The sequence below is a fragment of the Budorcas taxicolor genome, chromosome 15, assembly GCF_023091745.1.
Source record: "Budorcas taxicolor isolate Tak-1 chromosome 15, Takin1.1, whole genome shotgun sequence".
In the NCBI taxonomy this organism is placed as follows: Eukaryota; Metazoa; Chordata; class Mammalia; order Artiodactyla; family Bovidae; genus Budorcas; species Budorcas taxicolor.
Window position 1 is genome coordinate 22,898,709 of NC_068924.1, and position 576,716 is coordinate 23,475,424.

At 45.8% G+C, this 576,716-nt stretch overlaps 4 protein-coding genes and 1 non-coding gene across 13 annotated transcripts; 3 read left to right on the forward strand and 2 right to left on the reverse strand.

Moving 5' to 3' along the window:
- The first annotated feature begins 3,988 nt into the window (after positions 1-3,988).
- NCAM1 (neural cell adhesion molecule 1) lies at positions 3,989-368,410 on the forward strand. Of its 9 annotated transcripts, XM_052653340.1 has the most exons (22): positions 3,989-4,211; positions 295,764-295,838; positions 297,488-297,706; positions 299,708-299,851; positions 300,243-300,380; positions 301,462-301,579; positions 302,004-302,170; positions 313,201-313,343; positions 319,696-319,725; positions 324,003-324,153; positions 324,457-324,641; positions 325,182-325,278; positions 325,590-325,760; positions 327,774-327,905; positions 329,246-329,260; positions 333,593-333,640; positions 335,204-335,245; positions 348,262-348,386; positions 352,178-352,355; positions 362,673-362,880; positions 364,451-364,567; positions 367,806-368,401. In XM_052653340.1, the coding sequence occupies exons 1-22, from the start codon at positions 4,160-4,162 to the stop codon at positions 367,915-367,917; spliced, it is 2,667 nt and encodes an 888-aa protein (XP_052509300.1). In that variant the 5' UTR covers positions 3,989-4,159; the 3' UTR covers positions 367,918-368,401. The 9 variants fall into 9 exon arrangements, with proteins under 9 accessions (XP_052509300.1, XP_052509301.1, XP_052509296.1 ...); XM_052653341.1 differs by lacking the exon at positions 319,696-319,725 and having other exon boundaries at positions 367,806-368,399; XM_052653336.1 differs by lacking the exons at positions 329,246-329,260; positions 333,593-333,640; positions 335,204-335,245 and adding an exon at positions 365,530-366,330 and having other exon boundaries at positions 352,175-352,355; positions 367,806-368,410.
- On the reverse strand, positions 275,937-276,008 carry TRNAS-GGA (transfer RNA serine (anticodon GGA)). Its single transcript has one exon. It is a non-coding gene; the product is annotated as a tRNA-Ser (tRNA).
- A 47,233-nt stretch (positions 368,411-415,643) lies between the features above and the next one.
- TTC12 (tetratricopeptide repeat domain 12) lies at positions 415,644-465,060 on the forward strand. Its single transcript, XM_052652913.1, has 21 exons — positions 415,644-415,701; positions 425,473-425,636; positions 426,174-426,195; positions 426,826-426,903; positions 427,939-428,060; positions 432,588-432,647; positions 437,556-437,627; positions 444,016-444,076; positions 444,493-444,681; positions 446,247-446,316; positions 447,082-447,170; positions 449,233-449,401; positions 455,458-455,550; positions 456,569-456,629; positions 457,645-457,782; positions 458,222-458,320; positions 458,767-458,835; positions 461,360-461,461; positions 462,861-462,960; positions 463,704-463,929; positions 464,975-465,060. The coding sequence occupies exons 1-21, from the start codon at positions 415,644-415,646 to the stop codon at positions 465,048-465,050; spliced, it is 2,118 nt and encodes a 705-aa protein (XP_052508873.1). The 3' UTR covers positions 465,051-465,060.
- A 25,576-nt stretch (positions 465,061-490,636) lies between these two features.
- On the forward strand, positions 490,637-505,806 carry ANKK1 (ankyrin repeat and kinase domain containing 1). Its single transcript, XM_052653024.1, is given in 16 exon segments — positions 490,637-490,702; positions 491,276-491,405; positions 492,354-492,518; positions 492,521-492,596; positions 498,314-498,375; positions 498,378-498,595; positions 500,169-500,320; positions 500,567-500,637; positions 501,224-501,337; positions 502,461-502,572; positions 502,817-502,869; positions 504,511-504,609; positions 504,612-504,897; positions 504,899-505,095; positions 505,098-505,187; positions 505,190-505,806. Coding segments are annotated over 16 exon segments (2,508 nt in total).
- A 13,392-nt stretch (positions 505,807-519,198) lies between these two features.
- On the reverse strand, positions 519,199-531,449 carry DRD2 (dopamine receptor D2). Its single transcript, XM_052652892.1, has 7 exons — positions 531,138-531,449; positions 525,670-525,779; positions 524,522-524,658; positions 523,155-523,345; positions 522,157-522,243; positions 520,245-520,572; positions 519,199-519,392 (listed from the first exon to the last, which is right to left on the reverse strand). The coding sequence occupies exons 1-7, from the start codon at positions 531,420-531,422 to the stop codon at positions 519,199-519,201; spliced, it is 1,332 nt and encodes a 443-aa protein (XP_052508852.1). The 5' UTR covers positions 531,423-531,449.
- Positions 531,450-576,716: the final 45,267 nt, after the last annotated feature.

Sequence of the window (576,716 nt, forward strand, 5' to 3'; positions counted from 1 at the left end):
AATTCATTTTTCCAAGCAGTCTAAGTTAGACAATAAGGTGGTGGTAATGGTGAACAGGAGTTAGCAGCCAACTGAATTGACTTTATAGCCTAATGATTAAATCTTCATAGTAAAGAGATGAAAACCTGCTTTCAAGTTTCCTTCTTCCTCAGGCTTGCCTTGCTCTCCTTGTCCTTATCACACTTGTGCTCCATCCTCACGTGACTCTGAGAGCGGGCCACATCCCCAGCTCTCCTTCCTGGCCAGTCTTCCATTCCTGGGAAAGTGATCTCTCCTGTTCCCCATGAATGCTGCTTTCTCAGAGACCATTCATGACTTTCCAACAGTCAAGCCCAGGGGACTTTTAAGTCTTATTTGACCACTTCAAAACTTTCTTCTCCTTTTCATTTGGTGACATTATAATGCTCCATTTCTCTATCTCTCTGACCGTGTTTTCACTCTTTCTTTGGCAGTTCCTTCTGCCCATAGTTTAACTATTGATGGACTCTGGGCTTCTCTCCATCTGACTGTCCACCTTCTGCACATCTCCGCTTGGATGTACCTCAAACATCTCAGACTGTGCATGTCCAGAGCTGACACCATTGCTCCTTGGCTTATTACCTTGTCCAAGTCTGCCCTTCCTCTTCCACCCCCGGTCAATGTCACCAGCAGCTACTTAACTGCTCACACTGGAAGCTTTGGCATCGTTGCTTTCTCGAGATATTTGCCAGATATCCCTGAGTTAGAGATGTCTTCTTTGACTCCCCTGTGTGTGCTTAGTTGCTCAGTTGTGTCTCTTTGTGACCCTATGGATGGTAGCCCACCAGGCTCCTCTGTCCACGAGATTTTCCTGGCAAGAAGATTGCAGTGATTGCCACACCCTACTCCAGGGGATCTTCCAGACCCAGCGGTGGAACCCATAACTCCTGCATCTCCTGTACTGCAGGCAGATTCTCTACTGCTGAGCCACAGGGAAAGCCCTCGGCTCCCCTGTACAAAATGCGAATCCTCCCCCCAACTCCCTCTCCCTGTACCCTTCGTCATTGCCTCTTATTTGCTCATATCACCATCTGCATGCTACTTGTCAATTAATTTCTATCTTCCCCATAAGGACAGAAGCCTATGAGGCAAAGATTCTCTTTTGTCCACTGCTATGTCCTGAGTGTCTAGAACAGTGCTAGGCACCTAGTTGATACTGAATAAGTATTTCTTGAGTGATGAATGAATATGTATTTATTGCATGAAAGCAACTCTGATTTCTTCCCCTGCCTTAGACTCCAACCTTCAGAGACTTCCAAAGTCCCACCGTTTTTGTCTTGGAAATAGTTCTCAAATCTGCACCCTGTTGGCTCCTTCTCCAGAGTCACTGCCTTGGATCAGGACCCACCCCTTTCAGAGCACTACTGTGGCCTCCCAGTTGTTCTTGCTAAGGCTGATTTTATAGTCCATTCTTTGTTTTACTAGGGAAGCTCCATCTCTGAAACAGTCCTGAGTGTCTCCTTCCCTCTGCTTCAATCCCTGGATATTCACTCAATAGATACTCATTACGGTGGACCTGACAACCTGGGACCCCCCCCTCACCCCCGGGGAAAGAGGTCTGAGTAGGGACACAGTTCTGTCTCATTTCAAAGTGAGGTTCAGGAAAGAGCTGTCATCCAGAACCCAGAGATGTGGGCACTGACAAGTAGAGAGCTGATGAACTGGACACAAATGACGGATCCTGTTAAAAGAACGCAGGAGAGACACATGGAGTGTGGACTGGAAGGACTGTGGGCCAGAATTCTAGAATGAGTCATCACAACAGAGAGCAACAGCCTTACAGGGCAGGGAGGGGCTGGAGAGAGACAGAGAGGGAAAAAAAAAAGAAGTTCAGTCATGCTGAAGTGAGATAGGATTTCCACACCTGCCTGTGTTGAAAAGCTAAAAATAGGGACATTTGGGGAAAAACTGTGAGGAATCTTTTAATTCCACAGATAGGGGCTTTAGGGAAGGAAGTTTGCAGAGAAGGGTGTGTCTCTCACTCTTGGTAAAATTGGAAACAGAAAAACTATATTTTAGGTATCCCAACCTTCACTGTTTTCCTTGCCCCCTCAGGCTTCTTCTCCCCATCTTTCCCTGCTATCAAATTCTCTTCCTTAGGAAAAAGTCTAATATATTTATCCATTTAAGTTTACAAGGCTTAATGTGACAATTTTACATGTTAGCCGAACCTCATGTCTGAAGCCAAAGATGCTTGGCTGCAATACAGCAACCATTAAAACAACAACAGTAACTATATAATTCATTGTACCCAGCACAGGGCTAAGCACAATGGTTGCTCAATAAATATTTACCAAAAGACTTCAAAAAGCATTATTTATATTATCAAACTCTGGACACAATCTAAATATCATGCTAAAACCATTGAAGAACTTTGGAGATGAAGAAATATTACATTGCTATAAAAGATTTCAAAAGACTTTTTAACAACTTGGGGAAATGCTTATCATGAGATGTTAGGGAAAATGAACAGCATTCAAAGCTCTACTAGACTATGTCAATGATAAAAATCATATGCATTTATAGAAGACTTAGAAAAGCTGTGGGTATCTCTGGAATCTGTGGGATTTGGGGGATATTTTTAGTTCTTTCCACTTCTATGTATTTTAAAATTATTTACAGTTGGTATGAGGGAATTATTACAAAGCAAATGTTGTGAAAGATAGATTTGGGGGAGGAAGCCCTTTTTAGGGGCCCATGTATTTCAGTCTGTTGGTGTGGCTGGCCTGGTCAAATACACGGGGGTGGGGGATGGGGGAGGGGGGTAGGGGCCTCTCCAGTAATGGAGGCTGGCTGGTTAACCAGCAGAGAACGGGTTTTAAACGAGTGATACAGCAGTGGAGAGTCTGACCTTTGAAGAAAAATGGAGTGCATGGTGATGTTGGTTTACTGGTGCTTTGAACACAGGCAGGCAGCTTTCCACTGGGAGGGTTTCTCTGTGCTAGGCTAATAGGCTAGTCCAGCAGCTAGAACACTGCCAGCTCCTGATTCTACCTCACCTTTTGTTCCTTAAACACTCAAGCCTTGCTGGGGGCTGAAACATGCCCATTTTCACCCTGCTCCTCCACCCTCTTCTGTTTAAAATACAGCTGGAAGATTCATTGAAACTCTTAGTGTTGGTACCTCAGTGATGATGTGTATTAAACTCTTTAAGAACTGAGGTTGTAGCCCTTGTAAGAAAATACTATTTAATACAGTGCCTATACTATAAAACCTACATTAAAAAAAAATCTTGGTTTATAACAGATTTCAGCATTTGTAAACAAGAAACCATTTTCCTTCAGTTATTTCTGAAAAGCCTCTCTAAACATCTGCGTTTTTCCCTTAACTTTAGTTGCTTCCCATCTCCTTCCCTTGGGATTTGTTACCTCTGTGAGGCAAACTTCACAGCCAGTATCGAACAAACCAATAAACAAAACCCAAACCAAACCCCACAACAGCGATCCCCATCCCTCTCCAAATTTCTAATTTCCTGCACTTAAAATTAAAAATGAAGTCCTAGGCTATTCTTGTAATTCAAGGATCTTAAGATCTAAATGGAGGATTTGACAACTTTGAAACTCTATGCAAACCTAAGATTTTCTTTTTATTATCTACTAGTTATTAAAGTACCCAAGCTTCCTGATGAAGGAAGGCTGGACGGCAGTAAGGACTGCGGAGGCTTGGGAGAATTGTGAAAAGAAATCCCAGCTCTGCCTGGAAGACTGCGTGTGAAAGAGCCCGACTCCTCCGGCGGCTCCAGGCCACGTTTTGCAGGCGGCCGCATCTGCCTCCCCTGTCTCTCTTACCTCCTTGATGTGAGGCACTATTTGTGGCCGGCGTGGTGGAAGGACACAGTGAGGTTCTCACCCCCGCCCCCCGCCCCCAGCTCCCATCCCCAGTTCCATCAAAGCGAACCCGGGCCAGCGCAAGGATCTCCGAGTTGCGAGTGTGCTGAGGCTGGGACTGTCACTCATTCTCCGATCAGCGCGTGAACGCATCTCGGCAGCGGCTGGCAGGAAACAATTCTGCAAAAATAATCGTACTCAGCCTGGCAATTGTCTGCCCCTAGGTCTGTTGCTCTGCCGCCGTCCACACTCGCTGCAAGGGGGGGCAGAGAATTTACCGCGGCAAGAACATCCCTCCCGGCCAGCAGATTACAATGCTGCAAACTAAGAATCTCATCTGGACTTTGTTTTTCCTGGGAACTGCAGGTACATTTTCAAAATTATTATTCTCAATTTGATTTGCTCATTGCCCCCTGCCCCCTCCTCGTCCCCGAGGAACGCTGTTATTTGGGGGTGGTTTTACGTGGAATGCTAAAGGTGTTCATTTTCCTTGAGCTGAGGAAGGAGCGCGTTGTCCTTGCAGCCCAGCCGAACCCCGCGCCCTCCCGGGCTGCCTGGACCGGGACAGCCTCCCCGCGCAGCGAGCGCCGGGCGCCCCTCCAGCGCGCCCGCCCTTCCCACTTTGTGTGCCCGCGGCGCTGGGAGCCGAACCGTCCGCTCCCGGGGACGCTGCGGTCGCGCCGGCGATGGGCAGCGCTTCATCCCCGAAAGCAGGCGGCGGATGCCATAGCTCGGTGGTGCAGCCGCACAGGCTCGGCTTCCGTGGGGAAGGGGTTTTCAGCCCCGGCTCCTCGAAAAGTGAACAATAAGGCCGGGGCAGCCGCCCGCGATCGTTATTTCCCTGGGTCTAATAAAGTGGGACTCGCCGCCTTTGCCCCTACCCCCTTCCCTCCCCGCCCCGGAGAAATAACGGTTTGCAAAAATGGGGCGAAATGGGCAGAATCTCAGGGCTGTGTGGCCGTTGTTGCACCTCCCTGTCGATATGACGTTAGTTTTTCATTTGCCAAATTGCTGGTTAGTTGCAAAGCCTGCTCTCGGCCCAGAGCAAGGAGGGGATGGGAGGGTCGAGCGCTGCGTTTTGACAGGAGGAAGTGCGGAGGGGCGGAGGGCGAGGAGGGCGTGATCGGGGCTGCCTGGTGTGTGTGTGCGCGCGTGTGCGCGCGTGTGCCTTCACACGCACCGCGAGCCCCGTGTTGCACGGTGCGAGAGAAGAATGGCAGGTAGCTTCTCGAAACACCTCGCCTCAGTCTCCTTTCTTTGGGCGAGGTTCCCGATCCTGGCAAAGTGCGAACAATAGGGAGCTGGGAGGAAGACAGTAGTGATGCTCCCGCGGGTGGAGGGGGCCGCGCCGCCGCCCAAAACACCTTGGCGGCCGGGAGGGAGGTGGTTTTTTGTTTTTGTTTTCCCCCCATTTGGGGTATTTCCATCCTAGATTCCCTGGAAGATTCTTCTGTGCGTGCCCACCCTCCCCTCCAGCTGCTCACTCCACCCCACCCCGCCTCACCCCACCCTGCCTCACTCCACCTCACCCCACCCCAAGATTTGCGTTTTGGAGCTGACGGACGGGAATAAAGGAGACGGGGCTGCAGAGTGCTGGGTGGGGTGGGCGGACATTCTGGGCTGGGGGGTCGGGGGGCGTGTGCTGGGAGAAGCTCCCGAGGAGAGCCGGACGGAGGGGTCTGTGTGTTGTGACCGCCGCTGCCAGGCGCCGCTGGAGTGGCCCTAGACCGCCCGACCAAGTGCTGGAGAGCGGGGAGCACCCAACGCACCCCCTCCCCGGGCGGCACGAGAGCCGCGCGCGGCCGCCGCCTCCAGCCAACTCGGGTCTCTTCTCCGGCGACCAATCAGAGCGAGGCTGGCTGGGCGGGAAGCTGCGAGAGGCTTTTTATTTCGGCGCGGGTGGCGGCCGGGGGCTGCCAGCACGGTCTCCCGGTGCGCCAGCCTAACGGTCTCGCTCACCGGCCCCCACCCAGGCCGGGAGGAACCCCGCCCTACGGCCGTCCCCCCGCCCGGCCCGCAGTTTCCGAGGAGATAACATGGAGTCGAGGTGGTCTCAGGGGGGTCTCCCGGCCCGACCCGCCCGTGCTCGCCCACTCGCGCCTACTGCACGCCGGCTTGGACCATCCCTCCCGCTCCTCCGGCACACACACGCGCGCGCGCGCGCGCACACACACACACACACACACACACACACAGACAGACACAGACACACACAGACACGCGTTCGCGCGTGCACGCCGAGCCGTCTGGGCCGGAGCGTGTGGTCCGGGAGGGCGCAGAGGCTGGGCGCACGGACGCGCGTGCGCTGACCGGCGCGCCTCGGGCCGGGGGCGACGCCGGGGGCGGGGCTTTGGCCGGGGGGCGAGCCTCCAGACTGGGGGCCATCCCCGGCTGACCCCTGGTTCTGTGCCCACTGCCGGCTGGCCAGGGGCGCCCTGTCAGGTCGTGTCGGTAGGTCTCCGGCGCGCGATTGATTTCCCCGCACCGCACGAGTATGTTTGTGTGATTCTGGGGCCTTCTGTCCCCTAGGTGGGGGCATGACCATACAGACCTGATCTTTGAGGGTCTCTGGGGGATCGCTCAGCTGTCCTTTCCAACCCCGTGATGGGTGTAGCTCTTGGTGTTGGGATTCCCTAGGGAGTTAGAGCAGGTACACGCCCAGGGAATCCCAGATTGGATGTTCTTGGCTGCCAAGGTATGGGTGGCTTTCTGACCAGTGTTTGGAAGGAAAGCATCCTCTTTCAGGGGCCCTAATAACGTGAGGATGGGGAAAAGGCAGAAAGAACGAGAAACACATGCAGGGTTGCTTAACAAAAGAAAGAAGTTGAGCGGTTTTCCAAAGAGAAATAATTTTCCATTAAAGTATTGTTTTCACCATTTTAAAAAACAATGTAGAGTTCAAGTCAGAGGGTCAGGACAGAAACAAAAATGATGGCGCAGTCTTGCCCTCTCTCCCTCTTTCTCTCTCTCCCACCCACATACACACACGCACACACGTTTTACTGCCGTTTTCTTTTTTTGCCTCCAATATTCTAGCGTCTCCAGGGACAATGGTAGTTAAGTTACTGCAAGACTGGGAACACATGAAAATTTAAATGTATGGTGTGTTCATCTTAATATACCAGAGGAATCCTGTCTGCTGCCGCTCTGTCATTTTGGTATCTTCTGCTCCTTAGTAATAAAGTGAAAGGCTGTGGAATTACAAATTTGAGTTTATCATGATGTCAGTTTTAGGGGTTTTGTGGAAAAATTGATTGAATGATCTGGAATGGTTGTTAAGTCATATTTATTTGATAATTTTTTCAATTCTCTGCCAGCTTGGAAGAGTCAGGGAGTGATCAGGACTGGTTTTCTAATAAGTTGCACCAGATCAAGAACAAAGAGCACCTTTGCTACCCAAAAGCTAGCTTGCATGTATATATATAGTACATATTGATATCATTCTCTAAATGAATTAAGGTATGTTTCAGCAGAATTTGCTGTCAGTACAGTTACGGTGAGCTAAGATTTTTTTTTTTTTTGGTTTTCATTTTAAGATCAGTAATGTATGTTTCTGAACAAAGTTTAATGGAATAGAGCTGTTCTGTGCTTAGTCTGTCAGCTGTGTCACTCTTTGCCACCCGAAGGACTGTAGCTCGCCAGGCTCCTCTGTCCATGGCATTTCGCAGACCATGGCATTTTGCAAGCCCACTGGAGTGAGCTGCCATTTCCTTCTCCAGGGAATCTTCCTGACCCACGAATTGAACCCTCATCTCTTGCACTGGCAGGCAGATTCTTCACTCCTGAGCCACCAGGGAATCCCATAGTCTAACACTTACTGTTTTTTAGAGTCAGTTTTTCAAGAAGCTTCCCCTGTCTTCCCCTGACAGATTAAACTTGATGACTTCTTTCCAGATACCTTTACCCAGAATCTTTTTTTTTTTTTTTTGAAAATAATGTTAAAATAGCAGAAAATAGCAGGACACATGCTTGTTCCATAAGGTGGTTCATCAAAGTCTCTATAATTGATTAAGCTATGGGTTTGTTGATTTAAATGGTGATTGTTTCTTGAGTTTGATAGTTCAAGAATTAAAGTAGTAATTATTTGCAAGAAAATTCATGGTGTGGATGTGCTGTTTTCAAGGACTGTAGGTGCTTAGTCAAAGCAGCAATAAGAGAGGAAAAAAACACCCAATTTTGAGAGTTTTGCATAGCACTTTTCTTTGGAATATATTTATCATTAATTAGCTTCCTCAGATAGGTAGTATGTCATTTAATGTAAGTGATCTATATCTGTTTTTTTTTTTTTTTTTTGTCACAGGGAACATCCTAATTGCCTTTCAAAATAAATAGCACCATTTGTCATTCAAATACTAATCTTTTGACATGACAGATGTTTTTGTTTGCTGCAGAACCTAGTTTTGTAAATTACAGACAGTATCTTGTAAACTTCACACTGCTTGAAATAGGGACTTCAGAATTTCTGATCCAAGCAGTGAGTCTTTTAAGGTGACAAAGCCTCTATTTAATATTAGTTTGATGAATTCCCCACGTTTACGTCTTCACAGTTAAAGAACTGGGGCTGCTTCCCAGACTGAAAGGGATTTCAGTGCTGATGACAGACCTCCAAAGATATTTTACAGACAGTCCTTCCTGTCTTGGTGAAAAATAAGTGATTGACTACCTGTTGCTAATGAACAGTTTGAACTTTCCCTTCTGCTCTTGGTTCTGCAGTGCTGGAGAGCAGAACCAGTCAGCAGGGAGAGGAGAGAAGAGGTTGGCACCTGCCCTGGTCAGTCTTCTGGGAACAGTCGCTCTGGCAGGAGACAAAGGCATTTTTAAAAGGCTCTCCTGTGCTACTTAAGTATTGAGCTTTTGAGCACACACGTCTTATGCTGTCGATATAAATATTTTAATGTAAATTCCATAATTGATAATTCTTCAGTTTAGGTATTATTAGATAATCCTTCAATTCACCTAACACTATATAGGCTAAGAAACTTCTGGAATGTTAAAAGAAGGGGCAGGAAATTATACATAGCACTTTTTTCCAATCTTAAAAATGAATTACAAATTAAACCACATTGAAAAGGTGACTCAACAGGCCATATAATGATAACGGCTGTTTGAGGTGCGAATTAAGAAGGCAAGGTTAAGATTCCTTTAATTAAAAAGGAAGAAACAATACAATTCAAGAGAAGGATTTTGTACATCTCTTAAAATACTCAGTGAGGCTTTGAGCAGTATTGTCAGAGTCGGCCTCTTAGGAAGAGTGAATAGCCAAGGACCTCTCCGAGTCTTGAAGAATAGGTCTCTGTGAGATCCAGAGTTTCTCGTATGAGAAGGCCGGGTAGTGAACCTCCCATCAGCAATCCAGGCAGATGCACTTAACCACTGTGGAGTGGCACAGCGCAGAAGGCCATCTGAGGGCCAGAGGCGTGTCGACTCTCGCCCTTTTTGTTATTGCATCTTAGTGCCACACTGAAAACCATTTGCTAATGTACAGGGATGTAAATTATTTGGCGTTGCCAGTGGTGCCATTATGCCCTTTGATTTCACCGTGTTGAAACGCCGTCTCTTGGCTGAAGGTCCTCATTAGAGCACTGCCTTTTGATGTTGGTGTGGGTGCCAATGGCGGCCTGAAATGCTGTTAGGCCGTGTCTACATGCAGCCACTGAGTTCACTGTTTTCAGTTAGGTAGCCACACTTGTTCCTTCCTGCAGAATTAATTTAACTTCCAAGCAATCACTCAAAGAGGACTGTGCTAGAAGAACAAAACATTTGGTCTGTCTTGTGTACTTGAGTGTGTGTGTGTGTGTTAAAGGTTTTAATGAACCTGTTAGGCATTCTTTTTCTCCAGATATATGTAGATATGATTGTAGATATGACTTCAGTTCAAAGATTGCCTCACTGGTGGGACTTGAGAGGCTTTTGTCTAACCTGTGTTCCACTGGATGTGCTCACTGAGTATGTTTTGATTTGTAGCTGCAAACCCTGGCAACATCTGGCCCTGTTTTCCATTCTGTACCATTCCTGAGAGATCAGATTACCCCACCATTTAGGAATATTCATAGTGGTGTCACGCCAGTAGGGATTGGGTTACAATAGGTATTCTCTTAAATAGTTCATCAAATATGTTTATTGAGTGCCAGCTTTTTATCATCAGCTCTGTGGCAAATTACAAAGCACTGTGATGACCTAATTTCTGCTGTCAAGGAACCCTGCGAGTGGGAGAGCCTAGAGATTAAGCATGGCCAGTGGCCCTCGGGTGACACCCCAGGCACATGGATCCTTTATTAGTTGTCTGATCCCGGGTGAATCAATTCAGTTCTCTAAGTTCGTTTCCTCTTTTGTGAGGTAGGAAAATTAGCAATACCTTTTTGTTAGAGACTTGTGAATATTTCAGAATGCACATGAGCTGTGCTTATTAAAGAGAAAGAGGGGTGTATATGGACCTAGAAAAAAAATTATTCAGACATCATGCTCTCTTTTTAGATAGACTTTAAAAAAGGATGTTAAAGTGCTGTATTTCAATGATTAGAACTAGAATTTTAAAAATCTTGTTTTAAATATGCCTGCCATGTTGTTGGTTATGAATACTTCAGAGAGAAAGGGGTCTTAGGAGGTTGAAAGTTACTAGCAAAAGGATTCTGGGTTTCATGGAGCCGAAAAGTCTGTGATTTTGAAGGCAATTCAGAACTCTCTTGCTTTTGATTGTGAGCACAGGTCACCAGAGCCACATCACCCCCCGAGCCTTGGAAGGAACCCATGTAGCTAAGGAGCCCATGAAAACATCTGACTTGCCGTAGCAACTGTGTTGGCCTGCTTGGGCCCACTCGCCTGAGAATACAAACTAATTGTTCCAGTGTGTACCTTTACCTTGTAAAGGTTGTTTGTGTAGTGCTTTGAAGATGAGAACCATGTATCGAAATCAAAGTTATTTTTGAAAGGAAAAAGCTATTTGACCTATATTTTATAGACTGTCTATAGTGAGAACTGAGGTGATTAAATATGTCTCACTGCAGATATTTTTATAAATTACAAACTGGAATAAAAATAATTGCTCTTATTATTCAGATGAGTCAAACATAAGTGCCCTATTGGGGAGGCTGGAAGAGGTTTGCCAACTAAAGGCATAGGATACTGGAGAAGAGACTGATGGTTTTGTTGTAGCCATCAAAGGGGATTAACTGGATATGTAATCCTAATTGGTGTATCTTATTTATCATCTGTATACAATTCACAGATGTTTTGATCATTATGTCTTTTAATCTTCATATCTTTTATTTGGTAAATATTAATCAAGTAGGTACTGGGTGCTGGGTGCTAGGAATGCAGTGGTAAACATCATCCCTGTATAGAGCTTCTAGTCTCAGAGTGTGGAGGAATATAGACATTAACAAAGAAATTCACAGTCATCTTTATAGTTACATAGTCTGATTAAAAACTAAGAAAAGGAGCAGGGTGCTATGAGATATTATCAGGGGGAAATCCATCTTTGGGTAGTTGGAGAGGTAAACAGATAACTTTAAAAAACTCTCTGTGAAGTAGGAAGGACAGATGCTCCTCTTAGTTGAAGGCATGGTTGATTGACTGCTTAACAAATCTTGGTTGAATCACAACAGGCATTCCTGACTTTCTCAGTTCAGCGAACTTTCCTGAAACTTTGTGATGGTCAAATAGTTTCAGGAATTGTGCTGGGTTTCAGTTATGAAGTCGAATAAGGCATGTCTCTGCTTCTGGAGCTTACCATCCAGTGTGGGGGAGACAGCCTGTACTTATAAATATAGACATGAATTAAATACCATTGGAGCACAAGGAAGGAAGCAATTAATTCGGCTTGGGGCTCCCTTGAGGTGGGTAAGGGGCATCAGTTTGCCTTCAGTGGATGGAGAAGGAAGAAGAGGTGATTCAGCAGAACCAACGCATAGAGACGTGGATATATACAGTCATATCTGGGGAACAGTGTGGGGTGCTTGGGGAGAAGTGGCTAGAGATGAGGAGAAAAAACAATTCTCAGGGCCAGATTGTGTTAGGTCTTGAAACAGAAACTGAGGCTAGGAGAGTAAGTGATTTACTCACGTGAAGCTCGGACTGTAACTTACTTTCTCTGACTGCATTTCATCCTTTTCTAAGGTCAGGATAATTTGAATACATATAGGATCAGCCGGGCCTCCCGGGTCGCTCAGTGGTAACGAATGTGCCTGTAGGGCAGGAGATACTGAAGACAAGGGTTCGATCCCTGAGTCGGGAAGAACCCCTGGAGTAGGAAATAACAACCCACTCTGGTATTTTTGCCTGGAGAATCCTGTGGACAGAGGAGCCTGGCGGGCTACAGTCCATGGGGTCGAAAGAGTCAAACACGACAGAGGTGACTTAGCACAGCATCAGAGTACGTGCCAAGCAAAGGTGGCTTGCTTGGCTTCTGGATCTGATGGAAATAGGGGGGAGTGGTAGGCAGTATTAAGAGCTTTGGAGTCTGACAGGTCTAGGTCAAAGTCACTGTCACTGACATTCCACAAGTTGCTGCATTTCTGAGCTCGTCCCCTCTCTGTAAAATGGGAAAAGTGACACCTGCATTATGGGTTTTGGTGAGCTTAAATAATTCACATATGTAAAATCGGTAATATCTTACACATATGTAAGATAGGTACTGAAAGCTGAGCTCTGAAGAATTGATGCTTTTGAACTGTGGTGTTGGAGAAAATTCTTGAGAGTCCCTTGGACTGCAAGGAGATCAAACCAAATGCTAAGGGAAACCAGTCCTGATTATTCATTGGAAGGACTGATGCTGAAGTTGAAGCTCCAATACTTTGGCCACCTGATGCAAAGAACTGACTCATTGGAGAAGACCCTGATGCTGGGAAAGATTGAAGACAGGAGGAGAAGGGGACAACAGAAAATGAGATGATTGGGTGGCATCACCGACTTGATGGCCATGAATTTGAGCAAGCTGTGGGAGTTGGTGATGGACAGGGAAGCCTGGCATGCTGCAGTCCGTGCTGCAAAGAGTTGGACATAACTGAGTGACTGAACCGAATGGAACTCAGTATTTGTTTTTAAAGTTCATCCTCCATGGAGGTTTTGTTTCAAATGGTTATTAAACAGGTATGAATGGGATGTGCAGAGTTTGTGCTGGAAGCCGAGGGGAAAAACAAAATACATTTAAGTGTATTATATTGGTCCTGCAGAGGCTTTCAGATGGCTGGGGCAAAAACAGTTACTTAGTTCAGATGCTAGGAAATCCTGAAAGATACTGTGTGAGTAAGTGCCTAGAGAGAAGGAGGCAGGCAATAACTGTGAGAATTATTCAGAAAGCCAAAAATCATCTTAGTCGGTTTTCACGTCTGGAAAAAGGTGTGGCAGAGCTGCTGATCTCAAGCTCCGGGACGCAGGATAAATAAGAGGAAGGGCCAGTTCTCTGTAGGAGGAGACGCTTCTAGCTGGAGGATCCTTAGTATTGAGGAGCAATGGCGGCAGACTGGATATTGGGACAGGTCTTATTAAAATCTTAAATGCGAAACAAAGGAGGGGGTGCTACTGGGGATGTAAGAAAAATCATTTTTCAAAATATTTAAGGGGATAGTCAGCTGCTGCTGCTGCTGCTAAGTCGCTTCAGTTGTGTCCGACTCTCAGCGACCCCGTGGACTGCAGCCTACCAGGCTCCTCTGTCCATGGGATTTTCCAGGCAAGAGTACTGGAGTGGGGTGCCATTGCCTTCTCCGTATAGTCAGCTACAGCAATGGAATATCTGCTGTGTTAGGCTCTGCATTTGATGCCAGCTGTGAATTAGCAGAGAAGTAAATAGGGCCTAATCGGTCCGGATCATTGCAGTCCTTAAAGGAAGTTTTGGTTTCATGTGGCAAGCACTATAGGGGCTGGACAAAATTGTGAGTTGGTGAAAGGATTTTTTGCTGCATTATAAAAAGTCAGCTAGATGATGGAGAACTTAGAGACTGGGAAATAGGAGATCCAGTTAAAGCTGCTTTGAAGGCCTATGAAGTGCAGTGAAAGTCTTTTGTTTTAAGAGTAGGAAGATGTATATGTGAAGAAAGGGAACAGCTGGGCTTAGATTTAAAAGATTTGGGTTCAGCATTTGGCTCTGTTATCAACTAGCCTAGTTAATCTGTGAAAGTTGCTTAATATCTTCAAACTGTAATTTCCTCATTTGAATAGGAAAATAAAATCAAATAATATAGGAAAATAAAATCAAATAATATATGTGAAATTCACCGCAAACCAAAATACTTAACTATACCTTTTATTAATAGACACACAGCTGAAAAGTCTTACAAAAATCAAATTCTGTGTATCAGAGCTGCTTGTTAAAGAAATACAACTGTGATATATCAATATTTTATAAAGCAGATAATCTTGGAAGGATACACTTGTGGTAACTTTGGGTAAGAATGAAAAGGATGCATAGCTGACACCCTGGAGATCACAAATCAGCCAGAAGAGGAAATGATAGGTCCAGAATGGCAGCAGACTGAGAGAGAAAAACATTTATGCTGTAAACCCAAAGTGATGCAGTAATCATGGCACTGTCAGCCTGATAGGGAACTGGGAAGAAGGGCTTACCTTGGAGGAAGAATGGATACCCTCAGGTTTATGCACATTAGGTTTTAGAAAAAAATCTGGGCATCCTTGTGTCTTAACTTGTAGGTCAGTATTTTTCAACCATGGGTGGTGGAATCTATTCAGTTGACTTCTACTAGCGTTAAAGAAAGGAAGAAAGGGAAAAAAAGGGAGAAAGAAGAAATAGAATAAAATAGAGAGTATATCTTATGTAGTAAGGGTAGATATTGTTTTGTGAAACTTCTGTTGATCTGGTTGTGATGGAAAACATATATCGTGTTATGACTCAGGTCAAAAGAGTTAGAAAGCTAATGTCGTAGATGGAAGAATATAGGACTAGAGAGAAGGGAAAACTGCCTGTAGTGCAGAGAAGGGATAGAGAGGAGATTTAATGGGTGGGGGGAGAGGGAGAAGCAATATCAGTGACAATACTTACTGAGCATTGCCGCAGTCTGTTAGCTGCAGATGTAAAACAAAACCCCAAACCTCTCAAGTACAATTCCTTGATAGTAAGAGAGCTTACTGTCTAGTGGAGAATGAAAAGACGGCTGGGAATACCAGGTAGCATTTAAAGCCAGTACGTGGCTCAGATTGTCGAGGCAGGATAAAGATTGCCCGTGTACCAGGGGAGATGGGAAAACTCTTCACAGTGTAAATGAGAGCTGAGAGAGGTTTAAAGGAAGGATTTAGCATGGATGAGGTATGTTACTGTTGCATGTTTGGGTGGAAGCTTGGAGGTAACCCAGCTAAGGAGATCAAGAAGACAGAGTCCTTGTAGTCTATATTTTGATACTTTTTCAGTGGAGGGAAAACACCGTGAATTATGACTGGTACATTGTGGAGTCTTTATCACACCTGGAGTATTTTTGCTGTTGTATTTATGTAGCATCTATAATGATACTTGTCCATAATTTATGAAGTGGTAGTGAACAAATAAAGGGGACCAGAGCCTCACAAGTATGAATGCCTGGGTTAGAGAAGGATCATAATGTTAAGTAGAAGAGTTGGAAGGCAAATGGAATGTATAAGCAGAATCTGTTTTGTTTTAAAAATCTTTTTCACTTTCTAAGACTGAAAGATTATTTTTATACAACCTGAGCTTTCTCTAATGAGCTTTATGTTCCAATTGCAAAACAAGAAGTGCAATAAAAAAGAGGACAGTGGTGCTTATTGTGGTTAAGAGAATAAGGAAGATGAGACTCAAGGAGAATCTTTGGATTTGGAGGAGAATGGAAACGTCAGAGTGATTTCAGTCCGAGAGTGAAATTCAAGTGTTTAGAGTCAAAGGTGGAGGAAGAACTGATACCTTAAGACACTTGGCCAAAAGGAAGGGAAGAAGAGGTTGTTGGGAAGGCTTCAAGCTCAGGGCCATCTGGCACTACCCGCACACCAAGGGAAAGAGCCAAGAGAGACTGGTAGGAACACGCACATACCATTTTTAAAATTTTCTAAACATTTTTATTATTGCCAAAGACGTCCCATACCCAGTAGTTTTCATGCAAAGTCTTCTAAAATCCGTCCTGCCCGTCACATTTTAGATGCCTTGCGTTTATCAGATGAGCAGAGGAGCGGCTGGTAATGGCTGAGATGGGCCACTTTCCCAGTGTTCGTTCACATTTCATCTCCCAAGTGTCTGCTCTGTCCACACTGGATACTGCCACTCACCAGTCAAGCTGTGGTTGCCACTTGATAATTCTATTCAGGACACAAACGGAAATCTTAAAGGCCTGCTGTTGTATGCGTGAGAAGATCTAAGTTCAGTGCAGGCACTTTGATTTAAATTGATATTATAAATTACCTTCCTTTCTTAATTGACTGTTTTTGGTGTTCTATAGGCAATGCATACTGTAGGGGGTGCCCCATGGATCTTTTATATCACAGTTGATTTTGAAAGGTGGCTTTCCTGCTGTCCATGACCTTGAGCCAATAATTGAATCTCTCCGAAAACTCAAGTTTATTTATCTGTGAGACAGGGATAATAATACCTACCTAAAAGGGTTATTGTGAAGATAAAATGAGGTAATTCATACAACTGTCTGACACATAGTAAACTCAGCCATTTTTTCCCATTTCCTTTCTTTCTGCTAAGGTTCACAGTGAAGGGGTGCACAATGAGTGTTGGATTTAAGTATTGATTATAATTAGAGTCACATTTTCTTCCATTTATTTTTCATTCTCTGAGAGTTCAGAGTTGAACTCACCATTGAGTTGCGACTGAGTTAGAAATGCCGTGGCTGATTGCTTAGCTGTTTTATCTTTAGTGAAAGCAAAGTCGTCTCGATTTTGAGAAAAGTAGAAGTTTATAGAGCAAATGAATTCATAGAGATTCTTCTTTCTATTTGCATAGAGTTAATACTAAACTTGTCAATGGTGGAGGCTTCAGTTCAGTTCAGTCGCTCGGTCGTGTCCGACTCTTTGCAACCCCATGGACTGCAGCACGCCAGGCTTCCCTGTCTGTCGCTAACTCCCGGAGCTTACTAAAACTCATGTCCATCAAGTTGGTGATGCCATCCAACCATCTCATCCTCTGTTGTCCCCTTCTCTTCCTGCCTTCAGTCTTTCCCAGCACCAGGGTGTATTTAAGTAATGGCTGCTGATAAAGACCCTGTTAGTAGCACTTCATTAATGTGGAAGTCATTTTTCTGGCAACCTTTCTTTTTTGGAGCATGAAGAATGAAAAATTAAGGGAAAGAGTGAAGAAGTGAAGGAATGAAGCCTCTGGATAGCCTAAATAGATAACCCCCAAGTCCATGCCCTGAATTGTATGCATTCCATTTGTAGTTTTAGTTGCTCAGTCGTGTCCGACTCTTTGCGACCCCGTGGACTGTAGCCTGCCAGGCTCCTCTGTCCGTGGGACTTGATTCGTTAGACATTAAATAAAGACATTAGACCTTTATTCAGAAAGAGCTCATATATTGTTAATTAATTTCTACACTGTACCACATTTATAAAGGCTCCTGTATTCAGATTAGCATCAAGAAAACATGACTGCTAGGTACAGGTACACTGATGGGAAGAAGATGCAGTAACTTGAATGGATGGGACAATTCTGAGAATCAAACTCAAGAACATAGAAAGCATGTCAATCACAGCCATAGTGTTTGGTTAAAAAAAAAAAAGCCCTATGCATCACAGATGCTAAGGGAATGTCTCTAAAACAGTGCAGTATAAATAATGCCTATTCATAACTAAACCTCATTTTCAAGCAGCAGGCAACAATTATACTGATTCAGTTACTGAGCATATGTCTTTTGTGTTCAGCTCTGTGCTAGGTGCTAAAGGAGCTATGATTTTTCCCCATATAGTTGAAAAATAAAGCAAACATAAACATAGGTACCATTATCTATGAAAGAGGTAATGTAATTAGTGTTAGTCATCTGGAAAGTTGACTCGAGACATTCTAATCCCCAAGGATTTAGGACAAAGATTTCATATTTCATTCTTATAAAGTGACTGTTATACTATATAGCTTCTCAGCTTGGCTTGAAGCCCACAGTTATTTACCACTAAGATAAAGTGGGTCAGCTTGTTTCCCTTTTCTCTGCTAAGTTATACTAAACATATCTTCAGATTAAAGATCCTAACTAGTCAAGCAATTGCAATTACTTGGTTGTCACTCCTGTCTACTTTCCTGAATTTAATGTTTACTTTTGGCAAATTGAAATGTCCACATTTAAAACGTTAAATAATTTTATGACTTGAAACAAAAAGCATTCGTCCCCAGTCCCAACTCTTTCTACTCCATCTTACCCCTCCTTAACCCTCCAACCTTTGATTTTGACTCCTCTGAAACAACCACTTTCTACTCATTTACCTGTTTCCACATTTTTATCTCTGTATTTATACTTTCTTAATTCCCAGTTTCATTGGAAGGACTGATGCTGAGGCTGAAACTCCAATACTTTGGCCACCTCATGCGAAGAGTTGACTCATTGGAAAAGTCGCTGATGCTGGGAAGGATTGGGGGCAGGAGGAGAAGGGGATGACAGAGGATGAGATGGCTGGATGGCATCACCGACTCGATGGACATGAGTCTGAGTGAACTCCGGGAGTTGGTGATGGACAGGGAGGCCTGGCGTGCTGCGATTCATGGGGTCGCAAAGAGTCGGACACGACTGAGCGACTGAACTGAACTGAATTTCCAGTTTTAGGTATTATTTACTGACTTTTTCCTATGGGAGTTTACTACTCTTACACACGTCCCACTCCCTCCTACTTTACCGTGGACGCCCAATATTGCCATTTTTCGATTTTTTGTTAAATCAGTATTTAATTTTACATTATCATGACCATATAAATATTATTCACAGCGGAGCCTTTATCAGTGCTGTGACCTTGTTACCTTTCTTTTATAGTTTTCTGGATTTTTTTGAGTGTATTATGGCTTCAAGCATAGGCAGAGACCTAACAGGGTGAATGTTAAGGCACCTTCAAGGGAATTGACAATGGAGGGACTTAGGGCCGGTGTCAGGTTGTTGAACGATTTCTGAACTAAGGAGTCCTCAAAAGATGCCAGGGTGGCCTGAGATCCCACATTTCTTGGATATAAAGACTTGGGCTTGGATATAAAGACTTTTTTAAGCTTAGTTTTCTACATACCTATCACTAATTCATGGTTAAGTTCTCAGACTGAAGTATATATCCCATCTCAATATGTTAAAATATGGTTATTTTTTTTTTTACCCCTGTTTTTCAGTCTGGACTGTAAATTTTCTAAGCTTGTGACAGTTCATTTATGTTTGCCTGGTATATAATTCTCTACATTGAAAGTTGTTTTTCCTGAGAATTTTGAAGATGTTGTTCCAGACTTTCTAACTTTCTGTTGCATCTGTGAAATTCAGTACATTCTAATTTCTGAAAATTTGCATGAAACTTACTTCTCCTATAGAAGGCTTTAGGATCTTCTCTTTACAGTATTTATTGGGGTAGATTCTTAGCGGGCCTTTTTAGTGTGGATATTTATGTCCTTCAATGCTGGGAAATGTTCCTACGTCATTTGTTTGGCACTTTTGTATCTTTTAAATTTGTTTTTCTGGAACTCTTATTTAGAAATTGGATTGATCATCTGACTTTTCTTATCTTCCGTCTCCTATTACTCATTTCTTGGTCTCACCAAGCCTCCGTCCTTTGTTTCCTGGGAGGTTTTCTCAGTTTTTTGCCAACATGTCTGTTTGCATTGTCTGTTTTGCTAACATATATAACGTAAAGAACACAAAAAGATGGAGACATACAGCATATTAAAAATTTCTAAGAACTCTTTTATGTGCTCTGAATGTCTCTGTGGTAGCACCCTCTTCTTTCTTGATGCAGCAAATTTTATGTCCCTGAGTATTTTAGAATATTTTCCTTGCTTCCTGTATTGTCTTTTCCCTTTGAATTCCTCTTTACTATTGGGTGTAGCCTCTCTGCTGTGTTTCATATTGTCTCATTTCATTTCTCAAACTTGAATGGTCCCTGGATGCCTGCTAGTAATTAGGAGTGAGACACTGAAAAACCATGGGGATGCTCTATGTGGGTGGCTTCACTGCAAGGAGGATGGTGCACAGACCTGGTCCCTTGGGTGGGGGACATGCAAACCCACCCATTAGTACCTGTGTTTCCTCTTAAGCTATCAGCTGAAGAGAATCCAACATTTTGCAAATGACAGGGTATAAGTCTGACTGTTCTTTTTCTGTAAGCTGAGTGGGAGATATGGTTTGGGGATATTTAATTCAGTAGTCAAGATTTCATTTAATTCTCCTATTTGCTGTGGGGCACTTCTGCTCTCAAATGCCTGATATCCCCAAGAACAAAGACGCTGTCATTTAACTTCTCTAGCAATAAATATGCAGTGAAGACTGCTGGAGTGAAGAAGAATGCAGGATGGGAGATGAGATAATACTGTAGGTTACCTGTGTGTGTCTCTGTGTGTGTGTGTCTCTGTGTGTGTGTGGTTGAAGTTAGTGGTATGAGAGGACTGTTGGTAAGAGAAAAATTGTTAGTTTTAATTTGGAGCAGACTGTGAGAACCCTCCGGATGACCTGTCTCCTTCAGGGTTCAAATTTGCAACAAGCCAAAGCTGATTTCTGAAACCTTTTATCTCATATGGTTTACTATGGAATTTTTGAGATGGAAAGAAGCTTGAAGTGTTCTTAAAGGAAGGGGGTCATGCTTCAGGGGTGCATCAAAGGCAGAGACCTAACAGGATGAATGTTAAGGCACCTTCAAGGGAATGACAATGGAGGGACTTAGGGCCGGTCTCAGGTTGTTGAACGATTTCTGAACTAAGGAGTCCTCAAAAGATGCCAGGGTGGCCTGAGATGCCACACTTCTTGGATATAAAGACTTGGGCTTGGCAGTGACGCTGTGAACCAGAGTAAGAGCAGGTTCATGAACACATTTGCAAATGGCGATGTCCCAGACTTGTTGAATAGCAGAAACGCTTATTAGAAATATTCACTTAATTTCGTACTTACAGAATAACTCTTCTGTTCCTTGTGTTTGGTCTAAGATGAATGTATTAGTTTTGTTAAAAAAAAAAAAAATTAAACTCCTTTCTAAGCTCTTTCTGATTGCATTTGTAGTATTTATTCCTATGGAATGAGATACCAAAGACAACCTTGAAATGTCAGAAAAAGATAACTAAGAGCTATTTATTCCTTTCTCAGATTTTCCCTTTTGTGTCCGTAGCTTAAAGTTACTCATGACATGTTTAAAATTTTAAATTTTCATCAAAGAAAACCCTCTGTCATAATGAAGCAAAAAAGCGACATTGTGTGATATTCTTTGAAGATAAGAGATTGAAAATGAGTCCGTTCACTGCCCTCGATTACAGTTTGAGGCCATTCTGAGCTAAATTGGTTTTGGAATCAGAATTTAAATTACTGGTCAGACTCAATTAAGATAACTGGTCATACAGACAGTTCATTCTCCTCCTCCCTTCTCATAAAAGAATTTATTTATGGTTTACAAGTTGTTCACAGCCAAGTTAGATGTAGGAATTAATTTTTTAGAAGATAAACATTTCACACATTATTTGATTTAGGTATTGAAGAGTAGTTTTGTGTCTAAATAAGAAACCTGGATGATCGTTTGTTATTTGGTTTTCTAGAGATATTTTACAGCAGATGATTTTGGAGTCCCCGGGAGGGAAATCTGTGTTATATTACTGGTGTTGCGTTTTTGCTGCCCTGTGCAATATTAAGAGATTAGGTATCGCAGGCAGCCTCAGGCAGTTACACTGTATTATTTAAATACCATAACAGTTGTGTGTAGTGGAGTATATTTTCAGCAAACATGAATTATAATTATTTTAACAATGTAGGTATGTGTTTCTAAATATTAAACTTTTTCTTTGTAGTAAGTGGGTTTAAAATTATATTCTGTCTTAACAACTCAACAGGAGGGATTTAAAATGAGGAGTTCCATTGTTAATTTAGTCTTTACTTTCATCTCTGTATTTGCTTACAGAGTAGAAGAAATACATTCTTTCTGTTTCTTTTATAACTACAAAATCCTTAATTTAGAATTAGAAGTACGAAAGAAGAGAACAGTATAAACCTACAGTGGATCTGGTGGTGCCAAGTGTTGGGCTGGTTACGTGCGTGGTGATGTCTGGAGAATCTAGGCATGTAGGGGATGTGCAGTGGTTAAACACTCTGGTTTCTCAAGGAAACAAGAATATCTTGAATGACTTGCTGATTTCCCTGAGATAAGGCTAATATCTCTCCTGGAAGAAAACTGATGGGTCTCAGATGTCACTATCAGCTCCTCTTGCCTCATTATTACATGTCCTGGGATTTGGGCCTATTGGCAGTAAGGTAGGTTTGATTTAGGCCATAGGTTTGATTATAGGTATTGACCTGTATATAATTTTGGAATATTTTGACTGAAATTCAATTCAAAGTCATAAGTCTCATCTATATATAACGTCTTAAAACTGTAGCTATAGAAGTTAAAGAAAATGTAAAAGTCAAATTTGCATTTTGACATTTAATACATTGAATAGAAAAATTTGTATCCATCCAGAGCAAAATGTTTGAGTTGTTGATGAGTTTCTTTTTTTATGATTGGAATCTCTTCATGAGACTGTGTAGATGAAGATAGGTTAAAAGAGAGAGATAAGTGAAATTTTTAGTAAGGAAGGTCTAATATCTCATAGTAAGTGAAATTTTTAGTAAGGAAGGTCTAATATCTGATAGTTTGCATTGTCATGGAAAGTTTGGTAAAAATCACCAAGGAAACATGAAACTTCATAAATTATTTTATTGAGAATAAATGTGCATATGTGTGTAATCTGTAGCACAGAAATTCCCTTTTCTTTGTGACATTGTTTTATCGAACAAATTTCACTTAACTTTCTATCAAGGCATAGCCTCATATTGAATTTAACAATAATTTTAAAAAATCATGTTTTATAAAGGCACATGCATATAAATTATATGGATTACCAATAAAATTTAATTTCTTAGTTTGGAATTTATAATAAATTTTTAAAATCATGAGTTTGCCAAAGGTATATGCCAGAGAGGTCTTGCTATTTAAAAATAAAGTGCAGTTTCTTAAAAAGAAAGTATAACTTGAATTCTGTTTCACACAAGTGAGTTTCCTTGATTTAGGGAGAAAAATTAATATATTGGCTTCCATGGTTGACCATAGACTTAAATATGATACAAAAGGTTTCAAAATCTAAATTGTCATTGTTTACAAAATATTGGCAAATTAGAGCTAAAGCGCTTGGCGTTATTGTGTAATCTTCTGTTTAAAAATAAACAGTGGAAATAATTGTAGAAACCTCTGGGTTTAGAAAAGCTTGTTGGTGGTTCTTCACATCCTCCTAAAAAAGCAGGCTGTCGCTGCATATTAATCACTCTGTGAAAGGAAGCTTGCCTTATTTGCATTGTGCCTGCACCAAGAAGTCCAATAGTGTGCCTGAGAAAAAAATGGGGGGATTGTAATTGTTGTTCTCAAAAGAGTTTTTATTCCATTCAAGTGGAGAAGCTGAATGCTGGAGAATCAGTGCAGTGCTGTTGTGGGAGAAGAGCCCCTTCGGCCACTGCCTTTAGTGTGGTGCAGTCCCAGTGGGTTAGGATCCTGAATGTTGGGGTGAAGAGGGGAGTACCTCTTCTTCCTAGGATGCAATCTGTGTTCCTGTAGATCTCTGTAATTTTCCAAGCACCCTTCCTTGCTCCATACTTCAGAAGAATTAAATTGAGACTTGGGCAATATTTGCAATATTGTAAATCTCAGCAGGATTAAGCATGAACCAAAAAACCCTGAATCTTTGTGTTTTGGGGTTTAGGGTGAGATAATCAATATAAAAATAAGTGACTTATGTAGTAGTATCTTTTGAGAAAATACGTGATTTGATTTAATATCTTGAGATATAATTTTCCCCCCCCAAAATTGATTTTAAATGATTTCTTTGAAATTATTTGAATAATGACATCTTTGCTTCATTGTATTTTCTGACTCACTGGTCAAAAATGAACATTGAAAATAAGCAGCAGAAATGTTCTTAATGTTATTGAGGCTTTCTCTTAATCAGATCTCATTAGATGAGCTACTTTTAGTTCATCTGTGTTTCTCTTCTGCTCTGGCAAAATACATCTCTGTGAAGCCTTTTCCTAATCTCCTAATTCTAGTCAGTTCTAGCTGGTACTGGTCTTACGAGCCAATGTAGTTTCCAGAACCTGAACATGTACATTAGTTGTTTTGGAGGTCTGTGACTTTGGGCTGGCTAATATCCTTTACATGTTTTTAGCATTTGAAAAATTCCACACAATCTGTGGCATTCCCAGTTAGGCTTTGAATTTTATAAGGGAGGGAACGTATAAACATCTTTTTACAAAGACGTGTCATCGTGAAGTCAAAACTTATTCTTCTACTAGTGGGTTTTTTTTTTTTTTTTGGTTAAATATTAGACGGTGGTTAACTGATTTCAAAATTCTACACTAAATATTTACTTTAAATTATAAGTTGTAAACTAAAAGTTTTCTAAAACCCACTTGGCTTAGGTATGTTTGGCTATCAGTGTAAGAGCTTTTTATTGACTTCTTTAATATTGAACAGTTTTGGTTATTTGATAGTTGAACACAGATCCTCTTATGACATCATTTATTTCACTTGAATTGCTTTGTGCTGTATTCATGTCTATGGAATTTGTGTTTAATTTGGGCCTATGCTGAATAGTCCATAAACTTTCAGTGTGTCTTTGGGTATTGTTCTAAAGAAGGGCAGTAGCCAATATACAGTTAGAAAAATTAGGACCAGTAGAGGCTAAAAAAGTCATTTGACAAAGTGTAACACCTCTTCATGATATAAGCATTCAGTAAACGTGGAATAATTGGGCTTCCCTGGTGGCTCAGATAATAAAGAATCTACCTGTAATGCGGGAGACCCAGGTTTGATCCCTGGCTTGGGAAGATCCCCTGGAGAAGGGAATGGCAATCCACTCCAGTATTCTTGCCTGGAGAATCCATGGACAGAGAAGCCTGGTGGTCTGCAGCCCATGGGATTGCAGAGTCGAACATGACTCCGTGACATTCACTCACTCACTCAAGCTAGGAGAAGAAAGGGCTACCTCAGTCTGATAAAAAGACATCTATGAAAACCCAGAGCTAATATACGCATGCCCAATAAGCACAGGGAAGTATGCGTGGCACCGTTAGTCTTCAGGGAAATGCAAGTCAGAATCACAGTGGGATAGTACTTCACACCCCCGAGGATGGACCTAGAGAAGATTATGTTTAATGAAAGAAGTTATACAGAGAAAGACAAATATTATATCACTTCTACGTGGGATCTAAAAAAAAAAAAAGCGAATGTATATGAGAAACATAAACAGACAAACTGGTGTTTCCCGAAGTGGGGAGGAAAGAGGAGAGGCGCAAGTTAGGGGTACTGAATTACAGATACAAACTACTGTGTGTAAAATAGAGAAGCAACAAGGATATGCTGTGTAGCACAGAATTATAGCCATTTTCTTACAACGACCTATACTGGAGTACAATCTGCAAAAATGCTGAATCACTATGCTGTACACCTGAAAGTAATAAAATACTGTAAATCAACTGTACTTAAAAAAAGGCAGATCATAACAATGTTAGCAATGATGTGAAGACATTAGAAGACTCATACACTTCTGCTGGGAATGTAAAATGGTGCAGCGCCTTTGGAAAGTGTTCTGGCAGATTGTAAATAGAGTTGCCATATGATTGGGCAGTTTCACTCTTCCAGTGTACACATCCTTGTGTACCAAAGCTTGGACCCGAATGTTCCTAGCGGCGTGTTTAATAATAGTCAAAAATAGAAAGAACTGAAATGTCCATTAACTGATAAATGGGTGAGCAAGATGTGGTATTTCCGTACAATGAATTATTACTCAGAAATAAAAAGGGTGAAGTACTGATATATATCACAACATAGATGAACCTTGAAAACGTTATACCAAGTGAAAGAAACCAAGCACCGAAGACCGCATATTGTATGATTCTGTTATATGAGATATCCAGAACAGAGAAATCCATAAAGACAGAAGATAGATCCGTGGTTGCCCAGGGATGGGGGCTTGGAGTAAAATGGGAAGTGACTGTTAGTGGTATGGGGGGTGGCAATGATGAAATGTTTTAAAATAGATTGTGGTGATGGTTGGACAACCATAAATATACTAAAAACCATTTAACTGTATAGTTAATTGTATGATATGTGAATTATATCTCGACAAAGTTGGTACACATACACACACACAGCTGGTACATGAGAGGGAAATAAATGGACCTGAGATTTTTTTCCCCAGTGGAATCTGTGAAAGCCAAAGTGAAACTACTGAAGACCTGAAATTTATTATTTTATTAAAATTGATAGATAAAACTAAAGATGTTATAAAATATGGAGCTGTGAAACTAAGCATTACCCAACACATTTGTTGATGACATACCATGTTGTTGTCGTTCAGGGGCTAAGTCGTGTGTCTGACTCTTTGCGACCCCGTGGACTGCAGCATGCCGGGCTCCTCTGTCCTTCACTATCTACAGTCTCATGCACATACCATGAGACTATAAAAATATCTGGGACATTTATTTATTCTTTCGTAAGCTTTTAGTTGCCTAACTGGGATACAGATCTTTATTTTCAAAGATATGGGCCTGCTTAAAGATAACTTCCCTAAGGGAAGGGGTCATCATTGGGAAGGTCACATGCAAGGCTTCTAGGGGCCTGACAACAGTCTTGAACTGCTGCTGCTGCTGCTAAGTCACTTCAGTCGTGTCCGACTCTGTGTGACCCCATAGACGGCAGCCCACCAGGCTCCCCCGTCCCTGGGATTCTCCAGGCAAGAACACTGGAGTGGGTTGCCATTTCCTTCTCCAATGCATGAAAGTGAAAAGTGAAAGTGAAGTCACTCAGTTGTGTCTGACTTCGTGACCCCATGGACTGCAGCCTACCAGGCTCCTCTGTCCATGGGATTTTCCAGGCAAGAGTACTGGAGTGGGGTGACATCACCTTCTCCATTTCTTGAACTAGGTGGTAATTACTTGGGTTTTGAGTTATATTTGAATTATACTAATTCATTAAGCCATGCTTTCATGCAATTCATTATTTTATATATGTTATATTTCATAATAAGGAAGGCCTAAGTTAGAAAAATGTAATTCCTATCCTTGAGACATTTGCAGTCAAATGAAATATTAAATATGGTATTTAGTAGCATTTTAAAGATCAATAGAACATATTTATACTAGTACTTTATTACGTTAAATAGATGAAACTTCCTTTGGATAGCCCATTGCCATCTGTTTGACCTTGAAATTTTATGCCTGTAAAGTTTTGTTTTCAGAATATCTTGCACTTTGATATAATGTAGGCTTGGTTGATGGCAAGCCATGTGAGCCTGGAGAAGCCAGCATGGAGTCTACCCTTTTGAACAATTCAGAGTGGTGGTATTTTTTTGCCCTCTTGGTGCCGAGATGGTGCTGTGGGAGACCAGAGAAAATCCAGGAAGATTTGGACAATTTTTGCCAGGGGAGTAGGCAGAGAAAGAGAGGATGTGGAGGCATAGCCCTCTAGAAATCACAGGGACACACCAGGCTTAGAGCACAGGGGAGGAGGGCCATGACACGGAAAAGGGAGTTGCGGCCAGACCACGGACAGCCTTGCCAGGGGCCAAGGCTTTTGCGTGTTCCCTAGAGATGCTGATTCTCAGGTGCGAGCATCCACGTCGGGGGTAGGGGAGCAGCATATCATGGTATTTAGGTAGGTGTGAAATTTGTTTCCTTTATTTTTGTTTAAAATCCTTAACCTTTATTTATTTGTTTTATGTCTTAGGCACGCGGGATCTTAGTTCCCCAACCAGGGATTGAACCCGTGTGCCCCCTGCATTGGGAGCACAGAGGCTTAACCACTGGACCCCCAGGGAAGTACTGGTGTGAGACTTTTGTATTTATCAAAAGGGGAATTTCTTAAAAGACTAAACATGGAATTACTGTATTACCCAGCAATTCTATGACTAGGCGTGAACCTAAGAGAATTGAAAACAGGAACTCAAACAGGTACATCTATGCCAACATTCACAGCAACACTTCACAATAACTAAAAACTGGAAAAGACCCAGTGTTCATCAGTGGCTTTCCTGGTGGCTCAGCTGGTAAAGAATCTGCCTGCAATGAGGAGACCTGGGTTCAGTTCCTGGGTTGGGGAGATCCATCAATAGATGAATGAATAAACACAATGTGGTGTATATGTATAAATCAGTAGAATTTGAGCCAAGAAAAGAAATGAAGTTCTAATACATGCTACATCATGGATGAACCTTGGAAACATTTTGCTGGATGAAATATACCAGTCACAAAAGAACAAATATTGAATGATTACACTTAATATGACATTTCTAGAATAAGCAAATCCATGGAGACACAGTCCCTGGTCTTGAGAGAAAGTAGATTACAAAGGCCGGGGGTAGGGATAGTTATTGTCTAATGGGTACAGAGTTTCTGTTTGGGGGTGATGAAAGCATTTCGGAAATAGATAATGATGGTGGTTGCACAACATTATGTATATAATTAATGACACGGATTGTGCACTTAAAATGATTAAAATGACAAGTTTTATGTTGTGTATTTATTACTGTTAAAGCAAAAGGAAGGAAAAATGGGGACATTGGCCAAGGAAGGTGGCCTTGAGAAGCCCTTGAAAAGGTTTAGGCAGGCATGGGGGTGTGGAGGTTGGCGCAGGGGCTGGTGTTGTGACTCATGGTGGTGCAGGCGCTGGCGGAGGGACAGGCGGGGAGGAGATGGATGTGACTGGAGCACTCCTGTCCTCTGGTTCACAGGTCTTGTGCCCCCTTTTGGTAAGGGGTGTAAAGGAGAGAACCGCTGTTAGGATGAACACCAGTGCTACAAGAGCATGTAGGAAGGGCACCCAGCACAGTGTCAGGGTCCAGGAAGGCTTTCAGGAGCGTGAAATTAACTCAGAGACTTGAAGTAGGAGGAGGAAGTGGCCGGGCAAAGGGGGAAAGGTGGGAAGTGCCAGGCAGAGCAAACAGGCCCTGCACTGAGAGGAGGAACGGCATTCAGTGGCCAGAAGCAGGTGGCTCAGTGAGGGCCTCTCTGGGCCTTAAGATGATGGAAAGGAGCAATAATGTGATTCAGCTTTTAAAATACTGTATTTCCGACCTCCGTGATGGCTCAGAGGGTAAAGAATCTGCCTTCACTGCAGGAGACACAGGAGACAAGAGTTCAATCCCTGGGTCAGGAGATCCCCTGGAAGAGGAAATGGCAGCCCATTCCAGTATTCTTGCCTGGGAAATCCCATGGACAGAAGAGCCTGGCAGGCTACAGTCTATGGGGTTGCAAAGAGTCGGACGTGACTGAGCGACTAAACGTACACAAACACACACACACTCTCTGTTTCAAACCTATTGTATGAAAAAAAGCCTTGCCCCCATTCCACAAAATAAAGAATAACAAAACCACTCTCTAATACAAGAACTGTCATGTCCTCGTTGGTTATCCAAAATATTTAAATATTATTTTTTCCACATGGCAATTAAATACCTTATGACCTTGTGTTCTGCCAGAGATTGTAGGTTAACTTTGTTGTGATTGGAGGGGGAAAAGCAAAAACAATTAACATGTACATCTTAATCAAACACGAAAATAGACTGATACGATTCCCATACACAGAATTTAATAATTTTAAAATTATTTAATAATTTAAAGTTTTAATAAAATTTAATAAATGCCATCAAAATTTAATAATTGTCATCAAAATTTAATCATTGCTAACTTAAGTCCTCCTGTATTTCCTTTATACTTCCTTCCCCTCCTTTCCATCTTTAATGGAATCTCAAATATTGTATCATTTTATCTATAAATATTTCAGTATGTGTCCATAAAGAGCTAGTTAAGAACATTCAAATAATTATTACACTTCAATAGATGTGCTTACTGTGGTCAAATATCCAGTTAGTATTTTGTGATCTTTGTTGTAAAGTTAGGCAGGGGTAGAAGCAGAAGTCGGAGAAGGCAGTGGCACCCCACTGCAGTACTCTTGCCTGGAAAATCCATGGGTGGAGGAGCTTGGTAGGCTGCAGTCCATGGGGTCGCGAAGAGTCGGACACGACTGAGCGACTTCACTTTCACTTTTCACTTTCATGCATTGGAGAAGGAAATGGCAACCCACTCCAGTGTTCTTGCCTGGAGAATCCCAGGGATGGGGGAACCTGGTGGGCTGCCGTCTATGGGGTCGCACAGAGTCAGACACGACTGAAGTAACTTAGCAGCAGCAGAAGCAGAAGTGGAAATATTCAGGCCACATCTGTTTGCGCGCATCCTTGTTCACTTGTTCATTCATTCAGTCATCATTCAACAGATAAGAGTGCATATTCTTTTTAAAGTATTCTGCTGCAAGAGCAAAAGAATCCTACCGACTGCCATTTGTTGTGCATTTCCTTAAGGACAGACTGTACTCTTAACCTGTGTTTTCACTCCAGGGACCATATGGGAAGGCAGTGTTAGGATCCCCTTTCACAAAGAGGTCTCCGTGCAGGGCAACCTCCCTACAAGATATATAGACAGATTCCTTTTATTTCCTATAACTTACCAGTCAACAGCTCTTGATGGTTCTGCCCCCCATAACATCTCTGTAATCCACATACTTATCCATGTCCCCACTGCCACCATCTGACTACTTAGATCCCTGTCTTCTTTCCTGTGGATCAGTGAGTTGTACTCCCAGCTCATTCCCCAGCTTTCAGCTTGGGGCCCTCTCTAGTCTAACTGTATCCTCAGTCATCACGCACCCCTCACTCTCAGCAGATGACCTTTCCTCTGAAATGACAGAGAAACAGACCCCCTCAGATGAGACTCCTCTTCCCAAACCTACAGGTGCCCCTGTATTTCCACATCTTTGCCTCCTGTATTGTGACAGTGGCAGAGAGAAATCTAATTTGTCCCAAGGTTAATCCTTGGACTGTTTACTAGTTACACGTTCTTAGAGAGTTCATTCTTCAGTGGGTCCCTCCACTGGATCCTTTTAGCTATCATTTAAATAAGACCAAGCCTTTCTCATTGGAAAAGACCCCGATGCTTGGAAAGATTGAAGGCGGGAGGAGAAGGGGACGACAGAGGATGAGACGGTTGGATGGCATCACCGACACAATGGACATGAGTTGGTGATAGATAGGGAGGCCTGGCATGCTGCAGTCCATGGGGTTGCAAAGAGTCGACACGACTGAGCTACTGAACTGAACTGAAGCCTTTCTCAACTTAAAAGTACCCTTCATCTCTTGGCCTCCCCAGTTACTATCCCATCTCTTCCATCTTCACAGTGTGACTTCCCAGCCCCCTTCCACCCCCCACCCCTCTAAGACTGTTCTTGCTGAAGTCACTCACCACCTTTTCAATGCTGAATCCAGGAGAGGGGCTTTCCGGTCCTTGTCTTGCCTGACTTCTCAACAGACTTTACCCTTGCAGTGCCTGCCGTGGGCCGCTGTGGTTCTAACGTTTCCTCTTAGCGCTCTGGCTTCTCCCTCTTCGATCTTAACTTTTCCTGGCTCTTCTTCCTCTGTCCATCTCTTAAACATCTGTGTTTCCTGGAGCTCTCCTCGGCCCTCTTCTTTTATGCTTTTCTCAGCGGCTTCCCAGGTGCCTCAGTGGTAAAGAATCTGCCTGCCCGTGCAAGAGATGCAGAAGATGCAAGTTCAGTCCCTCAGTCGAAAGATCCCCTGTAGAAGCAGACGGCAGCCACTCCAGTGTTCTTGCCGGGACAATCCTGTGGACAGAGGAGCCTGCAGGCTACAGTCCATGAGGCCACAAACAGTTGGCAGCATGAACGAGCATGCATGCACACAGGGTCGGCTTACCTGCTCCCTAGTTTCAGTTACCACCTCTACGCTACATGCATGGGAATCACCTAGAAGGCTTGTAAATACACAAGGTGCTAGGCTCCACCCGCAGCGTATCTGATTCTATAGGTCTGGAGTGGAGCCCGAGAATTTACCTTTCTGACTTGTTCCTAGGGCTTCCTGAGGCTGTTGTTCTGAGCACCGTGCTTTGAGATCTGCTAGGCTAATGCAGTTACCATATGATAATTAGAGTGTTCTGATGAAGCTACCTCTCCCACCCAGGCCTCAGAAAAAACAGCTGCACACTACTCTAAGGATACCATTCCACCTTCCTAATGTAGCTTACAGGGTGCTTCATAGTCCGACTTCAGTTCATCCCTCCAGCCTCAGCTCTCACCAGTCCTTGAACTCCAACTCCAGTTCCCATGAGCTCTGTGTAGCCTGTAGCCTTGCTTCTGTAATGCTTCACCTTACTTCCATGCCTTGATTCTGGGATATTCCTTCTGCAGGAAGTCTTCACTTTCTCTCTCTCTCTCTCTTTTTTTAAATTTCCATTCAACAAGTCCTATAACAAGCCACAGTATTAATTTACACTTGCATATTCTTGGAAGCCGGTCAAGTCTATTAATCTTTTGAAGCCAAAAAAAACTTAATCCAAGGATAATCTTACCTTTTGTGCTAATTATAGGTTAGATCAAATAACTAATTATGTTATCTAAAATTTCACTAATAAAAACATATTTACAGTAATAATGCAAATACAATTCAAAATGTTAAAGCAATGGAAGTTCTTATTCTCAATTAGGCATCTTTTTTAATTTCCTATTTATCTTGTTCTGTTAAGGGAAAATAAAATTATAAAGGAGTTAGCATTTTCTTATCCACTGGATGTGGAGTGTTTGTGTGTGCGTGCTCAGTCACTTCAGTCACGTCTGACTGTGAGATGCGATGGACTGTAGCCCACCAGGCTCCTCTGTCCATGGGCTTGTCCAGGCAAGAATACCGGAGTGGGTTGCCGTGCCCTTCTCAGGGAAGTCAGGGGATCTTCCTGACTCAGGGATTGCACTTGTGACTCCTGGATTGACAAGTGGGTTCTTGACCACTGGCCCCACCTGGGAAGCCCAGAGTGTTTATTCACTCTTACTTCATGTACTTCACTCTCTCTTTGCCTAGCCAATTCTTGTTGACCTCTGTGGTTCTGTGTATGTTACTTTCTCTAGGAAGATATTCTCTGATCTGTCGAGTCTAATTTAGGTGCTGCCTCCTTCCATGGGCTTCCGTGGGACCTCATACGCCTGCTGTCATATTTATCATAGTGCTTATCAGTTGTACTGTAACTGTCTGTCTGCTTAATTGCCAGTCTCACCATTCTGTAGTTATCACACGTGTTTTGGTCATTTTATTCTCTGTAGAAGCTCAATGCCTCATACACAGGAAGTGCTCAATGAATGTTCATTGAGAGGATGAATGAATGCAAAAAGATTGATGATGTTTTCAACTGTCATTGAAGACTAATTTGGGTCATCTGCATGACCAGTGGCATGGAGATCAGGTGATATCCAGTTAAAAAGAATCCAAACCCTCCTCAGTTCTAACAGAAAGCCGTTGATAGTGAATATTACAACTTACTAGTGTTTATACAAGGTACTTCTAAAGTTTGTAAAGAAATTCATGTGAAGTTGATTCATATGAGGTTTTAAAATGATCAGAGTACTGTTATTTAATGTTTATTAAAACAGCAACATATGTAGTACTTTTAAAAATTTTTTATTGGAATATAATTGATTTATAATGTTGTGTTAGTTTTTAGGTGTATAGCAAAGTGACTTAGTCATACATAAACATGTTTCTACTCTTTTAGATTCTTTTCCCATATAGGCCATTACAGAGTACTGAGGAGAGTTCCCTGTGTATACAATAGGTCCTTATTAGATATCTGTTTTATATATAATAGTATGTATATGTCAATCCCAATCTCCCAATTTATTCCTCTCCCCCTCCCAGGGTGCTTGTGATGAATGTACTTTTCTTTTCCGTTTCTTTAATTTTTTTCTGTAGTACTTTTAAGATAAATTCCTTGCTAGGAAATGGAGATCAAATAGGAGCCTTCAAGGAGCTCAGAGTCCAATGGAAGAGAGTCAGACATTTTCAAATTCTTTACTAGTTTTCATTGGTCTATGAGTTATCAATCTGAAAATAAGGATGCTCATCACGATTATTGGTCCTTCAGTGGGGAAAATTTGCTTTTTAGTCATGTAAGGTCCTTAATTGCATTAGCCATTTGTTCACTTGTAACCATGAATGTTTACTTTAATCCTAGTAAATCCAGTATTTGTTAATATTTATCTTCCATTCTTATTAATGTTTAGATTGTGTGTATTACATCCTCATGAGAATGGTTAAAATAATTTTATTTGGATGTTCTTGAAAGAGCTATTCAGTATGAACGTACCAGGATGACCTCTGGCACAAAGAAGACTCCTAAGCATCTGAGAACATCTGGGTCTGTCTTCTAGGAGAGCGGCTGCGTCCACGTGCTCTGTTTGTGTCCTCTTTGACTGGGGTAGATTTTCCTTTTGTTTCTGCAAAACTCAAGGTCACAGAAGGTAGACGAGAATCATTCCTCCCGTAGCTTTCCCATGTACTGTGTTACCGTCCTGTGCTGTGGGCATGGATTGTTAGTCCCCACCTCCCCCCACCTTATAGTTTAAAGTTTGTCATGGATTATTTGTCTGTAGAGAAGAAGGGAACGATGTGTTTTCCAGCATTTTATAATCTTTCACTCATGAATTGAAGAAAAATGTTCATTTGTCTTTAGTCCTTTAAATCATAAAGTTGTGAAAAATACACATCATTGCATATTAAAGCCAAGCTAAGGTGGATTTAAGATGTATTTCTTGGCATGTGATACTTCCTCGGTTATTATAAATGAAGTATTACTTAATGCTGTGGTGATTAATATAAAAATGGTTAAATAATTCTGAGATGGCATTCAGTGTGTTTGGCAAACACAGCATTGCTTTTTTAGAACACAGGTGGGGAATTTCTGATAGGATGGCTCTTTCACTGAAAGAAGAGGAAATCTTTACTAGTGGTCTTGAGCTAACTGAAACCTCTCTAGACAGCTTGTGAATTTCCCCCCAGCATGCTTTTAAAGAGATGTATCTGGCTCCACTGTGTCCATAATCATTTAGAGGAGACATGCAAGATGGTTCATCCCTGGGGAATTAAAGAATTTGAAGGATCATAAAAGCTCATCTTATTAAAGTTATTTCTTTAAAGCACAATTCCCAAACAAATGTCTTTTTTAAAAAATAAAGACATCTTAGACATACAGAAGGAGGTTAGAGATCAAAGGTTATTTGAATTGTAATGAAATTAGTTGACTCTCATTCAGTGGCTGTTATTTTTTAGAGTGAGTTTAATACGGATCAAAGAAGGCAATCACGTTCTTCAGACATATTTGCTTTGTGATATAGGCTGCACTAAGTTTCTAATAGGAGTTTTTTTCCCCTAAGAGATCTATACCTTATTTTGATTGGAAATCGAGATGCAGTTTTTAATGTGATGCAGATCTTCTTATCCTCTACAGCGCCTAGTGAAGCTCTTGCAAAAAGGTGCCCTGTAAGCTCCCAGTTTCATTTTAAGTTTCATTTTTAAGTCCCTTCTAGGTAGACTCATTTATTCCTATATTTGCAATTTTTTTTTCTTTTTGTCTTGGACTGAGAGAAAAGATTTGGAGGCTTTATGTTCGATGTTACTGAAATGAACTGTAGGAAGCATTCCAGCTGCGGTGTAGATGCTAAGGTTTGGTGTCAGTGAGTAAACAATGATGATGGTTTTGAAGGTTACACTGTGGGTGGCCTCGTTCATCTGATGGGAAGTTGGGAGGCCATCGGTCATTGGAGACTGTAGAGCCTGGGAATGTATGATGAGCGTGCATTTTGGAGAGATGAATCTGTTGCCCTTCTCTTGGAAATTGGAAGAGATTATGGTGGGGAAGGGAGAGGCTATATGAGATGATAGAAGGTTGAATTCAACTTTTGATTATGAGAATTAAAGAAAGGGATTATGCAAGAGAGACCACAGATGGCAGGAAGACTAATGAATGTGTTGCTTGGCTTGGATCTGGACCAGCGGGAGGAATAGCAGTGATTTAGGTTTCAGGCTTAGGGTGGCATTAGCAACAGAAATAGAGAAGGGGAAAGGGGGCTTTTAATTTTTGCAGAAGGTGGTAGTTTGGCTTGGGGCGGCTTCACCCTGAGGTTAAAGAGGACTGTCTAGGAAGAAAAGCTGAGTACACAGCGGGAAATAGAAACCCAGAGTAACAGAAATAGAAACTAGGAGAGATCAGGTTAGAGACGCAGATCAGCAGTCATTCACATAGTAGATGGGTCTCAAGTGAGTCCCTTTAGAGAGAGAAGCAAAGAGGACCAAGGACAGAGTCTAGCCAAACACCCCTTCTCTGGAGATGGGCGACTTTTAATTTGCAATGTTTGGTAAAAATGGTTACTGAGTCATTTAAGCAAATTGCTGTTTTGTAGATTTCCAAAAAAGTAAAACCACAGAGCTGCCATTTTTATATCATGGTCTGCCTTGCAATCTTACTCTCTTTTTCAGCCGTTCACTTTAGCTCTATTTTAATGATGTTTGTTTTCAATCCATACCAGTTTCTCATTGAGTTTTTTTTTTTAATCTGTCAGTGCTGGTGGGTGAATCGTAGCAAATATAAGAGAGTATTTAGCCTCAATTGATTTACATCCCTTGGCATTAATGAAACTATATTCCAGTATATTGGGAGAACTTGTAAATAAGATACTTACAGCTACAGAAAATGACCTTGAAAAGTCTGAACAAAAATGCCAATTTTTTTTCAGATGAAAAGAGAGTGACATACTGCTTCAGACTGGTAAACAGTATCCACCTTAAACAAGCTTTAAGAGTGTTTTAAAAATTAAGAAAACATTAAGAATTAAGCATTTGTCATTTGTGAGCTCAGAAGAGAGGTCCTGCATCTTATGTAAACTTTCTATGAAAAAGCTGTGTCAAACCTCAGTTTTCTTTCTTTGGTAGGATTTCTTGAAGGACAGGGAAGCCTAGTGTGTTGCAGTCCATGGGGTCGAAAGAGTTGGACACAAGTTAACGGCTGAACAACAACTTGACTGAAGGCGGAGTTACATTGGTTTTCCATGATAGTTGAAAGGAGAAATAGATAAACTAGGTGTGAATATTAGTCAAATGACTATACCTATCGTCAGGTTGGAGGAAGTGTCCAGGTTAGTCCTACATTTTGCCAGATTTGCCTGCACTTTCTTTTTCAACTTTCTAATCAGTATTTTAGACGGAGATGCCAGGTGAGTGGCACAGATTGGGATCCAGAGTTAAATGATGGCTATTAGGATCAGGATTCCATAGTTTGGATTAAAAAAGCTAAAATTAACATGATGAAATTTAATATGAATAAAAAAACGAAATTTATACCTGGATCCTTGTGGGTGTTCCATGATTCTCTCCTCTCCTCTCACCTCTTTTTACAGCCCTTGGCAGCGTTAATTACTCTGTTCTCTGTGCTCCATTAGCACATGGGCTTGTTCTCCCAGAGCGCTTTTCAGCACTGCGCTGTTCTGTTCCCTGGTCACTTCCCTCTGCATGCGTGAGCAGTTGGAGGACGGGGCTGTGCTTCACTCTTTCCTCAGTCTGCTGCCCACAGTGCATCTCAGATGACTGATGGAATAACCAGACCAGAACCTGATGCAGTGTGGTTGATAAGAGTATTTCAGTTGGTCAGATGCTGACCGTATTCGGACATTAATGGTAACATCCACTAATTGATTGTTTGCCATTAAATCTTCACTAGTAAATTGCCTGAAAAGTAAAACGAACAAGCAAAAAAATGACTGTAGCTGGCAGGGATCTTAGAGATTGTTGTGTTTGTCTAACTTATTTTACAGATGCAGAAATAAAATGGAGAAGAAAGAGAGGATACAAGGCCAAGTTAACTAACTCATTTTGCGGGACTCCTGATTCTTAATTTTACCCCCAATATGAGTATTTTTTAAAGTTTGTGTTTGTATGAAAAATTATTTTCGGTAGTAATTTTGGACATATTTTGAAGTATCACCAATTAGTAATTATGTATAATTATGATTCATAATAGATAGGCTGTACAGTGTTGATAAAGTCATTTAAAGTTTCGTTTCTTTTAATGATGAGTAAAGTCAGGGTTTGTGTCTGTTTGTTGCTTCATTTATAAAGTGTTAAGGGTGAAAATGTCATTTTAGTTAACTTTTCTTAAGCCTTTAACACATTAAATACATTTCTGTATTATTTTTAATGTTAGCAAGTCTTTTATTGGAAATCACATCATAATCATGAAACTCTCTTCAGAGCAGGAAGGAGGAAGAAGCCATTGAAAAATAGGAGAGGGGGACTATAGAGGATGATTCACGATTTGTATTATTACTTGACAGCTGCTTCCTCTGAAAGACATTTTTCTTCAAGAAGCCTTTTTCTCTGAGTTTTTTAAATTTATTTTTATTCATTGAAATTTTTAATGAAAATTGTTACACACAAATTGTTTAAAAATATTGTACAGGTGAATTTATATTGAAAAGCGTTCATTCTCTGATTATTAATCCCCCTGTAAAGAGAACCACTTTTGTATTTTTTCATTGTTACTTTGGTGTGGTTGTCTCCATATTGTTAAATAATATATTTGTAGTCTTTAAATGTGGACAGATTTAATTGTCTGAAAAGGTAGTTTATTTGACATGGTTCAAAAATGGAAAATATAAAAATATAGTAAAAAAAATCTTCTCACGTTTTGTCCTATACTTTACACTCTCCCTAAGGAGAAAAGTCAGAAAAATCAGTTAATTCTTATCTCTTGTAGAAAATTCTTCATATTGATACAAAGCTGTGTACCTTCCTTCTTACATAAATTTATACTACTGTGTCTGGATTGATCAATTTTAGTTATTTTTGTTGTTGTTGGCTTCATGCTATGGTAAAAGATGTGTGTCTCTTTTGTTTGCTTTTATTTTTGTCATTGATTCTTTTTAAAAATTGTAGTTAGTTTATTTACAGTATTGTGTTTCTGGTATATAGCGAAGTGATTCAGTTATATGTATATGTGTATGTGTGTGTGTGTACATATATATTGTGTATTACAAGATATTGAATGCAGTTCTGTATGCTATACAGTAGGTCCTTGCTGTTTATTTTGTATACAGTAGTATCTATTAATCCCAAGAAGTGAATCTTTCTGGCATCACCCTAGCTCACCTAGCTCCCACCTTCCGAAAACAGGTCCATCCTTCTATGTAATTCTTGGTTAAGGTCTTAGCTGTAATAAGTCAGCTGTTACTTCGCTCTCTGTGTTGTCCAATATGGGAGGGCGGCGAGAGCACCCCTATATTCCCTTCAGCTCTCCAGTTACATGTCTTCTCCCAACCTTTGACGTCTGTCCATTTCCTTTTGCATTATCAGTGTGGGTAACGTGTACTTGCCTTTCTTTACCCATAATTGTCTTCAGTGATTTCTTTATAACATATTTTAAAGTTGGAAAGCAATAAAGCTGTCTTTACTTTCTGATGGCCAAGTAAATACGAGTGATTGAGGGATCAAGTGGAATGTTATGATTGGATGTCCTTTCCTACGGAGATGTGCTGAGGTTTCTGCTTTCCATTTTGCTTTGCACCGTCTGCTGTCATCACCGCCTTAAGTTTTCCCGGTGTTTCTAGGTTTGAAGGAATCCCTTTTGTGGCGAGGAATCCCTGACTTCTCTTTCCCCCTGCTGACTTCCTCTGGGTAGGTTGACCTGGGATTCAGCTACACAGCTGTCACCCCGGGATGACTTCTTTGCTCTTCTTGGCCAAATCCAGGTTTTGGGATTCAGTACCTTTTCCTACGTCGTTTACTATATATAGTTTTATCTGAGCACGTTTTTCAAATCATTTCCTAAGAAAGGGTTAATGAAAGGTACATTACTTCCATGTATTTCTACTAATGTCTTTATTCCATCCTCTACCCATTCATGTCTGAGGATATCTTTATTCTGTCCAGTTGATTGCAGGGCTGACTACTTATGACTTCTAGACTGCAAATAATTCCATCGCAACTAGAAGGCATTTCTTGGTGTCTTTTAGCCTTCTTGATTCTGATGAGAAATCTGATGCCAATCTGATACTTCATTTTCTGTAACTGTCTTTGTTTTTTCCTCTGAAAGCTTATAGGATCGCTTCTTCACCCTTGTGGTTCTGAATGTTTTAATATAATGTATCTAAGTGTGGAGCTTCAGAATTCATTTTCCTGATGGGTCATTGCAATGAGAGTTTTTTCATTTTACATCTTTCATTATGGGGAAATCCTCTTCTACTAGCCTGAGGTCCAGAAGCCTGATCATTTAGTCCTCAGAGATAAGATGATGGCGAAGAGAAGGCACCTCTTAATCAGTCTCCACTGATCTTGGCCCTGCATCTTATGCTTCTTCTCCAGAGGGTGGTGGGCCTGGGTCTGTCTGGATGTCTGCAAGGCAGGTCACCTACTTACTGTCTTGGGGGTCATTGGGTCCCCCCCTCAAAGGTGTATTTTCTCCTGGACCTCCTTAGCCCTTCTTCAGGCACTGGTTTCTACCTGCTTTTGTAGATATCTGTTATAATCCTTTCTTTGTTTTTAATTTATTTGTAATTGAAGGGTAATTGCTTTACACTGTGTGTTGGGTTCTGCCACATCAACGTGAATCGGCCATAGGCATACACATGCCCCCTTTCTCTTGAACCTCCCTCCCACGTCCCACCCAGTCCTTGTTTGTTGATGACTCTTCTCCCATCCTCTCGTTCTTGTGCTTTCCTGCTTCCCTTTTCCCTAAACACTATCCCTTTATTTTAAGGAATTTCTGATATCCCTTTATTACCATGGAGACTTGAGAGGGAGAAGAAATAGGCAGTGTCTTTCATCATTCAAGTTAGATGGGCTCAGTGGAGCCCAAGCTTGATGGAGTTGTCTTGCCGCAGTCACTGAAGTTAGGCACCTTGTCCGCTGCCTCTGTTTGTATGCCCTGACACTTGGCACAGAGTCAACACTGAGTCAGTGTAGGCTGCATTGTAATGCTTGTGAAAATGGAAATGCTGCATTTAAGAATGATACAGTAACCTGTTTATGTTCAACTTTGGTCATGTCTTCGGTAGAATGAATCCAAACTTGTCCTCTCCTCCTGCACCCACCCACCACCCCCAGAATCCATAAATGACCTGTGAAAAATAATGAGGTGTTGTGGTGAATTTGATACCCTCCCACATAACTTTGGATTAGAAGAATTGCTCTCTTTAAGTGATTTCATTTTCCATATCATAGCTGTCTTAAGAAGTAGCTCCTCTAAATAGGCTTGTTCTAATTGCCTAGTTTTCCTTCCAATTAGAAAGCTGCTAGAACTTGACACTCCATCTTAATATAAGCTAAGCTGAATTTTAACTAACACGGATCGGATCTTGTGGTGGCGTAAACTGATGTTTACAACAGCATTTTCTATACTGTAAAGTGCTCTCCATGTTTGAGTTTTGTCATAATGTGGGGAACTGCCAGCGTAGTTTTGTAAGCCGTACTATTCTGAGCAGGGATTAAGGCACTAATCAGCATCCTGCTGCCATCTATTTTTGTACTTTAAATGGAGAAGGAATGACTTTGTAATGTGTAGCTGTGAACCTTAACTAGGAACGGTAGCAATGGAGTGGGTCTGCATAGTGTATCATCATTTTCAGATTTGTTTGGCTAGTGTAGACAGGGCTTTAGGAGAATGTAGGGAACTGATGCTGCTCTGAAGACCTTTGAACACATCACAAATATAAATGTAATGTGGCCTCAGTGGTAGAAATCTACTGACCCTGATATGGTTCTGTTTGGCTGGTTCTATTGAAGTGATCAATCACCACTGCCTGACAGGTTGGGAGCCTGGTGGAGCTTGACTGCCGGAAGAGCCCAGACACCGAGTTATCATCGAAGCGAGAACTGGCCTTGCTTTATGCAAGTCAACACTCCTGGTGTCCCGTTTGTCCACTTTTTTTTTTTTTTTTTTACTGTTACTGTTACAGTTTTTAATCACAAAGATGGTATAGTGAAAAGCTGATCTTTGTCATCCTGGAATGCAGTTTCCATTACATTACTTAAACAACCATCACCTTAAAGAATGGTATGTATTTAGCCAATATCAGAACAGTCCATTTTTTTAATTGTTTTAATTTTTTTAATTTAATTTTTTTTTAACTTTACAATATTGTATTGGTTTTGCCATACATCAACATGAATCCGCCACAGGTATACACGTGTTCCCCATCTTGAACCCCCTTCCCTCCTCCCTCCCCGTATCATCCCTCTGGGTCATCCCAGTGCACCAGCCCCAGGCATCCTGTATCCTGCATCGAACCTGGACTGGCGATTCGTTTCTTATATGATATTATACATGTTTCAATGCCATTCTCCCAAATCATCCCACCCTCTCCCTCTCCCACAGAGTCCAAAAGACTGTTCTGTACATCTGTGTCTCTTTTGCTGTCTTGCATACAGGGTTATTGTCACCATCTTTCTAAATTCCGTATATATGCGTTCAGTTCAGTTCAGTTCAGTTCAGTCGCTCAGTCATGTCCGACTCTTTGCAACCCCATGAATCGCAGCACGCCAGGTCTCCCTGTCCATGACCAACTCTTGAAGTTCACTCAGACTCACGTCCATCGAGTCAGTGATGCCATCCAGCCATCCCATCCTCTGTTGTCCCCTTCTCCTCCTGCCCCCAGTTCCTCCCAGCATCAAAGTCTTTTCCAATGAGTCAACTCTTCACATGAGGTGGCCAAAGTATTGGAGTTTCAGCTTCAGCATCATTCCTTCCAAAGAACACCCAGGGCTGATCTCCTTCAGAATGGACTGGTTGGATCTCCTTGCAGTCCAAGGGACTCTCAAGAGTCTTCTCCAACACCACAGTTCGAAAGCATCAATTCTTCGGTGCTCAGCCTTCTTCACAGTCCAACTCTCACATCCATACATGGCTACTGGAAAAATCATAGTATACTGTAAAATGTCATTTTACACAATTTGGTAGGAAAAAAAAGAATATAATTGAAACCTCTGTTTATAACTTTAAATTTATAATCTGTTTTCATCTGTTGGTACGCTTTGCATAGGTGTAAGCACTGTACATGTGATCTCACTTTCCAACTGAATATTACTTTATATATAATTTTTATGAATGTGCGCTTACATATGTAATGTGGCAGGGAACCTTAACATGAGATCTGCCCTCTTAGCGAATTTTTAAACGTACAATATAGTACTGCTAACCAGAAGCACGATGTACAGTGGCTCTCTTAGAATTAATTCATCTTGTATTACGTGCAACTTCTTACCTAACATTTTTAGCAGTGATAAAGTATCCATCATACTTTATGTATGATTATGTCATAATCATACTTAGCTTTCCTTCTGTTGTTACAAGTTGGTATGTTTCTAATTGTTTATTTTCTTAAGCAGTATTGATATTGGCATCTTCATAGAAAAGACTGTGCTGCTTTTGGGATTGTTTTCTTAGAGTATATCCACCAAGTGGGACTATTGAGTCTTCTGTTCTACACCTCTTACTTATGCAGACCTTTTGTTGTTCAGAAGGACAAGGCTGTGCTGTTGTTTTATTCCACCTATTTTTATTAGGGAGGCTGATAAATCTCTGATGATTTGTAATGTGTGTTTACATATGGAATAGAGAGCCCAGAGTTCTGTAAATTTAGCCAAATCCATTAATTGTATGGAAAAAGTTTGAACGTGGAAGATGGTTGTCTTTCTTATTCAACATTGGCATTTATTGAAGGTGTACACCTTGACGATTTAATACACACATGCGTTGTGAAAGAGTCATCGGAATCAAGCTGATTAACATAGTCATCACCTCCTAGGATTACCCTCTTAACAAATGTCATTTATATAGTATCTTCTGGGGACACCTCACTTCTAATCCTGCCCATTATACAGTGCTTTTCCAGAGAGCAGATTCCTCCAAATAAATTGCAGACACTCTTGGTAAGGGTAACACAGGTCAAGTTTTTAGCAGCAGACCCTGCAGTAGATACATTTTTTCAGCTAGTTTTGCTGATTCATGATGGCTGCGTGAGAGCAATCAAGGGGCACAGGACAGGTCCCTGTGGGGGAGTGGGCTTGAGAAGCTTTGGTCAGACTTAGATGCGGGAGTGGGAGGATGAACCAGGCGTTTTCGTACCCTGTCCTGGGCCTCTTCTGTTGGGGCAAAAATTAATCAGAAAAAAAAAGGTTAATTACCATATTAGGCTGTGGATGTTAAAGAACACTGACTGGGTCAGGGAACCTATTATTTGAGAAAATAACTTCAGAATAAAAGGCTACTTTATTTCCATCTACGTCAAACATAAAAACCAGTGATAATTACAGTGAAAGAACATTAATTAATTCCAAAGGGTATTAATTCACCACAGAAAGAGATTTATAGGTGTTGTCATGTCTTCTTTGTTTTTAAGGGGTGGATTTTCAAAAGAGAGGTTAATGAGGCTGTGTAGAATGGTCATATAAAGAAATGATTTTGCATTCTTTTGTCAAACTGCTGTTGGGATATTGCCCAGTATTTTTAGTTTTCTTTCTATAGAGATCCAAGTGATAAAGCCGTCAGAGCTCAGAGCTAGAAGAAAGTACATACTGAGATATATGTAAACATATGTAAGCTTCTTTATCTCTCTCTCTTTCTTTGGGTTGGAAAATAAATGACAAGCAATTGAATGAGTCAGAGGGGAGTTAAGACACAGAAGAATTATTAAGGGCTGTTAATTCCTAGAATGTCTCTATAAGAACCATAATTAAATTAAGAAATAAAGAAGTTACCCCATCAAGGATTATTTTCAGGTCTAATGCAGTATATTTTGGTTGCAGCTAATTGATTATTCTGTTTTAAACAGTATATTGTTATTGTTCAGTCACTAAGTCATGTCCAGCTCTTTGTGACCCCATGAATTGCAGCACTCCAGGCTTCCTTGTCCTTCACTATCTCCCAGAGCTTGCTCAGACTCATGTCCATTGAGTCAGTGATGCCATCCAACCAGTGTAGCTTTGTGGATAAATGTTTCTATTCTTATGAAGACCTAAAAGATGATATTTTTTTTCCTATGAAGACTCTTTATTCTTTCTAGATCCCTTCCAGTGTCTCACCAACAGTTAGCCTGCGTGCCACAGACAAGCAGGTGCCAGCTTGGGTGCTCAGCAGAGACCAGAGCCCAAGTTAGAATTCATTATCAGGCACTGGAGTCATTAGATGCTGGAGTTGGATTGGAAGGGCTCAGGGAAGAGCTTGAGGCTTGGAGAGCAACTTTTTCCTACTGATTCAACATCTGGGCCCTTTTCACAGTGTCACGTGATGTGTTCATTGTAAGAGAGGTTAACATTGCAAAAGACATTTGTACTGAGCCTTGGCTAATTGGCCCAAGCACATACCTGTAGGGACTTGAAACCATCATGAGGTCGTGTCTGATTAAGAACACTGCAGGCAATTAGATTTCTTTATGGATGGATGGGAGAGAAATGGGGATTCCTACTCAGTTCATCTGATTTTTATTGATTTTTATATTCTTTCATTATTGATTTAACAGCATAAATATTTAATCTTGATGTTTGACTAATACATTTTGATGAATCCCAGTTAGGAAAAAATGCCAAATGCAAATGTAGTATTTGATCTCTACGTCTCCAAACTGTTGCTCCACCTCCCTCCTCCAACCCAGCTTCTGGTCTCCTTTGTTCTGCTTGTTCTCACTGTTGGTTAGGATACAGGCTCTTACTTTCCAAGCGCCTCTCTACACTAAGTTGCCTTTATTTTCTCCAAGCTTAAGTTACCGTGTTTTAGCCAAAAGCCCAAAATGAGTATCTAGTCTGTCCTTGTTTCTGATTCTGAGTACCTTTCGCACCCGCATGATATGTGGGCCCAAATCTCTTTTTTCCTTTCTCATCGAACACTTCACTTTCGCAAGGTTGATCCAGCATTGGCTAGAATGCTTTTGAATATTTGGAGTCTGCCAAATAAAATCACGTTTTAAAAACTAACCTAAACAGGTTTCTTTACAGTTGTCATGATTTTATTCTTAAGGGATTGATCCAAAAATAATAACAAAAATAAGCTCCCATCATTTCAGGTCCAAATTGAAGTACAGATTAGAACATACACCTTCTAGAGTATCTTTCGAAGGGTATATTTTGGGTGAACCATCAGGTTGGTATTAAACAAATACTAAAAATTGGGGCAGGGTTTAAAAATATATGTAATGTGATTAACTTTTTCTTGATATCTTATAGAATATTGATTATGCTGTGCTAATAATTTTAGTCCATACTGTTCAAAGAACAAAAAGTACCACCAAAAATGTAACAAAAAAAGTTTTAAAAATGAATCCTGTTTTCTGGAATACCTATAATATATGATGTTACACAATTCTAGAGAATTCAGAGAAACACTCTAGAATATTCTTCTTTTCTTTTTTTTTTCTTTTTAAATCTCTGGGTATTCATTTTTTTAATTACTGAGACTTGGGAGTCTGTCTGCATTTCATGTTTTTAAGAGTTTTTTTAATAAAAAAAATAGAAGAAAGTGGATAATGCCGATAACCCCAATTAAGAGGAAAGCAGGTCCCATATGGATATTGTCTGATTCATTATAAATTACAGCTTTAGAATTTAGAATATTGTTATAAATCATGATGTCATTGGTAGGTAATCACATTCAGGCAGTGTTCCCCTGAGAGAGCATCCCTGTCGCAAGCAGCTGTGCCATTCTTCAGACCATGAGAGAGGCTGGGTGGTTTAGAGTTGTCTTAGGAAGTGTGTGTCTATCTGTACTTTGTACCTTTGTCATTATTGTAAAAGTGCAAATAAATAAAAGCGTTACACAGAGGAAAGAGTTTACACTGGAGAGTCATCTGTCCTGACATCCTGCCACTAGTTAAATAGCTCTGTGACCTGGTCTGTTTCTTTCTAAACTCAGTATCACTGTCTGCACATTCGTGTATGTATCCATTCAGCAAAGACGCACTGAGTGTGTGTACTCTGCATCAAGCACTCTGCTAGGTGTTGGGATTTAAGGGTGAATGAAGAACAAATACTTCTTGATCTCTTGGAGCTCATGGTTTAGTGGGAATGATTGCTCAGTTGCTCAGTCGTGTCCGACCCCTTGAGACCCTATGACCTGTAGCCCGCCAGGGTCCTCTGTCCATGGAATTCTCCAGGCAAGAACACTGGAGTGGGTTGCTATTTCCTTCTCCACGGCTTTTCCCCGACCCAGGGATTGAACCTGCCTCTCTTGTGTCTCTCCTTCCTGTGTTGGGAGGCAATTTCTTTACCACTGATGCCACCTGGGAGGCCCCAGAGGGAGAGGCAGACGAAATGATACAGCTACCATTGCAGTGAGTGCTCGGAATGGGAAAGATCACGATGCTATACCATGAAACTGGAGCTCTGTCGTCCCCATTTCCAGGTTCTGGCAATAAGAAGGCCAGGAAACTGTGGGGGCGATTGTTGGATATATGGATGTTTCGTTAGTTTTTTATGATGTCAGCCTAAGCCAAACATGCTATTATGAGGACAGGCAGCACAGATAACTAGTTGCGGGTTGAAACATGGTGAATTCAGGTCAAGGGAGCGTAAGCCATGGCCACGTGAATTAAAATGCAGCCTTCTCAAAGTACAGATGTCACTTAGGTATTAGAGCGGGTATTACCTTGATGGATCTTTGAGTGTGGCATGGTTAACACTGTGTTCCTGGAGGGTTGATGGGTCGAAGTTGCTATAGGAAGGTTGGGGTCTAGTGTTTACCTTTTTAAAACTGCTTTTATTTTAAGCTTTTGAGTGTTCGGGGTTAGTCCTAAAGAATTCTATATGCATATGTTTACATATATTCACACACGTATTTATAATATATATTTTACTGTATAGACATACATATGCATATCCATGGGGTCGCTAGGAGTTGGACGTGACTGAGCGACTTCACTTTCACTCTTCACTTTGATGCATTGGAGAAGGAAATGGCAACCCACTCCAGTGTTCTTGCCTGGAGAATCCCAGGGACGGGGAAGCCTGGTGGGCTGCCGTCTCTGGGGTCGCACAGAGTCAGACACGACTGAAGCGACTTAGCAGGAGTAGCAGCAGCAGCAGCAGCATGCATATATCATATTATATACAAACATATTGTGTGTGTGAGTCTGTATTGTTGTTCAGTCGCTAAGTTGTATCTGACTCTTTCAAACCCCATGGGCTGTAGTGCGCCAGTCTCCTCTGTCCTCCACTGTCTGCAGAGTTTGCTTAAATTCATGCATGTGTATGGTAGTGTCTTCCCCCATAGAATCGGGGCACTTTGTTTGTAGTTGTAGGAAAGAAAAAAATCTGCCCAGGTCTGCAACCTGAAGTTGGAAAGCAGGCTGCCCTAAATCCCAAAATAGAAATTCTGTAAAAGGTCACATCGAAGCGAGAGAATATGAGTCCTCTGGTTCCTCTTCACAGTAGCCATCCTGTGTGTGTGCGTGCACATGCATGCATGCTCGCCCCTGCACGTTCTTTGCAGGCAGGATGATAAGAGGACACAGCGCCCTAGACGTTCCCTTGAGTCTGGAGTGACATCCTCCTGTGGTGGTGTGCAGCCCACACAACACTGGGGATGACACGCACGTAGACTCTGGGCGGATGAAGAGCAGTGTTTCCTGAAGCATGGACATGACCCTGGGCATGTTTGTCCCAGTGCAAAGAGGAATGGTATGTAAGGGGACTGAATTATCTGCTCAGATGGTGTAGACTGACTGGGGGAGGGGGATTTGGTCACGTTTCCCTTGCTAATAATAGCCATGTTATTGGGCATTTCATATGTGCAGGTTAACTGAGCTAAGTGATTGACTTCTAGACTCTCACATGATTCATAAGACAAGTCTTTGACAAGTCTTTGTTGTTTAGTTGCTAAGTCATGTCTGACTCTTTTGCGACCCCCATGGACTGTGGTGCTCTAGGCCCATGGGATTTCCCAGGCAAGAATACTGGAGTGGGTCACCACTTCTTTCTCCAAGGGATCTTCCTGACCCAGGGATCAAACTCACGTCTCCTGCAAAGGCAGGAGGATTCTTTACCACTGAACCCCCAGGGAAGCTGGAGATAGTCTGTGTGTGTGTGTGTGTGTGTGTGTGTGTGTGTGTGTGTGTGTTAGTCACTCAGTCGTGTCCGACTCTTTGCGACCCCATGGACTGTAGCCTGCCAGGCTTCTCTGTCCATGGGATTCTCCAGGCAAGAATACTGGAATGGGTAGCCAATCCCTTCTCCTGGGGATCTTCCCAACCCAGGGATTAAACCTGGGTCTCTTGCATTGCAGGTGGATTCTTTACCGTCTGAGGCACCAGGAATCCAATGCCCCATATCCAGTGACTAGCACAGCTAAGACTTGGGTATGACAGATGGTGGACATTTTGTTGTCCCTGTTTGTTCTCTGGTTGAGGAAGCCACACAGATACCCACTCACCTGTCTCACTTGCTGTTATAACCCCACAGACTGGCATGGTGCCCAGTGACCTTTTGGTTGCAAGTGACAGAAACGTAACTCACACTGATATAAACATAAAGCAGACTTCATTAGCTCCTATAATAAAGCCTCCAGTGGTGAGCTGGCGTCCTCAGATGTGCCTGGATACAGGTGGATGGATGATGTCACCGAGACGCCTTTTGTTTCTATCTTGCCACTGTGCTTCCCTCTGCACTGGCTTCACTCGCAGGCAGGCTGTCTCCATGGGGAGGCAATTAGAGCAACCAGCAGAGCCCAGAAATAAGAGGTTGTCTCTGTCTAACTGTCCCAACAAAGCCCTGGGGTGGGGTGGGGGTGGGGGTGGGGGACTCTCATTAGCTTTGTTTGGGTCAAATACCCATTTCTGAAACAATTACTAGGGACAGGGTGTCCCAGCAGGGGTGACTGAAAGTAGGAGGAATCCGCCTCCCTTGAACCCCATGAACTGATAATGGGGGAGCAGTCATTGCCTCTGAGATACTGAGCTGGCAGAAACCTATGTTCACTGCCACAGGGATTCAGTAAACATGTACTGGATGAATGAAGGAAAGGAGGAAGGAATTTCTCTCTTCTGTTCTAGGAAACCTTCAGAGACTACAAGGGTCTCTAAAAATAAGATGTCACACGTATAAAATAGATAACTCGTGGGAACCTACTGTATAGCCCAGGGAACTCTGCTTAGTCTCTGTGCTGACCTATATGGGAAGGAAAGTAAAAAAGAAAAGAGGACATGTTTACGTACAGCTGATTCACTCACTTTGCTGTACAGTAGAAACTAACACAACATTGTGTGTTATATATATATATAGCATCTATATTTCAATATGGAGAAGGAAATGGCAACCCACTCCAGTATTCTTGCCGGGAGAATCCCATGGACGGAGGAGCCTGGTGGGCTACAGTCCACGGGGTCCCAAAGAGTTGGACACGAATTAAAAATAAGGTGTCATAAATTGGGGCACATAGTAAGCCTGCAGTACGTGGGCTTCCCTGGCAGCTCAGCTGGTAAAGAGTCCACCTGCAGTGCAGGAGACCCTGGTTTGATTCCTGGGTCAGGAAGATCCCCTGGAAGAGGGCATGACCACCCACTGCAGTATCTTGCCTGGAGAATCCCCACGGACAGAGGAGCCTGAGAGGCTGCAGTCCATGGGGTCACAGAGTCCAGCATGACGAGCAACGAGGCACACACATTTTAATGAGTATAAGAATGAATGAGTAAGTTTATAAAGGAAGATAAAATCTGCGTTTTACAAGACAAGTTAAATGATTTTTTGTTTTGATGACTGAGTGTTTGAAGGGGCTTTGGTCTAGCCATTTCTGTTTCACATTCCTGTGTGCCCCTCAGATATTGGGGTAAGTGTTGGGATAATGGAGGAAGAGAAAAGGACGTAATGAGGGAGTTTCATTTTCCAAGTCACTTTCTAGCTGAGTCCCTGCAGCAGAGGGGGCTAAATGCAAACACCTGGAGGGCTCTTGAGAGGAGAGGGCAAGTGAGATTTCTTTGAAGTCTTATGTTTTATCTTAAAGGTTTATGATTTTGCATTACACTTTATAATATTTACATGACCTTTTTAATAATAAATAAATATTTGAAGTTAATAACCATTCAGAAAACAAAAACAAAAATGCCTCTGGTGGGTCTTAGTTAAGCAGAAAGATGGAATTTTATTGACTCTGACCAATTTTGGAAAATTGGGTTAAATTAAAGAAAGTTAATGTCAAAAATCAGTTTCATGGTCCAGTCTTTTTCTTGATCTTGGTTTCTGATACCCAGATACACATAATTAGGAGCTTCATAATCATTTCAATGAAAAACTTAAAATATTGCTGAGAGGGAGGGTGGAATGCAGTGTGAAGGGCATATCTCTTCTTTTTAAAGAAGTGAATCATCTTTCAAAACATCTCTGAGTCCTTGATAGCACACTCCTGCCCTCTCTCTCAGGAAAGCAAAGGACTCTTAATGCCAAGAGATCACTGATAATCATATTTTTAATTTTATCATTCATGTTTTCATTTTTATCACATGTAAATGAACTAAACATCCCAAATAATTCTTCATCCTCTTGATCAGTACTTTTCATCCAACTTTCAAACTTCGTTTTAATTGCAGCTGTCTTTTGTGTGGTACAGACGTTCTTGTTGCTCAAGTGTCAGCTGTTGCTTGAGTCTCAAGTCTGTTAAAGTAGCTAACTCTGTGCATTACTGTTTCTTTAAAGTGAAGAGTAAATTCATTCAGCTTATCCAGATTTTTAAATGAATATAGGATTTTTTTCTTATGAGGAAAAAGAAGAATTAAACCCTGCATTCAAAAATTTGATGAGTGCCTTCTTGCCAAGCTAACATAAACACCACTGACAGATTTGCTTAGAAGTATTCAATTTATAACACATACATGTTAAGAGTAATTTCAACTGTCCTTTTGAATATGCTGAGGTAATTGGGCTTCAGACTCATTAAGGAGTGAGTGATGCAGTGACTGATATCATAAAAAGGTTTTCTTTTCATCATTTGTCCAGATTTGCTGACAATGTCTGTATGTGTCAGTATTAGCCTTGCTGAAAACTCGTACATCCTTTGTAAGATTTCTTGACCAGATGGTTTTACCTAAAAGAGTTTTGAGAATAAATGTCTTCAGAGACATCTTCATTGTAAATATACCAGAGAAATAATGAGATGACAAAACTCATTGTGTTTGCTTTCTTCCAACCAGAAGAGAAACACTGACGTGAATTTTAATATCTAACCACCTATTTAACAATTATTATTTCTCTCTTTTAAAAACATTTTTGTTTGTGTTCTTCCTATCTTTCTCTTTTTGTTTTGGTGTGTGTTCTTATGTGCAAGTATATATGCTTGTCTTTTTTGTTTTTTTGCTAAAATGAGGATCATTTGAGAATTCTAGAAAGAAAATTCTCACTTTGCAATTTTGAAGGCCTTATTTCTTTGTTCTTAGGCTTCCGGTATCAACATCAAGAAGTACAGTGGCGTTCTGATTTCTGCCTTTCTGTGTGTACCCAGTTTTCTGTTTTGGGGGTGCAGTTTGATATCTTGTTTCTGTTCCCAGTATTATGAAATTCCACAATTCTGTGGCTATGGAATCATTGCACTTATTATGCTAGACTCTTAGTGGAGCCCTTGTGGTCTGAAATGCAAGACTCAATTCTGTGAAATTTTCTTGCACTGATTCTAGGTTAACTTTTCCTTGTTGTTTTCTCTCTCTCTCTTGTATTTGCCTCTTTTTTTTCCTAGTTCTTACTGTTCAGATTTGGGGTCTAAACAATAAGAGCTTCTGGTTTTCCTGTATTTTCTTATTTGTTGCTTATCTTTCCTGCCATTCTTTTCTACATTCAAAGAGATTTCTTCCAACTTTACTATTGATCTGTCTTAATTTTTGCCATCGTATTTTTTTAATTTCCAAGAGCACTTTCTTGGTGTCCCGCCCTCCAGTTATATTATGAATGTATTATTTTTTTTTACGTGTTAAAATTATTATTTCTTTTCCATTTGTTCTGCTTTCTGTATGATCGATGTCCTCTTATTAGACCTCTTTTCTTCTGCTAGTAGAGTTGGATCATCTCTTTCATGTTCCCCAAATTTCTGGTGATCCTTTACTATCCCCTTACAATTGTCCAAGGACCACAGGTGGCACAGGGGTAAAGAATCTGCCTGCCAGTGTGGGTGATGCAGGAGTCGCAGGTCTGATCCCTGGGTCAGGAAGATCCCTGGAGAAGGCAATGGCACCTCACTCCAGTACTCTTGCCTGGAAAATCCCATGGACGGAGGAGCCTGGTGGGCTGCAGTCCATGGGGTCGCTAAGAGTCCGGCACGACTGAGAGACCTCACTTTCACTTTTTACTTTCATGCATTGGAGAAGGAAATGGCGACCCACTCCAGTGTTCTCGCCTGGAGAATCCCAGGGACGGGGGAGCCTAGTGGGCTGCTGTCCATGGGGTCACACAGAGTCGGACACGACTGAAGCGACTTAGCAGCAGCAGCAGCAGAGCGTAAATATACACAAGGACCACAAACCTCAGGGACCCTATATGGATGGCTAAGACTCACTGAATGATGAGTTTCACTCTAGGGTAATAAGCTCCCAGCTGGTTTTTCCACATCTGTAGCGTTTGTCTCTGGGATGGTTTGGTTTTCCAGTCTTCTCTCTGGAGAAAATGAGGGATTTAAGCTTTGCCCTGCATCTGGGTGGGAGGAGGGGATTTAGGTGAGAGGGGTCTCATCATTGAACTCACAGACTCTGTGCCTCAGTGTAGGTCTCCATTCCAGCTCATATCTTTCCTGGGCTGGCGTCACTGATTCAGTTTCTCCTGAGCCTCTTGTTGTACCTTTTGCAGGGGTTGGGGAAGCGTGGTGGCTAAACTGCAGTGTCTGGTTGGGGACCTAGAGGCCTAACTGCTCATATTATAGACTTTCATCTTGAATATGAAAGTTAGGTATGTCTTTCGAGCACACTGAAACATCCTTTAACAGTGTTGGCCATTAACACTGCTTTTTTCAACTTGGTTTTTCTTATGTATATATCAGTTCAGTTCAGTCGCTCAGTCGTGTCCGACTCTTTGCGACCCCATGAATTACAGCACGCCAGGCCTCCTTGTCCATCACCAACTCCCGGAGTTCACTCAGACTCACGTCCATCGAGTCAGTGATGCCATCCAGCCATCTCATCCTCGGTCGTCCCCTTCTCCTCCTGCCCCCAATCCCTCCCAGCATCAGACTCTTTTCCAATGAGTCAACTCTTCGCATGAGGTGGCCAAAGTACTGGAGCTTCAGCTTCAGCATCATTCCTTCCAAAGAAATCCCAGGACTGATCTCCTTCAGAATGGACTGGTTGGATCTCCTTGTAGTCCAAGGGACTCGCAAGAGTCTTCTCCAACACCACAGTTGAAAGCATCAATTCTTCGGTGCTCAGCTTTCTTCACAGTCCAACTCTCACATCCATACATGACCACTGGAAAAACCGTAGCCTTGACTAGATGGACCTTAGTCAGCAAAGTAATATCTCTGCTTTTGACTATACTGTCTAGGTTGCTCATAACTTTTCTTCCAAGGAGTAAGCGTCTTTTAATTTCATGGCTGCAGTCACCATCTGCAATGATTTTGCAGCCCCCCCAAAAAATATATATATATCCCCCCCAAGACTGTTTTGACCACATCTCAAGTCTAAAGTGTCAACAAATTGTCTCAACATGTGAGGTTTTCCTTCTAAAGAGGTCAGTATCAGATCTTGAAGGCAGCACTGAGCAATCTTTTTCTTTGTTTGCTTGATTGAGCTTTCTATCATATTGTTTCTTGCCAGTACATGTCCCTTTTCTGTTTCCAGAAATTGTGGCCATTCTCCTTCTGACTTTGCACAATTTGTTTGTAAAATGTCATTCTGAAAGGAATGACTTGCACGTATGTTTACACACAGAAGTTATCAAAGGGACCCTCATCTGCATCTCCACATACTAAAAACCATGTTTTAAAGAAGCAGCCTCTTCATTCTTGATTAAGTATTCCTGTTCACTATGGAGTCATGAATTGTGACCAGGGGAACCCTATCAGCTCATTATGGGGACCCTCAAGGACACTGAGTTCCATGTCTGTCTCAATCCTCAATACTTTCAGATGGTTATTCATTGTAATCATTGTCTTGAACATTTGCATGGTTTGAAAACCTCTATTTCTTGTTTCCTGTTCTAAACCCTCAGGTGGCATTTCCAACTGCAAACAGAATTTTTAAAAAGCGAGGTAGTAAGTCGTTATCACAACAGAATAAACACTTTGATTTTTGTTACTTTTGTGCCATGATGAACTGGATTTGAGAGTAGTTGTATGCTTTCGATGCACTGCAATAATGGCAGAAAGTTGAACTGGTGGGCTTATTGGTAATCAAAAGTGAAATAGACAAAAGCAGATAAAAAGCTTCATAAAGGTGAGAAGACAAAGCCTAGTTTTCAAAAGCTTGGCACTGTGGGACTCCAGGAGTTCAAAGATAACCCAGGTTCTTGCTGTGGGGCTGCCCTGGCTTTGGTGACTTCTTGCATAATATAATTTTATTAAAGTAGCATACCATTTTCATACACTCTAATTGTGACATTAGAAGGTACTAAACTCCCCAGTCTCTTACGACTTTTCATGATAAAAATTAAAAGACCCCAAATAAATAAGCTGCTATGAAAGAAGAGATTTTGCTTATCTTTATAAGCGTGACAAACATTTTTAAGCATATAAAATTTCGAAGCCTGTTCCCTTCTGCTTGGGATTCCCTGGTGGCTCAGATGATACAGAGTCTGCCTGCAATGCAGGAGACCTGGGTTCGATCCCTGGGTTGGGAAGATTCCCTGGAGAAGGCAGTGGGCAACCCACTCCAGTATCCTTGCCTGGAGAATTCCATGGACAGAGGAACTTGGCAGGCTACAGTCCATAGTGTTGCAGAGTCGGACAGGACTGAGTAACTAACACTTTGGCTTTCCCCTCTCCTTTGGTCATTGAATAGAAAGCAGTGCATTAATCAAGGCAGCTTTCCAAATAATTGTGCTTCAGGCTGGGGCCTAGGATTTAGGGAAAAATTTAGCGGAATTCATACCCTTGAGGGGAACATCTATTGACTTACGTGGTGCTAGATGCTGACCAGGTGTGTACACCTTGACATAAACTGAGGCATAAATGCTCACCTTATTTACATAAGATGACTCTGAGGGAGTCACAGAGGCATTGCGTAACTGTCTAATCACTGCAGAGCTGGTCAGTGGTAGGCCTGTGACTGGAGCCCAGGTCAGTTTGGTTATGAAGGACTTGGTTTTCCTCCTAATTTCTCATGGGCACTAGTACCTGTTTCCTTCCTCTCTAGGTGCAGTGCTTTCTTAAAAACCAATTGAGTAGATACTCTTTAGCAAAAATCCACGCAGCACAGCGTAAGTTTGTGTCAAGGCACCCAGAAGTAATCTGCAGGTCTCATCAGGAAGTGCCAGATGAAGGGCGGAGGAGAAATCAGGATCTCTTTCTGTTCACAAATTATTATCAAATAGTCTAAAAGCATCCTGTTGATTGCTTACAACATAGCTGCCTACACAGAACAATATAAATGATGTCACAGAATCTTAAAGCCCTGGAAACCTTTCCTGCTGATCTTCGAAACTCTTTTCGATTAGCAGATGAAATCCAGGCTACGGAACTTGTGCAGGGTCACAGAACTACCACATTTTATTGATTCTAAGATGCACATCTTTCCATTTTAATAATTCTAGAAATTGTCATGGGTTCTTAGAATCCATGGTGTCTGACAGCAGCTTTCAGCCACACAGCACCTGTGATGTAATTGTGATCGCCTGTGCACACATCCAGAGGACCAGCATCACAGTGTGCAGCATGGGAATCAGCAGCTTGGAAAGAAATCCCAGAGACAGTAGTGGAGCCCTCTTAAGCATGCTGCGTCTTCCATGCTCTTGATGGCACAGAGGTTATGTTGTATAGACAGACATGGGCCTGGATGGTTTACAGTCAGAACATAATTCAGAGTTGGATTTTGAATGTAAAAAATTGTTAGGGATACTTAACTAGTTCATTTTGTTCTGATATTTGTCTTTTTCTGGTATTGTGCCTTTAACTACAAAGTTAATCTATAATAAGCATCTGTGTATCAAAGAACCCTCTCAATAGGTGTAAAACAAAAATTTGAAATGATAAGGCACTGTGGTATAATTCAACAGCTTTTATTTATTTCTTAGTATATAAAATAGTGGTGCATCTTAAAATACCTGAGGATTTAGAGTTCACAAATTATGGTGGTTAAAGTTGCAGAAATCTTTATATTCTTTATACTCTTATTCCAATATGCTTTCATCACCATGGATTCTGAATGTAAATAATGACAGTTTTCAATGAAGGATCAGTATCTTTATCCTCCAGGCAAGGCCTTCATATTATTATGCTGATACTGGCTTTAAGAATAATCACAGATATTAATTAAGTTGCATGTGGTTCTTATTCTCAGTATAAGCAGAGGGAATTTCTCCAAAGCACCCCTCAAGGAAAGTGACTTCATAGGGGTGGAAATACATGGCTCTGATGAATTTAGCCAGGACAGGTTCAGAGCAGGATTAATGACTCACTTCAGCCATGAAAAACTTTACCAGTTCACAAATCTAATTTTATTACCTGCAAAACCATCCCCATAAATTAGTTGCAAAATGTACCCCTAAATGTGTTGCTGGTCATAGCCAGTTAATATCGGGAGACTGCTTCCCAAAATTATGCTCTTGAGTTTAGCATATTCACATGGTTGTCATTCTTCCCAGTAGTTCTGTAGAGATGCCCATTGTCTGTCTAAGTAGTTAAACTGAAATGTCGTCTGGAGAGGACTTATCCCTCTGTTCTCTGTAGTGATTTAAAATCAATACGTTAAAAGTTAAGGAGAGAGAGAACCAATACACAGTCTGGTTTTAGACTCTGAAATGTTTTTTTTTAATCCATTGGAGGATCATTCTTGCTGATTTCCCTTCGACTGTAGTTCTTGGCTGAAGACTGTATATAAACAGCAGTTTCTGGGGTGAGTGTGGGCTCCCTGAGCCTGAAGCATAGCTGAGTCCTGTGCACAGGCCCAGAGACCACGGGAAGGCCAACACAGGCTGCAGACGGTCCTCACAGACGGCTGTTAAAGGGCCATTTAGGGGGAAGAGTGCAGAAACTTGCCCTGAAGCTTTGGCTGTTCACGGAGAACCTGCATTAGACTGAGACGCTGAGCCTCGCGCTTGAGGAAACTGGTTGACAGTATGGTTGGCATGCTGGTCATCTCCAGTTGTTTTCTCTCTATAAAACAGCATAGATTCATGAGGACCACTTAGACTGATTGATACATTAGCAAAAATTTTACCTGCTCAGTCAGACAAAACCTTGGAGTTTGTGAAGGCAGGAAGTCTTCATTGGACATGTTTAATTGGAAGGTATTAAACAGCGGTTGCTGTATGTGAAAGTAAGCATAACCAGACAGCCAGTGAGGGAAAGAGTCTCTCTCTGTCTCTGTCTATCTATATATGAAGTGAAGTGTCAGTTACTCAGTTGTGTCTGACTCTTTGCGACTCCATGGACTGGTTCCTGGCGTGGACTGGAACCAGCCTACAAGGTTCCTCTGTCCATAGAATTCTCAAGGCCAGAATACTGGAGTGGGTTGCCATTCCCTTCTCCAGGGATCTTCCCTAACCAGAGATTGAACCTAGGTCTCCTGCATTGCAGGCGGATTCTTTACCACCTGAGCCACCAGAGAAGCTCGTGTGTGTGTGTGTCTGTGTGTGTGTGTGTGTCTGTGTGTGTGTGTCTGTGTGTGTGTGTGTGTCTGTGTCTTTGTGTGTATCTGGAACTGAATGTGGTTTAGTACTTACTGCTCTGCTGGACTCACCCCTGAAATCCATCCCTGGAACAGAAAGAACTTTTTTTCAAGACCAAATATTCAGGTTTTGAGTTTGAAAAGTAAGATCAGGATCCTAGAGATGCTTTGGGATTGTAGAGGATGAAAAGATTAATCCCAGGCTGGAAGATTGAGTTATTTGTGATAATTCAAAAAGGGTTAGAGCGATTGCTTACTATTGTATGTATCATGAATGCATGAAGAGAGATCAAGCGCTGTGAATAAATGAAACAAAAGCAGAAGGGGGGCAAGATGACTTACCTGCAAGCACGGTAAAGCTCTTGTTTGTATAGAGGTTGCAGTTTCCAGCATAAGTAGATGCCAAGGCAGAGGCTCAGAAGATGCTGAAGCTTTATTTGACTTCGGAAATTGAACCACATTTTGAACCAGAATGGAATTATTAATTCAGTTTTAAAAGGAAAATCAAGATCACCTGGTGAACCAATTTTATATTTCTGAACGTATAAAACTAGAAGGTCAAAGCATTCCCAGGTCTGGTTCAGAACTAAATTAGTTTTCTGTATGATTCATAACTCTGGCTGTGATCTGCTAATTACAGTCCCTTCTTACATACATATGGAGAAGGAAATGGCAACCCACTCCAGTATTCTTGCCTGGAGAATTCCTTGGACAGAGGAGCCTGGCGGGCTACAGTCCATGGGGGTCACAAAGAGTCGGAAATGACTGAGTGACTGACACTTTCACTTTCTTATAGATGTATATATGTATTAAAACAGGCTCCCATTTGAGCAATTCATTATGAATTGGTTTTCAAAACATAACTCTTTATATTTGAAAGAATTTAATTGCATTTCCCAAGAAACATTCTATAAATCGACTTCTCTATTTTAGTAAGATAGTCTTTCAGTAATGTGAATATGAATAAGTGAGGCTTGACTCTAATTGCTTCATTTTCCTTATCCTGATGAATAACAGAATCATATAGCTTTTCAATGCAATAACTGATAATAAAACCACCTTCCCTATTATTTATGAGTCATAGTCTTATTCCCCAGAGTGCTTTCTCCTAATGAGCAAACATCAGCTGTATACCTGAAAGAATAATTGTTCCTATGGAAATAATTACTGATTTATAATTACGGATTTTTCTGAGATGGAAAGATCTGTCCTTTATTACTTTATTTTGCTGCTATACCCAAGCCAAGCGGGAAAAGTCACTTAGTGAGAGTACCAAGTATTTAATTGTGTAATAAATTACTGAATGTGTTAATTTAATTAAATCAAGTAATGTACATATTGAGTACATAGTACTAGCTGTAAGGCAGATTTTGGTAAGGTACAGTACATACTTAGGAAAAGTTGAATGACAATGAAGTCTAGTTATTAAGTATCAAATGAACTCTTAAGATAGTAACTATTATGGATATAGTTCTAGAAGCAGGAGAAATGATATAACCAGGAATGGACAAGCCATTCACGGTGGGATAGGCCTTCATTTGGACCTGTCAGTGGGGGTAGAGATCTACTGTGGTTGAGGAGGAGGATGGATGAGCAGAGAGGTTGGTTGCAGTGGTACCATGCACAGCATGAGCAACCATAAGAGAGACACCTTGTGTATGACAGGAATCCTAGTGATCCCGTTTGCTCTACCGCGCCACTGACCTGTACTCGTCAAACCTGCAAAGGCTGAAGAATGGGTTCATCCTGAGGGAGGCTGAGGATGCATGGCAGCTAAACTCAATGTGTGATCCTAGACTGGGGGCAAAGTTATGAAATCTGAATATAGGTTGTATATTAGATAGGAGCATCGTCTCAGTGTTAAACCTCCTGAACTTCACAAATGCGTTGTGATTGTGTATTAACGCACTCAGGCTGCTGTAACCAAGGACCGCAAACCGGGTGGCTTCATACAATGGAAATGCATTCTGTCATGGTTCTGGAGGCTGGAAGTCTGCAAGCACGGAGCTGGGAAGGGCATGTTCCTCCTGAAGTCTCTAGAGGAGAGTCTTTCCTTTCCTATTCCTACCTTCTTCTTCTTTTTAAAGTTACTTATTTATTTATTTTGTCTACACCGGCACGCGGGCTTAGTTGCTCCGCAGCATGTGGGGTCACGTCCCCTGCATTGCAAGGTGGATTCTTAACCGCTGGACCACCAGGGGAGCCTCTGCTTCTCCCTCCCTTCTGACAGTTGCTGGGCATCCTTGTCTTCCTTGGCTTGCAGCCGCAGCACTACAGACTCTGCAGTTACATGGCCTTTTCCCCACGTGTCTCTGCCTTCACACAGCCGTTGTCAGGACACTGGGCACTGGGTTTAGGCCCCACCCTAATTCTGATCTTAATTAATTTCATCTGCAGAGTTCCTATTTCCAAATAAGGTCACATTCTGAGGGTCCAAGTAGACTTGGATTTGGGGGAGAGATAGTTGACTGTTAAATTGAATGTAGATTACACAAGCTGCTGCTGCTGCTAAGTTGCTTCAGTTGTGTCCGACTCTGTGCGACCCCATAGACAGCAGCCCACCAGGCTCCCCAGTCCCCGGGATTCTCCAGGCAAGAACACTGGAGTGGGTTGCCATTTCCTTCTCCAGTGCATGAAAGTGAAAAGGGAAAGTGAAGTCGCTCAGTCGTGTCCGACTCTTTGCGACCTCATGGACTGTAACCTACCAGGCTCCTCCATCCATGGGATTTTCCAGGCAAGAGTACTGGAGTGGGGTGCCATTGCCTTCTCCAGAGGATCTTCCTGACCCAGGGATCGAACCCGGGTTTCCGCATTGTAAGCAGACGCTTTACCGTCTGAGCCACCAGGGAAGTCCAGTTTTTAGGGGTAAAGGATCATAATAGCTGCAACATACTCTCAAATGGTTCAGCAATTATGTATATATTTATGGAGAGGGAGACAAAGCAATGTGGAATCATGTTAACACCTGATGAATTTCAGTGAAGAATATAAGGACTGTGTAATTTTTGTAACTTTTCTGTATGTTTGAAGTTTTTCAGAATAAAACATTTTCTAAAAAGTGAAAGAAAAATGTACAAAAACAAATCCTATACATTTTTCTTCTGCACATCATCATGTCTGGGCTGTTTCCAGAAGCTACTCAGTCTGTATTGCTACAAACCTAAAGATGCAGCCTGCACTGAGATTGGCAGTGTCCAGAAATGGGTTTTTGATATTCATGTTATCAGTGTACACAGCCTCTGTTCTTCTGTTTATGGTGGATTTTTTTATTAATGGCTTAAGCTGGTTTGAGTTAAGATTTTAGTTTCTTGCAGCTAAAAACAGTCTGCCTCAATTGATACACCTTTGCAAAGCTATATGTTGTACTAGCCAGGTTAATGTCAATATATTCCATTTATTTGAAACCAATAAAAGATCCATTTTCATACTTCCATACTTTATAAAAGTAGTTTAAATATCTACCCAAATTTCAATGTGTTTCTTTAAGTTAAATGGTTGGCATTTTACCCAAGACTTTGGTACATGAGAGCTGACCAAACTGTCCCTTTGAATGTCTCAGATTAAACTAGTTTCTTAAAGACAAATACAAGTCTGGATGTCCCCTCATGACTGTTTGTTCTGGAAAGAAAGAACGAGAGTATTTTTATATATATATTTTTGCACATTTGTAATCTTTGGAACTTTGTGTGTTTATACTGTTGCATGTAAATAGTACACTATGCAGGCCTGGGAAACATCTTTAAAATATACTTTCTCTTATAGTTGATGGTGCTTTTAGACTATAGCATGCAATGAACTTGGCATTTCCTGAAATAAATACAGCAGAGCTGTGCAAAATATAATCTGATACAGCCCTCTGGATGGAAAGACACGCCAGCTCGGGGCAGGTTATTAGATGGAAACGTGTGCTTTCCAAGCAGATGGCTCTCCGCCACCTCGTGTGCAGAGGGCCGGGGGACTTGTTTGTGCGGGAAGCCTCAGCCTGAGGGCAGAGAGGCGGCTTGTAAAGTCATTCCCATGGGGCTCATTTCCGTCTGCCCAGCCTCACCCCTGACATGGAACAAAACAGGCAGGCGGCTCCATCCCTTCTTTGATGAATGAACGCTGTCGTAAAGGAGGACTTTTATTGAGCAATGTGACGTGATGCAGAAAGAATGTTGTAATGAAATACAAAACTGTAAGTTATAAAAGTCGGCCGTAGAAGCTGTCTGGGGTCCATTTTCCAGTGTCTCTCTTGCCAAAAGATGTTTTGAGGGATAAGTTATAGCTGTAAAAAGCTGAGTCTCTAACATTGGAAATACCTGAGAGGCTGTGATACTCTGGGCTGTTAAGGACACGAGGCACACTCAGGTGAGCACACGCCAGGCCATCGGCAAAACTGAAGCTTGTGGAAATCTGAGCGGGGGAACCCCAGGGCTGAAGGCTCGTTCTGAATCCAGAGCTTATTCCGAACCCAGGTTTATTCAGAATCCAGAGCAGGTGTTCCTGGATCTTCACTTGAAGGTGGTGAGCATCATGATGCTAGTATAACCTAGCATCATTGGGCCTGGATGAGCCAATGCCAGCCGCCTTCCTGCCTTCCCTTGTAGACTGAACCACCTGCATACAGCCCCCATCACCTCCTGATTCCTCCTTTCTCTTCATGCTCGCCAGGCATCTCTCGTCCCTTGTGGCCCCTCCAGCCACATTCCCTCTCAACCTGCACCTCCCATCTCGCTCCTTGAGGATTTTCTAGTTCAGGTCTCTACAGAGACAGGCTTGTACCATGGGTCCCAGGCCACATCAGGGTACCATCCATCCCTGGCCCAGGTAGCAGCGGCTGGCAGGCAGTGGGGTTTCTGTGGAACAGAATACAGTCACCTAAGAATATATATATAAATATAAAACTGAATCGCTTGGTTGTACACCTGAAACTAACACATTGTTAATCAACTCTACTCCAATATAAAATAAAAATTTTTAAAAACGCAGTCGCCTAAGGCTGCTTTCTCTAGCAGGAGCTATGGGCATGGAAGACACCATGATTGATACATCTTGTGCTTGCAGACATTGCAAAATAGTTTCATTGTGACCCTCTGGTGTCATGGACACTTCAAGATGGATGGCTAGGGTCAGTCCTAACGTAATATCAGTAGATCTAGATGGGTAACCAGGAGCAAGCATTGCACTTATGCTCTTAACATTGGAGTTTGGACCTCTGTCCTAGGGCTTTTGTCTTATGAGGAGAATATAGAGACAGACATTTTTCCATGAGACAAATATAGAATATGGAAGAACATTGACTCAACAACCTGAAAATACCAGGTGTCGAGCTGGCTTCCTAGGAGAAGAGCCAGACCAGGGTGATGGTGCTGTGCCAGGTTTTAAATGTTTGATTTAAATTGATTGGAAACTCAATTTAATTGGAGGAACTCAAGGAAATGTCCGTAAATGGTTCAATTTATTCAGCCCGTTCACAGATCTATTTAGGAGCTTGAGTTCATGCAAACGTAAGTATTGAGGTTTTACTCTGATGAGCTAGGCAACAAGTTCAGAACGTCACGCGCAAGCCTGGGTGATCAGAGGATAACCAGTGCTTTGTCCTGTACCTATTCTCTTTGATGGCTGAGGAAATCAGAGAGGTTAAGCAACTTTCCTAGGGCCACAAAGCTGTGACCCCACTGCCAGTCGGAGCAGGGGTTCTTGTTTCTGGACACAGCCCTTCTCTTCCACCCCGTCCCCGCTGCCACCTCCCAACCCAGGCAGCTTTTACTGAAGAGTGACAATCTGCTCTTTCGCCTCCGGGGTATAAGGCAGGAGTACACATGTCTGAGCAGAGCTTGGTGGAGAAGCCACCGGGGGTGGGAGGGGGATGGGAGGAAATGCATAGGGCAGACGCTGCGACGTTGGAGGGTGTGTTCATTGCTTGTTTATGACTATCTCCTGAGAGCCTTTGCTGATGGCCCTGCGGGTGACAGAACAGGGAGCATGTTCTTTTTTGTTGTTGTTTACTGTTCTGGAGGGTGTGCTAGGGTTTCCTGAGAGAAGCGGCATGGCGACTCTTACACTTTGCAAATCACTTGGAGAAATAAAAGGATGTGAAGGCGATCAGAAAGAAGGCAGGAGAGGCGTGAAAGCAAGCGATTCTGAATTACAGGTTATTTTAGGGTGCACCAGGCAGACAATCCACGTCCAGATGAATCTGCTTCTTTGTTGCTCGCTTTTCGCTGATGAGTATCTGTGAGTAGAGGGTACTTCCAATGAACTGTGGTATTAAAGGGAATCAGGTGTAAGCACAGACCCGACACAGTTAAATCACCATTTGGAGCTTACAGCCTTCTTTAATGCAAAGTGTATCAGCCTATTTCAGTGACCGTGATTTGGAGTGTGGATTGTCACCTTCTTTGCATCTTAAGTAGTTTGCATGAAGGTAGAAGAAATGTCTCCACCTTCTCTTAAAGGACTTGAGAGAGATTCTTCTTCTTGCTAAACTTGAGAGGGTTTGTTGTTAGAGGCTTCATCGCTGGACGGGGTGAATGAGGACAGCTGGGAAAAAGAAAAAAAAAAAACAAGTATAATGACATGTAATGAATTGGATTAGAAATTTATTTGTGTTTAGACATGTTCTAAGTTTTTTCTTCAAGCAGATATAAACTTGTTATGCTTTCGAATTTTAGAATTTATTTTGCAAGAGTCCTGTTCAACCTTTAAATAAGAACAAATAGAATAGTGTCTGTTACCGTGACTTCTGGAAAAAAACAATGGTTTGTATTCCCCTGGTGTCACAGCAAGCTTATTTAGCTAGTGAGTAATTCCCAGAGCTGTGGTGACTTCATCAATGGATCTGATGCACAAACAAAAAACACCCTTCACTTGGATCTGAAAAAATAAAAGATGACTGTTGGATCTTTTTGTTGATCTTAAAATCAGCTGTGACTAATGTGTGTGTGTGTATTTGTGTGTGGGGGTATGTGTGCATGAGTGTGACCAGGACTTGGGGGCACCTTGATACAATCATGAACTCTAACCAGAAGCTTTGGATGTGATGAGGAGAAGGAAATATGGGAATTTTTTTTCTTTTTCATTTATAGCAGTGATATACTGTATAAATGTATCTGTGTAAGATAGTTCTCCCATATTGTGACAACATCCCTATTTGTCTTAATAATGAACATTTCCCAGTCTTATGAAATTTGAAAAAGCAGTGGTCTTGGCGTCTCTACTGTAAGTAGTAAGGGTGAGCTTAAACAGAATTGCCCTGATCCCTTCCATCAAGTAGGTGTAAAGTATGGAAATAAAAAAAGAAAGAAAGAAAGAAAGAAATCAGACACACCAAAAAATTCTCAATTTGTCCATGTGTTGCTGTTTGTACTCATTATATTTCTAATTAGTTTCCATTGAACAAACTGTATAAATTGAAATACTCCTGAATTTAGATCGTGCATCTCTTATGCCACCCAACTGGCCTATGATTTAGCCAGAAATATGAATAGGACAAAAATGTATGGCTTTCTCTCTCTCTCTCTCTCTCTTTTTTTGCATTTTATTGAAAAAACTGAAATTGTAGTAAAAAGTCTGCATAACATAAAATTGATGTCTTAATCATTTTAAGGGTACAATTTGATAGTGTTGGGTATATTCATAGTATTTTGCAATAGCCATGCTATTACAGTAAAGCTTTTTTTCATTTTTGCCATAAAAGAGTGAGGAATGAAAAGGAGATGTTTTGGGGAAGGAACTTACGTACTTAGGAGAACCTGTTAGACGAGAGTATAACCATGGGCCGTGTAGATGAATCTATGCAGGCAGCCCTTCCCTGGGACTGTACTGTCATTCACATGTGCTGTGTTCCTGGTGGGCAGCATTGATTCTACTTCAGATAGTTCCCACACTGGGAGTCTTGGATGGAGCTGCTTACACTTGCCAGATAATTTGCCTATTTTATCCATGTCTATATGGCTCAGCCATGTCCATTTAATAAATGTAATCAGCCACTGCAGAATAAACTTAAAATATTTGGCTCTATTAATGATTGATCTTATAGACTGTGGGCTCCCATTCAGTCATTCACAATACTGCTTTGGCTGTGCTTAGTTTTTACATTATTTTTAAGTCTGTTAAAACAGTCCTGGTCTTAAATGCTTTATCCTGAAATACTTGTTCTAATAGATTCATTATAAAATCACTGAGTGGTCTAGATTTATTTGAACTATTACTTTGGGTAGGGAATTTTTACTGCAAAAATTGCTGTTTTTCCATGTTGGACTTCATAAAGAACAGAGGGAAGTGCTTATACAGATTTGTATAAAGAACAAAGGTGGGAGAGTAGGTTTTGATTTCCAGGAGCTGTAGAAGGTATTTTGGGCTTCCCAGGTGGCTCGCTGGTAAAGAATCCGCTTGCAGTACAGGAGACATGGGTTCAATTCCTGGGTCAGGAAGATCCCCTGAAGGAGAAAATGGCAGCCCACTCCAGTATTCTTGCCTGGAGCATCCCATGGACGGAGGAGCCCGGAAGGCTAAGGCCATGGGGTCTCACACAGAGTCGGACACGACTGAGAACCATGGGAAAGTAGACACACACCCTCCAGTCTGTGGTGTTTTGTTACGGCAGCTCGAGCAGACTAAATCATCACTATGGATGGCCTCCCTAGTATTTCTGGAATCGTGTAATAATATGAAAATACATCCTTTGTTGCACACTGCACTTTCTACTGCCTGAACAGAGAGGGTCATTTCTGCAACAGTCTTCAAGAGCCTCTCTAAATCCTTTAGGAGTTAGATCACCAACTTTGGAGGCAACCATCCTGTCATCATCCTAGTCAGTTTTAACCCCTCTGGTTGTTAGCTAGTTCCACTCTTGTCCACAGCTTTGCTATGATGTGAGGAGCTTTTCAGCATTCCTTTTATGGCCTTTATGCAATACTACATCCTCGTAAGAGCTGTGATCATGTTCATTGCATTTGCACTCTTCCTTTGGATATACCTCATCTGAAAATAGCTAAGAATTGGATTATAACATTAGCTGATGGAAAGGGAGGAACACAAATGTTAGGAAGGGCTGTTTCAGTTGGAAGTATTCCTATTGGTGAATTTTTTTTTTTTTTCCCCTAATAGCTGAGTTGGTAAAGAATCCACCTGCAATGCAGGAGACCCTGGTTCAGTTCATGGGTCAGGAAGATCTACTGGAGAAGGGATAGGCTACCCATTCCAGTATTCTTGGGATTGCTTTGTGGCTCAGCTGGTAAAGAATCTTCCTGCAATGCAGGAGACCTGGGTTCAATCCCTGGGTTGGGATGATCCCCTGAAGAAGGGAAAGGGTACCCACTCTAGTATTCTGGCCTGGAGAATTCCATGGATTGTATAGTCCATGGAGTTGCAGAGTCAGACATGACTAAGTGACCTTCACTAAATGCTCAAACTACCTTACAATTGTACTCATCTCACATGTCAGCAAAGTAATGCTCAAAAGTCTCCAAGCCAGGCTTCAGCAGTACATGAACCATGAGCTTCCAGATGTTCAAGCTGGATTTAGAAAAGGCAGAGGAACCAGAAACCATATTGCCAACATCAGTTGGATCATTGAAAAAGCAAGAGAGTTCCAAAAAAACATCTACTTCTGCTTTATTGACTATGCCAAAGCCTTTGACTGTGTGGATCACAACAAACTGTGGAAAATTCTTAAAGAAGTGGGAATACCAGATCACCTGACCTGCCTCCTGAGAAATCTGTATGCAGGTCAGGAAGCAACAGTTAGAACTGGACATGGAACAACAGACTGGTTGCAAATCAGGAGAAGAGTATGTCAAGGCTGTATATTATCATCGTGCTTAGTTAACTTACATGCAGAGTGCATCATGAGAAATGCTGTACTGGATGAAGCACAAGCTGGAATCAAGATTGCCGGGAGAAATACCAATAACCTCAGATATGCAGATGACACCACACGTATGGCAGAAAGCAAAGAACTAAAGAGCCTCTTGATGAAAGTGAAAGAGGAAAGTGGAAAAGTTGGCTTAAAACTCAACATTCAGAAAACTAAGATCGTGGCATCCGGTCCCATCACTTCATGGCAAATAGATGGAGAAACAATGGGAACAGTGAGAGATTTTATTTTGGGGGGCTCCAAAATCACTGCAGATGGTGACTGCAGCCATGAAACTGAAAGACACTTGCTCCTTGGAATAAAAGCTATGACCAACCTAGACAGCATATTAAAAAGCAAAGATGTTACTTTGCCAACAAAGGTCCATCTAGCCAAAGCTTTGGTTTTTCCAGTGATCATGAATGGATGTGAGAGTTGGACTATAAAGAAAGCTGAGTGCCAAAGAATTGATGCTTTTGAACTGTGATGTTGGAGAAGACTCTTGAGAATCCCTTGGACTGCAAGGAGATCCAACCAGTCCATCCTAAAGGAGATCAGTCCTGGGTGTTCATTGGAAGGACTGATGCTGAAGCTGAAATTCCAATACTTTGGACACCTGATGTGAAGAGCTGACTCATTTGAAAAGACCCCGATGCTGGGAAAGATTGAAGGAGGGAGGAGAAAGGGACGAAAGAGGATGAGATGGTTGGATGGCATCACTGCCTCAATGGACATGAGTTTGAGTAAGCTCTGGGAGTTGATGATGGATAGGGAAGCCTGGCGTGCTGCGGTCCATGGGGTCGCAAAGAGTCGGACATGACTGAGTGACTGAAGTGGACTGAAGTGAACTGAAGTGACCTTCACTTTTTTTTTTAATTGGAGGATAATTGCTTTGCAGCATTGTATAATTTCTGCTATACAACAACCTAAATCAGCTATTGTGCCTACATGCTTGGTTGTGTCCAACTCTTTGCCACCCATGGACTATCCCACAAGGCTCTTTGGTCCACAGGACTCTCCAGGCAAGAATACTGGAGTGGTTGCGAATTCCTTCTCCAGGGAATAATCAGCTATATGTGCACATATGTCCCCTCCCTCTTGAACCTCCCTCCCAACTCATCCCACATCCCACCCGCTTTGGTCATCACAGAGCACTGAGCTGAGCTCCCCGTGCTCTACAGCAGCATCCCACTAGCTGTCTATTTTACACTTGGTATATTTAATATATGATGTTTGTTTTCCTCTTTCTGACTCACTTCACTCTGCACACTCTTAGGACTTTAAAAGCATTTTTATATCCATCATTTTATTGGATTCATTATTTTATAGCAGGTAGTTGGTGATGTGTTTTCTTAGTCAGTGGCTCCTACTAGTCAGGAGCAGCTGACTTACAGCAGAAGGAATCAGTAGTAATAAGAACAATAATGGTAGTACAGTTGCGTGTGTATCACACTCCAGGTATTGCGCCAAGTGTATATTTGAGAGTACAGAGTGACTGATTGAATCAGATCATCACTCCAAAAGGTCATAAGTTAGCATGCTGTGGTCTTCTCTGTCCATCCACAGAACAGGATGGAGGGAATGCTCATACACAGAACCTTCAGAGTCTGAAGTGAATGGCATCAGTTGTTAGGGTGGCCTTATGGAAATGTCTGGTCAGGAGTCCAGGAAGTTAACCAGGAATAGAGAAGACTTTATATCAATGTGTCTGGGGAGATATGTGTGGAAGCCTTATTCTAATAAGAAACAGAACTAAGCTATAATAACATCCTTTGGGTATTCATTTGGGCTTAAGTCATATAGTAGCTGGTACGGGAAAGTGATCTTATTGAAGACATATTGGAGTATTGTTTCATCTTTTCTAATCTCAATCAGCTTTAGGAATTTCTGTTAATTTTTTTTTCATGCTTAAGAATGTGAGAAAGATATTTTCTGTTTATATGTTATATCAGCTAAATCCCTAAAGAATATCTCCTTTATGCGAAAGCAACTAATAATGTCATGGTGATTTTCTAATTGTTGTGTTGCCTAATTATCACAAAACTAAATAAGTTGGCGGCTTGTGCAGGTTTACAAATCATCATTTTGCATGGCTAGAGTATTACAAGAGATCTTTGTGGCTTTTGAAAACCTACTATGGACCGTTTGGCTTTGTTTGGTTAGCTTTCAGGATAATACTGCCATTTACTACACTGTACTGAACCTCTGTGACAGAGGTAAAGAATTAAACCAGGCCACAGCCTTAGCAGTGGTTGTTTCTCCGTAAGATGGAGAAATACATAGCCTGGTAATGTGTAGAAGCAGAACCAGCCTATCATCAAGGTGCTATGAGTGGTTTGCAAGCATATTTTGTAATAAGAATTATATAATCAGTCCAATTAAATGAACAGAAACTCACAACAGGAAAGTCTGAGATCAGTCCACCAGCTTGAAACTTCAGTTTAAAAGATTCATTGACCCTAAAGAAGTTGGTTTAAGCCAACAGGTCTCTGATTTACTTCATTTAAGATAATGCTCTCAATGCAAACACATTGTCTTGGGAGAGTGAGTCTAATTCTCCGGTTAATAGTTTAGAAACCTGGACATATGTTGTTCTCAGAGGCACATATTTTGCTGGCTTCCTAGCCTAGTGAAGAGGATGGAAGGTTTTGGAGTCTCCACCTTTATTGTTTCCATTTTGGGCAGGATGAATTCTTCTGGGATTGCATAGATGATCTTCAGTATCCCTCTAAGATAATGCTATGCCTGCCACTTAGAGTTATGGAATGAAGGAATTTAGCTAATGGCTTCATAGACATCTGCCTGATAGAATTTAGAGACCTTGTTTTTTATAACTGAGCTCAAATGGGTTTTGAGAATAGAGTTTTGTGAAGGGATTGCCAAGAAAGCACAAGTTGAATGCTGTATCAATTAAGTTAGGCCTGACCACGTACAACCAAAACCCTAAAATAATAGTAGCTTCAATGAGATAGTTAATTTTTTAGATAAAAGAAATTTGAAGGTAGGTAGTCCAGAGTCGTTTTGATGACTTCTCCCATACTACCAAGACCTAGGGTTCTATTCCTCGGCTCTCAATCTTGATTAAAAAGCTCTGCCTCATGGTCTGAAATGGCTGTTAGAGCTCCAGTCATTACATCACATCTGCATTCCAGCCAGCTGGAAAGAGGAAGTAACAAAAAAGGGCAGTCTTCCCTCCCCCGTGAGGAAGCTTCTTAGAAGTTGCATTTTTCTTTGACTGAAAGTTGGCCACCTGACCACATCCAATGCAGGAGAAGCCAGATAATGCAGACTGGCATCTGAGTGGCAGCAGGGTACCCCACTAGATTTCCAGTTTTATTACTACAGAAGAGACAAGAAAATACAGGGAGAAGGGTCACAGATGCTGGCAAAACTGATAAATACTCTCCTATTTATACAAAAATAAGAGCTATAAGAACTTTAATAAAAGGTGGCAACCATAGATGTGAGTTATCTTTTTCACCATGGAGAAAATCAGAACACTTGTTGGAGGAACTCTTACTAGAAAACAAATCTTCGGTAGTTGATTGAACTTGGACGTGAAAACATTGATTCCTTCTTAGCAGCCTTATAGTCCTTATGCAAGCAAAAAGGAGAGATGTGGCCCGGGAATAGAGAGGCGGAAATGATTAAATGCCAACTTCGTGACTTTCATAGCAGTTCATTCAGCTGCCTACCCACAAAGCACTTCCCAAGGAAGTCACAGCCAAGAATTCACTTGGCCGGGCTTGTCCATTTTTCATTCATTTCAATGACCATCTCCAGGCAAAAAACATTCTCAGAGAAGAAAACCCATTGAAGAACTTGGGGAGTACGAACAGAGTCATTTTTCCTTTAAAAGAAAAGAAAATAGAAATAATTTAAAACCACCTGTGATGGATGAACAATTTTAGAGCTCTGCTTTCTGCATGTGTGTGGCTGTATTGGTGCGTCAAAATCAATAAAAATTTATGCATACATATTCAAGATCAAGTTACTGTTTTATAGAATTAGGGACTTCATCTCTTTTCTTGCTTTAATGATGTTGAATGAAAATCAAAATAGGAGGAAATTCTTTTAAAATAGCCTCTCCAAAAACATGAAAAGGCTTTTAGTGTTCAATAAACTGCATATGGAAAAGACAATGGCACCCCACTCCAGTGCTCTTGCCTGGAAAATCCCACAGACGGAGGAGCCTGGTAGGCTGCCATCCATGGGATCCCGAAGAGTCGGACACGACTGAGCGACTTCACTTTCCCTTTTCACTTTCATGCATTGGAGAAGGAAATGGCAACCCCCTCCAGTGTTCTTGCCTGGAGAATCCCGGGGACGGGGGAGCCTGGTGGGCTGCCGTCTCTGGGGTCGCACAGAGTCAGACACGACTGAAGCGACTTAGCAGCAACAGCAGGAAACTGCATATTTTCCCTAAGGGAAGGGTCAGTAAATTCAATCTGATACATGGGGCAAAATTTTGGTCTAGTCTGCAAAAAACATTTTATAAACCTGAAACACAGGTTTTTAACAACTTCTTGGGTAGGCTTTCTAGTTCTCCAGTAACATTCAGGTATTTAAAATGGCCAATCTAGTTTTTCATCCCTGCAGATACCCTTTATTATCACCTCACGGTGTTGCTTTGGGGCATCCATTCCTCAGTTTCGGGTGGGTGGGTGGGTGGGGAATGTCAGAGCACTCCCCATATAAGTGAATTGCTTTAAGCCGGAGAATCTCCCGCTCAACCTTTAGTTTCTTGCAGAGATGGGAGAGAAGATGAACATACCTGGTCCAAAGACCAATTCAGGTACCCTTAATAAGGCCTGGAGGTGATGTGACTTTAAGGCCAGACTTAACTTTTTACCCACTGTCTTCCAGCTTTGATCTTTAGCTGAAATTTGGAGCCATTGGGCATATTCCCATTCTATATCCAGTTTACATGTAATAAGTTTGTATCTTGGCTAATTTTTTTACTTTATTATTTTACCCTCTTTTATAGTCTTTTCTTAATTAATTGTTTCATTCTGTGATTTGCTGGAGTGGTCTATTTGTTTTTCTCTACTATACTAGAAGTCTAGTGGAATCTAGAAAGGTTAGTATCAACCACTGTATTGAAAGCTTTATTTAATAAGCATCTAGGAGATGGTTTTCCAGACTCCAACCTGACTAACAAATTGCTTGCAAGAATGATGTAGCAATATATTTTTTCCCACTCCAGTATTCTTTCCTGGAGAATACCATGGACAGGAGTCTGATGGGCTACAGTCCCTAGGGTTGCTTAGAGTGGGCCACAACTGAGCAACTGACACTTTCATATATTTTTACCCCATTATGAAGTGTACATTTTCAGCAGTAGAATGGAGATTAGGAAACTTCAGGCTTATAATAATGGTGAAAATAACTAACCGATTGAAGTCAGGATTGATACTCTGCTGGTGCTGTGCTCCTTTCCTGCTGGAGAGAACTTGAAATCTGGAAATACATGACCAACACATCCAAGTTGTCTCATCAGTGGCTTCAGAAAATGCTTAGGCAGTTAATAATGGTTTTGTCATGAAAATGTTCAACCATTTAATCTGTTTAGCCACTGGAATTAAGTAATTTGCTTACATAACAGAGTTAATTGATGTATCTCCTGAGTCATTTTTCATCAGATTTTGAAGTACCTAAGTATATACAGAATTGTTCTAAAGACTTTAAGACTTACAGATGGAAACAAGCTCTTACTCACCCATTGGGTCATAGTTAAGTTATGAGACATAGCTGGCTCAGTTATGAGAACTATAAAAACAGCTGTATTTATTCATCCTTTCCTTCCTTCATTCGCATATTATTTGTTTAGCACCTATTCATGTGCTGCGTACCCTTGTGGATGCTGGCGTTCAGTGTTAGCCTTTAAGTTGAAACCATACTGTCAGAGAGCCGTCACTCTGACTGGAAGAGACGGATGGTAAAAGGGTAAATGAGTGAATGAACAAACAAATGACTAAGATGTTTCAGACACTAAGAAGTCTTAGGAAGATAATAAAAGGGAACAATAGCAAAGAGAGTAAGTGGGTAGAGAGTGGGCAGTCAATGAAAGCTCTCACTGACTTTAGGAATGAGATTTTGATGATATAAAGGAGTCAGCTTAGAGAGAGACAAACAGACATATGCGCACACTTAAAACATGTAGGCACAGAGTAAGAGAAACGCCAACATGGACTGGCTCCTTTAGGGACACCTTTTTGAGTTATTACGTGGCTGTGCTCACACTGTGCATTTTGACATAGTTTGCATATATTTTTAAAGTGGGTTGCCATCATCAGCAAATGCTTATTGAACTGTTGGAAAATATTTGTGGAGAGCCTGCTGTGCTCAAGAACACTTATTAAGTGCAGAGCAGTGAATTATGAGTTACAAGGATTTTCAAAAGATAGAATTCTATAGTTTAAGGGAAATATTTCAAAGGAATTACAAATTAATTTGAAAAACTCCAGGGCCTTCTTAGAGAAGCTCTGTATATTCCAGATATAGGCTATAAAGCCCAAAGATTAAACCAGATGGGCCATCATTTTCTTTCTCATTACCCATCTAATAAGAATGGTAGAGATGGGCAGGAACTCACGTCTAGGACATTTGTGAAATCATAGTGGACCTAAAAGGTAGTAACTTAGTAGTTAAGATTTTCACTGGCTAATTTGTTTCCCCAGGATTTTGTGCTCTTTGAGGAAATTGAATATCTTTATCATAGGTAGAGAGGTGCCTGCTTTCTTCAGTGCCTTGTGCAAACTTAGGAGAAGCTGTCATATAAAAGCACATGTTACAATAGATGTCCCCTTATGGTAATGGTGCCCTCGAGGATGCTGGTGGGGAATAAGCAATGTGTTATTTTTTTCTTTTTAATTTAGAAACAGATATTGTGTCAAGTTTAAACAATGGCAACCAAAGATGCTGAACATTGTCAAATGTCCTTCTATAGTTAAATAGTTTACCTGGGAGAGGGCACAGACTCTGGAACCAGCCATGCAGACAGTTACGTGAGTGACTTAGCATCTTGGACCCCGAGTTTACTCATCTTTAAGCTCATAGTAATAATGGTAACGTTGTTGTTGTTCTTGTTTAGTCACTCAGTTGTGTCCGAGTCTTTGTGACCCATGGACTATGGCCCACCCAGTTCCTCTTTCCAGGGGATTTTCTAGGCAAGGATACTGACGTGGGTTGTATCTTCCTTCTCCTTCTCCAGCGGATCTTCTCAGACCAGGAATTGAACCTGCATCTCCTGCACTGGCAGGCAGATTCTTTACCACTGAGCCACATGGGAAGCCCAATAATGATAATAGGTATCTTCTATTAAAAGCTTGCCAGGCATAGCACTTAACATCCAGTATAGCTATACTAGGTTGGAAGTTTTTAATCTCTATTTTATTGTTGGAAAGATAGGCTCAGAGTCAGTATGCTGCTTAACCTACATACTCAGTCCGTGACCAAGCTGGACTCACACACAGTTCCCTGGGCTCCAAGATCTTCTATCCTCACCACAGTCTACCTTGCAGGTTTGTTATGAAGATGCTTAACAGCAAATGCTGCTAGGCAGGCTGGTGGAGGGAGGACCCAGTTTTCAGCTGCTCAGCATCCCTAGTGACAATAATGATGATGAGGTAGGGAAAGTTTTAAGAAGTGCCCGTAAAATACCAATAAAAGAGTTGCAAATAGATACACTGTGAACATGCCTTGATGAGATCAAATAGGCCGATTTACCATGTAGAAATTATGCTGTTCTAGACAGGTTATGTGAGGTGCAAGAAGAGAGGGATTGGGGGCCATTCTCAGTCTTTTTACCAGGACAGTACTTCAGCAGATTATTATTATTATTAATTGTAGCAGTACATACCAAGAAATGTCTGGTCTTGGCTCAAACCTGCACTTTCAGCCGGGGTGAGGTGTTGAATCCTAGAGGTGGGAGCACGGTGGGGATGACGGATGCAGGAGATTCACTCCTGCAGTCTCCGAGGGTCACTGTCATTGACGGCACCCCCAGGAGACTCTTCTTCACCAGACCTAGCTCCAAATGCCTTTGACTCTTTCAGAGGTCAAAACCACCTCTGAGTTATTCATCCAAGCTATCCTTGAAGATATCAAAAGAATATACTTCAATTAAATTATAAGCTATTCGGGAGGAACAAGCTTTGTCTCCTGACATTTGGTAGCAGACAACGTACTGCTGTTTTCCGTCCACATCTTGGACTGTATTGTTGTGCCATCTGTCTTCTGGATGATGAGTCCGACACACTTGCTCCTTCCGAGCTCTGTTCTGATGGAAAGGACTTGGGCTTGCTCTTACTCAGTTGGGCACGGTAGTCAGCACACAGTCAGATTCTCTGTGCAGATGGTGGAGCACAAAGGTCAGGCATCTGCTGGGGCTGAGTTTTCCTCCTCCACTTAGGAACGTGGCATCATCTTGAGGTTTGTGTGAACAAAAGAACACTTTAATATGACAAAATTTGCTTTTCTTGAACAACTAAATTTTGAAATTGACAGCCGCTTGCAGTGTTCCTTCAAAGAAAAATTCAAAATGCATGTTTGTTTCCCAAATAAAGAGAAGAAATTTGAGATGTTAAAGAGTCCATAAAACATGCTGTGACAACATGTAGGTGGAAGTGAATAGAAGCGGTGTTGTAGGAATTTTAAATGTGAGCACCTGGCCAGTGGATGTCAGTGTGACCCAGCGCTGGTGCCCTCCAAGGGAAGCCCTATTCCAGTGTGCTGAGTTGGTCCCATTACAGGTGTGAGAGCTGCTGCTCCATGGTAGGTTATTATTATTATTATTTTTACTTCATCTAGAACTTTAAAGGCGATCTCCTGAATTTTAGTTTTTGTAATCCTTGTCCAACTGCCACAGAGAACCTGCTGCTTGATAGTGCGGTGTGGAGAAGTCATTGGCCTGAAGTTGATCTCAGATAGCTTCTTTGGCATTTAATAATGACTGCTATGAATTTTCACCTGAATGTGTAAGAATTATCTTACCCTGAACTGTCAAATCTAGGAAGTCACTAGACTGAACACTTTCAGGTAACCAAAGACATGAGCCCTATGACTTCAGTGAGCAAACTTTTCTATGAACGACTTGAGTTTCTTTAATAAAATTTCATTTCCATTTAAGGTAAGTGAAATCAGAATTTCTACATTCCTGCTCTTGGTACTGATGTAATTTAATAGAAACTACCTGTCAGGGTGTTTAGATTCATATTAAATAGACTGGGAAAACCCTTCCAGTATTGAGTCAGAGGACAAGAACCACACTGGTTTAAAGGGCATTCTTTTATGGTGGAGGAATGTGCTGTTTAGTCTTAAAGTGCCTGGATATGGAGATTTGATTCTTACTAAACGAAACCCTTGAACTGATTCCTGGGAAACAATCTCAGGAATAAAAGGTATCTATATAATAACTTGGATTTCCTTGTCAAATCTTATTTATATTTCTCAGTTGCTTGGCACTTACAGTGTTGTGGGTTTATCTGATAAACACATAAAATGCACATTTTAAGCAAGTTAGTTTTTATACCTTTGTGCCGTTTAAGTGTAATTTTTCCTCTCCAAGTTATTCAGGCAATTACATCCACTGGCCATTTTGAGTTTGACTGTCAGCATAAAATAAAATAGCATGACAACTCAAGATTATTTATTGTACCTCCACTTTTATTTTTCCTTTCGTTGTCATCAACGTGTGATATAGTTTCATTAGTTAGAATCTAAAAAGATCACCAGAGTTCAGAAAGTGATACATCTTAAGTACAACCTACAAACAAACACATTTACTTCTTCAGTGTTAGGAGGTGAGCTGTTACCCTAGCAGGCTGTATCATAAACAGATGGAAATTAGCCAATACACTGCTCCTTTTGTGTAGAAATTATGAGCGTAATCTTTTCTGTAACCAATATAAGTCACAGTAGCCAGTGTTTTACAGGCACATAGAATCAAACTTGTGCAGTAATGACTGAGGGGATGACACGGTCTGGGTGGCAACATCATGGGTGACCGTCATCACAAGACTGGTTGGAAATTAATAACTTCAGGTGTTGTTTGGAAGTTAGTTAGGGGAATGTGTTTCAGCAGAACAAAGGAGAAAATCAAGAAAAAAAGAAGATGAGGAATTCAGGAAAGGCCTATCCACCTCCAGAGAGGGGTGCAGAGAAGCCTCAGGGTAAGAGCAGAGCTGCAGAGGAGCTAGGTGAGGTTAAAACAAGAAGATGGGGCTTCCCTGCTAGTCCAGTGGCCGAGAGTCTGCCTGCCAGTGCACGGGACATGGGTTCAATCCCTGGTATGGGAAGATTCTGCCTGATGCAGGGTAACTGAGTCCATGTGCCCCAACTTCTGGAGCCCACGCTCTCTTGCTCTGCAGCAGGAGAGGTCATCACAGTGAGAAGCCTGCGTACCGCACCAGAGAGGAGCCCCCGCTTGCCTCTACCAGAGAAAGCCCGTGTGTACCATGAAGAGCCAGTGCGGCCAAGAAGAAAACAAAGCAAGAGGGTGCAGGGCTCCTGGCAAGTGGAGTCTGGGGAAAGGAGGGCTCTGGCCTATAGAATACTCGATAGGATTAAAGCGCTTGAAAAAATTCAGTCACAAAGCAAGGAAAATGAAAAATGCAGTTAGAAACTTCTGAAAGCTGTGTGAAAAAAAAACTATTGGATTCAAAAAGTTCAGGATTTTCTGAAAAACCTAGTACATACTAAATGAAGTTAATTTGGAAATAATTCTTTGCTTTACTGTGAACAGTAGTTACCAAGCAAAGAGGGCGAATCCTTGCTCCGCTACAGATTTGAAATAGACTGGAGAGTAAATAAAGTGATTTATTTCATTGGCTCAATGTATAGCTAAAATTTTAAAGGAAACAGTAACCAACGTTTTTACACCTCATTAAGGTAGGAAAAACATTAAAGTTCATTATGTTGTAAAATCCTCACAGTTGTTAAGGACACTATTATAGTCAGTTTTCCTTATTTGCAATAGCTAGGTTCTATAAAGTTGTCAGGCACACTGATTAGCAAACCCTGAATCATCGTTTATAGGAAGAAATACAGGGTTAGATTCCTTCCAGCCTCTGGTCATGATATTTTTGCCAACTGATTAATATGTAACCTTGCTTTGTGTGTGTTTCAAATGTTTGAAGACATTTTATTTAATATATACTGCTGATTCATTAGCAGTGCACTCATAGCCAACAGCATGACTAATTCATGTCTGAACTAAGCTTACGTAACATGTATATTCTGTCGAGCCCATCACAGCCTTTGCATGCTTGGGAACACCAGACAACACTCACTGGTACCTTGGGGGCCATTTTCAGCACACATTCACCAACAAAAAGAACAAAAATTCTAAGGAAAACATGGCACTAAATAGACCATGAAAAGGACCCTTGTTTATAGCAGGAGAATGGAAACAGGAAAGCGAGTGTGGCCTTGTTGCACCCCAGCTGGGAACGTAGAGGATGCTCTGCACACATCCTTGGCTGACTGTGGAGGGGTCATTAGCCCGGATTTCGAGGGTACAGATAAAGTTTACCCGGTAGGCAAACTGGTGAATTTGCAGCCTGCAAATAACAAGGATAAACCCTATTATCGTTTTTTATAAACTAAAAGTTGAAGCTTAACCTGAGCAAATTGCCTAACTTCCCCATAAAGAAGAGATGGTAGAACTGATTTCTGTGCTTTTTGCACTTGCTTAGCTAAGCTGTACCACCTGCTGAAACAACCTCCCCCCATACGGTGTTCTCACCATATGGACTTAATGCAGATTCAGGGGTGTAGGGGTGGGGCAGTCATGCAGGGATTCTGGCTCCTCCATCCTCGAGCCCTTCCCAGAATCCCCTTCATCCTGTAGGCTGACCTGCAGGACAGAGAGCTGCAGAGGGCCAGAGGGAAGTGTCAGGAGCGAAACCTGGATGTGCTTCGCCTCACTTCCAGCCGCATTCCAGTGGCCCCACCTAGCTGCAAGGGAGGCTGGGCAATGTTCTTATGTGCCTAGGCAGAGAAGGAGTAGGGTCCCATGAACACACAGCATTTTGTCTTTCATATACTACATAGAGGGGCATAGTCATATTTTTAAGCCATTATGTATTTTACGCCATTTTTCTTTGTCTCTTTAAGAAGCGTTAGGGGTTTACAGCCTCTGTCTGTAATTGAAGAAGAATGTGGAAGAAAAGAGTGGAAGTTGAGGTTTTTGTTTTTCTGTGCGGTGAAAGTTTCCTTGGGTACCAGGGGAAATAAGCTGATTATTTTCTTATACTTAGCTGGGTATTCTAACCAAGTCTTTTCCAAAATTAAAAGAGTTTTCCAAATGAAATGACTTGATTTAAAATTAAAATAGATACAGAGACTCATTTTTTCCCCCCTCAGTAAATTTTCCGCACTCAGGTTCTTGCCTCCCATAATTGAAGGCAACCGTAATAACGGATTTGATTGCATGGCTTTTACTATTACTTTTGAGGTAATTGCCAGATTGGCATACACAGTAATTTGTATGTGAGAGGTGATCAGATGTGAACATTTCCATTCAGTCATCTCCCTGGAATTCAGACACATCGCTGCTTCTGGCTGCAGAATTAGGACCAGTAATTGCAGCTCTGGGATGAACTATGCATCTGAAATAGGCTGTGTTTCACGTGTGATCAGTAATATTGTCAGACTTGCCTTGGGAGGCAGAGCTGAGCAGATTCCGACTTTATGCTGTGTACTGAAGTAGCAGTAAAAAAGGTAGTAGAAATATAGTGGGGGGACTTCGCTGGTGGTCCAGTGGTTAAGAATCCCCTTTGCAATTCAAGGGACATGGGTCCAGTCCCTGGTCAGGGAACTAAGACCCTACATGCCGGGGGGTCAGGCAGCTGGAGCAATGCACCTGCTGAGCCCTTAGTGTACTCTAGAACGAAAGACCCCGCATGACGCAGTGAAAACCCCACATGCCTAAGACCCGATGCAGCCAAATAAATAAATTAAATATAGCAGGGAACGTACAGTCGAGGATGGCACTGGAAGCCCCCCTGCCCACCTTCAGGATGGAGACAGGATGAGGAGGACTGAAAAATTAGGATGGAAATACACATTTCTTCCTTTTGTCTTCAATCTTGAATTTGATACCTGGTTAGTTTAATTTTCCTTTCAGTAGAAGGGGAAACATATTGTTCCTCTGCTCTGCAGAGAGCCCAGTGGTTATGCTTGGTAGAATTCAGAAGCTCCTGTGAAGGAAGGACAAATGGCCCTACCAGTGCAGGTCTGTTCTTTCTTCCAGAGCTGTCTTTATAGAGGGATGTGATTTTCCAGCTTCCTCCTGCATCTCAGTCAGTTGTGCTTCCCGAGAGGCCACCTATGGCTTTTGTGTATTAACCTGTTACAATTCTTCTTTAATTCTTAAAATGTTAACTCTTTAAAACACCATCCACACGTACCCAGATGCAGTGTCATGAAGTTAGAATAACGCTATACATTTGGTATTTGTAGTTTCCAGCTTTCCGTCATGTGTGCATAATTTAACCTCTGCCCATCTCACCTCTGATCTCTGACTGATGGAGATGAGGATATGGGCTTGTGTTCAATTTGTCCCTAAAATATAATTAGTAAACATACCATGGATTCTTTCTTTATGAACTTTGGATTTTTATCATTATAAAATGCACGTTCGTTCCCTGCCTGTCCTTAGTTAATAAGCATTTATTGAATATCGTATGTTCACAGCATTGTAACAGGTACTTCTGGTGGAGACTAAAGAAATGGCTTTAAGAAATTTAGACCCATCCTATTGCAGGAATAATTATAAAGGCTCTTTGAAACGGAGCAGGACCCTATGGTCTTTGCCTCTGTCCCCATGTCCCTTGTATGCCTTTTGTCTGTGGAAAACTTTAGTCAAGAGAGTAATCGGAGAAATGAGAGCATTAGAAAACAAAGGAAATAGTCAAAGGAGACCAACAAATAATGTTGTAAGTAAGCATAGACAGGGACCTTCAGTTCCTTCTCAAAGGCTATAGATAGTCTTCTGAGCCCTGTACTGTGAGCTGTCTTACAGATGTTGAAACCTAAGGTGGGGAAGTTAACTACATGCTGACAAGACTATAGCTATGACGCAAGCTGCTGCAGTTCTGAGATTTGGCCTCAAAGAAGTGGCAGCACACTGGAGCGGAAGATGAACTGCACCTAAAACAATCAAGATGATGATGGGTCGTCAGACCACCAGTGACCAGTCTGAAGATGGCTATCAGAGCTGACCTTGCTGTTTCTGCATGGAGCCCTCTCCCTCCTCCTGTTAATATAAAAAGTTCTTACCCACTGAGTGTCAGTGCGGGGAGTGGGCCTTTGGACAGACATCTACCCTCCCCAGCCCCAAGCTGCCGTCATCTGACATAAATCAGACTTCCTTTCCCACCAACCTGGCCTGTTTATTGACTTCTGAGTGGCAAGCAGTGGACCCCACCTTCCAGTAACATCTTCACCAGTCACATTTTATGCCTTGGCCCTGATACTGCTATTGTTTCAGACATACTGTGATATCACTGAGCAGCCAGAAGAGAGAAAAAATTGCCAAGAGTTATAATCTGCTTTTGTTCAAGTTCTGACTTGCAACTTATCCCAGTTTCTTTTCAATTTGACCTAGTTTCTTTGAGGCTTGGGCCTGAGGGCTATGCTCATTTATGTGATTGATGAGCTGTCTTTTATTTTGTGCTATTGACAGAAAAGGAAAATTAAACTCAAATCCAGTCACGGTAATTAGGCTGCAGCTTAACTCACCTATACGTCCTGAGGGTCAGTTTCTCCCACTGCCTGTCCAGTTCTTCGCAGATGGGTGGCACATTAGCAGCTGGGCAGAGAAACCCTTGTCTGAGACAGAATAGACTTTTTTTTTTTCATTTTCACCTACTCTTGAAGGAGGCATTGTGAATATGAGACCTAGATTTAAGAGAAAACCCTGATGGCCTTGCTGTAACCTGGAGTGCTGAAGAGGAGAAACACACTAATGGCTGAGTTGAAGGGAGGCCCTTTCCTTTATTAAGAAAGAAAACTATTAATATTTTTCATTGTATCATTGTGCATACAACCAGCTGCATTCCGGAAGTAATATTATTTACTTGTACATATGAGGTGCTTGTGAGGTTTGTGGTTCTCTCTTTTCTTCTCCTTCTTTCCTCTCTTCTTTTTAATGGGCTTGGCTTCTGTAAACATAGATGATGTCCGATGGGGTGACAGTTCCAATCTGTTACCATCTCAGGGTGTAGAAAGGAATAGAAGATGAAGATGAAATATTGTTTTAATATTCCCTTTCCTTAGTTGTCAGCAGCTTTAGGGATTCACAAATAGCTTGTGGTTTATAAATATTAAATAAGGGATTCATTATTGGAAAGCGTCAGCATGACTCGCCAAACCCAGAACCCAAGTAACTTAGGCTTTCATGATGCCATTAATGATGAGAAATTCAAGGCTGAAAAAATAGCTTCTATTCTCTTTGGATATCTAAGAACACAAGGGAAATATTCTGTTATTATAATAAAGTACTCTCAGGTCTGTGTTAAGAAGGCCATGTTAATAACCTTCAAGCCAGACCCTTCAGCATTTAATAGTGGAGAAGGCAATATCCTAATATTAGAGGTTCTCGGGGGTCAGACTTCAGACAGCTCGTTCTTTGAGTCTGTGGAGACAAGAAAATGAAATGCAGTGAAATATATAAGCACGAAGGAAAATATTTGTCACAAAACCCATGCACTTTACTTTGTTGGAAACATATGGAAGCACCCTAGACCTTTCAACTACAGCCCATTTCATTGTAATTCAATGAAAACAGCAATTCTTGGGTTAATAAATTTGATTATATATATTTTCTCCAGAACCTTTAGTTCTTTCAAGTTTATGTGAACAACACATTATAAGACAAATCTCACCCTGGGACACGGCAATTGAGAAAGAGACAGCAGCATCACGAACTATCATGACATCGAGGTCTGGAAATTTATTGAATGGACAAGCAAATCTGCATGCCTCAGCACCCCTGAAGGCATTATCATATTATAGAGTCCAGCATAGGGACAGATTTTTATAATGATGACCCCCAGGCTCCAAGAAGATATTAAATCATGCTCAGCCTAGTAGGGAAATGTATTGTTCTCTTTTGAGAACATGGTGTGAAAATTATTTTTTAAAGGCCTTGGCATTCTAGGAAGAAAGCATCATTATTTGGTAAATTCAGGTTTGTGGATCCTGTATCATCTAGCCAAGCTGGATGAGAGGAGCATTGGTGTAATTTTTAGACTAAATTTAACACTATTCCAATAGTGTTACAGTATTGGCATAATAATATAACATAACATATGGCATTTATTGAGTATGTTTGTCTAGATAATTAGTTCGGTTCTGTTCAGTCACTCAGTCGTGTCCGACTCTTTGCAACTCCATGGGCTGGCATGGATGGACAGGCTTCCCTGTCCATCACCAACTTCTGGAGCTTACTCAAACTCATGTCCATCGAGTCGGTGATGCCATCCAGCCATCTCATCCTCTGTCGTCCCCTTCTCCTCCTGCCTTCAGTCTTTCCTAGCATCAGAGTCTTTTCCAAGAAGTCAATTCTTCACATCAGGTGACCAAAGTATTGTAGTTTCAGCTTCAGCATCAGTCCTTCCAATGAATATTCAGGACTGATTTCCTTTAGGATTGACAGGTTGGATCTCCTTGCAGTCCAAGAGACTCTCAAGAGTCCTCTCCAACACCACAGTTCAAAAGCATCAGTTCTCCTGTGCTCAGCTTTCTTTATGGTCCAACTCTCACATCCATACATGACTGCTGTTGCTGCTACTAAGTTGCTTCAGTTGTGTCTGACTCTGTGTGACCCCACAGACGGCAGCCCACCAGGCTCACCTATCTCTGGGATTTTCCAGGCAAGAACGCTGGAGTGGGTTGTCATTTCCTTCTCCAATATAGGAAAGTGAAAAGTGAAAGTGAAGTTGCTCAGTTGTGTCCGACTCTTCGCGACCCCATGGACTGCAGCCTACCAGGCTCCTCCGTCCATGGGATTCTCCAGGCAAGAGTACTGCAGCAGGCTGCCATTGCCTTTTCCGATACATGGCTACCGGGAAAACCATAACCTTGACTGGATGGACCTTTGTTGGCAAAGTAATGTCGTAATTAGTACCCGACTATTATTTTATGATTGCCACGCTCTCTTTAGTTCTGTTGTCACTCTTAATAAGGAAAAAGTGAACTTCACCTTTCTTTCTCCCTTAACTAAGCTGTTAGTTGGAAAGACTAACCTAGAAAGACCCCAGTGCAGCATTTAGCATCTACCAGCCAGGCCAAGGCATGTGACTGTGTTACCTGATGCATCCAGGTCTCTCTGGAGAGTCTGCCTTGTCAGCCCCTCCTCAGGGTGATCCAGTCCCCTCTCTGCCTGGGCAGAGTCTTTGATTGGAAACCAGTTCTCCAGGAGCACGTATAGTCCTGTCCCTTTGGTTCCCTAGCTCTGTTCCCCTGGGGGCTCTTCCAAACCATTCCCAGTGTTCTGAACTCTTAGTAGTTGACCTCACCTCCAGGTTGGAAGTTTCATTCTGTCTGATATGAACCATTTCTTGCTTTTTATTTTCCCGCTTCAAAATTCTCCTGTTCCTAGTCCTTCTTCTCCCCACAGTCTCAACAAAGGAGCCACCCTTCTCCTTTGCCCTCTCTCCCACTCCTCAGTAATTGCTCCGTCTGCCTGCTTTCTCTCTTGCTTTCCTGGCTCCACCCCTCCACTCTCCCAAACCCCTATCTGTGGCCTGAGCTGTTTGTCAACTCTGCTAGCCGCTTCTGCTGTCTGAACCTTCTTCCTCTGGTTACCCTGGCTCTCACTGAGACAGGAAGGATGGGGTAGGGCACAGCCACAGAATGGCATGACCACTAAGAGGAACTGGTTAAGACACAAACTGGTTAGACCAACTAGCCTCAGGATGGTGAAGACTCAAGTTACAGTGGGCTTTGGGCCTCATTATACACTCATTGTAATATTTACATTGGCTCATTGTAATGCATTAGCATATGCTAAATGACCCACCCACAGGTGCCATGACAGTTCCCAGGTCAAGGTCAACCATAAAAGTCCAAAAAGTGAGTGGGCCGCAATTCCTGCAAATTCCCCCAGATGGTTAGAATATTCCTCCCACTTGTCAGCCTGTGGAATTGCCCAGCCCATAAAAGCCAACAGCCCCCATATCTCAGGCTGCTCTCACTTTCTGAGTGGACCTCATGTCCTGGGGCCACCTGTCTTGCCTTTTAAGAAGGCCCACATTCTGTCTGTGGAATGTGTATCTCTCTAAATAAACCTGCATTCGCTTGAATTCTTCCCTGCGTGAGGCCAAGCACCCTCACTTGCTAGCCTGTCGCAGAGACTCAGTCAACTCCTGGGATGTGGCCATCCTCTCAAGCCCCATTTGTCCTCCAATGTCGCCTCCTGGCCCCCTTTCATCTCTTGCAGTTCACCTCCATCCCTTCTACTTTAAAGGTGCCTCTCTCCAGAGGCACTTTCAGCTGTTTCATCCTCCTTGGCTGCCCACATTCTTTGGTACTTATGACTGCCTTGTCCTTCCAGAAGCCTCCTTTCCTCAGGGTTGTCTGAATTTTATCCCCATCCTGACTATTCTTATTCTCATCCTGCCTCACCAAATGCCTTCTCCCCACTCCCTGCCTCAGACCTTCAGAGGAAATTGACATTATATAGAGAGGGTGATTTGGGTATTTTTCTTTTCATCTCTGATGCCCCTGAAGTATCTGTGTCTAAGTTCAAAGACTAGAGCATTAAATAATTTGCCCCAAACCATGTAATCAATGAGTAGGAGAGTCTGGACTAGTACCTGGATCTTCAAGTCCAGTGATTTTTCTAATTTTGCCCATATTTGGGCACTTCCCTGTTTTCCCTTGACTCTTCTCTTCCTCCAGCCCTTCACTGTGGGCACCTAAGTGTCTCTGTCAGCTTTATTCCCTCCGCTTTCCCCCTTAGCTCCTCCATGTGTCCATATGACTTCAACTACAATCTCAGTTAGCTACAATCTTAATCCAAACTTATCTATAGATGAACCCCTCTCCCACTCTGCTGCTGCTAAGTTGCTTCAGTCATGTCCAACTCTGCACGACCCCATAAACGGCAGCTCACCAGGCTCCTCTGTCCCTGGGATTCTCCAGGCAAGAATATTGGAGTGGGTTGCTATTTCCTTCTCCAATGCATGCATGACATGCTAAGTCGTTTCAGTCGTGTCTGACTCTGTGCAACCCCATGGACAGCAGCCCACCAAGCTCCTCTGTCCATGGGATTCTCCAGGCAAGAATACTGGAGTGGGTTGCCACTTCTTTCTCCTCTCCCACTCTATGTACCTGTAATTTTATTGGGTACACTAGTGCCTCAGGATGAACAATTGGATCAAATAACCTTTGTAAAGCATTTGGTGATTCCCAAAGTGCTCGATGCACATGAGTTTGGGTGAACTCCGGGAGTTGGTGATGGACAGGGAGGCCTGGCGTGCTGCAATTCATGGGGTTGCAAAGAGTTGGACACGACTGAGTGACTGAACTGAACTGAACTGAAAGTGCTGCCATGTATATAAGCTTGTTTAAACCTCTTCGTAATTTAGGAAGTGCTGTATATTTAGGAAGTGTTTTTGACGGATGAGGCAGTGAAGCTCAGCAAGGTAACAGTCACTGAGACACAGGGTGAAAAGCGAGAGGGCTGGCTTTGTGAATTCAGATCTGCTTGGACCGCTCTAGGCTCTCGGGGGTCCAGTCTGAGTCTGAAATGGCCATTGTCTCCCTCTGCTCTGCCCACAAACGGTAATGCCACAGCGGAAGCAAAGGTGCACACCAGTGGCAGCTTCGCCCTGTGCCGGAGTGGGAGTGCTTGATCACAGGGACGTTCCCTGTCTCGCTCATTCCCGAGCCCCGTGCCCAGCAGCGTCTGTCCATCAGCAGGCTTGATCAGTAGGTGTCAGCTGGTTTCAGTTGAATTGCTGAGGGCAGAAGTCTTCTGAGACCCAGACACCAAACCTTGCAATCATCCGTGACTCCTTTCTCTCTGTTCTGCCAATGCAGTAAATGAATAAGCCCAGCAGAGCTTCCTTTTCTCAGTGCTTCAGGCGTTTTCTGTGCTACCCTCGCTTTCAGACACAGGCTGGGGTTCTCAGTTCCGGGTGTCCCTGGTCCTCTTGCTGTCGCCTCCTTCCTGGTGGTAGGCTTCAGCCTGCGGCTGCACTAATGTCACCTCGGTGTTTGCAAACACCGCTCTCCTCCTGGACACAGGCTTATTTTTATGCTTGAGGGAACTTTAGAGATTGTCAGCTCCAGCCCACCTCCAAAAAAAAAAAAAAAACAGCAACAAAACACGGTCCCAGAAAACCAGAGTCACCTCTGCTGTGGGAGTGAATGCCACCCACGACTTGTGATGCCTGGTCCAGGGGATCTCTGTCATTCTGCATCTTGTCTTTCTCCTGATTTGGAGCCTCCCGTGATTCTCCCTCGGCTGCCAAATGAAGTCCGGCTCTCTTTGTCCAGCGTGGAGACGCTCTCCATGACCTAGTTCCAACATGCTGTTCGAATTATCTGACACTAATCCCTAAATCCACGTTCCAGCCAAGATGTACTGCTTACCATTCCTTCAACATGCCCACTGCGTTTCTGCCTCCTTGCCTTTTTTAGGTAATTCTCTCTACACAGAATCCTTTCGTGTCTCTTCATTGCGAGTCATCCTTTCCACTGAAAGTTCCTTGACTCTCGTCCAGTTGGAAAGGAAGGGTCTTCCCCATCTGTGAGTGTCCCTAGCATGTTGCTTCTCTGCTCTGAGTCTCCTTGGTCTGCCCTGCATCCTGTTTCTATAGCTGTGCTCGTCTGATCTCCCTTTCGAGTCTAAGCATCTTTGGAGCAAGTGAGAACTTACCCGTGCCCATCCCTGTATCTCTCACCACCCAGCAGAGGGGACAGGTCTGGCTTGGGGTCTGTAGCAGTTTGGTGATTGGATAGTTGAAACATGACAGAAAGTGCTGGGGAAGCTGTGACCGGCACATTGGAGCACCGGACCCTGAAGAACGTTTGGGTTTGGCCTCCACTGCCTTGGAAATAACTTCATTTTAAAAACATCGTGGAGATGCTTTCCTTCTCACCTTTTCTTGCCATGGCAGCTGCTTAGGGCTTGAGTAATGAGGCTGCTTGCACCAGTAGTAAAAAAAAAAAAAACACCCTGTTTATATCGCAGACACTGCATGCTATGGTCTCTGTGTGGCCTTGGGAGAAATGAGTGTTTATGTTCTGGGATGTGCTGTTATATTTCACAAATATATGGAAGTGATGGGTGGTGAATAGTCATCTCCAGGGCTGCTCACTTCTCATTGTCTGTGTAAATGTTCATCAGTTTGTCTAATTTTCCTACATAGACTTATCTAGAAATAATATGCCTAATCAAAAGGAAAATTCACTGAGGAAATAAAGAATTCTGTGACTTTGGGGTATTAAGTGAGGTAAGTGTTGAACAGAATATGTGTGAGGCTGCAATAACAATGAATTATATAAGATAGATGGTATTGTTCAAATCGGGTTTTACATTTGGCACATATGTGCTAACATGAACTAGACTTTTTTCCCTCTCACCTCCCCTTCCCTAGTTATATACTGCCCTGAACTTGCAGGAGGTGAGAGCTTGTGTTGTTCTTATCTGCATAAGGAGGGAAGATGAAGGATGTCATAGACCTTTACCAAAAGTTTTTTGTACCTAGACAGTTTGATCCCAACAACTTCCACTGTCTGTCCTTAGCTAGTGATTGAACATTTTCACTCATTTTTTAAGCCATCTCAAGCACCAAATTATCCAGACAAGTTGTACCGTTCAGTTAATAAGCAAATTGAAAAACAGACAAATTAGCTGCCATTTGTGGTTAGGTCCTAAGAGTAGAGTATAGCCTACAGTGCAGTTCAGTACAGTCGCTCAGTTGTGTCCGACTCTTTGTGACCCCATGGACTACAGCACGCCAGGCTTCCCCATCCATTACCAACTCCTGGAGCTTACTCTCAAACTCATGTCCATTGAGTTGGTGATGCCATCCAGCCATCTCATTCTCTGTCATCCCCTTCTCCTCCTGCCTTCAGTCTTTCCCAGCATCAGGGTCTTTTCCAGTGACTCAGTTCTTGCATCACGTGGCCAAAGTATTGGAGCTTCAGCTTCAGCATCAGTTCTTCCAATGAATATTCAGGACTGATTTCCTTTAGGATTGACTGGTTTGATTTCCTTGCAATCCAAGGGACTCTCAATAGTCTTCTGCAACACCACAGTTCAAAAGCATCCATTCTTCAGCATTCAGCATTCTTTATGGTCCGACTCTCACATCCATACATGACCACTGGAAAAACCATAGCTTTGACTAGACAGACTAGTTGGCGAACTAATGTCTCTGCTTTTTAATATGTTGTCTAGGTTTATCACAGCTTTTCTTCCAAGGAGCAAGTGTCTTTTAATTTCATGGCTGCAGTCACCATCTGCAGTGATTTTGGAGTCCAAGAAAATAAAGTCTCTCACTGTTTCCATTGTTGCCCCATCTGTTTGCCATGAAGTGATGAGACCAGGTGCCATGATCTTCATTTTTTGAATGTTGAGTTTTAAGCCAACTTTTTCACTCTCCTCTTTCACTTTCATCAAGAGACTCTTTAGTTCCTCTTCACTTTCTGCCATAAGGGTGGTGTCATCTCCATATCTGAGGTTATTGATATCTCTTCCAACAATCTTGATTCCAGCTTGTGCTTCATCCAGCCTGGCATTTTGCATGGTGTACTCTGTATATAAGTTAAATAAGCAGGGTGACAGTATGCAGCCTTGGCATGTTCCTTTCCCAGTTTGGAACCAGTTCATTGTGCCATGTCTGGTTTTAACTGTTGCCTCTTGACCTGCACACAGATTTCTCAGGAGGCTGGTAAGGTGTCTAGTATTCCCATCTCTTAAAGAATTTTCTAGTTTGTTGTGATCCACACAGTCAACGGCTTTGGTGTAGTCAATAAAGCAGAAGTAGATGTTTTTCTGGAATTCTCTTGCTTTTTTGATGATTCAGCAGAGGTTGGAAAATTTTGATCTCTGGTTCCTCTACCGTTTCTAAATCCAGCTTGAACATCTGGTAGTCCTCAGTTCACGTATTGATAAAGTCTAGCCTGGAGAATTTTGAACATTACTTTGCTAGCATGTGAAATGAGTACAACTGTGGGGTAGTTTGAGCATTCTTTGTTGTTGCCTTTCTTTGGGATTGGAGTGAAAATTGAACTTTTAGTCCTGTGGCCACTGCTGAGTTTTCCAAATTTGCTGGCATACTGAATGCAGCACTTTAAAGCATCATCTTTTGGGATTTGAAGTAGCTCAACTGGAATTTCATCACCTTCACTAGCTTTGTTTGAGTGATGCTTCCTAGGGCCCACTTGACTTTGCATTCCAGGATGTTTGGCTCTAGATGAGTCATCACACCACTGTGGTTATCTGGGTCATTAAGATCTTTTTTATATAGTTCTTCTGTGTGTTCTTGCCGCCTTTTCTTAATATCTTCCACTTCTGTTAGGTCCATACCATTTCTGTCCTTTATTGTGCCCATCCAATAGCCTACACATCACTGTAAGATGAATTGCATTATTTTAGGATCAGATCCTGGAAAGACCTAGTTCTCAGAGCATTATTTGTTTGGGGCCTCAATTGTAGGCCACCACTGTACAATAGGAATGAAATATGAGCTTCATATACATTTAAAATGTTTTTAGTAGCCACATTAAAAAAAGAAATGCCTGAAATTTTAATGTAATTTTACATAACATATTTAATTTAAATAGCATATTTTATTTAACTCAGTACGCCAGAAGTATTATCTCAATGTATAGTCAATATTTTTAAAATTGTTAATGAGATTGTTACTTTCTGTTGTTGTTTCTAAGTCTTTGAAAACTGGTGTGTATTTTATATATCTCAGTTCTGGTCACATTTCAAGTGTGTGGTAGTCACACATGGCTAGCGGCCACCATATTGGAAAGCATATGTCAAAGCTGATTGGGATGAAATTCTCTGAGAAGGAAAAGAAAAAGGGATGCTTTTATCATTTACTCCTAAAAAAGAGTCAGCAAATGTATTTTTTATTGAGTCAGGTAGTAAATACTTACGCTTTAAAGGTCATATGGACTCTGTAGCAACTATTCAACTCTGTTAATTGTATCACAGTAGTAGCCACAGACAATATATAAACAAATGGGTGTGGCTGTGTTCCAGTAAAACTTTATAAAAATAAGCAGTGGGACAGGGAACACTGCTCAGTGTTACCTTGCAGCCTGGATGGGAGGGGAGTTTGGGGGAAATGGAAACATGTGTACCCAGGGCTGAGTCCCTTTGCTGCTCACCTGAAACTATCACAACATTGTTAATCAGCTATACCCCAACACAAAATAAAAGTTAAAAACAAAACAAAACACTGGGCAAATCAGACTTGTAGACTGTAGTTTGCCTATTCCAGTTCTTAAAAAAAAAACCCTTTTTATTTTGTATTGGAGTATAGCCGATTAACAATGTTGTGCTAGCTCAGGTGGGCAGCAAAGAGACTCAGCCACAAGTATAGGTGTATCCATTCTTGCTCCAGCTCCCTTCCCATCCAGGCTGCCAAATATCCTTGAACAGGATCCCTGTGCAGAACCTGGTTGGTTATACATTTTAAATATAGCAGAGTGTTCATGTCCATCCCAAACTCCCTAACTGTCCCTTCTCTAAGTCTGTGAATCTCTATATGTTCTGTAAGTAAGTTCATTTGTTTCTTTTTCCATTCCACATATAAAGGGATGTCATATGACATTTCTCCTTCTCTGTCAGACTTAGTTCACTCAGTAGGACATTATTCCATTCTTAAGTTTAAAATTGCTCGAGCATATAAGTAAAAATAATTTCTGTTTGAAATTATTGTTTCTATGCTGGTTAGTTCTATTTGTATTGAGAAGCTAACAAATACAACAAAATAATGAGTTCTGTAGTTTATTTCATCCTTTATAAAATGATTGTTAATGCTCATTTAGTTCCAATTTTTTTTTTTTTGGTTTGTTTGTTTAGAAAATGAGATGTTTTTATATCACTGTTGATCACAACTTTTTTTCTCTTCCCCACCCCTCCATCTGGCTGGAATAACATTTCTGGATGGTTCGGCTGTTGCATTTCTACTTATATTACTGTTTTACAACAGGTAAGACCTTTTCCTTTTGAACTATGATTCTGCTAAATTTTATAAAAATTAACATATAAGATTTTGTTTTTTTAAATTTAAATGTTTAGGGAAATAATGTGAAATAGTTTCCATAAATTCATCTTATTCTCAGCTACAAGGAGATAGTCAGTGGTGCAGAAATATATGGTGAGGTAGATTTCAGTCAGCAATGGAATAACTCCTGCCTGAAGATATTTTATAACACATGTTTTACATTTAATACATAATTTTAAAAATACCTAAATGCAGGATTCTGGTACTGTCTTTTTCATTCCCAAACTGGATATAACTATCATAAACCCGTATACACCTTTACATGTGTTATGGTGGTCAAGTTAAAACTTAAAAGAAAATTATTTTGTTGAAGTTCAGTTGATTTGCAATGCTGTGTTAATTCCTGCTGTATAGCCAAGTGGCTCAGTTATACATAAATATAATTTTTATATTCTTTTTCGTATAGTTTAACCACAGGATGTTAATATAGTTTTCTGTGCTATATACAGTGGGATCTCATTGTTTATCCATTCTATATGTAATAGTTTGCCTCTGCTAATCCCAAACTCCCAAGCCATCCCTCCCTCACTACTCTCCCCCTTGGCATAGTTACAATAAAACATTTCTGAAAACTCTTCTTACATCAGGAATGCTGGAGGGAGACTAGTCTTTGTAGTGTTGGGGAGTGTCCTGTAATATCCTGCGAAGCTGGGAGCAACTGACTGTAGTGACTTGACTATTCGGTTGTGTACTGAAGAACACTAGCTTCAGATTTGTTTTGATGCCTTTATATGAACTGATTGTAGACCAGCTCGCTGGAGTGGAACAGGAGGATGTAAAGAGAGAAGATATAAACATCTTTAAGTCTCTTCTTGTTATACCATTGTATTGTGTCTTTGGGGGGAAAAAACATATTAAGATTTGTTCTCCTCCATTTGAATCAACAGTAATAACAACAGCACTCTGATGGCCTTGGGCAACAGATCAGCCTGGAGTGGCTTGGCTTGTGGTCAGCTGATCGGGTGACCAGCTGATGACCCGTGCGTTTCTGTGGCGATGCCTTGTTCAGACCTCCCAGTCCTCCCAGCGCTGCCCTTCCCCGCTCAATCTTTCTTACACAGCACCAGGAAAGGAAAACCCTCTGAAGAAAACACCCTCAGCTTTCTCCCTGTCCATCCCCCAAATGAGCTTTTCACTTTTAAAAGTTTTTATTTATTTTTAATTGGAGCATCATTGCTTTTCAATGCTGGGTTAGTTTCTGCAGTGCAGCGCAAATCCGCTCTGTGTATACAGATATCCCCTCCCTCTGGAGCTTCCTTCCCACACCACCCTCGCCGAATCCCAGCCCTCCCACGCAATCCTTTTGTTCTTCCTCCACTTTCCTCCTTTCCAGTTTCAAGGAAGAGAAACACCTTTTGGAAGCTGAGTTTTGCACTTGTTTCCACCTCCTCTGACTTCCTCTGGGACCTTGTTTTGTCAGTTAAGACTCTCCCTGTGGGATTTCCTTTAGCAGTTCTTTCCCTCTGGCCCTCAGATGTTATAAGGTTTCCGAGGGCCCGAGAGGAGCAGTGAAAGCCATCCCCGTCTTCGCTTCTCTTCCTTCTTTCCCCCATCATGTGCCTCAGAAGCGGTATCCTTACCTCCTTTTTCTTCCACAGCCATTTTATTGAAACTGCATCCCTCTGCATCACCCCTTCCTCGTGTTCTGCCTCGACCGTACTGCACCCTGGGAAGGCCTGGCCTTGGGCCTGCAGAGCATCCACCTGCGTGGACCCCAAGTCTGTCTCAAGCTCTGCTCCTTCCTCTGACTGCAGCGTGCGTCTCCACGCCTGCCTGCCTGCCTGGCTGCACTTAGAACCCACTGCAGCCACACCCACCACCTCCTCTCCCTCCCTTCCTCCCATCAGCAGGCTTTAGTCTCTTCCTCATGGTCGCCCTGTCCCTTGTGAGGACCTCTGGTTGCTCCTCTGCCCTTGCTTTTCCGTTCCCTCTGCACAAACCACGTGTGCCCTCTGTGGGATCCCTGTCGCCCCTGCCCTGCTGCTCACCTCTGTTAAACCTGCTGCAGTCAGATAAATCTTCAGCAAGTATTGTTCTGATCCCGCAACCTTCGTTTTCCAGAATCTTCCTTGACTCTTCACCTTTATTGACAACATGTGCAACGCACTTAGAACTGTGCCTGGCACATAGTAGGTGCTCAGCAATGCCGTCGTTTTCCTCCCCTTCCCCACCATCGTCTGTATTCTCAGTCTCTCATTTTACCATTTGAATATTCAGTGTCCTGGGTCAACCATCTCTTCTGCTGTGTTGTTATATTCTTTGCAGTTCTCTCCTGCCTTCCACCATCACGGAGGGATGACATGCTTAGGTTCACCAAGGACTGAGAGTAAGCAATGAATGACCTGCTGTCGCTGTGCGCACACAGCTCTGGGTCTGGTGAAGACCCGGATGTGTAAGCAGGATAGTGGGACAGACCCTGAGGGGTTCTGTAATAGAGCGTAACAGAAGCTAAGTAACTTGGTTGTAGTCCCGTTTGCCTGGATTTATGGCTAAGGAGCAAAGGTGGGGACAAAGGCTCTGAGAACTGTGCCATCTGAAGTAGCTGCCAGCAGTTTGGTCCAGAGCCTCCCCGGGTTTGACCAGAGGCAGTAGAAGCAGCCCTGCTCTAATAGCTCAGGAGAGCCCTGGAGAGGATGCGGGGTCAATCCTTGGTACCATTCCTCTCTCCTCCAGACCAACTGCAGCCTGGTGGAGGCTGTAGAACTGTTCTTCTGCCAATCAAAGGGCAGACTGGCATCTCCTGCTGGCTTGAATCCAGGCTGGGCTTCTGAACACATAAGCCCTCCCTGGTGTGGTCATGGAGCAGAGTGGACGGAAGATGAGGAGGGGGTTGTTGGAGGGTGTATCCTTTAAAAGGGGGGGCCCATCGGAACAGACAGACCAGTGCACACTGCTCTTTTGGAGACTGTTTAGTGCTCGAGGGCCTTGTGCTTGGCGGGGTGGTAATGACTGCACCTTGGGGTACCTGGAAGGCACACAGAGTGCCATCTCCTCCCTGGCTCCCTGGAGTCCCAATCAGGTGCAGAAGCAGCCTTCCCAGTTCCCCCAAGTCCTCGTGAAGCAGAGTGGAGTCGACAAGGCAGGAGTGGTGGATATGCTGCCAAGTGAGAAGATGCTAGATAGAGGGGTGGGGTCAGGAGAGAGGTGGGGCGGTCAGGGTTCTCTGAGGGGTTCTCCATTACAGATGAGGGCGAAGGTGCACCCTCGTTCCAGAAAGTGCTACAGAATGTACACGGAGATCATCACATAGTTGGGAATTACCAGTGGATGGAGGTAGAGAGAGCCTGGTGAGACCGGCTGCCTGCTCACCACTAATGGTCTTTCGTGACCGTCCTGCATCACCTTCCCATCCTGTGTGTATTGGTGTCCCCTTCTCTCACTCCACATCAGAGAGGTCAGACAGAGAGGGAGGGACCAGAGATGCCTAGTACAAACCTCTTGTCTCCATATCCTCCGCTAACACCCCACCCAGGGGCTAGTCTTAGGAGACGGTCTCCATTCTGCCATGCACTGAAGGAAGACAAGTGAAGAGCCTTGCAGTGGGGTTTTAGATGGAAGTGGACCAACTAACCTCTGGACGTGCCTGGAAAGTTCTGGCCGCTGTTGTGGCTAAGCAGTGGGAATAGGGATTTGGCAGAGTACAGTTAAAGGTAATGGTTTGAAAATGTAAACCCATTTCATTTTTATACTCCTGCAAAGCCAAGATTTCTTGGCACAATCGAGGGGTACAGTTAACCAGAACATACAGTCAAGATGCCGCAGGCAAGAAGAGGTTGGAGATAACTCTTCCGGAATGATGAGGACCTTTCTGCTGTGGGGACTGAGCTCACGTTCAGAGTTGAAGGATGGAAGAACCCTGGAGAGAACCGGGGCTTGTGGGGAACTGGGAGGTGGAGAGGGGAGAAGGCATTCCAGGAAAAAGATCCTGTATGTAAAAGCTTGAGGGAGAGAAGCAGAACAGAAGCAAAACCCAGGGAATTCCAGGTAGTTCCCCACCAATGATGAGAAATCGGCACAGTAGGGATGAGGCCAGAGTGCAAGGAGGAGATAGATCAAGGAGGGGGTTTTACTGGTTCCCATGGGTGACAGGGAGGGTTTAAATAGAGGCAGATTATGCACATGCAGCCGGGAGAGACCACTTTCTCCCAGAACTCCCGCTCTCCCGTTCCCTACCTGTGACTTTTGAAATCCTGCTTTTAATTTAAGGTATATCTGAAATGCTGTTGTTTAGTTGCTAAATCATGTCCGACTCTTTTGCAACCCCATGGACTATAGCCAGCCAGGCTCCTCTGTCCATGGAATTCTCTAGGCAAGAATACCGGAGTGGGTAGCCATTCCCTTCTCCAGGGGGCCTTTTCGAACCAGGGATTGAACCTGCATCTCCAGCATTGCAGGCGGATTCTTTACCTCTGAACTACTTGGGAAGCCTGCATCTCTTTTAAGAACCTCTGTGATCTCTCCAGATGGTAGCAAACTCTCAGAGGCTGCATGTCGCGGTGACACTTTCAACTCCCTGTCTTGTAGGACACGCCTTGTGCTCAGGGCCTCTCCACCTCTGCCCTGCAAGGTCCACCTCTAAGGTCTAAGGCAGCTTCCAGACCTTCCCCCCAGGTGCCTGCTCCTAGCGCAGTTACTCTAGGTGGTTGTGTGAGTTTAAGTGTTGCCTAGACATTTTTGAGTATTTGACCTGTTTTAAGATTTCACAGCAGGTTTACTGAGGATCACTGTTTTCTGGTATGATACTGATAGTGATATTTAATGATGTTTTCATTATACTGTTTAGCTCTGGCAGAACTTAGCCAAGGCCAATCAAATCTTTTTAACCAAATGAAACAAGACTTTCCTGGGTCCAGTAGAAATCTACAAAGTCTGAAGAGTTTTCTCTTCAAAACCAGGATGTCAGTCAAGGATTGAATACGTTCTTTGGTTCTTTCTCTTCTGCTTGCTGTTTTTCTTTCTCTGCTTTGTGAGAGTATTGTCTGAGCATCTTTGGATCAATAACTTCTTGAGGACATGGACACACTCCAAGAAGAACCCACTAACCTTTACTTAACTTTTGAGGAAAGATGAGAAAGTAATTTGTTTTCAGTTGTTTCACTGTGTTGTATTTTTCTTTGCCAGTTCTTATTACACACACACACACACACACACACACACACACACACACACACACAGGGGCTGTAAAACATGATTTGTAGAACCAGGCAACAGAATGCATTTGTGAACTTTTACCCATTTTTATTTCTAGGGACAAGCAGGGCGGTACGTTGTTGAGCTAAAATGTCTCCAAGTTTAGCATATTCTTTAAATAGATGGGAAATAAAGGCACACGGGTTTACAGGAGACAAAGGTCACGATTTTCTCACTCTATAAGTATTTTTCTTCTTTCCTTCCTGGGAAGGAAGCTGGCTTCTCCTTCCCAATAGGCAAACCAGCCTTGGTCGGCGCCCTCTGCTGCACTGGCTTCCTTGGACAGAGAAGATGGCCATTTCAGGGGCTGTAGATCATGGCAGGCAGTGAGGCCCTCTCCCAAGGACACTGCTGTGGCTCAGGGCCAGGCCTCGGAGCTCCTACTGGGAGGGTAATGGTAGCGGGAGGGAGGAAGTAAACTCAGACACATCGGAGCCCTGGGAGAGACCACTCCCTTCCCACTTTCCCGTCTCAGACAGCCCTTCGAGCTCACTGCAGGACCCCTTGCATTGTGACTCCCAAGTGGAAGGTGATAGAACACACTGGAGCAGGGGTCTGCGGTTCCGAAATGCCATCATGCATTATTTATACCCCTTGATACGAAAATATATCACAAATGAATTTCAATGAGAGAGAGAATATTTCTTCTTTTTCCCTTGATGATAGATTTCAGACTGGATGAATTCTTTTATTTTATTTCCTCCTGTCTGCTAAACTAGGCCAGCATGTTTTAGAAATACGCTTTTCTCTTTGAGGTGAGTGAAGTGGCTCAGCTCAAGGAAATTTTTCTTTGAATAAAAGAGTTTTCTTTTATATCTTTTAAACCGGCTTTCAAACTGTGTTACGTTCTCTGCTGATCAGCGTTGGGAATGTTAGAAGTTCTATCATTTAAAGCTCTGTGGGAAGATGAACGGAGCTACAAAGCTATAGGTGAATTGTGAAAAAAGATGAGTGGCAGTCTGTTCCTAAAGACTTACTCCATCGCTTCTGATGGCATTTGGGCAAAATAATGTGGGAGAGAGAGCACAGTTTGATTATTTATCAGAAGAGTGCTCAGTAGTCTGTACTAATTTGATTGCTATTAAAGAACCAGAGAGAAAATGATCCATAGAGAGTAATCATGTTACTGAGTGCCCGGTAGGTGCCAGGTGCTGTTTGAACACTGTACTTACGTGACTCACTTAATCCAGTCCCCAGGGTTGATATTAGTATCACCTTGTTTCACAGTAGCATAGAGAAGAGGTTAAGGAACTTGCTTAGGTGCGTGGAGCCAGGAAGGGAGGCGTCTGGGCCTTGACCACAGGCAGCCAAATGCTGGCGGCCACATGGCAGACTGTTATGCTGTGCTGCCCTCTCTGCCCATGCTGACGGGACCAAAACCCTGTGGGCCCACAGCGCATGGAGGCTGTCATTTCTACTTCATGTTTATGCTCAACTCTCAGCCACTTTGTTTTTACAACTATAGGTTAAGACAAGTTGATTCTTTTCAGCAAAGACACCTGCCTGGCTGGAAAGTTACCTGTTTGGTCTTAAGTGTTTTATGCTAGCAACAGAGCAGGTGATACAGGCGGCTAGATAGACAGGTATGTAGACACGTGGATAGACAGACGGAGAGCTTAGTAGAGAACAGTTCATAGATGTGGAAAGATACTGGCTTAAACTGCATCTTTTAAAACTCGTATCTGTTAGGCTTTCACATAACCCATGTAGGCAGTGGCCCAGGCACTCGGGAGATTTGTGACTTTTTTTGCTATTACAGGATGCTTTTACAGGAACACATGGTTCTTGCAAGGCTTGTAAAACAGGAGCTAACATCTTCATTATGTGGTGTTTTTCCTGAATAACATTATAATAGATAAAAAAAAAAAGTGAATCCTATTTTCCTGTTAGATTCTAGTTATTTATTTAATTGAATATTTACTTCAGGATGTTCTTATTCTACATGGAATAAAGTCACCAGTAAGAGTAAAATCACACTTAAAATAAGAATTAAATCAAACCATAGTGAAAATCTTTTCAAATGATTTAATATTATAACCCCAGATAGAGCAATCCAGAAAAGAAAATTTCAAATATTAATAATGTGTTGGACTTTGAACAGGCCAAGGAATAAGAAAGCCTCTTCCTCCCAGGCCACACAGCAAGTGGGAGGTGAAATTTCCATCCTCCGTGTAGTCTCAGAGCTGCTTTGCTGTTGCACTAGCTCTGTAATGGGGGAAATTCTTCCACATGTTCCCAGCGGCCCAGGACATCGCCTCCACGTCCTCTTTCTCCTAGTTCTCACGTGTACCAGTGCCCGTGGCTGCTGTCCTGAGACGTGCCAGCTGGCTGCAGGGACACTGCTGCTGCAGTTCACCCCTCTGGGCCTCAAAGTTCTGTGTCTGAAAGTAGGGGCGGGGAACAGTGTCTCCTTCAGGGCATTGTCACTGAGACTTAACTCCTGAGCACACTGACCACTCTGTCCTCTGCTTTCCCTGAGAAAAAGACAAAACTGAACTCTAAACAGTTGAAGAAAGAGGAGGAGAAAGACCATTTGTGGGACTGACATTGTCGTCTGCTCCAAGAATATTCTAACAGAAATCTTGAAAGCTTTCAAAACTGGGTATTTAGGTGCGTAGAAAGTAATCTTAAATTTCTACTTTATGATGTTACATAAATGGGTTTGTGCATCACTTTATAGATTAGGTTTGCCTTCTAGTCATACCTTTGGGTCCACCTTATAACCTGTGCAAACTTGAGTATCCCAGGACATGGAATCTTGCCTCTGATTGCATCACTGAAGAGTGAGGACTCTCCCTTTGGAACCTGGATGTAAACGCACCCGTCTGGTTGGCAGCTTTCTTGCCCGTCTTGATGTTGAGGTGCCCTGAGAGCGGGAGTGTCTTTGATTCTCTGGGACCCTGCTGCTTTTGCTCTTCTTAGTTTTTTCATCTGTAAATTGGCCATGGTCTTGTGCTAGAAGGCAAGTGCTTTGGGCTGTACTGCCCCAGCTCCGCCTCTCTCCAACTGAGTGACCTCACACAATTGCTTCTGTAAGTTTCAGGTGTACCCATGGAGAGTCAAGGGGTTGAAGTAAAACTTCTGACACTCAGGAAGTACCCGCTAAGCCTCATATCGTCAAATTTGGTCCTTCTTAACTCTTGCTTGCATCAGCCCTCGTCAGATCTCTAGATTCCAGAACTCATGGCCCAGCCTGGCTCGGTGTCTGGGAGGTGGGCAGAGACGGGCTGATGCTTCATTGGCTCAGTGACAAATCAAGTCCTTTGCTGCTCGGTTTGGTTCCCAGTCACTCAGCATCCCTTCAGCAACGCTGAGGATACAGTGCTGGAGAAGATGAGCAAAGTTCCTGCCCTGACGTTATACTCAACTTAGACCTTTCGCAAACAGGACTCAGGGGTTTCCCTGGTGGCTCAGTAGTAAGGAGTCCACCTGCCAGTGCAGAAGACACAGGCTCAATCCCCGGATTGGGAAGACCCCCCTGGCGAAGGAAACAGCAACCCATGCCAGTATGCTTGCCTGGAAAATTTCATGGACAGTCGAACCTGGTGGGTCCGTGGGGTGGCTAAAGAGTTGGACACAATTTAGCGACTAAACAAGAGCAACAAAACAGAGCTGACAATGTTAGGTAATCTGCTTTTGAGCCCAAGATCCTGCTATCAGGGAGTTTCTGATTACTGAGTACAGAGTTTTCTCTTTGGGGTGCCACTGATGTTTTAGAATTTGGCGTAGATGGTGATTATACCACGGAACTGTACACTTTTAAATGGTTAATTTTGCATTATGTGAATTTGCCTCAATTTGAAAAAAAAAAAAAGATCTTATGATCAGCTCTGTGGGCTTCACCCTAATTTGTGATTCATCCTGGGCCTGATTCTTACTGACCTTAGATAATTTCTTCCCTGTAAATTCCTTTCCTTTATTTGAAAATGCCTTCAAAACTCTTGGAGTTTTGGACCAGTCAGGACCAGTTGTAGCCTATGTAATATGACTTCAGAACCTGAAAGAGTGTTTTCTGCATGTAATGAGTTAATAGTAATTATATCTCCTAGTAATGCCTAAGAGTCTCTGTCTGTTTCCACACTTTCATGCAGGGCGGTGTCCCTTTTTTGTGAATACTCTCTGGGGAGCATCTAGGGAAGGGGACAGAAGGGCTGAAAGAGCTGAAGGAGGTTTGGTTCCCATGGGCTACTCTGCCCCAGATGGTGTAGGCCTGCATTGTCAAAGCTCCAAAAGACAGAGTGGAAAAATAGGGGTTCTAACAGAGAGCACCCCACCTGGCACCAATTTCCTCCTCTGTCTACACTCCCCTGAACGAGAGCTAAAACAGTTACAAGAGCTTCCCATAAACTAAGGAGCTGTCTGTCCTGTTGACAAGGGGTGTTTGAGAGCTGTCCAGTGGCTTGTGCTGAAACAGGGGTGAGAGAATACGTGATTGAATCAGTTTCCTAATGGGACACAAATCCACCATTCTGATGGAAGATCCATTGGATTCAAGCATTTGGCATGAGTCAGAGACAGTCTGAAACAGACATTTGTCTCCCTGTGGCTGGTATGGATGTCTCAGATGCAGTCAATTCTGTGGCGTTTCCCCATTTCCAGCTGTTGCTATGTTCTGGGGAAAAGGCAAGGGCAGATAGATGAAGGAGATGGAGAATGAATGAGAGAGAGTTTGTATGTGACTGGATATGATTTATTTTTGTAGATATCAAGTTAGTAAATGAATGATGTTGTCCATATTCAGTGGTAGTAAATAAATCATAATTAGAAATAAAGCCTGTAAGTACTTACAGAATGTAGACTAGAAAAAATCCAAAACTACTTGCTCAGGCCCTGACCCAAATTTTTAACTCCTATTTTTTCCAAGCAGTAACAGATAATTTGTATAGGAAGTTTAAGAAATTCTACTCTTTTCCCTTATTTCCTTTAAAAGGTGTAGTAGATGCTTGGTTAAATCACCTGAGGCTATTTTCCCTTCTAATGCAGGATATATATTTTTCTAACCTGAAGTAATGGGCTTCAAGGATAGTCACATTCATAGTGTTTAGCCCTATCCCATGGTGATAAACTTTATGTCAAAATCTAGAATCTACAGACACATAAAAGAATAAATTACACCTCTGCATATTCTTTAGATTTATCCAGATGTTAAAAATAATGAATTTTTAAATTTTGTGAGCCCCAAATTTCACAAAGTATTACTGACCCATCATAGATGCATGCTCTGTTTTATATTATTCCCTTATATTCTGTATTCTGTCAATTTCTATTCCATGTCTTATGATTTTATGTTAGAACATACAACACTGCTGTACAGAATCCATGGACTGTTTGGGGTCTCTGTGAATTCCTCAACCAACTTTCAGAACTTCTGTTTATTAGCATTTGTGTGCATTTTCTGCAAGCTTTACTGATGACATTAATCAAGTGTTCCCAAGGTGATCTTAGTGATCCAGAGAAGCTGAAGAGCTGTGCCCTTGGAAGGGCTCTAGTTACATAATAAGTCAGAGATTATTCTGATAAGTTTGTAATTCATTTAATTACAAATTTAATTTCAAGGCAACCTTAATACGAATAGTGATTTAAGAAATCCTTTTCCTTTTTCTGTGGTAGAGTTTCTTTTTACCCAGTATACTTTCCTAAGCTGGAGCATCACTATGTGTAGAAATAAAAGCTTGGGCTGTGTTATTTTCAGTTCTTTTCTAATTTGAACTTTAACCAAAATGTTTTTTTAATTTAAAAAAGTAATATGTGTTTATTATTGAAAATTTACAAACTCAGACAAAAGAGGAAAATTAAAATTACCCATTAAACTACCACCTAAAAATAAGCAATACTAGCATTTTGGTACCCATCTTTTGGATCTTTTTTCTATGTCATATGTGTATATTTTACAAACTATGGTTTTTGATATTACAGTACAAACTTACTTTGCTCATTGTAATATCATTTCTACATGTGATTTTCCACTGTATTTTTTTAAATATCAAAGATACCTGTAGAATATTTAATTGGCTGACTTATTTAAACAATTCTTATCATTGAGCATTATTAGTCTCTTTCTTTTCACCTATCAACAGTATTGTAATGAACATCCTTGTAGGTTTCTACACCCATTTTATATCCTTAGTACAGATTCCTTCAGACGGTATGAGTAGGTCTAAAGATCCAACCAGTACATCCTAAAGGAAATCAGTCCTGAATATTCATTGGAAGGACTGATGCTGAAGCTGAAACTCCAGTACTTTGGCTGCCTGATGCGAAGAACCGACTCATTTGAAAAGACCCTGATGCTGGGAAAGATTGAAGGTAGGAGGGGAAGGGGACGACAGAGGATGAGATGGTTGGATGGCATCACCGACTCAACGGACATGAGTTTGAGTAAATTCCAGGAGCTGGTGATGGACAGGGAGGCTGGCATGACGCAGTCCATGGGGTCGCAAAGAGTCGGACATGACTGAGCGGCTGAACTGAACTGAAAGATACAAATGTTTTTGAGACATACTTCATAGTGATCATGTTGCACATTGCCCTCCTGGGAGGCGATTCTGATGGAGAGGCAGGGCTGAGTTTGCTGGCTTACACGTCCTTGGTCTTCCATGTGCCGTGTCTCTGCGGCTCAGGGAGCCACACCACACGTGATATAGCGTCCAGGTGCACCTTTTGAAGAGGGGGTCTTTTCCATTGCCTTTCCTAGAGAAGTGTTCAATGACACAGGGATTTCACTGGGGATGGAATCTGTGTGGGTGGTAAATTGCTTACTTGACGGTAATCAAATCCAGTACTTTGGTGAATTGGATCTGCTGGTGATTCTCACCTAAGGGACTTGCTGCAAGTGGAGTCAATCAAGCAGTTTCAAATGGAAGAAAACCTGAACTCCCTGTTTAAAGGATAAATAGACAAAGGATGGTTCCTGTGAAACACTGGTAATTAAAATGGACTGTGGAGAACTCTTGAGCTGTGGGAAGCAGGTTTGGTTTTTCTCAGAAGTCATCTTTTATGGAATGTGACCTGAGTTTCCGTCTCGTGCCTAATCTGAGCAGCGCCCTTACTGTAGTCCCTGCTTCTCTGCCAGAGATGCGGGTTCGCATAGGGTTTTGGGCAAATGAGGAAGCCAGGAGTAAGAGAGCTGGGAAAAGCCCTAACACACTGAAAGGAAATTGAACTTGCACCATTTACCTTGATCTGATGATAGGAACGGTTTCTTGCCTCATAATAAAGGAGTATTTTTGTTTTCCTTTTTCCTGCATCGCTTTAAAGAAAATTTTGTGAAATCTGGATTTATTTTTTAAAAACTTCCAAGCTTTTCCCACTGTAAATAATGGTACTGACCCTGACCTCCCCAGCTGGTCCTACTTGTATAATGTCAGTGAAGGTCAAACTGATAGTACTGTAATGATATTAGACACCGGCAATGGCACCCCACTCCAGTACTCTTGCCCGGAGAATCCCGTGGATGGAGGAGCCTGGTGGGCTGCGGCCCATGGGGTCGCTAAGAGTCAGACACGACTGAGCGACTTCACTTTCACTTTTCCCTTTCATGCATTGGAGAAGGAAATGGCAACCCACTCCAGTGTTCTTGCCTGGAGAATCCCGGGGACGGGGGAGCCTGGTGGGCTGCTGTCTGTGGGGTCACAGAGTTGGACACGACTGACGTGACTCAGCAGCAGCAGCAGCATCCCCACTTACAACCATGTGATCTCACCCCTAGAAAAATTCTCTTGAAGGGCCCGGTTGTTGCTGGGGGATGTCTTCTCTCCTGTGTCCCCCTCTGAGTCCCCCTTTGTAGAGCGCAGCTCTGCACCTCCGCCTTGGCTGCTGTGGCCTTCTGCCCCAGGTCCAGGCTCTGTACTTTCAACTGCAGTATAAATGCTCAGCTAATACCTAGTGAGTTTTGTTGAATGCATCCTCAGGGCACCAAATATTCTGTGTTCCTTGGAGTGTAGGTTACAATAAGGCCACATTGTCACGTGCGAAAGGGGAGTTCACTGCTTTCCCAGGTTGTCATGCTTTTGCCTTGGGGACCCCAGAGCAGCTTGGTTATGCCCCCATGTCACCCAGAGCCCATCATTAAAAAGGTTCTTCTGATTTCTCCATGTCTGCACCCTCTCTCTGTTTAGCCCAAGCCCATAGGTCTATCTAGGCTGGGGATGGATCTGTGCGGTCTCTACCCTGCTGTATTCAAAATCACTGCTTCCCTCCAGCCTGAGTCAAATTGGTTAGCCTGGCTCTTTCCTGTATTTAGAGAAATTCAATTGCTGATTGACTCCCCTTCTAAGCTCACTGAATATGCTCGGAGATATCTGAACTCGGATTCAAGCTACCAGTGCATGAAATAGGCAATTTATAGGGGAGAAGACTGAGATTCAGGAAAATGAAACCCTCTTCCCAGCTAGTAAGTGATGATTGTTCTGATTCTAGAACCCTTGTCCATGTTCTTTTGGAAATTCCTGATGTTCAGCGAAAGACCAGTGTCAGCCAGTTTAGTGGCAGGGCTGGTGGGTTTGTGGGCATGATATTAAAATCTCAGCCTCAGCATTTTAAACCTTAACCCAAGGCATTAGCTATACCCTTCACAATCTGCTTGCCCTTGAGGAAGGGTACTTTTCCAGTTGATTCTTCAGAGTGCTATTGAATTTCACTGGGTAAACCCTGAAAATCTAATGGTAGGTAATAGCTATGCCTCAGTAATTACATAGAAGTTTAAAAGTTAGCTGGAAAAACCTCTCCTTATTCCCTGATCACAGAGCTAAAGAGAGGCCTGAGAGGCTATTTTGACTGTGGAGAATTTGACCTCTTGGGCTCTTTGGCGGCCAAGTGGGCCTGGTCCCCAGATCTTTGCATACAATTGCTAATAGCTTGATGTTTTGATAGAAAGTCAGATTTTTTTTTTCTTTTCCCTCATTTATGATATCTCTTGAAGTAGCACTGGGGGCTTGCTCCATAACTGTTGTGATTAACCCTGAGTCAGAGGGAGCAGAGAGCTACTCACAGGGGAAATATAACATTGATAAAAGGGGTGGGTGGACTTTTAGGGGAGGATATAAGAAAGCCTTGAGACAAAGGTCTACCTTGAAGTGACTGCTGTGTCACCAGCCACGTTCAGTGCTGACCTGTCTGAAGAGGGACGGACCCAGGCATCACGCAGTCCCAGGCTGCCCTGTTTGTGATAGATGTGGCTCAGCCCACAGGGACACGTCTAAAAATTGCTGATGCATTAAACACATTCTTTATGTTTTGAAATGTTTTAATATACTTCCTTGGCTTGCCTTATTTTCATAAATTTTTTCCTTCTCAGGAAAATTTCAGCATTTCTCACTTGAATTTCAGTTTTTACGAGGTTGACATTTCCCTCAGTGGATTGTTGGCTATAAATTATTGAGATATATTAAATAAAGCTCTGCCTCCTGGGCCCCAAACACCCTGTAAAATGGATGAAAAATAAATGATTTAAGAAGAGTCTTGCTGATCTACAGAGCCAGTTACAAAAATAATGATGCCGAAAGGAATGTAGAAGTAGAAAATGGTCAACATTTTAAACTTAGTATTTACCCCCAAACCCAGAGCTGTGCTTTACAGATTTTTTTTTTTTTTTTACTAATTGTGGAATTTTCTACTAACCTAAAAGTCATTGCCATAAAGAGAAAATATTATTAAGATTTTGCGGTAAGTTTTGCACATCAATATGCTCCTGTGAACGTAGTTCGCGTGTTCTTGCTGTTTTCAATCCTCTCCTTGTTGTTTTAGCTGCACACCCTTTCTGGTGAGTTCTCTCAAACCTGTATCTTTGTGTGACAGACTCTAGGATTCCCAGTGGTTCCTATCTCTTGGTTTAATGTCCTGTGACTTGTCTCTAACAAGTATAGTGTGGCAAAAGTGATGGAGTAGCACTTCTGTGATTACTTTATATGAGATTGTAAAGTCTGTCTTCCTGAGCCACTCTCTCCTTTCCTGGCCATGTTGGAAAGTCCCATCTGGGAGGGACCTCCAGTTCCAGTGAGGTCCTCCTCCCAACAGTCTACAGGGGAATGAATGCTACCAACAAAGCAGGTCCCTCCGCAGTCAAATTCCAGAAGAGATCATAGCCCTGGCCAGCATCTTGGCGACCTTGTAAGACCCTGGGGCAGAAGGCCCAGCCAGGCTGTACTTGGACTCCTGACCTACAGAAACACGACTCCTGATCTACAGAAACACTTAGCCAATAAGTATGTATTTGTTTTAAGCCACTGGTGTTAGGTGCTAGAGAAACGAAGAATGAATAAATCATAATCTCTTTAAACTGTATTAGTAGTAAGTATTGTGGAAGGTTGGAGAAGGAGCATGGCAACACACTTCAATATTCTTGCCTGGGAAATCCCATGGGCAGAGGAGCCTGACAGCCACTGGTCCTGGGGTCAAAAAGGAATCAGGCACAACTTAGCGACCAAAGAACAAACAGTTAGGCAGGGAACCTAGCCTGTGGGTGGTGAAAGAGAAGGACAATGTCAGGAATGACCCCCGAGCTCCAGGGACAGCTGGACTGTATATAATAGTGACTGGGAGTTAACCAGGTGATGTGTGGAAGAGAAGAGAGAGGTGGTGAGCACCCAGACAGAGAGAGTGTGATTTTAGCAGAGGTGTGGAGGTGAGAAACAGCATGGAGTGTGCTGGGAGCTACAAGCAACAGAGTGAGGAGGTAAGAGGTGAAATACAGGGTAAAAGGTCTGGTACACTGTGTTAGGGAACTTAGGCGTTACCCTCCAGGCAGAGTGCACTATGAAGAGTTTAAACATACTGGTGAAGACACAGTCTCATTTTATTTTATTTATTTTTGAGGGCAGGGCCAGATTTGCTTTTTTTACCACTTTTTATTGAAATTTAGTTGCTTTACAGTGCTGTGTTAGTTTCTTTTGTACAGCAAAGTGAATCAGCTATACATATATCTGCTGTTTTTGGATTTGCCTTCCCATCTAGGTCGCCAAGGAGCATTGAGTAGAGCTCCCCACGCTATACAGCAGGTTCTCATTAGTTATCTATTTTAGGCATAGTATCAATAGGGTATATATGTCAATCCCAGTCTCCTAATTCATCCAGCCCCCTCTCTTTCCTCCTTGTAATTTAGAGGGAGAGCTCTGGCAACTGGGAAGTCTGAATTTGAGGGAACTTGGATGGAATCAAGCCAATTAAGCTGCTGTGAGTGTCTAAACTAGGGGTGTGGTAGAATGGAGAAAAAGGATAAGTATATATGAGGGGGACTCTACTAATTTGTCACTGATTGTGGGGTTGGAGGGCTTCCCCGGTAGCTCAGTGGTAAAGAATGAGCGTGCAAAGCAGGAGATGTGGGTTTGATCCCCGTGTTGGGAAGATACTATGGAGGAGGGCATGGCAACCCACTCCAGTATTCTTACCTGGAGAACCCCATGGACAGAGGAGCCTGGTGGGCTACAGTCCATAGGGTCACGAAGAGTCGGACATGACTGAAGCTACTGAGCACACACGTGAGGTTGGAGGAGAGGGACAGAAGAAAATCAAAGACAACTTCTATGTTCCTAGCCTGAATGTGCTGCTGCTGCTGCTGAGTCGCTTCAGTCATGTCCGACTTTGTGCGACTCCATAGACGGTAGCCCACCAGGCAACCCCCCCGCCCCATCCCTGGGATTCTCCAGGCAAGAACACTGGAGTGGGTTGCCGTTTCCTTCTCCAATGCATGAAAGTGAAAAGTGAAAGTGAAGTCGCTCAGTCGTGTCCGACTCTTAGCAACCCCATGGACTGCAGCCTACCAGGCACCTCCGTCCATGGATTTTCCAGCCTGAATGTGCAGACTCATCAATTAAAACAGAGAATAAAAGATAACAGGTTTGTGTACACACAAAAGGAGGTCACTCTGTGAGGTGATGGATGTGTTAACCTTATTGTGATGGCCATTTTCCAGTATACATATAAATCATCACGTTGGACACCTTCTGTACATCACATCATGATATATGTTAACTACAGCTCAATAAAGCTGGAAAAAAATAAGAAAAACAAAAAGTAGGTTTGGCATGAAAGAGGATGTGTGTGTGTTAGTCGCTCAGTCGTGTCTGACTCTTTGTGACCCACGGACTATAGCCTGCCAGGCTCCTCTGTCCACAGAATTTTCCAGGCAAGAATGCTGGAGTGAGTTGCCATTTCCTCCTCTAGAGGATCTTCCCAACCTGGGGATCGAACTCGTGTCTCCTGCATCTCCTTCATTGGCAGGCAGATCCTTTGCCACTGAGCCACCTGGGAATAAATCCAATTATGGACATGTTGAATTTGAGTGCCTCTGGGAGCTCCAAGGTGAAGATGGGCAACAGACAGTTGGTTGTATGGTTTGCTGTGTTGTAGACTTCCCTCGCCCCCCTGCATGGTCCTGTAGTACAGAGCAGGTGCAAATATATGTGGATTTCCTTAGATGGGGAAATGCTTTTCTCATAGAAGGGCCTGTGGCCATTGAAAGGTGGATGTGGAGAGAGGGGGTGAGGAGGTATGTTTTCAATGAGAAAGGTTTCCAGAGAGCCTGGTAGAAAGGGTTGTGAGAGGGGATGGGTGTTAGAAGGGTCACTGGGAGTATACAGAAGAGGGAGTTTAGACTGAGGTAGAGTTGCTCTTCCTTGGCACAGAAGCCTTGCCATCCAGCAGTGGCCTCTTCATGGGATCCCACGTTTATGGGATCTTTATATTGAGAAGGATGCTTGGCTTGTTGAATGGAACCCTCTGAAATTTGCTATTTTTAAATTCAGAGTTGGAGTTGGCTTTCATTCTGTCGTTGTTTGGAGCAGATGGTGCAGAACTGCTTCCTCTTGACCTTTAAAGGAGCTGCGAGGAGTAGAGTCCGGTGACAGCCCATTTCTGCTTCTCCCTGCCTCCCACGCAGGTTCCCTCGGCTTAACTGTAGATGCTTTCGTAGCCAGCCTGATGTGGGATTGCTCCACCGCCTTTGGCTGACGCTACTGAGAGCATAGTGGACTCACCTGACAAACAAAGACGCCCTAATTTGGAGAAAGACATTATTTGCTTAGAGGTTCAAATAAATGAGAAGCATGGTTTTGGTGACCTGAAATCTGCTTGTCTCTGTTATTGGCCATTTTTTTCCCCCTTTCTCATCATGAAGTCTTCATTCTCCACTGACTTTATTATTACTTTCATGCTGTGGTCAAACAACTTGAAAAAGTAACTAGGAGATAGGCAGCATGGTAATAAAGCAAGAAAACAGAGATCTTGGCTTCTTTCCCCACTTCAGAGGAAATCATGATGAAGAAACTCTGCTGTCTTGTCTCCTGTGCTGTGCCAAGTTGCGACCGACTCTATGCGGCCCTGTGGCCTGAATAACCCACCAGGCTCCTCCATTCTGAGTTCTCCAGGCAAGAATACTGGAGTGGGCTGCCATGCCCTCCTCCAGGAGATGTTCCTGACCCAGTGATCAAACCTGTGTCTCTTACATCTCCTTCATTGGCAGGCGGTTCTTTACCACTAGCGCCAACTGGGTTGGGCAAGTCATTTAATTTTTCTGGGCCTCAGTTGCTCTGTTAGTAAAATGGGGTGAATTATACTTTGCCAGCCATAAGACAGAGAATCTCTTTCCATCTTTTTTAGATCTAGGACTCTTCTAGTGCTTTGGGGTCCATGGGAGAGTGTTACAGTTAGGTATTGCTGTCTAACAAGCAAGCCCAAAGTTCAGTGGCCTGAAACAGCTGTTTTATTTTGCTTATGTCTTTGTGGACATGAGGAAGGATTTGGCTGGACAGTTTGGGCCTGATCCTCGTGACATCCCATTTTAGTGGCTGGGCCTGAAGGATGGGGCTTCCCAGGTGATGCTAGTGATAAAGAATTAGCCTGCCAGTGTAGGAGGCACAAGAGATGTGGTTCTGCTCCCTGGGTCAGGAAGATTCCCTGGAGGAGGAAATGGCAACCCACTCCAGTGTTCTTGCCTGGAGAATCCCATGGACCGAGGAGCCTGGCGGGCTCCAGTTATGGGGCTGGACACAAAGAGCTGGACGTGACTGAGCTCAGTACAGCAGCGGGTGACTCCTTCATTTACGCTTCTGAGGCCTCTGTCCTTGCTGTCCTGCCCCTCCATGGCCCCTTCTCCAGGGCCTCGCCTTGGGGCTTGAGCTGGTCACGGCCCAGCCTTCTGAGGGTGGCCACTTCTTACGCACCTCTCCCAAGAAGCAGAGAGTGTAGGGCAGTTAAGGGCCTCACCTGTAACTGGCACAGAGTTACTTCCACCAAATTTTGTTGGTCGAGGTACTGCAGGGCCCACCTCTTGACGGCAGGAATACACTGCAGCTTAGCATGGGGTTGGGGTGTAATGTGGCTGCCATCTTTGTAGAGTATGCTCCATCCCATTAAATGGAGAAAAAGCTTGGTTTTAGGGATAATTATGTAAAACATTTGGCGCTATAGCAAGTGCTTAATGAATGGGACATTATTGCTAATCCAGTGGAGACAAAGGGCACACAGGAATGATTAGCCGGGACCTCTTTCCTCGCCAGAACTCTATAGGGAGTGTGTGTGGAGGGGTTACTAAGGAGATAGAATAGATGAATCAGAACATATTAGAGGAGACTGGGTATTGAATGTGAGCGTCTCAAAACAGTCCGGATAAAGTAGAAAATATAAATATATTTCTGCTTTCTAAAAGATTTTATTTCAAGAGTTTTAACGATAATTTTGATTAAATTTTTCCAGACTTTGAAGTATTTGTCTCCAGGTTTTGTAGCTCTTGGTTGTTCCACTTAAAAAGATAATTCAGGAGCATTTCAGACAAGATATTTTAACAAGATTGTGATATATTCCCTTGCTGGTTGATACATCCTGTTTTATGATACCATAGTGGCTGATTCCAGAGGATAATTGAAAATCAGTGTCTCTTTTTTGGCATTATGAACTAAATTTGGATATTTATATTCATCTGTGTATAATGTAGTGATATTCCCTTTAAAGACCTAACCCACATCCTTAAGAAAGTATGTGTACATTTCTCTTAAATAGTCTGTGTCTTTTTAAGCCTTGGCTTATGAAGAATTCTAGTTTTGGGAGTTGATCTAGAAAGATTCTTTTTCCTATGCACTCATAAACATGCTTTAAATTATTCACAGTTTGATAAAGGCTACGTTGTTTTATGTGGGATCCAAACTGTGAGAGAGAAGGTTTCCCATTGTTCTCTGTCCAAAACGTGAATCTCACATTTTAGACTACAAAGTTCATTCTTTTTTTAATTCCTATATATAAATTTCAACATTTGGAAAGATTATGTTTGTATATCTTTTGCATTTCATTTCCTCAGTGTTCCCTCACGTTTCCTTTGGACTAGCAATTTAGCTGTTACTGGTCACTCTGATATTTTTCTTGGACTGTGACGAGTTCACAAAGTGTCGATCAAGTTATTGAAATAGATGAAGGAAGACGAAAATGGTGGTTAACTGACTGACCAACCTTCTTAGTAGAAGGATTGAATACTTTACTGGAGACTCCTTCTAATCTTATAGCCTCAGTAATATTTTACTTCCAATATCTTGCCCCCCAAGCCCAGACCTGTGTTTTACCTATAATCTCAGAAGTAGTGAATTATGGAAGTAAATAGTACAAATACAAAGACAGCTGTCAGTTGGTGAAGGCAAGCCTTCCTGGTGATGGTACTGACACTCCACAGATCTGGGAAAGGAACAGAAGAGATCTCCTGCTTTGAAATTTCCCACTTCCTCTTTCCCCCTCTGGGCCAGCTTGGTTGGCTTGAGCTTGGGACAAACACATGGGACTCACATCCTGTCCTCTCTATGTGTAAACTACGAGTCTGGAATTGGGGTTCTGTGTTTGATTCTGTATCTGCACAGCCCAAGTGAGACTTAATTTTCATTGGATTAATCCACATGATAAAAGTGAGTCCACCTCGCTGGTTTGTTTTGTGAGCACCTCGCCGTGCCAAGTCGCTTCAGTCGTGTCTGACTCTGTGCGACGCTGTGGACTGCAGCCTGCCAGGCTCCTCCGTCCATGGGATTCTCCAGGCAAGGATATTGGAGAGGGTTGCCGTGCCCTCTGTTGCGTGCAGGTATCCAGCCTGGCAGTGGCCCGAGGAGGAGCGCCCTGCCTCGTAGCTGCCATCTGCCAGCAAGGTGGGAGGCAGTGCAAGCACAGTGCATGCACTGGCCCCTACCGGTGATCTTTCACTGTGGTGCAATACGCGTAACATTTTGCCGTCAGCAACACTGATTACATCGGCAATGTGTACAGCCGTCATCTCCTCTAGCTCCAAAACACTTTCATCACTCAAAAGAAAACCCCATACCCATTAAGAAGTGGCTCCTTATTCTCACCTCCCCCGCCCATAGCAACCACCAATCTGTGCTCTTTCTCTCTCAATTTCCCTATTCTGGACATTTCTGGGCATAAATGGAATCATACTTCTTTGTGTTGCCTTTCGTGTCTGGCTTCTTTCATTGAGCATAATATTTTCAACACTGATGATTTTTATTGAATGCCTGTGATGTACCAGGTGCTGTATATGTAGTGAAAGAAAAAGCCAGTACATTCCCTGTCCTCATGAATTTCACGAATAAGTAAACGAGTAAACAAATGACCTTGAACCATGCTAAGTGCCACAAGAAGACAAATGGTGTACTGGGCTAGAGAATAATGAAGGGGGTGGTTGATACTTAACAAAAAGGTCAAGGAAGACAGCTCCAAGATAGCAATGTCTAAATAGAAAACTGAAAGTTTAGAAGGAACCAGACCTGTGAACAATCTGTTCAGTTCAGTCACTAAGTCGTGTCCCACCCTTTGTGACCACATGCCAGAGTTGCCTGTCCTTCACTGTCTCCTGGAGTTTGCTCAGATTCATGTCCATTGAGTCGGGGATGCTATCTAACCATCTCATCCTCTTCTGCCCGCTTCTCCTTCTGCCTTTAATCACTCCCAGCATCAGTATCTTTTCCAGTGAGTCAGTTCTTTGCATCAAGTGGCCAAAGTATTGAAACTTCAGCTTCAGCATCAGTCCTTCCAAGGAATATTCAGGGTTGATTTCCTTTAGGCTTGACTAGTTTTATCTCCTTGCTTCCAAGGATCTCTCAAGAGTTTTCTTCAGTACCACAATTCAAAAACATCAATTCTTTGGCGCTCAACCTTCTTTATGGTCCAGCTCTCACATCCATACATGACTACTGGGAAAACCATAGCTTTGACAGAAGGAACAGCATGTGAAGGGGCTTCCCTGCTGGCTCATTGGTTAAGAATCTGCCTGCAGTGCTGGAGACCTGACTTCAGTCCCTGGGTTGGGAAGATCCCTGGAGAAGGAAATGGCTACCCACTCCAGTATGCTTGCCTGAAGAATCCCATGGACAGAGGAGCCTGGTGGGCTACAGTCCATGGGGTCACAACAAGTCAGACAACTGAGTGACTAACACTTTGACTTTCATAGCATGTGCGAAGGCCCAGAGGTGGGGAAGAGTCTTGCAGCCTCTCACAGAAGGCAGATGTGGCTGAAGCAGAGGCAGCCAGGCCCTGATGTCATTCCAAAGACGTTGTGATGCCCGTGGAGCATTTTAAGTGGAGAAGGAGCCTGGACTAATTTCCTGGGTGCTCTGTGGAGGACAGCGGCAGGACTGGCCAGTTAGAGACTGTTCCAGGGGTCTGTAGAGGATATGGCAGAGATTCATCGCCATCTCCTAGTGCACACTTGTGTCTGCCTGTTGTTAATCTCAGGATGGCTTTCCTGATTCTCAGATTTAGACTCTGCCCTCCAGCTGTGGCCAGGCTGGCCCTGCAGTTGTGGCCAAGCCTTGTGCTCAGAAATCTTCATCTATAGTGTCGGTTCTGAACTTGACATTACCCCTACTGCAGAAGTTATCTCTGGGCCTTGTTCTGCCTCCTGTGGGGAGCACTCAGTAGGTTATGCTGAGCTCTGCAGAAGAACTGCCTCATTGCAAGGTGCTGTGTCCACATGGTGCTGTGTAGGCACCCCGCAGGCCCACGTGACTGCCAGGACTTAGCAGATTGACACTTTCTTCCCAGTCTCAGGGGCCACTCACATCTCAGACACCATAGCCTTCTTTACTAAAATGTCCAACTCATATGATCTGCTTAATAGGCATGATACTTGAGTCCTTTCCAATTCTGTTGGTCCAGTAGCCTTGTAGAAGAAATGCAAAATCAGATTTAGTTTAAGTGGATACTTCAGTGATCTTTCAGGGCACCAGAATATTCATTTAGGGCTCATCAGCATTACTTAAAAATCAGCCCTCAGAAGCATTCTGCTTACACGTACCATGTGTGACTAGTATCTCATTTGGTCCTTCATGTAGAAATAATACACTCTCTTTACCATATTTAGTCATATATCTTCTCATGAAAGATAGAAGACATTCTCATCATGTTGTTCCAGATTTATATGGACAGGTCTTCCAAGTATTGAGACAGTTATAATCAGCTGTAAGAATTAAAATTATTTTCTATTGGAACCCTGACTGCCTTCTATTAAATGGCATGTCTAGTGTGGAATGATTGACATTCTGATGGAGCAGGGGGATGTGGAGACTGTAATCCTATGTTTCACTGCTCTCTCTTCCTCTCTGTGACACCTTCTTTTAACCCATTAGCACTCTTCAAGACAGGTTGTGATGGTGTACATTAAGGAATCAATTTCTTTGTGCCTCCAGGCAGGAATAACATGACTAGTAGCATTATTGCTGGCTTAATCTTTTCCAAAGAGTGTATTTGGAAGTCAAATAATACATCTAAATTGATGCTTACTTTTAAGTCAGGTGGGAAATATGAATAAGACAGAGACCCAACCAGTCCATTCTGAAGGAGATCAGCCCTGGGATTTCTTTGGAAGGAATGATGCTAAAGCTGAAACTCCAGTACTCTGGCCACCTCATGCGAAGAGTTGACTCATTGGAAAAGACTCTGATGCTGGGGGGGATTGGGGGCAGGAGGAGAAGGGGACGACCGAGAATGAGATGGCTGGATGGCATCACTGACTCGATGGACACAAGTCTGAGTGAACTCCGGGAGCTGGTGATGGACAGGGAGGCCTGGCGTGCTGCAATTCATGGGGTCGCAAAGAGTCGGACACGACTGAGCGACTGAACTGAACTGAACTGAAAACAAGTCAAAACTTAAAAGTTATATCATTATACTTTGGACTCTTGAAAATATTTTCCTATAAGCTAGAACTTTATTTGCTGTATCATTTCTTAAGTGCTTACAGTGTCTTAGATTCAGTTCTAAATATTTACATACATCATTTTATTTAATTTTCCAGTAATCTTGTTTCAGTTGGTATCATTGCTATGCCTGTTTTACTGGTGAGGAGATGGAGGCTTGTCCACTACTATCAGAGGTATCTCAATGCATTTTTTTTTATTGAAGTATAATTGCTTTACCATCTTGTGTTAATTTCTGCTGTTCAGCAGGGTGAATCAGCTGTAAGGATACATATATCCCCTCCCTCTAGAACCTCCCATCCTACTCCTCTAGGCATCCCAGGGCGCCAGACGTGGGCTTCCTGTGCTATGCAGCAGCTTCCCACTAACTATCTGTGTTACACTTGGTAGTGTCTGTATGCCAATCCCCGTCCCCCAGATCATCTCCCCCTCCTCTTCCCTCCTGTATCCATACATTCTCAACCCATCCTTGAGCTCTGTATTTCAGGTCAGCAAACGTTCACTGATCATTCTGTGCTAGGTCCCATGGGAAATTTTAAATGTAAAACAGCATAATTTTCTTCTGAGGCACTTTGAACAGAAAACTTAAAAGTGTCGATAGCTTCTAGAAAATTACAAAGTACATAATATTTTACTTAATACATATAAATATAGTTGCACATAGAAATATTTTTAGGGAGGTATATGTATATGGGTTAGTAAACACACATGTATTCCTTTGCTCTGCCATCTGAAAGGGCTTGAAAGAAATGGTGCTTCAGTAGCAGCAAGCATACTTAGTGCCTAGATCCTTGGAGAAGTGGCTGATTCTAGAACAGGAGCAGGACATATACAGCATGAGCCTGGAGCATCTTGTAGCAGCAGAAAGTAAGGAAGGGCTCAAAAAGAAAGCAAACAAGAAAAGAATCACATTGACTGATGGGGGTGGGTTAGCAGGACACAGGAGCCAACTGAAAGAGCTCCCAGGGGCCAAAGCTGGTTCAGTGTGAACAACAAAATTAACAAAGTTGTATTGGATTATAACCCAAAGCACAAATAAATATCCATGAGTTCATATCGATACAAGTATAAATGATTGAATAATATATGAGGAAGAAGAGGCAAATTTCCCATGCAGAAGATTCCAAGCAAATCATAGAGATACTTCTCCCTAGAGGATGGAGAGCATGCCTTCCCCTTCTTTAAGGATGAGACGCGCATGCTCACTTCTTTCCTGCAATATGGAGAAGGGAGTAAAGAGCGTAACTGGACCGTGGAGGAACCTGATAAACACAGCCTTAGCCAAGGGGTCAAGGACATTGTTGACAGCCATAAATCATGTTGGTAGGAGGTAGCCTTGAATGACTGATGAAAATGGTACTTTACTTCTGTGGTCTTCCTCCCCCAACCCATAACCTCGTTCTAATGGTGAGTCAAGTACCAGACCAATCCCAGTAGAGGAGGCAGGCATCCTGCAAAATACTGACCAGTCCTTCTCACAATTGTCAAGATCATCAAAACCAAGGAGGATCCAAGATACCGCCACAACTATGAGAAACCTAAGGGAACCTGACAACTGAACGTATGGATGGGGTTCTGGAACATTAGGGACAAACTAAGGAATGATGAGTAAATGATGGAGTTGGGTTATTGATCGTGTGTTAATATGGGTTCATTAATTGTGACAGGTATGCCGTGTAATGTAAGGTATTAATAGTAGGGAAACTTTGTAAAGGTTGACGTGGGAATTTGGTACTGTTTTCTCAAACTGAAAGTTTTGTTTTAAACTGTCTATTATAATGATAATTTAAACAACCAAGTCCTACAGTATAGCGCAGGGAACTATATTCACCATCCTGAGATAAACTATAATGAAAAAGAATATAAAAAAGAATGTATATACACATATATAACTGAATCACTTTGCTGTACAGCAGAAATTAACACCCCATTGTAAATCAACCATGCTTCAATTTACAAAAAAGAATAATAATTTTAAAAAGAACATGGGAGCATTTTAGTGTGATTCATGAGAGCAGGTCATTTGGCTGGTGCTCCCCCCTCATTTTCATAATGCTTGTGTCTAATGTATCCTCTAAGTACAGAATGTAGATGTGAACCTATTCAACCGGGATTGTCAGATAAGTAGTTTCGGTAAAACAAAATCATATAAAGATCCTTTTGAACCCATCTGACTTTAGAAGATGAACAGTTCAGTGGAGAAGGAAAAAAGTCTGTAAGCAGGCAGTTATTCTGTAATTTAATTTTAGTCTTGCAAAAGTCCACCTAAAGTTATTAAGGTTATTTATATACAGAAATAAATTTGTTTTCTGTAGTAGTTGTTATAATGGATCTCAAATTAGCTTTTTGTCTTTTCTATTTTACTTTTAAGTCTTTGCCCATCACATTATATTAATTTATCTCCACTACATCCGTGTAGGACAGAGGAAAAAGAGGCGAAGTCCAAGGGCTCTGCTAAGGCCTCTCAGGGTCAAAATGAGACCGCAGGCATCTCAGCTCTTGCTTCCTGGGCTTTGCCCACCGTGAGCATGTTGGCTCGCTTTCAAATTACACACTCCTTTCATCAGGTTTTCTCTGACGGAGTTAACCTCCATTTTCCCTGAGGATTTTGGAGGGCAGGTTTTATTATAAATGTACTCATTTCAGGATGAGGAATGTGAAGCTTCTTTGGATCGTCTTTCCTTCTAGAAAAAGGTGGACTGCAAGAGAGCTTGCATTGTTGTGAGCTCATTTCCTGTAAGCACTTTGTGAAGTCTTGCTTTATCTCTGTACCCTGCTCTCCCCCAGCGAGGCTGTGAGCTTCTAGAAAGGAAGCCTGTCCTCCCTCTTAGGACAGAGTTTGAAACATAGTAGATGTTCAGTAAGTGGAATTTGAATAAATAAGAGAGAGCAGCCTGGTGGAATTAAGTGAGTTGTTTGTGACAAAGCTACTTGTTCTCAGCCTTCTCTTTATTAGGTCTTCAAGACTATGTTTTATTGCAAGCCCAGGGTTTCTTTTAAGGACATGCGTGTCCTAGACAGGGAGGAATTGTGGCGGGACTGGAAAATGGCACACGCAGGCACTTGGGTGACTCAACATTTGAAAGGCATGGCCCTAGTCAGGAATCCTTTACCTTTAGCAAATTGGCTTCTTGAATTGGCTTTATGATTCATGGATCAAATCAAAGTGTCTCATTCCATGAATGGAAAGTGCTTTTCATTCGACTCATGAATATTGTCACCATCATTATGTCATCTGGCATTTGAGATTATGACACAAATGCCTCACTAAGCTCTGTCACCTGCGTCAAATGCCGCAATTAGCACCTTTCTCCTTTCCAGCCTCAGTGAGTTCACAATCCCTTTGGTTACCATCTAAAGCCAAATTATATCCTGCAAGACATGTGTCCCCTGATATGTTACAAATGAATGGCTCCATTAAAGAAAGTTCCTGGTGTCAAATAAGCTGGAGGATTTCTTTGTTAAACAAAGTCAAAAGGCTTGCTTTGCTGGGACACTTCTGGGAGTCCTTTTAATGGTAACACAAACTATAACCTCCAAGGAGGTCATGAGTATACTACGTTTCCAAAACTTGTTTGAGCATGAGCAGTAGTGGTTAACAACTCTGGCTTCAAAGTGATAATCATCTGGGTTATGCAATTGGGGGAAAGTTCTATAATTAAGCTTTAGTTTCCTCATCTTGAAGGTAGATGTATTGATAATAGATGCCCTTAGGATTATTATGACATTTAAATGAATGATTGTGTATAAACTGTTTGTCATGTGCCTGGCACTTGAATACATGTCCTTAATACAGGATTGCTAATGGTAATGTTATTAATATTTTGGAGAATCTAGAGTTCTGCAAGACAGTTTTAGAAATGCTGGTCTGTGATTGTGTTGGTCATTCATTTCATCCAGTCCTACAGATGAGGCCAAGAGTAAATTCCTATGATTTACTTCGTAATCTGATATGTCTAACGTAATCATCCCTCCTAGCTCTTCAGTCTTACAGAATATACTGTGAGTGATGTAGACATTCTGCCTAAGGGGTCTCATTTCTGTACCTGGCGGTTTGGATTGTTTTAGGGACATTACCATTGGATGATGTGGGTTTTGGTGATTTGGACATAGAAGCAGTAGTTCGTCTGTCCGGTTGAATCTTTGTGGCTCCTTAACGTCACATGATCCTGTGCAGTCTTATCCTGTCAAGAAGGCATAATGTATGGCTCATGTAGGGAGAGAAGGGGTTTTCCGCTTCACTTAGTGATTGCGCTTAATTTATATGTGGTTAATATTTGTACTATATTAGCAAATGCTGTGGCACGTGGTACTTCATTTGTATTCATTCATTCATTGATTTTTAAGTGTTTAATAATTGCTTCCCATGTTCTGGGCATGAGGAAGACAGGGATGAAGCAGACATGACCCTTGTCTCTGGAGCCGTGGAGTCCCCTTGTGGAGGCAGCCCCAGGTGTGAATAGTCAGAGAGCAGTGGACACATGATTTAAAAAAGCCATGATGAAGCCTCTGGACCAGACAAGGAGTTTTGCAGGAGTTTAGGATTTTACAACATGATGATTAGATCTCCTTCAAGACAAATGTGTGTGTGTTGGTTGCTCAGTCGTGTCTGACTCTTTGCAGCCCTATGGACTGTGGCCTGCCAGGCTCCTCTGTCCATAGGATTCCCCAGACAAGAATACTGGAGTGGGTTGCCATTCCCTTCTCCATTAAGACAGATAACTGGAAGGAGAATGGAGAAGGAGCCAGAAGGAAACAAAGGAGATCCAGAGAGACCAGTTAAAGGACATGAGCCATTCAAGACTGGGCTGGGTGTGGGGTGAGGTGTATTTCTGTTTAAAAAAAATAGGGGCATGTGTGCACATTGTCCCAAACAGATGAAAAGGCCCTTACAAACCAGTGGCCTTGGAGATGAAGAGAGAAGGCTCAAGAGATTCTTAAGAGAAAGAATTGGCAGAATATGGTGACAGTTTGCTGCTGATGTTGTTTTGGTGGGAGGATGACTCTGAGGCTTCTGGCTGTGACGATTGGAGGAGCAATAATAATGCCACTGACCAAGACAGGGCCTGCTGTGGCCAGAGAGAAGGGCAGTGTGAAAAGTCTGCAAAGGGGGTCAGTTGTATCTGAAGGGGGATCTTTCCAGTATAAAAAAATGCAGCTCTGGTTCTAGCTCTCCTAAAGGCTCCGGCTTGGAGATGTGGGTCCAGGGTTCAGCCTCCTGCCTGTATAAAGGGGAGTCATGAGTGAAGGGAAGGTGGCTCAGACTGAATAGGTGCCAAGGAGAGGTTCAGAGCCCGGGTGAGCAAAGAGCCAGTGCAGTACCTTTCACGCTGGAGAGTGTCCTGGTTTAGATGGAAAATGGTGTGACTATCGTATGTAGAATACCTGAAACGTCGGTGTTTATTTACCAGGTGAAATGAATGCTGAGAATAACTAGACAAAGAGGTTAAGGGAAATAGAATAAGCTGAGAATAATTAGACCGAGAGGTTAGGGAAAATGGAAGAAAGAGTGATGTCATACCAAGTGGAATAGTGGAGAAAAAAGCTAGATTTGGTAGTAAATGAATCATTTCTTCAAGAAGTTTGTCTAGAAAAAGAAGAATGCACAGGGAGCTGGAGAAGGGCATGGGTTGAAGGAGAGCGGTTATTTCTTTGAAAGGAGACGTGAACATTTTAATGAACCCAAGGGAACTGGGCAGGGAAAGATGAGAGGTAGAGGAGAGAAGGATTGATGGGCAGGATCCCAGAGGGAGACAGAAGGACATCAAGGGTACAGACAGGAGGAGGAAGTCTCAAATAAAAGGTATGGCTTTTTCTTTGTAATTGGAGGAACTGTAAGAAAGAGTGATAGGAATACAAATCAGTTTGGAGATAGTTGGGAAGAGAGCCTGAGAGCTGATAAAATCTATTCGTCAGTGGCCTCTGTCTTTACCATCAAGGAAGAGAAGAGGTCATTTGCGGATGGAGAGGGGAGAAAAGGGAGGACCTGGGTGCTTTGAGAAGGTGGTAAAATTGTGGATAAATGAGAACAGCAACCGTCTTGATGCCTCCCTCACAAAATTGTTTTTGGGGGTGTGCTGAAACGAGAAACCACAAATTTTTCATTGATGCAGTCAGCATACTTTGTTTTTCTCCTGCAGTGCCCAGCAAGCCTTGGGCCAGAGGGGCATCAGCGGATGGTTGGATTGAATTTCTTCCAGGCATGTGTGTCTACTGCGAGGATGAGGGGGTGAGGCACTGGGCTGGAGAGTGATTATGCTCTAATTTGGAGATCGTGAAGTCAAGGAGCCTGGTTGATTGGAAGAAAAGGGCAAGAAGAGGGTGTTGTCCCAGCAGATGGCAGGAGTTGCTATGGCTGGAACTGAATAGAAGAGAGGGGGATGATAATGGGTTGCAGTCGGGTATTGCAGTAGACCAATTTAGGAAGACAGAGGTGAAATGGTTCCCAGGGGTACCAGATCTCAGGATGTAGCCATAGAAATGTGCTGTAAGTGTTTGCTGAATGAAAAGGATGTTGTTCCCTCGGGCTTTTCATTTGAGCAACTTTTCCAAGTATTGCCTTGGGATTTGTTACTGCTGGTAACAATTGTACTGAGAAGCTGGATCTTTTTACAGCTGTCCTAGATGGAATACTTCGCTGGCCGTGAGCTAACGGGCAGACTCAGTTTTGTTGTTGTTGCTGTTTTTTCAAACTTTAATATTCTTTTTTTTTTAAGTGTAGAACATTTTTTTGTTTTATTTATTTTAAATATTTATTTAGCTGAGTTGGGCCTTACTTGCAGCACGCAGGATCTTCCTTGTGTCTTGTGGGATCGCTCATTGCAGGGCACAGTCTCTCTAGTTGTGGTGTGCTGGCCTCAGTTGTTACCCCGAGGCGGGTGGAATCTTGTTTCCAAGACCAGGGATCGAAACGCGCATCCCCTATATCCTATATAGTATAGTATAGTATATATACTATACTATATACTTGAATTGCAAGGTGGATTCTTAGCCACTGGACCACCAGGGAAGTCCTGGGACTCAGTTTTCATTTGTTGACTCTTACCCAGTTAAAAATGTTTTTGAAGGTGTCTATCTTTTTTTTTTTTTTTTTTGACAATTTTTCATTGGTAATTGGTAATTATCCTTAAAGATGACCATTGATCATTGACAATGCATAACTTTTTTCAGAAGTTGTCACTAGTCCTTTTGTTGTTTGGACCAATGGTTGCATTAATTGTATTCAGACCAATGAATTTCACTTATGCTTTCTAGTAAAGACTGAAATTGAGAGTGAGCTAGGAGTATTCATTTTGAGAAAGGCCATGGGCATTTTCATATTTAAAATTAAAAATTAATGAAATATTAGTCTCAGGTAAGCATGTGGTAAGTGAACACATTAGTTTTCATCACCAGTCCAGTCATTTGCAATGTCAACATTCTGGACAGGAAGACAGAGGGTAGGTATATAGTGGTACTTGGGGTCAGCGAAGCTGAGAAAAGCCTAACCTGGACCTGTTTTGTTAAATTGTCATGTTTGAGTCCTCACGTAGATTTCTCACATGCTGTCTAACCACAGGGATAACACTTGAGGACGACCCCCATTTGTTGCACGTTTATTGTATGGCTTTTATAACTTGTGCCTTGATGTGTGTGTTTGCTGGCTCAATACACACACTTCACTTGAGACAGTTCCCAAATTGGTTGCTGCATTTCTGGAATTATCTTTCCTTTTTTCCTGCTAAAAGAAGATTTCTTCCATGGGTTTTAGACCAAGAATCATGGTTTCTAAGTGTTTTCCAGTGCTTCTTGCCTTGTTTTAATACTGTTATTCTTTTTCCTCCAACTGAGTGTAAATACATCTCTATAGAAAGAAAGAAAAAGGATTTTTTTTTTCAAAAACATAGCCCCGTTATACTGAGTCCAAGCAAAAGGATATATTCAGCAAAGTAAAGACTGTAAGAAAGAGAGAACCATGTGTAGAAAAGTTACCTTGAAAATTTTAGCTTAAAAACCATTTTCATGTCTCACAAATTGCAGGAATGCCTCCATCAAGGTATATCTTCCTTCGCACCATTCTAGCTGTCACCCCACCTTCTGGCACTCTGAGAGTATTTTTAGCATGGAATTAGGCTTTATTGGATGATACCTCTCAATTTTTAAATTATAAGGTCATTTTATGTTAATTTTGTTATTTTAAAAGTTTTGCTAAGTTTTTTAATGCCCTGGAGCCATATGGAAGCATTTCATTCCAATGGAGGCTAATGAGAAAAGAACCTATTACAGAGCATTTAAGTATACATAGCGCATTTCAGAGAACCCGAGGTGGATGGTCACGGTGGGGGGGTGTCTGTGTCAGAAGTGAGGAACACAACTGTCATTCTTTTTTCTCCTGAGCAATTTATGACACCAGTGGAAAGAAAGTTACAGGAGGAAATCTGAAATGCTCACATGTACTTTGAATTTTTATAAAATACCTACATCTGATACTTAGGAGTCTTTAAGTAGCAGTGCATAGCTGTTTTCTGAGTGGGAGTTGATTTCTGCTGTTGAGTAAATAGTAGGTGTTAGAGAAGAATTTGTAATGAGATTTGGAAGGGAAAACCTGCCAGTGCAAGAGTAAGAAGAGTATTTTACAAGAGAGCACCTTCACTCAAGTAAGTTAACTTAAAAATTCCTTTCGATGATGGTGCTGTGTCCTTTTTTACAGGTTTCGCTTGAGCTTGGCTGGCTAAGATCCTTATTGGTTTCCTGAATTCTGAGGTGGTTTAGTCTCTAAGTCGTGTCCGAGTCTGTGCAACCCCATAGACTGTAGCTGGCCAGGCTCCTCTGTCCATGGGGTTTTCCAGGCAAGAGTACTGGAGTGGGTTGCCATTTCCTTCTCCAGGGGATCTTCCCCACCCAGGGGTGAACACTGGGTCTCCTGCATTGCAGGCAGATTCTTTACCGACTGAGCTACCAGGGAAGCCCTGAATACTGAGGGCATGATATCAAACACTAGAAGAAGAAATCATAAATTTGGGATGATCAGGGTTGCCGTAGGCAGCCGTGATACAGGACAAACGCTGGATGGAGGGATGCCAGGAGATGTAACTCACATACATTGGGCTGAAATGGTACCCTGGATGTGCATAAGGTGGGGCCCTGGGTCTGCTGTAGAAGGCAATCACCTCTTCAGGTTGCCCCCCACAGTGGCGTGTGCCTAAAGTAATACGAGTTCTTCTTGACTTAACGCCTAAAGTAAAACCCTTGGGTCCCTCTGTGAAAAGGAGAAAACAGCCTAAGACAGCCCTGTCCAGTGGAACTTCCTGCAGTGAGGGAAGTGTTTCTCTATCTGTACTGTCCACTATGGGAGCTACTTCTCACATGTGGCCATTGGACACTTGAAAAATGGGTAGTGCGACTGAGGAGCTGATTATTTTATTTTTAATTCATTCACATTGAAATGAAAGAGGACCGTGTGGCTAATGGCTACTTTACTGGATAGCACATGTCTAGGGAGAGAGTCGGAGAAGGCAATGGCACCCCACTCCAGCACTCTTGCCTGGAAAATCCCAGGGACAGAGGAGCCTGGTGGGCTGCAGTCCATGGGGTCGCTAAGAGTCGGACACGTCTGAGCAACTTCACTTTCACTTTTCACTTTCATGCGTTGGAGAAGGAAATGGCAACCCACTCCAGTGTTCTTGCCTGGAGAATCCCAGGGATGGGGGGAGCCTGGTGGGCTGCCGTCTATGGGGTCGCACAGAGTCGGACACAACTGAAGCGACTCAGCAGCAGCAGGGAGAGAGTGGCTTCCTGAATTTCTAACCCCTGTGTGCTCTGGTTCCTGCCGCATCTGTGACTGTAAATCCTTCCAGCCCAGGGTGTCCCCTCACACTTTTCTAGAGGTGATGACATCGGACAGGTGGAAACTTGCCCATTAATATGTTGGAATTTGTGGATCTGTATCCAGCTCAGTCACTGGCCACCCTCCTTCTCAGTCAAATTCATCCACCATCCTTGAAACTCAGTTGTTGATTTCCGTTGTCAAGGGGAGAAGGCAGAATTGAGATAGAGTAAAGTTCTCTGCTTTCCTTAGCGACCTCTACGAATAAGAGATTGAATAGGCCTAAACAGGGAGAACCTTGTAAGTGCCCAGGGGATCTCTGTCAGGCCAACTCGAGTTAATGGAAATGTTGTAGGGCAGCAACCCCCAACCTTCTGCACCAGGGACAGGTTTCATAGAAGACAATTTTTCCACAGATGGGCGTGGGGGGTGGTTTAGGGATGATTCAAGTACATTCCATTTATTGTGCACTTTATTTCTGTTATTATTATATCAGCTCCACCTCAGATCATCAAGCATTGGATCCCAGAGGTTGAGGACCCCTGTCCTAGGATATCGGTAATCACAACTTATCTGGCATCAAGTACACGCACTAGCCACATGGGCTTCACTAAACTGTTTACTCTCTCAGAAACTTAGTTTCTTCCACATAAAAGGGAAGGACTGATAGCTGTTCTGCTTGCTTATGTGATTGTTAGAAATAAAAATTGAAATAATAAGAACTGTAAAATGCTGTTTAAATTCTTATCATCATTATAGGACAGTAGCCTGTATTTATCAGAGAAGGCAATGGCACCCCACTCCAGTACTCTTGCCTGGAAAACCCCATGGACAGAGGAGCCTGGTGGGCTGCAGTCCATAGGGTCGCAAAGAGTCAAACATGACTGAGCAACTTCACTTTCACTTTTCACTTTCATGCACTGAAGAAGGAAATAGCCACCCACTCCAGTGTTCTTGCCTGGAGAATCCCAGGGATGGGGGAGCCTGGTGGGCTGCCATCTGTGGGGTCGCACAGAGTTGGACATGACTTAGCAGCAGCAGCAGCCTGTATTTATAACTGTTTTCCTCACATTCATTGACTTTTCATTAAGGAAAAAGGAAGCTAAAGTGAAAAAAAAAAAAACAGGAATTTTAACATCCTTAAAGAAAATGACTGAAACAATCAAAATCTTACTATTGGCTCAAAGGAAAAGATCTGATGTCTAGTGGGCAAACGTTCCCAATTCTCTTTTGAACTTACATGTCTACTGAGCCTGACCTCCAGCATGGAGAACACTGGGGCAGCATCACCAAACTCAGTGTCCCAGGTCAGAAGCCACTGCAGAGGGACTCTTGGTCTGGAAGAGAGAAGGGCATTTTCAGTAGTAAAAGTGTTAGTTGCTTAGTCGTATCCGACTCTTTGCAACCCCATGCCCTGTAGTCCGCCAGGCTCATCTGTCCATGGGATTCTCCAGGCAGGAACACTGAAGTAGTTTGTCATTCCCTTCTCCAGGGGATCTTCCCGAAACAGTCATTGAACCCACATTCTTGCATTGCAGGTCGATTCTTTACTGTCTGTGCCACCAGGGAAATCCTGTTTTCAGTAAACAGTTACCAGTTCAGTTGCCCTCCTTCTAAAAAGATCTGTCCATCCTCCACTGGGCTGCCATTTTTGTTTTTTAAGTTGTGAAATTCGCCTGTTCATTCTCCCACCCTTTTCCTTAAGAGCATAGGCATGGTCTATGTGATTTTTTTTTTTCTTTTCATTGAGTCTTCAGTCCCAAGCCATTTCTACTAATACCAGCCCAGCTTAGACAGCTGTCCCTCCATGTAAATGCAAAGTAAAATGCAACATTTGTATGTACATTTTCCTTCCATAGAAAAAGAACAGATTTGTTTCTAGTGTTTCAAAGAATTCTATTCAGCTACTTTGAAATTAATAAGTTATTTTATTGCCTTTTGCCACATCATGTTCAGGCTACTTTGTATATTTGTGTCTGTACTCTTGACTGTATACCAAAATGTTGGCATTGAATTACCATGGGCAGAAAAAAAAAAAGATAATGTTTCTATTTTGATACAAAAATATGATTCATTCTGACTGTGACTATAACTGCTCTTAAGTATCTGACCTCAAAATGTTTTAACATTTAATTATTATGCATGTTTCAACACAGGACCCTGATTCATGAATAACTCTGACTCATTCATTCAAGAAATATATTGAGAATCTCTTATGTCAGATGCTAGGGACCCCAGGATGTATCAGACACAGCCCCTTCTTTCTAGGAACCTGCAATTAGATGGAGGAGGCAGACTTGTAAGCAAATAATGAAAAAGCAGCCTGATTGATACTACAGCAGGGTATGAAGAGACTAATGTGATGTACAGAGGAAGAAATTGTTCATTTTCCTAGGGAGTCAGCCAGCAAAAGTTTCATCTGGGAGATGGCATTTGTTCATAATGTAGAGACATTTGCTGGGCAAAGACGGGGGGAAGGACAATCCAAGAGGTTCTTCTCTATATAGGTCTTAGATGAGCACTTTGCTTCTCTTAGCAGACTGGAAGTATTTAACCTAACTGCAGGCACTTGTTTTCCAAGTGTGATATACCTGCCCTGGAGGTCCACCCTCACCTCAGCCTGCTGTACTGTGTACATATGTTCTTGAGCCAGTTGTGTGCGTGTGCGTGTGCATGTGTGTGTGCTGACCATACCCTGTCCTGAAGTTGGACGCCATGCTAGCGCATGTGCCAAATGGGGGTATGCATGCCCCTTTATCTTAGCAGCATGTTCATAATAGATTGCCCAGCTTAGGGCTTTGCATGTACAGGTGTTCAGGAAGTACTTCGTGAATGGATTAACACAGACACTAATTAATTTTAGTATCTGTATAGTAAGCCCCCTACATATGAACAACTTCCATTCCTAGGGTGTGTTCGTAAGTCCAACCAAGTTGGCCTAGATACCCAACTAACACAATCAGTTATATTGTACTGTACTGTAATAGGCTTATAACACTTTTCACAGAAATCATATGTAAAAAACATAAAAAGTAGAGAAAACCATTTTAAATCCTACAGTACAGTACCTTGAAAACGACAGCAGTGCAGCACAACAGCCGGCATCAGGGGCTGGCATTGAGTGAACAGGCAGGACGGGTTACTGACGGGAGGAAGGAGAGGAAGTGGGAGATTGCCGGGGTCCAGCCCCAGTGGATCCAGGGTGATTCAAAGGTAGGGACGGAGTCGGCGTCCTTGGAAATAACTTATTTAATTACAGATAGAGAGGGATTAGAAAATTAGCAGAGAAAAAGAGGCTTAATAACTTGGTTTACATGGAATACCAATCACCACCTACGTAGGCCGCAGGCGTCTTCCCGTTCTCCCAAAGGAGAGGAGGCATTGAGGCCCCCCGGGTCCGATCTTAGAAGGCCAGGCAAAATTAGCAGGCTTGGTGGGTACCCTTGCACCAGATGGGAATTCAGCCAGAAAAACAGAGAGCAAGAAAGAAGTGACATGGGGGAATCAGTCTTTCCGGAAACTGATCCCATTTCTTTATTTTGGGGTTTGCTTATATACCTTTTGTTACACATAGGGATGAATACAGAGTCACGCAGGGGTCAGCAGTCCTGACCTTTATCAAAATCAGGTGCTTCACATAAATGTATAAAAAAAGGTCTTAGGGGTTTTAGATCATCTTCTGGCCATGAGACCTGCTGACATTTTACGACCCGTTCTTTCTGATAAACAAAAAACTTATTTTTTCCAAGGGTGTTTTTCCTTAAGCCAGGCACCACCCTCCAAATAAAGTTGCACTCCTATAGGGTGAGGGTGTAGTGAGTTACAATCAAGAAAGGAATTTATTTAACCCAAGGTTAACATGATTAATCTTAAAGGTTAATACTTATTTCTCCTGTATGCTTAAAGGTTAATACTTATTTCTCCTATATGTTAGTTATATTCATTATAAGGGCAGGGAATATGGAGATTTAGCAGCAAATATCAGCCCAACAAATGAAAATCCTTTCACCAATGTTCCCCTTAAGATCTATTTAGTCTTAAGATAGTGATAAAGTTACATTTTTACATAGCAAGGACACAGTGATTTATAACAAAGTACAGTGATCTATTACAAAAGAGAAAATTCATTAACTCAAAAAGTCTAGTATTGCTAACCTTAAAAACTACTATATTTCCTTTTCTATATTCCAAGTACATTGATTAATATATTCCCAGGTACCTAAGGATATGGAGGCCTGGAGGCAATCATTGACTCAACAATGAGAAAAGCCCTATGCTAATTAAGACTCTCAAAATACTCCAAAACTCTCTGTGCTGTTTATGGTTGAGAGGTAGTAAACAATCATGTCCATAGTGGCAGGAGTATGGATAATCCTGTCACACAAGCTAGTTTGCCAGCAGAGAGGTTTGACCTGAGACACCCTTGTTATGCCCAGGGCAGGGAATTAGCAGCAATTATTGGCACAACAAATGAAAAAACCCTTCACCAATATAATTCCTAACCAACACACTATACTGACAATTTCCAATTTCCCAAAAGAATTTGCCTTTAGTAAGTCTAAAACAGCTCGTGCCTCTCAGGTTGGGAGGCTCAAACAATCACATGTGACCGGACGAACCTATACAGGTGGGCTAGATAACCTTCAGAGGAGTCCGTAAGCTGAAACACTCTTGTCACGCCCAGGAATTTTTATTGACTTCGAGCTGCACGTTTACTCCTTGTCTGAGAGAACCGGTGGGGAACAGCCCCCCGTAAAGTCAGAGGTGTAGGCGAGAGCACAAAACAGTTAAGTAGGTATACTCTGGTTTTGGGGGTAGATGCTCGGGAACAGGGGGTTTCCTGAGGTTTGATCACGCCTTTGCGTATGCCAAGCCTCCTTCCTCATGACCTTTGCCATGGGCGGAGTTCCTCACGCTGGCCCCCGGCATCTCCCCCTTTTTTGTTTTTTAAAATAATCAGGTGCAGCTCAGTCGAGAGCTTCTGAATGCTCTGCCGAAGAATCCTGACAATACAAGGAGCTGGTGGATCGTCAGCAGCAGGAGTTGGAGGCCGAGCTGCAGTTTCACTCACAGCTGACATGGGTAGCACAGGATCTGGCTCCTTGCTGGAACTGGGGGTGCAATTGGATCTTAGAAAGTTGGCAGCTTCATAGATAGGGGACTTACTGTATTGCTTTTTTAGGGCTGTCATAAAAATGACCACAATTTGGGTGGCTTAAAATAACAGAAAATCTATTCTCTCCCAGTTCTGGAAGCCAGAAGCCTTGAAACCTAGCTGTGGGCAGGACTTTGATCCCTCTGAGGCTCCAGGGGGAGACTCCTTCCTTGCCTCTTCTGGCTTCACCTAATGGTTCTGGTCATTCTTTCACCTGGGGCTGTGAAACTCCAGTCTGCCTCTGTCTTCACATGGCCTCTGCCAGTGTCATTCAGTTCAGTTCAGTTCAGTCGCTCAGCCACGTCCGACTCTGCCACCCCATGAACCGCAGCACGCCAGGCCTCCCTGTCCGTCACCAACTCCTGGAGTTTACCCAAACTCATGTGCATTGAGTCAGTGATGCCATCCAGCCATCTCATCCTCTGTCATCCCCTTCTCCTCCTGCCCTCAATCTTTCCCAGCATCAGGGTCTTATCTAATGAGTCAGCTCTTTGCATTAGGTGGCCAAAGTATTGGAGTTTCAGCTTCAGCATCAGTCCTTCCAGTGAACACCCAGGACTGATCTCCTTTAGGATGGACTGGTTGGATCTCCTTGCAGTCCAAGGGACTCTCAAGAGTCTTCTCCAACACCACAGTTCAAAAGCATCAATTCTTCAGCGCTCAGCTTTCCTTATGGTCCAACTTTCACATCCATACATGACCACTGGAAAAACCATAGCCTTGACCAGACAGACCTTGGTTGGCAAAGTGATGTCTCTGCTTTTTAATATGCTGTCTACGTTGGTCACAAGCATCTCTTAATTTCATGGCTGCCAGTGTCATTCCCCCCTCTGCTTTTCTTAAAAGGACAACTGTCATTGGATTTAGGGTCCACTCTAAATTCAGGATGACCTCATCTCGCGATCCTTAATTTAATCTGCAAAGACTCTTTTTCCACATAGAGTCTTATTCCCAGGTTCTGAGAGCTAGAATGGGCACACATCTTCTGGGCAGTCAGTGTCCCATCCACTGTAGGGTTCCTTCCAGAGCCTAAGACTGAAGAGGGTATCACAGTTACAGAAAGCTTTGGTCAAATAACTGTTTTCATTGCCCCATTAGGGTGAACATGGAAGGTTGTGGGGAGAGAAGCTTTTAAAGATCTTTGGTTACATTTCATTTTTTCGTATCTACCATGTCCCGAGGACTGGTCTTCTGAAAGAGCATTTCAGAGAGTTATCTAGACCACACCGTATGGTCGGCCTATAGCTCATTTGACCTATAGCACCATGCCCTAGACCACGATAGCTGACTCTTTTTTTAAAGGATTTTCTAAGTGGCCCGTGCCACTCCCTTTAAAGATAATGTTTATTTGTGTCTGGCTGCCCTGGGCCTTAGCTGCGGTGCACAGGCTGTCTAGCTTTGGTGAGCAGGCTCGGTCGTTGACATGCATGGGCTTAGTTCCTTCCCAGCATGCGTGATCTTAGTTCCCCAGCCAAGAATCGAACCTACAGCCCCTGCATTGGAAGGTGGATTCTTAACCTCTGGACCCCCAAGGACATCTTGACTACAGGTGAGTCGAGTGGGTTGGTTCGCTTGTGCTTCTCTCATGGTGACTTGAGTGTTGAAACTCAAGAGACTGAGTTAGTTGGCAGCGCACCCTGCAGCTGAAAGGTCCTGGATAGTTGTGGCCACTGGGCGATGTTCCAGCTGGAGTAGAGAGGAAGCCCGTCAGTAGGGAGAGGAGACCCAGCAAAGGGGAGAGAGAAGAAGAGGGTCACATGAGAAAGGGTGGCTCTGTGGCCCCGAGGAAGACCGGCTTCTGATCCCACCCACCTTCCAGTTTGTGTGAGGCTTGTGTGGTAAGCTCATACTGTGTATTAAGCATTTTACATGTTATCTGATTTGTTCCCCATTTAATAGCTGCAGAGACCACGGCAACAGAAGTTAAGGGACTTTCTTAGACTCAGTCAGCTGGTAGGTGGTAGAACTAGGCATCAAATCCAGAGACAAACTGGATATCTCTGCACCACTGTCTCCGTTGGGACCTTCTATCCTGTCTTTCAGGCTTTCCTGATGGCTCAGACGGTAAAGAATCTTCCTGCAATGCAGGAGCCACAGGTTCAATCCCTAGGTCAGGAAGGTTCCCTGGAGGAGGGTATGGCAACCCAATCCAGTTTTCTTGCCGGGAGAGTTCCATGGACAGAGGAGCCTGGCAGGCTATAGTCCACAGGGTCTCAAAGAGTCAGATATGACTGAAGTGACTTAGCATCCTGTCTTTCACAAGCCTCCTATGTTTCCTTCCCCCGGGAGCCAAATGATACATCTGTTTCTTGTTTGTTTCTTGTGTCCCAGAGACAGTTGCTGACTCAATTAACTAACTAAATAATACATTGTAAAGCCTTCCCCGGAGAAGGGGCAACCCACTCCAGTACCCTTGCCTGGAAAATCCTATGGATGGAGGAGCCTGGTAGGCTGCAGTCTACGGGGTCGCGAAGTCGGACACGACTGAGCGACTTCACTTTCACTTTTCACTTTCATGCATTGGAGAAGGAAATGGCAACCCACTCTAGTGTTCTTGCCTGGAGAATCCCAGGGACGGGGGAGCCTAGTGGGCTGCCATCTATGGGGTTGCACAGAGTCGGACACGACTGAAGCGACTTAGCAGCAGCAAAGCCTTCCCAGGTGGCGCTAGTGGTAAAGAACCCACCTGCCAATGCAGGAGACATAAGAGACGTGGGTTCAATCCCTGGGTTGGGAAGATCCGGAGAAAATGGCAACCCACTCCAACATTCTTGCCTGGAGAATCCCATGGACAGAGGAGCTACAGTCCACAGACTTGACATGCACACCCAAAGACTTTTCCAAGTGTTTTGATTTATTCTGTCTGTTTAATGTGAAAATTAAGGATATCTTGGATAAACTCATGGATGTGTGTAGTTTTTGTGATATACATTTTTGGAATGTGTTTAAATGTTTCATAATAAAACCGGGTAAAATTTCTTTTAAAAAATTAAAGAAACTTGTCTTTGGTGAGTGGCAGACCAGGATATTTTAGCACCTTCGGCTGAATAACCGGTCCGTCAAGTCTGTTTCACAGGGGGCTTCCCTGGTGGTCCAGTGGCTAAGACTCTGTACTCCCAGTGTGGAGGCCCTGGGTTCAATCCCTGGTCAGGGAACTAGATCCCTCATGCTGCAACTAAGAGTTTGCTGGAACTTCCCTGGTGGTCCAGTGGTTAAGAATCTGCCTTGCATTGCAGGGGACACAGGGGACGCAGGTTTGAGCCCTGGTTGGAGAATTAAGATCCCACATGACTCAGAGCAACTTAGCAACTCAGTGCCGCAACTACTGAGTCTGTGCTCTAGAGGCTGTCTGCCTGGAAAGTCTGTGCAACACAACTAAAGATCCCACGTGACTCAGTGAAGATCACGCATGCTGCAACTAAGGCCCGACACAGCCAAATTACAAAACAAACGAGTCTATTTCATGTGGGTAAAAACACCAATTTGATACTTCTCCAGCCATTTTCCTTACTGACAAGACCCAGCCACTGTATTTTAACAAAACCATTTCAAGGCTGACAAGTTAGAGGAATGAGGTCTTGGCTTTAGCTTACTATTTCTTCTAAAGGAATGGTCTTCATTCTTTGAAAGACTTTGTGCACAAAGGTATCTTTAAAGGCTTTAAAATCCTAATAATCTTGTAGTATATTATAATTTACATACAAAGTCTTCAGGAATAATGCCAGAGATTCAGATTCTGAAATTCTACAGAGAATAGGCTCAGATATCTGATTGTGTTTCTGAAAAAGGAAACAGATTTGGGGTTGAACAAGCCGTGTGGAATGATAGTTATCATTTTGTTTCTATCATCCGTTTATGTAATAATGAAAAGAGAGGCTGACAGAAGATGATACACCCTATTGAGTTAGTAATATACGGTATGATTTTCAAGTGCCCACTACAGAAATGTACTTTACCTGGTAATTTGAAACAGGTCTCCCAGGTAAGCATATATGTTTCCCCAAAGCCTGAAATGTCCTTAAAGAAACACAGTTTTCTGATGAAAATTTCACTTTGCAAAATAGAAATACAAAGTATTCCATCTAAATCGCATACAGGTTGTCAAATCAGACACATAAAACCCTGAAAATTAAATGCTCTGAAAAGACTTCTCTTTTTTTAACTTGGAAAAAAAAAAAAAAAGACCTGTCAGTCAAGTTTGATGCGGCTGGTATTCACAAGCAGTACTCCTTTGTATATAAGAGCAAGCACCTGTCCAACTGAGCATCTAATTGGTAATCATGGATTATTAAGTTAATTGTTTGAATGGAGGCTATAACTGATATAATTTCTAAGCTCTAGATCATATAACAGTATTTTTATAGTGACAAGAGGGAAAGAGACATGACTGTGACTGTCAATTGCCAAAACATTGGGTTGTATTAGAGTCACAAGTAGAGTGGCGTTCAGTTAGCTCTGGCTTTGTCTTCCTGGTGCTTGTGGAGTCCCAGATTGCCAAGTCATGGTGTATTTAGTTGCCAAGGTAAAAAAGTCAGTAAGGGAACAGAGTGGAGAGGCTTCTGCTATGTTTTACACCTAGTTTTGCATACTGCTTGGATCAGAACAATCTGATTGACATTTGAGTGAAGATAAGTGCTGTACCTGTGAGTTTTAAAAAAAAAATTTAATAATAATAATTTAGTCATTCAGTCATGTCCGACTCTTCGTGATCTCATGAACTATAGCTCACCACGCTCCTCTGTCCATGGAATTCTCCAGGCAAGAATACTGGGGTGGGTTTCCGTTTCCTATTCCAGGGGGTCTTCCCGACCCAGGGATCAAACCCAGGTCTCCCCCTTCGCAGGCAGATTCTTTACCATCTGAGCCACCAGGGAAGCTCTAAAATCGTTTACTGTCTGTAATAATTACTTGCATTTATTTAGCCTTCCCATTTTATAAATTACTTTCATAGATGCTATTTCACTTAATCCTCTCAACAGTAAAAGGTAGTGATTCTCTTCCAGAAGTCACTCAGAAGGTAGAAGATACCCCTGGTAAAGATTGGGGGTGCCTGCCAGAGGAGAGACTGTCACTTTGTCCCCCGACTGGATGACTTTCTATGCTGCCAGAGCAGCGAAACAGATCTGTGGAGAGACAGACGGGTGGCATCTGTGGGGAAGACGAGTCTAAGATATGGCCCAGTTCTCATCACCCAGGGCTTCATTCCCAGGAAGCACAGAGATGGATCACACCTGTGCTTGTGGAAGCCGGAGCTGGCCATGGACCAAAGGTGATGGGACGTCCAGCCTTTCTGCACCTCTGCAGCATGGCGGACTGGAGGTGCCTGCTTCCTAAGAACCTGGGTGATGTCTCTTAGCTAGGGATCTGCAAAGATAACCCCATCCCACAAACCATCAGAGGCATATTATTTTAATAAAAGAAAATATCGTCTAAGGGTGTTTCGCTCTTTTAAAAGAAATAAATACAACAGACTCCAGCAGAGGCTAAATTTAATGTGCCTACTTGCAGTTAAACTCATTTTGCACATACTGTGTCTACATATGTGTACATTTTTACTCTATATGCATGTAAGTTGAAATCTGCTGTGTTAATATTGTATTCTAATTTGTATGTTTAATATCCTGTTTAGATTGTAAGCATATTAAAAGCTGGGATTGTCTTTTTTTCTGTTATCCTCCAAGTCCTGGACTGCAGGCTTGGTCAATTTTATTGACAAATCAGTTGGCACGTCAGCTTGACAATGGCCAGTCATAACTGATAATTGGGAAGGAGTTGTTGAAAGAGAAAAAAGACCAAGCTTCATGTAAATTGTTCTCCTAGACTCTTTAGGCTACTTAGTATTTAAATTGGGAAAGTCCTGGTTATACATTTTTTGATATGCCTATAGACTTGACTGTGTGTCTCCTGAGATGCAGATTAGATTTTGAGAAACCATTTTGAACAATAATTTAATATAAAGCTGTGATCGTCTTATTGTAACACCACAGGGCTTAGTGGAAATTTTTGTTGTGTCACCATAGATACCCAAATCTAATTTGATTACTCTGGTGAATAGTTGCTAACTCTAATCTGATATTGACTGTTACTTTTCATCAGCTGGAAGTAGTCTGCTAATTGAGCTGGAGTCCAGCCAGAGAAATCTTTCAAAGGCGTAGTTTTATATACAGCAGTTTTAATAAGCCATTCAATGAAACCTTTTATAAAAGCAACAAAAGCAAGAAGGATCTGGACATGGTGAGCATGCTTGTCACATTGTACGAAAGAACGGGAGACAATGCTAGATCCTGTCGGTCACTCAAACCTAGTTTGGCAAAGGTCAAATAAGAATAGCTTAATTTATTCAGCAGCCAGGAGGATCCTTATTTGCTTAACAGCTCTGTCAAAAGCAACTCCCTACTTCGCTAGAGTTCAATAAATGAGCAAGGTGCCTCTTGAGTTATCAGGCTGTTCGCATCTCCAGACATGGGAGGAGGGCTTTTTTTTTTTTTTTTCTTTTTGCTGCTTTATTTTTCAGTCACAATTAAAATTACATCAGATTATCTTTACTCGGAAGAGAGGTTTTTCAAAGAAACAATGATATCTTTGACTGTCATCACTTAAGAGCTTCGTATATAGATGGGTAATCTCCAAATTACAGTGAGCCTGTTTTGTTGTTTGAGGAGATGGAAGCAGAGAGCAAATTGTTAGGCCAATGATTTGTACTTGTGTGGCTTAACCAGCCTTTGCTAATAGCCAAGCGATGTAATATGTTTTATTTGTTGAGCTTTTCCTGCATGCCCGCCTCCCAAGTGGTGCTGGTGCTAAAGGATCTGCCTGCAGTCAGGAGACAAAAGAGATATGGGTTCGATCCCTGGATCCAGAAGATCCCCTGGAGAAGAAAATGGCAACCCACTCCAGTATTTTTGCCTGGGAAACCCCATGGACAGAGGAGCCTGGCAGGCTAGCGCCCATGGGGTCCCAAAGAGTTGGACATGACTGAGTACACACACATAGACTGCTGAGCCCTCCATATCCCTTATTTCATTTCATCCTTGTAATACACTCTATCATTTCCTATTTTATTGATAAAGCAACTGGATTTCAGAAAGTTGAATTACTAGCTCAGGTGTACGCAGTTAATATCAAGCTGTGCAAATTCAAGTCCTGCTCTCTAGTCGTTACCAGTGTAGGGAAAGAATGGGAGGTGAATATGATACTATTTGCTGAAAATAGTTTACAAAACCTTACCTCGGTGGCCTGAAGTGATGATAGGTATACCATACTTCCAGAAGAACTTCCACCTGGGTCACTGAATTTAAATGAATCATTATTTACTTGTCTGAATTGTTGATGGAATGGTGCTGTATGGGAAGCACTTGACACATATTAGGTGCTTAATAAGGAGTAGTTATTATCATTGGAGTTGCTTTTTTGCATAATTGGCATAATGTTGCCTAGTCTCATGCTTCTCAAGCTATATTTAGGACCTTGTTAAAATGCAGATTCTGCAAGTACAGAAGCGGGGATGAGATTCTGCATTTCTAAGATGCTTCCAGGTGATGTGGTCCTAATGGTCTAAGTAGCAAGGGCCTCGGCTATATCTGTTCCTTCAGATGAGAGTGGGTTTCCCATGCGATGGGATGCACTGTATAACTTAGGGAATTAAGTTATAGGAGGAGCTCACACATCTGTCCTTGGCCTCAGTAAAAACTTTGAAGAACTAGCTGAATGAACTTGGAATCAGGGATTTTAACAGAAATGGGAGAAGGTGGGGAGGGAATAGAAATATAAAGAAATACACCAAGGAAAAGGTCTCTGTAGGAAAAGGAAAGTAATTGGAAAAAGTTGCTGTTAAGTGGGAACAAGTCACTAAAAAAAAGATCTTGATGAAAAGAAAAAAAAAGCAGGAGACAAATGGTCTGGATTCCTCATTGCCTTCTCCGTCAGGGCCCCACTGGGTTGAGGGAAGCCAGGTGCCATGCTTTAAGGGAGCGCTCACTCTCCAGTTCCCACCCTGGGCTGACACCGACTGGAGAGTGGTGCCTCCTAAAATCTGGGGCCCTGGACACCTCACCCTTCTCACCCCAGTGCTTGCCCTGTTCCTTATATAGGTGATACCTAGAATTGTCAGGTTAGAAGGACCGTAGTAATCATCAGTCTCCGATTTCATAGATGTAGGAACTGAGCCTCAGGTTATATGATTTACTCATTGTAATTAATAGTGTAACAGTATTTCATAAATTCTGAAATGCACTTTTTTGCCCTCATTTTAAGATCTCTGAAATCAGGATTGTCTTATAATTGGTGGTTTTTGACTATTCTGTCATACTTTAATCAACAAGGTTTTTTCTTTCTTGAAAAGTGACAATGTTAGTTGCTCAGTCATGTCTGACTCTGCAACCCCATGGACTATAGCCTGCCAGGCTCCTCCATCCATGGGATTTTCTGGGCAAAAATATTGGAGTGAGTTGCCATTTCCTTCTCCAGCAGACCTTCCCAATCCAGGGATCGAACCCTGGTCTCCCATGTTGCAGGCAGACTCTTAACTGTCTGAGCCACCGAAGTGACTCTCTAAGTGGAATGAAAATTAATAATGCTGCCTCTTACGATCGATGGGTTCTTATGTACCATAAGGACTTCCCAGGTGGCGCTAGTGGTAAAGAACCCTCCTGCCAATGCAGGAGACTAAGAGACGCTGCTTCAGGCCTTGGGTTGGGAAGATCCCCTGGAGGAGGGCATGGCAACCCACTCCAGTTTTCTTGCCTGGAGAATCCCATGGACAGAAGAGCCTGGTGGGCTACAGTCCATGGGGTCCCAAAGAGTCAGACAGGACTGAAGTGACAGAACACGCCCATATTACCATAAAATACAGCCGTAGAGAACTGGTCTTCTGCCTCCTCTGCTGTGCACCTTGTGACGTGGTTAGCCTCATGCCCACTTGGTTATCCGGATGCTCTTAGAGATAGCTTAGCACAATCGTTAAGAGCGCTGGTCCTGGAGCCAGGCCACTCTACCAAGGACCAGCTGTATATTACTGGTCCATCCAATGTACCACCCTGTAACATGAGGCTGACAAAAGTGTTTGATGCCTGATAGTGTCCTTGTGAGAGCGAAGTCAATTAGTCCATTCAATATGGTTGAAACAGTTGTGGCACACAGTAGGCCCATAATAAATATGATGGTAGTCTGGCTGACTGAATCATCCTGAACTCTGACGCTGTCTGAATGTCACTGTACTCGGAAGCCTGCTAACCCCCTGGCAGAGTGTCAGCATCATTAAATTCTTATGCTGACTTCCAGGAGAAACTGTAAAATTTGTATCCATAAAGGTGATTAAAAGGGTGAATTGACAAGGATTTGTCTTGACTGATGCAGATGTTGGCCTGTCTGCAAGCAGAGCTGGACCAGGAGAAATCTGGGACGTTTCTGTGACTCCCGCTTAGGTGAGACTGTTATTCAGTTAGGACGCATCCCACGACGCCAGGAGTCTGACTAGATTGCCTTTATTATGAGACTCGGTTGGCTGAGACGAGGCGGTAGCCACGGTGCCTGCCTTTACTTTGCCTCCGGCTCTGCAATTACCATTCATATCTGTCCCTGTGGTTGCCTGATGCCGTGGGCTTGAATGTACAGGATGTGGACAATGTGATTATTCTTCACACTTGTTCTTAAGATTCCCGCCCACCCCACCCCCCTCCCCCCCCCCGCCATGTTTCCTTTCCGCACTTACGATCTTTGTGTTTAACTAGGTGAGTGGGGAATCTGGGTTAAGTCTTTCACGAGCCTCCTCTCTTCACCTGGCAGGACATGGTTTCTCCTGATGAACCCCGCCCCCCCAGCCCCTGCCCTGTGTGCTTGGTAGCTGTTTACTACGGCGTTCACTACAAGCTGCATCACCTGCGTTCCAGTGTTTACTTGCTCTGCGTCCTGCTGGGTTATGAAGACTCTTAGGAGAAGGGAGCCCTTTTGTGTTGTTTTTTTTCTGTTGGCGTTGCTGTGTTAGAGGGCCTTTTTGAAGTATAGTTGATTCACAATGTTGTGTTAGTTTTAGGTGTACAGCAAAGTGATTCAGTTATATACATATTTTTCAGATCATTTTCTTTTATAGATATTCACAAGATACTGAACATTGTTTCCTGTGCTATATTATAGGTCCTTGTTGTCTCTCTGTTTTACATATAGTACTGTGTATTTGTTAATCCCAAACTCCTACTTATTTATCCCTCCCCCACCTTTCCTCTGATAATCGTTGTTTGTTTTCTGTGTGTGTGAATCAGTCTGTTTTATAGTTAGATGCCACGTGTAAGTGATACCAAATGATATTTGCCTTTCTCTGCCTGACTTAATCACTTGGTATGATCATCTCTACACCCATCCTTGTTGCTGCACATGCCGTATTTCATTCATTTTTATCGCTGAGTAGTATTCCATTATATAAAAGTACATAATGCCACACCCTTTTTGTCCATTCACCTGTCGACGGACATGTAGGTTGCTTCCATATCTTGGCTTCTGTGAATACTGCTGCTATGAACTTTGGGGTTTGTGATCTCCTTTAGTGATCCTGTGGTGCCCCACACAATCCTTTAAGGCTCTCAGTAGAAATACATTGAGTGAAATCCTTTTCTGAATAGAGCCAGGGTAGATTTATTTCACTCAGCTTCCATACACAGTGGGTATAGACAATAGATCATGGAGGTTATGCCATTCTCCCAATTTTCTCTCTTCTGAGAGCTGAGGAAGCTATTCTCTCACAGTTTAGCAAATTACATGTGCATGCTTGGTCATGTCTGACTCTTTGCAACCCCATGGACTGCAGCCCTTTGGACTCCTCTGTCCATGGGATTTTCCTGGCAAGAATACTTGAGTGCATTGCCATTTCCTCCTCCAGGGGATCTAACCCTGTCTCCTATGTCTCCTGCGTTGACAGGCGGATTCTTTACCACTGAGCCACCTGGGAAGCCCTTAGCAAATTATACCTGACTTCTATAAGCTGCATTACATACCAATAACAGGAACAGTGGTACACTTTGATAAATGATAATAGATAAGTATAAATGAATTTGTTTCTAACCCCAGACTCCATACACCAGTCCTCACATTACACTGACAGTATCAGAGAGAGAATCTCCTGTCCGTTTGGGGTTATAGGAGCCCTGGAGAGAAGTTGAGGCACAAGTTTGCTTTTCATGGCGGTAATTGTAGACCAGAAGCAGCAGGCAGTGCAGGACTCATGACCCCAGGAAGTCTAATAGCTGCTTGGACTGAATGCTGGTCTTTCAGAGCTCACAAAGTACAGACGACTTTTGGTGCACATTTGGAGATGAATGGTCTAAAAGGCACCTCTGACTTCCTGCTGATCTTCAGCTAACGTCTATGCATTTGTAACTGATCAATCTTCTTAAGTACACATTTCATTGATCAGTTGACAAGAGTCATGAAGAGCAGAGCAGTCTGATACTGGAGATTGAACAGCTATTACTCTCAGAAGTGGATCACAGTTTAGATTCTTAGAAATGTCTCTTGCTTGTAAATTCTTACTAACATCATTAAGGAAGATAATGTTAACACTCCATCCACCACTGAGGTGTGTTCCCGTTTCTTATTTATCTCTTTCCCATCAGAAGGTGTGAACCACACATGATAGTTGAAGTTTTGCCTTAATTTGAAGCAAAGAGACTATTTCTAACTTGGAAAGTTGGGAAGAGGTGTGAACAGAGTGATACATTAGAAAAACTTGACAGATTTCCAGCTTCTGGTAGAGTCTTTGTTAGGTAGCTTGAAACAATAAAGTTTGAAGTGTTTAACTCACTTCAAAGTGTTAATTCTCAGAAGACAAATCATAATCTCAATACAATGAAATAACAATAAGGTTCTATATTAGAATACCTGAATAGCCTCCATGTAATTGTCATGGGTAATTATAAACTAACTATACTGTAGTTTAAGCTTCCTTGGTGGCTCCGTGGTAAAGAATCTGCCTGCTGATGCAGGAAACACAAGTTTGGTCCCTGGGTTGGGAAGATCCCCTGGAAGAGGGCAAGAAAACCCACTCCAGTATTCTTGCCTGGGAAATCCCATGGACAGAGGAATCTGGCGGGCTACAGTCCACGGGGTCACAAAAGAGTCAGACATGACTTAGTGACTAAATAGCAACAAGTACTATAGTCTACTTTATAGCTATAAGGGTATATTAATAATTAAACCTAGCAATCTAACAGATTAGCTAAGCCAAAGGAGATATATATATATATATTTTTTGCCTGAGATCATAGAATCTATTTTTCTATGACTTAAACAAATACAAACATTATTCAGAAAGAAAGCACATAATTGTATTTCAGGCTTTCTTTCTGGAGATGGTTGTCATTCTCAAAGATATCAACCAAGTTCATCACTGGTGAGGCCTGTGAGAGGCAGAAGAGAATCATTTCAGGAAGCTGGTGGACCTTTGCACAATCCTTTGCCACCGGAGCTGGGCAGGTCCTGGCTATGCCTCCTGCCTCCTGGTTTTTCTCTTTATGTCACATGTTAATAGCATTTGTGTTCTGAGCGAACAGTGGAAAGACTAAAAAGCAGAAGAGCCTAAGGAACACTCCGCAGATGACCTGCATGAGTTTGGTTTCTTGCTATTTTGGTTTAAAGGGAACTTCTGCACCCATAATTCCCTGTGTCCTGTGATTCATAGTTGTTGCAGATCTTAGCACTGTGCCACTTAGTCCCATTTGTCTGTCCATTTCTGAAGTTAATCCACACATTAGCGACTCCAGAGATGCCTTGCCTGAAGTGATGCAGCTGGCTAGAGGAGGTAAAACTCTCCATTCATAGGAGCTGTTGAACTGGACACACTGGAAAGGATAAGGCATAAATAAGTCTCAATTTGTTCTTCCTGCTCACTCACAGAGCTTCCTAGCATAGTTTGCTTCGTTATCATTGTAAACAGATTTGTATAAAAATGTCTGTGCATTGCTCTTTTGGCCTTCTAACAGAAAGCAGATTTACTCTTCCTTAAAGGAAATCTACACCTGCCATTTGGAGAAGGCGATGGCACCCCACTCCAGTACTCCTGCCTGGAAAATCCCATGGACGGAGGAGCCTGGTGGGCTGCAGTCCATGGGGTCGCTAGAGTCGGACACGACTGAGCGAGTTCACTTTCACTTTTCACTTTCATGCATTGGAGAAGGAAATGGCAACCCACTCCAGTGTTCTTGCCTGGAGAATCCCAGGGACGGGGGAGCCTGGTGGGCTGCCATCTATGGGGTCGCACAGAGTCGGACACGACTGAAGTAACTTAGCAGCAGCAGCAGCAGTACACCTGCCGTTGACCTGTGACATGACAGAGGTCAAAGGGCATGGCCTCTCTTTAGGTGCTGAAGTCACAGTGTGTCCTTGGCATGAGGATAGCCAGCCAGGCCATCCTTCCATCAGTCTCCTTTACGGTGTCCTAGCATTTGTCTTCTATGCAAGACATTTTTGAAAAGAAAACTTAACTACAGTTCAGTTCAGTTCAGTCGCTCAGTCATGTCCGACTCTTTGTGACCCCATGAACTGCAGCATGCCAGGCCTCCCTGTCCATCACCAACTCCCAGAGTCCACCCAAACCCATGTCCATCGAGTCGATGATGCCATCCAACCATCTCATCCTCTGTCATTCCCTTCTCCAGCCCTCAATCTTTCCCAGCATCAGGGTTTTTTGCAATCAGTCAACTCTTTGCATCAGGTGGCCAAAGTATTGGACTTTCAGCTTTAGCATCAGTCCTTCCAATGAACACCCAGGACTGATCTGCTTCAGAATGGACTGGTTGGATCTCCTTGCAGTCCAAGGGACTCTCAAGAGTCTTCTCCAACACCACAGTTCAAAAGCATCAATTTGTCGGTGCTCAGCTTTCTTTATGGTCTACCTCTCACATCCATACACGACCCCTGGAGAAACCATAGTCTTGACTAGATGGACTTTTGTTGGCAAAGTAATGTCTCTGCTTTTCAATATGCTATCTAGGTTGGTCATAACTTTCCTTCCAAGGAGTAAGTGTCTTTTAATTTCATGGCTGCAATCACCATCTGCAGTGATTTTGGAGCCCAGAAAAATAAAGTCAGCCACTGTTTCCACTGTTTCCCCAACTATCTGCCATGAAGTGATGGGACCAGATGCCATGATCTTACTTTTCTGAATGTTGACCTTTAAGCCAACTTTTTCACTTTCCTCTTTCACTTTCATCAAGAGGCTCTTTAGTTCCTCTTCACTTTCTGCCATAAGGGTGGTGTCATCTGCATATCTGAGGTTATTGATATTTCTCCCAGCAATCTTGATTCCAGCTTGTGCTTCCTCCAGCCCAGCATTTCTCATGATGTACTCTGCATAGAAGTTAAATAAGCAGGGTGACAATATACGGCCTTGACATACTCCTTTTCCTATTTAGAAACAGTCTGTTCTATGTCCAGTTCTAACTGTTGCTTCCTGACCTGCATATAGGTTTATCAAGAGGCAGGTCAGGTGGTCTGGTATTCCCATCTCTTTCAGAATTTTCCACAGTTTATTGTGATCCACACAGTCAAAGGCTTTGGCAAAGTCAATAAAGCACAAATAGATGTTTCTCTGGAACTCTCTAGCTTTTCTGATGATCCAGCAGATGTTGGCATTTTGATCTCTGGTTCCTCTGCCTTTTCTAAAACCAGCTTGAACATCTGGAATTCTACAGTTCACATATTGCTGAAGCCTGGCTTGGAGAATTTTGAGCATTACTTTACTAGCATGTGAGATGAGTGCAGCTGTGTGGTAGTTTGAGCATTCTTTGACATTGCCTTTCTTTGGGATTAGAATGAAAACAGACCTTTTCCAGTCCTGTGGCCACTGCTGAGTCTTCCAAATTTGCTGGCATATTGAGTGCAGCACTTTCACAGCATCATCTTTCAGGATTTGAAATAGCTCAACTGAAATTCCATCACCTCCACTAGTTTTGTTTGTAGTGATACTTTCTAAGGCCCGCCCACTTGACTTCACATTCCAGGATTTCTGACTCTAGATGAGTGATCACACCATCGTGATTATCTGGGTCATGAAGATCTTTTTTGTACAATTCTCCCGTGTATTCCTGCCACCTCTTCTTAATATCTTCTGCTTCTGTTAGGTCCAGACCACTTCTGTCCTTTATCAAGCCCATCTTTGCATGAAATGTTCCCTTGGTACCTCTAATTTTCTTGAAGAGAACTCTATAGTCTTTCCCATTCTGTTCTTTTCCTCTATTTCTTTGCATTGATCCCTGAGGAAGGCTTTCTTATCTCTCCTTGCTATTCTTTGGAACTCTGCAGTTTGGAACTGAACTTTAACCGCCTTAAAAAGTGGTGACTTTATTCCCATGTTGTGACCAATTATTTTATCAGAAGTCTCTGGAGGCCACTGCACACTTAAGAATTAAGAGTTTAGTGTTGGTCTTGGGTTTGTTAGGGGTCTTTTTTCTTTTTTCTTTTTTTTTGAAGTTGCTTCATCAGAAATGCTCAAGCAGAACCAAGGGGAGAACCACCACAAGCTTTAAACATAAACACTAAGTAGGTGGGAATCCTGTCCTTAACTCCAAATCATGTAAAATGAGTAAATCTCAAGGGAATATTTTATTCCTTGGTCAGTGGCAGGCAGATTAGAGAATGGGAATTGAGAGAGAAAAAAACCTAATTCGTCAGATTTTATCATCTTTGGAAGAGCTGGAAGATACCATTAATTATTTTTTGCTTTGGGATAAGACAGCTGTGAGATGATTGGATGGCATCACCAACTCTATGGACATGAGTTTGAGCAAGCTCTGGGAATTGGTGATGCACAGGGAAGCCTGGCACACTGCAGTCCATGGGGTCACAAAAAGTCAGCCACAACTGAGCAGCTGAACTGTACTGAAGACAGCCGTAACTGGGACTGCTGTGTATTAAAAGCGTAGAATTAGCAATGTGTGTGTATGTGCTCAGTCATGTCCGACTCTTTGTGACCCTGTGGACTATAGCCCGCCAAGCTCCTCTGTCCATGGAATTTTCTAGGCAAGAATACTACCTCAGGTTGACATTTCCTTCTCCGGGGGATCTTCCCCACCCAGGAATCAAACCCATGTCTCCGCGTCTCCTGCATTGCTGAGCAGTTCCTTTATCATTGCACCTCCTGGAAAGCCCAAGAATTAGTGAAGTGGTTGAGAAATCAAAATATGCCTTATTCAGGCATTTCACTGAACCCCACATTTGGCTTCAAAATTCATAAAGCTTTGCATTCTTCCCTTGAATGTTTAAAAGATAGAGTGGATTTAGGTTTTTTTTTTTAATCAGGGTATAGAAGCTATTAATTAGGTTTAATTTACTAAATGAACGAGCATGGTTCAAGATAGTGATATTGTTGGAAGTACTGAGTCTCTTTCCTCATTTTGCTGGTTTGGGGGTAATGTCTACAGAATCAGCCTGCTGGAAGCATTTGGAAAAGTGAAGATAACTGTATGTTGGGGAAAGAAAGCAAAATATTTCACAAAAAAGCAATGGAGAGTAATTATCCTCCAATTAAAAATAAAATAAAATTTAAAAAAAGCGATGGGGAGGCATTTCAGAAAGGAGGGATGAAGATACATATAATTATAAGATGAGGAAAGTGTATTTTTCCAAAGGAAGATTACCATGCTTGCTGCCTTGATCAACTGAACCAAAAAAGCATAACCAAGGATTCGGGTGCATGTTTCCTCCCCAAAATAGCATGCAGGCTTCTTTATCTATATCTGTTTGGTTTTATGACAGTACAGGAAAAAGAAATAGGTTTTTCAGTACATCCAACTTAACATTGAGCGCAGTGAAATATATATTAAGTTGATGAAAGGAACATCTTCAAAATTTATGAGGTTTTGTGTGCATTGAATAATTGGAGGTTTTCTAACTATCTCTAAATTGTGGTATTTCTGATTGTTTTTGTTTGAAAATCTCAATGAAGAGTTAGGAGAAAATGATTTTCACTGTTTTGTCTGACTTCATATTACTTTATACTATGGACTCAGAGTTGATAAATTCAAGGCTCTGACGGGGGGAAAAAAAACACTGTGGGTTGTGTTTTAGTTAACATTCATGAGGACTTTGCCTTGCATGGATTATTACTTAGAGTATTACTGACCCATATTAATGGGATCAAGAATAATACATCTTCTGTAAAGGAGAAGTTTTGCATCAGTGAACAATAAAGCCAGATAGCAGAGTTTGTGGAAAAGAAGATTTAGAACCCCATAGCACATTATTTCATTTTCTGCAACATAATTTGTGGTGAAATGTAGTGCCTGAACTCTTGAACTTGTAGGGACTGTGTAAAACATAAAGGCCAAGAAGGTAATGATGGGGGCCGATGGTGGGGCTGTTTTCCTCCTCCTCTTCCGAACTAAGATTTCCTCCTCAGTGGCCACGAAGTTGTCACCTAGCTGGGCATGTACTGAGGAAAAGTCCAATCTGCAAGTTGAGTGTCTTACTTGAGGATCATAGCCATAAGACTAAACTCTGTATATAGCTTCGGTACATTAGAGGGAGAAGGTGCTTGAGAGTCCCTTGGACAGCAGGGAGATCCAACTAGTCAAGCCTAAAGGAAATCGACCCTGAGTACTCACTGGAACGACTGCTGCTGAAGCTGGCACTCCAGTACTTTGTCCACCTGATGGGAAGAGCCGACTCATTGGAAAAGACCTTGATGCGGGGAAAGATTAAAGGCAAAAGGGGAAGGGGGTCGGTAGAGGATGAGATGGTTAGATAGCATCACCAACTCAATGGACATGACTGTGAACAAACTCTGGGAGATAGTGGAGGAGAGAGGAGCCTGGCGTGCTGCAGTCCATGGGGTCGCAAAGAGACAGACATGATTTAGTGACTGAACAACACAATGCTAGAGGGAAAGGAAAAAGGGTGTTTTGAATCAAAAATTGGAAGAAATAATGAACATTTTCATAGGAATTTAAGTGATACCCAGAATATGAGCCCCTCAGTGTTAGCACTTTTTGATGTATTTTGGCTTATGTTCCATTTTGACTGTGATTCATTCATTCATTCAGCAGATGCTCACCAAGCACCTACGGTGAGTCAGGTATTGTTTTAGGCACTTGAAATACATCAGCAAAAAGAACAGTAAAGATACCTTCTCTCAGACTCACATTTTAGTGGAGATTAAAATGGACAGTAGACAGTAAACATAGTAAATGGGTAAATTGTGTTGTACTCCAGAAAGTGATAATAGCTATCTGAAAAGAAAGTATAGAACAGAATAAGAGGGATTTGTGTGGAAGTGTGGGGAGTTGTCACAAGTTTGATTGCCTAGAATATCCCGTCTCTCCAAGGGATCTTCCACCACCCCCCTCCCGACCCACATATACTATGCAGCATATGTCTGTTTTAAGATATAAGCAAATTGCTTCTCAACAAGGTTGAGTCACTGCCCCCAATCCAACAGTTGGTAAGAGAGGAATCTGTGCGCTCTCAAATGTTTTATCAGAACCCCCAGTACCTCACAGCTCAGTGGGCCCATCTCGGTAGCTTCCTGCCGGGCACATCTCGGCCCACTTGGCTGACTCCAGGATGGTGTGTTGCAGATGTTTTATTGGACTCAAGCTTTTCTAGGCCACTCAAGGTTCCAGGGCCAGAACATAGTTCATCACCGTAGTCATATCCTCGGGAACTACAGCTTATAATAACTGGAAATCAGACATGCATGAGAGGATAAGAAGGCTAGGATCGAAATGTTAAGATGAGGGAAAGTGGGTTGGAGGGCAGAGCTGTATCAGAGGTTGGGGGAGATAATTACTTAACAAGAAATTTGTGTCCCGGGTTGGTACTGAGGACAGCAAATAAGTCATGAATCATAAAAGTTAAGTAACGTGAATAATTAGAGTTTAGGACTCACATGTAATCTCTCATTCAGTCCTTGAATCCTATAAAATAATTACGTATTTGTCTAAGATGAAAAGCATTTTTCCACCTAGACTCCGCTATTTCAGGGATAAGTAAACTAAGGTTTTAAAAGGTTAGATAGTTATTGATACAAAGGTATAATTTAATTTTCTTAAAAAGGAGGATATAAGAATTCAAGCCTCAATTTTCTGGCTTTAGGTCCTCTTCCTTTGCAGCACAACAGAGAGTGAGATTAGAAGGGAAGGAAACAGCAGCAGTGCTTTGAGGCCGGTGCTTTCATTATGATGATTTTACTTTACAAGGTAGGAAAACTGAGGCATGGGGCAGTTAGCTTCCCTGCCCAAGGGTACTCTGCTACCAAGGAGGGGAATTGGGATTCAGATTCAAGCAGAAGGGACACAGTTATCAAATAAAATTGCAATTATGTAAAAGTCTGTTTAAATTCTAAAGATAATTTACCCGATGAAGAACTCAAGGGTCAGGAAGGTCTGGCCATCTCCCCCTCCTGCCTGATTGTTAGTGGGGGAGTTATGAATCAAAATAGCGGAGTCTAGGTGGAAAAATGCTTTTCATCTTAGACAAATAAATAATTACACTTGCTCCTGGAGAAAAGGAGGGAGATTATATAACATCTCTTATAACTGTCAATAAAGAATCCCCTCTTTGTTTCTCCGCAGGAACTGGCGCTGGCCCATGATCCCTGCTTCACAGCAGTGATCCTTAAGCTCAGCTCCCACAAAGTGCTACTCCTTAAATGCTGACTGCTCAAATGCTCAGTGTTAAAACAATAACAGCAATCTTAATTTGCAGACAACTACTGTATGGGGAGAATTTTCTCGGTTAAAGATATTTTTCACGAGCCTTTGGACCTTGGCTTCAGCTCATTAGTGAATGACAAAGTAAATGGGTAACTTAGAAAATACCTGGTCTTCCCAGTTGGTCTTCCTTTCTGTTGACACGCAGGCATGCGGTTTTCGGTTGTAGCTGTAACACAGGTCACTAGTATTTGATGTTCTTCAAGGAGCGTCATTACTCCCAGATGGAGGCCCCTTAATTCACGCCACCAGCAGGGAACAGGACATCTGATGGAAAACAGGTCACACACTGCCCACGTGGCTTTTCTTTTTGGAATCTAGTTTAGCGCAGAGAAGGCCCACTTAGTAAGAGCTTGTTTCAGAGAAAAACAGCAAAAACAGTCAAGTGGACTTCCAAGAATCTTAGCTGTTTCACTGCACCAAGTGAAACAGGGGAATGTTTTTCTTGTTTGATCCTTAAACAGTACACATCCAGGTCTTCCCTCCCTCCCCGAGCCCCATAACTGTGATGTAGCTCTGTCCAAAGGTTCTGCAGCCTGAGATTGATGGGTCTCCTGGAGCACAGCTGGACAGAGCTTCTTTATTCTTCAGCCTTTGGAAGGCATCCCTTTGAACATTAAAAAAATGCCCAATCTTTTTTCTCTAGGTTAAGCACTTTAGGAGCAGACTTTTATGGAAGCGAGGCATGCTCATTCAGTAGCCACCCCACACAGTTAGGTACACGGAAGTCATTCCTTCTTTGACTGGAGAGATCATTTCACACCTTTTTACTTAAAAGCAAATAAGCAGATGGACTGGGGCAAATGACAATTGTAAAGGATCTTCTGCAGACCAGTGGAACGATGCCCCAGTGGCCACGATGTCATCACATCATCCCGATGGGCCCCTTTCCCTGGCACTGGGGAAGCTGCTGTGTGCTGTGCTTCTCTGCAGGAGACCCCCCACCCTACCCCTCACACACAACACCTGCAAGCTGCCATAGCTGCTGCTACCTCTGGGGGGCTTGGAGAAGAGAGAAAACCATCAATAGTTGTCCTGCTGTCCTGCTGCTTCAAACACAGAGGAAAAGAGAGTTCCTTTAGGCAGTTAAAGCAATAACTACACAAACAAAGAAGGCTGACTTGGAAAGGGGGGAGGGGCTTGAGGGTGAGACCATTCCTACAGCTCTTTACCATTTGGTCTGTGACCAGCGTGGACCCACTGGTTCACTGGGAAGTGTCAACAAGGACAGTATGAAGGAGGGGGAGATGGTAAAGTACATTTGAATGTGAGCATAGGAGACAGGTGCACCATTTTGATCTGAGATAGAAATCAAGCTGGTTAAAATCATTGCAGAAAGGATGACTGCATTTTGGTATCTGCAGCTTTGGGGTGCTGGATAAGCCTCCATGAGACAGAAGGTCATTTTGTCTTCAGAGCTTGAACTTAACAGTCCCCCCAGTCTTTCTTACTGTTGTTGTAGGATAGAGAGGTTTGCCCCGGCTGTGCTTTTGGAATCTTAATGTACAGACAGAAGCCCAGGCAGGGCTTTTGTGCTCTCCTGCCACTCGTGGGGCGCGTCCCACTCCTCTGCAGCAGGGTTTTGGTAGCCCTCATTTGGGTGACAGGCACCTGGGGCCTGGGGCAGCTGTGGTGGCCTGTGCTCTTATTTCCTGCCACTGGCTGGGCCCACAGGTTTCAGTCTTACTGATTCCACCTCACCCATGGCTGACAGGCCGGTAGCAGGCAGATCTGGGCCATTTGAACTGGAATGAAGGAATACTAATAGTTTTTTCTTTGGCTCTCAAACAACCCTGTTAGCTTGACCTGGTCTTTTCTGAGTTACATTGGCAAAAACACCTCTGGCACACTTTCTAGATAAAGAGAAATACAGAAGGAAATCTTTAATATTAAATTATATCCACTTTATATGTAGAAAGCCATGGGGATGTTTTTGGGCTGCTTTTATATAGAAGGAAATAGTACCTGGTTTTGAATTATTAAATAATCTAAACATTTTTTGAGAAAATGAAATGCATTTTATACTTCTTGCCTTCTTCAGGCTGTTAGGATGCCCCTGTTAAATGGGACCTTTGAGGTTTGGCAGTTAAGATTTCCTGATAACCGTGATCTCAGAAGGGACTAAACTTTTGTGTTTAGTGTGGTTTTCTCCAAAGTCAATGATTTTATTTTTAAAAAGTCATGATTGAAGAAGAACAGTATAGCTGCCCATCATAAATTAATATTTGCTAAGTGGTCATAATTGTTGTTGTTGAGTCACTAAGTCATGTCAAACTCTTTGTGACCCCACAGACTGTGACCCCCCAGGCTCCTTCTGCCGTGGGATTTCTCAGGCAAGAATCCTGGAGTGGGCTGCCCTGCCCTTCTCCAGGGGATCTTCCCAATCCAGGGATGGTTCTTTAAAGAACCCACCTGCCAATGCAGGAGAGGCAGGTTCTCTTCCTGGATTGAGAAGATCCCCTGGAGGAGGGCATGGCAACCCACTCCAGGATTCTTGCCTGGAGAATCCCGGGGACAGGGGAGCCTGGTGGGCTGCCGTCTATGGGGTTGCACAGAGTCAGACATGACTGAAGTGACTTCGTAGTAGTATACATATAGATGAATATATATACATATATTCTTTTTCAGATTCTTTTCCATTACATTATTATAAGATATTGAATGTAGTTCCCTCAACTGTGGTCCTTGTTGTTCAGCTATGGTATATATATATTAATGGGTATCTATTAATCCCAAGTTCCTAATTTGTCCTTTCTCTCCCCTTATCTTTTGGTAATCATTGGTTTGTTTTCTATGTCTGTGAGTCTGTTTCTGTTCTGTAAATAAGTTTGTTTGTATCATCTTTTTAAATTCTACATATAAGTGATGTGATGTGTTATTTGTCCTTTTTTGTCTGACTAGCTTCACTTTGTATAATGAGTCCCTCCGTGTTGCTACACATGGCGTTGTTTCTTATAATTTTTTCCTGTGTGTTTATCCTACCCAGAGGCCAAGCCTCCGAGGTCAGGTTCTTACCCAGTTCGCCCCGCTCCCAGCACAGTGAAGGGCACTCTGTTGCTGCCGAGGAAACGGATGGCTGCACAGCCGACTGCCTCTTTGCATGCGGTTCCATTAACAAGGGGAGCTGGACATGGGCTCCTCCCCAGGAGCCCTGAAACACACTAGGGAGAGCTGGGGAGGGAGGAGGAACCACACTGAGCTGAGACTCTCCAAGTTCCTCCTCAGCAAACTGGAAACCATCCAATGCTCAGCAGTAGCTAGTGTTTTTTGAGTTCTGATTAAATATAATCCTTACAGCAATCTTTTGAGGCCAGCTTTGTTAACTCCATTTGGCAGATTAAAAAAACTGAGTCTTAGGGATGTTAACTTCAAGTAGGGACATCAGGTTAGCCTGGCGGGAGGGTGTCCATGCTTCAAAACTAGAATGTCTAGGGTCAGTTCTGTGGCTTGCCACCTACTGACTGTATGACTCTGAGCAAATTAGTGTAATCTGTGCCTCAGTTTCCTTATCTGTAGAATGGATAATAATATCTGTTTAAAAATAAACCTGCTGTAAGGGTTAAAAAAGATAAGGTAAATGAAGTACCTAGTATAATGCCTGACAGGGTAATCTTTCAGTACTTTTATTGCCATTAGTGATTGCTCGTGGGGATGCAAACAGGCCTGATGGACTCTGAAGGAGGAGACGGTTACAGTAGGTCTGTTGGCATCTCTGGCAAGACCAGGTCTGACTTGGGGAAGTGTCCGGGGTAGCAGAGCGGGAGATGGCTGGCTTGGGGATAGCCGTGGCTAGGAGAGAAGTAGGGACTTATCATAGGATTCCAGGCCTGAGCTGTCTTGGGCAGTGCGATACTGAGGTGGGTTTAAATTTGAGACACCCTTCTGAAATAGAATTGGCAAAAGTTGCTATCAATTAGAAGTGGGGACTGGTGGGGCACGGAGGAATTAACGGCAGGGAGAGATTTCTACCCTCGGGAAACAATGGTGGTACCTAAGATGTGGAATAAGGGAGGAAAAGTCAGTTGGGAGTCAGTGCTGGAGTTGGGAAATTTGCGGGCTCCATCTGCTCAGTAACCCCACAGGAGCATGTGCTGTTTACTGGGAAATGCGTACAGAAATATCCACTGCAGCTCAGCTCAGAAGTCAAGGCCGGGGCTAAAGGTACCTTTCTGGGTAGTAATTGAAGACGTGGGTGCAGATGAGGAAACCTGGAGAGGTGAGGAGGGTGAGAGGGACAGGGTCCTCGGAGGTTCCCAGAGTTTAAGTACAGTCAGATGAACCAGAATGTCAGTGAGTGGAAAATAGGAGCGGGATTCCTTTTGACAGGGAAGGTATAGGTAAGATGGGTTTTGGTTTGTTTGGTTTGGGGTGCGGAAATAAGACCCCACTTTTAATCAAGAAAAGTTTAGTCATAGTCAAAAATAGAATTGCACAGTGAACCCCCACATACTGATTGCCCAGATTCAGCAGTTGTCTGGTTTATTCCTTGCTTGTTTTCTCTCATTATTTGCCAGAAGTACTTTAAAACAGACATCTGGACTTCCCTGGCCATCCAGTGGCTGACTCTGTGCTCCCAATTCAGAGGGCCTTGGTTCGATTCCTCGTCAGAGAACTCGATCCCACACGCTGGCACTAAGCGTTCGCATGCCAGGACTGAAGATCCCGTGTACCTGATGTGGCCAAATAATTAAAAATAAATATCAGCATTCAATAAAGCAGATCTCATCACTTCACCTCTGTATACTTTCATAGGTCTGTGAAGTTGACATTTTCCTGCATAAGCTTCTCATGCCACTGTCCTGTCCAATATTCTCTCACATTTCTCTCAGAACTGTCTTTTTACAGGTGGCTTTTGTTTTTTGGGGGGCTTCCCTAATAGCTCAGCTGGCAAAGAATCCACCTGCAATGCAGGAGACCCCAGTTCGATCCCTGAGTTGGGAAGATCCCCTGGAGAAGGGAACGGCTACCCACTCTAGTATTCTGGCCTGGAGAATTCCATGGACTGTATAGGGTCAGACACGACTGAGGGGATGACTTTTGTTTTTCTAAGTGAGGATTCAGGCAAGGCTCATGTGTTACGTTTGATGGTTGTGCCTCATGGGTCTCTTTCACTCCGGAGCAGACCCCTGTTTTTATTTTTTATGCTATTGATTTGCCGAGCTAAGTCCCACTTTCTGGATTGGTCTCTGCTTCCTTACAGTGCTATTTAACTTTGAGGAATGTTTAAGATGTGAAATTAGCAGGGCAGTGGGGGTGGGAGGTTTAGTAGCTCTGAAAGTTGAGGAAGGAACCAGGGTAGAAGGAGAGGCTGTGCCAGTTCTGGGGGGAGAGGTGCTGCCTGGGGAAAGCTTTCAGGTTTTCACTGGCCATCTGCTTCTCTGTCCTAGAGGAGGTCATTCTCTGTCTCCATAGTATGTACCCTGGTGGATACTTTTATGTAAGCATGATGTGTGTGTGTGTGTGTGTGTGTGTGTGTGTGTGTGTGTAAATATATGTATATTTGTGTATGCATGTATTTATATATGCATTATATATATATATATATATATGTTATTGTTATTTTAGTGGCTAAATCATGTCCAAATTTAGTCCCGACCCCATGGACTGTAGCCCGCCAGACTCCTCTATTCATGGGATTTCCCAGGCAAGAATGCTGGGGTGGGTTGCTATTTCCTTTGCCAGGGGATCTTTCTGATGCAGGGATCAAACCCATGTCTCCTGCCTAGCAGGCAGATTCTTGCTTGTTTTCATCTGTGCCCACTGAGTCACATGTATAATATGTGTATACACATATGTTAATACATCATGCCCTGTTTTGGCACATGTACTCCATATCTTGGTGGCATTGGAGGCGAAGTGCTTGTTAAATCAGGAAACTTGGATTCCTGTCTGTACACTGTTCTGGTACCAACTGGCCTGGGACTCTGAGCATGTTTCCTGTGTAGTTTATCAGTTTTCTTATCTGTAACAGTGTGTCCATTGGAGTAGCCCCACCCTCAGGTCCCTTCCAGCTCTATGCCATTTCTAAATTTTTAAATATTGCGTTTGATTTTCTACTTGCCTGCATTCCTCCTTGCCCCAGACTCTCAGTGGACCCGTTTGACCTCAGAGAGTATGAACTCCTGGGCCTGGGATCCAAAGCCTTCAGCTGACGTGTTACTTTCCATCCTGCTGCCTCTGATTCCCACTCCCCCAGATAGATGCTTGCACCCTGCACAAATCCTTCTCCAAGCTGGGCTGACAACACTCCCTCTGCCTGGAATGCCTCCACCTGTCTTTCCTTTCCTGTTTCTTTGGAAGCATTTCCTGCTCCCTGCTGCCTCTTACTAATCAGGCATTGAGCCCCTCCCCTGTGCAAACCCTATTGTTTTACAGATACCATCTCTCATTCTCCAATAGCAAGTCCCACAAGCTGGAGGACTTCTTATCCCCATTTACATGGGATCAGATTGGGTCTGATGCGGTTAAGAAATTTGCTGAGGATCACTCAGCTAGGAAGCCTCAGAGCTTGGATCCTAGCTTGGCTCATGGGTCTGGATCCCAGCTCGTTTCTACCCCTCCAGGCTGCAAGTTTCAGAGCACGTGGAAATCTTAGTAATGCTTTTATGTAATACTGTCTTGTGCTTAAGAGGGTTCAGCACAGTTTTACTGAGGAACTGCTATATGCCAGGCATCTGCACAAATATTAACTCAATGAAGACAGGTCTGTGTCTCACTGATTATATTCTGTCCACTACTTACCTGAACAGAAAGGAGAAATGCAGTAAATGTTTGTTGAGTTTAACTTAAATAAATAATATCGCCCAGCTAGTATAAAGAGTGATTCTCAAATTAGGAGTTAATAAATATGTTTTCCTGTTAGCTGAATGATCTGGTTACCCATCACATGACTGCCAATCTCATTGGGAGCTGTTAGAATATCTTGTGAGGAAAAAATATCAACTTGTCATTTGTTGAAACCGACGATTGGGCTTGCTTTTACTCTTTATCCCTAAGGCTAGTAGCTGGTTTTTTTTTCTTCCTTTTTTTTTTTTAGTAGCTGTTTTTAGATAGCTGTTAATGAAAACAGTTCAGTGGTTCTTTAAAGGACAGGAGGCATGTATGTCAAAACAAATTTATTATGGGCATTTATTTTGACATAAATACCTAAAATCACAGTGGGATCACTGTCCTAATCAAGGCACATTCAAGTTGAACTTATGTAAGCTTCTGTGTTAAATGTACAAGGGTTAAGTATACAGGAAAAAAAACTATCGGTTCAGTTCAGTTCAGTTCAGTCGCTCAGTCATGTCCGACCCCATGAATCGCAGCACGCCAGGCCTCCCTGTTCATCACCAACTCCCAGAGTTCACTCAGACTCACGTCCATTGAGTCAGTGATGCCATCCAGCCATCTCATCCTCTGTCGTCCCCTTCTCCTCCTGCCCCCAATTCCTCCCAGCATCAGAGTCTCTTCCAATGAGTCAACTCTTCACATGAGGTGGCCAAAGTACTGGAGTTTCAGCTTTAGCGTCATTCTTTCCAAAGAAATCCCAGGGCTGATCTCCTTCAGAATGGACTGGTTGGATCTCCTTGCAGTTCAAGGGACTCTCAAGAGTCTTCTCCAACACCACAGTTCAAAAGCATCAATTCTTCGGCTCTCAGCCTTCTTCACAGTCAAACTCTCACATCCATACATGACCACTGGAAAAACCATAACCTTGACTAGAGGGAACTTTGTTGACAAAGCAATGTCAAAGCTTTTGTTTTTTTATTTTTTACTTTTTAATAAAAGTTTATTTATTTTAATTGGAGGTTAATTACTTTACAACATTGCATTGGTTTTGCCATACATCAACATGAATCTGCCACAGGTGTACACGTGTTCCCCGTCCTGAACCCTTCCTCCCTCCTCCCTCCCCGTACCATCCCTTTGGGTCATCCCAGTGCACCAGCCCCAAGCATCCTGTACCCTGCATCGAACCTGGACTGGCGATTCATTTCATATATGATATTTTACATGTTTCAATGCCATTCTCCCAAATCATCCCACCCTCTCCCTCTCCCACAGAGTCCAAAAGACTGTTGTATACATCTGTGTCTCTTTTGCTGTCTCGCATACAGCGTTATCCTTACCATCTTTCTAAATTCCATATATATGCATTAGTATACTATATTGGTGTTTTTCTTTCTGGCTTACTTCACTCTATAATAGGCTCCAGTTTCATCCACCTCATTAGAACTGATTCAAATGTATTCTTTTTAATGGCTGAGTAATACTCCATTGTGTATATGTACCACAGCTTTCTTATCCATTCATCTGCTGATGGACATCTAGGTTGCTTCCATGTCCTGGCTATTATAAACAGTGCTGCAATGAACATTGGGGTACACGTGTCTCTTTCAATTCTGGTTTCCTTGGTGTGTATGTCCAGCAGTGGGACTGCTGGGTCATAAGGCAGTTCTATTTCCAGTTTTTTAAGGAATCTCCACACTGTTCTCCACGGGGGCTCCACATTCCCACCAACAGTGTAAGAGGGTTCCCTTTTCTCCACACCCTCTCCACATTCCCACCAACAGTGTAAGAGGGTTCCCTTTTCTCCACACCCTCTCCAGCATTTATTGCTTGTAGATTTTTGGATCGCAGCCATTCTGACTGGTGTGAAGTGGTACCTCATTGTGGTTTTGATTTGCATTTCTCTGATAATGAGTGATGTTGAGCATCTTTTCATGTGTTTGTTAGCCATCCATATGTCTTTTTTGGAGAAATGTCTATTTAGTTCTTGGGCCCATTTTTTGATTAGGTCGTTTATTTTTCTGGAATTGAGCTGTAGGAGTTGCTTGTATTTTTTTGAGATTGGTTGTTTGTCAGTTGCTTCATTTGCTATTATTTTCTCCCATTCTGAAGGCTGTCTTTTCACCTTGCTTATAGTTTCCTTTGTTGTGCAGAAGCTTTTAATTTTATAGGTCCCATTTGTTTATTTTTGCTTTTATTTCCAGTAACCTGGGAGGTGGGTCATAGAGGATCCTTCTGTGATGTATGTCGGGGAGTGTTTTGCCTATGTTCTCCTCTAGGAGTTTTATAGTTTCTGGTCTTATGTTTAGATCTTTAATCCATTTTGAGTTTATTTTTGTGTGTGGTGTTAGAAAGTGTTCTAGCTTCATTCTTTTACAAGTGGTTGACCAGTTTTCCTAGCACCACTTGTTAAAGAGATTGTCTTTAATCCATTGTATATTCTTGACTTCTTTGTCAAAGATAAGGTGTCCATAGGTGTGTGGATTTATCTCTAGGCTTTCTAGTTTGTTCCATTGATCTATATTTCTGCTTTAGAATATGCTATCTAGGTTGGTCATAACTTTCCTTCCAAGGAGTAAGTGTCTTTTAATTTCATGGCTGCAGTCACCATCTGCAGTTATTTTGGAGCCCCAAAAAATAAACTCTGACACTGTTTCCACTGTATCCCCATCTGTTTCCCATGAAGTGATGGGACCAGATGCCGTGATCTTTGTTTTCTGAATGTTGAGCTATAAGCCAACTTTTTCACTCTCCACTTTCACTTTCATCATTTTCTGCCATAAGGGTGGTGTCATCTGCATATCTGAGGTTATTGATATTTCTCCCGGCAATCTTGATTCCAGCTTGTGCTTCTTCCAGCCCAGCGTTTCTCATGATGTACTCTGCATATAAATTAAATAAGCAGGGTGACAATATACAGCCTTGACATACTCCTTTTCCTATTTGGAACCAGTCTGTTGTTCCATGTCCAGTTCTAACTGTTGCTTCCTGACCTGCATACAGATTTCTCAAGAGGCAGGTCAGGTGGTCTGGTATTCCCATCTCTCTCAGAATTTTCCACAGTTTATTGTGATCCACACAGTCGAAGGCTTTGGCACAGTCAATAAAGCAGAAATAGATGTTTTTCTGGAACTCTCTTGCTTTTTCCATGATCCAGCAGATGTTGGCAATTTGATCTCTGGTTCCTCTGCCTTTTCTAAAACCAGCTTGAACATCAGGAAGTTCACGGTTCACGTATTGCTGAAGCCTGGCTTGGAGAATTTTGAGCATTACTTTACTAGCATGTGAGATGAGTGCAATTGTGTGGTAGTTTGAGCCTTCTTTGGCATTGCCTTTCTTTGGGATTGGAATGAAAACTGACCTTTTCCAGTCCTGTGGCCACTGCTGAGTTTTCCAAATTTGCTGGAATATTAAATGCAGCTTTTTCACAGCATCATCTTTCAGGATTTAAAATAGCTCCACTGGAATTCCATCACCTCCACTAGCTTTGTTCATAGTGATGCTTTCTAAGGCCCACTTGACCTCACATTCCAGGATGTCTGGCTCTAGGTGAGTGATCACACCATCGTGATTATCTTGGTCGTGAAGATCTTTTGTGTACAGTTCTTCTGTGTATTCCTGCCACCTCTTCTTAATATCTTCTGCTTCTGTTAAGTCCCTACCATTTCTGTCCTTTATCGAGCCCATCTTTGCATGAAATGTTCCCTTGGTATCTCTAATTTTCTTGAAGAGATCTCTAGTCTTTTCCATTCTGTTGTTTACCTCTCTTTCTTTGCATTGTTCGCTGAGGAAGGCTTTCTTATCTCTTCTTGCTATTCTTTGGAACTCTGCATTCAGATGCTTATATCTTTCCTTTTCTCCTTTGCTTTTCACTCTCTTCTTTTCACAGCTATTTGTAAGACCTCCCAGACAGTCATTTTGATTTTTTGCATTTCTTTCCTGTGGGGATGGTCTTGATCCCTGTCTCCTGTACATTGTCATGAACCTCATTCCATAGTTCATCAGGCACTCTATCTATCAGATCTAGTCCCTTAAATCTATTTCTCACTTCTACTGTATAATCATAAGGGATTTGATTTGGGTCATATCTGAATGGTCTAATGGTTTTCCCTACTTTCTTCAATTTCAGTCTGAGTTTGGCAATAAGGAGTTCATGATCTGAGCCACAGTCTGCTCCTGGTCTTGTTTTTGCTGACTGTATAGAGCTTCTCCAAAAAACTATATGGGATTCATTTATCTCCTCTTTCAGGGTCAGCGGGACTTTCCATGTATCTAAATATTGAATCTTATCCTACCAAGTGCCAAAGCCTTTTTATTATAAACACAGTTGGTGAAAATAATCCCTTTTTATCAATGTACAATAAAAGTTACAAATGTATAGTATAGTGACTCACAATTTTAAAGGTTATACTCCATTTATAATTATTATAATATATTAGCTATATTATCTGGAGTGTACAGTGTGTCCTTGTAGCTTATTTTATACATAATAATTTGTACTTCTTAACCCTTACCCCTGTATACCCCTCCTCACTTCCCTCTCTCCACTGGTAACTGCTAGTTTGTTCACTTATATCTGTGAATGTTCTTTTTTTTCTTAGCTATATTCGATATTTTATTATATTTTCAATTTCACATAGAAGTGATATAATACAGTATTGTGTTTGCCTGACTTATTTCACTCTGAATAATACCCTCCAAGTCCATCTGTGTTGCTGCAGATGTCAAAATCATTCTTTTTTATGAGTGAATAATATTCCATTATGTATAAATATATATGTGTGTGTGTGTATATACATACATCGTCTTTATCCATTTATCTTCTGACAGACACTTGGGTTGCTTCCATGTCTTGGCCATTGTGAATACTGCTACTGTGGACACTGGGGTGCATGCATCTTTTGAAATAAATGTTGTTGTTTTTTGAATATATACCCAGGAGTGGAATTGGTGGATCATATGGTAGCTCTGTTTTTAGTTTTCTTGAGAAACCTCCATACTATTTTCCACAGACATGTCACCAACTTATGTTCCCACCAGCAGTGTGTGAGGGTTCTGTTTTCGTCACATTTTTGTCAACATTTGTTATTTGTGTTCTTTTTGATGATAGCCATTCTGACAGGTGTGAGGTGATAGCTCATTGTGGTTTTGATTTTCATTCCCCTGATGATTAGAGATAAATGTACAGCTTTTCATGTGCCTGTTGACCATTTGTAGTTCCTCTTAGAAAAATGTCTATTCAGGTCTTTTGCCCAGTTTTTAATCCACTTGCTTGTTTTTCTGTTGTCGAGTTATATGAGCTGTTTATATATTTTGGATATTAACTTATTATTGATCATATCATTTGTAAGTATTGTCTCCCATTCAGTAGGTTATCTTTTTGTTTTGTTGATGGTTTCCTTTGCTTTGCAAAAGCTTTTAAATTTAATTAGGTCCCATTTGTGTGTTTTTCTGTTGTTTCCTTTGCTTAGGCCCCCAGAAATATTGCTGTGATTTATGTCAAAGAGTGTTCTGCCTGAAAACGTTTCTTAAGCAAATATATGAGAGCAAAATTTTCTGAAATTTATGCCGTGGAATATAGTCAATAATTCATCTAATAAACACTGGGCGTGTACTAACTGCCAGAATTTGCTCTAGGTTCCCAGGATATAACAGTGAACAAAACAAGATGTTGGTCTCATGGAGCTTTAGTCTAGTGGTGCGGGGCAGGGGGACATTTAATCAATAAGAAAGCAAATAAATGCAAAAGATCAGGTCCGATACAGTGATTAGGGCTATGAAGAAACCACAACAGGATACCAAGATAGGGACAATTTGTGGGGATAAGCGTGGTAGGGAGGCTCTTATAAATAAGGCTTCCCTGAGGAGGTGACATTGGATCTGAGAACAGAATAATGAATCATTTGAAAAACTAAAGTGGAATTAAGGGTCTGAGATGAGAAGAAACACAGTGTGTCCAGTTTGAGTTAGTTTGTTAGATCTGAAGGGCTCGTGAGATTATATGCTGGCCGGCAGGTAGGCATGAAAATCAGGAGGATGGGAAAATGATGACAAAGGAGATAAAGATTGGATAGTCATCGGGTCCCTGGCGATAATTAAAACAATAGAACTGGACCGTTGTTTAGGAGAACCGGATGAAAGTTGCTTCCCCTACCCACACATGCTCCGTGACAATGATAAACAGCTCTGGGGCATATTTCTAAGCACATTACAGATATTAACTCATTTAATCCTCAAAACAGTTCTAAAAGATGAGCACCATTATTTTCTTCCCATTTTGCAGATAAGAAAACTGAACACCTAGATATATAATATATATATGGATATATGTATATATATAAACAGGCCTAAAGGGAGAAATGGACAGCAATGCAATAATAGTAGAGGACTTTAGTACCCTCACTGACTTCAGTGGATAGATCATCTAGACAGAAAATCAATAAGGAAACATCAGCCTTAAAAGACACATTAGAGCAGATAGACTTAATAGTTATATATATAACATTCTATCCAAAAGCAGCAGAGTATGCATTCTTCTCAGGTGCACATGGAATGTTCTCCATGATAGATCATACATCGGGCCACAAAATAAATGTCAGTAAATTGAAGAAGACTGAAATCATATCAAGCATCTTTTCTGATCATGTGACATGAAGCTAGAAATCAATTGCAAGGAGAAAACTGGACAAATCACAAATGCACAAATATGTGCAGACTAAAAAACATGCTCCTGAACAATCTGTGGATTAATGAGTAAATCAAAGGAGAAATAAAAAAATACCTTGAGACAAATGAAAATGGAGCTATAATCTACCCAAATCTATGAGAAGCAGCAAAAGCAGTTCTAGAAGGAGGTTTATAGTAATACAAATCTACCTCAAGAAATAAGAGAAATGTCAAATAAACAATCTAGCCTTATACCTAAAGGAATTAGAAGAATAAGAACAAATGAAGCTCAAAGTTACCAGAAGGAAAGAAATAACAATGGGCAGAATATAAATAAATAGAGATTAACATACAATAGAAAATATCAATGAAACTAAGAGCTGGTTCTCTGGAAAGATAAGCAAATTTGACAAACCTTTAGCTAGCCACACCAGGAAAATAGAGAGAGGGTTCAAATAAATAAAATCAGAAATGAAAGAGGAGTTACAACTGATAGCACAGAAATACAAAGGATCATGAGACCACTTAACCAGTTATACTCCAACAAATCAGATGACCTAAAAGAAATGAATAAATTTGTAGAAGCATACAATCTTTCAGGATTGAATCCTGAAGAAATAGTAGATCTGAATAGACTGATTATTAGTAAGGAGACTGAATTAGTCATCAAAAACCTCTCAGAGAAAACAAAACTCAAGACCAAATGACTTCACTGATAAATTCTATCAAACATTTAAAGAAGATTTAATATCTGTCATTCTCAGACTTTTCCCAGAAAATGAAGAGAAGGGAATGATTCCAAACTCATTTATAAGGCCAGTATTATTCTGATACCAAAGCCAGACAAAACACAAGAAAAGTATGGACCAAAATTCCTGGTGAACATAGATGCAAAAATCCTCACAAAATATTATAAAAATTAAATTCAAAAATATATTAAAAGGATCATATATCATTAATCAAGTGTGATTTGTTCCAGGATGCAAGGATCATTCAGCATCTTAAAATCAGTGTGTGATACATTAACAGAAGGAGGGATAGGAATCACATGATTATATCAATGGATGTAAAAAAAGCATTTTATAAAATTCAACATTCATTTATGATAAAAACTCTCAATAGAGTGGGTAAGGAGGGAACATACCTCAGCATAATATAGGCCATATGAGACAAACCTATGCAGATGTAGGAGACATGAGTTCGATCCCTGGGTCAGGAAGATTCCCTGGAGCAGGAAATGGCACCCCACTCCAATCTTTTTGCCTGGGAAATTTCATGGGCTGCGGAGGCTAGAGGGCTGCAGTCCATGGGGTGGCAAAGAGTCAGATTGACTGAACATGCATGCATATACATGACAAGCCCACTGCCAGCATCATACTTAATAGTGAACAGCTGAAAGCTTTTCCTCTAAGATCAGGAGCAAAGCAAGAATGCCCACCCTTACCCTTTTATTCTACATAGTATTGGGAGTCCTATTCAAAGCAATTGGGCAAGAAGAGAAATAAAGGGCATTCAAATTGGAAAGGAAGAAGTAAGTGAATAACAGTTTTTTATATAGAAAACAAACACTCAAAAAATATTAGTATCAATCAATGAAATCAGTAAAGTTGCAGGGTACCAGTTCAACTGAAACAAAATTTGTGTTTCTAAACACTAATAATGAACTATTGAAAGAGAAATTAAGAAAGTAATTCCATTTAAACAGTTGCATTGAAAGAGTAAAATACCTAGGAATAAATTTAACCAAAGAATGAAAGACCTATATGCTGAGAACTGTAAGACACTGATGAAAATTGAAGAAAACATGAATAGGTGGAAAAATATTCTGTGATTATGGATTGGAAGAATTAATACAGTTAAAATGTCCATATTACCCAAAGGAATCTACAGATTCAGTGCAACCCCTATCAAAAAACAATGGCACTTTTCACAGAAATTAAACTAAGAATCCTAAAGTTTGTATGGAAGTACAAAAGATCCTGACTAGCCAAAACAGTTTTGAGAAAGAGGAACAAAGCTTGGAGGCATCACTCTCCCTAGTTTCAAACTATGTTACAAAGCTGTAGTAATCAAAACAGCATAGCACTGGTGTAAAATCAAACACATAGATCAATGGAACAGAATGGCGATAAAACCCCATGATTTTATGGTCAATTGATCTGCAATAAAAGAGACAAGAATATATGGTTGGAAAAGGATAATCTTTTTAATGAACGGTGTTAGGAAAACTGGACAGCTATATGCAAAAGAATGAAAGTAGAGTAGTATCTTATACCACACACAAACATTAATTTGAAATGGATTAAAGACTTTAGGCCTGGAAACCATGACACTCCTAGAAGAAAGCATATTCAGTAAGCTTCTTAACATTGGTCTTGGCAGTGATTTTGGGATCTGACTCCAAAAGCAAAGACCACAGAAGCAAAAATAAACAAGTGAGACTGCACCAAAGTTACAAGCTTCTGCACAGCAAAGGAAACCATCAGCAAAACGAAAAAGCAGCCTATTGAATGGGAGATAATATTTTCAGATTATATATTTGACAGGTTAATATCCAAAATATATAAAGAACTCATACAACTCAATAGCAAAAAGCAAACAATCCAATTAGAAAATTGGATTGAAGATCTGAATAGACATCTTTACAAGGACATACAGATGCCCAACAGGCACATGAAAAGATGCTCGTTATCACTACTCATCAGGGAAATGCACATCAAAACCACAATGAGGTATCACATCACACCTGTCAAAATGACTATTACCAAAAAGGCACAAATAACAAATGTTGGTGAGGATGTGAAGGAAAGGGAAAACTTGCGCACAATTGGTGGGGATGTAAATTGGTGCAGCCACTATGGAAAACAGTATGGAGTTTCCTCAAAAATTGAAAACAGAGCTACAATATGATCCAGCAATTCTGCTTCTGGTTATCTGAAGAAAATGAAAATATTGATTCAAGAGGATATATTCACCTCTATGTTCATTGCCGTGTTATTTATAATAGCTGGGATATGGAAAGCAACCTACGTGTCCATAGTAGATAAAGAAAATGGGGCATATACAATATACAATACTCTCAGTCATAAAAAAAAAGGATAAAATCCTGCCATTTTCAATCACATAGATGGACCTTGAGGGTATTATGTTAAGTGAAATAAATGAGATAAAGACAAATACCAAAGGATTTCACTTGTATGTGGAATCTGAAAAGCAAAACAAAACTCAGATACAGAGAATAGAATGGTGGTTGCCAGAGGGGAGTGCGTTGGGGGTGGGAAAAGGGATGAAAGGAGTCAGTAGGTACAAACTTCCAGTTGTAAAATAAATGCATCATTGGGTTGCAATGTACAGTATGGTGATTGCAGTTCATAATTCTGCATTGCATATCTGCAAGTTGCCAAGAGAGTAAATCTTAAAAGTTCTTATCGTAAAGGAAGAATTTGTTTTTCTAACTTTGTATGATGGAGGATAATGACTGTATTTATTGCAGTGATCATTTCACAGTGTATACAAGTATCCAGTCACTACACATCAAACTGATATAATGTTATATGTCAATTATATACCTCAGTGAAGAAAGAGGAAAGAATACTGAAGCTCAGAGACATTAATTTTCCCCAGATTAAATTTATTTAGTGACGTTCAGAGGCAAGTGTAAGTGGCTTAGTTGTGGAATCCACAGTCTTAACTACTATATTATGCTGCCTCATGGACTGTCCGTCAAGAGAGGATAAATAAAACCTTGGGGAAATCTGGAAGAGAATACTAGAAAACATAATGAGGCTTGGGAAGGGTGTTAAGTCATAAATTCATTGTCTGCTGTGAAGTGGGTGGGACACCCCAGTTTGATCTGTTTCTCTTGAGTTTATCACTGTGTGGTAGCTGACAACTATTATCCTGTCACATTCAGCATATGCTTTCCTGAACCAGTAACTAGAGTAAATTAATCCTGTTTATAATAAACACTTCAGCTGACTAACGGAGCAATGTGAATGAACAAACAAACAAACCAGAAAGGCAGAAAGCAGTTGAGAAAGGCGAGCAGCGGAAGAAGCAAATTGCCATCCCACCCACATGAGTAAAGAGTGAAAGGATTAAGTTCCTTGGCTGGTTATAGGACACTTGCTTCATGCGATTTTTGTTTTTAGAGAACAGACAAGCTATTTGAGTCCCAGTTACTCAGCAGCCAGAGCCCCTCACCCTAAATTTGTCTCTTGTGCTTGGTAGAAGCTACTAGGCAGTGCCTCTTCGGTGGTTTTAATCTCTGAACTCATCCCAGGGCGTTACTATGGCAATTCCAGTATAGCTACCCTAGAATGCATCCTGGTCCTTTACACTGTTTCCAGGTGATAAAAGGGAATGTGTTTAAGAGAAATCACTTTCTCCTTTTCTCATTCTCCCTGTTCTAGGAAGGGATCTTATGATATTTAAATCAGTAGGATCCAGCTCAGGTTGTGCCTGGGGGAAGGAACCTACTCTTCCTCAGTAGATTTAAGGAAAGATTTACCTGGTTTACCTTTGACTTGGAAATAGCTCAGTCTAAATTGCCATCACTCCACCATCCAGGAGATTGTGAAGGACAGGGAAGCCTGTCCTGCTGCAGTCCATGGGCTCACAAAGAGTCGGACACGACTGAGCGACTGAACAACATCATCTTGGTGCACTAACCTACTTCTAGAGTTTTTTCTTCAGTGACCATCCCAGAGTGCCTATGTTCTGTGCTGTGTGGCAATGACAGACTGTCTGAATAATTATTAAAAGCTTTAAAATGAAATCTCAAAGAGCCTGCAGATTCTTCCATAATGGCTTGAATTCCCATGATAGTTGTTAGCATTTCTAAAGGTGTGACCTTGTTTTTCATGGCTTCGTGATTTCCCTCTATTGCTTTCAGACTCTGCTTTCCTTATTTTAACTCCGCTTCTCTGTGATCTCTTCTAAATTATGGTTTCATTGTGTATTGTTCCTTAATTGTAAACAGTAGTATCATACTTTCTGCTGTTTCCTCCTCTCCTGTTTTTTCCCGATTCTCTAATTTTCCACTTTGTTAGCCCGTGTTTATGCTTCTTGAGGCCTCCCCTGGTGGCTCAGATGGTAAAGAATCTGCCTGCAATTTAGGAGACCTGGATTTGATCCCTAGGTTGGGAAGATCTCCTGGAAAAGGGAATGGCTACCCACTTCAGTATTCTTGCCTGGAGAAGTCCATGGACAGGGGAGCCTGATAAGCTATAGTCCATAGAGTCACAAAGAGTTTGACATAGTTGAGTGACTAACATACATACATGCTCGTTTGGTGAACCATTTTCTATCTCCTTATATAAGAAAAGTAAAATTCTTTGGAAAATCATTGTGTCTGTAATTTACTTTAGGAATACTTTTAATAATGAATTAAAATAGTTGACACCTTTGAGTGCTAACAGCTGTCCAGGAACTTTAGTGTATTAATTATTTAGTTTGCACAGTCTCCTCTTTGAGATCATTTTGCTCAGTGGGAAACTGAGACCCAGAGGGTTCTGTAAGTTAATAAATATGGATTTGCTATTTCTTAGGACATGCTTCTTAAATAATTTGTATGTATTATTTTATAACATGAATAAGTTGATTTTCAAACAACTGAGCATCTCTCTTTTGTTTATGCACATCAGTCAGTTTACATCATGTTCTGTTAGTCTTTTCTATAAATTGATTAAGAACACTGGTATGTTTGTTTTTATTTTCCTCTAAGGATAGAATTCAGTTCAGTCGCTCAGTCATGTCCGACTCTTTGCGACCCCATGAATCGCAGCATGCCAGGCCTCCCTGTCCATCACCAGCTCCCGGAGTTCACTCAGACTCACGTCCATCGAGTCGGTGATGCCGTCTAGCCATCTCATCCTCTGTTGTCCCCTTCTCCTCCTGTCCCCAATCCCTCCCATACCTAATAAAAATGAAACATGGTTATTTCCTAATTCTGTAAACTCATTGTGTATTTGGAAGATTGTGGTAAACTCTACCCTTGTATAATAATTGCATTTTTTTTTCTTTTAGTCCTGTGACAAATTTCTTTAGGAATATTTTTCCTCTGTATTTAATTTTTAGAGGACTTTCCCCATGGAATATAAATTGTAAATGTGATAGGGACTGTCGTAAAGAAAAACAGGAGGTTCTAATCCACATGAGGGCACATATAGACACGCATTCCCACACAGACCACTACATGGTCTTAGAAGCATCATTGACCTATACCAGCTACAATGGAAGTTAGGCTGTTTCAGTCTGTATGAAACTTGAAATCAAATTTGCTGCAGACAGTAAGGTGAGACCTGGATGTCTTTAGTCAGCATCTTTTCTGGCCCAAACACTAGTCTTGTGAGCCCCTCAGCTGGTGTGGAGACTGTAGAGGTTATATTAATCCCATCCACTGTCAAGTTGGAAGCTGCCAATGGGATGACTGGCTTGTGGGCATGTGGATACACCATCTGGGCTTCCCATAGATTCCTCAGCCATCTGTGCCTCTCTGCAACATGGTATTTACTTATTTAGTTTGAATGGTTAAAAAAAATAAAAAAAGAACTAAGAGTTGAAACACTAGCAAATTTTAATTAAAAATTAGACCATCATTCTTCTGATGCACATACATGAACCACTAAAAGCAAACATATATTAGTTTCATGGGGAAGGTGAAGAGTATCGCTAAGATTTCTGCAGCAAAATCTTTAAGACCAGATCAACTATTAAAAGTGTTTTCATTCCCACCCCAGAATTTGAAAGCATTTATAATACTGTATTTAAGTTTTTTACTTTATTTCTTCATAAGAACAGACATATGTCTCCTTGATGATTAGACCCAAAATAAACTGATTTTTAGATTATGAAATTAAGTTACAGACATTTTTCTGCATATTGCTGTTTGAATTAGGCAAAAGACCCAGTCTGTTGAATTTGCTGATAGGCACAGGATAGAGTTAAGGAAACAAAGAGTACATGGGGAGACGTTGATTAACACATCCAATTAATGAAACTTTGACATCATCACACTTTGGCTGTTGTCAGTGAGCTTGCCAGGTTCCAATTTCTACTCATTAGTTATTCCATTTCCCTAGTTGCCTCACTTCTCTGCCTTCACACAACAGCAGCTTTATTAAAAGGTGGATTAAAATGATGTTCACATTGATAAGAAGAGGTAGTTATCTAGTGTTCCTGGTTGTGTTTGTTACTTGAAAAAAGTTGCAGGCTAAATGAAAGAAGAAGACTTGAAATGTAAATGGATTCCTTGTCCCTTTTGTAGATAATTGTACTAAATGCTAATTTGTGAGCAACTAATATGTTCTTGTGTTCACTGATAAGCTGTGTGCTTGAAAGAAATTTATAAAAGGAGACAAGTCATTTGTCGGCAAAAACTCTCAACCCAGTAAACTTTATATATCTGACTTATTTTGTGCTTCTGTGGAACAGGAATCCCATCTAATTTACCTCCCTCCACAAATGTACCACCTCCTGCCCACCCAGACATGGTGGGTGGCTTAGAACCTTCTCTGTTGCTTTTTCTTCCCCCCTTCTCTCTTTCTTGAGATCCATTTTAGAGATTTGGAATGAAATGTACATTTTGGCTAGGTTCGACAAAGGTTTTGCTAACTTTTACTGTAAAGAGCCCAATAATAATTCATTTGGGCTTTGCAGGCCATTCTGGTCTCTGCGACAACTAAACAACTTAGCCTCTGAAGCCCAAAGACGATCTTCCACAATATGTAAATGAATGGATGGGGATGTGTTCCAATAAAACTTTATTTATAGACACTGAAATTAGATTTTTATATAATTTTCATATGTCAGAGAATATTCTTTTTTTAATTTTTCTTCTAGTGATTTAAATATGTTTTCCAATAATCGAAGGTTTTTTATAGCTCAAAGACAGTAGGCAGAATTGGCTACCTCTGGGGCAGGCCCTTCTTTTGTTTTGTGTGTCCATTTCTCCTCCTGATCTCTCTCCTTTTCAGCTTTCTAAGCACAAACCCAGAACTGTCCCCAGGATCTTGGGGGGTTGGGTTCTGGGATTGTGTGGAGACCTAGACCAGGGTTTGTTTTGTTTCCCATGGCATTGGGAGAAGGGATGGGTGAACCCCTTTTGTTTGTAAGAGTAGGGAGAACAGCAGCAGGGGTTTATACTGCTCTGCTGCAGCTGCTGCTGAGTCGCTTCAGTCGTGTCCAACTCTGTGCGACCCCATAGACGGCAGCCCATGAGGCTCCCCTGTCCCTGGGATTCTCCAGGCAAGAACACTGGAGTGGGTTGCCATTTCCTTCTCCAATGCGTGAAAGTGAAAAGTGAAAGTGAAGTCGCTCAGTCGTGTCTGACTCAGCGACCCCATGGACTGCGGCCCACCAGGCTCCTCCATCCATGGGATTTTCCAGGCAAGAGTGCTGGAGTAGGGTGCCATTGCCTTCTCCGACTGCTCTACTAAAAGAGTGCAAAGTTTAGTCACGTTAACTGATGCTGTTTCTGTGGTTATTTTTTTTTTTAATGTTACCACAAAGTAGGTTTATTTCAAGTATGCAAGGGTAGCATAATATTTTTAATGTATTTCACCATGTTGGCAGAAACTAGAAGAATCATAATAACATTTTGATAGATACAAACTTCTTGACTAACAGAAGAGGCACCTTTTAAAGAGTCTGCCTGTCTCTCCACCCTCCTATCCTTGCATTGTTATCTATGCATGTATTCCTTCAGCTATATATGGAGCAGTTTGCACTTCCTGAATCATGTGTTATTTCTTGCCTCTTGTCTTTGCTCATGTTGTCCTGTGGTTATTCCTTTTTTAATTACAAGATATTCAGATCATAGAATTTCGCTAATGGAAATAACCATGATGATATGAAACCATTTACCTCAGATTAGGACTTTAACCCACCTGTTGGAACTCAAACCCAGCCAAAACCCAGTTTGGGAGTCGAACCCATGGGGCTGGGACTAGAACCTAGCCAAAACCCTGCTTGGGACTTGAACCCACATGACTGGGACTGAAACCCAGCCAAAACCCATGGTACTTCGTTTCAGGACCTAATGAAACTCATATTCTTGATGTCTCATCATAGAAAGAATTCAGTGAGAGACAAAGTGATAGGTAAGAAATAGATTTATTCAGATTCAGAGAGAAGCACATTCCACAGACAGAGTGTGGGCCATTGCAGAGGGCAAGTACAGCCCTGAAATTCGCATGCTTGGTTTTTATAGGCTGGGTAATTTCATATGCTAATGAGTGGGAGGATTTCCAACTGTTTTGGGGAAGGGGCAGAGATTTCCAGGATTTGGGCCACTGCCCACTCCTCGGTCTTTTAACAGTGCCTTGCAACTGCCGTGGCGCCTCTGGGTGTCATTTCACTTGCTGATTGAGGATAAAGGTCCAGTCTTGTCTGCCATCTTGGTCCCGATCGAGTCTAATTGTTGGGTGTTGTGTCCTTGGGCTATGTCGCTGTTTCAAAAGTTGTGCCCTGCCCCTTTCCCTCCTGGCACAGATATATGTGTGTATGAACACATTACATTTGTGACTTTCGTATTGCTTTAAGAAAATGCAGATCCAGTTGTGAAAAGACAACAGGTGTTGACTGCGATATTTTGGGCTCTTGCTGCCTTTCACTTTGGTTTAAGTCCTTTTCAAATGAGAACAAAGCTGAATTGGAAGTAAATCGTTCATTGTCCATGTGCACTAGTTAGCAAACCACCTGTGGTAATTTGGAGGATGCAAAAACATCTCTTTGTCCTACTTAGCCTCATAATTACTGATATTTTGAGCCTCCAGTTTTGAAATAAATTGAGTCTTATGCACTTGAATTCCCTAATATTATTTTACGTGAGGGTAAAGAAGTTCATGGATAAACTATTTCACTAGTACTTCAGACCCTTGGAAAACTTGCCTTGATAGTTAATCAACTTAGAAACAAAGTGCATTTTAACGATGTAGGTCCTTTTCTAGGACTGTTTTAGTAAAATGGGCTGAGTTATTCTTTATTAGCTTACCTGTTTACTTGAATGAGTTCTTTTCATTTGGATGAGATGGTGTGTCATGTGGGAGGAAGGTATTCATAAAAATGATTTGCCTACTGACCTGCTTCAGTCATTAGTGAGAATCCATTTGGAGGTCACGTTAGTCCCCATCTGCATCTGTCATCAGGGTTTGGCTCAAACACTCTCCACTTCGCAGTCCAGGAAGAGATGAGCTGTGAGGACCCTGGGTGGGGTAGGCAAGCTTTGCTCATGCTTGGCATATGCGGCTGGCCTTGGAGGACCCGTGGTCTCAGTCACACCTTGAGGGGTTCCCAGAGGAAGGGCCCTGCTGTTGGCTGCTGTCCCAGCAGGACGGGCCAGGAAGGGCTGGGTTCACATTGCCTCCGCGTGTCTAGCCAACACAGGTTGCACTACTTAGCCTGCTCCCTCTTGCACAGTACTTGGTTAAATCCTTTCCCTTCACTGGCATAAAATAACACATTTCTTTCATCACCAGAATTGTGATTTCCATTAAAAACTATATGCTTGGGACGTCCCTGGTGGTCCAGTGGTTATGACTCTGAGCTTCCACTGCATGGAGCATGGGTGTGATCCCTATTTGGGGAACTAAGATCCCACATGCCATTGTAGTAGGGCCAGAAAAATAAAATATTTTTTTGAAAAGAGAGAGAGAAATTCAAGGGGGAGGGAGGTTCAAGAAGGAGGGAAGGGGACATCTGTATACTTGTGGCCGATTCATATTTATGTATGGCAGAAACCAACATACCGTTGTAAAGGAATCTTCCTCCAATTAAAAATATTTTTTTTAAAAAAAGAGATACTTGATATATATCCATGCAAAAACTTGTACACAGTGTTCATAGCAACATTATTCACCATAGTTCAAAAGTGGAAACAAAACCAAATGCCAATCAACTAATGAATGGATAGATAAAAAGATGTTCATTCATATTATTTGTCAAATGTTATTTTTCCATTAAAATAAATAAAATACTAATGGATTGCTACAGCATGGATAAACGTTGAAAACATTGTGCCGAGTGACGAAAAACAGTTACAAAAGCCGTTGTATGAAATGCCCATAGTAGACAAATCTATACAGGTAGGAAGTTGATTAGTGATTGTTAAGGCCTAGGGAGACGGAATAGGGAATGACAGCCACTGGGAATGTTTTGAGGATGATAAAAATGTTCCAAAATTAAATAGCGGTAATTGTTACACAATTCTTTGAATATACTAAATGCCATTGAACTTTAAAAGGGCTGAATTATTTGGTATCTGATTTATAACTCAAAGCTTATAAAAGTGATGCATTTGACAAATAGGAAAATTATGCCTTAATGTAGCTTTGTCATCACTAGTTTCTTCAGGGTCATAGTGTTTTAAAATCTAGTAATTTAATAAAAATTAAAATGTGATAAAAATCTAATAACTTCAATAGCTCATAATTTATTTATTTACTTATTTGGCTGATTGGTGTAGTTTTTGCCACTGAGAGGAAAAGATGATCTGAAAAACACTAAGGCTTGTCCCATGGGTGGCAGATCGAGTTTATTATTATGTATGTTGTGATTTCAGTTATTTCTAAATATTGTTGGGTCCCATTTTATCAAATGAGTATTTGTGGTTGCAAAGCACTCAAATGAAAAAAATATATATTTGGTCTGAGATCTACATCCCCCCAGCCCATAACAATAAGCATCTTAACTCTGAAAACTTCTGAATCCATGGCCTCATGGTCAAAATATGGGTTTGTGGTTCATACAAATTTGGCCTTCTGGGAGTCTAAGATTGGTGTCATAAAGTGGGCAGTTCATGAGATACCCTGCCCATGAAGACTTATGGACTTAATGAGTAAGAAAGAAAGAGCAGAAACAGTTCAGTTGCCTCCTATCCTTGTTTTCCTTTTTTAATGACAGCTGAAGATAAAATGTCCTTTAACCCAAATATTATCATCTGGCATATCTGCCTTAGGAAAGACAAAACAAAGATCAGGTGGTCCACATGTCTGCAGCGTTTCCTAGCCGAGATACAAAAGGACACTGTGGTTTAAAATAAACAGAACTGTGGCTCTTGGAATGGGAAGAATGCTCTCTGGGTCCACCAAGGGGATTATTATAGCAGAAGCAGCAGTTGTTTGTGGCAAGAGAAATTATTCAGAAGATTGCTATTTCTGCAATTCTGGGATGCTCCAGCTGCTTACATGAGAACTGATAATACTCCAGTCACTAGCCCATCTGTTTCTAAAAAAGTCCAAAGAAAGTGTAAAAATGGCAGTCAGAGAAGAGGCAGTTATGTGATGTGGGCTGAGGTACACAATCAACAGTAGCTGTGTTTTTTCTTCCCTTATTTTCTAAGCAATGGCGGTGGAATCTGAACTCTGTTTTACACCATAATTTCCTAGTTTAAAGACATTTGCAACTTTTCCTTTAGTTGGTGATTTAATGAAGAAGATCAGCATTAAAAAAATGATTGTATCCTGAAAAGAAGTTGAATGAACTTGACCTTTTAAGTTCAGAGGTATAGAAGGCAGAAATAATAATAATTTTTTTTGGAGGGAGTTGCTGGGAAGAGGAGTGTGGGTTGTATGTGTATTTGAAAAAGCCTGGCTTTTAAAGCTAGGAATACCTGGGTTCCTATTCCAGCTCTGCTTGTTACTTACTAGTTGTGAGGGTTATAGCCAAGAAATTTAACCTCTTTGTATGGACACTGAGGGTCCTCAGGATGTCTAAAATTCTAATTTGATCAAATTAAATGGGATAATATGTTCGATGTTCCAGGCTTTTTGAGTATGCTGTCAATAAATGCCTTTGAGACTTGGCTTTAATAAAGAGAAGGCTGCTCCTAGAAATGTCATACCCTTCCTGTTGACCAAATGTCATAAACACAGGCAGAGGATGAGACGGCTGGATGGCATCACTGACTCGATGAACGCGAGTCTGAGTGAACTCCGGGAGTTGGTGATGGACAGGGAGGCCTGGCGTGCTGTGATTCATGGGGTCGCAAAGAGTCAGACACGACTGAGCGACTGAACTGAACTGAACTGAGAATCCTCTAGAGCAATCCTAGGAATGGGATCCAGTAGAAGTCCCTGAGTGGGGTCAAACTTCTGTGTTATTAAACTTCCCTGGTGGCTCAGAGAATAAAGCATCTGCCTGCAATGCAGGAGACCCGGGTTCGATCCCTGGGTTGGGAAGATCCCCTGGAGAAGGAAATGGCAACCCATTCCAGTATTCTTGCCTGGAGAATCCCATGGACAGAGGAGCCTGGTGGGCTACAGTCCACGGGGTCGCAAAGAGTCGGACACAACTGAGCGACTTCACACACACTCACACAAACCTGCATTACCTTTTTTCCAGAGATTATTAACTCCTAGATGGAATTCAGAATCTTCTGGAAATTCTGTGATCATTATAAGTTCCCCCAAACTCTAAGAGAAAATGGTGTTCATTTGAGTGAATTGAAAATGCGTTGACCTACATTGTCCAGGGATGTCAACATTGTCCTCAAATTTCAATACTGGATTTTAAAGATTAACTCATAGGAAGTAAGCTCAGACTTGAAAAAGGTTTCTTCTTTGTGGACTGTAGCGTATGCCTAGTTATTGATTATGTAAGCCTCAGTATTATCATCTGTAAAATGGGCTACATGGCAATTAACCCTGTGCTGAGGACTGGGTGAGCAAGGGCAGGCAGAGCCAGACATCATGTAGTCAGTTAATGTCAGTTGTCTTGAAGCAGAGCACTGAAGAATGGCACATGTGTGTTCCCCTAACAAAGTTTTGGCGCTTCAAAAAGAAGAGAAATGCCAAATTGGGGTGATGATTGTTCAGACCGCTCTGTCTTTATGTATAATTGCTTTATCGGGTATTGGGAGAAAGTTATCTCTGGCATGGTACTTAGTTTGTGAAAATGGGAGACATGCCTCCTGTCCTTCTTGACTTATCTCTCATATGTCATTTAACTGATTAGAAGCTGCTTGTGATTAGTGTATTCATATCACGACAAAAATTCTTCGTTTACCTGAAAGCACATGGAAGACAAATCATCCCTTAATACCCTTGTCAGTTTTAATCCAGATAGCCTGTACCTTCTCAAACCCTGATGATTGTATTGAAATGGAATAAAATATTCATCGCATTCTTAAAATTTATATAAGATCCTAATTTGTAGAAAGGGCTTCCCTGATGGTTCAGTGGTAAAGAGTCTGCCTGTCGATCCAGGAGACGCAGGTTCTATCCCTGGATCAGGAAGATCCCCTGGAGAAGGAAATGGCAACCACTCCCATATTCTTGCCTGGGAAATCCCATGGACAGAGCAGCCTGTGGGCTACAGTCCATGTGGTCTCAAGGCAGTCAGACCCGACTTAGCAACTAAAACAACAACAACAGTTGGTACAAAGTACTATGCTAGGCACTGGTGGGTATGTGTGCTAAGTCACTTCAGTCATGTCCGACTCTTTATGACCCCATGCACTGGTGGGTGAGGGAGAGACAAATAATAATTTTCCGTGGGCCCTCCTCTCAAGGAGCCTTTTGCTGTGTCATGGGGAGAAGCTGCTGCTGCTGCTAAGTCGCTTCAGTCATGTCTTACTCTGTGCAACCCCATAGATGGCAGCCCACCAGGCTCCCCAGTCCCTGGGATTTTCCAGGCAAGAGTACTGGGGTGGGTTGCCATTGCCTTCTCCCATGGGGAGAAGACAGGTATGTCAATAATACATCCAAGGTAAAAAGGAGATCATTTCTGGTGCAGGAAAACTGCAAGGGGCTTGATGGAGAAGTGGCACGTGAGCTGCGTCTTGAATAACAGGTAGGGTGTGGGGATGGCACGGTTTTCTAGTCAAGGGAACCGTCTGCTGTAGTTGAGCAGACATCTGATGGAGGGACTTGGGGCCTGAGAGGTCATTCATGTGCCTGTGAGATTTCTTAATAATGCATGTTCCATGAACATTTACACACACAGATACATATATACAGAAAAGGCAATGGCACCCCACTCCAGTACTCTTGCCTGGAAAATCCCGTGGACGGAGGAGCCTGATGGGCTGCAGTCCATGGGGTTGCTAAGAGCTGGACACGGCTGAGCGACTTCCCTTTCACTTTTCACTTTCATGCATTGGAGAAGGAAATGGCAGCCCACTCCAATGTTCTTGCCTGGAGAATCTCAGGGACAGGGGAATCTGGTGGGCTGCGTCTATGGGGTCGCAGAGTCAGACACGACTGAAGTGACTTAGCAACAGCATACATATGTACATATAAACACTTATACGTATGTATATACACACATGCATATACATAGAAACATACACATGTGACTATGAATATAAATTTAACTCTACTGTGGCTCTAATTATTTTTTGGCTAAAATGTATGAAGGCAATAGTCGTACATTTTATATATGTGTATATTTGGCCCAAGACAGCAGACATGTTTTTAATTCAATTGCCATTTATTATGAAAAGCCTGGACCAGTTCATGAATTATGAATTCATCCTGTGGTGGAAAATTAAATGAGATGTTCTGTTTCAATCAAAACACTTGGGAACTTCCCAAAAGAGACAGACTTATTCACTTCCTGGTGTGTATTACAGTCTTGGGGGGATCAAAGTGGATCCGTATTTGTTTTCTGTGAACTCATTCTCACCCCAAAGTCTCCGACAAGCGTGTTGCAGCGGTGAACATCCACGGCTCCTTGGTCTGTGCACTGATCTTCAGGGTCTTGTCCTTCTGTAGACTGCTGGCTATTTAATTGACGTCCCTCCTCTGGGCTGAATCACGTCCTAGAGTGGGGTGAAGAAAGGTTGGGGGGTTTGGGCTATTCATGTGGGGTAAACAGAAGAGAATCAAATAAATACAAATGTATATTTTCACTAAAGGATTTTGCTAGGTTCTAAATAGTAAGAAAATATGGGCTGAAATGGCTGGTCTTTACTATTAATATTATATTTTCCAAGGCACCTTGAATAATGAGCTATGACTTAAAATTCCAAGAATAGAAAACCACAAGTGTTTGAATTCTTTCAGAAATCATAACAAAGTTGGTGAGAACTTTGCTAAGAACAACCAGAAGTTCCACGTTTTGTAAAGCAAAATGTCTCCAGTTTGTGCAGGCATACTAAGGCACTTCAGTCATGTCCGACTCTGTGCGACCGTGTGGACTGCAGCCTGCCAGGCTCTTCCATCCTGTAGGATTCTCCAGGCAAGAATACTGGAGTATTGCATGTCTTCCCCCAAGGAATCTTCCCAACCCAGGGGTCAGACTGGTCTCTTATCTCTGGCATGGCAGGCGGGTTGTTTACCACTAGAACCATGCTGGAAGCCCCGTCTACGGTTTAGTGTTAAGATTTGAAACGTGAACCTGTAACCCAAGCCCCTCTCCTCCTTCCCCTACGCATGCTTCTGTCTCCTTGTGGCTCCCTGGGCCTAGAATGTCCTTTTGTATTGGAAAACCTCCCGATGATAGTAGTACTCCTGTGGACAGCCAAATAAATAGTAAACCTGGTTGTAGTGATAAAGTTTACCCAGTGTCAGTGGCCTACATGCACAGTCTCACCTGATTCTTGAAGCTTTATGAGACAGGCACTGTTTGAATCTCTAACTTAGAAATGAGGATATTGCAGCTAAAAGGTGAGAAATAACCTGCCCAAAGATACACAACTGGTAGGCATCACAGCTAGGATTTTCCCTGAGCTGTCACTGATTTCCTGATACCTCTTTGATGAAGTAATTCCATACTCTTACAATCTTATTCATCATTTGCTCTCGCATGTGCTTGATGACTTTGCCTAGTTAGCATTGGCCCATCACAATTAATTATTTTTTACTGTGTTTTTCTAAATTGTAAAATTAGTTAAGTTTTTGATTTAAAAAATTAGTAATATAGGAAAGGAAGATAACAAGAATAAAGAAATCATCACCCTAAATTCTAGAAAAGAAAAACCAGTGTTAATCAAAAGACTGCTTACTGTATGATTCCATTTACATGATGTTCTGGAATAAATAATAATTATGATGCAGGAAAGAAAATAGATCTTCGATGGCCAGGGGCTGTGTGGGGAGAGGGATGGGCTGCAAAAGGACACAGAGGAACTTTCTGAAGCCACGAGAGTATCTTACATCCGGCCTGGGGCGGAGATTGTATGATTGTGTTTGTCGAAATTCATAGAACTGTATAGAATTTTACTGTATGTAAATTATTCCTCAGGAAACGTGACTGAACACTTAAGCCAGTGTTAAATCTTTGTTATATATCCTTCTACACATTATCCTATGCATACTCATTGTAAAAATGCAGTTTTAAAAATAGATTATACTGCATACATCTTCTAATCTATTTTCTAATAGAAAATATATCAAAAACACTCTTTATGATCAAGTAAAATATATCAAAACATTCCTTATAATCAGTAAGAGTTCATCTGTGTCATGAACAGTGAGCATGGTTGTTCTGAAAGCATCAATGACTTGTATTGGCTTTTGTCTGAATTCTGTTATATCAGATCTTGTTTTTAGGCTTTACTACTCACGTTTACTACACGAAAAAGAAATCCCTTCTCTGAGAACACAGTTACTTTGACTGAAAAATAGCAAAACTGGTAAATTGCTTAGATACCCTCTTTGGGAACATTCTGTCTGTTGTTGAACTTTTAGTTATTAGGTTGCTGAAGACTGGTTTTCAGTACATTTTCTTTGACCTTGAATTGAAGGGTTAGCTAAGGCAGAGCCGACCTGTGGGAATGAGCGATATGATGAGCTATTTTTACCTTAAAACTCCATTTGGGCACAAGGCTGTTAGTCCTTCATCACCTGACTTTTTAAGAACGAACTTCTGTTTTCCATGTTTGCCAGTGGAAATATTTAATGTGAAACTTATTTTTTCGGGGGGGGGGGGATGAAATCTGTTTCTTTTAAAAGATACAGTAAATATTTTCCTTCTGACCTCTAAAAGTAGATGGCTGAAAAGAAAGTCAATTGTTTCCCGCATAAATTCCAGGAGACTTATTACGTCTGTTTCAAAAATGACATCAGCTAGATCATTTCGCAGGCTAATGACGTTTCTCCTGCCAGACAGAACACTTGATTTGCCATTGTCGTGAAGTCGGTGTGCCATCCTGTTTTCCATTCACGCTGCACGCTTGAAGTATTGTGACACTTAACATTTCCCATAATGAAAAATAAGAAAAATTTGGCAAGGCTCATTGTTTACCATTATGTAGAGAAAGATCTCTCCACAGACATCAGGAGAGCTTCTTTGTGGGTCTTGCTGGGTGTGGGCAGCCTTCTCTGTTTCCTGCAGAAGTTAACACACTCTTTGCTTCTCTCTTAACGATTTTTTTTTTTTATTGTTAGTTTCATGAAAGCCTTTCTGCCTAGAGGAGTAGGATTAGAACTAGAAGCCATCTTCTTCATATGCAGGATCCTCCAACTTTTGGGAAGCATTTTAGACTCATTTTATTAGCTACTGGGATTTTATCACTCAGTTGTGTCTGACTGTTTGCGACTCCATGGACTGTAGCCCACCAGGCTTCTCTGTCCATGGGATTCTCCAGGCAAGGATACTGGAGTGAGTTGCCATTCCCTTCTCTAATCTAAAACTTCTATCTGATGCAGTGGTAGAAAGGGTCTGGCTTCAGGTTTCTTTTTAGAGAAGCCCATAGATATATCTTTTTAGATAATCAGTAAGTCCCTGCTGACCACTTGCTACAGACTGGGCAATGTAGGGAAATATACCAGCATCTCAACTTGTACAAATTTGTGATTGTATTATTTGGACTTGTCACCTGTGTTTCTCTTTCGAATTACATGTAGTTTTTCCCTTGCTCTGACCATTACCTTAAAAAAAACCCAGAACTTAAAACAGTACCACGTTTGCACCTTGGGATGCTCTGTGTCATGATTGCTCGGCAGTCAGCATCTCATCAGTAGGCTCTGAGGAATGGCCTGAACTGGACATCTGTGGACTGGAGGGTTCCACTCTCTGGATGGAACCACTTAGAAAACAGTGTCTGTTGCTGTTGTTGCTTGTTTCAGCAGCCATGGAAGAATAATTTACTCTCCAGAGTTTTATTAGCTAAATCTATACTTAAGGCTTGCTGCTTTGGTTTGATGTCAGTCTTTTTTTTTTTTTTTAATCATGATGCAGCTTAGATCTCTTGAATTATCTTTCCTATTAGACTATATCGGGCTTCAAAACTGATCCTATGATCTCCATGATCTATGGAGGGCGGTCTGTGAGATAAATTAGTGCCCCACGTCTGTCCTTTCGAATCTCCCTGTATACCCCCGTCCACCTCACCACCTCCTTGTCTAAGCTGAGAGACTTACAAAGGGCTAACATGCATGTGTTCGTGCTCTGTCGCTTCAGTCGTGTCCAACTCTTTGCAGCCCTATGGACTGTAGCCCACCAGGCTCCTCTGTCCGTGGGATTCTCCAGGCAAGGATACTGGGGTTGGCTGCCATCCCCTCCTCCAGGAGATCTTCTGACCCAGGGATTGAACCTCCATCTCCTGCACTGCACGTGAGTTCTTTACCGCTGAGCCACCAGGGGAGCCCAGAAGGGCCTAATGATCTGCTGTGTGTTTTGATCCCCAACGTTTTAAACTGTTGCCCTTTTTAGGTTTAAACTTGCCTGGAGAAGAAAGTAGAGACCTTGAATATTAAACTTCGGTTTTGCCATTTATGTGACTTAATGGTGGTCTGTGCAGAATTATTTGTTCTTAGGTGAAATCGCAGCCCAGAGCTTGGAATGAAGTCTTCATGGCACTTGTGCCAGACCAAACACAACCCACATAACCGATCTTTTCCCCGGCGTTGGAGAGACCAGTAGTGCTGTTTCAGAGCATTGCAGTGCTGGATGTCAGAATGGTTTGGCTGGCGTCATTCTCCCTTCTGCTTTTAAGATGAGGTGCATGGTGGCAAGGCTTACTCCACACTGGTAACCAGGAGTCAGGAGGCAGTCAGCTGTGGGGCAGAGGAGGCCCCTCTAGGTCACAGGCTCCCGACATTTAAGCAGCAGGAAACAGAAGGTCTGTGTTGCTTAATCTAGTCATTGTTCTTATTCACATGGACCTCCAGTTCTATTCTTGTTCACTCTGGCTTCGATTTAAATTTGTCCTTGCTGTGCCTGGGGACTTCTTGAGTTTCCCCTTCAGGCCCCTGGTGTGGTTTTGCACCAGGTGTCCTCAGGATTGTGATGACATCCCTGCTCCCTCTGGTGGAAGCCATGGTCCACAGGGCCCAGAACGCATCTCATTTCAGCGACCAAAAAGATCCCGGCAAGGAAATGCACTCAGGTTGCTCAGACCTTCACCCTGAAGGTTAATCAGTCAGTCCACCTGTCAGCAACTGGTGACAGGTGATCACCAACTTGACTGATCAAGGCTGAAGAGTCAACAGGGAACCTAAGCCAAGTCCCTGATTCATGGAACTTGGATTTATTGGTGCGTTAAAATTTTGTCTTGTCTGTCGTATCAGTTCAGTTCAGTCGCTCAGACTTGTCCAACTCTTTGCCACCCCATGAACCGCAGTACTCCAGCCTCCGTGTCCATCACCAACTCCCGGAGTCCACCCAAACCCATGTCCATTGAGTCGGTGATGCCATCCAACCATCTCATCCTTTGTCGTTCCCTTCTCCTCCTGCCCTCAATCTTTCCCAGCATCAGGGTCTTTTCCAATGAGTCAGCTCTTCCCATCAGGTGGCCAAAGTATTGGAGTTTCAGCTTCAACATGAACACCCTTCAGATGAACACCCAGGACTGATATCCTTTAGGATGGACTGGTTGCATCTCCTTGCAGTCCAAGGGACTCTCAAGAGTCTTCTCCAACACCACAGTTTAAAAGCATCAATTCTTCACCACTCAGCTTTCTTTATAGTCCAATTCTCACATCCATACATGACCCCTGGAAAAAACTATAACCTTGACTAAACGGACCTTTGTTGGCAAAGTAATGTCTCTGTTTTTTAATATGCTGTCTAGGTTGGTCATAACTTTCCTTCCAAGGAGTAAGCGTCTTTTAATTTCATGGCTGCAATCACCATCTGCAGTGATTTTGGAGCCCAGAAAAATAAAGTCTGACACTGTTTCCACTGTTTTCCCATCTATCTGCCCTGAAGTCTGTCGTATATTAACATACAAAACAGCTTAGACACTGATTCTGAGAAAATAAAGCTTTCTTACTGTTACTCCCTTATTAGTAGAAAGCTGAAAGTCGGATTCACTTATTTTGTCTCCATGTTCCTGGTAAAGGTTCAGAACACGCAAGCAAAGAGTTAATAGCAGGTGTGCACTGTGTTGTTGCCCATGTTATGTTAACAAAAGCCCTATCATTGGTTCTAATCACTCCCTCACCCCACTGCCGAGATGCCAGCAATGCCTTAGATGCCATGCTGTAGGATGGTGACCAGAAAGCCAGGAGTAATGCATTCTCCATTAGCCAGCTGACAAAAGGAAGTTCCAGGTTGTTCTGGGAAAAAGAGCCAAAGCACAGAGAAACTGCAGTGAGGTCCCCGTTACACACACTCTTGGAGACCCTTCTGTTTCGTGGATGCTCTGAAGAAGGCTTCACTTGCATGCACTGTTTGAGAAACAGCTTTTGCTTAGGACAAATAACAGGGTAGTAGTTCTATTTTTAATTTTTTGAGGAACCTCCTGCTGTTTTATGAAGCAACTGCACCAATTTCCACTTCTACCAACAGTGGACAAGGGCTCTTTGTTCTCCGCATACTTGCCCAGCACTTATCTCTTGTCTTTTTGATGATGGCCATCTCTCATGCCTCAGATGGTTAAGAATTCATCTGCAATGCAGGAGACTAGCGTTCAGTCCCTGGGTCTGGAAGATCCCCTGCAGAGGGAAGAGGCACCCCACTCCAGTATCCTTGCCTGGAGGATTCCATGGACAGGGGAGCCTGGTGGGCTACAGTCCATGGGGTCAGAGCATTGGACACGACTGAGTGACTCACTTTCACGTCACTTTCATTCTGTCTGGTATGAGGTGACGTCTCTTTGTGGTTCGATTTGCGTTTTCCTGATGACTAGTAATGCTGAACAACTTTTTCATGTACCTGTCGGCCAGTTGTAGATCTTTGGAAAAATGTCTATTCAGGCCCTTTTTCTGTTTTTTAAAATCAGGTTATTTGCTTTATTGCTATTCAGTGTATGAGTACCTTGTATAATTTGGATGTTTATCTGTTATTAGATGTGTGGTTTATAAATATTTTCTCCTGCAAAGGTTGCCTTTGCATTTTGGTAATGGTTTTCTTTGCTGTACAGAAGCTTTTTAGTTTGTAAGCTGATATAGCTTACAAGCTCTAGTTTTAGTAACTTTGTGAGGTGATGAGTGTGTTAACTAAATTGATTGTGGTAATCATTTCACAGTGTAGATGTATATTAAATCATCACATTGTACACCTTTAAAAAATCATGTATAACCTAAATATATGCAGTTTTAATTTGTCAATCATATCTCATTAAAACTGGAGGGGAAATAAAAGACAAGAACAAAAACAAATAACACTAAGCTGGCCAAACTTAAAGATTCTACCCAGCTAGATAGTACATAGAGAAGAGGTGAAGGAAACCAAGAAGAGAGAAAACAGCTTGAGGAGATTTACCCAAATGTCACCCAGTAGGAGGGACACCACCATGGTCCTTCTCCATATCACTCTCTCTCCCCCTAAATTGTAGAAAAATACATGTAACAAAATCTGCCATCCAGATTTTGACCAGTTTTAAGTGTGTGAGTTTGGAAGATCAGTTTCTTTTAGAGAGGAATTATGCTGCTAAGAGAATTTTTTAAAGTTTTTTTTTTCTTCTCTTTCTTCCTGCTCCTAAATTTCAACTGACATCTCTCATCTCAACTAGCTATGGGTCTGGAGAAAACACAAAAATCTAGGCTTAGAGCGGCAAACTGCAAATAGATGGCCTCTGTAAAAATTCATGAACATGAGTATCTTGGATGTGTAACTGATGTCTGAGCATCCCCTTCTCCTTCTCGGTGGTGAGAGATTTAACAGGAACTTACCTCTTTTGGAGTACTTAGTCCAGCACCTTGCTCTAAGGTGCTCAAGGATCATTTGTTGCTGGAGTGTTACTTCCTTTTGGTAAATAACCTTCGGTCCATTCAGCGCCACACTGCTCTGGAATTCTACAGCTTTGTGCCTATATTACGGAGGTGGGGAAGAAAGGTAATCGATCGATAGCACCGTGACTGCAGCCCTTCCTCCAAGGAGCTGCTCACAGCCCTGCAAAGCCACTGACAGGCAGAAAAGACAGTGCGGCTGATACGGGAACCTTAAACTAGAGGGGCCCAGGTCAGCTGGCACATATTTTCAAGTGATTCCAAAACAAAGCTTCCATCTGCATCAGGCACTTAGAATCGTTTTAGGCTTCGAGTTATTTAGATGTATTGACTCTGGGAGGGAGAGTAGAGTTTCTTCTGGCTTTCCCTCTGGGTTCAGCCTGCCAGGGAGCTGTCAGATGTTAGCCTGCTCATTTCAAAGAGCAAGACCAATCAATAAAGATAATATTCAAGAAGGTGCCGGGGAAGCTGACCCCCAGGCAAGGCTAGCAAAGAGCAGCATTTGCATCACTTCTTCTCCCAATACATTTGGAAAGTGCAGTGAAATTCATTCAGGGCCTTGCCGTGTGTTTCCTGGCCTTTGGAGAAAGGTACCACTGTGTTTTGGGAATGAAGCCAAAAAGCTGATTAACATCTAGTATTATGACTGGACCCTTTTTAACAATGCGAGATTTCATAGAAAAAATGTTTATAAAAATATGCCTCTTTATGAATATAGAAGATGACATTTTCTGTATTGAGTGAGTTCAAGTGGGCACTCTGTGTAAAATGAATCCTCTGTTTTCTGCCTCAAATCTTTCTGAGAATGAGTGGAGAACACAGAAATTACATGTTTCTCTTTGCAGATTGGCCTTCAATATTTCATGTGCCAAGAAAATCAGGGTAGCGTTAATATCTTTCCTAATGCTCCAGAAACACAATTTCGTGCATTTCACTTCATCTGCATAAGCCGTTCGGTGGCTGGCAAAGCTGGGAGCAGACTAATATGCTAGAGACAAAACCCAAGATGCGTTTAGTTCTCAGATGCTAAGTTGTTCTCATTTTGACATCCTTGCCACTAGAAGGGATCTTCACACCCCGTTCTAGGAAACCTGAATTACAAACATGGTGTCCTGCCTTCAGGTGAGTGACACTGATTTTGATGAACAGACCCTTCCTCTCCCCGCTCCCCCAGTATTCTACTAGGAACCCAAAGTACCTGTATCTTCCACCTCCCCCCAGCTGTCATCCCTCAGTCCCCCAAACCAGACCGTCTCCTTGTCATGACAAAGGTCATATTGGCCGTTTAGCTTTGGAACCCAAAGGATTGCAGACATTTGAGTGACTATCCAGAAATTGCTGTCTGTGGATTGCAGACTTCAGGGATAATGAAAAGTATTGATCTCCTTAGAAATTTTGTCTGGCTGTATTAAGGGAAAAACAAATGGCATGCAAGAGTTTAAATGGGGAAAAAAAAAAAAACCAACACCTAAATCTTGGTAAATATCATGCCAGTTATAAATGTTTGAAATTTCTTAGCTTTTTAGTTGATACTCAGAACAGAATATGGATACACTCACTTACGAAGATTCAAGTAATTGTACATTTTATCATCATAGCAAAATACATAACATTATCTGTCATTTGAAACAGGAAAGAAGAAGAAGGACAGATTGTTTTAATACAGAAAATATTGTAAATATTTTTACAATACAGGAAATATTTTAATACAAAAACTGTTGTAAATGTTTTTACAATATAGAAAATATTTTTAATACAGAAAATACTGTAAACATTATAAATGTCTCAGGCAGTTGTTTGCTCCACGTTTGCAATCTGATCCTGGACTTCTTAGGCTAAAAGTGATTAATAGAAACAGTTTTAAGAAGATATTTTTTAAGTGCATTATCATCTGTTATTTCAGTTTTGGTTTCATGAGGTTACAATGATTCTTATCGTTATTCTCTGAATAACCCACTGCCAGTATGACTTTGACATATTTTTCCATTGAATGTTCCTTTTTCTAACGCTTCTTTGTATCCTAGTATCTAGGCACTTGGACACTAAAAATAACTTGTTAAATCTTTGTACTCTCAAAGGACATTAATCTTATTTCTTAAGCATTTGTTCTTCAGCTGTGTCTGTTTGGAGAGGTATCCTGCTTTTGTTCAGCTGTTATTTTAGCCCTGATGGATAGATGAAAAACCTAAATGAGCCCAAAGGATTCTCATGTAATTAACAATTATACCTACTAAATGTCTCAGAAAAGCCCACTGCCTTTGCTGGGGAAGCTTTTCACAGGCTTAAGGAGACGTTTTCCCCAGGCCAGATCTGTTCTGTGTCTTGGCAGCGTCTCATTTACAGCATCATGGCTTTCAAAAGTGAGGAGGACCAGGTCTTCGAAGAGGAAGCTGGGCTCTGAGTCAAGGGTGATGGTGAGGGCTGGACTGAACGAGGAGACCGATGGGCAGACAAGCAGAGGTGAAGTCATAGGATAAAGAAAGAGCGGCAGAGTACGTGGAGGAAGACATCGTGTCGAGGTGGACGCAGTTAATCACAGCAGGTCCCAACAGTCAGTTGACAAGAAGTGTATGATTGACTGGAACAGATAAAAGGGAAGGGAAAGGGGTTTATGCTACTGTTTGCAAGGAGGATTTTTTTTTTCATTTCCTCTCTACTTATCACCTAAAATTCCATCGCTACACCAGCTAAAATACGTGCCTGTTGGTTCCTGCTTACATCTTGTGTTCTTCTCATTCTCCTTATAATGTGTTCCTTGATGTATTTTTTAAATAACTGTTTTATCATTTCAATAAAATATTGGGGGAAGCTATTATATACATTTCATTATGTTAAATACTCGTTAGGTTAGGCAGCTAGCTAGAGATAAATAGCAGGGGATGGTGGAGGTGGAGACACAGGAAAAGAAACCACCTTATCCCTCCCTGATAGGAAAGGGCTGAGGTCCAGACTGTGGAGGTCCAGATTGTGGTCAGCATATCCTGAGGAGACCCGGGAAGCACCACCTAAGGGGAATTCCACCGAACTCGCAGGGGCAGTTAAAATTAAGCAAATCACTTGTGGTAAACTTGGCCTTGTTATGTGCTGTGCTGTGTCCATTCTCTTAAGTCGTGTCCAACTCTTCTGCAGCTCTGTGAGCTGTCATTTGCCAGGCTCCTTTGTCCATGGAATTTTCCAATCAAGAATACTGGAGTGGGTTGCCATTTCCTATTCCAGGGGATCTTTCCAACCCAGGGATCAAACACGTGTCCTTGTGTCTCCTGCATTAGCAGGTAGATTCTTTACCACTAGCCCCACCTGGGAGGACCCCTGGCCTTATTGTACCCCTGTTTTAACAAATGTGCATTGCAGTTTGCTGTTCAGTCGCTCAACCTTGTCCAGCTCTTTGTGACCCCATGGACTGGAGCACACCATGCTTCCCTGGCCTTCACCATCTCCTGGAGTTTGCTCAAACTCATGTCCGTTGAGCCGGAGATGCCATCCAACCATCTCATCCTCTGTCATTCCCTTCTCCTCCTGCCCTCATTCTTTCCAAGCATCAGGGTCTTTTAATGAGTTGGCTTTTCACATCAAGTGGCCAAAGTATTGGAGCTTCAGCATCCATCCTTCCAATGAACACCCAGGACTGATTTCCTTTAGGAATGACTGGTTTGATCTCCTTCAGTCCAAGGGATTCTCAAGAATCTTCTCCAACACCACAGTTCCAAAGCATCAATTCTTTGGTGCTCAGCCTTCTTTATAGTCCAACTCTCCCATCCATACATGACTACTGGAGAAACCGTACCTTTGACTATACCAACCTTTGTCAGCAAAGTAATGTCTCTGCTTTTTAATATGTTGTCTATAGCATTGTCTAAGAAATGTCATAGCATTTCTTCCCAGGAGCAGTTGTCTTAATTTCATGGCTACAGTCACCGTCCACAGTGATTTTGGAGCCCAGGGAAATAAAGTCTGTCACTGTTTCCATCATTATCCCATCTGTTTGCCATGATCTTAGTTGTTTGAATGCTGAGTTTTAAGCCAACTTTTTCACTCCCCTCTTTCACCTTCATCAAGAGGCTCTTTAGTTCCTCTTCATTTTCTGCCATAAGGGTGGTGTCATCTACATGTCTGAGGTTACTGATATTTCTTCTAGCAATCTTGATTCCAGGTTGTGATTCATCCAGTCCAGCGTTTGTCATGATGAACTCTGCATATGAGTTAAATAAACAGGGTGACAATATACAGCCTCGATGTACTCCTTTCCCAATTTGGAACCAGTCTGTTGTTCCATGTCTGGTTCTAACTGTTGCTTCTTGACCTGCATACAGGTTTCTCAGGAGGCAGGTAAGGTGGTCTGATATTCCTATCTCGTTAAGAATTTTCCACAGTTTGTTGTGATCCACACAGACAAAGGCTTTTGCATAGTCAATAAAGCAGAAATAGATGATTTTCTGAAATTCTCTTGCTTTTTTCTGTGATCCAATGGATGTTGGCAATTTGATATCTGGTTCCTCTGCCTTTTCTAATCCAACTTGTACATCTGGAAGTTCTCAGTTCATGTACTGCTGAGTCCGAGCTTGAAGGATTTTGAGCATAACCTTACTAGCATGTGAGATGAGTGCAATTGTGCAGTAGTTAGAACATTCTTTGGCATTGCCCTTCTTTGGGATTGGAATGAAAACTGACCTTTTCCAGTCCTGTGGCCTTTGCTGAGTTTTCCAAATTTGCTGACATATTGAGTGAAACACTTTTAAGCATCATCTTTTAAGATTTGAAATATCTCAGCTGTAATTCCATCACATCCACTAGCTTTGTTTGTAGAGATGCTTCCTAAGGCCCACTTGACTTTTCATTCCAGGATGTCTGACTCTAGGTGAGTGATCACACCATCATGGTTATCCAATGTGGTTGGATAACCAACTCTCTTGCCCCAGCCTAGTGTGCCTTTCAAGTGAATTATGGGCAAGGAACAGGGAAGCTAGGACCCGGAACTTGTACAGTAAAATCTGTCACTTCAATGACAAAACCTCTTCACCTAGCCTTAACCTAACCCCTGGCCCCAAGGTCAAAACCCCTCCTGCTATCACCCTCAGCTTGTACAGCAGAGTTAGTTTCTCTTCATAGAGACTAGCCCTGTCTCCCTCTGAAAGTGTATTGATGCTTCCATAAATCTTGCTTTGAGTGTAAACATGAAGTGTTAGTCTGCATTTCTTTGCTTACTATCTCAAGGACCAAGATTGCAGGTCGGACTTATCCATAGACCACCTCGGTTGAAACTCTCCAGCCATAATGCGGTCCAGCCTGGTAACAGTGGTATCTAAAGAGATGAAGTAGAAAAAAGTAAAGCAAAACCAAACATGTACAGGCTGGAAGCTCTGGATCCTAATTTTTAGAAACTAGATGGATCTGTCATTTTCCAGGTTGTACACCTTCAGAACTATTTGAGATCACAAAGGGGCATACTGTTTTGCTTTTGTTTAGGTGCAATTCATTTGGGGGTAGATTCAGCATGCCTGTGTGTTTTGTGGATGTAGGTAGCGATTTGGTCTTGAATATGTGTTGGAAAGTACTCTGGCCTGGAGTCAGTCAGTCAGGAGTTCAGATTCTCCTAGAGTGATGTGTAAAGAGAAATACCACAGAAATTAGGTCATGCCGCCCCACTGCTTAAAGCCTTTCAGCGACTTCCTTAATCACATCCAGCTTCTTCAGAAGCCTCCTGTGGGCTCTGGTCCTGCCCTCTGAGTCTTGTCCTGTGTCACTTTATCCCCTTTGGCTGAGCCCCAGTCGCACACACATTCTTACCAAGTTCCTAGAAAACACAGGCTCCTTCCTGCCTCAGGCCTTCTGTGTCTGGTATTTCCTTCCCTGAATGCTCTTCTCCACCTCCTTGCACAGCCGACTCCCTTAAAACCCCCGCTCCTTAGAAAGGCCTTCTCTGACCACCTGTCTCAGTCAGGCCTCCTGCCTGTTCGCCAAAGCATGCAAGTGATTTTCTTTGTAACATGTATCCACACCTCTGAATGTTTTACATGTTTAGGCTTTACTCTCTCCTGGAATATAAGCCAGTTATGTTGTTGAACAATGAACCCCGAGTGCCTGGCCCCTATTCCTGGCTTATGTAGGTGCTCAATAAAAGCTTTCGGTAAAGGGAAACGAGTTCTGAACTAAAGCACTAAACTTGTGAGTCTGTAGAAGTGAGAGGAATCTGCAAGTAAGAAGACCCAGAGACTTGCCATTGAAGTTTAGTGCTTATCTGAAGCATGTAGAATGAAAAGAAGGGCTTCCCAGGTGGTGCCAGTGGTAAAGAACCTGCCTGCCAGAGCAGGAGATGTAAGAGGTCCTATTCCTGGGTCAGGAAGATCCCCTGGAGGAGGGCATGGCATCCCACTCCTGTTCTTGCCTGGAGACTTCCCTGAACAGAAGACCTTGGTGGGCTACAGCCCGTGGGTTCACAAAGAGTCTGACATAACTCTTCGAGTCATGACTGAAGTGACTTAGCATGCATGCATGCAAAATGAAAAGGAACTATTGAAAAACAGAAAGGCAATAAAAGGGGAAAAAAGAGAAAAAAGACTTTCATATTTAAAACAAGTCAAGAATAGCAGTTAAATTATCAAAATCTCATTATAACAGAGCAGAAACAAAAATCAATGTATTTTAGTGCCTTTAAAGATATGTATATATAGATAGATAGATAAATAGATAGATAGATATGGATATATATAGGTATACAAATGTCCCCTCTCTCTTGAACCTCCCTCCCACCTTTAGGGCTGATTCATGTAAAGTTATGACCAACCTAGGTAGCATATTCAAAAGCAGAGACATTACTTTGCCGACTAAGGTCCGTCTAGTCAAGGCTATGGTTTTTCCTGTGGTCATGTATGGATGTGAGAGTTGGACTGTGAAGAAGGCTGAGCACCAAGAATTGATCCTTTTGAAGTGTGAAGTGTGGTGTTGGAGAAGACTCTTGAGAGTCTGTTGGACTGCAAGGAGATCCAACCAATCCATTCTGAAGGAGATCAGTCCTGGGATTTCTTTGGAAGGAATGATGCTAAAGCTGAAACTCCAGTACTTTGGCCACCTCATGTGAAGAGTTGACTCATTGGAAAAGACCCTGATGCTGGGAGGGACTGGGGGCAGGAGGAGAAGGGGATGACGGAGGATGAGATGGCTGGATGGCATCACTGACTCGATGGACATGAGTCTGAGTGAACTCCGGGAGTTGGTGATGGACAGGGAGGCCTGGCGTGCTGCAATTCATGGGGGTCGCAAAGAGTCGGACACGACTGAGCGACTGAGTTGAACTGAACTGATGTTGATATATGGTGGAAACCAATACAATATTGTAAAACAGTTATCCTCTAATTAAAAATAAATTATTAAAAATTAAACATACATATATATTTAGAAAGAAATATAAAATGTTTAAATCACCCTAAAGTTGAGAGAAGAACGTGAAAACATTGGACAGATGTTAAAACATCACTTCTTGGGCAGTTTTAAGAGTAGGAAAATAGGAAGAGTTGGAAGGTAAGTAGGGGAAGAGGAAAAACAAAGGATGGAGAGAAATACTCTGAAGACTCTGGGCACTTGAGGCTTGGAGAGCACTGTGCTTTCCCCATCCTGTGAAATACTCCTTAGATGAGTAACAGGGTTCAGGGCTCTGCCCCTGTCCCACTGGAGGAAGTCTGCTCTCAGAGCTGCGGAGCTTCTGTCCAGAGCAATAGCCAAGGATAGCTGTGAACCAGGTGAAGCCGAGCCAGCAGTCAGACTCAGCCAAGAGGACAGACATTCCAACAGTGTTTCCGTAAGCCGTGGGTACTTGTGATCCACATACGCACGCACACTGAAATGGAGAGTGGCCACCGCTCACCGTGGCGGTCTTGTTCTTGTTCGAATGTCTGGTAGCAGTGCCCCAGACCCAGAGACTGATCTGGGGGCCACGATGACAGAGTTCGGGTGTGGGTGAAATTTGCTTTGTTAAGCCTAATACAGGTTCTAACCTTGGTGGAGGAAGTGATATTTAATGTCACATAAAACCAAAATGAATTGTTCTCTAGGGAGTCGTCTGGTTGGCATTTCTTTCCTATTTTTCTTCCCTCCTAGGCCAGCTCAATTCTATTAAAAATTCTGTTCGCTAAATGTCAATGGGTTCAGCCTGCCTCCTCTGTGTGGCACACATTGAAATTTTCCTATAAAATACTATTTTAATATATTAGAGATAAACAGAATTTTATTAATGTCAGACCCATAGATCTCCCTACAACCTAGTACCCTGACTGGAGTTACATTTACCAGCATTGGTTTAGTATTATTATTCTCAATTCATGATGACAAAATACTTAGTGGGAACAGGAAAAAGGAAAATAGCTGCTGCTTGAGCTAAATTGCTGGAGGACCAAGATTTGCATTTAATACTCTGGCTGTTGGGCTTAATTAGGCCAATCGTTTCCTAAAAGAATTCAAGCTAGAGTTTTCCCTTGGCTGTCTTAAAAAAAAAAAAAAAGTAGCCAGTCTTGGCTGTGCCAGGCTGGAAATTTTACCAGATTATTAAGAAGGGGCATTTTGCAGAAATGGCACCAGAAGGATTTGAGCTGTGCTGGCACTTTGGCTTTGCTGATGAAGAATTTGTGGTGTTAACCCTGTGTTTGCTCTGAGGAGCTCCCAGGGCCATTTGCACCCTGTGGGCTGACATTATCCTTGGGCAGTGCTAAGAGGGAACTCATTTTGCAAGTTGGAAGGTGTCAGGGTAGACATGTCCTTATCTTGTTTAGTACCCACATTGCCAAATGCAATTTCACATGCCTGATGCACAGTGAGGCCAAGCAAACCAAAGCATCAGAGTTTGGAGCAAATAAAGGTTTATTGCAAGGCCAGGCAAAGAGATGGGTGTCTTGTGCCCCCCGCCCAGGCCCTGAACTCCTTCACCATTTCAGCAAAGCACTTTTAAAGGCAAGGTGATGGAGGGGCGTGGTTAGTTGTTGCAGACTTCTTGGTATTGGAATCCTTTGTTCTTGCAGCTAACCCCTTAGGTCAGGTCATGGTGTTACTGTAAACCTCCAACAAGATAAATGTTATTCTCTGTTCTTCAACCTTTTATCTCTAGGTGAATGGAAGAGTATTATATACCCTTAAAGGTCAGAGCCCCGAGAATAGGCATACTCAGTCGCTTCAGTCATGTCTGTCTCTGTGAGACCTTCTGGACTGTAGCCCACCAGGCTCCTTTGTCCAGGGGATTCTCAAGACAGGAATACTGGATTGGATTGCCATGCCCTCCTCCAGGAGATTTTCCCTATCCTGGGATCTAACTGACGTCTCCTACATCTCCTGCATTGCAGGCAAATTCTTTATTATTTATTTATTTTTATTTTTATTGGAGGCTAATTACTTTACAATATTGTGGTGGTTTTGCCATACATTCACATGAATCAGCTATGGGTGTACATGTGTTCCCCATCCTGACCCTCCCTCCCACCTCCCTCCCCATCCCATCTCTCATGGTTGTCCCAGTGCACCAGCCCTGAGCACCGTGCCTCATGCATCAAACCTGGACTGGTGATCTATTTCACATATGGCAATATACATGTTTCAATGCTATTCTCTCAAATCATCCCACCCTCGCCTTCTCCCACAGAGTCCAACATCTGTGTCTCTTTTGCTGTCTTGCATACAGGGTCATCGTTATCATCTTTCTAAACTCACTCTGTGTAGTAGTCTCCAGTTTCATCCACCTCATTAGAACTGATTCAAATGCATATTTTTAATGGCTGAGTAATACTCCATTGTGTATATGTACCACAGCTTGCTTATCCATTCATCTGCTGATGGGCATCTAGGTTGCTTCCATGTCCTGGCTATTATAAACAGTGCTGTGATGAACTTTGGGGTACACGTGTCTCTTTCAATTCTGGTTTCCTCGGTGTGTATGCCCAGCAGTAGGATTGCTGGGTCATATGGCAACTCTATTTCCAGGTTTTTAAGGAATCTCCACACTGTTCTCCATAATGGCTGTATTAGTTTGCATTCCCACCAACAGTGTAAGAGGGTTCCCTTTTCTCCACACCCTCTCCAGCATTTGTTGTTTGTAGACGTTTTGATGGCCGCCATTCTGACCAGTGTGAGATGGTACCTCACTGTGGTTTTGATTTGCATTTCTTTGATAATGAGTGATGTTGAGCATCTTTTCATGAGTTTGTTAGCCATTTTTATGTCTTCTTTGGAAAAATGTTTGTTTAGTTCTTTGGCCCATTTTTTGATTGGGTCGCTTATTTTTCTGGAATTGAGCTGCAGGAGCTGCTTGTATATTTTTGAGATTAATTCTTTGTCAGTTGCTTCATTTGCTATTATTTTCTCCCATTCTGAAGGCTGTCTTCTCACCTTGCTTATAGTTTCTTTCATTGTGCAAAATTCTTTAAACTGCTGAGCCCTTGGGGAAGCCTCTGATATAGGCTGTCCTGTATATTTCAGGCTATAGGCAACATCCTTTTACAAAAGGTGCAGGGTCTGCCTGACTAAGCGCAGACGACAGAGCAGATCCGATGTGGAGTCGGGAGTGTTCTCCCTTTAGCATTATTCAGGGTAATAATCTGGCATTAAAGGAAACGATCACCCAGGCTCATTAGGACACCAGGCCTCCTGTGACATCACTGTAGTCCCGCTTTGTACCAACTCACTTCTTAGACCAGTTTTATGATCCTGAGAAGACAGGGCTTGATACAGACACAGCTGTGCCTGGGGGTGCAGTCTGTCAAGGGAGTAAACACCAATCTTAGAAGTAAAAGAGAAATGCAAAGGACACAAGTTCAACCCCCGATCTGGAAAGGCCCACATGTTGCAGAGCAGCTAAGCCTGAAGCCACGTCTGCTGAAGGCCACATGCTACAGGAGAGCAGCCTCTGCACGGCAATGAAGACCCGCTGCATCCAAAAGTTAATTAATTAACTTTAAAAATAGAAAAAGAGACATTGCAGCCCAGAAAGGGGCTTTTGATGAGAAAGCAGCAGTCCATTTCAGGAAGGAGAACAGGGAGCAGAATTCACTGCAGGGCTCAGAGCCGTCATGCTGAAAACCCCAGAGATTCTGTGTCTCCATTGAGCTTTATGAGTCTTACACCTTGGCAGCTGTAAGACCTGCCAGACCTCTCAGAGGTGACCCTCAGAATCCTTCTCTGGGTAGGTGGAATCAAACTGACAACTGAGAAGGGAGAGAGATGGAAAGAAGAGGAAGGTAAAGAGGAAACTTTGGATGTCTTGTCAAAGAATTTTGAGCTGTACATAGTGTGGACCTATTTACTGTATAAATGACTTACCCTCTGAGAGAAAATATTTAGAAAACACAGTCACGCTTGTCTTGGTATAACTGAAAGCAGGTCTTAAATTCTTACCTGGTCATTCTAGTCTATTTCACTTGATCCTTGAGTGCCCTTAAGCATCTCTCTATATTCATGGCTTGCCGGGTATCCCCAGCTTGCCTTCCAATCCCGTCTCCCAGGAGAGTCTTCATGGAAGAAATGGGAACAAATATCCATCATCTATACAGCTGCTATGACAGCTTGTAAAACCTCACCATGGTCCCTGAGAACGCTTAAGAAATTTAATTTCTCTACCCACATACATAATCTTACTAGTCACTTCACCCTTCAGCCCTCCTTTCCTCCTCAAGTGGCTCTTCAATCTCTGGGCACTTTTGCAGAAGGCAGTGTTTTTCCTGAAAGCAAAACTTTCAGAAAGAAATTGCTGAATCTTTGAAAGCTGTGGAACCTAGTTTATTGGCTGGCCTAAACTTGGTACTGGAGAAGGAAACGGCAACCCACTCCAGTACTCTTGCCTGGAGAATCCTGTGGATGGAGGAGCCTGGTGGGCTACAGTCCATGGGGTTGCTAAGAGTCGGACATGACTGGGCGACTTCACTTTCACTTTTGACTTTCATGCTCTGGAGAAGGAAAAGGCAACTCACTCCAGTGTTCTTGCCTGGAGAATCTCAGGGACGGAGGAGCCTGGTGGGCTTCCGTCTATGGGGTCGCACAGAGTCAGACACGACTAAAGCGACTTAGCAGCAGCAAGCTTGGCAAGGATTCAGTAGTTTTATTTTTCTCCACTCACTGTTGTTAACCATGCTGTGTTAAATCTCCTTTCCCCCGCTGGTAACAGGAAGGGCAGGGACCTTGTCCATTGTGTCCATCGGTGTCGTAGTCACCCAGGTGCCTACAGTAGCACCTCACACATAGTAGAACCTCAGGAGAGATTTATTAAACTCAACATCTTTGGTAGAACCCCAGTTGTTTCCATTACTTAGAAGAAAATTCAGAATTGACTGCTTTAAAGCGCCAGTTCTATGGGCCTTTGTAAATCTCATCTTTTCCTCTTTCCTCTAGAATTTGCCCTCTTTGGGTTTATGAAAGTGGGGGAATGATGGGGCTTCTCTCTCCATCTGCCTCCCCTTCCTACACCTTGGGACACTCTCACCCCTCCCCTTGTCTCATCCTCTGTGTCTTCCCTCGTGCTAGGAAGGAAGAGGGTAGAAGGGACATGCCCCTCACACCCCTGGTTGTGACTGCAGGCCTCTCTCTGAAGGTATGATGGTGGGTGCCTGCCGGGTCCAAATATTGGCCTTCCTCTGGTAGCCAAGAGAGCATTCTTCAGGGCCTCTTTTGGGGACTCTCCCTTGCATTCCCAGAGAGGGTTCCCAGGTGGGAGACATCTGGTGTCAGCTCTCTTCCATTCAGTCCCCACAGCCTTTCCCAGGAAGTCCCTTAATTTGCAGGCTGCCCTCTTGGACAGGGTCCTGACCGGGATACTTAGGCACACTTGACCCACGGAAAGCTCACATATCCTTCCTCCCCAGGTGACCACCGCCTCTGCTGGCCCTGCCATTCCATTCTCCCATTCTCTTTTCACCTGCTCAGGTGAGCTCAGGGCAGATGAGCAGATCTGATGACCCAGTAGTCATCCCACTGGGGGCCAAGGTGCCAGGTACCTTTTCGCACAGACCCCCTCCAAAGTGATTCTACCGTGGTGATCTCTCCTGTCTTTGAAAGAAAGACAAGTTCATGGTCCCAAGGAGAGGGAGAGGAGAGCCATAGCTTCTCTCACGGATCAGGCAGGAAGAAGACCCAGGGCCAGTGATTCCCCTTGCTCACGTTCCTGTGTCTTCTCTAGACTGGGGAGCGGGGGAGAGGGCGGGGCAAGTGGGGAATGAGGACAGCTGTGCAGGATGAGCAGGAGGCGTCTCTTCCCAGCCTTGTGTGCCTTCTAGAGTGGAGGGCACTGGGCCGCCTCTGATGTCGGTTTTTCTCCTTGGTCACCGGGCAGCAGCACAGGCCTCACTCAGCTTCCGCCGCCCCGTGAAATTTGCACCCTCCACCTCTCACACGGGGCCTCTGCCCGTCAAGGGAGAAGTCCCTGTGCTTACACCAGCTGTTGTGTGCTCCTCGGACTGCAAACTGTTGAGTCACAAGACATTGCAAAAATTCTTTATACGTCTCTTTAGTCTTATCGTCCTCTTAAAGCTCATTGCACATGAGAAACAGTCGTCTATTTCATTCTTTAATGTAGCTTCTCATGATAATTTATCTTTAAAGAACTTGCCTTGGATGGTAACTTACCTGAAGACGCCAGAATGAAGAGATATATGGTACTTGGAAAATTTTTTTTAAATCCCCATTATTTCTGTATGTGTTCATCTGGCTTTCACTATTAGATTAAAATTGGTGTGAAACACGTTTACCAACAGCTGGATTACTTGAGGTCTGGCAAAAGAGCATGAATCAGCACTGCTGTTGAATTCCTGAGCAGTGCTTTGAATGTAGATTTGATGTGTGTCATGAAAGTCTGTGTGGATTGCCTGAGGCCTTCAGTCATTAAAGGCCTGGACGCCTAGCATTAGTCATCACACTCCTGGTACCTCGAAAAGAATTGAGACAGGTTTTAGATGAGCATATGTAGTGTTTGTCGTTTCTATTAGCGCTCTAATTAAATCAGCCTTCTAATCAGACAACTTATAAAATCTTAAGTAATATAATTAGAGCAAAATAGACTGCAGCCATCAGCTGTCTGAAGCACTTAGGTAGGTAGTAACTTGCCGGTAATGTTTTGCAGAATGAGTGACTTTGATGAGGGCACCATTAGGCGTTAGAATGAGGAGCCTAGTAAGAATGAGAAAGCCTAGGCTTTCTCTAGGTCCTCTAAAGATTCCAGGCAGGGTTTCTTTCCGCTGTTGTCTCTGTTACCTAACAGATCACATTTCATCTGTAGTGATGACTGTAGCATCTTAGAAATTCTAACCCTGTCACCATTCCAAGCTGAAAAATGACAGCATATTTCCATTCATGAAAAAGTGGGAAATTATTGCAAACAAATGAAGAGAAATCTCATTTGTCTTTATTAATGGAAGGGATCCGATTGGGTTAACTTTCCTTTTTCCTTGCTTCTTAATTATGTAGACATTGCAGCAGACTTCCGCTTGGGTGGGGGTGATGACAAGGGTTCTTGGCCCCATGATGGGTTTGAGGAGGAAGAACTGAGCGGTCTCCCTGGCAGCAGCGGCTTGCTCCACTTTGGTCTAGAAACTGCTATTTAGGCAAGCAGAAGTAGACGACCTACTGGGCAGATGGAAAGACTCCAGGTTACCAGGTTGGGCATGGAGGCAGAGCCTCCAATGGTCCAACTTCCTGCCTTCAAAATTAAAATATACATTGAGATCGTGAAACTCGAGGAGCTGCTTTTTTATTGTCCACTGCCGAGTCTGATCCTCGATCTGAGTCACTCCTTCCCTAAACTACCGTTAACAACAGCCAAGTAGTAGTGATGCTAAGCATCTTGCATTTATCCAGTGTCTGCTATGTGGCAGGTCTTGAGCTGTATGTTTTGCCAATATTAGCTATAATCCCTACACCACTCTCCTAAGAGACGGTTCAGTGGGCATACACATGGTTCACTCAAGGTTAGACGGCTCATCTACGTGGTGAAGCCAGATTTTGAACCCAGATATGTCATGACTCCAAAGCACGGAGTTTTCTGTGCCGCCTCCATCCCAGGGTGGAACTGAAGGTGGGGTGAGCATCGCCTCACGTGGTCATGAGATTAATTCAGATGTGTTTATAGCCACATTCTCCTTATGCTTATCACCCTCCTCTTTCATTGCTTAGTCTTTAAGTAACACAAAAAGATCTATTATACCATTACAGTTCATTTTTCTCATAATTGCATTCTCAGCAGATGCCATTGACAAATTATCGAGCTTCTCCTGTCTCCCTGACATTCTTATGTAGTTTTGAAATGTGTTTTAGATTAACATTTCTCTCATAAAAGGCAGCACTGTTACTTTTTCAGTAAGAATCTGCTCAACCACCCAACCAACCTCCACCGCCCCGGAAAACACAGTGACGATTCACTCACAACACAGAGAATAAGCAGGTTCACGGCGGGAAACGCCATCTGCCTTGCAGGGTGCACTTAGGCAGACCTGCTCCCCAGTGCACGGGTCCCAGGACACTCACCCCAGTTACTCACAAGGGCGCCTTCGTCCAGAGCAACCAGACAGATCTGGGTACAAGGGACACGGCCAGACTTAAACCTCTTCTGGAAGAGAAGTCTTCCTCCTGAGGGCTGTCTGTGCCACCCTGCTGTCTCCCCTGGTGAGACCCCGTGCCTACTGGATGCCTGCTAAATAAATATGTTTTTACCACTGTTGAACTCAAAGGAAGTGGTGATTTTTGCAAGTTGTGTGAACTCCAGATTGTCTCTATTCCATTACCTCTGATATGTTAGGCAGAACTGTGTTCTCCAAGCCTGAAGCCCCCCATGAACCCACCTGAGCACTTGTATATACACATTACAAGGCTCCACCATGGAATCTCCAGGTATGGGGTTGAGGGATCATTTTTACCAGAGCTCCTCAGGTAATTCTGTGTGTGTGCTCGGTCGCTTCAGTCGTGTCCGACTCTTTCGACCCCATGGATTGTAGCCTGCCAGTCTTGTCTCTCCATGGGATTTTCCAGGCAAAAATACTGGAGTGGCTTGCCATGCCCTCCTCCAGGGGATCTTCCTGACCCAGGGGTCGAACCCATGTCTACAGCATCTCCTGCACTGCAGTCAGATTCTTTACCACTGAACCAGCAGCTCAGTTCAGTTCAGTTCAGTCGCTCAGTCATGTCTGACTCTTTGCGACCCCATGAACTGCAGCACGCCAGGCCTCCCTGTCCATCACCATCTCCCGGAGTTCACTCAGACTCACGTCCATCCAGTCCGTGATACCATCCAGCCATCTCATCCTCGGTTGTCCCCTTCTCCTCCTGCCCCCAATCCCTCCCAGCATCAGAGTCTTTTCCAGTGAGTCAACTCTTCGCATGAGGTGGCCAAAGTACTGGAGTTTCAGCTTTAGCATCACTCCTTCCAAAGAAATCCCAGGGCTGATCTCCTTCAGAATGGACTGGTTGGATCTCCTTACAGTCCAAGGGACTCTCAAGAGTCTTCTCCAACACCACAGTTCAAAAGCATCAATTCTTCGGTGCTCAGCCTTCTTTACAGTCCAACTCTCACATCCATACGTGACCACTGGAAAAACCATAGCCTTGACTAGATGGACCCTTAGTCGGCAAAGTAATGTCTCTGCTTTTGAATATGCTATCTAGGTTGGTCATAACTTTTCTTCCAAGGAGTAAGTGTCTTTTAATTTGATGGCTGCAGTCACCATCTGCAGTGATTTTGGAGCCAAAAAAAAAAAAAGTCTGACACTGTTTCCCCATCTATTTCCCATGAAATGATGGGACCGGATGCCATGATCTTCGTTTTCTGAATGTTGACCTTTAAGCCAACTTTTTCACTCTCCACTTTCACTTTCATCAAGAGGCTTTTTAGTTCCTCTTCACTTTCTGCCATAAGGGTAGTGTGATCTACATATCTGAGGTTAGTGATATTTCTCCCAGCAATCTTGATTCCAGCTTGTATTTCTACCAGTCCAGCGTTTCTCATGATGTACTCTGCACAGAAATTAAATAAGCAGGGTGACAATATACAGCCTTGACGTACTCCTTTTCCTATTTGGAACCAGTCTGTTGTTCCATGTCCAGTTCTAACTGTTGCTTCCTGATCTGCATACAGATTTCTCAAGAGGCAGGTCAGGTGGTCTGGTATTCCCATCTCTTTAGAATTTTCCACAGTTTATTGTGATCCACACAGTCGAAGGCTTTGGCATAGTCAATAAAGCACAAATAGATGTTTCTCTGGAAATCCTTTGCTTTTTCCATGATCCAGTGGATGTTGGCAATTTGATCTCTGGTTCCTCTGCCTTTTCTAAAACCAGCTTAAACATCAGGAAGTTCATGGTTCATGTATTGCTGAAGCCTGGCTTGGAGAATTTTGAGCATTACTTTACTAGCCTGTGAGATGAGTGCAATTGTGTGGTAGTTTGAGCCTTCTTTGGCATTGCCTTTCTTTGGGATTGAAATGAAAACTGACCTTTTCCAGTCCTGTGGCCACTGCTGAGTTTTCCAAATTTGCTGGCATATTGAGTACAGCACTTTCACAGCATCATCTTTCAGGATTTGAAATAGCTCAACTGGAATTCCATCACCTCCACTAGCTTTGTTCATAGCGATGCTTTCTAAGGCCCACTTGACTTCACCTCTAGGATGTCTGGCTCTAGGTGAGTGATCACACCGTCATGATTATCTTGGTCATGAAGATCTTTTTCATACAGTTCTTCTGTGTATTCTTGCCACCTCTTCTTAATATCTTCTGCTTCTGTTAAGTCCCTACCATTTCTGTCCTTTATTGAGCCCATCTTGGCATGAAATGTTCCCTTGGTATCTCTGATTTTCTTGAAGAGATCTCTTATCTTTCCCATTCTGTTCTTTTCCTCTATTTCTTTGCATTGATCCCTGAGGAAGGCTTTCTTATCTCTCCTTGCTATTCTTTGGAACTCTGCATTCAGATGCTTATATCTTTCCTTTTCTCCTTTGCTTTTCACCTCTCTTCTTTTCACAGCTATTTGTAAGGCCTCCTCAGACAGCCATTTTGCTTGTTTGCATTTCTTTTCCATGGGGATGGTCTTGATCCCTGTCTCCTGTACAATGTCACGAACCTCATTCCATAGTTCATCAGGCACTCTATCTATCAGATCCAGTCCCTTAAATCTATTTCTCACTTCCACTGTATAATCATAAGGGATTTGATTTAGGTCATACCTGAATGGTCTAGTGGTTTTCCCTACTTTCTTCAATTTAAGTCTGAATTTGGCAATAAGGAGTTCATGTTCTCAGCCACAGTCAGCTCCTGTCTTGTTTTTGTTGACTATATAGAGCTTCTCCATCTTTGGCTGCAAAGAATATAATCAGTCTGATTTCAGTGTTGACCATCTGGTGATGTCCATGTGTAGAGTCTTCTCTTGTGTTGTTTGAAGAGGGTGTTTGCTATGACCAGTTCATTTTCTTGGCAAAACTCTATTAGTCTTTACCCTGCTTCATTTCGCATTCTAAGGCCAAATTTGCCTGTTACTCCAGGTGTGTCTTGACTTCCTACTTTTGCATTCCAGTCCCCTATAATGAAAAGGACATCTTTTTTGGGTGTTAGTTCTAAAAGGTCTTGCAGGTCTTCATAGAACCATTCAACTTCAGCTTCTTCAGCATTACTGGTTGGGGCATAGACTTGGATAACTGTGATATTGAATGGTTTGCCTTGGAGATGAACAGAGATCATTCTGTCGTTTTTGAGATTGCATCCAAGTACTGCATTTCGGACTCTTTTGTTGACCATGATGGCTACTCCATTTCTTCTGTGGGATTCCTGCCCGCAGTAGTGGATATAATGGTCATCTGAGTTAAATTCACCCACTCCAGGGTGAACCACCAGGGATGCCCAATTCTGTTACTGAGTAAGTACGGTTCTGCCGCCTCAGAACAGTAAATGGAATTTGCAGTAAACAAGAACTCGCCGGGTTGTAGCAGGACCGCCGTGTCTGCTTGTTTGCCAGAAGGGAGCTGTGAGGTGTGTGCGTGGAGAAGCGCTCCATCTCATTCCCTCCAAGAGCCACTTAGACTGAAGCCGTGTAACTCCTGGTCTAATTGCTCCTGTGAAAGAAGGGACTGTAGACTATAAAGGAAGAATAAATGCACGTCTTTTTCGTCAGAAATTGTCTTTTAGGGATAGCGTTTTAAAATTTCCATTGCTTTTAGCAAAATTGGTTGTAGTTGAGTAGTGATGGGAAGATAGAAATAAAAAAATACCAACATTAAGAGCTGCAAGGCATTGAATGCAGTAACTGAATCTCCCCCCAAAGGAAAAGTAATTATAATAGACAAACGTACATGGTTGGTGCCACTGGGCAAAACTAAGCCGGTGATCAGAAGCAGCATTCTTCATGTTGTAAAGAGAAAGATACAGGTAGGTAGATCCCAGTTTAAAGATGGGTTGCACTTCAACAAGCCATTGTTGATTCTTTAAGACTTTGTTGTTGTGTAGTCATTAAGCGGTGTCTGACTCCCTGCAGCTCCGTGAGCTGCAGCACACTGCGGAGCACACTAGGGTGCGCTGTGCCCCACTGTCACTTGGCATTCACTCCGATCCGTGTCCTTTGAGCCAATGATGCTATCTAACCATTTCATCCTCTGCTGCTCCCTTCTTTTGCTGTCAACGTCTTTAACCTTAGATACCAGGTCATGTCAGGGCTTCCCAGGTGGTACTTGTGGTAAAGAACCGTCCCACCAAAGTAGGTAGATGGAAGAGACTCAGGTTCGATCCCTGAGTTGGAAAGATCCCCTGGAGGAGGGCATGGAAAACCACTCCAGTATTCTTGGCTGGAGAATCCCATGGACAGAGGAGCCTGGCGAACTACAATGCATAGAGTTGTATGGAGTCAGACACAACTGAAGCAACTTAGCGTGCACGCACACACACACACACACACACACACACACACACACACACGGCCATTGCACCCTTGCAGGGGGCTCCTATATCACAGCGGACTGGGCAGAGGTAGTTGGCTGGGGTGAGGGTGCTGAGCACGCCGGGCATGGCTGAGCCATCACTTCTCCTAGGTGCCACCTATGGCGTGTCCACTCACTTCCTGGCACTGAAATGTGGACCCTGTCACTGTCCTGCGCATTTCTTTGGCTGGCGTCTCCTCCATTACTTAAACCACACACCGTTCACCCCCGAGTTTTGGCAGCCACAGTTCCCTTCCAATAGAATCTGAGTCCCATGGCATTGCCCATTTTTTTCTGTAACTGTTCATTGCCCAGGTTCTGCATGCAGGGACAGAGCAGGCATAACAGAAAGGTGTGGACCCAACAGACTGAACTTTGTGTCCCAGGTCTGTTACTTACTAGCTCTGTGAGCTGGGGCAAGCAACTTCAGATCTCCACGCCTCAGTTTGCTCTTCCATGAAATGGGAATGAAAGCACCCCGTGAGTTATCAGCAAGTGAGAAAAGGCTTCTGATGGTCTCTTCTGATTCTTCTTTGGAGCTTTGGCTGCAAGAGCCAGCAATAAACAATCTTTTCCCACAAAGGAGGAATTGTGTGAAAAGGGAAATCACAGTGCAGGGTGGTAGACCCCAGGATGGAAATAGACACAAAGACTGACTTTTGTCACCTTCACCCCCAGTGCCCTTTAACCTCTGCCCTCTGCAGAGGGCCTCTCCCACTCCTTTTGGACGTCTTTATTCTTAGAGATGATTTGTTCATATCTCTGCAGCCTGGCCTTACCAGCAGAAAATTGGCTTTATCGCCCACGTTTTGTTAGAACTTCCCTTTATCAGGGTTGGCGTGAGACTCCAAAGAGAAAGGTGGAAAGGGGTCCAAGTAGCTGCCACGTGTGTGTGATATGGTGAGAGGTTCAGGGTTTATATGTGGGGGCAGCATGTATCACTGACGTTCTTCAGCCAGCAGTTGGAGGGTTAATAAAGTCAATGCTTTCTGTGTGTGTGTGTCTCTCTGTGTGCGTGTGTATGTCTGAGTGTGTACGTGCATGCTCACACACACCCTCAATGCACACACACAATTTATTAAAAATCAAACCCTGGGGAGATTATGTGCAGCATTAAGGAGGGCAGAATTATTAAACCAGTCCTCTGTCTGGGAGCCACATGGTTCAAGCCTTTTGTCTTTTCATTAGACTGAATCTCTTAGGGGGATCCCTGCCACCCAATGACAGCTTTCCCCTCTCAGTTCTGCGGGATATAGGCCCTCTCGTTTTCCGAAGAGGACTCTTTGTGTCTGACAGATGAAGATACTTTCAATAAAAAAAAATCTATTCTTAGCTTGGTCACATAGGGCCAAGTTTTGCTTCTGAAAATTAAACTGTTGTCCTGGAGGATGGGTTCCTGTGTCATTTTTTTCGTGTGCTTGAAACCAGCTCCGTACATCTCTGCTGGCTGGGTCTTCACTCTAATGAGATTCTTTTTTGGTTTGTTTCCTGGGCACGCTGCAGACAAGGATCTGTATTTTTTATGCCAGCTACAGTGACCAAGACAGATGAGCATCAATCATTTGTTCGCCGAAATGCCCGCTTGGTCACAGCTGTGAGACGAACAGACGAACAAGGCCAAGTCCTGGTCCTTTCATCTAGTGATTAAATATAGCGTATTCTGGAGGAAGTCCTGAGAGCCAGTTTTTCCCCCACCCATGCCATCAGAGCACAGAATGTAAAATAAATACCTGGCCTGGAGATTGCTAGGAGAGAAGCAGGAATTTGAGTTTCAAGCTTCCTTGTGAGGCGGTACAATATTGTGGGCATTCTGAATAAAGAAGATGTGTTAAGTGGTAGCATAGTCTTCTGCCTCCGAGGTTCTTTTCAGCCTCTTGCTAGCTGAGTAAATAGGGCAGTGATTTAGCATGTGACTCTTGTAGCTGCAGGTTCTCTCATCTTATTCTGTGTATTTTATACAGGGCATTCATTCTGCTTATCAACTATTACTGCCATAGTTTTAATGGCATTGATAGCTCTAATGGCCCTCTGGACACAGAGTGACCAAGGGTCACCTTCCTGTTACACCATTACCAGTTTAAATAAGCAGGTAGCCATGTGAAACACAAGCTTAGCCCACTGCATCTCCTGAGTTCCCAGCATCTTGGGGCTTATTTATTTATTTGACTGTGCCGGGTCTTAGTTGCTGCATGCAGGATTTTTAGTTGCAGCATGTAAATTCTTAGTTGCAGCTTGTGGGATCTAGTTCCCTGACTAAGAATCGAACCCAGGCCTCCTGCATTGAGAGCACTGAGTCTTAGCCACTGCACCACCAAGGAAGTCTCCCAGCATTTTGAGTTTGACACTGAGACCTGTGTTTTCATTGGTGAGCAGACTGGGAGACTCTAGTTATTGTGCTCAGAGAGTCTGAAGAAGCTGAGATGTTTTGTGTGGTGCTAATGTTTTTTTAAAGGACAAGGTGACTGTTTGCTATTCATTTCTGTACTTAGAAACTTGGAGTCGTTTTCTTCATTTGACAAATATTACACACCCACTCTGTGCCTAGCATTGTGTGAGGCAATGGGGTACAGTAGTGAACAAAGAGAAAATCTCTGCCTTTATCAAGCTTAATAAACATGTTAGAATCGATGAAAAGTAATTTATTCAATTCAAAGTGATATGTTATGGGGAAATCACACAGACCTGCTGAAATTGGGAGTTCTGGGGAATAATGATATTGGCAAATGACTGTGTTTGAAAAGCCTAGTAATAATAGGCATAATCATAATAATAGGCTGAATTCTGCCCAATGATGAGGCTGTATATCTTTGTGACATCATTTGTACTATTGCCTTGTTATGCTAGATAACCTCTCATGCTTATGCCCTGCTTCTGTGAGTACTTTGATTTGTAGTAGAGACTATGAATCATGAGTCCTGGCTTCCCCTACAGCCCCAATTCCAGCATCATACACATTACAGATGTTCCAGACATGTGTATTAAGTGAATGGATATGTCTCCAGCAGTAGGAGACAATCATGGCCATGGGTGTGACTGCTTCAGGCTGTACGGAATGTACTACGAGGTGTATGTGTCTGTTTCCTAAGGTGGAGGGAGGTATCACCGTGTCCCTTTGCTGAGCAATTCCTAGCTAACTGTCTCCTCACAGAGCAGCATGGATTATGAGGAAATCTGCTAAAGACCTTTTCTTTGTTTTCTCCTCTGGAAATTTTGCTTCCTTAGTATAAAGGTCACAGGAGGGATGCTCAGTAAAGGCTTGACCCCAAACCAACTGGGAGCAGCTGTCTCCCTGTTCATATTTAGCTCTAAAGACATCAGACTTTGTGGTCCGATCCAAGACATTCCAGTTACTAGCAGGAAGTTTCTTTTTAACGGGCCTTCTAAATTAATTGTAAGCCTAGCTGGCTTTTCCATGGTACATAGGCTAAGCCAAACAGCCTAACGATGTCTTGGGGGTGAGCCCTGTCAGTCGTCCTTCTTTCCGTGCTTTCGTCGCTTCTGAGCTGCATGTGGAGGCCACAAAGCCACCTGCCCCTCCCTGTCGTGGGCAGTCAGCTGTGCCCATTGCTGGGCATCTAGGGCATTTGCTTCAAGGGCATTACCCAGAGCTTCACTGATTGAGGAAGAGCACACGTTCAGATTGGCTCAAGGGAAAAGGAGGGCTTTGTTGGAAGCAGGCCGGGGCACCTGAGAGAAGCTCAGATCTGGTGTTTAGTCCCTCACCAGGGATGAGAACGGGTGACTTAGTTAAGGGGAAGGTGGGCCTCTGTGGCAGGTAAACCCCCAGACCTCAGTGGCTCACGCAGCAGAAATTTCTCGTGCTCGTAAAAGGGAAGGCTGTGCTCCACAGAGTCATTCAGGGCCCCAGGGTGGTGGAGCTCTGCTGTCCTTACCCAGGATATCACCATCCAGCCTGCAGACCGGGGAAGGCAGAGGGGAGGGCTGAGCTGGCTGTTTTGTGGGTCAGTCTTGGAGGTGGCGTATATCACTGTGTCCATTGGCCTGTACGAAGCCACGCGGCCCCGGCTTACTTCAAGGGAGGCCAGGGATGCGGTTCAGCTGTGTGCCCAGGAGGAAAGGGAAGTGGGTTTGGAGGATAGTTAGTCATCTCTGCCCCATCCAGGAGCTCCACATCCCTCCAGATCCAGGTTAACTATGTCCTTTGATCTGACCGAAAGCTGTGTGTCCTTCTGTGCTGGATAGGATGAAAGAGGGTTGTGTCATGCTTTTTGTGAGAGACCATTTCAACTTGCTGCCACATGGATGCTGTTTCAACTTGCTGGACCAGCAATTGGGCTGGTATTCAGCCAGGCCTACCATTCCTGCCCCACCCCCATCCCCACCCCTACCCTCTGCCAGGGCTAAAATAATCAGCTGAGTTGTAAGCATATTCTGTGCAAGGCTCACCTCATGCAGCTAACAATAGGCCTTGAAATAATGTCTGAAAGCTGTGTAAGAAAAGAGTGTTCCCAGGAGACTCTGACCTAAATTTTGAGCCGGGCTGTGAGAATTTGCCTTTTATAACAAGAAAAGACAGGTCCCCCTGCATCGCATCTGTTTAGTCTATCTCAGCTCCAGGGATTGCGCGTCCCTTCGGGCCCAAGGGGAGGGCCCTCCCTTTCTCTGCTTCGTGGTTTCTGCAGTGTGATTTTTTCGGGACGTCGGTATCAACACAACTTCCTTCTCCTAAGTTTGGCCACACGGCTTTGACATGGGTGCACATGTGTTTGGGATCCAGCATATTAGGAAGACTGTGTGTGTGTGTGTGTGTGTGTGTGTGTGTGTGTGTGTGTGTGTGTCTAGGAACTTGCAGGGTGTGAGCACCACTGTCTACTTGCCCTGCCCTGTATCTCTGACAGCATAGCTGTTACAAGGATGGGAGAGGGGGTGGCCTGACCCCGCCCGAAGAGGGCTGCCCTGCACCTACCGGGCCTACAGAACAGTGGCTGTTCTGACACCCAAAGCTGCTTGCATAGCGGCCGCGCATACTGACGCTCTCACAGGGCTCTTCTCATAGGTGGTGGGGACACAGTAATTGGTGCCCATGTGTCGGATGCAGGTGCTAGGAGTGGGATTCTTTCCTTTGGTTCAGGCAAAGGGGGTGCAAGGAGAGAAATCTGGACCCAGAGAACCCATTGTTCTGCCCTGTTGAAGGAAAATGATGTTTTTAGTAACAGAGTCAGTCGCTAAGAAAAGAGGCTCTGGGAGGAAGGTCTGCAGTCGACGCTGGAGAGCTCGTCTTTGTTCTTGGTGCCAGAAGCACCAGGCTTCTAATTATGATGGAAGGAGAGGTCGCTGTGATGAAGCGTGTCACTGTGTTTCAAAATATCTCCACGTTGTGCTCTTGCTGCGTTCCTCACGCGATAGATGTTACTCAGGAGTGTACTTTGTCCTTCTTTCCAAGGACATAAACTAACAGTTTTCTCCTCCCTTTTCTTTATTGCTCTCTGCTTTCCAACCTGGTGATCGGCTGCTGTGTCCCACCCGTTGCCGTGAAATTCTTTCATCACTTCCTCATCCACACCAAAAGGTAAGGAACTGCAAATGGTATTAATTTTCTGGAAGCAGCACCAACTCATAGAGCAAAGGAAAAAAAAAAGAGTTGCGTTTTGATCACTGGGAATTTTTTTACTTTAAGAGAAAAAGATTGGTTGTAGGGCCCCCAACTCTAGTATCACATCTGGCTGATGGATTCCCTCTCTCCTGGGGCTGCCGTGAAACAGGGCGCAGGTGTGTTGGGGGGGTCTTTGTATTATGAATTTTTACCATCACCTCACAGTGGTCAGTGAAGTTCTACAAGGACTGAAATATTACATGAAAGGAGGTGAGAGGAGTGTTAATACCGCTCTGTCTCGATTGTCACTGAAGCATTATTAGTCCCATCAGTAATGAGTCCAGTTTGGGGTTTTATTATCCCCATGACATGATAGGGTAGACACCATTTGGATTCTCTGCCCAATAGGAAAATAGTTTTGTAACTGCTGAACACACACACGTGCACACTAGCCATATTTTTTTTTTGCATTTCTTATTGTAAAAAACACATAACATTTTTCATCTTATTTATTTTTAATTGTGCAGATCAGTAGTGTTTAACTATATCCACATGGCTGTTTAAAGGATCTGCAGAGCTTTCTCATCTTGGAAAACTGAAACTCTTTACCAATTCCCCTTTTCTCCTCCCCCACCCCTGGTAACCACCATTCTGACTACCTGTTTCTATGAGTTGGACTGCTTTAGATACCTCAGGTAGGTGGTGGCATCATATATGTCCATCTGTGACTGGCTGAGTTCGCTTAATACAATGTCCTCAAGGGTCATCCGTGTTGGAGAAGGTGACGGGATTTCCTTCCTTTTTAAGGCTGAATAGTACTCCGTTGTAAGTATACATACTGCATTTTGCTTATCCATTCACCTGACTGTGGACATCTGGATTTTTTCACGTCTTTGTTCTTGTGAATAGTGCTGCTGTGAACATGGGCACACATATCCCACCACTTTTTTTGATTGGATGGATTCTGCCATGTGCATTCTCAAACTGACTTAGCACTGCCCCTTGTGTTGTAAAGTCCTCAGCACAGTGAGCCCGGAAGCCTCGTGTCTCCAGGTACTGAGGACTCACTGAGGCTTAGTAACTGGCAGACAGCCATCCCTCGTCCTGTTACCCGGCACATCATTTTCTCCCCTGCTTCCCATTCTGAAACATTTTGGGCAGACGCCATGGAATCCCATAGTCCCCCATACTACCTATTAATTACCCTCATGCCGGGATGGTTGTCTTTTCTGGATAGTATGCATCATCTCTTGTAAATTATGTGAGCTGAGGATTTGTTATCAAGTCAGATCTCCTTTAGTCATGAGTGGAAGAAGCTCATCCTGTTGCAGTAATCCGTACGAAGGGAAGAGAGCACGGTGTGGGTCTTAAGTGGCTGGTGGTTTCCATCTTGCCCTCCCTGTTCCCTCCGGGCACCTTGGATCAGGCTATGGCGCCTGTTACCAGAGCTTTGTTTATCCAGGACTGAGGGCACCAGAACTTGTCCCCATCATGGTCCTGAATTCCTGATGGCAAGAAAAGGACTGTTTTCCGAAAGTTCTCTTGGTGCCCATGAGTGTGTGAGAACAGTGTAAAGGGTGGGATTTAAGGATTTATTTGGTGGGGACAGTTCTGTGATATTGTCAAACAATGTGGCTTAACCACAGGCCCAAAGCTCTACTAGGACCGCGTCTACAAGGAGAGATGCAACTCACTTGTGGATAGGCAGGTTTAGAAAAAAATAATCATTTTCTGACTTTTTAAAAACAAATATCATGTTTGTAAAGAAAACATCAAAAACATGCTTAAAAGGAGACTTTTAATGTGATTTTCATGACCTGTGTTGGCCACTTCATTATTTGAGAAGGCAGGTGGCTGGAAAGAATTAAACAGCACTATTGGCAGTTGTAAGGGTACATCATAGAATCAGTTCTTGAAGCAGAAAACAAACTTGGCCAGTGGGGTGTGCAGAGAGTGGACATGAGAGATGTAGTGTGTTGGAGCCACGAGGGGCTCCAGAGCAAGATGAAGAAAATGCTTGGATTCATCAAACTTGGGTGTATGACTTACAGATACACAGAACAGACTTGTGGGTGCTAAGGGGGAAGGGGTGAGAAGGGATGGCATTAGCAAATGCAAACTATTATATATAGATTGGATAACAAGGTCCTACTCTATAGCACAGGAAGCTATATTCAATATCCTGTGATAAACCATAATGGAAGAGAATGTAAAAAAGAATATATACATACACATGCCTATAATGAAATCCCTTTGCTGTAGAGCAGAAACTAACACAATATTGTAAGTCAAGTGTGTGTGCTTAGATGCTTTGTCGAGTCTGACTCTTTGTGACCCTTTGAACCGTAGTGCACCAGGCTCCTCTGTCCATGGGATTTTTCAGGCAAGAATACTAGAGTGAGTTGCCATTTCCTCCTCCAGGGGATTTTCCTGACCCAGGAATCAAACCCGCGTCTTGTGTGTGTCCTGGGCTGCAGGCAGATTCTTTAATGCCTGAGCCATAGGAAAGCCATGAATCAACTATATGTCCATTAAAAAAAAAAGACTGGGTGTGTGCCTTAGGCAGGCAGACCTCCTGCCTCTTAGGCCTCCTTATCCTGGATGTTGCATGACACTGGCACTTTGAGCCTTTGAGAGCAGTGTGGGAACGATTATTCTTACTGAATACTCTGTCGATACTCCTCTGTGCTCTTCTTGGGAAATCGAGGATGAGCAGGACTGTGCAAAGTGCCAGGTCCACCTGCTGTGCCAGGGAGGCAAAGCCAGATAATGCATACAGGGCAGTTTAACCATCAACACGTTTAATGGGAACCCCAGGGCTAGCTGTTTCTTGATGACCGGTGACGAGGAGATTTGAAAGCAGGTTTCCTCACTTATTGTACAGGTCAGCTTGATGTTGTTCAGTGGCTAAGTTGTGTCTGACTCTGTGACCCCATGGACTGCAGCGCACCAGGCTTCCCTGTCCTTTACTCTCTCCCAGAATTTGCTCATTTCATATCCATTGAGTCAGTGATGTTATCTAGCCATCTCATCCCCTGCCACCCCCTTCTCCTCTTGCCCTCGATTTTTCCCAGCATCAGGGTCTTTTTTTCAGTGAATCGGCTCTTCCCATTAGGTGGCCAAAGTATTAGAGCTTCAGCTTCAGCCTCAGTCCTTCCAATGAATATTCAGGGTTGATCTCCTTTAGGATTGACTGGTTTGATCTCCTTGCTATCCAAGAGACTCTCAAAAGAGTCTTCTCCAGCACCACAGTTTGAAAGCATCAATTCTTTGGCACTCAGCTTTCTTTATGGTCCAACTCTCACATATGTACGTGACTACTGGAAAAGCTATAGCTTTGACTATACAGACATTTGTTGGCAAAGTGATGTCTCTGCTTTTTAATACACTGTCTAGGTTTGTCATAGGTTTTCTTCCAAGGAGCAAGCATCTTTTAAATTCATGGCTGCAGTCACTGTCTGCAGTGATTTTGGAACTAAGAAAATAAAGTCTCTCACTGTTTTCATTTTTTCCCCATGTATTTGCCATGAAGTGATGGGACGGTTGCCATGATCTTAGTTTTTTGAATGTTGAGTTTTAAGCCAGCTTTTTTACTCTCCTCTTTCACCTTCCTCAAGAGGCTCTTTAGTTCCTCTTCTCTTTATGCCATTTGGTGGTATCATCTGCGTATCTGAAGTTATTGATATTTCTCTTCACAATCTTGATTCCAGCTTGTGTTTTATCCATCTTGGCATATCACATGATGTACTCTGCATATAAGTTAAATAAGCAGGGTGACAATATACAGCCTTGACGTACTTCTTTCTCAGTTTTGAACCAGTCTGTGTTCCATGTCCAATTCTAACCATTGCTTCCTGTCCTGCATACAGGTTTCTCAGGAGACAGATAAGGCGGTCTGGTATTCCCATCTCATTAAGAATTTTCCACAGTTTGTTGTGATCCGCGCAGTCAAAGGCTTTAGCATAGTCAATGAAGCAGAAGTAAATTTTTTTTTGGAATTCCCTTTCTTTTTTGTATGATCCAGTGGATGCTGGCAATTTGATCTCTGGTTCCTCTACCTCTTCTAAACCCAACTTGTACATCTGGAAGTTCTGAGGAGGAGCTTTTTGTCCAAAAATTTACATAGTTGATAGAATACAATGAGTTTCACTTGTGGTTTTATTTACTTTTTAAAAATTAATTAATTAATTTTTTTTTTTTTTACTTTACAATATTGTATTGGTTTTGCCATACATCAACATGAATCCACCACGGGTGTACACGTGCTCCCCATCCCGAACCCTCCGCCCACCTTTCCCCCTACACCATCCCTCTGGGTCATCCCAGTGCACCAGCCCCAAGCATCCTGTACCCTGCATCGAACCTAGACTGGCGATTCATTTCATATATGATATTATACACGTTTCAATGCCATTCTCCCAAATCATCCCATCCTCTCCCTCTCCCACAGAGTCCAAAAGACTGGTCTATACATCTGTGTCTCTTTTGCTGTCTCACATACAGGGTTATCCTTACCATCTTTCTAAATTCCATATATATGTGTTAGTATACTGTATTGGTGTTTTTCTTTCTGGCTTACTTCACTCTGTATAATCGGCTCCAGTTTCATCCACCTCATTAGAACTGATTCAAATGTATTCTTTTTAATGGCTGAGTAATATTCCATTGTGTATATGTACCACAGCTTTCTTATCCATTCATCTGCTGAGGGACATCTAGGTTGCCTCCATGTCCTGGCTATTATAAACAGTGGTGAGATGAACATTGGGGTACATGTGTCTCTTTCAATTCAGGTTTCCTTGGTGTGTATGCCCAGCAGTGGGATTGCTGAGTCATAAGGCAGTTCTATTTCCAGTTTTTTAAGGAATCTCCACACTGTTCTCCACAGGGGCTGTACTAGTTTGCATTCCCACCAACAGTGTAAGAGGGTTCCCTTTTCTCCACACCCTCTCCAGCATTTATTGCTTGTAGACTTTTGGATCACAGCCATTCTGACTGGCATGAAATGGTACCTCATTGTGGTTTTGATTTGCACTTCTCTGATAATGAGTGATGTTGAGCATCTTTTCATGTGTTTGTTAGCATTAATTTAGAGGTAAGCGATGTTCTAGAGAGGACACTTCACTTATTCAGGACTTTAATTTTAGTGCAGTTTAGATAGAAATAAACTGTGATACATAGTAGTAATTTTAGTAACAGGACTGATAAGATGGAGATGGTTTTAGACATCAGATCATTTTGCTCGTCACAGCAAATATTCTGCTAGAAGAAACGCACAGAGGGGGAGCTGGGTTTTAGGTTTCTGCTGTAGATGAGATCTGGACATTATTAGTGTTAGGAATTATAAATTAGTAATATTAAGAACACGTGTGTGGGGTAGGGGACTATCCCTTGGAGAAAATGTATAGGCATGGCTGAAGCATAGAAACCAGAAGTGAGGGCAGAAAAGAAGAGTGAGGATGAGCAGAGAAGGGGCACCACCCCTGGAGCACAGACAGAGAACTTTCCAGGGGAGGGTTGTGATCATCTGAGGAGCAGGGCTCCGCCTGGTACACATTAGCATCACCCGGGGGGGAGGGGGGGGCTTCTTTTTTTCCTAAGAGTTTATATTTTTAGAGCAGTTTTAGGTTCATAGCAAAATTAGGGGAATACAGACGTTTCCCATATCCAACCCAGGATGCTTTTCGAAAATGCACTGGTGACAGCTCCATCCTACAGCAATTAAATCTGAATGTGTACAGTAGGACCCAGTTCAGACACTGTATTTTTTAAAATCTTCAGTAATGATCCTTATGTCCAGAGGTGTTGGGAACCACTGATCAAGAGGGAAGGAAAGAGCAGTGCTGATGAATTTGTCAAGAGGGGGGTGCTTGGTGGACTCAGAATGTTGTCGTCGGTAGAATTGTGAAGCTAGAAGGAGGCCAGCCTTGGAAGGTTAAGAGAAGAGTGAATAAAAATGCAGCATGCCTACACATGGGAGTGCAGTCAAGGAATTTGGCAGGAAATGGGAGGTGAGAGATGAATGAATGCGAGGAATAATAGCAGGTCAGATAAAGGGTTTGCTTTTGTTTTTAAAAGAAAAAGTGTCAGAAAAGCTGCTCAGTAGAGAGAGGCTAAGTGTAGGAAGAGAGAGCAGCATCAGTGGGCTAGGGTGTGGTGTGCTTGGGCTCGTGGGGAAGGCAGGCTGGAGAGGATCTTCCTCGCTTAGTAAAGAGTGAGGGTAGGATGCTCGGCAGGTGAGGGGCTCACACACCAGAGGGTTGGCCTTGTCCATGGTACTGGTGACCAGGCTCTTCCCAAGACCCCAGCTGGGAATTCAGAAGAAGCCGGGAGGGTAAGCAGATGGGAAACAGCCTGGCCCAGTCCCTGTGGGGTCTGGGTGAGGAAGACCACAAGGCACGCAAAAAGCGATTGATGTGCAACTGCTGTGCTTCCCAAGTTGGCTGGGTCTGTAACAGACCAGAGTTGCAGGGTTGTGTCTTCTGTCCCCACCATCTGCAGTCCAGGCTTGGGAATGGACAGGACGCGTAGTGGGGATGGGCCAGGGCTGGGACCTGACTTGAGAGGCTTAGGACAATGGCAGGGCAGGAGGCTGGGCTACTGGAGAGAGTGGTTTTCAAATCGTTAATCATGAATCTCAGACGAGAGGATGGAGGCCAGTGTAGGTAAAGGAGGGTTAACAGACCCTAAGGAGTTGAATGGCTGGAAGGCTCCTTGGGACCCAGGCAGCAGGAGCACCAAGGCACGTGGAAAGAGGATGCCTGGGAAGGCTTGGGCTGAGGCTGACCAGGCAGAAGACTGCTCCCTGCTTGTCCTGGGAAGGGTGAGAAAGTGGAGCATGTACCCCAAGAGGGTCAAGTTGCAATTAAGGTCAAGAAGAGAAGGAAAGCCTGAAAGCCAGATATGGAAAAAAAAAAAAAAAACTTTGTTGTCCTCAAGCAGAGCATAACAGAAGGAGGTTGTTGGTGCAGATAAACCTTTCTTTTTAAGAAAAAGGGTGTGGGTTTTGCAGGGGGTCAGTGGTGATGGTTTCTTTCCCCTTTAAGACCAGCAAATCAAAGAATATTAGTAAAATGTAGAAACAGCTCAAATAACATGAATATTTTATGTTCTCTGTGTTATCTCAAAACCCAGCTGTTTGCTGACCGTTAAAAAAGACAGTTATAGACCTGGTAGTAAGTTATTTAAAATGGAAACTCTGAAAATATATCTGTTTCACGGCATGAATTCTCCATTTACGCTGTTGGCCTTTGCAGAAAGAAGGAAATAACATTATGTACAAACATTGTTAATTACTCATTAATCTGACATTTTGATGGCATTAAGCAACAAATATTAATTTGAGGCTCAACACTGTGATTGTTTCTAAGATGTATGACATCTCCCAAAATATGAAACCCACATTTCAAAATTACTTTCTTCAAAGACCGATGGTGGCAAAACTCATTATTAGAGCCTTCTGTACCTTAAATGCTTTAAATGAAACACTGCAATTTACAGAATTCATTACTGGGCTCTACTAATTAGAACTTTAAAGGAAATCACAGTGGGGAATTAGACATTTTAAAGAGCATTTCCTTAAGCTGAAATGTTCTTCAGAAGAAAGGTTGTTTTGCAGCAAATGAGACACTTGAATTTTACATTCGTATATAGATACACACTCTGAAGAGTAGCATGTTTGACCAGCCGTGCTTGGAAATCATTCTTGTTCTCCATTCAGACAAAAGGGGAAACGACAAAGGCAACAAGGGAGGGACAAGACAGAAATGCAAATTAGATGGCCAGAGTGTCCTCAGAAGCCAAACAGAAAAACACAGACGTATCTAATTAGTTTCCAAAGCCAGCTTTACCCTGGGAAGAAAAAAAAAAAAAGAAAGAAATTTCTCATCTAAGAAAACAGCAGCGAGAGCCGTGTGAGTCCCAGGTGTATGGGTGATTACAGCAGAAAGCAGAAAAAGCCATTGCTGTTGGGCTCAGCTGCCTCTGTGCTACACAAATGTGTTTACAGAAAGAATATAAAATCGACCATGGATAACTCTCTGCCTTTCCCCAAGTTGATTAATTTCTCGACGTGCTGGCACATTTTTACATGGGCTGGGAGCGAGTGCAAGAGATGAATGTGTAAATCAACAGCAGGTGGGAAGCTGAGTGTGTCTGGCCCAGCTGCTGTTCTGTGCGTTGCCTGTTCTGTTTGGTTATCTCGGTCCAGCATCTGCCGTGGCCCAGGACTCCGGGACTTCTGTCATCTCAGGCCTGGGGGACCAGAGTGTCGCCTGTTCCTCTCCTGACAGCTCCCCATCTTGGGATGGCAAACAGCAAGATGGCATCCCCGTCTCTGTGAGCACGAACTGACAGAGGCCTGAGCTGGGTATTTTCAGTCTTGCATTTTGATATTTCTCTTGGTAGAGACTGCGCCTTCCACTCCACCTTGAATTTGGATACTGTGTTATATGGGCTCTTTCACAATACCTCTGCTTGATCATTGCACAAATGAAGAAACTCAGATGTGAATGCGCTTTTCTTTGTATTTTAATCTTGGTGATGGGATGCAGTGATTTAACAATGACCTGCTTTTTTTTGCCCTTTAGATTATGCTTGAAGGAACAATGTGTTTTTCACACACTCCGGAAATCACTGAGGAATTTAATCATCCAGGAGGCCCCCATTTTTAGCATCTCCTAACATCGTAGGGTTTTGCAGTTTGTTTTAGCCATTACAAGTCATTTCAACTCTTCCAGCATAGGGATCCTTCCCTCTGCCACACTCATCACAGGTTTCCCAGGTGGCACAAGTGGTAAAGAATCTACCTGCCAGCGCAGGAGACGCAAGAGACGTGGGTTTGATCCCTGGGTCGGGAAGATCCCCCAGAGTAAGAAGTGGCGACCCACCCCAGTCTTGCCTGGGAAATGCCACGGACAGAGGAGCCTGGTGGGCTACAGTCCCCAGGCTGCAGAGAGTCGGAAGCAACTGAGCACACACACAGATAGCCACACAGCTTCTCATGAGGTTGACGAGACTCACCGCGATATCCGGGAAAAGCGACAACACTTCCCCATGTGGGGCATTGTCCCGAGACTGCTTATCCTGTCTTTCTCGGATAATAGTGAGGGTTAGTGCTTCTCCAAGGCTTTCTGCAAAGACCAGCCAGTCACTTAGTCGTGTCCGACTCTTTATGACGCCGTGGACTGTAGCCTACCAGGCTTCTCCGTCCATGGGATTCTCCAGGCAAGAATACTGGAGTGGGTTACCATTTCTTTCTCCAGGGGATCTTCCCAACCCAGGGATCGAACCCAGGTCTCCCACATTGGAGGCAGATACTTTAACCTCTGGGCCACCAGGGAAGATAGGGACTTGCTAGGACAGTTCTTATTATCCAAATAAAGTGTCAGTTACTAAGTGTGTTTTTTAAATGGTCTGCAGAACATGCTAAGTGATGATTGCTACAGACAGGAAAACAGATATTTGATATTTATTTTAAAAGAGATGAGCAAACATGTTTTAAGACCAACCTAGACAGCATACTAAAAAGCAGAGACTACTTTGCCAGCAAAGGTCTGCCTAGTCAAAGCTCTGGTTTTTCCAGTACTCATGTATAGACGTGAGAGTTGGACTATAAAGAAAGCTGAGCACCGAAGAACTGGTGCTTTTGAACTGTGGTGTTGGAGGAGACTCTTGAGAGTCCCTTGGACTGCAAGGAGACCCAACCAGTCCATCCTAAAGGAAGTCAGTCCTGAATATTCATTGGAAGGACTGATGCTGAAGCTAAAATCCAATACTTTGGCCACCTGATGCAAAGAACTGACTTATTGGAAAAGACCTTGATGCTGGGAAAGATTGAAGGCAGGAGGAGAAGGGGACGACAAAGGATGAGATGGTTAGATGGCATCACCAACTCGAGGGACATGAGTTTGAGTAAGCTCTTGGTGTTGGTGATGGACAGGGAAGCCTGACATGCTGCACCCCATGGGGTCGCAAAGAATGAGTGAGACATGACTGAACTGAACTGAACTGAACATCATAAAAGATAATGTTCAGTGCTGCTTCAGGGTATACTGTATATTTTTTATATTCATAATTTGGGCAATGATTTCCTCCATTCATTTCCACTTGAAGTTTTTTTTTTTTAAAGAATCTGACTTATAATAAACTGGGATGGTTTAAGGAATTATTCTCTATTGTCCTGTCAAGTTGCAGAACATATCAAATAGCGACTCTGTGCTATCATCACCTTGATATGTGGCTGGATCTACTTTTTCTTCCCACACATGTATTTTCATGGCCCCTTATTATTTCTTTTTTCTTCCTTAAACCTTAGCTAAAATAATCCGAGGCTTGTTATACCACATTCATTTTTATATTTATTTGCAGTCTCTCGTGTAGAGAGAGAGAAAGTATTATTGTTTACAAATCCCCGGCAGAATTGACTTCAAGAATCTTTCTGTATATTTTTATTAAAAAAAAAAAAAAGATTGTCAGAAAATTTAAAAAAAAATTTAGAAAGAAAATCCTAGATTATTTGGAAAAAAAATCAGAATTGATGTGACTAGAGAATCTCACGCATAGCTATCTGGAGTGTTGAATTAAAAACTTGTAACAGGCTCAGAGGTCTGTGCTAGTGATATTTTAATTTGCTGAGGAAAAGATTGTATGCAGATACAGTGTGTAGCATCTTAGAGTCGGAAATTCCTTAGAGATGAAACCCCTGCAGCCTCATCATGCGCACCTCCAGTGATGAGGCATTCCCTACCGTGATAACAGGCTTTTGTAGAACACGGATTGGACAGCAGGCACTGTCTCGGTTGATGGGTTGCAAAATTGAGCAAGATGAAGACGAAGAAACAGGTCCTGCTGTCATGGAGTTATATTTGAGTGGGCTGCCGACCACATCCATTGGACTGTTAGATTAAACAAACTAAGCTATTTAAATTTTGTTTGCTTCTTGTCCAGATTCTGCACCCATGTCTTCACAGACTCAGAATTCAGAGCTAGAATTACTTCAGAGGGTTTTTAGTCCAGCCTGCTAGCAAGGCCTGTTGGAAGCTTGTATGTTTCTTATAAAACTGAACAGTGTTCCATCTGTGGGCCAACAGAATACAGCGAGGCTTGGCTCCCTGTTTCAAAACCCTTCGAGTTCCCCGGAGGAAGGCAGCGTGAGAACTGGCTCAGGCTTTTTCCAGCCACACCCACTGTTACCTGGCACAAGGCTGACAGTCAGCTGCAAGGCCAAGTCTGGTTTAGCGTGACCTGCTTCGTAGCAGGTCTCCTGCATTCTTACTTGTATATTGGGTGTTTTCACCTGAAATGTAGGACTTTTTTGCATTCATCTCATTTATATTTCATTTGTTAAAATTGGCCTGTCTTCCAGCTTATTTTGAAATTTGTGTTCAGATTATTTTCTCTAAACATTTTTTACTGACTCCTTCACCTGTAAACAATTTTTGAGTAGTCACCCTCGATATATGTGTATCTGTGAGTTTATAATTTATATACCTTTGTATAGCTAATGCACGCATGCTCAGTCACTCAGTGTCTGACTCTTTGCAACCCTATGGATTGTAGCCCACCAGGGTCCTTATCTGTGGACTTTTCCAGGCAAGACTACTGGAGTGGGTTGCCATTTCCTTCTCCAGGGGGTCTTCCCTATACAGGGATCGAACCCACGCCTCCTGTGTCTCCTGCATTGGCAGGTGGGGTCTTTACCACTGAGCCACCTGGCAAGAGTTACATCACTATCTAATATCTCAAGCCGTAATATTAATATATACTTAAGGCAAGCCAAAAAAATGAATCAAATTTGTATCTCAAATTTTCGTGATGATTTCAAACATTTTATTGATTTCTGATCAGCTCTCGTAAGATCATTCTTATTTTATCTCATATATCTCGCATAGTACAGACACTCTGCTTTTTTATCATTATTATTAGGGTCTAGTTGCCTTACAGTTTTATGTTAGTTTCGGCTGTATACGGAAGTGAATCAGCTATATGTATACATAAATCCTCTCCCTCTTGGACCTCCCACCCACCCCCAAACCCATCCCTCTAGGTCCGCACAGATCAACTAGCTAAGCACCCTGCCTTACACAGCAGCTTCCCGCTAGCCATCTTACACTAGGCAGTGCACGGGCGTCAATCCCAATCTCCCGGTTCCCCTCGGCCCATCCTGCCATGTCCACACACACGTCCATTCCCTACATCTGCATCTCTGTTCCTGCCCTGCAAATAGGTTCATATGTAACATTTTTCTGGATTAAACATACATGAGTTAATATACAATATTCATTTTTCTCTTTCTTACTTACTTCACGCTAGGTCCATCCACAAGTCTACAAATGATCCAATTTCGTTCCATTTTATGGCTAAGTAATATTCCATTGTGGGGCTTCCCTGACGGCTCAGTGGTAAAGAATCCGCCTGCTAGTGCAGGAGACATGGGTTCGATCCTCAGATCGGGAGGATCCCCTGGAGAAGGAAATGGCAACCCACTCCAGTATTCTTGCCTGGGAAATCCCAAGGACAGAGGAGTCTGGCAGGCTGTTCATAAGAGAGTCAGACATGACTTAGTGACCAAACAACAACAGTGCTCCGCTGATACACGTCCCGCATCTTTATCCCTTCCTCTGTCAGTGGGTGTCTACTCTAGGTTGCATCCGTGTCCTGGCTGTTATAATTAGCGCTGCATGAACTCTGCCATTTTCTTGTTGTTCACTTGTGCTTTCTTTGTTAAGATTATATTCAGTCCCCAATTTCTTTGTGGAAATCTTTTTTTTTTTTTTTTTTTAAGCCAAGTATCCATTTTGGGTAGATTGGTGTACTTAAAACTAGTTAATATACTCCATAAATCCACTTAATGAAGCTCAACTAAACAGCAGTGTGACACTATACAATGAAAGAGAGCAGAGGAGACTGTTTTCAGTCATCTGTTGTAGAAACCCTCAGACTCCTCGCATACCTTACCTGACAAGCCACCCTGTCCATTGTAGACCAGATGGCAATATCACTGTCACTGAGTGCATTTAGAATATTATTTTTTAAAGTTTAAGGATAGACGGAAATTGCTCTCATACTGCCTTCTTATTCCCTGCTACTGCTACTGCTAAGTCACTTCAGTCATGTCCGACTCTGTGCGACCCCATAGACGGCAGCCCACCAGACTCCCCCATCCCTGGGATTCTCCAGGCAAGAACACTGGAGTGGGTCGCCATTTCCTTCTCCAATGCATGAAAGTGAAAAGTGAAAGTGAAGTCGCTCAGTCGTGCCCGACCCTCAGCGACCCCATGGATTGCAGCCTTCCACGCTCCTCCGTCCATGGGATTTTCCAGGCAAGAGTACTAGAGTGGGGTGCCATTGCCTTCTCCTCTTATTCCCTAATGAATCATTTCACAGGCCTACGGGTGTTCTCACTGTGCTTTAGTGCTCTCTCTGGGCTGTCAGTTGTCTCCATAATGTTTTTTCATCAATATTTTTGGTAGGTCGCCTATCATAGGTATTCATTTCAGTCTTATATAAAAGTAGAAGTAAAAGAAAGATAAAGGTGAATTACTGGAATACTTAAAACCTCTCTGTAGGTTGACACTGACCTGTTCATCAGCCCTCTTGAGAAATGTTTTAGCTAGATATGAATAAGCCTATTTATATTGACAGCCTGCTCCTAATTTTTCCGTCTGGGCCGAAAGATTTTCATAAGGCCCAAGAGCTGAGTGCTTTGATCGTAGAAACACACGTGGTAATGAAAAGTACCACTTTCTGGTGCCTGGCTTCAAAGGGTACAGAAGCATTCGATTTGGGGTTTGTTTGTTGTTAATTGATATGTAATGGACCTATAGCATACTGGTTTCAGGTAGACAACATAATAATGCAATATATGTAGAAATGAAGCATGGTTTTAAACCACTGTTTGCTCTTAAGTGCCAAACACTTTACTCCCTTTGGAAAATTGGGACATTTGCATGTCTTTGGGGCTTCCCAGGTGGCACTAGTGGTAAAGAATCTGCCTGCAGTGCAGGAGACATAAGAGACATGGGTTCGATCCCTGGGGCGGGAAGATCCCATGAGGAGGGCATGTCCACCCACTCCAGTATTCTTGCCTGGAGAATCTCTTGGACAGAGAAGCCAGGAGGGCTACAGTCCATAGGGTCGCGAATCGTCGGACACGACTGAAGTGACTTAGCACCTAGCACCTTCCTCTCCCCTTTGCCACAAAGCCTAAAAGCTATATACAGGTGTGCCCGTGGTTGCACACACATCCCTCTTGAACAACCCAAGTAGAAGCTGCCAGGGCCTGGAAAGAGATGTGTAAAGTCGGTGAGTGCCCTCTTAGTACAACCTCACCTACCTTTGACCTCTTCTTCTCGTCACAGTATTTGTCTTTGCTGTTTGGAGACTCATTTTGTGAAATAGCTGTTTTCTCTGTCCTCTGTTATCGTCCCATCCCCTGCCCAGACTGTGGTTCCCTGTTCCCCTGGTGGTGGTCGGGTTGGGAGTCGGGGGCGGGGGGGGGGGGGGGGGGGGGGCCTGTAGGGTGTATATAACTAAGCAATTCTCAATTATTTCTCTAAAGTGGTATTTTAATTACTTCAGATTTTATTATAAATTTTCAAGAAAATGGGAAAAATAGTTCGACAGATACCTATATATCAACTACTTAAATTCAGATTACTTTTTTACCACATATGTTTCATCTCTGTGTTTTTATACAAACTATCTAAAGAGTTGCAGGCATCGTGACACTTTGCTCAAAAATACTTCATTATTGCATCTCCTAAAAATAAGGATGTTATCCCTAAAATAAGGTTATGCTCTGCCATAACTGCTATGCCGTTTTCACACATAAAATGAACACGAACTCTACAGTATCATGTAACACCCAGTGCAATTATCCCTCCGAAATGTACCAGATATATTTTTCCCCAAACTAGGATTTAATTGTTTCATACGTTGCATTTGGCTTTTATATCTCAAGTAGTTTTAGAGATTTGACTTTCTTTTGTGAAGGAAGTTGGAATAAAAGATCTGGATGATTTTCAAAATAATATTGAAGTCTCATTTTACATGAATGATGACTTTTCAGATTAAACAGACTATTGATCTAGATCATTCCGGTGGTTTTTTTACTGGGTAGTAAATAGCGCCGGATATGTTAAAGTTGTGAAAGATAGAGATCTCCAAAGTGTGCACCACATCTTGGCAGATGCAGTCTGTCATGTGTAAATGCGCACAAGACCCTTAGGACTCTGATGCTCTATGTGAGAAACCATCTTGTAAGCAGAGAGTGTATCAAGGGTTTTGGTTCAGCACTGAGAATGGATTATAATAGATTGAAATTAAATATGATTTAAGGAACAGGAAAATGGTGCCAGCTAAGTAAATAATTGATTCATCATCCCCCAGTTAAACCTGGCACGTTAAATTGCAAGGCAGGAATTAAATGCTTGGTCAAACTCCTCTCTACATTTCGACCCCGATAAAAATCGTATTAAAAAAGAGAGAAACATCAGAAGCCATTCAGAGGAGGGGCATGTTCCTTGCTGTGTCTATTTACAGCGTGACTTCAGGAATCTTAATCGTGCTGGGGAAGTTAAGGAAATAGCAGACACAGAGGACACAACAAAAAAGAGATCTGTGGTTGCTTGGAAATTAACAGATTCAGAAGGCAAGTGACAGCATCTTCCCTTTTTTGTTTTATTCTAAATGATGATGAGGTAAGTAGGGTCACTCTGACTTCAGTGAATCAGCTTAGCAAGGCCAAACTAGTCGCCGTGTGTTCTGGGCACTCTGTGGCTGCCCCTGGGCTCCTGAATGACCTTGGTCTGTCACTTCGGCTGCCAGCTGTGTCTCCAAGTCCTCACCTGTAAATACAAGGCTGAGATGGAGGATCTCTGAGGTGCCTTCTAGTTCTTTAAATCTAAGATTCTGACAACTAGAAATCTCTTTTGTTCTGCTTTCCTTATGAAATTATAACTGATCTTTGTTATGATGACCCTCCAGGATTACCATCTTCTACATGCTTCCTGAATCAACAAAGTATCTGCTTAGTTCATACTAAATGCATGTGATTGGGACTTCCTTCCAGTGGTTAAGACTCCATGCTCCCATTGCAGGAGTTTGATCCCTAATCAGAGAACTAAGATTCCACATGCCTCACAGTGTGGCAAAAAAAAAAAAAAAATCCTAAATGCATATTGTTTTGCTACTTCTTAAAGATTAGTAGTCTCCCCCTAACAGTTTATTAGCCAGAGTGTTTTATTAATCAGAATAGTTCATTCTGGGTCCATGTACAATAAGATAGATTTTATTGTAATTGGGAAAAGATTTAAATACTTAAAAAGTGGTAGAACCACTAATACAGTTACTGCTTAAAAGCTCTTAATTCATAGTAATTTGGCAGCCTAACAGAAAAAGAGCTGACCCCAGTCATTACTCAAAGCAATGTTGTGTTGAATTTTAATTATAAAGATTCAGTATTTGTATTTTCTAGGTTGGCAGAATGTGTCCTGTATAACAGTCTTTAATGTGTTTCTTAGAATTTTTAAGCTACATATTCTTTTTCATAAAACAGGAATAGTTTTTCTGTAAGGATGAAAAGAAATCACATTTATAAAGTGTCTGCTGCATAACAGGTGCTGAGAAATGTTAATGATCATAGACATTGTAGTCTCACAGGATCGTGGGCAATTTCCTTCTGGGTAGAAGGTCCTCCAGCCAATGTACATGATTAAGGAAAACAAGAATTACTACATGGTGTCCATCATCTTAACTGTATCGGCACCTCCTCATCTAACTCATAATCTACAAAAGGCAGATACCTCCTCTTAGTTAATTATCAAAAATATAAATAATTCAAGCCACACGAATATTCTACTGGAAAAGATTGACACCCTTTCATTACCGCTTTCAGTTTCACTGTCCCCAGGAATATCAAGAGCAGCTGCCTTACCTTTAAATGTAAACATGTAATAACAGAAACAAAGAATCCACAAAACAGCCCCTTGTTATAAAACATGATGATTATTCTTTATATTTGAACCGGGGCTGGATCATATGTACAGAAACTGCAAATGGGGAAAATCTGATAAAATTCCGGAATCATGCCCATGCTAGCATTCAGTACATCGCTTATAATTTTACAACAGATGATAAGAGATTTAGCTTCTGTTTCTGAAATAATTACAAGAAAAATAATCCAAATTTTCCACTCAATTTTTTATCTTGAAAACCTGAAAATATTCTTAGCTCTCTTAATAAAGACAGCTTCAACGCTGATAATAGTAAGAAAGGCGAACCTCATTATTCCATCTTGTTAGCTCTATCCCCCTTTTTAATGACCTGTCTAGCCATGGTCTTCTTCATTGCTTTACAATTGGAAAAAGGTTACCTTTTGATATTTTCCACACCTGTTTAAAGAAGTATCTCTCTTTTTGCTTCACATGTAGTTAATTGAGGTCAGAATGGTGTTACCCTTGTGTGACTAAGAGCACAGATTTCCTCCCTGCCCCTCCCCAGCCTCCCACCTGCACCCCCTTACAATCAGGCAGGAAGAGGCAAGAACCCCTGATCATTTAGGCCACAACCCTCTGGAGGCAGTTTCTCCAACCCCAGCTTCTGGATTCGTCTGGACACAGGCAGTGGCCAAGACCTTGATTCTGCTAACTCTCCTTTTCCTTTTGGAAAATGTCAGTATCTTTGGTTTTAATCAAAATTGCTCATAATCTGGCTTAACAATGCCATAAAGGCCTTGGTTTACTCTGCCCCAGGTGAATGAAAATATTTGCAGTGAAAATTAGGTTATTAGTTTTATAGCCCTACCTACTTCAATGCCTCTATCAAGAATATGAGAAGAGATATTAAATCTCCAAGTTTTAATAAAATTATTGACATCATTGGGGAGCTTTATAACACTTGACATTTGCTTTCAGTGTTGGGGGAAATAGAAGGAGAGTAAATTGATTTGGTATTTATTTCCTAGGTTGGAGGACAAGTTACTTAAACATAAAATATGTTCACTGTCTTTGGATGCAATGAGCAGAAAGGTTGTTAGTTCTGAAAATGAACATAAATTCTCAAATAAAATGGGTACTGTGGTAATGTTAATAATATAATTCGATTGCTAAATGAACCTGTTTTATTATATTCATCATCAGATTCCTATTGCCACCCTTCAAAATTGATATAAAGTGATGTTTGGACCCAGAAAACATAGCTCATGGGTGAAAATACAGATAAAATAAGTGCAAGTTAATGTCTTTCCAATACTGTGTTCTCAGAGGTGCTTTCTCTGCTAGAGTTTAAAGAAAACTTTCAGAAAAATGTCTTGAATGTGGACTATCTTGCAGAGAATATCTGTCTTGTTTTCCAGTGGAATTTGCTTCTAGTTGTAAATGGTACTGAGATTGGGGGCCAGGACAGGGATGAAGTTGACGGCAGTACTTGCTGGTCACAGGCAGGTCTGGGACTGCAGACGGCATGGTGAGGGCTTGGCAGGTGGAGGAAAGCTTGGGATCCAGGCACACCTCTGTTCTATTTTGGCAGCTCAGCCTGCACATCGAAGGTGGTTTAAATTCTAGATAATCAACACATAAATGTTCCTAACACAGTGCAGTATATACCATGGACCCGAATCATTAGAGAAATAAGTGCTTATTAAGACGTCAACTCCCCAACACTAGTGGTCACAGGTCTGTCTCTAAAGAGAACTGCTCATTGAAAACAGGAGCTATATTTTCCTAAAGAATTATCTCAGTCAACAGGCTCCCTGGTTGGGCTATCAGATGGCTACCAGATTCTCTTGGAAAATGCTTGCTTCTGACATGACCCACTTGTGTTTTCAGGAAAAGACCTACAAAACTGGTACAAAAGCCAGCTGAAATACAGCTTATTGCATCTAGTATCCCTACACCGTATGCACAGACTGCCCGAATTCTTCTTTTGTCTCGCCCTACCGAAGATGATGCCAGCTTATTTACCCCAGCAGGGTTCTTAATGTAGATGTTAAACTGTGCGATAGATTTTAAAATGAATTTTTAATTACTTTCTGCTATTCTGAGCTCATTGCAATCAGCAGCCATCTTGCTTGAGGATAAAAACAAAACTAAACTGGCTAGCTCTTGGGAGAAGCAAAGGCCTCCAAAAGAAAAAAAAAAAAAAAAGAAAGCTTTTGCAAGGGTCGGGTACAGAAGCCCATTGTCGGTGGCAGCTGCTGGACGCCTTTCCCAAGCAGAGGCCCAACTGCCGGCGGGTTTAGGAAGGCTTTGAGTTTGCACTGATAGTTCCCCTCCTCTAATGAGGTCACCTCTCAGTACAGTAGGTGGCATAGCTCTGCTAATGGAAGATTCAAAAACGCAGATTGCAGTGGCAGTCTTTGTTTCCAAATAGCCCCAAGAGCTAGAAACAGGACAACTTCTCTACAGATAGGTATCCACACACGTAGGACACATTCTTTATTGAGTAACACCAAATGCTGTGTGGTGTCATCTTTTCTTAAGATTAGATTGACGTGTGTTGAGGATTGGAATGACACTGGCCAGGAGTGACATTTCTCTAACGTTTATTTAGAGTTCTGTCCTTTACAATTCTGTGTTGTCAGGATAAGTCACATTACCCACACTATGCCAAGGAAAAACCCACAGTTCAGAGGGTGTAAATGACCTGTCCCTTGGCCACCACTTTAAGGCTCCATCCTCAAAATGGAAATAATATAATACCTACCCGGGCTGCTGCTGGAATTTACTGCATGAAAATGCTGTGAAAATGGATAAATCTTATACAACTGTAATGCCTCAGAATGCTTAGTCCTAAAATACATTTTTCTGTGAGTACCACACAGAGAATGGAACCGAATAAACATCTTTCCAGCCCTCTTTCACTTTCCTTGCCAGCATCTGAGAGAGGAAGCCTGTGCTGGGGACCACGGTACCCTGGGCGTGGCTCCCTGCAGCCAGTCTTTGCTCTCAGAGGCTCTGGATTGCAGTGCCCGCGTCGCCATGACAACACGCAGAGCTGTGCTCCTGGCTGACCGGATCTAGAGTTTGGTGACCTGGTTGTTTTCTGTTGGTTTGTTGGGCTTTTGTTTTGAGGTTGTTTTGTTTTGTTTTAATTAACCGGAGCAGACTCTGTGTCTCACTCGGATTGGCTATTGTGTTAATTCCTGAGTATTTTCTTGGATCTGAATTGTAAGCCAGTAATTCTTTCCCCAGATAGTTTTTCTTAGCAAGTCAGGATGGAGTGTGTAAAACAGCAGACAAGATTCTGCTTGAATTCCAGCCCCAAATTGAAGAAGTAGGCACTTGTCCAAGTGAAAGCATTTGCCAGAGTTGGTCAAGAGTCAGAGGCTCTGACCCAAGCTTTTGTACATCTCCTTATCTCCTATTTAGTTCATGCATACTTGTATGTATGTAAGTATCGGATATGGGGACAGGTCCTTTCAGGCACCTCCCTCAGCCCTTACAGCAGCTACAGGTGGAGGGCATCACTGTCTCCTTTGTACAAATGAAGACACAGCAGAATCTCAGGGAAGGGGTTTTGCAGCAGTGCCAAGCTCTTTCACTACCGTGGTGGTTCTCCATCAGGTCGTACCAGTGGGTCTGCTCAGAGGGATCACAGGTAACTGAGACCAAAAATTTTAAAGAAGCCGATGGGTGACCATTTCACCTCCCCATCCTTCCAGTTTTGGCTGAGAGCATCAGCATTCTAGCTCCTCTAAAAGAATGATGTAGTAACCAGATTGGGACACTTTCTGGTCCCAATTGACTAGAGTAGATTGACTATTCAGGCACTTCTGAAGGGAGGAGTCTGTGCTCTCTGCTGATCAAGAATGCTGAAAGCCATTGGGTGGCTGCAGTAGTTTGCACGGCAGTAGATTCTCCAGTGGACCCTGCATGGGTCCCGCCAGTATGGGGCTCTCCTCCAGTACCAGGGTACACATCACCCCAGAAAGTGTGGCCAGGCCTTTGCTAGTCTGACCCACTAGAGGGAGATGGTATACCTTTGAGCAGAGCAATGACACGTGAAAGAGAGTTCGAAAAGGATTAATCTGAGTGTCATGTGCAAAATGAATTTAAAAAGGAAATTGGACTCAGAGAAACCAACTGGGAAACCACTGTAATAATCCAGGTCAGGGAGGAGGATGTCTGGTTGAGGACAGGGGCAGAAGGAACGGAAGGGAACAGACAGATAGAAGAGGTAAGCTGAAGAATCAGCAGGACTGATGACTGCATTGAGGAGGTAGGTTTAAAACCTGGCAAGTTTCGGTATTGTGTGGCTGTAACTAACAGGCCTCTGTGTGTATGTTAGTAACTCAGTCGTGTCCGACTCTTTGCGATCCCATGGACGCCCACCAGGCTCCTCTGTCCATGGATTTCTGCAGGAAAGAACACTGGAGTGGGCTGCCATTCCCTTCTCCAGGCGACCTTCCCGACCCAGGGATCAAACCTGGGTCTCCCACATTGCAGGCAAATTCTTTGCCATCTGAACCACCAGGGAAGCTTCTAACTCTCCACTATCTCAGTCTCCCTGTCCTCCAAGTGAAAGTACTTTCTTTAAATATTAACAACCAAGATTAGCTTATTTTTTTTTACATTCACCTTTTAGTGCTTCATTTAATTACTCAGATTGTTACCATATTGCTTTCTGTTACTTTTCCTTGCAGATGGATTCGCTAAGCTTTGTTTCTCAGCCAGAGAACTAACTGAATTACTATTTATAATGCCGTTTCTATGGAAAATGAATTATAAATTTCAAACAGCCTTGAAAATAGAATTTTGGATTACAGAGTTGCTGACTTCTTTTATTGTGTTTCAGTTGAAAAAGATATTCTGGTAGAAGATCTGGAATTGACTGTCAGAAGAAAGGTGAAGTTGGGAGGCATATATTTGGGAGTATTTGCATAAAAGTCAGAATTTTAAAGGCTGGGGATGATTAAAAGTGGGCAGTGAGAAATGTGAGGCACAGTGAACACCTTTGGTTCAGCCACTCTAGTACTGCAAGGAAAAACAGTATAAGGTCTGCGTTGTTTAAAATAAACTATGTAAAGCCTGGGTCAACTTTGCTATGGTAAAAAATAATTTTTAAAAATATGGAAGTAAAGGACTTCACTGGTGGTCCAGTTGGTTAAGAATCCGCCTACCGATGCAGAGGATAGAGGTTCAATCCCTGGTCGGGGAAGATTCCACGTTCCATGGGGCAGCTAAGCCCATGCACCACAACTGCTGAGCCTGCACGCCCTAGAACTGTGCTCTGCAACAGGAGAAGGCACTACAATGAAAAGCCTGGGCACCGTGACTAGAGAGCAGTGCCCACTTGCCACGACTAGAGAACGCCTCGCGCAGCAGTGAAAACCCAGTGTGGCCAAACATAATAATAATAAATAATTTTTAAAAATAAATTGTTACTTTAGACAGGTCCAGTTTAAATGAATATATCTTGAGTTCTGAAACTATGAATTAAGATACCAAAAAATGTAATGTACTTTTTGAGAAAATGGAATGAGTTACACATAGTAGTTTAAATTGATTTAAAATCAGTCCATTTGGGTGTAACAAATGAATGGTTACATGTGTGGTCTTGTCTATATGGAAAATGAATGAGGTGCTTGGGAGCTGGTGAGCTATGACACCAGTCTGCTCCCTTGGTATTTCCTGTTGAGAAGATCACTTATGATCAAAGTTGCTGTGTTAGATTCAATGGAGCAGGTCTTTATTAAGCATCTTTCATATGCCAGCACCAATCTAGGCATTGAAAGTAAAAGTGAAGTCGTGTCCGACTCTTTGTGACCCCATGGACTGTAGCCCACCAGGCTCCTCCGTCCATGGGATTCTCCAGGCAAGAATACTGGAGTGGCTTGCCATTTCCTTCTCCAGGGGATATTCCTGACCCAGGGATTGAACCCAGGTCTCCCACAATTGCAGGCAGACACTTTAACCTCTGAGCCACATTGGGAATAGGTAAAAATCATGCCACTCTTTCTCTGCCATTAAGGGATTTATCATTCATTTTGAGGAGGCATAACTAACACACAAAAGACAATCAGAGAACTTAAAGATGGAGTATGTTCTGTTCCCAAATTTTCAGGCAGTTTTTACTGGGTTTTTTTTTTTTTTTTTTTTTTTGGACAATTTTTTACTCATCAAGAAAGAGAGAGATCTCTGAACTAAAGGATCCTAGGGAGACTGTGTGAAAGAAGAAGGATGTAGGATAAATTTGAATGGACTCAGGGCAGAATGAATTCAGGAATCTAGGAAAAGACCTCCTGTGTGGGGAGGAAAGAGTGATGGAAGACTTAGGCCTGAGGTTGAATGAGGCTGGCAGATGGAGCATGCCCATTTGGGGGGAGAACAGTCTAAACAGTTGAGATGTGAGTAGGTTTTGAAGGCCTTGGATGCCTGGTTTAGGGATCACATCTTGATCTGATACATAATAGGAGCAGGACATGACCAACAAGACAACAGGATATTGAGCACAAAATTCTAGAAGTAGGAGCAAAGCCAGGTGGGGTGCTGGTCCTCCTCCCTGGGACATCATGAGCCACGTGGGTGCTCTGAGATGACAAGCTTGAGAATAATGACCTTTGTAAAGCCTCCGGCTGGCTCTTGAATCAAGGACCCAAGCCCTAAATGTATTAATACAAGGGGAATGGCCTGAGCCTGAAAACGCCAGCTGAAATCAGATTAAGAGAAATATAGAGGCCTACCAGAAAAATTCTTGCAAAAGAGAGACTGAAACTGAGGGCCCCTTGTCAATTTGCAAAAACTGTGGGTCAGTCAGGCAATTCTCCTGGGAGCTCAAGAGAGAAATTACAGCCAAGTCGAACCAACCATCTTCATGATCCTGAAATCATTCCTTGTAAGTGAAGACATACTCTCTGCTGGGAAGGCTGAAAGTGACTAGTCAATTGTATGTGGTCAGGAGACATTCCATCACCTGACAAATTCTGTGAATTGTTCACTTACAAGTCAGCTTGGCACTGGGTAGGAAAAGCCACAGCATTACCTGACTGAGACACGTTTTCAAAGACCCCACACTCAGCCCAGTAACTGAACAGAGTTGCAGTGATGGGTCAAGGGCATCTGTATCTGTTTCTGTCATCCTTGTCCTCCCTTTGGTCATAAACTTCCATAGAAGGCTCTTCATGAAGGTTCAGGGTTCTGCTGGAAGCCCCAGGCCCGTGTTAGCAGCTCTCTGCCTTCAGTTTCACTCAGCAGTCACTCTCATCAGCCCCTGCGGTGTGTTCTGATCCAGTGAGCGCGCAGCTCTATCCTATGAGCCCACCCGCTCAGAGCCTGACACGGCTCAGCAGCTGACTTGGGAAGGATGGAAAACGCATGCTGAGAGGCCACTGTGGCTCCTAAGAGTCCTCATCAGGGCTGCAGACGTAGGGAGTGGGAGGTGAGAGGGATGGAGGAGACGCAGTGGGTATTCGATCACCTTTTGTTGCTTTGTCGCTAAATTGTATCTGACTCTTTGCAACCCCGTGGACTGTAACCCACCAGGCTCCTCTTTCATGGGAAATCCCAGGAAAGAATATTAGAGTGGGTTGCCATTTCCTTCTCCAGGGAATCTTCCTGACTCAAAGATCGAACTTGAGTCTCCTGCTTGGCAGGCGGATTCTTTACCACTGAACAACCTGGAAAGTCCTCGATCACCTCTGACTTTGGGCAGAACACGCCTGCCACATTCTGCCTTCTGTTCCAGTAGAGAGCACGCATGAGAACAGAATCATGTGAGTGAAGACTGGAATTGGGTTCAAGAGAAAGTCGGGCTTCCCAGGTGGTGCTTGTGGTAAAGATCCCACCTGCCAATGCAGGAGACATGAGAGATGCACCTTCCAGCCCTTGGTCAGAAAGATCCCCTGGAGGGGGGCACGGCAACCCACTCCAGTATTCTTGCCTGGAGAATCCCCATGGACAGAGGAGCCTGGTGGGCTACAGTTCAGAGGGCTGCAGAGCTGGACACCACTGAAGCAACTTAGCACACGTGCAAGAGAAAAATAGGACATGGTTGGAAGCAGCCAAAAGTTTAAGAATCTTCTTTAATGAGCTCTGGGAATACATCCCACAGTGTCTCTAGAGACAGCATAATTGCTCTCTGAGCTTCAGGGTCAGAGTTTAGGCCTCACTCCTTGACATAGCCTGTGTGTGGGGTGGCAGGCCTTGCCTTTGAAAACATAATCCAAGTTTAAGGGCTGCGGAAATCTCAGCATGGCCTGGCTGCATTTCTGCCATGCTGCATTTGTGCGTTTCTGCTTCTGGCATCATGGTTTACTTTTTTTTTTTTTTTTTTTTTTGAGCAAATGGAAACTACAGCTGCTCCACATCCCTTTGGCATCTTCTCTTCCCCATCTTCTATATGAAACAAGTCAACGTAATATGTTCTAAAAATATTTGTGTAATGCTAAAAAATGAGTATTCTAACATGTTTTCTTTTAGAATACTTGATCCTGGCAGGCAAATAACACCTTTACGTGGTTTTGCTCTTAAAGGATCAGGACCATCCTAACCAAGTTCATCTTGCTTTTGCTTCTATCCTCTGTGAGGTTGGAGTTCACTTATCGGAACACTCTATTGGACACCTATTGCTTCCAGGTATTGAGCATAAAATTTTTGTAAAAGTTGGTCCCTCCCTTGAAGAACTTACAACATAGCAAGGGAACAAGCAAGTAGAGAAATGATTGCTGCATCTTGTGACTGTTCTGTATAGAAGCCATAATGTTCACTGGAAGCTTGGAAGGAGGTTTTAAGGGTCTGGGAGGACTCGGTTGAGGGACCTGGAGTTAGCAGTACATGTAGGAGTCCATGAAGATGACAGCAGTAAAGACAGGTGCCTCTTCCAGAAGAGGAAGCATGGGCAGGGGCCGCAGTGAGTGAAGCAGTATAGCGGGCGGGAGGGGACTGGCCCCTCTGCAAGCCTCGGGTGGGAACATGGGTGAGGAGGGACAGGGACACGGGTAGAACGAACCCTTCGATGTCTTTATATCCCGCTTCAGGAGCTTTTGCTTGATTATCTCGTTAGCTGGGACAGCAAGCCATCAAAGTGTTACCCAGTGTTAAGGAAGGAAGTGGCATCATGATACATGTGCTGTATAAAGATGATGATATAAGAGAGGAATGGGTTGTAGGGGTCAAGCCAGACGCAAGGAAACCAAGTCAACTCAATTGCAGTATCTAGGTGAAATTCTAAGTGCTTAACTACCATGGTACAGTGATTTAAGGAAAGGATGGATGGACGAGGTATTTAGGGAGAGGGGACAGTATGTAATTGCTATAGCGGGGGGAGAGAGAGAGAGAGAGTGAGAGAGTGAGTGAGTGTGTGTGTGTGTGTGTGTGTGTGTGTGTGTGTGTTCATAGCAGGTGTGATGGAGATGATATTTCCCAGGATTCTGCCTTGGTCATCTGGGACAGCATCTTTAAGTATGAGAGTTAAAGAGCAGGCTTGAGAAAGATAATGAGTTGAGTTTGTTAGAGGTGGACTTTGAGGTAGAAATTTAAAGCAGACAGTTGTTTGTCTGACTCTAGGGCTAAGCAAAAGGCCAGGGCTGGGTGTGTAATTCTGGGCGTGTGTCTCGTGAACAGGCACAAGTGGGGGTAATGAAGGGGACTGGACAAGCACTGGTATATCATCATTGGATCTGGGTTTGAGTTCTGGCTCTTAAGCTGTGCTAGCCTGGTGACATTGGGGAAAAGGTGCCTGGAAAGAGAGGTTTGTCATGAAATTAGCAGGAGAATACGAAGACATTGGTAGGAAAAGAGAAAAAAAAAGTGCCCTGAAGTCTAGGGAGAGACTTTTTGTAAAGGAAAGACAACAATGTTTGTGGCTCATTGGAAGGGGGAAATACAGGAGAGAGGGAGAATGCCAGCAAAGAACTACTTGTTGGATTAAGCAGGGATCAGAAGAGCAGAGCCTTGCATCCTGATTTGTTATCTTGTTCTCCTTGCGTCCTCTGAGAACAAGGGGAAATGGAAGAGACAGAGGAGTGCGTGGGCAGAGGGGGCAGCATTGAGGTGGAGAACCGTGGAGTGTGGTGGTCCTCCACATTTCTGGTAAGAGAGAAGCATGTCAACGGCTTGGGATGGCTGCTCTGGGTGGCAGGAAAGTACATCGGTCAGACTTGAGGGAGGTGAAGTCAGGTGACCGTATGTCCTTGTTTGTTAAGGACACTCAAAATTTGTCCCTGGTGTTCTGCCATAATTATTAATATTTTAATTGTGTCCCTTTTCACTTTAAATTGGTTCAGTTTGGAAGAGACATTGCAAGATTAGCAAGGTTAGCCAAGAGAGTAGTAATAAAGACTAAAAGGAAAAAGAAAATTCTCTCATTTGGAAAACAAAATAAGATCCCACTTGCATATTCTGTTAAAAACCTCAAGTGTGCTACAATTTAATTCATACCATTGGGTCCTGTTTAGAGCAATGCTGGGCTCCAAAGTCTAGAGCACCTAAAACATTTGAAATTTAGTTAATTCATACTCGATTGCTGAGCAGATGCCCACACCCAGACTGAAAATGTTCCAAGTTTTAGTTTCATATCAAACCAAATAAATGATAGTTTTGTATCCATGTTGGTTATATTTGGAGTTACCAATGCATTCTTTATTATTATTATTATTATTATTATTATTGAAGTATAGTTGATTTACAGTGTATCAATTTCAGATGTATAGCAAAGTGATTCAGTTATGTATATATTATATATATGTATATTTTTTTCAGATTCTTTTCCATGATAGGTTATTACACTATATTAAATATAGTTGCCTGTGCTATATAGTAGGTCCTTGTCGTTTATCTATTTTGGCACGTTGTACTCTTACTAATCAGACACTTTGTGGTTTGGAAGTCTGCTTCTAGATCAGCTAGAAATTTAATCTTTTTGGTCTCAGGCCCCTTGACACTCATAAAAATTGTTACCTTCCTCAAAGCTCTTTTACTTATATTACTGTATTAATCAATACTTATGGTAATAAAAAACAAAACAAAATTGAGAGGAGCAGTATTGCTTTATACTTTTTTGCAAATCTGTTTACTATCTGCCTTAATAAAAGACAGTTGGATTCTCATATCTCTTCTGCATTTGATCTATTGTAATACACTGTTCTTATTGAAGTATATAAAGAAAATCCAACCTCACCCAGATGTGTGGGGAGGAGTATTTTAGTAGACTTTTAAAACAGTTGTGGATGTTTTTAACATTATACCAAAACTTGACAAGTAGCAGCTTTCTTTTTAAAGTTAGTTTTGAATATGAATTCTGAAAGCATACTAATCAGCTTTTTGCACTTGGTTATATTACAATTCTTGGTTTGTCTTGCATTTTGATGAATCATTTACTCATGCATGATTTTTTACATCTGTTGGTCATTTGGAAAATATTGGCCCATTCAGTTATGTAGAACCTTCCACATACCAACACATTTTTTACATAATATTTAAAATTGTGTGTGTGGCTATCTCCAGGATTTCATCAGAAGAGTCTTTAGTACTGAAAGCGGTTATACTCACGTTGGTGGATGCAGGTTTCTGAAACCCTAATTTTCTCTTGAAATCTTGGATTTCATCATTGGCCACAATTTCCGTGAAATTGCGTTTGCTTCATTCATTTTTGAGAAAATGTCTTCCAGTACTCAAGTCTGAGTAACCTTGGTTTGTGTGTCAGTAGTTGTTTCAAATGAAAATGGTGATGTGTGAGCAGGGGTCTGGTTGGGTTCGCGACTCAGCGGCACAAATGTCTGTTCTCAAGCAGCCGCCGTACTTCTGCCCACAATGGAGGTGCCCACCGCCTGCCTGTTTTGTCCCCCAGAATGTTCGGAAGATGCTCATGTCCCTCCACTCTTGTCTTCCTCTTGTCTCACTTTATCCCTGCTGTAATAAGGCAGTCTGTGCGCATACTACCTCGTCTTGGTTGCTTTTTAAAATGATCTCTCTAAGTTATGGGTTTACTTGCCAAGTTATGAAGCCCTCCGAGAGCCACATGGCAGACTCCTCATGGCTTCTCAGGGTCCAGTGCGTTGTGCCAGGTGGGTGGTCAGTATTCAGCACCTAGTCGTCCAGTGAACACTGGGTGAGTGATTAGGTTAACTGTGGTTATTTGGGGCACATTTTCACCAAGTTGAATTATTAGGACAAGCAGTATCGCCCAAAACAGTAAATACCTTAATGTCTTTATTTAAGCAAGCTTGTATTTGGACTATGTTTTTTTTTCTATAATAAATAATAATATGCAATTTCTAACAGCAGTTATCTCTAGAGACCAGCGCTACCCTTTGAAAACTGAAATTCAGCATCTCTTTTAATGCTAGATGGGATTTTTTTTTTTTCAGTTAGAGCACAAGCCTTTATTGAATAGAGTGATTTATTTCATCTTTCTAAATTATATATAGATGTCCATGGGAACTTCATAAGATTAAGGTTCTGATGTAATCAATGGCTTGTTATAGCTTATTTATAAAATGTAACAGAGGGAGAAGAGGGCAGCAGAGGTTGAGATGGTTAGATAGCATCACTGACTCGATGGGCATAAATCTGAGCAAACTTCAAGAGATAGTAGAAGACGGAGGAGCCTAGCATGCTGTAGTCCTCGGGGTCGCAAAGGTTCAGACACAACTTAGCAACTGAACAAGGTAACTTTCAAAAATTGACAGTATGTTTTCTCAAATTTAATGGTCATGAATCTTGCATTTTAGAATTATAAATTAAAATTTATGCTTAATGTATTTAAATTTGATGTATGTCTTAAAGTAAATGTTCATAGAATTTAATAGTTCACTTCTTTTGTGTGTAGGCCTCAATTACAAATAATACTAGATAATTGGAAGATCTTCCTGGTGGCTCAGACGGTAAAGCACCTGCCTGCAATGCGGGAGACTCAGGTTCGATTCCTGGGTCGGGAAGATCCCCTGGAGAAGGAAATGGCAATCCACTCCAGCACTCTTTCCTGGAAAATCCCATGGATGGAGGAGCCTGATAGGCTACAGTCCATGGGGTCGCAAAGAGTCAGACACGACTGAGCAAATATCCAGTGGCAGAAATGTTTACAATACTGTCCGTTTTCAAGTCACCTATCCTGTACCATTTCCTTGAGCATCTGTCAGACATCTGGGTGAAATGTACTAAATGCAAAGAGAATAGAGACGTGTGGTGTAGCCTTTACAATGAAGACGTTTTAAAATTGTTCATTGTATGCAATTTTAAAGGTTACTTTCCATGTGTAGTTATTACAAGATATTGACAGCCTTCCCCACACCATATAGTATATCCTTGAGCCCTTCTTACAGCCAGTAGTTTGTACCTCCCACCCCTACAGTTAAGAATTTAACTGTTCTTTCAGATTTTTTCTGTCTATATAAACATTTATAGGGCTTCCCTGGTGGCTCAGACAGTAAAAAATCTGCCTGCAATGCAGGAGACCCAGGTTCAGTCCCTGGTCAGGAAGATCCCCTGGAGAGGGAAAGGCCACTCACTCCTGTATTCTTGTCTGGAGAATTCCATGGACAGAGGAGCCTGGCAGGCTACAGTCCATGAGGCTGCAGAGAGTCGGACCCAACTGAGTGACTAACACTTTAAAACATACATTTTCTAGAGAGAGAGTTATTTCTGGTAAGTGCTTTTTAAAACAGAAAATCCAGTTGAATCTTTTTTAAATCTGATTTTATAAATATTTTTGAATGTCCCTGACAGTAACCAGTTCTCTTAGTCACTACTGCATGTAGCCCCCTCTCGCCACTGTGCCTGAAACATGCCCACCTGTACCTGCTCATACCATGTAGACAGAGCCGTGAGTGCCTGGTCCCTGGAGAGGGTGTGGCCAGCAGGAAGGCATTGGTGTGCAGCTGATTTTATTTCTGTCACCCCTTGAGGCCACACATGGGGAGGGGTGACAGAGCCGGCTGCAGAGAAGCCTTTGAACACCTAGCTTTGGGTGATGGCCTTTGGACAATCTCGTCCCACATTGGAGTTGACATTATGAAGGTGGTCGTGGAACTATGCGGTGTTCCAAGGAGGAGATTGTCCCTCCCCTTTAGCTCTGCCTCACTCCAGGCTACCAACTGCCCCAGTTTCCATGGAACTGTTCCAACTGTAAGACATGAAGTCCCAGGGCTCCTTTTATGTAGTCTAATTTTCCTGGCACCCGGACAATATCCCAAATCTTGCAGGAGGGGAGTGAACTTGGAACTGTAGTTTTGCAAGAGTTATGAAAGAATCAGACACAACTGGTGTTACTGATCTTCAATGAAGAGAAGCTCCAGGGCCTTTCTTCCCCTGAACTGGTTTTATTTTCTGCCAACAGCAGCTATTGCAAACCCTCAACCCCACTTGGCACACGGCATTATTTTTTGCTGGAAGCTGCTTGTGTGATGGGGCTAGTGGTTGCCCTAGGTGTTCATCTTGAGCACTTAAAATGATTGCTTTTGCAGTTGCAGATGGCTGTACCAGCTCCAAACAAAGAAGGTCATGGAGGGTTCTGCTTATATAGTGCGGTTTCTGGAAGGAATTTGCTGCAGCTTGTACGATGAAGCATACTGGACTGTGCTGACCTAGGGAATTTTTACAAGGTTAAATCAACCGTAAATTCTGTCTGGGCCTTGTCTGCTTTCCTGATAGTCCCTCTTTAAAGGGCTTTTGGATTAAACTGTATGTTCTTATCCATTGAGATACAAAACTCCCGTGCCCTATGCATGCGTTTGTGTGGGCTCCGTGGCTGGAATATATAGGGGAATCTGCCAGGCGTGCTCTGCCCTCGCTTTCTTCTCTCAGAGAAGACAGCTGGCAACGAGAATGTTGAATTACACTTGTTGGTGGTCAAAACAGACAGTCCGTGTTAGAAAATGAGAATCTATGCTACAGATGAGAAATAAAGGGCAGGGAATCAAAATAGCCTCCCAGTAGACAATGGCTTTTGTACAAAATGAAAATTATGTACTACAGGGTATTTCTTTGTCAGTTTTTAAAATCTTAATTCAGATTGTTTAATTCCTTACGTAAAAATGTTTCTTTCTTTCCCCATAACCCTACATGGCGTTTTTGAGTTGATGGACATCACACCTTGGAGCCAGAATTCTCCTTTTTTTCATACTATAATCACTGAACCCTATGCCACCAGAAGAGACCCCAGGTATCATGAAAGAGGTTTAGAATGTGTTCCTACAGCCAAATGTGTGGTTTCTGAGCTATCAAAAATATTTGTGCTTCCTGATCATGCTTCCATTATCAACCCTGGACAGTTCATTCCTGAGACTGATCAATCCTATAATATATAAGACAGCCTTTGGAATGGGGGAAAATAATAGCAAATGAAGCAACTGACAAACAACTAATCTCAAAAATATACAAGCAACTCCTGCAGCTCAATTCCAGAATAATAAACGACCCAATCAAAAAATGGGCTGAAGAACTAAATAGACATTTCTCCAAAGAAGACATACAGATGGCTAACAAACACATGAAAAGATGCTCAACATCACTCATTATCAGAGAAATGCAAATCAAAACCACCATGAGGTACCATTTCACGCCAGTCAGAATGGCTGCAATCCAAAAGTCTACAAGCAATAAATGCTGGAGAGGGTGTGGAGAAAAGGGAACCTCCTTACACTGTTGGTAGGAATGCAAACTAGTACAGCCACTATGGAGAACAGTGTGGAGATTCCTTAAAAAACTGGAAATAGAACTGCCTTATGACCCAGCAATTCTACTACTGGGCATACACACCGAGGAAACCAGAATTGAAAGAGACACGTGTACCCCAATGTTCATCACAGCACTGCTTATAATAGCCAGGACATGGAAGCAACCTAGATGCCCATCAGCAGATGAATGGATAAGAAAGCTGTGGTACATATACACAATGGAGTATTACTCAGCCATTAAAAAGAATACATTTGAATCAGTTCTAATGGGGTGGATGAAACTGGAGCCTATTATACAGAGTGAAGAAAGCCAGAAAGAAAAACACCAATATAGCATTCTAATGCATATATATGGAATTTAGAAAGATGGTAACGATGACCCTATATGTGAGACAGCAAAAGAGACACAGATGTATAGACCAGTCTTTTGGACTCTGAGGGAGAGGGAGAGGGTGGGATGATTTGGGAGAATGGCATTGAAACATGTATAATATCATATAAGAAACGAATCACCAGTCCAGGTTCGATGCAGGATACAGGATGCTTGGGGCTGGTGCACTGGGATGACCCAGAGGGATGGTACAGGGAGGGAGGTGGGAGGGGGGTTCAAGATGGGGAACACGTGTACACCCGTGGCAGATTCGTGTTGATGTATGGCAAAACCAATACAATATTGTAAAGTAAAAAAAAAAAAAGGCATATTAACCATGCTAATTAAAATATTCATACTATTCTGTCTAAAAAAAAATCCTATAATCAGGGTAAAGTTCTTTAAAAAAAAAAAAGCAACAGACAGCACATTTATCATAAGAGAAATATACATAAAATTCATCTGACTGTTGAGTGTGGTCCGTATGGTAGGCTATTAGAGAAGGTTCTCGTGGCCCCTGTTAAGCATGAGGATATACTACTCATGTATTAAATAGGGATATACCCCCCTACTCTCTGGGCCATAATTTGACAGAAACTAGAGTCTTGATTTTAGGTGACCTGGGCTTCCGAGGTGGTGCTAGTGGTAAAGGTGGGGCTGGTGGCCAATGCAGGAGACGTAAGAGATGCAGGTTCGATCCCTGGGCCAGGAAGATCCCCTGGAGGAGGGCATGGCAATCCTCCAGTATTCTTGCCTGGAGAGTCCCATGGACAGAGCAGCCTGGTGGGCTGCGGTCCATAGGGTCACTCAGAGTCGGACATGACGGAAGCAACTTAGCACACACATGTGGCAGAACGAAGGAGAAAGTGGAGACACCGGGCTGTGTTTGAGCTCCATACAGTAGGCTGGGTTTCCAGGCTTCTGTGCCAGGGAGCAGCTGGTCATATGTGTCCATCCTCTGAACTGATCTTTCCCTGAAACCTTGGCTTGGATTGCTTCCTACCAACAATGTGAAATCTGCATGTGTGCCAGGTGAACTGCTATTGAAGATATTTTCAGAGTCCAAGGGTGTTATGCTAGGAAGTCAGGGTTACTTAAGTCAAACAAACAAACAAGCAGTTAGGGGTTTATTTCCATATGATCTGTAATTTTGAGTTGCGGTTCCTTGGGGAGGAGGAGCCGCCCGAGATGGTTATGGTGTGTTACGAGGCAATTACCAAGGAACCGGGTCCAGATTCCTACTGTAATTTAGCCTTTGCAAACAGAGCTAAAAATATCAAAGCACAATGGTATAGCAGACCCTTTGTCTACTTGGTTTCCCATCACTTGAAGTCTATTCCTTGTCTTGTCATTTATTTGTTAAAAAATAAAAACCCCATCAGGCTCAATTCGAGCCTGGGCTGCAGCAGAGGAGACCGGGGCTTGCCGTTATCTGCAAGGATCGCTTCCTTGGCGCCCATACTGAATAAATAACTGAGACTGAAAATGGAAGAATCCATTTTTTCCCCAAATTTACAAAGAAAGCGAGCCCGTGACATCACTCTCCTTGAACAGATAATACTGGGGAAAAAAATTGTTTTAATAGCTTTTCAAAATAAAGATGAGTCGTTATGTAGCAATGACCATAATGTGATGGGGAAAGAGAAAATGAACGCAGGACCGTCCAAATGTTTGTCTCCACCAGAAATGTGCTTGAATTCTGCCCTGTTTGTTCTTCCTTCGTGGTTGCAATCATAGGACGTGTTCTCTGGCAGGCAGTACAGGAGGCCGGGGCAACGGAGATGTGCTCTCATTAATGATTCAACACGCCACCCTAGTGGCCACTTGAGCCCCAGTCCACGTGTAGATTCGAGATGGACATTCAGTTCGTTGCCTTGCTCTCTGGGAAGGACACCTTTATGCAGGGCTGCCTGTGAATGTCCCTTGGGAACGTGAGTGGTTGCAATGTGTTCGCCATCCCTGCATGCTGGGACTCAGGTGGCCTGAGGTAGGGCGTGGGCATCAGTGTTTTCCAAGCTCCGTGTGGTCTAACGTGCAGCCAGGGTAGAGAGCCACTGCTTTGGGAGAACCCCTGTGCACCCTCCCCTTGTAAACTCACACCCTGCCCAGCGGTCTTCTGCTGGAGGGAAGTCTTACTGCCTCCCGGAAGAGAAGTGGAAGAGATCCCTGTCAATTGGAATCAGGGATGTACTTTTCTTAGTCTGTGATGAATCTTTACCTTACTGTAAAATAAATACTGCAAAATGCTGGAGAAGTGAGAAGGAAAATAAAGAACACTGATGCTGTTCTGCCTAAGTGTCGGCTCAGCAGCTTGGTCAGCCACACGGACTTACTGCTTTTGTTTCTAGTAGGGACCTTTCTCTTCCCCCATGAGGACAGGGTGTTGCACTTTTGACTTCTGTAGATTTGTCTTGTGAACTAGTCCTTAAAGCCAGGAAGTTCAGGGTTGGAGCTGAGGTCTGCTTTTGGAAGCTGTTGAAAGCGCCATGGAAAGTAACTTGTCAGAGACAGGGCATTTCTTCTATGGGAGGTGGTGTTCTCAGAGGAAGGGTTCATCCAGTCCTGACCCAGAGAGATGGGTGGGCAGTGACCCTTGATCTCCAGGAGGGAAAGCCATAGTCTGAGCATCCCTCTTGTGGTAGGCCAGAGGCTGGATAAGAAGTGAAAATCCAAAATAGAGTTAAGGGCAAGTTTTGCTCTGACCTGGCTAAGATCTAAGAAAGAAAATGGCAGGGTTTAGTTGCCCGAAAGTCATAGGCTCTGAAATGTGCCAGGCACCATGCCCAGTGCTGGGCATACAAAGCTGTGTGGGAGTTCGCCGACCTTGGCATCCCTGAGTGCAAGGTCAGGTGAAGACAAAGAGTAAGTGAACAAAAGCTGGAGAGGTGTTTCCAAAGGGAAGTGCTATGGGAGGAGACACCTGGAGGGCAGTCCATGTGGTCACTGGACGGGGCCCTGGGGCGCCCCCAGTGCACCCAGGATCATCCCAGACCTGGCTGACATGGGAGGCAGTGGATCTCGGTGTGGAGTAGGTGGTCATCTCCCCAGGCTGACTGTAGCACCTGCAGTTGCCCCAGTGGAGATGTGTTGCCTTAGACCAGATGCCCCTGGTGTGTCAGGACTGCAGTCTGCACTTGGCACCTCTGCTGTGATTAGTGGTGGAGGAGGGCACCCACTGCTTCCTCACTGACAAGGGCCAAGCATGCCCATGGAAGTTTCTCTGAGGGGAAGACAGACGCTAGAGTGTTACAGCTCTGAAATAACCCTACTCTTATCAACCCCCCATGAGCATCACTGGAGGCCTTCCTTCAGGAAAGCAGAGCGACTTAGAAATAAGAAGATCAGAATGACAGAGAGGTATGTGGAAATAAGTGGATAAACACAAGCTCATTACTGGAGAAGCAGATGACATTTACATGTGACAATGAGTTTGGCAAACTAGTTGGCAAGGTGTATCTAGATAGGAAAATCAGGTCTAAAAAGTGAAATCCAGCCCGATTGGAGGAGGTCTGGGAATGTAGGGGGCATTTATGGTTTTGTTTCACTTTGATTTATTGATTTATTTGCTTATTTACTCATTTATTTTCTTTTCAATATTTATTTAATTTATTTATTTGGCTGTGTCGGGTCTTAGTTGCGGCACGCAGGATCTAGTTCCCTCATCAGTAATCAGACTCGGGCCCCTTGCGCGGGGAGTATGGAGCCTTAGCCACTGGACCACCAGGAAGTCCCTACTTATTTATTTTCTGAAGGCAGTGGATGATAACAGATACTTGTTGGGCCAAAGACCAAAATGGTTTTCTCATGAGGATAAATGCCGCGGAAGTAGCGCAGGTGGAGCGAGAAGAAACCAGAAACAAAACGGCAAACGGCGCTGATAATTGTCCACAACCGTCTAGTCAAGGCTGTGGTTTTTCCAATGGTCATGCACGGATGCGAGAGTCGGACTGTGAAGAAGGCTGAGCGCCGAAGAATTGATGCTTTTGAACTGCGGTGTTGGAGAAGACTCTTGAGAGTCCCTTCCACCTCATGCAAAGAGTTGACTCATTGGAAAAGACTCTGATGCTGGGCAGGATTGGGGGCAGGAGGAGAAGGGGACGACAGAGGATGAGATGGCTGGGTGGCATCACTGACTCGATGGACGTGAGTCTGAGTGAACTCCAGGAGTTGGTGATGGACAGGGAGGCCTGGCGTGCTGCGATTCATGGGGTCACATAGAGTCGGACACGACTGAGCGACTGAACTGAACTGGAGATTATTAGGTTATTAGATTATTAGGGCTTCCCTCATAGCTCAGTTGGTAAAGAATCCAACTGCAATGGAGGAGACCCTGGTTCGATTCCTGGGTTGGGAAGATCCCCTGGAGAAGGGATAGGCTACCCACTCCAGTATTTCTGGGCTTCCCTTGTGGCTCAGCTGATAAAGAATCTGCCTGCAATGTGGGAGACCTGGGTTCGATCCCTGGGTTGGGAAGATTCCCTGGAGAAGGGAAAGGCTACCCACTCCAGTACTCTGACCTGGAGAATTTCATGGACTGTATAGTCCACGGGGTTGCAAAGAGTTGGACACGACTGAGTCACTTTCACTTTTCGAGATTATTAGGAACCAGACAAAGGACATTTGTGCCCCTTACAACTTAGTCTATGATTTATCTTTGGTCAGCCAGTAAGTGGGGATGGAATACTAGTCTTAGTGTTGCTTTTCTACTTCCTAAAATTGATACATATGTTTTTTCACAAAATAACTACCAATAACTTGATTATGTATTTCCTTTAAACATAGACAGAAAAGCTGCTTTTAAATTTAACCATCATGGTGCAGGGAAAGGAGAAGAAAAACAGAGAAGGAATAAAAGAGAAATCCTGAGTCAGTGGTCTGAAGAAAATAAACAAAATTAGATATAAAAATTAGAATGGTAAGCAGCATTTATCCTACCACCTTGTTTTAAAAAAAAGAAAGAAAAGTCAAGAAAGACTGCCTCTGTCCCCTAGGGTGGATATGCGTAAGGCCAGTCACTTTCTTTGTGGCTCAGATGGTAAAGAGTCCTCTTGCAGTGCAGGAGACCCAGGTTCAATCCCTGGGTCGGGACGATACCCTGCAGGAGGGCATGGCAACCCACTCCGGTATTCTTGCCTGGAGAATCCCATGGACGGAGGAGCCTGGTGGGCTGTGGAGTCCGTGGAGTCACATAGAGATGGACACAACTGAGCGATTAACACACGCACACAGAGAGTAGCTTCCAGAAGCACTTGTTCAAAAAGACGACTTCAAAGGTCCCTCTTGGAACTAAGATTCAGAATCTGAGAGGTGGTCTCTGGGCTCATAGTGGACTCTGTTACCTCGTTTTGATTTAGTCACTGGCTTTCTTACATGCAGTGGAGCCTGGGAAGTGTCAGTACTAAGAACCACCACTTTTCAGAACTGTAGTTAATTTTAAAAACCACTTTTCGGAGAATGAAGTTTAAACCTTTGAGACACCTGGTCAGAGCTGGGATCTGTGTACCTTCCACTGCTACCTCCTGACTTACCTATCTGAAATATTCTTCCACATCCTTACGAACCTGTCATCCACAATGAATGAGTAAGGCAGCCTCCAGTCTGGCCCCACTTGGGGGACTCCACAGCCATCTGGATTCCTCCTGGTAGCTCAGTTCCAGTCTAGAGAAGACCACCATTAGCTTCACTGGCTTTTTGCCTGCTTCTGTTGTTCCTAAAGTACCAAAATTGACTGATTCAGTTCCACGCCTTTTCATATTCCCTGCCGTCTCCCTGGGAGAGGTGATAATGATCAGAAAAATAGCAAAAGGACAGCAGCAGGAGGAAGAAGGAGGAGCCTGGGAACTGGATCCCTGCCATGGTCCTGGCCTCCTCTGGGGCCTTGCAGCTTGGTTACTAGATACAGAATGTGTGAAAGGAATTTGCAGGAAGACCCTGAAAAGCCATACGGAACACAGTATGTTCTGTCAGCCCACCAGTCAGCCCGCGTGCAGTACCAGTCCAGTGGGATTTGTACAACCTTGGATGGGTCATTTGAACCTTTATGAATCTCTATTTCTCACCTATAAAACAGGTGCATTTAACCTAAAGTAAAAGTTGTTTGGGACTTCCCGGGTGGCTCAGACGGTAAAGAATCTGCCTGCAATGCAGGAGACCTAGGTTCGATCCCTGGGTCAGGAAGACCCACTGGCAAAGGGAGTGGCTACCCACTCCAGTATTCTTGCCTGGAGAATTCATGGACAGAGGAGCCTGGCGGGCTACAGTCCATGGACTTGTTTTCAGGGTGGTGTGATAGGAGGTATGTGATATGTGTGGTCAGTTGCTCAGTCGTGTCCAACTCTTTGCAACCTCATGGAACATAGCCTGCCAGGCTCCTCTGGAGGTATATAATAGGTTATGACAAAATAGACCACTATAAATCATTGGCAGAAGTTGTTATTATGCCTATACTTTGCTCAATGATGATAACAAATAATGACTTGTTAGGTAATAAAGGAGCCTTTCAAATCCTCAGATTCATAAGACATAATGTGTTGTCGAAGAAAATCTGGATTTCCGCCTCCAGCAAATACAGTTGTCTCTGTTCTATTTACTGTATATGAACTTTGCAACATATTGTCTCCATCCAGGCAAAAAAAAAACAACAAGAGCAAAAGAGGAAATACAAATATAATCATTTTAAGTACTTTTTAGTATTACACAAGATCAACTGGATTCGATTGGATTTGAAATTTTAAAAATGGCATCTTAGAGTATTCACCCACTCATTCCCTCCTTTGTTCAGTCAACACAAATTTGATTTCTGGCTCTTCAGAATTAGATGTAATGGATTTTGACTTGCATGTAAAGAGGGCTCCAGTGTTAATGACTTTGTTGAATACACAGGGCATGCTAGGTACACAGTCTTGATCCTTCTGTCACCCAAGTGCTGTCAGGAACGCAGACCTGTCCGTGTAAGGAAGCCAGAACCCTGCGCTTTCTCTGTTGATCACTGGCCTTAGGTTTGCCTTGCTTGTAGAGAAGCTGAATTGTCCTTTGTGTGTGTCTTTCTGAGCTTCCTCACTTACATTCCTGGAAAGAAAAAAAGCACCATGTTTCTGAATGGTTTATGAGCAATGTTATAGAGCCCCCCCCATGGTCTGGGGTGCAATGAGAGGAGCCACCCTCCAGGTCTGCCCCCCAACCCCCCTGACACAGGTCCACTTTGGTCCCACACAGAGGCGCACACTGGTTTCCACACACTTGTGAGGGCAGCTGCCACCTGACATGGTAGCTGCATCCCATTATTTCAAAGAGACAAAATGATTTTTTATCTTTGTAAAAAAAAAAAAGAAAATGTTTTCATCAAACCCTTACTCTGCATTCAGTGGTTACTCAAAAGCCTCAGTTCTGAACTTGGAAGCTGGAGCCAGGCCCCTGGGAGGTGGGCGGAGCTAGTGGAGTATAAGCGGGAGCAGTGAGAAGGCAGCTGAGTCCACCTCCAGCCTGGAGGGCGGGTGCCTGCATCCTCTCCCCATGTGGGAGGCAGTTTCTTCCCAGGGTTCACACTTGTTGTTGTTTAGTTGCTAAGCTGTGTCCAACTCTGCCGACACCATGGACTGTAGCCCACCAGGCTCCTCTGTCCCTGGAACTTCCCAGGCAAGAATACTGGAGTGGGCAGCCATGCCCTTCTCCAGGGGATCTTCTCTACCCAAGGATCAAACTTGCATCTCCTCACTGGCAGGAAGATTCTTTACCATTCAGCCACCTGGAAAGCCCCAGGATTCACACTACTCGAGCCCAAAATGAGTGGGTCTTAATTCTTGGCATTGTGTCAAGTTTATCAGCAGACTTTTCTAGAACTGATCTGTTGTGACCAGTTTGCTATGATTTCATAATACAGCGTAATAGCTAGGGTGTGTGTGTGCATGTGTGTGTGTGTACTGTTGTTGTACTTTTTTTCCTCCACCTTTGAAAAGTTGGATCTGATCCTTTGGCACCTCTTACATAACTTCTTTGAAACTATATAGATAATTTAGATTGTGACCGGACCATGAAGCCAGAATTTCACAGTACAGGTTTTTCCATATCTAAGAGGAAATGGAATTGAATCCAGAATCGTGTTTAAAATTGAATCGGACAAGTAAGGTTTCTTGTAGGTTAAGCCAGATAATCAAGTTAATTTAGATCATCTGCAGGACTCTCTTTGGAAACTGGTATCTTGTGCAGAGGTGCTACATGCACAAGGCATCCGTGTGAATTCTGGGAACCAAAGTCTTGCAGTCAGGGTTCTATCTGTATTTGGTCTCTTGTTCCCTTTTACTGCTTTTCTGAGCACAGGTTTGGAATTCCAGCTCACATCTGTTTTTCAGAGAGACACCCGGACCCTGACTCCCTAATTGTGGCAGGGTCCCTGCTAGTGGGATCATAACTAGCCCATCTCTGCCCATTCAGTGCATCCCCAACACAACACGCCTTGGGGGAAGAAGAATGGACAGCGAGCATTCTCCGAGTTTGGTTTACACCCTGCGTCACTTAAGCATGTATAATTGTAGTTAGTTGTGCTGTTGATATCCATTACCTAGTAATTAATGTACTTCTCCCCCCACTTCTGTTTGAGATGTGTTATTAACTTCTCAGATCCATCCTGCTGCTCCTGGTTTAGTCTGTACACAGTGGGAAGAAATCCTGTTTCTTACCCAAAATTGCAGAGCAATTTGATCCAGTTTCTTTTGTTGAAATGCTGAGCTAATTCTGTTTAACCACGGATGATAGTAAAGTTGCACTAACAGCGATTTTAATCAATGGGAAATATTTAGCTTGTGTGAGGTGAGAGCTGGGAATCCAGATGGGTGGGGGTGTGATGGGGGAACCAGGAAACCAATTCCATAAGAAAATGTTAACTGTGTGATTAAGCATAAGCTTTTTAATAGAGTTATTATGGGCTACTAAAGAGACCTTTATTGCATGAACTTGGAGGCAGAATGTAAATGTTCTTGTGTGCCTATTAAAGAGGGAAGCAAAGATTACCCCCTCTCTCTCTTTTTGTCTTTTGCCCATTTCCAATTGATTTCCAGAGATAACAACCAGCTTGGGAAACTTAGGATGAGACTGACCTAGTTGATACTAATCATATGTCAAAAACAGAAACTGAGGACAATTGTTTGCATGATTTAATGGGCAGTTAGACAGACGTAGGTTAGCACGCTAGGTTTACCCTTGTTAGGACGCTAGCAGATCATTTCAACTTGCCTTTATTGGCAGAACAATTAGGGTTGGACTTCCACTTGTGTGAAATCAGTAGTACAGATTGACTACACATTAGGAAAACCTAGAATTTGCCTTCTTCTGTCCCCATGGCAGCTCCTCACAAATGTATTGAGTTTTATATCACACAGGAGGACAGATGATATGTACTTTCATTTGTCAAAAGTTTCCTAATTTTTCCATAGGCTCTTGGGTATAAGTAAGGTGACTGTCATTCCCATGAAGACATCATTCCCAGTCATTTCACATTGCTGTTTCAGAGGAGGATGGCAAATATTTTCCCAACCCGGCTTGCTTTGATTGTTTTGCTGATTGACTCTTTTTTCCAAGAAGAATGGACTAACATGTCTTCATGTGTGTGTGTATTCCTTCACCTCTCTTTCTCCCCACTATTAAAATTCTGCTCAGATGCTCAGTTGTGTCCGGCTCTTTTGCAGCCCCATGGATTGTAGCCCGCCTGGCTCCTCCGTCTGTGGGATTTCCCAGGCAAGAATACTATGTCATACTCCTAGAGATATTCCTGACTCAGGGATTGAACCTGGGTCTCTTGTTGCCTGCACTGGCAGGCGAATTCTGTGCCACTCGCACCACCTGGGAAGCCTGATTAAAATTCTGTCCACTCTTAAAATAAGATTACTGTCCTTTGGCCACACTCATCCTCCCTGGTTTTCTGTGGCAGAATATGCACTGCATGTGGGTCAGCGAGTGAGCAAAACTCAGAAAATTGAAAGGGAGACAGGACAGATTATGTCCTTCTTACTATTCATCTAGGACTCTCTTAAACCCCTGAATTGTAATGAATGTTTTTTAAAAGATTTTTATTGAAATATAGTCAATTTACAATGTTGTATTAGTTTCAGGTGTACAGCAAAGTGATTCAATTATATATATATACATATATATGTATAATTGATTATACGTATTCCTTTTTAAGCATTCTCTTCTACTAGAGGTTATTACAGGATATTGAGTATAGTTTCCTGTGTTATACAATAGATCCTTGTTGGTTATCTATCTTATATGTAGGAGTGTGTGTGTGTTTTAATCCCAAACTCCTAATGTATCCCTCTTCCCCTCTCCCCTTGGTAATCATAAATTTGTTCTCTATGCCTGTGAGGCTGTTTCTGTTGTGTAAAAATGTTCATTTGTGTCATATTTTTAGATTCTACATATAAATGATATCATGTATAGTCTTTGTCTGACCTACTTTGTTAGTATGCTCATCTCTAGGTCCATCCACGTGGCTGAAAATGGCATTGTTTCATTCACTCCATGTCTTGGCTGTTGTGAGTAGTGCTATTGTGAACATTGAGATGCATGTATCTTTTCAAATTACGGTTCTCTCTAGATACATGCCCAGGAGTGGGATTGCAGGATCATATGGTAGTTCTGTTTTCAGTTTTATGAGAAATCTTCATACTGTTCTCCACTGTGGCTGTACCACTTTACATTCCCACCAACTGTGTAGAAGGATTCCTTTTTCTCCACACCCTCTCCAGCATTGATTATTTGTAGACGTTCTGATGGTGGTCCTTCTGACCGGTGTGGGGTGGTACCTCAGTGCACTGATGGTTTGCACTTCTCCGACAATCAGCAGTGTTGAGCATGTTTTCACGTGCCCTTTGGCCATCTGTATGTCTTCAGTGGAGAAATGTCTTCATAGACCTTCTGCCCGTTTTTTGATAAGGTTGTTTGGTTTTTGTTACTGAGCTATCTGTTTATTTTCCAGATGTAATACATGTCTGTTCCATGGAGATGTTTTTGCAAGTGATGTCTTATACTCAATGTCTAATACTTATTAAACCTTAAAGGGTTAGAATTTAAGAAATGCACTGGCCAGATGTTAGAGGATCAAAATAATGTTAAGAATCATTTTGAGGAATTAGTTGGGGGGTAGGGAGGGGAGGGCAGTAGGGGGAGGACAGGGTGATTTTTGTCCTTGTTGTTTGTTTTGCTTTGCTCCATTCTACCTTTTCATCTCTAGGTTGCTTCTTTGAGTTTTCTTTTCATGTCTCCCCGGCCTATCTGCTTATAAAAGAGATGGACTAAGAAAACGAAGGGCAAAAAGGCGGCACTTTTTATTCATATTACATTGACTAGACAGTGGAAGTCATGAATCAGGGTTCCCATGGGTGACAAAAATCATTATGCTTGTCTTCTCACACTGCTAAAAGCTAATTGCGTTAAAAATAATTATTTATGCTGTAAATAAGGGCCAGGTTATCTGAGCTGATGTCAGTGTTACATCGTATTTGTGTTTAAAAATTTTTCAGTAGTGTAATTAAAAGTAGAATAGAGGGACTTGATTGTCAGATGCAGGGTTTCAGAGAGAAGCAGGGCAGGGATGGGGGAGGTAAATTAATGAATGATGGTTGCCCTCCTGTGTCAGGAGATGGGACGCTTGCCTTATTTGTGTTTTTTCCTGCAACCCCTACTACAAACCTGTTAGGTAGACGTTATCTCCGTTTTATGGAAGAGGAAAGAGAGTGGTTAAACAGTTTGTCCCAAAGCACCCCGCTCTGAAGTGACAGAGCCAGAATTTGAATCCAAGTCACTCTAGCTGCAGAGGCCATGCTCTCTGGGAAACACAGTTTCCCAAAGGGGAACTTGGGAAGGCTCGTGGCTTCAGATGCATCACGGAAAAGGATACCTGATTGCCCTCCCAGGGATCACAGTGAATTGGAGTTACTGATCACTCACTGTCCGATTAGGTAATCCATCTCCTCCGTACACATTATGAATTGAACTATATCCTCCCGAAATTCATAAGTTGGAGCCCTAATCCCCAGTACCTCCTGACCTTATTCAGAAACAGATGCAATTAGTTCAGTAAGAAATGAGGTGGTACTGGAATACGATGGACCCCGAGTACAATGTGACTGATGTCGCTACAAAAAGGGGAAATTTGGAGGCAGACACACACAGGCAGAGTGCACGCTTGTAAAGACTACAGTGAAGCTGCCTCAACCGAGCAACTGCCAGAATCGACCCTCCCTGCCTGTGACAGACCCTCCCCTCGCTCATCGGGGGAGCAGGACCCTGCCGACACCTCAGCCTTGCACTTCCCGTCTTCAGAACTTCAGGATTTCTGTTGTTTAAGCCAGTGTGTGGTACTTCGTTTTGGCAGAGCCGGCACACAAATACATCCCACCTCTCTTGGTAGGTCCCTGGTCTAGTCGACCCCTTCAGTCCAGGCTGGGCGGCTGGAACTTCTCCGCAGCTGTCTTCACAGACTTCTGGCAGCTTCCAGAAGTTGCCATTGAAGCTGTTTTGTCTCACAGACTGCATACAGCTCATCTCCTCTTCATCCCACATCAGTGTGCTCACCTGTACTCCCAACAGCACCCCCGACAAAAACAACCTTGTCCTCACTGTGTTCTGGAATTATTATTTTCCATGCCACACTGGATCCTCTAAGTACCGCTTGGCAGGATGTCAGGATATTACAGCTTGAGGATTGATCTCGGTATGTTCTTTTGTCTTGGTCTTTTATTTTGCCTTATATTGTTTATTCACAGATTTTAGAAGATTGCACATTTTGTTTAATTATGTTGGAGACAGACTGGCATTTTAGCTGTTACAGTCTGTGGGAGAGGGGTTGATAGCAAAAATTATGTGGAGTTTAAATTGTGTTCGGTGAAGGAAGTGGAAATGAATAAAGCTGTTTTACCAAGAAAAGTAGGTATTTTGCCTTGGATCTCAGAATGGATTTTTTTTTTCCTTCTTAGCTGGAAGTGTTCTAAGTGCTGCATTGTCTATTATGTTTGCCTTTTACAAGTCTCACTGTTATAAAAAGGAAATTTGTATCTGTATTTGCAAATTTCAGCCTGGCAGCTGTGTTTTGAAGGCTTAATCTGGGATCGAACTGAGATGCAAATGATGTCTAATAGTTTTCCCATGATGTTGTCAAGTTTTGCTTTTTAAAAATACTGCTTGTGGCAACTCCTGCCTTCAGTTTCGGATTCTTAGGTAGTAGACCATTTTAAAATGATCTGCCCTTACAAGAGCAGTGGCTTCTAGTTGCAAGATCCCTTTGGTTTCATGCATAACCACCATCACACAGACAGAGTCCCTTCCTTGTTCTTATTACATTAGCCATGTTTTTGATTAGTTGGGAAAAAAGAATCCCTCACGAAACCACAAAGCTTTTTGTCTCCCGTGTCTGTCAAAATGTGGCTGATTTAATTTGAATGAAATTTTAATTAGAAAAATTCTGCCAAGATCTAGCCCTGATTTGAATATTTATAGATATGTTAAGAATCTCCATAAACGTGGGGTCTCATTTGAATTGCTTCCCTGGACCTCAGCCCTGGTAGTACAATAAGAAGGGACCTCTTGGTGCAAATCGCTCCTCCCGCCTCCACCACACACCCTCCGCCCCCTACTGTGGTGGGCTGGACCAAGGATGTGGATGGGAAGCTGCTGTGGGCGGGGTCTCCACTGTTTCAATGGCAGCACTTTGTCCAGATACGTTTTTCAGGCTTGTGAGCCAGCCCTTGCTTATGCAGATGGGATATTCATGACCAATGTTAGCTCATTACTTAAAACATACACATTTTAGGGGCAGCATGATACGCTGGAAAAGCTATAGGAGCAACAGGGAGTGAAAATGTTCATCTTTCAGTCGTGTCTGACTCTCTGCAACCCCATGGACTGTAGCCTGTCAGGCTCCTCTTTCCTTGGGATTCTCCAGGCAAGAACACTGGAGTGGATAGCGAGCCATTCCCTTCTCAAGGGGATCTTCCCGACCCAAGGATCGAAACCAGGTCTCCTGCATTACAGGCAGATTCTTTGTTATCTGAGCCACCAGGGAAGCCCCACGTGGGGGTCGGGGCCCGAGGACAGGACACAAAGTCTTCACCCACGTTCATTTTTTCCTAGCTCAAAGCTGTGTTCTTGGATTCCACTTTCAGAGCCCTAGTGCCTTTCATCTCTGGACTTGGAGAAAATAAGATGTGAGGTGCCCCTGAGCGGAACCCACCAGACCTGGCTGTCAGCACCAAGGCATTGGTCTTGGATGCTGGGTTACTGGGGGTTACGAGTAGAAATGGTGAGGTGGGTGAAGAAGATCAGTCTCTGAACTTAGATTGTTGTTGCCTCTGGCCAGCTCAGTGTCAGAGGCCACTTTCCCCAGATCATCCTTTACCCCCAGTGAATGTACTTAATATTAAAAAAAAATCTCTGTGGTATGTTACCTTTGTCAGTGTGTTAGTCTAAATACTGTGTCCCGTGCAGAATAATGCCTTTAACTAGACAATGGAGTTCGTATTGTGGTCCGCTTTGATCTAGGAGACTAGAAAGGGGATATATATATATATATATATCCCCTTTGAAGGATTTCCTGGCAGTCCTATCCTTTTAACATAACCAGAGCAACGGAGAAGACCCTAACGGGGTGCGCTGAGTTCCCTCCAGTGGTTCTGCAGACTCATAGCCCGCTCCATGCTTCTCCACTGCTTGCTGTCTTGCACACACTGAGATCTTACTGAGAATTCTCTTTCAGAGCTAAGATTCCATTTCCCCATCAAATACTAGGTATTTCTAAGCAACCTCAATTGCATTTAGTAATATTTATGCAAAGGTTGTACAGGAAGCTTCTTTGCATCTGAAAATAAATTTGTGAGGGTTTAGTAAAAATGAAAAAGAAGGAAATATCTGCGGTAGTGATTTGTTTCAGTAAATGTAGTCAACAGGTAGGGCTGTGACTCCTGGAATAGGGGGCTCTGGTGGCCAGGAACCAGACATCCTGCCACTTGGTCCCCCCAGCTCATGCTGCGTCCCATCTGGTCCTCCTCCCAGAGGCATGGAGCAGTCCCTACCTGGCTCTTCTAAGCACCCTTGGCCAACACAGTTTTTAAAGATACTACACATTTGGAAATGTGAAAATGTTCACAGTCGGCTTAGTATTTTTTTTCCCACTTGCATGTAGCATAGAGATGCCAGGTGCCCTTCATATTTTCACTAAGGTAAAGACATAGAAATAAGGTAAAGAAATGGTGGTGGAGACAAGGATGCATCGTGGAAGGTAGATTAGAATAAGGGAATCCTGGCAGGAAATCCTCTGCGTGGATTCCATTAAAGTGTACAAGTGGAATACAAATGTAACGTTCACAGCTGCTCTCCCTCCAAGCCCACCAACAACTCTGACTCCATTCTCAGGGAGTAAAGTTCTTGCATCTGCCGGAGGAGACTGTGTGTGTGGTGTTTGCACAATCGGTCAGGCCCCAAAAGTCTTCCTTCTTAGGACTTCTACAAAATAAAAGTCTCCATCAGTGTCTTGGCAACTGAGGCTGCTGTGTGATGCCATGCCTTTGTGGGAGATCTGTGTTCCTTAGATTGACTGGAGCCTTTGAATACTAACTTTGATGGGCTATGTTAACCATCTGGAGACATTTTACAGTTGTTGTCAAAAGGTTGACTGAGGTCCCTAATGCAACACGAGGAGTTGATGGAAGCTTAATAGAGTTTACCAGTTGTGCTGATTCATGAATGACAGCCCCACAATAACCCTTGGCCCAGGAGATGGAGGCTGTGTGTACTGTTTGAATGAAGGTGGCAAGGCACAGAACGCAAGTCATGCATTTTGTAACAATTTGGAAAGCGCTTGAATTGTGTACATCACCCACAGTTGGGAAACTTTGCCCCACTGCTCCATGTGTATGTCATTGATTTATTCACCATTTTGTTCACCTTGTAGAAAGCCCTTTTGATTTAGGAGTTTTGCACATTGGCCCCACTCCTCAGTAAGAGGGGTGATATATTTCAAAATGCAACACGTGTATTTTGGTTTTAGACTGAGGCCGGGCCTAACCTTCTAGAGAATTAACCTATTTACATACCCCCAGGGTATAGGACTAGAGTCTTGCTGGTAAGGCAGTTGTGGCACTGAAAAGGCTGAATCTTTGTCATTGTATGGAGAAGTAATAGAATACCTTTATTTTTACGTTTTTATGTTATTTAAAAAAATCAGTCATTCTCCTTATATATCTGTACACATATTTATGTCCCTATATTTAAAACCCAGCACATTTGTGAAGAAGTGTAGTGTTAACTGTTCACTCATGTCCAGCTCTTTGCAGCCCCATGACTGTAGCCTCCCAGGCTGCTCTGTCCATGGGATTCCCCAGGCAAGAACACTGGAGTGGGTTGCCACTGTGCCTATATGCAATATGCTTATATAAAAATACAGGAAAGAAGAAGAAGCAAGAAGAATGAAAATGAGACATGCTATTTAAGTAAACTGGAGGCAGTGCAGAAGTTGGTGAGCCGGTAGAAGAGGACATGAGTGAGTTAAAAGAAGAGGGTGATAAGAATGGGGTGGATGGTTAACAGCCAGCAGATGCTGATGTTTCTGATAAAACATAACAACATGTCTTAATAGAACAGGATTTAATCATCAGACTCTAATGGTCAGAACACAGAGTGGGAATCCAGAGATCACAGTGGGTTCATTCAAGTCCCTCCATCAACTGTGTGTAGCCCAGCTACACGCCAAGAGGAGAACTGGTCCCAAGGGTGCAGAGATCGAATACAGCGCTGGTATTTGAGAGGCTTATAGGTTTAGGAAGGGTGCTGAATAGCCTTTTAGAAGCAAAGGTGTGTGGTGAATATTCCTCATGTTACTCAAAATTAGATTCTGCTTTGATTTTTAGATTCTGCTTTGAAGATCAAGTACAAGGAAGTAGCCCAGGGTCAGCAAGGATGCTGTTTTCTGAAGCTCATCAGAGCTGTTTCTTCCACAGCTGACTGTTGTATTTTACAGGAGAGTTGGTGAAGTCCTGTTCAGCCACCATCCAATTCTCTGACATCTTGAAAAACCATCAGGTCTATCCAGAGGTCACATCCCCATCCCACCCCTGAGAATACCCCCTGGTCTAGAAAAGAGGAGCACAAAACTCTCCTTGATTTTCAAGGGCGAGGGGAGGGGGGGAGCGTGTTATGAGTTTTTCCTAAGATTAATTTTTTTCCTGAGCTTCAGCTTGAGATATGAGACATCTGAACGAAATCACCCCATTGTTTGTTTCTTGTATGTTTAACTTATGTGGTTTTTCTCTGTGGTCACTGAGATGGGGCCAACTTTAGCTTAACAAATTCCTAAAGGCAGATATACTAAATGCTTTCCAAATGTTTCCATTGTTCCATAAAAAAAAAAAAGAAAAAACCATTTACTTCCCAGCCTGTTGAGGAAAGCTTGTCCATCAGCCTCTTATGAGGGTTGCATCCCCAGTGAAAATTTAGTGTGTGGAAGGGTGTGAAAGTGATATCCCACATCAGCTCACCAGGAATGATAAACTTGGCTTTGAGAGATTGGAACATAGAGTCCCGCTGTGTCTTTTCCAAACTTCTGAATACACATTCTTGTCTGACAGTGTGGTCGAGATCACTGCAGGATCACAGGTTATGTTATCTTCAGCATATCCTGGGATATGTTGTCCTGACCACACAGATTGCGTGTTTAAACATCTTGGGTCAGAATGTTTGCACTGTGTTTTTCACACTCACGGGCTGAGTAGACCTGGTGTAAGCTGCTGCCCACGTTGGGTGGCTTCAAGGGCATCAGCTCTTGAGGCCTCTCTCTTTCTCAGCTCCACCTTACATGGTCTGAAAATTCACCAGGAAAGAACACAGAATACCTTATCCTAGGATTGCCACTGCTTAAAATCATCTGGGAGAAGGAGCCTCACGTTTTTCTTATAGTTTGTAAGGGAACACAACCCTGAAGGCCACAGGTGGAATGAAGATCAGACACCATGGCGGGCAAAGAAGGGAAGGTGTCCAGGGTAGGGGGAGGTGGGTTAGGCTGATTCCCTGGGGCAGGCTCAGAACTGACTGCAGCCTGAAGGCAGGGTGGCCAACTTGAGCCTGCCACAACCGTGTCTCCATTTCCCACTTTCTCTCTTTGATCCCTGTCTCTCTGGCTTGTCACCTTCAGATTCTGCCTCCCTTGGACCCTCCCCTCCATCTAAAGGGATGCCTGCAACAAAAGTGAAAGAAAAAGGCGCTAGAGGGGAGTGAGTGGGAGGAATGCTATTTTAGAAAAGAGACTATAAATGGAGAGTGAATCTCTCAAAAGCAGTTTCTTAAAGACTGTGTGGGATTTAAAGTCCAAGAAACAAACATAAGATAGACCGTGCAGATGAAATATGTGCACACACCATGCTCACGCCACAAATGTCCTTTCTTCTTCATCCCACCTTTTCTATGCCTCCATCTTAGAAGGAAAAAAATGAAGAAGTCACCGAAGGAGAGCCTGAGAGCAGAGGAGAGTCAGGGAGACAGAAAAAGGAGCCCAGTGGAGAGAAGGCATGTTGTTTTCGTTTAGTCGCTAAGTCGTGTCCGATTCTTTGCGACGCCACGAACCAGGGCCCACCAGGCTTCTCCGCCCATGAGATTTCCCAGTCAAGCATACTGGAGTGGGTTGCCATTTCCTTCTCCAGGGTATCTTCCCAAACCAGGCATCAAATCGCATCTCCTGCATTGCAGATGCTTTACTGCTGAGCTATCAGGGAAGCCCCGGAGAGGAGGCATATAGAAGGAATAATAAAACACCTTAGGATGGGACAGCATTCATGCTCCAAGGGCGTGCGTGCTGTGTGTGCTAAGTCACTTCAGCCGTGTCCAACTGTGTGACCCTATGGACTGTGACCCATGAGGCTCCGCTGGCATGCCAGCAAATTCAGAATGAAACCGGGCTTCAGGGCTCATCTCCCAGTCCCAGACCCAGCCTCTTGTCCTTAGAAAGGATTTGGAGTTTCAATGTGTGTTTCATCAGCAGGATGATGAAATCGGGGGGAATAATCCGACTATCTAGAAATGTAACTGCATCCAGGCTAGCACTGCCTTATGTCCACCGGGCTCTTCATCCTGGAGGCCAATTAGCAAACTTGTTAACACTCTGGTTTTCTGCAAGTTCCTGACAGGCCTGGGCTTGAGCAGAAACATGGTAACCAAAGCCAGCCTGCCTGCTGGGATCAGGAGAGAGAGCTTAGTAAAAAAGAAAGAAGGCTAATTTCTTCCTGAACCCTCAGGGTGATCCCAGGACAGAAAATGTTTGCTGGCTTTCTGAAGAGTGAGAGCTGGGATTAAAGTCCAGAGAGTGATGACGGCATGGGAGATGATGGTGGATCGTACTGTTCCAGGATGGCTGACCTTTGAAGAGCTGACATGTATTCGTCCAGTTTTCATCAACTCCCTCTCCAGCTGCTCATGCCTGGCCAGAAAAAGCAGGCTCTTGGCGACCCCCTCTTGTAGCCTAGAATTAGGGCTTGAACATTAGGCAGGACAGTACTGTATGCTGGAGCTGTTCCACCAGATTGCAAGAGCTGATTGTGAGTATCTTTTCCAGAGCTATATTCAGAAACATCACTCTAGTAGTGGGAGATTTCTTGGTTAGAGTATTTACACCACAGAAATTAGCAAGTGCTACAAATTAGAGGACTCTCCTACCACCAGGAGGGCTTCCCAGGTGGTGTTAGTGGTAAAGAAGTAAGTAAGTGAAGTCGCTTGAGTCCTGCCCGACTCTGCGACCCCATGGACTGTAGCCTGCCAGGCTCCACCTGCTAATGCAGGAGACTTAAGAGACACAAGTTTGATCCCTGGGTCAGGAAGATCCTCTGGAGGAGGAGGAGGGCATGGCAACCCACTCCAGCATCCTTGCCTGGAGAATCCCATGGACTGAGGAGCCTGGAGGGTTACAGTCCACGGGGTGGCAGAGTCGGACACGACTGAAGTGACTGAGCAGACATCCACACCACTAAGAGCCAGATACCAACATGCCACTGGGCAAGAGACAAGTGTGATGAAAGCCTACCATATAGTTTAAAATTATGCATAATTATGCATTTTTGGAGAGCGGTTGAGGGAGGGGGGCAGCCTTCTCTGGTGACTCAGACAGTAGAGAGTCCTGCAATACAGGAGACCCAGGTTCCATTCCTGGGTTGCGAAGATCCCCTGAAGAAGGGAATGACAACCCACTCCAGTATTTTCGCCTGGAAAATTCCATGGACAGAGGAGCCTGGTGGGCTACAGTCCACGGGGTCTCAGAGTCGGACAAAACCGAGCAAATAACACTTTGACTTTCACCCATTTTTAATGGTTTTAGAGCCTCATCTTATGTTCTGTGAGAGAGTATGTTTATGTGGGTACCCCCCAACTTGATTCCCATGTAAACCATTCACCACCATTTAGCTGTGAAGTAAAATGAGAACACATTTCCATTTTCAAAGTTCGTTTAAGAATTTTGCAGCAAGTTGAAGGAAATCAGGTCTGCTCAGCTAAGCAATGTGGTGTCTGTTGATAGCCAAATAGCCTGGAAAATTATCTTTGCCTCAGCTCATCCACCGTGCAAGGCATGATGCTGACAAGCTGACTGCTTCCAAAGGTCTGTTGTGTGGGACTCAGTGGTGCAGCGGCAAGAGAGCAGGTATATGATTTAGGCATCTTGCTCTTTCTTGCTGTAATAAGAACACTGCCAGACAGTCTTTCTGTGGCTTTTCTATCAACTCTGAGGTCATTTCTTCTCTCCTGTCCTTCAGGGGCATGTGGTATAGAGTGTAGACAGTCACCAATTAGATTTTAGAAGGAGCTTCCAACCAACCACGTGGAAATTTCAAGACATATGAGGGTGTCTGAAACCAAACCTCCTTAGCATGAAATGCTGAGACTTCCTTTGATTTTAAGTTGTGTCTCTTTAAATATGGAGACTCATGGTTTTTGTGACAGTGGGTCTTCAAGTAGTATCTTGGGAAATAGGAGAAAGGAGTTCGGGAAGAATCCAACTCATTAATATTCTCAATTCAAAGAATGTTCATACTTAATCCCTGTGATCTTTTGAAAGAAGATCTTTAAAAGGAGAAACCCAGGAACTGGACTCTGTGACTTGTCCGGGATCAGCATGCAGAACAGGACCCAGAGACCCGGGCAGCACGGAGCCGCAGCAGCACCTGCCTCAGCTCTCGCTCCCGCGGGTGTGGAACACCACGCCAGCTCTCGCTCCCGTGGGTGTGGAACACCACGCCAGCTCTCTCCCGCGTGTGTAGAACGCCAGCTCTCACTCCCGTGTGTGTGGAACACCAGCTGTGGCAGGCGCTGTGCCAGATACTCTCCATGCTTCTCAGGTCACCTGACTGGTGCTGAACATCTGCTGGGACAGGTGCGAGAGCACCTGGAGGATGACGAGGACAAGGAGACCCTACCCTTGTCCTGAAGAGGCTTCCAGGCTCATCCTGCAGATAAGAAATATGGTGATGCAGTAAAATGAGTGTGCTGAGGGCTTTGGGTTTTGAGGGCTTCCCTGGTGGCTCAGTGGTAAAGGATCTGCCTGCAACCCAGGAGCCGCAGCAGACGTCGGTTTGATCCCTGGGTCGGGAAGATCCCCTGCAGGAGGACAGGGCAGCCCAGTCCAGTATTCTTGCCTGGAGAATCCAATGGACAGAGGAGCCTGGCGGGCTACCTTTATAGTGTCGCAAAGAGTCAGACACAACTGAAGCAACTTAGCACGCACACACGCCCTGGTAGCTCAGTGGTAAAGAATCTACCTGCCAACACAGGAGACATGGTTCGATCCCTGGTCCAAGAGGGTCCCACATGCTGCAGGGCGATTGAGCCCATTGCACCCCAGATATTGAGCCTGTGCTCTAGAGCCCGGGAACCACCATCACTGAAGCCCTCGTGCCTAGGGATCGTGCCCCACAGCAAGGGAACCAATGCAGGGAGAAGCCTGCGCACCGCCAGCTGGAGAATGGCCTCTGCTCTCTGCAAGCACAGAAAAACACCCGCACAGCCATAAATAAATAAATAAACTTTTTTTTAAATTCTATTTTTAAAATAAAAAACAACTTTGGAATTGAAAGGCAGGAGAAAGCATATCTGATGGAGACATTTGGTCATCCCCAGGATTCCTCCTTTGAGAAATATTATCTAAAGGAAGAAAATAAACCTCTAAAGATAAAGGCTACAGGGTGGAGTTCTTCCTTAGCATGAGATTTAGTACTAAAAGACTCGCAGGCTATTTTCTGCAATAATGACCTTTCAAAAAGTTTAATGTCTAGGCACCTAGCCCTGGGCAGAGCGCCCTTAAGGAAAGCGTGGGTATGATGTGCGAATGTGTTGGCCGAGATGGACTTTCCTGTAGCATTGTCATTCACTTCTCTCTACCCCAAGAAGAAACAGCACCGACCTGTACTTAGAAAAAGAAGAAAATCGTCTCCCGTTGGAAGCCCTACCACATCATTGTAGGCGTCATGGTATAAGACAAAAGAAGTGGACTTGGGAGCAGAACAATCCTGAGACTTCAAATCCAAGCTCTCCACCCCCAACTTAATAATCTATTAATATTAGCTGCATAATGTTGGGAAATCCACTTAGCTTCCTGAGGCCTCAGTCTCCACATCTGTAAAGTGAGTAAGAATGGATGTAAGTTTCAGTCTCTCCATCAGTGAGTGTGCAAGGACAGAGCTTCATCATCTGGCCAGAGATGATGTCTGGCCCAGACATCATGGTTGGGCTGATGAAACACTTGGTTGCTGAAGGGAGTGCTATGCCCAGACAGGGGGCCTCATTCACAGAGCTCTTTCTCTTTATTATTTGATAGAAGATCCCTGATCTGGAGTATCCCGATTCTTCTGCTGGGGCCTCTGTCATTTTCTCAGTTTCACTAATACTCTAAAGACAAGTTCCTACTAGAATGAGTTCCTCCTAGGCCCGGAGAATCTTCTTGGAGGCATTTGTGAGACCTGGTGTGAGCATGTGTGTTGTGGGCAGATCCCCGGGCTGCCTCTCGGACGCTGTCAGCCTTGTGCTTCCAAGCTGCCCACTCTCCTGCTGCCCAAGTCAGCAGGGTGCCCTGAGCTCTGCTTGGTGGGCCTTAAATGGTCTGGCTTTGGGAGGTGCAGGTTCTGACACCCAAGTATCTGCTTTGAGTGTGAATAAACTTGCAGTGGGGCTTCCCAGTGGCTCAGTGGTAAAGAATCTGCCCGTACTGCAGGAGACTCAAGAGACATGAGTTTGACCACCTGGGTGGGGAAGATCCCCTAGGGGAGGAAATGGCAACCCACTCCAGTGTCCTTGCTTGAAAAATTCCATGGACATAGGAGCCTGGCAGGCTACAATGCAAAGAGTCGCAAAGAGCCGGACATAACTGAGCACATACACACAAGCCTACAATGATATGGCCAGATTTTCCTTAAGGAAGTGTGTTTCATGTGGTTCTGGGCCAAGTGGACTTCCCTCTCCTCGCCAGAAGCAGGACTGGACCTGAGAAGCAACCAGATTCCTGGTGATGCTTGACTGGTCCAGCCTCTCTGATTCTCCTCTGATTTCACTGCATTGATGGATAGCCACCAGGGTTTAGACCAAGGGACTCCACTCCATTTGACATACGAGCCTCCAGAGTTTAAACATTCTTGGAAGGAAATTGCTTGGCCACTTTACCTTCAGAAGGTATTTCGTAAGATAGGCCCTGGGGGTACATCCTCATGTCTAAGTAGCTTGCTACTGCATAAACCCGAGAAGACGGGAAAAAAAGACAAATGGAAACAGCGATTTCTTTCTAGGTCCTTGGTTTTCTTAGAGCCTTTGTGGTCATGATGTTAGTTGGCAAAATACAGCATACTGTCCTCAGAGTTATGCATATCTCTTCCCTTAAGTCCACAGGGATAGCTTATCACTTAAAGAAACATTAAGCTTTTTTACTGTACCCCATGGGGAGTAAATGTCTTGATAAAAGAGTGGTCCGCCTTGTTTTCTGTCTCCAAAGCACTCTCCTACCAGATGGTGACGCGTCCAAGGATGACTGGGAATGCACTGGAGAAGGGCCAGGCTCCACTTGTCAAGTTCCCTCTTGTCAGCGTCGTCCTGCAAGGGGGCGGGAAGTGGGCTTGCTCACCCACCAGGCTGCCCCAAGGCTGCTTTTCTGGGCTCTCATGGTGTAATTAATAGCTACCAGACACTTGCTTTCTCTGCCTTGCATTGGTGGCTCAGATGGTAAAGATTCTGCCTGCAATGCGGGAGACCTGGGTTCAATCCCTGGATCAGGAAGATCCCCTGGAGAAGGGAATGGCTCCCCACTCCAGTATTCTTGGCTGGAGAATTCCACAGACAGAGGAGCCTGGTGGGCTATATTCCATGGGGTCACAAAGTCAGACACGACTGAGTAGCCAGCACACGCATGGTTATCAGGAAGGATGACAGCCACCCCTGGTCGGGGGTCGACACCATGTGCCAGGCGCTTCATGGATCGTTTTGCTTGTGTGCCCCTCCACTGCATGGTGCAGAGAAGACCTCCATCTCTGCCTCACCAAAGAGAGGAGCCAGGCATGACTGGGACGGGGATAGAGGTAGCAGGCGTGTAGTGAGAGGAGAAAGACGTTCCAGGCTCAGTGGGTGGCAGCATTCCCCGTGGTCTGATTGACTTGGACCTGAGTTCAGGGCAGCACTTCCTCTGTACTCCAGGACCCCGGGCTTCAGGAGGCAGTGCTGGCTGCCCTGCGGGGGCTGGGGCTTCTAATGAACCGCCAGGATCAGTGAGGGTTGGCTCAGGTGACAGGTGGGCCTGTGCCTACAGGTTCAAGCCCCCCACTCCACCTGGCAGGACTGGGACAAGCCAGCCTTGGCAGGAAGATGGGGATGCCCCTGGTGAACTGCCACCTTGGCCTCAGTCATACAACCATAGGATAGAATGAAACTTAAAAATCGTTAGTCCAACCCCTTCTTTTTCCAAATGAGTAAACCAAGACCTGGCAAAAGAAAATGACTTGCCTCAAATTCTGGGGGTGTTTTAGGGCCAGGGTTAGACACAAACCCTGCTTTTCTGCTTCCTTTTCAGCTGCTTCCCCACATTGCCACCCTCTGTGGTTTATCCTAACCTTACAGCAGGGGCGCCCGTGCCATTGCACAGATGAGGCAATTAGAATCAGAGTCCAGCTCTCCTTCTGGGGTGCGCAGTAAGGGGCACAGGGGTTCTCCTTCTGCCAGACCTCATGGCCTCACTCTTAGGGACTGACCCAGGCATTTACCCTGAAAGCGTTTTTAAAATACATTTTTTTTTTAACCAAGTCATTTAAGAAACAATCTTCACCTTGGGAGATAAAACGTAAATGAAAGGAAGGTTGCTATTAGGTGGTGGAGAGCATTTACTGGAACCCGCTGGGTATAAAACTAAGTACAAGACACTTTGAAATTGCAGAAAAGCCCCGACCTCACTCTAGGTAGCTTACCGTCTGGCTGTCTGGTGTGATTCTTTTATTCCCCTTTTTTCTTCCACTTTCTTAAATATTATTATCAGTTTCTGATTTTAAGGCCAGGAAGCTTTCAGCTACGGATTATTTAACCAGCCAGAGGCTGAGCACTGGGGGCTTGCCTCTGCTCATGTTCAGTGGCGACTTGGAAGGTAAATGAGTCCCCATGTGGCACCTGGGGTCTCCCTCTGGGTCTCTCAGGGTCCTCAGGAGAGTGAACAGGGGTGACAATCTCTTTGGGTAGATTGAATTTCTCCTGATAGCTTAAAATAGCAGAAACAAAAGGTTTACAGGGAACATTTTCTTCTGTATTTCCTGCATGTGGGAATATGTTTGTAGGGAATGTGTAAGCCGTAGAGATCTGCATCTAATGGGCAGAAATATCTATAAGTTGGGTGGAGAGGCATCTGCATTTGTGCAGTGGTTACGATTTTCCACGTTTGGGGAAGAGTTCGTGGAGCACCAAGTATCTTTTTCTTTTCAGCCGACACCTGTGTTGTATGGAGGGGGAAAAAAATCAATGAGCAAGCATAGGGACATTAAGAATAAATCATCATCTTTTACATCTAAGAGGTGGATTTGTCCTCGGGACTCTGCAACTTTTGAAAGCAAGACGAATTCAGCTAGGAATTGTTTGAAACAATTGGAAGTTTTCTTCTATCAGGTTCCACAGGGGATTGAGAGGCCTGTGTAAATGTTCCTGTAGAGGTTTGAAATCCATCAATATCACAGAATAAAGGTAAGAGGCAGGTAGTTCCTAATACCTTGGACGGGAATTGCTGAGTAGGGCTGAGTCTCCTTTTTAACTGACCTTTTGAGGATATTATAGGAGGAATTCATCTTTTATGATTTAGAGCTAATTTTGGGATTTCCAAAGTCTGTTTTTATTTCGGAGCCCAGAAGTCTCATTTTAGGAAGATGGTGTCTGATGTCTCATGCCTCCCCTTATCTCTCTTTCCTCTTATAGTTAACAGGAATCTGCCCTGAAATTCATGAATAGATGTCTCACCTACAGCCACTTAGTGACCAGCACATTCATGTGGCTTATGCAGGGAACAATTCAGGCTGACCAGCTTAGCAAAGCAAGAGCAAGACTGCTCAACTGACCACTGACAGTGACTGCGACCTTCCATTTGTAACGGCAGGTTGTCCTGGGCTAGGTGAACCCGAGAGCGTCACACTCTGTGTCAAGGGCAGTGATACCCAGTTGTAACTTGCTGTCCTTTATTGTTATATCCATTTTGATCGGAGGGCATATCTACTTTTAGAAAAACGTGATGTTTATTATATTGGTTTTGAGTTCAGGGTTATACTTTCTAAAGAGCTAATGTGACAAATTTGAGAAGAAGCGCATGAAATAGGAGTTTCTACAGAACTGTGTCGCATTGCTTAATGTGATAAATAAACATGTATTAAGGCAACACAGTGGCTGTGAACACCAAAACTTTGGGCAGTGGGCTTCCCTGGTGGCTCCGTGGAACAGAGCCCACCTGCCAATGCAGAGACATGGGTTCGATCCCTGGTCCGGAAAGATTCCGCCTGCCCTGGAGCAGCTGAGCACGTGCACTGCAACTAACGAGCCTGAGCTCCAGAGCCTGCGAGCCCCAAGTATTGAGCCACATGCAGCCATTACTGAAGCCCGCAAGCCCGTGCTCCGCAACAAGAGAAGCCACCACAGTGAGAAGCACGCATAACAAAATAATAATAAGCTTTGGGCAGGGCCTTGAAGGGTTTGGATGGGTTTGATGTTGTTTGCAATTCATCAGTTACGCCAGGTCAATGAGTGAGTAGGCCAGAGAATCTTCACTTGGCTGCGTATCAAAGTCATCTGAGGAGTATTTGCACATTGGAATCACAGGGCTCTGCTGCAGAGGGGCTGAATCAGCAAGGAACTCTGACTTTCACCAGCCATCCAGGTCATTCTTAAGCACGTGACCTGATACTGTTCTGGGGCCTGGACGCCTGCATCCCACGCATTTCAGAACCGTTACATTCCTGTGAACCTCAGAAAAGAATAATCCAGAAAGGATCTTCAGTTAATTCAGCACATCTTTTAAGGTGTACAGTGCGCTGAGCACTGAGGATGCGGAGGCTCAGTCCTTAATGGAGTTCGGTCATTGAAACAGACGCTACTGCATTGCCTTATAAGACAGTCATGTTATGATGGGGGTCAAGTTCATCGCCATGGAGACAGGGAGGAGGGACTGATGACCACACCCCTTTACTTCCAGATCCAATTCTGTTATGGCTTCCCTGACCTCAGAGGATCCTGGGGCAAGATTTTTTTTTCCTTTTTTTTTTTAAAATATAAATTTATTTATTTTAAGCGGAGGTTAATTACTTTACAATATTGTATTGGTTTTGCCATACATCAACATGAATCCGCCACAGGTATACACGTGTTCCCCATCCTGAACCCCACTCCCTCCTCCCTCCCCGTACCATCCCTCTGGGTCATCCCAGTGCACCAGCCCCAAGAATCCAGTATCATGCATCGAACCTGGACTGGCAATTCATTCCTTATATGATATTATACATGTTTCAATGCCATTCTCACGAATCATCCCACCCCCTCCCTTTCCCACAGAGTCCGAAAGACTGTTCTATACATCTTTGTCTCTTTTGCTGTCTCGCATACAAGGTCATTGTTATCATCTTTCTGGTGAAGTAGTGAAGTCGCTCAGTCGTGTGGACTGTAGCCTACCAGGCTCCTCCCTCCATGGGATTCTCCAGGCAAGAGTACTGGAGTGGGTTGCCATTGCCTTCTCCAGGGGATCTTCCCGACCCAGGGATCGAACCTGGGTCTCCTGCATTCCAGGCAGACGCTTTAACCTCTGAGCCACCAGGGAAGCCCTTTCATCTTTCTAAATTCCATATAAATGTGTTAGTATACTGTACTGGTGTTTTTCTTTCTGGCTTACTTCACTCTGTATAATTGGCTCCAGTTTCATCCACCTCATTAGAACTGATTCAAATGCATTCTTTTTAATGGCTGAGTAATACTCCATTGTGTATATGTACCGCAGCTTTCTTATCCATTCGTCTGCTGATGGGCATCTAGGTTGTTTCCATGTCCTGGCTATTATAAACAGTGCTGCGATGAACATTGGGGTACACGTGTCTCTTTCAATTCTGGTTTCCTCGGTGTGTATGCCCAGTAATGGGATTGCTGGGTCATAAGGCAGTTCTATTTCCAGTTTTTTAAGGAATCTCCATACTGTTCTCCATAGGGGCTGTACTAGTTTGCATTCCCACCAACAGTGTGAGAGGGTTCCCTTTTCTCCACACCCTCTCCAGCATTTATTGCTTGTAGACTTTTAGATCACAGCCATTCTGACTGGCATGAAATGGTACCTCATTGTGGTTTTGATTTGCATTTCTCTGATAATGAGTGATGTTGAGCATCTTTTCATGTGTTTATTAGCCATCTGTATGTCTTCTTTGGAGAAATGTCTGTTTAGTTCTTGGGCTCATTTTTTGATTGGGTCATTTATTTTTGTGGGATTGAGCTGCAGGAGTTGCTTGTATATTTTTGAGATTAGTTGTTTGTCAGTTGCTTCTTTTGCTATTATTTTCTCCCATTCTGAAGGGGCAAGATTTTGACAATAAAGACCAGGGGAGTGCTGGCTCAGCCCTCCCGTCATCCTGGTTGACTTTCCCTTGGAAGAACAGAATGCAACAGGGTCCCTTTCTGAAAAGTATAAGGAGACATCACATGCTCCGTGCAGTCTGGTCTGTGCCAGCCCTCTGTGCCCGTAGACAGGGTCTCCTGAGAGATCTAAGTGTGGCCTCCAAACCCAGTGTGTGCAGCAGGAGGGAGGAGGCTGCTCACCCTTGGCATGGCCGTGAAGCTGACGTCACAGCTCGTGGCTTCTGGGAGGCCATGGGAAGACAGCAGCATCGGCCTGCCGGGTGCTGCTTCCCAAGGTGCTTTCGAGGCCCTAGTCACGCAACGCTCGCATGTCACCCAGGCGGTTCCCCCTCTTCTCTCCCTGAAGGCGCTTTCCTTCACGACCTCAGCTCTCAGCTCTCTTCCTTGGCCTGTTCTCAGCTTTGTGGCTCTGGTGCCTGGTCTCTAATGGAGTTTTCATCTCTGCACCGCACAGCAAGGCCTATTGCTAAGAGGCAGGAATAAGTCAGACTCCAGCAGATTTGGCTGTGGGGAAGCTGCATCCAGTCTCCTTGATTTCAGTTCTTGGTCTCTGGGTCATTCTCCCCTGTGATGTTACAAGAGTCTTGGTCCAAGACAAAGGCCAACTCAAAGCTTTGAGCCCATTTTGGTCACTCAATAGCCTTGCTGCAAGGGTTTGGCAAAAAGGAACACGGTACAGAGAGAGTACAGAAAGGGAAGGAAGTCTTCAATGCGAAGTCTTTGTTTTCAGCTTCGTAAGCCACCTAGAGGTTTGGGGGAAAGCCTTGGTGTTTTCATCACCTCTTCTTACCCAGGAAGCAGGCACATAACTCAGTTCAGTGGCTTTTGAGACTGACATTGTGCAGACTCGGGATCTTGGGGAGGGGGTGTGTGTGTGTTTTGGTCATATCTTAAAGGTTATTCAAAATGTGTCATCTTGTCTGAACAGACTCAGTGAGAAATGCTTCATAAAATGTAAATCTATGTGTAGACTCCGTAACAGAAAAGAGAGGGAGTAATCGCTTATCCTCCAGAGAGCAGGATGAAATTCAGAAACGGACTCCTTGCCCCCAAGGGAGTTTAGGCGCTGCTGATGGAACTGTGAGCTTTTTTCACTAGCCATTTATTCTGGCAGTTGTGACCCTTTCGGAGACTTGGTTGTCAGGTTGTTCCCAGTGAATGGCTTTCTATAAGATACTGGCATCTTAAAGGCCAAATAGTGATGCTGACAGCTATGACTTGCTTACAGAAATAAAGGCAGCTGCCTTGTTGCAAAGTAAGGTATAATGCAAGCATGGGACTGGATACCCATATGTATCAGTGCTTTTGCTTTTTGGCCTAGTTTGTTGCTGGGTGTGTTGGACTTGTGTCTGTCTGTCTTACGGAAGTATGCAGGAGGCCAGCCTTGAGAACTGGGGTGGGCTGGGATGGGAGAGAGGTGACTGAAGGGGAAAAAAGGCAGGGATTCCACTTGACCAAAGACAGGCCTGTTGGGGAGATCTCAGCCCACATGCAGTGAGCGGCCCATTCTGTCACAATCCTCGATGCAGAGGTGGCTGAGTTACCCCCAGGATGAGGCAGCAGACAGATGCGCTGCTGCTTCTAAGGCAGCCGCAATCGCAGCCTTGATTGTGTGCACTGTTGCAGCTCTCAGGGTGGGGTTTGTTTGGGGAGTTTCTGGTGGGGAAACCGAAAGTTACATGAAATATGAAACAGCGTCATCGCGTGTGAGCTCCACTCACTTAAGTATGTTCAGATCGCCACTGGTCCGGGGCTTCTCAGTGTTGACACTGTCAGTCCCTTTTGGAACAGAAATGAGTGCTTGCATTCCCAAGTTTAGCCTCTGATGAAGCAGACTCTGTTTTTAAAGAAGGAAAATTCAGTGGTTAGTGCCCTGAGTTCTTTTTAAGGCATCCAGTTTTGCCTGGTCACTGTGACTTGACATCATTTTCAAAGTTCAGAAGTTAGTTCCAAGAGTAATTTGCTGTCCAAGAAGAAAAGGTGAGGAAGGAGCAAGTAAGTGAGTGAGCCTGTGTGTGTGTGTATGTGCTACCCTATGTCCCGCCCAAGTCCCGTGTTAGATTTGGCACTGGAGCCACCAGGCAGGATCACAGTGGACACTAAACTCCTATTGCCAGGAAAGGGGTTTGGTCTCCTGAAGTTAAGAGGAATTTTTCCATGAACCTTCCCTAAAGAGAATTTGTCTCCTGACAAGTTTTTCCTTCTTTTGAGCTAAGGATCCAAGAAGAAGGGTTTAGTTATTTGATTTTAAAGTTGCTCATAGAACTAGAGTTTGTCACCTTGAAGGGGAAGTTAAGCATTGCCTTTGTGAAATCCTTCCAAAAAGATTCTGCCCCCATCAGATGAGTTTGGCTTCTGTTTGTTTCTCATGGATGAGCGTCATATCTGCCTCTGACCTTTGAATTGTCTCCTTGGGATCCCACTTATTTTAGTCCTTGAGCATCAAAGGCCATTACGACGTGGTGCCATGGGGGGATTCTCTTTAATCTTTCTGTCTTTGATTTCACAGACACAGATTCAAAGACTCTTCTGCCTATCAGATAAAGCAAAGCGAGTTTGTCAAGGACAGTTGGGTTTGGATTAGGGGAGAGAAGGAGTCCAAGTGAATAATGAAAGACCTTAGTGATGCTTGCTTAAATAAAACCGTACTACAAAAACAAAACCCAAACAAAAGTCTGTAAAGGGTATCATAAGGATTTCATTCCATATTTAATGTTTATGACTGATTGGCAGTTCTTCAGAGTTGTAGCATTATTTTGGGCAAAGAAGGAACATAATTAATACACCTGGATGGTCTCAGCTACCAAGATGAGTGGGAGCCTTGTGCATTTGGTTGTTTTTTCTCCACAATTTATATTTTGCCGAATGTTTTATTTTCATTTTAGATTCAAGGGATCCGTTAACAAAAGAAACCACTTGTTACACACAAGTAAACAGTTTCAGTTTTTTATAGAAGATCATTTTCTTAATTTCAATATACAGTCATTAAAAGAAAAGAAGTAGAAACAACAGAGAGAAGTAACAGCGTATATATCAGTGTATATCACCAGACTGAGCCGACACCTACATCCACACGTGAATAGCCCTGAAAGTGAAAGTGAAGTCCTGTCCGACTCTTTGCGACCTCATGCACTGTAGCCCGCCAGGCTCCTCTGTCCGTGGGATTCTCCAGGCAAGGGTACTGGAGTGGGTTGCCATTTCCTTCTCCAGAATAGCCCTGAGAAATCCCACATTAACAGCAATCTGGAGTCTCAGCTGAGAGACGGGTCCTGGGCGGTACGTTTTTCCCCTGGGTAAGACTTCAAATTGCAATTTGGGGGCTCCCACTTATAATCCCAGACCACAATTGATGTCATTAGTTTGCACGCAAAAATGCAGCTCTGGTTTTCCTTTAACTTTTACAAGCTGTTTGTTTCACCTTGTGAGTCATAAGACTTCTTGGACCCTGGTGGGGAGGGGGAAGCAGGGCTGGCCAGGCCCTCAGGGGCTTAAGAGATTCCAAGACCCACTCCCTTTCTTATCTGAAGCGCCACCTGACTTGCTGGTGTGCTTGCAGGCAAGTATGTTCTCCCCTACTTCTGAAGCCTGAACAAGACTGAACATTTCCCTAACAACCTCCCAACTCCTACTTGACAGACCATGTTTTCCCAGCCTTCCCAGATGAACTCTGTCTACATCTTTCATTCATTTTAAGTTGAAAAAACTGATAGCATCATGGAGTTGCTTGCTATTACTAGGCACACACATCATAAGATAGAAGTACCAGAATGAAAATCGCGTATCAGTCCCCAGCATGGGACTGGGAAGCCCCAAGGGGCTCTTTTGGGTCCCTGAAATCACACTGTGTGAAGACAGAAGGAGGCCACAGATATAGCCAAAGGACTTTTAACTGAGAGTTGGAAAGTCATGTTCTGGATAATTGTATGGATGGATGGGTCGTAAGGTTGGCAGAAGCAGTACCACGCACTCAGAGCCAGGAGGTACCTCAGATGCTTTAGGACCACCGCACAGCCACCTTCTGCCACCATCCCTTCTCTCTGCCACCCCACCTGGGCTGGGGCTATGCTCACGTCTGAGTTCTTGAAAGTGAAGTCACTCAGTCGTGTCCGACTCTTTGCAGCCCCATAGACTATATAGCCCACCAGGCTTCTCCATCCATGGGGTTTTCCAGGCAAGAGTACTGGGTTGGGTTGCCATTTCCTTCTCCAGGGGATCTTCCTCACTCAGGGATGGAACCCAGGCCTCTCGTATTGCAGGCTGACACTTTACCCTCTGAACCACCATGGTCCCTTTCCTCTGCCACCCCACCTGGGCTGGGGCTGTGCTCACGTCTGAATTCTTAATAAGCCACGATAGTGGATATAGCATTTCAACTCCTACCCTAATTGGTAGTAGAGCCAAATGATAGCTTTCTTATTTGTTACCTAATTTAAAAGCTATCCCAGAATAGTGGATATACTATTTGTTAAATTATTATTATTTTAATAGTTGAGTTTTCTTCTGTGTAATGTGGACATGTTAATCAACATGTTAATCATGTTAATCAACAGGTCAGGCACTGTCTGGTGAGGGGTGACTCTGGAGAGTGGGGAATGGACTCTCGACCTCTTGAAAAGAGTATTACCTCTACTAGGAATCTCTTTACCATCATACTCTACAGATGACTTCTTAAGGAGAGGAGTGCTTTGAGAGAATACTGGCTGAGTAGTTACATGAATAATCCAGCTCAGACACACACCCTACCAAGGAGCAAAGAGCCAGTCACAACTTAAATATCAGCAAAGAATAATTTTAATACTCACATTTTAATAAGGGATGATATGGCTTACACTGAATCCAAATTGGAGGAATCAGAAGTGACCCGTAGATGGAATGCCCAACTCACAGCCTCTTCCTGATCCCTGTTGGCGGCTGAGCTCTGGTGGCTGCCTGTTGGCATGGATGCCAGGACCATTGCTGGTCAGGAGGGGGCTAGAAGGCTTCAGTGTAAGGAAGGCAGGGCTGCAGCAGGGAGAGGACTGTGGCCCAGTGGGCTCCGAATTCAAGCAGCCTCTGAGCCCATGTTCAGAATCAGTATTTCCCCAAGGAAATAGTGCTTTTCAACTTGCACATCGTCTCCCAGTTCATCCAGCACAAACGCAACCCCTTTCTCACGAAAGCTGACTTTCATTAAAGCCGACTTTATGTAACACGTCCTTAAGACCAAGGGCCAGGGAGCATAATCTGCCTGGGCTTCACCTCCCAGCTCTACCTCTTACTAGCTTTGTGACGTTGGGCTATTAGTTAATCTTTCAGTTCTTAAGTTTCTTCATCTGTCAAGTAGGATAATAACCTACTTCATCTGTCCAGTAGGATAATAACACCAAGTACCTATCTCATGGGGCTGTTATGAGGATTACATGAACTCATTGAAGTGCTCTGAACAGGGACTGGCTCAAAATAATCACTGTCTATATAAACTATATATCTTGGTTTGAGAATGTGAAATTTTCACTTGACAGAAACTAAATTTAACAGTTTTTTGCACTGGTTGTTCGGGAGAGCGTAAGCCTTTGTATCTTCAATAGCCCAGATGTGCTTAAAGCTATGATCACATAAGGACATTTTTGAAAGACATGGACAGGATTTGAAATTTTCAGGATGAAATTGCAGGCTAGCATTCTCAGTGTAAAGAATATCACATCTGCAAACAACAGCTGGACAAATAGTGGAAGATATAATTGCAACTTCTTGCCATGTTGGCAAAAGCTGTCGGGGGAGAGAGAGAGAGACCATCCGCCTTGTATCATTACCTTTTTATAGCCGGAAGAAGAGAAGCTGGATGAGTCATTTTATCAAGGCAAGGTTCTGAAAGAGCAGAACTAAGGAAGCATTGTCAGGGGCATCCTGGAAGCTAGCAGGTCACGTGCAGCCATTTACCAAGAAGGCCTGGGTCATCGGCCTTTTTATGTTGTGATGTTATAGATTTTATGTTGTTTGTCTAGAGAAGCTTAGCTGAGTCCCAAGCGTCTGATGGTGTCCTGGCCCTCTGTTTCAGGGCAAGAAGTGAGTAGTGCAACTTCAGGCAAGGTGCTAGCCTGAAGTCAGCCTGCCCAAAAAAGGGAAACGGCAGGAAGGATTGTCCGGAAAGGAAGCAGAGAACTGGAGCTTCAGTTAGAAAGTGGGCTGGTGTTGGCAACACTAGATACGTTAATGAGCTTCGGGCAGGACAGGTGGGCCACCAGCTGTTTGCCCAGCTTTCCTAGCTGCACTTAATAAGGCCAGTCTCTGGGGCTCTCCAGGTGGCACAGTGGTGGAGAATCTGCCTGCCAGTTCAGGGGATGCAGGAATCATGGGTTCAATCCCTGGGTCAAGAAGCTTCCCTGGAGTAGAAAATGGTAACCCACTCCAGTATTCTTGCCGGGAAAATTCCATGGACAGAGAAGTCTGGCAGCCTACAATCCATGAGACTGCAGAGTCAGACAATTGAGCACAAGCACACACAAGCACACAACTCCAAGGGATAGACTCTTTTTTAAAACTTATTTTTATTTTTCGCTGCTGTGGGTCTCCGTTACTGCGTGCGGGCTTTCTCTAGCTGCGGGCGACAGGGGCCACTCTCTAGCTGTGGTTTGAGGGCTTCTCATTGCAGTAGCTTCTCTCGTTTCAGAGCATGGGCTCTGGGCTGCATGGGCTGACTAGTAATGACCCGCGGGCTCAGGTGCCCTGAGGCATGTGGGATCTTCCCAGACCGGGGACAGAACCTGTGTCCCCTGCAGGCGGATTCTTAACCACTGGACCACCGGGGAAGTCCTAAGTGATGACTCTCGCTCTTTAGGGACAAGGGTGAGACCAGGGCAAACCAAGCAAGGGAAAACAGTTGGTGAAAGAGCTGCTGAGGACACAGAGCAAATGAGACACAGAGACAAGAAGAGGCGTCAGGTCAGCAGTCAGTATGTGGGCACAACCCCGTGGCTCCTGAGCTTTGCTCTAGGGACCCTAGACTTCTGCCCCTGTTTTCCATCTATAAAATGAAGGGGTTGGAGAGTATATGTCAGGTCCCCCCAGCTCGAACCCCCTCTGTTACTAAATGGTTCTACAACCCTGGCCATGAATTAATTCAGTGGAATAGAAGACAGAAGTCAGGTATAGCTTGTCCACTTTTCCACCTCTTGGCACACACTCCTGCCCTCGTGTGGCAGGTGCTTCCCAGGGTGGGGGCTGTGAAACATATGTGCCTCCCCTCTTGTGGACTATAGGAGACAGTATTAATGCCCACCTGGCAAATATTTCACTCCTGGCCTGGAATCGAGCCCTTCTGAGGCTCTCTGGGGCTGCTTCTGGCTTTTTGCTACTTTGGGAAAAAAGTAACTTTTTCAGTGTATCTCCTTCTTTTATGATCCCCTGTTAAAACAAGCAAACCAACAAAACTCCTTTCATCAGGGTTTGGCTGGCTTCTTTCTTGTGTCTGATCGCAGGTATGGTGTGGAATTTCTTTGGGTTGTGCTCCTGATTAATATCCCTTTGAGTCATTTCTTCTGACTCCTGTTAGATGCTCCAGAATGCTCCCAGTAGGAATTGTGTACTTTCTTGGAGATAGAGGTTGGCTATGGAGTGACAGCCCGGGGAGTAGCAGGAATCTATCACTTCTGAGCAGATTAAACTAATGCATAGATCTTCTTGCCCTTTAACCAGAGCACGAGGACACCATGTGATGTGATATGAATCAAGTTTTCTAGTCTCTAGGTAGTTCATAGGGGTAACCACCATGGTTTGAAACCACTGACTTAGTTCTATAAAACGAAACCATCCAATCAGACCCAGTGGAATGCTACTTTGACCCAGGGAACTTTGGAAGGCAAGAAAGCTGAAGCCCTTATCTGCCTTGCCTCTGTGTTCTGAGTTGAAGCCAGCCCCGTGGAACAGAGCCAGGACCCAGTTTTTCCTGGTTCCCAGCAACTCTCATCATTTATTTTGCTAGGAAATAGAGTTGGTTTCTGTTGTTTGGCTACTAGAATTTCATAGGATAGATGATTTGGGGTAACAGGATATCAGATTAATCATCTAAACCTCAGTTGTATAGTGATGTGTAACACTTTCTCTTCCTTAGTATAATTTTATAATATCAACTCTATTGGGCTTCCCGGTGGCCCAGTGGTAAAGAACCCGCCTGCCATTGAAGGAGACGCAGGTTCAGTCCCTGGGTCTGGAAGATCACTTGAAGAAGAAAATGGCAACCCACTCCAGCATTCTTGCCTGGAAAATGCCATAGGCAGAGGATCCTGGAGGGCTAAGTCCATGGGGTTGCAGAGAGTCGGTCATGACCAAGCAACTGAGCCTGCACACACACATCAACTGTATTATCATACTACATAGAAAGCTTAAGAATTCTGAAGTTATATTCCCCTTTCTCACACCTCCCCCAATCACTCTGGAAGAGTCCTGAGGTTTGAGGAGATTAAAGAGAATTTTCATCAGGAATTCTCATCGCATCACTTTTGTAATGAAACATTCTCCAGTTTTGGTGGCTTTATTAAAGTGACTGGCATGGGAAACCCACTTGGTATATTAGCGAAGTTGAGTTTGGTTTAGAAAAATCTGTATCTTACTTGCAACTTGTCAATATGGTTTGTCTGCATACAGAAGTTCTGGTTTCTCCATTCAAAAGGCATTAAGGCATTAAACCATAGAGCCGCCGCCACCACCATCACCACCAAGAGCCGCCTTCTCTTCCTCCTCCAGTCTTGAGTTCTGTTCTCGCAAGTCTGCTGAGTGCTGGTATTGTCAGCCAGGGAAGACCACAGCTTTCTTGAGGGCTTCCTTCAGTCTCTAGGCTGGCTGACATACTGGGGGAAGCCAGGGACCCAGGGTCCTATGGGGACTGCACACAGAGGGTTTCCCAAGGGTTTGGTTATAAACTTATCTCACTTGGCTTAGAAACCCCAGGTAGATAATTTCTGGGTGTTTTGATGTAAATGGAAATTACATAGAATTCTCAGCATTTACATGGATGGGACCCTAACTAGAACTGGCAGCCCCGAGTATGAGTCCTGGATGATTTTGGTTGCTGCTGTGAACCCACTTTAGACAGCGAGGATGCTTCCAGTGCAATCAGAATATGGCCTGCCGTTATGATGCCAGTATACAGAAAGTGAAAGTGAAGTCGCTGAGTCATGGCCGACTCTTGGTGACCCCATGGACTGTAGCCTACCAGGCTTCTCCATCCATGGGATTCTCCAGGCAGGAGTACTGGAGTGGGTTGCCATTGCCTTCTCCAGGGGATCTTCCCGATCCAGGGATCAAACTCTGATCTCCTGCAGTGTAGGCAGACGCTTTACCCTCTGAGCCACCAGGGAAGCCCAGTATACAGAACCAGAAGCCAAAATGTGTAAGAGTGTGTGTTTTATAGTTCCTTTAAACTGACATATAACTCTTGTGTTGATGTTTGAAAGTAAAACCGTCTACTTCGTTTCCTTCTACTCAGCTGCTGTCAACAGGAGCTCAAGCCAGAATTGTGAGACTCACGTGTCAAGGATGTGACATGCGAGTCCTTTGTCATCCTTAAATTGTTTTATTTGTTTTTCTCTCCCAAAATGAGATAAGTTTACCTGTGTCCAGCTGCTTCTTCCAGCAACAGCAATCTGACATGTTGAATTATTCTATTCATACACACACACACTGGCTTATCTAGTGGATCTTGTATGTATCATACATACACATAGATAAAAATATAGGAGCTTCCGGTGGTCCAGTGGTTAAGAATCTGCCTTGCAGTGCTAGGGACACCGGTTCGATTCCTGGTCCAAGAAAATCCCACGTGCTGCGAAGCAGCTAAGCCCTTGCGCCACAACTACTGCGCCAGCACTGCAGAGCCCATAAGCTGCCGCTGCTGAAGCCCACACACCTAGAGCCTGTGCTGCCCAGTGAGAGAGGCCACTGAAATGAGAAGCCCCCCTCGTGACAGTGAAGAATAGCCCTCACTGGCTGCAACTGGATAAATCTCACACACACAGACACACACACTTCCCTTAATAGACTTTGGACAGTTGAATGCAGGAGTCTACAAGAGGCTCCTGCTATCCCATTCTCATTACCAACATTATAGGGTATTTTGTGTATGGGGTGTGTGTGAGTGTATATGTGGGTGTGTGTGTATGATGTCAAAGTACTGTCATACATGTACTATCATTTAAAACACAACCAACACAGTCTGACCTTGTGTTTGGAACTTTACATATCTTTCTAAATCATCTCAACATCCCCATGAGATCAACCAAGTTGTTATGGCCAATCACAAATACGGAGAACAGGTTCTGAGATTCTCCTGAGAATTCAGGATTAGAGTTGGAATTTGGACCCCAGCCTCTCTGACTCCATATCCTGACTTCCTAACCATGACTCTTTCCTGACTGTTTAATTCTCATGACAGTCCGAACACAAATTCAATTTTATCATCATCCCTATTTTACAGATGAGAAAACAGGTAAAGTGACTTGGCTATTGTGCCTACATTACTGGTTTTCTGGCTTGGATTGGGTTCAGTCATCTTTTATACCAGTGACGTTCTGACAGGCAAAATAAATATCTTAAAGTAATGTAGAGCATGGAATCGGTCCACCTGACCACCACATGGCTCATTCGGAAGGTTACTTTATCTAAAACCATAAAGGTAAACATAACTTTTTGCAAGAATAGTAATCAAAATAATGTCCTTGGAAAGGGTTATTGATAGAGGCTTATTAATAATACACAACAAATATGAAATGTGTATTAGGTGCCAGAGACTATTCTACATGTATTAATTCATTTTATCTTTCCAACAGCCCTCTGATAAGGGTTCTGTTAGTCCTCATTTAACGGATAAGGAAACAGGCTCCAAGAGGTAAATAACTTGGCCAGGCTTACACTGCTAAGCGCTGGGAGTTGGCCCAGAGTCCACAGCATTCCCCACTCTGCAGGATCGCTGTGTTAGTCTTGGTTTTGTGTTCGTTGAGTTTCTTTGATTTATCCATGAAGTCACCCTCTTATCTCCGCTCGTGTACTTTGCTGACCATGAGGCAGACTGTCTGGGCACATGGGGGATACCTTAGTTATTACGCTCCTATTCTGACATCTGAATTTCCCACAGGTCCATCAAGTGAAAGACACTTTAGCATAGTTGGAAAAGTAAAAAAATAAGTCTCCTTTAGTGGTTAAGTACAGTGCTATTTAAGACTCATTTCTAGAACAATAGCTGACAAAATGAATGTGGAACTAGACTTTGATGCCTTTTTTTAAGAAAATCCTTAGCCTTTATTAAACAGGTTCTGAAGATCTCTTTGTCTGATACACAGTCACTAATCAGATTCATCCTCTGTCATTCACCCAGCTCTTGATTGATGATCAGGGCACGCTCCTCAGGTGTGCCTACCTTGGCCCTGGGCCTGCCGCAACTCTGCAGTTAGTCTTTCTCAGGAGCCAGTGTCTTATAATCACTTAACAAGAAAGTACTGTTGGCCAGTCATGGGAGAGACCTGGGCTCACTTGCGGCTTTCAGCTCCTACTTCCTCAAGCATGTAAGGTTATGAAAGTGAAGTGAAGTCACTCAGTCGTGTCCGACTCTTTGCAACCCCATGGACTGTAGCCTACCAGGCTCCTCTGTCCATGGGATTTTCCAGGCAATAGTACTGGAGTGGATTGCCATTTCCTCCTCCAGGAAGATTCTGAAAAGAACAATGAAATTAAACTGGTGCAAGAAGTTGCTAATAACTCAGGTGAAATCTACGGACTCCATTTTGAAATCAGAATTTATTTTTCCTGTTGTTTCGCTTAGAAGATCCCATCTCTTCTGATAAGTGCCTGAGCACATTTTAGAACTGAAATTTCAGTTCCCTTTTCTTTAGCAACTAAGACCTCATAGCTTGCTCCTGCGAGGGAGTTTGAAAATCACAGAACTCCTCTTTCCACCTGAGGCTGTTTGCTAAACAAGTTGTCATATCTTTCAGAACAAGACATCCATTTTTTAAAGACATTTAGGTAGAAAACACATTTTAAAACATATGCATCTCTCACAGGGTTATTTTATTTTCTAAATGAGATGTGGAGAAGGAACTCATTCCATTCTCAAGAGAGGCTTTTTCTGTCTGTTCGCAAGGGATAGAACAGGGTGAGAGAAATGGCTGGGGCTTTGGAAGTCATTTGGCCTGGGTTTGAATCTTGATCCATCATTACCATTACATAGGGCTCTGAGTGGAGAAGGCGATGGCACCCCACTCCAGTACTGTTGCCTGGAAAATCCCATGGATGGAGGAGCCTGGTGTGCTGCAGTCCATGGGGTCGCTAAGAGTCGGACACGACTGAGCGACTTCACTTTCACTTTTCACTTTTCATGCATTGGAGAAGGAAATGGCAACCCACTCCAGTGTTCTTGCCTGGAGAATCCCAGGGACGGGGGAGCCTGGTGGGCTGCCATCTATGGGGTCGCACAGAGTCAGACACGACTGAAGCGACTTAGCAGCAGCAGGGCTCTGAGCCTCCACTTCCCCATCTGTAAAATTAGGAATTTTAATGCTATAGTTGGGTTTCCCAGGTGGCGCAGTGGTAAAGAATCCACCTGCCAATGCAGGAAACTCAAGAGGCATAGGTTTGATCCCTGGGTTGGGAAGATTCCCCTGGAGTAGGAAATAGCAACGCACTCCAGTATTCTTGCCTGGAGAATCCCATGGACAGAGAAACCTGGCGGGCTGCAGTCCATGGGGCAGCAAGGAGTTGATCACAACTTAGCGACTGAGCCTGCACACACAGTGCTGTGGTTCTCTCTGAACAGAGAGACCAGTTATAATTAACCGGGGTAGACATGATGACAACAACTTGATGATGTTTTCTAGCCCATAATTTAGAAAGAGCAGTAACTGAACAGGTAATAATAATAATGAGGCCATTAGGAAGCCAACAAAAGATTAATGATAGCTGTGAAGTGTAGGGAGAAAGGCTGGAGTCTTGAAATTAGATAACTTTTAATCTTGACTTTACTACTTACTAGCTGAGTTGCCCTGGGCAGGTTATTTCATTTCTCTCAGCTTTGATTCTCTCTTTTGTAGCATGAGGACAATCCTCTGAGTTCAGTTCAGTTCAGTCGCTCAGTCGTGTCTGACTCTTTGCGACCCCGTGAATCGCAGCACGCCAGGCCTCCCTGTCCATCACCAACTCCCAGAGTTCACTCAGACTCACGTCCATTGAGTCTGTGATGCCATCCAGCCATCTCATCCTCGGTCGTCCCCTTCTCCTGCCCCCAATCCCTCCCAGCATCAGAGTCTTTTCCAATGAGTCAACTCTTGGCATGAGGTGGCCAAAGTACTGGAGCTTCAGCTTTAGCATCATTCCTTCCAAAGAAATCCCAGGGCTGATCTCCTTCAGAATGGACTGGTTGGATCTCCTTGCAGTCCAAGGGACTCTCAAGAGTCTTCTCTGACACCACAGTTCAAACGCATCAATTCTTAGGCGCTCAGCCTTCTTCACAGTCCAACTCTCACATCCATACATGACCACAGGAAAAACCATAGCCTTGACTAGACGGACCTTTGTTGACAAAGTAATGTCTCTGCTTTTGAATATGCTATCTAGGTTGGTCACAACTTTTCTTCCAAGGAGTAAGCGTCTTTTAATTTCATGGCTGCAATCACCATCTGCAGTGATTTTGGAGCCCCAAAAAATAAAGTCTAACACTGTTTCCACTGTTTCCCCTTCTATTTCCCATGAAGTGATGGGACCGGATGCCATGATCTTCGTTTTCTGAATGTTGAGCTTTAAGCCAACTTTTTCACTCTCCTCTTTCACTTTCATCAAGAGGCTTTTTAGCTCCTCTTCACTTTCTGCCATAAGGGTGGTGTCATCTGCATATCTGAGGTGATTGATATTTCTCCCGGCAATCTTGATTCCAGCTTGTGCTTCTTCCAGCCCAGCGTTTCTCATGATGTACTCTGCATAGAAGTTAAATAAGCAGGGTGACAATATATAGCCTTGACATACTCCTTTTCCTATTTGGAACCAGTCTGTTGTTCCATGTCCAGTTGTAACTGTTGCTTCCTGACCTGCATACAGATTTCTCAAGAGGCAGGTCAGGTGGTCTGGTATTCCCATCTCTTTCAGAATAATCCTATGGGCCTTTTTATATCTCAGAACTGTCAGGAGTCTCAGGGGAAATAACAAAGTGTGTTTTGTAAACCAGAAAGTTTGAACCAGCTTCCTGAGGCCTTGGGAGGGGTGGGGGTGGGGGGCGGGGATGGGTTCTTTTTTTTTTTTTTTCAGTATATTTGTTTTATTGAAAGATAATTGCTTTACAATAGTGTATTGGTTTCTGTCAACATGAATTCGCCATAGGTATGCCTATGTCCCCTCCCTCTTGGAACTCCCTCCCACCCCACCCCACCCCTCCAAGTTGTCACAAATCCCCGGGTTGAGTTCCCGGAGTTGTGGAGTCTTACAGCAAATCCTCGCTGGCTGGCTGTTCCACGTGCGCTCGTGTGCGTGTTTGCAGGCTGCTCTCCCCATTCGCCCACCCTCTCCCTCCCCCACTGCCGTGTCCAGAGGCCTGGTCTCTGGTTGCATCTCCAGTGCCACCCTGCAGATAGGTTCATCATACCATCCTTCTAAATCCCATGTGTGTGTGTGTTAATAGTTGTTTTCTCTCTGTGACTCATTTCACCCTGTGCAATAGGCTCTGGGTCCATCTACTTCATTAGAACTAACTCAAATGTGTTCCTTTTTATAGCTGAGTAATATTCCATTGTAAATATGTACCACAGCTTCTTTGTCCATTCATCTGTCGATGAACATCTAGGTAGTTCCCACGTCCTAGCTAGTGTAGATATGCTGTGATGGGTACATGTGTCTTTTTCAATTATGGTTTCCTTGGGGTATATGCCTAATAGTGGGGTTGTGGAGAAGGCAATGGCACCCCACTCCAGTACTCTTGCCTGGAAAATCCCAGGGATGGAGGAGCCTGGTGGGCTGCAGTCTATGGGGTCGCTAAGAATCGGACACGACTGAGCAACTTCACTTTCACTTTTCACTTTCATGCATTGGAGGAGGAAATGGCAACCCACTCCAGTGTTCTTGCCTGGAGAATCCCAGGGACGGGGGAGCCTGGTGGGGTGCCGTCTATGGAGATGCACAGAGTCGGACACGACTGAAGCGACTTAGCAGCAGCAGCAGTGGGGTTGTTGGGTTATATGGTAGTTTTATTCCTAATTTTTTGAGGAATCTCCATACCGTCTTCCATAATGGGAGGACATTGACAACCTGCCCCAGGGTCCCAGCCAGCCCAGCCACCTGTGTTTATAAGCATGTATCTTTGGATACATCTAAGATGACTAGATAACGCACCATGTTTCTGCAGAGAATGTTTCTGCAAAGCAAAAAATGAGATTCTTTTTCTGGGAGAAATATTTTCAGAGTTCCTCTAAAGGGTCTGAGTGAGGCTTGGTGAGGAAATTACAGTTATATTTGCAACTGGAGAAAGGTGAAAGTCAAGACAGGAATTTTTATTTGAAACAGTGAGAAGACGAATACCGTAAGAAAGGAAAAGGCTACAAGAAGTGGAGGGAAGGAGTTTGGGACTTGGAGCAGGATTTCCACTCACTGTTATTAAACCTAATAATTCATGGTTTTGCATTTGGGGGAGAATAATCAGCCATTGTACTCCAGTGGAAAACATCCAAGCGTTGAGTTTCCAGAGAGTCTGGGCTTCCTCTGGCCTGGCTTTGACTGGTGTCTAGAAGGAGAAATCACTGTCTTCTCCATGTGTGCAAAAGGGCAGGCGTCTGAATGGATATCTCTTCTTTAAGAAATGTCTGTGATGATAAATGTGTGGCTGGGATCTGGGGGAGCTGGGAATTCCTTGGTAATGCTCGTTTCTCATTTCTGTCCATGGCCCAGAGATAGATACCGGCCATATTCGAGGATGGAAACTCTTCAGCCTTGCCGTGTTCTCCTGCCCCTTGAGAGTCATGTTCTGTTTAAAAAAGAGCTGAAAAAAATGAAGGCTGCTCTTTCACTTGGGATAAGAAAATCCTTCTCAAAGCAATAAGGGCTCTGTGAGAGTAACAGGATCCATATGTTGAAGCTGGCTGCTAATACATAGCATATGGGCCAGTGCACTTTCCAAGCTAGAAATATGCCTCAAATTCTCCAAAGAATGCCCCAGTAAACTCCAGAAAGGACCATAACTTCAGCAACGGGTGGCCGAGGCTCAGCTTCTAGGCTTCATAGGCCTGTTGTTCTGTAGAGTACGAGCCACAGGATAGGGATTAAAAAGGTCCAGGTAGCCTTAAGATGGGTGGCACTGGCATATAGCCCTCTCCTATAGGGCCCTGTGCTCCCCCAATAAACCGCGGACTTGGTCTCTTCTGTTAAGGGATGTGTATCCGATTCTTTATCTTCTACTGGCAGAGACAGCATTATGTAATGGAAAGAACACTTGCCTGGGAGCCAGGTGGCCTGCACTCTGGGGCCACGCTGGCCCTCACTAGAGGTGACCTTAGGGAAGTCACTTTACCTCTCTTTTCTTTTTTTAATTTAAAAAAATAGTTTTTTTTAAAAATATTTATTTGTTTGGCTATGTTGAGTCTTAGTTGCAGCACGCACAATCTTTCATTGTGGCACTCAGGGTCTCTAGCTGTGGCCTGAGGGCTGGTCCAACACATGTCGGATCTTAGTTCCCCAGCCAGGGATCAAACCTATATCCCTTGCATTGCGACGCAGATTCTTAACCACTGGACCACCAGGGAAGTCCCTACCACTCTTTTCTGACCAGAAAATGAGGAGGTGGGACATGGTGATGGTTGGGACCCCTCCTGCTCAGGTCCATTCAGAATCCATCCAGAGGAGAGTGATGGAAGAAAGCAGCCACAACCAGGCATACCTGCCCCCCGACCCCGGTGCTGTGGCCCCCACATTATAATCCACTGTTGCGTGAAACAGATCGCCAGTCCAGGTTCGATGCATGAGACAGTGCTCAGGGCTGGTGCACTGGGATGACCCTGAGGGATGGGATGGGGAGGGGGGTTCAGGATGGGGAACACATGTACACCCATGGCTGATTCATGTCGATGTATGGTAAAAACCACAATATTGTAAAATCATTAGCCTCCAGTTAAAATACGTTAATTTTTAAAAATAAAAAAAAATAATAATCTACTGTATCACTGCACACTACGGGCGAAATTCAGGAAAGGTAGGGGGAAGACCTTTCATTGCCCTCAGGAAGAATTCTGTCCTGGGTCTCACACGAGTAATCGGAAGCAAACCGACTGCTGAGAGACAGGCGGCCCCTCCATTCCTATCATATTTCTTCGGAGCTGGCATTTGGAAGCCTCTGGATTCCTGCTTCATATTCTCAGAGTGGCGCGCTCAGCATCCTCACCCAGCCACTTCCTGATTTCTCACCCCTCCCTATTCCGTTCCTGTCCCACCAAACCATCCCTTTCCCTGCAGCCTCTGCTGGGTTTTTCCGTGGGCTGCTTTGTCCATAGGATGGCAAGGAAGGCTGTGCGCCTGGTAGATATGTTGCCCCACGCTCCCCCTTGCCCGCCCCAAGCAGGCCCTTTGAGCCCTGTGTTTCATGGAGTACAACCGTGGTTGCTTCATCAAATGAGCACAGACTGAGACCCACAACGGCTCTGCCTGCAAGTCCGTCACCATGGCAACGAGTATTCCCTCTGCTCTACTGTGCAGAGAAAATGGCTGTTAAAAGGAAGGGCTTGCTGAGTCTCTATTACTCGCTCTGTTTTGTCCAGGCCCCTCCTTCATACTGGCTTGCAGGCGCTTCATGCATTCAACCAAATGCCCATTAGCCTTTAGCTTGCTGATTTACTTTACCTAAGAGGAGGAAAGGCAGAAAGAAGTTGGATCCCAATGAATAATAGCACTTCTCCTACCCTGAGAATACATTTTCATGAGCAATGGTTATCTGACTTAAGCAGATAATCGAGGAACCCGGTGAATACAGGAATCCATGAGATCTGGTGCGATGTGTTTTGTCTTAATGGGTGGAGTGGACTGATAGAGCATGCGTGCGTGCATGGCTAAGTTGCTTCAGTCGTGTCCACCTCTTTGCAACCCTGTGGACTACAGCCCGCCAGGCTCCTCTTCCCATGGGAGTCTCCAGGCAAGAATACTGGAGTGGGTTTCATGCCCTCCTCCAGGGGCATCTTCCTAACCCAGAGATTGAACCCACGTCTCATGTCTCTTGCATTGGCAGGCAGGCTCTTTACCACTAGCACCACCTGGACAGCCGGATAGAGCCTATGGGTATTCAAATCGAGTGCAGTGTAGTAGCCAAGGGTTACAGGGGGACCACAGGGCAGAGACTCCAGCATTCCAGAAGAGTGACTGACTGATCGGGGTGACCATGCTTGATCACTGTCTCCTCTGACGCAAAGAGATGGATTGGTCCTATAGTCGTGAAGTAGATGAGCATTTGCTTGGCATCCCCTCCCCCAAAACCAGGTTGGATCTTCACGTCGAATCCTTTGTGGTGATTAGGCTCTACGGTGTGGGGAAGTGGCAGGAAGCCCTGTGCAGGGTTGTGAACAGCAGGCTTCCCTCTGAACACAGCTGTGGGGACCCTTCAGGTTGACGGTCCACGTGGAACTAGCTGGGCTGCTATTTCGATGAACGAAGTGCTGCTGTTTGGAAGCAGGACCCCAAGTCTTCTCCAGGGGTCAGGAACATTTAGGGCAGAGTTTACTCCAGGTCTCCTGGGCGGCCTGCACCATCTGATAGAAGACAGCAGTTGCACGTGAAATGACCTGGATCGTGTCCGTTCCTGGCTTTGGCGTGAGGAACTGTGATGATACGTTCTCAAAACCCAAATAACCTCCTCTCTTCACTCTTTCTGGAAGTGCGCGAGGAGACTCTATTTTTTAATGAAAGCTCTGGTTTCTGTCTCAAAACTGCAAACGCGCGTTTAAACTGGACTTTTTGTCTTTTTCAGTTTCTCTGCAAGTGGATATTGTTCCCAGCCAAGGGGAAATCAGCGTGGGAGAGTCTAAGTTCTTCCTGTGCCAAGGCAAGTACCCCCGTCACCCTGCGTCTCAGGAAACCTACCCTGCAGGGCAGAGGTCACAGTTGCGTCTGCTGGGCTGATGGTGTGCCTAGAATCTCAGTGACCCTGTGACCTGATCCAGGGAAGTGTTCAGATTGTCTCCCTTCCCCAAACCAAGTTTGCCCCAGTACAGTGAAATGTGCCCTGTGGACATCCGCCTGGTGATGGAGATCAAGGGATTTCCATGGGAAAGTCAGCACAGCCCCCAGACCCCTGCTCTGGGTGCCTCCAGATTTCCGTGAATGACACTGGGAGCAGGACTGCTTCAGAACGAATGCTTCAGTGGGTCAGTGTCTGGATTATTAGAATCTCCCAGAGAAGGAAAATACAAGAAGTCCTAAAACGTGCCTGAAAGAAAGCTGAGTGCCAGCATCTCTTTTGTGGTGAGAACAGGTTTCCTGGGTTTCCTAGCTCTCCAGTCAATTCCAATATTCTGTCCCATTGCCCGCACCAGAGCTCAGAATTTGTCGAACCTGGTGTCCTTGTCTTTTGTTTAGAAAACATGCCCCATTTCCACAGCTCAGCTAATTATCTGGAAATGTCCTGCAGAGGAAAGGCTTCCTGTGAGGTTCTGGAGTCTCTGTATGTGACATGCCTGGGATTTGAAACATGAAAGGACCAGGAAAGAGCTGAGCTAGGTGTAAGCTGACATCCAGCATGCCGCTTTTGGCAGGGAGGGGTTTGAAACGCTGTCATGATTTGCACAGGATGAGGCGGCTCATGGCCGCTGGATGTCTTCCCTCCAGCTTTGCCTCATTACAGCCATTGAAACGAACTGGAGATACAGCCGTGGAGCCCACAGCTCATCTTGCAAAGAGCGATATTTGTTGAAAACATGATGGGCCCTGAAAGGAAGGCTGCTCCATTTCTACACTAAGCATCTGTGCCGGGCGGTGGGGTGAGGGTGCCAGCGGGGGAAGGGCACTGGGCAGAGAGGACTCTGTGCAAGAACCGTCCAGGATCCCAGAGCCCTTGTTACGGCTCAGTGTCTGGACAGCTCAGCAGCAGCAGCATCCTAGCCTCTGAGCTGCCTGGGGAAGGGATGATGGGCAATGCTGGCTCCCTTCTTTGAAGCATTTCAGCAGATGTGTTTGCCTGTCTGAGGCTGAGGGGAGTGCTGAAACGCTAGTTTGTGCAGGCAGGTGGTGGAGCAAAAGTCGTTGGAATTTATACTCAGAGACTAGCCGGTATCTCATCTTCTATATAGGAGATATCATCTAAGCCCTCGAAAACAAGCTGATGAGTTGATTAACCAACTAGCGCTTGAGCTCAGATCCTGGATACGAACTCCCTTCGCCCCCCATTCTGCGAGGCTATAAGCTGCTAGTTCAGTGCCTGCACACAGTAGGTCCTCAACAAATATCTCTTCCCTTACTAGGGCTAGGCCACTATGAGAAATATCAGCACCAATGTTTGTTGAGTTCTTTCCAAATACTAATACATAGCAAGTTAATGCAGAAGTGACCAACGTGAGTGGTCACACACAGGCACACGCACACCTCCCCCCTCAGTAGAGCTCTTGCTCAGTAGCTCCTATCAGCTACCTACTGTTTCCTGGAGGTGTCTTTGTCTTTTTAGTGTCAGTGATTTGAAAATTATCTCTCCCTTTTTAGTGGCCGGAGATGCCAAAGATAAAGACATCTCCTGGTTCTCCCCCAACGGAGAGAAGCTCACCCCAAACCAGCAGCGGATCTCGGTGGTATGGAACGATGACTCCTCTTCCACCCTCACCATCTACAACGCCAACATCGATGATGCCGGCATCTACAAGTGCGTGGTCTCCGCGGAGGATGGCACCGAGTCAGAGGCCACGGTCAACGTGAAGATCTTCCGTAAGACCCCCTTCCTTCTCCTTCTGTATTCCCTGACCTCTCTTTTGGCCGGGAAGACAACATGGGTAGCAGAGAGTGGGGTGGAATAGAGGGCTTGACCGGGCTCTTTTCTACTTTTCTGTAGGTCTTTTCTGCATCAAGATAAGAGCTCCAATGTGGGTTCTTTTGCTCATTTTTGGTGGGTTTTTTTTTGGCAGGGGGGTTTCAAACTAAATTTATTATTTCATGAGGTACTCTATACAAACATTTTCCATGTGGTGCTAGTGGTAAGGGATCTGCCTGCCTGTGCAAAAGATGTAGGAGACTTGGGTCTGATTCCTGGGTCAGGAAGATTCCCTGGCGTGGCACCCCACTCCAGTATTCTTGCCTAGAGAATCCCGTGGACAGAGGAGCCTAGCGGGCTGCAGTCCACAGAGTCACAGAGAGTCAGACACGACTGAAGCGACTTAGCACACGCGCACACAGTCTGTGCAAATAAGATTTTAATCAGGGAGTTCCGTAGTGGTCCAGTGGTTAAGAGTCTGCCTGCCAGTGCAGGGGATGTGGGTTCATTCCCTGGTAGCGGAAGATGCCACATGCTGCAGAGCAACTTAGCCTGCTAAAGCCTGCACACTCGAAAACCTGTTCAGTTCAGTCCCTCAGTTGTGTCTGACTCTGCGACCCCATGAGCTGCAGCACACCACCCCTCCCTGTCCAACACCAACTCCCAGAGCCCACCCAAACTCATGTCCATCAAGTTGGTGATGCCATCCAAGCATCTCACCCTCTGTCGTCCCCTTCTGCTCCTGCCCTCAATCTTACCCATCATCAAGGTCTTTTCATACGAGTCCTCTGCAACAAAAGCAGCCACCACAATGAGAAGCCCATACACCACAATGAGAGTGTAGCCCCCACAGCAACAAAGACCCAGTGCAGCCAACAATAAATAAATTAAAACTAAAGGACAATTTTAAAAATATTTTTTCAGTATGTTTTCTAAAAACTTGTTATATTTTAATGCCTTTTTAACACATATGTAGGTTATATCGGGATTTGTGTTTTTTTAATTCATTTTTTTATTGGCGTATAGCTGCTTTACACTGTTGTATTGGTTTCTGCTGTACAGCAAAGTGAATCAGCCATGTGTACACATATATCCCGTCTTCCATCCAGTGTGATTTTAAAGGATCCTTGGCCAACTCCAGACTCACAGCTGTGTCCATGCTGGTCACAGCTACCTCGCCCTGGCCTCGACTCTCTAAATTCACGTTACACCATTCCCAGAGGGTGTGTGTTCCCCTCGCCCTTCCCCAAGTGTTGGCTGACTATTTCACACCTCAGTTTACCCCTGTTATTTCACTCTTTCCTGCTGGCAGTGGAGTACAAAGGCTCAGTGGGGTGGGAGGGGTTATTATCTGAGCACTGTGACGCTCAGAGCAGGTGGTTCCCATCGCCGCTGAAGCCAGTCTAAAGGTGGCATCTCATTATCTTATTATCATGCGTCAGTCCTGTTGGCCAAGGTAATGGTGGGTGACCGCTAATGGAACAGTATTGATTGCCACAGTATTTATTGCCATAAGCCTGCCTTTCCTGTTCTAGTCTTCAAAATTCTCTCTGCCATAGATAGGCTGGGGTTGGGGTGTCAGACAGACTAGGGGACAGAGAAAGGACTGATCCTACTATTCACTGTAGGGTGGATGTCCTACCAGTTCAATCTACCTGTGAGTTGTGTCCCATTAGCTCCATCCACACGTAAGGACCCACCTCTCCCTCTTTGACCCTTTTCTGCACAGAGTGTGATAAATTTAGCACTCTGAATAGGGATTAATTGCCAAACATAGCTGAACGTATTCCCCTTCTTGTGCCATCTGCTTTGCCTGCATGTTTGGCCGAGTGATGGGTGGACCCTGTTGGGTACCGCTGCATATATGGACTCAAATCCAAGCGGTAAGGCACCAGCGAAAAGGGATTTTTGTGGGAGAACCACTGTTTTCCCTCACTCTCCTCTGGCCCCTCTTTCAGAGAAGCTCATGTTCAAGAACGCGCCAACCCCACAGGAGTTCAGGGAGGGAGAAGATGCCGTGATCGTGTGTGATGTGGTCAGCTCCCTCCCCCCAACCATCATCTGGAAGCACAAAGGCCGAGATGTCATCCTGAAAAAAGATGGTGAGACCGGCAGCCGCCCCTTCCCCTGGCCTTCCGAGCCCCTTAGCATTCCCACCTCCGCCAGCTACTGAGGCTCCTACCCCAAACTCAGACTCCAGTGCCCCAGAACCGCATGCCGTTTCCAGGTTAGCGGTTGCGTGGCTATAGCTTGTCTATTCAGGCACTTGACTTTCTCTCCAAAGAAAAATACAGATTTCCTGCAGACTTCTGCTCCTGGCTCAGCGTTGGAGCCAGGGACGTATGATCTTATTTCAGCATAAAGCCCCTCCCCACTCCCAGCCCTCCACCCTCCCCCATGAGACTGAAGGTAGGAAAAAGGCAAGGCTCAGGGCCCTGCCTGCAGGCTCCCGTCCTTTGATCCTGGGACAAGCCCGCCTCCTGTCTTTTCTAGTCCGATTCATAGTCCTGGCCAACAACTACCTCCAGATCCGGGGCATCAGGAAAACAGATGAAGGCACTTACCGCTGTGAGGGCAGGATCCTGGCCCGCGGGGAGGTCAACTTCAAGGACATTCAGGTCATCGTGAATGGTAAGGAGACCCAGCCTTCCGCTCCCTCCACGGCCCCGCCTTGGCTCATCCACCCCTTCCCCCAGCGCACCCCCGTCCTCTGCCTTGTTTATTTGTTTGTTTGTTTGTAAAGACACGCCTTTTGGGTCTCCCTCACCTATGGGGACTTCCAGTGCAATTCTGGAATGTCCTTCATTATCCCGCAACACCAGAAATTTGCCCCGTGCTTCCTAATAAATTCTTCCTTATCCTTTACTGTCCTTAATGTTACCAAAACGTTGTAGTCCGTCCCCTGGTTCAGTGTTCAGAGAAAATTTTATCATCAGTTCAGGCCTCAGAATAGTCAGAATCATAGTCCATCCGTGCGTTTATGAATCTTAATTTGCAGTGTCAAATAAACCCACCCGTGGAATCGATCTGACATTTACAAGATGTTTAGAGGAAATTATAATGTCAGTACTGAGAAAATAAGTAAATCATGGTTGAATTGTTTTGGATATTGATATGTATTTTTTGCCAAACTCTCTTTCTCATTCCTTTGGTAAAAACCAGTTTGTGCACAAAGTTGTTTAGGACAATCCAAGAGAAATGTCACTCTTTGGTGACCTAGTGCATTTCACATTGGTATTAACCATTTAATCACTGGGAACCAAAATGTTCAACTTTTTCCAATATCAAGAGCCCCCCTTTAAATGTTAAGTTCTGCCAATCATGGTAGTTGTTCAGATGGGTGTGCATTGATTGAGAAAATATATAATGATAAATAGCTACTATAAATTGAATACCACTTTAAAATAAAGAAAACAGTAATATAGCTTCTAAATCTGTATTATTGAAAAGCAATATTATTATATGTTGTTATACATATAACAGTACTAAGTACTGTTGGGAAACACTAATGCATGCTTGTGGGTGAATTATTTATCCAGTTTACAGTAATTATTTAGTGCACGCCTGCATTTAGACCCCTTACACTAAAGCTCGGCAGTTACCCAAGACCCCCGAGCCTCTGACTTGGGGTCCCCCAAAAGTGCCTCTCCTCCAGGCCACTGAGTCCCTTCAAGTTTTCCCAGCCACCACTGACAGCCCTTCTTTCCTTCAGTGCCGCCCACTGTCCAGGCCAGACAGAGCATAGTGAATGCCACCGCCAACCTCGGCCAGTCCGTCACCCTCGTGTGCAACGCCGAAGGCTTCCCAGAGCCCACCATGAGCTGGACAAAGTAAGAAACTGGCTGAGCCTTTCTCTCCAGCTAGTGGAGAAGGAGAGCTGGCAGGGCCTACTCTGTGTTGGGGTTTCAAGGGAATGGGGTGGGAAGCTGGGAGCCGTCAGCTCCGAGGGCAGAGTGGACTTCCAGTAAGGTCCACTTGCCTTGTGTGTGCATTGGATTCCTCCATTTTCAGTTTGTGGGGCAGAATCAGAGACCCTCTTTGGAGTTTTGGAGGATGCCATTTGCAGCCCTTAGGCAAAATCGGAGATTTGGTTAAAGGAATCACACAGAAAGAAATAGAATTGAACGTCTTAACTTTCTGTGCAAGTTCAGTCATCCACATGCATTCAGTCTGCATTTTATAGAAACAATCTAAAAATCAACCTCTTAGCTCTGTCATCCGAATCACGGTCCTTCCCGCCTCTGTGCCTGGCAGGGACGGGGAGCAGATAGAGAATGAGGAGGACGAGAAGTACCTGTTCAGCGACGACAGCTCCGAGCTGACCATCAGGAGGGTGGACAAGAGCGACGAGGCCGAGTACGTCTGCATTGCCGAGAACAAGGCGGGCGAGCAGGACGCGTCCATCCACCTCAAGGTCTTCGGTAAGGACAGTGCAGTCGAGGTCATTGCTCTGCCACGGTTTCTCTGACCACACGCCGTCCATCAGCAAGACCCTGTCCACTTGGCCTGGGAAGCTGCCCCCAAAGCAGCCGCTTCTCTCCAGCTCCCACCGCCTCAGCCCGAGTCCAGGCCATCTTGGTCCTCACCTGGTCAATAAGACGGCCTCCCACCTGATCCCCCCTCTCCCCACTGTCCCCCTCAGCAGCCTCCCCCACTCACAGTAGCCAGAATGACCTTACATGCCGCTCCTCTGTTTCAAATCCTCCAGTGGCTTCCTGTTAGAGGCATAAAATCCAGACTCCTCTTTTGGGGCAAGACGCTATATCTGAGCTCACCCTGACTTCCTCCCCAACCTCATCATCCCTCCACACTTACAGCTCTCCAGCCCCGGAAGCCCCCTTCCTCTCCCTCAGACACACTAAGCGTGTTCCCTGTCTCAGGGACGTTGCTCCAGGTGCTTCTTCCACTTGAAATCTCATTCTGCCAGATCCCCCGCAAGCTGCCCTCTGCTCATCCGTTATCCAGATCTCAGCGCATCCTTCAGATCACCTTCTCAGTGAACCCTGCCCTCCCTGTTCTGACCCACGCAGCTCCCTTATCGCTGCCCCCACCCACTCCACTGACCTCTTCTGCAGTGCCCTTCTCCCTGCCTGAACTGATCTCGCTTACATACTGGTTTGGGGGATTGCTTTTCCTGCGTCCACTAAGCATGTGAACTCCAAGATGGCAGAGCACCAGCTGCCTTCTACATCACTTTATCTCTGGCCCTCCAGACACTGCCAGACTCCATAATAAGTGAAAACAAAAAAAAAAAAAGTGAAAATGTTACTCGCTCAGTCATGTCTGACTCTTTGTAACCCCATGAACTGTAGCCCTCCAGACTCCTCTGTCCATGGAATTCTCCAGAGAAGAGTACTGGAGTGGGTAGCCATTCGCTTCTCCAGGGGATCTTCCCCACCCAGGGATTGAGCCTGGGTCTCCTGAATTGCAGGCAGATTCCTTACTGTCTGAGCCACCAGGGAAGCCCATGATAAATAGGCCCTTGTTCAGTGTTAGTGACCAAGTGGCTGCCTCCTCTGTCTCCCTTTCTTCCTTCCCTGACCTAAAAGTCATGAAAAGGAGCTCTATCTCTCTCCTCACTTCGTCTCTGTAAACTCAGTTAACTTCCATTCACTCAGAGCTGAAATGCATTTTGACCTGACTTTGAAAAACGAATTTGCGGTGGAGAGATATTTCACCTAGTGACTTTCCGCTCTGTCTGCTCATCTTTTTTAAAAACACAGATAAGGGAGTCCAGTGTAGATGGTGCTGCCAGACTACAGACCCTGCAGGGGCATCCCTGAGGCATGCAGCTCGCTGGTGGTTATGGCACATGTGCCTGGGGAGCCTTGCCTGGGACCTGCTTGTTTAGCTTAATAAGGAGAACGCATTGATGTTTGTAAACACAGACCTTTGAAAACCAAGCATTTCTGCTATCCTGGATGAATCCTGCTTATTCATTAATGACAATTGGACTTAGAAACAGGTTATCAGTTGGGTCGAAATTGAGAGTGCAACTAAATTTCTTAGAAAATATTCTTGACAGTGTTTTCTCTGATTTTGATTAGTTTACCTCAAACTGTGATTTTAAGTTTTTCTAGATGAAAGACAGATGCATTTGTTAATACATTCCTTCACTTCACAATTTTTAAACTGGAGTAGAATTCCTTTGCAATGTTGTGTTACTTTCTGCTGTACGACAGCAAGAATCAGGTACATGTAGACATATATCCGCTGCCTCTTGCACTTCCCTCTCCCGCCTCATCCCGCGCCTCCAGGTCATCACAGGGCACTGAGCAAGCTCCCTGCGCTATAAGCACTCCCACTAGCTCTCTGTGTTACACACGACAGTGTATATATGTCCATCCTAATCTTCTAATTTGCCCCACCCTGTGTCTTTTCTGTATATCTGCGTCTGTATTCCTGCCCTGAAAACAGGTTCATCAGTACCATCTTTCTAGATTCTATATATATGCGTTCATGTACAATATTTGTTTTTTCTTTCTGAGTCACTTCACTGTGTATGACAGACTCTAGGTTCATCCACATCACTACAAATAATCCAATTTCATTCCTTTTCATTGCTGAGTGATATTCCACTATATATATATACCACATCTTCTTTATCCATCCATCTGTTGGTGGACATTTAGGTTGCTCCCTTGTCCTGGCTATTTTAAATAGTGTTGCAGTGAACTTTGGGGAACATGTGTCTCCTTGATTTGTGGTTTTCTCAGTCACTCTGATTTTTAGTTTTTCTAAATGAAAGACAGATGCGTTTGTTCATGTATTCCTTCATTTCGTAATTATTTATTGAGCACCCTTGTTGCTGGACAGAAGGGCTACAGAAATGAGTAAGATAAGGTCTTTTGACCCCAAGAAGCACAAAGAGAGAGATAAAAACATAAGCCTATGTGAAAGTGAAGTAGTTTAGTCGTGTCCGACTCTTTGCGACCCCATGGACTGTAGCCTACCAGGCTCTTCCCTCCATGGGATTCTCCAGGCAAGAATACTGGAGTGGGTTGCCATTTCCTTCTCCAGGGGATCTTCCCAACCCAGGGATCAAACCTGGGTCTCCCACATTGCAGGCAGACGCTTTAACCTCTGAGCCACCAGGGAAGCCCCTATATAAGCCTGTGCTGCTGCTGCTGCTGCTAAGTCGCTTCAGTCATGTCCAACTCTGTGCGATCCCATAGACGGCAGCCCACCAGGCTCCCCCGTCCCTGGGATCCTCCAGGCAAGAACACTGGAGTGAGTTGCCATTTCCTTCTCCAATGCATGAAAGTGAAAAGTGAAAGTGAAGTCGCTCAGTCGTGTCCAACTCTTAGCGACCCCATGGACCACAGCCTACCAGACTCCTCCATCCATGGGATCTTCCAGGCAAGAGTACTGGAGTGGGGTGCCATTGCCTTCTCCATATAAGCCTATAAATTATAGTAAATGGTGCTGGTTTCCAACATCTAAGTACCTGCCATAAGTCCAGCCATTGCCAAGGTTACAAAGATGAATAACATACACTCTGTTTTCATCAGTGCGTTCATAGGCTAATACAGATAATCATAAAATTTTTTATAACAACCCATTATAATGAGTTCATAATAACAGTATCTCATGATTATAAAGTGGGAAGTAACAAATAGATTCCAGGGATTAGATCTGATAGACAGAGTGCCTGAAGAACTATGGACAGAGGTTCATAAGATCGTACAGGAGCCAGTGATCAAAACCATCTCCAAGAAAAAGAAATGCGAAAAGGGAAAATGACTGTCTGAAGAGGCCTTACAAAGAGCTGAGTAAAGAAGAGAAGCAAAAGGCAAAGGAGAAAATGAAACATACCCATCTGAATGCAGAGTTCCAAAGAATAGTAAGGAGAGATAAGAAAGCCTTCCTCAGTGATCAGTGCTAAGAAATAGAGGAGAACAATAGAATGGGAAAGACTAGAGATCTTTTCAAGAAAATTAGAAATACCGAGGAAACATTTCATGCAAAGATGGGCACAATAAAGGACAGAAATGGTATGGACCTAACAGTAGCAGAACATATTAAGAAGAGGTGGCAAAACTACACAGAACTGTACAAAAAGATTTTAATGACCCAGATAACCATGATGGTGTGATCACTCACCCAGAGCCAGACATCTTGGTGTGCGAAGTCAAGTGGGTCTTAGGAAGCATCACTACAAACAAAGACAGGGCAGATGATGGAATTCCAGTTGAGCTATTTCCAATCCTAAAAGATAGTGTTGTGAAAGTGCTGCACTCAGTATGCCAGCAAATTTGGAAAACTCAGCAGTGGCCACAGGACTAAAAGGTCTGTTTTCATTCCAGTACCAAAGAAAGGCAATGCCAAAGAATGCTCAAACTACCCCACAGTTGCACTCATCTCACACACTAGCAAAGTAATGCTCAAAATTCTCCAAGCTAGGCCTCAACAATATATGAACTGAGAACTTCCAGATGTTCAATCTGGATTTAGAAAAGGCAGAGGAACCAGAGATCAAATTGCCAACATCCGTTGGACCATTGAAAAAGCAAGAGAATGCTAGAAAAACATCTACTTCTGCTTTGTTGACTATGCAAAAGCCTTTGACTGTGTGGATCACAACAAACTGTGAAAAATTCTTTAAGAGATGAGAATACCAGACCACCATACTTGCCTCCTGAGAAACCTGTATTCAGGTCAAGAAGCAACAGTTAGAACCAAACATGGAACAGTGGACTGGTTCCAAATTGGGAAAGGAGTACGTCAAGGCTGTATATTGTCACCCTGCTTATTTAACTTCTGTGTACATCATGTGAAATGCTGGGCTGAATGAAGCACAAGCTGGAATCAAGATTGCCAGGAGAAATACCAATAACCTCAGAAATGTAGACACCATCTTTATGGCAGAAAGCAAAGAGGAACTAAAGAGCCTCTTGGTGAAGGTGAAAGAGGAGAATGAAAAAGTTGGCTTAAAACTCAACATTCAAAAAACTAAGATCCTGGCATCCAGTCCTATCACTTCATGGCAAATAGATGGGGAAACAATGGAAACAGTGATTTTGGGGGGACAGATGGTGACTGCAGCCATGAAATTAAAAGATGCTTGCTCCTTGGAAGAAAAACTCTGACCAACCTAGACAGCATATTAAAAAGCAGAAACATTACTTTGCTGACAAAGGTCTGTCTAGTCAAAGCTATGACTTTTCCAGTAGTCATGTTTGGATGTGACAGTTGGACCATAAAGAAGGGTGAGCACCAAAGAATTGGTGCTTTTGAACTGTGGTGCTGGAGAAAACTCTTGAGAGTCCCTTGGACAGCACGACAATCAAACCAGTCCATCCTAAAGGAAATAAACCCTGAAGATTCATTGGAAGGACTGATGCTAAAGCTGAAACTCCAATATTTTGGCCACCTGAAGCAAAGAACTGACTCATTGGAAAAGACCCTGATGCTGGGAAAGATTGAGGGCAGGAGGAGAAGGGAACAACAGAGGATGAGATGGTTGGATGGCATCACCAACTCAATGGACATGAGTTTCAGGAAACTCCAGGAGATGGAGAAGGACAGGGAAGCCTGGTGTGCATCCCTGGGGTCACAAAAATTGGGGTACAACTGAGCAACTGAAGAGCAGCAAGAAATAGCAGTATGCACAGTGTTTTACAGAAAAAGATTTGTTGTCTGGTCTGGTGTGACAGGAGTTAGGGAAGTCTTCCAAGATGGTGATGCGTTTCCCAAGTGGGAGTTTCCCAGATGCAGGAGGGGTGGATGAGCCTTTCAAGCCATACTGCACAGGCACCGAGGCTGGAAGAGCCCGTGTGCTTAAGGTGCAGTCCTTGTGGATGGGGACTGCGTCTGCTCCACTCACAGACCTACCCTCAGTGTCAGCATCCTCAGTGGAACATCAGCTGGCATAAAAGAGACGCCAGTGTTTGAGTAAATGAGGGAATCGTAATTAGCTTTATAGGAACGAAGCATGATCTATATAGCAGGGAGATGCATGTGGAAACATGTAACCATTTGTCTTCAGGAAATTCCTTTAGATAGCAGCCCCATAAGGTAATGATAATAATAGTACCCAACAGAAAGTGGGTACGTATAATGTGCCTAGCACTGTGAGAGGTACTATCCATAAATGAGCTCTTTTAACCTCATCACAATCCTACAAAGGAGATTTAATTTTTATCCCTATTATGCAAATGAGGAAATTGAGCACAGAGTGATTAGGTGTCCTACCCAAGGAACCAGGACTCAAATCCAAGCTTTCGTGTCCATTCTCTGGGCTAGCGATGGTGATCACTCCTCCACGCAACCCAGTTTAGCACGTATCACGTCCGACCTCCGTATGAAGTGGCTCTTGATTAGTGGACTCTGCCTTTCCCTCCATGGCTCACGTGATTTCTCTGTGGCCATACACTCAGTTCTAACTCTGCTAGTCAAGGACAGATCTTCGCTTCTGTTCCAGGCCTCTCCGGTGGTGATGGCTGCCCCAGGGAGGAGTGGGCAGCGTCAAGGGCCGGGTGAGGCCATGCTGGAGGGAAGAGGGTGGGTAAGGTCCAGGGAAGGAGGGAAGCAGGCAGAACAGATAGGATGCAGCAGCTGTGGCAGAGCACAGTTTGTCTTTCCACCCTCATCCCTCCCCACAGACTCCCTCCTGCATCGCACCCACACTCACACACATACTCACACTCTCTCTCTCACACACACTCACACTCACTCACTCCACTACCACAGTTTTTCCCCGAGACTACAGCTGAGAGAATGTTTGTTCGGCAGCCCAGTAGAGCAAACAAAGAGATGTGAGTGACTCCTGCAGAGACAAGTTAAGACAATCCTAGTGATAGCTTATGGTGAACGGTATAGGATTTGTGATCTCCGAAGAAGAAGGTTTAACTCTGGGACCAGGGACCAGGCTTGATCACTCAAGGGCTTTTGTGTAGCAGAATTTCATTAAAGTACAACAAGGGACAGAGAAAGCTTCTGACATCGACATCAGAAGGGGGACAGAGCGTGCCACCCCTTGCTAGTGTCAGCAAGGGAGTTATATGCTTTTTTAATTAGTTATTCAGTTCAGTTCAGTTCAGTCGCTCAGTCGTGTCAAAGAATGTCTCAAGGTTGTAAAGATCTTACTAGGCCCACTCCCATAATTTATGATAATTATAATTTAAGATAACAGGATTAGCCAGAAGGTTTTCAGAAAGGAGAAACTGTCCTCAAGCAGGAAACATTGTTATTATATAATCCTTAGTACAGGGTTTAAGCTGTTTGTTGTGTAATCATCAGCTTAAAGAAAAAAACATTTTATGTGACTAAGACTAAGGAATATAGAGAAAAAAGATGTTTGTCCTTTCCTCCTCCTTGAGAATTCCAGACCCCTATCAGAGGTTAAAGCGTCTGCCTGCAATGTGGGAGACCTGGGTTTGATCCCTGGGTCGGGAAGATCCCCTGGAGAAGGAAGTGGCAACCCACTCCAGTATTCTTGCCTGGAGAATCCCACAGATGGAGGAGCTTGGTGGGCTACAGTCCACGGGTCGCAAAGAGTTGGACACGACTGAGCGACTTCACTTTCACTTTTTCACTTTCTTTCATCTCTGCTTTGAGACCCATATCTCTGCTTTGAGAGCCCCAGACCCCTTTCTCCTTCTCAGGGACCCCGGACTTCCTATCAACCTGCCTAGAAATTGACTCTCTCAACAGACGTGTATATCTAATCCATATTCGATGTGGACACGAATTTGAGCAAACTCCGGGAGATCGTGGAGGACAGAGGAGCCTGGTGGGTTACAGTCCATGGTGTCGCAAAGAGTCAGACACTCAGTGACTGAACAGTTTTAGCAGCGGATGTCTAATCCAGGTCCATACTCGGCTGCAACATCCTGAGCACAGTTCACGTGGCCTCCTTGGAGTAACCTGGTCCCCATATATGCCCTCCTTTCTCTCTTCATCCCACATTCTTGAGCTCATTTCTCTCCTCCTCCTTCCAGCCTCTCCCAGGGGTTTAGGAGATCAGTGCCAGGACCTGGGAGCCAGGTGAGGTGGGGCTAACTTGGTGGAACTTCATCTTTCTCCAGCCCCTTTCTCCCCGCTCCTTGGCCTTCTGGCTTGTCCTCAGGGACCAGCATTAGGGGAGATATGGAGTAGGTTTCCAAAAAGCAGCAGAGTCACAGTGGTGAGGTACAAGAGGAAAGAAGCCTGCAGCTTAGACAGTGAAGATGCACAGAACTGTGGCTTCAAGAAGGGCTGGCAAGGGACGTATCTAAATTAAGGACTACCATAATTGTCCTAAGCAATACCATTTTTTCCTAAGAAAGGGATGTGTTCTAGCATGCGCTACCCTAGTTATCAACCAGAAGCTCTTTTATCTAAGCCCATCCTATCTCCTTTAAACTTGGCAGTGCATTTCCACTGCTTCTGCCATGGGACCTTCTGAAGAAGCAGTTTTGTCTCTACAGATACTTATTATGCTTCTGCCAATGTTCTCGAGGGCTGTGCTGCTCTCTGGGCTTGGACTGAGGCAAGTTCAGCTTTGCTTAGCTGACCCCCTAGGACCAAAGCAGCCCATATGAGTTACAGCAAAAGACAAACAGGTGCCTGAAGGAAAGGGCACCTGGTCACACCCAGCATCTCAGGGCAGGGAAGCAGAGGCCCTGGAGCCCTCCTCGGACTTCCAGGCACCTGGGCTGGAGTGAGAGTGGACAAGTTTGGCCCTCAGTGGCAGGTGCAGAGTCATTGATGTGCTGGGTGGGGAAAGCATGCATGCTTAGAAAACTCACAAGTACAGCTGTGCTCACAGGGGGGCCTGTGGGGAGAGGTGCAATGGAACAGTCTAAGGCATTAAATCGCATGGCGGCAGGTAAAGAACAGAACAGAGATCCAAAGTCAAGGGCCAACAACAGAGGTTCATTAAGACGGTGCAAGTACCATTCACAGATAAACCCTGAAGAGATTCTTCTAGATGCTGGTGTGCAGAAGGAGGGACTCTTTCCTGAGTAGTGTGATTCCACACCTGTCCCTGTCTGCTCAATCATGCCCCTTGTCCCAGCGTAATTATTTACAGCATGCCTTTCACTCTCAAGAATGCCCCAGTTAGGACAAGAGAAGGCAGTGGCACCCCACTCCAGTACTCTTGCCTGGAAAACCCCATGGACGGAGGAGCCTGGAAGGCTGCAGTCCATGGGGTCGCTGAGGGTCGGACACGACTGAGCGACTTCACTTTCACTTTTCACTTTCATGCATTGGAGAAGGAAATGGCAACCCACTCCAGTGTTCTTGCCTGGAGGATCCCAGGGACAGGGGAGCCTGGTGGGCTGCCGTCTATGGGGTTGCACAGAGTTGGACCCGACTGAAGTGACTTAGCAGCAGCCTGTTTCCAAGGCAGTATTCTAAGACTTCAGTTAGTTACAAGAGTAGCTTGCTTCTGGGGTGCAGAAAGGATTAAGTTAACAGTGAGTAGCTTGCCTTCCTTCCAACAGCCTCTCTAGACCATACAAAATTAGCCATTGTTAATCATGTTTTAGGAAGAATATATTTTGCCTTGTTCTAAAGACTTATACAGGACAACCTTTATGACCATCTGGAAATGGAGTCACCAAGACCAGATATTCTTCATAGATTGTAGATATTCTTCATAGATGTTAACTGTCCCTGGTCTGTCTTCTAACTTTTGCTGCCAGGACAAAGTGCTGTGGGGCAGGACAATATCCACAAGCACTGTCTGGATCACAGTGTCCACGTAACTTTCTTGGGGCTGCCCTCAGACCCCAGACTGCCTGTGAGTTCAGTGATTTCAGTTGTTTGCCTGATTTTTTTTTAACTTTTCAATTTGTGATTTTTAACAGAAAAGAAATGCAACTTTTATTTTACCTCTGTAAAACCTCCTCTTCAACAAAAACACTTAACACTTATTCCATCCAGTATGGGTTGTAAGCTCCTTGGAAGTTTTGTTGATCAAGATAGACACAGAACCTTCCTGGAGGAAAACCTCACTCGTGTGGGCTCCATCAAATTTGTTCAAATTTGTGATCATTTGGCTTCATTGAATTGAGACATGCCTTGATGCTAACCTTCAAAAAGGATTTGCTCTAAGCGGGCTGTTAGGAAAGATAAGCTGTAGGAGAATATTTGAACGATATGGGTCATTTCATATAGAAGTAGATATTTCCTATGGATAATGCACAGCTCCATCACTGTTTTCTGTTGAGTAAAATAGAACCAAGGCCTCAACTTGGAGGATATATAATAGGCAGTGGTTTTATTAGCCTACTTGAAGTTACTGTATGAATTTGAATATAAAGCAAATGCAGTTCTTTCAAAAATTATTCATACTTCGAATTTATTTATCATTTGTTTGTTTATCTAGCCTGGCTTTTTTCTCTATTAGTGAAATAAGTTACATTTGTGCAGTGCTCTCTTTTCGATGGAAGGTTTAGCGATTTCAGAGTATAATTGTTTTAAATTGGGAAAATTCAATTTTCTCTAATGTTTTAACATTTAAACTCAGCCGTGAATGCCTGCGCTTTCTTGCGTTACCCAAAACATTTGGAAAATGAACTCATCTCAACTCATCTTCTTCCCCAGCCACTCCCCAGCCCCCAGCAGGTCACCCACCACATCTCCTTACTCGAGTTAATACTAGCACAGCTCTCCGAGGTGCTCAGAATCTCTTGAGTCATTTGGTCTCCTCATCCCTCCTTTGGATTCTCCCCATCTCTCCTTGCAGTCTGTTCACTTCCATTCCTGCAAAGCTTTCCTTCAGCATCTCTCTGGAAGCTGCCCCTTCTCTATTCCCCTAGAGATGATGTTCAGGATCATATTACATCACATCTGGAGGGGTCCCACAGCTTCCAGGTTGGTTTCTCCACCTTCAGGCTTTCTCCATCTTTAATTTTTCCTATATTAACCTTCCTGTAATGCAAACGAGCATTCCTTCCTCTGACCAAACACCGTGAGCAGGCACAGGATAAAATTCAAGCAAGAGTTATCACCAGATGATCAAGGCACTCTGCCTGGATCCAGCGCTGTCTCCCACTGTTCTGAGGCACAGGCCCATGGACCCTGACACTCGGCTCTCTTCCCCACTCTCTCCTCACATGTTCTTGCTTCCTTGCTTTCATTCACACGGCTTTCCACACTCGGAATGATTCTGTGTCCACCCTAAGTTCCACCTCCTGAAAATCTCACAGCCCAGCCCCAAAGCTGTCTCCTCCTTGAAGACTCAGCCAGGGGCGGGCCCATCCTCTGCTCAGCCCTTTGCACCACTGGCTCGCAGCTGTCACCATACAGGACCTTGCTGCTACTACTGTCACTGTGGTGCTGACACAGGCCTGCTCCATTGTCAGCTCCTGGGGAGTCCAACTCATTATCTCGTGTAACACCTAGAACAGGGCTTTAGGCTTAATAAGTTAATAACCTCGTTGGATAGGTGCATTTATAATTCAAACCTGGAAAGCTAAAATACATCAGGTAAACTCATAGAAATGTTCTCTGTTTTCAGCAAAACCCAAAATCACCTACGTAGAGAACCAGACTGCCATGGAACTGGAGGAACAAGTCACTCTTACCTGTGAAGCCTCGGGAGACCCCATTCCCTCAATCACCTGGAGAACGTCCACCCGAAACATCAGCAGTGAAGAAAAGGTATAATATCACCCAAGAGTTTCAGGGCCATGGAACTCAGACCCAACTCGGGTTGAGTCTGCCCCATGCCCAGTCCTCTTCAGTGAACCAGAAATTAGGATGCGGTCACTGGAGGTCTCCGCCAGGTTCTGGGGGCCCCCTCCTCCCACCTGCCCTGGCTGTGGCCTGTTCGGCACCCCCTTGAGATGGAGGAGGCATAGGTCCTTGTATGGGTCTGCAGGGGTGTCATGTTAGTGGGTGTGGGTAAGTTAGACATCACGAGGAGGAGGGAGATAGGGATTCTCCAGCGCACGGTTACAGAGCCAGGGAGGAACATGGGGAAGTTGAGATCTCGGTGCGCTAGGTGCTATTAGCATCATCTCAGGAGCACCCAAGGACATGTCTCCCAGAACTAACAGGGGTCAGAATGAGCCTCTTAATTATTTTCCTTGTGACGTGTATATTCATGCTCTACATGCACTATACGCACAAAAGCTTGGTTGCCTTTGTGTCTGCCTGCACTCTCAGTCACATTTGGGTATCATTTTGTTCTCAAGGCAAAAATAATTAGCAGTTTCTACATGAGGATGATTACACCAGGTTCTGCAGGATAGTCTCTGAGAACTGAAAAACATTTGCAGCAACGTTCCTGGCAAATTTAAATGACTTGTAAGATATAGCTTTCAAGTACATGGATTTACAGGTCACCGGAAAGCTGTCTTTTATTATTGACAATATATGAAAATTGAGGTAACCCCATACTGGGCAGCCTTTTGCTATTGAGTGGGCCAAAAGGCAGGAGGAGGAAGAAGCTTGGTTTTAAAGCAACTTAAACCATCTCATGGCACCTCTCCAATCTCTTTTCATATATCCTGCAGTAATGGGCTTCATTTTAGTTAGCCACAGCTTTGTCACCTATTCAGGAGTAATGGCCATAGCCTTAAAGAACATTTATAATGGATTGCTGATTGACCAGAATGTCAGAACATGATAAATCATCACTCTTCTGTCTGCATAAGGAAATCCCTAGAGAGAGTAGACTCAAATAAAGCTAAAAAGACAGAGTGTGAATTTCAGAGCCAAATTTGGAATTTGCATTTGAGCAACTGATTTCTCTACTACTAATAGAAGACAACGCTAAATCAAGAGGAACAGAAATTGCTGTTCCAAAAAAAAATCCATTATTTTTTGCAAGTTTTACCTCCGGAGTTGAATTCAGCTTAACCGAAACTCAGCTGAGGAACTGCTAAGTATTTTTGAAACTTGCATATGCTGTTTGATAATGTGAAAACCAACTGAATTAAGTAATGTGGTGTTTACTTGGATACTTTCTTTATCAACATTGGAATTAAACCCTCAGCTCAGATTTTTAGCTCCCATCATGTGTGTTATGTGGATTGAATGTACATCTCAGGGCTCAAACCACAGGGCTGCCTCTTGGAGGATTTTTCTGTATCAAGCTTGAGAGTAGATTTGTCCAGAATGACCCAATGTACATGTCTGACCTAAAGTGAAGGACAGAAATAACATCTACCCCAGATTAATGATGGTTTTAAATTCTGTATCTTTTCTAGGAATAGCTCAGCAGCCAAGCTAGACCAGAAAGGTTATTGTGATTTGTGCCTGCCTCAGGTCCTTTAATAGGTAGATACTTCTGGCTTGTACCTGGGAATTCATTTTTACAGAATGAGAACAAAAAACTAGTCACTAATACACCCTCATCCTTCCTAAATATTAAAACCAAACGTGTCCAGCAGAGACCATCTGAAGCCAAGGAGGCTTGGCGTAAATCAGGTATCGGTGTCGATCATTCGTCTCAGTCTGAGAAAGTATTTAAGCCCAGCTACATAGGTTGTGTTGCGCTTTCTTTTACTATGGACCACCTTCAAGTGACATTACTGAAACATGAATGACTCAGTGTCAGAATGAGTCTTCCAAACTGGCCAGTGATGTAACCCCAGATCAGCATATTTGCCTAAATGAAACCCTGTAGAGAAAAGTTGCCATTTCTATTAATTATGTATTGACTTCAAAACAGCCTGGTAGTCATCTTACACTAAGAGTAGCTAACAATTTAGAAAACAGAGATGGCCTATTTGTGAGCCAGTTGGACCCCAAATAGTAAATTTTACTTTTATTTGGCAGCCACTCCTCATTGTCTCCTGCATCTGAAGTTGCATGATAAATAATTCGGTATCAAGATGGTTATCAGAGTCACAGAACTGTGGGAGCGGAGGCAAACCATTTTCTCTTGCGAGTCAAGATTATGTACTGGGCAGTGAGAATAGACAGTTGTGTCTACCGGGGAGGGCAGGAGGGCTCCTGAGAAGTAGAGCCCATGACCTGCCAGAATCCCAGAAGGCTGGAAGGAAGCCTGCTTTGGAACTTGTCTCGCCTCACTGCCGGAAAGTCACTCAGCCCCTGCTTGAAGGGCAACAGTGTCAGTCCTCTGCAGGGCAGGTGGTAGCCCTGACGATCGAGAGGGCCTGCTGCTTCCCAGCCTTCCCGCCCTGCCACTGGGCCTCTTGGGTGGGAACTGTTAACTAGCCCTCCAGTGTTTCTTTAGTCAGCCCTCTTACCCTGTGACACTTCCGGTTATTTTCACTGTTGCTCTTATCTTACGGTTTTCACACCCTTCGCCTGTCTGGTCGTCCTGCACCGGAGAGCTTCGCTTCACGAGCGTTCCCTCTCAGTTTGCAGCGCCCAGTACAGCAGTCCTCCTAGCTTATCGCTCCCTTGGTCTGGACACTGACATCATGCAGTCAACATCACATTAGCCCTTTAGCAGTTTTCTCATTCCGTTGCCTCCTATTGAGCTTGTGGTCAGCTAAAAGACCCAGCTCGTTTTAGTATGAGCTGCATTTAAGCCACGTAGCCCCTGTCCTGATGCAATTGATTGCTTAACCGATAATGTAGAATTTTATATTTATTTCTATTACAAATTGTTTTGTTTGTTGCAACCCAGTATTTCTCAATGGGAGTCAGGATGACAGTTTGGAAAGACTTTCTTCACTGAGACTGTCCTGTACATTATAAGATAGTTAGCACCACTGCTCTTTTCCCTTTAAATGTTAGTAACCACCTCTAATCATTCTGATTACCAAAAACATCACATACAGAAACACTCCTTGGCTTGAGAATGCCCATTTTAGTCCATCTTGCTGACCAGTCAGGACTGGTTTTCATCAGAACTGTCCTTAGAGGTCTTTGGGTCCACAGCATTTCAGCCAGTGGGGGCTCCCTGTTTCATTTATATGTGTTTAAAGTAATGGGGTCTAACAGTCAATGATGACCCAGCTCTTAAGTCCAAAACCCCAGGGCAGGTATTTCATCCTTCCCCATGCAACTGCTATCCAGCATCTGTATTAGCTGTTGCTTCCAACCTTGTATGAATACTTATTTGAAATATCTTTGTCCAAGTCCTTGAAAAAATATTGACTGGGATAAAATCAAGTGCTGAGCCCTTAGAATGCAACCAGGGGTCAGTGGCTCAGGGGTAGAGGCCATAACGCTGTGGTGCTCTCTAATGATCCTGATGACTTTCTCGGGATGCTCAGTGCTTCCTTTAATAAAGTTAGTGACAGTAGACACTGATTAAATACAGCTTTCTCTTTTGCTTCACTGCTTAGTTGAGTCTAGTATTTCTCCTTTTAAGAGGAGGGAGGGCAAAAGCTTTCAACCATGGAATTGTGGTGACTTTCTAATGGAATACTGATGTTCTTCATTCAAAAAAGATGAGGAAAAAAAAGCAAAAAAAAAGTACAATGAGCCCAAAAGTCACATCATATCTTGATAATGTCTAGCCTTAGTCCAAGCACTCATTTCAGATTGATTATAATCAATCTGTTAGGCTTTAGTTAGTTGAGTTGGTTTCACTCAACAACTGATAATAGCTAGGCTAGGTTGGGTCACTAAGATCATTAGGGGAGATCATCTGTCTGAAAGTTAATCCATTTCTTAGTGGTCACTAATATGTTGGCCAGAATTTTTGAACATTGTGATGGGTCAGTTTGATCTCTGTGTATGGAGGTCATTGTGATACCAAGAAAGTTAGTGCATCCACATCATTTTATCACTCATCCTATTCAGACTCACTTTTTAAATTGCCAGGTATTTAAAGACTCGCAGTAAGTGGCACTAAATTCCAGGTACTGTTTACTTACTAAGTGAGGCCCCTAGATGGTGATTTGCATACTCTCTCCATTGCCTGCTCATTTGACCATCTCTAGGCCTTTGAAGAGAGTGAGAAAGAAAGGCTGCTACTTAATGTCTAAGGAGGAGAAGAGACACAAAGTGTTGAGATCAAGAGAGACAGAAATAAGTAAAAGGCATTTCATGAACCTTGTATCTGGAGTTGACAGAGTATCCTACAAAAGAGAGAAACTTTTTGAAACTCTGGATTCCTTGGAGACTGAAGTTTCTTTTCATCAGGAAGAACTCCTCATTCAGTACAAATCAGGTGCTTACTCTTAAACGCAGGATAAGGTGCCTGCATTGAGCAGTTAGAGTCTGCTTTATCCAGGATGTGGACAGAGTCTAACAGGGAAATCCTAGGATAAGTGTCTATCACTCCACTTTAGTTTGTGTACATAGTCCTACAGACTTGTGTGTGACACCATGAAACATGCGATGTTAAAAAGCACCTGGAACTAACAACTTTCGGATAGCTAATCATATTCTAATTTGTAAGAGTGTATATTTGCATATCAGGTTATCTTAAAGTGGGCTACATGCCTTCACCAAATTATCAGGGTCAGGGTTATCCTGTTTGCTGTCTCACTGGCACTGTTTGTCAGGACCTGGACTGATGTCCTTACCAGTTCCTCTTCCAGGAGGTGTGCTTTAGCCACTTACTGAACTGCCTCTGCTTTTCCCAACTAGGGTTACCAGCTACTTTTTTTTAAGTATAAGTGTGTCCCAGGTAAACACTGCATGGGGATCTTTTTTTGCTAGATGTTTTAAAATTTAAACACTACACTAAAAATTAAAATTAAAAAATTAGTCTTTGTTCCTCTGAAATTCTGATCTAAGGGGAAAAAAAAAAAAAGGATATATCTTATTATCCCACCAGGCACACAGGTGGAAGTTCAGGCTACTAGAAGCATTGTGTTACTAGCACCCACTTATTGTAAAAGCCACAAAACCACAGTGAGTTGAGAGAGACGCAGGAAGAATCTGATCTGAAAAGCAAACAACTCATATGGTGGAGGCCCTGAAACCAGTCTTGATTCGTGCAGCCCTGGCATGTGACACACAAGCCTCTAAGTGATGTGGATTCAGCAGCCACGTGTAACATGTCTGCCCACTGTTGCTCTGGTCTATGCGTGTTCCTGTCCTCACTTCCTTCTTCACTCCACCATCCTGTGACATAGTCCACATCCCTCATTTCTCCTGAAAGCTCCTTGCATTTAGTAGCCTCTCCTTGCATTTAGTAGACTTTTACTAAATGTTTGCTAACTCATTCTCATTCCTGGGGTTGCATTGCTGTGTCTCTGGTGTCTTTTGTATCCTTTTTCCATCTGAACCTCAGGGATAGTCAGGCAGTCAACGATATCACGTATGATGTTTTTGACTCCCATCATGAAAACAGAAAAGCTGTAAGCAGGAGTAGATTCCCCAGTGCTGGGTAAATAAAAAATCTTGATGTGGGTAGGAAAATACCCAAAGGCCCCTGTGTTCCTGGGTTGGCTCACTCCTTTGTGAATGCCATGTTTGATGAAGAGGCTTAAACCAGCATGTCGTCCCTCTGCCTTGAAGAACCAACTGGAACCTACCACAGCACTCAGAGTTCAGTATCCTCAAAGCATCCTGCCCCATAGTCTTAAGGGCATCCTTCTCATTCCTAAGATACCCCCTCTGTTCCTTTCTTCATTCCTTTTGTTTATAATACAAATTTTATTTTAATAGTATGCATGCAGAGTTGCAAAATGCATGAGCACAAAATAATATATGTGTGATAAGCTGTCCCATCAAATCCAAAGGAGGAAACCTACTCTATAAGTGTCTCTATATTGTGTGGTTGGAGCTAGCAGTGTCACCTACTAGCATGAGGAATATTCAAGGTATTTGGGAATAGGAGCAGTCTAATATGTCAGCTGGTAGCCATATGTATGTCTTCCAAAGATTAGGAGAAGCTTTACCTGTGAACTGTACACCTTAATGGGCATAAGGGGGGCAGAAAAGCTAAGCATAAGCTAAATCCTAAGTTAAAGCGGGCAGTGAACACACCATTGAAAGTGGGCCTTGGAAAAAGCTCTGAATTGGAAAGAAACTGCATGTGCACGGAATGCAGTGGGATACATCAATTCTCTAAAGCAACATATTGTAAAATTTTACTGCTTTCTTGTTGTGTTTTATATCTTGTTCTCTCCAGGCTTCGTGGACTCGACCAGAGAAGCAAGAGGTATAGCTTGCCCGACCACTAGTCAGTCTTTAGTTTTGCAAACACTACAGTTTAACTCACCATTGCAGCTTAATAACCAGACATGCTAAAACTAACTAGTAATTTAGTTTGATTAAAGAATAGGTCCATAGTGGTAGACATTACTTAGCAACAGTGTCATTGCAGGATGAGCAAGCAAGGTGTGTTGGGAGTGGATGAACAAATCTGTATTATTTCTTTATTCTCTTGCTGGTGCTGATAAAATCATATCCAGGTAATTATACTCAGAGAAATAAATGGCCCCAATTCCCAGGCCAGGCATTTTGAAATGATGAAATTTTTTGACTCTCACCTGGTTGATGTGGCTTTGGATCATAAAGTCACAGAGTTTAGTGATCTAAAAACCCACTCAGCCCTTACCTTTCCAGCTCAACTCATCTTGTTGCTCGCTTATTTTATCATGATTGGTCTTGGTAAATTACCACATCACATTTCATCTCAAAGCAATGCAAATGACATCTCTCATTGGTTTTCCCAAATTGCTAAACACATCTATGTTACTTTTATAGGGCATTAAATTTATGAGATTAGAATGATGTGTCATAAATGGTTCTGTGTGTGTGTGTGTTTTAAGTCAGTAGCATATTTAGCCTTTGAAATTTCTCTGACTACTCGCTTCCATTTGGGTAATGTGGGACTTTGAAAACTGAGGTTAAATATTAATCTTTAGATTGTAATTGCTACGTACCCTAGACCCTACTTAGGATTATGTCTACCATTCTTGCCCTGATTGGTGTGATTAAGTGACAGAATTGAAATCAAAACCAGTATCCTTTAGATGAAGTTCAAAAATCTAATATGTAAAATATAAAGGAACCTTTTCTCTAGATGGAACTTAGATATTGTGTAATACTATAAATGTAGAATATGGCAATCCTGTGGACTATATTTAAATTGGGTAAACCCATCCCCCTAGTCTTTCAGAAATGATAATTATTCAGAACACATAACTCATGTGTTCAGGTCATGGCTATAAATATTTAATGCCATTTAATATTGAAAAGTTGACTGCCTGTCCCCAGGCACTGATGGTAGTTTCTGCAGCCTGCTGTCGTCGAATCTAGCTCATTATAAGCTCCCTGTGTATCATCCCTTCCTCCACAGCGTAGGGACTGTAGTTAGGTGCACAGGCTCACTGAAAAACTTTCTTCCTGCAGCCCAGGAGTGCTGTCACAGACTGGGTGCTTTATTGCCCAGAAGTCACAGGCTCATTAGGATAGGGGATGGGTTGACTATCAGCCACTCCGAACCACTTCCCCTCTCATTCCACTTGGCCTTGTGCTTCTTCCCCTGTCATTCAGATTTAGACGCAGCTAGAGGAGGAGCTGAGATTTATCAGGGAGCATTAAGGAGATATTGAGAGCATTGCTATTAGTAGTGGAAGTAATTGGTTTACTCCCAGGAAAGCAGACATCTCACTCCGTTTTGCCGAAGTGTCCTTATCTTAAGTTATCTCACTCTGGACATAATTGACTTTCAAGTGAGTTCTGCCCCCTGGGGCTCAGAAGCGCCGTTCCCTTCTATTTGTCTCAGTCAGGAATGAAGACCACGAACCCAGATGAGTTTGAAAGAAGGCTTGAATTGTGGCCAATTTCAGTCTGTAAGCTCTGGAAAGCCTTAGGACTTCTCCCAGCAAGAAGAGAGACAAAGACGTTTTGATGAGAAGAGCATAATTGCCCTTCATGCTTTTTTTTTTTTGCAAAACAGAGTCTTCTTGCCATAACGATCTTTTCATTCATGCCCAGTTTATCTGCTTCCTTCTTGAAGCTGGACCATCAGCCTGCATGACGTCTGGTCTGGATGGCTTGGAGGGGGGCGCTGTCTGACTCTGGCCTGGTGCCAGAGTAAATCATTTCAGAGGGAAATAGTCCAATCACCCTGGAGTCTGTCTGTGCCCCCTCGGAGGGAAGAACTGGGCGCCTGGCAAGTAATCCTGTCATCAGTTCTGTCCTGAGCCACCGCAGAACTGCAGTTCGCTGTGGAAGGCTGCCTACTGTTCTGTTGACATCATTCAATGAAAAAATTTTCCAGAGAGCAATTTAGACAAACAGACCTGATAGAAGCGGGGCGGGGGCGGGGGGGGGGGGGTGGAGTTGGGGAATAGGACTGTCAGTGCAGTCATTTCTCTCTGAACATTTTCTAGGTTATTCTGAGTAAAAACTGCTCATGTCCCCCTTTGTGCTTGCTTGTTGATGTCCTTCCCTTACCTACATCACTCTCTTTTGCATCTTCTGCTGCTACACCCTTCCTTATGGAAATGTTCTCTTGACTTCTGAAAGGTTCCGGTCAGTTTTCCTTGTTTGTGGTGGTGGCCCCAAGGACAAGTCCTGGGAATGTGACAAAAAATTGTAGAGTTCAGCTTCTGGCTGGAGTTACTGTTGGCTGAACCTGTGTTCTCACTCTTCTGTCTTTTGGGGAAATAGGAATGATGAGCAGGTCAGGTCAGCCCTCATAGATACTGCAGGGATGACCTCACACTCCGGATGCCACAAGTTTAGGTGATGGGTCAAGATTTTGTTTGGCACGTGAAAATCACCACTACCGTGGACACTGTCAGCCCACTTGAAAAGGGTTTTCAGGAGCCAGTATCTTCAACAGACCAGATGTCTCAGATTTTCTAGGCAAGCCCTCTACCCCAGCCCACGTCAGCTCACATTCATGAGCATATCCTCTGGGGTGCACCTCCTCAACCAATCAGCCTCTCAGCTTCACATGCTGGAGGTGGGGAGCCGAGGCACCTGGGCATTCCTGGCGCTCGCTGCAGCAGGTGGTGATGGTTTTGCTCAGCTCTTCTGTCTCCTTGCTGGCAGTTGTGTTCCAGCTTCTGGATATGAAATGTGATGGGGCTTAAATGACTGAAATAGACTAGCTCTACCAGGGCTGCTGGGTTTCCCTGGTGGCTCAGATAGTAAAGAATCCACCAGCAATGCAAGAGACTGGGTTCTATCCCTGGGTCGGGAAAATCCCCTGGAGGAGGGCACGGCAACCCACTCCAGTGTTCTTGCCTGGAGAATCTTCATGGACAGAGGAGCCTGGTGGGCTACAGTCCATAGGGTTACAAAGAGTTGGACACGACTGATCGGCTAAATACCAGGGATGACAGAGGGACTTCTTGTGGTAGATCTGAGGCTGCAGTTAAGGCCGATGGTGTCTTGCTTTTGAACTCCCCAAACTGGCCTGCTTTATGATATTTCAGGACTGGATTTCAGGCTTCCAAACTGGCAGCTCAAAGGAACCTGAAGGCAGGTATTCTCTAGTTCTTTAAAAGCGCGACCTCATGGGATGACAGATGTTACCGGCAGAGCACTCACATGCCCCATACAGTGGACATAAAACTGTGGCCCAGCCCATGAGAAGCTAGACTCCTTCTTCAGATGACCCGCTTTCTTGAAGATCTGAACTCAGGTCACATGCCCAGACTCTTCCTAGGCCAGCAACCATTTTACTTAAGAGTATAAAGGGGAAACCCCTAGGAAATATTCCAGTACCCATTGCCCAGGGCTCATATGCTGATTGCCTGTTTGACCAGTTCTTGTAATTCCAAAGACTTAGGAAGACAATTCTAGTGTCAAGGGCTAAAACATGATGATTGTGGTGTCTGGGGTCCTAAATATGCCTGGGAATCTCTGTATCACTATCCCAGGACAGGGAACTCAGTTCCCCTTACTTCCAGCACAACAGCTCCTGAGCTCTGGATTGTTAGACTTTTTTGGAATGAAACTGTTTTAGTTTTAAGCATTCAAGAAAATGAGGCATCTTCAGAAAGATGACTTTCTTGTAGCATTTCTTTCATTTGGCGGATTTGGATTTCCCATTACATGTGCACACACCAGGGAACAGGCAGATAGACGGGAAGGAAAGGACGGGAGTGCAGGTTTTCCAGACCCTCATGAGGTGAGGCTGTTGCAGCTGCAATGCCTGCTGGCCAGACTTTGGCTTCCATTTCAGATATGCCAAGCCAAGCTGTCTGGGGGCCTCGATTGTCCTTCCCAAGCCAGTCTTGGCACACAGGCTAGGCTGCTTGGATAAACTGAGACCCATTTTTCTGTTTGGGATGCACCCAAGTTCACATGGTGCTCTCTGGAGCCGCACTGCCAGGAGTTGGTACCTAAAGCAAAACCTAGAAGTTGGCACAGAGAGGGGAGAGCTGTGAGGCTGCTCATGGGCAGTGATACCTGGTCTCAGCCGTGCCCACCCCAGAGCCTGACGCCGCCCCTCCCCCCCCCCACCCCCGGCAGACCCTGGACGGGCACATGGTGGTGCGCAGCCACGCCCGCGTGTCGTCCCTGACGCTGAAGAGCATCCAGTACACCGACGCTGGGGAGTACGTCTGCACTGCCAGCAACACCATCGGCCAGGACTCCCAGTCCATGTACCTCGAAGTGCAATGTGAGGAGAACGGCGGGGGACGCGGGGCAGGGAGGGCTGCACAGGGTCGGGGTGACGGACCTGTCCCGCGGCGGTAGGCCCCAGGTCATCCCAAAGCTGTGTCCCCGAGGGACGCCCAACACCATCCTCAGACTTACAGGTCTGCGTGTCTCCCCACGCAGCTCATGGGAAAAGCCCCGATCCCCGCTTTCCCCCGTGTCAGATCGGCTTCGAGGCTCGCCCGCCGTCTCAGGGCCGGGAGCCTGAGTGTGGGGGACTCCGCGATCACGGCGGTCTTTCTGGAGCCGCTGTCCTTCTTTGCAGATGCCCCCAAGCTGCAGGGCCCTGTGGCTGTGTACACTTGGGAGGGGAACCAGGTAAACATCACCTGCGAGGTGTTTGCCTACCCCAGTGCCACTATCTCATGGTTCCGAGACGGTCAGCTGCTGCCCAGCTCCAACTACAGCAACATCAAGATCTACAACACCCCATCGGCCAGCTACCTGGAGGTGAGGCGGTGTGGGGGCGGGGGTGCGGTGCAGGAGGCGTGGTCCAAGTGTGGACAGGCTGCTGGGTACAGCTGATATCCTCTCCCTCGCTTCTCTGACTCATCCTGCGCAGTGGAGACATTGGTTGGGGAAGAAAGCCAGCCTCAGCTTGCCCCTTTATCTCGAGGAGCCAGATCAGGGCCTGGAGGGGAGCAGAGTGTTCCTTCCTCATGAGACCCCTTTTCTATTATTTTTTTTTATTGAGGCATAGTTGATTTGCAGTGTTGTGCCCATCTCTGCTGTGCAGCATCACAACTCAGTTATACACAGAGATGCGTTCTTCTTCATTATCGTCTTTCCCGTTGTAGTTTATCCCAGGAAACTGGATGGAGTTCCCTGTGCTATACCTTGTCATTTATCCATTCTGTATGTAATAGTTTGCATCTACAAGCTCTATGAGCTGGAGCTTTACTGATTCTACTCTTCGTTCAGTAAATAAGGATCTGAGGTTGTGACCATTCCGTGGGACACTTGTAACCCAAGCGCTCCTTCTCTCTAAAGGTGACCCCAGACTCTGAAAATGATTTTGGAAACTACAACTGTACCGCAGTGAACCGCATCGGACAGGAGTCTTTGGAATTCATCCTTGTCCAAGCAGGTGAGTGCCCCTTCCAGCTATACCAGCCTCACTCTGGCAGGTCCATTTCATGACCTTCTGTGATGACAGAATGTGGGAAGAAGGGGGAGTAAGGGTCAGCAACCAAAGGGTAAGGAAGCTGAGAGGTAAGGGGGCTTAAGGATCTGGACATGGGGTATGTTGGGAGAGAATTATTTGCTGGGGTGGACCAGGAAGACAGAATACAGATGACAAGATTTGCAGGAGTTAAAGAGAGTCATGTTTCATGATTGAAAGTTACATCCAGGGCCAAATCCGGCTGATCTGGGTCTCCATCTGTGTCTTCCCCACAGACACCCCATCCTCACCGTCCATCGACCAGGTGGAGCCATACTCTAGCACAGCACAGGTGCAGTTTGATGAGCCAGAGGCCACAGGCGGGGTGCCCATCCTCAAATACAAAGCTGAGTGGAGAGCGATGGGCGAGGAGGTGTGGCACTCCAAGTGGTATGATGCCAAGGAAGGTAAGCTGCAGAGTCGGAATTTACTTGGGAATGATGTCTCTGGGCACACACACACCCGCCTTGAGTTCACCAGATCCTGGCTTCTGACGTGACACCCCCCAACTGGGTAATGCCAGATGCCACCGCCTGCCGTCCCGCTGATGTCTAGGCTGTGGTCACGTCTCATGTGAGACTTGGCCTTCTGCCACCCCAGCACTTCAGAACCTGGTTCTCAGGTGACTGTGCCAGGACGGATGAGGCCGGCTCAGCTGCATTCCAAGCAGAAGCCCTGCTTAAGTGCTGGGCACAACCCAGAGGAGTCCTGTCTACCCTGCTCTGTGTATTTGGCCTCCATGTGCGTCAACCATCCTGTCCTGCTTGTGTATATTCAGGGATTGCCGTGTAATTAGGACATTAACCTAATAAGCAGAGCCAGCGAGACAGCTCTTTTAAATCAGTTCTATGATATACTTCCAAAGATTTGAAAAATGACCCTTGCACGACTGCAGTTTGAAGTTTCTGAGCTCAGCTCATCTTGCCCTGAGGATTGAATGTGTTTACGTCTGACTCTCCCTTTGAGGTTTAATTGGAATAAGTCAGTGAAGTAAGTTTTGTTTCCGTAGAAATTTTTAATCCCAGAAATGAGGGGAGAGCTGAGAATGGATTGGATTAACATGCAGTGTCACAGCAATGCAGAGACATCCTCCAACTCAGTTTTACTGAGAACTCATCCTTCCAGGAAGCAAGCTCCCATCACTCCAGCTTTGGGGAGGGCTAGGAGGACTTTCTGCATAATCAGGATTAGAACTAGAAGAAAATCATCCTTCACCTCCCTGACATCCCTCTGAAACCTCATACCAACTTTGTGGCAGGTTAATCCCATGTCCAACAGACTTTTTGTTTCCCAGTTAACTTTTTAAATGTAGTAAGATATATATAACATGAGCTTCCCAGCTGGCACTAGTGGTAAAGAATCCACCTGCCAGTGCAAGAGACATGAGAGACCCGGGTTCGATCCCTGGGTCAGAAAGATCCCCAGGAAGAGGAAATGGCAACCCACTCCAGTATTCTTGCCTGGAGAATCCCATGGACACAGGAGACTGGTGGGCTATAATCTGTGGGGTCACAAAATTCGGACATGACTTGAGTGAGCACCATATATAACATAAAAATTATTATTTTAACCATTTTTTAGTGTTCACAGTTCAGTGGCATTAAATCATTACGCGGTCACCACTGTCTGTCTCCAGAACTTTTTCATCCTAAAGTCAAGACCCATTAAATAACAACTCCCCATTCCCTCCTGCCCCAGCCCCTGGCAGCCACCCTTCTCTATAGAGTTGACCCTTGCTGTTGTTGTTTAGTCTCCGAGTCATGTCTGAATCTTTTGCAACCCCTTGGACTGTAGCCTGCCAGGCTCCTCTATCCATGGGATTTCCCAGGCAAGAATACTGGAGTGAGTTGCCATTTCCTCCTCCAGGAGATCTTCCTGACCCAGGGATCAGACCTGCATCTCCTGCTTCTCCTGCACTGGCAGACAATTCTTTACCACTGTGTCACCGTGGAAGCCCATAGTTGACTATCAATAGTCTCTATATGGTTGACTATTCTAGGTCCTTCATATAAGTGGAATGATACAGTATTTGTCCTTTTGTATCTGTCCTATCTCAGTTAGCGTGATGTCCTCAAGGTTCATCCCCATTGTAGTGCATCAGAATGGCATGCCTTTTTAGAACTGGACAATACTCCACTGTGTGGAAGACCACGTTCTGTTTCTGCCTTCATCTGTCGGGGGACATTTGGGTTGTTTCCACAGTTCAGCTGTTGTAAACAAGACGGCTGTGAATGTTTGTACAAATATCTGTTCCAGTCCCTGCTTCTAGCCCTTTGGTACATAGATCCAGAACTGGACCTGCTGGATCGAATTCTACCTTTAATCGCAGAGGGATTTGCCGTCCTGTTTTCTGCAGCAGCTGCACTATTTCACCAATAGGCATTTCCCCCTTTGTGACCCTTTACATGTTCTCACAACAGCCAGCATGGAGGGCATCGTCACCATCGTGGGCCTCAAGCCTGAGACGACGTATGCAGTCCGGCTGGCAGCCCTCAACGGCAAGGGCCTGGGCGAGATCAGCGCCGCCTCCGAGTTCAAGACACAGCCAGTCCGTAAGTATAGCCTGCTGCCTGGCTCGTCCCCTTGGGGTGGGGGGACCCATCCCGTGTTCAGATGACAGCTTTTTGTCTTTACAGGTCCCTCTGCTCACAGTGGTCCCACCTCCTAGTTCTCTGGCCCTCAGCGGCACCCGATACCACTCCCTTGGCTCTCAGTTTCTCAGAGGGCTTGGTGACACAGTCTAATATCTGGTCCAACTTGTTAGAGTAGCAGCCGGGGCGGAAAATCATGCACGCATGTTATCAGAGGCACCGAGGAGACGCAGGGCAGCCTGGTGGGGACAGGTTTTGGAGATTTGCTCTTTGTCACAAGGGCCCTAGGGGCTTCCCAGGTGGCTCAGTGGTAAAGAATCCGCCTGCCAGTGCAGGAAGACTTGGGTTCAATCCTTGAGTCAGGAAGATCCCCTGGAGAAGGCAATGGCAACCCACTCCAGTACTCTTGCCTGGGATATCCCATAGACAAAGGAGCCTGGCACGCTACAGTCCACGAGGTTGCAAAGAGTCAGACACCACTGAGCATCTGAGCGCACACCCATGCACACACACGCACACTCACATGGGCTGTAAGCACCTGGTGACTTGAAGGAAGACAGTAAAGGCAGTGATGGTTGGCATAATTGGTTGTGGGGTTTTAATGAAGCAGTGATATCCAGTTACAGGGCAACAGAGCCTGCTGTAAGATAAATGAGCAGGAGCAAAACCCCAACAAAATAAAGAGGGAAAAAATGGCCTCTGTCGTTCGTACCCCTCCTCCTTTCAGGAGCACCGTTGGGGTCTCCTTGGTCACGGCCTCTTTCAAGAGTCTCTTCTTCCTGATCCCGTTCAGGGTTGCAGTTCTGTTTTCCTCCATTGCTCCCTCTTTCCTTAAGCCAAGCCTGCCATACTTTTCCCTCCCTCCCCACACACAGCCAAGCTCTGGGTGAGCCCTGGTCTAGTTCAGTCCCTCCACAGATGGATTCCTCCCCAGGGAGGATGCTGAGTCCATCCAGGTGAAGAAGATGCTGTAGCAAGACAACCCCAGTGGTCCCAGAGCTCCCTGGTCCCCCCTCTGACTCCTGGGGTCAAAAGGCATATGGGAGAATCCTCCGCTTTCTTCCCTATGGGGTCAAGGGCCTGCAGAGTGATCCCCCTGCCTCTTCGCAGAAGTAGAGAGCCTGTCTCATCTTCCTCCTACAGGCATTGCTTCTCTCTGGATTTGAAGTAATTTGATAATTTGCGTTTCCAGCTCCGTGTGTTCTGCAGATCCTATTCATTTCTTTTACATCTTATTTTTTTTTCTTGGGTCTGTCTCTTGTCTTTTCTTTTCGTCTGTGTTCCATCCATGGGATATGCAGATAGCCCTCTTCCACGTAAGTGCCTCTTCATACCTCATTACCTGTTTCTAGAGTGTTAACATCTGCTAGTTCTAGTTTTTTAATTTAGTTCCAGTCCCTTCCGTCCCCTAGAGGCTGAAGTAGATGATGCCGTCCGGGCCTTAACCACACTGACCTTAGTCTAGTTGTACTCTTGTTAATGTCTGTAGGTTACTCCAAGAGGCTAACACTCGTCCTGTTTTAGAGCATGCAAATTTTTTGTCTTTTGAAATTGTGTTTATTTATTAATTTCTGTGTGTGACGATTACCCTGTGGCAATATTTTGCTGAGCCAAGTGCAGTGGAGGTCTGCAAAGGGCCTCTGAATAAGGATATGGCATCATCTCACCATTAGCCGGGACTCCAGAAAAGTAACCACAGCCTCTCCAGGCCTCTATGCAGAAGCCCTTCATGGTCACGAGAACCCAGAAGGCCTTTCACATTTGCTTTTAGGAGGTGAAAGAACTGAGCTCACTGCACCTCCCTTTTCTGTCTGGCAGGTGGTAGCTGAAAGGCTCTAGGAGCGTGGGTGGGGGACCCCACGCAGCATGAGTGGGTTTGCATTATGGGCACCTCCTGCAGGGGAGTTAAGCCCCCAGTTTAACTGGTGAACTCTGTTCTTTAGCACTAGGTTACTTGGAACATGTATTTCCATGTTTGGGAAAATCCACCTGCAATATAGGAGACCCAGGTTCAATCCTTGGGTCAGGAAGATCTCCTGGAGAAGGGATAGGCTACCCACTCCAGGATTCATGCCTGGAGAATCCCATGGACAGAGGAGCCTGGTGGGCTACAGTCCATTGAGTCGCACAGAGTCGGACACAACTGAACAACTTAGCACGCACACACACAGCCAGCTACTTAGTAGCAGTATTGCCGAGAACAAAGAAAGGGGGTGATTCTCCCCAAAAAGGACATCCTAATTTTGTAAGTTGGAAGTAGTGGCCCTGGAAGCGGCAGTAACTGGAGCATCCGGGCTGCTCCGGGAGCAGAACTGTGGTCCAGTCTCTACCTGCATAGATGTCCCCGGGCTTCACGTCCACTGAGGCTCGGCTTCTTCCCAGGCTGAGCTCAGAAGGGTGGAGGGAGGTCTTCAGCAGCACATTCTTTTCATGCAACGCTCCTAGCTCCTGACAGGCACTCAGGGAAGCTTATCTTTTTGAAATTTATTCAGAAATATTGCAGCACCAGCAGGAACTAAGTAGCTCAGTATAGGCATCCTGAGATATTGGACAAGGGTTAAATCTACTCTCTCAGCAGAGTCGGTTCCTGAATGAACCAGTTCTGGAAGGAGTCTGATAGAGTGGAGGGGGGATGGAGTTGTCAGTGAGGACTGACAGCTGTCCGCTCTGGGCCGACAGCTCAGCTCTGCCCTCAGAGCATCCAGAAGGCGCAAGGGCACCTTCCTCCTGGATCATTAACCCGGTCTTTAGGTGCCCACTCCTCTGGATTTTATCCGTAAACAGAGGCTGGCTTAGTAACATCACAGAGAGGCAAGACCTCCTTCTGAGTGTCTACCCAGTAACTGGGGTTTGAGTCCTGAATCTGAGTAACTGGGTCTTGAACTTCAAAGGTTGTAAGTGGTTTTCTTTCATTGCCAGCCCAGCCTTCTTCAAGGTGAGAATTTTTATAGCAGCACACTGTGTTTTAAAAGCCAGTGTTTAATATTTTTTTAAAAGAAGACCTCTAGATTTTGTTGTTTGTTATCTGCCAGTATGAAAATGGATGATTAACCAAGCAAGATTCCAAGAAGTCCTTTGGAAAATGGTGGGGTCAGTCCTTCATTCCAAGTCAGTCATGAGTAATGCAGGAGCAGGCATTGCTAGTGACAAGAAAAGTCAGTTTTCTCAACCACCTAATTAAGTTATGGTTTAAAGAATTAAAAAGCAAACCTCTTTTAGACAAAGAGAACATGGCACAGTTTTAGAGTTGAACATGAATTAGAAAGCAAACCTCTTTTAGACACAGAAAGCATGGCACAGTTTAGAGCTGAACGTGATTTTTTTCTAGAACTTGAGCAGGGTGGGAGATGATTATACTCTCACTGAAGTTGATCGTTATGGTCTTCCCTCGCACCTCCATAGCCTTCCTAGGGTTGAAGTGAGGGTCTTGTTCAAAAGGTAACCTGTTGTGCCTAAACCCATCCTGAGAAAAGGTTACAGTTGGAAGGAAGATGCCAGCGTTTCCCACTGCCAGGACAAAACCCAATTACTGCTGCTAGGAAGTGAGGATAAGTTTTTGGAAGGACCTTCTCTGAGTTCTCACTCCCATTCCTTGAAAGGCACAAAGGTTATCTGAACTTAAAGAAGATCAGCCATCAGTTTAGCTGCAGGCTTATGCCAAGCCCAAGAACCAGGGGCATCTGAGGCTGGCTCATCTCACTCACAGACAGTGCATCTACCTCCTATGATATTGGGATACAGGTGCACAGGCTGCTTCTGGGGCCCTATGGGCCCTGGGTACACCCTCAGGTCTGACGAAGACACAGGTCAGGGTCAGCAGGAGCTGGCACCCTGGACAGAGTTGATGCTGTTGGCTCTCTGAGTTGGGAGGTGTAGGGAGAGCCATTTGCTCATCACTTGAAGTTGCTTGAAATGTCTAATATTAGGGTTGCTTCATGATTCCTTAATGGTTTCCACCACATTCAGGGGCATCATCACAGCAGAGATGAGCAGGTGAAACTAGCCAGTACCACCAGTATCTCGAGGACTCCTGCTTTGGAGCCACCCAGTTAGAAAGCCTGGCTTACCTGTTGGGAGGTTCCTTTGTTTCTGTGAAGCCAATGAAAGCCGAGGCTCCAACGGGACAAATGAAACTCCAGCCTGGGAAGATGTACCTGTTTCATGTATTTCGAGGCCAGGTGTCTGCATGCTGTCAGGAAGCTCTTAGGTGGAAGGCTCATGACCTCTGTTTGCCCTGGGAGGGGCTTCTTCCTTCTTAGAGCTACTAAAACCCTAAAGAAGTGACATGATAATTTATTATGACTTTCCTCCATGGTTGAACCACACACCATCAGATTCTCGTTGCCTGAATGTTGCCTCTTCAATTGCTTCTGTACCAGGAAGTGAAATAGACATTTTCTTACAGGATATAAAGATTGCAAGTGAGTCTCTACTTTTTAAAAGTGGCATCTTGAAATTTGTTGTTTCATATTTTGCCCCTTAGATGCCACATGGCAAATATGTTAATGCATTGTAATGTATTGCGATTCAAGTATATAAAACCCCATCCCTCAGCCAGAATAATATGGACAACTGTACATACAATTAAGCCAAGAAAATAAAAGAGAAAGAATAAGAAAAAGAGAAATATACACTTTTATCAGAATTAACCAGACTGTCAAGTAATGTTGAGTTAGTAGCCTGTCTTTCTCTGATTCCAGTGACATTGCTCTGGATGGTTTAATGAGGTAACCTCATCTGGAAGGTAAGAGAAATTACCTAACCATGAGCATCAAGACAGTGTTGGAGATAGGGTGATGTTTTTCCAAATTTTTATCTGGCTCTCAAAGGGGCCTGTTGTCTGTGACTGTTGATGGAACAGCTTCTGAATAGTTGCCACTGAAAAACTGAAGATCCATTCAGTGTCCAAAATGTCTCAAATGCACCATTTCTTAAGCTTCACCATGCAGAAAGCTGGTGAGCATTACTTGGTTAGTCCCAGTCCCTTCAAAGTGCCCTGGCTCAGTGTTAATTTGCTTGGTCCTCCGCGCACACAGCAGCAGCCAGAGCATCCCACTTCCTAGGGTTTGGAACACAGCAGTGGCTGTCGTGACATCCCGATCCCAAACCATCCCGACCTTGCCCAGTCACAGCATTAAGGAAGATGATTGTTGCTGTTTTATCGGGACCTTAAAATCAGAGAGTGGTGTGCACACACATTTTGCAATAAGTATGTACGATCTGTGTATGTGTCTGCCTAAATGTAAACACATGAAGAGGTAGGTAACGTCATGGCCAAGGTCATTTTCCCCTTTTCTGTTGGTTCACCTTAAGCTGGGGGCCAGGTGTCTTTCCCTCCAGACATCTGATCCTGTGGAGACAGCTGCTGAACTGCCTGTGTGTTTTCACAGGGTTGGAGAGCCCTGCAGCTGGTCCCTTCCTGAACCGCAGGGCTGGGCCGCCGCTCAGGCTCAGGGTTTGAAGTCAGAGCGTCCTGCTCTCTAAGGGGCTGTAGGCCACCTGTTCTCCTGCATGGAGTTCTTTTTCCCACTGCAACTCACCTCAGCTTCTCCTACTGACACCCCTGGCTTGCCTCTTCCATTTTCCCCTTCAGTGTCCGTGTGCCTAGATGATCTTTTTTTTTTTCATCTTCATTTTTCTTTCCTCAGCGGCTCCTGCTAGCTCTTCCACCCCTGTTCCGTTGTCTCATCTGGATAGTGAGTATCATTTCCATCTTCCATCTCGCTGCAGGTGGCTCTCTGCCAGCCACAGTGTGTCTGTCTGGCGTGATCTCCTCCACCGGGTGATAATTCCACTCTGTTGGTGGAGGGCAGCACTGGGTTTTAGAGGAGCAAATGAGATGAGACGTAGGCATAGGGCTGCTCAGATACGGAGAGGGGAGTGCAGCTCTCCCCCCAGGAGGAGGTGCGTGGAAAGCATTGCTCTGGACAGAAAATCTCGCAGGCAGGCTCCCCAAGGCTATGGCCGCCCCAGCCCGGGCCTCCAGATTTGTAGTCAGCTGATTATTTAGAGAAGCCAAATGATTTTGCCAAGAAAAATGTCGATTCCACAGGGTCATAAGAAATGTTTGGGGTGTTATGTTTTCACCCAGCATTTTAATTGGCACAGTTGGGTTCAGACGTTGAAATTAGATAGCAAGGCCTGTAGCTTTTGCTGTCTCCATAACTGCATACATTTCTTATAAATATTTGTGGGAGAAGAAACAGTGCCTGCTTGCAGATGTGCCTGGCAGAAGGCATTAGGCAAATTATTTAACCTTTTACAAGGGAGCCTTGCTTTTCTTCTAAAACAGGAGAAGTCATCACACCCCGCTCCCAAATAACAACAAACCTAGGGTTTATCAAGCTGTTTGCCACCCGGGAGCAGTGCCACTAAGCCTGGCAGTGGTGTCACCTGGTCAGCCTCCGGCTTTGTCACCGTGTCTGAGCCTCTCTCATTTACCACCTCGTTTCACTTGGCTGCCCTGTGCTGCTGTTCCCCTGAGTCCTCGGGGGTGGGAGCACCCCAGGCCTCCCACTGCTTGCAGCGATGAACGCAGTGCTCCTAGGGGAAAGAGCAGGGAGACAGCAGCTGAACAAGACCCAGGGTGGCATGGCAGCCAGTGCTCAGCATGGTCAGTGCAGCAGGCAAGGCCGCTCAGCTGGCCGTATCCCCCTGGCACATCAGGAGCCCTGCACTCGGGAGCAGCCTCGGAAGTGACCGGAGCCCCAAGCCCAGAGCCCTTTGTGGCATCTGTCTGACTTGGAAACAGCCCCCTGCTCTTGCACTGCTTGCCAGGCAGTGGACTTGAACAGTAAGAACTCAGCGACCAGGTTCAGCTCCAAGCTCCCCTGATTTGGCATGCAGTTCCCTGACCTTGAATGAGTCACCCCACCTCTCTGAACCTCAGACTCCTTATCTCCTGCTTACTTTGTAGGTATTTATGAAAATCAGAGTTTAAGTAGGAGAGATACAAGACACAATGCCCAGCATGCAGTAGCTGGAATTCGTAGTAAGAATAAATAAAAGTTACATTATTACTTGCCATCTGAGAGTAATTTGTCAGCAAAACCTCTGATAATCTCTCTAAAATATCTACATTCATACTGAGAAACCAGGGAAGAAGGAAATGAGAGCATACCTCCTTTACCATCTCTTTTTTCTCTATAACAAGGTCTTAATATATATAATACACACATTAATGTATGTATCAGTAAATTTAATTTATCTCTATTCTCTTTCACCTTTCTGTGCCCTTTCCATCCTTCATGTTTCCATAGCAACCTGGCTTCTTCCTGCTCTTACAACCACCGAAGCATCTAGTGAGTAGAGAGCTTAGCTGCCCTGGGCCTGACTGCTGCTTGTGTAGAGTGGACTCTTGGGTCCCAGTGCTGCCCCAGCCCCTGAGTGTTGAAAGCAACAGTTATGCATGCTTGGAGGCTCCTCTCCTGGTGTGGGTCCCTAAGCATGCTGTCTGCCTGGCCAAGAGAGCAGAACTAGCATCACCGGAAGACAAGGGTGATTCTTGAAGAGAGTTCTGTGCACAAGGAGACCTTTCCAAATTTACTTGCAAGTCTAAAAACAGAAAAGGGTTAGAGAAATGCTGAGAAGACAAAAGGAGAGCATCTCTTCCCAGCTTTCATTGTCTCTCCACCGCAGAGGTGTGCGCACACACAGATACACACACAGAGACACTGACACACAGGCACACAGGGACACACAGACACACACAGACACACGTGCACACACAGACAAAAACACGTGCACACACAGACACAAACACTTGCACACACAGACACAAACATATGCACACAGACACATGCACACACAGAGACTGACACACAGACACACAGAGATACACACACAGGCACACATGCAGAGACACAGACACACACATGCACAAACAGGCACACACACACAGAGACACACACATGCATACACACAGACACATGCACACACAGAGACACTGACACACAGGCACACAGAGACACACAGGGACACAGACACACAGACACACGTGCACACACAGACACAAACACACACACAGACACATGTACACACAGAGACACTGACACACGTGCACAGACAGATACACACACAAGCACACAGAGACACAGACAGGCACAGAGAGACACACGTGCACACACAGACACAAACACATGCACACAGACACATGCACACACAGAGACACTGACACACGTTCACAGACAGATACACAGGCACACATGCAGAGACACACACAGACACACATGCACACACAGGCACACACACAGAGACACACACATGCATACACACAAACACACACACACAGAGACACAGACACACCCAGAGAGACACAGACACACAGAGGACCCCCCACACACAGAAACACACTCACAGAGAAACGCACACACAGAGACACACACATGCTCACACACGCATTAAAACAATACCTGAAAGACTGAAATAAGGGAAGGAACAGGAGAGGCTGGCTGCCTGGGGAGAGGGAGCGGTGAGGCAGGAGGGAGCCTCTGCTCCTTGAGCACACGCCCTCCTTCGCTCCCGCAGAGAGAGGACATGTGTGCCCTGAGCACAGCCCGGACCACCTCCCTCGAGCTAGAAAAATTGTGGCCTGAGAAAGCACAACCAGGCTCTCTCAAGTTTGTGTGTTGAGAGTCCAGTTGAAAGTTCTGGAATCCATCTCCTAATGGTGGAGTCAGGGCCAAACTGTCCCATCTTTCCCGTCGTGGAAAACATCACACTTCATCACAACCTGAAACATGTTCCGAACTCATCTTTGTGATGCTCTAATGAAGTGCATTTGTGTGTTAGGCCTGAAAGCCCTGACAAGCCAACTTGGGCATGTGTGTGTGTGTGTGTGTGTGTGTGTGTGTGTGTGTGTCCATAGTTGTATGTGAGTTTTAGATTTTATAATATTTCTGAGTACACAGGGGAAATGGCATGCATCCCATTAAAGGCAGTCAGAGCAGAAGGCAGAAAGCAAGAATGCAAAATATGGCTCCCTCTCCACTCTGTGGGCCAGGGTTTCTGATGCATAATTGAACAGAGAAGAAAAGAGTTCCTGCGTGTTGCATGAAATGGTTCTTTTTTCTCCTGCAGAACATAGCTTAGGGTCTGCTTTCTTGGTGTTCCCTCCGTGTGTGTGCCGCAGTGAATTTTAATTCCTGATGCTTTTGAGGTTTCGTTTTGTCAGCAGAGCAGGCAGGCGACAATGAGCTGTGCGCGCATGGATTTAATTCAAGTGATGGGTTTCTTTGCATTTGGAAAAGGAATGAGACTAACAGCACCCTTTCTCCTGCTAACAGTGATGCCCCAATCCTTTGCATCTTGGGCGCAGTATGTATGCCGTGCCGAGCGTAGCGGGAAAAGGCCACACAATGTCCTTGCACAACTCGGGTTGTATTTAAGATGTCTCACTGTAGGTTGGTCTTTTCTGGAAGTAGAACACAATCTTGGATCCAGGTTTTTGTTATGGAGGAATTAAGTGTCTCTCCCCTGATGTAGGTTTCATTTTTAAATATCAAGCATGTCTGCCCACAGATCAAATGATGAGTAGTGACATCCAAAGAGAAGAAAGTTTGAGTCTCCTTTATCTTGAACCACTTGACTACTGACCCAAATTGTAAGTCCCAGTGGTTACTGGGAGAATAGAAAGACAGACTCGGTTGAGCAGCAGCCCGTGTTGAGCGTGAATGTCTTTCTAAACTGCAAGGCAGAATGTAGCACGTGTGAACTGCGGTGGGGCGAACAGCACAGTAGCTAGAAGCATCCAAAAATCTGTCCGTTATCGGTCAAGAGGGGTGAATATAAACAGTGTCTTTCTCTTTTTGCTTTCTGTGTGTATGTGTGTATGGATCCATTTATGAGTGAATGAAGGTACTCTGCTGGCTCAGATGGCAAAGAAACTGCCTGCAATGCAGGAAACCTGGGCTTGATCCCTGGGTCAGGAAGATTCCAATGGCTACCCACTCCAGTGTTCTTGCCTGGAGAATTCCATGGGCAGAGGAGCCTGGCAGGCTATAGGCCATGGGGTCGCAAAGAGTTGGACACGACTGAGTGACTACCACTTTCACTTTCAAATAGAAAAGGGAGAAACTGCTCAGTTGTGTATAATTCCTGCAGACACCCGTGGTTGGAACATGCCGGATCCTATGGAGCATCAGACAATGAGAAGCAGACGCTGTACCAGCCCACAGTGGCGAGGGCCCTCACTTGACTGAAGCATTTCTCTCGAATCACTTTTAAACAGTGGTGTGCTTTGGGCAGAAACGAATCTTCACCTTGCCTCTCTGTCCACACTCTGTTAGTTAGCTTCTACTAGTGACAGCCAAAACACCCCTTGGCCTGTGCAAGTGAAGATGGGGAACCCTAAAGGCCTTTACAAGAAACACAGTCACGCAGTGAAAAATCAGACGGAAATAGAACACAGGTCAGAAGGGAATGTAGACATACCCAAAGAAGAAAACTACTTTTCATTGTAGAAGTCACGTTCATGTCTTATCCGTTCACTGCAAGTCTAAAGAGATGACTGTATCCACGGCAAGCATGTGTCTAATGCCCAACTCTTAGCCTGTTGGGCCAGCAGTTCAGTTTCTGCTGTTGACAGAGCTCTGACCTCAACCCCTAGAAGGAAACCTATTCCCTTTCCTCACTGGCCTCTTTTTTTTATTATTATTATTTTGCTAGAATCTTTATTAGACTGCTTCATGGTTCTTTCCTTTTTTATTTTATTTTTTACTGACTATAGTTGCTATACAATATTATAAATTACAGGTGTACAGTAGAATGACTCACAGTTTAAAAGGTCATACGCCATTTGTAGTTATCGTAAAATATTGTCTCTATTTCCCGTGTGGTACAATATACCCTTGTAGCTTGTTTTAAACCAAATAGTTGGTACTTGTTCCTCACTGGTAACCCTTATGCTAAGTGAAATAAATCAGACAGAGAAGGACAAATACCGTATGATGTCACGTGTATGGAGAATCTAAAAAACACAGCAAACTAGTGACGATGGCAAAAAAGAAGCAGACTCACAGATGTCGGGAACAAAATAGTGGCCCCTCCTCTTAGATGTGTCCTGATCAGGGTGTGTCTGGCAGCCCTTGGGTAACCTGAGTAGACGAACAGAGAAGGAAGATGAGATTCCTGGCCACCTTCTCTGCCTGCACCCAGCAGACTTCCCTCGGTCCACACCCCCCTCCTCATCGCTCCAAAGGAAACATGAAATGACTTTTCTCAATGTAACATGATATTTTATTCTTCCAGGGCACCCAATCATGGGACTCTTCCTTCCTGACCATGCTCTGTTTCATTGCCGTTGCTTCCCAAGGATGCCGAGACATTTCTGGAATCTGTGAAGAATAACTTGCCTTTTTCTTCTCCTTCAGCAGTCTCCTGGATTGACTTTGGCATCCGGGTCCTGGCAGAGACAACTCCCCATTTCAAAACAAGTGTCCATGCTCCTTGGTGTGGTATTAATATGCAGTGTTGCAGCTGTATCTAATGCTTATCGGTGTTGTTAACCAAATGCTCTTTATGATGTAATAGTCTTCTATTTCTGGGCAGTTTTACTGCCCTCCCAATGTTTCTTATATATGCTGCTAATTTAATTTAATTTCTCCTTTTATTTAGTCTGTGATTTTGTTGTTGATTTTTCTCCCTGCCCATTGTTTACATCAGTTTTTAATTTTTTTGTATTTTCCATGTGATCTCCTCCACTTTCCTTTCAACCAATCATGTGCGTGCGTATCATGTGACTTTGTCATGTGGCTTGCATGGTGCTGATGATGTCGTCCACGCTGGTGAACAGAAGGTAAAACTCTTTGTTCTGAATCATGAAATAAATCTGGGACCACAGCCTGGCACATAGGGCCCACTCATTTCTTCCTGTCTCGGATTTCCTAAGCGAACTCATTTGAGAGATTTCCTCTTGTTCTCAATGCACGTCCAAAATTCATCAACCTTTGGAGCCTTTAGATGACAATTTGATACCAAGACAGCCTTCAATTTAATGTTTTGCTTCAAGAAATCTGGCTACAGTAAAATCACTTTAACCACAGCCGAATTTGCACCCTTGAATTTTTACCAGATAGTTCATAAACTTTATTTCCCAGAAAGTAATGTTGTAAGTGAGCTTTATAGCATAGTTATCTCACTTTATCCAGTAGTTCTCCAGAGCACAGTTGTTACAAAATGTCACATTTCCATGAAAACATAACATTGAACACCTACAGAGAGAAATGTGTCCATCACAAAGGTTGTATTTGCTTGAAACCAGTGAGAGTGTTTCATAAAATTCATGCAGATTGAGGACTTTCTGAAATGAAAGATTTAAGAATTTGGAATTAGAGCAGTTTGGCTGTAATGGCCAAGATATCACTTTGCAAGTGACCTGCCACCCGCCCCAGGCAGGAGGAAAGAAAAATCAAAGCAAAAGTCATTTAACAATTACCATGACTGAAGATCGCCATGTAATCCGAAAGCATACCATTGACCCTTGCAGCGAAGGAAATAAACTTATAGCCTAATTAAGCTCAAAGGAGTGACAAAATAATTCGTTAATATTGTGACTGTCACAATCCTGTAAATGCATTTCTTGCTTACTATGACCGTGACAGGAAAATGAAGCCTCTGCTCACAGCTCCGCCCGAGTAAAATCAAACACCCATTCAAACCTGCCCTGGGAGTCACATGCGTGCCATTCCCTCCTAACTGGAAATGTGTACTTCACATCACAACCTGAGACACATATAGGCTGCGATGATCACAAAAGCGAAACTAACACCAGTAACCCCCCAGGGTGCCCGTGCATGCGAGGGGTCCCCGGCGACCTCGCTTCTCGGAGAGCTGATTGGGCGACATCCACACGAACAAGACCACCAGCCGCTCGTCTCGCATGTGCCCTGTCCCTGGTCTGCCCTGTGTCCCGTGCGCCCCACGTGTGTGAACCCTGTATGTGGCACCCGTCACCCTGCACACTGACCCGTGTGAGGACTTCAGCTCTCTGGGCATGGCCACAGAGCCCCAAGTCAGTCCCATTTACAGTCAGACTCCTGGACAGGATCTTGGTTGGGAGGGTCCTCATTTTCAAACAAGAGGATGTTCAGCATTTACATCATATGAAATAAAGGAGGGATGTCCCCGAAGCTTCCCAGGTGGGCTCTGGGAAAGAATCTGCCTGCCAATACAGGAGCCGCCAGTTCGATCTCTGGGTCCGGAAGATCCCCTGGAGGAAGAAATGGCAATCCACTCCAGTATTCTTGCCTGAGAAATCCCATGGACAGAGGAGCCTGGTGGTTTACATTCTACAGGGTCTCAAAAAGTCAGACAAAACTGACCACACATGGATGGTACCAGATGTGGTCCCCAAGTCAGGGAACCTCTGTTACGCTAAGAACTTGGACCTAGCTTTAAAAATTACCTTGATCTGTGAATCTTAAGGCAGAAGAAAAAACGCAGGGAGCCTACAATTGTCTAAACTCCCAGTCCCACTCCAAAAATGTGGTTTCAAGGGAGAAAGGCACTTTTCAGACTTGAGATGACTGCTCAGATGCTGAACCTTCCCCCTGGAAGCTGAAGTATGAGCAGATAACTGGATTGAAGCCATAGTTTCTTCTGTAAACCCAAGTTTAGTCATTTCCGTGCAATGCTGTGATTCAGAATGAAGCACAAGATAGAAGCTAATTCACACCTCTGAGGAGCTATCTCGCAGACATTTTAAGCGAGGCTAGAAATGCTTGAAGGTGTTCCTCGCAGCTGCCCTAGAAACACACCTTGGCTGTGGTCTTAGCTGTCAGTAGGAAATGTGGCCGGTACTAAAACACTGGGAGACTGTGGAATTCCGAAGTGTGATCACCCCCTCATCAAATCACTCCTCTTCTGCCTTTTGCAAGGGGGGCAGGCAGAGGACTGTTACTCAGATGAGCAAGACACAGCCGGAAATGGCCCTTAGTAATAGAATGGAAGGGAATGGAGAGGCTGGAGCAAATAAAATTCACAGGGGAGAGAAATAAAACTTAGTTAGGGATGGTTCCTCCAGGCTTAAGCAAGGGTTTCAGGTGAGTTAGGCCTAATGAAAATGGTTTAGTGAGCAATGGGTAGGTTGTACACCCACAAATGTTTAAACTCAGTGTCCACTACCCTCCACCACCACCCCGCCAAATTGCCTAGGATGTGTTTAATGTATGCTGGATGTTCTGTGCACCTTCAGTTTCTGTCCAGAAGAGGAGAGATGAACACAGGCATTGAGCACCAGCCCTGGGTCACTTGGACCCTGAGCCCACAGAGCTCTGCAGGCAGGGTCCATGACAGGGAAGCACAGACGCATGGCCCAAGGGCACAGGCGTGGGTTTGCTGGAAGCAAAACTTTGAGCCCCCTGATGTCAAAGTTTATTTCTACTACCACAGCATCACATAACTGCAGGGCCTGCTTCCTCTGGTGACTCCATCAGCTACCGAGGACTCTGTGTAAATGGGACTCCCCTCCCCACCAGCATGCGTGTGATGAGACGCCCCCTGCACCCTCCCCGCCCTCCCATCTGCGTGCAGCATGTTTGAGCATGGATCCCTCCCCACCCATTTATAATGATCTTTTTTTCTTTAGCTACTGACACTGACTCGTACTAGGAAATGCTGATTCTGATGAACTAAACTCTTTTAACACCCACTCTTCCTTCTTAGATTGAAAACATCACTAACCATCCCTTCCACCCCCTCCTTTATTTTTTACAGCTATGTGTCTGGATTGCCACGGTCTCTGGCAGGTCGACATAGACTTTTCACAAGGGGTTCTGTTCTAATTACCTTTATTCCCAAGGATTCCCTGCGCTGGTGGTTACCAGGGTAGAAAGCTAGCGTGAAGGGACCAAGTCAGTGACGTATATCAGCCCGAATCCCGTGGGCAGAGACTGGGGGCCATGGAAAGTGCCCATTTCCCTGGGGTTTACCAGGAGGAGGGTTGAAACCTCCCAGGAGCCTCATGCTTCTTCATAACTCACCTAACGTCCAGGAACTAATGTTGGAGATGTTCACAAGCCCCGCCCCCCTTTGTGGCCTCGGAAGCAGGAGCCGAGCTAATTGGTGGTGATGGCAGTTATTTCTGTCTTTAACTTCCTCAGCCTGGATCAGCCCCATAACCACAAGCCATACCTTCGTGGTCATATTTTCTTTTTAGGATGATGAAACAAAGATAATTGATCAATTAATCTGTTGGTGTTTTCATGACACCCACGAGAAGGGATTTGGTATTTCTGTGGTTCGGTCTGTCAGAGTTCATTTATCGCTGTTTAACTTGTCCTCGGTAGCGCCAAGCCTCCCCACCCTACCCCCAGCACTCATTCACAATTCCTGAGAAAACTCACGCTGGAAAGCTTTGTGGACTGGGTGCCTCCGTGAGCATGGCCGCAGAGAGCCAAGCATCTTTTCTCTGTAGCAACAAGGGAGCTGGCCACACCCATGACCACTCATTCTGTACCCCAGCACTCCTCAGAGCCAGGGACGAGGATGACGAAGGGTCAGGTCACACTAGCGCAGTGAATCCTTGACAATTAGGAGAGAAGTGTTCAGGAGAAAAAGAATGCTTTCCTCCGAAGGCCTGGTTTGGGGGAGTGGTGCTTGAGACAAATCGGTCCCTGCCCAAGCACTGCCGGCCACTCTTCGGGTATAAGAAAACCACCTCTGACTAGAATGGCCAGGTCTGCTGCCAAAGCACCATCAGGGAGGTTCTGAGGCTCCAGGATTGTGTGTGGTATAGAACACATTGTTCTGTTTGACATTAGGGCTAAGAGGTTGGTCTGAGGAAGGAGAATTAGTGGTCTAATAATTAATCCTGATTCCCTTTGGTAATTTGCTGATCCCCCTAAGGCCCATTCAAACTTCTGACTTCTTGGTGTAATTTTGAATATTCCTGAGTTGGAAAAATCAAAGAGGTGCATCAGATCAGCTGCATCATACGTTTTGGACTTCTTAAAACCAACACTTTAAAATCACTTAAAGAAATAATCAGTAAGGGGGGAGAGGCATTAGGATAAACAGAGCAAATAGTATTGTTAATGCCAGGCAATCTTATTTGATAGTAAAAGGTTCTAATGCAGGCCCTATGCCCATTATTGGGTTTTCTCAGAAGCCCCTGTGGGGTCCTGATGAGAGAGAAAGCAAAGGCAGTGAAGAGGGAACCTCGGTCCAGCCTGTCTCAGGGAGGCCTGTCAGCCAATTAGCGTTCCATTCAGAATGTACAGCTCTCGGTTCTTGAGTTCTTTGAGTGAGAAGTAGAATATTGTTTTCCTTCCAAAATTCACAATTGCTGTTCAGAGGCCCTGGGCTTGCTAGAATTTTTGTTGTGGGATTCAGATATCCAGCAGTAGTTTGCTGATCCCAAGGCTTCTGCTGACTCGGGGAAAGACATGAAGCTGACTCTGATTTTAGGGCCCAGTAGCACCGTAATTATAAAGAAGAACCTACAATCTGCATGGCCAGAAATACACATCTCAATTATGGTTTCTAAGGGGAATTTATAGGACCTGCCAGGAATATTTTTGACTGTATGTGGTCTCTCTGGTACATTCTTTTTTTTTTTTTCCTTGCATACATGATTTGCATTCTTCTAGAAAATACCAGAACTGCCTGATATTTTATGTTTGTTATCGACAAGGTTTATTTTTACGAATACCACTGTTTTAGTCTTTACATAAAATATTTGGGGAAAAAAATTTGACTCACGGTTAAAGCTAAACTCAGAGGGTATAATTAACCCCAGGGGTTTTCTCAGAGCCACCTGCCGATTGCTGCTGAATTGCAAACCAACATTTACAAATAATTACAATATTGGTTTTGCTGAAATTACCCATAATGATTTCAATCAGAGCATCCATCTCGGAACAGAGTGCATGTTGCTGCTGCTGCTGCTGCTGCTGCTGCTGCTGCTGCTATGTTGGGACCGTCTAAATAATTTCCTCTCTTAATGTGTTCAATAAAGCAGCCAGCCTCCTGAATGCAGGCCCGTTTCTTTGGCATCCCTCATCAGGCAGGGCTGGAACATTCTCTTTGCAGAGAGCTTAGGAAATCATTTCTTTCACCCCATTTCTAATCTTTAAAAATATTGGCTCCCAGTGAACATTTGAAGATGAATAAGGCAACTGATTAAACAAATATCACTCTTTCCACATCTGTGTGTACTGACAGAAATTGCATGGCCATAAAGTTAGTCATAATCTCTATGATATTAGTCCAATAGGATCTTCCTTTAGAAACACCATCATAGGAAAAATTAGATTTCTGTACAAGGGCTCCACAATTCAAAGAACTGAATAAGAATTGAGTAAGTTTTTTCACTTAGCAAACAAAATCTTGTTTTAATCACCATTGAAACTCAAACGCCTAATGGACTACATGGTACCTAATAGATACTGAATGTGCATTTGGTGAATAAATCATCTTTAAAGCACTCTAAATGATATAATATAGGAACGTCCCTGTCGGTCCAGTGGTTAAGACTCCGTGCTTCCACTGCAGGGTTAGATCTAACCACATTAGATCCCTGGTCAGGGAGCCGAGATCCCACGGGCCGTGTGGTATAGCCAAAAAGTAAAAAAATACATACATGATATGATATGATATAAAATGTCTTGAATTCTATGAGAAAGCAATACATATGAGAGTTCCATGGTAGTCACTCAAATAAAATGATGGCAAATTATAGTGTTCTAACTTCTGTAGATGTTAGAATTGTGTTCCATGGTATAGTTTTGAGTGATTTCTCTGTGATTCCGTCTATATTTTTTTTCTGAAGCAAATCCAAACATAAGAGCAGGTCATTAGGGCTTTTGGTTTTCACAAGGTTTCCTTGGCGAGATTTTTGTTCACATATCTTTGAAGATTCTTAGGGTCTGTTTTTTCAAAGACAGGAATTTTTGAAATGACTTTTTTTTTTAATTTGTAGAAAAATGGGCAATTTTGTGGCAAGGAGATATGGAATTGTTTATCTTGGGGCGCATTTCCCTAAAATTGACTGTGCATCCCAGATTTGGTGTCCTATGTTTTACGGCATCATGAACACAGCCAGTGTGCTCTGAGAGCTCGTCCTAGCACAGTGACCATTACAGTGATGTCAGAATAAGAAGGAACCCTTGGGGGCATCTGGTGTTTTGCAAACCTGGAGACTGAGGCGGTGGCTACTAAACCCCCTGGGCTCTGCTGTGGCCTCTGTAGCATTCAGTTCTAAAGGTATCTTCACAGCAGCAGAGCAGCCCCAGTGGAATAATCTCTATTTCCCTTCCTGGGAGGTCTCGGGGGAGCGACAGGTCCTTGCCTGGTGGGTGTGTTGGAAGGGCCACTGATGCCACCTCCTCCTCTCCCTCTTCAGGCAAAGAGATCATTAATCAAAGAGTCAGTGTTGCAATTCTGAATCCAGAAAGTTATTACAATTGATGTGAGTCTTCATTCAGTCCAGGGTTACCAACATCCCGTTTCACCTGGGACTAAGGGTTTGTCCAGGGTAAAGGACTTGCACTGCTAGCGCCTGGAAAGCCACAGGCTAACCAGCATGCGGTGGCCACCCCAGTTCAGTGAGAGAGTAGGATTTGTAATGTTCTTCTGCACCTCCTGCTTCATTGCTCAGCACTGGTGAATCTACACAGACTTCCCTACTCTAAAATAGATTTCACTTGGAGTTTCTTTTTAGCACTGGATATGTCTGATGGGGCATAAGGCATAATTAATTATTGTCTAAGATGTATAATGGTCCAAAAGAATTAGAAAAGCGTGCACACTTAGACATTATCTAAACAGAATTTCCAAGTATTTTCCACTGAGTAATTGCTGCTGGTGGCTAGACAGTGGTGTAAAAACAAGACAAGTCTATCTGAAGCCCATTTATCTTTTTGTTTTTCTTTTTCCTGAGTTACTGATTAAAGGAAGCCAGTCATAAGCACAACTTTTCGTAAATACTTTATCCCACAGGCATTAAGATTACACAGCCTCCCTGTTGCCGCTTTTTGTAGCCCCATGGCCAGTACAGGGGCACCTTGCAATCCTGTTAATTGAGCTTCCAGGGGGTGTGCCAGGGGCCCGCCCAGACCGAGTAGCAGGGCTCTTGTCAGTTTTGCCTCTGGTTCCTCCTGGTCTCAAAGGGAAAAGCAGCCCCCGCGGCCATCGTGAGGTTCCCAGCGCAACTGAGTGAGTTGGGTGGGGTGGGCTGGCCTTACCAAGCAACATACTTGTGGGTGATGAGGTCCAAAGCCTGGTGACAAGCCTCCCCCGGCTCTTCTGTCCCATGTCTGAGATTCTGTCTTCCAGAGAACAAGCCAGGACCACCCACCCAGAAGGTAACTGTTTTATAGGCTTTGCAAATCTTCTCTCTGAGGTCATGAAATAGATACAAGAGATGGTTTCCACCAGAAGTGCCAGGGTCCCAGGTGTTTGAAATCTTCATTTTAACTTTTTATAACAGACGTTCTGTCATCTCATGGCTTTCAACATATACTAATGAAATAGTTTCTCTTAAAATAAATTAGCATCTTACAGGAGAACCATCCCAGCCCTCAGAATTGGTCACATACAAGCTCATCTTTCTTCTCAACCTGGATTCACAGTGTTACTGCAAAAAATAGAGAAACATCGACTTTTTTTCTGTTGAGAAATGCTGAAGACATTTTTTTCCCCTCTCTCTTCTCACAAAAGACTTTAATGAACGTTCCATTAATACAAGGCACCAAGGATTATCACCAAAGCAGTTGAGCCATAAGTGCAGAATGCTTACAGGAAACTTGCCTATGGCAAATCGTGCTTTACTTAATCACAACTGGAAACCTGTTATTTATTTTTAATGACTCTAAGTCATAAAATTTAATTCATGCAAAAGCTGCTCACAACCCCTCGAATAGATCATATATCCCAGGGAAAAAATAACAGGCTGCTTTGAAAACTTATTTTATGGGTATTTTTCTCCTTAAATGCCTACATTTTCCCATATTTCAGGCTGTTCCTTAAAATGTACCAGGTTTATATAAAAGTTAAATCTGCAGTTGTAGGAGCAGCTAACAGAAAATGCAAGCACTAGGAAGAGACAGACCAAAAAAAAAAAATCCTCTCTTTAAAATGGTGAAAGGACTGTACTAGGAGGGAGGGTGGTTTCCCAGAACATTTTCGAAAGGCGCTCTCAGTTTGGGTCAAGACTGAGGCATCTAACTGGAATTTAGAGTTTTACATGTTTTGCTTTTGAACCATTTGAATTGCTGAGAAATCAAGAGTCCAGCCCCACTCCATCACTGCATCTCATTTTGATGGACTGGATTTTCATTGTGTGGATGAAAATGTCATGTGAATTCCCTGGCTGTTTCAGGGGAACCCAGCGCACCTAAGCTCGAAGGGCAGATGGGAGAGGATGGAAACTCTATTAAGGTGAAGGTGATCAAGCAAGACGACGGCGGCTCCCCTATCCGACACTACCTGGTCAAATACCGAGCGGTGAGTAGCCTCCTTCCCGGGTTTCTTGCAACCCACAACCCTAACACCTGCCCTGCTGGACCAACAGTGTCTTTAGAGCAAGGGGGCAGGGCAGCCCATGTGCCCGCCAGGTGGCTCATGGGCCCAGGTTAGGGTTTTAAATTCAAAGACTGACTGACAGCCTTTAGGTCATATCCACACTGAGACCATTTTTTTTTTTTTTTTTCAATTCTCTTTTTTTTAATGATGTATAGTTGATTTGCAATGTTGTGTTAATTGCTTCTGTACAGCAAAGTGATTCGGTTTTATATATATATATACATTCCTTTTTTATATTCTTTTCTATATGGCTTATCATATGGTGTTGAATATAGTTCACTGTGCTATATATGGGGCCTCCCTGGTGGCTCAGTGGCAAACAATCAGCCTGCAATGCAGAAGATGCACAGGAAACAAGGGTGGTTCAACCCTCAGGTTGGGAACAGCTCCTGGAGTAGAAAATGGCAACCCACTCCAGGATTCTTGCCTGGAAAATTCCAGGGACAAAGGAGCCTGGCAGACCACAGTCCACTGCGGTCACAAAGAGTGGGACGTCACTGAGCATGCATGCACACACGTGCGATATATAGAATGGACAAACACACTGAGACCATTATAAAACCTCTAGAATGATTTTGGGAATGATAAACCCACCCATGACTGATTTTTCTGCTTCCTAGGTTTTTCTGCAAAGTTATTTTCCCATCATTCAGTACTTTTTTGCAAATAACATACTGATACCTTGGAACACACTTGGATAAAGTGCCTTATGGGCCAAGCATGTGGGCCCGTGATCACATGCATTTTCTCCCTCCAAGGACCCTAAGAAGTTGGTCTCAACAGTTATCCTCACTTTACAGAGGAAGTGAATGCGGTTTATGCAGTTAGTGACCACGTGACTCACACAGTCAGGCAGCCAGGGTTTGAATCTAAGTCTGTCTGACTGAAGAGACGGGGGTCTAAGCCCCCTGGCCTGGGCTGCCTCGGCTCCTAAACCGTCTCCTTCCCTCAGCTTCCCTCCACTCTAGTGTAGCCCACTCGACCTGTGGTTGTACCGCTACCCATGAGCTTGGCCCTAGCCTTTTCTCTTCCTGGTGTGCCCACTGCCCATCAGAAATTTCTGACATTCCACCTTTCATCCCCAGCACCCAAGCTGAAAATCACCCCTCTTTTTTTTGGTCTTAGAATGATACTTGGCCATCACCAACCATAACCGATTGCTGGGAGATTTAGAGACAGCATCTGAGCGTTGCAAATAGCCTCTTGCTAGGATTTCTTAACAGTAGAAAATAACCTGAGTAGAGTTTTCTTTCTTCAAATAGCACCCAAGAAAGGTTTTTTCCAAAAAGTTTGACTTAACTCCGTCTTTGCCTTTTGATCAACCCCTACTGATCAAAGCCCTAACCTGGTGGGAGCCCTAACCTGATTAGGTTTGCAGAGAGTCAGTACAGCACAGAGCCCCCCACCCCACCCTGGGAACACCTGCTAGCTGCTGGGCCACCTGTCAGTCACTCAGCCCCCTCCTACTTCATTGCGAAGCCGGGTTGGAGCCTGATATGGGGTTAGGAACCTCAGTTGACTTCTGTAAGGCCCGGCCCAGAGGCATCACAGGCTGAGAGGTCCCTGTAACTTCCTTGATGTGGAATAGGATACAAGTACCAAGTAGATGGCCCCATGGAAACCGCTGGAAGCGGACAGTGTGGTGGGGGGATGCCTCTGGCATTTGTTGGGCTGATGAGGCCCAGACAGACATGGAATCCAATTCCAACCTTACCACTTAGTAGCCTGTACCCCAAGTAGGTCACCCAATGGTCCATCACCTCCATTTCTCCATTGGTAAAAGGGGGATAGCTTATCAAGTTGTTGTAAAGCTTGGTTATTAGAGTACAAGCAAAGAACCTGAGACATGCCTGACACTGGGAAAACTCTATACTCGGTAACTAATAACCACTGCTACCATGCAGGCTGGGTCAGGAAACCTCCGTGTGAGGCCCCATCGAATGTCAATGTTCAGGAGGGTCATTCTGGCAGTGCTGGGCAGGTCTGCTTTAAAAAGACAGCCGGGCAAAACACTGGGATATGTTAGGCTTTGACAACCTTAACCATCCTCTCTCTTTCACTTTGAAATCCCAACTGTTGCTAAATATTTTGATTATTATACATTATTAATATTTATTATGTAACATAATATTTGCTTTAGATTCTGTCCGTCTCTTTTGCAATGATGTTTGCCAAGGAAAGAAGCCTTTCAGAGAAAGAAGACAAAAGACAAAGAGCTGAATTTCTTTGTTTTACATTAAAATGGGACACATGCTCTCTCTCGCAGGAGCTAACTTAGAGCCCTGTGAAGGCAGTCTGGCTTTCTGTTAGACTCAGAGGTTGTGAGCCCCTCTTCCAGCATTTCCCCACACTATCATGCCCACGACACGTGTGCTATCACGACCCTAAAGGCATCTCTCTGGCTGATACAAAGCATTTTGCCTGGAAGATGGCTGGCTTTCCTGTAATGTAACTTCCTCCAGCCTCAGCCATAGGCTAGCTCACCTTCCAGAGGACACTGCTAGTGTGTTCTGCTCTTCTCAGGAGCAGCCCATCATCCAGTAGACATGTGTCAAGCCCTCCCACCCAGAACAAATTCACCGGCAGATGTGTAGGATAGGACTGGAAAGAACGTTCGAGCCAAGGGGGGCCCCTCTGACTCCAGCTTTGTGCCTGAAATTATGTCCTGGGAGTGCTCTGCTGGCCACTGCAGGCCGTGACAGCAGCCCCTCCAGCAACACCTCCAGCTGCAGCCTCAGAGACCAGCTCACACTGCATGGAATAGAGAGACCCTGTTCTCTGCAGTGTATGTGTGTTGCGCTCCCTCCTGTGAGAGGATACCTCCCCACTTGGGCCCAGAGGCACTTGCCCGCAACTCGATTGCCTCTGTGGCTTTGGGAAGTCACCCGTTCTCTCCCCCCGTTCCCCATCATCAGCTTTAGTGAGGGCCTGGCCTAAGCCCTCGCAGGTTTGTTGTGGGGATGCAGTGAGAAAATGTGCAGAAAGCCTTCAGTCCAGGCCCTGGCATACAGCGGGTGCTCTGTAACTGATAGTTTTTAATGCTTTTACTAAAAGTGGAATCTGTGCTGTGTCCCTGTGTCAGAGAGGTGAGCACACACCTGAGTGTGACCCACATTCTAAAACAGGACAAGAGTCACAGTTGTTGGATCATCCTCTACGTCACCGTTAGGATAGGGCTTCCCGCCTGCCAGTGGAAGGAGGCCTAAGAACCTCAGGTTCGATCCCTGGGTCAGGAAGATCCCCTGGAGGAGGGCATGGCAACCCATTCCAGTATTCTTGCCTGGAGAATCCTATGGACAGAGGAGCCTGGGAGGCTCCAGTCTGTAGGGTTGCAAAGAGTCAGACACCACTGAGTGGCTGAGCAGACATGCATCCTTACGATATGTGCCAGCATTCCAGAGCGTAGCCTGGGTCCCTGCACGCCCTCAAGGTAATGGACGGAGCATTAAAGGGTTGGCCCCATGCCACACTGGGAATCTGCCACTGTTCTTATTTGCAAGCCCCCAAGGTTGACCTTCTGACCCGCGGGATCATTTACCTTCAGATTTTTCAAGCTGGTAATAAAAGCTATGCCCAATATCTCTGGTTTTTATTTTCATTTTGCCCCAGTATTTAGTGACTCCCTCACATTCCTCCTGTTGGCTGGTCTTACCAGCTGTTTCACCTAAAGCTTGCTGGTATCTCGTATCTTTCTTGCCGGTTTCTCCCAGAAGCTCTCCTCCGAGTGGAAACCAGAGATCAGGCTCCCATCTGGCAGTGACCACATCATGCTCAAGTCCCTGGACTGGAATGCCGAGTACGAGGTCTATGTGGTGGCCGAGAACCAGCAGGGCAAGTCCAAGGCGGCGCACTTTGTGTTCAGGACCTCGGCCCAGCCCACAGCCATCCCAGGTATGACCCCTCTGCTTTCTGTGAGTTTCCTGCTTTGAATTAATGCACAAGCACCGCACCTCCTAATGTGCCTGAATAGCCCCTGACAACTCGCTTGCTTACAGCCATTCTCATGATTGGTTGCCCATGCAGAGCTTAGTTTTGCTTTGTACCAAGCTGTGCAATAGGTTGAGCTGGACTGGACCCCCAGGAAGGCTTGGGCAAGCATCCTGGGTGAAGGTCCTGTGTCGTCCATCAGCCTTGGAGGACTGATGGTAAGCCAGTCCGTGGGAACCCCTCAGGTGGGAAAGGCCCCAGCTCTAGCCAAGCTTTGGATGCTGATTGAGGAAGGATCCTTTTCTGAGATCTTATCTGCTATCTACCATTTCATACAAGGCCCACGAACCTGTTTTTAAGCGCTTTCTGTCTCATGCTTGCTTACCTGCACCACCGTGGTCCAAATTCTCTTCTCTGTGGGGAGCCCAAGAGAAGGAACAGATGGTGCCCAGTCAGTTAAAAATCCCCTCTGCCAAGGGCCTCACAATTGAAACAAAGATTAAATGGAGCCACTTGAAAAAGATCAAGTGGAGAATGTAGGTGCTGGAAACCCCCATCTGTGAAAGGCAGTCCAGTCGGCTAGAGACCAGGATGGGAGATGCATCCCTTCCAAGAGATGCAGATCCATCTCTAGGGATCCGGGACCAACTCAAGTACGGGAATAAAGTGAGAGTTCTGCTTCCTGGCCCAGCTACCTTGCTGCTGATGGCCAGACTCCTCATTGACCAAACCCCATGGAGCAGAAAGAGATCTTCATCGTCCCTCTCTGCTATCCTGACCAGCCACATACCGACCACAAGCAGGAGAGGTGGGCACAGAACATATAACTGCAGCTTAGTAGAGGGAGCCCCAAAAACTCTGGGCAGCATCCAAGTTGGATAGGAAGATGCCCCAACCTCCTGGTGGCCTTCCTTTGGCTGCCATCCTGTCTGTCCTGTCCAGAGTACTTGCCCCCTAGCTCTCAGCTCAGTGGTCATGATCACTCATCCCAGGGGGAGAGAGGCCAGAAGGGACATGTCACAGTAGTGACACAGGGCTGTGTGTGTGGCAGTGGGTTAGTCGAGCAGCCGCAAAATGAGATCAGTGTGTGATCCCCCGAAGGTTGGTTGTGTGTGAGTGTGTGTGTGTGTGTCTGAGAGACGTGTGCAGGCCCCCAGGGAGTTGGCGGCCACAGATGAGACGCATCCATGGTCCTCCCCTCCGTGTTGGCAGGGAGACCCCTCAGCACAGGCTAGGGCGGGCGTGTCTCTGCAGACACTGGCCACGTGGTCAGTGATGATGCCATGGTATCTGGGTGTGACTGCAAGCGATGGTCTCCTCACTGATGCGCAGGCTCTCCGAACAGAGGTGCCCTGTCTGTCCTCTGCCCTTTCTGTCTCTGCATTCTTGGGTCAGTTTTTCCCTGATATCGACAGTCTGATGGGCGTGTCCAGATCCGCTCGGCTCTTACGGGGCACTTAGGAGCTGGGGGAGTGAGAAGCCCGAGTGATTCCTTTGCAGTGAAACAGTCCTGCTGGCATCTATTTCCTCGGGTAAGCCTCCGTAGGTGGTGATTCCAACACGCTGGGTCCCCAGATGGGGTACTGCCAGCGGCATCAGCTCCTGGGATTGGAGAAGTTGGGGCCACTGCGTTTCAGATACAGAAATTCTGGGGAGTCCTGCCCATGGCATGATCAGAGCCCTTCTGGCTAATCTCCCAGCTGCCCCATTAATGGGGAGGACGGGCTGCTCACCTCGCCCACCAGGGCTCCAGGCTCTACTGCACAGGTCTTAGCAAGAACTTGCCTGGTTAAGACTTCTCCTCTGGGACCTGTGGATCACACCTCTGAATTACGAGATGCACGTTGATGGTGGAATTCTGTGGTCAGCGGGCGCTGGAGGTGAGAGGCGCAGAACTAGGTCCCCTTTAAGACCGCCAGGCGTGGGGTGGGCTTGTGCTGCAGGAAGAGGAGTCCGATGTTTCGCTGAGAAGTCAGCCCCGTCCCTGTGCTCAGTTTGATGCGCATAGACCAGAAATCAGATACATTTCTGTCCCCACGTGTCAAAAGCTCTGGAGACTGAAGGCTCCTGACTGTAACTTAGAGACCTCCCTTATCAAAGGTAACACTTTCCTAATCAGACTCCTGTACTTGACCGTGGAGGCTTCTGTTCTCTCACTTGAATTTCATTTGCTCGCTGACCCCTAACCCCTGAATTCACCCGGCTGTGCTGCTTGTGGCCTTGCTGAGCTGCGGAACTGGCCTTATGGTGATAATACCGCACTGAACTCAGTTCTCTAACCTTTGTCAGCTTAATTTACAAAGTTGAATTAACCTTGGATTCTTGGATTCTCTGTATTTGACCTAATTTTTTTTCTTTTTATCTATTTTTTTTCTCTGTTTCTGTCTCTTCCTCCTCTTTCCTCCTTCCCCCTCCCCTCCCTGTGTCTGTCGTCGCATATACCACCTTGGACGTCACTGGGACATCCCCACTGCCACATTTGTTTTTAAACAACACCCCACATTCTCTCTGGGGACCCATTGCTTGGCACCTGCAGCGACCTTGGGAGGCTCCTCCGCATCCTACACCTTTGTCTCATTGCTTTTCTCTGCAGTGACTCTTCTCTTGCTCTGTTAGGAACTTGAACACACACACACGAAAATTTAAATTTGCTTAAAAGCCCAGTTCCTATGAGAATGATCAGTGCCCCCCTCCTTTGGAAGAATCTATCAGGACTGCCACGGCCACGCCAACAAGCTCTCTGTGGAAGAGGAAGGTCTGGAGGTTGGAAACAAGCTGGACCTCCAGACATGTTATTCCCACCCACAGATAACGTTTGCGCCACTTCCTACAAAGTTTGCCCCTTTCTTTCGCAGAGTATAAAAATGTTGGGAGCTCTTTTCTTTAGACCCTGTATATATATAAAAACCATTACGCTAGGTTTTTACACGTAAAAACCTTGTCTGTAAAAACCTACAGACGAGTCTTTACATGGCTGCTACTGGTCGCATTTTTGGTTCTTAACTGAAGATGATGTAGCAGAGGAAGGTTTCTAGGTGCCCTCTAAAGCTCGCATCAGACAGTTAAAGCCACCCGCGTCCCCACTCTAACCCCGTGCGCCTCCCCTGCCCTGCAGTAAGTAGTTGGCTTTGCTTGCGTTCAGTGCCCATGGTAAGCCCGCTGCAATCCACCAGAGCATTTTGCTGGCCAGATGGGCACAGTTCAGTTGCCATGTTGCCCAGACAGCGGAAGAACTCCGACTTAGTCAGGTGTTTTCTGGGGCTGATCCCACATTCTGGGAGGCACTTTGGTCCTGGTAGTATAACCAGCACCAGGCGCTGTTTAGGACGTGCCCAGCACCTGTGGGCTCTGGAAGGTCGTGTCTCCCATTTGGGGTGACCCCTGCTGCCTGGCTAAAGATCAGCCATGGACCTCGTGTCTCAGCAGATGTGGTCCAGCTGTGACCCACCCTATTGCCTAAGTGGCAGTCCCCCAGGTCGGAAGCATCTGCTTTAAGCCTGGCCTGAGTCGCAACCCCTCCCCACACACGCTCAGTGGAGCTGAAGGTGGGGCGAGTCCTGAGCGTGGATGAATCAGAACTCAGCCAGCCTGCCCCATTTCTAGAGTGTCCCTAACCTGAGCCCCACTGCCACCCCATCAGCCAGCCAGTCCCATTTCCAGAGTGTCCCTAAGCCCACCCCCCGCCACCACCACATCTGTCAGTGGCTTCAGTGACGTGTTTCAAATTTTGGTGGAAGCCAGCTGCTCCTCTGTTGTTGGGGTACACCCCATCCCCCACGTGCCCACAAGAGGAAGGGGGATGTGTTCGTTACAGTCCCCGTGGAGATTCCTATTCAGTAGCATCAGTGTCTGTGCTCAGGGGTCCTTCTTGTGGTCACATACCATTCCACATGTCTCATCTCTGAGCATCTCCACAGAAGTTTGATTTTTGTTCTGTTTGGTTCCTTCATTTTTTTACTTCTGTTGTTGTTTTTTAACGTTCGAAGACTAGCCTTTCCCTTTGGGAAACCAACTGTGATCCTATGATCTTCAGGGTGACACTGCCCAAGTCGCTGGGCACAAACAGTCCTGTGTCCTCGGCATTGACAGTTTAGAGGGTCACGTGCAGACACTGGAGGCCCCACGCTGCCCATCAGTGAGGCCGGGCAGTGCCTCTCGCCCCAGCCCCGTCGGCCTGCAGCCCTGCCACAAACCTCTCTCCCCGGGGTCCTCCACCTCCAGCCCCACCGGGGCAGCAGGAGCAGACACGGCTCTTAGACACAAGGAGAGGATTGCAGAGAGGCACATGTGCCTCTGGGCCCAGCGTAGAATCCCAGCGCCATCCCGAGGGCAAAGGAGGACGAGATGGTCCTCGCACGGTGACCCATCGCTGGGTCCCCCTCTTGATATCATCTTGGGAGGAAGTCACATATTCTCCCAGGAGAGCCCATCCCAGTCCTATAGGTGAGGGCCCGAGCCAGTGTTTCTGAAGGGACTGCGGGGGCCTAAAGTGTGGGAAAGCCTGACGTCCATGAACCTGTCTCCTCAGCTTATTCTGGGCCAGGCAGACCCCAGCTGGTGTCCTTGCGTTGGACCCATTCAGACAGGCCCCTGGTTTGTAAGGAATGCCCTTCGGGGGGGGCAGCATTTGGGCACACCCCCCCTCTCATGGTGGCTGTGGCCCCCAGCCTCTGAGACGGCTCCCTCTGCAGGAGCGCGCGCACACCACCCCGCTCAGCCATCCCTGCTCTGGCTCAGCGCTGCCCACGTTCCACACGCCACAGGGCTTCTCTGCTCATTTTTGGAGTATTTATACGGCAGGTTTGGATCACGTTTTTCTACTAATAAGAATGCTAACGTTGTTGTGCAGATAATCAGCAAGGCCTTGATGAAGTTTACACCTTTGCATTATTAAAGGAAATAACAGTTCATGTGAGCTCACCAGCGTGTTTGGATTTTATTTGATAACGGTGTATCCTGCCAGAGTTCTTCGCCTCCATTCACAGGGCCCCGTGGATTACTTTGATCCCCAGAGGACCCTTTAAATGGCACCCCAGACTTGCAACCCACTGAGTGGAGGTCTAGCCGCTGGAGCTGCTTTTCCCTGCTCGGTTCTCTTAGCTCTCCTAAGTCAGAGCTGCTGTGTGGGGTCATGCCTCCTTGGACTTTCCCCCAGGAGATGGGGGAGGGGAAAGTGTCCTTGCAGAGCTGAGAAGGTCACCTTGGGGTCAGAGGCACGCTCTGGGCCACCAGACACACAACTCTGTTGCACGTTCTCCCGATTTCACGGCTCCCTTTACAACTTCATATCAAAGGCTGCACAGAATGGCCCGGTGACAGCGAATCAGAGAGAAGGTGCTCATTTGCAGACCCTACTCTGTTTATCATCACACTTAGTTGGACGCCTCCTGAAAGCCCCAAGACCTAGCCATCTGTTCATCAGAGTCTGGGAAGAAACAAGCAGACAAGGGGTTCAGGAGTGAACCGGAACCTCAGCTTAATGGTTCTGAGAGTCAGAGGAGGGAGACGGGCACGTCTTTCTGCACTGCCGTCCTGGGGTGCAGTGACTGCGGCCCCGGGTCATCTGCCAGGGCTGAGACCGGCTTCTCATTTTGCGGTATTTAAGAGCGTAGGCACTTGGATGTCTCAATCTTGGGCAAGCCAGGTCCCTGTTCAATACCCGCCCCCTAGACCAGGAACCACAGACGCTGAGCAGCCCCAGATCATAGCCTCAAGGTTCAGGGCAGCTCAGAGCCCAGAGGTTGCGGAGAAATTGCTCCCAAGAGGCACTCTTTGTATGCAGAGAGGTCGGGGAAGGTCACGCAGAGACCTCAGAAGTTGTTTTCTTTTTCCTTTTGTAAAATGTTAAGCAATATGTAGGAGATAACCTTTGTCCTTCTGGTTTCCTAAACTGAACAATTCTGTAAAGGCCACCGAGAGGTAATGAATGTTGGCTTGACTTGGATATTCTTTCATTGCCATCCCAGTTTGTCTTTTATTTGCTTGCCAGATTGCACAGTAGTAAATATTCCACCTGCCAATCCAGGAGAACCTAAGAGACTTGGGTTCCATCCCTGAGTTGGGAAAATCCCCTGGAGTAAGGCAAGGCAACTCACTCCAATATTCTCGTCTGGGAAATCCCATGGACAGAGGAGCCTGGCAGGCTGTAGTCCATGGGGTTGAAAAGAGTCGGACACAGCTTAGTGACTAAAACAACAAAAAAGTGTCCTTTACTTACGTTTTTTTGTAAAAGCACCACATACCCTTTCTTCAGCTTGAGGGGCACCTCACTTCCTCTGTAAGTCTAGATTCTTAGTGGTAAAGTGAGTGATCCCTTGGGGGTAAGTCTTTGCTCTCTTTCCATCCTTCAAATACATCAGTAATGTTAAGGCTACCAGGTAAGATTACACAGCTCATCCTTGAGTGGTGAGTCATAGGAACAACTGTTACCGTAATGCAAGGATGAGAAAAACCTAGAAAACAGTGGTCCTCAAACTCTTAGTTGCATAAGAATCACTGGGATGCTTGATCAAATCCTGAGCCTGAGCCTCACCCCAGAAATTCTGATTTCTTAGAGTGGGGGAACCCCCAAATCTGAATTCTTCACAAAGTGTCCCAGGAATTCTGCTGCAAGTAGAGAAACATTATGCTAAAAGGTATTTATTTTTCAACTAGAGATAAAAATCACAAGAATCTGTGAATAAAGATGGGGCCTACTAAGTGTTTCAGTCTTACAGGAAAAAGTCCCGCTTGGTACACACTGTGGAGGTGACGGACATTAGGGAACCTATATCCTGTGCTGGGGGCCTTCCCAGGTGGCTCTAGTAATAAAGAACCTACCTGCCAATGCAGGAAACATAAGAGACACAAGTTTGATCCCTGGGTAGGGAAGGTCCCCTGGAAGAGGTCTTGGCAACCCACTCCAGTATTGCTAAAGAATCCCCCTGGACAGAGGAGCCTGGCGGGCTACAGTCCATGGGGTCCCAAAGAGTCGGACACAACTGAAGTGACTTAGCAGGAGCTGCGTCCTTTGCTGGGGACTGTGGGACATCTAACATGCAATGACAGGCTCTCAGAGTTAAAGAGGACTTGATAACATCCTCCATCCCAGGCCCTGCCCAGTGCAGGAACCTCAGCCCAGAGCATTATAGCATCCTGACCAAGGGATTTTCTAGCCTTTGCTTAATGCTTCTGGCAGCAGGGAGCTCATCTTCTGAGGCAGCGCACACCATGTCTGAAGAGCTCTTATTTGCTAGTTTTTTGTTTTCATCTGAGCTGAAGTTTGCCTGCCACCCCCTTAGTTTCCATCCCCTGGGACCCCTGGTTGAGACTGCCTCTCCCCTCTCATGACATATATTTAAGTATTTGGAGGCAGAGTTCTCATCTCCAAGGCTAAACACTGCTCATTTGTGCAGCAAATATTCTGTAAATATTTTTTGTAAGTTGAGTTGTGTTACTTGCTGGGGGAACAAGAGGTAGACAGAGACAAATATGCCTGCTAGGATATTCAAGAGGGTGGGGCAGCCAAACAAAAAGCACATCAATGGGGATTTCCCTGGGCGTCCAGTGGCTAAGACTCAGCACGTCCACTGCAAGGGGTGTGGGTTCAATCCTTGGTCAAGGAATCAGGATTCTGCATGCTGCACGGTGTGGCAAAAAAAAAAAAAAAATCTGTTCATGTCAATGAAAAGAAAATGGCAGATGGAAATAGTATAAGAAGGGAATTGTCGTTTAGTTGCTAAATTGTTGTTTAGTTGCTGTGTCTGAAACTTTTTATGACCCCATGGGCTGTAGCCCACCAGGCTCCTCTGTTCATGGGATTTTCCAGGCAAGAATACTGGAGTAGGTTGCCATTTCCTTCTCCGGGGGAATCTTCCTGACCCAGGGATTGAACCCACATCTCCTGAGTTGCAGGCAGATTCCTTACCACTAAGTCACCTGGAAAGTCAAGAAGGGAATAAAACAGAGTAATGTGGTAGATATGGGTGGAGAGTGCCCTGACTTATGCCAGTCAGAGGCGTGGGAGAGTCCACCGCACATGTGGGACATTTTAGACCAGGGAAAGCAATTTGAATCTTATGTCAAATGAGAGGGAAGACCTCTTGCCCTGCCTTCTGTTTTATATCAGTCTTATAGCCCTCCTGGCCCTTCCCCAAATGTCTCGTGATGTTGGCTTTGGCCTTCCAAGCCATGCAGCCCTCCAGAGGGTCTGCTGAGCCCAGGGCATGGGTGGATAATGGCTGTCTCTCCCACACAGACCACTTGGCGGTGGTTTGTTTTCCTTCCTTAGAGACGTGACTAGTCCCCTAAAACTATATTTATGTATCAACCTCAGAACATGGTGTTAGGGCCTTTGAGTCCAAAAGTACAGACATTCTTTCCCCGCAGTAATACCTTAGGCTCCTTCTGCAGGAAGTAGACAGTTAACACCTATTGGGTATGGAAGTCAGGAGACCACAGTGGCCTCTGGCCCTGAGTCATGGGATGGGGAGGAAACCCAAGGCCGTATTTCTTCTTGTTCGGGGAAGCAGCTTTGGGATTCTGAAGGCCAGGAAGGCCTGCATCGCTGTTTCTTTTCTTTTGTGTGTGGATGTGTGAGCACCTTAGAGAGGTGGAGTGGACGGTGTGGTGCTGGGGAGACCAGCTCTAGCTGACCGTAGGGACCCGTGGTCAATTTCCTGCTGCCGAAGCCTAGAGACAGAGTGACCGGAGCCGGGTGCCCTGAGCGTGGAGCCGGTCTCCAGACTCGGGTCTTCCTGAGAAACAGGCCATGTCTTCAGTGCAGGGTTGAAAGGGGCCAGTGGGAGAACCTGGCGAGGGCCTGGGAAGCAAAGGAGGCCAAAATGTTCAAGATCCTAGGCAGCTCCTCTGGTGTAGAAATTAGGTTGTGAGTGGTTATCTCTTACCTGCTGGCCGGTGGCCCAGACCCTGAATTGAAGTTAGAAATAAGGACCATCAGAATGGGACAGCTGTTGAAGGAGCCCCACTGTGCCTGAGCAGGGCTCTGGGGCACAAAGAGAGCCCCCCAGGAACACAGACCAATGCAGAAAGAGGATGTGTTCCATCTCTATCACCCTGGGTTACCTGTTCCTTCCGTGAACTGGTGTGTGATGTGGCCAGCAGCCCTCCAGGCAAAGGCTCAGGGAGAACCAGGTCATGTTGGCCACAGTCCCTGCCTCCCATCCGCAGACGGGTCATCCCAGTGGATCTGGAGGACAGGGTCTGGTGGTGGGATGACACTGCTGTCCTGGCGGAACCCTGCCCTCCCAGAAGAGGAAAATGAAACAGACTTTTCAGTCTGAGGTCATGGTTCCACACTGGCTTCCACAGAGCTCTGCATGGGTCCTTGCTTGCCCTCAGCACAGCCTCTGCCTTTCTGAAGCTGGTGGGAACCACCAGGCAATCCGGGGTTCACCGCAAGCGCTAGCACGAACCACGAGGGCTTGCTCTGGAGCTGAGCCTGGGGTCGTTCCGTGATACTGCGAGTAGCCCAGGGCCCTGGAGAATTCTAGGGGGACACCAGGGAGTAAGACACAGAGGTGGTCATTCGAGTGGGTCCAGCCAGAGCAGGGATGCTGGGCGTTGCTCGAATGTGAGAGGGTGCGTTTGTCTTGTGGTGGGCACGTGTCCCGTGTGAGTGAGCCGGCCGTTGCGGGAGTGTATCTCTGGGTGAGTCTGCTGAGTTTCCAGAAGTCAAATCCAAGTGGGCCTGGCTCCCAGATGGTGAGTATTCCCAGACCTTCTACCTTGCTCGGTGGGCCTGGGGAGACCCCCATGTCTCCAGAACAGGCGGGTTTCATTCATCTTCCTAGTGCAGTGAAGGAAGGTGTGGTCCAAAGTCGAGATCCTCTGGAGCAATTCCTAAAGAGCAGCAAGGCATGGGGCATCTTGTCCCCGATGTCCCCACAAGCCCAAAGGGAGCCCTGGGGACCCTCTGCTCCCCCATCTGAGACCCTCTGCCCCTGTCTGGGACCCTGCCCCTGGGCTCCTGGGGAGACCAGCCGAGTGTGGGCTGAGAGCAGAGGCGGAGACATGGCGCCGGTCTGGGCCCCTGTCCTGGCTGGTGGCTGCCTTGTGCCCCATCCCCTGATCTGTGAGAGCAGGCTGCCATTCCTCTGTCTTGAAGATAGGAAGAGACCCTGATGTCTCAACCCCAAAAGGCCCAGGGTCGGTGGCACCCTGGACCCAAGTGCCGCGGCCATCCAGTGGGCTCTACCCCACCCCCAGGGCTGTTGCTTGGCAGGTCCGGGTTTGTATCTCCAGGTACTAACCACCCCCATCCCTCTCTCCCTCCCACCCAAGCCAACGGCAGCCCCACCTCGGGCCTGAGCACTGGCGCCATCGTGGGCATCCTCGTCGTGACCTTCGTCCTGCTCCTGGTGGCCGTGGACGTCACCTGCTACTTCCTGAACAAGTGTGGCCTGCTCATGTGCATTGCCGTCAACCTGTGTGGCAAAGCCGGGCCCGGAGCCAAGGGCAAGGACATGGAGGAGGGCAAAGCTGCCTTCTCGTGAGTGCAAACCCACCCCCCACTGCTAAGCACCCAGGCCCAGGCCCCAATCAGGGAGCCACCTCAGCCTTCCCATTGCAAACCCTAAGGGAAGCGAGGCATTAGAGAAATGTTAAAAGCAGACACCTGAACCCAACCTCATATCTAGAATCTCATAGAAATTCCCTACGTAGGTCAAAATGAGAGGTGTGGTCAGAGCTTAGCCTGGAGGGGAGCTGCCCTAGAGAGACCCACTTGCCGTGCCGCCATCCATGCCCTGTCACTCACCAGATATTCACGGAGCAGCAGCTGCTATGGGCATGGCACCGTCACCAAGCACTAGGGGACACAGTGACCAAAACAGATGAGAATGCCTGTCCTCCTGGAGGACGATCCAGACAGAAGCTGTGCTCCAGCATCTCTGGAGAAACAGATCTTGAGCCAAATAGAGGAACCTTCACAGACTGTCACCAGGTGGGGCTGAGCTGCAGCCAGCCCAGAAGGGACAGAGCAAGGAAATAGGTTGTTGGCACCACCCATGCCAGGCACTGTGTATACACATACGTGTACATAGACATATACTTTTACATGCATTGTATACACGCTTACTCATGCACATATGTGTTTGTACTTACACTACGTATGTCACATGTGTACGTATAGGATGTGCACGTACATGCATCATATATGCATACGTTGCTGTTGTTTAGTCTCTTAGGAAGTTGAGTCATGTCCAACTATTTTGTGACCCCATGGACTGTGGCCCACCAGGCTCCTCTGTGGGGGATTCTCCAGGCAAGATCACTGGAGTGGGTTGCCGGTCCCTTCTTCAGGGGATCTTGAACCCAAGTCTCTTGCATCGGCAGGGGGATTCTTTACCATTGTGCCACCAGGGAAGTCCATATAGGTAGACACACATGTATGCATGCGTGTTACTTACATGTGCATATTCTTATACATACATCATATTCGTGTAAATACTTACATATACATATATGTGTGTGTGTTTACATATACTCACACATATACAGGTACGTGTGCAAACTTACATATACATATGCTTATATATATCATATACATGTATATACTCAGGTGTTCATGTACATTAGTACTTTATATATATATACTTAAATATATACATGCATCATAAACTTGTGTATACTTATATATACTTACACATGTACGTACATGATATACGTGTTCATTCTTACATATACACATAGGTATGCATGTACGTATTTACCGTGTATACACACATAGATGACTTCAGCACTAGTCTGCGCCGGGTGCTTTCCTCAGTACTTTATATTCATTGTCTCAGTTGATGTCCGTAACGCCTAGGCAAGTGGAGACTGTTACTTGCCCCGTTTTGCCAGGTGGGGACACAGGCATGGCTGAGCGAGTGAGGTGCTCAGGGTCACACAGCTGGCAGGAATAGGGGCTGAGATGCAGCACTGGGCTCTGGGTCTGGATGCACCGCGCCCCTGCCAGCCTGGGGCTGGGCGCAGGTACCTGAGTGTGGCTGGCTTCCCTGGAAGCCCCCTGCCTCCCCCAGCTCTCCGGGATGGAACCAGCGGAGCTCTCTCCACAGGAAAGACGAGTCCAAGGAGCCCATCGTGGAGGTGCGAACGGAGGAGGAGCGGACCCCGAATCATGACGGAGGGAAGCACACGGAGCCGAACGAGACCACGCCGCTGACGGAGCCCGAGTACGTGGGCCCCTCCCTGGCAGAGCCCCACACCCACCACAGCACCCTACCCACACCTCCGTGCTTACCACCCGCGGCTCCGGGCCCAGCATCACCGGCCAGAGTTCTGGAGTCCTGGGCCAGGAATGCCTGACCCCACTCTCCTCAGAGAGGAGGCATTCGTGGTCCTATCTGTGGGTGACCTTTTAAAGAGCTCTGTGCATCAGTGGGATCCCTAGACCCTGGGCCCAGGTCACACACACACACATACACACACACACACACACACACACACACCCCGGAAATGACTCAAGGAGACAAATATCAGTGAGAGAGCTTAGATTCTGTTTAGGATTTCCAAGAATTTTAGGGTTTTCTGCATTTCTTCCTAAAAGGGTGAGGGAAGCTGGGGACCTGGTAAAGCCTGGCCCTCCTGGTCTCTTAAGCCTTGAGGACCACCAGTCAGAAGGCACGTCCAGCTTTGGGTGTCATGAATGCCAGGCTGTCGTGGGTACCGTGGGTTTGAAGGGAATGGAGTTTGATGGACGGGCAGAATCTCTGGCTGGACAGCGCCCCAGCCCTGAGGGGCCACGTGGAGCCCCTGTCTGTAAGGCAGCTGGACCCGATTCCCCAGGGACCTCGGATGCCTGAGGTGGTGGAGGCTGAGCTCAGCTGGCCTCTCCCCGGGTCGAGATGCGAACAGGGCCTGCTGCAGGTGTCAGGAAAAGGGAGCCCCAGGCAGGTGGCAGGGAGGAAGGCGAGAGGCCCCGCCAGGCGCCACGTTCTCTGTCGTCTCCTGTGTCCTCTTCTGCCCGCCTGGGCGTGTGCTGCCTCCCGTGTCCTCCTTTCTCTGTGGGCCTGCGTCCTGCCTGTGTGTCCCCGCATGCCCGCCCTCGGCTCCTCCTCGGCCTCCGCCTGCTCTTGGCTTCTCTGTCTGTCTCAGCTTCATTGTCTATCTCTTCTACTTCCTGTCCTCCCCGCAGGCTGCCTGCTGACACCACAGCCACTGTGGAGGACATGCTGCCTTCTGTCACCACCGTCACCGCTAACTCTGACACTATCACCGAAACCTTTGCCACTGCTCAGAACAGCCCCACCAGTGAGACCACCACCCTGACCTCCAGTATCGCCCCCCCGGTCGCGGCCACCCCTGATTCAAACTCTGTGCCCGCCGGCCAGGCCACCCCGTCCAAGGGGACCGGCGTCACTGCCGCCTCCCCGGCCCCGGCCCCAGCCCCCAAGGTCGCCCCTCTCGTTGACCTGAGCGACCCTCCAACCTCAGCCCCGGCCGCCAGCAACCTGTCCTCTGGCGTCCTGGCCACCCAGGGGGCCGTGCTCAGCCCCAGCACCCCGGCCAGCGCGGGCGAGGCCCCCAAGGCCCCTCCAGCCAGCAAGGCCGTCTCCCCGTCGGGAGCCAGTCCCCTGGCAGCTGCCCCGACGGCCCCTGCCCCGGAAGCCCCCCAGGCCAAGCAGGAGGCTCCCGGCACCAAAGGTCCGGACCCCGAGCCCACCCAGCCCGGCGCCTCGAAGAGCCCACCCGAGGCCGCCAGGGCCCTCGCCAGCCCGAAGAGCGAGGCGGCCTCCGTCAGCACCACAAACCCTGCCCAGGGCGAGGACTTTAAAATGGACGAAGGGAACTTCAAGACCCCAGATATTGACCTTGCCAAGGATGTTTTTGCAGCCCTGGGCTCTCCTGCTCCCGCCGCTGGGGCCAGTGGACAAGCCTCTGAGCTTGCTCCTTCCACGGCCGACGGCTCTCTTCCGCCTGCACCAGCCAAGACCGAGTACGGCCTCTCTCTGTCCGCTGTCGTCGGGTGGTGTCCCGTGGTGGTGTGCGTCTGTGCTGTGCTGTGTCCTCCCTGATAGATGTGTCTGCAGCCTCATGCAGGGCTTCTCGGAGGCGACTGTCAGCCAGGGGCTGGGCCAAGGCAGAGAGCGGGGCACAGGCAGGCAGCCGCCTGCTTACTAATTAGGCCGTGTTAATTATGTTTGATCCTTATCGTCCTAGCAGTGGCATCTCTTGTCCCTGGAGGAGCCCTTGCATTTGGGTCGCTGATGAGCATAGCTTGGGAAGTGAGCTAAAGAGGCCAAGGTGCCCTCATCGGCCACCCTAGAGCCCACAGGCGGGGTGTCATCCAGGGCCAAGCCAAGTCCCCACCAGCATGGCACAGTGGTGCAGGAAGTGAAGAGGCAGACCCCAAGGCTTGTAGGGGGTGGGTAGGATTTGATCCAGAAGCCCCCCGAGACACCCTAGCCTGGATGCCCACACACCCACCTGCTCCTGCTTCTGCCCCGAGTGACTGGGGAGACTCAAGCTCCCAAGCCCTGAATGAGGGCCGGGTTTCCCAAGTTCAAGACCATGTCCTTCAGCGTACAGGTTTCTTAAATGTGAGGCCAAAATGCAGGGGCGCCAGCTGGGCCTGAAGTCTTAGCCTCCTCTCATGCGTCCTTAGACCAGCTTCTCACTCCTGGGACCGACTGAGGCCAAGAGTGACTGAGTCGGATGGAGGTTTTTATAGAGGCTCCTTGGCTGCACCCAGATAAGCTGGGGTGCTGCCACCCAGAGTCACAGGGGGGATCCTCACCAGGAACCCTGAGTCTGTCGGGAAATAAAAGGATGGCCCTGCCCATCCAACCGCACTCAGCTCCCCTGGAGCCTGGCAGCCCACTCCAGCCTCTCACCAGACCCCCATGGAAAACTGCCATGGTAACAAAGAGCATCTTCTTATCCTGCGCGGGGAAAGCCCTACAGGGGCATCACCAGGAAAGGCAGAGCACTGAGCGGTGGGCCTGCAGACAGGCAAGTGTGATTTGCAGAGGGTCCCCTGGAATCAGTCCCGGGGAGCCCAACACACACACAGCGTTTAGATCAAGCTGGGCAGCTGCTGCTGCTGCAGCCGTGCAGGGTGAGCGGAGGCTGCTCCTGAAACACTTCCACACTCCAGGTAAAGCTGGACCCGCCGCCCCCCCCCCCCCCCCACCACATCAGATCAGGGCTAGAAGGGCGCCTTCCTCTGATTCAGCGGCTTTCCACTTTGGCTGCACATCTAGAGCCACTTGGGTGCTTTTAAAAGTCACCGCATTCTGCCCCAGGAGATCAGGATTTCTGGGGACACAGCCCAGGGTCAGTGATTTTCAGAGACTCCAGGTGATCCGGAGATGCAGCTGAAGTTGGAGTCCAGTGCTCTTTTGAGGGACTGGCTGGAGGGTGGGTTACGGCACACGGTGATCTCAGTGCTGTTTTCCCGATTCTCCGCAGGAAGGGTCCCGTAGAAGCGAAGCCGGAGACAGAAACGAAGCCAGCGCCAGCCGAAGTCCAGACGGTCCCCAACGATGCCACACAAACAAAGGAGAATGAGAGCAAAGCGTGATGGGTGACGAGACACCAGCAAAGATCAAAATAAAAAGTGACACAACAGCTTCACCAGAGCATCTCCAATATCTCACACACACACACATGCACACACACACACACACGCACACACACACACACATTTCATTCCTCTAGTGTCTTTTGCCTTTAAAAAAAAAAAAAAACTAAGCAGATCAACATGGGATCTCCTTTTTGTAGATTTATAGAAAGGGTTCCTTTGTTGCGCACTCACTTGTAAGAAAATGAGACAAAAACGTGAAACCCACAGCCAAACTAGGACACTCGGTTCCCTGAAACCATTTAAAAATCAAACAAAAGGACCCCAAATTAAGAATCTAGGAAGCTCAGAAGAAAAAAGAATCTAGGTTCAGGATTTTGGTGTTGCCGAACCGGCACAGACCGGGTTCAGAGAAATAACTTCCAGACGCTAAGACTAACCGAATGAACAAAGTCCAAGTTTATTTTTCTACTTTCAGTCGAGTTTGGACTCTGTGAAACCTCATAAATAAGTTATAATTTCTGTTCACTTTGTATTTGTTCAGTATGCAAAGTGTATCACCCTTCCTAGCTGAATTCAATTCCCACATAGACTCTTGTTTTGTAGGAAGAATGCCAAATGCAGCTTCTGGGGGTAGATCTCAATTTGCAGTATTCGGATTTCTTTTCTTTTCCTTTTCTTTCTCCTTTTTTTTTTCTTTCTGCCAACTTTGCTTTCCAGTGTTTACAAGTTGACAAATGTTTGACTTCAGTTGTGTTTCGATGTCCATGTAAAATAGCTGCCTTTTTTTTTTTTTTAATTACAAATACTGCCTAGAGGTGTAGGATCCTCCCAGGACAACTTTACAAAATCTAATTGTTTACAGTGGCTCTTCCCCCCATCTGATTTGAAATTTTTTGCCTGTGTGGGACTCAGGTGAAGATCCATCTCATTCTGGAATGGTTTTGCTTTCGGGTTTTCGGTTCCGTTTGTTTGTTGTTTGCTTGTTTCCTTGGGGGTTAGACCACTTCTGATTAGCGACCACCTGCCTGTATCCGTGAAAAGGATCTGCTCCCCAGGCGTCCCCACCCTTCCTTTTGAAGGACTCTTAGGCTTTGTTGAATGAAGCAGAGAAGATTGTATAGTTGGGGCTGGTCTTGGTGAACACACATTTTTACCCCAAACATCCCCTTTTTTTGTAGAAAGCCAAATAAAATATATACATACAATTTCCTTTTGAGCCCAGAATCTAGATTTGAGCGGAAGAGCATGTGTGCTTCAGGGAATTAGTGTCTTTTTTTGGAAATCTGTTGAAGTAAAATAACATCAGCCTTCTGTTCACTTAGGCAGCATTTGTAGAAACAAAAGGAAAAAAAAAAACACCAACCTGCTGTCTGGAGTCATAAGACAACTTTTCCTGGATTGGAAACCAAGTGGGGGGAAAAAAAATACAGAAACTTTAAGGGGGATGGGAGGGGGGAGAAGGGAAAAGCCAGCCCTTTGTATAGAAATTTTGCTTTTTTTTTCCCTCATTCTACTTTAGAACTGCAAGCTTGTGCACTGTGGATGCGTGAATATTTTAGTGTGAAACGTGTTTTTGTCATAGTATTGAAATAAAACTTCAACATAGTTTGGTTGTGGAAGGTATAGCAGATAGTTCAGAAAAAAAAAAAAAACATTCAGGAAACAAAAAAATAACTCTTAAAAGGAATTGAAGCCTTTAAACAAAGAATGAAATAGAAACGATGATGATGATGACGATGATGCTAAGTCAACAGAAATGAGCGCTCTGTGGGCACCTTTCCCAAGGTACAGAGAAAGCAGCCAGAGGTTAGGGTGGCAGGACTCCCTCTGCGTCCGTTCTGTGGGCCACACTCCCCCGTGTTCTGACACTTCTGCAGTCTGGTCAGTGGCGCTTATGCTAGATTATTTCAAACTGTGAAAAATAATGGTCTTGTCATTTGCTCAGTGTGGGGTTATTTTGCATTTTCTCAGCTCCTGGGGATGGAAATGGAGGATCCGGGTCTACACAGGTCTGGCCCTTTGACCTTGGGGCTTGCACAAATCTGTGCTTCACACGCACAGGGCCCCAGGACCGAGCCAGGTGATGACAGTGGTTAGAGCACGCAGCAGATGGGAGCTCCTGGGCGCCGAGACAGAGGGGAGGACCCAGCGGGGAGCGGTGGGCTCCTCTGCTTCCCCAGGTTGTCAGTGGAATCGATTCCTCATCTTGGGATGGGAACGGCTTCGACCACCTCAGCCAAGCCCACACTATACCTCACTGAGACTGTGCATCTCACTTCAAGGGGTTGTGGTCATGTAAACTGATTTTGGTTCTGATGGTTAGGAAGAGAAAGAGGTATGGTCGACCCTCAGATAACCTGGCCCAGGGCAGCTGACTCCCCGCCCCCTCCCCAGACCCCGGCTCTGCTGGAACCCCAAACTCCGCCATCCTTTTGTTCTGCTCTCTCCCGTCACACGTAGATTTGTCTCTGCATGCGTGAGCCTTCCTTTCTTTGGAAAAAAAAAAAACAGAGCAATGCTTTCTCTAAAGTCATAGAGGGAGTCGCTTTATTTTCAAGACGTTGTATCTTTTATGTTAAGAGATAAAAGCTTATAGTTTTCCTTTTTTAATTTTTTGAAGGAGGGATCACCCTACCAGCTTCCACTGTCTGTGTGTCTATATGTGTATGTGCCATACATATGTAGTCACATAAAGACCGGCATGGCCAGGTTCTGCCAGAGGGGCCCTCGGGTGCCACGCGTGGGGCCTCCGAACCCTGAAGGGCCGTAGTGTATATAGTGCAGCTGTGAAGTGGAACGTGGTTTTCACACTTTCCTATGGAGCCTTCCGACTCCCAGGCTTTCACCGTAGGCTGTCTGTCCGGATGGTGGTTATCAGATCTCCATTAACATCTCTACCCAGCATTCCCGACTTCGGGGGCCTTCTCTCTTGTTACAGACTTTTTACCCAGTGAAACATCGATACCACCTTTGTTTCATTCTCACCGGTGTAAATACTGAGTACTAACTGAGAATTTTGACTTTGCATTCTGTCAGAATACTTGTGTTCAATAAAAATTGAAAGAAAAAAAAAAAAACTCTTATGGCCCAACTGGAATTTCTTTCAAGTCAACGGACGTTTGTCGTGTGAATCAAATGTGGAAATGACGCTGGTAATTTTTTTTTAACACCAGTAAAACCCAGGGTCCTGAGTTTGTGTTGCCTGAATGATGGGGTTTCTAGTCTTTTCTCACAGGTTGATAGAGGAGTTCTCATTGAGAAGGACCAAATATCAGAGTCAGAAAGATTTCATTCAAGTCCTGGTTCTGCCACTTTCCTTTTGACATTGGAAGAGTTACTTAATCTCCCTGAGACTCAGTTTCCTTTTTTGACAAACAGGAAATGCCAAGAATAGTAGACTTGGGTACTGGCAATGAAGCACTGTATAGGAAAGCCTTGGCACATAGTAGATACCCAATAAATGGAAGTGGCGCGCTTGCCTCCCTGCTGTGTGATATCAGCGAACCCAGCTGGAGTCACAGCGCACCCTGAGCTCCAGGGCACCAACCCACGGTAGACACCCGAGACTTCTAGGATATATAATGCCCCTCCTTGTTGCTTTTGTCATCCCGCTCAGCACTTGGAGCCTTAATTCAGCCCCTGGGATTTACTGAAGCCTCTGAGCCAGAAAGTGAAGAAAACTTTCCCTTGGCTCAGAATTCTCTTGCATACACTACCATGCGTCTGTGTTGGGAAGAAGCAGCCAATAGGGTTGGGATTGTTTAACTATGGAATCAGGAGTTCCTAGAGAAGAGCTGGCCCGACGGCCAGGTGGAGGTGAGACCAGCAAAGAACCCAGGGGGCAAAATATTACTTCTGAAGGCTGGCCCTCTACCTGCACCAGTCTGAATGAGACTGCCCTTCATGTCTATCGGCCTCACCCTGGTCCCAGCCTGGGTCAGTCTGAAGTCACTCCCAGGGTTTGTTCCTTCTCTGGCCATAGGACCTGCTTAAATGACACAGAGCCACATGAATCTGCAGGGCATCCTGTGCCACAAATTTCCAGCTGCATATAGTATGGCAAGGGGTGAAAGGAGCACATTGCTTTTCAAGATTTGGATGACTCTCCATTATCCATGAGGGCTTGCTTCCAGAACCTTCCTCCTTCAGGCCAGTCTCTCTCAGCTTCGCTAAGTACTTTTCAAGTGTCTCAAGATGCTCCAGGAGACAAAACACTGTCCAGTGCAACGTTCGTTCATTGTGGGGGGACTGGGGCAGACAATACATGCCCAAGCACTAATGGCCGTGGGGTCATTAGGGCTGTGCACCAGCATCCCAGTTCCCCTCTTTCCCAGCACACAGTAGGATTGTGCGTCTCTGTTCACTTTCAGTATGCGTGGCCACATGGCTGTCTCCCGACACTGGAGTATGAACAGGGACATGCATGTCACTTCTACACGGAGCCTTTGAAAGCCAGTGGGTCTTACTGTGGCCCCTTCCCCTGCCCCACCAACTCTGCACGTGGTGCAAGTGCCATCATCTGGGCCCAGAGTGAGGAGTGTGAATAGGCCCGTGATGGACCTGTAACAAGCATGAGCAATCAACCCAGTAAATGTTTAACAACCAGCTCTCCAAAGGAGGGGAGGGGGGATATATGTATGGGGGGGGGGTGTATGTTTATTATAAACTTTGCTGACATAATCAAGTTACGATAGTCATGCGCACAGTACTCTGTACTGAAATCCATGTATCCAATCGATACAGATGCTTTATTTTTGCTGAAGTCTTGTATCCATAATCAACCTGTGGTTGCAACTGATGGATGAGCATAGTTCAACATAAATGTTGGCTGATGTATTCATTTATGTTAACAAGTAAGCTGAAAGTGACGCAATGAAGATCTATGAGTCAGAACTTCACTCGTTCATCAACAGTGAGCAACCTCTTTGCCAAATCAGGTGTAAGTTTTTGAATACTGCTTCAATTTTTGCTATTCAGAGTGTAATGGCTGCAGACATGATACTTTAAAGTTTAATCTGCATCATAAATATTTTTCCCATCACTCCTTTAAGTCTAGAAAGGCACACACACAGAGAGACACAAAAGCAATCAAACCTTGATTTGTAGCATTTGTTGATTTCAGCGATATGAAAATATTTCCAATATGACTGATTACAACATGTCATCACTGGATGAGGAATTAGGTAGAGATACACAGTAGCTTGGGGCTTCCCAGGTGGCGCTAGTGGTAAAGAATCTGCCTGCCAATGCAGGAGACTTAACAGATGCAGGTTCGATCCCTGAGTTGGGAGGAGGGCAAGGCAACCAACTCCAGCATTCTTGCCTGGAGAATACCACGGACAGAGGAGCCTGGTGGGCTAGTCTATGGGGTCGTGAAGAGTCGGACACGACCAAAGTGACTTAGCGTGCACTCTCATACGGTAGCACATATTATATAGTATTCCCAACATGCAAATAAAAGAAGCGTAGATAACCTCAAGCACAGAGGTCATAATGATATGGAATATACAATAAACTTTGTATACACTAATGATAATACTGAAACAATGGAGAACTGATGTGTTCTGAATATGTATTGCCTCATCTTAAGTATGTTAATTGTAAGTTTATGTAGTTTAACTTTTAATAATGGTGCTGCTTAACTATGACTCACAAATTTCCTAAAAAATTTAACTGGCTCTCTTGCTCCAGGACAAGTTGGCTCCAGCCTACCACTGGATGTTCCTTTATGTCACAAGCCACTTCACCTCAGGATCTGCTACCATAGCGTTATTTAGCCTATCGTGGCTAACTCAGGGAGTGCCAAGTCCCGTGGACAATAATAAATCCAAGTGAGGGGGAAGTCAGAGTAGTCCTCTCTGAAAAGATACTCCTGAGCAGCAGCCCTGAAAGAAGTGAGCTACTGAGCTACGCAAATGTCTGAGCAGAGGTATCTCAGGCAGCAAGTGCAAAGGTCCTGAGGTGAAGGCTTAGTTGGTGTGTTTGATAAAGAGCAAAGAGGCCAATTCAGCCAGAGCAAAGAGCAAGGGATGATGTGTGGCGGTGGCTGAAGAGTAGGAAATAAGTCAGAGGTATCCAGAGCTAGCTCACAGAGGGTCTGTTGACTATGGTTAGAATTTGGCTCTTTCTTCAACCAAGATGGAAGGCTGAGAAAAAAAATTCGAACAGAAGCCTGACATGACTTCAGTTTTAAAACTGTCACTCTGGCTGCTGGGTAGAGAATAGACCACAGGAGGGCAAGAGAAAAAACAAGGATACCAATCAGGAGGCAATAATGTAGATGAAACGAGATGGTGTGTGTGGAATAAGCTGGTTTCATTTCCCAATGGAAATGATGAGCAAATGATTCTGGCTCTGCTGGAGGTAAAAACGACGGAAATGGGTGATGGATGTGCATCTGAGAGTGGCATCAGGGATGACTTCTGGATTTGGAGCCGAATCAACTGAAAAATGTGTGTGAAAGTCGTTCAGTCATGTTCAACTCTTTGCGACCCCATGGGCTATAGCTCACTAGGCTTGTCTGTCTAAGGAATTCTCCAGGCCAGAATACTGGAGTGGTTGCCATTCCCTTCTTCAGGGCATCTTCCCAATCCAGGGATTGAACCCAGGTCTCCTGCATTGCAGGCGGATTCTTTACTGTCTGAGCTACCGGGGAAGCCCTATCATTCCTGGGTCCTATCCCTGGGTTAGTTGCAAAGAGTCGGACATGACTGAGTTACTTTCACACACGCAACTGGAAAAATGGAATTGCCATTTACTCTCTAAAAGGAGTCATGGAGAAGCAGAGTTTAGGAACGCAGACTCTGTTTCTGGACACCCGAAGTCTGAGATCCATGTGAGCATCCTAGTGAAGATTTAAACAGACTGAAGTTCCAGAGTCTGGAGACACATGTGAAAGCTGTCAGCATAGAGCTTGTGATTAAATCCCTGGCACTTGCTGAGGTCAACCAGGGGGCGAATGTAGGCTAAGAAGAGGAGAGAACCAAGCATGGAACACAAAAAAGAAAATCCCCAGGCAGCTCTGTGGCAAGGAAGAAACCGAGGAGCTCTCTATCTGGCTTTTACAGCAACGGCATTTACACAGGGGTGAGGGAAGGAGCCAGCTGACACTGATGAGACGGAAGGCCACCTGGTTCCAGGCTGTCACTGCCTAGCGCAGACGCCCGACCCTGCCCCTCATCGGTCAAGACCTTGGCTTCTGTCCATGGTCTTCCTCTCCCCCAGAGTTCCCCCATCACCCTAGATGACTTCAGTGCTTTGTGCGGACCACCCCTCCAACACACAGCTTCACTGCCTTGTCAGCAGTGACCTTGAACCACCTCATCCCTTGACCAAACCACAGACCCGATCATCATCTCAGTCATCCAGCCTGAATCAGAAGTTCAAATTTACATTACAGCAATGCTCTCCATTGCTGCTGACCCATCCAACTCTCACTCAGCTGTTTCTGCATGTGTGTGTCTCTTCAGTTGCTCAGACGTGTCCGACTCTCTGTGATCCCATGGACTGCAGCCTGCCAGGCTCTTCTGTCCACAGAATTTTCCAGGCTACTGCCAATAAATCAGTGCTTCGTGCTTGCTGAGGCTGCTACTCACTGACTCCCAGGTTTTTCCCTACTTGCTACATTCTCCCTTCTTCTCCCTCCATATCTGGCTTCCATTCCCAAGTCCAGCATGCTAACCACTCATTCCCTGAAATCCAACAGTCCTTACCTCAGTGTTCTCACTCTGCGTCCCTCTTATAAAACTCCAGCCCTAGAAAATCATCTGGCTGCATCTCTTTGCTCACACCTGGACAGCTGGGTGCCACTGGAGAAAAAACAGGTAACCAGTCACATTCGTATCAATAGATAAAGTCCCTCTCACTTAGGCTGTAAAGATAGCAGTGCCCAACAATCCAAATGACATTTCTCAACAACTCATTCATTGCCAACAAAACATCTTCACTTTCCCCAAACCAACTCCTCTGTCAAGCCATTCCTTCCATTTCAGCTTATGGCCTTGCTTCCTTCTTCTAAAAGAAAAAAACAGGTGGCAGAAAGGAACATCCTCAACCTTGCACATAAAACCCACAACCCACACACACACACACACACACACACACCCATGCTCTCCCCGCCTCTTGGCTCCTGTATAAGGAAGCAGCTTCTCCCCTTCCTAAAAGCAATCTCCATCGCTGGGCACTGGCCTTTTGCTCCTCCATTTATGGATTCTTTCTCCATCCATTCAAGATCCATTTAACAAATATCACTGAGCACCAGCCATGGCCATGACTCTTCTAGATGCTGGGGAAGCAATGACCTCGCTGTCGTGGAGCTGACACTCTAAATATACATCCTGAATCCAGAATAAGTGAGGTAAGAAATACGCAGTGAGGAAAGGAGGCTAGTGAGTCACAGAGGAGAAATAGCTGTTTGACATGCAGGAATAGGTGAAGACCTTTCCGAGGAACTGGCATTAAGCAGAGAGCGAAGAACCAGAAGGGGGCCTCCCTGGCGGCACAGTGGTAAAGAACCCACCTGCCAATGCAGGAGACGCAGGTTCAATCCCTGGAGAAGGCAATAGCAACCCACTCCAGTATCCTTGCCTGGGAAATCCCATGGGCAGAGGAGGCTGGAGGGCTACAGTCCGTTGGATTGCAAAAGAGTCGGACTCGACTGAGCACAGCAAAGCAAGAACAAGAAGGAGCCTGTGTTCCATGCACCTGGAGCCCTCCTCAGCTAGCAAGCCTGTGTGGGTGTGGTGGGCAAGACTATTGAGCGAATATGAAATGGAAAGTTTTTTCTAACGTTGAACTTAATTCCTCCAATCTGCCATGCCATGGGGTGGTAGAAATGTGTGCGTGCTATGTTGCTTCAGTCGTGTCTGACTCTTTGTGACCCCACAGACTGTAGCACACCCACCAGGTTCTTCTGTCCGTGAAATTTTCCAGGCAAGAATACTGGAGTGGTTGCCGTGTCTTTCTCCAGGGGATCTTCCCAACCCAGGGACTGAACCAGCATCTCTTACGTCTCCTGCATTGGCAGGTAGGTTCTTTATCGCTAGCACCACCTGGGTAGAAATGTCATCTCCATCAAACTAAAGTTCCACCTCTCAGCCCTCTCAGAGTTGCTGACGTGACCTTTAATTACCTCTCCAAGCCCATCATGTGAGTTTCCCTTTCTACTCCATGTGCCAGAATTAGTGGGGAAATAAATGTATTTCCTTAATCATGCCAGGGGCTTTCTCACTTCTTGCTTTCTCTGGAACACTCTCTGGCATCCCCTGTGCCCACTAATCCTTGACTCTTACTCCATCCCCAGGTCTTGGCTTAAATATCTCCTGATCAGGTAAGCCTTTCCTAAAAGATGATCCAGGTTGCATAGTTCCCTGTTAGATGGTCTCTGCAGGCCAGTGTGCAGCTGGCACTCGCAGGTACTGTTGTATCAGATTGTTAAAATGTTGAAATGCTTCTTCACTGTTATAAGCCACTGCTGTCCCCCAGTCCCTCACAAGGGATCCTTCTGATCCACACCCCCCCACCCCCGCCCACCGCAAGACCTCACAACCCAGGGGGTCGCACCTGATCCAGAAGAGGGTCTGCAGGGCTCCGTTTTGCAGCTGCGGTCAGTATCCACAGAATACAGTTTGTAGAGTATTTTTACCGTTCCCTCCAGTTATATGCTAAGACCCCACACTTTCTTTACTTTCTCGTCGAATGTTTCCCTTTCCCTCTGAGTCTCAGTTCCTCCAGGGCAGATTCTGTGTCTGTCTTATTTCATTCCTTCATCCCAGCACATCGTAAAGCATCTGTCAGAAAGTAGAATCTTGGTGTTTGCCAGCTTCGTGAATCATGGAGTGAATGGACAAACTCATGAATGAAGTGAATATATATATATGTATATATGTACCCCAATCATGGTTATTTGCCCATTCATGTGTGTTCCTGTGTGTGTGTGTGTGAGTACAAACAGGGTCTCTACCTGGCCAGGGATGATGCCTTTAATCTTGAGCCACACAGCAGTGTCCCCTGCCCAGAGTCCTGGAGGAAGTTCACCCTGGGGACCAGGGAGGGGTCCGGTCACAGGCTCCCGTGTGACTGGAGAGAGTGTGCTGCGCCTTCCCCGGCCCCGGCTCACCTTCCTCCAGGTTTGGTGACCAAATCCAGGCAGTGAGCAGCCCCTCCAGGATGGAGGCAGGCTGGGAAGACTCGGCGTAGGGGAACACGAAAGGCAAGAACACTGCAGCCTAGTCGACCTCATCCTATCACCCAGAGCCGTGTGTGTCTGATGGGCAGGACTGACAAGCTAGCCCAGGGCACTTCCTTCTGTGGACCTTCCTCTCAGGGAAAACCTCTGGGCTGGGAGGCTGGGAGGAGCGAACAGGGGGCAGGAGAGGAGGCTGGTGAGGTCTGTGAAGGGCTTCTGGTCCCGAGGTCCAGGTGTCAGTGGGCTGGTCTGCGGACAGCCCCGCAGGGGCCTCTTCCTGAGCAGGTGGGCCCAGGCGTCTGACTGCCGACCCCTGCCCAGGCAAGAGAACCCACAGAGTCTCTCCGTTTGCAGTGCGTTCTGTCACGATGGCCGTCAGCCCGCTGGAAACCTGCCAGTGAGCATCAGGGACAGAGCTTTGAGGAGCTCTCTGGCTGAGAGGGGGTACAGCTTTCTCAGCGAGCCACACTTTGGAGCCCAAGGATCCAGCCCACAAGTCCAGCCACACTCGTGTCCTAATACCGAAAGAAGGAAGAAAGTGGGTCCTTGGAGACAAGGAGAGGGTCTCCCATGGGCAACCGCCTCCGCTCCACATCGCCCAGGCTGGGAAGTCCATTTGGGTTCTTGTCCGCAGCCACGCTTGGTCACGCTCCTCCGTCATCCCCTAGGCCAGGCCTCTGGGTCTCCTGAGACATTGTATAAACCACACTCTCCTGGATCCCAGATCCTCAGGCTGTGGGTCTGGGCGGCGGGATACCCCTGTAGGTGGTCCAGAGCCCGCAGGCAGAGAAAGGCTGTGAGGCAGGTGGATGGGGACCACCTTGCTTCAGCTTCCCCGCTGTGGGCGACTGGCCCCAGCTCCCAGTCCATTCAGCAAAGGGTGGGGAGAGACTCCTGCAGGAGACTCAGCGGTACCGCACGGGCAGACAGGAAGGATCGCAGACACAGTTGAGTGTCTGGAGTCTGCAAGACGCGGCCCGTGGCTCAGCACGCTCCACCGCACACGCTGGAGGGCAGAGCCAGCATCCCAGCGAACCAGCCTTTCGAGGCCACGAGCCACTGAGATGATGTCATGTCCGAGGAGGAGCTGTAAACTCCTGCACCCTCCAAAATCCAGCGGATAGCTGAAGCGCATGCTGATAGGGTTTAGCAGCAGATCAAAGAGAAAGAAAGATGATGGGTTTTTAATTGGCTATAAATTCAGTGTGAGAGTTGATGCAGTATAGACATTCAAAAATACTTGTGATATTGATCACTGTGTTTCTTTTTACTTCACACATCACTGTGTTAGCCACGGTTCTAATTTGACAAGTATTTACTTTGTTAGTCTTTGTAATAGTTCTATGAAGTAGATATTATTATTAACCCCATTTTACAGATGGAGAAACTGAGGCACAGAGAGGTTTCCTAACTTACCCAAAGTCACACAGCCAGTAAGAAGCAGAGCCAGAATTTGAACCCAGCCGTAAGATTTCCACAGTGAGGAACACGAAAGCCAACACTCTACCCAGCCCTGAGCAGACCACGCTTGGGTTACAGCTTTCATACTACAGGGTGACAAACTATAACCAAGAAGAGGCACAGGCCAACAGAGCATGCCCAGGGCAGAACCACTGGGAGGGGAGGGATGGAAGCCACATCTGAAAAGCAGCAGGGGGGCCGGTGTGTTTCACTCAAGGAAGGACATCTAGGAGCAAGTGAGAGGCTGTGGGGCTCAACACAGGAGACTTCAAGCGGCTGTCATCACACATCTGAAGGTTAACCAGTGAGAAAAGAGTGTGGGCCCTGCATGTGGGCCCTGTATATACCCATGTATCCAGAAAACTCGAATGCAAAACGACACGTGCACCCTCTGCTCATAGCAGCAGTACTCACAGTAGTCAAGACACGGAAGCAACCTAAATGTTCATCAGCAGAGGAATGGGTAACGAAGGTGTGGTATATATGAACAATCACATATTACTCAGCCATAAAAAAAGATTGAAATAATGCCATTTGCAGCAACAAGGATGGACGTAGAGATTGTCATACTAGTGAAGCGAGTCAGAAAGAGAAAGACAAATATCACATGCTACCCTCAAGGCTATGGCTTTTCCAGTGGTCATGTATGGATGTGAGAGTTGGACTGTGAAGAAAGCTGAGCGCCAAAGAATTGATGCTTTTGAACTGTGGTGTTGGAGAAGACTCTTGAGAGACTGCAAGGAGATCCAACCAGTCCATCCTAAAGGAGATCAGCCCTGGGATTTCTTTGGAAGGACTGATGCTAAAGCTGAAACTCCAATACTTTGGCCACCTGATGTGAAAAGTTGACTCATTGGAAAAGACCCTGACACTGGGGGGGATTGCGAGCAGGAGGAGAAGGTGACGATGGAGGATGAGATGGCTGGATGGCATCACCAACTCGATGGACGCGAGTCTGAGTGAACTCAGGGAGGCCTGGCGTGCTGCGATTCATGGGGTCGCAAAGAGTCGGACACGACTGAGCGACTGAACTGAACTTAACTGATCCTCTATATGTGGAATCTAAAATAATGATATAAATGGACTTCTTTACAAAACCCTAACAGACATACAGACATAGAAAACAAGTCTATGTCCCCTTACCAAAGCAGACAACAGCATCAGGGAGGGATCAACCAAGAGTTTGAGATTAACATATATACACTACAACACGGAAAATAGGTAAACAGCCAGGACCTACCGCACAGCATAGGGAAATGTACTCAATGTCTTGTAATAAATCATGCGGGAAACAAATATATATGTGTGTGTGTATAGCTGAATCACTTTGTTATACATCTGTAACTAACACAACATGGCAAATTAGTTATACTTCAATAAAAAATTTTTTTAGTTTCTTTTTAAAATTTATTTTTAATTGAAGGATAATTGCTTTACAGTATTGTGTTGGCTCCTGCCATATATCAACATGAATCGGCCATAGGTACACACATGTCCCCTCCCTCCTGAACCTCCCTCTCACCTCCAAGTCCATCCCAGCCCTCTAGGTCATCACAGAGCCCTGATTTGAGTTCCCTGACTCAAACAGCAAATCCCTGCTGGCTGGCTGTTTCACATGTAGTAGTGTGAATGTCTCTGTGATACTCGCTCCATTCATCCCACCCTCTCCGTCCCCACCCTCCATGTCCTCTACGTCTGCATCTCCATTGTTGCCATGCAAATAGGTTCATCAGTCCCATCTTCCTAGACTCCATTTACACGTATATACAATATTTGATTTTCCTGATTTACTTCACTCTGTATAATAGGCTCTAGGTTCATCTACCTCATTAGAACTGACTCAAATGTGTTCTTTTTTATGGCTGAGTAGTTCCATTGTGGCAACCCACTCCAGTGTTCTTGCCTGGAGAATCCCAGGGATGGGGGAGCCTGGTGGGCTGTCATCTATGGGGTCGCACAGAGTTGGACACGACTGAAGCGACTTAGCAGCAGCAGCAGCAGTTCCATTGTACATATGTACCACAGCTTCTTTATCCATTTGCCTGTCAATGGATATCTAGGTTACTTCCATGTCCTAGCTATTGTAAACAGTGCTGCAGTGAACAGTGGGGTCAGTTCAGTTCAGTCACTCAGTCATGTCCGACTCTTTGTGACCCCATGGACTGCAGCACGCCAGGCCTCCCTGTCCATCACCAACTCCCGGAGCTTGCTCAAACTCATATCCATCGAGCCGGTGATGCCATCCAACCATCTCATCCTCTGTCATCCCCTTCTCCTCCTGCCTTCGATCTTTCCCAGCATCAGTGTCTTTTCCAATAAGTCAGTTCTTTGCGTCAGGTGGGAAAGTATTGGCCATCAGGTGGAGTTCCAGCTTCAGCATCAGTCTTTCCAATGAATATTTGCAATTGATTTCCTATAGGATTGACTGGTTGGATCCCCTTGCAGTCCAAGGGACTCTCAAGAGTCTTCTCCAACCCCACAGTTCAAAAGCATCAATTCTTTGGTGCTCAGATTTCTTTATAGTCCAACTCTTATATCCATCCATGACTATGGGAAAAACCATACCATTGACTATATGCACCTTTGTTGGCAAAGTAATGTCTCTGCTTTTTAATATGATGTCTAGGTTGGCCATAGCTTTTCTTTTCAGGAACAAGCGTTTTTTAATTCCATGACTACAGTCACCATCTGCAGTGATTTTGGAGCCCCAAAAATAAAGTCTCTCAGTATACGTGTCTTTGTTAATTATGCCTTTCTCAGGGTATGTGTCCAGTAGGATGATTGGGTCATATGGTAATTTTATTCTTATTTTTTTTAAGGCATCTCCATACTGTCTTCCTTAGTGACTGTACCAAATTACATTTCCACCAACAGTACAAGAGGGTTTCCTTTTCTCCACATCCTCTCCAGCATTTATTGTTTGTGGGTTTTTTTTGATGATGGCCATTCCGACTGGTATGAGGTGATATCTCATTGTGGTGTTGATTTACATTTCTCTAATAATGAGTGGTATGGAGTACATTTTCGTATGTTTATTAGCCATCTGCATGTCTTCTTTGGAGAAAAGTTTGTTTAGATCTTCTGCCCACTTTTTGATTGGGTTGTTTTTCTGGTTACTTCAATAAAATGTTTTAACTTAAATTAAGAAAAACAACCTCAGAAGTAGAAACAATTACAGGGGAATGGGCATCAGATGTAATACTCTCGGGGCTCAAGCAGAGCCAGAATGAGAGGGAACCTGGCTTTACCAACTAGCAGAAGACTACTATCTCAGGGCAGCCCTGGAAGTGGACAGTCAGATCCTTAAGCAGAGGCTGGGTGGCCCTCCTCAGGTACAAGGAGAGGAGATGGTACGTCGGAGGCACAGAAGATTCTGTTCAGATTCTACTCCTTTGACAGCAGCGACTCTGAGCTCCTCACCACCACCGAAGGTGGAGGAAGCAAACTGTCAACGTGATCACCGCAGCTGTTGGAATTCACCTTCCGGGGACAGACTGTTGCTTAAGTTCCAGTTGGAGCAGGGAGACTGGAGCCAGGAAGAGACTGGGCTCTCCAGAGAGGTGAGACTTCCTAAGACGAGTTTCACCTGCCATTTTACCAGGACTTGCTGCTGCTGCTGCTAAGTCACTTCAGTCGTGTCCAACTCTGTGCGACCTCATGGACAGCAGCCCACCAGGCTCCCCCGGGGGTCCCTGGGATTCTCCAGGCAAGAACACTGGAGTGGGTTGCCATTTCCTTCTTCAGTGCATGAAAGTGAAAAGTGAAAGTGAAGTCGCTCAGTCGTGTCCGACCCCAGGACTTGACTCTACCCCAAAGACACTCCAAACTCAAACACGCTCCAAGAACAATGGATTGTAGCATTTACTCACTTGTTCAGTGTTTATTAAGGTCAGATATTTATGAAGCACCTATTATGGGTCAGGCGTTGAGTTGGGTAGTGGAGGTACAGATAATATCCTTGCCCTGCTGGCAGAAAGCCCAGCACAGTGGAAAGATCATGGACTCCAGAGAGCAACATGTATTCTGCCTCGGACTTGAGGCTCTGGTATATCCATGCTGTGTGACCATGGGCAAAGCACTTAACCTCTCTGAGTAAGTTTGGCTTATCTATAAAATGCAAATTCCTACCTCACAGAACTATCTGAAATTTCAAAGAGGCCTTATCGTGGCACGTGATAAATCAGGATTAGTACTTACATTAGTCAGGGTTCTTAGCTGCAAGCAGCTAAAGCTGATTCTGGTGGATTAAACCAAAACAGGATTTTGCGAAAAGAAGACCCTGTGGCTCACGCCACTGTGGGAGGCCTGGAGATGAGGGCTTTAGAGCAAGCTTCCAAAAGTAACGCTTAAACAGAGCTGCAGAGCTGGCCCGATGAGAAAGCCACCACTGCCCACTCTCCCCCCCGAGGCAATGCCAGGTCCAGGTCGGGCACCTGGCCTTTCAAGTGCTACTGCCCACCCTTCAACCCCTCCTCTAAGAGAAAGTTGATGCCTCAGCACTCTCAGCCCGAAAAATGGGTTCTGAGCAGAACTTCTCTCCGCGTGTTGTTTTCCTCTCTGGGAGTCTGGTCACAGGGCCCTGGGTCTCACCAATGGCCAGTAAGGAGCTGCAAAGAAACCTGGGGCCTGAGTATTCAGGCTTCCACCTTTAAGGGGATGTTAGGACTCAGAAGGCTGGCCCTTCCTCCAGTAAAGCAAGGGTGCTCAAAGAGTGCTTGACAACCAGAAGCTGGTAAATGTCCACTGGGGTCCCTTGCCCACAGTAGTCACCAAATATATTCCCAGCCTCTTGCCACTTCTGTGAACTCCTGGTGGATGTCCCCCCCTCCCAAGGCCTCTCTGTACCCTCACGGGGCAACCCTGACACACCAGGCAGCCATGGAAATTCTTTGTGTGCCTCTGTGTGCACGTGGGCCCCATCTCCAGCACAAGGGAGAGCCTTAGGCAGGAGGTTTGAGAAAGGCTGGGGACCCTGACGTTCCCCGGAAAAAACCCAGATGGGTTGGGAGCTGGCTGGGAAGGGAGCAGAGTGGACTGAGGCTGCCACCAAGTGGCCATCCTGAGAACGACAGGAGGTCCAGCCTTCCCTCCAACCAGGCTGCCGGGACAGAAGGCCCACCTCCCCTGGAGTCTGGGAAAGGAGCCTACCTCTTCCGCTCCACTCCTCTATTTAGACGTTGAATTCAACAAACTCCAAAGAAGGAAATGATATCTAATATTGGTTTGGTACCCTAAAGTGTGCAACATGCTTTCACACAGTAATAATGTTAGTATTAATATGTCATGCAAAAATGATTGTGTATTATTATTTGATAGTAATACTATTAATATTATTGTTAATATTGTCATGTAATAATAATTGCATTACCTAATTACACAACAATATTATTATCAGTAGTAACATTCAGTTCAGTTCAGTTCAGTTGCTCAGTTGTGTCCAATTCTTTGTGACCCCAAGAACCACAGCACACCAGGGTTCCCTGTCCATCACCAACTCCTGGAGTCCACCCATACTAATGTCCATCGAGTTGATGATGCCATCCAACCATCTCATCCTCTGTCATCCCCTTCTCCTCCTGCCCTCAATCTTTCCCAGCATCAGGGTCTTTTCAAATGAGTCAGCTCTTTGCATCAGGTGGCCAAAGTATTGGAGTTTCAGCTTCAACATCAGTCCTTCCAATGAACACCCAGGACTGAGCTCCTTTAGGATGGGCTGGTTGGATCTCCTTGTTGTCCAAGTGACTCTCAAGAGTCTTCTCCAACACCACAGTTCAAAAGCATCAATTCTTCGGCACTCAGCTTTCTTTATAGTCCAACTCTCACATCCATACATGACCACTGGAAAAACCATAGCCTTGACTGGATAGACCTTTGTTGACAAAGTAATGTCTCTGCTTTTTAATATGCTGTCTAGCTTGGTCATAACTTTCCTTCTAAGGAGTAAGTATCTTTTAATTTCATGGGTATAGTCACCATCCACAGTGATTTTGGAGCCCAGAAAAATAAAGTCAGCCACTGTTTCCACTGTTTCCCCATCTATTTGCCATGAAGTGATGGGACCAGATGCCATGATCTTAGTTTTCTGAATATTGAGCTTTAAGCCAACCTTTTCACTCTCCTCTTTCATTAAGAGGCTCTTTATTTCTTCACTTTCTGCCATAAGGGTGGTGTCATCTGCATATCTGAAGTTATTGATGTTTCTCCCAGCAATCTTGATTCCAGCTTGTGTTTCATCCAGCCCAGCATTTCTCATGATGTACTCCACATATAAGTTAAATAAGCAGGGTGACAATATACAGCCTTGATGTACTCCTTTTCCTATTTAGAACCAGTCTGTTGTTCCATGTCCAGTTCTAACTGTTGCTTCCTGACCTGTATACAGGTTTCTCAAGAAGCAGATCAGGTGGTTTGATATTCCCATCTCTTTCTGTTTATTATATTGTGGAAACTTTAAATACCATCTCTTGATCCTCATAACAAGTCTGTAATAAACAAACACGTTTACCCAGATGGCTTTCATTTTCCTTCCTTCTCTCAATAGCATCTCTCTTTGGGATGGGCATGGGGGTCAGAGGAAGGATTCCCCTTCTATTCTCAGAAATTTCACTGAAACTGCTGACAAAAAGAAGCTCTCTTCCCATGAACCCATAAGAAAAAGTGCCACCTGAGGAGAAAACCTGTCTGAGATGGAAACCAATCCACAAGAAGCTGAGCAAATCTCAGTGACACAGGAGCCCCCTGGGTCCAGCCGTACCTGAAAGAGTCCCGGAGTTTCCAATTCCAAGAACCAACATGTTTCCCTTGACTTAAATATGAATAAACTATTTTTTTATTTTAAACCAAATTAATTCTTCTGATTCCTATTTAATAAAATAAATTAATGTGGAAGTAGGATCCAACAGATTTTAAAAAATAGGAAATTTTCAAAGACAAGGTAGTGAGGGACATTTATTCACTTCCACGTGCTCCTCTGTTCTAGGCCTTGGATATCAAGTAGGCACCAGGGAAGACAAGATCCATGCTCTCCTGAACTAACCTTCTAGTGGGGAACTCCACGAAAAACAGATTAGACAACAGCAACTGGCAATACACACCACCCAGAAAATTCTAATGGGGAGATGTGATGGTGTAGGACAAGATGAGAACTTTAGATTGGGGGGTCAGAGAATGGTCTGATGCTCCCTGACCTCTTGGCTCCTTTTTCCCAGAACTCCCCTCTATGGACAGCTCCAATTAGAGTTGGGCAAAGGAAGAACCTGTGTGAGATTCGAAGGCAGAAGTGAGGCAGTGCCCACTGCTTTGTTGAGGACTTTTTGCCATCAGCTCCCGGGATGGACAAATGCAGAGGGGCTGGGTGCGTCCGTGACATCTTTGCTCCCCTCCACTCAAGTCTAGCCATCTGTTAGCATCCTGATTAACAACAGCCTCAAGCCCACTGCAAGCTTCCCTGGTGGCTCAGATGGCAAAGAATCTGCCTGCAGTGCAGGAGACCGGGGTTTGATCCCTGGATGAGGAAGATCCTCTGGAGAAGGGAAAGACCGCAGTATTCTCACCTGGAGAATTCCATGGGCAGAGGAGCTTGTCAGGCTACAGTCCAGGAGGTCGAAAAGAGTCGGACATGACTGCGCAGCTAAGCACACACATACAAGCCCACAGCTAGACACTTGACTATAGGATATGCAGAGGTGACCATCTCCCATGGGCCTCTCAACGAATCCCTCCTTCACAGCCCCACAAACATGGTGGCTTGTATTAGAGAGGTGGAAAGTGAACAGGTTTAAAATCTTCTCCAGAGGCGGACTTGGTGGGACTCACTGGTAAGAGAAAGAAGACAGTCAAAATGACTCCTAGACATCTGCTTTAAGCCAGAGGGTGGATTTGGGGCTTTTTTTGAGACAAGAAGGAGCATATTTAAGGCTGGATATAAGAGTTCCAATGTGGACATAGTGGTAGATTGAAAAAAAATAAAGACAAAATATTTTATTTGATCAAAAAGAATGGCTACAAAAAATGACTGCAGCTCCCCCCAGTCGTAATCACAAACTTCACAAAAGTTATAAAAGATTTTCTTTTTACTGTAACATTTGAAAATAAGTTTCTAGCCAGATGTCCCACTATCTGCACATATTTTACTATTTCCCACAATCAAAGACATTCCCTCCCTTACCTAACCACAAGCAAAACTGAAATCAAGAAACAAATGTAGGTTTTAATACCAGTATTTAATCAGCAGGCCTTATTCAGATTCCCCCAGTTGTTTCAGTAATGACCTTTTCAGCAAAAATTATCATTTTGATGTGTCTACCATTCATTCCAGAAACACAAATCCCGTTTAGGTTTCTGCTTCTCTCTGCGTCTGGAAGATTCAACCTTTATCATTTGCCATGATCCTGACATTTTCGAAAGAGTACAGGCCATTTCTCTTGCAGACTATCTCCTGATTTGGATTTGTCTGAATTTTTCTCACAATTAAATTCAGACAGTGCCTCTGACAAGAACCTCACAGAGGTGGTAATGGGTTTTCTCATTGCATCCTCTGAGGTGGCATGCAATTTCCATTTTCCTGTACCTGATGGCATCCACTTTGATCATTGGATTAAGGTGGTGTCTGCCAGGCTTCTTCACAGCAAAGTTCCTCTCCTCCTTCTTTGTAATTAATAAGTCATATCCAACTCTTTGCAACCCCACAGACTATAAAGTCAATGGAATTCTCCTGGCCAGAATACTGGCGTGGGTATCTTTTCCCTTCTCCAGGGGATCTTCCCAACCCAGGGATCGAACCCAGGTCTCGCACTTTGCAGGCAGATTCTTTACCAACTGAGCCATCAGGTAAGCCCTTAATTAATAAGCCTTTGCTCATCCTTGTAGGAAATATCATTAGCCAAGGGCTTAATATGTGAAGAGGTACTTTAAAAATTTGTAAATATCCCATGCTCCATCAAAATTTCAAAAGGCTTATCCTTCATCTGTATCCATGTGGACTAACGGCTTTCTACGTTTTTCAGTGAATTATTACTGTTGTTATTTATTCCGTTGCTCCTTTGTCTGGCCACTCGGTGGAGCGCATGCAAGCTGGCTTCTGTATCATTTTTTATAAGACCCCATCATTTTTTGAGTACTTCATTGCTTTCTGGCACAAAATGTTCTAGAATCATCTTGAACTTTCTCCTCGTGAAAACTGGAAGCCATTTCTCCAAGGAGCCAAGAGGTTCCAAGGTCTGGAGCCCAGAGGTACTACTGTTCCCAAGCCTTCTCAGTGGACACACACACGGACGGCTTGCTCTCACCTCTCCAGCACCGTCTCCACATGTGGACACGCTCCTCATCCTGCTTGACATTTAACCCCCCTCACAAGCCCCATCCCCACCCCTACTCCCCACGTACCAGTGGCAAACGAGCTGTTGATGTCACAGACCCCGGGAAGGAGAAGCACTCTCATGCCTTTCCTCAGTGAGGTCAAGGAGCAGAGTTGACAAAGGACAGCTTTCCAGGGAGAGTGACTGGGGGCTGGTGGAGAAGCGCACTCCTTCCCTAGGCAGAATGATTTCACATTCCCAAACTGCAGGGTGGAAGATAGCCTATGGCTCAGTGACCACAGTGGGGTCACACGTTGTCAGAGGATTTTCCCATCACGATGACACACCGGGCACACAGGGCTGATGACATTTATCATTTGGCTACAGGTCATGTCACCGTGAAGACTCACATGTGGACCTGACCGAGGGGGGCACACATCAGAGAGCCCTGACCTGGGGCTAAGCTCAGAAGTGGATGGCTTTGGAACTTCCTCCTTTGGGCAGAAGTGAGTGTGCTGGTGTCCAGCCGTATAAGGGGGAGGATTTTTAAAACTATTACTTGGGAAGAAAGGCCTGTGGAGTGCTGGGCAGCCAGACTCGAGTGGAATTCTTTTTCCTGCTCAGCATCTGTTTCCCTTTCTTATGGTAACAACACCCTGGCTTCCTTCAGGGAAGTCACGCTCCCTCACTCTATATGGGTTGGGTAGGGCGGACTGTGGCTCTGGGTGTGGCCATGGGCAGTCGTCATATTACATTCCTGGCCTCATGATTATTCAGATGGGGACAAGTTACCCAAATCAAGCCAATGAGAGACAGTTCTGAGTTTGTGGGTTGTTTTGTTTTTCTGCAGTGATGCCAGTGGAGAAAAGCAAAGCCAAAATGGGAACCCAATCTAAGCCCTAATGATGTCATTTGAGACCTAGAATCTAACCGTGACCAAAGCCAAGTTTTCATTTGTGAGCCTGCAAATTCCTTATTTAGTTTAAGTGAGTTCAAAAAGGATTCTGTTACTTTCATTAGAAGTCTTGGACTTCCCTGGTGGTCCAGTGGTTGAGAATTCGCCTGCCGATACAGCACAGACAAAAAGAAATAAATAAGTAAAGAGCAAAAAAGAGTCCTAACACAAATTCTTTAGGGAGCAATTTCTATCATATTTTACAGATGAGGAAACTGAGACCCAGAGAAGCTATCTGACACAGACCACATAGATGATGTCACGCTTAGGTTTATGCTCAGCTTGGCTGGGTCATAGCACCCAGTTAATCTAACACTAATCTAGGTGTGGCTGGGAGGTATTTTGTAGATGTGGCTAACATCTTTATTCAGTTGGCTTTTTACCAAAGGAAAGTCCCTTCCTCCCATTAGTTGGAAGATCTTCGAGCAAAAACAGAGGTTTTTTAAAGAAAAAATGTCTGCCTCAAAATGGCAGCATCCACTTCTACATGAGTTTGCAGCCTGCTGGCCTGACCTATAGACTTGGACTTTAAAGTTGTGTGAGCTACTCCCTTAAAGCAGCATCTATCTGTTTATCTATCATCTGTCTGTCTAATCTATAACCATATATATTGATATCTATGTATATATTCTTATGCTCAGTCATGTCTGACTCTTTGTGACCCCCATGGACTGTAGCCTGCCAGGCTCCTCTGTCCGTTGGATTTTTCAGGCAAGGATACTGAAGTGAGTGCCATTTCCTCACCCAAGAGATCTTCCTAACTCAGGGATCGAACCTGCATCTCCTATGTCTCCTGCATTGCCAGCAGATTCTTTACAGCTAATCCACCAGGGAAGCCCATTTGTATCTATATTTGCTTCCTATAGATATACTTCTGTTTCTCTGGAGAGCCCTGATACAGATGGTAAGTGGCAGAACTGGAACTTGAATCCAGCTCTGACTCTAAGTCCAGTGCTCTTTACTTCTCACAATTAAAGCTGCTTAATAGAAAGTCCATATCATTTCTGTCCTTTATCGAGCCCATCTTTGCATGAAATGTTCCCTTGGTATCTCTAATTTTCTTGAAGAGATCTCTAGTCTTTCCCATTCTGTTGTTTTCCTCTATTTCTTTGCACTGATCACTGAGGAAGGCTTTCTTATCTCTCCTTGCTATTCTTTGGAACTCTGCATTCAGATGCTTATATCTTTCCTTTTCTCCTTTGCTTTTTGCTTCTCTTCTTTTCACAGCTATTTGTAAAGCCTCCCCACACAGCCATTTTGCTTTTTTGCATTTCTTTTCCATGGGAGAATATTAAGAAGAGGTGTCAAGAATACACAGAAGAACTGTATGAAAAAGATCTTCATGACCAAGATAATCACAATGGTGTGATCACTCACCTAGAGCCAGACATCCTGGAATGTGAAGTCAAGTGGGCCTTAGAAAGCATCACTATGAACAAAGCTAGTGGAGGTGATGAAATTCCAGTTGAGTTGTTTCAAATCCTGAAAGATGATGCTGTGAAAGTGCTGCACTCAATATGCCAGCAAATTTGGAAAACTCAGCAGTGGCCACAGGACTGGAAAAAGTCACTTTTCATTTCAAGCCAAAAGAAAGGCAATGGCAAAGAATACTACCACACAACTGCACTCATCTCACATGCTAGCAAAGTAATGCTCAAAATTCTCCAAGCCAGGCTTCAGCAATACGTGAACCATGAACTTCCAGATGTTCAAGCTGGTTTTAGAAAAGGCAGAGGAACCAGAGATCAAATTGCCAACATCTGCTGGATCATGGAAAAAGCAAGAGAGTTCCAGAAAAACATCTATTTCTGCTTTATTGACTATGCCAAAGCCTTTGACTGTGTGGATCACAATAAACTGGAAAATTCTAAAGAGATGGGAATACCAGACCACCTGACCTGCCTCTTCAGAAACCTGTATGCAGGTCAGGAAGCAACAGTTAGAACTGGACATGGAACAACAGACTGGTTCCAAATAGGAAAAAGAGTACATCAAGGCTGTATATTGTCACCCTGCTTATTTAACTTCTATGCAGAGTACATCATGAGAAACGCAGGGCTGGAAGAAGCATAAGCTGGAATCAAGATTGCTGGAAGAAATATCAATAACCTCAGATATGCAGATAACACCATCCTTATGGCAGAAAGTGAAGAGGAACTAAAAGGCCTCTTGATGAAAGTGAAAGAGGAGAGCGAAAAAGTTGGCTTAAAGCTCAACATTCAGAAAACGAAGATCATGGTATCTGGTCCCATCACTTCATGGCAAATAGATGGGGAAAGAGGAAAAACAGTGTCAGACTTTATTTTTGGGGGCTCCAAAATCACTACAGATGGTGACTGCAGGCGTGAAATTAAAAGATGCTTACTCCTTGGAAGAAAAGTTATGACCAACCTAGATAGCATATTCAAAAGCAGAGGCATTACTTTGCCAACAAAGGTCCGTCTAGTCAAGGCTATGTATGGATGTGAGAGTTGGACTGTGAAGAAAGCTGAGCACCAAAGAACTGATGCGTTTGAACTGTGGTGTTGGAGAAGACTCTTGAGAGTCCTTTGGACTGCAAGGAGATCCTACCAGTCCATTCTGAAGGAGATCAGTCCTGGGTGTTCTTTGGAAGGAATGATGCTAAAGCTGAAACTGCAGTACTTTGGCCACCTCGTGCGAAGAGTTGACTCATTGGAAAAGACTCTGATGCTGGGAGGGATTGTGGGCAGGAGGAGAAGGGGATGACAGAGGATGAGATGGCTGGATGGCATCACTGACTCGATGGACGTGAGTCTGAGTGAATTCCTGGAGTTGGTGATGGACAGGGAGGCCTGGCGTGCTGTGATTCATGGGGTCGCAAAAAGTCGGACACGACTGAGCGACTGAACTGAACTGAATAGAAAGTCATGAATATGTGCATGGAGGCCTACATGTAACCTATTGATACAAGATGCTAAAACTATGCTAATAACCTTCCATCTTTATCCTCATCCCCAACTTTTCTTCCAAAATTCATATATGAATAGCCAACTCTTTTCCCAGTACCTTGAACTCAACCCATGAAAGCTCTTTTATGCCTTCTTTCCTCTATTCTCCTTCTCCTCTTCCTGCTTCCTCTTGCAGAGAAAGGCACGGCCATCCACTCACTTCCCTGAGCTGCGTAACTGGCATCATCCCCAAACCCTTCCTTTCTACTTCCAACGAGCCCATATTTTCTACTGATTCACCCTAAGTGTCTTTTGTCTGCATTATTTCCTCTTCATCCATGCAGTCATGGACCTAATTAGGCAATCACCAGCTCCCAAAAGTGCATTTGCAATAGTATGTACTTCCTTCCCCACAAGCGAAGGCCTGGAGACTCAGCATCAACCACAGGACTCAGGCAGGGGGTGAGAACTGATGAAGGGACCTGGGTATCTATCTGCAGAGTCATCCCCACAGAAAAGCCCTCAATCCAAGGCTATGGAGATGCTGTGAGGTAGGCAGGCAGAGAAGGGGACTGTGGATGTACAGACAGCGAGGCCCAGAGCAGGGGGCAGAACTCATGAGAGAGAACCCAAGAATCCAAGACAGAAGGACCTGGGTCATTCTGTGCATAGTCAGAGAAGCCCCACATAGGTCCGATCCTTCCTGCTCAGTGAGAACGTATCTTTCTGTAGCACAGACCGGTGACTAACTGGCTCCGAACATTCCTCTTCTTCTCCACCTACAGGAAAAAAGCTGATGGTCATATCTTCCTCCCCCTCTGGCTTCACAGAGAACAACCCACGCTTGCACTGCATGATTCTGCAAGACAGAACTACTCATGGCTTCCAAGTGACACCACGCTCTCACATGTCTGCCCTTCACACCTGCCCTGCACTCCTCCCACAGGGCCTGGTTCACCAGGCATATTTCCAGCTCTGTTTCATCCCCTGCCTTTGTGTTGCACACTATGCAAATTTCCACTGACATATCCATCCCACTGAAGCTTAGCTGCCTGCAGGTCTTGGAGGTTTGCGTGAAAGACTATCAGCTCTTGTTGTTTCATCATTGTCTTCGCACCTCTGCACAAACCCCATACCAAAGAGGCTGATTAATGCATTTGTTGAATGTATGACTGGGTGGATGGATGAGCTAGAAAGTGGGAGGAAATACTGGTTGGGGACAAGAGTTCTATAAATCAGATTTATAGAACAATTACAAAGATAGTGCAGAGAATTACGGTAAAACAGAATAAGTTTATCAAAACTAGAGAATTAAAGGATGAAATTAGAGGATTTCAAATTTGTAACCTTAAGACCATACAGGAAAATAAACTCAAAATGAATTAAAGACCCAAATGTAAGGTCAAACACCATAAAACTCCAGGTAGAACATTACTCTTTGACATAAATTGAAGGAAGGAAGATCTTTTTTGATCCATTTCCCAGAGGAATGAAAATAAAAAGAAAAGTAGTAAACAAATGGGATCTAATTAAACTTAGCTTTAGCACAGCAAAGGAAATCATAACAAAATAAAAACACAGTCCTCAGAATGAGAAAATATTTGCAAAAGAAGCAACTGACAAGGGATTAATCTCCAAAATATACAACCAGCTTGCTTATGCAGCTCATTATCAAAAGCAAACAAGACAATCAAACAATGGGTAGAAGCTCTAAACAGACATTTGCCCAAAGAAGACATACAGTTAACCAAAAACACATGAAGAAATGCTCAACATCACTAGTTATTAGAGAAATGCAAATTGAAACTACAATGAGGTATCACCTCACACTGGTCAGGATGAAGTGAAGTGAAGCCACTCAGTCGTGTCTGACTCTTTGTGACCCTGTGGACTGTAGCCCACCAGGCTCCCCTGTGCATGGGATTCTCCAGGCAAGAATCCTGGAGTGGGGTTGCCATTTCCTTCTCCAGGGGATCTTCCCGACCCAGGGATCGAACCCAGGTCTCCCACATTGCAGGCAGATGCTTTAACCTCAGGATGGCCATCATCAAAAAGTTTACATACAATAAATCCTGGGGAGGGTGTGGAGAAAAGGAAACCCCCTATACTGCTGAGGGAGGGGGTGTAAATTGGTACAGACACTATGGAAAACAGTATGGAGTTTCCTTAAAAAGCTAAAAATACAACTACTATATGACCCAGCAATCCTACTCCTAGGTATATACCAAGGGAAAACTGTAATTCAGAAAGATGCATGTGCCACAGTGTTCATTGCACCACTCTTTACAATAACCAGGACAGGGAAGCAAAGCAAATGTCCACTGACAGCAGAATGGATAAAGAAGTTATGGTACAGATACATAACGGAATATTACTCAGCCATCAGTACAGTTCATTTCAGTCCAGTCCTTCAGTCATGTCTGACTCTTTGCAACCCCATGGACTGCATCAGGCCAGGCTTCCCTGTCCATGACCAGCTCCTGGAGCTTGCTCACACTCCTGTCCATCCATGAGTTGGTGATGCCATCCAACCATCTCATCCTCTGTCGTCCCCTTCTCCTCCTGCCTTCAATCTTTCCCAGCATCAGGGTCTTTTCAATTGAGTCTACTCTTCACATCAGGTGGCCAAAGTATTGGAGCTTCAGCTTCAGCATCAGTCCTTCCAATGAACACTCGGGTGATCTCCTTTAGGATGGACTGGTTGGATCTCCTTGCAGTCCAAGGGACTCTCAAGAGTCTTCTCCAACACCACAGTTCAAAAGCATCAATTCTTGGGTGCTCAGCTTTCCTTATGGTCCAGCTCTCACATCCACACATGACCACTGGAGAAACCATAGCTTAGATTGCATGCACCTTTGTCGGGAAAGTGATGTCTCTGCTTTTTAATACGCTGTCTAGGTTGGTCATAGCTTTTCTTCCAGGGAACAAGTGTCTTTTAATTTTACGATGCAGTCACTATCTGAAGTGATTTTGGAGCCCAAGAAAATAAAGACTGTCACTATTTCCATCTATTTGCCATGAACTGATGGGACCAGATGCCATGATCTTAGTTTTTTGAATCTTGAGTTTTAAGCCAGCCTTTCACTCTTCTCTTTCACCTTCATCAAGAGCCTCTTTAGTTCCTCTTCACTTTCTGCCATAAGTGTGGTGTCATCTCCATATCTGAGGTTATTGATATTTTTCCTGGCAATCTTGATTCCAGCTTGTGCTTCTTCCAGCCCAGCATTTCTCATGAGGTACTCTGCATATAAGTTAAGTAAGCAGGGTGACAATATACAGCCTTGACATACTCCTTTCCCAATTTGGAACCAGTCCATTTTTCCATGTTCAGTTCTAACTGTTGCTTCTTGACCTGCATACGGATTTCTCAAGAGGCAGGTCAGGTGGCCTGGTATTCCCATCTCTTGAAGAATTTTCCTTAGTTTGTTGTGATCCATACAGTCAAAGGCTTTAGCATAGTCAATGAAGCAGAAGTAGTTGATTTTCTGGAATTCTCTTGCTTTTTTCATGATCCAACAGATGTTGGCAAGTTGATCTCTGGTTTCTCTGCCTTTTCTAAATCCAGCTTGAACATCTGGAAGTTCTCAGTTCACATGCTATTGAAGCCTGGCTTGGAGAATTTTGAGCATTACTTTGCTAGCATGTGAGATGAGTGCAATTGTGCGATAGTTTGAACATTCTTTGGCATTGCCTTTCTTTGGGATTGGAATGAAAACTGACCTTTTCCAAGCCTGTGGCCATTGCTGAGTTTTCCAAATTTGCTGGCATATTGGGTGCAGCACTTTCACAGCATCAGCTTTGAGGATTTGAAATAGCTCAACTGAAATTCCATCACCTCCTCTAGCTTTGTTCATAGTGATGCTTTCTAAGGCCCACTTGACTTTGCACTCCAGGATGTCTGGCTCTATGTGACTGATCAAACCATCATGGTTATCTGGGTCATGAAGATCTTTTTTGTATAGTTCTTGTATTCTTGCCACCTCTTCTCAATATCTTCTGCTTCTGTTGTGTTCAGACCATCTCTGTCCTTTCTTGTGCTTATGTTTGCATGAAATGTTCCTTGGTGTCTCTAATTTTCTCGAAGAGGTCTCTAGTCTTTCTGAGTCTATTGTTTTCCTCTATTTCTTTACATTGGTCACTTAGGAAGGCTATCATCTCTCCTTGCTATTCGTTGGAACTCTGCATTCAGATGGATATATCTTTCCTTTTCTCCTTTGCCTTTTGATTCTCCCCTTTTCTCAGCTATAAGAAGTCCTCCTCAGACAACCTTTTTGCACTTTTTTCATTTCATTTATTACTCGGCCATAAAAAAAACAAACTAATGCCGTTTGCAGCAACATGGATAGACCTAGAGAGTATCCTACTGAGTGAAGTAAATCAGACACCGGAAGGCAAATATCATATCACTTATATGTGGATCTAATCAAAGGTACAAATGAATTTATTTGCAAAACAGACATAGAGTTATAGATCTAGAAAACAAACTTCTGGTTACCAGAGGAAGGGGGGGAAATTGGGAGATTGGGATTGTCATATACACACTACTAAACATGAAACAGATAAGTAATAAGAACCCACTGTGTAGCACAAGAAACTCTACTCAACATTCTGTAATGGCCTACATAGAAAAAGAATCTTAACAAAAGGGAATATGTATTTGTATAACTGATAACACTTTTCTGTACATCTGAACCTAACACAACATTGTAAGTCAACTATACTTCAGTAAATTTTTCTTTAAAACTAGAGAATTAGCACTGATACAATACTACTAACTAAAACTGCAAGTTTCACTTAGATTACACCAATTTTCCTACCAATGTCCTTTTTCAGTGCTGGTATCTCATCCAAGGACGAGTTTGCACTTAGCCATTCTGTGTCTTTAGTCTCTTCCAGTCTGGGGCAGTTTCTCTGGCTTTCCTTATTCTTTAGATCCTTATTTTATTTTTAAGATCTCTTTCAGGTATTTTGTAGAACATCTTTGGATTTGGGTTGTCTGATAGTCCTCATGATCAGACCAGGGTTATGGATTTGGGGGAAGAACGTCACAGAGGTGAAGTGCCCTTCTTGTTGCATCAAGAGTGCTGGAACGTGACTTCTCACTGGTTGTGCTGACCTTGGGCACTCGGCGAAGGTGATGGACGTCTGCTCGCTTCTCCACCGTGGAGTCACTCTTTTCCCTTTAATGTGCTGTTCTTCAGACATGAATCACTAAGTCCATGGATATTCAAGGGGACAGGAATTGAGTTCTAGCCACGGAAAGGAAGCATCTACATTTATTATTTGGAATTCTTCTGTAATGAAGATTTGTAGGACAGGAATTTTAAACTTTATTTTTGCTATGACTCTACTGGTAGGTAGCGAAGCCTATGGCCCTCTTCTTAGAATAGTATTTTGAAAGCAATGTTTTTATTCTAAAAATAAAACACGCACACTACAAAGGAAAATAATTATTTGCTTAGTTGCTCAGTCGTGTCCGACTTTTTGCAACCCTTTGAAACTGTACCCACCAGGCTCCTCCATCCATGGGATTCTCCAGGCAAGAATACTGGAGTGGGTTGCCATTCCCTTCTCCAGGGGATCTTCCCGACTCAGGGATAGAACCCTCCTCTCCTGTATCTCCTTCATTGCTGGTGGATTCTTTAATGGTGAGCCATCAGGGAAGTACTTCTTAGAACAGTAGTTTGAAAGTAATATTTTTATTTTAAAAATAAAACACACACATTACAAAGGAAAACAATTATACTGAAATACAATTATCAACATATTTTGTAAACCAGTGTGTGATATATTAATAAATGTGTTTGTTTATTAACACATCAAAACACAAGTTCTAGCAGCATGTCTAATAACTAATTTCAAAGTGTCGCAGAACATATATGATAACACGGCCACTGCTAACACCACTGAGATTTGTTGCCTCACTAACAACGAACGGAGCAGCACCTCAGTGACAAGTCTGTAGAAATACGCCTGTGATTATTCCCCAAATAAGCTCACAGACCCCTAGAGTTCTATCCATGGGCCCGAGGTTAAAGACTGTTGCTTTAAGTGGGCCCAAGACCACAGAGACGTTCTCGGATTGTGCAAAAGGAGGTAGAATGTACCTGTGCAGGTGGTGAGAAGTGATGAAATATCACAAAATAATCCATTTATCACAGATTTATTTATCAAATCATTTGTCATCTTTTAGGTAGGGAAAAAATAGCAGTCAGTGGTGAAGATGCTACAAAACTGGCACTCTTGTGCATTGCCAATGGCAGGACTAATGTGTACAAATTTGCCCAGTGCCACTGAGAAGCCACTAGGAAATTCCAGCAACTGAGAAAAGACTCAAAATCTTGATTGAGAAACCTACTTCTGAGAAGCTACCCTAAGAAATTAATCCTAACCATATAAAAAAATGTATTTAGAGATGTGTGTTACAGTAATGTTTACATTGGCAAAAAGTATTAACAGTATCTAAGGGGTGGTGGCCGGGAGAAGCTACCCCGCGTCCGAGGCCAGTGGCCGCCGGGAAGAGACACCCCGCGTCCTAGGTAAGGGGCGGCCGGGAGAAGTCACCTCTCGCCCGAGGCCAGGGGCGGTGACCTTGAGAAGCCACCCTGAGCCTGAGACCAGGGGCGGCGGCTGGGAGGAGCAACCCGAGGAGCAGTGGCTGCGCAGGCACAGGAGGGCCTAGAGGAGCTATCCCACGTTGAAGGTCAGGAACGGTCGCAGTAAGGAGATAGCCCTCGTCCAAGGCAAGGACCAGCGGCTGTGCTTTGCTGGAGGAGCTGTGAAGAGATACCCCACGCCCAAGGTAAGAGAAACCTAAGTAAGATGGTAGGTGTTGCAAGAGTGTATCAGAGGGAAGACACACTGAAACCATACTCACAGAAAACTAGTCAATCTAATCACACTAGGATCACAGCCTTGTCTAACTCAATGAAACCAAGCCATGCCTGTGGGGCAACCCAAGATGGGTGGATCATGGTGGAGAGGTCTGAGAGAATGTGGTCCACTGGAGAAGGGAATGGCAAGCCACTTCAGTATTCTTGCCTTGAGAACCCCGTGAACAGTATGAAAAGGCAAAATGATAGGATACCAAAAGAGGAACTCCCCAGGTCATTAGGTGCCCAATATGCTATTGGAGATCAGTGGAGAAATAACTCCAAAAAGAATGAAGGGGTGGAGCCAAAGCAAAAACAATACCCAGCTGTGGATGTGACTGGTGATAGAAGCAAGATCCAATGCTGTAAAGAGCAATATTGCATAGGAACATGGAATGTCAGGTCCATGAATCAAGGCAAATTGGAAGTGGTGAAACAAGAGATGGCAAGGGTGAACGTCGACATTCTAGGAATCAGTGAACTAAAATGGACTGGAATGGGTGAATTTAACTCAGATGATCATTATATCTACTACTGCCGGCAGGAATCCCTCAGAAGAAATGGAGTAGCCATCATGGTCAACAAAAGAGTCTGAAATGCAGTACTTGGATGCAATCTCAAAAATGACAGAATGATCTCTGTTCGTCTCCAAGGCAAACCATTCAATATCACAGTTATCCAAGTCTATGCCCCAACCAGTAATGCTGAAGAAACTGAAGTTGAACGGTTTTATGAAGACCTACAAGATCTTTTAGAAGTAACACCCACAAAAGATGTCCTTTTCATTATAGAGGACTGGAATGCAAAAGTAGGAAGTCAAGAAACACCTGGAGTAACAGGCAAATTTGGCCTTGGAATGCAGAATGAAGCAGGGCAAAGACTAATAGAGTTTTGCCAAGAAAATGCACTGGTCATAGCAAACACCCTCTTCCAACAACACAAGAGAAGACTCTACACAAGGACATCACCAAATGGTCAACACCGAAATCAGATTGATTATATTCTTTGCAGCCAAAGATGGAGAAGCTCTATACAGTCAACAAAAACAAGACCGGGAGCTGACTGTGGCTCAGATCATGAACTCCTTATTGCCAAATTCAGACTCAAATTGAAGAAAGTAGGGAAAACCGCTTGACCATTCAGGTATGACCTAAATCAAATCCCTTATGATTATACAGTGGAAGTGAGAAATAGATTTAAGGGTCTAGATCTGATAGATAGAGTGCCTGATGAACTATGGAATGAGGTTCGTGACATTGTACAGGAGACAGGGATCAAGACCATCCCCATGGAAAAGAAATGCAAAAAATCAAAATGGCTGTCTGGGGAAGCCTTACAAATAGATGTGAAAAGAAGAGAAGCAAAAAGCAAAGGAGAAAAGGAAAGATATAAGCATCTGAATGCAGAGTTCCAAAGAATGGCAAGAAGAGATAAGAAAGCCTTCTTCAGCGATCAATGCAAAGAAATAGAGGAAGACAACAGAATGGGGAAGACTAGAGATCTCTTCAAAAAATTAGAGATACCAAGGGAACATTTCATGCAAAGATGGGCTCGAAAAAAAGACAGAAATGGTCTGGACCTAACAGAAGCAGAAGATATTAAGAAGAGGTGGCAAGAATACACAGAAGAACTGTACAAAAAAGATCTTCATGACCAAGATAATCATGATGGTGTGATCACTCACCTAGAGCCAGACATCCTGGAATGTGAAGTCAAGTGGGCCTTAGAAAGCATCGCTACGAACAAAGCTAGTAGAGGTGATGGAATTCCAAGAGCTATTTCAAATCCTCAAAGCTGATGCTGTGAAAGTGCTGCACTCAATATACCAGCAAATTTGGAAAACTCAGCAGTGGCCACAGGACTGGAAAAGGTCTGTTTTCATTTCAATCCCAAAGAAAGGCGATGCAAAAGAATGCTCAAACTATTGCACAATTGCACTCATCTCACATGCTAGCAAAGTAATGCTCAAAATTCTCCAAGCCAGACTTCAGCAATACGTGAACTGCGAACTCCCTGATGTTCAAGCTGGTTTTAGAAAAGGCAGAGGAACCAGAGATCAAATTGCCAACATCTGCTGGATCATGGAAAAAGCAAGAGAGTTCCAGAAAAACCTCTATTTCTGCTTTATTGACTATGCCAAAGCCTTTGACTGTGTGGATCACAATAAACTGTGGAAAATTCTGAAAGAGATAGGAATACCAGACCACCTGACCTGCCTCTTCAGAAAACTGTATGCAGGTCAGGAAGCAACAATTAGAACTGGACATAGAACAGACTGGTTCCAAATAGGAAAAGGAGTATGTCAAGGTTGTATATTGTCACCCTCTTATTTAACTTCTATGCAGAGTACATCATGAGAAACGCTGGGCTGGAAGAAGCACAAGCTGGAATCAAGATTGCTGGAAGAAATATCAATAACCTCAGATATGCAGATGACACCACCCTTATGGCAGAAAGTGAAGAGAAACTATGGAGCCTCTTGATGAAAGTGAAAGAGGAGAGTGAAAAAGTTGGCTTAAAGCTCAACATTCAGAAAATGAAGATCATGGCATCTGGTCCCATCACTTCATGGGAAATAGATGGGGAAACAGTGGAAATAGTGTCAGACTTTATTTTGGGGGTTCCAAAATCACTGCAGATGGTGATTGCAGCAAAATTAAAAGACGCTTACTCCTTGGAAGGAAGGTTATGACCAACCTAGATAGCATATTCAAAAGCAGAGACATTACTTTGCCAACAAAGGTTCGTCTAGTCAAGGCTATGGTTTTTCCAGTGGTCATGTATGGATGTGAGAGTTGGACTGTGAAGAAACCTGAGTGTTGAAGAATTGATGCTTTTTAACTGTAGTGTTGGAGAAGACTCTTGAGAGTCCCTTGGACTGCAAGGAGATCCAACCAGTCCATCATAAAGGAGATCAGTCTTGGGTGTTCATTGGAAGGACTGATGCTAAAGCTGAAACTCCAATACTTTGGCCACCTCGTGTGAAGAGTTGACTCATTAGAAAAGACCCTGATGCTGGGAGGGATTGGGGGCAGGAGGAAAAGGGGACAACAGAGAATGAGATGGCTGGATGGCATCACCGACTCGGTGGACATGAATTTGGGTAAACTCCGGGAGTTGGTGATGGACAGGGAGGCCTGGCGTGCTGTGATTCATGGGGTCGCAAAGAGTTGGACATGACTGAACAACTGAACTGAACTGAAAGATTTAAAATGATGGCAAATAGGTAGGTGAAGGAGAGAGCTTGGATAAATGAAATGCATTAATACCATAGAGATTAAATGATCACTACTATAGCAATGCATAACGTGGGACAGACTTATGAGAGGCAAGAGCCATATGGATCCCCTCTAAGCCTCAACTGTCTTTTCTATTAAAAGAGGGGGAATGATACTATCTCCTGAGATTGTTCTATGGCTTCATGAGAGGAAGCCCCTATTGAAGCCCCTGATAAAGGGCTTGGAACATCGTGGGTGCTCAGAATGTATCGGCTATGATGATGATATAGTGCCTGATCAGTAAAGTGACCTACTTCATCATATGCAAGCATGGTTACCTCAACCCCGAGAAATGCAGGGGAAAAGATAGAAAGGAAATATATCAAAATGTTCATTGTAAAGGGGTTGCAAGGAATGATTTTATGCTTTTCTCTATTTCCTATGGTATGCTTTCAATATACTATTAAACTATTAAAACAAAAAGAAGCAGAAATGTTTGATAGAAATACACATGTAACTTTAATAACACTGAGATGGAGTTAAATAACTCTGAAGCCCTATATTTTTCTGTCTCCTCTTGTCTTCAAAGCCTCGGAAGTAAAGAAAGTCCCACTGCACAAAGCTGGTGCATCTTTGTAATATCTGATATGAAGCAGCCCTAGATTAAAGTGCTCTAAATAAATGGTGAATAAATGTTAAACATTCACTATAGCCTAAACTGTTGACATCATGTCATTACCTACCCAGAGAAGGAATTTACACAGCAGCAGCAGTAGCAGCAATAGAAGGAGCTGACCTGAGTTCATGGCAATAGTCGGTAGGTGCTCAGCCAACATTAAATACATGCCTGAACAGGAGCTGACTGCTCAGGAGGTCTCCAGTTTCTCTGCCACTGTGTTTGTCCAGCCATAGCCAGTCTGTCCAGGAGACAGTGATCAAGACCATCCCCAAGAAAAAGAATTGCAAAAATGGTTGTCTGAGGAGGCCTTACAAACAGCTGAGAAAAGAAGAGAAGCTAAAGGCAAAGGAGAAAAGGAAAGATATGCCCATTTGAATGCAGAATTCCAACGAATAGCAAGGAGAGATAAGAAAATCTTCTTCAGTGATCAATGCAAAGAAATAGAGGGGAAAAATAGAATGGGAAAGACTAGAGATTTCTTCAAGAAAATTAGAGATACCAAGGGAAAATTTCATGCAAAAACGGGCACAATAAAGGACAGACATGGTATGGACCCAACAGAAGCAGAAGATATTAAGAAAGGTGGCAAGACTACACAGAAGAACTATACAAAAAAATATCTTCATGACCCAGATACACGGTGGTGTGATCACTCACTTAGAGCACATAGCCTGGAATGCAAAGTCAAGTGGGCCTTATAAAGCATCACTACAAACAAAGTAGAGGAAGTGATGGAATTCCAGTAGAGCTATTTCAATCCTCAAAGATGATGGTGTGGAAGTGCTGCATTCAATATGCCAGCAAATTTGGAAAACACAGCAGTGGCCACAGGACTGGAAAAGGTCCGTTTTCATTCCAATCCCAAAGAAAGGCAATGCCAAGAATGCTCAAACTACTGCACAATTTCACTCATCTCACACACTAGTAAAGTAATGCTCAAAATTCTCCAAGCCAGGCTTCAGCAGTACATGAACCATGAACTTCCAGATATTCAAGCTGGACTTAGAAAAGGCAGAGGAACCAGATATCAAATTGCCAACATCCGTTGGATCGAATAAGCAAGGGAATACCAGAAAAGCATCTACTACTGCTTTATTGACCACTCCAAAGCCGTTGACTGTGTAGATCACAACAAACTGTGGATAATTTTTCAAGAGGTGGAAATACCAGACCACCTGACCTGCCTCCTGAGAAACCTGTATTCAGGTCAAGAAACAACAGTTAGAACCAGACATGGAACAATGGACTATTTCCAAATCAGGAAAGGGGTTTGTCAAGGCTGTATATTGTCACCCTGCTTATTTAACTTATATGCAGAGTACATCATGAGATATGTTGGGCTGGATGAAGCACAAGCTGGAATGAAGATTGCCGGGAGAAATATCAATAACCTCAGATATGCAGATGACACTACCCTTATGGCAGAAAGTGAAGAAGAACTAAAGAGCCTCTTGATGAAAGTGAAAGAGGAGAGTGAAAAAGTTGGCCTAAAGCTCAACATTCAGAAAACTAAGATCATGGCATCTGGTCCCATCAGTTCATGGCAAATAGATGGTGGAACAATGGAAACAGTGACAGAGTTTATTTTGGGGGGCCTCCATAATTACTGCAGATGGTAACTGCAGCCATGAAATTAAAAGACACTTGTTCCCTGGAAAAAAAGCTATGATCAACCTAGACAGCATATTAAAAGTAGAGACATTACTTTGCTGACAAAGGTGCATGTAATCAAAGCTATGGTTTTTCCAGTGGTCATGCATGGATGTGAGAGTGGGACCATAAAGAAGGCTGAGCGCCAAAGAATTAATGCTTTTGAACTGTGGTGTTGGAGAAGACTCTTGAGAGTCCTTTGGACTGCAAGGAGATCCAACCAGTCCATCCTAAAGGAAATCAGTCCTGAATATTCATTGGAAGGACTGATGCTGAAGCTGAAGCTCCAATACTTCGGCCACCTGATGCGAGAACTGACTTATTAGAAAAAATCCCTGATGCTGGGAAAGATGGAAGGCAGGAAGATAAGGGGACGACAGCGGATGAGATGGTTGGATGGCATCGCCGACTCAATGGACATGAGTTTGAGCAAGCTTCGGGAGTTGGTGATGGACAGGGAAGCCTGGCTTGGTGCAGTCCCTTGGGTCGCAGAGTCCAACACAACTGAGCGACTGAACTGAACTGAGCCAGTCTGTCCACACGGTGGCAGTACTGCTCCACACAAGGTAGAGATGGGCAGCACTCTCCACCTGGAAGTCAAGGCCCAATTCCCCTTCCTTTTTCGGGCAGAGTTGACCTAGGATCCACAGAGGCTCCAAAGGAGGACACTGTTCAGAGTCGCCCTGTCTTTCCCAATGGAGTGGGAGACGTGGGCCTGGGCTACAGGAAACAAGCATTCATCACCCGTGGAGGGTTGGACCAGCCTGTAAAACTGCTGGGGCACCCAGTACTGAGGTTGATACAACCATGACATGGAGCTAGGGCCAGAGGCTCCTGGGATAGTCCTGGATGAAGTTGAAAACAGCTCTCCAGGGAAAGCTGATACCAGGGAGGCAACTTAGTGAGATGTGATATTACAAACTGGCAAGAGCGGGCGGGAGGTGGGGGGATACTCAGACCAGGTTTCACATCTTGGCTCAGCCTCTGGCAAGGAACATGACCTCCCTGGTTGCATTTCTTGTCTGTGAAATGGGAATAGGAACTTGCAAGGCCATTGAAAGAATGAAGTTAAATAAATCTTACAAAGGACATAAGTGGGATGGTCAGCACATAGCAACTCAGCAAGTGTTGGTTGCTATAGTCATTGCCACAATTGCAGTTGTTAATAATTGTGATGTCATTAATTGTGCATAGAAATCCCAAGAAAGACTCTTGCCCGCTGTGGACACACAGACTAAATCTGTGACTAGATCCTGAAATTGTTTCCCTATCTCTAATAAGGCGAGAGAGCAAAGGGTGGGTCCAAGAGGCAAGAATTTTAGCTGTTTTTCAAAAAATGGACATATGTTTGGGGGAATAAACTCAAATGTGGTCTTTGAATTCTCTTTAGGGAGGGAAGGGTCAGTGTTAAATTCTTCGTTTCTTTCCCCACCAAATCTTGAAGCCAAAGTAACCCACTGAACTGTAGTCCCAGCACCCTTCGTGAGGGGGTTGCCCAGCAGGACAGCTTTGTAGTCTGTTCGGGTCCAGTCTCCAGGCTGACCTTGTCTGCACCTTCTCCTGCCAGGAGACAAACATACAATTCCTTTATTCCTCATGCAGTTGTCCTCGGGGGGAAAAAACACATTTTTTTTTCTTCTTTATTTCTCCTAAGTTTATAAAGTATGATTGATGAGAAAAGGCAAACAGCTAGAACTGTTTACACAAAAAGAGAGAAGAGTGAAAGAGAGAGAGCTTAAACGATCTCCAAGTCCAGGTTCATTACACAGTGAAAATCACCGACTGACTGTCCAACTTTTTACTGAGGATGTAAAGAAAAAGTAAAATTTAAGTCCCACACAAGGGATTTAGGTCAGATGAAGGTAGCAGTTGTGAAAGCGTGATTCATCAGGGTTCTCTAGGGGGAATGTATTTGAAACGTGTCACCTTTCCTGGTGACTCAGTGGTGAAGATTCATCCTGTGATGCATGAGACCTGGGTTCAATCCCTGGGTTGGGAAGATCCCCTGGAGAAGGAAATGGCAACCCACTCCAGTATTCTCGCCTGGGAAATCCCATGGACAGAGGAGCCTGGAAGGCTACTGTCCATAGGGTCGCAAAGAGTCAGACACGACTGAGTGAAAAACAGCACATGAATTTTAAGTCTGTTTTCCTCAATATTGGCAGACTTTGACACTTAAAATATTAATCATGTACTATGTGTAAATGATCATAATCTATTAATACGTCAGCGCACAAGGTCCCTAGGTTTTGTCTTTGTAGCAAGCAAAGAACAATGGTCTGCATGGGCATGTTGGACATGAAGGGCTATGCTACACTATGTAACAAAGGGGTCCAAAATATTTGCTGATCACAGGAAATGTCTGTTCCTCCCTAGTATCACATGTCCAGCAAAGGTAGATGGGCATCTCTGGTCCTTGTCCTCTCATTCAGAGCCTCTGGCAGACACACACTCCGTTCTCTGGCTGCAGAGCAGGGGGAAGGGCTGGCTCCGTACAGTGAGCCGCACTCTGGCTCTTAAAGGCTCCTGCCCATTTCACTTCTTCTGACCACAGTTACAGCACTGAGCAAGTCACCTGACCACAGAGAGGTAAGATCCTGCTGTACGCCTACCAGGAGGAAACCCGGCTTCTTTGTGGGCAGTTCATCACCACCCAGGCTTCCTAGGACTTCTGACACTTTTAAAGTGATCAGCCTCATACTGCAATGTATTTTGTGACTATCACAGCATTTGTCCTCCAGCATGGAGCTCCCTGGGAAGACTGAAACAGAGAAACTACAAGCACTGTTAATCCTTTTCCATCTAGAATAACTTAGATTTGAGCCTTTCTCCATGCAGAGCAAGAGATTAACTCACTTCTACAACACATCTCTTTCTTATAGTTCCAACTGAGCACGAGGTGCTGGGAATATTAGGACAAAATAAAGCAAAATCCCTTCTCTTAAAAGATTCGTAGTCTAGCTATCCTGTTGGGTTTATCAGAATGGGGCTTGGAGTGAGGTGTGGGCTTGACAGAGACCCACGTAGATGTCACCAAGACGGAGGTGACTTTGAAGATGCCTCAAGAGCCTGTGGAGGCTGCGTTCTGTTATTCCAGCCTGACCTAGGAGCACACACAGCTTCCCTCTCTTTGGCATGCCTCCTGCTGAGATCTCTCTCCTGTGTCTTGCCTGGACTTTTCCCTCGTCTCTCCCCTACTTCTCACTCCCTGTGGCTCCCCTCCCTGGTACTCTGGGCCCTGCCCACATCTCTGATGGGCTCATCTCACTCCTGCCTTGAACGTCTCTGTTTTCTCACACATATTTCCTGCCTCCTAAATTTCTGCTCAGTCTGTCCCCTGTGCCTAGAACACTCCCCACACACTCAGCTTCCACGTTAACTGTGTCAATTGCTATTTCTATGGGCACTTGCCTGACACCGTTTTCTCTTCCTTAATGGCTAGACTGTTCTAATCACATGGTCCTGGAACAATCTGTTTATGCATCCACTTTCCTCACTGGGCTGTGAGGACTGGGGCTCTACCCCAGACGTATAGCAGGGTTAAAGCAAATACTCCAGCGATGTTTGTTGATACTTCTGTTGCAGAGAATTATGATGGTCAGTGAAAGATACTGAAGCATGAAAATACCCCATATTTAGGACTGGATTCAGAATGTGTGTGTGCGGGGAAGGGGGGGGCTGTAAAATGGAAATATGACTTGGAAGAGAAAAAAATAACTTCTAACATAAAACATTAGTCATGTGCTTTTATTTAAAGATTTTTGATTTTCTGGGGGTGGTGCGGACTATTTTTAAAGTCTTTAATGAACTTGTCACAGTATTGCTCCTTCTGTTTATGTTTTGGTGTTTTGGCCATGAGGCATGTGGGATCTTAGCTCCCAACCAGGGATCAAATCTGCACCCCTGCATAGGAAGGCGAAATCTTAACCACTGGACCACCAGGGAATTCCTTCACGTGCTTTTTAATTATGTGATCTCAGTGCCAAATTTCTCTGGTGTTTGAGTTCTTCAGACAACAAATTATTTTAAAGTTGACATGTTTTATTTAAAATATCAACATTTCTATTTTGCATGACATCATTTGGACTATTTGAAAAGATGTGTAATGAAAAAAATTGGAAATCAAGTTTAAAACAGTTGAATAAATGAATTGTTGTTCAGTCATTCAGTGGTTCTGACTCTTTGCGACCCCATGGACTGCAGCATGCCAGGCTTCCCTGTCGTTAACCATCTCCCAGAGCTTGCTCAAACTCATGTCCATTGAGTCAGTGATGCCGTCCAACCATCTCATCCTCTGTCATCGCCTTCTCCTCCTGCTTTCAGTCTTTCCCAGCATCAGGGTCTTTTCTAATGAGTTGGCTCTTCACATCAGGTGGCCAAAGTGTTGAAGCTTCAGCTTCAGCATCAGTCCTTCCAATGAATATTTAGTACTGATTTCCTTTAGGATTGACTGGTTTGATCTCCTTGTTGTCCAAGGGACTTTCAAGAGTCTTCTCCAACACCACAGTTCAAAAGCATCAGTTCTTCGGCGCTCAGCCTTCTTTATGGCTGAGTAAATGAACAGTGCCTTGCATATCAGATAACATTAGGTTTCACTGGGAGTGACAGAAAACCCAACATAACAGTTACTCTAACAACATAGAAGTCTTTAGAATCCGAGAACCTGACATATCGTTGAGGGTAAATAGCTTTGCTGCCCAGAAATATGGAGTTCAGTAGTCCAAACCAGTACAGAAACTCCATGATCATCAATCAGTACACGAATTCCTTCTACCTTGTGGCTTTCCATCTTCAGCATACTGCTTCTAACTCATGGCGCAAAATGACTGATTCAGCTCCAGCCATTGTGTCCACATTCCAACCAACAAGAATAAAAGGTAAAGAGAAGGAAAAAAATTTTTTTATGACATCTAGAAGTAGCACTCACCTTTCTGCTTATATTTAATTGACCCAGTCATGTATAAGGAGAGCTGGGAAATACAATCTATTCTAGGTGTCTGTGCTTTGCTAAAAATTGGAGGATATGAAGAAGAGGAGAGTAACTAAGAAAGGACAACTGATTTATTCAACATCTACACTTGAATAACTCATGGGCTTCTAGCACTGAATATAAACCTGAACTCATTATCTGGCTCCCCACCTGATTCTCCTCCAGTTTTCTCCATCTCAGCCAATGGAGAGCCCTATTCTGGCTCAAGCCAGAAACCTAACGCCATTGTTATTATCCCCTTGCTTTCAATTCTCCCTCCAAAACACAACTCAAATTCATCTAATCCCCTCTATTCCCTCTACCAACACACACTGTCAACAACCTCTAACGTGTCTCCCAGTGTTCCTCTGGCCTCGATCCAGATCATTCTCCACATTGCAGCCAGAATGATTTTCTAAAATGAAAAATCTGAGCATGTTGCTCCTCTCCTAAAGTCCCTTGGAAGCTGCCTGTAGCACTTAAGGGGGAGACTCGGAACCTGTCAAAGGCCCGGTGTGGTCTTGGCCTGGCTTCATCGTGAACCGCTTTCTGTGCTCCAGGCTACAGCCAAGCTTGGCCTCCTGCTGATGCTTCGACCTTGTCAGGCTCTGTCCTGACTGTCCATGCAGCCCCTCTGCTTCCACCTCCTTCTCCAGCTGGCCAATGCCCACTGATCCCTTAAGACTCAGCAGAAGCATCATGTCCTCAGGGACAATCTCCAAGGTTTGAGACTAAACTTTCTTAGTACCCTTTGGTGGGCTTTCCAGGTGGCACTAGTCGTAAAGAACCCACCTGCCATTGGAGGAGACACAGTACCCTTTGGTACTTTTGTTTTTCACTCTTCACATCTTACAGCTCTTATCACAATGAGAATTTAAGTGATTATTTGCTAATTGAGCATGAACACCCCTTAGATGATAAGCTCTTTGAGTCTGGGGACCAGATATTTGTGATAGTTAAATTTATGCATTGACTTGGCTGGCCCACAAGTACTTAAATATTTAGTTAAACATTATTCAGGGTTTGTCTGTATTTCTGGATGAGGTTAACACTTGAATCAAGAGCCTGAGTAAAGCAGACCTCTCTCCCCAGTGTGGGTGGGCCTCAACCAATCATTTGAAGGCCTGAACAGAATTCTCTCTCTCTCTGCCTGACTGTATTTGGCTGGGACCTTGGTCTTCTCCTGCCTTAGGACTCAGACTCAGCCTGGAACCTACACCATCATCAGCTCTCCTAGTTCTCAGGCCCTTGGACTTGTCCTGGGATTCACTCTAGTGGCTCCTTGGGTCTCCAGTTTGCACAGCTACAGATGACTGTACCCATCCGAATGCAGAGTTCCAAAGAATAGCAAGGAGAGATGAGACAGGCTTCCTAAGTGACCAATGTAAAGAAATAGAGGAAAACAACAGAATGGGAAAGACTAGAGATCTCTTCAAGGAAATTAGAGATACCGAACATTTCATGCAAAGATGGGCTCAATAAAGGACAGAAATGGTATGGACCTAACAGAAGCAGAAGATATTAAGAAGAGGTGGCAAGAATACATAGAAGAACTATACAATAAAGATCTTCATGACCCAGATACCCACGATGGTGTGATCACTCACCTAGAGCCAGACATCCTGGAGTGCAAAGTCAAGTGGGCTTTAGGAAGCATCACTATGAACAAAGCTAGAGGAGGTGATGGAATTCCAGTTGAGCTATTTCAAATCCTGAAAGATGATGCTGTGAAAGTGCTGCACTCAATATGCCAGCAAATTTGGAAAACTCAGCCGTGGCCACAGGACTGGAAAAGATCAGTTTTCATTCCAATCCCAAAGAAAGGCAACACCAAAGAATGTTCAAACTACCGCACAATTGCATTCATATCACACACTAGCAAAGTAATGCTCAAAATTCTCCAAGCAGGCTTCAACAGTACGTGAACTGTGAACTTCCAGATGTTCAAGCTGGTTTTAGAAAAGGCAGAGGAACCAGAGATCAAATTGCCAACATCCGTTGGATCATTGAAAAAGCAAGAGAGTTCCAGAAAAACATCTACTTCTGCTTTATAGACTACACCAATGCCTTTGACTGTGTGGATCAAAACAAACTGTGGAAAAACAGATGGGACTACCAGACTACCTTACCTGCCTCCTGAGAAATCTGTATGTGGGTCAAGAGGCAGCAGTTAGAACCAGACATGGAACAACAGACTGGTTCCAAATTGGGAAGGAGTACATCAAGACTGTATATTGTCACTCTGCTTATTTAACTTCTATGCAGAGTACCTCATGAATTCTGGATGAAGCTGAGCTGGAATCAAGATTGCCAAGAAAAATATCAATAACCTCAGATATGCAGATGACACCACCCTTATGGCAGAAAGTGAAGAACTAAAGAGCCTTTCGATGAAAGTGAAAGAGGAGAGTGAAAAAGTTGGCCTAAAGCTCAACATTCAGAAAACGAAGATCATGGCATCTGGTCCCATCACTTCATGGGAAATAGACAGGGAAACAATGGAAACAGTGAGAGACTTTATTTGGGGGGGGGGGGGGGGCTCCAAAATCACTGCAGACAGTAACTGCAGCCATGAAATTAAAAGACACTTGTTCCCTGGAAGAAAAGCTGTGACCAACCTAGGCAGCATATTAAAAAGCAGAGACATTATTTTGCCAACAAAGGTTCATGTAGTTAAAGCTCTGTTTTTTCCAGTAGTCATGTATGGATGTGAGAATTGGACTATAAAGTAAGCTGAGCGCTGAAGAATTGATGCTTTTGAACTACGGTGTTGGAAAAGACTCTTGAGTGTCCCTTGAACTGCAAGGAGATCAAACCAGTCAATCTTAAAGGAAATCAGTCCTGAATATTCATTGGAAGGACTGATGCTGAAGCTGAAGCTTCAATCCTTTGGCCCTAAATGTGAAGAACTGACTCATTGGAAAAGACTCTGATGCTGAGAAAGACTGAAGGCAGGAGGAGAAGGGGATGACAAAGGATGAGATGGTTGGATGGCATCACCGACTCAATGGACATGAGTTTGAGCATGCTCGGGGAGTTGGTGATGGACAGGGAGGTCTGGTGTGCTGCAGTCCACCGGGTCGCAGAGTTGGACACAACTGAGCGACTGAACTGAAGTGCAGATGGTGCACTTTACAGCGTCCATGATAATGGGAGCCAGTTCCTTAGAGTAAATCAGTCTCTATGAGTGCATTGTCTCTTGCTCTAAATCCTACGACTCCCTGGATAATAACCAACTTAGCCCTTTGGACTAGGCGCCTGGCACTTTAACCAAAATTCATGAGAAAGTGCCATTTCTCCATGTCACACATGGGAAAACTCAAGATAAGAGTCGTCATGTAACTCTCTTCTCCGAAGATCTCATTTATACCAATAAGCAAGCCTGACTCTCCCGAGTACCGCTGTTGACCTTGCCCGTTTGGAAGTGACACCACCGCCCCTACCCCAATCCTAGAGGAGAAAGAGGTGAAAACCTAGCGCTCATTTAGGGATCAGCGCAGGTCACTTGGGCTTTCCTGCCCGCCCCCTCCACCTTTCCTTCATGCCAATCAGAGATCCCTAGCCTGAGCTGGCCCTGAACTTGGCTGCGTGCTCCCGAACTTGAGCGCGGGGGCGGGGCGGGGCGGGGCGGGGCTTCGGCGATGTGGCCACGCCCACCTTCGGCCACGCCCCTCCCCGGTCCGAGTCGGTCACCGCCAGCCCACAGCCGCCATTTCCTGTCTGGACGGGGGCGCGGTCAGGTAACTGCAGCGGGGTGGCCCAGCCTGCGCACGTTCAGGTCTGGTCCTGATCGCTCCGTCAGAACTGAGCAGAGGACACTGGTTTGGGCTCCAGAGGATGGGATGGGATCAGTTGTGGGCTTGGACTCCTATGGCGGGTACTGAGCGGGTGGACGCTGTGGAGCAGTTGCTAGGCAACGATGTCGCGTCCCCGCCCTCCTGCTCTGGGTGGGCGGGGCGTGTCTGGGCCCCAGCTCACGTTGAGGCTCCAGGCTATCCGTAGGCTTCTAGCCGGTGAAGCGCGCACTGCAGAACTTCTTGGGCCTCACTCCGCCGTGACCTTCTCGTCCTGTCGTGCGTTTGCTGGCTAGGCAGGGAGCGCCCTCAGACCCCGCCCTGGGAGCCGAGAGCTTGGTGCCTGCCCCAGGGTAGTTCTGAGCCGGCCTTCTGCCCCTCCTAACCTTGAGCACGTTAACTCACTTGGCTAGGCCTCAGTTCCACCGGAGCCTAAGTTGTTAGAGCTGGAAAGAAGCCTATGGATCATTTAGTTAAGCCACGAGTCCCCTGCCCTGATTTACAGATAATGATGCCTCACAGTAACCAGTCATCATCGCGAGTGCCTGGCGGTTTTATTTAGTCCGCAAATAGCCCTGTTTGCTAGAACCAATGAGGCTTGTAAGGCTCAGAGAGGTTGTGACTTTAGCTAAGGTAGCACAGCTCATATAACTGGTAGAATCTCAAAGAGATCAAATAATTCACAGCTTGTTCCTGGCAGATTTGGAATATCCAGTCAAATGTGGCTTCGAAGACTACTATTAAACCTAACTGTAATCAGAATTACTTGCAGAGTGCTTAGAACTGTACACTTCTGGGTACTCTCTCAAGCTTACTGAGGGGCTCTGGGCTAAGGCTGAGGAATCTGTGTACTAAGTCAGTTTTTGCTTGATTTTTATGATCTGTGGGTGGACCTTTGGGAACCACTGGCCTTTCCACTCAAAAACAGCTGAGAGGTGATCCAGCTAAAGTACCTGGAGAGATGAAGACAAGGCTGGACTGTCAGGTTCCACTTTCTCAGTCAATTTGTAGCTTCTCTTCACTTCTCAGAAACAAGCCCGAGGCTTATATTTTAAACAAGTTTGAACATGTAGATGCAGATTACCTGTTTCTGGTTACCTGTCGCAAGATCAGGTCCAAACTTCTGGCTGGGCCAGCCTGTCAATATCAAGTGAAAGTGAAGTCGTGTCCGACTCTTTGGGACCCCATGGACTGTAGCCTACAGGCTCCGCCATCCATGGGATTTTCCATCCATGGGATTTCTGGAGTGGGTTGCCATTTCCTTCTCCAGGAGATCTTCCCGACCCAGGGATTGAACCCGGGTCTCCCACATCGTAGGCAGACGCTTTACCATCTGAGCCACCAGGGAAGTCAAGATCAAAGTCAAGGGTTAGTGTCCTCTATCCCTGGTGGCTTAGCTACTCTGCCTGGTCTCCTGCACACCAGGTCCCTTATCAGCAGTCGACGTGGGCTTTGTAGGGACATTTTGCAGAGCAGTTTCCCCATTGGAGGAGGCTGGCAGCTTTCTGGCAATATCACCACATGTAGTGAGTGTTCCTTGGCCTTAACAGGAGTCAGAATGAAGTAGACCACCCGGCTTGTTATTCATGACTTTTGTAAACACAAATCTGTCTTTAAAATAATCACTTGGCTCTTGGTTTTAGCAGGCTAATAAGCCTGACAAATTCTGTTTAGCATTTTATTATTATTAATTTTCATCGTGTATGCTGCTTCCCTCAGGGATTCTGGTTCACAATGGCTGACTATCAAGAGGAAGACTTGCAGAAATTTCTTAAAAATGTGGACGAAATCAGTAAGTACCAGTAAATCATATACAAATTAAATTTTACTTTAGGACAGTGGAGTGACTAAAGAGAGATGATTGCTCTAGGTTAGTTCCTGGGTTGCCTGACAGGTTTATGACTCTTAAGGAAAAAAAATGTCACTGAGATTAAACAGAAGAGCGTATTGAGAAACAAGTTATATTGAAGCCTGGGGCTAATATTTTCTGGCTGTTAATTGGTATCAGTGAAGCTGTTAATATTCTGACGGGAATTCAACCGCTCTTCTCCGTATTCTCTCCCCTTCTGTGTAGAAGCAGGTCAAAAGGAGCTTACATTTCCCCATCACCAATGAGCCTAGCTCTTCCATTTGAGGTCACTCAGGAGCCTCATTGATCTGGAATCCGTCTTTTCTGGGGGCAGAGCCATTTCTGGTTTTGAGATGCAGCACGTGTGTTTGTGTTAAGTCACTTCAGTCCTGTCCGACTCTGCGACCCTGTGGAGTGTGGCCCACCAGACTCCTCTGTCCATGGGATTCTCTAGGCAAGAACACTGGAGTGGGTTGCCACGCCCTCCTGCAGGGGATCTTCCCGACCCAGGGATCGAACTCGCATCTCTCATGTCTGCTGCATTCATAGGCAGGTTCTTTACCACTGGTGCCACCCGGGACTCCCTTTGAGCTGCAGAGGCAGTCAAGTGGCCTCCCTCAGTGTCCATCACATTACATGGACAGCTCCTAGTTGCCACACCCCGGCTCTATTCCTCTAGGCAGGAAGACCCTTCCACAGCTCAGACAAGCTCTCAGATGACACGCTGATCACATAGACCATCGTACAGGAGATTCCAGAGTACCCAGTCCCTGTTCAGACTTCAGGGAGCTTGTTTGCGGGTCAGTCAGTTCAGTTGCTCAGTCCTGTCCAACTCTGCGACCCCATGGACTGTAGCCCACCAGACTCCTCTGTCCATGGGATTCTCCAGGCAAGAATACTGGAGTGGGTTGCCATGCCCTCCTCTAGGGGATCTTCCCAACCCAAGAACCACTGGTGCCACCTGGGAAGCCCTTTGAGCTGCAGAGGCAAAGTCAAGTGGCCTCCCTCAGTGTCTATGACATTACAGGGGCCACACCCCTGTCTCTTCCTCTGGGCAGGAAGACCCTTCTGCAGCTCAGATAGGTGGGCTCTCAGAGGACACGCTGATCGCACAGACCACATGCAGGAGATTCCAAAGCCCTCAGTCCCTGTTCAGGCTTCAGGGAGCTTGTGAGGGTCAGTCAGTTCAGTCACTCAGTCGTGTCCGACTCTTTGCGACCCCATGGACTTTTTGAGGGTAGAAACAAGAAAACCGACAATAAAGCAAAACTTATCTGATAGAAATACATTGAAGTTGTTGCTTCTTATGGGCCGTATGGGTCCAAAGAATAAAATTGTTTTAAAAATAGTCCAGGCAGCTTCACAGATGATAACATCCTTGGTGTGTTCTCTGCGTTTGTCACGGGCCTCTCCTCTGCCCGTCCCCGCATGTTGTTCTGGCCTGGCCCACTGCTCACCGCTTTCTCTGCTGGTGGTTTAGCCCAAGCATGCAGTTTTAGCTCCCACCCTTGTTGATGACCCCACATCTCAATTGCCAGCTGCGCTTTTGATCTGCAGCCTCTGTGCCAACTGTCACATCCCTGTGTCCCTCAAACACCAGGAACTTCCTGTGTCCAGAGTTCAGCTGATTGTGTCTTTCCTCTCTGTCCCCCCGACCCCAAATAAAACTTGCTTCTCCTACCCTCCCCTGCATTCCAGTCTCACTTGGTGGCACTATCATCCCCTAAATTTACAAGTCATACTGGCCTACCCCTCCTCTCTCAGCCCTGAATTTAATTAGCCCTCAGATTTGCTTGCTTTCTTCAGCTCTGTCCTCTCCCAACTTCCCTTTGTTCTGCTTCTCTAATCCAGACTATTTCAACAACCCCCTGATTGGGTTTCCTGCCTCCAGGCTCACACTCCCCACAGAGTAATGTATCTAAAGTGCAAATCTGACCCAGACACTTCTCTGCTTGGATTCTTCCCGCAGTCACAATAAATTTCAAGCTCTCATCAGGACCTAAGTCCTTCCGTGACCCTACCCTTGCCTCTCGCCTCTCCTTACCTCACACTTGAGCAACAAAGTACTTCTGTTCCCCACACACCCCCCTGAAGCTCCTGCTCTGCCTGTTGGCTTCCTTCCCTCTGCCTCTTCATCTTTCTTTATCCGGCTAACACTCATTCATACCCCAAGTTCATTCCCATATCATTTATATCAATACTGTATGTAGAACTTTCTGTGATGACAGATTCGTTCTATAATCTGCCCTGTGCACGATGTAACCAATGGCCGCAGGTGGCCATCGAGGGTTTGAAATGTGGCTAGTGCTCCTCATCAAGTGAGCTCCCCTATTGCTTCATTTATCTGTAGTTGTTGTTTAGTCGCTGTCATGTCCAACTCTTTTGTGACCCCGTGGACTGTAGCCCACCAAGCTCCTCTGTCCATGGGATTCTCCAGGCAGGAATACTGGAGCGGGTTGCCATTTCCTTCTCCAGGGGATCTTCCTAACCCAGGGATTGAACCCATGTCTCCTGTTGGGCAGGCGTATTCCCTACCTCTGAGCCACCAGGGAAGCCCCAGGGGTCAAACCTTCATCTCTTGCCTCTCCTACATGGGCAGTCAGATTTTTTACCACTGTGCCACCTGGGATGCCCTATTTCATTTATACATAATTTAAATGTATATAGTCACATGTGTATAGATTCTATACATTCATTTCTTGGGTGCTCATTATGTATTGAGTGTTGCTAGACCCTGGCAAGAGCAGTAACAGTGAATAAGAACCATCTTCCTTCCTGATACCTACAATCCAGTGAGAAAAGGCAGGTATTAAACAAGTAATTTCAGCTGTGTATGCTACAAAGAGAGATTTGTAACATGCTAAACATGCCAAGGAATCTAACTCAGTTAAGGGAGTTGTATGAATCTATTTGGGCTGCTGTAACAAGATACTGCAGACTGGGGGACTTAAGCAACAGAAATTAATTTTTGCCACGGTCTGGAGGTCAGGAGTCCATGATCAAGGTGTTAGGTTTGTTTCTCCTGAGCCCTCCCTCCCTGGGTTGCAGACCACCCTTTCTAACTGTGTCCTCTCAGGGTTCTCTTCTCTGTGTGTGTTCTCCTGAGCCCTCCCTCCCTGGGTTGCAGACTGCCCTTTCTAACTGTGTCCTCTCAGGGTTCTCTTCTCTGTGTGTGTTCTCCTGAGCCCTGTGTGTGTTCTCCTGAGCCCTCTCTCCCTGGGTTGCAGACCGCCCTTTCTAACTGTGTCCTCTCATGGCTCTCTTCTCTGTGTGTGTTCTCCTGAGCCCTCCCTCCCTGGGTTGCAGACCACCCTTTCTAACGGTGTCCTCTCATGGCTCTCTTCTCTGTGTGTGTTCTCCTGAGCCCTCCCTCCCTGGGTTGCAGACCGCCCTTTCTAACTGTGTCCTCTCATGGCTCTCTTCTCTGTGTGTGCACATTCCTGGCGCCTCCTCCTCTTGTATGGACACTAATCCAAATGGTTTAAGGCCCCACCTTATGACCTCATTTATCTTTCATGACCTCTTTGAAAGCCTCATCTCCAAATACAGTCACAGTGCAGGAGTTAAGACTTCAGCATAGGAACTGGGGGAGAGGGGTACAATTCAATCGACAAATGGAGGCTTCCCAGAAGGATGAGATTTAAGCACAGATCTGAAGTGTGAGTAGGAGTTGGCCATTGGGGAGAGATAGGGGAGTACTGTAAATGAGGAGAAAGTAGATAGGAAAGCTGAAAGTTAAGTGAGAATGTGACACCCTTGAGAACCTAGAAGATTAAGTGTAGCTGGAGAGAAGAGATCAAGGAGAGAAGGGTCTCATCTGAGTCCAGAGAGGCCAGATCAGGGAAGACCTTGACAGCCATGGTAAGGAACTCGTGTTCATCCTGAGAGCAATGGGAATATTTTAGAGGGTTTATTCGGAGTGGAAACGTGGTCAGATCTACATCTTAGGAAAGTCACTCTGGCCATGGTGTAGATGTAGACGAGAGGAGACAAGAATACAGGTGCCGAGGGCCAACTAGGAGGCTGTCACAGTGTTCTAGGGAGAAGAGAATGGGGCTGGAATGGACACAAGCAGAGTTTGAAGAGATATTTCAGACCTTATTTGACAAGCTTTAGTGTTGATGGCTAAGAGGGCAGAGAGCAAAAGCTTACAAATGAGTCTGAGAATCTTGATTGAATGACAGGTGGATGGTTGGGCCATCTGCTGAGGTAGGGGCATTTGAAAGAACAGTTTTGGGAGAAAGAGGATGGGCAGGTCAAGTTTGATGAGTAAGGCATCCCAGTGAAGATGTTCAGAAGGCAGTTGGCTTTGTGAGTCTGAGCCTAGGAGAGGAGAGTAGCTGAGGAGTTTAGCTTAGGAGGTGCTGGGATCTGCATGGCACACAGAGCCTTGGGAAAGAGCAGGAATTCCTGAGAAGCTCGAGCAGAGAGAGGAGGGCTCAGGCAGAGCCTTGCGGATCGCCGTGATTTAGAAGATATGTAGGAGAGGAAAGCAGGAGCAAGCAAAGGAGACCAAAAGCAATGACTGGAGAGGCAGGCAGAAAATTGGGTGAAGTTCATGTTATGGAAGCAAAGGGGAAAAGATCGTCTCCTAGAGAAGGAAGTGGGCAGCATTTGTCAGATGTTTCAGAGAGCTTGATCAAAACAGGCACTAAAGAATGATCACTAAATGTAACAACATGAAAATCATTTGTACCTTTGGTGGGAAAAACTTTGGAGCAGGAGAAACCAAACTGTAGTGGATAGAAGAGTAAGTGGGATCTCCATTTCCAGTAATATTACTGGTGAGAGACTCTAAAATCCCTCCCACATACTACAATACATCTAGAAAGGCTGGATAAAACATGATAGACACGAAGCTTTTAATTTGTTAAGCATGTTTGTTAAAATGGAAAGAGTTTCCATTATAAGACTAGAAAAGCAAAGCATAGGATCTAAGCTTGTAGAGGGTAAAAAAGGAATAAAGAAACTCAGTGACTCCAATGAAGATAGGAAAAGAAGGGAAGAAAATGTAAATACAAGACATGAAATATAGTGAAAATTAGTCTAAACATTAAATCAATAATGGTAAAATAAATAGACTAATCTCCAGTTAAAACAGATTGTCAGATTGTATTTTTTTAAAATCAGTTATTGTGCTGTATAAAACAGACACATTAAAATTAAGGACTCAGAAAAGTTGAACCTTCAGTTCAGTGCAGTCGCTCTGTCGTGTCCGACTCTTTGCGACCCCATGAATCCCAGCATGCATTCCTTTTCCTATTTGGACCCAGTCTGTTGTTCCATGTCCAGTTCTAACTGTTGCTTCCTGACCTGCATACAGATTTCTCAAGAGGCAGGTCAGGTGGTCTGGTATTCCCATCTCTTTCAGAATTTTCCACAGTTTATTGTGATCCACACAGTCAAAGGCTTTGGCATAGTCAATAAAGCAGAAATAGATGTTTTTCTGGAACTCTCTTGCTTTTTCCATGATCCAGTGGATGTTGGCAATTTGATCTCTGGTTCCTCTGTCTTTTCTACAACCAGCTTGAACATCAGGGAGTTCATGATTCACGTATTGCTGAAGCCTGGCTTGGAGAATTTTGAGCATTACTTTACTAGCATGTGAGATGAGTGCAATTGTGCGGTAGTTTGAGCATTCTTTTGCATTGCCTTTCTTTGGAATTGGAATAAAAACTGACCTTTTCCAGTCCTGTTCATCACCATCTCCCGGAGTCCACTCAGACTCACGTCCATCGAGTCCGTGATGCCATCCAGCCGTCTCATCTTCAGTCGTCCCCTTCTCCTCCTGCCCCCAATCCCTCCCAGCATCAGAGTTTTTTCCAATGAGTCAACTCTTCTCATGAGGTGGCCAGAGTACTGGAGTTTCAGCTTTAGCATCATTCCTTCCAAAGAAATCCCAGGGTTGATCTCCTTCAGAATGGACTGGTTGGATCTCCTTGCAGTCCAAAGGACTCCCAAGAGTCTTCTCCAGCACCACAGTTCAAAAGCATCAATTCTTCGGTGCTCAGCCTTCTTCACAGCCCAACTCTCACATCCATACATGACCACAGGAAAAACCATAGCCTTGACTAGACGGACCTTAGTCGGCAAAGTAATGTCTCTGCTTTTGAAAATGAAAAAATATTTGTGATGTAAATACTATCCAAAGGAAAGTAGATGTTGAATATTACTATCAGACAAAATCGACTTTAAAGCCTAGACTGTAATTTCAAAGGGAAAATTCACAAGGAAGATAAAAATCTCTAAAATTGCAAACTTTCAAGTCCCTCCAGCTATTTGAAAAGCTGATAATTCCCATCTTATACAAATTTTTACAGAGAAGAGAAAACAGAGGACACCCCCTGATCATTATATGAAACGAGACACTGAAATAAAAAGTGTATATTACTAGAAGAAAATATAGGGCATTATTATTTATAAATATAGTTAGAATCTTAATTACAATGCTAGAAAACCAAATCCAGTGGTGAATTAAAACATAATTTATCATGGTCAAGTTGGTCTGCCTAAAGAACGCAAGAATGGTTGAATACTAGAAAATGTGTTAACGTCCTTTTAAATTTTAACATTTTAAAAGAGAAAAGCCATAAGATCATTTTAGCTGATACAAAAACTTGAAATAAGAGTTTGTTAGACTTCAAAGCCAACTTATGATAAAAATTCCTGTCGACCGAGACTAGAAGGCAACCTGGAAGAATACTGACTGCAGCCTCATTGCAAACCCTCATGAGCTTGCGTGAAGCCACTTCAGTCGTGTCCGACTCTGCAACCCTGTGGATCATAGCCCACCAGGCTTCTCTGGCCATGATATTCTCCAGGTGGGAATACTGGAGTGGATTGCCATGCCCTCCTCCAGGCATCTTCCCAGCCCAGGGATCAAACTCACATCTCCTCCATTAGGAGGCAGGTTCTTTACTGCTAGTGCTTCCTGGAAAGCCCTGCAAACCCTCATGCAGACATTCATACTTGTAGTGAACTAAGGATTCTCTTAAAAGTCCAGAACAAGACTCAGATACTACCATTGCTTTTATTTAGCACTTTACTGGTTGTTGTGGAAATAAGGAAAATGGATAAAAAGTAGAGAAGTTTGAAAGGCTAAAACTCATGTTATCTTTGGGCAGTGTGAGAGTCTACAGAGAAAAATTCAAGAATATCTGTAAATAAATTATTAAAGAAGTAAATTGAGCAAGGTTTTTAGATATAAGTTTAGTGTATAAAGTTCAGTTGCATTCTTATATACTTGCTATACACCCACAACACTTCATTAACAATACCAAAACAAAGCCATCAAAATACATGCAGTGTTTTTTTTATGGGGAAAACTATAAATATAAAGAAAATTATAAATATATATGTTTCTAAATATATATAAAGAAATTTCTTATGGAGAAAATTATAAAATTTAATTGAAATTAAAGTTTTCTGTATGGATGTAAACAAATGATGAATAGATAAATAAGTAAATATGTAAGGTAAATCTCCATAGAGACTCATGGATATTTAATACAATACTATCATGTTTGTTTTCTTGCTCAAATTGTTTCAGTTTTGACCCCTGGGAGCTCTTTTGATTAAATTTTATAATTTTCTCCATAAAGGTCTTGCATACATTTTGATGGATTTATTTTGGTATTATAAATAAAATATTCTCCCCTCTAGGAGGTAGGGGGGCTTCTGTGGTGGCTCAGGTGGTAAAGAATGTGCCTACAGTGCAGGAGACCCGGATCTGATCCCTGGGTCGGGAGGATCCCCTGGTGAAGGGAATGGCTACCCACTGCAGTGTTCTTGCCTGGAGAGTCCCATGGACAGGCGCCTGGTGGGCTGCGGTCCGTGGGGTCACAGAGTCGGACACAACTGACAGCTGCTACTACTAGTGCCACCTGGGATAGATCAGATTCCCCAGAATGTTTCGTTTACAAGCCAACAAGCTGATTCCAGAGTTCACATGAAAGAGTAAAGCGCCACAAATAATGCAGAAAATTTTGCAGAAAAACAAGAAGGTGGGGTCCCCCTACTAGATGCTCAAGTTTTGTTATAAAGCTGTAGTAATTATGCATGGCAGTTTGGGTGCTGGAAAAGACAGGCCATCCGGTAGAACAGAATGAAGAGCCCCAGAGCAGGTTCACACATGCGACATAAAACAGGGATGACACAGCGTATCAGTGAGAAAGCAGGGACTCTTCAACAAATGGTGCTCCTGCCCTACACAAAGTCTGCTCCAGGGGACTTCCCCGGTGGTCCAGTGGTTAAAGACTCCATGCTCCCACTGCAGGGGCACAGCCTTGATCCCTGGTTGGGCAACCAAGAGCCCTGCATGTCCGCACAGCCAAAAAAAAAAAAGAGCAAGTCGGCTCCAGGTGGATTAAATACCTTAATGAGAAAAACAAAATGTTAAAACTTTTAGAAGACACACGAGAGTGTATTTGTAAACTTAATATACACAAAGGCATAAGTCATAAGGGGAAATATTGGTACATTTAACACATAGAAAATCTCTTCAATGGAAGGTTCCATAAAAACAAATTAAAAACACACCATACCCAAGTAGACAAATGTTCACAAATATGCATAACAGTCCAGAATATATAAAATACTCATAATAAGAAAAAGACAACCCAATGGATAATAGGAGCAGGCAATTCACAGAAAAGGAAATCCAGATAGCCTACAAAACCAATGAAAAGATGCTGGATCCCAGTCACATTCACGAAAAGGCAAATGACAACATTAAGGAGATAAACGCATTATAGTGAAAGCAACGTAGAAGTATAACAAGTGAGAACAAGGATGTGGAGGCACAGGAACTCTCGTACACAGCTTGTAGGAATAAAAATTGATATAGCCATAGCCTAAAGAATATGTCACATACGTGCATGGGGAAATATATACATGTATTCAATTCAGCATTTATTTGCTGTAGAAAAAAAATTTAAAACACCTGGAGGTCCATCAATAAGAATGAATCACCTACGTAAAATAAGTAAAATGAATCAACTGCAACTATTTGTTTCAAGAACATATCTTTAAAGCATACTAAGAGAAAAAAGCTAAGTTGCAAAGGAACGCACATTTTATTTAAAAAAAAGACACATTTATTTAGGATGTTTAAATACATGCATTTACACAAACTCTGTGAAGTAAAGTGAAGTGAAGTCACTGAGTCATGCCCGACTCTTTGTGACCCCATGGACAGTAGCCTGCACCAAGCTCCTCCATCCATGGGATTTTCTAGGCAAGAGTACTGGAGTGGGTTGCCGTTTCCTTCTCCAGGGAATCTTCCCAACCCAGGGATCAAACCCAGGTCTCCCACATTGTAGACAGACGCTTTACCGTCTGAGCCACCAGGGAAGTCCACAGTAGGTGGATAAGTTTTGGGAGTCTAATAAACAGCATAGTGATTATAGTTAACAATACTGTTCACTTTAAAGTTGCTGAAAGGGGATCTTAAATGTTCTCACCACTCACACACAAAAAATTGAAATATGAATATGTTAACTCATCTTGATGTGGGAATCATTTCTCACTGTATACCTGTATCAGATGACCATGTGGTACACCTCACTTACACATTGTCGTGGGTCAATTGTATCTCAAAAACCTGGAAAAAATAAAAGTCCTTCCCCATGAAATTTACTGCACCATCATTGGTATCGAATAGGGTCTTTCTTTTTGAAGACCTTACTTGAATGATTCACCTGATTTCTCCCCTAGCCAGTTTAATTCAGGAGATGAATTCTGATGATCCAGTCGTACGAGAGAAAGCAGTCCTTGAGACGGAAAAGAGACTACAGTTCACAGAGGGGGACCGAGTGGAGGACGAGTGCCGGACCACCGTGAACAAGACCATGATCAGTCCCCCACAAGCTCCCATGAAGGTGCCCTTTCCTTATCGTGGAGTTATCTATGTAGACCCAGCAAGGAAGTCTGCATGAAACAGGGGAAGGAGTGGTTTAATCTCAACTGCCTGGTGAGGCTGAAACAGACTTGTTCTTTAGAATCACTACATTTTTCACAAGGAAGTATAAACTCTGATATATTTTTCTTGGTCTTTCTGAGTCATCCTTAAACAATCCTTTTGGTTAGTTTTAATGAAAATTTGGCCTCTCCACCCAGAGATTAGGACCATTTTTAAGCTGTTAATGTAACAGCTTACTAAGTCATAGTTCCAATTCATACAGCCACAGCTGGAGTCCCTGGTTCTTCAGACTAGCCCCATAACAACTATGCCCATACTCAGATCTCTTGATTTAAAGCAAGCCCCCTGAATTTGGAGCCTTCTAGTATTATGGTTAAAGGAAAGGACACTACTCCCCCCTTGAAATTTATCTGCCTTCTTCGTTTGTATATGTATAAATAAGAGAGTAGTTTTTGAAATTTGTTTCTTTGTTTTTATGATAACGTCTGCTGTGCAGGATGCAGATGAAATAAACACAGGTAAGGACAGCGTCTCTGCTCCCAATGTGTGTTATTCATTTAAAGTCAATGTTTATTGTGGCTTCTAAACCCTTACATTATAGCCTCTGGGCTTACAAACAACCATAAACAAAAACCTACTGATCACCCAATTCTGTTACTAGTGGTCAGAGAGGATGGTGCTCAGAGGATTTTTCCTGTGTTCTCCTGGCCAATCTTTTGTACACTGAATTCAGTTATTCTGCTTCATCCAGTTTACTCTTAGCTACTCAGAAGGATCCAGAGAGCTTCTCAGTTGCTCAGCTCAGCAGCTCATTATGCTAAGTGGAACCAAAAGAGTCTGTCTTCAAAGAAAAACTCTTTTAAAAGGCATAATTCAAATTTGAAGCACAGACATAGTCATCATGTATAATAATACATCACACAGATTCCCATTTAATGTCAAATTAAGAAAATGTCATTTCAGTTGTCTCCGAAATCTGTGTGTGTGTGTGCACGCGTGCGTGTGCGTGTGTGCATGTGCCTACATGTGTATGCATGAAACGTGTGGCTCTAAAACTCTAAAGTGGCTTTTTTCTGAATTTGAGCTAAAGAACTGATTATAGTATTTGGATTTTTCTTTTTTAATATTTGAAATCACTCTGTTGTCAGAAGCCTTCTTGGCATCTCTGGAGAAGGATGCTAAAGAACGTGCCAAAAGAAGAAGGGAAAACAAAGTCTTAGCAGATGGTAATTGTCAGTCTTTTCACTTTTTAATGGCAGGGATGATTTGTGCTGGAGAAAGCAGGGGAGTTTATGCTGCTGTCTGGGGACATCAAGATTCCCAGTCAGTGGGTTCAGAATGCGCCTGAGGCAGTGGGCCCTGGCCAGGCAGAAAGCTGTTTTCTGTTTCTACTGCAACAGGTGGAGAGGCAGACACAGCCCTGAGATAGCCTCCACAGTCAGACCTGTTTCTAAAGCATATCGCTGAATGTAGCAGCACTAAAGGATGCTCGGAAAGTAGGGAGGGGTGGGAGTGAGGTACCAGTCCCTAGCCTGAGGCACAGATGCAGATGTGAAAAAGAAAAATGAAACAAGCAAACCGAGCTGGGAGAAAGTGAAAGTCGCTCAGTCGTGTCCGACTCTGCAACCCCATGGACTATGTCATCCATGGAGTTCTCCGGGCCAGATATACTGAAGTGGGTGGCCTTTCCCTTCTCCAGGGGATCTTCCCAACCCAGAGATCAAACCCAGGTCTCCTGCATTGCAGGTGGATTCTTTACCAACTGAGCTATGAGGGAAGCCCCAAGCTGGGAGAAAGGAGAGAGGAAATAAAGGAAAAGAAAGAGCTGGGGTTGTGTGTGTGTGTGGTCGTGGGATGGGGGGCATACATATTACAGAAGAATACTTTCAGCATTTATACCACTCAGTGCTATGTGTGCTGCAGATCCGAATGATTCCATATTTGCTAGAAAATTAGTCGTTTGAATCTTTTTATTAGACGCTGAATGTGTAGATTTCGCTCTTTGTGGCAAGCTTGGGATATTCCGAGCCTTGAGGCAGAAACATTTACTTTTTCTGAGAAGCTGCGTAGAAGACTTGGGGTGGATTTATATAAAAGAAATCGACCCAGAATGATCTGCAGAGAGAAGGAAGCGACAGGCTCCCTTTGGATGGATGGACATTCTAACCTTCAAAGTAGAGTTGGAAAATCAGGGCAGTGAAGCTTGAAAGAATTTTCCAGGGTATGGGGAGAGCTCACCTGTACGACTTCTATTCTCACAGCCCTAAAGGAAAAGGGGAATGAAGCATTTGTCAGAGGTGATTATGAAACGGCCATCCTGTGCTACAGTGAGGGTCTGGAGAAGCTGAAGGACATGAAAGTGCTGTACACCAACCGAGCTCAGGTCAGTGAGGCAAGGTTGTGTCCACCGGATTTCCCCAGGGAACAGTAGCCATTAACCTTGTGGCAGCAGAGAAAGGTGAGACTAGGTGGTACCAGTGCTGTGGTGGTGAATGGCACCAGCTCTGGTTGGGTGGGGGTGGAGGCTGATTGCATGGAGCATTTGCCAGTTTCAATGATGTAAATACTCTCACTATGGTCCAGTTTCAAGCTACCAACTTGGACTCATTAAAGGAGAACTTGGGCATAGCTACACATAATCAGCTCTCTCCATAGTAAAAGTCACCCATCTCATCACTGATGGTCCCCAGGCACTTTACCCCATGTATGTACAGCTGAGAAAGCCAGTGGAATGAGATAGCCTGTGAGACCTTGGAATTCTGCCACCCCTGACTTAGTTCATTCTCTTTTTTGATGCCAGTTTAAGGCTCCTAAGGGTTACTCTCTTGTTAATTTCTTACTCATTGTATGAATCCCTCCTTGATTAAGATTCTGTGATTGGGTATACTAGAGCTAATGGTCCTGAGCCCATTTCTCAGAAATTTTGAGTTTGTAAAACCCCTGATGCTGCTGCTGCTAAGTCGCTTCAGTTGTGTCTGACTCTGTGCGACCCCATAGACAGCAGCCCACCAGGCTCCGCTGTCCCTGGGATTCTCCAGGCAAGAACACTGGAGTGGGTTGCCATCTCCTTCTCCAATGCATGAAAGTGAAAAGTGAAAGTGAAGTCACTGAGTCGTGTCCAACTCTCAGCGACCCCATGGACTGCGGCCCACCAGGCTCCTCTGTCCATGGGATTTTCCAGGCAAGAGTACTGGAGTGGGGTGCCATTGCCTTCTCCGATACTTCCATTTAATATCACAGATGAGCTCAAATTTCTGGAACACCAGATAAAAATCATTACCTTGATGTTTATCATCTACTCCTTAATGAAGGGATGAGATGAATAGTTTTCAGTTGAAACAGAAATGTCACCTGTGACCTTATCTTTGAAAAGCACTTGAGTTTGTGTATGGGAGAGCTGTCTCCTGCCCAGGCCTGAAAAATTGGCAGATTCGTGGACACGATTATCTGATGATCAGAGTATGTCAGCAGGACCTGGGTGAGATGAACTTGATGCCATGTCATTGACAAGGAGAGGATCCTCATCAGCTCCAATTTTGTAACTCAGGATTAAGAATATCCCGCTGTGGTATGTTGAGGAAGAGTGCAAGAAACAGGACGTCAGCCATCCAAAAAGTCTGGACAGTGACAATGATCTAATGATAAATAAAATCCAAGCACAACGTAAACTCATTAGTTCACCAGTTTGGATAAATCAGTCTCGAGTTGAGGTGTCATTTACCTATCCCCATTTGTGGAGAAAAAAATTATTATAAGGAAGAGAATCGGTAAATAAAATGGCCAGAGGTTGATTTTTGCCAGGTCCATTTTATCGCCCTCACAAGAGTATACACTTTTTGAGGGTAAAAACTGCCATATACTTTTCCCCCTAATGCTGTGCTTATAACCGATGGTCAATAAATCCTTATTAAGTTATATAACACTTGGTGGAGGCACAGCAAGTCCATTTGAGGGAGTGAGGTTTCTGTTGACACGTCAAAAGAAACAGCTAAATGCAAACAATTAATATGATAATTATAGTTCTTTTCTATTTATCACAGATTTGGTCTCCAAACCATTTACCTACTGATGCTTATTCAGTCTTGTTACTCTGAAGTTACTTGAAAGCTGTAAAATTGAATTGCCTTTAGAATGTTATATAATGCAGACTTACATGTAATTCAGATGGTCTATACCCTGAATAATCTAAATTAGTTACATTTTTACTATACTCAAGTTTAAGCAGTACTTTGATTAGTTCTGGAAAACCACATTAAGAATGACTGTGGACAAAAATAGGTAAATGCAATGAAAAGCTTTAGGGAGGCAATTCCTTCCTCGTTTCCCAAAGAGAAAGCTTATTCAGAGACAAATAAATGCAAAATGTGCTGCCTGGTGTTAGCAACCATTTGAACCACTGACTATTTTTAAAATGCCTCCCTGTATGCATGCCGTGTTAGAAAACACTTAATAAGGACCCTGTGAATTGAGTGTCGCTGCTTGCTAGGGAGAAAACCTACCCTTTCATCGCTTTGTTTTTTTCCCGGAGTTAATGTTATGATCAATAGATTGCTGGTGTAATTTAGATAAATCAGGAGTTTAATTGCCATTTGGAAAAGTCATTCTTTTCAAAGTGTGGAAAAACAAAAGCAAACAGGAAATTTAGAGGGTATTGAGTCCAAGCTTTAAAAAAGAAAAAGAAGGAAAAGTGAAAGGCTGTATAGAGAAATTGTTGAAGCCCATACAGAGTCTGCATCCTGAATGGCAATGCCGTGAAGTCATGACTTAAGTTGTCTAGAAGGATGCTAGCTTCTTCCTCACATCCCCTGACTTCCAAATGAAACCCCAAAGCCAGAGGAAAGGACGGTGCTTTATATAGAACAGAAAGCTCAAAGAGTCATCATCTTCAATTAGTACCGAGTCCCTGTTAATGAAAGCACTGCCTAGCAGCTTCCTTTCTATTGGTACAAAGAGCTGCCCAGCAGAAATTCCATTAACCTGCTGTTGCCTGCTCCCGCCTCACTTTGGTTGACTGCTTAGATTTCTTGTGAATTATAACACTAACTCATAATTAGCTTGTCCATGTAGACATCTCATCCGATTTATTGTTCAGAATGTCATGGTTCCCTGGTACAGTTTTGGTCATGGGCAAACCTCCATGGAGTATTGGATCTGTTGTTGGTGACTAATGGGACCCTAGGGCCTGGTTTTCCTTTCTTCCAACAGGGTGATCACTGCTGCTTCTTAGGAAACTTTCTAAAAGAAGAGCACTTAAAGTCTACTTTGGGCATCTTGACAAGAATTAATAAGCATCTTTCATATCCAGTAATTAATACAGAGGGTTTAATAGCCTTGGTGCAGACTTTCATTTGCTTATATGCCACAGTTCTTGGAAACTGTAAATGATCTAAATTCTTAAGTTTGTTCAGTTTGAGTGAATCACAGAATTCTGAGTTAATGCCTGATTTTCAAGATTTTCCCCAATTGTAGGGGATCCCAGAAGAGAGCTGCAAGGCATTTGAAATCAAGGGCTCCTACATGAGCTCATTTCCTGTATGAGCTCATGTCCTGTATAAACTCCTCCTTCTTGCTGCCCTCAGGAGGAAAGAAGCAAAGCTTTATCTCGATCATATTTTGGTAACAGCTTTATTGAGGTACAGTTGCTATAACCAATAATTCCCCTATTGAAAATGTACAACTCAGTGGTTTCTATCCACAGGGTTGTGCAACCCTCACCACAACTGATTTTAAAAAACATTTTCATCATCCCCCAAAGAATCCCATACCCTTTAAGCTCCTCAATCCTTTTGTCCTCCCCCACACCAGCCCTAGGTCACCACTAATCTACGTTCTGTCTCTATACACCTCTACGCACCTGACTGCTCTGAGCTTTTCATGTCAATGATATCATACAGTATTTATCCTTATGTGTCTGGCTTCTTCTGTTCCACAGTGTTTTCAAGGGGCATCCATGTTGGAGTATGCATCAGTACTCCATTCCTGTTTATTGCCAAATAATATTTTATTGTGTGAATCTACTGCATTTTATTTACCCATTCATAAGCTGATGGACAGTTGAGTTATTTCTGCTTTCTGGCTATTATAAGTAATGCTGCTCTGAACATTGGCATGCAACTTTTTGCATGAACATATACGTATAGTCCCCTTGGCTATATACCCAGGAGTGAAATTGCTGTATCATATGGCACCTCCGTGTTTTACGTTTTGAGGAAATGTTAGACTGTCTCTCAGAATCACTGCAGTTCCCACCAGCAGTGAATGAGTGCTCTGATTTCCTACATCCTCACCAATACTTGTCATTATCTGTCTTTTTGATCCCCTTTCCCGTTTGGTTTCCTTCTGGGACATTCACAGCAGGGTAGGCTCCAGGAGCTGGCTTTTCCTTTGGAGGGGTGTTTAGTGTGCTGGGGCTTTTCTGTTTGCCCCCCAGATCCTTCTGTGCCCTGGGGGACTGACCTCTGTGGACTGGCCTCTTGGCTCCCCAGCTTTCTAACTTCCATTTGGCCAGTGAGATCAGAAGGAAGGAGGAAAGTGAACTGGGGCTTTCTCCTCCAGCTTCCGCTCTACTAAAGGCCTCAGCTCCTCTTAAGCAGCCTTCTTCACAAAGCAGCCCTCTTCAGTTTTGTCCGTTACCCCTCCTTCTGCCCCTTCAGGTCCGGCAGTGGTGCTGGCTGGCCACTGCTAGTCTCCGTCTGCCCTGCACTCACCCTGTAAATAGTCCCTTTATTAAACTCCCCGGTTACCCAGGATGAGTGCCATCTGTTTCCTGCTGGGGCCCTGATTGGTGCAGGCAGGGACCAGTTATTAACACTTCTCACCACTCGCTCCTGCCCGACTGCTCTTTTTGCATTGACTGAAGACTGCTGGCTGCAGAACTGTGTGTGAACAGCAGCTATTTGTGTCTTTACAGGCATATATCAAACTTGGGGACTACCGGAAGGCACTGGTGGATTGTGACTGGGCTCTGAAGGTAAGAAGATTGTTTCCTCTTCCACATGATGGAGGTGGGATTGCTCAAGGCCGAGTGTCTCAGTCCTGAAGTGAATAGAGGGGAGCAGTGGTTGTATCATAGTGGAAAGTGATGTAGACGCTGCAGTCAGAGCCTCGGTTTCCTCATCTGTAAAATGGGAGAGAATAAGATTGTTGTGAGGGTTATGGTAACACCTGTGGTACCTCACCCAGAGGAAGTACTCTAGAGAAACTGTTGTTAACACTGGCTTTCCAGGGTTTTATCACAATGGGTCACCCTTTACTGTTGTGTTAGCAGACGCTTTGCTCCTTGTGATAGTGGAGATGCGTCTTGCACTTTCTAGAGCCAACCTGGGGGGCTTGTTTCTGCCATGTGGTCATTCTTCCTCATCAGCTCATCCTTTTCCCCTCCAGCTCTGATCATTTAGAAATGTATATTAGCACGCCTCTTTGTAGAAAAATAATCAGAAGCAAGATTTTCTGTTGTTCCGTCTGGATGCTAGTCAGGCCTCAGGCAGATAGCATAATACTGTGCATGGTATTTCTGCCAAAATAGATAATCAAAGGTAGAAAGAAGGAAGGACAGTTGGTGGAAATCTTAGAAGGGTTTTTAAAAGAGAAATGTCATGATCACTTCTTTGGAACATTATTTCAGATGACTAAATATTTAAATAACCCTTAATCCACATTCCCCCAAGTTACTCTGTCACAGGGGGCTTTAACTAAATAATCAAAACCAGTGCCTCTCAACCTTCCTTGCCAACGTGCTAACAGAAGGAACATGAGCCCCTGGAGGGTCTAAAAGCAGAGAGCATGAAATTTCTTCTCAGATGCAAATTATTTCTAGGAGCCCTTGGTGGCTCAGACGGTAAAAAGTCTGTCTGCAGTACAGGAGACCCGGGTTCGATCCCTGTGTTGGGAAGATCCCCTGGAGGAGGAAATGGCAACCCACTCTGGTATTTTTGCCTGAAGACCCCCATGGACTGAGGAGCCTAGCAGGCTACAGTCCATAGGGTCACAAAGAGTTGGACAAAACTGAGCAACTTCACTATATCTTGGAAATCCTCTCAAATTTTGCACTGCATACCATTAAATGTATCTATTTGTTTTACTATAACCATATTATTTTAAATAACTTATAACCAAGTAAAGTTGAAGTGCCAGGAAAATGTCAGGTTTATCCTGGTCTTAGTTTCCCTGGTCCAGCCTAACCCAGCCTAGTGAGTGAGCGTGGCCCATCCAAGAGCTCCTCGCCACAGCAGCACGTTGGCCCCGCCTACTTCCTTACTTTCTATTGAGAAGGTAAGCAAGGAATTTGAAACTCAACTTTACTAATAACGGTTTCTAAAACACAACGGTCTCTCCAAAACAGACATCTGGAGTGCTTGGTTTCTTTACCCCCTAGAAGATATGGTGCAGGAAACACCTTGTCCCACGGCATCGTGACAGTCTAATCGATGAGAACTGCCCAAAGCTGGTGCCTTCAGGTTCTTCATGGCTCCGGCAGAGATCTGCTAGCCTGTAATGTAGCTTTATGTGATCATGATATTTTTTTTTTTCTGCTATCATCTGTAAGAGAAGAGAAAGGCAAGGGCATTCTCCTCTGGTGTTTTAGCAATAAGAGCAAAAGCTGTGTTTCTGCTCGCTGGCTGTGAACTATCTCATTGGAGCCTCATAGCCTTCTCTGTTCTGGTCAACACCACAGTTATCCTTATCTTTCTAACAAGGAAGTTGAACCTCAGAGATTAATTAAGTAAACTGCACGGGATCACATAGCCCACGTTGGCCTCGCTGTAGGCTGATGCCCTGAGCCGTTGACTGTAAACACCTCTCCGTGGAAACTGGAAACCCCGTCATCCCTGGGCGTGGCTCTCACGTGGCAGAAACAAGATCTCGTGGGGCTTCTCATGAGTATCTTTTCTGATCTGAAAAAGCCCAAAGAGTTAATCACAGCCTCACGGTGATTCAGCATGACATGCTGGCCTGTTCCCAAATGTTAATTGAAGCACCGTGTGATGAACGGTGAGACCGAAGCAGAGCTGGCCCAGCACAGCTGATGCCCAGCAGCCAACCTTGATAAGAGCCCAGCGAGGCTCCCTGTTGCACAGGACTGGGTGAACACTTGGAGGGCTGGGGAAAAAAATGGATGAGGAGATCTAAAAACTAACAATGGTTGGCTCCACATGGAAGCTGTGAATCAAAAGAAAAAGTTTCACATTTTAAAATATCAGTAGTGAATGTCAGTGGCACTCCATTATCAATAGTATTAGTACTTTCATGCCAGTTTAGTATTTTTGACACCTGTGAATTGGCAGCGACAAGCACATGTGATGATATTTGAAGGCCCATGTTCCTTGTCAGGGAAGATAAGGCAGTGAAGCGGGTTTCAATTAGGATCAGAATCATTTCTTTCTTGGCAGAACTCTTCCTTCACAATAAAAGACATCTTCCTCTGAAGTCCTTTTAAGGGGATCTGGGGTTTGCCTGAGAGAGTCCTGGTGAGAGTTGACACCTCATCAAAGGAGGAAAGGCCTATTAGTGAGAAAGTGAGTGAGCGGCCCCTGGTGGCAGTGTCTGCGGGGGCGTGGCCACAATACACCCGGTCAGGAGGGCACAGTGGGGCTCCCTTTACCCTGTTGGAACCCTGATGCCTGCCAGTGAAGGCGCCGCCGTGAGCAGATGGCTTCTGTGAGCTTCCTTTCCCTTTAGACGGTCCTCTTCCTGCTTCCTTAGTTCCATCCTGTGTGAGTTCTGCAAGGGTTCACTCCGCAGCTCCCTGCGTTTCTTCTTCCTGAAGTTTCTCCTTCAAAGCTCTTGTCTCCTCTCATGGGTTCAACGCTCATCCCTGCCAGTGGCTGTCACGCCTGCATTTCAGCTGCCCCCATCCCCACATTTTGGCTGCTGTCACCCCCAAAGTTTTCCATGTGATTGTCTTGGCATCCTCTGAAATACAGTATGTCTTTGTTAGACTACAGTAAGTCCCCTACATAGGAACAAGTTCCGTTCCAGGAGTGCGTTCATAAATCCAATATGTTCATAAGTCCAATAATGTTAGCCATGGTACCCAACTAACACAGTTGGCTATATAGTACTGTGCTAATAGGTTTCACACAAATAATGTGTAAAAAGCAAACAAACAGAAAATAAAGAAAACATTTTTGATCTTAGAGTACAGTACCTTGAAAAGTACAGTAGTACGGTACAACAGCTGGCATACGGGGCTGGCAAGGAGTGAACAGGCAAGCGTTCCTGACTGGAGGAGGGAGAGGTGGGAGATGGTAGAGATGAAGGATCATCAGAAACAGGAGGCGGAGGGCGAGCTGCAGTTTCACTCACGCCTGACGTGGGTGGCACGGGGTCTGGTTCCCTGCTACCAGATGCACATTTGCACCTTTGAAAGTTTACAACTTGAAGGTTCGTATGTAGGGGACTTACTGTATATCTCCTCAGAGTGGATTTCCTCCTGAATTGTGCTAGCACTTCTCTGGAGGAGATCGGTGTGATTCCTAAGCCTTTGGGTCCTGGAGTCCAATGGCTAGATCTTAATCCCAGTTCTTCCACTTAAGGTCTGTGTGATCTTAAACCTCTCTGACCCCTGGTTTCCTCATCTGTGAAATGGGAGTAATAACTGTATCTACTTCATAGAGTTGCTATAAGGTTTACATAAGATCATTCTTATGAACCATATGGTCAGGATTGAAAATAATGATTAATATTACCGTCATTCACTTAGCAAGGAATCAGGAAATTATATTCATGAAAATGCATCTATAAAGGGCTTTTCAAATGTAATGATTATTGTTACCCCTTCTATTATTCTTTAGCTTTTCTTAAATTTTCCTTTTTGCCCTGAAATGGATCGCTTTTCTTATAAATGCAGCAACAGCAGCTAACACTCTGTTACCTGGTATTGCATTGTTTTACACATGTTCTCTCCTGACAGCAGCCCAGAAGAAACACTACTATGATCTCCACTTTGCAGATGAGGACAATGAACCTCAGAAAAACTGGGGGGCCTGGCCAGTGTGCTGCTTCTTGTGAGGGGCAGACAGGGCTTCACCCAGGACTTTCTGGACTCCTGAGCTTGGACTCGCTCTGTACATATACACGCCTGACATCATCTGACCCAGCACAAGGCCTGGCACTTGAAAGGGGTTCAGTGAATTAACTGGATGCGTTAAGTTTCTGTCTTTGCGCTCTATCATTCCCTCTGTAGTTATAGTAATTCGGAGCAGACCAGTGCAGGGCCCCTTGCGCAAGCAGGATTGTTTCAGCCATAAAGTTCATACGTTTTGAAGGGGGCTTGCTTGCTGGTCATAAGTGATGCAAACGCAAGTTCCCGGTGTGTATGTTGTGGTTTATTTCAAGGGAGGAACTTGCCAGGCTTCCTAAGATGTAATAGTAACCTCAGCTGTTTACCCAGAGTAAATTTTCCTACCTTCTAATAAACCAGTGATTCTCAAACTTGGTTGCACATTTATATCACCTGGAGAGTTTAAAAAATTATCGATGCCTCGGTCCTGCCCATGAGTATAATTTAATTGCTGTGGGTTTCAGCTGGGCTGTCAGGATTTTTTCACAAGCACCCCCAGGTGATTCTAATGTTAAACCAGGGTCAAAAGCTCTTCTAAACGAAGGGTTTCTGGTTTGTTTCCTGGTTGAGTTTCATTAAATAGAAATGAAAACTGGCAAGTATCATGAATTAATTTGATAGAGGGCTTACTTGTGCATCCAGGCTCCTTGCAAGCATCAATTATTTTGGTCACAGATGCACAGAAAAAGTCTTAATTGTCAACTCTGGTGACTGTCCTGAGAATCAAAGTGCTGCCCTAACCCTATTAGCTGGGCAGTTGGTGCTAATAATTTCAAATCTTCCAAAACATCTGATCAGTGATTCTCTTTTATGCAGTGTGATGAAAAATGCACAAAAGCGTATTTCCACATGGGAAAAGCCCACCTAGCCCTGAAGAACTACAGTGTGGTAAGTGCAAGAGGAAGCTTAAGTGGTATGCTTAATCTCGGAGCAGTGCTTTAGAGTGTCTCAGAGCAGAGCCACATTCCTCCAAGTTGATGAGATGTTAATCCATGTTTTAGTATTTTCCACAGTAGATCTTAGAGTTGGGAAGGATATTGAGTATCATCTGGTACAGCCCCGCCTGCCATAGGGAACCGCTTCTGCAGTGTCTTCTCCCAGCCCCGGGAGGAGCATCTCTGGAGAGAAAAGACATAAGCAAAAAGATGAAAAACCAAAATTCACTTGTGATCTCATCACCAGAAAGAAGCCATGCAGATGTATGTACACACTGAGATATATTTTGTAATAGCAGCTTTCAGTTCAGTTCAGTCACTCAGTTGTGTCCGACTCTTTGCGACCCCATGAATCGCAGCACACCAGGCCTCCCTGTCCATCACCATCTCCCGGAGTTCACTCAAACTCATGTGCATTGAGTTGGTGATGCCATCCAGCCATCTCATCCTCTGTCGTCCCCTTCTCCTCCTGCCCCCAATCCCTCCCAGCATCAGAGTCTTTTCCAATGAGTCAGCTCTTAGCATGAGGTGGCCAAAGTACTGGAGCTTCAGCTTTAGCATCATTCCTTCCAAAGAACACCCAGGGCTGATCTCCTTCAGAATGGACTGGTTGGATCTCCTTGCAGTCCAAGGGGCTCTCAGGAGTCTTCTCCAATACCACAGTTCGAAAGGATCAATTCTTCGGCGCTCAGCTTTCTTCACAGTCCAACTCTCACATCCATACATGACCACTGGAAAAACCATAGCCTTGACTAGATGGACCTTAGTCAGCAAAGTAATGTCTCTGCTTTTGAATATGCTCTCTAGATTGGTCATAACTTTTCTTCCAAGGAGTAAGCATCTTTTAATTTCATGCCTGCAGTCACCATCTGCAGTGATTTTGGAGCCCCAAAAAACAGTCTGACACTGTTTCTACTGTTTCCCCATCTATTTGCCATGAAGTGATGGGACCAGATGCCATGATCTTCGTTTTCTGAATGTTGAGCTTTAAGCCAAGCTTTTCACTCTCCTCTTTCACTTTCATCAAGAGGCTTTTTAGTTCCTCTTCACTTTCTGCCATAAGGGTGGTGTCATCTGCATATCTGAGGTTATTGGTATTTCTTCCAGCACTCTTGATTCCAGCTTGTGCTTCTTCCAGCCCAGTGTTTCTCATGATGTATAAGTTAAATAAGCAGGGTGACAATATACAGCCTTGACGTACTCCTTTTCCTATTTGGAACCAGTCTATTGTTCCATGTCCAGTTCTAACTGTTGCTTCCTGACCTGCATATAGGTTTCTCAAGATAGCAGTTTTATTGAGATATAATTCAGGTGTCAAACGATTCTTCTATGGAAGATATACAACTCAGTGGTTTTTAGCGTTTTGTCAGAATTGCGCAATCAACTTTAGAACATTTTTATCACCCACTAGAAGTCACTTCCCTTCCCTCCACCCCCACCCTCAGTTCACCCCTAGGCCACTAATAATCTACTGCTGTCTTTATCCATTTGCCTGTTATACAGTATTCATATAAATAGAACTGTACAATTTGTGGTCTTTCATGACTGGCTTCTTTCACTTAGCATAATGTTTGCAAGTTTCATCCATACTGTAATATATTAATATATATAGTACTTCATTTCTTTTATTGCCGAACAATATTCCATTGTATGGATATACCATATTTTATTTATCCATTCATCAGTTGAACATGTGACTTATTTCCAGTTTTGGCTATTATGAACATCCATGTACTAGTTTTTGTATAGACACATGTTTACAGTCTATTTGGCTATACACCCAGAAGTAAAACTGATGAGTCACATGATAACTCTGTGTTTAACCTTTGGAAGAATTGCCCATGTGATTTACGGAGTGGCTGCATCATTTGGCATTCTTGCCAGCAGTATATGTTTCTGATTTCTCCACGTCTCAGGCAATACTTGCTATTTATTTGTCTTTTTTATTATACCCATCCTGATGAGTATACCACCTTATAGTGGTATTTCACAATTTTGATTTGCATTTCTCTGTTGGCTAACAATGTTGAACATCTTTTCATGTGCTTATTGGCCATTTATATATCTTTGGAGAAATGTCTCTTCAGATCCTTCCTCTATTTTATGAATAGGTTGTCTTTTCATATTGAATATAAATGTAATCAATCTGGTATAAATTTATATTTATATAACTATTCAATATAAAGTGATATAAATATTATTATAATATAATATTCCATATAAATTCTGGATACAAGTCAGTTATCAGATAAATGATTTAAAAATATTTTCTTCCATTCTCTGTGTTATCTTTTCACTTCATAGCACAAAAGTGTTTTAATTTTGATGCAAGTCTACATCACCTAATTTTTTCCTTTGATCGCTTATGATTTTGATATCAAATCTAAGAAACCATTGCTTAATCCAAGATCTAAGAATTTTATGGCTTTAACACTTGTATTTAGATCTCTGATCCACTTCAAGTTAATTTTTGTATATAGTGTGAGGAAGTGATCCAATTTCATTCTTTTACATGTGACTATCCAGCCTCCTGAGAAATCTGTATGTAGGTCAATAAGCAACAGTTAGAACTGGACATGGGACAACAGACTGGTTCCAAATTGGGAAAGGAGTACGTCAAGGCTATATATTGTCACCCTGCTTATGTAACTTATATGCAAAGTACATCATGCGAAATGCCGGGCTGGATGAAGCACAAGCTAGAATCAAGATTGCCGGGAGAAATATCAATAACCTCAGATACGCAGATGACATGACCCTTATGACAGTAAGTGAAGAGGAACTAAAGAACCTCTTGATAAAAGAGGAGAGTAAAAAAGCTGGCTTAAAACTCAACATTCAAAAAACTAAGATCATGGCATCCAGTCCCATCAGTTCATGGCAAATAGATGGGGAAACAATGAAAACAGTGACAGGCTTTATTTTCTTGGGCTCTAAAATCTGCAGATGGTGACTGCAGCCATGAAATTAAAAGATGCTTGCTCCTTGGAAGAAAAGCTATGAGCAACCTAGATAGCATATTAAAAAGCAGAGACATTACTTTGCCAACAAAGGTCCATCTAGTCAAAACTATGATTTTTCCTATAGTCATGCATGGATGTGAGAGTTGGACTGTAAAGAAATCTGAGTGCCAAAGAATTGATGCTTTTGAACTGTGGTGCTAGAGAAGACTCTTGAGAGTCCTTTGGACTGCAAGAAGATCAAACCAGTCAATCCTAAAGGAAATCCATCCTGAATATTTATTGGAAGGACTGATGCTGAAGCTGAAACTCTAATACTTTGGCCACCTGTTGCAAAGAACTGACTCCTTAGAAAAGACCCTGATGCTGGGAAAGATTGAAGGCAGGAGGCAAAGGGGATGACAGAGGATGAGATGGCTGGATGGCATCCCCGACTCAATGGACATGAGTTTGAGTAAACTCTGGGAGTTGGTGATGGACAAGGAGGCCTGGAGTGCTGCAGTCCATGGGGTTGCAAAGAGTCGGACACAACTGAACAACTGAACTGAACTGAAATTCCTTATTTGTCTCTCTTCCCCCTTTCCCCTTTGGTAACTATACGTTTTTTTCCTATGTCTGTAGGTCTATTTCTATATAAGTTCATTGTGTCATTTTTTTTTAGATTTCACATATAAGGAATATCATGATATTTGTCTTTTCCTGGCTTACTTCACTTGGTATGATAATTTCTAGGTCTGTCCATGTTGATGCGAAGGGAATTATTTTATTCTTTTTTATGGCTGAGTAATATAAATAATAAATGCTGGAGAGGGTGTGGAGAGAAAGTTACCCTCCTGCATTGTTGGTGGGAATGTAAATTGGGCAACAGTGTGGAGGTTCCTCAAAAACACTAAAAACAGAGCTACCTTAGGATCCCATAATCCCACTCCTGAGCATATATCCAGGGAAAGTCATAATTTGAAAAGATGCATGCACCCCAGTGTTCATTGTAGCACTATTTACAATAGCCAAGATATGTAACCAGCCTAAATGCCCATCGACAGATGAATGAATGAAGAAAATGTGGTATATTTATACAATGGAATGTTATTCAGACAGATGGAATTTTAATGGAGATTGCATTGAATTGCATTGAATATTGTTAACAATATTAAGGCTTCCAATCCATGAACATGAGATATCTTTCTATTTACAAGACATTATATGTTTAATAAGAAATTGCCTTCCATTGTACATTAAAAAAATTATTCTCTGTTGAATTTTAATTCAAAAATAATACAGACTTATCATAATAAAGTCAAATAATAGAGAGGCAAAAAGGAAAATGTTAATCCCCTGTTCACCAAATTCCACTTATTCACTCATTTATTCAGTTAATTAATTCACTTAGCAAATATTTAATGCATACTCTGTGTCCCAGGCACTGTTCTAGGCAGCAGGAATGCAGTAGCAAGCAAGACAAAATCCTTGACTCACTTTCTTGCAGTGAGGGTGACCTGTCACAAGATAGAAACCAAATAAGTAGAAGTATGGTACGTTAGATAGTGATAAGTGTCCCTGAGAAAACTAAATTGGGAAGTGGTGAAGGTGAGATTGGTTTTATAGAGAGTGGCCAGGGAAAGATTCTCAGAAGGAAACGAGGGCATGGAGTGAGGAAGCCCTGTGGATATACAGGGGAGGAATGGTCCACATAGACAGATGGTTAGAATGGAGTGAGTAAGGAGGGTGAGCGAGGATATGGTGAGCCTGCGGGAGTATGTGAGGGACTGCTGCCCTAGGGCCCTACAGGTTTTTCGAAGGACCTGGACTTTTATTTTGAATGCCCTGGGAACCATCAGAAGGTTTTGAGTAAAGAAGCGAAATGATTTGAGTTGTATTTTAAAGGATCACTCTGCTGTGGTGGGCTGCAGCATGAGGTCGCTGAGGGTCGGACACAACTGAGCGACTTCACTTTCGCTTTTCACTTTCATGCATTGGAGAAGGAAATGTCAACCCACTCCAGTGTTCTTGCCTGGAGAACCCCAGGGACGGGGGAGCCTGGTGGGCTGCCGTCTCTGGGGTCGCACAGAGTCGGATACGACTGAAGCGACTTAGCAGCAGCAGCAGCAGCAGCTGTATTGAGAAGGTATCTTGACATGGTAAGAAAAGGACAGAAAACCAGTCAGAAGGCTATTGCAACAAATTATCCAAGTGAGAGGTGATGATGGCTTGGACCAGGTTGCTGACAGTGAAGGTGGTGAGAAGTGAGGGGTTCTGCTTATATGCTGACAGTGAAGTCAACAAGAATTACTGATAGATTAGAGCTAGGGTTAAAAAGAAGTTGGGAACAGGGACATTGTCTTAGTCCTTTGGGGTTCCATAGCCCAGGTGGCTTATACAACAAAGGTTTATCTCTCCCAGTTCTGGGAAGTCCAAGATCAAGATGCTGGCAAATTCAGTGTCTGATGAGGGCCTGTGTCCTAGTTCATAAGCAGCCAGCAAAAGCAAGGAAGCTCTCTGGGGACGGCTCCACCTCATGACCCAGTCGCCTCCCAGAGCCCACATGTCCAGATCCGTCACATTGGGGATTAGGTTTCAACATGAATTTTGGGAAGATCCAAACATTCATTCTATTACAGTTACCATGTTCGATATCCTGCAGCACTCTTCCCTGTTTTAATGTGATTTTTTTCCGTTTATTTCTTAATCCTGATCTTCTAGATGAGTGTTGAGCCTTTAAGATATCTGAGAACCATTCCCCCCTCCCCGCTGAGCTTTTCTTCTCTGTCCTAAACCTGTCATCCTAAACGCATTAGCAACAATCTTCTGCAGAAAGTTTCTAACAGTGTCCTCAGTGAGAGCCCCTCCCTCTCAGGTGTTCTAGTTGACTATTCCATGGCCAGTGAACAGCCCCCTCACTAGCCCTTTGCAGTCTACACGTTTAAATAGGCAACTGTCTCCTCCTGTTCCGAAGTCTCCGTCAACAATGTTTGTAGCTCCATTTATTCCCTTATTCCACATGGGCATATCTGACAGGTAGCCTCCCATTCTCTCTCTCTGCAAATATCATATCTGAAGTTTGCATTTACTTTATGATTATTCCTCTCCCAGCCAGTCATGAACCGTGAGAATTTAGGAGTGGTTATTTTCCATCACAGACTATATCTGACAACACTATTTTTAAAAATGAATTTTGAAATAATGCCCATTGCCCCACAGAACCAGAGAAGCCTAAACAAAATGTCAAATGCACGCTGCGTTCCCCATGCCTGCCTCCGACGAGGGGAGCAAGGGAGGCGGGGAGGAGATAATGAAGAAGACAAGCCCTGTGGTACCCAGTGCCTTTCTTGTAATCACTGCTCCCCGCTAGCCTCTCTTCATGGCCTTGTTTCTTTCTTCCAGTCTAGAGAGTGTTATCAGAAGATCTTAGAAATAAACCCCCAGCTGCAGACACAGGTGAAAGGTGAGACTTCCTGCTGACGTCCGTGTTTGAATTGCACCTCCCTCTGTGCTCTGGCTCTGGGGGGCCCTCCGTGCCTTCTCTGCACTTGGCCACGGGCACAGCCTTGCCTGGCCCTGCACAGTCCAGTCCTCTCATTAACCACCCTGCCCGCCTCCTCTTTCCCTGTTCTTGGCCTTCCTCCTTTTCTCTACCATCCTCCCTTCAAGGCTTTTAGACAGCAAACGATGTTGTCCTTGAATGATTCCACGATGTTTTAAGATTCTGGGTAGAAAAGATACACTCTTCCTAACAATTTTCCACGCTGAAAACAAGTTTGAGTTATGCTTTCTGCCTCTCCACTTTCCATCTTCAGAAAAAGGTTGGTGCACGCGTTGCTTGTTAGGATGTTGCTGTGCTTCTCCTCCTTGCTTTGCTAGAGTACCTGAATCAGGTGGATCTTCGAGAGAAGGCAGACCTCCAAGAGAAGGAAGCCCAGGAGTCCCTGGACTCAGGAAAGAACTCGGCCATGACGACCAAGAATCTCCTGGAGACTCTTTCCAAGCCTGATCAGATCCCTTTGTTCTACGCAGGGGGGATTGAGATCCTGACTGAGATGATGAAGGACTGTAAGCCAGCAGTGTGTGTGGTCTCATGAATGTTGTCTAGTCTGAAGGGACAGAGCTTAGAGGTCTGACCACAGGGGGCAAAGAATCCCTTCCTCCCTTCCTGCCACAAATATTGATTGAAGATTTAGTATAATACAGGTGCTGAAGCGGGTGCTTAAGAAATATCCCCCACCCCAGCCAGCTCCATCCTCTCCTCTGCTGACACTGCACACACCTGCAATAAACAGCAGACATGCAATGCGACAAAAAACAGAGACAGCATACACCCCCTGCATGTGTACTTAACAGGCACACATCACAGCATGTGCTTGTATCACATACATCACACACACACCATGCACACGGGATACAAACACTGTATATGCTTATATCACATATCCATATGCCACACACATGCACCTCTCATCTGTTGCCCATGGGCTGCACATACCCACACACCATTTGCATACCCCACACATACCCCATGTGAAAGTCACTCAGTCATGTCTGACTCTTTGTGACCCCACGGACTGTAGCCAGCCAGGCTCCTCTGTCCATGGAATTCTCCAGGCTAGAATGCTGGAGTGGGTAGCCATTTCTTTCTCCAGGGGATCTTCCCAACTCAGGGATCGAACCCAGATCTCCTGCATTACAGGGGGATTCTTTACCATCTGAACCACCAGGGAAGCGCCAAAATACTGGAGTGGGTAGCCTATCCCTTCTCCAGGGTATCTTCCCAATCCAGGAATCGAATTGGAATCTCCTGCATTGCAGGCAGATTCTTTACCAGCTGAGCCTACCAGGGAAGCCCCACATACCCCATATATACCCCCAAACACCTTGTGTTATCCCCACATGTCTCCCCCCAGCTGTAGAGGAATGGAAGATAGAATTTTGTAAGATAAACCATGAAGTTCATCCCAGTCACACTTAATAGTTTCTCAGGATGTGAAGAGAGTTTCAGAGCAAACATCAGCTCTCCTGCTAATGAGACCCGTGCTGCTCTCTCCTACCAGTTCCTGGAATCACTGATCCCAGGACTGAAACCTTCCTTGCTTCTCAGTGCCAGAATGTTGTTTGTTTGTACAAATGGATAGAGTCTAACTCCTCTGTAGTGTACAGTAGAGGGTGCTCAAATGCCCCTGCAGTGGTTTCTTGACGATTATCAGTTCCTCTCTAGAGCCTGGAAACAGCTTCAAAATAAACATTTAAGAACAGATGGATATGCTGGTTCTTCCAGGAGGTTAAGCAGCTCCTGGAGACTCTCTAAAGCTTACAAAATGTCAAAAAATAAATAAATAAATAAATAAAAATAAAGCTTACAAAATGAGGAGTTGTCAGATCACCCATCGGGCCACCCAGACCCAGCTCTCCCATGAACAGAATGTCCCTCTTACTGTGGTACCAAGTGGCTGATGACAGGTGTAGGTTTCAGAATGGGAGGCATTAGTTTCTGCCCAAACTGAATTTGGTGACCTAGACATTCCATGTTGGGTTTCTGTTATCATCTGGCTCTGTGACAGCTGGACAGTTCAGGCAGACAGTTCAGGATTCTGATGATGTGGTTTTCTCCGAATTTGTTTCAGGCACAGAACGAACTTTATTCCGAACAAATAATGGATTCAGTATCATCAGTGAGAATGAGGTCATAAGAAGGTAGGGATGCTTGTAAAGACAGCCTGGCCTCAAAGCACGGAAAGACCACCATTTCTTATGCAATCAGACACTCAGTACACAGGCAGCTTAATGGTAGATGGTACTACTTTCAGTCGATACTGGGTGCCATGTGAACACTGTTGAGCTGTGAGCAGTTTGAGTTAAACCACAGTTAACAACTGCAGAGAGAGAAAAGTTAGCAAAACTTGCCAGGGTTCCTCCAAGCCCTTCAAAGTCAGAGAAATGACCATTTTTGCTGGTTTTCCGACCAGTTTTTGCAAGATGGCTCTTTGTTCTTTTCCTCTTTTGGAATTTGCTAATCATTTCAGGAAATGAGATCTGCTGGGTCCTGGCTGATCCCATTTATAATTTCATCTGAAGAAAGACTCATATGGCAGGAGGTAGTTGGCTAAATGTACTTTAATTTTATTTTGTACTTCAGTTGTTCTGATGCAGTTCCTGGGGATTAGGACAAGACATGGGTTGGAGTCACTGGCACACATTTGCAGGCGTGAGGAGGCCTGTAAACAGTTCGCTGGTCTGGAGCGGCCATCGCCCTGGCCCCTGGCTCCCTGTCCTTTCTCCAGGCAGCCCCAGCTTCCTCAGCTGCATCCTTGTCCTGACCCTCACTTCAGGGTTTATTAGTCCCCTCAGTTCTGGTGACCTGCTTAAACCCACATTTGAGGAGTCTGGAGATGAAATGAAACCAACTGAAAGGAAGATTAAGACTGCAGTTTTAATAGGTCTCTCCCTTGCCCACTGTAGGTGTTTTTCTACAGCAGGAAGAGATGCCGTGGAAGAGACGGTGTGCTTATCTGTTCTCAGACTCTGGCAGGCAGTGTGCATCGAGAACGGTAAGCCAGGGAACCACCATCAGTCGTCATCAGTGCACGGTAGTGGGAGAGCTCCAGAGCGGGGGCGGGGGCAGGCATGATTGTTCCCCTGGGACAAGCCCTGGAGCGTGGAGGTCTGGACCGTCCCCTGGAAAAAGCGTACAGACTTGCGCTGTGCTCTCATAGCTGCCTCCATAGCGGGCAAGGTCACAGTCAGCATCACGTCTCATCACCTGGGCACTTGCCCTGCTCTTTGCAGACAGGTAGCTTCACTTCATGCATTGGCAGTGGGGCAGGTAAAGTTTTTCCTTTTCTGTGCTGAAAAATAGTGCTGCTTTTTGCTGACCGTAGTACCCATTTCAGCATCATGAGATTTATGGCCATCCCTGATGGCCTCTTGTGACACTGATTAATACTGAGTGCTTAATATTGAGACAGTGACATGCTTTGGGGATTTTATTTACCCTAACTCTTCCCTTTTTACATATTAGCATCTTCCAGGGTTTGCTAAATTTTTATACAGTCGCCACTCCAGTCACCTCAATGTAAATAAATATTTTAGGTGCTTCTCTCATTTTTTAAAAAAAGTGTTTTTTCAAATGAGGGAAAATGTTTGACTTTGAACACAAAACAGTGAAAATGGAAATAGTGATAGCTGTGTCTCCCATGCGTGGGTTCTCGTGGGAAGTCAGCGAGGGAGCTTATGAATGCAGCCTGTAAATGGTTAAATGCGGAATATGAGGGAATATAATTTTTTATTCATTTAGTAGAGTGGAGGTATCACCTTAAATTCTAGAAATCTTAGGTTCTAGAGAATCAGGGGGCCTCTTCCATGACGGGAATTATGCTCAGACTAACATCCTTATCAAGGTGCCTCGCTACCCGCAGGACACTGCATGGGCTCTGGTGGGGGTTTGCGTAGACCCCCGTGCCTGAGGTTAAGAAGATGGACTTGACGACAAGGTGTTTCCTCAGTCTGAATGGGACCTGTCTCTCTCTGTACAGCCCCACTTCCTCAGTCTGCACTTTAGTTTCTGTGAACCTTGAGATCACATCTTTTTTAACATCTGGAAATATACCGTCACACACAACTTAGGACATAAATGCTCTGTCTCAGGTGAATGGAATCTTGGTGTATCCAATTCAATAAATGCAGAGACATTTTTAAATAGGACAAAGGAATGCTTGAAAGTAAAGGCTTGGAAATAGGTCTGGGATATAGTGCTGACTGGAGAGAAGAGCCAATTATGGGAAGGATGTATTATATTTTAACATTATTCATATGAATACTAGCCCCACTTAGGGAAAGAGCTTACCTGGAGGAGGTTAAAGAGAAGGAAGTCTTATTTTCAGCTGTATACACATTTTGTGTTATTTGAGTTGTTTACAGTGAGCTACTTTCCATTTTCTCGATAATCTAAACAAACTGTGCTCTGTTTCAGAGCTCAGCCTCGTATTCCAGCCTGTATCCCTCTGCCTGCTCTCAGATAAATTCATGCACTGGTTTAGAAAATGAACCGGGTGAAAGGGGGAGAGGGCGTACCCAATGCTACCACCCTGGAAACAGTTCACAGCCAGGAAGGGTAGCGTGCTTCATTCATTAATGTTCTCATGTGGTCATTCTAGTTTTCTAGAAAGAACTCAGATGGTTGCTTTGGCCATTAGATGAAAATCGATGGTCTAAAGCTCTTTCACCATTCAGCTGATTTCTTTCCCTTTCTTCACATTTCTGGATACTGTCCACCATGGAGCCTTTGGCAAGAACAATGATACTAGCTAACATATATGTATGTGCCAGCCCCTGTGCTCCACACCGTCACGCATTAATTCATTGCATCGTCATGACAACTGTTGCAGTTGGTCCTCTTCCTCGTTCCACTAATGAGGAAGCTAAGGGATCAGTAACTCAGCTAAGGTCATTTCCTGATCGTTCAGCCCCAACAGTCTGCTTCTAGAATCCATGCTCTTCCCTCCATTATCCTGCCTCGTGGAGAAGAGTTGGCTTTCTCGTTTAGAGGAGGGAAGACAGAACCCATGTGACTGTCGTGGTCTGCATGAGGCCGACGTGCCCTGTGTTTTGCAGAGGAGAACCAGCGCCTGCTTGTGCTGCGTCCGGATACGGGCCCGCTTCTGCCCTCCCTCCTGGCCTCCAGGGTCCCGGCCATCCAGCAGCAGAGCCTGGCCCTGCTGCTGCAGCTCGCCCAGACGGAGAATGGACGGAACCTGATCATTGGCCACCTTGACCTGATCCGGTAAGGCTCGGCGTGCGTGAGTGCGGGCGGGAGCTTCCCTGTGACATCTCAGGTTTCACCTGCCACATTAAGACCTGTCTGCTTTCCCACATCTCTGATATGAGAGGAGCCAGCTGACCAGATTAAGGATTAAAAACCAGAAGGAGCCTTTGAGAGGAACACTCCCTCTTAAGGACCTCCAGGACAAACTCCTGTCTGAACTTACTGCCGTGGACAGTCACTGCTGCGCTTGTTTCTTTCTTTTCACAGGCTTATTTATCTGGTTGTGCCAGCTTTTACTTGTGGCAGGCAGGATCTTTGGTTGAGGCATGCAAACTCTTAGCTACAGCATGTCAGACCAAGTTCCCTGGCCGGGGATCGAACCCGGGTCCCCTGCATGAGTCTTAACCCCTGGGCCACCAGGGAACAGACACGGCAAACCATGTAAATATGGCGGCACTTGCAAAAGCCGATTTGGAACCTACCTGTAAAACGGGCCATTTGCTTCTGCTCTTTTAGCCTCAGTCTTGGCTCCACCCTGCTCCTGTTCTTACTTTTCTTGATTTATTCCTGTTTCAGGTAATGCTACCTGGTCTTACTTACCCTTAAATCCTTTCTGGAGTGAGTAGGGTATAAATAAATAAAACACATCTCAAATACTGTTGCGTGTAGGTCTTTCCAAGGCTTAAGGTGATAGGAATGGAATGTGCCTCTTTCCTAAGTAGACTTTTCTTTTTTTTTAATGAGCTGTAGTGATTCTGCCTGGTGCTTTTCCATCTAAAGATTATCAGTTTGAATATGTGAAATTGCCACTTTTTATGTCAAGAAAAGGTTGCAGTTGGCAATGTCACGTGGTTCAGTCTAAAAGAAATAGTAGCTGTGATCTCGTCTGTGTGTGCGTGCATCTGTGTGTGTGCGCGCGTCTGTGTTTGTGCTCAGTCATGTCCAACTCTTGCGACCCCACAGACTGTAGCCTGCCAGGCTCCTCTGTCCATGGGATTCTCCAGGCAAGAATACTGGAATGGGGTACCACTTCCTCCTCCAGAGGACTCCCGATCCAGGGATTAAACCCAAGTCCCTTGTGTCTCCTGCATAGGCAGGTGGCCCTTTACCACTGCGCCATCTGGGAAGCCCAGCCATGGATATACCTTTGCTTTATAAGTGCTTCCTATGTAATCTAAAAAGAGAATTTGGCTTCCGATTCTATTCACAATTATCTCACTGGGAAGGAGACAAGATAAGTGTCCTTCCCTCAGTTCACAGGTGGGGTAGGAGAGTGACTCCGGTCATCTCAGCCAGCTGTCTCCCAGGCCGTGGAGCTTGCTCCTAGTCTTGTTCCCCATTAGAAAGGCAGCCAAATCTGAAGCCATGTCAGACCTGCTTGGACCATGCTGAGAGCTCCGTCCCATGTTGATGAGGAGGCCCATGGGTGCTGAGGACGATGTGGGGATGAGCCTGGGCTCTGGCTCGCCCCTTCTCAGCCCAGCCCAGCCCTGCGGCTCACAGGACAAGCCTTGCCAGCCCCTGAAGCTCAGCACACACGGGCAGATGGGTCGTTAGCAGAGTTAAGTCATCAAAAGCGCATTTCACATTTCAAATGACTCTGCAGTCATTTCCTCACTACCTTCATCAAATGTTTTTTCATTTGGTTTTGGTCTCTTTGAGTAAATACAGCCACGGTTATCATAAGCTTTCCCCACCCCTGCCCCAGCTTGTTTTTGAATTGCTCGAGTTTCATTTGAATTTTTCAGCATCTTAGCATTTGTCATCACCTTGTGCAGTACCGCCTACGTGCTTTAGACGAAGAAACCTCCGTTTATCACCCCTGTGCCCACTCTTCTTGTTACTATCTGTCTCCAGGTGAACTGGAAAGAGGTGCAGCATGTTCTCTGAAATGAGATAGTTTGAAACAGGCCAGGTCCCATGACCCTCTCATTCCTCCCCGTATGAGAATGTGAAGGGACAGACGTGCATGAACAGCAGCAGAGTGAAGGCCAGTGTCCCTTAGGGAAAAGTGCTGGGCTTAGATTGCAGCAGTCAGGAGCCTCAGCCCTCCACGTGTCTCTTTCTGCTTGTGTGGCCCAGGAAATTGCTAAGCCCTGATGCGCCTGGGATCTCGTTTGTATCAGAGATTTAAGGTGAAACTTCAGAGAGATGATGCCTATATGCCAGGTAAACTTTTTTCTGCCACATTTGACAGATTAGTCTCTTGACTTAACCAAGAGAACTCATCTTGTTTTTCTATAAACCAAGACTAAAGATAGTAATAGCTGGTTTGGTGGCTTAATGATGGCAGGGTCAAGGTCTCTGTCCCTCTCTTGACCTTTCGCTTGTGGTCACATGAGGCTGCTGCAACTCCAAGCACCACATCCCTCTTTAAGACAGATTAGCACCAGCTGGGTCTGTCCCTTTTAACAAGAGGAGCTATTGCTTTTGTTTCTCTTTGGTCAGAATTGTGTCACATGCCACCCTGCAGGGGAGATGGTTCCAGCTTCTGAGGCAGAGGCAGGCAGGACAGAAGGGGGGTAACTGGATGTCTGGTTAACCAGCAAACAGCATCTGCTACATCAAAGAAAGCAACCAGTATCATGCCTGACATGTGGTCTGGACTCAGTAATGACTTTTGCATCACTTTCCATCTTCTGGGTCTATTGCTCAGGGTCCTAAACTAAGGTGAAAGCGCACTTATTGGTTACTTAGACCATTTTCTGACCTATGGTCCCTCTACTTTGTCCATCAGCTGCAGGTCAGCAAAAGAACATCTGCCACCAAAAAAGGACACGCCTGTCATCTGTGTCCAGTTAGGATGTGCATTTTGTCTCATTTATGTCTCCAAGTACAAAACCCAGAGGATCTTAGACCCCCGGCTCTTCTTCTGTGCCACTCAGGTTAGTTAGTGTTCATCACAAGACTAGAGAAAACAGGTTTGCTTTGGTGAGGGAAGAATCTGAACTGAGGGAAATAAATGATTTCTGACAGCAGGAACACTGGATGGTCTCCTGAGGAAGTTGGGGTTTTGCAGAACCCCCAGGGTGGAGGGACCGTAGCAGCAATCCAGCCCAGCCCCACCCAGCACAGTGTCAACTCTGGGGTTTCCCATAAGGCCTGTGTGTGAGGCGCTGCAGGGAAGATTCCAGCGTTTGCATTCTCTTCTTCTCCGTTTGACTGGGATGGGCGCCACAGCAGCTCATAGGGTAGGGGTCTCTCCCCAGTTAAGGAGAGGAGCATGCCCTGTTCCGGAACAGTTCTGATTGATATAAGATGATCTCCTTATACCAAACACAAGCTGCCTGCCCCCACCGCCCCGGGGCAGGTCTGCCTTCTGTACTGAGGCCTCGGTTCTGTCTGTCAAAGGCCTGCGGGTTGTATCCACTCTCCCTCCGTCCACTGCTTGATGAGTCCGAAGACACCGGCGTTTTCCGGCCCAAGCATCCTTGTTCCCTCAACCAATCCTCAGGTGGTTTGGCTTCCAGACCCCTCCCGGAACAAGCTGCTAAATAAACCCAGTTCTATACATGTGGGTGACTGGAAGCCATGCTCCTGAACATAAGAAGCCAATCTGATGGGCTCTTTTCTGTCTTTATCTCCCATTGTAGCCTCATGGCATCTGCTCGTAATGATAGCATTCTTTCTGGCCCTCCTCCTACCTTCTGCTATTCCTTCTTGGCTCCGTTGGCGAGCCCCCTTTATGCTGTCATCTTTCCAGGTCAGGGACTCCAACGTCCCATCCTTGGCCCTCTTCTCGTCCATGGCCCCAGTTATCACGTCTAAGCCTCTTTCTCAGATGTTAGAAGGAAGCATCCTTCTGTCACTGGGCACCTCCATCACAACATCCCAAGTATCATAAGCTTAGTAATTTTATCATAAGCTTAGTAATTTTATCATAAGCTTAGTAATTTTATCATAAGCTTAGTAATTTTATCATAAGCTTAGTAATTTTATCGTAAGCTTAGTAATTTTATCATAAACTTAGTATTTCAAAAGTAGTTCTTCAAACCCACACCCCGTAGCTGAACTTCCTGTCTTCGTATACGGCATTTTCATCTGCCCTGCTGCCTAGGCCAGAATCCTGGGAGCTCCCAGGATGGCTCCCTCCCCACACCCCTCAGGAGATGGTACTTGTCGGTCCTGCCTCCTCAGCATCTCCTGGGCGCATTTCCTCTCTCTGCTGCACCGTCTCAGGCATTCCCTCTAGGTCACCATGGGGCCTCGTTCTTCTTGACTGTGTGTCTTACTCTGCCCCGTCCAGCTCACCCCTTGACCTTGATTGTCTGAGCAGTCCCAGCTCTCCCCCACTGGGTTCCCTGCCTCCTGTGCCGCCTGCTCTAATCCACCTCTGCTGCACCACCAAAGGGATCTGTCCTCAATGCACATCTGTCCTGTTATTTTCCTACTTAAAATGCTGAAAGGACTTTTTACTGCCTACTAGACTAGTTCTTGAACTTCTGAGAAATAGAGTGTCTAGGAATCACCTGGGGACTTCATTTAAATGCAGCTTCGGGGCTTCCCTGGTAGCTCAGCGGTAAAGAATCCACCTGCCAATGCAGGAGACGTGGGTTTGATCCCTGGTCCAGGAAGATCCCACATGCGCAGAGCAGCTAGGTGCGTGCCATGACTACTGAGCCTGTGCTCTCAAGCCCGGGAGCTGCAGCTACTGAACCCACACGCCCTAGAGCCCATGCTCCGCAACGAGAGGAGCCGCTGCAGTGAGAAGGCCTCGCACCACAACTAGAGAAGAGCCCGCAGAGCAATGACGACCCCGCACAGCCCCCAAACTAAGCAAATAGAACTATAAAATGCCACTTCCTGGAACTTCTTCTCACTCAGAAACAGAGAGGCTCAAGAGCCTGCAGCCCACGCTACCCCCCATACACCCCCACCGAGCAGGCCATCCACCGCCCACACTTGGGACTCAGGATGCCCAGGGAAAGTACAGACATTCTGGAAGGCCGTAGACAGTCCATCGTGACCCAGGCTGGCTGCTCCCTGTCCACTAGCAGGACACCCTACGCACCCACTAGCAGTCCCCAAGTGTGTCTCTGCCGTTTCACGCCTCGTCATCTCTGTGACTGCCGTGCCCTCTGCCTCAGATGCTCAGCTCCTGTGCCCACATGCCTGACGTGGGTCTGCAAGCTCCTTGGAGCTGGGGCCTTGTCTTTTTCCACTTGGCACACAGTCAGTGCCAGTGAGTGCTGTTGACTGCCTGGACAAAGGGACAAGTAGCCAACGCTCCACTTTCAAGCAATGCAGGAATGTCCGCCTATCTCCATCCTCCCGCAGCTCTTGCCAGGTGGGCTCCGTGCCCACTTGACATGTGCCTGTTTTATCCTGTCACCTGACACATCACCGTAGGAGGCCAGGCACTCAGCATGGTGTCCCGGCCAAGCACAGCTCTCGGCACGCTGTAGATGCTCGGTATGGGTTTGCCGGATGGACACGTGACTTCTACTCCCATCATCCTGGTGCTGGTCAGCCCTTAAGGCAGCCTGATACCCCGTTATGTTCTGTGGCAGCAGCACCAGACTGTTTGCTCATATCCTAGGTTTGCAATTGGCTAAAAATCTTAAGTCTTTTTCACATGAGTCAGTTATCAACCAGGTCTCCCATTTCTGTTACTTAAACAGATTTTCCAGCTCTCAGTGAAGGACTTTGAGTTTAACTCTCTGAAATTTCATCTCATGTATTCAGCGACCTGTCAAAATCTTGTTAAATCTTTAATCCATCCCCCGCTTCATTAGGGGTCCTCCCACTTAGTCATCAGCACATTAGTAAGCGTGCCATTTAGATGTCATCTGTGTGATTCAGCTTGGCCGAGCCAAAGTCACACGGTAGAGGCACCAGAGGCCTTCCAAGTCAGCGTCTGATGATCAGTGAATGCAGGTTAAAACTATTCACCCCCCTGGAACTGCACATTAAGTGGTAGAATACCTGCCTTGTTGGGGTGGGCAAGGGGCTGGGCTTCCTGGGGGCATGAGCAGCCCTCTCAGCTCACTTCGCTCAGGTGCTGACTCCTCCCTTGTTGTGGGTTCTGTGAGCTGGAGGTCAGCCCACCCTGAAGGTGTTATGTATGTTTGCAGGTTGTTGGAAGCTCTGGTGTCATTCCTTGACTTCTCAGATAAAAAGGCCAACTCAGCCATGGGACTGCTCACAGACTTGGCTCTGCAAGAAAGGTAACTTTTCTTGCCAGAAATTGACATCTCTTCTTCAGCCTCTGCTGCACCGTCTGATCTTCTAAAATGTGCGGCACGCGGGAGGTTGGGCCAACTGAGGATTCACTGCATAGGAGAGCTGATGTCCCCAAGGGCTGTGGTCACCACTTTGTCCCAATCCCTGTGCATGCAGGGGGACCCGGCCCTCAACAGGCTTGGAAGCCATATGTACTTAGAACAGCACCTCTCATAGTAAGCAAACCTACCATTATTGTGTGCTGGTGAAGCTTCTTCCCCTAATCAGTGCCTAATAAATAGGAAAGAGAAGGAGGAGGGAGGAAAAAGAGAAAGGGATGGGGAGGGAGGAGAAACATGGAAACACGGGAGTTCTCCTGGGCTGCCAGTGGCATAATGGGTAGCCCTAGCCTCCTGCCTTTTTTTTTTGTTGTTTGTTTTTTTCTTTAGCTGATGCTGGATAAGACAGTAAAGATCTTAGATTTTCATAATTTTTCTTTTTTTTAAAAAATGCATCTTGTTTTGTTTTTAATTTCTTCATCAACATTGAGGCATCTTACCTAGAAATGGTCATATAGCAAGAGAGCTCCTCATGCAGGTAGCTGGCCATTGGCACAGGCTGGGGGCAGTACTAGCCCAAATATCAGGTGGACGTTCGTGCCATGGGGCCCTCCTGACAGCTGTGACATGTAAATGTGCTTACACGATGTAACTCAGAGCAAGGGGAGGGCAGGGGTGGTGTGAAGTCAATTTGCAGAAACCTCAGGATTCCAGCAGCTTCTGCAGAAGAGAGCCACCCTCTGAGACATGTTGCTTCACATCAAAGGCCAGTGTCCAGGCTTAGAAATAGAGTAAAGCCACATGACCTACCCAGTGGCGACCTTTTCTGCTTCCGAATGACTCTACACAGGAGCAAATCACGGGGGCCCACAGCTGGGCTGTCGGTTCCGTTACCCGAGACACTGCACTTATGTTTTACTTTGCACGGTGTAGAAATAAGTCATGACTGATGTTCTCTTGACAGATTTCAAGTCTGGTTCCAGACCAGCCTTCCAGACATCCTTCCGGTGCTGACGGGGGTGCTGGTGAGCAAACCCTTGTCTTGTCACCTGCGACAGACCCTCTTGGGAGCATGCACGGGGCTGTTTCAACAGGGGTTTGCCTCCTAGAACTCCCGTGGCCTCTCGGGTTGATTGATCATTTATTCACAGCTGGAATTTACTCAAGTCTTGGTTATTGGAACAGTTGCTGTGGGGGCAGGTGGAGAAGGTTCACGGTCAGGGCTGGTTGCAGGGGAGGAAGCCTGCAGGCGGTGAAGGTGGAGAGTTTGTCGGTCTCCACCAGTCCCCTTCTCACCCAAGTCCTGTCATAAGCTGGTATTGCTGTTGTGGTTCAGCCACTCAGTCGTGTCTGACTCTTTGTGACCCCATGGACTGCAGCACACCAGGCTTCCCTGTCCATCACCAACTCTCGGCGCTTGCTCAAACTCGTGTCCGTTGAGTCGGTGACACCATCCCACCATCTCATCCTCTGCCACCCCCTTCTCCTCCTGCCTTCAATCTTTCCCAGCATCAGTCTTTTTCCAGTGAGTTGGCTCTTTGCATCAGGTCGCCAGTGTCATAAGTACCACATGCAACCCTGTCCCCTGAATTGTCGTCCTGATCAGGAGAGCAGGTGTGGTGGTTGGAGTCGATGAGGGAGAAAGGTGCGAGTGTTGGGGGTAGTGGGGGAGTCCTCCAGAAGAGCGTGCTGTGACGAGACCTGTCCCTGGTGACCCATAGAATCCTCAGGGGTCCTTGCAGGGTGCATGAGCACCCTGGTATTTCACAGATGTGGATATGGAAGCTCTGGAAAGGACCAGGACTTGCCCCAGTGCCCCCAGCTGGTTGGTGGAGTGACTGGGAGCAGGCCGAGGTGCTTTGGGGTCTGCCCCTCTTTGTGCCCCCTTCCTTTCTGCCGACGTGACCATACTGATATCCCCATGTGACATCAGGCTGTCTGGTTCCCAGACGTTTTGGAGAGTGAAGGACACCCCTGGAGATGATTCCGGCATTATTCCTCTGCTCTCTGCAGATTCGCTTTCTCTTCCTTCCCTTTCAGAAGAGAGATCCCAAGGTCACCAACATATCAGCTCTCTGCCAGTGTCTTGCCATCATGGGGAACTTTAGTGCTGAGACCGCCACCCAGAGACAGATGTCTGCCTCTGAAGACTTCGGGGCTGCCTGCTTGGGCCTCATGGTATTTCAGCTTTTCTGTTCAGAGCTAGTCTTGTACCTGCTTTGGGGCCATGGGCTTCTTCTTAATTATCTGACTTTTCTAAAAATTCTGTTTGAGGGTGCAGGGACCCTTCTACAACCCTAGATGTGATGGACAGCTGGCCTTAAAGAGTTCTCCAGATCAAGTCTCCTCCACCCCGGAGACGTCTGAAGGGTTCCCTATGGAGCTGGGTTGAGCACCCATTTCAGCAGCTCCCTCTGCAATTTGAACCCAGGGCCAGAGCCCCACAGCAGAGGCGCCAGACGCTCTGTGCTATAAACCGGCCTCTGATTTCCCTGCATCACTTCAGTTCGGGACACTGGCCATTTAGGGAGTGTAAGAGATCTGGGGCCATCACCCAGGGGAACAGGTGACTCTGACAGCTGCACGGCCACATGATCACATTGCCTTGTTTCCCAAGGCCAAGTGTGAGGAGGACACGGACCTGTTCAGAGACGTCATGTATGCCCTCCTGGGACTCGTGATGAACTTGTGTCTTCGGTCCCCCTTTGTCTCCGAGGTACCGGACTCTCTTCTCTCTACCTTAACACATTCTGTTGCATAGAACTGCTCTCGTTGCCGTGAAGGGGCTAGAAGCAGGGGACGCAAACCCTGGCGGTGGGAATGGGGAACGCTGGGCGGAGGTTCCACCCCTGCTGAGGGATGGATGAGTCCCTCTGTCAGTTATTCATTCTGCAAACCAGCTATGTGTCCAAGATGCCGCGCACGGTGCTAAGTTCTGCATTTACACAGTCAAATATGATGTGGCCCTCATTGTTGGGGGAGATGGATGTGGGAAAGAAATGAGAGTGATCACAGATGTTGTGAAGGAAATGGGGACTGCCCTGGTGGTGGCGAGAAGGAGGGAGTGGGGAGTGGCTGGTTCTGTGTGAGCGCCCAGAAGGAATCAGCAGATGACCGTGGCTGGGACAGGCAAGCTCCTTCTCGCGCTCCCTGCTGTTGTAGGTTTGGGCCATGGAGGTGAGCAAGAAATGCCTGTCTCTGCTGAACAGCCAGGATGGAGGAATCCTCACAGTAAGCTGCCCCCAGGGAAATCCAGAAACCGCTTCCTTTGTTGTTCAGTTTTGTTTTGCTTTGCAGTCACCACGCCTTTGAGCTTCTCTGACTCTCTGAGGCATGGGGCAGACATACTCCTCAAAACGATGCCCATAAGCACAGAAATACTGAATTTGCCTACAGGTTCAGGGGATTTGGTGACCCTGCCCCCCACAGTGCCCATCTGTGGATGCCCTAGAATCTAGGAATCCCAGTTAAGAATCCTTTTTCTTGAAGGTGTGGAGCTTAACAGCTGACACCAGGTCATCTATCTGATTTGTCCCATATCAAACCATCCTTGTGTGACTTGGACAGGCCAATTGATTTTCTTTAAAGTCTTTTCTCAGGGCACATATGTTAAAGCCAGTGACTCTGGAGGGGTTTGTCCACAATGGTTTTAGCCGCCTTGGAGATAAGTGCTGGAATGGTTTTCTTGCTTCTGTTTCTGACATTTGGATAAGAGAACTAAGGCCTGTGGCTAGCACAGTGTACCAGGAGGAGAGTGTTGAGGTGATTCAAGAGGCTGTTTGCCATTATCGTGGGATGTATTCTTCACTCACATAAGGAATCACCCCAACATTTCTGCCTCTTAGGTCTCTAAAGCTGGAGAAACAATTGGGGTCATATCCAGGGCAGATCTGGGAAACCAGCCCTTCAAGGGTCACAGCCTGGGAACTGGTTCAAGGGTTGTGAAAAGGTTCCAGGTAGGTCCAGTGAATCTTGTGTGTGACCTGTAAGCTGACAACTTCCCTGCAGTCAATCCAGACTAACAGGGCAAAGTGTTTAACCTGAGCTCCAGTAAGAGGTGGTGGATCTTCAGGTTCCCTGAGACCCCCAGCAAGCGTATAGAAAATTCTGCATGTCTGTGCATTTTCATGGGGCTCAAGGAGCGCACCACGGTTTTCATCAGATCCTCAAAAGAGTTGCATGGCCCCCAAAGTGGTAAGCATCACTGTTCTTGGGGACTTGGGGTCTTCTGACTGGTGGGCCTAGTGGGTAAGTTATCTCACTGATGGGTAAGTTATTATAGCCAGTTTCTGGATGATGGAGAACAGCTGCAAGACTGATGATTAATGAGGCACCACTGAAGACACCTTCGTGCAGAGGGCAGATGAGGGGAGCACAGCTGGCAGGTGGCCAGTGTGTGTTCCAGTTCAATGGAGGAGACAGAATTCAAACTGCCAGCTACACACAGCAGAAAACGGAAGTAGGAGATGAGGGGGCTACATTTGGTAGCCAGGCATCTATTCCTCAGGCATAAAATATGAGCTTTTTTGGCTTAAGGAATTGAAACACCAGAGAAAAAAATGTTTACTTTCTAGTAGTTGAGAATGCCACCTCTCTACCTGTGAGTGGACAGACTCTCCATAAACACAACATACCCAGACATACTGCTTTTCTTATAAATGTGACTTGCAAGCTTAGAGTCATGAGGCATTTCAGGAAAGCCATACAAATAAATAGACAAAGCAGAGTAAGCAGAAAACTTGAGTCCGAAAAAAATAGAGATGATGTAGGAAAGAGAAGAAAAAACTAATAGCTATCATTTGTATCTTCAGAAAGATTCAAAATGGTGTTATGGCCATAAAACAGCAACAACTTGCTATTAAAAAATTCAGAACTGGAAAATAAAAATCAATGAAGTCTCCCAGAAATTAGAATGAAAAGATTCAAGAAAGATAAAAGTCCCAGAGGATCAATCCAGGAAGTCTACCATGTACTAAGGGTCCTGCTGGTATCAGAGCCCCACAGGAATACAGGGCAGGACTTTCTTGCTGAGGGGTGAATGCTGGTCCTTTGTGAAGCTGGAATGAGCTGAGCCTCTATGGGCTTAGGGGCCATGTTGGCCCCCCTTCAATTTGAATCAGCTACCCAGTAGCTTTACTGTAAACATCAGTACTTGCTATCAATTACTCAACCACTGTATTTTTAAAATCAAGGTACATGTTTTGCATCTAACACTAATGATTCTTGCCTCACCAAACTACTTGTTAACTTTAAAACGTCATCAGCATTTTAAGAAAAAAAAATTGTATTGAGGTATAATTGATATACAAATTTAAAAAAAATTTTTTTATGGAAGGATAATTGCTTTACGGAATTTTGTTGTTTTCTGTCAAACCTCAACATGAGTCAGCCATAGGTATACATATGTCCCCTCCCTTTTGAACCTCCCTCCCATCTCCCTCCCCATCCCACCCCTCTAGGTTGACACAGAGCCCCTGTTTGAGGCTCCTGAGCCATACAGCAAATTCCCATTGGCTAGTTGGTATACAATTTTATATAACTTTCAGGTATATGGCATAGTGATTCACAATTTTTAAAGGTGATGCTCCATTTATAGTTATGATAAAATATTGGCTATATTCCCTGTAGCGTATAGCGTAAGCTTGCAGCTTATTTATTTTGTACATAGTAGTTTGCACCCCTTAATGCCCTACCCTGTTCTTGCCCCTCTCCCCGTGGGAACGTTTAAGCATCCTTTCCTTTCTGCTTCACTCAGAGAGCTGCTGGCGTTCTCAGCCGCACCCTTTCTTCCTCTCTGAAAATTGTTGAGGAGGCCCTCAGAGCAGGAGTGGTGAAGAAGATGATTAAATTCCTGAAGGTAAAATAACTTCATTAGTTACAACCCCCTGAATTTCCAGGAGTGTCATCTTTTATTTGGGGAACAGAATTAAGGAGGGCTTTGTTCAGCAAAGGTCCTGCCATTTCCCTTCTGCTAGTTTCTAACCTTCTTGAATGGGGATTCCCTTCTGCCTATTCACCTAGACTACTCTGACCAGCAATGTAAGACTGTTGGACAAATAATTGTTCATTAGGCACATCCATAAAAATGCTTACCACTCAAGCCTAACTTTAAAAATGTATGGCCTCTGTCTTCAAAAGAGATGGTCTGAGTCGCTTCAACAAGGTCTCTCAGGCCCTGGTTCTGTTCACGTTTTCCTGCTCACGATGCTCTTCCAGTTTCCTGGAAACGTTGGGGGGTAACTCCATTTATGAAATATGTAGGCTTCAGAGTAACCACGTGATTTTCAAAAGGATGTTCAGGTTTTCCCTGCAATATGAGTGCAGTGGAAAATCCCATGGACAGAGGAGCCTGCCAGGCTACAGTCCATGGGGTCAAAAGAGTCAGCCACTACCAAGGCACTGAGCACACACGCAGAAACACGAGAGTGAGCTAGATTCTCTGAACCGGGAGATCAGTTCCTAGGTTGCATCTCTGGGTCCCACTTGCAATATGTATGCCCAGTGAGGTTCACTCACCTGAATTAGTTTGATGACCCCACAGGAGACTTATTCATAAACACCTAGGCTGAGTGGCACCAAGAAGGGTGGTCTGTGAGGGGGCTACTGCTGGGGCAGGGGTGATATCAAGGGGGCAGAATGGTGGGTCTGAGTTTAGGCTGCCGCACAGATGATGGTCATCATTTACTCTGTATAACTCTTGTATATCCACCGGATCCTGCTGAGTCCATGTACACACATGTGTGCCTTATGCATGCGTTTCCTCACACATGCATTTTAGAGACCCCTGCATAGGGTGATTTTGTTATGATTTGACAGTTATCCCCCCTTAAAATGACCTACGTTTGTGATGTGTTCCATGCAGACCTGTCAACCTGGCAGCCCTAGCAAGTCAGCCTTCATTCTCAAATTGTGAAATGACACGGGAGGGCCTTTCCCTCCCTTCTTGGTAGATCTGCTGGTCGACAGCATCATTCTTTTCTCAGCCCCTCACTCCTAAAGCCTTCCACAGATAATTACTCAGGTGTCCATGGCAGGCCTCCATTCATAGCGGGGCTGCGGGCCATGTTACAGAGGATGTGAGTGACCCTGCACCCCAGCAGGGACCAGGCCCCCTTGCCCGGAAGCATACATATTGTCAGCGGCGCGCTGTCAGAAGTTTAAGAAGCCATGAGCATAATCCCAGCTGCTCACTGTCATTTCTGGCCAGGAACAACCATAGCATTGATTTCTTGTTCTCATTGCACTCTGAAATCTAGGCAGGAGGCCAGACTGCATCACGTTACGCAGTCAAGATACTTGCCATCTGCACAAACAGCTATCAGGAAGCGCGAGAAGAAGTGATAAGACTGGATAAAAGTAAGTGATCGTTTCATTAAGCAGAGCCCACATTAACTTGGAGGTTAATCTAGCCTCGAAGCTGCAGAGGGAGCTGTGGGCAAGGAGGGAGGAGAGACCAAGGAGGCTGTGCCATGCCTCCCCACCCTCCTGCAGTGTGTTCGGGGACCCTATCACCTCACCTCCAGCTCTGAATGCCTTTAGTTAGCCTTTGGAAGCTCCTGGGCACTGTGCCTATGCTAGAGACTCAGCTGGGAAACAGCTCGAACTAAGATCCTTTCCAAAGCACTCTCCTTAAATGACCTAACACAGGTCCTCTCCCTTCCCGGGGGAAACACCTCAGTGACCACGAGCGAGGGGGAGTCCAGTGTGGCTGTGGTCTAATCACCGAACCACTGCCATCAGCGGGGGCAGGGCAGTTCCCCTTGTGGGAGGGAACTGAGGGGGCCCGCTGAGTGGGGAGCAGGGCACTTCCCTGTGGAGCCTGTTCCAGGCCCCACAGGTCCAGGGCACTGGCTCACGGCCTCCCACTCAGGCAAGGGATGCCGAGAGGAGCAGGGAATTTCCGCATGCTGGCATTCCTGGCACAGCTGAGTGCTGTGGGCTCCTGAGGCTGCTCAGAGACACAGCCAGGAGCCAAGGAGCTTTGGCGCACTCACTAGGGATTCGTCGAGCAGGTGACACGGCCGGCCTTCCACCGCCCCCTCTGCATGCCCACCATGTCCCCCTGCCAGCCTCTCTGCCTGTTCTCCTCCACCCCATAGAGCTTGGGATTCTGATGCAGCTGCTGGACTCAGAGGATGAGATCCTGGTGGGTAACGCCGCCCTCTGCCTGGGGAACTGCATGGAGGTGCCGCACGCGGCCTCGTCCCTGCTGTCCACAGACATCGTGCCCATCTTGCTGAAGCTGGCAGGCAGCGATGCCCAGCAGACAGCCGTGCAGCTGAACGCGGGCATCGCCCTGGGGAAGCTGTGCACGGCAGAGCCCAGGTGCGCAGGGCCAAGGGGAGCCCAGCTCCTTCTCTGCGGGAAGACCCCCCCACTTCCCCGACCCGCCCAGGACACTGGGGAGCGCTCAGGCTGAAGCCAGTGAGGGGACACAGCATGGGACAGGGGTCTTTCCTGGCACCAGCAGCCATCGTCTTCTCTCTGCTCAGCTCCTGCAGTCTCCTCTTTCCTCTCCTCCTCCCTCTCCTCGCACCAGCCCCACCTCTCTCTCCTACCTTTCTATCTCCTCTGCTTTTCCAGAAACGAGCCTCTAACTTCATTTTTTTTTTTTTTTCGCTTGGGGCCTAAGCATATGGAAGAGTGCCCTGTAGGGTATGTTCTTGAGAAAACAGGCGAGCTGGGAGCGGGGGGACAGCCCGATGAAGAGCGCCCGACAAGCCAGGCCAGGAGCCTCTGCGTGACCGTGCCCGTCTCAGCTCAGCTCCCGCTCCGCTCTGTCCTGATCTGAGGCACGGGAACACCTGGTCCTCGTGCTCTTGGAAGGCGCCCGTGTGCCTGAGCGTGGAGCCCTGGCCCCCGAGGGGTGCCTTCCGCGGACAGGGAGGGGCTATGGCCAAGCCCACTTCCTTCTCTCCCAGCCTCACCCTCCGATCCCTCCTCTGGAGAATGTGGGAGCTGGCCTGGGTCACACCTAAGGTCCTTCCAAGTTCTGATTGTTCAAATGGAAAGAAGGGATGAAAGCTTTCTTCTACAGAAAGCAAGATGCATTAACTAGGATGGGCTCACTGTGGCAGCCTGCCGGGCTGTCCCTGAGAGCGGGGCCCCACGGGTCCCTGGCACACCTGCCACTCTCGCAGTGGGCATTGCCATGTTCCCTGGGCCTCCTGGGGGCTCCCCACTCACACAGCGGGTACTGCCGTGTTCCCTGGGCCTCCTGAGGGCTCTCCACTTTGATCCTTAGGGAAACAGCTTCTGCCCTGTCCCGCCTTCCCAGCCAGCTTCTTCCTAAGCCAAGGGGTTGCCTCTGGGCCCCAGATGTCTGTGCCCTGGCATTTATGTCCTGGAGTTTGTGCTTTGATTATGACAGGTTTGCTGCTGTGCTGAGAGAGCTTCATGGGATGGAAATTCTCAACTCTACCATGAAGTATGTGGAGAATTCTTGAGAGATGTGGCGTCCGAATGGGTTTTGCCTATGACTGTTCACTCTGGTTGTTCCTATGCTAATAAAGCCTTGTTGAATATCCACTCCAGACCCGAACGTGGATTTTCAGAGTGCTCGCCAGTTGGTTTTCACTGGCCGTGGGACTTTTCCAGACTCTGATAGTAATGGGTCTAGTTGGGAGCTAGATTTCGCCTAACATCCTGCCCCTTTTGTTGTTTTCTGCTGGCATTGCACTAGAACCATCAGGTTTTTCAGCAGTGACTTTTCGACCTCTGTTTTCCAGCTCTGAAGTGCCGAGACACAGCCCTAGTGACATCTGCAATGCAGCAGTCTCTTCGAGCCTGGCCTGCCACTGTGGCATGAAGTCTTTAATTCAGTGGGGTGAGTGGTGGGTGGTAAGCTCCCTGGCAGGGAGTTCTGTAAGGTTCAGGGGAATCATTCCTGCAAGCACCACCCGGCGCCTTCGTCCACCCCGTGCAAGGATGCTGTAACACACCCTTCTCTTAAACTGTCTTCAAGTGCCAAAGCAGGGGGAATCTCCTTCTGCACTGAACTCTCACAAACACAGATGTAATCTATTTCTCTAACCCACCTTGCTCTCCCACCCCCATCCCCAAAAGGCACTGCTCCCTTACAGTTGCCCCAAGTCTGCTCAGAAACTGACCGGGTCAGCTCTGGACCCCAAGTCCTGAAGCAAAAAGTCCAGTAAGTGCCACTGCTCTTCCACTTCTCCGTACAATCCCTTGACTCTTTTAGGGTCAGAGGCAGGACCTTCATGGTATCAGTTCAGTTCAGTTCAGTTCAGTCACTCAGTCGTGTCTGACTCTTTGCGACCCCATGAATCGCAGCACGCCAGGCCTCCCTGTCCATCACCATCTCCCGGAGTTCACGTCCATCGAGTCAGTGATGCCATCCAGCCATCTCATCCTCGGTCGTCCCCTTCTCCTCCTGCCCCCAATCCCTCCCAGCATCAGAGTCTTTTCCAATGAGTCAACTCTTCACATGAGGTGGCCAAAGTACTGGAGTTTCAGCTTTAGCACCATTCCTTCCAAAGAAATCCCAAGGTTGATCTCCTGCAGAATGGACTGGTTGGATCTCCTTGCAGTCCAAGGGACTCTCAAGAGTCTTCTCCAACACCACACAGTTCAAAACCATCAATTCTTCGGCGCTCAGCCTTCTTTACAGTCCAACTCTCACATCCATACATGACCACAGGAAAAACCATAACCTTGACTAGACGGACCTTAGCAAAGTAATGTCTCTTCTTTTGAATATGCTCTCTAGGTTGGTCATAACTTTTCTTCCAAGGAGTAAGCATCTTTTAATTTCATGGCTGCAGTCACCATCTGCAGTGATTTTGGAGCCCAAAGAAATAAAGTCTGACACTGTTTCTACTGTTTCCCCATCTATTTCCCATGAAGTGATGGGACCGGATGCCATGATCTTCGTTTTCTGAATGTTGAGCTTTAGGCCAACTTTTTCACTCTCCTCTTTCACTTTCATCAAGATACAGTGAATGCCAAAGACTCCCAGACCAAAGTTCTCAAAAATCTGTGGTCCTACTTACCCTGCTACCTGGCAGCTGTGTGGCTGGACAAGTTCCTTAAGGTCTCTGAGCCCTGGTTGCAGCATTTGGAAAAGCTGGAGCAATACCTGTCCAACCTATCCCCAACATTACTGTGAAGATTAAATGAAGTTTTGGAGGTAAAGGCACAAGGAATTGCAAAATGCTACACAAATGTATGAGATTTCCAGGCTCTATCTTGAGATGGGGGGAGTTGACTATGATGTCAGTTGAGTCAAATTTGAAGGACCTGGGGAAGGGTAAGCACATGTTCTTTAAGGAATCAGAACTGGACTTTTTAAAAAGAAAGTTGTTTATTTATTTGGCCGTGGTGGATCTTTGTTGCTGTGCATAGGCTTTTGGGCTTTCTCTGGGTGTGGCGTTGCAGTGTGTGGGTTTCTCACTGTGGCGGCGTCTCATTGCAGAGCACAGGCTCTGACCCCAGGGGCTTCAGTAGTTGTGACGCATAGGCTGAGTTGCCCTGCATCAGGTGGAATCTTCCCAGACCAGGAATTGAACCCATCGAATCCCTGGCAGACGGATTCCTGGCCGCTGGACCACCAGGGAAGTCCAGAACCAGACGTTTTTGGACTGCATAGGAAAGGAAATCCTCCTGAGAGATTTGATGCAATGCACCCAAACAAATATGTCTTCACAAGTGAGACAGCCCTTGGCTTCCATGAAGAACTTTGCTCCTGGAACCACGAGAGATGATTAGCACTTTGGGGGCTAGAAGGAAACGAGTAGCCCCGAGAGTCTCACTCTGGGTCAGGCTCACTGGAGCGCTTAGTGCTGCTGCCCTAGCGCTGTCCCTAGGTGGCCGGTAAGTGACAGGCCATGTTAGAGAGGCTGGGACTCACCCATTCAGTCCCATCGCACAAACAAACACTCTTCAAGAGGCCCCTGAATCGCAGAGGGAGATGGCTTGGCGCTAAACAGAGCACAGAGAAGAAAATTAGAGGCTGCGAAATTTGCTGTTTGAGGGAGAGAATTCAGTGGAGCTTTAAAAATGGAGAAGGCTGCCTGTGCCCCTAATCAGCAGACCTGTCTTCTCCGATCTAAAGTTCAGGCACCCCCTCCTCCTCCCTCTCTCTGGCTGCTCTCCTCCTCCCTGGCTCTTGAAAATGGCTATTATCTGTGTAATCTCTTTCCCCAAAGAGTGGGGAAAGTCAAATTATATTATTATCTTTGCTTCGGAGAAGCTGCCAAGTGCCGTCATCTCTGCTTTGCAGGAATGTCTGGCGGTACCTGAGGTGCGCCCTTCTCTCGCAGGTGGAGAGAAATGATTTACACGCTGGAGTCTCCATCTCTGTGGAGCCAGCCCTCCCTGGTCTCATCGCCTCTACTCACGCTACCACGCGGGGCTCCCAGGCAGCCTGGGAGAAACGATCTATATGTTGAAGGAGGGGCACCTCTCCTTGTGCCAGGAGACACGAGCACCGTCCTAACCACCCTCAGGATCATGGCTTATTCCGGGAAAGCAGTCTGTTGGTTCCACGGGCAGTGGGAGTGTCCATCCTGAAGAGCCGGGACAGGGCTTCCCAGGTGGTGCTAGTGGTAAACGACCCACCTGCCAAAGCAGGAGATACGGCCGAGACGGAGCTTAGTAATCAGCCTGAAGCCACCACAGGTGTCAAGCCCTGGATGGCAACCTGCTGTCCTAGGCTAGGTGATGCCAGCGGTGCGAGAAGGTAGCAAGGCCGGACTGCAGTTAATAGATTTCAGAAGTGACAGGAAAGAGCAGGACATGCTATCGCAGGCACTTTCCTGAGGATCTGTTGGGACGAGAGCTTCCTGGCTTGGAGAACTGAGAGAAGGAGAGTACTATCTGAAGCTTCCTGAGGCCAGGTGACTTTTTCAGCAAAAGTTCTCATTTTCTGAATGCCTTGAAAAGGCAGGTTCCACAAGGCCCAGGAAGAGGAGAGAGTAATCGGAGATGAGGACGACATTTACAGGTCACTCCCTTTCTCAAGGCGCGCGGCTCTTAGTCCTCCTGGGCCTGTGACCGGCCAGCCTGCTGCAGGCACTGTCATGACTGTCTGAAGATCCAGCCCGTGCAAGCCTCACAAAGACCCAGTGAGGTGGGCATTATCTCACTTTGTGGGCAAAGAAGCTAAGATGTGAAGACAATTGGTGCTTCTTACCCAGGACCACCTGGCAGGTAGATTAGGGAGTCAGAATTTGACCCCACCCTGGATTTTAACCCCTTCTGAGTAAAAAGCATGCTTCTGTTTACTAAACATGGCCTGAAGGAAAAATTACCAGTTTCTCCAAGCCTCAGTTTCCTCTCTGTAAAATGGGAGAAACAGTCCCTACTTACAGTGTTCTTGGGTTTGGATATAACCCATATGCAGGCCCTGGCACAGGCAACTGGTAAATAGAAGACATTCTCTTAAGAGGGACTATTTTTTTTTTTTTAATTTTATTTTTTATTATTTTTTTAATTTTAATTTTTACTTTATTTTACTTTACAATACTGTATTGGTTTTGCCATACATTGACATGAATCCACCACGGGTGTACATGCTATCCCAAACATGAACCCCCCTCCCACCTCCCTCCCCACAACATCCCTCTGGGTCATCCCCGTGCACCAGCCCCAAGCATGCTGTATCCTGCATCGGACATAGACTGGTGATTCGATTCTTACATGATAGTATACATGTTTCATTGCCATTCTCCCAAATCATCCCACCCTCTCCCTATTATTTTTAAGCCAGAAATTGCCATGATCTTATTTTCTGCCCCCTCCCACCCTCAGCAATCTGCTCACCCTCCTAGGTACTCACCTCTAGGCAAGAAAGCAGCTATGTGGCTCTTACGTCTGCTCTTCCCTCCCTCCTATACCCGACGGCAAACACGAGGATCCCTCAAGACTTGTCTGTGGGCAGCGAGGTCTGAGGGCACCAGGCCTGGGTGGGGTGGGGTTCTGAGCAGGGCTCCCCGAGGTTCAACAATGCTCCTTGCCAGGAACAAGGTGCCGGGGCTTCCCTGGCCTGGAGGCAGGCTGTGTCTACATGGGCAGGACCCCATGGGCTGGGAACCCCGTGCAGAAAGGGCTGTGGATGCTTGGATCAATGCCCCAAACCCCCCTCACCAAACAGATGCTCCCTGCCACTTGCTATTTGACCTCAGTTTAGAATCCAGAAAGCCCATTGATTCCAATGGCTGTGCCTCCAGTGCCCCAGTCATCAGAATATGGGTTGTTCTTTCCACCTCGCCCCTGGCGCTGAGCACTGGGAAAGGAGGTGCGGGTCACAGCGGGGCCCACAGGTGACAGCTCCCACTGCCACTGCTGCCTGCCACATGCCAGTGAAGCCCAGAGCTGCTGTGATCTGAAGCCCTGCCGAATGACATTCTGTCAAGACCTCTAGTTTAATCTCAATTTCAAAAAGGCAAAATGAAGAATGGGTTCTCCCTGGAGCCAGCCTGGCCTTTGGTCTGAATTTGCCCTGAGGCCACGATCCCATTTCTCTGACTGCTTTCTGGTCTCGGCTCCTGCAAGGGGTGAGGGAGGGCCCTTGGGTGCCAGCAGAGCGCGGGAGCAGCACCTGCTTCTGTGCCCTGCCAGCCACCCCACACCCAGGTCAGCCCAGTTCCGGAGCTGGGCTCCCGTCCCCGAGTGAGGGTGGCTGTCTGCCAGCCGTGCCGCTTCCTCTCAGCCCGAGCATCGCTCCCCCGTCACATGTCGGTCTCCAACTTCATATTGTGCTTTTAATCTTCAGTAGCTCCATCTGCTCATTTAGATCCCTCACGTCCCCTCCAGCCACAAGTCCACCCAGACACATGCACACACAGGCGGACTTCATCTCTCTGCAGCTCAGAGATGAATTTCCACATAAAAATGGATGAGTTCCCAAGCAGCGAGGATTTAGGCTGATCAAAGGCACGTTAAGAGAGGGGGAATATTAGAATGAGTGACGAGGACAAAGGCTCCTAGAATGTCCAGGCTGAAAATAATTCAGCGACCATCTAATCCACTGTCAACTTTATTGGAAACCATCTGATTTCAATTGCTAAATACAATTCACTGTTCAAAATGTGTTGCCCAGGCCACTGTCCCCCATTTTAAAAATGAGGAAATCAAGACTCCAAAAGACCCAGTGAGCTGTCCTCCATGTGTGAGAAGCTTCTGAACCAAGGCACAGGGAAGGGCAGGGACCCACGGGGTCTTCTGGCAAGCAGGGTATGCAGTGGCTGGAGTGCAGGTGTCCCGTGTCCTGATGCCGGGTTCAAAGCCCAGCTTCACCTCCTAATGTCATGCCTTCGACTGCCTTGTCTGCAAATGTAGGGTGGGGAAGGTATGATAGATATTTCATGGGTTTATGGTGAGGATTAAAGGAGATGACTTCTGCAAAGTTCTGAGCGTCCTGCTAAGCACACAGTGAGCCCTCAGGAAAGGGTTAGTACCGCTGCTGCTGTCTTTGTACTGGAATCAGCTGCTTCCATAGATGCCCCCTGCCTTGCCAACCATATATGCTCTTTTCCCGAGTTCTTAAATGTGAGGATCTTTATGAGAAGGGCTTCCAGATGTTATCCTGGATGTAGACTGACTCGGGGGGCTGGGCTGGTGTGGACGGCTGGTAGGGAATCAAGATGGGGTGGGATGCATGCATCGGAGAGCGTCAAGGACTGAGACACGCAGTCAATAAGGTAAGACTTGGCTGCACTCCACACTACGTTATCAGTAGTGAGGAAAATAGGAAAAAGACAGGCACCGGATTTGGTTAACTTGAGTTATAGTAACAGCCGCCTTGCTGATCTGCCTGTCTCATTCTGTCTCCTAAGCCAGCCTGCACAGTGCAGCCAGAGTAATCCTCTTAAAGATCACTTTCATTATGCCGCGTCCCTTTTCAGGCACCTGCTCGTAACTGCCTGCAGAATGAAGGACACACTCCTTCACCATGTGTGAGAATGTGGGTGTCTGCCTGTGGATGTGTGCGTGGGTGTGTGCGCTGTGAGTGCATGTGAGTATATGGGCAAAGGGGGAGGAAGAAGAACATACGGCTTTTTTAATTTTCTGAAAATTTGCTGATAAAGCACTCACATTATTTTCTTTAAACTATTATATGATTTACATACATTCCTAGCACTAGATATGAGTAAGAGCCATGATTCATAAGTTTTAGGTATAATTTTAAAATTACCCCTTAAATATTACCAAAATTACACACGGCCATATCACATGACCCATGCGGTGTGATCTCACTGAGCCTTAGAGTTGGCTTGGTTTCAGGGTCATATCCTGTTACTGTCACCAAATCAGACTTGGGCCTGCTCCCCCGGTGTGCAGTAAAGCCAGTCTAGGGACACCAGGTTGTGATGAAGAAAAGTGCAGCATTTATCACAGGGCACCAAGCAAGGATTGCCGAGAGAAATGTCAATAACACCAGTATTCAGATGACACCACCCTTATGGCAGAAAGTGAAGAGGAACTAAAGAGCCTCTTGATGAAAGTGAAAGAGGAGAGTGAAAAAGTTGGCTTAAAACTCAACCTTCAAATAATGAAGGTCATGGCATTTGGCCCCATCACTTCATGGCGAATAGATGGGGAAACAATGGAAACAGAGACTTTATTTTTCTGGGATCAACAATCACTGCAGATGATGACTACAGCCATGAAATCAAAAGATGCTTGCTCCTTGGAGAAAAGCTATGACAGCATATTAAAAAGCAGAGATACTACTGACAAAGGTCCATCTGGTCAAAGCTATGGTTTTTCCAGTAGTCATGCATGGATTTGAGGGTTGGACCATAAAGAAGGCTGAGTGGTGAAGAATTGATGCTTTTGAACTGTGGTGTTGGAGAAGACTCTTGAGAGTTCCTTGGACTGCAAGGAGATCAAACCAATCAATCCTAAAGGAAATCAGTCCTGAAGATGCTGAAGCTGAAACTCCAGTATTTTGGCCACCTGATGCAAAGAACTGATTCATTTGAAAAGACCCTGATGCTGGGAAAGATTGAAGGCAAGAGGAGAAGGGGATGACAGAGAATGAGATGGTTGGATGGCATCACCAACTCAATGGACATGAGTTTGAGCAAGGTCCAGGAGTTGGTGATGGACAGGGAAGCCTGGCATGTTGAAGTCCATGGGTTGCAAAGAGTTGGACACAACTGAGCGACTGAACTGAACTGAAGCAAGGAGTCCAGAAAGTTCGCGCTCAAAAGACCCGAACTCCCCAATGGCTTTCAGGGAAAGGGTGAAATTGGAGAGTTAGGAGGTATGTGACCAGCTTGTGGACATTCTTCTGATTAGTTGGTGGTGAGGTAATGGGAGTTAACATCATCAACCTTCTGGTTCCAATCAGTCTGGGGTTTACCTGCTGTGGTCAACACACAGTTAACTTCTCTCACCTAGTAGGAGTTTCAGTCTCTGAAAAACAACTCAAAGGCTAGAACTCAGAATATGGGCTCAGCAGAGGGCTTCTCTGGTAGCTCAGCTGGTAAAGAATCCACCTGCAGTGCAGGAGAGCCCGGTTTGATACCTGTATCGGAAAGTTTGCCTGGAGAAGGGATAGGCTACCCACTCTAGTATTCTTGGGCTTCCCTGGTGGCTCAGACAGTAGAGAATCCACCCACAATGCAGGAGACCTGGGTTTGGTCCCTGGGTTGGGAAGATCCCCTGGAGGAGGGCATGGCAACCCACTCCAGTATTCTTGTCTGGGAATCCCCATGGACAGAGGAGCCTGGCGGGTTATAGTCCACGGGGTTGCAAAGAGTCAGACATGACTGAGCAACTAAGCACAGCACATGACTTCAGAGGAGGAACTAAAGGACCTTGACCTTGTTTAATGGCTAAATTACTGTTATTTTGCCTTGCTTGACTGTTTTCCTTTCTGCATTTTCTCACTCTTCTGATGAGTGTATTCTTTGGAACTCAGGGAAGGCCTAGGAGGCTAGAGTTTTTCTGCATACAGGAAGCCAGTAGCGGACATGGTGGGGTGGGGGCATCTTTTCCACAAAGGCCCCGCAGGTTCCTGCTACAGAACTGAGTGTGACTCCCACGCCTTTGTGGTTCACTGTGGTGCTCCACCTCAAAGGAGCCTGAGGAAGATTTGCTGAGTGGTACCACCCCACCATGGCCTCACTTCTCTTAGGCCAGCCCCCCGTTTGTTTTGTCTGCATATATTCAGTTCATTCCCATCTTCTTGATTCTGCTCCTACTGTTGCTCCCCCATAAAAGACCTTCTTCCCTTTCCTTAAAACCTTGACATCCTCAAAGTCTTGCCATAATAAAAATGGCAGATACCTTTCATTAAATACAGGTTTCAGATCCTGCCTAACGAGGGGGGTATTATAATTATTTTCCCCTTACAAGTGAGGAAACTGTGGTGTAGAGAAGTAAAAAAACTGGTGGAAGGTCTACCCCTGAAGTCGATTTCTGCTGAGTTTCTGATTAACCTTTCTATCCAAATCTGTATTCCCTTTCTTTTCCTGAATGTGCTCCCCTCAAGACTGAGGCATATCAAAGAAAAGGGGAGATTTAAACCTACACAAACCCCTGTGTCCCTGTTCTTTGAAGTAAAGGACTTTTGCTTTAGTCTCCCAGGCCTGTCGGTCACACCATTATCTTGTCTGGATGTCAAGTCACTGAGTCCTCCACTCCTCAGAGGAGTTCATGCTGCACATTTCTTCACCATAATACCCACAGATAGAATGCAAAGGTCCCACTTTGTGTTTCCTCTTGTTACTGAGTCCAAGCTCATCTCTTCACCACATGACTAGCCAGTAAATTGAGAAATGAGTTATTCGAGCAAAGAATAGCAACCTTATTTGGTAACCCAGCAGACCAAGAAGATAGTGGACTAGTGTTCCAAAGAAACATCTTGCCCAGGTTTGGATGTTAGTTTCTTTTATGAAACAGAGGTGTAGGTGAGGAGATAAAGTTTAAAAGGCAATAAACTGTCACAAATATTTCCTGGTTCCAGCCAGACTTCAGTGGGCATGTATTAATTTCTTGTTGCTTGCATTCATTCTCAGGGAAGCCTGATCAGGATGTTTCCTGTGAGCTAAACAAAGGTATTTTAGCTTCATGCTCAGGCATGGGAGGCAAGGTTCCCAGAGATGGGCCATCATGTATACTTGAAGCTATTGGCAATATCCCTTTAGTGGTTAACTTGTAGCAAAAACGATAGACTATGAAGATTAAAAGACACAGATTCCAATATAGTCAGATAGGTTCCTCTCTGTTACACTCTAAGCAAATGTAGGCCAAAGAGCCCTATCAAACGTCCCACCCAACAGTCCTGCGTCTCTGGCTTCAGCCCTGCCGTCTGTTTCCCATGGCAGGAAAAGAATAGCCTCACACAGGGAAGTATTTTTATCTTCTTTAAAGGGCTTTCATGTCACTGCTCTCATCTCATGTGTATAATACCCCTGTCAGGTAGGTATTGTTATCTCCCATTTGAAGCAAAGGAAAGAGAAGCGCAGAGAGTCGACGTCTCGTCCAGAATTTCCTGGGGAAACCGTGGCTGGGCCGGAACCAGAATCCAGCCTTTCCCTTGAACTTCGCTGCCCAGCACCCAGCCCTGCCGGTCCTCTCGTTCACTGTTGGGCCCAAACCATGGCAACAGTGAAGCAGCAGTCCTTCTCCCCGAGCATGAGGGGGACATGAAACTCTAACCCCTTGAAGGCTTTATCTGAAAGCCTTGCCAATCCATCAGCAGTCTGTTAGATAACAGCTTCAATCTCCCCACCAATAAGGATTAGCTTCCATCGGATTCGCACACACATTTAGAGGAGGCGTGAGGCGGCATCAGCACAGAGGCTGGGGCACTGTCTTGAGAAATGGAGGTTTTCAGATTTCCAGACACCGCTGTGCCCGGCCCAGACAGGGTGGGGGAAGCCCAGGGTCTGTCCTTGCATGACGCATCTCCTCCCTCCTCAGCCAAGGTCACTTAAATAACAGCTTGATCCTGAAAAACTCCTCATTCACTCAATAAGTATTTATCAAGCACCATCTATGAGCCAAGCACTGCGCTGTCTACCGTGCCATGCTTAGTCACTCAGTCGTGTCCAACTCTTTGCGACCCCATGGACTGTAGCCCCCCTGGCTCCTCTGTCCATGGAATTCTCCAGGCAAGAATACTGGAGTGGGTTGCCATACCCTCCTCCAGGGGATCTTCCCAACCCAGGGATCGAACCAAGTCTCCTGCATTGCAGGCAGATTGTTTTTACCGTCTGAGCCACCAGGGAAGCACTGTGCTGGATAATATCAAATGACTTTGGATGAAAGAGATGATACTTCCTCATTAATTTCTTTGGTAATTATAGCAGGGCATTCTCAGTGGGTGCTCAGTTGCTCAGTTGTGTCCGACTCCGGCTCCTCTGTCCGTGGAATTTTCCAGGCAAGAATACTGGAGCAGGTAGCCCATATCTCTTCTCTGGGGGATCTTCCAGCCCAGGGGTTGAACGCACGTCTCCTGCATCTCCTGCACTGGCAGACAGATTGTTTACCTCTAGCACCACCTGGGAAGCTTCAGGGTGACAAACAAATCAGACTCGAACAAAAACTCTGCTTGGAGCTAATGTGATCCTGGCCCCTGATTCATGAACCCGGCCTTAAGGGTTAGAGGAACATCCACTGAGGGCAAGAATCCTCCAAACCCCAGCCCTTGGATTACAGGGGTTATCACTCCAGCATCTGGGTATGGCAAGATGCCTTGTGTCCTTCAAGCAAAAGGAAACATTTAGAAGACTTTAGACTTCTGGAGAGTGCTATCAGGACTATGGTTTATACATGGAGGGATGATATTTCTGGTGAAACAGAGCCTCTCCTACACGGGCTTTATGTCTACTGAACTCAGCCATGACTTTTTTCTCCCAAGGGCAGTTTGGAAATGCATCAGGAGAAATGTGGTCTGCCCTATTTACCCAATCAGTGAAAGGTATGACTCCCCTCTGAGTACCAGTGAATAACCTCTGATAACTAGTGCTAGACTTGCTCTCATCTTTTCCCTAGATATTTGCTGGGAACACCCTCTTCCGTGAATGTGCGATGAGTTTAGGATCTCTAGTCCTAGTTGGACCACATATCTGAGGCTCTGGATCATTAAAAAAGAAATTTTTTAGAAAGCGCCCCCCTCTTTTTTTTTTCCTTCTCAGAATTGTCAGAATTCAAACTCAGGTCAGTAAATGAGTCAGTTACTAACTCAGGTCAGTAACAGAATTCAGACTCAGGTCAGTAACAGAATTCAGACTCAGGTCAGAAGCAGGAATGGTGTTTTTGAAATACAGACTTCCCAAATAGCTGTGCTGTTTGCTGCTTAACCAGAGTCATTGAGAAAAGATCAACATCTGCAGGGGCATCCAGGGAACAGGGTTTGTTCAGCAGCAGGAGGCTAGACAAGCGGCCCCAGTGGGCTCTTTCTGAAGGCACTCTGGGAGCAGCATGGCCCAAGAGCCGGAGGCCCAACTCTGTCCCAGTCACATTTATGACCTCAGACTGACCAGCTCACTTCTCTGGGTCTGGGTCTTTGACTTGCTATTTCCTTGCAGACTGGACAGTGGATTTGCTTGCCCGGCACTCATTCTACCATTCTAGTAATGACACCTCAATCTTCCTTGGTACTTGGTCATATCATTGACAAGAACAAAAGTCATGGAGCTCATATTTTGCTGGGAAGAGGGCTAAAGTGCAAACAATAAGCAATATATCCTGATAAATAAGTTTTATAATGTGATAGAGTCATATGCATCTATCAAGATATTAAGTTGCCGAAAGAAAGGAAGAGGAACACTTCACATCTATGCTGATACACAATAGGTGCTCAGTGTGTATTTGTTGCTTGAATGATTAAAATTTAGCAAGGGAATGCAGTAGGGGACTCTCACACTACTTGAAACTCCCCAAGCCCTCCTTCACCCCTCACTGGTGGGTATGGGCTAAATGGGTAATGGTTTGGGCTGAAATACTACAACGAACAATGGTTTTCATTTGCTAAGTCCCCACTATGTGCCAGGCACTGGGGTGAGTGCTGGGCACATACAGAAGACAGATACAGTCAGTTTCTTCTCTCAAGGGGTGCCCAAGAGAGAGACACACCAGGAATCACAACCGCTCAGCCCAGCATGCTGTTCGTAGCACAGAGATAAGGCTTCTAGCTCAGCAAGAGACAGGCGGGTGACAGGCACCTTCCTGAAAGGGATGTTAGAAGGAAGACATTTCAGAGATGGACTTGGGCTGAGGGTAGAGAGAGAAGATGGGGAGAAAACTCAGACTGCACCAAAGGCTGGGTCAGGAGAAGGTACTCAGAATGTACTCTGATTCCCTCCCTTTTCTCATCTGGGCTGACCTGACTCCATTCATCCCCTGGTGCATTCTCTGACCAGATTCTCTCTCAGGAGACCAAGTAGATGGGGGTCTTTCACTGTTTTGAATTTCAAGGTAAAAAAGAGCCATAGCTCTCTTTGGTTACCTGTTCCAGCATCATTCAGCGTTAGCACTTGTAAGTTCCCGTAAGCTCTTGTAGCTTCCCTCATAGCTCAGTCGGTAAAGAATCTGCCTGCAATGCAGGAGACCTGGGTTCGATTCCTCGGTTGTGAAGATCCCCTGGAGAAAGAAATGGCAACCCGCTCCAGTATTCCTGCCTGGAGAATCCCATGAACGGAGGAGCCTGGCAGGCTACAGACCATGGGATTGCAAGAGTGGGACATGACTTAGGGACTAAACCACCACCACCAAACCAGTCTTGGTTTCTTTCTTCCTTTTTTAAATTTAGCTGTGCCAAATCTTAGTTGTCATGTGCAGGATCTTTCTTGTGACATGCAGGCTCTCAGTTGTGGCGTGAGGGATCTAACTCCCTGACCAGGGATCAAACCCAGGCCCCCTACATTGGGACCATGGAGTCCTAACCCCTGGACCACCAGGGAAGTCGCAAACCAGGCTTAGTTTCTGCGAAAAGCCAAACTGTGCCGTCCATGCCCACGACAGTTACACCTGAAAGGAGACCACGCTTATCAGTCTTTCATCCTCAATATCTCACCTTCTCTACTTCAAACTGCTGTTGATTCAGTCCTCCCAGAACCAACCATCATGCCTTTCTCTTTGAGGTCACTTTTCCAGGAGAGAGAGGATAGCTTCAGGCTGGACGAAATCCAGAGGGCTCCCTTCCCAGGCCCAGACTCCACCTGCTTGCCATCCCATATGCCAGGTTTCCACACTCAGATACAAGTTTGCGGTGCTGTGCCAAGTCGCTTCAGTCATGGATGAATCTTTGCAACCCTGTCTACCATCGCCCACCAAACTCTTCTGTCCATGGAATTCTCCAGGCAAGAATACTGCAGGGCATTTTCCCGATGCAGGGACAGAACCCTCATCTCCTGCATTGACAGGCAGATCCTTTACCACTGAGCCACAAGGGAAGCCTCAGATGCAAGTTTACCAGCAAATACATTCATTTCCCTCTTACTGGTAGAAAGGACTTTTGATCATCTCAAGGACTGATTGCTTTCTCTCCAGCCAAAACAGCAGAGACAAGGAGACATTTCCATTGCAACTAACTAATCCTGAAATTCCTCCAGGAGCCAAATTTGATTGAGCTAATATAGACCTTTCTAAGGCACAGCTTTGGCATAGTCAATAAAGCAGAAATAGATGTTTTTCTGGAACTCTCTTGCTTTTTCGATGATCCAGCAGATGTTGGCAATTTGGTCTCTGGTTCCTCTGCCATTTCTAAAACCAGCTTGAATATCTGGAAGTTCACAGGTCACATATTGCTGAAGCCTGGCTTGGAGAATTTTGAGCATTACTTAACTAGCATGTGAGATGAGTGCAATTGTGTGGTAGTTTGAGCATTCTTTGGCATTGCCTTTCTTTGGGATTGGAATGAAAACTGATCTTTTCCAGTCCTGTGGCCACTGCTGAGTTATCCAAATTTGCTGACATATTGAGTGTAGCACTTTCACAGCATCATCTTTCAGGATTTGAAATAGCTCAACTGGAATTCTATCACCTCCACTATTTTGTTCGTAGTGATGCTTTCTAAGGCCCACTTGACTTCACATTCCAGGATGTCTGGCTCTAGGTGAGTGATCACACTATTGTGATCATCTGGGTCATGAAGATCTTTTTTGTACAGTTCTTCTGTGTATTCTTGCCACCCCTTCTTAATATCTTCTGCTTCTGTTAGGTCATACCATTTCTGTCCTTTATTGTGCCCATCTTTGCATGAAATGTTCCCTTGGTATCTCTAATTTTCTTGAAGAGATCTCTCATCTCTCCCATTCTGTTGTTTTCCTCGATTTCTTTGCATTGATCACTGAGGAAGGCTTTCTTATCTCTTCTTGCTATTCTTTGGAACTCTGCATTCAGATGCTTATATCTTTCCTTTTCTCCTTTGCTTTTCACTTCTCTTCTTTTCACAGCTATTTGTAAGGCCTACCCAGACAGCCATTTTGCCTTTTTGCCTCTTGAGAAATTTGTATGCAGGTCAGGAAGCAACAGTTAGAACTGGACATGGAACAACAGACTGGTTCCAAATAGGAAAAGGAGTACGTCAAGGCTGTATATTGTCACCCTGCTTATTTAACTTATGTGCAGAGTACATCATGAGAAACACTGGGCTGGAAGAAGCACAAGCTGAATCAAGATTGCCGGAAGAAATATCAATAACCTCAGATATGCACATGACACCACCCTTATGGCAGAAAGTGAAGAGGAACTAAAAAGCCTCTTGATGAAAGTGAAAGAGGAGAGTAAAAAGTTGGCGTAAAGGTCAACATTCAGAAAGCAAAGATCATGGCATCTGGTCGCATCACTTCATGGCAAATAAATGGGGAAACAGTGGAAACAGTGTCAGACTTGATTTTTTTGGGCTCCAAAATCACTGCAGATGGTGACTGAAGCCATGAATTGGAAGCAAAGTTATGACCAACCTAGACAGCATATTGAAAAGCAGAGACATTACTTTACCAGCAAAGGTCCGTCTAGTCAAGGCTATGGTTTTCCCAGTGGTCATGTACGGATGTGAGAGTTGGACTGTGAAGAAAGCTGAGTATTGAAGAACTGATGCTTTTGAACTGTGGTGTTGGAGAAGACTCTTGAGAGTCCCTTGGACTGCAAGGAGATCCAACCAGTCCATTCTGAAGGAGACCAACCCTGGGATTTCTTTGGAAGGACTGATGCTAAAGCTGAAGCTCCAGTACTTTGGCCACCTCATGCGAAGAGTTGACTCATTGGAAAAGACCCTGATGCTGGGAGGGATTGGGGGCAGGAGGAGACGGGGACGACAGAGAATGAGATGGCTGGATGGCATCACTGACTCAATGGACGTGAGTCTGAGTGAACTCTGGGAGTTGGTGATGGACAGGGAGGCCTGGCATGCTGCAATTCATGGGGTCGCAAAGAGTTGGACACGACTGAGCGACTGAACTGAACTGAACTGAAGGCACAGCTTCCAAAGATATCTTTTAGCCTCAGGCAAAGTCCTGATGAGTATAATATTAGTCAAAACCCTGCCTTCAGCTCACCACCCTCACACTCCCCGGAGGGACCGATGGAGGATGGGGAGAATCGCTGAACTCCTACAGCTGATACATGCCCCAGACGTCCAGAACACATGACCCCACCACCTCACCTGGATGGTGAGCCTCACAGTCTCAGGATCCGTGTCTGATTTTATCAAGGTTCTTCTGGCCATATTACAATGTTAAGAGCCTGTCCTGTGGCAATGGACAAGCCAGGTTCAAGTCCTGGGGCACCTAAGTACCAGCTGCAAGACCATGGGCAAGTTACTTATCTTCTCTATGCCTATAAAAATGGAAGTAATAGTATCCGTACTGCTTACTTCACGGGATTGGATTAAATGAGATAAGTCAGGTTGATCACTCCAGATGGAGTGGGCACAAAGAGAAGATTCAGTAAATGACAGGTCTTATTATTGCTTTGGTCTCTAAAAACCTCACCATCAATTCCTTCTGATTCATCAGAAAAGCCCTTTGCTTGGAAAATCATATTTATAAGAACATGCACAAAGTGTCATGAGTGATCATAAGGAAACTGACAGGAAAAAGCCAGCGGTGATGGGACTCTCTGAGAGGCCTTCCCCAGGGAGAGGGGGGTCTTGGGCAGTCACAGAAGCTCCACTGCTGGGCACTGTAACTGCTCAGAGGTCTTTGTAACCTGGCCCTGGGGCGTGGGCAGAAGTGGAAACTATAAGGTGAGGAGGAACTCATTGGGATTAGAGAGGACCCCAAGGAAAGATGGGAGGGACCCCGAAAGTCAGCCTCTACCCCTGAGCTTCACCTTCCCATTCATTCCCTCCTTCATTCACTCATTCGCCAACAGAAATGACGAGCTCCCTCCTATATGCCACGTGCTGAGAACACAGCGGTGAACAAGACTCCGCACGATTCCTGTTCAGGAACTCACATTCTACTAGTCTATCTGAGGTCTGACTTTTTAAAATTTTATTTATTTTTAATTAAAGGATAATTGCTTTGCAATATTGAGTTGGTTTCTGCCATATATCAACATGGATCAGCCATAGGCATAGTCCCCTCCCTCTTGAATCTCCCTCCCACCCCATCCCAACCCTCTAGATAGTCACAGAGCCCCAGGTGTGAGCTCTCTTATGTGGTTTGACTTTTAAAAGTCAACACTTAAGAGTTACGTTTTTCACAGTCATCCAAGCCAGATGGTGAACAAACACAAACAAACAAAATCCTTGTTTGGTTTCTTTTAGTGTGCCCAATGTAGTCTAATTTCCCACACCTGAAACAAAAGGGCTTCCCAGGTGGCACTGGTGGTTAAGAGACCGCCTGCCAATGCAGGAAACTAGGAGATGAGGGTTTGATCTCCTGAGATCCCCTGGAGGAGGGCATGGCAACCCACTCCAGTATTCTTCCCTGGAGAACCCCATGGACAGAGGAGCCTGGTGGGCTACAGTCCACGCAGTCGCAAAGAGTCAGACATGACTGAAGGGACTTCATGCGAGCACAAGGTAAACAAAAAAGAAACACAATACAAGAGGCATGAAATCAGTCCCATCCTAGAGGTCCTTCTCTTGTCCTTCAGAGCCAGCAAGCTTCCAGCACTTCCTGTTGTCCTGTCGCCAGTCTGGGTTCTTGGGCTGTCTAATCAGTAGGAATTGATAAAGAGGCCAGATGGGAAGACTTTATGGGGGCCCCTGCTGCTGTACAATGGAGCAAGAACAAGAAGCAGGTTCCCTAGCTCTATCCTTTAAACAGGGTGAGGGTAGGGGTGGCTCAGGTGGTCTGCCCACCACCTTGGTGGTGCCCCGTGCAGGGATCTCGTGCAGTACCCTGCTTTTGCTCCTGGCACATCGCAGTTTGGTTTGGACCTTTTTGTATCTTGTTGTCATAATTTGCCCCAGCTGCACACAGTTATTATTTTTAATCTCTTACAGAAGTCCAGGGTCCCAGGTCCCAACCTATCTCGGTACAACTTGAGACAGTGGCCTTTCAGTGCTTGCTTTACTCCCTAGACCCCTCTTCCTGGCTCCTGCCCACCCTGGAAGGGCCCAGAGGAAAGAGGAGGCTGGCTTAGGCCCAGACAACAATCCAGCCCCAACCACTGGCAAGACTGATGTCTCAGGGGTATTTTCCCCCTTGAATCCCCACTAAAGGGAGTCTCAGTTTCTTTCTTCACATCTCCCTGCCTGACTTGTTAGTAAATTAAAGATGTGCATGCTAAGTTGCTTCAGTTGTGTCTGACTGTTTGCAACCTATGGACTGTACCCGCCAGGCTCCTCTGTCCATGGGATTCTCCAAGCAAAAATACAGGAATGGGTTGCCATGTACTTCTCCAGGGGATCTTCTTGACCCAGAGATTGAACCCACATCTCGTACGTGTCCTGCATTGGCAGGCAGGTTCTTTACCACCCGCACCAACTGGGAAGCCTAAATTAGAAGGAATCATATTTAAATTCAAATCCCCTTTGTAACTGCTAGATAAGATGTTGATCATGACCTCTTGGATCCAGTGTGGAGCTCTAAGCCTGAGGAGGTCCAGTGTAGGACCAAAGTTCTCTAAAGGCCTAGCCATGGCCAAGTGCTCCTTCGAAGCTTCTTGAGGCAGGATTCTTGGGACATTTGTTTCTTATTTTGACACGGCCTCAACCAAGATCGGCAGTAAAGAATCCGCCTGCAACGCAATAGACCCAGGTTCAACCCCTGGATCAGGAAGATCCCCTGAAGGAGGGGTTGGCAACACACTCCAGTATTCTTGCCTGGAAAATCCCATGGACAGAGGAGCCTGGCTGGCTACAGTCCACGGGGTCACAAAGAGCTGGATACGATCAAGCAACTGAGCAGACACGCACAACCAGGATCAAAGAACCTGTGATCTTATTATGACAATGAGAACTGTCTTTCCTGAAACACAGGGTTTCCATTTCTGCCTTCTTGACACCTGGGAGTTTTGTTTGTTTGTTTTATCAAAAACCCTTCCAAGGGGAACCTGGGTCCGTATCAGGGGTAAAGAATGGATATCCTGCCAAATCCAGAAATACTTGTACTCCATCCTTGGTTTACTTTATTCTCATTCCTGTTTCTGTAATTATTTTGGTTCTAAGAGGGACTCTTTTTTTTGGGGGGGGGGGGGTGTATTCAGGAACTGGTCCATTGGCCTGGTAGAAACAAACCCAGCAGATGTATATGCCAGCCCCTCACCATTGGGCCCACCTGACTAGCGGGATACCAGGCAGGGACATCCTGTGGTCCCTGGGGTGCGATGCTGGGGCCACTGGCTTTGCAGCCCTGCCTACCCTGATGTCTGCACATCTCAACTGCTGGACCACAATCCCAAGAATCTCGGTGAGTACCCTGAATAAAGAGAGCCCTGAAACATTTCTGAGAATGGTGAAGTATATCTTTTTTTTCTGGCTTTTTCTGAATGACTATTTCAAATTTGGCTTATCAGACCAGATGTAATTCTGGTCTTACCCGTAAGTACCAGCTTACCTGACCAAATCACCTGGCTGAGAGCATTGAGTTTTAGAAGGAACTGGTTGGCTTCCTCCCACCATCCTCTCCTTTCTCAGACATTTCAACACAGTGGCCTTTGTTCTCCCTTCTTAGGGCTTCTGTGTGTCCACAGGGGCCAGATGTCTTCTAGGCTTTCCGTGGTAAACGTTAGATTACTTTCTTTCCCCTGTAATGGAAAATTTTTTCTTCTGAGAATGTAATGGTGCCTGGAAATAACAATAAGAAGGAAGGGAAGGAGGAGAAAAGACAGAGGAAGAGAGGGAAGAGGGGAGATGGGAGGAGGAAGAAGAAGATGAGGGAAGGAGGTGGACGAAGAGGGCTTTGCATGAATTTTTAAAAACTTTTTGTTGTGAGAAGAAAGCCGAGCGCCAAAGAATTGATGCTTTTGAACTGTGGTGTTGGAGAAGACTCTTGAGAATCCCTTGGACTGCAAGGAGATCCAACCAGTCCATTCTGCAGGAGATCAGTCCTGGGTGTTCTTTGGAAGGAATGACGCTAAAGCTGAAACTGTAGTACTTTGGCCACCTCATGCGAAGAGTTGACTCATTGGAAAAGACTCTGATGCTGGGAGGGGTTGGGGGCAGGAGGAGAAGGGGACGACAGAGGATGAGATGGCTGGATGGCATCACTGACTCGATGGACGTGAGTTTGGGTAAACTCCGAGTGTTGGTGATGGACAGGGAGGCCTGGCGTGCTGCGATTCGTGGGGTCGCAAAGAGTTGGACACGACTGAGCGACTGAAATGAACTGAAACTGAACTGAATTATAGATAAACAAGCAATAATGCAGAGATCCCTTACCCCTTTCACCCAGCGAATAGTGACACCTTACAAAACTATGGCGCAATATCACAACCAGGAAATGACAGTGATAATCATACAATTCATAAACCGCATTCAAAATCTCACCAGTTTTGCATGCACAGGGGTGTGTGTGTGTGTCTGTGTCTGTGTGGGTGTGTGTGTGTGTGTGTCTATGTGTGTGGTGTGTGTGTGTGTGGTGTGTGTGGGGGGGTGTGGGGGTGTGGTGTGGGTGTGATATGTGTGTCTGTGGGTGTGTGCTGTGTGTGGATATGTGTGGGGTGTGTGTGTGTGGTGTGTGTGGGTATGTGGTATGTGTGGGTGTGTGTGTGTGTGTGCAAATGTGTGAGTTTGCTGCAGTTTGATCACGTGTGTAACTCATGTGGCCATCACTACTGCCAAGGTACAGAACAGTTTCCTTGTGATGCCTTTTTTTTTAAATTTTTATTTTTACTTTATTTTGCTTTACAATACTGTATTGGTTTTGCCATACATTGACATGAATCTGCCACGGGTGTACATGAGTTCCCAATCCTGAATCCCCCTCCCACCCCATATCATCTCTCTGGATCTTCCCCGTGCACCAGCCCCAAGCATCCTGTATCCTGTATCGAACCTAGACTGGCGATTCGTTCCATACATGATAGTATACATGTTTCAATGCCATTCTCCCAAATCATCCCACCCTCTCCCTTTCCCACAGAGTCCAAAAGTCCGTTCTATACATCTGTGTCTCTTTTGCTGTCTCGCATACAGGGTCATCATTGCCATCTTTCTAAATTCCATATATATGTGTTAGTATACTGTATTGGTGTTTTTCTTTCTGGCTTACTTCACTCTGTATAATCAGCTCCAGTTTCATCCACCTCATTAGAACTGATTCAAATGTATTCTTTTTAACGGCTGAGTAATACTCCATTGTGTATATGTACCACAGCTTTCTTATCCATTCATCTGCTGATGGACATCTAGGTTGCTTCCATGTCCTGGCTATTATAAACAGTGCTGCGATGAACACTGGGGTACACGGGTCACCTTTTTTCAACCACCTCCACCCCACTCTCCACCTCTGACAACCGCTGGTCTGTGCTCTATCTCTATAAATTTGTCATCCCTCAAATGTAGCATAAGTGTAATCATTTGAGCTTGGCTTGTTTCCACTCAACAGCATTTTCTGGAGATTCTTCACATTTTTACTGTGGGTCTCTAGTTCCTTCCTTTTTTTTTTTTTGGTTGTTGCTGAGTAAGTGTTTCACAGTATCCATATACCAGTTTATTTAACATTCACCTGTTGCAGGACATCCGGACTATTTCCAGATTTCAGCTACTACAAATAAAGTTGCTATGAACATTAAGGGAAAAGGTTTTGTGTGAACATATGGTTTAATTTCTTTAGAACAGATGCCCAATATGGTTTTGCTAAGTTGTATAGTCATTGTATGCTTAATTTTATAAGAAACTTCTAGAATAGCTGTACCATTTTCCATTCCCACCAGCAACATATCAGTGACCTTCATTTGCATTTGGTGATGTCATTATTTTTAAAAAAACTTTAGACAATCTCATAGGTGTGTAGTGATATCTCACTGTGATTTCAACTTGCATTTCCTTAATGACTGGTGCTAACATCTTTTCATGCCCTTATTGTCATCTGTATATCCTCTTCATTGAAATGTTTGTTCATGTCTTATTTCCATGTTCTAATTGAATAGCTTTTTTTTTTTTTAAACTGTCAAGTTTGGAAAATTCTGAATACATTCTAAAAAGTTAGCACTTTGTAAAATATGTGGTTGGCAAATATTTTGTCTTCATCTATATCTTGACTTGTCATCCTCACCACAGGATCTTTCACACAGGAAAGCATTTAATTTTGAATAAGTTCAATTTCTCCATTTTTCCTTTTGTGGATTCTGCTTTTGGCATTTAGCCTAAGAACTTTTTGCCTAACCCTAGGTTCAGGAGATTTTCATCTATTTTCTTTCTTTTACTAAAAGTTTCATAGTTTTACATTTTACAGTTAAGTCAATGTGTTACTGACCTGGGTTCTTGAACACTTTAATCAAATGAAATTGATGAGGCCAGGTGAGGAATTCAGGCAAGGCTTTATTGAGACTCTTCCTATAGCATCAAGGAGAGAAAACAAGTACCAATTTCCCTTGCCTGTCCTCGAGGGCAGAGGTGAATCCATGGGTTGGGCCAGAAGGTGGCTCAGGAGGTCTGCCCGCCCCCTTGGTGGTACCCTGTGTGGGGATCACGCATAGTACCCTGCATTTGCTCTCCACACCTTAGAAGGGGTATTTGGGCTTTTGGTCTTTTTTGGTCTCTTGTTCATAATTTGCACCAACTACAGAATGTTTGCACTTATTTTAAGTCCCTTTCTTTGTATTTGTTGCTTTAGAAGACGTTTCTCCAAGTGTAAACACTTCAGCAAAGAGTCCCAGGTGCCTGCCTATCTCCAATGATCCATTTTGAGTTAACTATTGGATAATGTGAGATTTACGTTAGTTCGTTTTTTGCCTATGCATGTTCATTTAGGTGTATATTTAAAGCTTAATCTTTATAGCAACCTTCTGAAATGAGTATTATATTGAGTAAAATATAATAATATAAATATATATATAACTGCATATAAATATAATATAAAATGAGTATATATTGTCATCCCATTTCACAGATGGAGGAACCTAGAGATATTTGGTAATATGACCAGGACCCAGCTGCTGATAGGTGGGAGGAAAAATTCATGGTTTGAATGCAGGTCTTCCTGACTCACGGGCTTCCCAGGTGGCACTAGTGGTAAAGAACCACCTGCAAGAGACATAGGAGATGAGGGTTCCATCCCTGAATGGGGAAGATCCCCTAGAGGAGGGCATGGCAACCCACTCCAGTATTCTTTCCTGGAGGATCCCATGGACCGAGCCTGGCGGGCTACAGTCCATAAGGTCGCAGAGAGCTGGACACGACAGAAGCGACTTAGATGCACACACGCTTCCTGATTCACGTGCTCTTACATTTAAGCCCTGTTGCCACTCCCTCATTCCACCCCTGCTCTCTGGGAGAATCTTTTTCCTGAGAAGACTTCCCAGTTTCCTGAACACATTCCTTCATCTTGCCCAACCCTGCCCTCACCTCAGGTCAGGGGCTACCAGAGGTTGGAGCCTGCCTGAACTGGCCCAGGTGTCCTTCTGTGACACGTTGCAGACTGCAGAATGGGGACCGATTGGGGAACTTCCCTGCATGCAAAGAGCTTGGCACTCCAGTCTGGGGAAAGGCTCACATCAGATTTCAGCATCTTCCAGGGTATTGCAGAACTGCACCTCCAGCTCACTTCACTCGTCTGGGGATGGTAGCCTCCCACTCCCCCTGAACAAACACACACACACACACACACACACACACACACACACACACACTCATTTAATAATTCGGAGTCCAGAAAAATTTCATCCCTGATCTGCTAAAATAAAATATACTGAGAGAGTCAATAAGAAGAACTGAGAGCATCTTGGAGCAAAATCCCTATGGTTAGAACATGCTTCTTGCTCTTTCTGGTGGGACTGGACCACGGTTAAACTATTCTACCTAGTCCATTTCCATTCATCACACCCATTTCCTTTCATGGGTCGAGGGCAGTGAAATGTGGAGCTTTCCTCTCCAGCTCTCTGCTCTCTACCCACTGGTTGTGGACCTCCCAGGCAGGCAGGACCTAGGAGCTTCTGTACTTAGACCACTGGGGGAAAAATCAGCAATCTCTAAATTGACTTTGGGTTTTCCCAAATACCTAAGCATCAGCCCACCTAATAATGGCAGATCCATGAACTCTGTGCCACTGTGACTTTGCATTCAAGAAGGACCCCTCCCTTTACTTCTCTCAGAGTTCTTCCAAAGACTACTAGGTTTTTGTCCTCACTCACTTTACAGAGATAAAGGAACCCCAACTGCAAGAACATACCTATTTGGTGAAAAGTGAAAGCGTTAGTCACATCCAACTCTTTGTAACCCCATGGACAGTAGCCCGCTAGGCTTCTCTGTCCATGGAATTCTCCAGGCAAGAATAATGGACTGGGTTGCCATTCCCTTCTCTAGGGAAGGCAGGGATCAAACCAGGGATGCCCAACCCAGATTCTCTACCACTGAACCCCCAGGGACTAGGTACATGTGCATATCTATTTTGCCAGATTCTTCAGAAGCAGGGGTGCCTGATCCCTCAGCTTGGCTGTTTCAACAGATAGGTCAACACCTCCTGGGTCCTTCCTGTCCTTCCACCCACCCTGTAAGGAACAGGAGATGAGTTTAATTCAGGACCCTGGCAGTCTGCCTTGAGCCCTGGGTGTCTTCTCCCACAGAGACGATGCTCAAGCATTCCTGTGATTCCTGACCCTGCAGAGGGCCAGTGGCAGCTTCTGGTGTCTTGATCTCCTTGGAAAGCTGCTTCAAGTGTAACTGATCCTTAACTGATCAGTTAAGGAGAACTTCCTTAACTGATTCAGGCCATTTGACCCTGGCATGTCATCCAGTGGCCCAGACAGATCATGCTGAAGGTCAGAGAGTCATCCTTCTTTAGGTCCAGTGGGCCACTTTCCCAACCTCCATGCTCACTCACCCAGCAGAAGGTGAGAAGCATCTCCTTGGTCTCCTGATCTCCTGACAGTAATGTCCTCTGTCATCTTCGGGCTTTCCTAGGGGAGGGTCTGAGACTTGTCAGGAGCAGGCATGGCTGCTCCAGGGACAGTATGTTCCATTGTGCTGTCTCACTCCAGCCAAAGCAAGCCAGGGCCTCCCTCTGACATTATAATTAGGGTGCTTCTCCTGTTCTAGAAGCAGTTTCCATCACTTCCACCCTCTTCCAGAGAGCATGACACCCATTCCCCCTTTCCTGCCATATCTTTTAAAGGCTCTGTTATGCCCAGCCCTTTCCACAGGGACCCAACAGACCCAGGATTGAATCTCAGCTCCCACTGACTAGCTATGTGGCCATTCACTATTTACTGTCTTTAAGCCTAGTCTTCTCATCCCTCACAAATAGAGAGATATTAAACCTCATAATGTTGTTGTGGATTTAAACAAGATCATATATATCAAGTATGCACAGTAGGTGAAAGAGCTACTGATCCTGGGACAAAGTTAAGGCTCAGTAGTGGCATGGTCTCCCGGCCAACCTTCAGTTCTCCACTCTGCCCACCAGAATTCACCCTGGGTGGAACGGGCAGGTCAATTGTTATGGGAAGAGCAAATGCCCCAGCTCCAGCCTGGGGTCCCTACTCACCTATCACGCCCATGCTGTTCCCCAGGAGTCTGGAAGGAGTCAAGGATTGGCTCAAAGGCAAGGCATGTCCTCCTGAGGTAGGTGGGCTCCTCAGACTTGAGGATGGTCACTCTGGGAGGTTCCCTCTGGACTCTGGCTCACCTGCCCGGTTGCAGGTGAGAAGTGACCTACCCTGCACTGCCCTGTGACGGTTCCTTTAGCACTACCTGCCCTGGACTAGCCTTGGGAGAGCCACCTGTTTAAGCACTTATAAATTTCCCTGCTCTCGGGGTCTCACAGGTGAGAGGGCAAGTCCATGGACCGAAGACCTAGAGGCACCCCCCACCCCTACTCCAGACTCAGCACCAGGTATCCTGTATCCTCACTTTATCCCCAGAGGGACCAAGGGACCTCCCACGGTGGATGCAGGGAAGGAGGAAGGAAGTAGGGAGTTAGGAGAAAGGAAGGGGAGTCCACCCAGATGTGCTTCCCTGGGCCAGCCCCTGGCCCTGCCCTTGGCTGACTCCCCACCAGGATGGCTTCCCCTCCCCCCAGCAGCCGCGTTGGCCTCTGCAGGTGCATTTCTCCCCTTCCTGCCCCAAGTCTCTGCACTGAGCCCTTGGCCTGGTTCCTCCACAGCCCCACACTGCTCTGCAGTCCTCCGCTCCCAGGTTGCCCCTCCTCCCAGAAGACGGGGACCCCAGTATGCTCGACATGCTCCCCGAGCCTCACCTCTGACCCCCACCCACACCCCAGCAACAAGCCACCCCCAGAACTGGACCAAAGAATTCACCTCCCCGGGTGAGCAATCCCAGCCCCGGCGCTCATCCCTCTGAGATTGGGGGCCAAAAGTCATGCCAGGAAAGGGAGCTCCCTGCGACAGAGGTCCAGTCCCTCACCCCAAGGGTCCTGCCCCCTTTGGGTGAACTTTTGCATGCAGAGACTGCCTAACAAAAAGTAAACAATAACAAAGGAAGCATTAACTCAGTCAGGCCAACAGATTCAGACCAGAAAATCTCCGTTACAACTTTTTTACACCGTATCTGTTATGGAGGGGTGGGTTCCAGGTCCACACACTCTACAGTGGAGACCACCAGCACAGCCCCGAACTTCTTATAAACCCTCAGGACATATAAGCTCAGACGGTAAAGCGTGGGCCTGCAATGCGGGAGACCCGGGTTCGATCCCTGGGTTGGGAAGATCCCCTGGAGAAGGCAATGGCACCCCACTCCAGTACTCTTGCCTGGAAAATCCCATGGAAGGAGGAGCCTCGTAGGCTACAGTCCATGGGGTCGCAAAGAGTAGGACATGGCTGAGCGACTTCATCTTCTTTCTTTCTTTCAGGACATATATGAGTTGCATAAAGAAATGAATCAACTTGCGCACAGAGTTAGGTCTACACCAAAGAAGACCGACTGGTCCAGCCCAGACTCGCGCTTCCAACATCAGGATGCCTTCCTCTTGCAGCCCCTGCCCAGGCTCGAGCTGAGGGGGGAAAAAAACACCACAGGCCGAGACTGAGGACGTGTTTGAGGGCGGGATGCCGGGGCGGGCCAGGGCCTCTCAGGGTGCTGCGCGGGGAGGATGCTGCGTGGGGAGGGAGCCCCCTTCCTTGACTGGGCCGCCATCGCTGCCGGGGTGCCTCAGGGCTCGGCTGGGTTTCCTCAGCCCTCACAGCGCAGGGCCGGTGTCTCCTCACTCCAGAGGGAGAAGGAGGGAGGGCCGCCGCCTGCCCAGCGCCCCCCTCAGGGGCCCGCGGCGCAGGGAGCAGCCCGGCCCGGAGCGCGCGGGGCGCCAAGAGCCCGGGCCGCGCCGACGCCGTGGCCGCGCGCGTGGAGCGGCGGCCGGGCGGCCTCCCCGCCTTCACCCGCGACGGTTTCGAGGCCGACCGGCGCCGAGGGGCGAGCGGCGGCTTCGCCGGCTGTCCCAGGCGCCGCAGCAGCGCTGGCGGACCGAGTGCGCCCTCGAGAGCTCCCCGTCCTCCCGCCCGACGCCCCCAGGCCCCCGCCTGCCTGCCCGCCCCACCCCGCTCCTTTCGCCGAGCTCTTTCAGTTCCTTTACGGGAGGGGAAACTGAGGCCCGGGAGCGAGGACCAGGCAGCCGGTCTGAGACTGAGCATGGTCCTCTCCGCCTCTGGAAACTCTGTGCAGTGGCCTGACCTCCCCCAGGCACAGCCTGCCTCTTTCCGTCGTCTCTTTAATACGCTCGACTCTGTCTGTGGGACCCAGACCTGTTTGTTGAAATCCACGGAGGTCAAAAGTGAGCAGGAACTACCGGCAAGATGCCTTTGTTCAATCCGACCTCCTGATCGGGTCTGGCCTCCTGTTTTCCAGCCTCACCTTCCCTGGGGGTGTCGGCTCTGGGTGGCCCTCTGCAGCCCTCCTACCCACCCCTGAACCCACAGGGCAGGCAGGCGGGGCTGGGCTTGCTGAGGAGCTGTGGCACTTGGCTCAGTGCTGCTCCGTGATCTGGGGGGAAGTGCCTTATCCCCTCTGGCGTGGCCCCAGACCAGCCATAGCAGGCTGGAGGGGGCTTGGAAGGTGGAGGCTGCCAGCTTACTGGCCTGAGAACCTGCCCAGCCCACTCATCTGCCAGCTCTCGCACTGGCTCCGCCAGCTGCCCAAGCCTGACATGCTACAGTCTCTGGCTCCTCCCAAGTCCCATGATACATGCTGTCGCCTCTCCCTGGCAGGCCTCCTTTTCCCTGGTTCTACCTCTCCCGCAGTGCTTCCACCCATCTCTGCCTTCCCGCTGAGATGCAGCTCCAGTCCCATTCCTACCAGACTGGCCAGTACTTGGCTGTGCACTGGCCCCTGGTGCAGCCGTGGAGGAGACACTTTGGGATGTGAAGTCTGAGATGATCACCATGTCCTCCTCCCAAGGCTCCTGGGATACCAACTGGAGGTCCTTGGGGGTGTGGGGGACAGTGTGGCATCTTTTCTGGACATTCTCTATGGTCACTAAGCAAGCTCCCAAGACACAGCCTCCCATCCCACACAGCCAAGTTCCTTCCTAGTTCCCAGACCCCTTCCTGCTTAATGAAAAAGGGCAAAATGAGACAGTCCCAGACTCACTGATCTAACTCGCTCAACATCCTGGCTTGGGAGTAGAGTCAGATTATTCTAGAATCTGCCCAGATCATTTACAGCCTTTGAAGCAAAGAGCAAGAGGAAACAGATGGCACTGATAAGACTACTCATGGGCGTTGACAGTAACCCCCATCTCAAGTCCCTTCCCAGTCCCAAAGGACTAACAGATTTATTGACAGTAATTAGCACCTGCCACCTGTCGAGTGCTCTCCTAGGAGTTTTATGAGTATGACTTCACTGGATCCTCCTTCCCTCTTTTCATTCACTTGTCCTCTTGATGAATGTTTATTGCTCACCTATTATGTGCCAGGTGCTGTGCTGGACCCTAAGATATAATGAATATGATGATGAATGCAACAGATATGCTTCCATGGTGACGCAGTGGTAAAGAATCCACCTGCCAAAGCAGGAGCCCTACATGAAAATCCAACAATGCTTATAATTTTGTTTTTGCTTATACATTTGTTATCACGCTTATAACAAATTGATAAGCGGAATGTCACAGGAACTCTTCTGCTCTTTGCGTGGGTCGATATCCTAGGGTTTGTACCCAGATACCTTTAAAAAACAAACTACCAAGTCCATTTGAGCAGTCCAGCTTATACTGAACTCATGAAAACTTAAAGCAGGGTAAGGTTTTATTGCTGAAGGAGGACATGGCAACCCACTCCAGTATTTTTGCCTGGAGAATCCCATGGACAGAGGAGCCTGGTGGGCTACAGTCTACAGGGTCACAAAGAGTCAGACACGGTTGAACAACTAAACACACAGCACACACATAGTTGATTAACAGTGTTGCGTTAGCTTCATGTTAGTTTTACGTGTTTCACTTATACACCTACATATATCTTTTCTTTTTCAAATTCTTTTCCCATTTAGATTATTGCAGATATGAATATCAAGCAGAGTTCCCTGAGCTATACAATAGGTCTTCCTTGGTTTTCTTTTTTTTTTAATTTTTTTGGATTTGGACCATTTTAAAAATCTTTATAGAATTTGTTACAATATTGCCTCTGTTTTATGTTTGGGTATTTTGGTTATCTATTTTAAATGTGTGTGCGTTGTGTGTGCTAAGTCGCTTCAGTCATGTCTGACTCTATGCGACCTTATGGACCGTAGCCCGCAGGCTCCCCTGTCCATGCAAGATTCTCCAGGCAAGAATACTGGTGTGAGTAGCCATGCACTCCTCCAAGGGGATCCTCCTGACCCAGGGATCAAACCTTCATCTTTTAGGTCTCCTGTATTGACAGGAGTGTTCTTAATCACTATCTCCACCTGGGAAGCCCACTATTTTAAATGCAGCAGTGTGTATATGTGGAGAAGGCAATGGCACCCCAACTCCAGTACTCTTGCCTGGAAAATCCCATGGATGGAGGAGCTGGGTGGGCTGCAGTCCATGGGGTCGCTAAGAGTTGGACATGACTGAGCGACTTCACTTTCACTTTTCACTTTCCACTCTCATGCATTGGAGAAGGAAATGGCAACCCACTCCTCTGTTCTTACCTGGAGAATCCCAGGGACGGGGGAGCCTGGTGGGCTGTCATTTATGGGGTCGCACAGAGTCGGACACAACTGAAGCGACTTAGCAGCAGCAGCAGCAGTGTGTATATGGGGCTTCCCAGGTGGCACTAATGGTAAAGAACTTGCCTGCCAATGCAGGAGACGTAAGAGACACAGGTTTGGTCCTTGGGTCGAGAAGATCCCCTGGAGGAGGGCACAGCAACCCTCTCCAGTGTTCTTGCCTGGAGAATCCCATGGACAGAGGAGCCTGGCGGGTTACCATCCATGGGGTCACAAAGAGTTGGACACAAATGAAGCAAATTAGCATGCAAACATGCACTGTGTATGTGTCAGTCCTAAACTCCCAATTAATTCCTTCCCCCTTCCCCCAGATTCTCGCTGTATTTTGAAGGTAGCACTGATGGGATGTGCCAAGGAGCAGCTTGTTGGAAGGAGACGAAGAGAGGAGTCCAGGAAAATCAAGATCTTTGAAGACTAGAGGGATGGAGCCCATTCACTGAGATGGAGAAGGCTGAGCGGGGAGTGGGTTTGAAGAGAGAACTGGGAGTTCAGTTTTAGACACTTTAAGTGTGAATACCCAGCTGGAGATGCTGAGGTTGCCTGGAGACACTGGGACTAGGTCTAGTGATCAAGTAACAGAACAGGAGCCTGCCTGTTCGGGAAGGACCAATCCCACGCCAAGAACAGAAAATTGCCTGTAGGCTATAGTAATAACTGATCAGTGAGATAGTAGGACCAGAAACCAGATGAAAGGGTGGGGGAGACGAGGAAAAGAGAGAGACAGTAGGTGTCGCAAACACTTTCAAGCAGTCTAGGTGTCAAGGGGAGTTGTGCACGTCCCTACTGTTCCCATTTTACAGTTAACAGACAGGCCTGGAGAGTCTGCTTGCTCAAGATCATACAGAGATGAAATTGGGATTGGAAAGCAAGGCGATGCGGCCCCAGATCCCATGTTTTGTCCACTTCATGATGGATGTCTTCTCAGTTCTTACGATCTCTAAAGGACAAGAGGAGACAGATTTTAAAACTACATTGCAGAGGTTGTTGGGGGAGGAGCGGGGAGCTCTCTGGAATAGTAGAGAAGACAATAAGACCTAAACCTGGACCGGCCAACCTGTCCAGTTGCGGGGGGTGGGGTGGGAGGGTGAGGCGCTCTGGCTGGCTTCCCAGGGAGGCCCTATGAACACATTTCCAGCAGCCTCTGACTGCAATGCCAGCGCAGCTTTGCAAATACTTTGCTTTTTTTAAAAGTGTCATTTCTCCTTAATCTTCATCCCCACCATCCCCGAACAATCTATAACAATTTGCATATTTGCTGTTCTGTGGGCATGGACAGTGAAAAGAGCGAAAGGTTTCGCACATGCTTCTTCTGTAAGGCTTTCCCTTCAGTCTTGACTTCAATTCAGCAAAGATGCCTTGTGCTATGCATGGCTGTGTGCTGTGACGAGTACAAGGAATAATTATAGTTCATCTCCAAAATGGAATCCCATACAGCCATTACAGAGCTCGCTTCTGGAGAATAATGATTCAGAACATGCTCACGCTACCCCGACAGGGAAAAGCAGGTCAGAAACAGCCCACACTCTGTGATGGCAAGGGAGAGTGGGGGAGGAAAGAGGGACAGGGAGGGAGGAGAGAGGCTTCTTGCAATGAATTGTAAAAGAATATGGTAAATTATTAACAGAGGCCAACTCTAAAAGGTTGGGTTACTGATGATTTAATTGGTAGGGGGAGGGGGGCATGCCATGTGGCTTGTGGGATCTTAGTTCCCCAATCAGGGATTGAACCTCGGTCCCACGGTGAACGTGCTGAGCGCTAACCATGGGACCGACAGGGAATTCCCTAATTTTCTTTCCTAATCCCTTGATGTTCTACAAGGTATGTGTGTGTGCATATATATACATATATATATATTTCTTTCACAATCAAAAAGGCAATAAATGATATTCGTCCATATTTTTATTGAAGTATAGTTAATTTACAAGGTTGTGTTAATTTCTGCTATACAGCGAAGTGACTCATATATATATACACACACACACATGCTTTTTCTAAATATTCTTTTCCATTATGATTTATCATAGGAGACTGAATATAGTTGTCTGTGCTATACAGTAGGACCTTATTCTCTATCCTTTTGATATATAAAAGCTTACATCTGCTAACCCAGCCTTCCACTCCATCCCTCGATGAACCCCCTTCCCCTTGGAAACCACTGGTCTGTTAACCATGTCCATGATTCTGTTTCTGTGTCATGGATAAGTTCATTTGCATCATATTTTAGGTTCCACATATAAGTGATATCATGTGCATTTGTCTTTCTCACTTCAGTTGGTGAGATAATCTCTAGCTGCATCCGTGTTGCTGCAAACGGCTTTATCCCACGTTTATGGCCGAGTAGCATTCCACTGTGTACACACACCACATCGTCTTTATCTACTCATCTGTTGATGGATATTTACGTTGCTTCCGTATCTTGCCTATTGTGGATAGTGCTGATATGAACATAGGGGTGCATGTATCTGAGTTATGGTTTTGTCTAAATATATGCTCAGGAGTGGGATTGCTGGATTGTTTGGTAGTTTTTAGCTTTTTGAGGAACCTCCATACTGCTTTCCACAGTGGCTGCACCAATTTACATTCCCACCCATAGTGTAGGAGGATTCTCTTTTTTCCACATCCTCTCCAGCACTTGCTATTTGTACACATTTTAATGATGGTCGTTCGGATTGGTGTGAGCGGGTACCTCGATAAATCTTTTAAAACAGAAGCAGGAGGCATGTTTGGTCCTCCATGGGCTCATGGTCTCCTGTGGGAGATAGACATACATAGGTAGCCAGAATAAACAGCAGGCTTTTTGTGGCCGCTTCTGTAGAATGGGCTGACTTCTAAATTCACAGACTCCTTCGCTTCCTGTTTTGTTGCTGGACCCTAATCGGAGCATCCTTTCGTATCTCTCTTTCCTCCTCCACCACCTCACAAGCTCCCAAGGGGGTCTCTGGGTCTGTGCAGCCTGGCACCAAGCCTAGTTTGTGTGTCCTGCCAGTTCCTCTTGTAAAGGGTCACCAGCTTCCATCTTTCACTCCCCTTTCTCCATAGCTCTGATGTGAATTGCCTCATTGAAGAAGCAGCCCAAATGGAGAAGATCAAGTTTCAGCACATTGTGTTTGCAGGCAGCCCCTGGGTGTTGTGATGGAGTTCATGGCCAACGGCTCCCTGGAGAAGATGCTTCCCACTCACAGCCTCGGCTGGCAGCTCAAGGTCTGCACCATCCACGAGACCAGCCTGGCCATGAACTTCCTCCACAGCATTAAGCCACCGCTGCTCCATCTGGACCTCAAGCCAGGCAACATCCTCCTGGACAGCTGCCTGCATGTCAAGGTGAGGACCCCATCTGTCCCCTGTCACTCCAGAGTCTTCTCCACTTAAGCTGGATTATCTACTGCCTGGTTGGCCTGTCAAAGAGTTCTAAGCAGCTCCCTTCATGGACAAATACTAAAGGCAGGGATCACACCTAAAGCAGATGGATGCATAGTGAAATTTGGTGCATGAAACTGCGTATCAGGATGCCTGCAATAACTCTCTTTGGGCCTCAGTCTTCCATTTCTAATGTGGACAGAATCATCTCTACCCCATTCTTTGATCCAAGTAAGGATGTGTGTAAGTGAGAGGGTCATGATGACCTTTTTTTATTTTTTTCAGTTCCTAAGACATTTTACGCTTTCCTTTCTGCCCTGGAACTTTTGCATATTCTATTTCCACTGTCAAGAACAGTGTTCCCCCAGTCCCTCCTTGTCTAGCAAAGGCCTACTCATCTTTCAGCTCTCAGCTTAAATAACACCTCCTCAGGGAAGTTTTCCTTGATCCACTCCCACATGCCTCTGTTATACAGCCTCACTGTGTCTCTTCACATTGCTAACCCCAACTGTAAGCATATAGTCATTTATGAAACTGTTTCATTAGTACCTCTATTTCCTATTTGAATAACCACTTAGGAGAGTAATGGGTGTCGGGGGCGGGGGTTCATCTTTCATAGAAGAAATTGGTTTTTTTGGCCACATTGTGTCTTCATTGTGGTTTGTGGGCTGTTTGTTGTGGCCCATGGGGGCTTTCTTTCGTTGTGGCCCGTGGGGGCTTTCTTTCGTTGTGGCCCATGGGGGCTGTCTTTCATTGTGGCCCGTGGGGGCTTTCTTTCGTTGTGGCCCGCGGGGGCTTTCTTTTGTTGTGGCCCGTGGAGGCTTTCTTTCGTTGTGCCATGCGGGCTTCTCACTGTGGACCGCTAGAGCACACAGGCTCAGTAGCTGCAGCTCGTGGGCTTAGTTTCCCCACAGCATGTGGGATCTTGGTTCCCCAACCAGAGATTAAGTTCATGTCCCCTGCATTGGAAGGTGGATTTTCAACCACTGGACCACTAGGGAAGTCCCAGTTTCATCTTTCTTATCTGCTGCCTGATTCTCAATACCCAGCCTAGTTGGAATTCAGTGAATTGGCAATTGGTATATGAATGAGTCAATGGATGGAAGCAGAGTGTGGGATAAATATATATGGTGTCAATGCTTCAGGGCCCCTGGAAGTGGGATGAACAGAAGCTCACCAAAGGCAGCAACTTTATCCATGGGTCCTTTGGGTAATGGCCACACACCTACCAAGTACTTACTGTGCACCAGGCACTGTTCTACGTGCTTTTTGTATATTTCCTTGTCTAGTGCTCATAATAGCACTACGAGTTAAGTTCTGGTATTAGTCCCACTTTCTAGATGAGGAAAGGAAGGTTCTGAGAAGGTAACTTGTCCGAGGTCATCCTGTCGTCCATGGCAGCTATGGGAGAGAGCCTGTGCTCTCAGTGGCGACACAACACTGGAAATGAGGAAGGCGGGAGGGATGAGGAACTCAGGCAGCTTTCTGGAGGCAAGACTGTATTGCCCTCCCATCCCCACCCTGGGCTTCCTTCCAGGTTTCAGACTTTGGCCTGTCCAAGAGGATGGAGCAGTCGACCCGGATGCAGTGCATCAAGAGGTCAGCTCTGCAGGGCACCCTCAGCTACAGCCCCCCTGAGATGTTTCTGGAGAGTAACAAGGGCCCAGGGCCCAAATACGACATGTACAGGTGAGCGGGAGGCGGGGCTCCAGGCCACATACCCAGCAAGTAGCTTGTTGTCACCACACTGCCTGGACCCCGAGGTGCAGAGGGCAGGACAGGGGTGACGTCTGGCCCCGCCCCGCCCATATGGGAGGAGGAGGGGTGCAGCAGGACGCCGGCCAGAGAGGCTTTGCCTGGGATTTTGTGGTCCATGGGGCCCCTCTGGCTGGATAGCCGAAGAAGTCACTTGGGGCACACATGCCCTGCCTGCAGCTTCGGGATCGTGATCTGGGAGATCCTCACTCAGAAGAAGCCGTATCCAGGTAGCAGGTGGCAGTGGCGCCGTCACATGGGGACCTGGAAGGGACTGCGGGAGGCTGGGGGTTGGTGGGGGCGGGGCAGGAGCAGGTTTATGTTGGGGACCTCACCCTCCCACCTTCCTTCCCCTGTTTCTAGAGCTCACACGTCAGTGAAAGAAAGGGCAAACTTCAGCCCAGACTATGCTTTCTGCCTCTGATTCCTTTGCTTCAAAATATTCTTTCCTGTCTCTCCCACCCCAGCCCTGCCACGGTGTCAGGTAAACAGACTGTCAGGGAACTTGGATAATCCAGCAAAGTGCAAAATCAAAGGCTATAACTAGGCCTGCCAGTCAGTCCGGCTGCCTTTGGACAGCAAAGGCGCACAGTGAGGGGCCACGGCCAGTCTTGGCCTGGGAGGGTCTGGAGCTGATCCAGAGACCCGGCTGCTCAAATCTAAGCCTCAAGTCAGCCTGCAATCTAGGTATTAACTCACTGTGCATTTATGGAGCCCCTGCTGTGTGCATGGGCAGAGCCCCAACCTCCCGCCCAGCCCCTCTGCCCCTGCCTTCCCTCACCCACACAGTCTGGGCCTCCTCTCACATGCTTCAACGTCATGACCATCATCACCAAGTGGCCACAGGCAGGCGGCCCTCCCTGCAGCCTGTCTCAGATGAGTCCCAGCAGATGGTGGACCTGATGAGGCGCTGCTGGGACCAGGAGCCCAAGAAGAGGCCCTGCTTTCCAGGTTCTCACCAGACTGACCTAGACGAGGACAGGAGAGCTGGGGTGCCCACGGGCCAGGAGAGATGACCGAAGCCCCAGGCCACTCCCAAGACTCGCAGGGAGAGCCCTGCATGGCAGTAGGGCAGAGTCTGCTCCATAGTGTGGTGGTGGCCTTCAGAGAGGCCAGGGGCAGCTGAGGACTGTGAGCTGGTCTCTTTGGCTTAATGTGTACTGTGTGGGAGGTAAATTAGAAACCCCTCACTGCCAGAAGCTAAGTGGGCCTGGCTCTGCTGCTTCTGAGTCCCCAGTTGGCCTGGGTCTTCTCAGGCTGCAGTGTCATTTAACATGTTCCCAGACCATAAGCTCACAGGCATGGATGGATGTTGCAATCATCCACTCCTCTAAGGATGGTGTAAATGCACACTTGTGTGTAAGTGTGAGCATCTTAGAGATTATCTAGTCTTGCCCTTGTGTTTTATGGGAAAGGTCTACCCTCAAAGGACTTCCCAGGGGGCATTAGTGGTAAAGAACTTGCGTGGCAATGCAGGAGACATACGAGACGTGGGTTTGATCCCTGGGCCAGGAAGATCTCCTGGAGGAGGACATGGCAACCCACTCCAATATTTGTGCCTGGAGAATCCCATGGACAGAGGATCCTGGTGGGCTACAGTCCATGGGGTCTCAAAGAGTTAGACATGACTGAAGCAATGCTCGGGTGTGCGCGCACACACACACACACCCCTCCAAGGCAGGGTCCCAGCTTGCCTGCTTCCTGATGCTCATGTGTGGGTGCCCCTAAGCCCGGGGCTGGGTTTTGGGAGGAAGTACAGGGACATGGTAGAGGGAAAAACATTTAAAACGGGGAAGAACTGCAGGCCAACCTGTGGCCTCTTTTGCTGTGTCTTTGTTGCTTGGGGACTTGCCCGTAGCTCAGATAGTAAACAATCTGCCTGCAATGCAGAAGACCCGGGTTCGATCCCTGGGTTCGGAAGATCCTCTGAAGAAGGAAATGGCAGCCCACTCCAGTATTCTTGCCTGGAGAATCCCATGGACAGAGGAGCCCGGCCGGCTCCAGTCCATGGGGTTGCAAAGAGTCGGACACGACTGAGCGCCTAACACTACACGACACTACTGCTTCTTAGCAGATACCATAGCGGAGACAGACATGCTGCTTTCGCTGTTCCAGAGTCCGGTGGCCCACCGTGAGAGGGAGGCCTTGGCCGGGAAAGTGTCCTGCGCGGCGGCCAGCCCGGGGAGGTGCGTGCGTGTGCGGGCGGGGCCTCGTCTCTGGCGGGCACTGAGGATGCACGCATGTGTGAGGCCGCCAGGCTGAGGGGCAGATGGGGACCAGACTCAGCGCATACTCTGCTGGCCAAGCCGCACAGTCACTCAGGGATACCTTTTCCTAATTTGCTCGAGGGTGCTCTGAGGGCTGGTGGTGGCCGTGGCCCAGAACCCCTGAAAAGGATGTGCCCTCCCTGACGCATGTGGGGTTACACAGGGCCCGGCCTGCAGAGGGCGCCCGCGGCTCTCCCCTGTTTTCCCGCCCTGCCCGTCAGCATCATCCCTGCTCCGCTGTCCTTACCCTCTTCACCTGGGAACCAGCCGTGAGCTAGTGCCGGGGCTCTGGGCTGAACCCACAGGGCCACTACCCTGCCTTCCCTGTGGCCCAGGGGGCAGCCGAGGCCCTGGGCCACTCTTTCTTGGGCAGGGCGTCCCCAGCTCAGGGTCTTCCCCTAGACACAGCTGGTGGTGGGCATGAGAGAGGAGGGGTCTCCTGGCTCAGGGTGGGAGGAGAGTCCTCAGAGGCGAAGGGAGGAGGCGAGGCCGACATGGACCAGAACCGCCCGGCTCTCATCTGACCTGCCCCCTGTCTTCCGGTTCCCCGGGTCTGTGAGATCTGCCAGGAGCTAACAGACTCTTGAGAGTCCATTGGACTGCAAGGAGATCCAACCAGCCCATCCTAAAGGAGATCAGTCCTGAGTGTTCATTGGAAGGACTGATGCTGAAGCTGAGACTCCAATACTTTGGCCACCTGATGCAAAGAGCTGACTCATTTGAAAAGACCCTGATGCTGGGAAAGATTGAGGGCAGGAAAAGAAGAGGACAACAGAGGATGAGATGGCTGGATGGCATCACCGACTCAACGGACATGGGTTTGGATGAACTCCAGGAGTTGGTGATGGACAGGGAGGCCTGGCATGCTGTGGTCCATGGGGTCGCAAAGAGTAGGATGTGACTGAGTGACTGAACTGAACAGACAGCGGTGAGTCCAGACAGGTCTCAGCTGGAACCCCAGAACACACAGCGGAGAAGAAAGGGGACTCAAACCATATCCTCTGCCATCTTCCCTGGCCTACCCTCCTCTCAGGCCTGGAGTCTGTGTTCCTTCTCTGGGCACCTGGCCCTGAGTTCCAGAAATGCCCGTGCCCCTGGGGGGCCTGGCTCTGCTTCCCCTTCAGGACTGTGTTCTTTTGAGGCTGGACTCCTCCATCCCTGGCCTGGGAAAAGGGAACATCCGTTTTCAATTCTGGTGCCATAATGGAATTTTTTGAGGGAATGAAAGAGTACCTGATGTCTGAGCCACCCTAGAATAATTGACTCAGAATCTCTTGTGGTTTGGTCTGAGCAGTGATTTTGTTTGTGGGTTTTTTTTGTTTTATTTTTTTTTCGTTTTGGAAATTGTTGCTTTTAATTCTAATACACCACTGGGTAAATCAGGAAGAAATGGGTCCCTGAGTGCCTAGGGAAGAATTCACATCACAGAGTGCCACCGCAAATTTATCTTCAATTTGCATCTATTTACTTTGTGCCAGGCACTTCTCCAGAAGTTCATACCTACAGGATTTGTCTTCACGGTAGTAGCACAAGGTGGACATTGCTTGTGTCCTCCTGAGGGATCAGGACCCCCAGGCTCAAAGAGGCAGAGAGCACGTGGTGCTAAGGGGTGGAGTCAGGGTTTACTTCTGGACTGGCCTCTTTTCGCTTCATCCTTATAGTAAGAACTTCCAGACTCAGCTGCTGTCAAGGGCAGTGGAGCCTGAGCAGAGATCCAGGACCTAGGGAAAGGACCCCCACTCACCCATCCAGGAAACTCTGTTCCTGGATGGTACTTCCAGGAGATAGGGGGATGGCTGAGGTGACCCCTGGACAAAGTCAGAGGTCCTTTTCTCAATCTCGTCTTCCTCCCAGCAGACTCAGGAGACTATTTGAAGCGGGTCCTACGTCTCTCAGACAGTGAGAGCCTGGTCCCTAGCGATGAGCAGGTGTACATCTATGAGAACAAGGTCACCCCCTCCACTTCCTGGTGGCCTGGGGCCTCCTGGAGGGGGTGAGGCTGCTGCTGGCCCACGAGGTGGACGCGGACCGCCAGACAGCCTGCGGCTACACGCCCCTCCTTATCGCTGCCCAGGACCAGCAGGACGACTTCTGCACCCCGCTCCTGGAGCACAGCGCCGACGCCCACCTGGCAGATGAGGACAGCTGGGCCCCCTTGCGCTTTGCAGCCCAGAATGGGGACGACCACTCTGCCCATCTGCTCCTGGACCAAGAGACCTGCGTGATGCCCAGGAGCACGAGGGGTAGACCCACTCCACCTGGCTGCACAGAACAACCCTGAGAATGTGGCCTGGCTTCTGGTCTCCCATCAAGCTGACCCCAACCTGCAAGAGGCTGAGGGCAAGACCCCTCTCCACGTGGCCGCCTACTTTGGCCACATCAGCCTGGTCAAGCTGCCGACAGCCCAGGGGGTGGAGTTGGATGCTCGGCAGAGAAACCTAAGAGGCCACTGCACCTCACAGTGGAGAGAAGCAAAGTGAGGGCCACCCAACATCTGTTAGAAAGTGGGGCGGCCCCTGATGCCCTCGACCAGAGCACAGCCCACTGCCCGCTGCGGGTGCCAGGGGCAAGTACCTTATCTGCAAGATGCTGCTCAGGTATGGGGCCATCCTGGAGCTGCCGACCCAGCAGGGCTGGACACCCCCGCATCTAGCAGCCTACAAGGGCCACCTGGAGATCATCCACCTGCTGGCTGAGAGCCAGGCAGACGTGGGGGCTCCTGGAGGCATGAACTGGATCCCCCTGCACCTGGCTGCCCACCACAAGGCGGAGGTGGTGGTGTCCACCCTGCTGAAATGTGGGGCTGACTGCAATGCAGCCGAGCAGTCAGGCTGGACACCCCTTCACCTAGCAGTCCAGAGGGGGACCTTCCTGAGCATCACCCACCTCCTGGAGCACCGTGCAGATGTCCATGCCTGCAATAAGGTGGGCTGGACCCCCGCCCATCTGGCCGCCCTGAAGGGAAACATGGCCATCCTCAAAGTGCCGGTCAAGGCTGGCACCCAGCTCGACATCCAGGAAGGGGTTGGTTGCACACCCCTGCAGCTGGCCCTCCAGAGCCAGAAGCAGGACATTGTCGCCTTCCCAGAGGGCAGGGAGCCCTCACTGGCCATTCTGGGCAGAGCTGAGCCGGGAGCCCAGATGGAAATTTAGACCAGGGTCTCCTTTCCTGTAAGGAGTAGAGGCTGCTGGAAGTGAACCTGGGCTTCTGGCAAGGCCCCTTCCCTGTGCTTGCCACCTGCCCCTTTGATCTTGAGAGGAGACAGGAACCTGGTCCCCTGGGTGGTGGAGGGGCAGGGAGATTGTAGCTGCGGAAGGGGCCCCTGGCTGGAGACCTCCTTTCAGCCCCTCCTCCATGTGTATCTCGAGCAGACTCTCAGCCTGCTCCTCGCTGCACCCAGACTCAAGCCCCCACAGTGAGTTCCCTCTATTCCCAGATTCCTTCCACCTTTAATCACTTGCCTCCGAACTCGCAGAAGCCCTTGCATCCTGGAACTCTCTCTGAAGAAGGAGGGAGGCACGGAGAAGAGGGAAGCACTCCCTCCCAGCTCATGTCTGTGTGACTAGGGCAGGGTCAGGACAGACAGACGCATGTGTTTGTGGAAGGGCAGGTGCTAAAAGTTCAGAGGAAATGTCCGCTTCCGGCTGAGAGCCCTAGCCAGCCCCTGTTGCTGCACTGACCGCCTCCCTGGCAGCCCTGGTCCCAGCGCCCAGGTCTGCTGTACAGTGTCTTGTGGGGGATGGGAGCTTCTCATGAGTGATCCTACATGGGCGTTGGTCCCTGTCCCCCCAGCCTCACCCTCACTCTGTCCAGTTAAATGACCAAGTTTGAATCTCACTTCAATTAAGCTGTGTTTCTGAGTAACTCCCAAGAAGTAGATGGAGCTATGAGTCCAGGTTGGATATGGGGGCCAGTAGTGTTAATACGGGGTGTGTGTGTGTGTGTGTGTGTGTGCACATGTGTGGTGAGTGTACGACGTGTATGTGTGAGTTCCCACCAGGGAGGAGGCAGAACGCAGGTGCTGGGAGGTGGAGGGGTGCTGATGTCACCTGGGGGGTGGTGATGTCATCTGGGGGCGGGGTGGTGATGTCACCTGGGGTGGGGGGTGATGTCACCTGGGCTCGGTGTGGAGCTCACTGGGCAGGGACTTCCTCCTGGGAAGCGGCTCAGGGAGCTCTGTCCTGCCCCTGTCAGCTGCCTGGCCTGGCCTGCTGGTTGGAGCAGGGCTGGGACTGCTCACACTAGCCTTGTGTGACCCAGCCTAGGCTCGCAGCCAGTGGCTTCTGTTTCCTCTCTGGCTCTGCTAGGGCTGGCCCACTGTTGGGAGGGGTTGGGGCAGGACTGTGGGTGGCGGTAGGGGTGCCCTACGGGTCCTATCCAGCTCCTTTCTCCCTCTTCATGATGCTGGAGCATCCCCTCCAACTCAAAAAGTCTTAGTCGCTCAGTTGTGTCTGGCTCTTTGAGACCCCATGGACAGTAGCCCACCAGGCTCCTCCATCCATGGGATTTTTCCAGGCAAGAATCCTGGAGTGGGTGGCCATTTCCTTCTCCAAGGGATCTTCCTGACCCAGGAATGGAACCCGGGGCTCCTGCATTGCAGGCAGGCTCTTTACTGTCTGAGCTACCAAGGAAAGTGAAAGTGAAGTCGCTCAGTCGTGTCTGACTCTTTGCGACCTGTGGACTGTAGCCCACCAAGCTCCTCCATCCATGGGATTCTCCAGGCAAGAATACTGGAGTGGGTTGCCATTTCCTTCTCCAAGGAAGCCCCTTCCAACTCAAGGATGTTTGCAATTGTCAGAGAAGAGAACATCTTCCACCCTAAATGAAACGGGAGGGGAGAGGGCCGAGCACAACATTTAAAAGAATGACATAACCTGAGGACACGCCATTAACATTGAAACCAAATGGGTCCAAGATGGCAGAAGAGCCAACTTCCACTAAACCTTGAGCCTCAATATAGGCTTATGGTAACACATCAGCAAGCTAAGTGACATACCCACCTGATGTACCCTGACGTTCTGAGGCCAACCATCAAAGAGCAGGTGGCAGCCCAATTCCTGGAAATCACTCACCCCAACTCCTTCCCAAAATAGTTGGAATACTCTGCCTACTCATTAGCCTATGAAATTACCCAGCCTTAAAACTAACCATGCCCCCGTATCCAACCTGGACATTTTGAGGCCGCTCTCACCTTCAGAGATGACCCACACTCTGTCTGTGGAGTGTAAGTGGGCCTGGTTGGTTGAAGTCCCGATCTGAGCTATGTGGTTTCACAACCCCTAACGAGTTACAACCCAGGCCTGCCTTTGAGTGTCCCCCTCGTGGGCTGCGGCAGTGCCATTGGCACCAGAGGTGGAGCAGAGGACACCTGTCTGTCCCATGCACATGCCGAGTGCAGGCGTCCTCTCTAGCAATGCTGGCAGCAATGTGTCTCCTGCACTGTGGTCTCTGGATCGTGGTACCAGCCTCACGGGCCCTGGACACTTCACCCCACACAAACCACAGTCTACCGCAGAGAGCCCTGGGAGCTGCTTTGAAAGGGGTTGTGCCCTGGAACACAGGTTATAAATCAAGCCTGCATATTAGCACCTCCTGGGTGAGGTGTGCAGGGTGAGGAGGAATGTAAGAGTTTTTTAAAAACCTGGCCCCACCCTTGAGCAGTTAAACCAGAACTGACCCCACCCTAAACCAGTTAAACCTAAACCAGGGTGGTGGTGGTTTAGTCGCTAAGTTATGTCAACTCTTGGGATCCCATGGACTGTAGCCTGCTAAGGCTACCTCTGTCTATGGGATTCTCCAGGTGAGAATACTGGAGCGGGCTGCCATTTAGTTCTCGAGAAGATCTTCCCTACCCAGAAATTGAACCCGGGTCCCCTGCATTGCAGGCAGATTCTTTACTGACTGAGCTATGCCCTGATGTAAGGGCATATTAGATCTAAGGGCATCTAAGGGTATTAGCTTTGGCATAGTCAATAAAGCAGAAATAGATGTTCTGTGTGGATCATAAGACACTGTGGAAAATTCTGAAACAGATGGGTATACCAGACCACCTGACCTGCCTCTTGAGAAATCTATGCAGGTCAGGAAGCAACAGTTAGAACTGGACATGGAACAACAGACTGGTTCCAAATAGGAAAAGGAGTACATCAAGGCTATATAGTGTCACCCTGCTTATTTAACTTCTATGCAGAGTACATCATGAGAAACGCTGGGCTGGAAGAAACACAAGCTGGAATCAAGATTGCCGGGAGAAATATCAATCACCTCAGATATGCAGATGACACCACCCTTATGGCAGAAAGTGAAGAGCAACTAAAAAGCCTCTTGATGAAAGTGAAAGAGGAGAGTGAAAAAGTTGGCTTGAAGCTCAACATTCAGAAAATGAAGATCATGGCATCTGGTCCCATCACTTCAAGGGAAATAGATGGGGAAACAGTGGAAACAGTGTCAGACTTTATTTTGGGGGCTCCAAAATCACTGCAGATGGTGATTGCAGCCATGAAATTAAAAGACGCTTACTCCTTGGAAGAAAAGCTATGACCAACCTAGATAGCATATTCAAAAGCAGAGACATTACTTTGCTGACTAAGGTCTGTCTAGTCAAGGCTATGGTTTTTCCAGTGGTCATGTATGGATGTGAGAGTTGGACTGTGAAGAAGGCTGAGCGCCGAAGAATTGATGCTTTTGAACTGTGGTGTTGGAGAAGACTCTTGAGAGTCCCTTGGACTGCAAGGAGATCCAACCAGTCCATCCTAAAGGAGATCAGCCCTGGGATTTCTTTGGAAGGACTGATGCTAAAGCTGAAACTCCAATACTTTGGCCACCTCATGCAAAGAGTTGACTCATTGGGAAAGACTCTGATGCTGGGAGGGATTGGGGGCAGGAGGAGAAGGGGACGACCGAGGATGAGATGGCTGGATGGCATCACTGACTTGATGGACGTGAGTCTGAGTGAACTCCGGGAGTTGGTGATGGACAGGGAGGCCTGGCGTGCTGCAATTCATGGGGTCGCAAAGAGTCGGACACAACTGAGCGACTGAACTAAACTGAAGGTATTAGCTGGAGGATAGCCAAGGCTGAGGATAACCGCCAGGGGGCGTCCTGTGGTTTTTCTGTGCTCTTAGCATCACCACTGGCCACCAGCCCAGGATGGTGGTCTTTTCCTCTCCTGGTTGGAAAAGTGGGGACCCTGGGGACTGGGACAGGGCTGCACTCAGTGGACTGTTCCATCTGCCTGCTCCCTGCTGGCTGCCTGCCCCATCCTCCTTGGGCAAAACTTGTAGTTTCAAATGCCCCTGGGAGTTGTGTCTCTTCTAGAACATGCTGGAGCAAGAAGAGGGAAAGAGGGCACATGATGCTCTTTGTTTCTCCTCACACCTTGAGGTCTGAGTTTAGCTCCACGCCTAGAATTCTGCACAAGCCAGAGAAGGGGTGTGGGGCTTCATGTTCAAAGCCAAGTGACCTCAGATCAATAGTCAGGAGGGAGCCACGGAAGGGCAGTAGCGTCTGGCTTATCCTATTGGGAAGAGTCTGAGAGACTTTGAAGAACCATGTTAGAAAAAGTAAATGGTTTCTTCTTTTTTTTTTTTTTGCTAACAGGACTATCCCTAGGATTCACTTCAGCTTTGATGATCCCAGGGTCTAAATGGTGATTCCCCAGACCCTTGCTTTCTCTACTGTCTTCCTCCAAGACATAATGGAGTTTGCAGTGTCAGGCCAGCTCCAGCCAATACAGCCCTCTCGTTGCCTACTAGCACCTTCTTCTCCCTTCCCGAGCCATCCCAAGCCAGACAGACACAGACCCTACAGACACACACGGCTTCTACCCTTAGTGCCATTTCAGCACAGCTGCCTTCTAGAGGTTTCCTAGGGACATTTAGAATTGGATTTTACTAAGGCCCTTGAGATTCCCAAGGAGAGGATCTCAGTTGAATTCCAAACCTGTTTAGGGGAGACTGGGAAGGAGGAGGATAGGAACCTTTGATTTCCTACTGTACATTTCCACGCGGGGGTCCTACAGACCCTTAAAGTCAGTGTCCCAAACGGAACCCCCACAAGCCCTACTCCTTGCCCTTGTCCCTCACTTAGTTGTTCAGTCACTGAGTCGTGTCTGACTCTTTGCGGCCCGTGGACTGCAGCACGCCAGGCTTCCCCATCCTTCACTATCTCCCAAGGTTTGCTCAAACTCATGTCCATTAGATGGATGTGCCATTGAGTCATTTAGTCGTGGGGACCCCAGCCCCCAGTCTAGGAGTCTTTCTAGACCAGCACTGTCCAACGGAACTTTCCAGGAGAACAGAAATAATCCGTGTCTGCCACTAACTCCACGTGCTGCTGAGCACTTGAAATGTGGCTGATGCAACTGAGGGATCTGATTTTTAATTTTGATCTGTTAAATTTGAGCAGCCACCTGTGGCTGGTGCACAGACAGGGGGGTCTACCCTCCTCTCCCTCTCCCCTCACCCCCCACCACCCAATCAGTCACTAAGCTCACCAAGAAGGGCTTTCTGGGAGCTGCAATGTTGGAGGACGACAAGGACATAGCAGACAAGGGGCAAGGTCTGGACGAGTCTGAGGAGAGACTTTGAAGAACCATGTTAGAAAAAATAAATGGTTTTTTTTTTTTTTTTTTTTTGCTCCTATTGTCCCACAAATGGCGAGGATCCCACAGAGATGCAAACAGGACTATCCCTAGGATTCACTTCAGCTTTGATGATCCCAGGGCCGGGGACCCCAGAGGCCGGGGAATGTGAAAGAGCAACGGACCTGTCTGTGGGTGTGGACAGCCCAGCGGAAGAGCAATTGGCAGGCGAGAGGGTGGGCACTTCACGGGGAGACCTTGACACCCTCCCTAATTCCAGAGCTGGGACTCAGTGTGCGGGGGAGTTGGGAGCTGCGGTCACTCCGCCGAGAAGGAGGATCCCATCAGAACAAACCGTGTCTTCCAAAGACCCCTCACCACATGTAGGAGGAGGGAAACGGTGATGGAGAAGGGAGTCCTCCTGTGAAGGGCCTTGGAGTCTGGCAGAGCTGCGGTGGATTCTTTTTAAAAAAAAAAATTTATTTATTTGACTGCACTGGGTCTTAGTTGCAGCATGTGGGATCTAGTTCCCTGACCAGGGATTGAACCTGGGCCCTCTGCATTAGGAGCACAGTCTTAGCCACTGGACCGCCAGGGGAGTCCCTGGGGTGGGTTCTTTACCTAGACTCTGAGCGCTGCCTCCCTCTTTGTAACACGTATTGTTGAGGCGGTGAAATGAGAGGATGCACGTCACCAGTTTGTACCGGGGCTCCCTTCCTTTTCTTCTCCTCTGTTGCTCTGGTCCCCCCTTTTCTCCTGGTCATTTTGTTTACCTACTCACTACTCTCTGCCCAGACAATCCTCAACACCACTGCTTAAGCCAATACATCCCCCCCCACCCCCCCACCCACCAAGGGGAGCCCTGGGAGATGAAAGTGAAAGTGAAAGTCACTCAGTCGTGTCTGACTCTGCGACTCTATGGACTATACAATTGATGGAATTCTCCAGGCCAGAATATGGGAGTGGGTAGCCTTTCCCTTCTCCAGGGGATCTTCCCAACCCAGGGATAGAACCCAGGTCTCCCGCATTGCAGGCGGATTCTTTACCAGCTGAGCCACCAGGGAAGCCCAAGACTACTGGAGTGGATAGCCTATCCCTGCTCCAGGGAGTCTTCCCAACCCAGGAATTGAACCGGGGTCTCCTGCATTGCAGGCGGATTCTTTACCAGCTGAGCTATCAGGGAAGCCCCACCCTGGGAGATGGCACTACCTGTCTAGCTGTCCCAGAGACGCTGATGGTTTGTTCTGCCTGGGAGGCCTCCTGTGCTGGAAAGAGTGATCCCTCAGGGGGCTTCTCCAGGTTGTGGGGCTAGGAGCCCAGAAGGAGCAGAGGGGTTGGCAAGCTGTATTAATAGGAGTTAAAGGCAGGGAGGAAGTCCAGACTGACTGTGGGAACCAGTCCCCAGGTGCAGCATCTGTGTAACTTCACACCGCAGTCACGGGGGTTCCCCCAGGGACCAACGGAAAAAGCCTGGGGCTGAAAAGACACCCTAGAAGTATCAGAGGAGACTGGAAGACTGTCCCACCAAAGCCAACTGGGGAGGGTGGAGCCCCATGAAAGAATAATGGGCTGGACGGAGGACGGGGCTGGTCTCCAGCCTGTGGCCGGGAGTTGGGGCATGGGGTACAGCCAGTGGGCAGAGCACCAGAGGGGCCTCGGGTCTCCCTGAGCACAGGAACAGCATCTCTGGTCCTCTGCTCAAGACCATTCACCGCCTTCCTTCCCCCACCAGCACCCATAGAACACAACTCCAGCGGGGGCTCCAGCACCCCAGGCCGGCGTGCCTCAGGCGCTCCAGCTGGTCCTGCCACTGTGCTCACAAGCCCAGGCCCACTCCACGCCCCTTCCCCTCATGGTCCCGGGCCCTTCTCTTCCCAGTGTGGGTCAGAGGCCTACCGATCATCTTTCAAGACCCACCTCACCTGCCCCTGCCTGCAAAGACTTCTCTGATTGCCTGGCTGGAGACAAGTCACTCTGTCCCAACGCTCCCTAGAGCGAGGTTCCTGCCTGGGCGTGAGCCCATCACTGCATCTGCTTATTTCTGCATTCTATTAATACCTGCTCCTTCCTCCACACTCCATCCATGCCTGCTGGATCAGATACAGGCAGCAGGGTTGTTGCTGTAACTGAAGGGATGGCAGTAGCTGCCAGGCAGGGCTGAGGTGGGGAGGGAAGCTCTGGGGGGCTGGGTAGGGGAAAGACCATGGGCTTTGAAGCTGGGCCATCCACTAGCATATGATTTTGTGTGTGTGTCAGTCACTGAGTCATACCTGACTCTTTGCGACCCCATGGACTGTAGCCCGCCAGGCTCCTCTGTCCATGGGATGTCCCAGGCAAGAAGACTGCAGTGGGCTGCCATGCCCTCCTCCAGGGAATGACACCAGCCTGTGCCCTTCGGCCACTGAAACTTTCTTCGACTTGGCTGCCTAATCTAACAGCTTATCTGCTGCTTATCTAACTGGCTTGTGATAATAATCAGATGCCCTGTGGTCAAAGGGCAGATCTGTTAGTAAGCACTCAGCAGATTATTTACTTGCAATTTCTCCAGAGTTTCTGCAGAGTCAGAGGAATTTTTCTCTTGGAAGAGGTCACCAACAACCCAGCCTTCTGCAGTGTTTTGTCAAGGATACTCTTGGAAGGAGCTGACTACTTTTCTTTGCCAGTCCATCCAGAGGAGGAAAGGGTGGCTCTCCTTCAGCACCTTGGGGTGGGCTGTGACCCTGAGACCCCTCGCAACACACCTAAAGTAGTGTCAGGCCAGCTGGAGGGCAGGGCAAGCCTCAGCAGTGGGTCGTGGCGCTTGACACACATCTGTGAAGCCCCAGGAGACGTACAAGGGCTTCCATGTCAGCAAAGTAAGGCGGCCATGCCTGCATCTACCAGGAGAGGGAAGGGTCCAGGGTTCTGACATTCCAGTGCGCAGAGGCACAGCGTGAGGGCTCACCCTGCTCCATGGATGAAGAGAGAACTGCAGAGGGTGCGGGATGGGGCAGGGGAAGCGATTTGGACGTGAGACTGAGAATGGCCCGGGGAAGGGGTGTCCCTGCTTTGGGCTTTTTGGCTCTGGAACCCAGAGCAGCACCTGCTGTGGGAAGAACGAGACCACCAAACTTGTCTCCTCCAGGCAATTCCCTTTCTCTCTTGCCCATGCCATCCTTTCCGCGTCCTGGATGCAGCTCGGAGCCTGACCTCCACAGACTACACTCATGGGGCCAATAGGACAGTGTTTGCAGTTGAACCCGGTCAGGAAAACCCTACGAAAGAAGCCCCCTGCCTCTCCCATGTCCCAGGTGGTACCACCTCCCTCCCCGCCACTCCCGCCTTCCTCTTCAGCATCTGACTCCCAGCTTCTGACCCTGAGGATCCGGGGCGTTGGGGGGTGTGGGGGGCTGCCCTCCTCTCTCCAGCCTCACACACACATCTCCAGACAGAGCCCCGGGTGAAGATGGCAGAAAGCACAACCGAGTGTGGTGGGCACGCAGCATTTTCTGTGGATTCAGAGCTGCATGGTTCCAACCATGTAAGAGTCCTTTCCAGACGCCCTGCAGGCCAGGGGCTGTGCCCAGCAGCGCTCACCCTGCTTTGTTTGTCAAGGAGCAGAGCTGGGATGGGAGAGGGAGTGGGAAGCTGATCCTACCAAGTGCCGCCTTCTCCCCGCCCCCCAGAGATCCACTAAGGCAGCACGGTCTCCCTCTGCAAAGAGGATCTACTCTCTCCCCGCCTGCTTCCTACTTCCCTTGATCCCCCCAGAACCGGAGGCAGGGACGGATGCCTGGCTGGCCGGAGGGGACCTTCAGTCACGTGGGTGCCCAGACTCCTGCCTACTGCTACTGAAAACCCACTAAAACCTGCTCCTCCTAACCTGCACGTCCACCCCCATCACATACTCATGTGGTCCAGCTGCCCAAATGGTCATTGTTCTATTCACAGTCACCCTACGGGCCACATCCTAAAAGTCTGGTCCCAGATGGTTTTCTTTTTCTCTCTCCTCTTTAAAAACAATTTTTTCCTGACTATAGTGCCCTCTCCTAACTTCACCCAGGGCTGGCTGGTCAGGGAAGGGGCTGGATGAATAACATCAGATGCAGAGTTGAAAGGCCTGGGCTCAAAGGCCAGCCTTGACACCTGACCACCACCCTCCCTACTTGAAAGGTCTCTTTTCTGTAATGGGGGGTCATATGGGCTGACCACCGGGGGTCACAAGGAGGACAGGACGGCATGGGAGGCAAAGGTGTCTGCTAACACCATGGCCACAGCCTGGGTCCTGGGCTCAGGAGGGTGGAGAGGCAGCGGGGCACAGGCCAGGCAACACTTCCCCAGGACAGGGGTGGTGTGGGAAGGCAACCCAGGTAGGTGGGCCTGGAAAGACCCCCAAAGCATGACAGTCCTCAAAGCCCCTGGGTGCAGGCAGCTGACTGCCCTGTTCTGAGCCCACCCGGAGCAGAACGTGCAGTCGCTTCCAGGGGCCTCCGCCCCACCATCAAGGAAGTCCTCTGCCATCAGACTTCCTGCCCTCCCCAGGTCCCTACCTATTTGCTCCCAGGTCAAGCCACGCTGGGGCTGCTACCTCCCGAGTCGCCCGAGTCATCTAGGTAAAGAGCGCCACGGGGCTGGGCATCGTGTGCCCGTGACAGTGGTCGCTGCGCCCAGCTGGGACTCTGCCCAGAGCTTTCACCACTGTTGTGTGAGTGTTGGGCTGACGCCCGACATCCACTGGGTTGCGAACTCCACAGAAGCAGGGATGGTAACCCCCTTCTTCACTGCTCGTTCCTAGCGCTTCGCTCAGGGTCTGGAGTACCATAAACAGTTGCTCAGTGAATATTCACCGAGTAAGACCGTGCTGGGGGGATGGATGGATGAATGGATACAGTTTATCCTGCACTACTGGCTTCTCAATTCCTGGGACATCTCCTGAGCCTGCAGCCACCTGGAACCTCTCCAGAGCCCAGCAGGGGATGAATAAGGGACTGAAGCTTTGGAGACTTGCGGCCACAAGCAGACATCTGAGAGGATGGCTGCACGGCGCCCCACCGTGCCTGACCAGGAAGGCTCCTCCCTTAAGTGATGCTTCCTGGCTGCACGCTAGGGGAGGACGCCCGGCGTGTCGACTCCGTGTTCCATAAAGGCAGATCAACGATCCTTTGATTAAAAGGTGTTCTGCAGACAAAGACGGGCATGGAGGCAGAAGCACAGGAGAATGGCCAGGAAAGAGAAAATCAGAGGGCTGCTATGCCCAGCCTGGGGCTCCCTTCTGCCCTCGCTGATCGGGGCAGACGTGGGCTGTCGGGCCCTCTGGGGAGACAGCCAGAGCCTGGGCCACCCCCTTCCACCTTGGTGTTCCCGGGTCCCCCGCCACCCCTTTGCCCCCGAAGCACTGAGGGGGGAGGAGGTGGAGCCCAGCCCGCCCCCTGCCCACTCCAGCTGTCAATCTGCTGTCTGGCACAGAGACGTGAAGCTTCGTGACAGCTGTGGGCAGCTTTCCCTGCCCCGCCTCCCACCCCTGCCTGCCCTCTTCCCCTCTCCTGTCAGTGCTCTTCCCCACCTGCTCTTCAGGCTACCTTCCCTGCCTCCCGTCCTCTTTCCTCCCTCCCTCCCGCCTCTCTTTCTTCCTCTTGTTCTCTCTCCATCCTTTTGTCATCTCTTCCACCCTGTGTGACCCCCTAAGATTTCTAACGCTAACAGGAGTTCTTAAGCTTCCGTTCCAGGTCAATATCATTTATAGACTCTGTGTGCACGCATGTGTGTGTGCACGAACAGGTGTGTGTGTGCACGAACAGGTGTGTGCGTGCACGTGCCCTCATGCATGTGCCTTGACTCCGGGCTGCATAACAGAGCTGGGAGGTCCCTGGGGGTGCTAGCCCCCTTGGGGACCTAATGCCTTTCCCAGGATGGGGTGGCTGGGTTATCGACCCCCTCCCCTGAGCTAGACTCGGAGCCTGCTCTGCCCATCTTCTGGAATCAGGTGTTCTGGGGACAGGAGCCTCTCCCCGGGCTTAGCACTATGTTCAGGTTCAGGGAGAAGATCAAAGTCCATAATTAAGTGTTCAGGGCAAGTCAAGTGCTCCAAACTTTTGGTGCTAAAAATATTGTATTTAGCATGCAAATTACGCCCTGACAGCTCCCAGGAGCCTGAGCCCGTGGGTGCCAGCACCCTGTTTGTTACCACCGCTGTTATTCTCAAGCTGGTAAGAATATTCCTCCTTCACCGGCTTGATTTTATATTTCATTTTTTAAAAGCCAAACTTCTGTTGTTGGGTCAGTACCGAGTCATGGCCCCAGAAGGCTTGGAGCTGTGACCGGTCTGGAGGGCAGGAGGCAAGAAGATACCAGGCCACGTTGCGCAGCAAGTGGGTCCTGATACCAGACAGGGCAAGGGGCATACACAGACCCGGGCAGGGCCGCACCTCGAAGGCCACTGTTTCCAGAAGCCTCGTCTGCCCCGGTGGGTGAGCAGGGCTGAAGCCTGGGCCTGCAGAGGTGCTCGGACCTGGAGACAGGAGGCAAAGGGCAGGGGGCAGTCTGGCTTGCCCTGCAGCTCTGGTGATTAGGGAGCCCTGGGGACTCCACACGATTCCCACTGGAAATGTTCTGCCCGCCATCCTGGCTGACAGCTGAAGCGCAGGGCCACCCCACAGCAGCACTGAGCGCTCAGGTCCACTGGGAAGGAGGGGCCGGGATGAGCGGGACACACACAGGCACGTGCCTCTTCTCCTGGTCCTCCTGGCACAGCCCGTGCTCCTCCCCTCTCCCCACCAGCACCCAGTCCTGTCCCTCTGACGGTGTCAAGGGCCGCCCCCCCGGGGTCTCTCCAGCTCTCAGCCCCCCACACACAGAGCCCTGGCCACACCCGATGTGGAGGACGGAGGGGACACTGCACCCCCCGCCCGAGGGAGCCTGGAGGGGACTCTTGTCAAAGTTTTATTGGTGTGGAGCATGTGTGGTGACGTTACAGAGTGTGGGGCCTGAGGAGAGGCTTCTCCTCTCCCCTCAGCAGCTGCTCAGCCGTGGGCTCCTCTAAGGCAGAGGCAACAGAGAAAGGGGACGGGACTGCGAAGAGGCGGGAGGAAGAGAAAGGGACAGTGGTTTGCGGCAGAGGGTGGCAGGCCCCCCGCCAAGGACCCCAGACACCTCCAACCCCGACCCCAGATACCGCCAACCCCGGCCCCAGACATGTGACGAGCCCGCCTTCTCTGCCCGAGCCCCCGCTGGCCCAGCATTTGCTAAGAGAAGGGCTGTACCCGTGTCCGTCAGCAAAGTGGGCTTGGGGTGGGGGCGTTCTCTCCACACAGGACCCCCGCCCAGGCCCTTGGAGACAGGGGCTCCTCCATCTCAGGGGCGTGGAAACCTCGCGGTGAGCGGGTGGATCAGGACCACTGCTGTGCCTAACTGAGCAGCTCCTGCCAGGCCAGGTGGGAGAAGGGGTGAGGAGTCTGGGCTTCTGCTTCTCTGGGGTCCGTCCAGAGCTGGGGTGTACGCAGGTCTCCCAGGCCTGACACTGCCTGCGGCCGTGGCCAGAGCTCTGGCTTCTCAGGTGTGGGCCCTGGGGAGCTGTGACTGTCCACCCCTCCCCACTGCCGGCTCCGGAGCGGCCTGTGAAAACCAGGCCTCCGAGCCTCAATACTGGCCCCGCAGCCCCAGAGCCCCAGAGCCCCAGAGAAAGGTCGGAGAAGGCAGCTGCGTGTTTGGTGCCAAGGAGCGAGGGTCTGGGAGTGGGCGGGGGGGCCCCGTGAGCTGCCCCTGAGCCCGGTCCGCCCGTGGCGTCTCGCTCTCTAGCGCTGCCCGCCGCCGCTCCAAGATGCGCGGATGGTGCGGGGCGGGGGCCAAGCTAACACTGCAGGGCCCGCGGGCAAGGACATGGCCGAGGCTGCCCTGCGCCCCCCTTGCGCGCGGCTCCCGGGGCCCCAGGCGGGGCCGCGGGGCAGAGAAGGGGAGAGGCGGGCTGCTGTGCAGGTAGGCAGCAGGGTCAGCAGTGTAGGATCTTCAGGAAGGCCTTGCGGAACTCGATGTTGAAGGTGGTGTAGATGATGGGGTTCACGGCGCTGTTGACGTAGCCCAGCCACGTGAAGGCGCTGTACAGCACGGGCGGGATGTTGCAGTCACAGTGTATGTTCAGGATGTGGGTGATGAAGAAGGGCAGCCAGCAGATGATGAACACACCTGCGGGAGAGGAGGGCGGTCAGGGGGCCCAGCGGGGGCGGGCGGGCGGGCGGGAAGAGCGGGCCCGAGGGCGCACGGGGTGGGGGAGGGGCAGGGGACCTGACCGGATCGCTTGCTGCAGCCCCGCCCAGGCACCAAGGCGCAGCCCAAAAGCCTTGTCTCGCTCACCCTCATTTAGCTCAGGGGAGGAGGGGTTGGGGGCGGTTGCGGGGATTCCTCACTGCCCCTTTAATTGTTCACAGCGTTGGTTCCGCTGGGTCTTGGTTGAGGCAGGAAAACTTCCTGATTCCTCAACAATAGCAGCATTCACAACAGTGCAAGGTACTGACTTGCAGTGGTAAAATGCTTTCACCACCGTGCATCACTTAATGACCACAACAACCCTGAGAGGTAGTCTACTCTGCTGACAAGGAGATCGGGAGAAGTGGCTTGCTCAGGGTCACTAGGTTCTCAGAGCCACGATGGAACAGTGGTCAAGTTCAGATTCTAGAATCCGCACGTGCTTGCCTGCGTGCTAAGTTGCTTCACTGCTGTCCCGACTCTGCAGCTCTATGGACTGCAGCCCGCCAGGCTCTTCTGTCCATGGGATTCTCCAGGCAAGAATGCTGCCTGAGTTTAAGTCACACATTCTCTCTAATCAAGTGACACAAGCCCTCTGAACCTCAGTTTCCCCGCCTTTAAAATGAGATAATTATAGCATCTACCTAGTCAGGAATGTCATTGGGTTTGACCTGTGATCTACCAGCCCTGGTTAGGGAGCGATGACAGGTAAGGGGGCCTGTATTGCTGGGTCCGTCGCCCAGCCAGGGTTGGGCAGGGCAGGGCTGTGGCCAGCGGCCAGGGCTGACGCACCAAGAACAATGGCGAGCATCTGGGTGGCCTTCTTCTCCTTCTGCTGGGAGAGCTTCCTGCGGCTCATGGTCTTGAGAGAGGTCCGGGTTTTGCCATTGGGCATGGACTGGATCTCAAAGATCTTGGCAATCTTGGGGTGGTCTTTGGCATGCCCGTTCTTCTCTGGCTTGGCGGGGCTGTCGGGTGTGCTGTGGAGGCCGTGGTGGGATGGGTCGGGGAGGGTCAGCTGGTGGTGGCTGGGGGCGATGGGGCTGTATCGGGTCCTCTCGGGCGGGCTGGTGCTGGAGAGCATCTCCATCTCTAGCTCCTGGGCTCGGCGGGCGGCCTCCTGCACAGAGGCAGAGAGCACCGGGTGGAGCCAAGCAAGCTCTCAGCCCTCTGCCACCCAGCCTCACCTAGCCTCCTTGGCCTCACCTGGCCTCACCTGGCCTCACCTGGCCTCACTCAGGTTCCCTTATCTCCTCTGGAGACCCCTGCAAGCATCCCAGGGTCCCTCTGCCAGAGAGGCAAGGGGGATGGTCACTGGGAGGCAAGGGCTGTGTAGGTACAGGACCCAGGGCCCACAGCAGCCTCCACCAGCCGGGTTACCCCCAAGCCCCTTCCTGGAGCAATCCTCAAGCAGCCTCAGGGATCCCACCACCACTCTGTGGGGGCTTCATGCCCAGGCACTTCTCTTCCAGGAGCTGAACAACCCTTGCTGAGTGCCAGGCTGAATGCCAGGAGCCCAGCTGGATGCTAAGAGTGAGTTAGTGATTAACATTTAGTGCCTGCCTCTCCAGGAGCTCATGTTCTAACCACAGAGAGGGCACCCTGTTCTTCCTGCCCCGGCTCACCCGAGGCACTTGCGCCAGCACTCACAGGTGAGCGCCACTTCTCCTGCTAGACTGCTGGAGGTGCCGAAGGGCGAACCCCTCTATCCCCACATCTTCCCTGCTGGGCTGATCTGGAGGGCCTTGACCTCAGGTCTTCACGGCTCCTCAGGTCCTTCCCCATGTCCCCTTATTCCAGGCTTTGGGGTCTCAGCCTGAGCTTCTGGAATGCAGCCTCACTGTGCCCTGATCCTTGCCCTCAAATGGTCCCGTGGAGTCCTGCCTTTTCAGGTGAGCATCAACTGCTCAGATGACAAGCGGGGGCCCTGCTTGCAGAAGACACCTGACCTGGACTTGGTGTACAGTTCTCTGTGTGTTCCCTGGTCCCCATCCTCTGCTCGTGCTGGTGGAAGGGACATCTGCTGCCTGGACCCCAGTGCTACTATCCCTGGGCACAGCCTGGGATCTGCTGGGATTGTGGGTTTCTGGGCTCTAATTACAGGCTGCACTGCACTGTGAGCCCCGAGTGCTTTGCTCTCTCCCTCCTGCCACGAGCTCCCAGCTTCCAGCCCCCAAACCTGCCTGTCTGTCAGGCAGTATGTGCAAGTAAAAAGAACATGGGCATGGGTTTCAGAGAGTCACTTAGGTCTGGGCTCAGCTATTCATTCTCTTGCTATTTAGCCTCGGGTGAGTTACCTAACCTCTCTGAGCCTCTGTTTCCTCTTCTGTAAAATGAAGATCCATAAAATCAATAAGACTTACCTCTCAGGGTCGCTGTGAGGATTTGATGAGAAAATAGAAAGATGGTAGGTATTCAATTAATGGTCATAGCCATTAATATTATTGTTCTATGGCCAAGTGCTTTCTCCATCCACCTCCTTGCACTAAGGGTAATTCTTTGTGCCCTGTAGAATTAATTGAACTGTCCTGCTCCACGCCTACTTATGAGTGTGTGTGGTGAGCTTGGCCCCAGCTGAGGCAAAGTGGGGGTCCTGGGAGGGGCTTATCCCTCAGACCAGCTGGTGAGGTCTCTGAGAATCATGGCAGGTCGTTTCCCTGGAGGCAGACAGACCGGGCTCTGGGTCCCTGACCTGAACACTTACCACTCTCCGCCTGTTCACTGGGAAACTTCCATTAGACTTCATGATAACCGTGCAGAGTTTCATGTCCTCGGGGTGAGTACAGTTGCCCTGTGGAGTGAGCCAGCACATGGGTCATGATGGGGAGGGGGGTGGGAACAGAAACCCAATGCAGGGTAGTCAGACTGGGCACAGGAGCTCAGAGAAACGCAGAGATTAGGAGGGTGGGGCCTGAGCAGGCAACTGAGGCAAGGTTGAAGGTCAGTACTGTGAAGTGATGAGGTGGGCTGGAGAAGGGTCAACAGGACTCTGACTTTTAAGTGGCAGCTGCTAAGGATCTGGCACACTACTGGGCATGCCCAGTCCCTCTCACGCTGAATCCTCAAGACCACCCTGTGAGATCGGTATTCTTATTCACACTTAACAGATGAGAAGACGGAGGCTCAGAGAGGTTAAGCAACTTGCCCAAGGTCACTCAGCAAGAAAGCAGCAGTGCCAGGATTTGAACATGATGTATCTAAGCCCCAAGCTCTTATTCCTTCTGTGCCCACATACCATCTTCCTCTGGGAGGGCTGAGTGGGGAGGGAGGGGAGCAAGAAGTCACAAGACACAAGGGTGGAAATGCAAAGGGGGCAGAGGAGGGAAGCAGGTGAGAGCGGGTGAGCAGAAGGAGGTTTGCACAGAAGAGGATGGCGGAAAAGAAAGAAGATGGGATGAAGGCGTCAGAGGGACGGAAATGGAGATGGAAGGCTAGAGTGAGCGAAGGAAGAGGAAGGAAAGCAAAGGAGAGGAGCAAGCCTCCTCCTGAGCTGCTGCGCTCAGACAAAGGTTTCCTCCCAGGTGGTCTCCACCCCCTCCCCACCTCCCGGTCCTGGAGACTCAAGTTGCTCACTGAGGTCCCAGCTCTGAAATCTGCCTTCCTTGTGGCTCCTTCAGCTTGGACCCCAGCCCACCCCGCCCCGCCCCGCCCCGCCCCCGCGTCACGGTGAGGCAGAGACATTGGGGAGGGTGGTCCCGGGACCTTGAGCGGGGCCTTCAGGTTGGCCCGGAAAGCCCGGCTGCTGCGCTTGGTGTTGACGCGCTTGCGCCGCCTTCGGAGGACGATGTAGATCTTGATGTAGACCAGCAGGGTGACGATGAAGGGCACGTAGAAGGAGACGATGGAGGAGTAGACCACGAAGGCGGGGTTGGCGATGATGCACTCATTCTGGTCTGGGGAGGAGGAAGAAAGCCCCGGGGGTGGGTGCGTCGGCGAGGCGCCCCCAGCCTGCGGCCACCGTGCCTCCCTGCCGCCAAGGAGCAGTGTTACAGAGAGTAGGCTAGATGCCTAAGGTGGCCTGGAAGCGTTAGATGTAAACAGATGCACCAATCAGAGTTTTAAAAACAACCATGAACAAAAAGCTGCTTCCAAGTGTTTCCATTAATAACCCCTCGTTGCTTCCTCACTGATTTTGTCATCCATGAGCCCACAAGTGGAGCCACGGGGTTTTTTTGGAAAAAATAATGGGAGAAAACAATTTTTATAAAGTAGATTATTATTTTAGCTTTCCTGTGTATTGTGCGGGGTGGGGATCTGACACCTTTTAATTTTAGGAACAAGACCACTTGGTCCTGTTTGCTGGGCTCAACCTGTGTTCCACTGGCTTTCCAAGTTCCCTGCCAGATCTAGGAGATGACTGTGCTGTCTCCCAGGGCCTTTCCAGATTAATTCAACCATGTTTAGCCCCATTCCTGCTTCTTCACGTTCCCATGACACTTAGATTTTGAACCACATGCTTTTGAGTCTTCCTTGTGTCCTGTCCAGTAATGGTCTCCAGAGGCACGCTGGCGTTATGTGCCAGGCATTATGTGAGGCATGATGAGCCCCCAGAGGCTCCCACGTGGCAGCTGTGCCCTCTCTGTCTGAGATGCTCCTGACTGCCTCACACAGGACCTGGTCACGATGGGCTAGCCTCTTACTTTCTTCTACCTTTTCTGCTCCAGGTGAGTTTGGCCAGCCCTTGGGGCTGAAGCTTCATTATCAGGGGTGATGGAGGCCCAGCAGCCTCCCACCCTGGGTGCTCGCACACATACAGACAGGCACAGACATGCAGTCTGCCAGGCTGTCTGGTCGGCTCCAATTTAATAAACAAAGTTGAAAATTGCCAGCCATCCTCCTGAAACATTATCCCCATTCCTCACCCAATACCATTGTGCTCCAAGCCATTTTTCCTCTCTGACCTCACCAGGAACAATCCAGGAGACCTGAGTCACCCTGACCCAGGAGACTCAGCCTGGCTTCAGTCTAAGGTGGTGAACAGGCTCTTGGTGGGCCACCACCCATGTCCACGCCAGGGTTCGGCTCCCTCAGGGGCCGCTGAGCTCCAGGAGGACAGAGGCAGGACTCACCTGTGTTGTTGAGTCCGAAGAGCATCGGGCAGGAGATGGTGAAGGACAGAACCCAGACGATGGCGATCATGACCGTGACTCGGCGCTTAGAGCTGTAACGTGTGTTGTAGAGCATGGGCATGGCCACGGCTGTGTACCTGCAAGGGCGCGGGGTGTGGCCCCTGAGTCTGGGGCGCAGGCCCAGGGACTCCTCACTCCACAGAGACACCCCACTTTGGGTGGATGGAAAATTGGTCCCCCTCCTGTTTACCCGAAATCAACCCTTTCCTGTCACGGACTTAGCAAGGAAGTTGGTGACACTCATCAAGTGCTTAATGACTGACAGGCTACCATTCAATCCTAGACTGTGTCTACCACTCCAGTCTCCCTGCTTGGATTTTAGGTTTCTTGAGGGGTCGTCGCCTGGGTCTTTGCATCTTTGAAACTGCACCTGCTGCACCTGTGCTGGGCCCATGGAGGGTAGACGTGTTTATTGATGGATGGGTACCTGGGTCCCACAAAGCAAGGATTAGGTGTCATTCAGCAGAAAAGAATAACAACGGTAATCGTTTCTGATGCCACACATGGCTCTACTCAGCACTTCTCAGACATCAGCTCCACTCATCTTCCAAGAGTTCTGTGAAGGGCAGAGAGCCAGGGCTTCTGGAAGCCCATATGACTGTGTGTGCAAATTAGGAAAAGGCTCCAAATGTAGAACTTAGCAAAGTGAGCTGAGCCTGAGTCCCCTTGGCCAGGTGCCCTATGTGGGACAGAAATCGCTCAACTGATGGTAGAGTCCCATGTGGGCAGGTGTCATCATCTTGGTTTCTAGACAATGAAACTTGGGTTCTAAGAACATCCACAATCTGCCCAAGGTCATGTAAGGAAGAAGTGATAGGGCCTCCTGCAGTCGCATCGAGCGCTTTCTCTTCTGTGCTGATCTCTGTCCAGGGATGCTTGGCCGCATCACTGTCCACAGACACCTCCCTTTATGGGGTCTGTCCTCTCCCAGCCAGACACACGTGCACACACACGTGCATACAGACACATGGACTCAGGCACACAGCCAGCCGTACAGCATCATGGATAGAGCCTGACCCTGCAGGAGAGGCAGGGCAGCCCGCAAGGTGGATGGTCTGGGTCGCCTCTCCCACCCTGGCTGGGCTCACCTGTCGATGCTGATGGCACACAGGTTCAGGATGCTGGCTGTGCACATCATGACATCCAGGGTGACAAAGATGTCACAGTGAATCCTGCTGAATTTCCACTCGCCCACCACCTGGAGACAAAGCAACATAATGGGTGGACCACAGAGGATACTGGCCCATGCACCAGAGCTTGGTCTCCTGGGGTGACGGGCTCAGCTGAGGCCTGATGGGTCTCAGTGATGGGTCTCCAGCCTGGGGAGAAAAGGGGCAGCCATGGGGAGTTGTGCTCGTGGGTGAATGAGGTCCTTGCCCGGGTCACCTCTCCTCTTAGACATGTAAGGCCACTCACTCTGTGCCAAGAAGTTGGGAGAAGAAAGATGATGAAATTATACAAGTGCTGCAGCTTTGAACCTTCACCTGTAAAACCTTTTATGACTCTCATGTTACCAATAGGGAAACTGCCCCAGAAAAGGGTGGGGACTCACCCAAGGCCTTCCAGCTCAGTTTCTGGATTCGCCCTGGCCCAGGTGTCTGGGGGTGGTGGGCTGGGCTGCTCCTTCAGTGCCCTGCATGGGGTATGACACAGACCTGGGACTCAGTAAGTGTCTGTGAAGAGCAATGGTGATTAGGAAACAGTGAAGACATTTCTACTCCTTGCTGCACTTGGAGAATGAAAGAGGGGGAAGCTTTAGGAAGAACAGAATGGGCTGGGGAAGATGTATAATAAATCATCCCTTGTTCAGTGCAGAACCATGAGTCCAGCTTATGACACAAGCATTTTGCACACTTCTTTCCCCTGACATACACACACATAGCCCACATGCACACCCCCACCCCACAACTCCCCTTTACACATACAGACACACACATTCACTTAGCAGGCTACCCTGGCAGCTATGGAAGCTTGGAGCAGCCCCATCCCTGGGGACAGAGTCAAGACAGGGAGATACAACTTGGGCCGCTACCTATTAGAGAAAGAGGGGCAGGAAAGCCCGTCCTGGTGATGGGCTCAGAGCAGTAGCCGCTCTGTGGGGCACAGCAGGGCTAATTACAAAGCTCGTTCTCGGTGCTGCCCTCTTAGTTGCTCGCAGGCATAAAACCAATTGCTGGCATAAGGACAGTGGGCAGTGCATGGAGGAAACTGTAGCTTTTTCTGGACAGGAAGCCTCTTGTGTGGCACTGCCCTCTCTGGGGCTCACGTGAGGCAAGGGTATCTAAGCGCTGGCCAGGCAGGCACACAGCCAGGGTGGGGGGCATGGGATAGGAGGGGTTTCCCTGGCATCAACAGAGTCTACCTTTAAGGCACACCTGGGAGAGTCCCAGGCACACCTGGCTCTGTGCCCCACCTTGACATCCTCCTAGGGTAGGACCAGTATTTCCAAGCTGCTCTCACTCACCTAACAACCTAGGTCTGAGATATCAGGGTCGTCTCCTCCATCCTCCTCACTTCCTTCCCTCTTCCCTGCCTTCCTTACTTCTAACAGACACTTACTGAGCATCTTACTATGTGTTCAGCTCTGTCCTAGACTATGGGGCACAGCGGTGAACAATCCGGACCAAGTCTTTAGGGAGCTCTCAACCCCTGTCCCTAAAGGGTTTCCCGGAGCACAGAAGTGGGAGGGGGGCTTCCTGCAACGTCCCAGGAACAGCTGCTCTAGAACGCAGGTTGGGGCTCCTGAATCAAAGGCTCAAGAAAGTGTGTCGGTAGCCACTGTTTATAGAACATCTCCCGTGAGCACTTTACCTCATTTATTGTAACTTAAGGCAGTGGCAACCCACTCCAGTACTCTTGCCTGGAAAATCCCATGGAAAGAGGAGCCTGGTGGGCTGTAGTCCATAGGGTCGGTAAGAGTCGGACACGGCTGAGCTACTTCACTTTCACTTTTCACTTTCATGCATTGGAGAAGGAAATGGCAGCCCACTCCAGTGTTCTTGCCTGGAGAATCCCAGGGATGGTGGGAGCCTGGTGGGCTGCCATCTATGGGGTCGCACAGAGTCGGACAGGACTGAAGCGACTTAGCAGCAGCAAAGCTCATGCAAGAGGGCGCTGCTTACGCCCACTCCTGGATGAGGGGTGAAGCTCTGGAGTACACCCAGATCATGTGTAGCAGGGCTGGGATTTGAAGCAAGCTTTTGGGGGCAGCACATCCTATGCTCTCTTCCGAGCTGCCTTGGAAGGGACCATCTAGTTTGTCAGAAGAGGAGACAATTACATAAGAAGTCCTTAGATAAACAGGGCTTTCCCTGTGGCGTTAGTGGTAAAATATCTGCCTGCCAATGCAGGAGAGGCAAGAGACACGGGTTTGATTCCCGGAGCAGGAAGATCCCCTGGAGGAGGAAATAGCAACCCACTCCTATAGTATTCTTGCCTGGAAAATCCCATGGATAGAGGAGCTTAGTGGGCTACAGTCCGTGTGGTCAGAGTCGGACACGGCTGACTAAGCACAAGCCCTAGATAAGCACAAACTGGGAAAGGAGCAACTTTAACTGCACAGGTGGGCTAACTTGAGGTCAGGGAGGGAAAAGGTTTGTCCAGGCTCTCCTGGTGATTTAGTAGCAGAGGGAGGACTGGCCCTCAAGCTTGCTAGCCCCACTCCAGGGCTGTTTCCTCGGAACCTTTGACAATGTGCATCAACATCCTTGCTCACCCGAGGCTGGGATCTGCAGAACCGGCTTTATCATCTCCATCAGACTCCACTGTAATGGTCCTGCCGGGGCCTCAGACCCCAGCCCCGCGGATGCTCGAGGCTGTTGACTAAGTCAGTAACTGTGATCTGAGTCTGTTACATCTGTGCTTCTGGAAAACGCACCCAGCAAGCCCTCCCTTCAAAGGACGGTGAGGCCAAAACAGCACAGGCTAGCGACTGGCTCTCTTCTCTCAGCTTCTCCAGATGTCAAGTGGAAGGGTAAAGACCGGAACTGGGTCCTCTCACGCCAAAACCAGCGTGCTTTCCTTATTCTGAGCAGAATAAAGGCTGCACATCCAGTCCCACCTAGCCGGGTGCTGACTGATGTTATCAGAGGATTTAACATCCCTGGAAATGGAACCGGATGGAAAACTCTGGACAATCAGAGCATCTCCTGGAGAGAACACAGTATAGGCTGAGAGGATGCTTTAACAGGATATTGGCATAGGGTGAGACTCCACACTCTCTAGGGACAATAAGTAGCTGAGATGATGTCATGTAAGCAAGGCCCGCTGTCCAGCTCTTGTTTTGAGAGTTTGGGCACTGCTATCTGAACTACCACTCTCCTCTCTCCCCTGAAAGACTGAGCTTCACCTTTAAAATAATGTGAACAGATAATGTTTAAAATATCCGTGTGAAGGACTTAAAGATTCCTAGGGGCCCTAACACACACGTTGGGCCTTGCCTTAGAGGGTCTAGGTAGGGGTGGTGGGTCTGAAAGCCCCAGAACCCACGCCCAGAGCCCTGGGTAGAGGATGCCTTCCTCTGGAAGAGGGCATCTCTTTGCCTGGACACGGGGAGGGTCCTTCAGTGTGTGTGTGTTTGGAGGGGGGTGGGTGGTGATGATCTATCGTCACTTTCATCTTCATCACCGTTGTATGGCTACTTTCACACGCTGCTTACTATGTGCCTGCTGCTATTCTAAGTACTCTTTGTATATTAACCCACGTGATTCTCAAACAGTGCTTATGACGTAAGTACTGTGATGATCTCCATTATGAAGATGAGAAGACCAAGCACAGAGAAGTCACTTGCTTGGCCAGACACCCATCATTTTTTTCCTACTTGTCTGTGGCCTGGGAACCCACTTAACAAGGGAGCAGGAGGGGAATAGCCCCCAAGAAACAGAAAGGCGTTCCGGAGGGAGAGGCCCTCAGACAGGACGTGGGACCGACCAAGGCTCGGGGTCCCCGTGAACATGCCATCATGGAGGAACCAGATGTCTGGCCCCTGATCCCTGTGTGTTTTTAGCTTGTGTTGTTTCTACTGTTTGTTTCTTGCTGGTTCTCTCTTAACATTCCGGTCACTTTGAAAGCTACAACCTGTCTGGGTCATGCCAGAGGAAACCAGGGGAGTGATGGCCCAGAGCTCCCTGTGGTCGTGACAACAGGAGGCCCTGGGGACATGGAGACAGAGGGACCAAGCTCCCCTCCCCGCCTCTGCTTCTTCTCCTGGATGTCTCCTCTGCTCAACCTCAACCAACAACAGTTTCTTGTTTTCTTTGAAAGGTGGAAGCCTTTCCCTCCCAGGCAGGGGCTTGCCTCTACAGCACAGGTAATTTCCCCTCGCATCCAGGGCAGGAAGTTCACGACACAGAGATCTTAGTGACCTGGGCATCTGAATATCTGCCCAGTTTCCCATGTAGCCAGACAGCACCACAGAACCCTGGGAAGAGAAAAGAGCACCCAGCCCGTGCCCACCCCAGTTCCCCCCTCATCTGCCTGTCACCTCTAGAGTGTGTCCTCCTGGAGGCGGGGCCCCACTTTGGGAATCCCAGAGGTTTCTCCCTTTGCGGCGTGATCTGGATACAGACAGGCAACTACTCACAGCTTCTGTTTCCCCTTCCTTAAAGTGTGAAGAATGGTATCAACGCAGGAGCAGCAGGAGTATTTGCTGAGAGTGGGTCTGTAAAGAGCCTGGTAGCTCCTGGCCCACAGCAGGGGCTTCGGGCTGGGTGGGCTCTGTCCCCAGCCAAGCAGTGGATCACTGTGTGGTCCTTCCTGAAGAAAGGAGCTGGAGTGCAGTTGACAGCCACCTCAACCTCGAGGTCCCGGACACACGGTAGGGTGGGGAGGCAGAGAGGAGAGTGTGGAGCTGCAGCCCCCATTCTGAAGTCAGGGGGAGAGGGGTGAAGACGTCAGGCCTGGGAGCACAAGCCTCTGCCGTCCTCGGGCTTCCTCGTCAATGACTCCCATTCTCCATGTGACCTAATGAACCGACTCTGGGGCCCTGGCTCCAGTCACCACGTGAAGCTGGAGAAGTCACCTAACTTCTCTGACCATCCAGCTCACCGTCTAGAAGATGCCGTGAGGACTCAGAGGGGAGATGCTGTCTTTGAAGGACTAACACAAGGCCTGACACTTAGTGCGCACACGCTTCAGTTATGCCCAACTCTGTGCAACCCCATGGACTGCAGCCCTCCAGGCTCCTCTGTGCATGGGATTCTCCAGGCAAGAATACAGGAGTGGGGTGCCATTTCCTTCTCCAGGGGATCTTCCCGACCCAGGGATTGAACCCACATCGCTTACATCTTCTGCACTGGCAGGCAGGTTGTTTACCCCTAGCACCACCTGGGAAGCCCCTGGCATTTACTTAGTAAGCACCGTATAACCCGTAGTCGGGACTGTTAAGGAGACGATCCACCCATTTTTGTGAGACTGAGCCCAGAGTGGAGAGAGGGCCTTCCTGAGATGACACACTCTTGAGGGGTACCAGTGAGGAGCCTGGACTCCTCCCTGGATGGGAACCAGTGAGGAGTGTCTCCAGGGGAGGTGCCAGAGCACTGCGGGGGCCCACACCTACCTCCAGGTAGACCACCCAGGGCATGACCAGTGTGGCCACCAGGAGGTCAGCCACAGCGAGGCTGACGATCAGGTAGTTGGTGGTGGTCTGCAGCGCCTTCTCGCGGGACACAGCCATACACACCAGCACGTTGCCAAAGACGATGACGAAGATGAGCAGGGTGAGCAGCATGGCATAGTAGTTGTAGTGGGGCCTGTCAGCCTTCCCTTCAGACCCATTGAAGGGCCGGCTCCAGTTCCGGCTCTCTGGATCGTCATCATACCAGGACAGGTTCAGCGGATCCATGGGGGCAGCGGGGCCACTGGGTGGCCAGGCTCTGGCCAGGAGAAATGGACACAGGGAGTGAGCAGGAGGACCTCCCAAAGCATGCTGCTATCCATGGGAGGCTCAGGGCTAACACCCACCACTGGAGGTTACAAGAGAATTCTCCAGCCTCAGGATTTTAAGTTTGCATCCCCAAATTTTCTTGAAATATTGCAGCCTGCTGCCACTCTTCTGCTAGCAGATTCTTGCTGATGGTAAAACAAATGAGAAAGTACCATTTTTTAAAGTATAATAAAATCAATGAGCTTGAAAACAGCTAATCATTTATTCACCCACTTATTCAACAAACAATTAAGCACATCCCATGCCCCACACAAATCCGCGAGATCTAGCTTCTAGTGGTAAGAACAGAAATATGCATTCATTTCCTCTTGATTCTATAATTGCTTATCGAACATTGTCCTATATAATGCCAGAAACAGGCAGGAAAAAAATATACCAGGAACAATAGCCAATTAACCAAGCAATTAAATGTCTGAGCAGTAGGTGTTAGAAAATGGAATGAGGAGAGAGACACAACCTAGTCTAGGGATTCAAAGAAGGCTTTCCTGAGGAAGTGACGTTCAACAGACACCTGCAGGGTGTAGTCAGGTAAACAGTTGGGAGCCAGGGGAAGGGTCCAGACATAGGAAGCAGGTAAGCAAATGATGAAGCTGGAGAGTGGGTGCCGTGTGAGAGGGATAGCAGGGGATACGGGGCAGCTGGAGTGCAGAGAGTTTGGAGTGAGTTGAACTGGAGGCTGCAATGGGCTTGAGCCTAGAAGGCTTTATAAATCACTCCAGGAGTTTAGACTTGACCCCAAGGGCAGCAGGAGCCACATAATGAGATTTGTCTTTCAGAGAGAAGAGGCTGACTGCCTTGCAGAGAATAGAAGGGTGCTGCTAAGTGGACAGGTAGGTCACCAGCTGGGAGGCTGCAAGGACCCCAGGAAGAGCTGGTGAGTGCCTTTGTGCACTGAGACCCCTGAGAAATGGGCATCCCATCTCAGAGGGAAAAGACTTCCTGAGGGAGGCATCATCGGAGATGAAGCAGACAGAAGAATGAGCCAGGCGACTGAGTCCAGGGGCTACGTCCCAGCCAGAAGGGAACACAACGTGGTCCCAAATAGCGATCAATTCTGTTTGGCTAAAACTGTAAAGCATGATGGAGAAGCTGGGGAAAATTAAACCAGAGAGCTCTTCATGGGACAGAAAGGATCTTATAAGCTTGGAGTCCCTGAAAGTTCAGGTACAGAGGAATGACTCCATTGGATTAGTTTTTAGGAAAAGTTGCTAACTGTGCAGTCAGTGGGGACGTTAGCAGGAAATGAGGTTGTGACTTAATTCAGATAAGAGATACTGGTCCTCTGAATGATGGTGCAGGGATGAAAATGGAGAGACATGTTCAGAGTCAGTAGCTAACCTGTCAGTTTCATGGAATTTGATCACTGGATAGATGTGGGATGGGAGTGGGGGTAGGCAAGCCGGGAAAGAAGGAGACGAGGATAACTCCAGATTTCTGTATTGGGCTCTGAGAGGCTTGGAGATGCTTCTTCCTGAAAAAAGAAAGTGGAGGGGCTCAGAGGCAGCAGGCGTGCAGGAGCTTGACAGCCTGTGTTTTGGTTGTGATTGAAACATAATGCACGCATGATACAGTTGGCTCTCCTGCTAACAAAAGTGTTCCTATTTCACACAATGGAACTAAATGAACAGCACTTCATGGCATTCTGTACAGAGCTCCACAACTTCCAGGTGTTTTGCTACCTAAACGGGTTTGAAATCCAGCACTGTATTCCAATCGATCTGAACATGGTACTATATCCAAATCAGGGAGGAGGGCACACCAGCCTCGACGGGTCAGAGGGGAGCCCTGGAGAAGGGTCTGCCCCACTTCACGTCACTAACACATCTGCTCTGCCAGCTCTCAGCAGAGGAGTATAGATGATGTCCAAGCCAGCACCACCACTCCGAAGCCTAATTCCATGAGGAGGACATGGAATGCCACCCTTGCAACAAGTCTTCCAGTTCCAAGGGAGCGAAGCACTGTGCCACGTGGAGGCTGCCCTCTGCAAAGCCCACTGGCTCCTCTTCCCATTTGGAGCCCCCAGCAGGAGACCTGCATGTCTGTATTGATCAGGCAGCAGGGGCTGCTTCGGCCGTTCATTTACTCCATCAGCATCTATCGAGCTTGCCGGGCAGAGAGCACTGTGCTGAGCACTGTCAGGGGCCTGAGAAGTCAGAGACACACTCCCTTCCCCCACGATCCTGACTGCACCTCTGCCCTGCTCCCACCTCTTTGGTTCCTCTCTCTGTAGAGCCGGCGGCATTTGCTGGGGACTCTCAGTCCCCTTTCCCTCCCACCCCACCCATTATCCATGTCCAACCAGACTTTCATTTCTGCAGCACGATTCTGACCCTACATATGGTAACAGCTTCATCTGCCTGCAAAGGATGTGATCGTTTGCCAAGTTTTTTTCTTTTTTAGATATACTATCTCATTTACCCTCAAAATAACCTCTAAGGCTTGTAGTTCTCATCCTCACTCTACGAATCAGAAAAGTACCTGGAAAACTTCTTTTCTTTGTACTTACTGGCCAGTCCTACACATCTTTCAAAGCAAGCCCCTCCCAGAATCCTCCTGTCCTAGAACTGTCCCAAGTTCTCCTGGCTGGACCATCTCCCTGCTTCCTGGGGGCTCCCGAGGCATTGCTTCATGGTTCTGTTCTGGAACATTATCCATTCATGTGTCTGTTTGGTTCATTTGTGTGCATGTGTGTGTGCGTGCACGTGTGTCTGTGTAAGCTTCTCCAGGGTTACACCATATCTTGCTCATGCCTCATCTTATTTGTGGGATAAACAAAAAGCATACTATCTTGTTTTTCCCTGCTGACTTTTAATGATATGATTGGCAGGCAGTAAGTGTTTAACAGATGTTTGCAGAACTGAATCAAAGGGTGAGTCCAACTGGGAAGAAAACCCCTCCACACTTGAAATGTAACTGCTAGCATAACCCATCAGATAAACAAGTGACAAAGGAGAGATGCAACCCAAGAATATCATGGGTGTTACACACTGGTCTCCAGAAGGCAGACAGAGGAGGAGGGCAACATGCAGATCTGCTGGGGATACAGTGATGCTCAGGTCCCAGGGAGCATGTGTGCATGGGCACAGCTGGGGTGTTCATGGAAGGCTTCCTGGAGAGGGGAGAACTTCAACTGAGACGTACATTATGGGTGCAATTTTGATGGCAAATGTGAGTACTGATGGGTGAGATGGGGGGCAGGAGTGGTGGCTGGGGGTAACACTTACTCCCTTTGATGCTGGTTACTCCACAGAGCAAGTCTTGCCAAAGGCTGGAAAGGCCTCATGCATTTAATTTTCAAATTGAACATTTATTCTTAATTGTTCTTGTAGCTTTTTGCTGATACAAATGTAACATAATTACATTGTAGAAAAAAATGGGAAAGTATGGAACATGCCTAATTACCTGTAGACCCTATCAACCAGTGCTCAGAGTGAGCTCCAACTTCCCCTCTGTCCTCAGCAAGCTTCCTAATCAGGGCTGACATCTCTTAACCACAGGGGCTGCCTGGCTGGCTCTCAGACTGATCTGGGATCTGGACATCAGGAAATCCATCCCCACAGATGGGGTTTATTGGCGCGAGACACACTACTATAACATAGGGGCTAGAGACCAGAACACCTGGTTTGAATAACAACTGTAGCTCTCGTAACTCAGGGGTTTTGGCCAGATTTTTTGGCTTTCCTAAGCTTCAGTTTTCCCATCTGCAAAATAGGGACAGCAGTTTTTGTTGTGAGGATTGAGTAAGGTGATGCATATGTGGCCGGCACAGGTAAACCCTCATGGAAAAATCAAACCTTTGAGAAAACAAACCAAGCGAAATAATCCAAAGAAAGAAGCAATCAGACAACAAGCTTAAGACCCCCAAGAGATGAAGTGACAGGTGCTGTCCAAATGCAGCCCATCAAGGTCAGAGGACCTGCTGGGCTCCTGCTGTACACCTGGCCACTCATCCTTGGAAAGTGGGCACTAGATGAGGAGAAAATTCTGAGACACAGCAGTCGAGCCCTTGGGAAGGAGTGAAGGAAAGAACAGGTAAAGTGCTTTCCTGGACTGTGGTTTCTGGATAAATCTGAAAGACCCTTGGGACAGGTAGCAGCTGGCCTGGAAGGACCAGCTCTCCCAGCCCACTTGCTCCTCACTGGAGACTGCCATATTTCCTAGGTTTTAAGACAGAATTAAAAGTAAAGTGCACCGTTGTCTTCTGTTCCACTCGGAAAGAAGAAATGCCATCAAACTCCAATACAGCTCTTAGATGGCATTGATTGTAAAAGGCATTATGACTTCAGAGACTTTAAAATGTCGGAGAGGATCGGCATCTTAGAATGCATAAAATAGTGACCTACAGGCATTTCTCTGCTGACATTTTCTCAGGAGGAATTTTCTAAGAAAACCTGCTGGTCCCCAGGCTCCCCCTGCTCCAGCCCCAGCCCCAGCCCTTCCTCTTTTCCTCTGCCCAGGGCTCCCAGGGGCATCCGTCAGAAGATAGAACAAAGGAGAAGCCAGGCTGTGGTCTTTCTCACTCCAGAGGCACCCCTCCAACTCCTGCCCCTGCCCTGCCCCTCAAACTTCTTCTGTGTAGAGCCTGTGCCTGCTGGGGGAGAGGAGAGCCCTAGGTAAGTCTGGTCTGGCCCTGGGTCTGGAGAAGCCAGGTGAGGCCAGCCAGGTGAGATCATGGGCTCCCATAGGTGGGAAATACCACACAAAGCTGGCTCCCTGGATATGCCAGGATGGCCCACATTTCTTGCTCTTTTTTAAAAAGGAGTTAGGGCTTATGCACAACCCAAGGAGAATTATTCTTACAGTTAAAAGACCTCAGATAAATAAGATCGCATATTATTGAAAAAAAAATTTTTTATCAGAAGAAGCATTTTGATTTGGGATTATGAGAATATGATCGACTTGCTCACCAGCCTCCACATGCCACCTCCGTCTTCCTCCCAGGTGGCTCCTGCCACATGCATAAAAGCTCCAAGTCGCAGTCCCCAATCAGTGTCACTCAGTGAACTCCAAACACATGCTTGGTCGTGGCTAATTCTAAGCTCTCGGGGCGGGGGAGGGGGGGGGAGTGGGGGCGGGGGGGGGTGGTTAACTATCTGGTTCTGTCTCCTGGGAGAGGGATGGATGATCTGAGTCTACTGCGATGGACTAAACTGTGTTCATACAAAACTCCTATGAAGTCCTAACCCTCAGTGTGATCCTATTTGGAGATGGGGCCTTTGGTCATGAGAAGGTCACAGGGGTAAGGGTCCTCATAAGTGTAGGGATGTGTGTGTTAGTCACTCAGTCATGTCTGACTCTTTGCAATCCCATGGACTATAGCCTGCCAGGTTCCACTGTCCATGGGATTTCCCAGCAAAAATATTGGAGTGGGTTGCTAAGATCCTCCTCCAAGGATCTTCCCGACCCAGGGATTGAACCCAGGTCTCCTGCATTGCAGGCAGAGTCTTTGCCAAGATTCTTTCTCAGGCTCTGAGCCAACAAGGAGGCTTGAGGGTAGGAGTGGCTGCCCTTATAAGGAAAAGCACCAGAGAGCTTGACCTCTCTTTCTCCCTGCCACGTGAGCACACAGTGAGGAGCAGCCATCTACCAGCCAGGAAAGGAGCTCTCAGCACAGCCTGACCACCCTAGCCCCCTGGTCTCAGGCTCCCAGCCTCCAGAACCACAGCAAAAGTAATTTCTCTTGTTGAAGCCCCCCAGTCTAGGTGTTTCATGAAGGCAGCCCAAATGGGCTGACAAAGACACATGCAGATACCAGGCTTCGCTCACGGCCTCTTCCCCTAAATACCATCCTCACCTGGGCAGCAAAGTGGGGCAACCACTGCTCCTGACCCCCAGCCTCATCAGCAGAGAGGTAACTGCAGGGTGGGGCAACCATGCCCTGACCCCCACCTCATCAGCAGAGGGGCAACTGCGGGGTGGGGTAACCATGCCCTGACTCCCAGCCTCATCAGTAGAGGCTTCCAGGTGTGCTCTGGCATAACCTGGGCTCTTCTTCCTTAACTGCCTTAGTGTGGGGGAAAGTGGAGGGAGCCAGGAGCGAGGGGAGACCCCTTCTGTGTGGGTGCCTGCAAGCCTTTGGCTGTCAGAGTGCCGGAGCTCACTTGTGTGTCTTCAGGACTCACTGCCCCACCCCTCGTAGAAGGCCAAAGACCTACTGAAGGATCTTCCAGAATAATCCACCCTGGTGGTCAGCACCCCACCATCGTGCACGCATGCTACATCACTTCAGTCGTGTCTGACTCTTTGTGACCCCATGGACTGTAGCCCACCAGCCTCCTCTGTCCATGGGATTCTCTGGGCAAGAATACTGGAGTGGGTTGCCGTTTCCTACTCCAGGGGATCTTCCCAACCCAAGGATCAAACCCGCGTCTCTTATGTCTCCTGCGTTGGCAGGCAGGACCCCTCCGACAAGTTCTCCCTAATGGCCAGTCTGACTCCAGCCTGGTGTGATACCTGCTGTGTTCCGAGTCTCCGAAGCAGAGCTTCCTCAGGAGATGTTTAGGAGGATGGAGCTGCGTGGGGCGATCAGAGCAAGTGGACTGTGCACCTGGGCTTGTCCAGCCCCCAGGGCCTCTGCTGTTACACTACCTGCTTCCTGACTGTTAGCGTTTTGTGTGTGTGCTCTAATTTGAAAATATGCTAGCTCCCAAGCTGAGAAGTGCTCTGTGAGCCCAGACAGCCACCTGGGGCAGAAGTGGCCCACTGAGAGAGCCCAGGTCTGCAGCCCACCGCGCTCAGACCCGCCCTGTCCAGGGAGTGGGGAATGGGCAGACAGGACAGCTGGGAGGAGGGCTGAGCTACAGGTCACTTTCCAGCCTGTAAACAGAAACAGCTTCTAACAGGTCTATTGGAAGAGGGGAAACTTCTCTGAAGCTCCACAGTCCTAGGCTGACACCTCAGCCTGATATTTTCCTCTCAGGAAGGACAGAGAGGCGGTGGTCGCCCTGGTCCCCAGCCCGGCTGGGTGAGGGCAAAAGGGTCAGTCTGCTAGGGTGCCTGGGACCCTGGAGGAGAGCTGGAGGCTTTGGGGAGGAGAGGGGCGAGGATCCTGATCTCTGGTTTGGATTCCATCCACCAGTGAAACTCCAGGGCGCGGGCTGGAAGGAAGGGGTGAGGAACGCTCGGCAACCTGTTTCCCGGCTGCGTCCTCCCCTGGGAGGCTGGCATTTGAAGGAGTCAAATTGTCTAATTAAAATTTAACAATTCCTTACCAGGCTCGATGGCGGGTGAGACACTGCTGTCTTAAACACATCATTTTTCCCTCTTTTCTGAGACCTGAAGCATTTCAATGAAAAAGAAGGGGGGCGGGAGGCGCTTCACATTTGCATCTCAAAAGCAGCTTGCTGGCACTGGGTGGGAATTGGGAGTGAGTGGTAAGGGGGCTCCTCCCCACAACCCGTGACTCAGGTCACCCTCTGCGCTTCGAGACCGATGTCCAGGCTGTGACTTGGGGTGAGCACTTCTCCAGCTCCTGGGGCAGCTCTGGGAAGGAAGGGTGGGAGGGGAAATGGGGGGGAGAAGCCCCCACCCCAACTCCATTCCTTCCTTCTCCAAAGGAAAAAGGAGAAGGGTCCCTGAACAAGGCCTCACTTACTGACCCTGGAGGGCGGCCTCCACAGGGAAGGGGGTGCCCAGGGCCCAAGGCCAGGCAGCCTCGAGAGCCTTCCGCGCCCAGATCTTAGGAAGGCTGACGTGGGGTGCTGACAGGTGCAGTCCCGTCTTACCTGGAAAGGCTGAGGAGCAGAAAGGCTGCTGAGCTGGGGGAGGGGTGGGACAGTGGGGAAGAGTCTTTGGAATTGGGGGGCAGGAGGAGTGGAGACAGAGGCATACTGGGGAGGAGGATAGGGGAGACTGAGTTGTGGGGCTGGTGCAACAGGTGAATGAATGCTGCCCCAGGGTTCAGCCTCTCCTGGCCTTGAGTATCTTTCCCAGCTTCCCAGACCCACATGCACAGGGGAGCTGGGTGGTGAGGCTGCTAGTCTGTCAGGCAGCAGCAGCTGGAAGGCAGAATCCCAGTTGCTTTTCTGCAGTTGTTGGAGAGGGACCTTCCCAGACTCAGACAAGGTCTAGCTCCCAGAAATTCCTAGGTTCTCCCCATGGCTGCCCACGTGGCTACCTCCCTCCGCCCAGAACCTCAATGCTGCTTGTAGGGGGACAGATCTGGACTGCTATAAGGAGCCATAAAGAAGGCTGAGCCTCAAAGAATCAATGCTTTTGAACGGTGGTGCTGGAGAAGACTCTTGAGAGTCCCTTGGACTGCAAGGAGATCAAACCAGTCAATCCTAAAGGAAATCAACCCTGAATATTCATTGGAAGGACTGATGCTGAAACTGAATACTTTGACCACTTGATGTGAACAGCTGGCTCATTTGAAAAGACCCTGATGCTGGGAAAGATTGAGGGCAGGAGGAGAAGGGGACGACAGAAGATAAGATGGTTGGATGGCATCACCGACTCAATGGACATGAGTCTGAGCAAGCTCCAGGAGACAGTGAAGGACAGGGAAGCTTGGTGTGCCGCAGTCCATGCAGTTGCAGAGTTAGATGTGACTGAGCAACTGAACAATAACAAACAAGGAACCTTGTTTGGGAAAAGGTTTAGTGGGTAAACCTGTCTGCAGTGGACTGGGGGGAGGGGAGGCCACACTGACCCCACCCCCTAGTGCTCCTCCAGGCCTTCAAGCTTCCCTGGCCCAACCCAGAGTCCCACAGGGCAGCTCGGCAGCAGAACTCAGACCACTTATCTGTGGGGAGAGCTGCCCAGGGCTTCTTACAGTGTGTGCAACAACTTGGAGGAAACCCTCCCATTCTTGCTGTCCCGCTGTGTCTGGTCCCACCCAGCTGGAGCCAGGAGGGTGGGCCTTTGAGGGCCTTCAGTTACCCCACCTCTAAAGTTGGTGAGCTGGTCCCACTCTGCCCTGGAGTTACACGTGGTCAGGCATCGTCTCCCATCTCAGAGCCAACAGAAGCTACCCTGGGACGCCCGCTCACTCAATATCAGTTCACCAGAGCCTCAGACTGAACTTGCGGTGTCTCCCGTCCTTCCCAGCCCAGCCCTCCCACCCAGGCTCAGGACCCCTTCCTGGCTCAGGTCCTCCTCCTTCTCACCCTTCAGGGCAGCCCCTCCCCAGCAAGGCTCCCTGATGCTCCAGCACAGAGCCGTCCTGTTGCCTCAAGCTCTCCTGGCGCACATGCTCCTTGGTGGCGTTATCACGGGTAGAATTAAGCTGTCACTTGTCTGATTATTTATTTGGTGTCTGTTTTCACCAAAGTGTGGGCTTCGCCAGTGTACGACTCACACCTGTCTCGACTCAGCGTGGCTTTCTCGCCTCCCAGCACGGCGCCTGGCTATGGCAGGTGCGCCTTAAATGTCTGAGAGGCGTCCATGGGAGGCAGTGCCTCACTCTGGTGTGAAGGAGTCAGCCCCTTGGTCTTTACCCTGGTTGTTGTTTCTCCCCTGGATTCTCCTCAAGGGGTACCCAGGAGCCTCCTTTGAGGTCTCTCCCTGGGCCCCTGGGTCCCAGTCACAAGGTAGCTGGGGTTAAATGTCCAGATGGTTGGGGAGTCATCCGTGTAGGCCATCCGTGAGCTCACAGGGTTAAGAAGCATTGAAAGAAGAAAGCGAACACCCCCTGAAGTTGAGTGTAGGTGGGTCTGGAGGTGGGTGGGGAGATAGCTCGAATTCTGAAATAAGGGGAGCACAGAGGCTGGAGGGGAGGGCTTCTGGTCTACCGGAAGGCCTGGGGACTCAGGGTTTGGCGGCGGCATCCAGACTAGCGCCCCCTGTGGGTGTGGAGTCACAGCCGGCCAAGGCGGTGGCCGGGAGTCAGCCCCTCACTGAGCACCAGCCGGAAGCTCCAAAGCCTTCCAGGGCACGCTGGGCGCGGCTGAGAGCCGGCGCACCCGAGGAACTGCAGTGGGCGCGGGGTACCAGGGAGAGGCAGCCACAGCTCCCACAGCTGGGGAAGGGGGCCTCTGAGTAAACGCAGGAGAGCAGCGCAGAACGCAACCAGCCTCCTCCCCTCAGGCTTCCTCCCGGACGCCCCCTCTGAGGTTCCGCTTCTCCCCAAGGCGGCCAGCGTCCCTGGGCCTGAAATGCTGGCTGAGGCCGTCAGGGCGTCGTGGCCTCGCCCCAGGTCTCCCGGAGGCTGGGCCAGGGTCCCTATGTCTAACCGAAGAGAGAAGGGCGCGCACGCGGGAACGGATCTCTGCCTGACAACCCCGTCTTTGTGGATTTTGATGGCTCCGTAAAAAAAAAAAAAAAAGTCTCCTCACAAACTGTCAAAGTGTCACAAATTAATTAACTGTTAGCTGGAGTGACTCAGTGTGGGGAGGGGGTGGGGGGGGGGGGGCGGCGGCACCGTTCTCTGCCTGCTCTGCCTTTTGATGAAAAAACTCCTCAGCGCTCAGCAGTGCCGATTCCTGGGGGAGCTCACATGCAGAAGGGCAGGCGGGAAGCAGGGCAGAGGCTGTGGGGCTCTGGGGCTCGACCCTGTGGGGACGAAACCTCCAGAAGCTGCTCAGGAAATCTCAAGTCAGAAGGCAATCCACAGGCTGGCTCTGTTTTCCATTTTCTTTCCTCTTCCTCCTCAAGCTTCCCCCAAGAAGAAAAGAATTGGGTAGTGGAGCTCGGTTCGCCCTCGGGGCCGGGCTGGGTCACCCGAGTGCAGAGGGCAGGACCCCACTTAGCTGCTGAACTCACCAGCAGGAGCTGGAGAGGAAGGAGGACCGGGCCTCAGACCAGCCTCCTTGACCTTTACTTTAATTTCAGGAAAGAATTGAGAAAACACGCTCTTGAAAGTCAAGAGGGAGACAAATCCTGAACCTTATTGCTCTAGAAGGATGAAAAACAATCCTCGCTATCTGGTAGAAAATTGTTCTGCTTTATGAAAAGACGTCCCTGTTCATAAAAACAGAGAGAGAGAGAGGCCAGTCCAAATAAGAGCCCACATCCGTCATGTGCTTGGGGACCGCCGGGAAGCCCCTCTCCCGACTCCCGCCATCCTTCAGCCCCAGCAGGCTGGCTCAGGGGACACTGGGACATTTCTTTTCCACAAAGGATAAAGCCCTTTCTGATTGGGGGTGGGGGGTTGGGTGTGGTGGCAAGCAAGCTATAACTTCAGGACTCCCAGGCAAATAGCTGTTTGGTGTCCGTATCTCAAAGACGAATGGAGGGTAAAACTTCACCACAGGAATGCAATCAGCAAAATCCAGATTGTGGAAAATGAACCATAACAAATGGTATGGTTTCTTCCAAAATTAAATTGCAAGGACACAATAGAAAAAGCTGGGGGTGGGGAGAGAGCCTTAATAATAACAGAAACTTAAACGCCTATCAACCAATTGCAACGTGTGGACCTTATTGGAATTTTGATTCAAAAGAAACCAACTTTTTGTGACAACTGAATATTTAAAGAGTACATTTTGGATGATATTAAGGAGTTACTGATAACAAGTTTTAGGTCTGGCAATGGCATTCCGGTTCATCACTTTAGAGCCCTTATCTTTTAGAGAAACACACTTGAGATATTTACAGTTGAAATTATATGATGCCTGGGATTTATCTGAAAATAATATGAGATGGAACAGATGAAACAAAATCCACTGTAAGCTGATTATGGTTAAAGCTGGGTGATGGATACATTGAGGTTCATTATATTATTCTTTCTAATTGTGTGCATGTTTACAATATTCTATAGCTGTTTTTTAAAAATCTAACTTTCTCTTTAGTGCTCATCACCCACTCTCCCCCAAAACAACATGGATATAAACCAGGCTTCAAGCCAGCCTTCCCATCCTGCTCCTTTATTATAAATGCTGACTTCCTTTCTTGCCGGCGGGGCAGCGGGGGGGGGGGGGGGGGGGGGGGTGATAGACCATCTCCTTGTCCCCATCACTGCTGTGGCCTGTCCAGGACAGCTGGAGCTCTGGGACCCTTCCTTGATCTAATGGGCTATCTCCTTTTCACAGAGGACAATGGCTCTATTGGTAGGGACAGGAGGTAAGAGTGGATGCCCGCTTTAATGACAAACATAGCCACTACTGAACTCCTATTCTATGCCAGTCACCGTGTGAAGCACCAACCACATGCATTCATTTAACCCACACAGCAGCTCTAAGAGATTAGATACTATTTCCATGTTGCAGACCCAAGTAACAGGCACAGAGAGGGTAATTCGCCCAAGTTCACCCAAGTGCAGTGCTTTATGCACACAGATGTATCTGCCTACAGGACCAAGGCTCCGCTCCTTATACCAGGGGATGCGTCTGGGTCAATAACTTCACCAGGCTATTAGGGCTCAGACTGAAGCCCACAGGAGCCCCTCAGACCCCTCTCAGCCTTACAAAGAGGGAAGATGCAGTCCCAGCCTCACCCATGTTTCCTCAGAGTCCTGACTGCCCTTAGGCACCCGGATGCCTTCCAGAAAACAACACTTTAGAGGTCTCCAGAGCATTAGACTGCCTGGACCAAGTGAGGCAGAGGAGGACAGACATGCTGGATTCTGCATGGCAAGGAAGAGCGTAGACAGCCTCCAGGCTCATCCCCCTGGGCCAGGTCAGCCCGCCTTCCTCCTGTCCTTCCTGTGTTTCCTTTCCTTCCGTGGGGTGGGGGCGCTGCAGGTCCAGGCATCCAGTGCCCCCTTCCACTCCCCCAGCATTTATAATAAAGGCCCCGGGCTGCTGGCACCTCACTCAGGGGAGAGGTGCACCACACAGTCACAGAAGGCAGTGGGGGGCAGTTTCCGTGCCACAGTGAAAGGCTAGGTGTCTCAAATAGAGCCTCACATTCCTCTCCCACAGGACAGCAGTAGATCAGAAGGGCAGTGTCGGTGATGGGCACAGAGCCTTGGTGGTGAGCTGTGTGCCCACTGGCACTGCGTTACCCTCCCCATCCCTGTCCTCAACATTAAGGTTTTTTTAAGCAGTGATGACTAGAGAAAAAAGAGGAGGGGCTTCCTTCTGTCCTGAGGATTGAAGGACAGCAGCTGGGTTGGCCTGGTTGTTTTTAATCAGATAGACCTGGATTTCAGTCTCATTTCCAACATCTGCAAGCACTGTGGCCTTGATAATGTCATAGCTCTGGGCCTCGGTTTTCTCATCTGTAAAATGGGGACAATAAATCCCTCCTCATTGGAGTGGTTGTGAAATTAATGTAGAAAATGCAAAATGAAGGGGTCAACAAGAAGCTCAATAATCAGAAACTAGTATCACTGTTGGGGGCAGGTGTGGAACTCTGCCAGGTCCCAGCAAAAGGGTCTCCTCTGGGCCAAAGGCTATGTTAAAGGCTCAGTGCGTCGTCTTTAAGCTTCAAAATAATCCATGAGGAAGGTGGTCTCACCCTGTTTTAGAGCCACACGGGGCAGAACTGTTGCTGTCAGTGCCCACCAGTACCACTGGCAAAAGACCCACGCTGCGATGAGTGCCCTTGAGAGAGAGAGACCTCCTACTTCTCCATGGCCCCAGTCCTCTGAGCACTCTGGAGGGACTCCAGTCACAGCCAACATTTGGCTCCTACCAACCAGCCCTGTCCGAGAAGGCAATGGCACCCCACTCCAGTGTTCTTGCCTGGAAAGTCCCATGGATGGAGGAGCCTGGTGGGCTGCAGTCCATAGGGTCACTAAGAGTCAGACACGACTGAAGCGACTTAGCAGCAGCTGCAGCAGCAACCAGCCCTGAGCTAAAAGCCATGAGATGCTGGGGACACCTGGCAGGTGACCTTGGTTACGATCTTCTCAGGGTGTCCCACGTGGATCTGCAGCCACCTTGACTTCAAGGAAAAACTCTAGTTGGCCAGGAACCTTCCTGATAAATACTATGGATAAAACAGCTATGGGATGTCTCAACTCTCTAAGGCAGATGTGGGCCAGGCATCCAGTGAGACCTTAGGGACTCTTGAGAGTCCACCATCAGCACTGGATTATTTCATCCACCTGCTGGAGTCTGACAGGCAGAAGAATAATCCAGTTCCCTTAGATGAGCTACTTCCATAATTCTCAATTTAATAATTGATAATAATTTAATGAGAGCAGTCATACCTGAAATAATCATGTAAACTGATATATTTCAAAGTGTCCTACAAAGTCTAAAGTTCTATAAAATGTTAGTGTACTATTAGCACTTCAACCTAGACCTTCATTTGTCATCTGTAAATTGATCCCACAGACATCCCCACTGGAGAGTTGGGGGCTGATACCATTCACTCGCTGTTGTACATGTTCTTTGCTACTTCCTGGCTTTGGTCTCTCTTCCTGTTCAGTCTCTGTGATGGGTCTGTGAAGCTTGCAGGGCAGAGGTTGTCTTAAACCCATGTATATCCTTAGCATCTACTGAGAAGGACATGCATGCGTGCCTGCTCAGTCGTTCAGTCGTATCCGACTCTCCGCAACTTCATGGTCACTGGCCCACCAGGGTCCTCTGTCCAGAAGCTTTCCCAGGCAAGAAAACTGGAGTGGGTTGCCATTTCCCTCTCCTAGTGGTCTTCCTGACCCAAGGATCGAAGCCAGGTCTCCTGAGTCTCCTGCCTCAGCAGGCAGGTTCTGCACTGCTGCACCACCTGGGAAGCCCCTATTGAGAAGGACACCAGCTTGCTAAGAGTTAACGTGCGTCTGTAGTGCTGGTTGCTGTTGACAGCAATAGTGCAGCTCTAAAACGGTGAGACCACCTTCCCTGTGGGGTTATTTTGAAGGTTAAATGAGATACATCAAGCCCTTAGCGCAGTCTCTGGCCCAGAGGAGACATTCAGTTGTCCCTATTCTCTTGACAGGGAAAAAAGTGTAGAATATTGAATTTCGTTTGTCAAAGAAATCTTATCTAATATAGTCCCTTTATTTTACAGATCAAAAAACCAAGACCGAGAAAAGTGAAAAAACTCACCCAAGTTCACGGACCTGGTGGTTTTCATTACCAGGATTGCCATTGAGGTTTTTAGATAGGCCCCCAGCTTGACCTTACATGGCCTCTGTGGCTCCTACAAAGGGCTCAATAAATAGCAGGTATTAGCTGCCATCACGGCCTCTGTGATCGTCATCGTCAGCTGCATCTTCAAAGCTATTAAGTCAGCTAAAGACAGGGTGACTCTGGAGGCTCTGTACCTCTCCTAAGTCTAACCTGAATTCATCCAGTTTCTTGTGTGTGCTCATCCCCCCCACAGATATGTCAGCAGAGATGAGCAACAGCAGGCATCCAGGAGTATAGATCCTGGATGTATAGATGACGTGTGCATGCCTGCTCAGTAGTCTACACGTCCAGTCTATACATCTATACATCCAGTCCCCACTCAGCCCGCTCACCCTGGAAATAATCCTTTCTTTACAAGCGTTGCTCTCTAAGCCTGACATTCTGCTCTCGCTTTCCCCTGGATATTGATGAAGGCTTGTACATCGCACGTTACATGCTCATGGACTATGTCCTGAACATCTGTTCAGGGAGCAGCCTGGGGCCATAGGGTGTGCTAGGTTTCTTTGCGTGAGGCTGCTCCTTGAGACAACTTTTGGGGGAGGCTTTTCTGTTCTAAATTCGTGGACAGAGGAGCCTGGCGGGCTACAGTCCATGGGGTATCAAAGAGTGGGCCACAACTGAGCACGCACACACACACAACACACACACACGCGCGCGCACACACACACACACACACACACACACACACACATTCTTCCCCAGGAGTCCAAGGAAAGGGCTGAATCTCTGGCTTTCCTGCTCAGCAGCCTGACAAGGCCAAGGCTGGAGACAAACAGCAGAAACCAATAACCCGGGTCCAGGAGGGATTCGTGAGATAGAGGATTCCCAGAGGGCAGAGCTGCTCAGCCACGAAGGATGAGGGATGTGACCAGAAACCCTGCTCAGCTGGGAACCCACCTATGGAGTCAGGAGACAGAGGAAGGGAGGGAAGGAGAGACACACAGAGAAGGTGCTCCTCGGGCAAGTCACTAAGGAAACACCTCTGGCTGGAGTTCTCACTCTAGCTTCTGATCCTGAGAGTATCTGAGGCGGAACACAAATACTTTCCATCTTGTCTTGGGACTCCTGGGACACAGAGCAGCTAAGTTTTCTTAGCTCGACAGGGCAAACAGCACAACGTTGCTAATCGAACTTCCCGTGCACCCACCCTATTTGATAAATCTGCCAGCCTTTTGATGCACTAAGTGAAGATGAATTAGCAGTAATGAGGCTGTGACAGCTCCCCGAGGCACAGGCTGATGGAGAGCTCTGATGGCTGTGGCAGGAGGGAGGGGAAGTTCTCCTGAGGGATTAGTTGGAGCTGCCAAGTTCGTGAAAATAACCCACTGATGTCAAGGCACCTCGACTTCTCCCCACAAGCCACGTGCTGTCACACACAAAGTCGCTGTCCAAGAAGTCTAACCTGCTGGGTGTCTGAGGAACAGAGTCGGCTGTCTTCCTCCAAATAAGCCACATGCCATAAGCCCCAAGGCAGGAACAACTTTGGGCAGGCCAGAACATGCCAGAACGTCTGGTTGCCTAAGGGCACCCAGGACTCTCAGAAAACACAGGTATGGCCTGGACTGCATCTTCCCTCTTTAGAAGGCTGTGAAGGGTCCAAGGGCCTCCTGTGGGCTTCAGCCTGAGCCCTAAGAGCCTGGGGAAGTAAGACTCTGGACACACTCATGAAGGAAGCCTGTCTGCAGGGAGATAAAGGCACCTGTGTCCTGGGTGCCTCTAGGGCTTGTTCCCACAGACCTCACTCCTCGCTCTAGACCCAGACTCACCCCCTGGTATAAGGAGAGGAGCCTGGGTCTTGTAGGCAGATGCACCTGTGTGCATAAGCCACTGTGGTTGGGTGACGTTGGGTGAGTTACTCTCTCTGTGACTGTTTCTTCATCTTAACATGGAAATAGTATCTAATCTCACAGGGCTGCTGTGCAGATTAAATGAATGCATGTGGTTGGCGCTTCACACGGTGACTGGCATAGAATAGGAGTTCAGCAGTGGTTCTGTCTGTCATTAAAGTAGGTGTCCATCCCCACTTCCTGTCCCTACCAGCCGAGCCACTGTCCTCTCTGAAAGGAACGAGACAGCCCATTAGCCCAACAAAAAGTCCAGAACACACCAGAACACTCCAGAACACACCAGAACATGCCAGAACACGCCAGAACATGCCAGAACACGCCAGAACATGTCAGAACACGGGATCCATCTATTTTGTTATGGGAAAAGTGAAGTTTGGCGATGGCAGGCTGGTAAAATCCTTTCTAGCCACAAGTTTGCCGACTCCTTGGTTATGTTTTCTGCCAGCCCAGCAACAGAGACCCAGCACTGGCTAGCTAACCTTTTCATACCAGAAGTTGCCAACTGGCAGCCTTGGGCCACATTTGGTTTGCAGATAGGTTTTGCTGGGCTTACATTGCATTGTTGAAAGATTGCAACTTGTTGCCAATATTTAAACTTTGCAGATGTCAGGTGAAAATACAGGTTCCCACCAAAAGAATCACATGATTTTGGAAACACTGGGTCAGCATTCTCACAAGGGAACAACAAGCTGGGGTCAAAAGAGGCGGCCCCCTTTACAAAGAGTACGCAGTAACTAAAGAAGGCAGTGGCCCGGTCCAGCCAGAGGAGGGGCCAGCTTTGGGGAAGAGATTGTCTCTGCACTCCAAGGAAGGAGGGGGCAGCAGGAGCTACATCCCTACTCTCTGCTCCTCACCCCCTGCGTTCTCCCCACTCATCCCAGTTTGCAAGGGGCCAGGCCCCAAGGCTTTGGCAGAGCTCCCCTCCTCCCCTTCCTTCTGCCCTCCAACAAGGTGGGGCACAGTGCCCTCAGGTTTACCACAGTCTCCACCAATCTCATTTATTTATTTGGCTATGCCTGGTCTTTTTTGCAGCACACAGACTCTTTAGGTTTGGCATGCGGGATCTAGTTCCCTCAACAGGGATCAAATCCAGGCCTCCTGCACTGGGAGCATGGACTCTTAGCCACTGGACCATCAGGGAAATCCCCTCACCAATCCTTACAACCCTGCACCCAGCTGGTGTCACTCAGGTTATGTTTCTTTCCAGGCCCCACATACATTTAAGTTTGCAGCCCCTGTTTTATAACAGTATCAAGGGTAACCGAGTTGTAGAGACATTGCTGAACTATGAAGACTGGTCTGAACAGTACTCTAGGATCTCCCCACCTGATCCTCACCCTTACGCCTGGTGGCCGCAGGAAGATGGGAACCCTCAGGCCTGGGGAGGCTTTAGGAAACACCAGTGCCATTTGGACAAAGCCGAGATTTTCCTACCACTCCTCGCTCTGCCTGAAGGCTTCAGCGCTCTTGCTGGAGGCCTTTGTGTCTGAAGCACAGCCTCTCTTGGGGCCCTTTCTGCCCAGCTGATATTCAAACTGATGCCATAAAACAAATCTCTCTCCCCCAGGTCTGCCTTGGCTTTAGACTTTCTATGATTGATCATCTAATTACAGTTGCGGCCCAGGAAGAGGTAATCTCTACAGCAAATGGGGTGCACATCACAGGCTGAGACAAAACATTCCATCTTCCTGGCATGTGGCAAACTGAGGTCTGTAGTTTGCCTCATGTACCAGCATGATAGGCAAGCCGCTACTGAGCTAGGAGAGGTGCCCGTAAGGTATTTCCACTGCCTTCTTCACTCTGTGAAGTGCTGGGCTTCCCCAAGGGAAGCCCCACCCTCCTCCCTTATCTGTTAATTCTAACAAATACACCAGGGTTTACTTGTTGGAGGGGAGGCCCAAGGGTCCTGTCCCCTCCAGGGAGGATGCTAACAACAATGAACAGCTGGTACCTTCTGCATCCTTTTCAGAGAACACTACCATCTTGAGTTCCTTGAGAGGATGATGTTCAGTGACACCTGCTTCTTCAAACTCCGTTCTCACCTGTGGTCTCTGATGCCACCTCCTCCAAGAAGACTTCCATGATCTGCTTCAAGGAAGGGTCACTTGTTTATTCCTCTTCCATTTCATAAATAGGATTCTTCTTCTTTTGGGCATCTGTGGTATCAAAACCTGCAAGTCTATGTCTTCTTATCTCCTGTGCTCTTTCAAGGCAAGGTCTATATCTTATTCCTCTTTTGTACTTCCAGCATCTGGGACATGCTAGCCATAAAGTGTGAGCCCCACAAATAACAATGAAATTAAGGTGAAAGATTGTGTGCTTCATCTGAGGGGGGTGGACAATTTTAGTTTTATTTACTTTTAAATAAGAAATACATTGATGTGATTCAAAGTTCAAAATGTATACAGGATTCACAGTCAAAGGCCTCTGATCCTCACTGCCTAACAAACCACTCCAAAATAGTGGCTTAAAACAGTAATGACAGAGCTTCCCTGATGGCTCTGTGGTAAAGAATCCACCTGCCAGTGCGGGAGCCACGGGTTCGATCCCTAGTTGGGGATGATCCCACATGCCGAGGAACAACCAAGTGCAGGCACCACAACGATTGAGCCTGAGGTCTAGAGTCCAGGGGCACAACTGCTGAATTCCAGAAGCCTGGGAGCCCAGAGCCCGTGCTCTGCAACAAGAGAAGCCACCGTAATGAGAAGCCCAAGCACCACCTCTCTAGAGCAGCTCCCGCTCGTGGCAGCCAGAGAAAAGCCTGCACAGCAAGCAAGACTCAGCACCGCCAGAAATAGAGAAACAAACAGACTCATTTAAGGAAAACAGTAATGATGTCATTAGTCACTAACGAAGCTGGTGAGTCCATGGGTCAGCTCTCCTTCAGGGTCTCGCATGCAATTACTGTCAGAAAGCGGCTGGATGCGGGTCGTCTCAAAGTTTTCTTCACTTACGGGTCTGGTGCTGGAGCTGGGAAGAGTCGAGCAGCTGGGGCTTCTCTCCCTCCTCGAGGGACTGTCCTAAGGGAAACCTGCAGACACTGAGGGACTTTCCAAATGCTGCCTTGGACCTCGCGCAGCACCAGCTCCACTGCTTTCTACTCATCAGGGCAGTCAGAGAGGCCCCCCAAGCTCCAAGAGGAAGGGCGTGGATTCCGCCTCCTGATGGGAGGAGGGCCAGAAAGATCATGTACTGTGAAAGCTCTCCAAGCCCCTCCACACTGCTGGCCCATTGAATTAGTTCTCACTCAGGAGAAGGTGCTGACTGGCACCCATGCATCCCCTGCAGGAACCCACACTCGGCTACTCTCCATGCACACCTGGGGAGCTGTCTGCTTTCCCGTCACATCTGTTCCCAAATCCACCCATGCTGGTTTTCCTTCTAATTGCCATTAATCTAGCTCACTGTTTAATAAACAATAAAGCATGAATACCAAATTAAAATACTGATTCCATTCAAACTAATTTGAACGGCCTGGGGACATTTTTTGATAAAGAAAAATTGCTTTAAAAAAAAAAATACTGACTAGCTATGTGTGAATAAGATAACGCAAAAAATTCTGAAATCCAGGAGTCTACATTTATATTCTTTTGTAAGTTGAAGTCTTTGCTCTGCTTTTAAAAAATAAAAGTAAAAATACTGGAAGTTGTAGCTAAAGCATTATGGGGATTCTAATGCAAATAAGATGAGGCAAAAACTCTAGTAGGTGGAGTCATAACTCAAAGAAAAAACTGAAAATATATACCAAAAGTCTGGTAAATTAATGGACATAAATATTCTAAGGTACAATGAAATGTTTGAAGTATCATTTTTAATGCGTCTTCTCTTTAATGAAATTTTTCAATTGGTCGATCAACCATGCTGGGCAAGAGGGCTTCTACTGTGTAAAGTGGTGAGAATGGACATCCTTGTCTTGCTCCTAATCTTAGAGGAAATGCCTTCAGCTTTTCACCATTGAGTATGATGCGAGCTGTAGGTGTGTTTTCTATGGCCTTTATAATGTTGAGGTAGATTCCCGCTATGCCCATTTTCTGCAGAGTTTTTTAAAATCATAAATGGGCGCTAGTAGTAGGGTTAGTCACTCAGTCGTGTCCGAGTCTTGCGACCCTGTGGACTGTAGCCCACCAGGCTCCTCTGTCCATGGGATTCTCCAGGCAGAAGACTGGAGTGGGTTACCATTTCTTTCTTCCAGGGGAATCTTCCCAAGCCAGGAACAAACTCACATCTCATGCGTCTCCTGCACTGGCAGGCGGACTCTCTACTGCTGTGCCACGTGGAGCCTGCCATTTAATTATAGCATTGAACAAACCTTACTTTCTTAGTTTTGATCATTGTGCTGTGGCTAGATAGGATGCTAACATTAGGGGAAGCTAGGTGGAAGGTAGAAGAGAACTCTCTGTACTACTTCTGCAACTCTTCGGAAAGTCTAAATTTATCTCAAACAAAAACAGGCGTCCAGGTGTGGAGTGTTGCACGGTCAGGTGGGTGGCATCTCCAGTACCCAGGTGTCTGGCTGAAGGGGCATGGCCACAGCTCCCACCAGCAGACAGGAGGCCAGAACTCCTCCTAAGCAAAGAGGGGGCCCCCATCCATTCCTCCTCAGATGGAGCACAGACAGAGAGTCAGGCAGGCATCAAGCTTCCAGTGCAAGGGCAGGAGGTAAAGGAGAAAGAGGCAGATTAATATTACTATCTGCCAATTGATCAATACCAGTCATTTTGATCCCCTAATGTGTTCTGGACATAGCAATATTCCTTATTTGCACTCATTTAATTCTCATAATGCCCCCATTTTTCAGGAGACGGAGGCCCAGAGAGGAGCAACAATGTACGCACAGTCCCAGCTGGAAGGCGGTGGAAGCAGGTCTCTACCCAAGCTCAGCCTGTCCCCAGAGCCCGTGCTGGATACAGAGATGCTGAGAGTCATCTGGCTTGGAGGCACTTCCCAGCCAAGGCTCCGGTGCCTTTCCAGGGGCCTGAGTCTGTGAGTTCCAGTGAGTTGCCCACTGTCCTGATCCAGGAAATTTTTCTCTCTGCCTGTCCTCCATTCCTCCTCCAGGGGCTTCCTGGATTGCTAGTGCTGGGACACGTGGACTCTGCTTGCACGGGAAGCAAATGGACAGTCTTAGCTCCAGTTGCCCCTGGAATTGCTCTCTGAGCCTGAGGTCCACGGATCCCACTCTTAATTACCCAGGCACCCTCGCTGTCCAAGTGTTTCTTGTAATCATTTCTGCTGAGAAAACCATTGTCTACCCCTGTGTCATTGAGGGTCAGAAATGGGACTGCTGAAAGGGCTGGAGCAAATGGGTTCTCATTTACTACAACAACAGTCATAGTAATAGCAGCTACGGTTTCTTGACCGTCGACTGTGTACTCAGTACTGTGTTACACACTTTACACTCCTTTTTCCTAATTCTTAAAATCACCTTAAGAAGTAAATCCTATTAATCCTTTCATTACAGATGAAGCGGGAGAGTCTAAGGGAATCACAACTTAACATGGTGGGAAATTGAAGCCTGGGTGTGTCTTGTAGCAGAGTCCCTCTTGTCCACCAGGCTGTGAAGCCCCTACCAAGTGGTTGGAAAGCAAGACCCTCAGAGATTTTACCAGTCTCACCACTCAGCCTCACAACAGTCCTCCAGAGTCAGTCCAACAACCTCATTCCACAACATAGGTTTAGGCAAGTCATCGTGAAAGTTAGAAGAATCAGGTAGCATTTATCATGCCGATGTGTGAAGACAGAAAGCAGAATGCTCTCTCTCCCGAAATAAGGTGCTGCTAGAGGTAAAAAACACACCTGCCAATGCAGGAGACTAAGAGATGCGGGTTCAATCCCTGGGTCAGAGAGGTCCCCTGGAGGAGGGCATGGCAACCCACTCCAGTATTCTTGCCTGGAGAATCCCATGGACGGAGGGGCCTGGCGGGCTGCAGGGCATGGGGTCAAAGAGTCAGACACGACTGAAGTGGCTGAGCACACACACATGCATAGTTCTTGCCTGTCATTCCCCCAAGAAACTTCCCGAGCTCCACACAGCTGCTAAATGACAGATCTGGGGTTCTCCGCCAGGCCCCTTGGTCTCCCCCAAACCCCACACTTCTGCCATCACCAAAGCCAGGCCTCAGGCCACTGGTTGGTGAAGCACATCCAAACCGAAGGACGCCCAGGGAGCTGTGTCGTCATGGGGCACCATTTCGGAAGTGGGTGTCTGCGGCAGATGAAGGTGATGCTGTCAATACAGTGAGCCATGCTCTCTGTGTTCTGAAGTGGGAGAAGCTTCACGGGACCATCCATACGGTCCCCTCTGCCTGCCCGCCTGCCGCCCGTGCTGACGGGCTGGGGTCACCAAACCCCGACTGGCCTCCTGTGATCCCATGGCAGCCTGGACCGCAGCAGGGCTAGAACTCGCCCGAGAACACTGAGTTGACACAGATCTGTGCAGAAGCCCTCAGAGCCCGCCGGGACGGACCTGGTAGCGTGTCACAGCCCTTGGAAGTCCAAACTCAGCTCCGGCCTCCAAAGATAGCAGCCTTTCCCTGACACCCGGGGCCTGGACTGGGAGCGGCATGGGCTGAGGGCCGGAGACCCACTCCCCGCTCAGGAAGTTCTGTTCCTCTGTCCCCGTGTTTGTGCCCACTGCTCTGCGCTGGCAAGTGCATGGCTTCGAGAGGCTATTTTTAAAGATCGTAAAATCATCTTCCACTCCCGCACCATTCCTGGCCCACTCTCTCGGGTTTCCTGTTGAATTGGCATCCCTGTTGCACAGGAGGCCTGGCCTGGCTGATGGAAGTGGCTGTGAGAACAAGACAAAGAAAACTTAACCACTTTTCAAGGCTCCCCTATCACACTCTGGGGGAAAAAAAAGATAGAAAAGATACCGCTTTCTCAGCATTCTGAGAACACACAGGTCAGCCAGCCATGCTGCTATCATCACCTCGGCACCCAGGCAGAGCTCTGGAGCTGGGTAAACACCTGGGGACAAGACGGACGAACAGATACAGGAGGTCGGCTGTGCCCTGCATCTCCAGCCATGCGACCTCCGAGCCTCAGTTTCCATTTCTAATAGGGACATGTGGCCACCCTAGAGAAGCTCCAAGGCTGTTTCCCCTCAGTGTCCTCCCACCTGCCACCATGCGAGCTCCAGCCCAGCCAGGGCTGAGGGCTCAGGGTGGAAGGAGGGTAATCAGAGGGCCTAGGCAGTTCCCCATTCACCTCATCAGTCTGGGGACCGCTGTCTGCTACAGTTACTGCCCACTAAAGCAGATGTCTGTGGTCGTGATGAGGGCAAGACCCCATAAAGGACCCCAAGAGGTCTCCAAGAGGGGGCCAGCAATAGAACACGCTCAGAAGAACTTCAAGCAAGAAGTCACCATCACTCAGTGAAATGGGGCCTGGAAACAGAGCTGGGTGAGTCACAGGGATAATGAGCTCTGAGACAGCAAGGCTCAGCTGTCTTCTGACACCCTTCTGAAAGTCCTAATGAGATCTCGGGTCCACAGACCAGCAGAGCACTCATGCCCAGAGAGGGACCCAGGGCAGTGGGGCAAACCAGCCATGGAGGCAACTGGCTGGCCACCGTCGCCCAGAGGAGCTCTGGCTGGAGATCTCACTCCCTGTTCTGCTTATTCCTGGAAACACAGGGACTCCTGGCACCCTCCCAGAGGCTCCCCACTCTAATAAGCCCAGGAGTTCCTGCCACAATATTTTCCCCTTGGAAGGAGATGGTGTCCCAGTAATTGCCATGTGTTGCTTCCTGGCAGCAGTATTAATCACCTCTCCCAGGCCCAGTCCAGCCAAGAAAGAAGGAACCTGGGAAGGGCCGAAGCAGAGGGGCCTGGGGCCGCTGACTACCCCCACCCAAGGGCAAGGGCAGTGCAATCTGCCTGGTGCCTCCCTCAAGCCCCATCCCACTTCCCGGAGAGGCTGGTAAATGACAGATCGGACTTCACTCGGGTCCTCCTGAGGTGGGACGGGGCAACAAGGAGCAGGGAGCACTCCTCAGCCGCCCTCAAGGAGCCGAGCCAAGTGTGATCTGTGGGGTGAGAGCAGGCCCAGAGGCCACAAGCGGATGGAGGCGACGTGATGAGGGAGCCGGAACCCAGAGTCTCTCCCCCGAACCCCATCTCCAGCCTCACCTCCAGACTACCTGCAAGTTCTCCTGAGATCACCTCTTCAAGCCACGGCTTTTGGCTGCCGTCACCATCTCGCTCAAAATACCTTCAACCAACCACTTCCCCCAAAGAGACAGTCTAGATCCTTCTATTTTTGACCTCCCCAAATGAAACCTGCTGCTCTGCTGTGGGAAGGAGACTCGAGTTGGAGCTGATCTGTGCTTTTCCGTCCTCCTCTCGCCTCACCCTCCCGGTTCCCTCAACTCTGAAAGCTGCCATTTATCCACCTGCCGCCCCACCCTCCACATCCCACGGACCCTTCAAGGGTAAAGCCCACCTCCTAAAGGAGACCTTCCCTGACCACTGGATCGGCACCCTGACTCCCTCAGAGCAGCGACATGACGTCAGACAAGGCGACATTCTTAACTAGCTTCCATTATAAAGCTGAGAAGCAGCCTAGATCCCTGGGGAGGGGGTGCCCAAGATGCCTTGGGCAGGTGGGAAGGTGGGCAGGCCAGATGGCAAGAACTCAGAAGTCACAAGGCTCAGGCGAGGCAAGTGTGTGCCATGCCCTGAGCTATGAGAGGTGGCTGTCGCCCCCGCCAGTACAGGTCACTGCAGCCAAGGGCAGGAGGAAGAGTGCAGGGCGTCTCCCATGGGGCACACGCCCATCGCAGATGCCCAGGAAAATGTGCTGACTTAGTAAGTGCTCCGCTGGCAGAGTAGCAGGGTGACCTGGAGCTGTTCCCAACAAGATGGCATTTGCCAGGGGGATAGCAATGGGGGGTTCAAAGCCAAGATTTCAAGCTGGAGTCATAGTTGAAAGAGAACAGATCTAGCCTTAGTATCTGGCAAGTGAATCAGCTCAGACAAGTCAGATGGGTCTTCTAAGACCTGGAACTAGAGAGATGACCAGAGAAGTGAAAATCAGCCCCAAAGTCGGAGCACGATGGCTGGAAACCAGGAAGGAGTCTAGGGGTGGTGTTTAGCGAGCAGCGGTCCATCCCGATGCTGGAGAACTGATGGCTTCCTTAGCTCCCACTCCCACTCAGACTGGCACCGACCCCTGTGCAGCACTTGTCACACTGAACTGTTGACTCAGCGTTTGCATTTGGTAAGCATCTCTTCCCAGCATCATACCAGGCACCTGCGGGCTGCCTCCATAAACTCAGTCCTCGGGAGTGAAGTAGCGGGCAGGGCAGATAAAGTGGATATCTTACAGCCTATCACCCTCGTACAAGAATGTGCCAGAACTTCCAGTGCTTCAAAAACAACCAGAATTGAGACGTTTATTTGAAATCCCCTTATTTTAAAATGCTGGCAACACATTCATCCCATCATCTGAGCCAAAGCACTTTGATAGATCAGATGCAGCTTGCATCCTCCACTCACACCGTCTAAAACACTGAAACGACACACCGAAATAGCCACAGTCTAAAGATGCTGTGTTTAACTGGATCACTTTGTTGTACGCTTGAAACTAACACAACATTGTAAGTCAACCTTACTCCAACTAAAAAATGATAATAAAGACATGGTTATATTTTTCAAAGCTTTCACGACAGCCTTCTTTCCCAGCAGGGCAGGGTTAGTACTCCCTTTTTAAAGGTTAAGGAAGATGACTCAGAGAGGGTTATTAATTTGCCCAAGGACATGCAGCTAGTTAATAGCAAAGACAGAACCAGAATTCACATCTTATTCTTTCTCATGGACTCTTTCTGCAGAGCCCACGTTGTCTCCAGGCCCTAATGGACAGCAGAGTCAAAGAAGCAGTCAGAAAAGTCTGACTCACAGGGACCTGTTGAACCAGCTGGTTGACCGTGGTGTTCCCAGAAGAGACGTGAATGGTCATCTTCTAAATGCTTCATCTTCTAAATGCTTACCTGACGTGTTTAAGTGGAAGAGTTCTAGATCAAGTGAACAGAAGCTAACTTGAATAACCAAAAAAGGGAGTCATCACCCCTCAGTCAATTCCCAGACCCAATTCATTTACCCAGAATCCCCTGAATGAAGGGGAGATCAGGGCCCCTGGAGGAAGATCCTTACTACATGGTGAAAAATTACTAGTTAATCTTTCTCCCAGCCTTCCCCAAAGGGATCTTTAGTCTGTTACCAGGGTGACCGTGCACTGGAGAAAAGGAAATAATCTGACTTTTCTGGGACTGCAGCCTACCCTGTTTTATTGCACTTCAAAGATGTTACATTTTTATAGATTTGAAGGTTTGTGGCAACCCTGCATTGTCAGGCCACGGTTAGCATTTTTGAGCAATAGAGTATTTTTTAATTAAGGTATGTACTTTGGGGGACATATAAACTACAGTATAGTGTAAACATAACTTTTGTATACACTGGGAGTCCAAAAAATTCATGTGATTCACTTTATTGAGATATTTGCTTTATTGGGGCGATCTGGAATGGAAGCCGCTCTCTCTCTGAGCTCTGCATATACTGCACTCTGGCTGTGAACAGGCACCAATGCCAGGAAACCCAAACATCACTGCTATCCACCAGTCCTCATAGGAGCTTGTGGAGGACAGGTGATCAGTGGGTCTCTGAGCTCAATGCTTCTCACAATAGGTCCAGTGGGTCACTGAACCCGTGCTGTGGTTCTGTCCCCAGTCTGGGAATGCATATTTGAACTAGACTAAGCTGGCAGAATCCCGAGTAGCACAGGACCAGCTGGGTTCCTTTGAGTTGGTAAGAAAACGTGGAAATCAGGCAACAAGGCCACTGGAGAGGAGTGTCCTTTGTTTGTTTGCTGTTCACTATCCGTTAGGGGCCCACCCTGTAAGATAGATATGAACAGAGAGAAACTGGTAATATGCAAATGTCTTCCATCCAGTAGAGAAGAGAGTCCCAAAGTCTATGATTTTATTGCCCTATAAGACATTAATGTTCTTTATCAAATTCAGCAATCTTACTCCAGCTTGCTTCCTTTCTTTCACTGATTTTTCCTTCCTTTATCCTCTTTCGAATCTAGCTGTGTCATCTCACTGGTTGCTTCATTAATAAGGTAAATAAATTGTTGACATGTAATTGTTTGATTAATATGCTTTTAACCTTTTGAAAATTATTTAACAGTTCACATGACTCACAATGGAGAAGGCAATGGCATCCTACTCCAGTACTCTTGCCAGGAAACTCCCATGGATGGAGGAGCCTGGTGGGCTGCAGTCCATGGGGTTGCTAAGAGTCAGACACGACAGAGTGACTCCACTTTCACGCATTGGAGAAGGAAATGGCAACCCACTCCAGTGTTCTTGCCTGGAGAATCCCAGGGACAGGGGAGCCTGGTGGGCTGCCATCTATGGGGTCGTACAGAGTCAGACACGACTGAAGCACCTTAGCAGCAGCCGCAGCAGCAGCATGACTCACAGATTAAGCACTGACAGGGATTCCAGCATCTGGGGATGGAGCAGTGAACTTCACTGTCTCATTTCTCCCTCCCTCATCTGGCTTCCTGCCCAGACGCGTGAAGCGCGGTTCATACTCTGCCTGCCTGGAGGATAGCGTCCACACTGCCTCCTCGAGCGGTAATTCATGGCTTCAGGCTCTGCCCCTGTGGTTGCACCGCTGCCTTCAAAGTCAGAGGGGCTGACTCCAGGTTATGCGTAGGAGACAGGCACTTTCTAAGTGATTGGAAGCATGACAGCCTCTCCTGGAGTCAGAGATGAAGGCCACGAGAAAGGTCGATGTCATCCAAGCAACCTAGGGGCTGGTGGATCCTCTATACAAATAACTAACATCCACATGGGAGAAACAGCAGCTGCTGCTGAGCACATCTCCTGTGGAGTCTCCATGAGATGGGGTGAGCTTGTCTGAATGCTATCCCCTTGCTTTCCACATTGGAGACCAGGGGTCAGGGCCACTGGGCTGTGTGTGTGTATGTGTGTGTCCATGTTTGAGGACAGGAGGATGACATCTGCGGATCCAGGTCCACCTCCAGCTCCCCAGGCTCCGAATCAAGCCCAGTGTCTTCTGGAAGCTGCCCTGACCACTTGACATCCAGTAGTGCCATCTTTCTCTGACACGGCGTTTGTTCTGTGTGTCCCCTCACACTGTACTTTATTATCCTGTTAGAAAGCCTAGGCCTTAATCCTGGTTCCACATCCTGTGAGCCATGTGACTTTCGACAAGTCACTTAATCTCTCTCTCCTTCTTGAAGCCTGTTTTCTCACCTTTATGGAAGAGAGATTTTGTAATATTGATAGAAACAACAACATAACCCCTTTCTCCATTTCTTGGGGGCAGTCATGATCGAATTTGAAGTGCACAGCCTGGCACTATGCATATAATCAAAACCATCGGGAAAATCCACTGGGTTGGCCAAAAGGCCCATTCCCAAACAAATATTTAATGGCTGTTGTTCAGTTTACTCATATATGAAATGGGATAATGGTAATAACAGCACCAATTCCACTGGGTTGTTGCAAATATTAAATGAGATAACATTGAATGGTTGTTGATACCTGACATACCCGAGCATTCAATAGGCATTAAGTGTTTGAACTGAAAATGCTTTGAAGCACGGGGATTCTTACCAAATTGAAAGTTTTGTAATTATGGCTCTTGTATTACTCTCTGAATGTTTCAGATGCATTAGCTTCATCTCCTTAGATAGCTTTTGAGTTTCAGAAATCACCTGACATTACTTATTGGAGACCTTCAAGGTGCCAGACAGTGTGGATACCAAACAAACACACAGTCGTTGTCTTCAAGGAGATCACAGCTTGGCAGGAAAGATAGACTCTGTGCGACCCCATAGACGGCAGCCCACCAGGCTCCCCGTCCCTGGGATTCTCCAGGCAAGAACACTGGAGCGGGTTGCCATTTCCTTCTCCAATGCATGAAAGTGAAAAGTGAAAGGGAAGTCACTCAGTCGTGCCCGACTCTTAGCGACCCCATGGACTGCAGCCCACCAGGCTCCTCCATCCATGGGGCCTTCCAGGCAAGAGTACTGGAGTGGGGTGCCATTGCCTTCTCGGAAAGATAAGCACAAAGGTGGTTAAAATGCTACGTGAGAGAGATGACGGGCTATGGGAGGATCACCTAGCCACGCTGGAGTCTCCGACAAAAACAGACTGAAAGCAGATCTCCTGCCTGTTCTTCCTGCGCGTATACTCTGCTCCAAGGACAGGGTTTTGTACATAATAGGAGCTCAATGCATACGAGTACATAGTTGAATAAACATGTTAAATAAACCCAAGAATTCTTTCTCAGGTCACACAGAGTCCCTACAGTGGAAGGCGGTGAGGAAGGGAACTTTGTTGAGACCCTGACACCTGCCAAATCCTGGGCGAGGCATCTCATGGGAGGACCAGTGATGTGCTGGAGCCGGTCTGCGGGTCCCTCCTCCCCACTGCGTCCAAAGACACCAAGTTGGTGGCTTGAAATTAGCCACAGTCTGAGTGCTTACATAACAAAATCAGCAAATGCTACAAACCAGAGCATTATTTTCTCCTGGAAAGCTCATTGTCAAAACATTAACCACACAAAACCACATGGATCTCCCACAATAATCTATTTTAAGATGAAGACATTAAGGTTCAGAGAGGTTAAGTAATTTGGTCCAGATCACACAGGCCATAGAAAGCAGACTTAGGACTTGAACTGCTCTCATTCTAAAGCCCTGGCTTTTCTCTTCGCAAATTACAACTGCCCTCCTCCCCTGTCAGGCCCTGGTGGGCTTGATCAACAGTTGATCAGCGCCTTGTCCTGGCTGAAGGACAGAGCAGAAAAGCTTCACCCTCTATTCAGTCTCCTTGAGCAAATAGGGCTCCCTGGACCCAGGCCAAGGAGCCCTGTGATATCTGCCTTTTTATTATCCACTGTGAAGATTCTTGTTCAGTTCCACCAAGAATGAATGAACCTATGAAAAGATGTTCAACCTCACTAGTCGTTTTTGTTTTAGTCACTAAGTCATGTCTGGCTCTTTTGCAACCCCACGGACTGCAGCCCACCAGGCTCCTCTGTGCACGGGATAGAACTGGCATCTCTTAAGGTCTCCTGCTTTGGCAGATGGGTTGTTTACCACTAGCACCACCTGGGAAGTTAATCTTATTTGCAAAACAGCAATGGAGACATAGACACAGAGAGCAAACCTATGGACATCAAGGGGGGACGGTGGGATGAATTGGGAGATTGGGAGCGGCATCTATACACTATTGATACCATGTATAAAATAGATAACTAATGAGAACCTACTGTATAGCTCAGGGAACCCTACTCGGTGCTCTATGGTGACCTAAGTGGGAAGGAAATCCAAAAAAAGAGGGGACAGGTGTATACGCATGGCTGATTCACTTTGCTATAGACTAGAAACTTACACAATATTGTAAAGCAGCTACAATCCAATAAAAATCAATTTAAAAAACAGTTAAGATGGTGAATTTTATGTTATATGGGTTTTTTTTACCACCATAAAAAAAGAAAAGAAAAAGAAATTAAGGGACTTTCCCGGTGGTCCAGTGGCTAGGACTTCATGCTCCTAATGCTGGGAGCCCCAGTTGGATTTAGTTCCATCAGGGAACTAGATCTCATATGCTACCACTGAGAGTTCACATGCCACAACTAAGACTCAGCTCAGTCAAATAAATTTAAAAAAAGAAAAGATATTAATAGTGATTCAGAATGGAATTCACTTCCCCTGAAAAAGTATGAATGCACCAAGGGGCTTACCATGAGTCTTCCGGTGCATCATCTGAGAGGCAGACTTCATCTCCAGAGCTGAGAGACGGATCTCAGACAATCCAATATCCAACCAGCTCTGGAGGTGACTGTCATCTAAGATACTCCCAGGAGGAATCGGAGACACAAAATGTCTGTAACTTGCCCAAGTCTCAGTAGCTAACTGAGTTTCAGTAGTTTTAGAAGAATTCTAAAAACGTATGCATTCATTTTAAGAAATATGCATCTGTGCCTACTGGATGCAAAGCACTTTGCTAGGCCCTGTGGGGTGATAAAGAGGCAGCATGCTCCTTCTGAAAGCTCACATACGTGCAGGAGAGGCAGGCCAGTGCAGGGGAGCTGTTGGAAAGGTCAGATGGAGCTGCTTTTGAATCCTGATTGTGCCTCTTCCTTGGATCAGTCACGCCACCTCTCTGAGGCTCAGCAGACACATCTGTAAAATGGAGATGGTATCTCTTCCCTCAGTGGATCTGGATAAAAGTGGATTAAAGGATATGAGCCTCATACAGTGTGTTGCTTGTTCAACGAATATCCATCCTTTCTATCAGAGAGAGCTATATGTAAACAGCAAGAAGGACAGCTCTCAGCGATAGGAACAATGACCCTGTGCTCTCATAGAGTACTTCTCGGTGGTCTGTGTCTGTATCATTCTAGGCAGGGGACTCGAGGATTAATCTATAGGGCTGATAGCACTTCTGCTTCCACTGAACCGAAGCTGTGCGGTAGAAATGGCTCTTAGCCAGCTCCAGCTTCGCTAACTACAACATCTCCTTTCCCTGCTCTGGACTGGCACCCACCAGGCTCCTCCTCGTCCATGGGATTTCCCAGGCAAGAATACTGCAGTGCGTTGCCACTCCCTTCTCTAGAGGATCTTCCCGACCCAGGGATCAAACCCTTCTCCTGAACTGCAGACGGATTCTTTACTGTCTGAACCACCAGGGAAGCCTTTCCCTCCTCCAGGCCCCTGTAACTGGGTAACTGGGTCCTCAGGAACCAGAGCTGGAATCTCTTGCCAACACCACCACCCCCAGGACCAGGACGAGAGCAGCAGCAGGACTTCCTGGCAACAAAAACTCTATTTGCATCTTAACGAAAAAGGTGGAGAGGCAGAGGGAAACCTGAGCCTGAGCGTGTGGACTGTGAATGAAATCACTTTCTGTGTAAGATTTCCGTTTGTTTGCTTTCTGCAGCTTCAGCCAGAGCCACCTCTGAGCGTGTCTGCATCACAAAATCCAAGCCTCAGAAATATCTAATTTGGAAATTATGTGCGCCATCCAAGTGGCAGCTCTCCAGGCGGCTGGTTTGATGCTCGGCCTGGTCCCTCTGCAGGTAGCACTTCTAAGCAGCTGATGGGCTTTGTCATCTTGGCCCTGCACAATAGAGCCTGGGCCAATTACCGCTCGGCCTTGGAAGCTAGACTTGCCAGGAACCACTGGTTCCCAGGGCTGCCCACTGGGCGTGGGGCAGGGCCCCACCAGGATCATCTGGGCTGGGGAGGGGCTCCGAAGACCTGCACTTTCCTAGAGGCAGCCGGGGTGGGGGTTTGGGAATAAGGGAGCAAGACTCTCTAAAAGGGATTAAAAGGACAGAATGAGACTTTCTTAGCTCCCCCTGGGGCTCCTAGCTTGCTGGTGACACAGCGGGAGACCTGTAATTAGAAAAACAACAGCCCGAGGCAACAGCTCAGCTGGTTAATTGTAACTAACCTGAGTATTTAGTAATTTTTATATATAAACACACAAATGTAATTTTTCGAATTATACGATCATTTTCCAGGCTTCCTTCATATTTTGATAAATGCTTCTCTCTCCAACTTCCTCATTTCGTGATTTGACTCTCCTGTATTTGTAATCTCTGGCGCACATGGGTGACACAGAATGCCAGGTGTAGGCCTACAAATATCACTAGGAAAAAAATGAGAAAAAGCCTGTGTTTACTGCGTCTCAATGTTCTTGCCATGTGGAGAGACAGCTCTGCGTGGATTTTGGTGACGAGGCCACGGGGGTCACCCTTGCACTGGCGGGCAGGCTTACTTTTCCTCCAAGTGTGTCAGCCACGATTAATGAACTAATTTATTTGAAAGGACATGTATCATTTGTGATCTGGAAAAAAACTATGCTGGCCCATCACAACTTAGGCTGTGTGAATACCACGACAAACAAACACTGATTATTTGTGGGTATGTGTCTGTGTGCGTGTGTGTGTGTGTGTGTGTATGTGTGCACATATGAATTAGAATTCATTGAATTTCCATTATTGTGCATGACACTATGGAATATATATACATACATTCTCCAGTTTCCCCAGTCCCAAATGTTTGGAATACACTCCCTCCTTCATTCACATATTCACTGTACGTCATTCATGTGAAGTGAAGTTGCTCAGTCGTGTCCGACTCTTTGCGACCCCATGGACTACATGTAGCCCACCAGGCTCCTCTGTCCCTGGGATTTTCCAGGCAATAGTACTGGAGTGGATTGCCATTTCCTTCTCCAGGGGATCTTCCCAACCCAGGGACTGAACCCAGGTCTCCCGCATTGTAGACAGATGCTTAACCGTCTGAGCCACCAAGGACAGGAAGTTGCCCTGATTTACAGGGTGAAGTCGGGGAGGTGAGTCATTATAATACATTGTGGCAGGTACTGTAATAAAAGGGAAGGAAATAAACCAAGCACATGGGAGAACTTAAGGTGGCCTGGGGCAGCATGGGGGCAGCCATACCAGCCAGACCTGTGCTCAATACAGCTTCATTTCCTAGCACCTGTGAGGCCTTGAATATGAAATTCACTTAATATCTCTGAAACTCAGTTTTCTCATCTGTAAAATGAGGATCATGGTTCCCATCTTTCAAGGGCTGTCACAAGGATTAAAGACGATGTGTATGAGATACGTAGCATACGTAGCAAAGTCAGGATTTTAAACTGGTAGATATTATTCACCTGTAATTTGAATACTACCATTGGTAAGAAGGCATCTGATTATAAAATTAACACCCAAATAGTAGATGTGTTTCAAAGCAATGTTGGTGACTCTCAAATGCTGCTCTGGGTGAAGGGAGAGAGGATTAAAGCAGCTCCTGCTGGCCATGGTCTGTTTGCACTGGAAGAGACCTCATCCAATCCAATCCCATCTTCAGAAACAGGAATCAGAGGACAAAGGAGGTTAAATATCCCTAGGTCACCTGGCTAGGGTTGATCAAGCTTTACTCAGGCTCCTCGGAGAACTTTTTTCTGCTAGACTTTGTCCTTGGGACCTGTCTTGGCCCAGCCCAGTTTCAGCAAGAACCCTGCTGTCGGTTTACAGAGAATTCCTCATCCCTGGCACCTGATCACATTGGCTTTGCCTTCAGCAAGAATTCCCCTCTCCTTGATGTCTCTGCTTAGCAATCGTCCATCCACTGCCCCTGACTCCCCACCCTTAGTCCCATTCTACCCACTGATTGTAATCCACCCACCACCACCACCGCTGTCTTTGTATATTTGGAGTTGAGGCAGCCCTCCAGCCTGTCTTGTGATCATCTTGACACCTGTGACCACAGTCCTGAATCAAGTCTCCCCTACTGTCTTCACAAATGTCAGAATAATGCTTTCTACGACTATAACCGAAGACTCCTGACTCCCTAGACCCCTAAAAAGGCCCATGTGGGTCTTGGTTGCATAAACAGAAAGCAAATTAGCAGATTGCCAGATGGGATCACCGAGAAACTGGGCTGTGGGCTCCAAAGGGCAGCACTATAACCTGACAGAAACATGCTGGAGTCCAACTCGGCCTTGTATGTCTTTGCTTTTTGTGTCCATTTTGTTAGGTTTTCCTGGGTCTCTGTCTGGTGGACTGAAACTTAGAGGATATGCTGAGAAGCACCATCCGATCTGCTGTCTTCAGACAAGTTGCATGTTTTGACCATTACCCTAAGTTTATCCAGCTGCTCCTAGGGCCCAAGCAGCCAGTGCTGGTAGCCGAGGACTCTGCAGGGATCCAAAGAGATCCTTGAGCCACCAGCCTCCAAAAACCCCCTCCATCTGCTGCTCCAGAGTTCCGGGCTCCTTTCCTGAAATATCCAGGAAGGGCACTGCCGTGAGGCCCTCGTCACTACCAGCCTGGATGGGGGCCCCTCCCTCGCCTGTTGGAGTCTCACTGCTAAGAAGAGGCATGTGGACACACATGGCCTCCTGCCCTTGCCCTTTTCCACCTCTGCCCCCAGCAGGACCATGGACCCCTGGGCGATGACATTGCCATGGAGACAGCGTAGAGAAATGCTATGGTGAGCAGGTAACTGCTCGGGAAACCAGAGAAGCTGGGAGGCCCTGGCATTCTAGTGCTCAGGATGCTGGTGCAGTTCCCAAGCCAGGCCTCAGGCTGAACCTCTAAGACTTCGAATCCCAAAGCTGGGCTCAGGGCAGCTCCTTCCCTGATTATAGGCACCCCCACCCTCCACTCCTCACCCTTCCCCACCACACACACACACATACACACACACACATGCACACACGCCTATCACAGTGAAGAGATTCACTCACTTAACACAGAATTCCTGAACATCTACTATGGACCAGGTCATTATAGACCAGCATCCAGACTGAAAAGTCCAGGAGGGAAGGTTCAGAGGGAGGTAGGCCCACTGGGAAACACTATAAGCAGCTGCCACGCTGGCTTCTAAGGCAGGACTCCAAGGAGGTGAATCTGCAAGGCTGTGGGTTCCTTATTTGCAGGCAGGTAATCCACACTAAGGGCTCAGAAGGCTCCCTAGCACCTTCGGCCTCTCCCAGGTTCTGGAGGACTGGCCAGCAGGGCAAACTTGACAATGGGGTTCCCTCAGGATCTGTGGTTTATAATGCAGAGTCTGCTAGCCTCTGTCTGTGGTCCCAGCCCTTCTCTCCAGGGGGATCTCATTCCTCTCTTCCTCTACTCCCAGCAAAGCTGAGCTCCGGGGCAGGAGCCAGGAAGCTCTCCGCACTGTTGCCTCCAGTCCCACCATCTCAAGGAGCAGTAGTAAAATGACTTCCAGAGACACACCCTGCACATGATCACACCCTGCACGTGATCAAGCCCCGTCCATACACACAGGTTGCTACTATTGTTACTATTCCCTGGTGGAGTCCAGAGATTCCATGGCAGACTGGAGCATACGAGAGAAGAACAATGCTTTGTATAAGGTACAAGGTACTGAGTTAGAAGACTTGGTTTTTGGTCCTGACTCTACCTCTAAGAGACCTTGGATGATTCCCTTGGCCCCCTGGAACCTCAGTGTTTTCACCTGTGAAATGAGTGTGTTAGACTGAGGACCTGGACACATAGGAGACATTTAGTAAATGTCTAAATGTAGGACGAAAGTTGAGTGAGCAACTCCACATCTCTGTGCTCCTTCCAACTACATCAGGCACTTAATATTTGCACCCAGCCACCAGCATCATGGTGAAAAAGGCAAAAGGAGAAGGGAGCGGCAGAAGGTAAAATGGTTAGATGGCATCACCGACTCAATGGGCATGAACTTGAGCAGACTCTGAGTGATAATAGAGGACAGGGAAGCCTGGAGTGCTGTAGTCCATGGGGGTCACAGAATCGGACACAATTTAGTAACTAAACAACCACCACCACTACCCTCATGGGGTCTCAGCTAAATTACTGCAGGAATTTGGGTTCCCACATCCCTTCTCCTTTCTGAAACATTCGAGGGACCCCCTTCCTTCTCCTCTCACTCCTTAAACTTTTCCCCTAGCCTCCCCCTTACTAACCACCTAGCCAGCAAGTCAGTGGATCCCTTTTAATCCTGAACTCCTAGTCTTACTAGTTGCTTTCTTTCTTGTCCTCATTTGCTAACTCAGGAGATGAGGTTTCCATCAGATAAGAAAGCAGCTGCGCTAAGAACAGGTGTCTGGAAGGGAAGTGGTCCTGCCTAGGAGGAGGCAAAGGATGTCTCTAGGGACCAGATACAAGGGAGGCAGAAAGCTCCTGGTAGTGGGTTGAACAGTGTTCCCCAAATTCATGTCCATCCAGAACTTCAGCGTCTGACTTTACTTGCAAGTAAGTCTTTGCAAAGATAATTAGTTAAGGATCTAGAAAGGATCGTATGGGATTAGGGTGGGTCCTAAATCCAAAACCTGGTACCCTTCTAAGAGAAGAGGAGACAGACAGATACAGGGAGACAAAGACAATGTGCAGATGGGGGCAGAGATTGCAGTTACACTGCCACAAGCCAAGGAAGCCAGGAGCCATGAGAAGCTGAAAGAGGCAAAGAGAGCCTAGAGACTTCAGAGGGAACACAGCCTTACTGGCACCTTGATTCCAGGTTTCTTGATGCCTCAGAGCTCAGGGAACCCACAGAGGTTTGCAGCCATCTCTTTTCACATTCTTTTCTTATCACACTTGGGAGCCAAGCAAAAGTAATTAGAAATGAAGACAGCAGACGTTTGGCTTTTCCAGCCTGGTTTCCTGGGTTTTATCCAGCTTCTTCAAGATGTGATGAATCAGATCAATTTTGAGCAAATCTCAGTCTGCTCTGCATGAGAACAGTCTTCATTCACTCACACAACAATTGTTTATTGATATCCTACCAACCACCAAGCATATGCTCAAGGTAGGGCCCGGAAACTCCTCCTTCTCCTGTTCTTTCCCTGCTGCCCAGCCCTAAATCTGACTGACAACCAAGGAGTGACCAGTGGTACCTTATTATGTTATTGTGAATGATAGTAACATAGCATTCAAAGGCCTTCACTTGTCATATGCTATATAGAGTGAGCACCAGCTTGCCTGCAGTCTTCTTCTTTATGAGAAAAGGGGAACATTAATAGCCATTAAGGCAACCCCATCACTCAAAGCTGTAAGCCCCTCAAAGTACCTGAAGTGCCCACTTGGTCCTACTCCATTTCACTTATCTGTATTTTCCAGGCAACAGAGTAGATCTGAGTAATAAGGGTCATCGACTCAACAATTCTGGACCTAGAAACAGGAAGAAAGGACAGAGGATGATTTTTGGAGCTTGGTTACATTGAGGAAACTTGTGCTGTGGCTACCTGAGGCCAAACTGTGTGGCAAACACCATCTCTGTCTATCAAGCACAGTACCAGACACAGGCTTCGTGTGGTGGTAAATGGGTCGGTCACTGGCAGGTCTGGGATCTGGGTTTGGTCTGGGCTTAGCAGCCCTGAGACTGTTAGGGGAAGCGTACTGACTGAAACCACCCACCCTGGCCAGGCACCATAGTAACCAGTTGCGTGAGTTATTTTACAACAGGAAGTCTTAGTAAGAACATGGAACTAGTAAGTCACCATCAACCAGAAGAGTTCAGGAAAGGTCAAAAGGAGACACCACGTGTCCGACCACCTCCCAGAATCCTTCTCGCTGGCATCCATCTTGGCTGAGCAATGCATGTGCCACCAGGAAGGATTCTGAGTCAGATGATTGGCCAAAGGAAACCCAGAAACTAATCCCATCACCATAAAACCCAAGACTTCGAGCCATATGACAGAGCAGTCCTCCTGGGCTCCCTTACCCTGCTGCCCTCCACCCAGCGCCCCTTCCCAATATAGTCTCTCGCCTTGTCAGTGTATGTGTCTCCTCAGACAATCCATTTCCAAGTGTCAGACAAGAGCCCACTTTGGGGCCTTGGAAGCGGGCTCCCCTTCCTGCAACAACACTCTGGGTGGATCACTCAATACCTCTCTGGGCACAACTTTTTCATCCAAGCGTGAAGAGTTATTTGAGGTTCCTAAGGTTATTTACAGCCTTGACACGCTGGGGGCTCTCCTGTCTAAACTTCTTGCTGGAGGAACATTCTAGCCTGCCTTAATAATGTGGGGGAATTTAAGGATGAGCAGAAGACAGCTTGTCCTCCTATCTTATTATTGTATGTACGTGGGGTGCAGGGGAATTCCCCTGATCATAGTCTTGCCATGTGGAATTCAGTGAAGCTGGTACCTAAGCTTGGAAAAGTAAGGACTGCATTTTTGCCTTTGAGGAATTTATTATCTAGTGGGGAAATGGACAAGTAAACAGGCAATTACAGCACACCATGATAAATCTTACCCTTCTTCCTATGGTAATATAAACGAGGGTCCCTAGCCCAGGCTGGTGGAACAGTATAGGGGAAATCATTGAAGACTGCCTGGAAGAGGTGATGCCTCTGCTCAGTTTAAAGGTTGACTAGAAGTTCGCCTTTCAGGTCAAGGGCTGGAGCATTCAGGCAGAGAAAACAACATACTCAGGGGCTGAGTGTGGGACAGTGAGCACAGAGGAACGAGGGTCCATCAATCCTTTTTGTTCCTCTTTCTTGTAATCCCCAACCCTTTCACCTCTCTAATCCACAGCTTTATACCATCATACTACCCTTTTTTCTTTTCTCTTTTCTTCTCATCTTTCTCTTCCATTCTTTTCAGATAAAGAGAAGAATGTAATCTAATGAGTTCATGAGCTAGTGAGGGAGCGAGGAGAAATCTGGTATGTTGAGGTCTGGAAAGGTGTGTACTGGGTCCCAGGAGGGGTCTCCTCCCCTCCTAGCCTCCACCAGGCACTTCGTCCCCCACATCACTTCCCTGTGACTCATGGCCACCTCACCCACCCTCTCATAAGACCCTGTTCTCTTGAGGAACCTGCTAGCCCTCCATGACCCCTCCATCCCTCTCTGTCAGGGTCACCCACAGATTCCCAGTCACATCCCCTACTTCACTGATGACTGGCATGTAGCTCAACGTCTTCCACTCCAGCCCATGTCCTGCCACTGACTGGGTGGAATCAGCTCCAAGTACCTTGGCCTCTCAGCTCCTTGACCCCCCCATCTCCAGTACACGCTCCACTTCAGTTCCCCTGATTCCATGATTGCGTCCTGGACCTTGTCATCCGCCAGGACTGCTCCTCTCTGAAGTCAGAAACTTTGTTCTCTCCCTCTGTGACCACACTTCATTCTCTCTCTGCATCCCAGTTCAGTCGATCAATTACTCCAAGTATAGCGGGTCCCTGACCTCATCCATGCCATCAGCCCACCGATTCTAATTCCCCTTTAATAACCACAGACTGTCTTCACTTTCCTTTCTGGTTGAATCAGCTTTCTAGTCCAACATTCAGACACTTTTACAAATATCCTTAATTTCCTTGCTTCGTTGTCCTTAAATCATCCTTTTCCCTTGCTTTCATCTTCCTTGGTCCATCAATCATCAAGATCTTTTGAATTTTAAATAATTTTTCAAATCACCCCTGTCTTTCCATCTCCACTGCCCACCAGCCTCTAGCACGACTGTCCCAGACAACTGGAAACTCTCCTCACCGCTCTGCTTCCAACTTGCTTCTCTACCATCCGGTCTCCCACTGGGCAGCCTCTGCGATTTTTACTTTAATGCAAATGAAATCAATTGTGTTATTCTACTGCCTAAAACTTCTTGATGCCCTCAGGATGGAGTCCGGTCTTCTTTACAAAAGCCTCAGGGTTCCTAGTTTGGCCCCTGCCCCTGCCTTTGGCCTCACCTGCGACTGTTGTATTAGTCACTCTAGTCACGTCCATTCTCTTTTTGGCCCCATGGGCTGTAGCCTGGACCATGGAATTCTCCAGGCAAGAATACTGTAGTGGGTAGCCAGCCCCTCCTCCAGGGGATCTACCATGCCCAGCTCAAACTCCGTTCTTCAGCCCTTAGTTTCTTTGAGTTCTTTTAATACTCCATGCTCTAACCTGAGGTTGGTGACAGCAGGATATGGCAGAAAATGCCCTGGGGGCAGAGGTGAATCCTAGTCCTGCTCTGCTCTGTTCTCTTGCTGTGTGACAGTGGGTCCTTCCAAGGATAATGCTCTATGAGTCAAATCCCAACTTGTCTAATTTCCTCGTCTGCAATGACATCCTTCTTCCCTCCAGAAAAGAGAAGATAAAACTTGGAGATGGGGAAGGATCCTGTGGACATTTAAATGCTTCCTACTAATTATGATAGAATAATGATAGTGAATGTTTACTAGAAATTTGCCACATGTCAGGCATTAGGCTAAGGACTTTATATGCATGCTTCATTCACTTCCTATAAAACCTTATGAAGTGTCATGGTCATCCTTAGTCTGTGAAAGAAAAATGCTGATCTCAAAGGGGTTATAGTAGTTTGATTGAGGTTTCTGGCAGAACACAAGTCTGAGCCTGCATTAGTCTGGCTTCCAAGTTCATCTTCTGAATCACTTTGTTATATTGAATAGTTAGATGGGCAGGGAGTAGGTATCTCATTTTTTAGAAGTGATTTTAGGAGATAGGCTTAAACTATTATTACTTAATATATAAGGGTCTTAGGTAATTATTGCTTCTCTGTACTTTTTAAACTAAGGCTCAGCCTAGTTCTCCAATCTCTAAATTCCGGCTTCAAAACAAACCACCTAAAGCCCCAAAGATCACTCCCAAGGAGTTTCCATCCTGTTTGTTTTCAGGCTGCCAGGCTCATCTGGACCAACACATCTGTATGTGTTTCCTTGACAGTTCACCCAATACCTTCTCCTTTATATATGTGTCTGATTGAAGCAGGTTCCAACTATTCAATAACCCTTAATTCCATGCCCACAACTACGAAGATTTTCTAGCCAAACTATAAGGTGCTCACTGATAAAGGTACCCAGAGAGTGCTGCTGATGAAAGAGAGATGAAGCATCTTGCTGAACCCCTCCGCCTGTAGCGGATTTCCCAGGTGCAGCAGACATCCCTGCTGGGCTTCAAGTAGGTGTGGCCATGGGGACGTAAACTGTCACTCACCCACTCCCTCACTCAAAAATTTAAATGACTAACAAATGCTTAACATCATTTTCGTTTATAATAGCTTCAGGAGAAATTTGAGACAGACTCTCTGTTTCAAGGAGATCTCAGGTGGGGAAGACAAGAAATGCATCATTGAGAGATTAGCACTGCACATTCAGATGGCACTATAAGCAAGGAGCACAAGAATTGTCATCAGAGTAGAAGGATGTGTGGTCATCTTCCCCGTGAGAATTCCAAAATTGCAACTCTGCTGCTAAACAACCATCGACAGGATGAATGTCGGATCCCACCAAAAAAAGATACCCCACTACTTCTTGCACCCTAGCCTGCCTCCTCCCTCTTACGTGCACCAGGATCCAAGGGCAAAGGAGAAGCTCCAACAAGATGGTTGCTGCTGCTGCTAAGTCACTTTAGTCGTGTCCGACTCTGCGTGACCCCATGGACGGCAGCCCACCAGGCTCCGCCGTCCCTGGGATTCTCCAGGCAGGAACACTGGAGTGGGTTGCCATTTCCTTCTCCAATGCATGAAAGTGAAAAGTGAAAGTGAAGTCGCTCAGTCGTGTCTGACTTTCAGTGACCCCGCAAACTGCAGCCCACCGGGCTCCTCTGTCCATGGGATTTCCCAGGCAAGAGTACTGGAGTGGGGTGCCATTGCCTTCTCTGAACAAGATGGTAGGAGGGGCGAAATCGTGTTTAGAATGAAACCCATACCCGCCAGAGACGCTCGGAGGGCTCACACAAAACCTTGTGCGCACCAGGTTCCAGAGACCCCACAGAGACTGAGCCAGACCTGCCTTTGAGTGTTTCAGTGTCTCCTGCAGAGGCACGGGTCAGCAGTGGCCTGCCACAGGGACAGGGGTTCTGCCTGCCGCAGACCTGGGACGTGCTGCATATGGCATAAGCCCTCTTGGAGGAGGTCGCCATCAGCCCCAACATAGAGCCGCCAAGCACACGACCCACAAACTGCAGAACAATTATACCAAAGAAATCTCACACTGTTAAGAAATTTCTAGGACCCACAACAGATTTCCCAACCTGGGGATCTGGCAAAGGGACTGAGAACCTCCAGGGAATTTGACTGCGGAGGCCAGTGGGATTTGATTACAGAACTTCCACAGGACTGGGGAAACAGGCTCTTGGAGGACACAACAAAACCTTTTGCACACAAGGACCCAGGAGAAAGGAGCAGTGTCCTTGTTCCATAAGCCTCTTATCCTTCTCCATCAGAGAGCAGACAGAATGGAAACCACAGTCACAGAAAACTAACCAAACTGATCATATGGATCACAGCCTTGTCTAACTCAATGAAACTAGGAGCCATGCCATGTAGGGCCACCCAAGACTGATAGGTCATGGTGGAGAGTTCTGACAAGACATGGTCCACTGGAGAAGGGAATGGCAAACCACTTCAGTAGTCTTGCCTTGAGGACCCCATGGACAGTATGAAAAAGCAAAAAGATACGACACTGGAAGATGAACTCCCCAGGTTGGGAGGTAACCAATATGCTCCTGGAGAAGAGTGGAGAAATAACTCCAGATGAATGAAGAGATGGAGCCAAAGCGAAAATAACAGCCAGTTGGGGATGTGACTGGTGATGGAAGTAAAGACCAATGCTGTAAAGAGCAATATTGCATAGGAACCTGGAATGTTAGGTCCATGAATCAAGGCAAATTGGAAGTGGTCAAACAGGAGATGGCAAGAGTGAACACTGACATCTTAGGAATCAGCAAACTAAAATGGAATGGAATGGGTGAATTTAACTCAGATGATAATTATATCTACTACTGAGGGCAAGAATCCCTTAGAAGAAATGGAGTAGCTCTCATAGTCGACAAAAGAGTTCGAAATGCAGTACTTGGATACAATCTCAAAAATGACAGGATGATCTCTGTTTGTTTCCAAGGCAAACAATTCAATATCACAGTAATCCAGTCTATGCCCCAACCACTAATGCTGAAGAAGCTGAAGTTGAATGGGTCTATGGTGACCTACAAGACCTTGTTGAACTAACACCAAAAAAAGATGTCCTTTTCATGATAGGGGACTGGAATGCAAAAATAGGAAGTCAAGAGATAGCTGGAGTAACAGGCAAGCTTGGCCTTGAAGTACAAAATGAAGCAGGACCAAGGCTAATAGAGTTTTGCCAAAAGAACACACGGGTCAAAGCAAACACCCTCTTCCAACAACACAAGAGACGATTCTACACATGGACATCACCAGATGGTCAATACTGAAATCAAACTGATTATATTCTTTGCAGCCAAAGATGGAGAAGCTGTATACAGTCAGCAAAAACAAGACTGGGAGCTGACTGGCTCAGATCATGAACTCCTTATAGCCAAATTCAGACTTAAACTACAGAAAGTAGGGAAAACTAGAGACCATTCAAGTATGACCTAAATCAAATCCTTGATGATTATACAGTGGAAGTGACAAATAGATTCAAGGGATTAGATCTGATAGGCAGAATACCTGAAGGACTATGGACAGAGGTTCATGGCATTGAACAGGAAGTTGTGATCAATACCATCCGCAAGTAAAAGAAATGCAAAAAGGCAAAAGGGTTGTCTGAGGAAGCCTTGTAAAGAGCTGAGAAAAGAAGAGAAGCTAAAGGCAAAGTAGAAAGGAAAGATATACTCATGTGAATGCAAATTTCCAAAGAATAGCAAGGAGAGATAAGAAAGCCTTCCTCAGGGATCAATGCAAAGAAATAGAGGAAAACTATAGACTGGGAAAGACTAGAGGTCTCTTCAAGAAAATTAGAGATACCAAGGGAACATTTCATGCAAAGATGGGCTCAATAACAGATAGAAATGGTATGGTATGGACCTAACAGAAGCAGACAATATTAAGAATACACAGAAGAACTATACAGAAAAAATCT

Bases quoted from the DNA above. Each gene is read 5' to 3' on its own strand.
- NCAM1 (XM_052653336.1), top strand. From the start codon at position 4,160: ATGCTGCAAACTAAGAATCTCATCTGGACTTTGTTTTTCCTGGGAACT. The intron at 300,381-301,461 runs GTAAGGAGACCC...TCTTTCCTTCAG, and splicing joins CATTCAGGTCATCGTGAATG to TGCCGCCCACTGTCCAGGCC. The intron at 325,761-327,773 runs GTAAGCTGCAGA...TTCTCACAACAG, and splicing joins GTGGTATGATGCCAAGGAAG to CCAGCATGGAGGGCATCGTC.
- TTC12 (XM_052652913.1), top strand. From the start codon at position 415,644: ATGGCTGACTATCAAGAGGAAGACTTGCAGAAATTTCTTAAAAATGTG. The intron at 426,196-426,825 runs GTAAGGACAGCG...CTCTGTTGTCAG, and splicing joins TGCAGATGAAATAAACACAG to AAGCCTTCTTGGCATCTCTG. The intron at 446,317-447,081 runs GTAGGGATGCTT...TGCCCACTGTAG, and splicing joins GAGAATGAGGTCATAAGAAG to GTGTTTTTCTACAGCAGGAA.
- DRD2 (XM_052652892.1), bottom strand. From the start codon at position 531,422: ATGGATCCGCTGAACCTGTCCTGGTATGATGACGATCCAGAGAGCCGG. The intron at 525,780-531,137 runs GTAGGTGTGGGC...CTTTGTCTCCAG, and splicing joins CCTGGGTGGTCTACCTGGAG to GTGGTGGGCGAGTGGAAATT. The intron at 524,659-525,669 runs GTGAGCCCAGCC...GCGCCCTTGCAG, and splicing joins TGTGCCATCAGCATCGACAG to GTACACAGCCGTGGCCATGC.